Below are 576,716 nucleotides of genomic sequence, written 5' to 3'. Positions count from 1 at the left end.
CCTCCCTGTCCATCACCAACTCCTGGAGTTCACTCAAACTCATGTGCATCAAGTTGGTGATGCCATCCAGCCATCTCATCCTCTGTCGTCCCCTTCTCCTCCTGCCCCCAATCCCTCCCAGCATCAGAGTCTTTTCCAATGAGTCAGCTCTTCGCATGAGTTGACCAAAGTACTGGAGTTTCAGCTTTAGCATCATTCCTTCCAAAGAACACCCAGGGCTGATCTCCTTCAGAATGGACTGGTTGGATCTCCTTGCAGTCCAGGGGACTCTCAAGAGTAGTCTTCTCCAACACCACAGTTCAAAAGCATCAGTTTAACCAGACTCTAAATATTTATTTATTTTTGGCCATTTGTATATTTTCTTTGGAAGAAATATCTATTCAGTTTCTTTGCTTATTTTTTAATTGGGTTATTTATTTTTTTGCTATTGAGTTGTGTTTCTTGCATATTTTGCATATTAAACTCTTACTGGATATGTGATTTCCAACTATTTTCTCCAATTCTAGAAGTTCCCTTGTCATTTTGTTGATGATTGCCTTTGCTGTGCAAAAGTTTTAAAGTCTAATATATTTTCACTTTGTTTATTTTTTATTTTGTTGCCATTGCTTCTGTTATTAAATCAAAAAAATTATTTCTAACATTAATGCCAAGGAGCTTACCCCCCTATGTTTTATTCTAGGAGTTTCATAGTTTCAGGTTTTATGTTCAAATTGATTTTGAGTTGATTTTTGTGTATGGTGAACTATAAGAATCCAGTTTTGCTCTTTTTCATGTGAGTATCCAGTCTTTCCAACATAATTTATTAAAAATGTATTATATATTTTTGACTTCTTTATCATACTTTACATGTGTGGCTTTATTTCTGAGATCTCTATTCGGTTTCATTGATCTACATGTATGTTTTATCCTAATACCATATGATTTTGATTAGTATTACTTTGTAATGTATATAATCTGAAATTAGGAATTGTGTTACCTCTAGTTTTTTTCTTCTTCCTCTAGACTTCTTGGGCCATTCATGGTCTTTTGTCATTCCATCCGGATTTTAGGATTATTTACTTGTTCTGTGAATAGTGCCATTGGGATTTTGATAGAGATTGCTTTGAATCTGCAGATAGCTTTGAGTAGTGTAGGCATTTTGACAACATTTATTCTTCCAATCAATGAACACAGAATATTTTCTCATTTACTTGTGTTCTTTTCAGTTTCTTTCATCAATATCTTACACTTTTCAGTGTACAGATCTTTTGCCTCCTTGGTTAAGGAGGCCTCTTTAGTGGAATCCATCTTGGCTAAAAGATGTGTATACACACATTCAAGGATGCTGGGATGTAGCAAATATGAACTCTGAAGCAGGCAAATCAAAAGGATTGGCCAAAGGAAACCCAGAAGTGCCCCCATAGAAGTAATTCAAACTACCATGAGAGTGCAACTCAGCAACTCTCCATCTCAGCCCGCCCATGTGTCTATCCACACATGCTGTACTCTTTCCTCCTAATAAACACTCATTTCACTACTTTCCACCTTAGTATAAATTATTTTCCTGCAAAGCCAAAGGGCCAGAGCCTTGTCATTGACCACTGGCCTAGTGGCTGAAATTTGGTGCTTTCACTGCCATAACCTGACCTCAATCTCCAGTTGGGAACCAAAGCCCTGCTTCAAGCTGAGGCCACCTGAGATCAATATCATTTACTGAACAGGGACCTTGGGTTTGCAGACCCTCCATGACAGATAAGAAAAAGTAAAAGGTTAAGGTATCAATTAAAGTTAGGTATCAATGAGTTTTAAAAAAGCACACTTGAAGATACTTTTGAGAAGTTTATCTCTTCAAAGAAATAGCTCTTAAATAAAACAGATCAAACACCAACTAGATAATTTCAGTTCTCTTCCAAAAATGCAAGGGTTTCAGCCAGATAGGAGTCACTTATATGACATGTCACTACCCTGGGAGTTGGTTCAGTGCTCTAATGGCTAACAATCACAGCACAATTACCAAATTGACAAATTTGACCTTTAAGGAAGCTGTATTTGTGTTGAATTCAAACCACCTTTAAATACAAAAAAGTATATTTTTAGATGTGGTAGAAATGCATCATAGAGTTGGCAAATAATATAGCCTATTTTCTGACTGAGTGATGTATTCCACTTCACTTGGTTCAGTTCAGTTGCTCACTCATGTCCAACTCTTTGTGACCCCATGGACTGCAGCATGCCAGGCCTCCCTGTCCATTGCTAACTCCGAGTTTATTCAAACGCATGTCCATTGAGTCAGTGATGCCATCCTGTGGTTTCAGCATCTCCTCCCACTAGCAGATGCTGAAACCACACACTCATTTTTTTTTTTTTTAATTTGAGTAAATTTTCATCTTTCTGGACTTTGATTTGGATTTATGGGGGAAAAAAATGAGGCGATTCCATTCCACGTAGCTAAAGCAGTAAAGTTGATATGGCAAAGGAAGCCACGGGAAGCCACATTCTCTACCTAGTTCCCACCACAAAATCACAAATGGACACTTCACACGAAGCCACTCACCACACTGCAACCACATTGGCTGACCTTATTCTAGTCCGTATTTCTTTCACTGGCATTCCTTTTCTTCTCTCATTCTAGTAAAATTGCATATAGAAAGATGGAAACTCGATACATAGACATTATTCCCCTTGTTTTAAACCTGTAATTGACAGATTGCAAGGAAAGCAAACTCAAAAATCAAGGAAAAGACAGGACGTGTTCTGTTTCAAGCCACTCTGTCTTAAACTAACTCTTTGATACAAAGTGTTCAGATATGAGAGGTACTCATTATTTTAACCACATAAAATATTTCCTGTGAAGGCACAAGGCATTTCTATGAAGTCAGATTTGACAAATGAGCATCAATCCTCATAAAACAATGATTATTTCCCCTTTCTCACTACATTTATACTTGTATTAGCTTCCCAAAAGCATTTAAATGGCTACTGTCTTTACATGAACCTACAGCAGATTTCCTGAGTCAGAGATAAGGCCCTTGTCCATCTGCAAAGGATAATCTCCTGGCAAGAATACTGGAATGGGTAGCCATTTCATCTCCAGAAGATCTTTCTGACCCAGGGATTGAACCAGGTCTCCTACATTGTAGGCAGATTCTTTAATGTCTGAACCAGCAAGGGAGCCCTAATTTTACACATGTATTAGCTTAAAGAAGTTCTCAGCTACCCTCCCTTTTCCACAAATAGGGGGTTAAGTGTTAATATTGGATTGTTCAATTTGAAAATATTGTATGAAATCACTTTGCTGGAGGTAAAGTTCAATTAAAACCTGAATGTAACTAGAAAGCTCTCTCTCTTTGGATATTTAATAGTTCAGTTCAGTTCAGCCACTCAGTTGTGTCTGACTCTTTGCAACCCCACGAACTGCAGCATGCCAGGCCTCCCTGTCCATCACCAACTCTTGCAGCCTACCCAAACTCATGTCCATTGAGTTGGTGATGCCATCCAACCATCTCATCCTCTGTCATCCCCTTCTCCTCCTGCCCTCAATCTTTCCCAGCATCAGGGTCTTTTCAAATGAGTCAACTCTTCACATCAGGTGGCCAAAGTATTGGGGTTTCAGCTTCAACTTCAGTCCTTCCAAAGAACACCCACGACTGATCTCCTTTAGGATGGACTGGTTTGATCTCCTTGCAGCCCAAGGGACTCTCCAGAGTCTTCTCCAACACCACAGTTCAAAAGCATCAATTCTTTGGCACTCAGCTTTCCTTATAGTCCAATTCTCATATCCATATATGACTACTAGAAAAACTATAGCCTTGACTGCTACTGCTGCTAAGTCGCTTCAGTCGTGTCTGACTCTGTGTGACTCCATAGATGGCAGCCCACCAGGCTCCCCCATCCCTGGGATTCTCCAGGCAAGAACACTGGAGTGGGTTGCCATTTCCTTCTCCAATGCATGAAAGTGAAAAGTGAAAGGGAAGTTGCTCAGTCGTGTCTGACTCTTCGCGACCCCATGGACTGCAGCCTACCAGGCTCCTCCGTTCATGGGATTTTCTAGGCAAGAGTACTAGAATGGGGTGCCATTGCCTTCTCCAATAGCCTTGACTAGACGGACCTTTGTTGGCAAAATAATGTCTCTGCTTTTGAATATGCTGTCTAGGTTGGTCATAGCTTTCCTTCCAAGGAGTAACCATCTTTTAATTTCCTGGCTGTAATCACCATCTGCAGTGATTTTGGAGCCCCCAGAAATAAAGTTTGTCACTGTTTCCACTGTTTCCCCATCTATTTGCCATGAAGTGATGGGACTGGATGCCATGATCTTAGTTTTCTGAATATTGAGCTTTAAGCCAACTTTTTCACTCTCCTCTTTCACTTTCAAGAGGCTCTTTAGTTCTTCACTTTCTGCCATAAGGGTGGTATCATCTGCATATCTGAGGTTATTTGGTAGAAACCTTCACAAATGATACATACAGGAATGGTGATTTTTTTCTATTAACTGTAAAAATTTTAAAAATTCATAATAAAATGCTATGAAATCATACCATAACATTTTCATTTTAATTTATAAAATATATATTTACTCATCAATATTGTGATGCAGAAATAAATATTTTCTTTGATGATATCTTTCCTTACTAGAATTTGAGGTCTTCCTTACACAACTATGCTTTTGTTATAATATCTATGAATTCAGGAATTAACTTTTCAAAGTAGAGCTGTGATTTAAAGATGCATTCAAAGTAACCTGAATGCAAAATGATTCTAAATTTGTGAAACTTTTTTTAATAATTGACTTTCTCTTACCTAATTCAATTGCAATATTTTAAATGACTTTCCTTTATTAGTTAAAAAATTAACTTTTTATATAATCAATAGTTTCAAAAATGTTTTCTGATTTATCTTTCTCTTCACACACATATTCACTAACGTGTTTTTAAATTGTATTATGTAATTACAACAAATTCAATTGGCAAAACATAGATTTGGGGACAAGTACAACTGATTTTTCTTTTCTTTTTTTTTTATGCTTAAAAAAGAGAGCACTTTGTAGAATTTGTAGTCTATTATTATTTGTCGGTTCACTTATATTATAAACTTTCCAAGTGTTTCTTTACTGTTTAATTGGCATCTAACACATCACATTTTAAAATAATTTTTCCCATTTTTGCCATTATATATAATAAAGCAAGGTCTTCCTCAGTGGCTTAGAAGTAAAGAATCCTCCTGTGATGCAAGAGACATGGGTTCAATTCCTGGATTGGGTAGATCCCCTGGAGGAGGGCATGGCAACCCAATCCAGTTTTCTTGCCTGGGTAATCCCATGGACAGAGGAGTCAAGTGGGTTACAGTCCATGGGGTCGCAAAAGAATCGGACACAACTTAGCGATTATACAACAACAAAAACATAATAAAACAAAAACAGTTTCATATATCTTACCACATTTAGAGGGTATTTTCAAAAAGGGCTGACAGAAATATAAATGCATGTAAATGAATATAAATGCAAAATTCACTTTGGGAGACCAGTGTGAGTATTTAAAAAAGGCACCAAAGTTTCTCCCGAGTAGCTACTGGTTATGATTTGTGTAATAAGGTGGATCTAGTTTGAATGTCTCTGGGTAAGTAGAAGCCAAGGTTTGTGAGTTTATTTATGCTTCTTGATTCTCCTAAGCTCTGCTGCCCAGAGTAGCTAGTTCGAGCTTCTGAAAGGGAGAGACCGCGTCTTCTGAATCTTTGTATCTTCAGCAACCAGCAGTATGCATGTCAGGTAGTAGGGACTCAATAGTGTTTGTGGAATGAATACTTTCCAAATGTACTAGACCCATGTAGCCTAGATCTCTCCAATTCTTTCTTACAGTCCTCACAAGACAGTCAAATTCTGCAGATTTTGTCTTCTTTATTTCTACCAGAATGTAGACAACAGGGCAGAGGCTCTGGGTATCTCCCTGACTTCTGTACCTTCAGCACCATTCAATGACTGACACATCATAGGCACTCCGTAAGTATTTGAGGGATGAAGTCAGTGCACATGATTTAAATCCTTCCTATCTTCTCTTTCTCCACTGCTACTGGCCAAATTCAAGTTGTCGAGAGACAGTGTAGACTGAAGCTGAGAGCATTAAGTACCATCAACTGAGATCTTACTGAAAATAACACTGTTATACTGAGCAAGCTATATAGTCTTAGTAAGTCTCTGCTTGCTAATCTTCAAAATGTGAGCAAACCAAACTATTGCTGGTTTAGAACATGTCAGGGTATCTTCTTTATTTGCTTATGCTGAATTGTATGATTTATTCTTGCCTGCCTGTGGATACATAATCACCTTTAAAGACTCTGCTCAAGCATCACTTGCTCTAGGAAGCTTTTCTTATCTCTAATCTGTTCTTGTCACCGTTGATTTTCACCCCCAAACTCCCTCCTCGTGTGAATCTGAACACACCTTCTTTCCCTGTTTACTATTCAGCCTCTCTATCACTGCAATGCAGCAAGTCATTGCTTTAATTTATTAGCACTTATGTCTTCCTCTATTGGAATGCAAGCTCCTGGTGGATAGGGTTGTGTCTTGTTGACATCAGTATTTATTTAGAATGTGCAATCAATACATTTTGTGACAACTAAAATAGTTTGCACGTTAGGGTTATTTTTCCATCACTGGGTCTCTTTAGATCCAATCATATGAGAAAAATAAATACCAAATTCAAAATACTTAATCAAGTATTTTAATAAGACTTTTCAGCTGGATGCTTCAGAAATAATTGCAATAGGATGTGAAAGGGAAATATTGTTGATACTCAGTAAATAAAGTGATGGACTAAGATGAGCATGATAAATTTAACTCCAGTTTACCAGAGAAGATTTATAAATACTTACAAAAGTATATAAAGAATAATAATTATCTTTCATATTTGCACATACAAACTTGCCTTTATATAAATGATCCATTCAATTGCCTAGCAAAATACATAAGCTGTTTTTCTTTTTTTAATAAAAATCATTGCTTTGGTTTTAAGTAATGAAAATAAGTGATGATTTTGACCTCATTCTGGAGTCAATAAAAAATAGCATGGAGAAGTTTGGACAATCAATTGGTCTGGCCTTTAAAGAAACCAAACCTATCATTGTCCTTCATTACACAGTGAATTAATTTAAAATCCATGCACCTAAGGAGACAAAGACCCCTTGCAACATGGCCTTATCCTTCCTGACATGCGTTGCAGGCATTAGTTACAGTGAAATAATTTCCATCCTGAAAAGCAGTGTATGTATTCATGACACTTTGTCTTGCCCTAGAGTTTTCTCTGCTTTGAAATCTTACCCAGCTGTCAAAACTTGAATATCGCTTTCTCAATGTGACCTTTGTAGATTTCCAAAACTAGAGGTAAACTCTATGTTCTTTGAGGTGCCACGGGACTTCAGTTATCCCTGTTATTACCATCAACATTTTGTAATTCAGAATATGTTTCCCATCATAAGAACTTTCTGGAATACTTGATAACATACAGATGCAGAATGTTCGAAAACTTCAGGGGAGGCCTGTGGGACTCTTACTAGTACCCCCAGGGAAGTTATACTGTAGGGAACATTTGAAAAACACTGTTAATGTGTATTTTAGCCATTTGGGTAAGTCTTATCACTCTTTAAATTCATTTCAATGTCTTATTCAATTTTTTTGACTTTAATCTTCCAACGTTTTATGCAATATTTTCTATGCATTATTAATTAAAATTAATCTACTTAAATTGAAAATTATCATATATGGAGTAGGTATTTTGCATGTGCCTAAAAATCCTTTCGGAAAAAGTAAACATGAACAATAGAAACAAACAGATATTTGGGACAGTCAAGTAGAACAGTTCACTTGAGAAATAGCGTAATGAATTTAGGGCTTCTCTGGTGGCTCAGTGGTAAATAATCTGCCTGCCAAGGCAGAAGAAACGGGTTCAACCCCTGAGTTGGGAAGATCCCCCAGAGGAGGAAATGGCAACCCACTCCAGTATTCTTGCCTGGAGAATCCCATGGACAGAGAAGCCTACAGTCCCTAGGGTCACAAAGAGTTGGACATGACTGGGACTCAGTCACATAGTGAGTTGAGGACATTGGGGGCTTCCAGATCTGTGGCTCATCAGTTTATAACCAACATTTTCATTTAAGGCTGCTCATCTTTAAAATGAGGTTGACAGCATTTACGCTTTCTACTTTGTCAAATGAGACAGGGTGTGAAATTGCTTTGTAATCGTATAAATACTAGTTATTACTGTAGAAGCAACTGTGTTTTGGAAGTTTATGAATCTTAGGAGTTGCATGCTTAAATGGGCTTAGATAGAGGACAAAGTTCTTAAAAAGTGAAATTAGAAAGGTAAAAGGGAGCTTATTACATGGTTTGACTTTATCCATTTTCCTGCAGGGCTCTTTCCAAATTAAAGGCCTCTGTGAGGGTGGTGATATTTACTAGTTGGTGATTGAAAGATGCTTAGACTTTTCTGCCAACTTACTGAGTTGGCCAAAAAGTTTGTTCACGTTTTTCCATACAATGTAACAGAAAAACCCAAATCAACTTTTTGGTCAACCCAATGCTTTGCAAAACATTGGCTCAGCATTTCTGAACCCCAAAGTTTGCATCTTTCCAATGTTATATTTTAGTAAATTTATTCATGAAGTTCAAAACCCATGTCCTGCCTTTATATATGTCCTTTCTTCCATCTTTCTTACAAACCAGACTTTTGAGCACAGACAGAGCTCTAAATTGGAGTGGCTGAATGTTTGGTAGCATTTTTAAGCTTGTTAAAATGAAGAATGGCAAGGATGGAATTTAATATTCTTAGCATAGATTACCGGGGAAGGCAATGGCACCCTACTCCAGTACTCTTGCTTGGAAAATCCCTTGGATGGAGGAGCCTGGTAGGCTGCAGTCCATGGGGTCGCTAAGAGTCAGACACGACTTCACTTTCACTTTTCACTTTCATGCATTGGAGAAGGAAATGGCAACCCACTCCGGTGTTCTCGCCTGGAGAATCCCAGGGATGGCTGAGCCTGGAGGGCTGCCGTCTATGGGGTCACACAGTGTCGGACACGACTGAAGCGACTTAGTAGTAGCAGCAGCAGCAGCATAGATTATGGAGAAGGAAATGGCAACCCACTCCGGTGTTCTCGCCTGGAGAATCCCAGGGATGGTTGAGCCTGGAGGACTGCCGTCTATGGGGTCACACAGAGTCGGACACGACTGAATTGACTTAGCAGCAGCAGCAGCAGCATAGATTAATTAAAGCCCAAGGCCAGAAACTCATAGAAGAGGATAAGTAATAAACTCAAGCCAAACAGGGTTTAAATAATACTAATGAGCATATTTAGTTTCAAAAAAAATTAATGCTTCAGAGCAGAGCAGTAAAGTCATATAATCTAGTTGAGTAAGATTAGTTTTAGGAGTAAAGGGATATTTAAGCTTATCAGGCTAGACTGTTAAGGGAATCCTGGTCAGCTGGGATGTGTAAAGGTGACCCAGAATGCCTATTCTTCTTTCAGACTGTGGACTGTGATTGTAGTCAAGAAATTAAAAGATGCTTGCTCCTTGGAGGGAAAGCTATAAAAAACCTAGACAGCATATTAAAAAGCAGAAACATCACTTTGCTGACAAAGACTCATATAGTCAAAGCTATGATTTTTCCAGTTGTTATATGTGGATGTGAGAGTTGAATTGTAAAGAAGTCTCAGCACCGAAGAATTGATGCTTTCAAATTGTGGTACTGGAGAAGACTCTTGAGAGTGCCTTGGAATGCAAGGAGATCAAATCAGTCAATCCTAAAGGAAATCAACCATGAATATTCATTAGAAGGACTGATGGTGAAGCTCTGATAATTTGGCCACCTGATGCGAAGGGGTGACTTATCCGAAAAGACACTGATGTTGGGAAAGATTGAAGGCAAAAGGAGAAGGGGGTGACAGAGAATGAGATGGTTGGATAGAATCACTGTCTCAATGGATATGAATTTGAGCAAACTCAGGGAGATAGTAAAGGACAGGGAAGCCTGGCGTGCTACAGTCCATGTGGTTGCAAAGAGTCAGATATGACTCAGCAACTGAAAACAACAATTAATCCTGGAGGCTTATATTGAGAATCCAGAACAGAAGTTAGACCAATGAACTCTAGTGGGGAATTATGGTGCCAAGAATTAGGATGACACAAGCAACAGAAAAAACTGGGAATTCTAGACGAGTTTTAGGGTTGCCTTGGAGATCCAACCAGTCCATTCTGAAGGAGATCAGCCCTGGGATTTCTTTGGAAGGAATGATGCTAAAGCTGAAACTCCAGTACTTTGGCCACCTCATGTGAAGAGTTGACTCATTGGAAAAGACTCTGATGCTGGGAGGGATTGGGGGCAGGAGGAGAAGGGGCGACAGAGGATGAGATGGCTGGATGGCATCACTGACTCGATGCACGTGAGTCTGAGTGAACTCTGGGAGTTGGTGATGGACAGGGAGGCCTGGTGTGCTGCGATTCTTGGGGTTGCAAAGAGTCGGACACGACTGAGCGACTGATCTGATCTGATCTCTGCCTGAATCAGAGCCCAGAAGCCTGAGGAATAGTCTAGTCTAGAAGCGATTGCACCCTTAACTAGTTTGTATTTGCATATGCCTTTGGGTATGTGGAGGGTGCCGATTCTTACAGGTTTTTTTTGGTTATAGAATATGTCATCAAGATGTTGTGGTATTCTAGGAGCATGGTTAAATTAATTTTCTTCTTTTCTTTCTGTTTTTTTTTATTTTAAAAATTGAGATGAAATTCACATACTATAAACTTAATTTTAAAGGGTACAAATCAGTGGGTTTTGTTTTTATTTATTCAAGCTTTTAAAATTTGTAATTCTTTAAACAATTTTTAAGGGATGTACTCCATTTACAGCTATTACAAAATATTGGCTATATTCCACGTGTTGTACAGTGCATCCTCAGTGAGTTTTAATACATTCACAATGCTGTACAATCACCACTTCTATCTAATTCCCAAACATTATCACCCCCAAAGAAAATCCCATAGCCATTAAGCAGTCACTCTCAAATTCTCTCCCTGCCCCTGGAAATCACCAGTCTGTTTTCTGTCTCAATGAATTAGCCTATTCTGGATATTTCAATGTGGGACCTTTGGTGTCTGGCTTCTTTCACTCAGCATAATGTTTTCAAGATCCATGTACATTGTAGCTTGTTATCCATACTTCATTCCTTTATGTTGCTGAATAATACTTCATTGTATGTGTACACAACTGTTTGTTTCTTTGTTCATCTATTGATGGACATTTGAGTGGTTTCCACATTTTAGCTATTATAAACGGTGCTGCCACGAACATTTGTGTACAAATTTTTGTTCAAATACTTGTTTTCAACATGCTGGGTATATACACTGGAGAGGACTTGTTTACTCATATGGTAATTCTATGTGTAACTATTTGAGAAACCATCAAACTTTTCTACAGTGTCTGCACCATTTTACATTCTTACTGACAAAGTCTGAGTGTTCTATTTCTTCACACCCTTACCAATGCTTATTTTCCTTTTTTTAAAAAATTATGTCTATCCTAATAGGTGTCAAGTGAAATCTCATTATGGTTTTGATTTGCATTTCCCTAATGACTAAGGATGCTGAGCAAGTGCTTGTTAGTCATTTGCATACCATCTTTGAAGAAATACCTATTCACATCTTTTGCCTATTCTTTCATTGAGTTGGTGGTCTTTTTGTTATTGCATTCTAAGTGTTCATTATGTATTCTGTATACTGGACCCTTATCAGATATATAATTTGTAGACATTTTTCCCCATCATGTAGGTTCTCTTTTTACTTTCTTGGCAATGTCCTTTGTTGCACAAAAATCTTAAATTTTGATAAAATCCAATTTATCTTTTTTTTTTTTGTATTGTTAGCCATGTCTGTTGTGTCATATCTAAGTATCCTTTGCCAAATCTGAATTCTTGAAGACTTATTCTTGTGGGTTCCTCTAAGAGTTTCAGAGTTTTAGCTCTTACATTTAGATTTTGTTCCATTTTGAGCTAATTTTTGTGAATGGCATGAAGTAGAGGTCCAACTTCAGGGTTTTACATGTGAATAGTTATTCCAGCACTATTTATTGAAAAAATTATTTTTTCATCATTGATAGGTCTTGTTGTCTTTATCTAAAATCAACTGGCCATGAAAGTATGAGTTGATTACTATAGCTTGGTAGTACGTTTTAAAATTGGGAAGTGTGAACTCTCCAGCTTTGTTCTCCTTTTTCCAAATGGTATCATTTACTCCTAATTATTTTTTAATAGGACCTATCTCCAAATACAGTCACATTGGGAGTTAGGGCTTCAACATACAAAGTTTGAAGTGACATAGTTCAGTACACGACAAATATGCTGTTACCTGTGGGCTTTTTTTTTTTTTTTTTCATAAATATCCTTCATCGTGTCGACAAAGCTCCCTTCTATTCCTAGTCTGCTGACTGCTTTTATTCACGAAAAGGTCTTGCATCTTGTCAAATGCCTTTCTGCATTTGTGTATATGATCACTTGGTTTTTCTTCTCATTCTATTGATGTATTATTCCAAGCTATATCTCACCGATTGATTTTTGAGTTTTGAATCACCCTGCATTCCTGGAATAAATTTCACTTGGGCATGGTGTATAAACCTTTTAATATGCTGCTGGATTCAGTTTACTAGTATTTTTTATAGCATTTTTACATCTATAATCATAAAGGCTTTTGGCATGCAGTTTTCTTTTCTTGTGGTCTGTTTTTCTGGTTTTGGTATCAGGGTAATACTGGCTTCAAAAAATTAGTTGAGAATTGTTCTCTTCTCTTCTATTTTTAGAACTGCCTGAGAAAGGTTGGTGTTTTTTCTTCTTTTAATGTTTGATAGGATTTACCAGTGAAACCATTTAGTCCTCCACTTTGATAGTCTTTGATTACTGAGTCAATCTCATTATTTGTTATAGATTTATTTAGGTTTTCTACTTATTCTAGGCCAGTTTTGTTAATTCGTGTCTCTAGAAATTTGTTCATTTCACCTAGATTATCTAACTGATTGGTATTCACAGGTTCACAGTGTTTGCTTATGATCCTTTTATTTCCGTGAGCAGGATTAATTTATAACATGACATACACTGAAACCCACACAGTACAGTGTCTACATATTAAATCATGTGTTATACCGACGTCTTCTAGAGTGACAGTGCCCAGAAATCAAGAACTTACATGTTCTTCTTTTAAAGTAATTTTATTTATGTATTTATTTTTGGCTGTGCAGGCTCCCCATTGCTTTTCTCGGACTTTCCGTAGTTGCAGAGAACGGGGTTACTCTTTATTGTGGTACAAGGGCTTCTCCGTGTGGTGGCTTTTTTTGTCGTGGAGCATGGGTTCTAGGTGTGAGGGCTCGTGTTCTAGTAGCTGCAGCTCTCAGGCTCTAGAGCATGGGCTCAAGAACTTACGTGTTCTTTGCTTAGCACCTGGCTTCCCAAAACACTCATGTAAAGTGCTTTCATTTGTAGAGAAAATATTGCTTTCCATCTTACTATGCATCATGAAAAACTGAATACCTTAAAGGCTAAAATGAAATAATAGAGTGGAAACATTAATGACATCTGCTATTATGGGCTCTTAGTATTTTCTGGGCAACACACTAAACACTTTATATCATTTAATCCTCATCACAACTCTCCAATATAGGTACTACTGCAACCCCATATTTACAAATGCAGGGAAGGAAACTAAGCCTAAAAAAAATTTTTTTAAAGAAAAACATGACACATACGATCACAGAATAAGGGGCAGAAGTGAAACTTGAGCCTAGGTCTTTCTGCTTTTCCTTCCAAATGACTACATAGAAGCAGTAGAAATTAGTCTTGGTGTTTTTCCATAGTTTGTGAACATTTGGGCACTTATTTCTCATAGAAGAGTCAGTTTCTCAGTTCTCCCAGTGACTGAGTTGGGTTGAGCATTTTTGAGTTGTGATTATTTCCTGCTTACACAATGAGAAATGTCACAGAATTTTAAGGTTGTTGACTTGCCTGAGACATTCTGGAAAGAAGTAAAACCATTTCATAGCTGAATAGCATAGTTATTTCAAGGCAAGAAAGTTTACGAAGTTCTAAAAATTTCAATGTAGCATGAAGCACATGAGGCAAAACTGTAAAAACAAATATACCATATTTCAGTCTTTAATGACTCAATAAGGTTTTTATTATTCCAAAGTGGATTTACTTAGACCAATAAATCCAATAATCTAGCTAAAAGGTTCCTTTATTTTCTTTTAGCAGCTAAGCAATGAAATGAATTCTACCTAATGACAAATGTATTAAAAGCAGATAATAGCATTTTTAGGGAGAAGCTAAGAGAAGGCTCACTGTGCCCAGAATTATCAATGGTCTTACTGTAGACATTATACAAAAAGATTTCTGATATTTTTGTTATAAAGATGGCAGTTTTATGCATCTTGGAGCTTGTAACTCTACCAGATAAGTATACACTTGATTTTATAATTGATGGAAAAAGGATGCAAAAAAAAAAAAAAAAATCCAGGGCCATTATAATTTGGAACATGTAGTTCCTGATTTTAAACCACTGTCATCTCATTAAAATGTTAGATTTATAATACATAACTCAAGATAAAAATGGAATAACTAAAAAAATACTGTAATGTGTCTTAAACCAAGGGCTAGTAACAACAATATGAAAGTCTATACATGAGAAAACACAAAGGTAAAATGCCTCTGTCATCATTTTAAGTTTCATTATTCAGCAGTTAATGAATTCTCTCTTTTAGAGCAGATGGAAGACAATCCCATTTTTATGATTTATGAAAAACTCTTGCACAAACATTTAAGCCAAAGCCTTTGACTGTGTGGATCACAATAAACTGTGGAAAATTCTGCAAGAGATGGGCATACCAGACCACCTGACCTGCCTCTTGAGAAACCTGTATGCAGGTCAGAAACCAATAGTTAGAACTGGACGTGGAACAACAAACTGGTTCCAAATAGGAAAAGGAGTACGTCAAGGCTGTATATTGTCACCCTGCTTATTTAACTTATATGCAGAGTACATCATGAGAAACTCTGGGCTGGAAGAAGCACAAGCTGGAATCAAGATTGCCGGGAGAAATATCAATAACCTCAGATATGCAGATGACACCACCCTTATGGCAGAAAGTGAAGAAGAACTAAAAAGCCTCTTGATGAAAGTGAAAGAGGAGAGTGAAAAAGTTGGCTTAAAGCTCAACATTCAGAAAACTAAGATCATGGCATCCGGTCTCATCACTTCATGTCAAATAGATGGGGAAACAGTATAAACAGTGGCTGACTTTATTTTTTGGGCTCCAAAATCACTGCAGATGGTGATTACAGCCATGAAATTAAAAGATGCTTACTCCTTGGAAGGAAAGTTATGACCAACCTAGACAGCATATTCAAAAGCAGAGACATTACTTTTCCAACAAAGGTCCGTCTAGTCAAGGCTATGGTTTTTCCAGTGGTCGTGTATGGATGTGAGTGTTGGACTGTAAAGAAAGCTGAGCACCGAAGAATTGATGCTTTTGAACTGTGGTGTTGGAGAAGACTCTCGAGAGTCCCTTGGACTGTAAGGAGATCCAACCAGTCCATCCTAAAGGAGATCAGCCCTGGGTGTTCATTGGAAGGACTGATGTTGAAGCTGAAACTCCAATACTTTGGCCACCTGATGTGAAGAGCTGACTCATTTGAAAAGACCTTGATGCTAGGAAAGATTGAGGGCAGGAGGAGAAGGGGATGACAGAGGATGAGATGGTTGGATGTGATCACCGACTCGAGGAACATGGGTTTGGGTGGACTCGGGGAGTTGGTGATGGACAGGGAGGCCCGGCGTGCTGTGGTTCATGTGGTCATGAAGAGTCGGACATGACTGAGCGACTGAACTGAACTGAACTTGCACTTTTCCTCCAAATATTTTTAAACCTAATTAGGAGAACAAATTATTCTAAGCAGGTATTAATGAAGATGGAAATTTGTCAAGCTGAACGTGGGACAGTAAAATGCTAGTGTCCCAAAGATTACTACTGGAATCCCTTCCCTGTCAATTATTTTTCATACAACACCTTTTCTCAGGAATCTCGGAACATAAATGATGGTAACTAAGTAGAAGGAAATAGAATTCTATCAGGAAAATTCTATTATATTTTGCTTTCTCTGATCTTATAGTTTCGAAGAATGCACAATTTATATCAACAGCATAGTTAATCACAGTGAAACAATGATTCTGAACTCAGACTATCTGGTTGGAGGCCTGTCTTCACCTAGGTATGATCTTTTTTTGTCTGTTTTTTCACCTGTAAAAAAGACAAAAATAATATCTACCACATAGAGTTGTTGTGAAGATTGAAAGTTTTATTAAATTCTTAGAACATCATCCAGCACATGGTAAGATGCCAAAATATTACCTGTCCTTTTTTTTTTTTCTTTTATAAACTACTTCAATGGTCTTCTACCAAATCTCTCTGGTGCCAATCTTATTGCTATTCCATCCATCACCTGTAATTGGCTACAGTGATCTTTCTGTAGGAAGATGACTAGAGATGACATCTCTTTGGTGATATGTCTATCTTCTCAGTACTCTTTTCTTCACAGCATTTAACTTCATCTAATACATATTTTCCTTTCACAAATAGCTTTGAAATATGTATATATTTTACACAAACATATAGAACATTTTGCTTATTCATTTACTTTATTTTTTTATTTTTCTCTTTCCCAATCAAATATACACTCCAAGGACAAGAATTTTTGTCTGTTTTGTTCAATATGGGCAAGATGTGTAATGGCAAATATTGCAGTGTAATGTAGTCTGGATGTAAAAGTCCGACTTTATTGGGGAAATGCAAAAGTCAAAAAATCATTAAAGAGGAACACAATTCCCATTCTCTCACAATCTCCCAGAGAAGCCTTCAAGATATTCTTGGACACACAATAGGGTTGTGCTCCATAGGATTAAGCATGGTCCCTAGTCATATCTTTTACAGTGAGAACGGCCTTGTGTATGTCTATTAGTCAACAGTCAGGTCTCTGGCACCACAAAGTCTGAGTAGAAGCAGTTGTCTGTGAGCACCAGGTGTTAGCATGAGCAGAGTCTACTTGCTGAATGGCAGAAAGGAGGCCTCCTTCTGCCTTCTGCCATTCCCTTGGAAAGTTGGGTTCAGTGGTTGAGTTCAAAGACAAGCTATATTCCACTAATAGAGTAGAAAACCCTCTCTCCTGACCTAATAGACACAGAGCCTCAAATTTCGGGAGATTCATTGCCAGGCATCCTGAGGTTCCAAGATAATTCCTCAACGGTAGTAACTTACACCTTTATCAGCTTACATTTTAGTAGAGGCATGTAGCCAAGGGCAAGTCTTAAGCTATAATCATATAACAAGAACAACCATTTCTTTCAGTCTACAAATTTCCACTTGTGGCTAAGCCCTGAGCAAAATTTTTATATATATTATTTCACTTAATATTTAAAAGGACCATATAAATATCATAAATCACATATTATGTGGAGACATGTGGCTGAGAGGTAGTTAAAAATTGTTATTTAAGATGCTATAGTAGCTTTCAGGTGAACTAGGACTTAAACCCAGATATGAAAGAGAAAGTTAAAGTGTTGGTTGCTCAGTGGACTCTTTGTGACCCCATGGACTGTGGCCCCCCAGACTCCTCTATCCAAGGGATTTTCCAGGCAAGAATACTGGAGTGGGTTGCCATTTCCTTCTCCATGGACTCTTCCTGAACCAAGGATGGAAACTGGGTCTGCCACATTGCAGACAAAGCCTTTACCATCTGAGCCACCAAGGAAACCGGGGTAAATCTCAATATATCTGACTGCAAAGTTTATGATATTTCTAGAATAAAACCACACAGGTCTATTTCAATGAGATAAGCATTTTTGGTGAAAATTATTTGGAGATGAAAAGGCTTAGAGAGAAAGTGAATGAAAGGAGAGACAGGTGGATCAGAAGAGAACACACTTAGTCTAGTCCACCAACCTGTCAATTGAGGCTTACTCCTCTGACATCATGGAATGACATTAAGAAGAAAAATATTGATCTCTGCAATATTACGACATACTTACTGCCCTGATTTCTGTTGATATGTCTCAGTCTAGGGAAAATCATTTGTAGGAGGGTCATTAACATTTGCTGAATGTTTTCATAATTAAAGACCACTACGGCTCTTGAAATTTAAGCGAAATATGATACGGAAACCCAAATAGCTCCCTGAGGTTTAAATACGCAAATGGGACATTTATCTCCACATTCATCTTTGCTCACTCCTAATCTTGAATGTCCTTGATTTCCAAGTACACACACAAATGTGTATATCTACATGCACATACATACACACACACACACCAAAGCCTAATATCATATCATGTATTCCAATTCTTAAAAATCCTTTCTACTTCCAAGCACCGAGGTTTCTCATTTGTCCTTCCCTATGGGTTGTATGGCCTCTAGGTGTTTTACTGGCTACTCCCTTTTTTCCCTTCCCTTCTCCTCTCTCAGACAAACTCCCTTTACTTTTTCCATGCAGAGTAAATCAACAATCACTACTGGCTTCCTGGGCTAAGACACCAATCCATGCCTTCAGGATTTTATCTTTTACTCCAAGTGTTTTTTAATGTATTTTCTTGAACAAAGTCTATATCCTACCTTTATTAGCTATCTATTACCATTCTCTCCTCCAGGAGATCTTCCCAACCCAGGGATCGAACCCACATCTCTGGTGTCTCCTGCATTGCAGGGGATTCTTTACCACTAAGCTACTAGGAAAGCCCAACTATGTAAAAAAAATTATTCCCCTAAACTAGCAGCTTAAAACAAAAAACATTATCTCACCATTTCTGTGGGTCAAGAATTCAGGAGCAGGTTATCTGGTGGGTTTGGCTCATGAGGTTGCTATGGAGACAGCCTCGAAAGCTATAGTCATCTGAAGGCTCAACTGGGGATGAAGGATGTCCTTCCAAGATGGCTCCCTCACAAGGCTGTTGGTAGGAGGCCTCAGTTCTTTGGATTCAGTTGTCAGGAGGCTCCAGTCCTCACAACGTGAGGCTTTTCCATATGGCTGTCAGAGTAGCACCACAGAAGGCATCCAATTTTCACTGGAGAGGGTAATTCTAGAGAGGAAACCTCAATGCCATTTATACCCTCTTCTTGGAAGTTCCACACTGTCACTTCTGCAAAGTTCTATTTGTTAGGAGTAAGTCAATATTTAAAGCCCAATATCTAGGGAAGGCAGATTGAGTTCCACACCTTGAAGGGAGAAGTATCAAAGAATTTGTTGACATGTTTTAATGCAATCATACTTTTGAAAAGAAATTCTCATGCTAGAATGCATTTTTATTCTTATTACACATAAAAGTTGGCTATAACTGAGTATAAATTCTTATAGTAATGTCTATTAGCATAAATGCTGAAGCAAGTGAAATACTTGCTTTGGTCTAGAGATGCCTATATTTTACTAGAGGAAACATTTAATGAATATTGCAAGTAACCTTTGCAAGGACTTTGCCTTATGAGCTCTTTAGTGAGTGTGGTCAGGGCACCAAACATTTCTTTCTAAACACCAACCGTGCTGAATGGAAAACAAGTGACAAGTGCAATAAGCATACGCAGTGTTATGATGTGTCCACAATGTCTGTCTAAGTATGATGACTGGTTTAGTATGATTGTGACTTTTGTAGTCTCCTCATGGATACTGCCAAAACTTTTTTCACTAGGAACAAAAATGTTGAGAATCACTCTCCAATTTTTGGTAGTTTTACCTTAAGATGAAAAAAATAACAGGGGACAGGTAATTAAGTCTAGTTAATATACAGTCATCCTCTGTTTTCTCCCTCCACCACCCCCCCCCGCCCAAATGATGGTTCTATCAATTGAAAAGTTAACAAAAAACAGTCTACTAATCAGCTGTTTTGCTATTATGAAAAACAAAAGATTAATTTGCCATTTCTATTGTAAAGGAACTAAGGTGATATTTTGACATCAAATAAGACTTTCTCTCTTAGGCCTCTTGAGTGAAATTATATCCAGATACACTGGCTTTATTTAATTTAGTATCTTCTATTAAAAGTAAACAAAGCCTGTCTGAGAGGGAAGCCAAATGTCCCCAGGACCACTGCCACTGTATTCTGCTGTTACCACATGACATGATAGATAAACAGCTGTGAGCTACTCTCACTGAGAAATCCAGGGGCCCTCAATGAAGATGTACCTTTCCTATGGCTAGATGAGGAGCACGGTGGGGATTAGACTCCAGAATGGCTGACTCACCATTGTGGATTTGAATTTTCACTTACTGTCTTTGTTCAGGTTGGAAAAGTCCCTTCTGTGTGGCCAGTAAAAGATATGAGGAATGCAGGGCTCCTGGGTGGGTGGATTCCATCGCGGGTTTCTGCCAACCTTATTCTTCTTGGGGCTGTGAGATTCCAAATGAGACACAGGACAGCTGCATAATCCTCTTAAGCACCATATGAGAGATTCACCATCACAACCCCCCCGACCCCACACCCCACACACACACATAATACTAAGCCATAATATTTAACTCATCAGGAATAACCGTTGGGCTTCAGAATACAGTGGCACTGTTTAACCAACATAATTTCAAGGAGTCGCATAAAAGCATAAGTACTGAGTTCTAATCTTTCAAACATATCTCTGCAGGGTGGGATTGTTGATTTCAGCATAGTAGCCTTTTCAAACTCTGGGAATGTGTGTGTATGGGTTTATGAATTTTCATTCACTGATTTATATTTTCAGGCTCAATCATTGATATCTCTTTCTCTGATGACATAAGGACAGAAGTAAACTATTGCAAGAGGAAAGTTTTAAGAGAAATAAGAACTCCATATAACTAAAATAGCATGGACAAGCTGTGCCTCTAGCTTCCAGAAGAAAAAAAGGGTTCTAGATAACCCAGGTGAGGCACCCTTGATCTGCTTGAATTCTGTGTTGTGTGATGGACTCCAAGACAGTGCTCCTGGCCCCCAGGAGAGTCACTGACAGTTTTTGTTCCTCAAGTGGAAATGGGGATAGACAAGCATGGACTCACACAAAATCCTTTGAACTGCGTCTGAAACTGATAAATGGTCAGTAAACGTCATCTATCATTATTGTGCAGGAAACAGGAGGAAAAAACCCAACCATTTACTAGCTATTGAGTGCTGCTGTCTTAAATTTTTTAAACCTTTTTTAGAGTCCAGCCTTTGGCTATGTTGTCAGACTTTTTGGTATATTCCCTAAAGTATGTCATAACTTTATGGCCACAAATACAGGCTACAGAAGAGTGGCTTACCCTATTATCAGTCTTAGAAGACAAATCTTTAGTGGACAGAAGAGTTTTAATTGTAAAGAAGTTTTTTTTTTTTTTTTTTTTAAGCTATCTAGATGAGATTTAGGTAAAGAATTTTCCTGCCAAAACAGGAGATGCAGGTTTGATACCTGGGTCAGGAAGATACCCTGGTGAAGGAAATGGTAACCCACTCCAATATTCTTGCCTGGGAAATCCCAGAGACAGAGGGCCTGGTGGGCTACAGTCCATGTTGTCACATAGTCGAATACAACTGAGCAACTCGCATTTTCACTTTCAGAGAGACCCGTTAGGAGGCAGATGACATTTTAGACCTATTAAATGGGGATGACAGAGGATGAGATGGTTGGATGGCATCACTGACTCAATGGACACAAGTTTGTTTGAGCAAGCTTCAGGAGTTGGTGATGGACAGGGAAGCCTGGCGAGCTGCAGTCCACAGAGTCACAAAGAGTCTGACACGACTGAGCAAATGAACTGAACTGAACTGAAGTATTAGGAGACAAGAGGTCGTGGTGATGGCAGGGTCATAAGAAAAGGCCAAATTCTGAATATGTAGTATTTGAGGTTAGATCCAATAGGATGTCATGATAAATTAGCTGTAATGTGAGAAAAAGACATGTGTTTACATGACCATCATTTTGTTGATTTGAGCAATTAGAAGAATGCAGTTGCCTTTTACGGAGGTGGAGGGGACTACTGCAAGGTGGCTTGGTGTAGGAGGAGTGTCTAGAGCTCAGTTCTGATATTTTATTTTTGAGATGACTCCAGCACATCCAGGTGGAGACACAGAGGTGTTAGGTGGTGGAGTGTCAGATAAAACATGGGACACCCAGTTAAGCTAGAATTTTAGATAAATACAAAACAAATATTTCATGACACACCACTTGTACTAAAAAATTATTCACTGTCAGAAATTCTAATATTACTGGATGTCTTATATTTTATTGAACAAATTTGGCCATGCTATCAAGTGGGCAGTTGGATCATGAGAGGTCAACCTAAAGAAAAGCCATAAGGTTGGATAATATCATTGAAGAAATGAGTTTGACTACAGAGCAGATTGATCCAAGAAGTGAGTCATGGCACTTGGAATAGACATCATGTGATGAGGAGAATGGTAAAAGTTACTAAGAAGGAGAAGACAGAAAGTTAAAAGGGAAACCAGATAACTGTGGTATAATAGAAGCCAAAATAAAGCAGTAGTTTCAAGGAAGAATGATTAATCCTGTTTATCCTGAAAGAGATGGGAATACCAGACCACCTGACCTGCCTCTTGAGAAACCTATATGCAGGTCAGGAAGTAACAGTTAGAACTGGACATGGAACAGCAGACTGGTTCCAAATAGGAAAAGGAGTACATCAAGGCTGTATATTGTCACCCTGCTTACTTCACTTCTATGCAGAGTACATCATGAGAAACACTGGGCTGAAAGAAGCACAAGCTGGAATCAAGATTGCCGGGAGAAATATCAATAACCTCAGATATGCAGATGACACCACCCTAATGGCAGAAAGTGAAGAACTAAAGAGCCTCTTGATGAAAGTGAAAGAGGAGAGTGAAAAAGTTGGCTTAAAGCTCAACATTCAGAAGACGAAGAGCATGGCATCTGGTCCCATCACTTCATGGGAAATAGATAAGGAAACAGTGGAAACAGTGTCAGACTTTTATTTTGGGGGCCCCAAAATCACTGCAGATGGTGACTGCAGCCATGAAATTAAGAGACGTTTACTCCTTGGAAGAAAAGTTATGACCAACCTAGATAGCATATTGAAAAGCAGAGACATTACTTTGCCAACAAAGGTCCGTCTAGTCAAGGCTATGGTTTTTCCAGTGGTCATGTATGGATGTGAGAGTTGGACTGTGAAGAAGGTTGAGCACCGAAGAATTGATGCTTTTGAACTGTGGTGTTGGTGAAGACTCTTGAGAGTCCCTTGGACTGCAAGGAGATCCAACCAGTCCATTCCGAAGGAGATCAGCCCTGGGATTTCTTTGGAAGGAATGATGCTAAAGCTGAAACTCCAGTACTTTGTCCACCTCATGTGAAGAGTTGACTCATTGGAAAAGACTCTGATGCTGGGAGGGATTGTGGGCAGGAGGAGAAGGGGACGACAGAGGATGAGATGGCTGGATGGCATCAATGACTTGACGGACATGAGTCTGAGTGAACTCCGGGAGCTGTTGATAGACAGGGAGGCCTGGCGTGCTGCGATTCATGGGGTCGCAAAGAGTCGGACACAACTGAGGGACTGAACTGAACTGAACTGATTGCTGCTAATAGGTGACAGATGATAAAGAGGACTGGGAAGCCATGTATTAAAGAAGAGATGTTGACTGAGATCCTTAATGACAAAAACTTTTTTTTTTTTTTTTGCTGGGTTGTGAAGGGGAAAATCTGACTAAGACTATGTTCAGAATTCTTTTGGACATGAAAAGGAAGGGAAATTCTCTCAAGGAGTTTTATAAAGTATAGAAAAAAATTATATCACTACCTGGAGATAAGAGGGGAGGTCAAAAAGTTCATTTTTTTACTAAAAGAAGCAAATGTTGGTATGGGGACCAGTATAATCCAAAAGAGTGAAAACATAATGATGCAGGAGATGGAAGGGATAACTGTTCCCAGAATATCGTTGTATTAAAAAAAAATAAGAATGGGATAGAGAGACAAAAGGGGAAACTGTCTTTGGCTAAAGACATAGGTCAGCAAAAGTATGTGTTAATGTACACATGGACATATTTCCAGGGGAAGAACAGAGACGTGGGTACAGGGAATGGACTGTGGACACGGTGGGGAAAGTAGAGGGTGGGGCACACTGGGAGATCGGATTGATGTATATACACTATAATGTGTAGAACAGATAGTGGGAACCTACTGTATAGCCAGGGAGCTCAGCTCGGTGCTCAGTGGTGACCTAGATAGATGGGATGTGGAGTAGAAGGTACAGGAGGGGTGGGATATCTATGTATCTATCTATGTATCTATCTGTCTTTAAATATATATTCAATTCAGTTCTGTTCAGTGGCTAAGTTGTGTCCAACTTTTGGGACCCCATAGACTGCAGTATGCCAGGCCTCCCTGTCCATTACCAACTCCCGGAGTTTACTCAAACTCACGTCCATTGAGTCGGTGATGCCATCCAACCATCTCATCCTCTGTCACCCGCTTCTCCTCCTGCCTTCTATCTTTCCCAGAATCAGGGTCTTTTCAAATGAGTCATCTCTTTGCATCAGGTGGCCAAAGTATTGGAGTTTCAGCTTCAACATCAGTCATTCCAATGAATATTCAGGACTGATTTCCTTTAGGATGGACTGGTTGGATCTCCTTGCAGTCCAAGGGACTCTCAAGAGTCTTCTCCAACACCACAGTTCAAGAGCATCAGTTCTTTGGTGCTCAGCTTTCTTCACAGTCCAACTCTCACATCCACACACGACCACTGGAAAAACCATAGTCTTGACTAGATGGAACTTTGTTGGCCAAGTAATGTTTCTGCTTTTTAACACGTTGTCTAGGATGGTCATAACTTTTCTTCCAAGGAGTAAACGTCTTTTTATTTCATGGTTGCAATCACTATCTGCAGTGATTTTGGAGCCCCCCAAAATAAAGTCTGCCACTGTTTCCACTGTTTCCCCATCTATTTGCCATGAAGTGACGGGACTAAATGCCATGATCTTAGTTGTCTGGATGTTGAGCTTTAAGCCAACTTTTTCACTCTCCTCTTTCATTTTCATCAAGAGGCTCTTTAGTTCTTCTTCACTTTCTGCCATAAGGGTGGTGTCATCTGCATATCTGAAGTTATTGATATTTCTCCCAGCAATCTTGATTCCAGCTTGAGCTTCATCCAGCCCGCATTTCTCATGATATACTCTGCATATAAGTTAAATAAGCAGGGTGACAATATACAGCCTTGATGTACTCCTTTTCCTATTTGGAACAGCCTGTTGTTCCACGTCCAGTTCTAACTGTTGCTTCCTGATTTGCATACAGATTTCTCAAGAGCAGGTCAGGTAGTCTGGTATTCTCATCTCTTTAAGGATTTTCCACAGTTTATCATGATCCACACAGTCAAAGGCTTTGGCATAGACAATGAAGCAGAAGTAGATGTTCTTCTGGAACTCTCTTGCTTTTTTGATGATCCAGCGGATGTTGGCAATTTGATCTCTGGTTTCTCTGCCTTTTCTAAAACCACCTTGAACATCTGGAAGTTCACGGTTCATGTATTGTTGAAGCCTGGCTTGGAAAATTTTGAGCATTACTTTGCTAGTGTGTGAGATGAGTGCAATTGTGTGGTAGTTTGGGCATTCTTTGGCACTGGCTTTTTTGGAACTGGAATGAAAACTGACCTTTTCCAGTCCTGTGGCCACTGCTGAGCTTTCCAAATTTGCTGGCATCTTGAGTGCAGTACTTTCACAGCATCATCTTTTAGAATTTGGAATAGCTCAACTGGAATTCCATCACCTCCACTAGCATTGTTCATAGTGATGCTTCCTAAGGCCCATTAGACTTCACATTCCAGGATGTCTGGCTCTAGGTGAGTGATCACACCATCGTGATTATCTGGGTCATGAAGATCTTTTTGTACAGTTCTTCTGTGTATTCTTACCACCTCTTCTTAATATCTTCTGCTTCTGTTAGGACCATTTCTGTCCTTTATTGAGCCCATCTTTGCATGAAATCTCTAATTTAGTATCTTAGTATCTTAGTATCTAGTATCTTAGTACCTTAGTATCTCTAATTTTCTTAAAGAGATCTCTAATCTTTCCCATTCTATTGTTTTCCTGTATTTCTTTGCCATGATCGCTGAGGAAGGCTTTCCTGTCTCTCCTTGCTATTCTTTGGAACTCTGCATTCGAATATGTATATCTTTCATTTTCTTCTTTGCTTTTGGTTTCTCTTCTTTTCACAGCTATTTGTAAGGCCTCCCCAGACAGCCATTTTGCTTTTTTGCATTTCTTTTTCTTGGGGATCGTCTTGCTCCCTGTCTCCTGTACAATGTCACGAACCTCATTCCATAGTTCATCAGGCACTCTATCAGATCTAGTCTCTCAAATCTATTTCTCCCTTCCACTGTAAATTGTTAGGGATTTGATTTAGGTCATACCTGAATGGTCTAGTGGTTTTCCCTACTTTCTTCAATTTCAGTCTGAATTTGGCAATAAAGAGTTCATGATCTGAGCCACAGTCAGCTCCCGGTCTTGTTTTTGCTGACTGTATAGAGCTTCTCCATCTTCGGCTGCAAAGAATATAATCAATCTGATTTTGGTGTTGACCATCTGGTGATGTCCATGTGTAGAGTCTTCTCTTGTGTTGTTGGAAGAGGGTGTTTGTTATGACCAGTGCATTCTCTTGGCAAAACTCTATTAGCCTTTGCCCTGCTTCATTCTGTACTCCAAGGCCAAATTTGCCTGTTATTCCAGGTGTTTCTTGACTTCCTACTTTTGCATTCCAGTCCCCTGTAATGAAAAGGACATCTTTTTTGGGTGTTAATTCCAGAAGGTCATGTAGGTCTTCATAGAACCATTCAACTTCAGCTTCTTCAGCATTACTGGTCAGGGCATAGACTTGGATTACTGTGATATTGAATGGTTTGCCTTGGAAATGAACAGAGAGCATTCTGTCATTTTTGAGACTGCATCAAAGCCAAGTACTGCATTTCAGACTCTTCTGTTGACTGTGATGGCTACTCCATTTTCTCTAAGGGATTCTTGCCCACGGGAGTAGATATGATGGTCATCTGAGTTAAATTCACCCATTCCAGTCCATTTTAGTTCACTGATTCCTAAAATGTTGACGTTCACTCTTGACATCTCCTGTTTGACCACTTCCAATTTGCCTTGATTCATGGACCTAACATTCAAGGTTCCTATGCAATATTGCTCTTTATAGGGTCGGACCTTGCTTCCATCACCAGTCACATCCACAACTGGGTGTTGTTTTTGCTTTGGCTCCATCTCTTTATTCTTTCTGGAGTATTTCTCCACTGATCTCCAGTAGCATACTGGGCACTTACCGACCTGGGGAGTTCATCTTTCAGTGTCCTATCTTTTTGCCTTTTTATACTGTTCATGGGGTTCTCAAGGCAGGAATACTGAAGTGGTTTGCCATTCCCCTCTCCAGTGGACCACATTTAGTCAGAACTCTCCACCATGACCTGACTGACTTGGGTGGCCCTACACAGCATGGCTCATATTTTTCTTGAGTTAGACAAGGCTGTAGTCCATGTAATTAGATTTGTTAGTTTTCTGTGATGGTGGTTTCAGTCTGTCTACCCTCTGATGGGAAAGGATAAGAGGCCTATGAAAGCTTCCTGAAGGGATAAACTGACTGAGGGGTATACTAGGTCTTGTCCTGATGGGTGGGGCCATGTTCAGTGAATCTTTAATCCAATTTTCTGTTGATGGGTGGAGCTGTGTTCCCTCCCTGCTATTTACCTGAGGCCAAAAGGAGAAGGCAATGGCACCCCACTCCAGTACTCTTGCCTGGAAAACCCCATGGATGGAGGAGCCTGGTGGGGTCTCGAAGAGTCGGACACGACTGAGTGACTTCACTTTCACTTTTCACTTTCATGTGTTGGAGAAGGAAATGGCCACCCACTCCAGTGTTCTTGCCTGGAGAATCCCAGGGATGGGGGAGCCTGGTGGGCTGCCGTCTATGAGGTCGCACAGAGCTGGATACGACTGAAGCGACTTAGCAGCAAACTATAGTGGAAGTAATGAAGATAATGGTGACCTCGGCAAAAGATCCCAGGCAGGTACTGCTACAGTCTGTGCTCTCAACCTGCAGCAGGCCACCATTGGCCCATGCCTTTGCCAGAAACTCCCAGACACCCGCAGGCAGGTCTCCTGTGGGTCACTGTTCCTTTCTCCTGGATCCTGGTGCACAAGGTTCTGTTGTGCCCTCCAAGAGTATTTCCCAGTCCTATGTAAGTTCTGGCAGCTCTATAGTGGGGTTAATGGTGACCTCCTCCAAGAGAACTTATGCCATACCCACATCCAGAGCCCCTGTCCCTGTGTCAGACCACTGCCGACCCGATGCTCAAACACAGTTCTGTCTTGGTCTCTGTGGGGTCTGAGTGTCTCTGGCCTGAACGGGGTTTAATTCTAAAGGTGAATTTGCCCCTCCTACCATCTTGCTGGGGCTTCTCCTTTGCCCTTGGACGTGGGGTATCTCCTCACAGCCACTGCAGTACCTACTGTCTTCCTGGGGTTTTTCTGATTTTGGACCTGGGGTGTCTCTACACAGCCAGTCCAGTGAAGCATAGCCACCGCTCCTGACGTTGGACATGGGGTATCCCTTCTCAGCTGCTCCAGCAAAGCACAGGCCCTGCTCCTGACCTTGGACATGGGATATCTCCAGTGCTGTGCAGCCGCCACTCGCCGCTCTAGCACCACGAAGCTGTAAACATACATATAGCTGTATCAGTTCTGTTCAGTCACTCAGTCGTGTCCAACTCTTTGCGACCCCATGAACCGCAGCACGCCAGGCCTCCCTGTCCATCACCAAATCCCAGAGTCCATCCAAACCCATGTCCATTGAGTCGGTGATGCCATCCAACCATTTCATCCCCTGTAGTCCTTCTCTCCTCCTGCCCTCAATCTTTCCTAGCATCAAGGTCTTTTCCAATGAGTCAGCTCTTTGCATCAGGTGTCCAAAGTATTGGAGTTTCAGTTTCAACATCAGTCCTTCCAATGAACACCTAGGACTGATCTCTGTATACATACATACATTTAGCTAATTCACTTCATTGTACAGCTGAAACTAACACAACATTTTAAAGCAATTATACTCCAGTTAAAAACAAAAGATACAGGGCATCAGTGATAACCTGTGATAAGGTGGCATCTAGGGCAGGGGTGCAGTGAAGCTAGAAGTGGTGGTATTTAATGGAAGCTGACATTTACCTGACTGTGTCAGTTTTCTCAGTGAGGAGGTAAGGCAGACAGTACTTTGGTGAAAGTGAAGGTTGATGAGAAAGCATAAGGCCTAAACCACTTTGTTTCTTGTCTCTCAACTTTTTTGCAGTTTCATCTTTTCTGAATTTGTTCATTCCTCTCTTATAAAACTTTTGACTTTCCGTCTTTTTTTCTATCCTATTTGGTAATACATGTGTTGTATCTCCTCTCAGAGATTATAACCTCTCTGAAGGCAGAGTTCATGCCAGTTTATCTGTGAATTCCTATGGTTGGATTGCAGTAGATGGTCAATAAAGATTTATTAAGAGAATTAAGCTTTTATGATAAATAAATTTATTTATTTATTATAAAATGAAATGCACTGTAATGTCCAGAAACTCTTTTACTTAAGCTAAAATATATTCATCTTTTTTTTTTCCCTGAAGATCTACTCTGTATTGTAGAATATTCAGACAAGTTAAATCAATTATTTGGTCCAGCAGTTATAAAAAAATATGCATTACAGAAAACTCTGTAAGAATGTATTAGCAACATACACTGAACCAAAAAAAAAAAAAAACTTTAGTGTGTATAAAATTATCAAATAGCATAAACATATCAATTGCAGTTCAAAGAAAGAAAAATTCTTGAAGTAAAGCCACATAGATTGCAAATTGTAAGCAATGTATTCTACATAGACCTTTAAATGCAATCTTAAAATAGAGTTTTTAAATGTTGCCAACTCTGTTCTTCTAAAATATTAACCAGATAAAATTATGTAACTATCTTCCAAAGGGTAAAAATATACAAAGATTTATTCTCAAGAAATCACCATATAATAGGGGCTACAAAGTGTTGATATATTAACGTATTTACAAATAAAATAATAATCAGTTGTACTTGGTGAGTAGATTAGGTATTAACTTCAAAAGATTATATAATTATGGCTCTGGTTTATTTTACTGTATAGATCTAACCACACACTATGTAAATTTAAAAGATATTATATTCACTGTTTATGTAATTGTGTGGTATTTCCTCTAAAATTATAGTGAAAATATCTATAATTAAATAAATGCTCTCTCCAATTACTGAAAAGTCTCATAATCTTTTTGCCACTGTAAACAAAGAGCTATTGTACCATCTTTATGAGAGATAGCCATTCTTGACATTTCCACACATTTCCACTTTCTTTTAGAAGAAAGAAGTAACCAATTAATTCAGCAAACATGAGTTATCACATAAATATGTTAAGCTTCATATTAAGCTTCAATAATTAGGGATAATGACACTGTATTTCTCCACTATTACAGATTGGCTAATTGTCTTTTCAATTTATATACTGTGCTTTTAACACTAAAACTGTTCCACATTTTCAGATAGAAAATGAATTTTTAGTGATTTTTAATCAAATTATCTATCTTCCATTGGCTCAAAAAGTCCCCAAAATGTCAAAGAAGCAACTACATCTGGATTCATCTTCAAACTATTTGATGTAACTATTTTCAAAAGGCTGGCTGGCTTAAAGTCTAAGGTTATTGTAAACAGCTGACTTGCAAACATGTGACTGTTGAAAGCTATCAGCCCTGATCATTTTATTCTTTTGAGTTTCATTTTATCTGCAAATTCATTCTTTTCTTTTCTGGGATTAAGCTCTTTTTTTTTTAAATTCAGGAAAAATTAACTTTTGGTATGATAGGAGGCTGAGATTTGACATTTAAATATATATAGCACCTATTATTTCTAAATCTTCAGTGTCTGTAAATACTCCCTGGCTGTGCTTCCTGTGGGGGGCTGTCATTTTCTGCGGCTGCTTCCTTACTTCTGGACTCCTCTGCCTTCTAGTTAGAGAAGGGACTACTTCACTGGAGCTGCCCAGCATTATTGCTTTCTATGACTAAGACAGAACTAGAGAACACTCAAGTGGAATGCTCTGCAGAGTCCATCCTGTCTACCATCTTGCCTTATGGCTGAAGAATGAGGCCTAGGAATGGGATTTAACCTGACTTATAAGAGGCTTCCCTGGTGGCTCTGACAGTAAAAAAATCTGCCTGCAAAGTAGGAGACCTGCAGTTTGATCCCTAGGTCAGGAAGATCCCCTGGAGAAAGGAATGGCAACCCACTCCAGTATGCCTGGAGAATTCCATGGACAGTGAAGCCTTGCGGGCTACAGTCCATGGAGCAGCAGAGTCGGACATGACTGAACGACTGACATACATTGAATAATGAGATAATCAGGACAAGAATCCCAATCATATTACTCTCAACTGAGTGGTCATATTTTCATGTACTTTAGGTTAAAATTTACTTCTCCATCTTCCTTCGACAAGAGTTGCCTGAATTCATTTTTCCTTACTTTTCACCAAAGATTTCAAGCTAGAGTATGGTTCTGTTTTCCTTCCTGTGATCATATTCATGTTTGTGAACCTAGCTTAGAGCTTGCATGAGTACCTGCAATATTGGTATACCAGCAGTGCTTTGGTGATCTTTTTTTTTTTTTTTTTTCCCCTCCAAGCAAATGTTATCTAAGCAGTATAAAACTTCTCTTCTGGGTTGGTTGGTGACTTAACTGATGCTTCTCAGTCTCCTCCTCTGTGAACTAAAGATGATAATATTCACACTTAGCATCACAAGGAAAAGTAGCCTAGTGACCTTTGTCGATGTTCGCTATGTGTCAGATTTCTGGGTCTAGAAACATTATTCTATTTTCATAAATACTTTATGGTTTGGTTCTAATACTTGCTTTGTTTTACAAATGAGCAAACTGAGGTTTAGGAAATTTAATTAACCTATCCAAGATCTTGCAGCAAGAAAGTGGGAGAGGTAGGGTTTGAACCAAGGCCCTTCCAGTGCACTATTCAAGAGTTCTTAGCACACACCCAGAGAGGACCATACATGCAACCCCTCACACTCAGTCACAGCATTCTACAAGTGGGAACGATTATTTGGCATTATTTTGAGATATATCCATTTTGTGGTTCTCTAAAATCATGACAAGGGACATTAAGGAGAAGGGCATATACCTTCATTTTTAATATGCTCTATTCACCTATAGTGTAACTTTAGGCAAGGTTCTTATACTAATGGTTTCCCTTCTTTGTTCATCTTATTAATAAGTCACTTAACACAGTCACACAGTCATGTCCAACTTTTGGCAACCCCATGGACTGTAGCCCACCAGGCTCCTCTGTCCATGGGATTCTCCAGGCTAGAACACTGGAGTGGGTTGCCATTTCTTCCTCCAGTGGATCTTTCCAACCCAGGGATTGAACCTGTGGCTCATGTCTCCTGCTCTGGCAGGTGGGTTTTTTACCACTAGCATCACCTGGGTTATCTCATAGAAAATGTGGGTTTAGGATTTAGGAATCTTCTTCTAGACTCTGCATCTGACCCCTAGCCTCATCTCAAAGTAGAGACACATTCTGCTTCAAAATTTTTACAGGATAATCTGAATAAAAGTGGTATTAAGAGTGTTAATACCAGGTGTTATTTAACAATATTATAAAACTTTAAGCTAGAAATAATCATCCTTCTTAAAAGGGTAAAACATTTCAGTATGTGGAAATATATTTCATCATCAATGTTTCTTGTACCTAATCCTTGGACTGTGTTGGGAATTAAGATATAGTATATATTTCTTTACAGATATTGACTACAGTCCAAGAACTAGGCAGAAATAATAGCAGAAAAAGAGAACTAAAAAGATGCTTACTAGTGTAGCTGCTGCTGCTAAGTCGCTTCAGTCATGTCTGACTCTGTGCAACCCCATAGATGGCAGCCCACCAGGCTCCCCCGTCCCTGGGATTCTCCAGGCAAGAACACTGGAGTGGGTTGCCATTTCCTTCTCCAAGGCAGGAAAGTGAAAAGTGAAAGTGAAGTCGCTCAGTCGTGTCCGACTCCTAGTGACCCCATGGACTGCAGCCCACCAGGCTTCTCGGTCCATGGGATTTTCCAGGCAAGAGTACTGGAGTGGAGTGCCATTGCCTTCTCCGAACTAGTGTAGCAGTTTATTGTAATGACTAATCTTACAGTAAGATTTTTAGAATCTGAAGAAAACATATGCTAGCTAGTAGTGCAAGCTATATAATATTGTGAGTTCTTAATTTAAGCTTTGGAAAGTACTTCTTGAAGATTTGGATCAAGTCTTGGTGACTTGGTGACCAAAATTTCACTTTTCCGAAGTGACTGTAGAAGAAAAGACATTGTTTGAATCTTCATATTGCATCTATTATTTGTTCTTTAGATGACCTTTGTTCCTAAAGTTACTATATTTAAAAACCACCTCCAAAAAATCAAACAAGAGCCACTTCAACAAGACATGGCATGTTAAGGAAATCACTTTAAGGTATTGTTTGCAGAAAAGACACATTTATTTAAAAGTCTCATATGAAGAGGCTGTCTTAAAAACCAATGTTAGAGCCTAAACATGAGCAATCATTTGGTGATAAATATTAGATTGGTTTCTCATGCCAAAGTAAGGCCTTGGAATTTGTTTTCCAATTAGGCACACACACCAATTTATGTTTATTATCTGTCTTCCATATTGATAATAGCTTACTTCTCACAAACTTTCTGTTGTAGAATAAGGGACAGACCTGATCTAACCCCCAAAACAGACTAACAGAAACCCCAGAAAACGCAAATTCTTTCAGTAGCTCTGGAATTAATTAGATACACTGACCATTTTGGAAACTGAAGTCATTAACATGCTTTTAAAAAGATAGTTTTGCTCCCTCTAAACTTTGCCAGCACAAGGAAATAAAAGCAGCCAGAAGTTAAGTAGGCAGATCACTCAAAGTTATGCCTTTCGAAGATGGTCCACAAGGAAGAAACACATTAGAAAAACTGTCCATTCTAGGCGCCCCCCATTCCAAATCCACAATAAAAGCACAAAATGTTACCACATGGGACCATGAACCATTAAGTGTGGGTTGAGGGGGAAGTTTGAGCATGTTAGTAGTTTACTCACGCAACCTATTTGGATGTCTGAGTTTACTTTTAATTAAAAACGGGGATTATGTCTAAATACTTCAGAGCTGTTGAGAGTCTGAGCTAGGTTATCACCTGAATTATAGTGAAACCTCAAACAGGTGAAATGTTTTAACTTCAACGATAATGGAAGGCCTGAGGGACATAAAATCATTAACTTATATTCCAGAGACTAGGGGATGCCAGGAATTTGAAATGATTAGGATATGAAATACAATGCACAATGAAGAGATAGTTCCAGATGGCATCTCAGTGTCTCTTTGCCATGGGATGTTAGAGCATGGGAAATCATGCAGGCACCCACAGAAAGCACGCCTCCCGGCATTACAAACATTTTCTGGGGTGCTCATGTGGAACAATCAAAGAGAAATGGCCTCTTATCTATTAGCCAGATTTAAGAGTATGCCTCACTGTACATTCTTTCTCTACAGAAAACTTCCCTGAAGTTAGAATTTATATAAATTTTTAACATGCTACCCTGAAATAGGAAGACTTTGGTTAGGTGAGATAGTAAATTTCTTTCTTTTAATCTACTCAGAGTTTGGTCTTCTTTTGCTGTGGACTGAAAATATCCCAACTGATATATTGAACTTAAGGAAGTAATCAGCAACACAGATATAATTTTTGTATAAAAGTTGCTGTGTTAATTATCATGTAAAAAAATGGAAACAATAGCAACTTGTTTAGTGTAATCATGGCATGACACAGACTAAAGATACTCGGAATATTCCAAAGAATAGTCAATGACACTGGAAAACAGACTATGCTTATTTCTCAATTCTCAGTTGTATATAGAGGATAAGGCCTGAGTTTTATATATATATAAAGGCTTCCCAGATGGTGCTAGTGGTAAAGAACCTGCCTGTCAATGCAAGAGACAAAAGAGACGCGGGTTCAATCCCTGGGTCAGGAAGATCCCCTTGGAGAAGGACATGACAACCCACTCCAGTATCTTGCCGGAGAATTCCATGGACAGAGAAGCCTGGTGACCTACAGTCCGTGGTGTTGCACAGAGTCAGACATGACTGAAGTGACTTAGCACACATATGTGTGTGTGTGTGTGTGTGTGTGTGTATATATATATATATGAAGAAACAGTTGTTAGCATTTTTATGTTTATCTCCTTGTTAATAAAATAAATATACATATATTAAAAGGATGTAAATATAAAAATGCTAACAATTGCTGTATCTTAATTTTAGATAATTTAAATTTTTGTCTCATTACCTTTCTAAATGTTTGAAATTGATTTACAATGAATAGGAAGTATTTTATAACCAATAAAACACATGTATATATTTAAAGAAGTGCTTCAGGAAATGGAAAACCTTATTTATGAGAAAGTAACTGGGACTCCAGCTAAGAGTAGTTGGGATCCTGGAAGGAGAAATTGAAAAATCAGTGATTAATGGCAACATATTGATCACTTTGCATAAAACTAGAGAAAAGACTTGCCCTTCCATGCCTGGCATGTGATAAGCAGTTTCCACATGTTATGTGCTAGGAAGCAGAGCAGAGGGGAGAAATAGACATCTTTACATGATTTTTTTTTTTTTTTGCAGTGTGATGGGGCGTATCTATTATTGGAACTCTGGAAGAATAAGGAAGTTGGCATGATGACTGAGTGTAGGGTCATGACCTCAGCATTTTTAGCAAGTGTAACTCATGCATGTGGCTCAGCTCCCAAGCTCAGCTTTCCCAATGTGGTGTTTCCTAGACCCACATTCTTGATGCTTGAGAGTTATTCTCCTCTTAAACACTGAGCCATGTGCTAGAATCATATACCTCCGTCTCAGAATATTTGACCAACAAAATGGATTAAAGTTGTGTTTGCAAAGGTGGGTTATAATGATTTTACCTATTGAGAGTTATTCATCCGTGTGTTGTTTTTATCATTTCAGATGTTTGTGGAAGGAGAATGTGATTGCTAGCCAAAATCTACATTATGTCATCTGCTCTGTTCTATAAACACATTACACACGCTGTACGGACATATGCCGTGGGCTGTGGTTAGCTAATTATGTTTAATGCAAATACACACATGTACATTCATTTTAAAGGGATTAATTATAAGTGCAATATTTTAGTCATGAGGGCTTTTGGAAAGACCTCATCCGAGAAGTACATCAAGCCATTTACCAGTTTTTTTTTTTTTTAATGACTGCAAACTATTTGGAATATTGTATACAAAAGTGATTCTTGAGAAAATATTCACTAAATACATTGCATATGAGATAATTTGGCAAAAGTGCTCATCTATATTACAGATGTATTTGCTCCAGGTGCATCTGTTGTTAAAACATAGCACTTCTATTTTTATTTCAAATCTAGCATACAAACTATTTCCAAATACAGTCATTTGACTAGTAAAGATAAACAATGAAGCATAGCATTTGCCCTGATAACAAATAACTGAGCAAATGCATTTGTTCATAGGTAAAGTTAAAAAAAAATATTAAATCCATCATGTCAGACAGGCACAATGTTCATATCGTTCATTCAAACCACTGTGCACCGCTGCAGACACTTCTGCCTGCCCACTCATTGTCTGTCCTCCCCTTCACCTGTGGTGACAGCACCTGATTTTGACTGAGACAGTATGTAGCCAGGTGAACCATTGCATTTCCTAGCCTCCCTGGCAGCTACAAGTGGTCATGCAATCATCTTGGCCAATGAAGTGAAAGTGGAACTTTGGGGAAGGGAGCTCTAAATAAGTTTTTTAAATGGACCTCAATTCCACTTGTATACAAATTTTGTTATTCCACTTCTTTCTGCCTAAACTGCTGGATGCAGAGAATCCAACCTGTGAATACAAGGCAACAACCATATATAGGAAATCTGCACCGTGGGCTCTGGACAGAAAGTTGGAAGGAGCCTACATTACTGCTGGTGTTACAGAGTCTCCTATAGCAGTTTTGAGCAGCCTACCTCCAGGCATCTTGTTTCATGAAAAAAATAAAATCTTGTGTCTCGAGTTCCTGTAATTTGGGTATCCTGTAAATGAGGCTAAAAATGCATTATTTCCCAATAGAAGTACCAATTATGATTGTTAACAGAAATTTATTGTTAATAGATGTTGCAAACTCACTTAAAAATTGCCCATTCCCAATTCATAAAACAATAACAACAAAAATGTTTGAGTGACTCAAAATCAAATCAGTGTTTTGGGTAACTCAAAAAGAGTTCTTTCACATCACCCAACACATTGTTTCTTTGGCTTTAGGCAAGGGCTTTTTACTTCTGAAGACTATTCTTCCATATAGTGGAAGAATTTGAAAGTGAAGTCGCTCAGTCGTGTCTCTTTGCGACCCTATAGACTGTAGCCTACCAGGTTTCTCTGTCCATGGGATCTTCCAGGCAATAGTACTGGAGTGGATTGCCATTTCCTTCTCCAATTAAAGCATTTAGAGTCTCTTTAAAATCCATGGTGTCTTAACATAGATGTTTGCAAATGGGTTTCATGTATCCTAAGGTTGTAGATTTGTTCCAGTATTAAATAAGATATTTTAATATCATGAGTTTATGTTTACATGAAGGTGTAAGTTGATGTTCTCTTTTTTTTTCAAATTATGAATTTTTAGAAATTGAAGTATAGTTGATTTACAAAGTTTCAGGTGTCCAGCAAAGTAATTCAGTTATAATATACATTTTTCATATTCTTTTCCATTGTGTTTTATCTCAGGATATTGAATATAGTTCTCTGAGCTGTACAGTAGGACTTTATTGCCCAGCTGTTCTATATGTAGTAATTTGCATCTACTAACCCCAAATTCCCAGTCCATCTCCAACACCCCCTTGGTAACCACAAGTCCTGCCATCCTGCAGTCCATGGATTTACAAAGAGTCAGACACAACTGAACAACTGAACTGAATGACTGATTCTCTGTCTGTGAGCCTGTTTCTATTTCAGAGAGAGGTTTATTTGGTTCTACTGTCTTTAGAATCCCACTTACAAGTTGAAAGAGCTAACCTAGCTCCAACCCTCACATCTACAATTCAGTCATCAGGAAAGATAAAGGGTTAAAAGAAGGACATGCTACCTCCATTTAAAGATGCTTAGCAGAAGTGGTAGAGGACACTTGCTTTTATTCCATTGGCCAGAACTGAGGCATGTGGTCACAGTGAACTGCAAAGGAAGCTGGGGAGTTTAACCTTTAGTGTGTGTAGCTGTGTGCCTCCTAAACATAAGTGGAGGAGGTTCTGTTATTCTGGAAAAAGAGAGAATGGATAATTAGAAGACAATGAGCAGTGTATGGCAAACCAACCTAAGAATCTTATAATGAATTCTGTTAGGCATAGATTCCCGCCAACTTTCAGGAGGAAGAAACACCATCAGATTTGTTCTTTTAAAATGTCATGGTGCAGAGTAGATTTGAGAGTGGCAAGGGAAAAAATGAACCAATCAATCGGTTGAGAGGCTACGGTGATAAGAAATGACAATCATAGGGGATATGGAGGATGGAGGATAGTTTTCCAAGATAATTGGAGGATATAATTTAAAAATTTTGATGACTGATTGTGAAAGGATAAGGGAAAGATAGGAAGAATGATTCTTAAAAAAATATGGTCACATCCAACAAGATAAGAAAGAATTTAGGAGTGAACTTCTAAAAATGGATATAAAGTATCTCGATTGGGCAGAAGTAATTGCTACATTTAGCGATCATGGTTGCTGTGCATTTGGGTGCTTTTTTCAGAGGCACCTGCAGATTTGCTCAGTTTAAACTACTATAATCTCAGTAAAGCAAATCTATAATTTTGGCTATGTTAGCGAAATGGCATAATCTTCATTCACTAGATCTTACCACATACAGGAAGAGAGACAATACTAACAAAACTATTAGAGCTTATTGTATGCCATTTTAATTCCCACACAGTATGTGCCAAGCACTGTGCCAAATTCTCCTACTCAGTTTTCTCAACTTAATTATAATAAAAATAATAAACCAAGTAACTTTCCTTGACTATTTACTCTGTCTCAGGCATTATACTAATCACTCTAAAAATATATTCTCGTTTAGCTTCACAACAACCTTAAGAGTCAGGTAATACTTTTCCCATTTTACAGCTAAGTAAATGAAGGTTTAAAGAGTTTAAGATACACACATGAGATGATACAGTTATTGACTATCTGGTCCAAACTCTAAACTCTGTTTAAACTCTAAACACTATACCTAACTATTTCCTTAATGTCTAATTAAGCGGATACTAAGTTATGTCCTATGAACCCTAAGGACTGGTATTCAACTTCCATATCATACACAGAATTTATACTAGAAAGTGCTTCTTTAAACTCTGAAATATTTATAAATACTTAAAATGGTGGTGTAGAAGGACACAGAGCTTCATGTGATAAGTCTCTGTGCCTTTGGCAAGAGAATTTAAGTCTCTGAGTAATGAAATGATGGGAAGATCAGTACCAGAAGTTGATCAGAGGAAGAGATATCCTGTTGTGGTTTTGGAGGCTCTCCAAATGTATCCAATGTAAATCATTCTATTTAGAGCGCCTTTAATGTGTTTCTGTTCTTCCTTTCCTAGGTGACTCTTCAATAGGATAATGACTCATGACTAATTCTTCACCATGGTATATATGAGTCAGTTTACTCCTGGATATTTTATCATTTTTAAAGGAGAATGTGCTACCACTCTGGAACACTTTTTGAAAGACATTAAAAGTATAGGTTGATACATGCTGTAAACTGTAAAACATTATAAGGGAAATTGAAGAAGATTCAAAGAAATGGTAAGACATCCTGTGCTCTTGGATTGGAAAAATTACTCTAGCTAAAATGACCATACTATTAATACTCAAAGAAATCTACAGATTTAATGCAATCACTATTAAAATGCTTGTGACATTTTTCACAGAACTAGAACAAATAATCCTAAAATGTATATGGAATCAAAAGACCCAGAATTGCAATTCTGAACAAAAAGAACCACACTGGAGGCATAACTCCTCCAGACTTTAGGCTATAGTACAGAACTACGGTAATCGAAAGAGCATGGTATCGGCACAAAAACAGATGTATGGATCTATGGAACAGAATAGAGAGCCAGAAATAAACCTGTGCACCGATAGTCAGTTAATGGACAACAAAGGAGGCAAGCATATACAATGCAGCAAAGATTGTCTCTTCAGCAAATGATGTTGGGAAAGCTGGAGAACTACGTGTAAATTAATGAAACCAGAATATTCCATCACACCATATACAAAAATAAACCCAAAATTGTTTAATGACCTAAATGTATGACACAACACCATAAAACTCCTACTAGAGTACATAGGCAAAACACTCTTTGACATAAATCATAGCGATATTTTCTAGATCGGTCTCCTAAGGCAAAAGAAATAAAAACAAAAATTAAAAAAGGGACCTAATTAAACTTAAAAGTTTTCACATAGCAAAGGAAACCATAAACAAAGTGAGAAGACAACCTATGAAATGAGAGAAAATATTTTCAAATGATGCAACTTGTTGACAAGGGCTTAATTTCCAAAATATACATATAGCTGATACAGTTCAATATCAAAAACCAAACAACACAATCAAAAAAATGGGTAAAATACTTTAATAGATGTTTTTCCCAAGAAGATATATAGATGATCAACAGGTGCATGAAAAGATGCTCAGTATCACTGATTATTAGAGAAATGTGAGTCAAAACTACAATGTGGTATGACCTCACATAGATCAGAATGGACATCATTAAGAAGTCTACAAATAATAAATGCTGGAGAGGGTGTAGAGAAAAGGGAGTCCTTGGACACTTATTGGTAGGAATGAAAGTTGGAGCAGCCATTATGGAGGTTCCTTAAAAAACTAAAAATAGAGTTATATATAATATACAAACAATAAGGACCTACTGTATAGCACAGGGAACGTTGAGAAGAATATATATATATACATATATATGACTATTTGTATAACTAAATCATTTTGTTGTACACCTGAAACATTATAGATCAAGGATACTTCAATTAAAGCAAAAAAATAAATAATAAATAAGTTTATAAGCAATCTTTTAGGGAAACACTAAACAGACCATTTAGTTAAGAAGCATTTTTGTGTTAGTTCTTCAGTCGTCTCTGACTCTTTGTGACTCCATGGACTATAGCTCACCAAGCCCCTCTGTCCATGGGATTTCCCAGGCAAGAATCTTGGAGTGGATTGTCATTTCCTTCTCCAAGGGATCTTCCCAACCCAGGGATCAAACCTGGGTTTTCTGCATTGCAGGCAGATTCTTTCCCATCTGAGCCACCAGGGAAGCCCTTTGCATAAATTAAGATGAAGCAAATTCCATAATAGATCTGCCTGTAACAGCAAAGACATATTCTAATATTAAACATGAATGAAGGGGAGAAAAATCTATCATGTTGTTTATTAGTAATTTAATATATAGAGAAATATGGGGCAAGTTTCACAGGAGCCTGGATACCTTCATCAGCTGCCTTTCATCATTCTTCTACTTCTTGTTCGTCAGCACATACAGGCTCAGATTCTTAGCTACATTGTTAGCTTACATTTTAAATTTATTGTTCAGTAAATATGTCCTTCAATTGTTTCATGCATCTCAGTGGTGTGCCGGATTGTGTAAACTTAATGCCAAAGATAAGTTAGGTACACACATGGTTGAGAGTTAATAAATTTGGCTGCCCTTAAATAAAGTTTACCTCTCTTGCAAATGTATTTAAAGTGCTGCTGCTGGTGCTGCTAAGTCATTTCAGTCATGTCCGACTCTGTGCGACCCCATAGACGGCAGCCCACCAGGCTCCACCATCCCTGGGATTCTCCAGGCAAGAACACTGGAGTGGGTTGCCATTTCCTTCTCCAATGCATGAAAGTGAAAAGTGAAAGTGAAGTCGCTCAGTCGTGTCCGACTCTTAGTAACCCCATGGACTGCAGCCCACCAGGCTCCTCCATCCATGGGATTTTTCAGGCAAGAGTGCTGGAGAGGGTTGCCATTGCCTTCTCCAAAATTTAAAGCACAGGAATTAAATGACACAAATCCTATTTACTACTGGAATTTAGCCCTATAAATCCCTAGCAGTGTTGAGATTATTTTGAAAGTTTAAAAGAAAAAGCATATGGTGAAAAAAAATTTTTTTGAAAACAGCCTTAAGAAAGAAACACTCATTAAATATTTAAAAGATAAACCTTATATGGAAATTCAAATAGAAAAATGGAAAATAGAGGTGTAAACAGTAAGGGTATAAAGAATAGAAGCACAATTAACTAGAATCATTTTTTTTTGTAAAGTACAATGTAAATCTTTGATGGAATAAATTTTTTCTTGAGCTATGTACACAGGTACACAATACACACAGAACACACACAGGGTGGGTGGGAGAGGGGAGTCTGAGTTCTTAAGTTTTATCCTAGTTGACCAATGTCAGTGATTTAAACAGATACTAGCTCTGTTGGTGAAGAATCTGCCTGCAATGCAGGAGGCCTCCTACAACGCATCCCTGGGTGGTGAAGACCCCCTGGAGAAGGAAATGGCACCCACTCCAGTATTCTTGCCTGGAGAATTCCATGGACAGAGGAGCCCAGAGGGCTACAGTCCATGGGGTTGCAAAAGTTGGACACAACTTAGCGACAAAACCACAAACTTATATCAGGGGACTTTTGTGAGTGGTGTGTGTGTATTTTGGGGGTTATGTGTGAATGTGAATGTGTGAGTATATGTGGTATTTTTACATATTCTTTCTTAAGACATTAAGCTTTCTAATCCAGTTATTTCATGCTTTTATTGTGAATTTTCTAAAATTTTAACTGCTAACATTTTAATATATGTTTTAGGTTATTTTGGACTAAATAGTAATTTACTGGTAGTATAAATCTATTTTGCCCACTGGTTGGATCACTAGAATCTCTTAATGGCATTCTAAATCTGAAGCATCGTGTTACATCGTTATCCTACCGGATTTACAATTTACTATAGCTCGTAAAGTCATTATTATAGAGTGTCATAATTTTCTTCTTTCCCACTTGTCTTACATACAATTAGCCTTACTTTCCAATTACGAATCTATTTTATGAGTATATAGCCATCATATTGAATTGCAGTATTTAGCTCACATAATTCATATAATCACAAGCATTTCGCAATGTCAGTTTAATTACAAAATCAAGATCAGTTCAGTTCAGTCACTCACTAAAGTCCAACTCTGTGAACCCATCATTCCCAACTCCCACAGCTTGCTCAAACTCATGTCCATCGAGTTGGTGATGCCATCCAACCATTTCATCCTCTGTCGTTCCCTTCTCCTGCCTTCAATCTTTCCCAGCATCAGGGTCTTTTCCAGTGAGTCAGTTCTTCTCATCAGGTGGCCAAAGTATTGGAGTTTCAGCTTCAGCATCAGTCCTTCCAGTGAATATTCCAAACTGATTTCCTTTAGATGGACTGGTTGGATCTCCTTGCAGTCCAAGGGACCCTTGAGTCTTCTCCAACACCACAGTTTAAAAGCATCAATTCTTTGGCATTCAGCTTTCTTTATGGTCCAACTTTCACATCCATACATGACTACTGGAAAAACCATAACCTTGACTAGATGGACCTTTGTTGGCAAAGTAATGTCTCTGCTTTTTAAAATGCTGTCTAACTTGGTCATAGCTTTTCTTGCAAGGAGCAAGCGTCTTTTGATTTCATGGCTGCAGTCGCCATCTGCAGTGATTTTGGAGCCCCCCAAAACAAAGTTTGTCACTGTTTCCATTGTTTCTCCATCTATTTGCAGTGAAATGACAGGACCGGATGCCATGATCTTAGTTTTTTGAATGTTGAGTTTTAAGCGAGTTTTTTCACTCTCCTCTTTCACTTTCATCAAGAGGGTATTTTGTTCCTCTTCACTTTCTACCATAAGACTGGTATCATCTGTGGATCTAAGGCTATTGATATTTCACCTGGAAATCATGATTCCAGCTTGTGTTTCATCCAGCCTGGCATTTTGCATGATGTACTCTGCATATAAGTTAAAGAAGCAGGGTGACAATATACAGCCTTGATGTACTCCTTTCCCAATTTGGAGCCAGTCCATTGTTCTATGTCCAGTTCTAACTGTTGTTTTTTGACCTGCATAAACATTTCTCAGGGGGCAGGTAAGGTGGTCTGGTATTCCCATCTCTTTAAGAATTTTCCACAGTTTGTTGTCATCCACACAGTCAAAGGCTTTGGTGTAGTCAGTGAAGCAGAAGTATATGTTTTCCAGGAACTCTCTTGCTTTTTTGATGATCCAACAGATGTTGGAAATTTGATTTCTGGTTTTTCTGCCTTTTCTAAAATCAGCTTGAACATCTGGAAGTTCATGGTTCACATACTGTTGAAGACTGGCTTGAAGAATTTTGAGAATTACTTTGCTAGCTTGTGAGATGAGTGCAATTGTGCAGTAGTTTGAATATCCTTTGGCATTGTCATTCTTTGGGATTGGAATGAAAACTGACCTTTTCCAGTCCTGTGGCCACTGCTGAGTTTTCCAAGTTTGCTGGCATATTGAGTGCAGCACTTTCACAGCATCATCTTCTAGGATTTGAAATAGCTCAACTGGAATTCCATCACCTGCACTAGCTTTGGTTGTAGTGATGCTTCCTAAGGCCCATTTGACTTTGCACTCCAGGATGTCTGGCTCTAGGTGAGTGATCACACCATCGTGGTTACCTGGGTCATAAAAATGTTTTTTATATAGTTCTTCTGTGAACTATAGAACTATAGTTCTAACCACCTCTTCTTAATATCTTCTGCTTCTGTTAGGTCCATACCATTTCTGTCCTTTATCAAGCTCATCTTTGTATGAAATATTCCCTTGGTATCTCTAATTTTCTTGAAGAGATCTTTAGTCTTTCCCATTCTATTGTTTTCCTCTGTTTCTTTGTATTGATCACTGAAGAAGTCTTTCTTATCTCTCCTTGCTCTTTAGAATTCTGCATTCAAAGGGGTGTATCTTTTCTTTTCTCCTTTGCCTTTAGCTTATCTTCTTTTCATAGCTGTTTGTAAGGTCTCCTCAGACAACCATTTTGCCTCTCTTTTTCTTGGGGATGGTTTTGGTCCCTGCCTCCTGTACAATGTCATGAACCTCTGTCCATAGTTCTTCAGGCACTCTGTCTATCAGATCTAATCTCTTGAACCTATTTGTCACTTCCAAGATTACCCAACCTGGGGATCTGGCAAAGGGACTGAGAAGTCCCAGGGAATTTGACTTTGGAGGCAAGTGGGATTTGATTACAGAACTTCCACAGGACTGAGGAAACAGACTCTTGGAGGGCACAAACAAAACCTTGCATGCATCAGAACCCAGGAAAAAGGAGCAGTGACCCCACAAAAGACTGACCCAGACTTGCCTGTGAGTGTCCAGGAGTCTCCTGGACGTGGGTTGGCAGTGGCCTGCTGCAGTGTCTGGGACACTGAGGCAGTGCATGAACAGGACCTTTTGAAGAAGGTCACCATTATCTTCACAACCTCCACCATAGTTTGGTCTTTGGCCAAACAACAGGGAGGGTACAGAGCCCAGCACATCAACAGAAAATTGGATTAAAGATTTACTGAGCATGGCCTGGTCATCATGGTCAACAAAAGAGTCTGAAATGCAATACTTGGATGCAATCTCTAAAATGACAGAATGATCTCTGTTCGTTTCCAAGGCAAACCATTCAATATCACAGTAATCCAAGTCTATGCCCCAACCAGTAACACTGAAGAAGCTGAAGTTGAATGGTTCTATGAAGACCTACAAGACCTTTTAGAACTAACACCCAAAAAAGATGTCCTTTTCATTATAGGGGACTGGAATGCAAAAGTAGGAAGTCAAGAAACACCTGGAGTAACAGGCAGATTTGGTCTTGGAATACAGAATGAAGCAGGGCAAAGACTAATAGAGTTTTGCCAAGAAAATGCACTGGTCATAACAAACACCCTCTTCCAACAACACAAGAGAAGACTCTACACATGGATGTCACCAGATGGTCAACATCTATATCAGATTGATTATATTCTTTGCAGCCCAAGATGGAGAAGCTCAATACAGTCAACAAAAATAAGACCAGGAGCTGACTGTGGCTCAGACCATGAACACTTTATTGGCAAATTCAGACTTAAATTGAAGAAAATAGGGAAAACCAATAGACCATTCAGGTATGCTGCTAAGTCGCTTCAGTCATGTCCGACTGTATACGACCCCATAGACGGAAGCCCACCAGGCTCCCCCGTCCCTGGGATTCTCCAGGCAAGAACACTGGAGTGGGTTGCCATTTCCTTATCAAATGCATGAAAGTGAAAAGTGAAAGGGAAGTTGCTCAGTCGTGTCCGACTCTTAGCGACCCCATGGACTATAGCCTACCAGGCTCCTCCATCCATGGGATTTTCCAGGCAAGAGTACTGGAGTGGGGTGCCATGACCTAAATCAAATTCCTTATGATTATACACTGGAAGTGAGAAATAGATTTAAGGGACTAGATCTGATAGATAGAGTGCCTGATGAACTATGGAATGAGGTTCATGACATTGTACCGGAGACAGGGATCAAGACCATCCCCATGGAAAAGAAATGCAAAAAAGCAAAATGGCTGTCTGGGGAGGCCTTACAAATAGCTGTGAAAAGAAGAGAAGCAAAAAGCAAAGGAGAAAAGGAAAGATATAAGCATCTGAATGTAGAGTTCCAAAGAATAGCAAGAAAAGATAAGAAAGCCTTCCTCAGCGATCAATGCAAAGAAATAGAGGAAAACAACAGAATGGGAAAGACTAGAGATCTCTTCAAGAAAATGAGAGATACCAAGGGAGCATTTCATGCAAAGATGGGCTCGACAAAGGACAGAAATGGTATGGACCTAACAGAAGCAGAAGATATTAAGAAGAGGTGGCAGGAATAGACAGAAGAACTGTACAAAAAAGATCTTCACGATCCAGATAATCATGATGGTGTGATCACTGACCTAGAGCCAGACATCCTGGAATGTGAAGTCAAGTGGGCCTTAGAAAGCATCACTATGAAAAAAACCAGTGGCAGTGATGGCATTCCAGTTGAGCTATTTCACATCCTGAAAGATGATATTGTGAAAGTGCTGCACTCAATATGCCAGCAAATTTGGAAAACTCAGCAGTGGCCACAGGACTGGAAAAGGTCAGTTTTCATACCAATCCCAAAGAAAGGCAATGCCAAAGAATGCTCAAACTACCGCACAATTGCACTCATCTCACATGTAAAGTAATGCTCAAAATTCTCCAAGCCAGGCTTCAGCCATACGTGAACTGTGAACTTCCAGATTTTCAAGCTGGTTTTAGAAAAGGCAGAGGAACCAGAGATCAAATTGCCAACACCCGCTGGATCATCAAAAAAGCAAGAGAGTTCCAGAAAAACATCTAGTCATGGTGGAGAGATCTGACAGAATGTGGTCCACTGGAGAAGGGAATGGCAAATCACTTCAGTATTCTTGCCTTGAGAACACCATGAACAGTATGAAAAGGCAAAATGATAGGATACTGAAGGAGAAACTCCCCAGGTCAGTATATGCCCAATATGCTACTGGAGATCAGTGGAGAAATAACTCCAGAAAGAATGAAGGGATGGAGCCAAAGCAAAAACAATACCCAGCTGTGGATGTGACTGGTGATAGAAGCAAGGTCCGAGGCTGTAAAGAGCAATATTGCATAGGAACCTGGAATGTCAGGTCCATGAATCAAGGCAAATTGGAAGTGGTCAAACAAGAGATGGCAAGAGTGAATGTTGACATTCTAGGAATCAGCAAACTGAAATGGACTGGAATGGGTGAATTTAACTCAGATGACCATTATATCTACTACTGCGGGCAGGAATCCCTCAGAAGAAATGGAGTGGCCATAATGGTCAACAAAAGAGTCTGAACTGCAGTACTTGGATGCAATCTTAAAAACAACAGAATGATCTCTGTTCATTTCCAAGGCAAACCATTCAATATCACAGTAATCCAAGTCTATGCCCCAACCAGTAACGCTGAAGAAACTGAAGTTGAATGGTTCTATGAAGACCTACAAGACCTTTTAGAACTAACACCCAAAAAAGATGTCCTTTTCATTATAGGGGACTGGAATGCAAAAGTAGGAAGTCAAGAAACACCTGGAGTAACAGGCAAATTTGGCCTTGGAATACGGAATGAAGTAGGGCAAAGACTAATAGAGTTTTGCCAAGAAAATGCACTGGTCATAACAAACAGCCTCTTCCAACAACACAAGAGAAGACTCTCTACATGGATATCACCAGATGGTCAACACCGAAATCAGATAGATTATATTCTTTGCAGCCAAAGATGGAGAAGCTCTATACAGTCAGCAAAAACAAGACCAGGAGCTGACTGTGGCTCAGACCATGAATCCTTATTGCCAAATTCAGATTTAAATTGAAGAAAGTAGGGAAAACCACTAGACCATTCAGGTATGACCTAAATCAAATCCCTTATGATTATACAGTGGAAGTGAGAAATAGATTTAAGGGCCTAGATTTGATAGATAGAGTGCTTGATGAACTATGGAATGAGGTTCATGACATTGTACAGGAGACAGCGGATCAAGACCATTCCCATGGAAAAGAAATGCAAAAAAGCAAAATGGCTGTCTGGGGAGGCCATACAAATAGCTGTGAAAAGAAGAGAATTAAAAAGCAAAGTGGAAAAGGAAAGATATAAACATCTGAATGCAGAGTTCCAAAGAATAGCAAGAAGAGATAAGAAAGCCTTCTTCAGCAATCAATGCAAAGAAATAGAGGAAAACAACAGAATGGGAAAGACTAGGGATCTCTTCAAGAAAATCAGAGATACCGAAGGAACATTTCATGCAAAGATGGGCTCGATAAAGAACAGAAATGGTATGGACCTAACAGAAGCAGAAGATATTAAGAAGAGATGGCAAGAATACACAGAAGAACTGTACAAAAAAGATCTTCATGACCCAGATAATCACGATGGTGTGATCACTGACCTAGAGCCAGACATCCTGGACTGTGAAGCCAAGTGGGCCTTAGAAAGCATCACTACGAACAAAGCTTGTGGAGGTGATGGAATTCCAGTTGAGCTATTCCAAATCCTGAAAGATGATGCTGTGAAAGTGCTGCACTCAAGATGCCAGCAAATTTGGAAAACTCAGCAGTGGCCACAGGACTGGAAAAGGTCAGTTTTCACTCCAATCCCAAAGAAAGGCAATGCCAAAGAATGCTCAAACTACTGCACAATTGCACTCATCTCACACGCTCGTAAAGTAATGCTCAAAATTCTCCAAGCCAGGCTTCAGCAATATGTGAACTGTGAACTTCCTGATGTTCAAGCTGGTTTTACAAAAGGCAGAGGAAGCAGAGATCAAATTGCCAACATCCACTGGATCATGGAAAAAGCAAGAGAGTTCAAGAAAAGCATCTATTTCTGCTTTATTGACTATGCCAAAGCCTTTGACTGTGTGGATCACAATAAACTGTGGAAAATTCTGAAAGAGATGGGAATACCAGACCACCTGATCAGCCTCTTGAGAAATTTGTATGCAGGTCAGGAAGCAACAGGTAGAACTGGACATGGAACAACAGACTGGTTCCAAATAGGAAAAGGAGTTCGTCAAGGTATATTGTCACCCTGTTTATTTAACTTATATGCAGAGTACATCATGAGAAATGTTGGACTGGAAGAAACACAAGCTGGAATCAAGATTGCCGGGAGAAATATCAATAACCTCAGCTATGCAGATGACACCACCCTTATGGCAGAAAGTGAAGAGGAACTCAAAAGCCTCTTGATGAAAGTGAAAGTGGAGAGTGAAAAAGTTGGCTTAAAGCTCAACATTCAGAAAATGAAGATCATGGCATCCGGTCCCATCACTTCATGGGAAATAGATGGGAAACAGTGTCAGACTTTATTTTTTTGGGCTCCAAAATCACTGCAGATGGTGACTGCAGCCATGAAATTAAAAGATGTTTACTTCTTGGAAGGAAAGTTATGACCAACCTAGATAGCATATTGAAAAGGAGAGACATTACTTTGCCAACAAAGGTTCGTCTAGTCAAGGCTATGGTTTTTCCAGTAGTCATGTATGGATGTGAGAGTTGGACTGTGAAGAAAGCTGAGCACCGAAGAATTGATGCTTTTGAACTGTGGTGTTGGAGAAGACTCTTGAGAGTCCCTTGGACTGCAAGGAGATCCAACCAGTCCATTCTAAAGGAGATCAGTCCTGGGATTTGTTTGGAAGGAATGATGCTAAAGGTGAAACTCCAGTACTTTGTCCACCTCATGTGGAGTTGACTCATTGGAAAAGACTCTGATGCTGGGAGGGATTGCAGGCAAGAGGAAAAGGGGACGACAGAGGGTGAGATGGCTGGATGGCATCACCAACTCGATGGACGTGAGTCTGAGTGAACTCCGGGAGCTGGTGATGGACAGGGAGGCCTGGCATGCTGCGATTCATGGGGTTGCAAAGAGTCAGACACGACTGAGCGACTGAAGTGAACTGAACTGAGCATGGACTCGTCCATGAGAACAAGATCCAGTTTCCCCCCCAGTCAGTCCCTCTCATCAGAAAACTTCCATAAGCCTCTTATCCTTATCAGTTAGAGGGAAGACAGAATGAAAACTATAAAGTAAAGTGTCTGCCCGCAATGAGGGAGACCTCCGTTCGATCCCTGTGTCAGGAAGGTCCCGTGGAGAAGGAAATGGCAAACCACTCCAGTATTCTTGCCTGGAGAATCCCACGGACGGAGGAGCCTGGTAGGGTACAGTCTGTGGGGTCGCAAAGAGTCAGACACGACTGAGCGAGTTCACTTCACTTCAATTATGGGAGAGTACTATGGCAACCCATTCCAGGATTCTTGCCTGGAGAAGCCCATGGACAAAGGAGCCTGGTGGGCTACAGTCCATGGGGTTGCAAAGAGTCGGACACGACTGAGCAACTAAAACACAATATATAATGTATTCTTTTACTAAGTATTTTATTTTATTTATTTATTTTTGACTGTGCTGGGTCTTTGTTGCTGAGGGGTTTTTTCTCTAGTTGTGGTGAGCCGGGGCTAATCTCCAGCTGTGGATTACAGCCACTAGAGGGTGTGGGCTTCAGTAGCTGTGGCTCCCAGATTCTAGAGCGCAGTGTCAGTAGTTGAGGCACTTGAGCTTAATTACTTGGGCATGTGGGATGTCTCAGACCAGAAATGGAACTCGTGTCTCCTGAATTGGCAGGTGGATTTTTTTTTTTTACCACAGAGTCCCCAGGGAAGCCCTTAATATATTCTTTAGACTTACAGGACAACGCCAAAATTATTTTTTTTTCTTGGATATTTATAGTTACTTTTGATTTTATTCCTTATAACAAAGGAATAAGAAACATTCTAGATTTCTTGTTTTAAATATCCAAGCACAATGAAACTACGAAGTTGAAAAGGGTGAAGAAAAAATATTTTTGTTCTCTCTTGAAATTTAATAAAAACTAAAGACATAGTTGGGTGTGAATGATTTCAGATAATCTGTTAATATTTGAGCATAAATAAAATGGTCCCAAATTCAAAGGCAGTGAGGCGACCTAAAATCAATGTTATCTGTGTAACTTAGAATCTAATTAAAATAAAACATTAACAACTTGAGGGGCAACTATGGGCCTTAAGAAGAGTACCAGCAATTGGATTGTAGAACTTGAATACATGAGTGAATCGGGAAATTTATTAGTTAATCCAGCAACATGAAACTGTAGAAAGCCCTTACGATGTAGAGTGGAGAGAACATAATTCAAACTCTAGTTCTTCCTCTTACAAACGCCTAAGTTGGATATGTTTCTCTCCAGAACTAAGTAACTAATTTTCTTAATAACACTTTCTGTATGAATTGTGTGACATCACATCCTTCTGCCACACTGGCTAATCCTCAGTTCTTAAATGTTTGATCTGAACTGTCCTTTTCCTGGGTCTACAGCTCTGTTTCCCCTTGATGATATTATGTGGTCCCAAGGCTTCAACTATTATCCATCAGTTGATGACTCCCAAGTTTATATTTCTAGTTTTAACCACTCTGTTAATTCCAAATTAACTATTGTCAACTATTGTCTTGGAATATCCACATAAATATATATGCTGTGCTTAGTCATTCAGTCACGTCTGACTCTTTGTGACCCCATGGACTGTAGCCTACCAGGCTCCTCTGTCCATGGGGATTCTCCAGGAAAGAACACTGAAATGGGTTGCCGTGCCCTCCTCCAGGGGATCTTCCCAACTCAGGGATTGAACCCAGGTCTCCCATTGCAGGCAGATTCTTTACCATCTGAATCACCAGGAAAGCCCATATGAATATATAATTGGCATATTTTTATCCTGTCAAAATAGAAGTCTTGACTTTCCATCTCACTTTGGTCCACTGAAACATCAGTAAATCATACCATAATCTACTGAAGTATATAAACCAGAAGTCTATAGCTCACCCTGATTCCTTCCTTTTCCTCATTTCCCAAAGTCCACTCTGTCAGCAGATCCTGTAAGTTTAATGTTCAAACTCTATCTTATATCCCCCTACTCCTTGCTTGCATGGTTGCCTCCCTGTCCAAACCACCGTCCTCTCTGTCCATGACTGCTGCAGTAGCCTTCTCCCAGGACTCCTGTTTCCAGAATCGGACCCTGTGCAAACCATTCACTGAATCACAGTCCCTCTCTTGCTGTTGCTACTGCTGCTGCTAAGTCGCTTCAGTTGTGTCCGCCTCTGTGCGACCCCATAGATGGCAGCCCACCAGGCTCCCTTGTCCCTGGAATTCTCCAGACAAGAGCACTGGAGTGGGTTGCCATTTCCTTATCCAATGTATGAAAGTGAAAAGTGAAAGTCAAGTCTCTCAGCCGTGTCTGACTCCTAGCGACCCCATGGACTGCAGCCTACCAGGCTCCTCCGTCCACAGGATTTTCCAGACAAGCGTACTGGAGTGGGCGTGCCATTGCCTTCTCCCCTCTCCTTCTAAAACCACACTAACGACTTCCCACTGTATTTATAATTGGCAAATCCATTGATGTAGCTTATTGGCCCTACATAACTTTCCCTGCCTGTGTCTCCAATTTCAGCTCTCCCCATTTTCTTTCTGTATCTGATTCTTGTCACACTGACTCCTTGTTGTCAAGCCCATGCCATCCTTTGGGATTTGCCCTGACTCTTCATGGCTGGTTCATTCCTAGTCTTTGGATCTCTGTTCCAATGTCACCATTGTAGAGACCTTTCTTTTTAAAAATTTTTTCAAATTTATTTTATTGAAGTATAGTTGATTTACAATGTTGTGTTAATTTTGGCTGTATAGCAAAGTGATTCAGTTATACATATTATACATTATTTTTCATATTCTTTTCCATTAGGGTTTATCACAAGATTGTGAATGTAATCCCTGTGCTATACAATAGCACCTTTTTGTTTACCAGTCCTGTATGATAGTTCACATCTGCTCACCCCAAATTCCCAATCCATCCCTCCCCCTACTCCCCACCCCCTTGGCAACCACATGTTTATTCTCTTCTCCTGTGAGTCTGCTTCTGTTTCACAGATAAGTCCATTTATTGCAGAGATCTTTCTTGAACATTCTGTACAAAGTATTTATTCAGATGCTTTCATTTTCTCTATTATAGCCACCTCCCTATTTCCTTCAAAAATGTGTCATAATCTGTAAAGATCTTATGATTTTTTTTTTTACTTGTTCATTATGTTTCTCCCCTCCTCAGAATGTAAGTTCTGAGGGCAGAATCCTGTTTATATGACCAAATCTCCCACTCTACTGAGAGCTTCCTGGAATATAGTTAGGAATCAATTTAATCATTGCAACCTTAGTTTATTCATCAGCTGAGAAGAGGTGCCTACATCCTAGTGTTCTTAGGAATGTTAAATAAAACAATGTAGGTATTATCACAGGATATAAACCTTGGAATATTACAAACAAAGAAAAAAATCCAAGAGCAAGCAGCCATTACCAACACCAACCAAACATGGTAGCCATGGATCCCTAGGGTTGTTCCATGATGGTACGGGTCACAACCTGACAAACTTTGGGTAAGAAGCATTTTTACATTTTTAAATGACTGAAAAAAACTAATATTTTACAACCCATGAAATTTATGTGATATTAAATTTTAGTGATCATAAGATTTAGTAGGAAGTCAAGAAACACCTGGAGTAACAGGCAAATCTGGCCTTGGAATACGGAATGAAGCAGGGCAAAGACTAATAGAGTTGTGCAAAGAAAATGCACTGGTCATAACAAACAGCCTCTTCCAACAACACAAGAGAAGACTCTCTACATGGACATCACCAGATGGTCAACACCGAAATCAGATTGATTATATTCTTTGCAGCCAAAGATGGAGAAGCTCTATCAGATCAGATCAGATCAGATCAGTCGCTCAGTCGTGTCCGATTCTTTGCCACCCCATGAATCACAGCACGCCAGGCCTCCCTGTCCATCACCAACTCCCGGAGTTTACTGAGATTCACGTCCATCGAGTCAGTGATGCCATCCAGCCATCTCATCCTCTGTTGTCCCCTTTTCCTCCTGCCCCCAATCCCTCCCAGCATCAGAGTCTTTTCCAATGAGTCAACTCTTCGCGTGAGGTGGCCAAAGTACTGGAGTTTCGGCTTTAGCATCATTCCTTTCAAAGAAATCCTCTATACAGTCAGCAAAAACAAGACCAGGAGCTGACTGTGTCTCAGGCCATGAACTCCTTATTGCCAAATTCAGACTGAAATTGAAGAAAGTAGGGAAAACCACTAGACCATTCAGGTATGACCTAAATCAAACCCCTTATGATTATACAGTGGAAGTGAGAAATAGATTTAAGGGCCTAGATCTGATAGATAGAGTGCCTGATGAACTATGGAATGAGGTTCATGACATTGTACAGGAGACAGGGATCAAGACCATTCCCATGGAAAAGAAATGCAAAAAAGCAAAATGGCTGTCTGGGGAGGCCTTACAAATAGCTGTGAAAAGAGAGAAGCAAAAAGCAAAGGAGAAGAAGGAAAGATATAAATATCTGATGCAGAGTTCCAAAGAATAGCAAGAAGAGATAAGAAAGCTGTCTTCAGCAATCAATGCAAAGAAATAGAGGAAAACAACAGAATGGGAAAGACTAGGGATCTCTTCAAGAAAATCAGAGATACCAAAGAAACATTTCATGCAAAGATGAGCTTGATAAAGGATAGAAATGGTATGGACCTAACAGAAGCAGAAGATATTAAGAAGAGATGGCAAGAATACACAGAAGAACTGTACAAAAAAGATCTTCATGACCCAGATAATCACGATGGTGTGATCACTGACCTAGAGCCAGACATCCTGGAATGTGAAGTCAAGTGGGCCTTAGAAAGCATCACTACGAACAAAGCTTGTGGAGGTGATGGAATTCCAGTTGAGCTATTCCAAATCCTGAAAGATGATGCTGTGAAAGTGCTGCACTCAAGATGCCAGCAAATTTGGAAAACTCAGCAGTGGCCACAGGACTGGAAAAGGTCAGTTTTCACTCCAATCCCAAAGAAAGGCAATGCCAAAGAATGCTCAAACTACCACACAATTGCACTCATCTCACATGCTCGTAAAGTAATGCTCAAAATTCTCCAAGCCAGGCTTCAGCAATATGTGAACCGTGAAGTTCCTGATGTTCAAGCTGGTTTTACAAAAGGCAGAAGAACCAGAGATCAAATTGCCAACATCTGCTGGATCATGGAAAAAGCAAGAGAGTTTCAGAAAAGCATCTATTTCTGCTTTATTGACTATGCCAAAGCCTTTGACTGTGTGGATCACAATAAACTGTGGAAAATTCTGAAAGAGATGGGAATACCAGGCCACCTGATCTACCTCTTGAGAAATTTGTATGCAGGTCAGGAAGCAACAGGTAGAACTGGACATGGAACAACAGACTGGTTCCAAATAGGAAAAGGAGTTCGTCAAGGCTGTATATTGTCACCCTGTTTATTTAACTTATATGCAGAGTACATCATGAGAAATGTTGGACTGGAAGAAACACAAGCTGGAATCAAGATTGCCGGGAGAAATATCAATAACCTCAGCTATGCAGATGACACCACCCTTATGGCAGAAAGTGAAGAGGAACTCAAAAGCCTCTTGATGAAAGTGAAAGTGGAGAGTGAAAAAGTTGGCTTAAAGCTCAACATTCAGAAAATGAAGATCATGGCATCCGGTCCCATCACTTCATGGGAAATAGATGGGAAACAGTGTCAGACTTTATTTTTTTGGGCTCCAAAATCACTGCAGATGGTGACTGCAGCCATGAAATTAAAAGATGTTTACTTCTTGGAAGGAAAGTTATGACCAACCTAGATAGCATATTGAAAAGGAGAGACATTACTTTGCCAACAAAGGTTCGTCTAGTCAAGGCTATGGTTTTTCCAGTAGTCATGTATGGATGTGAGAGTTGGACTGTGAAGAAAGCTGAGCACCGAAGAATTGATGCTTTTGAACTGTGGTGTTGGAGAAGACTCTTGAGAGTCCCTTGGACTGCAAGGAGATCCAACCAGTCCAATCTGAAGAAGATCAGCCCTGGGATTTGTTTGGAAGGAATGATGCTAAAGGTGAAACTCCAGTACTTTGTCCACCTCATGTGGAGTTGACTCATTGGAAAAGACTCTGATGCTGGGAGGGTTTGGGGGCAGGAGGAGAAGGGGACGACAGAGGATGAGATGGCTGGATGGCATCCCTGACTCGATGGACGTGAGTCTGATTGAACTCCGGGAGTTGGTGATGGACAGGAAGGCCTGGCATGCTGCGATTCATGGGGTTACAAAGAGTCGGACACGACTGAGCGACTGATCTGATCTGATCTGAAGGTTTTTGTGGAACAGAGACCCAATTTACATATTGTCTGTACTGCTTTCTTGCTACAAGAGCTGAGTTGGGTACTTGTTATAGACATACTATGTTTAAGACCAGGTTGTCATGTGAGAGTGTATTATATCAACTCATACCTATTTCTCTACAATGTATATTACTTTATCTTCATTTTGTTGATATAGAAACTAAACTTAAAAGTGAATCTGAAGTTTCCTCTTATTCTAGGGCCCAATCTGTCTCTCCACATCATTTAATGTGATTTTTACAACAATCATATGATACAACATTACGAAAATGTCATACAGCTCATAAAACACACAGCTAGAATTCACCCCCTGATCTGACTCCAAAGCCTCTTCTCTTTTCATTATATTATCACTGATTCTTTCATGGTTGCTGATTGTGTGTATTATCTCATTTATTTTTCCCACTCAAAGACATAGATACAGGTTTCCTACAAGCTGGCTGTTAACACTTATGACATTCTTAGCAGTTTAACTCAAGACACTAAGAAAATCATTAAAGATCTTGTGGTGTTATAAAGGAGCCAATAATTATAGGCTTTGCATTGGATAAATACATGGAAAGTCCTAAAAACATCCCTGGAGAACAACTCAGTGAACCCAATGGCTCAGACTAACAGCCTGCATTAAGAAACTTGATCATCTAAGATTTTTACTGGTTTAAAAGGTGAAAACTGCCATCTGTGCCTACTTCTTGGGCAACATGACTGCCAAAAGTTTATATAGTCAAGCAATAGGAAATAATTTTAAGGTAAAAGTGTAAAATGAAATATCAATTTATCTTCTAGAAGCTGAGGAACTTGAATAACCTAAACTTTGTTCTTCCTTCTTCTGGTTCAGGTTAAGTCATCTCAATGAAGCTTTTCTGGTTGCCCCTCCCCACTTACCCCATATCTGCTGTATCTGGTACACTTCTGAGGGCCCATGTCCATGCAAGTGACTGTGGATGTATTCATTCACAAGTCCATTTCCCCTACTTAGCTCCTCAAGGGTTAACACATCATTTATGTATCTCTATAATTTATACATGGGATTCCCAGGTTGCCCAGTGATAAAGAATCTGCTTGCCAGTGCAGGAGCTGCAGGAGACATGGGCTCAGTCTCTGGGTGGTGAAGATCCCCTAGAGTAGGAAATGGCTACCCACTCCATATTCTTGCCTGGGAAATTTCATGGACAGAGGAGCCTGGCGGGCTACAGTCCATGGAGTCGCAAAGAGTTACACAGAACAACCAAGCATTTATAATATAGGACAATGGCTAACATCTAATGCTTTTTAAATGTATTTTGTTTATTCAGTATAAACCACCCCTGTAGTAGGAAAATAAAGGTCTATTGCCAAATAGTGATAATACACTATACTTGGCAGGATCAGGCAAAGTGAAGGAAAATCAGCTTCAGTGCTTCTGGCCAGACTTCAGCTCTGTTCACATTTTCACATTCTATCTTCACAAACTTCCTAGAGATGGCAGCATCTTTCTTCACATAGTCCTGGCACTACTCCACACAAAAGCAGATATTACCTGAGCACAACAGCATCAGAGAAGCATAATTACTTCCTTTGCAATCTCTCATCTGTGGTTTAAGCCATACATTGAACCCTTGAGAGTTTTGGTATTGTGAAGTGATTTAAGCTGGACAGTAAATGCAATCATCATAATTTTCATTATCCAGTCTACCTTAACAAATATACACTTTGAAATGGTGTGGTTAACAAAACTTTGAGAAAAGTCCCAGGATCTCATGCCATCCAAGTGCAATCTTTATGCAACTCCTTTCAACTGTCAGAATTTCTAGGATGACCACTTATCCTTGATATGGCATTGAGCCTGTATCTTAGGGAGTAAAACATTTTGATACAGGATAAAATTTGGTCTTCTACTGGATACTGATTTCTGACTGGTTTAAAACTTATTCCTACAACATCAAATCAACTTGTTCTATCGCAGTGGAGGGTGTTTAAAAAAAAAAAAAAAAAAACAGAAGGAATTTTTTAGAAGGTACCATTTCTAAAAAAATAAAAATAAAAAGAAGGTACCATTTCTTTCCTTTTTCAAGGTAAAAAGTCTAGTGCAGGGATTTAATGTGTATTTGATATGTTTATTAGAATCTGTGAACCATCTCTTACTACATTTTATTTCTAATAACAATAAAGTACTATAAATGCCTTAAGGATCAGTGTATATGTTACTACACATAGTTAACTTTCTGGTTGAGGCAAGATTCATTAGAAAACCTAAAAAGAAACTCTCCATGAATCATCAGAGAATAAATGGATTTAAAGTCTTTAAGTTTTAATGGATGTCCAAATAAACCCTTGGCTTCAAAATGCAAAATTCCAACTTCTTTAGATATAGATTAAGATCTCTGGACCATCAGTGACAATTAGAGGGAGGAAAAGAATTGAAATTGTATGGCTGTCAGAAGGAGAAAGTTAAGCAGAGTTCACAGGTTTGTACAGAAAGATCAAATGACATGGTCCCTAACCACATTAGATAAGGAGGGAAACAGAATAACATGATTTGTCCTTTGTGGGAATCACTGTTTTCTGCAGCAAGCACATGAAGGGGAACCCATGAAAATAATGGGGTTGGTTACACTAGCCGGACCTGAGAGAGCGCCCTGTGCCTGAGTAAAAGGGCACTATGCCTTCACAGAAGTTCTAGAATGCTCACTTCAGGTTTCCTCAGTTCAGTTCAGTCGCTCAGTCGTGTCCAACTCTTTGTGACCCCATGGACTGCAGCACACTAGTCCTCCCTGTTCATCACCAACTCCTGGAGTTTACTCAAACCCGTGTCCATTGAGTTGGTGATGCCATCCAACCATCTCATCCTCTGTGGTCCCCTTCTCCTCCTGCCTTCAATCTTTCCCAGCATCAGGGTCTTTTCAAATGAGTCAGTTCTTCGCATCAGGTGGCCAAAGTACTGGAGTTTCAGCTTCAGCATCAGTCCTTCCAATGAATATTCAGGACTGATTTCCTTTAGGATGGACTGGTTTGATCTCCTTGCAGTCCAAGGGACTCTCCAGAGACTTCTCCAACACCACAGTTCAAAAACATCAATACCTTGGCACTCAGCTTTCTTTAGAGTCCAACCCTCACATCCACACATGACTACTGGAAAGACCATAGCTTTGACTAGACAGACTTTTGTTGGCAAAGTAATGTCTCTGCTTTTTAATATACTATCTAGGTTGGTCATAACTTTTCTTGCAAGGAGCAAGTGTCTTTTAATTTCCTGGGTGCAGTCACCATCTGCAGTGATTTTGGAGCCCCCCCAAAATAAAGTCTGTCACTGTTTCCACTGTTTCTCCATCTATTTTGCCATGAAGCAATAGGACCAGATGCCATGTTCTTAGTTTTCTGAATACTGAGTTTTAAGCCAAAATTTCCCCTCTCCTCTTTCATCAAGAGGCTCTTTAGTTCTTCTTCACTTTCTGTCATAAGGCTGGTGTCATCTACATATCTGAGTTTACTGATATTTCTCCAGGCAATCTGGATTCCAGCTTGTGCTTCATCTAGCCCAGAGTTTCTCATGATATACTCTGCATATAAGTTAAATAAGCTGGGTGACAATATACAGCCTTAACATACTTCTTTCCCTATTTGGAACCACTCTGTTCCATGTCCGTTTCTAACTGCTATTTCCTGACCTGCATACAAATTTCTCAAAAGGCAGGTCAGGTAGTCTGGCATTTCCAGCTGTTGTTCAGTTGCTCAGTCTGGCTCTGCGACCACATGGACTATAGCATGCCAGGCTTCCCTGTCCTTCACAATCTCCTGGAGTTTGCTCAAACTCATGTCCATAATTGTCTTATTTCTTCTAAAATGCCAATAGAGATTTTTTTTTTATTAAGCCAGCAATTGTGTTTTATCTTATTTTATTATCAAAACCAACCCATGTGACATTTCTATTTCCCCCACCTCGAATTCTAAGTATAATCTAAAGCTTGTACCTGTAGAACTCTCTGCATTAGTGATCCCATAATTAATATTTATGCATGGGCATTATTTTTAAGAGTTTTGACTCTGGAATCAACTCACAGCTCTGTTCCTCCATAACATATGACCTTGGACAAGTTATCTCTCTTAGCCCTCATCTCTCCCAGCTATAAAATGTGTAAAGTAAGTATCTATCTCATTGGTTGTATTTTTACTAAAAGAAATGAAGCTATTGAACACCTAAAATATTGTGTCTGGCACTGGGTCACAGTAAGTGCCAATGCATGGCATTATTCTCTATTTAATATCTGTTGTTGTTGTTCAGTCACTAAGTCATGTCCAACTCTTTGCAACCCCATGGACTGCAGCACACCAGGCTTCCTTATCCCTCACTATCTCCCAGAGTTTGCTCATATTCATGACCATTGAGTCAGAGATGCCATCCAACCATCTCCTTTTCTGTTGCTACCTTCTCCTCTTGCCCTCAAACTTTCCCAACATCAGAATCTTTTCCAAGGAGTCAGCTCTTTATATCAGGTAGCCAAAATATTGGAGCTTCAGTTTCAGCTACATTTTATCAATTAAAAAACAATTTCTAATTTCCTTAGTTTTTCTTCTGTCCACTTAGAAGTGGGGAGGGGGGTGATTTCTTATTCATCAATGTTTTATGTGTTCCTAGAAGAACTGAACGCTGCATTTGTGAAAAGCCACTAAAAATTAGGCTCAACAAAACAGCTTGAAAAGGAGAACCAGGAAGACATATTCATCTTGAGCCCTGTACAGAGGAATTCACCCAGTTCTTCCTCATTCTTCAAACTGAGGCTGGACATCTGAGACACTTTAATGCTCCTCATTTTCAGAAGTAAGCAGCTCAGTGTAGGCAGTTAGAGAAATAAAACAGATAGCTGTCAAATAATATCACCATATCAGATGGCAAGATGTAAAACCATCATAAAGGAAGAACAATCAAGCTTTGTCTGAAAGGTACAGGTTTCCATTTGTGGATTAAGCTGGTTCCAAAGTTTATGGTTTCAAAGGGATCAGTCCATTGTTTAAGTCCTTATTGCTCTAAAAGCACCGGGTTAAGTATAGCATTTTTTAAAATGTTATGAAGCATTTAAGGTTTGGCTTCTTTGTGTATTAGTGGGTCGAAAACATCTCTTCTGGCTAAGGAAGTGCATCCTGGGTCAGTCTTGGGATGGCTTTCAGCTTCAAGTCAATCACTCTGAAAAAAAAGCCAACTTTTATTCTTGCAGCGAAGCAGATGTTTATGGGTGAAGATGGCAGTGTTATGAGAAGACAGAAGAGGAAGGAAAGCTTAGGAAGGAGATGAAATATTACTTAGCTGCTTTTAAAGCAGCAAATGGCCAGGGTTCCGTGGCCTGCATTCCTTTGACATCTCCTTGCCCAGACATCCCATGACCTGGAGTCATTCTTTGTATGTTGATGTCATCCTAACCAGAAGCCAGATCTTGATTTGTTTTATAAAATGTATCCGGCCAGAGTTGTCTCCGCCAGGAACCACAGTTTCCATTTTGTTTTTGAACTCGGTGGATCTCTTATTGTACTTTCTTTTTCCAGGATTACCCTAATTTGACAAATCATGAATTCTCATTTGAAGTTTTGACCAAAGAGAGAGCATTTGAACAGTTCAATTCAGCTGCCTACAAAGTTATGATCAATCTACTATAAAGCCTGCTAGCAATTCATATGCTTTTAAAATCATGTTTAGCCTAGGACCATATGGAAAGAGCTTTGTGTGTATACGGGAATATTTTATCTTTTGCCTTTGTTTAAGGTACTTTGAATGCTCAGTGCAAATCGACATTTGGGAAAATAAACAGTATTGATGCTGTCTTTGACATAGTACTTACTCTCACAGTAAAAGTATCTCTTAAAGAACACTCTATTAAATAAAACAATGTTTATGCTCATCTGACATTTCAGCTTGTGAGGTTCTTTTGGCATCCCCAGTCAATTAATCTTAATTACCTTTACCAATTAAGGAGACCATCTATAAGAATATCTGGTTTAAGTGAATCATAGCTATCTGATGTGCATTTTTATTAGGCAAATGACGTAGCTATTGCTTCTTAATAGAACACGGAATGTCTGTGACTTATGATTAAACTGAAGATTTTCCTTTTGCCTGTTTGCTGTATAGAAGCCAAAACTGATGCAGTTTCATCTTTGCTTGAAGTTGTTTAGTTTGGGAGTGCCCTCACAAGGATCAGGTCTCATAATTTTTAAAACTTTATCAACCAGGATTAGAATAATTGAAACTGGAAAAGGAGTTAAAATTTTCCACCAAGTTGCTTTCCCTAAAGTAATCATTCACTTGTTTTGAAGAAGTTACCCAAACCAGTATGTTAAATATTTAATTAATCAATTTTTTAAAAGCACTTCTATTCTGGAAGGTGCTGAAGTGACTTAGCGTACAGCATTCTGGAAGGAGTGTGTGTGCTCAGCCACTAAGTTGTGTCCATCTCTTTTGTGACCCTGTGGATTGTTGCCCACCAGGCCCTTCTCTCCATGAAATTCTTCAGGCAAGAATGCTGGAGTGGGCTCCCATTTCCTTCTCCAAGGGATCTGCCTGACCCAGGGATTGAACCCACACCACTTACATTGGCAAGGGGATTCTTTACTACTGAGCCACCAAGAAAGTCCCTATTCTGGAAGGAGATGGGATAGCTATTAACCTAAATGCAGATGTTTTAACATGAGCAGTTCACTGTTCTCTTTGGTAATAAAAATTATTGTATGTGGTTGAAAGGAAACCATTTCATTGAGTAAGATTTTGCTTTCTGGGTGCAGGGGTCGGGTGTTGAGGGTGTGGATATGTTTCCTGGGTATAAATTCATAGATTGCGAGTATGACTACAGATTAGAAACACATAGGAGCTTATAAGACATTGCAAAGCTCAGACCACCCCCACTCCCCACGTCCCTTGGTGACTGTGAACCCTTGCGTCTGAGTGGGTGTGAGTGTCTAGGAGTCTAGATGCTAACAGACTAGGGAACTGGTCTGAGGAGGCACTTCTGAGATGAGGGGAGTGTAGTCAGAGTTTCCCACATGAATGGCCAATGAATCCAGGAGAGAGGCCCAGGACGGAAGACTCAGCACCCTGAATTTCAACTAACCTCCTACTTACATGTGCCTATCAACTGCAAACCAAGAATAACTGCAGGTCATAGAGAGGACAAAGCCAGGAAGAGAGAGGATGTCCACTGCCGACTATTGACCACACCCTTCCCTCACCTCAGCCTACAGAGACCCCAAGCTGGGGGAAAGAAAGAGGTTTTCTTTAGATAAAAATGGAAATGTTAATAGTACAACAAAACTTCCTACTCCCTGAAATTAGACTGCTCTATGCAGATGACACCACCCTTATGGCAGAAAGTGAAAAAGAACTAAAGAGCCTCTTGATGAAAGTGAAAGAGGAGAGTGAAAAAGGCTTAAAGCTCAACATTCAGAAAACTAAGATCATGGCATCCGGTCCCATCACTTCATGAGAACTAGATGGGGAAACAGTGGAAACAGTGTCAGACTTTATTTTTTGGGGCTTCAAAATCACTGCAGATAGTGACTGCAGCCATGAAATTAAAAGACGCTTACTCCTTGGAAGGAAAGTTATGATCAACCTAGATAGCGTATTATAAAGCAGAGACATTACTTTGCCAACAAAAGTCCATCTAGTCAAGGCTATGGTTTTTCCAGTGGTCATGTATGGATGTGAGAGTTGGACTGTGAAGAAAGCTGAGCGCCGAAGAATTGATGCTTTTGAACTGTGGTGTTGGAGAAGACTCTTGAGAGTCCCTTGGACTGCAAGGAGATCCAACCAGTCCATTCTAAAGGAGATCAGTCCTGGGTGTTCTTTGGAAGGACTGATACTAAAGCTGAAACTCCAATACTTTGGCCACCTCACGTGAAGAGTTGACTCATTGGAAAAGACTCTGATGCTGGGAGGGATTGTGGGCAGGAGAAGAAGGGGACGACAGAGGATGAGATGGCTGGATGGCATCACTGACTCGATGGACATGAGTTTGAGTGAACTCCGGGAGTTGGTGATGGACAGGCATGCTGTGATTCATGGGGTCGCAAAGAGACAGACATGACTGAGTGACTGAACTGAACTGAACTGTGACTGAAAGGAAGCCAGGATCTCTCTGAAATTTCATCTATGGGAGAATGTGACCACTAGGATATTAGACCTTTGACCAGAGTTACTTAGTCATTTTCCATGAAACACCATGAAAGAAAGTCTGTCCTCATCCCAGTGTTCAATAGGACTTTCTAAAGAATGAACTAGACATCTGCAGAAGCTGAGACTTGGTGGTGTTTTCTCACCAAAGCAAGCAAAACCTGACCATACTAGGATTTGTTTGGCTGTGTCAAATCAGTGTGCTAGTGGGTAAAACCATAAAGAAATTCCCTGGTGAGAACAGAGACAATGGAAGCCAAAAGCAGCCTTAGGGCACTGGGGAAAGTATTGAGGGAGATTATGATAAGAAACAGATACCAAGGGTCAGAGATAAATAAGTAACCAACTAAATAAATGTGATGGTTGGTCAAAGACAAGAAGGAGGTCAGGATTATTTCCCCAGACACATGTGTTTAGTTCAGTGATATTATCATTTTGGTTAAAAAAAATCGTTTGACTCATGTTTTATAGTTTTGAAATATACAGAAGTTTATGTCTAGTTTTTTAGTTTTAAGACAAATATTGCATTTGATTTGAAACATGGAAAGCTTAATACAATTTTTTCTCTTTTAGCATTTGCCATTTGGGTAGTTTATTTTGATTTTCATTTCAGTCCTTGATGTGGCTATTCAGAAGTTCTTTGGAATGTCTAGAATAAGGGAAAAGTAACCTTTGTAAAATGGAATGGAATCAATAGTAATTCCATAGACAATTTCAAGTGCTGGGTTAATTTTTTTAAGGTTGATTTATAATGAAAGGCTGAAATCTAGAGAACCCAGGAATTTAGGGTCAGCACATCACTCAAATATTTTCCATTTCCTTGAGGGTGAAGGAAGAGAACAGGGACTGAGAAATGGCACATTTAATAGTTCTAAAGAAGGGATAAGTATTTTTCCTAAGACTTTAAATAAATGTCTTCTTATCCTTTGTAATAACACTTAGTGTTAGTTACACAGTCGTGGCTGACTCTTAGCGATCCCATGAACTGAAGCCCACCAGGCTCCTCTGTCCATGGAATTCTCCAGGTAAGAGTACTGGAGTAGATTGCCATTCCCTTCTCTAGAGAGTCTTCCCAACCCAGGGATCGAACCCGGGTCTCCTGCATTGCAGGCAGATTCTTTACCATCTGAGCCACCAGGGAAGCCCAGTGAATTAAAATTTCAGGGGAGCAATGAGTGGTAGCAGTTAAGCAGCTAAAGGGTGTAGTGATAGGAAATTGGCCCCAAAACAGGATGATCAAACCACACCCCCTCCCTGCCCCTCACCTTAAAGAGAAATACATGTTTCAAAACCATTTTGCTTTGTGGAATTTCAAATGTATCCTCCTCATCCTCAGGGTATCTACATTATTATTACTGTATTAACATGATTTATATTCATGAAATTTTTTTTTCCCTTTTCAAAGCTCAAAGTGATTTAATAACTTTAAATTGAACATAGAAAACAAAGGAATGGACACCTAAGTGGAAACGGGAATGTGGGATGAACTGGGAGATTGGGATTGACATAGAAACACAATTGATTATGTATGACTTCCCATACATAAGGCGCTAGTGGTAACGAACCTGTCTGCCAATGCAGGTGACATAAGAGACTCAGGTTTGATCCCTGGGTTGGGAAGATCCTTTGGAGGAGAGCATGGCAACCCACTCCAATATTTTACCTGGAACACAGAGGAGCCTGGTGGGCTACAGTCCATACAGTCACAGTCAGACGTGACTGAAGCAACTTAGCTCACACTACGTATAAAATAGATTACTAATGAGAACCTACTGTATAGCACAGGGAACTTACTCAGTGCTCTGTGGTGACCTAAATGGGAAGAAAATTGAAAAAAGAGGGGGTATCTGTATATGTATAGTTGATTCACTTTGCTGTATAGTAGAAACTGACTAAAAATTGCTAAGCAACTATATGCCAATAAAAATTAATTTAAAAATATCAACAAAAGCTAATAATCCAAAATGCCAACCTGAAGACTTAGCAACTTAGCTGTTCCTAGTTCTTGTGGGGAAATGTAAGCTTATTAACATTTTCTTCACTCTTGGAGTTGGAGGGGCTATGGAAAATTGCAAGGATGCTTCTTCAGTCCTTTATGGTTCTAATTCTAGCATATCTGTTGGCTCCTTCTTGCAGTTCTTATCAGCATTAAGACCATGTATAGAAATCTGGGCTTCTCAGGTGGCATAATGGTAAAGAATCCACCGGCAATGCAGGAGACGTGGGTTTGATCCCTGGGTTGGGAAGATCCCCCAGGGGAGGAAATGGCAACCCATTCCAGGATTCTTGAAAGAATCCTATGGACAGAGGAGCCTGGTGGGCTACAGTCCTTGGGGTTGCAAAGAGTCAGACACGACTGAGCATATGAGCACATAGAAATCTACCTTCACTTCCAGAGTCTTAGTGAACTGCCGGAATAGTGGACCCACCTTCTCTGTTTTTTGGTGGGACAGGGCATGTTCTTACCCTTTCTATTGGATAGCAGACTGAGATGCTTGAGGTGGTAGGAAGGGTGGCAGACAGGACTCAGAGTTGTAGTCATCCCTAAGGGGGACTGTGATGCTGTGGGCACATAGCTCCAGCTCTCCTACTGTTATTTTTATGATTGGTGAAAATGACTGATTGGATAAATATCCACTTAATTGTCCGGTGATTTTGATGACTGCTCAAGACAATCAAAATATCTGTAGAATGTGCTATCCCTCCTGCTCCCCAAGCCAAGGTTTGTCTCATAAAATTTCTCTAGGTATTACAGAACTCTTATTTTACTTACCTGATATGCCTACTCAGGGTTATAAAATACATTTCACCAACATTTTAATCTTTTTAAGGTAGTGCTAGGGGATAAACCTTTTTTCAAGGGAATTGGTGAAAACATGGAAAATAAACCACGTTTTCCAATTAAAAACAAAATCTTTTGACTGTGCCTTGTGGCATGTGGGATCTTAGTACCCCCACCAGGGATTGAACCAGCATCCCCTGCATTGGAAATGAGAAGTTTTAACCACTGGACTGCCAGGCAAGTTCCATGGTTTTGCAAATTTTTAATCTCAGAAGTAATCCTATGACTATTTCTCAAACTGTTCAGAACTGGTTGGGAATAAGAAAGATGATTAATTAGCATGCTTCCAAACCAAAAATGATAATAGAATGTTTATGTTGGCCTTCTTTGCTTTCGGTCTGCTTCTTTCCCTTCTTAAGGACCAAACCCATATCCCTGGTTAGTCATCTTACAAATATATGACATGAATCCAAAAGTGACTTGGGTGGAATTGTCACAGACCCAACAGAGCAAATGTACCTTTCTAGAACAGGACCCAGGCATGAGTGTCTTTTACAGATGATTCAGTGCTACTGTCTCCATATAGGTAGACAAAGCTTACTATCGATTCAAAGAGGTCTAAGAAATACTCAGAAATTTAGAGGCTCTATTGGAGTCTATTATTATCTAATAAGATCTCAAACCTTTACTTTTTAAAAATTTATTTATTTTTAATTGAGGGATAATTGCTTTACAATATTGTGTTGGTTTCTGCCATACATCAACATGAATCAGTCATAGTCAAACCTCTACTTTTTAAATAAAAGACTCATTTGACTAACAAACTAGGTTAATGTCATTAATATTACTCGCATGCCCTAAGATTTCTCTGGGGACACAGAGTCAAAAATTATCTTGAAAATCTATTTTGTGTTGCTAATTATTAGCTTTTTTTTCTTACTAAATATATAGATACATCCTTTCAAATACTATTAGCAATTGAAATGTTTTATTGATTGAAAAGCGCACTCAAGAAAACTTACTTTCAAAATAAAATCAATCCTATGATTAAAATCTTTTTGTATTAAATTTTTAAAATCTTCCAATACATCTTATTCCCAAATATCTTTGATGATCTCCAATTGGGGGTTACATCTTTGTTTCTTCTGTTTTCTATTAGTGAAAAATGTGGAAAGAAGAGATAAAACCAAGAGGAAGAAATTTCAAATGCAACAGACACACTGTATAGAAGATCTTTGGGGTATAGCTTAGCTTTAAACTGTTAATAAGTACCATGCCACCCAGATCAAACGATATTTAACAGTAACAGCATCTCTGTTATTTGGAAATTTTTGCTCTTGGAAACTTCAAGGGGGAAAAAAAAGCTTTTTATTCGTGGAGTCCAGCATTTCAACAGGAAACGGGAGTTCAGACACTAAAAAAGCTTTTTTTTTTTTTTTACCCTGATACAAATTTTGCCATTGTGCCTTGATTGACAGCTATCCCACTGTCTATAAACAATCTACCGGTTGCCCCAAATCACCATTCCATACCCCATCCAGCATTTCAACATTGAGTGGTTTTGCGCTCAATAAAATTCCTTTTCATTTCGCCCCAGGTTGCCATGTCTCTTCAAACAGAGACAGAAAAGCCATGGTCTGTGTCAGACAGATTTTAATTTTCAGTCCTCATCCATTCGGGGGAACTAGACACAGCAAACAGACTCTGCCCCAAAACCTAGCAACCTGGAGTTTAAGCAGCCAATGCATCTGAGTCCCGGGATGGGGGCCTGGACCTGTTCACACATGAATAAAGAAGATTAAGATTTTCTTTCAAAGACGTGAGGCCTTTTTGACAGCCAGTGTCAACAGCGCTGTCTGCTTTCAATGTGAGCCAGTCTTCCAGCCCCGATTCCCACAGGGAGGTCCCGCTGATTTGCATGCCCCACACTGTCGCTCCGTGTCGGTATTTAATTGAAGAATAAGGGTGTAAAGTTTTGCAAACTCTTACTTACCCACAAAGAAAGGCTAACTTACAGGAATTGTTGAAAGAGAATACCAGTGAACATGAACACCCACGGGGAGCATTTAAAAAGTGAAGAACGGACCGGGAAAAGGAGGAACCGCGTTGCTTTCTATTATCTAATTGCAGAGACGTTAACAAAAGCTTTGTAGTCAAAATACATGTTTTGAAGTCACAGAAATCAGCTTTGCCTCTGCAGAAAGAAAAGGTGGGGGGCATAGCTTTTCTTTCCAAATAGGGTTATAAAATTGTACTAGCGAATAGACATTTATTCTGAAAGCATTCAGCAAATTCTATTTGCTCTAATAAATAGTTGAGGGGAAAATCCTTTTCCTGAGATATTACTGAAATGTTAAATAGGACTTCTTTGAACATAGTATTTGCTAATGCTCAGTAAAGTAACTGAGGGCTTTATTAAATAGTGTTTCATATCACCTTACATATTCTTAATAAAGCTAAAAAGGAAAAAAAGTCACGTCTACAAATGTTAATTTCATTAGTTTGATTAGCCCACTTCAATGACAAGTTCACTTAAACATGTTAAAATATAGACCATTTCTGCTTTGAAATTATATACTCCTATTAATTCAAATGTGTGGAATTATTTGGGGATGAGTTAGAATCACTGTTATACCCATTTACAGGAACATTTCTGTTTTTTATTATACAACAAATGTTTATGCAATCTGATGTCAACTATGTCTTCTTCAAGGCTGGATAAGAATGAGGGAAAAATCCCAGATGTGCTACCCACGTCTATAGATGCCATGCTTCATCAATGGCACATGCACGTTGACTTTCTTGTCCAGTGGTGTGAGGGGTTCACACTGATCTCTCCATTTTCATTCATTTGTTAAATACTTGTTTATTGCACATGTAGGCTTCCTTGATGGCTCAGTGGTAAAGAATCCGCCTGCCAGTGCAGAAGACATGGATTCCATCCATGGGTCCGGGATAGTCCCTGGAGAAGAAAATTTCAACACACTCTAGTATTTTTGTCTGGAAAATCCTATGGACCCAGAAGCCTGATGGGCTACAGTCCATAGAGTCACAGAAGAGTCGGACATGACTTAGCAACAAAACAATGAACAACAACATTGAGCACGTACTGTTTAGCAGGTGCCTGGGAGGGAACAGGAGGTAGGGGCTGCGGTATCCTGGGACCAGGTCCTACAGTCTTGGGAGATGCCTGTGTGCTCATCCCCTCCCAACTCTGGGTTTGGTGTCATCACGTTGGTATTTTGAAATTGACTGTGGTGAGAGTATTTATAGCACAGCTGTCAGCAATCCTACAAATCAGGGCTTCATTTTCCAATCTGTTATTAAACATTCACTAGGGTATCACTGCATAGAAGGACGAGTAAAATTGATAAAGTTCCTGCCTTAGGAGAGCCTCCAGCCAGGTGTTGCTTAGTTACCATTATCTGGAGATAATAGTGCATTTGTGGTAATAGATCAGGGAGAAATTACAAAAGGATTGACTCTAAAGTTTAGCTTCCTGGGTTTTTAGCAGAGTTGGTACAAGGCAAGAATGTCTGCAAGCAAAGAGGCAGACAAAATGGTAGGAACTGGGGGTTAAATCAAGGCTTGGACTCTTCGGGGTCATGGTAAAACCTAAGCTATAATAAATTCTCAATTTATGAGACAACCATAGAGAATGAAGGAATGTCAGGTGTGAGCCGTCAAAGATAAGATGTCTTTCAAGATGTCTTTCTAAACCTGCATTAGGTCAATGCTATCTGATCACCTCCATACCTAACACATACACTGGCTGCCAATTAACAGCCCCTTATCCTTTCTTGATGTAAAGAGGTGCCCTAGGGCAGTCGTTCTCAAACTTTGATCTGTATTAGAATCACATGGAGACCTTTTTGACCACAGAAGGCAGGTTCTTAGCCCTAGAGGCTTTGATTTAGGGTCTGGAAAGGGGCCCAAAGAATCTGTATTATTTTTTTCAATTTTTAAATTAAAACAATTTTTACTTTATGTTGGAATATAGTTGATTAACAATGTGTTAGTTTCAGGTGTAGAGCAAAGTTATACATATACATGTATCTATACTTTTTCAAATTCTTTTCCCATTTAGATTACTACAGAGTATTGAGCAACCTTCCCTATGCTATACAGTAGGTCCTTGTTGGTTGTTTTAAGTATAGCCATGTGTACAAGTCAATCCCAAAATCTCAACTTATCCCTCCCCACTACCCTGCCTCTCTGGTAATCTTAAGTTCATTCTCTACAGTATGGTACTGGCACAAAAACAGAAATGCAGATCAATGGAACAGAATAGAAAGCCCAGAAATAAACCCACGCGCCTATGGTAAATCACTCTACAGCGGAGGCAAGACTATACGCTGCAGAAAATATAGTCTCCTCAACAAATGGTGCTGGGAAACCGGACAGCTACTTGTAAAAAAAATGAAGTTAGAACATTCTTTAACACCATACACAAGAATAAACTCAAAATGGATTAAGCCCTGAATGTAAGACTGGATAGTATAAAATTCATAGAGGAAAACATAGGCAGACATTCTTTGACATAAATCGAAGCAATATCTTTTTTGACCCATCTCCTAGGGTGATGAAAACAAAAATAAACAAATAGAACCTAATTAAACTCAAAAGCTTTTGCACAGCAAAGGGAACCTGTACTTCTCACATGCTACTAGCTGATGCTATTGCTTCTGGTTAAGGGGTGACACTTGGAGAGCCACCATTCCACTGCTCTTGAATGGAATCAAACATCCCAACATCACCTGGTTCAGAAGAGCAATAATCCATGTACCACTTTGGGGGCATGAACTGCCCCCATGCAGTTCATGGGGGAGACTCATTAATGCAGTAAGAGACTCATGCAGGAGACTCATTAATGACTGTAAAAATCCTAACTCCATGGGAAGATAAGATACAGCTAATTACTGCCCATTAATATATTTCTTCTTCAACATCATTTGGGCTTCATGGGAAATGCAATTTTGGAAGATATCTGCAGAATCTTTTGAACTTCAAATTTCAATTCATCATTTAAAACAAACACACATTTGGAGCCTACCAGGCTCCTCTGTCCATGGAATTCTCCAGGCAAGAATACTGGAGTGGGTAGCCATTATCTTCTTCAGGGGATCTTCCTGATCTAGGGCTTGAACCCAGGTCTCTTGCATTGAAGACAGATTCTTTACCACCTGAGTCACTAGGGAAGTCCTAGGTACTATAAAATATAGCAATTCACATACAAAATACTTTATTGTAACAGCAGTGACCACAATGTATATTCTTGTGCATATGCATCACTAATTATCATCTGGAGGAAGGTGTTTGAATTCAACCAATCAGGTCTCAGCAATGCTCTTTTTCCAGGTAGCTTCCCAGAACTGTATTTTAATACCAGCCATGAGTAAAAAACAATCAATTCTAATCATAGCCATTGCAACATAGATCATTTAAAAAGTATATAAATAAGTAATGAAAAATAGTTCAGAAATACTCTACTCATGACCAGGAAGAACAAGTTCACAAGATTATGCAACAAACAAATGGAGCAACCTCTGCTAATATGGTGTTACATCTTTCCCTTGCTTTGTCCCTTACTGTGTTCTAGCTGATTCAGCTCAGTGGTCAAAGAATTGGGTTTCAGTCAAATGTGACCTCATTTGTAGGAAGAGTAGGTGACTCTCAATGTTGTTCATTTGACTGGTTATCATGAGGGCCCATTGTGAAAAGACAGGCTCACTGCCTATCACACCATAGTGATATATGTATGTGATATGAAATAGTTGACTCATTTGGACCTTCAAAATCTATTCATATTCAGAAATCATCTTCACCGTCTGCTGTAAATAGCCTCATCAAAGACCTACCTCATGAAGGTTAAAATGTGATATTAGCTCAAAGGCAAACATCACCTGTTCTCATGAAACTGGCACTTTCAGCCTGGAAACTGAGTCTTTGTATCTCTGTTGATTTGTGCCAAATAATCACTCATTCTTAACCCAATATTTACTTCTTCAAAGTAAACATGTTTTTACTGAAATCAGTTGCAAAACAAAAGGCATAGGATATCTGAAAAGGCTGACTTTGAATTTCTGAATGCATCCTCAATGTTATGGAAAGTACAGCAAGTCAACTGAAAGAAAAGAGGAGTGAGAACTCTGTTAATCGGAAATAAACAAAGACAGGAAAGGATAACTGAGATGACAAGAATCAACACTGAAAGCATCAAAGAACTTCCTCTGAAATTATACTGTACACAAAATTGATGCCCAATCTCTGTAAATATCTGTGTAGCAGATGCTGCCTGACAATATTTAGTCAGAACTGGGTATGCTATTCTATTCATATTTTAATGAATCTACTATCGACTTAAAATACATGATAAAATATTTTATAGCTTCAGTTTCATTGGGATTCATTTTAATTTAGGTTAATTTGAGAAAATTATAACAAGCAGTTATTTATATCATGAACATGTATAGAATTTCATGAATGAAATTTTAATTGATAACATGTTTTTCATCCAGCTCACATCATTTTATGTTTCACAAGTAGAAGTCAATTTATACTTGAATTTACTGAAATAAATATGTCTAGACGCTGAAAGATTATAGGGAAACACGCAAAGATAAGGATAATAGATATAACACAAACACTCTGAAATTGATTCTGTTCTCTCAGATTTCAGCTCTTTATTGGAGTTCACTTTCAGATTGAAGTATAGAATCTGACAGTAGTCAAGGACTTGTCATTTTAAAACATAATTTTTACCACAAATCAGATCAGATGAGATCAGATCAGTTGCTCAGTCGTGTCCGACTCTTTGCGACTCCATGAATCACAGCACACCAGGCCTCCCTGTCCATCACCAACTCCCAGAGTTCACTCAGACTCACGTCCATCGAGTCAGTGATGCCATCCAGCCATCTCATCCTCTGTTGTCCCCTTCTCCTCCTGCCCTCAATCCCTCCCAGCATCAGAGTCTTTTCCAATGAGTCAACTCTTCGCATGAGGTGGCCAAAGTACTGGAGTTTCAGCTTTAGCATCATTCCTTCCAAAGAAATCCCAGGGCTGATCTCCTTCAGATTGGACTGGTTGGATCTCCTTGCAGTCCAAGGGACTCTCCAGAGTCTTCTCCAACACCACAGTTCAAAAGCATCAATTCTTCGGCGCTCAGCCTTCTTCACAGTCCAATGCTCACATCCATACATGACCACAGGAAAAACCATAGCCTTGACTAGACGGACCTTTGTTGGCAAAGTAATGTCTCTGCTTTTGAATATGCTATCTAGGTTGGTCATAACTTTCCTTCCAAGGAGTAAGCGTCTTTTAATTTCATGGCTGCAGTCACCATTTGTAGTGATATTGGAGCCCAGAAAAATAAAGTCTGACACTGTTTCCACTGTTTCCCCATCTATTTCCCATGAAGTGGTGGGACCGGATGCCATGACCGGATGCCATGATCTAATAAAAGCACTTTATTCCAATAATTTGTTCTAGTGACTCCAAATCAACTTAGAGAATCATATGTATTGTTTCCACAATCCCTGTGACTAGTGTGGTTCATGTGAACAGCCTCTTGTTTATGGTTCTAAGAAAACTCAGAACAATCAGAAGCAATGAAGGTATTTTGTTCCCCATTAAAATTGAGGCTCAAGACAGAATCTTGGTTCTTTTTATATAATCTAAGAACTTTATCCTCCATCGCATAACATGTATTTAAAAAATTAAGAAAAATTTTCTTAGCTTTAAATGAGTTGGTTGGTAGAACAGGATAAGGATGGATGAAGAATGCATGCATGCTCAGTCATGTTTGACTCTTTGTGACCCCACAGATTGCAGCCCGCCAGGCCCTTCTGTTCATGGGATTTTCCAGGCAAGAACACTGGAGTGGGTTGCCATTTCCTTCCCCAGGGGATCTTCCCAACTTAGGGATCAAACCACATCTCTTACATCTTCTGCATTGGCAGATGAGTTTTTTACCACTGGCGCCACCTGAGGAGAACAGAAAGAAAGCCAAAGATTCCATTGGAAAGAATAAATTATTTTCCTTCTAGTCCAAGTCCCAGCAATAGAGTCTGCATTTGTGTTCTTTAGAAGATACTGAAAAGGTACAAGTGTAGACACTCAAGACACAGCTCACCTCGTCTTGTAGCTAAGGGGATAATCTTGTTATCATCAGATCAGATCAGATCAGTCGCTCAGTTGTGTATGACTCCTTGGAGGCGGAAAACTCAGAGCTGTCATTTTAGGGATTTCTCAAGACTTTGTCGTTTCAGATCAAATGCATATGAGTTCCACCATCTATCTCTCAGCATATATCCCGGTTTCCTTCAGCACACATGTATGCATGATACTGTAAATTGTTTACCTTCATTATAATTAGCTTAATAAATTTTTTATCTAGCATTATACTAGGTGGTTTCTCTCAAAATTGAAATTAAGTGCAAAAATTTAATTCATTCTAGAAAAGCTTATCATTCTTCAAGCACCTTTACGTGTAATTTGACGACATATTCCATGGGCTAAAGTGATACTAGGTGGTTTCTCTCAAAATTGAAATTAACTGCACAAATTTAATTCATTCTAGAAAAGCTTATCATTCTTCAAGCACCTTTACGTGTAATTCGACAACATATTCCATGGGCTACAGTTTAGATTTCAATGTTAGATTGCATTTCTTCCTCTCCAACCATCTCAGGTTCAAAAATTTAAGCAGATTGCTTTGTGCATTTGTACGGCTGTTATCACCATCATGTCAATGTTAACTTCTACTTCCTGAGCCCAACAGGACCCCTCTGAAAAGTTCTGTATATTTGTCAATATCCTGGAGTTCTGAAAACCCCACGTGTTCCTTCCATTTAACCTAAAACTTCCTTTCTTCTCAGATTTCTGTCTCTAAACACAAAGTAAACAAACCTTTGCTTAAATTAGTCCATGTGCGAATGTTTAGGTCATTTGTTTCAGATCCACAAAGACTTCAAGTCTGCGAAATTTTGATAGATCTTTACCCAAACGCCAGTAGCCTGAACTCCAACTCTAGCAATCCCTGGGCTCAGTATCAGACACCCTGTCAATTCTGCATTTGGATATTTGTACTCCATTCATTTCTCCTTTCAGAACATAACGGAAGTATAGGAATAGCACTTTTGTTGGATGCTGACACGAAAATAGCTGTCAATCTGTGGCACTTACAACAATCTTAAGTTAGACTTCCCTGGTGGCTCAGTGGTAAGGAATCCACTTGCCAGTGCAGGTGACATGGCTTCAATCCCTGCTCTGGGAAGGTCCCACCTGCTGTGGGGCAACAAAACCCATGAGTCACAACTACTGAGCCTATGCTCTAGAGCCTAGGAGCCACAATTACTGAGAGCACGTGCTTTAGCTACTGAAGTCCTCATGCCTTAGAGTCCATACTCATCAACCAGAGAAGCCACCGCAGTGTGAAGCCCGTGCACTTCAACTAGAGAGCAGCCCCAGTTTTACTTTGGAAGACTCTCCAGTCAAAGAAAAAAAAACTGGGCCTTCCCTGACCGCCCTGTGGTTAAAACTCTGTGCTTCCACTACAGGGGGCAAGGGTTCAGTCCCTAGGAAGGCAATAAGATTTTGCATGCCTCACAACCAAAAAAAAGAAAAGCATTCAAACACAAATACCAATCAATTATGGTAATGATAATTATGAAGATGATGTTAATAATAAATCTTCTATAGACAAATACAGAGACATTAGGGAATAAAAAATAAGTATAACAGCAAAAACTAGAGAAAAACAGCCACAACTAGAGAAAAAGTCCACGCAGCAATGAAGACCCAACACAGCCAAAAATAAATAAATAAAAAATTTTAAATAATTTTTTTAATTTTAAAAATAAAAAAAGACTCAAGTTACTCATCGTTCTGTCAGTGTTTATGGACTTGATCATACTATTCACATTATTTGGAATTGCTCTTTTGTGGTCAATTTTCTTTCGACCAAATAAACTCTGCTATTGATTATTAAATACAAAACAGCAAAAAATAATAATTAAAATTATTGTTTGGGAGAATTTTGAATTGTAAAAAGATATGACATGTTAGATGTGATTTCTCAGTATCTCAGTCTTTGTTGCCTTTGAGAAAAAGCAGCACCTAAATCAAAATAGGATATTTAAAATTTTATATCATTTTCCTTACTCTTGAGGCAGGCATTGTCATTCTCACAGCTGATTCAGTGACTTGTCAGAAATGATGAAATCCTAAATAATACTCCTTAAAATTTCAACTTCCAACATATAACATAAATGCATTTTAAAAAATAAAGTTTTGCTTCTTATCACATCTGAATAACTTGTGCACTACGTAATTCGGGCAAGCAGTCAACATTTCATTCATTCAATAAATATAAACAAGGAAAATATGACAGGTATTAGGAAACACATCAAGTAGGATCAGAAGCTACACAGGAAATTTATGTTCATCACACCTATTTAAATATTTCAAATAGATCTCTCCTGTTTAATCTGATGTCATTAGAAAACTAGGTAAAATAATATTCTGAAACTTTGGTGAACTTAAAGTATAAATTAAGTAAAACCTTGACAATGCTAGTAAATAATTTTTCTTCTTTTCCAAGAAAAGGACATTTGATATGGATTTCAAAATGGTCTCAAAGTAGAAGTCTGGAAGGAAGAGGGAGACAGTTGAGATACAAACTGCCTATGGGACGTTTGAAGCCAACCACTGAGACTGAGTTTTCAACCATCCAGCAATCACTATGAGCCCTCAGGACCAACTTTTGAGGGGCTGGAAAGTCCCCATCCCACTGACTTGGTCTTAGGACCTCTGCAGGAACTGAGAGAATCACAGTGACTGTGTAGAGATGGTGAGCTGCATCCTACTAACTGAACTTTAGTTAGAAACTGCTTAAAAAAAAAAAAAAAAACTTTCAGCAACCCAGAATGACTCATTTACAGAGCTGTCCCAGTCACTAGGAGTCCTCTAAGAATTCTCAAACTCAGTTCTTTCTTAGACGAACACAAGAGAAAAATCCAGGGCATTCAGTGTCGATGCCCCAGAGTAAAATTAAAAATCACAGAGTCATCAGTTGATAAAAATAAACAATTTTAAGGTGTTACGTGTCAAGGTATTGTGTTTCTGTAGTAATAAAAATAAATTATATCAATCATCCAGGGCCAGGGTAAACAAAAATTTTACTTTGGAAGAATCTCCAGTCAAAGTAAAAAAAAAAAAAAAACAGGGCCTTCCCTGGCAGCCCTGTGGTTAAAACTCTGTGCTTCCACTACAGGGGGCAAGGGTTCAGTCCCTAGGAAGGGAATAAGATTTTGCATGCCTCACAACCAAAAAAAAAAAAAGGAAGAAAAGCATTCAAACACAAATACCAATCAATAATGGTAATGATAATGATGAAGATGATTATAATAATAAATCTTCTATAGACAAATACAGAGACATTAGGGAATAAAAATGAGTACTACAGCAAACTTAAAAAAGGTTCAATGACATACTTCTGAAGTTATTTAAAATTTTCCAATTAAAACTCGTGTACTTTACAATAGCTAATAAATGGAAAAAACCTGAGTGACCATCAACAGATGCATGAATAAAGAAGATACGCTGTGTATACAATATTATCCTGGCCTTTGTGACAACATGGATGGAGCTAGAGGACATTATGCTCAGTGAAATAAGTGAGAAAAAGACAAATAGTGTATGATCTGTCTTATTTTTGGAGTCTAAAAAAGAAATTTTTCTTATAGTCAAACTTATAGAAACAGAATAGAATGGTATTTACCAGGGGCTGGGGAGTAGGGAAAATGGGGAGAGCTGGTCAGAAGGTACAAACTTTTAGTTATAAGGTGAATAAGTTCTGAGGATCTCCTGTGAAACATGGTGATTATAGTTAATAATGCTGTACTGTGCTCAGTCGCTCAGTCATGTCCAACTCTTTGTGATCCCATGGACTGTGACCCACCAGGATCATATGTCCATGGGATTTTCCAGGCAAGAATATTGGAGTGGGTTGCCATTCCCTTCTCCAGGAGATCTTCCTGACCCAAAGATCGAACCCAGGTCACCTGCATTGCAGGCACATTCTTTACCATCTGAGCCACAATAATACCATATAGTATATTTGAAATTTGCTAACAGAGTAGATCCTAAGTATTCTTATCACACACACACACATACACATACAAGGTACATATGTGAAGAGATAGATAGATCATGGATTATCATTTCCTATTTAATATATTCACTATGCTTATTTGCTCAGCTGTATCCAACTCTTTGCAACCCCATAGACTGTAACCTGCCAGGCTTCTCTGTCCATGGGGATTCTCTAGGCAACAGTACTGGAGCGGGTTGCCATGCCCTCCTCCAGGAGATCTTTCCAATCCAGGGATTGAACCCAGGTCTCCCACATTGCAAGTGAACTCTGTATCATCTGAGTCACCAGGGAAGCCCATGAATACTGGAGTGGGTTCAGTTCAGTTCAGTTCAGTTCAATTCAGCCACTCAGTAATGTCCAACTCTTCGTGATCCCATGGACTGCAGCATGCCAGGTTTCCCTGTCCATCACCAACTCCTGGAGCTTACTCAAACTCATGTCCATCAAGTTGGTGATGCCATTCAACCATCTCATCCTCTGTCATCCTGTTCTCCACCTGCCTTCAATCTTTCCCAGCATTAGGGTCTTTTCAAATGAGTCAGTTCTTTGTATCAGGTAGCCAAAGTATTGGAGTTTCAGCTTCAGCATCAGTCCTTCCAATGAATATTCAGCACTGATTTCCTTTAGGATGGACAGGTTTGATCTTCTTGTGGTCCAAGGGACTTTCAAGAGTCTTCGCCAACACCACAGTTCAAAAGCATCAATTCTTCAGTGCTCAGCTTTCTTTATGGTCCAACTCTCACATCCATACATGACTACTGTAAAAACCATAGCTTTGACTAGATGGACCTTTGTTGGCAAAGTAATGGCTCTGCTTTTTAATATGCTGTCTAAGTTGGTCACAGCTTTTCTTCCAAGGAGCAAGGGTCTTTTAATTTCCTGGGTGCAGTCACCATCTGCAGTGATTTTGGAACCCAAAAAGTTAAAGTCTGTCACTGTTTCCATTGTTTCCCCATCTATTTGCCATAAAGAGATGGGACAAGATGCCATGATCTTAGTTTTCTGAATGCTGAGTTTTAAGCCAGCTTTTTCACTCTCCCTTTTCACTTTCATCAAGAGGCTCTTTGGTTCCTCTTCACTTTCTGCCATAAGGGTGGAATCAGCTGCATATCTGAGGTTATTGGTATTTCTCCTGGCAATCTTGATTCCAGCTTGTGCTTCATCCAGCCTGGCATTTTGCATGATGTACTCTGCATATAAGTTAAATAAGCATGGTCACAATATACAGTCTTGACGTACTGCTTTCCCAATTTGGAACCAGTCTGTTGTTTCATGTCAGTGGTAGCCTATCCCTTCTCCAGGGGATCTTCCCAACCCAGGAATCAAACCAGGGTCTCCTGCATTGCAGGTGGATTCTTTATCAGCTGAGCTACCAGGAAAGCCCTGGTATATGCACAGATACATCAAGTCATAATGTTGTGTATCATATTGCAATAAAGCTGGGGAGAAAAGAAAAAAAGAAAAGTGTTGCCTTATGTGGATTTTATAGAAGATGTTTTGGTACATATATTCAAAAATAGCCTATTTTTCTTGAATAGGATGATTGGGTTGAGATGATTTTAAGTTCCCATCTTCTAAAACACTTAAAATTATAAACATGATATTCAATTGTAAAAATGTTACTATGCCATTAATACTTGATTATTAACACAGATCCATTTTTAACCTTGAAGCTTCTCCTGCAGTTTGTGAAAAGGACATCGTTAATACATAGATTCAGACATTTCAGTGTTTCGCGATTCAGACCATAAGTATTCTAATGTTTCTGGTAAAATAAAATACCCAAAGTCTCTCTCTGTTAGTTGATATATATCTGTGACTACTTCACACCTCATTTGACAGAAATATTACAAGATCTGAGTTGGTATTTGTGGACAACTCTGTATATTTTTCTCAGGCAAAGAGCCAACAATAATTTTACTCGTCTACTGCTTTTTATGTAGAGCTGTCTTTGAAAAATGCTTGCCAGAAATACCTCAATGCAGGTCTAATCTTAGATGACTGCCAACGAACAGATATTATAGACAAACATGGAAGGGGTATGGAGAGACTGAAAAAAAAATAAAACAGAACAAAAGTAATTGAATTTTAACGAAATTCAGACCAAAAATCAGTAAATGGTATATTAACAAAATGTAAAAGTACAAGGCAAAGCCAGCAGAAAAATAGATGGATAAATTTTGATAAGAAGAGATTTCACAATTAAGACATTTATGTGTTCATCAGGGAACTTTCATGGGGTTTCTAAAAGGACAGTACCCAAAACTCAGACTAAATGGGGGTGGATTCCCCCTGGGTCTTAAGAATTGTCTTGGCAGAGCTCTGGATACAGGCAGACCTTGCTAAAGCATTTCAAGATACTCCTTAGATCCTTTGGTCTGTTTCTGAGCTTGACTAACTTTCCCCAAATATTTCTGCTCCCTCATCTCTGCATCTATTTTCATTTGCTTAGTCCTTCTTCACTGAGTGACCTGACCCTCTCAAGATCAATCTATTCTGAATACAAAGCTAAAAGGATAGTTTTTACAGTTTAGTATTTAAAAATATTCACTAGAATAGAATTTTAGAAGCAGATTTAAAGAGAATAATTCAAGTTTTGAATAGATACATGAAGTGGTTGCTTCACTGTTAGTTTGACTCAAAGGAAGTCAAGTTTTCTCGTGTGAATTTGGTTCTCTGGACTCTTGTGTCTCCTTTCATTGCTAACCCAATATGACCAGATCGTGTGTTTTCTCCCAGGATCCAAGACAAAGTCAGTTCTTCTTTTTCACTGCCAAATAAGTCTAAACCACGTCATACACACAAAAAAATATTTCCAGAAAGTTTTCCCTTCCAGAAATTGAAAAGATTGAAGATTATCTATTTAGACATCTTCTGCTTTATATAAGATACCATATATCTATATCAATATAGAGATGTAGAATTTGTGATTTTTTTTTTTTTACTCTATTTGCAAGCTAACAAGATAGCCTGCCATGGTTTCTTGGATGATGGAAGAAGACATGAGACTAGGGACAGATACAAAAGGTAGTTTGTGACTCGCAATAAACCACAATAGTAAATAACTTCTCTTGTTGATTTGGTTGTTACTCATTTAAAAGTTATTACTTAGGATCAGTGGACAAGAATACTGACATATATGAAAGAACATCAGAAGAGAATTCCCGTCAGTGTTTTCGAAATTTGCCTTCTTTCCAAAGTGGAACAGAGTCTGCATTGTTCAAACAAAGAGTATCATCTGAAGCAATACAAATCTTGTAGGAGTGTTTTCTGAAAGACTCAGTTCCCACTCTTGCTAAGTGATTTAAGTTACCAGATATGAGAAAACACTAGTAAAGTGTCTGACTTGATAAGTAATCACTACACATATATTGGCAAATTATTATAACTTTGCAGTTTAACAGTACAGAATGTTAGCACAGACACATTAATAAATATTTTATATTATAAGCTGCCACAATCATATGATTTGATTAAGCATAACACACATTTCTGGAGAAGGCAATGGCACCCCACTCCAGTACTCTTGCCTGGAAAATCCCATGGACAGAGGAGCCTGGTGGGCTGCAGTCCATGGGGTCACTAAGAGTCAGCGACTGAGCGACTTCACTTTCACTTTTCATTTTCATGCACTGGAGAAGGAAATGGCAACCCACTCCAGTGTTCTTGCCTGGAGAATCCCAGGGATGGGAGAGCCTGGTGGGCTGCCGTCTATGGGGTTGCACAGAGTTGGACATGACTGAAGTGACTTAGCAGCAGCAGTAGCAGCAACACACATTTCAGAATTGATTCTGTTAAAATTGTATAACAATTTCTGCATCTCAAATTTATATACCATGCCCTCAGTGGTTTCCATAATGCTCATTTAGATAGAAAGCTTCCAATATCCCTATAGAGATATTATTCACATAAAATTAAAATTGTCACCTAATTATTACTGCATTATTGAATAATTTCAAAACAGCCTTTTTGTATAAGAATACATGGCATTCATACTGTACAAAGATGAATTACATTTAAATAGAGATTTTAAAATTGTGTTTCTATTATAGAAAAGAAATTAATTTTTAAAAATTCATAAGTCAAACACTTATTTTGAGAGTTAGAAGCAGGTTGCATGCAGTTATGGGAATTGGTGATGGACAGGGAAGCCTGGCGTGCTAGAGTCCATGGGGTCGCAAAGAGTCAGACATGACTGAGCGACTGAACTGAATTATGTGCAGTTAATAGTGTCAAAGTGAGATTCAGTCATGGAAAGCTGTTAGAAGTTGTAAAGTTGTTCAAATGAGCAATGCTGAATAGGGAGAAGACAAGGATGGCTGCATTGGATGGCATGGTTTCAACCAACGGATTCACTGAGTCCAGTCCCCTACAAGCTCCACCACTAAGTAGTGAGCCAGCATAGATAAACCACAGCCTGCAGACCAAACCCAGTCCATTGCCTGTTTTTCTTAATGAAGTTTTATCCAAACACAACCACGCTCATTTGTTTATTATTGTAAACTGCTTTCTCACTGCAGTGGTGGAGTTGAGTAGTTATTACAGAGGTCATACAGCCTGCAAAGCCAAAAATATTTATCATCTGGCTCTTTACAGAGTACAGAAAGCAGCAGAGAAAGGTAACTCCACATGTTTTATAAAACTTGAGAGCAGTTAGTCAAGTTTCTAGCTGATTTAAACAAAAAAAAATTTGCTAAAGGCTATTGAGTAGCTCACAGCTTCATCAGGAGAGCTGGAGAGCTGATTAGAGCTCCCACTTCAGGAACAAGGTCAAAAAATCATGTTGTAGAACTAACCACTGCTATTGTCACTGCTGAGCATTAAGTGCTGCGGAACGCCCACCAATACGATGAGCATTGGCCACTGGTTGTTGTTGTTCGGTTGCTAAGTTGTCCAACTCTTTGCAACCTCATGGAATGCAGCATGCCAGCCTTCCTTGTCTTTCAGTATCTCCCAGAGCTTGCTCAGATTCATGTCCATTGAGTTGGTGATGCTATCCAACTATCTCATCCTGTACCATCCCCTTCTCCTTCTGCCTTCAATCTTTCCCAGCATCAGGGTCTTTTCTAATGAGTAGGTTCTTTGTATCAGGTGGCCAAAGTATTGGAGCCTGAGTTTCAGTATCAGTCATTCTAATGAAGCCATTGGGGCCCAAACTTAACACCACTGCTTCTGCCTCAGGACTCAGACCACCATGACTACTTCCCGGTCAGAAAGTCTTGCGGACAGGTGGGTCTGACTGGAAATACTATAGCATTGAGCCAGTTAGTAGACATTTTCCTTTGGATGATAAGAAGTCAAAAGGGATTATTTAAGATGTGAATCAGAGATTCACAAAGGCCACACAGGCAAGAAGGCACATGAGATAGACTAGGTTAAAAAATAAAGAGACAAACAGGAGCACATAAAATCAATCTAAAGATAGACAGTTGCAATTATTTCACACAAGATGGCTATGAAATATTTTCCAGGGAAGTCAGGTCTTTGAAACGTTGATAGAATTTCAAATTTAAGTCTGTAATGCATAATGATACAATCACATGACTTCTGGTAACTTAGAACTTTTAATTTTTAATAACATGTTTGCACCATTAAATTGAAAGTTTGTTAGTACTGGCCAACATTATTTATTGTGACATTTGCATTAGTTTGTTTATGCTCCTAAATTAGGAGAACTTATATCAGATTGGGTCCTGTGGACTTGGATTCTCTCCAGAAGAAACAAAAATATAACTAGAATGTAGAGCTATTGAAAGTCTATAAAGAGGCTCTGGATGTGCTTAATGGCGTTTTCTAACCATGAAATTAAAACTAAAAGTACAAAAATTAAAAGATTAATATAATGCATATATTTCCATGAGCTAAAATGAAATATTCTCAAGTTCACCTTTTGTAGAATTCCTTGTCTATGAAGCTGATGGCAAAGACGCTAATAAATTCTCTAAGACCTTATGATTTCTACATGATCATAATATACAAAGAATTCAACTATGACCTTTAAAGCAAACTAAAAATAAACTAGTCTCTCAATTTCCTAATGTAAAGTTGCTAAGTATTTTGGGAAAAATCACAATTACCCAAAATCTAATCTAAACAATAAAATGAATGGTAGGAGAAAAGTGTAAAACTAAATAATCAGTTTAAAAGTTAGAGACATCATACACATCACTGTCACTAGGAATAAGCTTAGGGGAGCTTGAGGGAGATTTAAAATGTTCCAGAACCAAATTAGAAGGAAATGTGAACTTTGGCAAAGCCTAAATCCACACATGATTTTTTAAAATAACCAATCGTTTTCAGATTTGATCACGAAATTCATCTAAAATTATAAAGAGTTCTCTCCATTCTGCAGTAAAGTTTCATTTTGAGTTTTGTGCCTCTTGTTTTGTTTTGCAAATTACTGGGGAAGAAACCCTCATGGAAAATAATCATGCCATATATACGGACAGAGTCTTTCCAAGATAAACCTTGGTCAATCAATAGTAAAGTGCATATCATATGGGCTTTCATTTTGGACATTAACATTTAAAGTTTACATTTTCCCAAGGAACATTTGGACATGAGATTTTTCTTCATTGGCTTTAGAACCAAACAGAAATCTCACATTGAGATCTAGTAGCCCTGACTGTCCACTGTTAGTATCATCTACCTGACGAGCATCTCTGTTATGTCCATTCCCAAACCATGTGATACTTGAAAGTGCACATTGAAACTTGTTTGAGGACACATAGTTAGGCCCTTAAAGGGTCAAAGGTATATGATGCTAGGATATATTGTCCTATATGCTTCAATAATATCACATCTAAAATATTCTGAAAATTACTCCATAGAGAAGCAATATGCACTGACTTCTCCAGTTGCTTGTTAACCAATAAAGACTTCTTGTTACCCATTTCCTGTCCCTCTCTGACTTCTTATGATTCCATCATTCTTGCAATTAATACATTTTCTTATAGTTATTTTGATTCTTATAATTCAGACATTTAAAAATAGTCCCAAAATATTTAAAAAGATACTTACTTCAGCTAGATTTGTCATCATATAAAATTAGAAACCACAAAAATGTCCGTCAATAAGAGAACAACTAGGTAAGTTAGGGATCATCACATACAATGAAACACTAATTCTAAGTTATAAGGTAACTTTAGATGTATGGACTGAAAAAAGTGTACATGATATATTACATTTAAAAGGAAACTTTAAAATGTGTATAGCATGTCCTTTCTCTTTTTAAAACATATATACTTCATATCTGTGTTTACATATGCACAGAGGAAAAAATACTAGGATTAAAGAAGACAAAGGGACTTTCACTTCAGAGTCTACATAAATTTTAAAAGGCTATGAGTGAGTTGTACTTTCTAATATGTTTATTTTTCTCTATTTTTCAAGTAAAACATCCCACTATTAATTCAGTGGGTGTATGCAAATAACTTTGCCAACCACTGTAAAACCAGAAACCTATTGGGGAGTTTAAAATCTCAGCCTCAGGGCGCCTTTGACCTCAAATCAAAAGAAAATGTTTCCTGTTCAGTTTCTAGTTCAATATATGGTGCTTTGTGATTTTTTAAAAATCTACTATAAAAACATTGAATTACCCTTCCATCCCACATCACTAAATGACATTCTATTCATTCATGACTCGATTTTTTTCCCTAAAATTCTGATTTAAAAAAAAAAAAAACTTATTTCATGTTTTATTCCTTTTCAGTTTCTTTAAATTTTTAAAGAGTACTTTCTACAATAAAGTAACCATGGTCAATTGGGATGTTCTTCAACTTCAATGCTATGGCAGTACTGAGGGAGGGCATGGAAAAATTTGTTTTAGATATTTTTGAATACTGATCTATTAGCAAGAAAAGATGTTCATTACATTTTACTTTGTGAGGAAAGCTTGCAGATTAATGTCACAACACGCATTGGTTGTGTACTTTCATTCATTCATTTCAGTCACTTAGTCATGTCCAACTCTTTGCGACCCCATGGATTGCAGCATGCCAGGCTTCCCTGTCCATCACCAACTCTGGGAGCTTGCTCAAACTCATGTCCATTGGGTCGATGATGCCATCCAACCATCTCATCATCTATTGTCCCCTTCTCCTCCTGCCTTCAGTCTGTCCCAGCATCAGGGTCTTTATCAATGAGTCAGTTTCTTGCATCAGGTGACTAAAGTATTGGAACTTCAGCATCAATCCTTCCAATGAATATTCAGTACTCCCAGAGATCATCATATACTTTCAAATACTGTATTGTCTTGGTAAAGAAAATATTTCAGAAAATCAGCTCTTCTTACATTCACTGCCAAATCTCTGTTGAGGACTTATTGTGTTCTTAGCATCCAAGTTCTTTTTTTGTAGGCTATGTCTTATGCATAGAAGCGGCACAAAGAGAATTTTATTTATAACCAAGTATTCTAACAATTGGAGTCAAAATATGGTTACTTTAGTTAGATGTTAACATATTTGTACTGTTACCACCTTGACCTCTTTTGACCATATTTTGAAGCTTGGGCATATTAAGTATATATAAGATACTCAGCTTGGGTATCTAACTGTAGAGGAATCCTATAGGCAATGTTCATTGGCCCATAATAAGGACATGATGTGATATTTAATGGACAGAGACAACGAGCAGTGTGCAATTGTTACCCTAGTTGAAATTTAGTTTTTAGGACCAAGACCTGATCACAGGTCACCTCTCCTAACATAAATAAGAACAGTTTATAGTCCATAGGATTTATCTGTACAGGGAGAAACATCTAAGAGCATTGTTACACCTACTGAAATATGTGTCTCAGGTCTACTTCAGAGAAATTGATGATATCTTCATAAATGATATGATTTATGATGAGCAAGACCCATCTCCTTGCCAATCACTTTATTGTCTTTAGTTAGAAACCAAAATAACTCTTGACGACCAGACTAAATGGAAAAGGTAACTACCACAGAGTACTTTGGGACTTCCCAGGTGGCACCAGTGGTGAAGAATCCACCTGCCAGTGTAGAAGATGCAAGACATGCAGGTTTGATCCCTGGGTCAGAAAGATGCCCTGCTGTAGAAAATAGCAATCCACTCCAGTATTTTGCCTGGAAAAACCCCTGGACAGAGGAGACTGGCAGGTTGCAGTCCATGGAGTCGCAAAGAGTTGGACACAAATGAAGTGACTGAGCATGCACACAAGCACTTTGCAGTTCATAACAGTGTTTCTTTTTTCCAATTAAGAGACTAACTAAAGAAACTGAAGTAAATCTTTGGGAGTAAAACTGATCATCTCTCTAAGATGTGATGAATTAGGTCTCCAACAAATCATTTCTCGAATATCATGTATATACTGTTTAAGTCATTGGTGCTGTTGATCACATATTTCTGGTTCTCTCTTTCAGAGCACCAGATAGAACTGTGCTTTGCTATGGTCTGTGAAGTTGAACTTGGCCAAGCAACTTGCTTTAGTCAATGAAATCCAAGCCCACTATTCTTTTTTCAATTTTTAGGAATTACTTTAAAAAAATATGTTTATTTTGGAGAAGGCAATGGCACCCCACTCCAATGTTCTTGCTTGGAAAATCCCATGGACGGGGAGCCTGGTGGGCTGCAGTCCATGGGGTCGCTAAGAGTCAGACACGACTGAGCGCCTTTACTTTCACTTTTCACTTTCACACATTGGAGAAGGTAATGGCAACCCATTCCAGTGTTCTTGCCTGGAGAATCCCAGGGACGGGGGAGCCTGGTGGGCCGCCGTCTATGGGGTCACACAGAGTCGGACATGACTGAAGTGACTTAGCAGCAGCAGCATGTTTATTTCAGAGCCTGGTTGAGGTTTGCCACATCCTCAGTAAAACATCCTCTATAGTAAAACATAAGAGGACCCTATGGGGCCTTCCTAGGACAGAACCCCACCCCTCAACCTTCCATGAATTCAATTTGCATTTTGTCTGTAGGAAAACTATAGGAAATCAAGAGATACCTGGAGTAACAGGCAAGTTTGGCCTTGGATTACAAAATGAAGGACAAAGGCTAACAGAGTTTTGCCAAAAGAACACATTGGTCCTAGCAAACACCCTCTTCCAACAACACAAGAGATGACTCTGCACATGGACATCACCAGATGGTCAATACCAAAATCAGACTGATTATATTCTTTGTAGCTGAAGATGGAGAAGCTGTAAACAGTCAGCAAAAATAAGACCTGGAGTTGATGGTGGCTCAGATCATGAACTCCTTGTTGCAAAATTCAGGCTTAAATTGAAAGAAGTAGGGAAAACCACTAGACCATTCAGTTCAGTTCAGTTTAGTCACTCAGTCGTGTCCAACTCTTTGCGACCCCATGGACTGCAGCAAGCCAGGCTTCCCTGTCCATCACCAACTCCTGGATCTTGCTCAAACTCATGTGCATTAAATTGGTGATGCAACCATCTCATCCTCTGTCGTCCCCTTCTCCTCTTGCCTTCAATCTTTCCCAGCATCAGGGTCTTTTCCAATGAGTCAGTTCCTCGAATCAGGTGACCAAAGTATTGGAGCTTCAGTTTCAACAGCAGTCCTTCCAATGAATATTCATGACTGATTTCCTTTAGGCCATTTAGGTATGATCCAAGTCAAATCCCTTATGATTATACAGTGGAGGTGAGGAATAGATTCAAGGGATTAGATCTGATAGATGAAGTGCCTGAAGAACTATGGATGAAGGGAGGTTAGTAACATCGTACAGGAGGTGGTGAGCAAAATCATCCCAAATTAAAAGAAATGCAACAAGGCAAGAAGGTTGTCTGAGGAGGCCTTACAAATAGCTGAGAAAAGAAGAGACGTGAAAGGCAAAGGAGAAAGGGATAGATACACCCTACTGAAAGCAGAGTTCCCAGTTTAATCAGGGGAGTGAGAAAATGCAAAAACAAAGGAAAGCAGTCACCCAGGACAGAATAAAAACAGCTTACTCAATAAACAAAGTCAAGGACATTTAGTTCTTCCTCAAGGGCTATAGATAATATTCTAAGTCATATCTTGTGAACTGTCTTGTAGATAGATACTAAAATCCCCATCAGCTGTAGTTAATAACATGAAGACCAGACTCCAGCCATGGTATCAGTTGTCACAGTTCTGAGAACTGGCCTCAAAGAAATGGGAATAAATTAACTCTTGAACTAAATATTAACTGTACTTAAAACAATCATGCACTGATCAGACCACCAATGATCAGTTTCAAGATGACTGTCAGAGCTCACTGTATGTAGTTCCCTTACTTCACCACTGAAACTCCCGTTTAAAAATTCTTGCCCATGGATTGTTGGGGATCAGGGGGAGTTGATTTTCAAATGGCATGCAGCCAGACTCCTCTTTGAATAACAGCAGTAGAGTTAATTTAGGATGAAGCCTGTGTCATTCTAGGTCTTTGAGTGACCAAGATGAGTGGAACTCTGCTGGCCACAAGATGGATAGTGAGTATGAGAAACAAACTTCTGTTGGGCTAAAATTTAGGAGGTGATTTTTTAACTCCTGAAGCATAATGTAGTCCATCCTGACTAGATACAATACCTATCTCCTTTCAGTTTGAACATCTGCCTCTCCCACCCTTTCATTCTATGTCTAATTTCATTTATAACATCTGCCTGACTCATATCTAAGAAGACAGTATCCTTTGTGAATTTATGAGTTTGAAATGTCACTGAGATATAGCCAACTCTAATGTTATTCTCTAGGAGAATGAGGATGATAGATTACAAAATATATTTAAACCTTTTTCATGAGGTGGAGCATGGAACCCTGAAGAAAACAGACACCATATACCGTCATTTATTCTTTTGAAATACAAACAATATCCTATCATCCTATCTCTTTCTTTTATGTTCACAAAGATATTCCTGGAAAAATTATAAACTACAACTCCAATAATTCTTAAAAAGCATACTTCTGGGAAAAATACATAACAAACCAAAAAAAAAATAAAACCTGGATTTTAAAAATGCCACTTCTGTCTTTGATATCAGCAAAGCAATCACCAACTTCCCTCAGGCCTAAGACCATTAAGGTCTAATATTGAATAAACTGCCAAAGGATTTTGCTGTCAGCTTAGAGAACATAATAAGGAGAACACCCAGCACAGCCTCAGTCAGATCCATAACAGCTAATGTTTTAGAGACTGAAGAGGAAGCCTAGAAAACCTGGATGATCTGTTTGTTTCCCTTGCCCTTCGATCAAATGCCTTCCCAATTGCTGAGGAGTAAAATTCAGTTTTGAAATTTTCAGAATTTTCCTATTGTGTTTCACATGAGAAAATATTTATTGTTCATAGTGGAAGTGAAAGTCACTCAGTGGTGTCTGACTCTACAACCCGATGGACTATACAGTCCAGGGAATCTTCTAGACCAGAATATTGGAGTGGGAATAAACGTTGGGAAGGGCAACCTTTCCCTTCTCCAGGGGATCTTCCCAACCAAGCGATGGAACCCAGGTCTCCTGCATTTCAGGCAGATTCTTTACCAACTGAGCTATCAGGGATGAGGCAATTTTATTTGTTGCAACATTATCTAAAATAGCCAGAATTTGGAAGCAGCCTAAATGGCCATCAACAGAGGAATGGATAAAGAAGATGTGGTATCTATATAAAAGTGAAAGTCAGTTGTGTCCCACTCTTTGCAACCCTGTGGACTGTAGCCCTCTAGGCTCCTCTGTCTATGAGATTGTCCAGGCAGGAATACTAGAGTAGGTAGCTGTTCCCTTCTTCAGGGGATCTTCCCAACCCAGGGATTGAACCCAGGTCTCCCGCATTGCAGCCAGATTCTTTACCAGCAGAACTGTACCTAAATGCATAATGAAATATTTCTCAGCCATAAAGGAATGAAATTAGGTCATTTGTAGAGATTTGGATAGATCTAGAGTTTGTCACTTAGAGTGAAGTAAGTCAGAAAGAGAAAAACAAATATCATATGTTAACATATACATGTGGAATCTAGAAAATGGTTCAGAGGAACATATCCAGGGCAAGAATAGAGATGCACACATAGAAAACAGATGTGTGGACATGTGTGTGTGTGTGTGTGTGTGTCTGTGTGTGTGTGTGTCTGTGTGTGGTGAGGGTGGCAGGGAAGAGGAGGTGGGATGAATTAGGAAATTGGGATAGACATCTATAGGCTACCATGTGTATAGCAGATAGCTAGTGGGAAGCTTCTATACAGCTCAGGGAGCTCAGCCTGGTGCTCTGTGATGATATAGAGGGGTGGGATGAGAGGAGGGAGGGAGGATCAGAAAGGAGAGGGTATCTGTATGCATGTAGCTGATTCACTTCATTGTACAGCAGAAATTAACACAACATTGTAAGGCAACTACACCACAGTTACGAAATATAATTAATTCCAGTACAAAATTTTGAAAGTGTTAGTCAGTCAGTCGTGTCTGACTCTGTGACCTTATGGACTGTAGCCTACCAGACTCCTCTTTCCATGGGATTTCCCAGGCAAGAATACTGGAGTGGGTTGCCATTCCCTTCTCCAGAGGCTCTTCCCAACCCAGGGATTGAACCCAGGTCTCCTGCACTATAGGCAGTTTCTTTACATCTGAGCCACCAGGGATGTGAAATATATACTTTGATTATAATTATTGCATCCTCAACTAACAAGCCACAGCATCCTGATTTTTTTTTTAAATAAAAGCAACAATATTTTCCTAAAAAATAAATTTCCTGAAGTTGTGTTCATATTTCCTTGAGTCTCCCCTTCCCTTCTGCTACCATGAATCCTGATCACTGGCAGATACTGATTTCTAAGCCTGGAAGGTACGTTAGAGTCTGATAATGAATATTTGGCAGCAGTTTTGGCAAGAATGAAAAATTTTCTTAATTAAAATGTTTCTTAAATGTATTTCAAATTGCTTTTGCAAACATGGACAGCCCCAATTGTAACTGTGGATTTTTTAATGTGCAAGTAAATATGTTGTGTGTTCTTTTCTCAGGCTGATTTGGAAGAGCCAAATCAAAGGATGCAATACGAAAACATCCAAAATAGGTTAGTTTAAATTATGATTACCAGGAAAAGTTTCTCTCAAATTTTATACTTAATATAATTCCTTTTTGTTAAGAGCATAAAAATCAATTACTGGTTTAGTAAAAGAAACAAGCAAAAAGCCCAAAACAAACAAAACAGAGAGGAGATGTATCTTTCAAACTCAGGAACTTTAAGTTCACACTGTTTTTTGGCTACATGAGAAATTAGAATGTAGGGAACTCATTAAGGAATCTTAATTTAGAATCAGAAAGTTCTGAAGAAACATGGAAATTAAATGGTCAACTCATCATTAACAGAGACTGGACTTCAGTTCATTTCAATCCCTCAGTTGTGTCCGACTCTTTGCAAACTCATGGACTGCAGCACACCAGGCCTCCCTGTCCATCACCAATTCCCAGAGTTTACTTAAACTCATGTCCATTGAGTGGGTGATGCCATCCAACCATCTCATCCTCTGTTGTCCCCTTCTCCTCCTGCCTTCAATCTTTCCCAGCATCAGGGTCTTTTCAAATGAGTCAGTTCTTCGCATCAGGTGGCCAAACTATTGGAGTTTCAGCTTCAACAACAGTCCTTCCAAAGAAACCCCAGGGGTGATCTCCTTCAGAATATTCAGGACTAAACTTCTTTAGGATGGACTGGTTGGATCTCCTCACAGTCCAGGGGACTTTCAAGACTTTTCTCCAACACCACAGTTCAAAAGCATCAGTTCTTCTGCGCTCAGCTTTCTTTAGAGTTCAACTCTCACATCCATATATGACTACTGAAAAAACCATAACCTTGACTAGACGGACCTTTGTTGGCAAAGTAATGTCTCTGCTTTTTAATATGCTGTCTAGGTTGGTCATAACTTTTCTTCCAAGGAGCAACCATCTTTTAATTTCATGGTTGCAGTCACCATCGGCAGTGATTTTAGAGCCTAAGAAAATAAAGTTTGTCACTTTGTCACTGTTTCCACTGTTTCCCCATCTATTTCCCATGAAGTGATGGGACCAGATGCCATGATCTTCGTTTTCTGAATGTTGAGCTTTAAGCCAACTTTTTCACTCTCCTCTTTCACTTTTATCAAGATGCTCTTTAGTTCTTTGTTTTCTGCCATAAGGATGGTGTCATCTGCATATCTGAGGTTATTGATATTTCTCCCAGCCATCTTGATTCCAGCTTGTGTTTCTTCCAGCCCAGCATTTCTCATGATGTACTCTGCATATAAGTTAAATAAGCAGAGTGACAATATACATCCATGACGTACTCCTTTTCCTATTTGGAACCAGTCTGTTGTTCCATGTCCAGTTCTAACTGTTGTTTCCTGACCTGCATACAGATTTCTCCAGAGGCAGGTCAGGTGGTCTGGTATTCCCATCTCTTTAATTGTTCAATAACTTTATCTAAGATGTACATTTCTAACTACATGATAATAATATGATTGTGACAGTAACTTCAAAAATAAGTTCATATTCCAACAAAAGCTTTCTTTGAAAATGATCATCAAAAGGAAAATGACTTACATAAAGGCACTCGTTACTTTCTTCAATAGTCTCTAGAGGAATAAAAATGTTACAAATGGAGTCTTGCATCCGTTTGAAGCATGATTATGAAAATACTAAAGCTGGTAACATTAAAAACCCCACAGGATCTTAGCCTCCCACCTCTGCTTACATACATTCCCACTGAAGCAATACCTAGCTGCTTCCAAGGATCTGAATTTGTGGCAAAGTTCTGAATTTTGCCCTGAATAGTGCCGCTAATTCAGAACATAGCTCTCAGTGGTGGGCATTCCCTCCTATGAAGCTTTACCCGTAGACTTTGAACTGAAGTTCCCTGGCTTTAATCCATTCCTATTATTTCCATCAGGTTGTATCTCAAAACTGAAACATTTTCATAAGAAAGCTATTTCATTCTCTTTTTATGGATTTTGTGCTGGTAAAAGCTTTCCTGGTGTTAAATACTTTTTTCTCAACCAGAGAAGGCTATATTATACATTAAACATAGAATAACATATGGTGCCTTCTCTCAAAAGCTCTTTTAATCTCTACTGAGTTGAACTGAATTTCAATAGACCATGGCTAGTTAAAACCAAATAAAAGACAGTGAGAGGATCATTTGATTATGGGTTTGACAAATCAATTGCCTGATATTTGAAAATGGATATGATTTGTTTTGCTGAATTAAGACAACTAAGTAAAGCAACATGTCAAGAAATCAATAATAAAAGATCTTAAAATAAGTTGCATTCCTTATTATTCAAAATCTCCCCCCTCCTCCTATAATCCCCCATCTCTCCTTCTCTTTTTCACATCTGCTTTGATAGCTCCTCTATTGGGATGAGTCAAAAAGTGAATGTGAAACTAAGGAGAAAATGCTTATTTCTCTCTGTTCTTAATTTTAAGATTTTTAAAAAAATTATATTCATCTTCTTTCATTTCTAAGATGAATTTATGTTGCTTGGCCCTTTCTAGTCTTTGTTCAAGATTCTTCAGCAATTGATATAGAGGTAATTTGCAAAGAACACTTTCATACAGTTTTTGACAGATACAAATAATTCTTGGTCCAGGATACTAAGAAGAAAAAGAAAACTCATCAGTCTTGTAAGTTGTTGGATTTACTGTGTGAATTTACCAAGAGACCAAGGTAAAGACAGTGTTCCTTAGATTTAGTTTATGTGAAAATAATCCATGGAGGCTCACTTGCCATCTGTTAGGAAACAGTGACAACTGTTGACTTTGAAATAATTTTTATAGGCAGCAGTAAATCACTCACCATTTTCTATAAACACTAAATCCCTAATAGGCTTAATGTTTGTTTATTCTTAACAAATAAGATAACTATTTGTTATGATAACTATGTTATGTTAGTAGAGACTAGCCCTCCAAATAATTTTAATTTAATATTAAAAAAATATAATTTATGCACCATAAAAGTCTATGTATATAGCTGATGATTTTTACTAAATTTATATAAATGTGCAACCACCATCATAACACAGTTTTAGAACATTTCTACCACTCCACAGAGTTCCTCCTGCCCATCTGTAGTCCTACTCCCACTATCAGCCCTAGTCAACTGCTGACCTGCTCCATCTTTACGAATTTCCCTTTTATAGAAATTTCAAGCCACATCAATAGAATATGGTTTCTTTTCTGCCTGGCTTTTTTCACTCAGCAGAAGGCTTTTGAGGTTCACACACATTATTCCAGGTATGAATAGTTCATTCCTCTTTATTAGTGAATAGTATTTCATTATATGCTTATACCACATTTTGTGCATTCGTGAACTAGTGGATAGGCATCAAGCTTGGTTTCAGGTCTTAGCTGTTTTAAATAAATGACGTTAGGAATATGCAGACACATGCCTTTGAATCTACCTGTGTTCTCATTCTTCTCAGGTAAGCAACTATAAGAGTTGCTAGGGTATATGGTAATAACATACTTAACTTTTATGAAACTGTCAGTATTTTCCAAGGTGGTTATACCATTTTGTATTCCTAACCAAGGAAATATGAAGCTTCTGATTTCTCCATATTCTCACCAACACCTGAGATACAGCCATTTCAGTGAAAGTAAAGTGGTATCTGACTGTAGTTTTAATTTGCATTTCAGCACCCCACTCCAGTATTCTTGCCTGGAAAATCCCATGGATGGAGGAGCCTGGTAGGCTGCAGTCCATGTGGTCGCTAAGAGTCGGACACGACTAGGCGACTTCACTTTCACTTTTCACTTTCATGCATTGGAGAAGGAAATGGCAACCCACTCCAGTGTTCTTGCCTGGAGAATCCCAGGGATGGGGGAGCCTGGTAGGCTACCGTCTATGGGGTCACACAGAGTCGGACACGACTGTAGTGACTTAGCATAGCATAGCATAGCATAGTGACAGACTGGTTCCAAATAGGAAAAGGAGTAAGTCAAGGCTGTATATTGTCACCCTGCTTATTTAAGTGCAGAGTACATCATGAGAAATGCCGGGCTGGAAGAACCACAAGCTGGAATCAAGATTGCTGGGAGAAATAGCAATAACCTCAGATATGCAGATGACACCACCTTTATGGCAGAAAGTGAAGAGGAAATAAAAAGCCTCTTGATGAAAGTGAAAGAGGAGACTGAAAAACTTAGCTTAAAGCTCAACATTCAGAAAATGAAGATCATGGCATCCAGTCCCATCACTTCATGGGAAATAGATGGGGAAACAGTGTCAGACTTTATTTTTGGGGGTCTCCAAAATCACTGCAGATGGTGATTGCAGCCATGAAATTAAAAGACGTTTACTCCTTGGAAGGAAAGTTATGACCAACCTAGATAGCATATTGAAAAGCAGAGACATTACTTTGCCAACAAAGGTCCGTCTAGTCATCCGTCTAGTCAAGGCTATGGTTTTTCCAGTAGTCATGTATGGATGTGAGAGTTGGACTGTGAAGAAGGCTGAGCACCGAAGAATTGATGCTTTTGAACTGTGATGTTGCAGAAGACTGGAGAGTCCCTTGGACTGCAAGGAGATCCAACCAGTCCATTCTAAAGGAGATTAGTCCTGGGTGTTCTTTGGAAGGAATGATGCTAAAGCTGAAATTCCAGTACTTTGGCCACCTCATGAGAAGTGCTGACTCATTGGAAAAGACTCTGATGCTGGGAGGGATTGGGGGCAGGAGGAGAAGGGGACGACAGAGGATGAGATGGCTGGATGGCATCACTGACTCGATGGACGTGAGCTTGAGTGAACTCTGAAAGGTGGTGATGGACAGGGAGGCCTGGTGTGCTGCGATTCATGGGGTCGCGAAGAGTCAGACATGACTGAGCAACTGAACTGAACTGAGTAACTAGTGATATTAAGCATTTTCACAGTTGATAATTAGCCTTTCACTTATTTGGTGAAATAGTTATTAAAATATTTTGACCATTTAAAATTGTTTTTCTTCTTATCATTGAGTTGTAAGAGTTCTTTTACATGCTGGATGCACCTTCCTTATCAGTATATAATTTATACATATTTTACCCAAGTGTTTGTCTTGACTTTTCCTTTTCTTAATTATGTCTTTTGAAAAGAAAAGTTTTTAGTTTAGATGTTTCAGCTGTATGACATAATGATTCAAAATTTGTATATATTTTGAGATGATCACCACAGTAAGTCTGTCACCATACATAGCTACCCTAGGTACTTTCAATTAGAATTTTCTCAAATCATTCGGAGTAGAACAGGCAGAGAAACATGGTAAATTGATTATTGGTGCATAATTGGACTTTTCAAATTAATATTTACCACTGTTCATAGCAATTTTATTTTTCTTTCTTGGGATGCCATTTTTTCTTTTTTTCTTTCTCAGCTATCCGCCTTGTTTAATGCCGATTTTCTTTCTTTTTTCCCCTAAGTTTTACTTTTATTTATTTATTTATTTTAATTGGAGGCTAATTACTTTACAACATTGTAGTGGTTTTTGCCATACATTGACATGAATCAGCCATGGGTGTACATGTGTTCCCCATCCTGAACCCCCCTCCCACCACCCTTCCCAGTCCATCCCCCAGGGTCATCCCAGTGCACCAGCCCTAAGCACCCTGTCTCATGCATTGAACCTGGACTGGCAATCTATTTCACATATGATAATATACATGTTTCAATGCTATTCTCCCAAATCATCCCACCCTTGCCTTCTCCCACAGAGTACAAAAGTCTGTTTTTTACATGTGTCTCTTTTGCTGTCTTGCATATAGGATCATCTTTACCATCTTTCTAAATTCCATACATACATTAATATACTGTATTGGTGTTTTTCTTTCTGACTTACTTCACTCTGTATAACACACTCCAGTTTCATCCACCTCATTAGAACTGATTCAAATTCATTCTTTTTAACAGCTGAGTAATATTCCATTGTGTATATGTACCACAGCTTTCTTATCCACTCATCTGCTGATGAACATCTAGGTTGCTTCTATGCCCTAGCTATTGTAAACAGTGCTGTGATGAACATTGGGGTACATGTGTCTCTTTCTATTCTGGTTTCCTCAATGTGTATGCTAAGCAGTGTGTTTAATCCCAGTTTTCCATCACTGGAAAATATAAAAATAGGTCAGGAAAGAATAACCTGGAAAACCACTTTGGGGAGATAAAAAGATACTTGTGACAAGAAAAGACAAGAAGTTTGGAAATTGAGAGTCCTGAGTAGCTTGCCCCCCACCATGCTAGAGACCATCGCCTCAGAGTCCTGGCCCTTATGAGCAATTTCTCATCAACAAGGATTACTTTTATATGACCTATTTGTGTATTCTAATAATGCCAACATAGGACCCATGGCTTTTCTCTCAAAAGGAACAGGAATAAGATTTTCGTTCTGAATATACCATTTCATCCCATCTTCTTCACTATATTCTTACAGCAATCTTCAAATACACATCATTTTCATTTTGTTCCACCTGTAGCAATTTCAAACATAATGTCCCTGGAGGTTATTTATGTTCAAATTTTAAAACGATTTTTCCAAATAATCTTAGTTCCTTTACATTTAAATTATTTAATTCTTTTTTTTATATAATTTTATTTTATTTTTAAACTTTACATAATTGTATTAGTTTTGCCAAATATCAAAATGAATCCGCCACAGGTAAATTATTTAATTCTTAATTTTAAGATATAGTTTAAGGTTTTCCTTCGGGCAATTTAAAATTTTTACATGAAAATATTTACTTCATACTGTTAGTGATTTTAGGTTTTATAATAATGCAATTATTTTGAAGGTTTAAAAATGCCACTGGATTTTATTTACTCTTATGATTTGCATTTTTTTAATGTAGTCTAAGCTAAATGTTTTTCACATAATCTAAGGTAAGCACAGAACTCACTTATATTAAAGTGGTGTCGGGAAATTGACAATGTCTAGCCAAATTGTGTGTTCTCAGAGTGAAGCAGCAGTTAGAGAAAGCAAATGAAAGCTGGAGAGTGGGAATGAGTCTGAAACTGAACAGACATTCTTCTAACTGATCAAATGCCAACAGCCTTTACAGCATCTCCAGTAGGGAAAAACCAACAACAACACCAAATCTTAAATTCCTGTTGACCTTTTTTATTTTTAGCCCAAACCAGATAGAACAATGGAATTGGGGGTCATAAATAATTTTCCAGAGAATGAAGATACATAAAGCCTGAGTTCAGGATATTCTGAAGTCAATAGGTCAGACCCCAATAATAAACACAGAGGAGACATTGGCCAGAGCTGGAGTGTCTGAAAAATTAGCTACATGCACCCTTGTTTGAAAGCATGAGAAAATGGTCAAGCCCTGCCTGTGGTGATGGGGCTAGGATGAGGCAACATCTAAACAGCATCTTTCAGCAGTCTTATTTTGATGCAATAACTTCCAGGCATTCTGTAGTACAGCACTAATGTTACTGGAATCTCTACTAACATGTCTTTTCCCTTCAAAGTTCACAGCTCCAAACCATATCTGGATTATATTTCAGTCAGAGCAATGGGCAGAGGGGAACCCAAGCCACATTGAGAGTAAGAGTGACTGTTCCTGGGTGGCCTTGGAAATCAAAGGGGGACTCAATTTTGAACAAACTCTTCAGGGTCATTTCGGGAAAGCCATTAAGTGTTGGACACTATAAGCAGCACGACGGGCCTGATTACATTTGTTTTATCCACTACTGTATGCTCTGTTCCTGGTACAGAGCCTGTCCTGTAGAAAGTACACAAGAAATGCTTTTAAATGAAAGATTGAACAGAATAACTGGATTCCTCCTCTGTTCAAGATAACCTTCCCCATTTATGCAACACTTAGTTCACCAAGTGCATGAAGATTGAAAACTTTGTGATGTGTTGGTGATAACGAGATGACAATGCCAGCATAGGGTGACCAGTGGAGGTGGAGGTACCCCAATTTCCAAATTAAACTTTCTCAAAACTTTCTGATAGGATGGACAAATGCCCAAGAGGCAGAAATCAACTCCAAATGCAGCCATAGGGACATACAGGACAACTGAGTCTCTTCTTATCAGGACACAGTCTGGCCAGAAGTTGAGGAGTGTCCAGGCAGAAAAATGTGTGATACAGATATAGTCTCACAGACATCCTGAGATTTACCCCAGATAGCTGGGAACCAGACGAACTTTCTCAATTTTCTTATAATTACTACACTTTTTTCTTTGGCAGATCTTAGAATAATGTCACAATTGAGCAAAAGCAGCCCAGTGAGAATGCTGGCTTATGTTTCCAACACTTCAGTCCTAATACTTACAAAGAACAAAGTCTGTACTCCAGGAAAGGGTGACTGTTATTAAGCTACATTGATATATAGTGTAGACTAAGTAGAAACAGAAATATTTAATGGTATTTTTATATTCCAAATCTACTTGGGACTGCAGATAATCTTCTTCAAGTGAGCTGTCAAATTACATTTTATATATATTTTTATAAAAATGACCATTAAGAGATAATTGGGAGCTTGCCTAGACTCCATGGCTGAGAAAAACAGGTTTGCATATTATTTCTAGAAATAATGGAAAATATTTAGCAATGCCAAGACTAAAAAAGGATGACCACATAATCAATTCTTTTAGTATAATATGCAATAGCTTAATTGGAAAAAAGTATTAATAACTATTAACAAAGTTGTTTGTTAAACATCAAAGCTTTTATTTCTAATACATGAGTTCAAACTTGATTGAAGTTAGACTAAATCTCTATAGTGAAATATGTACTGGTTGTATCAGCCTTATAAGCAAAGCGAAAGTTATTCTCTGACCCATCAGTAGACACATACTGCATTTATTTCTTCTGCTCAGTGGTGATATTACTCAGCTGAGACATAGCTGTTTCCTGACATGCTCAGTCCCTCAGTCATGTCTGACTCTTTGTGATCCCACAGACTGTGGCCCACCAGGCTCTTCTGTCCATGGGATTTCCCAAGAATACTGGAGTAATTTGTCATTTCCTCCTCCAGGGGATCTTCCCAACCCAGGGATCAAACCAGTGTGTCCTGCTACTCCTGCATTACAGGCAGATTCTGCTAAAAAACGTGCCTGAGTTATGGGACAATTTGAGACCACAGAGCAGAATGAATCAAATGCAAAGGTTTATGAGTGATCAAACTTAAACATGGAATTTGCTATCCAGTGTTCTAATTGACTGATCTCAAGAAACCTATGAAAGGGGCCCCTGTGAGTGTCTGACAACAGAGTGTTTTACTTCATTCTAGAAAGTATAGACTTTGGATACTTTCATTTTCTCTAAATAAAGTAGAAAAGGCACGGATAACATAGTTCATCAGCATTTACAGAGTTCTCATGAAATGCCTCAACCTGGATTTTAAAGAACTAGAATTTTGAGGTTTCCTTCTTAGTCATAGAGCAGTTGAAGCCTCATACTTTAAAATCCTTAAGAGTTCATATTGAAGAAGATATATGAGTAAAATCATTCAGTAGGTCATCTTAACCTTTAGTGATTTGTATTTCCTGAAAACATGATTCTCTCTTCAATAAATCAGTAGAGAATGCCATTATCTTCCCCCCAAAAATGGCAGCCTGGATTATTCCATTGTATCCCTGATGCACAGAGTCATTATTTAGAACATCATCCAAAAAAAGAAGATTAGGAGAGTTGGATGTCTTTATTAAAAAAAAAAAAAAAACCTGAGATGTAGTTATGTACAAAAGAAAAGAGGAGAAATTTTTATCAAGAACTCTGAATGAGTATATATTTCTATTAAAAAAAAATTACCACATTGTAGCCAAGTTTCATCAGCAGTTGCCATTAGCCAACTTTACTTGGAAATAAACATTCATAGAATGGAAACCCAAGTCCAAGAGCTCATATCTACTCAGATATTGGAAGGTAAAATAAAAATGAGCAGATTGCTGAATATGCCAAGTTTCCACAGGAATAAGGCTTACTCCTTGCAAGCTTACTTTTTGAAAAAGAAGAAACTCACCAAATTATGTCATTAGGAATTTAATTTACACACTGCAACATTCACCACCAGCAGCTATTTTTCTTGTTCCATTTGTTTTTCCACTCTGCAAAACCCAATCCAGATCCTTTTGCATGCACCATGTTTTCAAAGAAAAACAAATACTTTAAGTAAAACAGACAGACATACCTGCCACTAACAGTCAAGATTTATAATGTTTGTCAACCGACTACAAACTGAAATTTTTCATGTTTTCCCTCTTTGCATTCTAAAAAAGAAAACATTTAACACTTTTTACAATCATTACAGTAATTGAAAACACACGACACATAGACTTCCATTTGTACTCGTTAGTGCTCATCGTACATACACGTCTTCCCATTGTATTCATAGGCCATAGATATCTTTTTCTTTATAATACTTCATACAGTTGAAGAAAGAAAAACAATTTGATATTGACAAATCTGTTTTAATGCTTAAAGTTGTGCTGAAGAAATGAGAAAGTTTTACAGACTAGAACTGAGGGGCATTGTACAATGCTGTTCTGAAACCATCTAAAGGATCCCCTACAAATGGCCTCTAACAAGGCAGCAAGAACCAAGGGAGACATTCCTATAATGTGTATAGATCACGTAGCTCTCTGTCTGGAAGGCTTTGTAAAGAAAACACATTAACCTTAGTGACAGTGAAATAAGTAGTTTGGTTTCCTAAATGGTGATTTCCCATTAGGCTGTTAAGCTTACATGATACCTCCCTTCACAGAAGAGTATTATTAAGACCTGGAGCTCTTATTAAATTTTACATCTATTATTTAGACTAAAAAATGACAACTTATCCTACATCTACAAATGTGTTCATTTCTTTTCCTACCGGTGAACCTGTCACTTGACTGGTGACTAATACAGAATAAGTTTTATGACAAAACGCCACTCTACTGCTTTATCTCTTATTCATATCTATTTTTCTCAATGTGGTCTATGCTCATGAAGGAAAATTTTGTCTAATTGTCTTGATTAATAGGGGAAATAGGGAAATGGCTGTAACTATGGGTATTGCTCTATTACAGTTGGTAAGAAAAAATTTCTTTAATAAGTGAATAGATGCAAATATGATATGAATTCTTTTTAAAATCAAAGGCAAGTATTGTACAAGAAAGAGTTTGGATTCAAAGACTTGGGAATGATGTTGGTGTCCTGTTTGTTACCAGAAGGGAAGTGGTTGTTGATGAGTCAGCTATTTATACCCATTAGAGCAGTATCTCTACTGTACAAATTAAATGTGTTTGTAATATCTATCTTTGAAGCAATTACAAATGACTTCAGCATTTCATGAGTATCTACTTTCAGAAGATAAAATATCAGAAGCATTTTTATATAGCAGAATATTTTGGAATTAAGCAATTGTATGTAAACCTCAGATTTCAATAAAAATAAAGATCTCAACTTTGAAATATCCCTCTTTTCCCCTTTGAGACAGAAGCAACTATAGAAGTACTTTACCTGTTTGCCCATCAGCTAAGTAATTTCTTAACATGGGTCTATTTCAAAAATTCTTCTATGAGTTAAAAGATTAGCTCAAAGTTTCTTTGGATAGTGTCCAGTTACTTGAAATATAATAACCAGTTTTTAGTACAACTTTGAAATAGTTCTTTTATGAAAACTTATAGGTGCAAGCATACATGTCTTTTAGCTTGTTTCTTGGGTTTTGGGTCTTATTTCTTGGATCTTAAAAACATAACTGTCATTAAAGAACTACTTTAAAAATCCTTGTGATTAAAATAATAGTGATTTTTTTTTTGTAGTTTAGTGGTCATCTATATTTCAAGTATATATTTTCAAGCTCTTAAATAATGAGATGGCTGGATTGAAGCAAATGAAGTCAGATTTTACCCTTTTTCTCACAAAACTATTTTGTTTACTAATTTTCTTCTTAAGTAATGGATAATATGTTCCATTATCAGTTTTCTGACATTCAACAAGCATCTGTCAGGTTGTTACTCAGTTCCAGATAGTGTGATCATTGTCCAAAACACAGAGCATATTGATTTCAAATGAGCACTTTTTGAGCATAAGATACATAGAGGCTACCAAAACGATGATCTTCCCTGGTGGCTCAGACGGTAAAGTGTTTGCCTACAATGCGGGAGACCTGGGTTCGATCCCTGGGATGGGAAGATCCTCTGGAGAAGGAAATGGCAAACCACTCCAGAACTCTTGCTTGGAAAACCCCATGGACAGAGGAGCCTGGTAGGCTATAGTCCATGAGATCCCAAAGAGTCCCACACGACTTGAGCAACTTCACTTTCACTTTCAACAAAGCTATTAAATCTTCCAAATCTGATTTCTGAGTTCCTTACAGAACATGTCACTTACATATTTTCCATTTGGGGAAAATAAAATGTAGATTAAGTTCATAAAATTGATCCAGTAGGCACAAGCACCATGTGACTATTAACTTTTTTTTGCAGATCTGTGCTTCTTTAATTTCTGAACTTTGCTCATTACAGTCTGACACAGATTTGAAGGGCCAAACTTAGCCCTGATTAGGATAGTGCCCCTTAGTCTGGGTTCAAGGCATTTGTAACTCGGGGAACAGGAAGTCCATAGAGAGGATTAAGAAAGTTCACGAACTTGAATATAAGCAACAATTGTTGTTGTTCAGTCACTCAGTTGTTTCCAACTCTTTGCAACCCCATGGACTGTAGCATGCCAGGATTCCCTGTCCTTCACCATCTCCTAGAGCTTGCTCAAATTTATCTTCATTGAGTCAGTGATGCCATCCAGCCATCTCATTTTCTGTTGTGCCCTTCTTCCCCTGCCTTCAATCTTTCCCAGCATCAGGGTCTTTTCTAATGCATTGGCTCTTTGCATTAGGTGGCTAAAGTATTGGAGCTTCAGTCGGCAACAAACTACCATACTATTTACAAAGGTTTGTTATTATTGTCTTTGTTGTTATTAACACAGTGTTGCAGATCTTTTGAAATATACATAAGAATTATTTGACTTATCTTCTTATTTAACATGTTAATAAAAAGCCCATAGATTACCATATCACAAATTTTCTAATGTTTTGATAGACTTGTGCTCAGTCGTTCAGTCGTATCTGACTCTTTGCAGTCCCATGGACTGTAGCCTGCCAGGCTCCTCTATCATTGGGATTTCCCAGGCAACAATATTCGAGTGGGTTGCCATTCCCTTTTCCAGTGGATCTTCCCCACTCAGGGATTGAAACTGTGTCTCTTGAGTCTCCTGCATTGCCAGGCAGATTCTTTACCACTAGCATCACCTTTGAAGCCCAATGCTTTGATAACTACATTTCAATGCATTTTTTTTTTTCTTTAGTCCTAGGTATTTTATTTTGGGCATTTAGCAACTTATTCTGGCAGACGGTTTTCACCATCCTGCCAAAGGGGTCCATGGCATAAAAGGTAGAAAACCTCCTGAGTTAGAGGATCATTTAAAAGAAAAACATGGGGGACAGACTCATGAGGATTTCCTTTTGCTATTGATGGCCCGTTCCATTTAACAAATATTTAATGAACAAAGCACAACTCATCATTGTGAGAATATTATTCCCAAAGACTGCTATGACCGCTGTCCATGATAAGACATTTAGAGAATATGAACAAATTACTGATTGATTGTGCTAGCCACACTAGGGTACATCCAGGGTGTGTGTCAAGATCCAAGATCACATACCAATTCAGAGGAACTTATACACTGCTAAAAATCTTCATAGAAAACAGAGGCCCCAAGATCCTATTATATTGATAGCAAGTTGGTCCTGCTCTGTGATTGTCTCAGGAGTTCCAGTCCTTTCTATGGTTCCCAAAGCTCTAGCTTGCCATAGTCTGTCTTTTGCCCTGGGTACTTTTGGTGTTCCATTCTCTTTAAAAAACTATTCCCAGGGCTTCCCTGGTGGTCCAGTGTTTAAGACTCTGTACTTCCAATGCAGTCGGTATGAGTTCGATCCCTGCTTGGGGAAGTTCCACATGAAGTACAACCAAAGAAAGAAAGAAAGAAAAAAAAACCTCTCTTCCCCCAAAATAACAACAGGCAAAACAAGAACTGTACTGGAGTGTATGAAATATCACAAGAGGTACTTGGTCACTGTAATTCCATTTCTGAAGGTAGATTCACCATAACCTCAAATTATAAAATTTAAGGTCTTTAAATAAATATTAAGTGACATTCTTTGTTTCAGAGTACTCACTGAATAAGTGTTCTAATGGTAATTCAGGAAGACAAAGATTTTATACTTAGTTATAGAAACATTATATACATACTGAGTATAAATGTACAATATATAATTATAAATATACTTCCTCCATATGAAGAAATGAACTTCATTTGCTTATGAACCATGGACAAATTTGCTGTTTCATATTTAGTGTTTACCATGTCAACTACTATCCCTGGTGGCTCAACAGTAAAGCATCTGCCTGCAAGCAGGAGACCAGGTTTTGATCCCTGGGTTGGAAAGATCCCCTGAAGAAGTGAATGGCTAGCCACTCCAGTATTCTTGCCTGGAGAATTCCATGGACAGAATAGCCTGGTGAGCTACAGTCCATGAGGTCGCAAAGCACTTTCACTTCATGTCAACCACGATGCAAAGCAGAGATAAATGAACTCACTGAGTCTGTATAACAATCCTATGGGAACTGAGGTAGCATCACACCTGTTATACAGAAATAGGAACTATGAATCAGAGACAGAGAGTAACTCACCTAAGGTCACACTTCAATGACATGACAGAGATTCCAACTCAGGATGTGTATTAGTCTTACATTGCCATGTAACCAATCACCACAAGCTTACAGGTTTAAATAAGATCCTTTTACCAGATCCTGTAAGTCAGAGGTCTGGGCATGGTGTAGTCAAGTTCTCTGCTCAGGACCTCACAGAGTGAGATCAGGGTGTTGGCTGGACTGTATTCTATCCTGTAACTCTGGGGAAGGACATGCTTCCAAGATCACTGGCTGTTGGCAGAATCCATTTCATTGTGATTGGAGGACTGAAGTACCTATTGTGTTGCTAGCTGTCAGCCTGGTACCACCATCAGCTTCTAGGGGCCACTCTCAGATCTTTGCCATGTGCTACCTCCGACCTCAGCAACAGAGAAATCCACCTAAAAGGTCAACAAGCGACATCTGAGAGGTCTGCAAGTGCCACTGGGGTTTCTGAAGGAAAAAATGCTTCTCACATTTCAAAATCCAGGTTTTCTGAGATGAAACCAAGACATAACACGATGACAAGAATATTGAAGAAAACGCAAGTGTGAAAGTCCTGAAAATTTCAAATTCCACAAGTATCAGGAGTCAAAATTATTTACAAATGACACAAACACTTCTGTCATATGCAACAACCATTCATTATTTCCTTTTCCAAGAGATCAGACTCATGCTACATCTGTGGGCACAAAGTATTCTATATTTCACTTTCTTTAATAGGATAAACAATCAGTTTTGACAGCACTTTTTATAACTAGCCAGGGGAACATTTATGACTTAGAGGTAAATATACCAAAGGTTTGGGGAGACACGTTTTTGTCATAAAGCGAGAGGGTGAATTAAATACCTTTTAGTTGCCCCCAAACTTCTAGTAGAGTCAGATTAATTGAATTCCTAGCCTAGAAAGATCTAAATAATTACAGCCTTCACTCAGCTCTCAGAACACTTCAACAGACTCATAGCACTCACGAGACACCTATGAAGGTCCTTACATTTACATGTATGGTTTTAAATATATTTTAGATTATACTATGTTCCTTGCATATTATTCCAGAGACATAATGATCTCATTAATAGCAAGAACTATATTTTAGAATTCTTTTGTAATCTGCATCAGCATCTAACTCAATGTTAAAAATACACTCAGAGCTCATTAAACCATTGACTGATTGATTAAAAGTTACAAACTCCCAGGTTAGAAAAGCAACCATCCTGCTTACTTTGTGAGCCAGGACTCCCAGACCCTCTGAGCTTACATTGGAGTTCCTGTTCTCTAGTAAGGGCTGCCTATCAAAGCTTCCAAATTCACATAGGAACCCCATTATTCCCAGCAAGGTTTTCCATTGCCTAATTAATTCAACCCTACTCTTTCAAGATCTCCCAGTGAGTAGCACTATTGAATCAGAATGACTTAAGAGGCTGGTTCTCACAGCAAGGAGTTTTATGAACTGAGTGCAAACTAGAAGCAGTGATAAAATATTACCTGTCCCTATTGCTCTATTTGTACTAAAGCTGTTATTTTGAAATTGGCTATTCCTGTCTAAATACCATTCACATAGAACTAGGTTTTAAATCAGACAGATTTTCCAAGAAGCCAGACATGTTAGAAGGAAGAAGGGCAGTGAAATGATGAAGCAGAAACTGGTACTAAAATATTCACTGTGCTCCCCACACACTAAGGTTTAAAGGCTGAGTTTGTTCAAAATGTTCAGTTCTTATGGAGCTTGGTATAAATTGAATTCCTGGGAGGCCAGTTGATGTTTTCTCATGTAATAAAGATGCAAACAAGACTTCTTTTAGCTCATGGTCTATGTCTGGACCATCTCCAGATTCCCAGAGTCTGATTCTCCTTGGCCAATGGTGAGTGTTGTATACTTATCAATCCAGTTCTCTGGAGAAGTTTCAAAAGACTTCCCCTCTGAGACGATATTAATATCTTGCTTCTCTTAGCCTCCCCTTTATGACATGTTGGCCATATATCTTGTCTCCAACATAAAGATAATAAGTACTTTGAAAATCACCTGTCTTTCCCAGTGGCTTTATTATGTCTCTCATTGTTAACATCAAAAATAGTAAGCCCAGGACTACAATTATTTACAAATCTGGAACAGCCTGAAGTCCTTGAGGAGTAGGCGATCAGGCTCTTATGTAGAAAGTAAATCAGTGAACAAAGGTAGAATAAATAACCTCGACTTGCGTAGGTGTGAGAACAAGATCTGTGAAATATAGTTACACATAAAGACACTTGACAGATAAAGAAAGACCTCCGTCTTACATCTGGAAGTTGAGTCGCATTTTCCAAAGCTCAAAACCAAATCCACTTCAATCTTACTTCCTGTTAAATGCAGTCTTTCATTTGAAACCCCACTCAATCACTGAATTTTCTGCTTATGATTTTTTTCCCCTCTTGCCCCACCTCTAGGTCATTTCTAAAACTAACTCTATTAAAGTATAATTTACACGCAATAAATGACATCCATTTAAAATGAATAATCCAAAGAGCTTTGACAGATCCATACATCACAACCAAAATACAAAGTGTTTAAATCCACCCTCAGAAGCTTTCCCATGTCCCTTTGTGATCCATTCCTTTGGCTGACTCTGGCCCTGGGCAACCACTGATTGGCTTTTTATCATTTCAGATTGCATTTTCAGTATTTCATATTAATGGAATCATTCAATATGTAATTTTTGTTCTTGACTTTCTTCATGTAAAGGTTTTAGATTCGTCTAATGTTTTGCATGGGCTTCCCAAGTGGCACTAGTGGTAAAGAACCCGCCTGCCAATGCAGGAGACATAAGAGGTGCAGGTTCAATCCCTGGGTTGGGAAGACCCCCTGGAGGAGGGCATGACAACCCACTCCAGTACTCTTGCTTGGAGAATCCTATGGACAGAGGAGCCTGGTGGGCGACAGTCCATGGGATTGAACAGAGTCGGACACGACTGAAGCAACTTAGCTGCACGCATGCAATGTTTCGCATATGTCCACACTTTGCTCTTTTTTATGGCTAAGTAGCAGTTTGTTGTATGAATATACCACATTTTGTTTATCCATTTACTTGTTGTTGCTGTTTTAATATTTATTTATTTGGCTGTGCTGAGTATTAGTTGCAGCACTTGGGATCTTCATTTCATTATGTCATACAGGATCTTTTCATTATGGGGCCTATCAAATCTAGGTCCCCTGCCTTGGGAGTGTGGCGTCTTAGCCAATGAACCAGGGAAGTCCCTCCATTCAGTTGCTGGTAGACTTTTGAGTTATTTTTAGTTTTTGGCTATTTGAAATCAAGATTTGTGTAGGCATTTATTTTTTCTGGTTAAATACATGGAAGTAGGATTGCTGGTTCATGGGACGGATGGATAGTTTTCTATTTGAAAATCTGCCAAAGAGATTTCCCAAAATTTTACATTCCCATCATCAATGCCTGAGTTTTCATGTGGTTATAAAGTACCCCCAGTGACAATGTGTAGTTCAGCATCTGTTCATGTTTTCATGTGGTTATTTGCCATTAGCACATCTTTTGAGAAGTATTGAAACCTTTTACTAATGTTTTCATTGGGTTGTTAGTCTTATGACTGAACTGTAAGAGTTCTCCATATATTTCAGCTGTCATTCTTTTATCAGAAATATGTATTGTTATCAATATTTTGTTTTATGATTCATGCTTTTTTATACTGTTTCTTGAGCATTCATGCTACCTATGCATTCTTGGCTCTCTCTAAGGCCACAAGGATTTTCTCGTGTGTGTGTCTATTTTTTCCTAAGTCTTGTTAGAAGTAAACTCCTTTCAAGAGTGGTCTAGTTTTGGTCATCGAATATCTCATTTATTCAACTCATGGATTCTGATATTTGTATCTGATAATTCTGGGAGAGTCTCAGAATTCCTAAGGGTAATAAATGGTCCATAGAGGAATGTTGAAAGAAAATTAGATTTCTGGTGTAAAGCTATTTATTTAATTATTCTTTTGGTGACTCTCAGTTCAGTTCAGTCACTTAGCCGTGTCTGACTCTTTGCGACCCCATGAATAGCAGCACGCCAAGCCTCCTTGTCCATCACCAACTCCAGGAGTTCACCCAAACTCATGTGCATCGAGTCAGTGATGCCATCCAGCCATCTCATCCTCTGTCGTCCCCTTCTCCTCCTGCCCCCAATCCCTCCCAGCATCAGAGTCTTTTCCAATGAGTCAACTCTTCACATGAGGTAGCCAAAGTATTGGAGTTTCAGCCTCAGCATCAGTCCTTCCAATGAACACCCAGGTCTGGTCTCCTTTAGGATGGACACTCTAGAAGCAGCTAAATTTCATCCATAGGATTTAAACCCAGAGGGGCCTTAGAAATCTTCTAGTCTGATCGCCACATTCTGCAATACAAGAAATTTATAAAATGTTAAGTAACTTTTCCATGATCACCCAATTAGTCCTTTGTCTTTTTCCTACACAGTTTATCTTGTTTATTATCAGTGAATTATCAGTTTATTCAGTGTACTATTATTTATCAGTTTATTATCGGTGAATGATAATCTGATCTTTCACATGCAGTTCTAAACTAACAGTCATTTCAACTAGTCTTGATAAAAATCACTGAGAATATGCCTTAGTTTTAAATTTTAGTTTATACTATACCTCATAAAGCCTATCTGAAACTTCCTAATTGAATCAAGAATTTGCCTCCCACCCCCAACCTCAGGTGGCATCTTTCTAAATAATAGAATGTCAGAAAAATCTCCACTTACCTAAATATTTGCTACATACCTGCTGTATTAGTTCTCTGTTAGTGTTAGCATTGGTTGCTGAGTGGTGTCTGACTCTTTGCTACCCATGGGCTACAGCCTGCCAGGCTCCTCTGTCCATGGGATTCTCCAGGCAAAAATACTGGAGTGGGTTGCCATTCCCTAGTTATCTACTGCTGTATAGCAAATTACCCTGAAGCTTAGTGGCAACTTATTTATTATCCCACAGTTTCTTAAGATAGGAATCCAGGCTTAGCTGAGTCTTCCGCTAGAGGAGCCTTCACCAGGCTGCAGTCAAGGTCCTGGATGGGTCTGTACTCAAGGCTTGACTGGGGAAGGATCAGCCTTCAAGTTCACTCTCATGAAATGTTGATTGGATTCAGTTCCTTGTAGGATGTTGGACTGAGGGGTTTAGTTCCTCACTGACCATTGGCCAGTGGCAACCCTCATTCTTTGCCAACTGGTCCCTTCCACCAGGGCAAGCACACAAGCTGAGCCTGAGAGAAAATGCCACAGTCTCTTATAAGCTCACTTGCAAGTGAGAGCCCTTCACTTTTGCTGCATTCTATTTATTAGAAGGAAATCTCTAGGTCCAGTCCACACTCAAGGGGAAAAAATTACATGATGATAAGAATGTCAGCGCCATGTTAGAAGGCTGCTTACCACATCCGCATATGACAATGCCTATACTTCCAACATCAAAGCCTCCTAATGTTTAAGAATTAGAATTTCAAAATTGACATTCTCCAAAATGATTCCATTATGGGAATGATAACATCTTACTGTATTATTACATGTCAGACCTTTAATATGGATTTATTTGTTGGGGAACTAGATCCTATAATACAGGGTAATATAAAAGCGAATAAAAAGTAAAAAGTCCAAATTATGTATTCTTAACCTGTGGAAAAAATTCAAATAGTCAAGCAGCTCCATGGAGGCTTATAAGGTGGGAAAGAACAGAGAAGGGCAAAACAGAGTGGCAACAAAGCTCTTATATGGGAGTCTCTGTCTAGAAGCAACTTTAGCCTCAAGAGATAGAAAATCCTTGTACTGAAAACAAAAAACAAATGCATTGAATTTGTCACATTAGCTCAATCTGTAGGGTGATCACATCTTAGCTTAAATTGGCTGATGCTACTTCTCAGCTGTCCTCCACCCACGCCTCCAAAAAGTGAAGTCGCTCAGTCGTGTCCGACTCTTTGCAACCCCTTGGACTGTAGCCTACCAGGCTCCTCGGTCCATGGGATTTAACAGGCATGAATACTGGAGTGGGGTGCCATTTCCTTCTCCAAAGTTCCCACTCAAATGAGACTTTTCTAGACAGTTCTAACCGGGATTTATTCTAGTCTATGTAGTTCTCTTGATGAGAAAAAATACAAACCCCTTAAGAAAAAGAAGCCTCTGGACACATGACTGGGAGAGCAGAGGGCACATTTTAGAAGAAATAGTCACCCTTTCCTCTGGTAGATGAGTCCTCTGTGCCAGCTGGCACCAGGCTTGGACAGGAGAGCACAGAATCTAATTTCAACCAGACTCCTCTCCTCAACTGGGAGCCTTGGTGCAGCACACATGGTGTACAACTGGATTCAGCAGCCTGAATTACCAGAGTAAAAGCAGCATTTTTCTTTTTCTTCTCCATACAAAGTTGAATTTGGATTTAAAAGACCCGAGATTCACTTCTGTTACATACTTAGTTGATGACCGAGGGCAAATATCTCTTGATGTTTCAGTTTCCTGTTTTTGGAGGAGCTTCGAAAAGGAGGAGGAGATTTTACGTGACATAATGTGTGTTAATTAAATGGCATCATATCTGGACATTTTCTAAGCTGTAAGTCTTATATGGCAGAGACATTCTGATTGCCTTTTGGATAGACCAGTGGGATCTGGGCTTAGGCTCATGCTTTTTGTCTTCTCTCCAAAAGAGTTAGTTGGAGAAGTTGCAGTTTGGTAGGGTCATAGACTAAAGTGGCCAGTTAGGAGGTCTTCAAAGCTGTGTGTCCATGATTCTTGGCTGCAGTCCACAGGGATGCTCATTACCATAAATACACTGCTACAGGTAAGTATTCAGATGTCACGAGACAGTCCATTTCTTCCATAGATCAGAAAAGCTCATTTTTCTGAAAGAATTAATAAAGAAACAAAAGAACTGCAAATGTCTTTTGGAAGCATTGTGAAAATTATGGACATTTGATCTCTGTCTAAAAATCCATAAATTCTCAATGACAACTACAACAATAAAATGGCTTTTAAAATTTTCTTAAATCCCCTTGGAGAATTAGAGAGGGGCTTTGAGAGTCTTAAAGGTCTTAAAGGACAGACTCCCCTGGTCTCAGTTTTCCCACATAAAAAAGTCCACACCCTCAGTTATCTGAGTTATTTCCTCGTAAACATCTCCCCCCAATCTTATTGATAATGCTATGGTTAAGAAAGGGAAGGTGGGGAGGCAGGTTATGGCTTTAATGACAATGACATGAAAAGGAAACCAGACACAGAAGAAAAGACCATAAAGGAAAATGTTAATTTAGATATGAGATTAGATTAAATACCGAAGTATTGACAAACTTGGCCTTGTCTATGGGTCTCAAGAAATTTATATGCTGGATGGCAAAGAGAAAAGCAGGGCTGCCCAAGGGTTGAACTTTCTGTGAGGCAAGAACCTCAGCTGTGAGGAAGCAGCTGAGTTCAGGACGGGAGGGGTTCTGGGCTGCTCTTCCCTCCCTCCTAGTTCCCACACCCCCGGATGTGGAGGCTCCCCCAGGAGACCTTTCTCCTGAGAGTTTTTGTAAACAAGTCAGCCAACCACTATGGGAGCTGATCTCCCTTCCTACCCAAAAAGAGATGTGAGAAAAATCCATTTTCAACCTACTGCAGCACTGACAAGACTGGAACTTAAAAAATGTTCTCAGGGAAAACAAAACAAAAAGCCCACAACAGCTTGTCACACTGACCTCATCATGGAACAAGTATGAGAGGCAGTGGGTGTGTTTCCAAAGCTTGAATGAAGTACAGACTCATTTTCAGGGACAATATTTCCCTCCCATCCCTCAGTGCACTAGGACATTTTGTCCTACTGTTGTAGGAAAGAAAGTAGGGCCAGAGGGGACGGTCATGTCCCAGGTCTCAGGTGAGTCCCTAGGATGGGCCATCAAGTGTGGGTTCTTGGCTTTGAGCTGGAAAGAATTGAAGAGCGAGTCATAATGAAATGAAAGGTTTTCACTCAAGAGATATATACTCCACAGACAGAGTGTGGGCCAATTTGGAAGGTAGAGGTGTCAGGGTGCGGGGCTGTCAGTTTTTATAGGGGTAGATAATTCATAGGCTAATTAATGAGTGGGACTCATTGAGCATCACTGACTCAATGGATATGAGTTTGAATAAGCTCCAGGAGTTGGTGATGGACAGGGAAGCCTGGCATGCTGCAGCCATGGGGTCGCAAAGAGTTGGACACAATGGAACTGAACTGAATGAGTGGGAGGATTATTCCAACTATTTTGGGGAAAGGGTAGGGATTTCCAGGAATTGGGGCACCACTCACTCTTTGGCCTTTTATGGTTGACCTGGGAACTGTCATGGCACCTGTGTCATTTAGCACATGCTGCTTGTTACGAGTGTATACTGAGATTTGAGGTCTATTGGAAGTCAACTCTCTGCCATCTTGGACCTAGTTGGTTCTAATCAATTTATGTTATGTCCTCCATGGCTATCATTCTTTTAAAGGTTGTGCCCTGCCCCCTTTCTGTCTCACTACTATCAAAGCGCCCCACCCAGTTACAGAAAGTTTGACTGAAGAAAAGGTATATTCCACAAAAATGACTTTCTATTGTGAATTATTATTGTAGCTTGTATTTATAACTTAATATGTTTTTGTATTTTCAGAATATGTCTGTGGACTCCCAGGCTTGAGAATAAACATTAAAATAGATAAAGGATAGTTTAGTTATGCCTAGTGTTGAATATCAGCACAGACAATTAAATGCATGATATATATTAAGTTGCTTAGTTATTGACCCTAGTGGGATTAACACAGAGCCTGGCACATAGTAAGTGCTAAATATTTTTCTCAACCTATATTCACAAACGATTTCATATTCTATTTCACACCATAATCTAGGTAAGAAGTTGTTGAGGTGGCCTAAATTTATAAGATGTTTATCCCTTTGTTTCTTCTTCTTCTTTTTTTTCTGGATAAAAAATGAGGTTTCAGGTAAACATACTAAGTTTTCTGTCTTAAGACAGGGTGTTATCACTTTCACGTCTCGAAAGATCCTCATCTCTTTCATTTACTTCTAGGCACTGTGAAAGGTCAGCTTACTGGGTGGTGCTAGTGGTAAAAGCAGGTTAGATGTAAGAGACTCGGGTTCAGTCCCTGGGTGGGGAAGATCCCCTGAAGGAGGGCATGGCAGCCCATTCCAGTGTTCTTGCCTGAAGAATCCCATGGACAGAGGAGCCTGGCAAACTGCAGTCTATAAGGTCGAAAGAGTCGACACGACTGAAGCGACTTAGCATGCACGTGCACATGTGGAAGGTAGAAACCACACAGATGGCACTCCTCCCAAACTCACAGAAATGTTGAATAACACAGAATAAGAAAAAATAATGTTAACCATATAGGCAAGTTCAAAAGAAGGAAAGAAAAAATTCTCTTCAATGCAAAAGTGAGGAGTGAAGGCAAAACTAAGGCTATAGCTACGGATCTGAATAAAGGTTTTGAGGAGTGAGGTTTTGGGACCTAAGCTGAGTCAGGAGAGATGGTCTGGGGGTTGTAGGAGAGGGGACAGGATAAATCACAGAGGGCCATGAATAAACCTGGCAGGCTTGAAGGAATGCACCTTCCATGAAACTGGAACTAGAAAATTCTACCTACTGTCTAAGGAATTTGATATCTTTAGAGATTTCTGAGAGACACAGAGGGATATTAAAAACCCTAGTCAATAACATATGCCAGAGTGAGGTGTGAATTTGTACCATACTGTGGTTTGGGAAACTCACATGGAGGAAGTAACATAATAACTGGTGTGGATCTTAGGACGCAGGCAGAATGCAAAAAATATGTAGAAATACTTCAAGAACTCAGAATTCATGGCAGTTCCATGTAAGTAAATTCCACCAAAGATATGCTTGCATCTAAAATAAATGATTATCCATAGAAGGAAATGTACTAGATCATAAAAAGACAATCAATTCAGTCAGTTCAGTCGCTCAGTCGTGTCCGACTTTATGCGACCCCATGGACTGCAGCACGCCAGGCCTCCCTATCCATCACCACTCCCGGAGTTTACCCAAACTCATGTCCATCGAGTCAGTGATGACATCCAACCATCTCATCCTCTGTCGTCCCCTTCTCCTCCTGCCCTCAATCTTTCCCAGCATCAGGGTCTTTTCCAATGAGTCAGCTCTTCACATCAGGTGGCCAAAGTATTGGAGTTTCAGCTTCAACATCAGTCCTTCCAATGAATATTCAGGATTGATTTCCTTTAGGATGGACAGGTTGGATCTCCTTGCAGTCCAAGGGACTCTCAAGAGTCTTCTCTAGCACCACAGTTCAAAAGCATCAATTCTTTGGTCCTCAGCTTTCTTTATAGTCCAACTCTCACATCAATACATGACCACTGGAAAAACCATACCCTTGACTAGATAGACCTTTGTTGGCAAAGTAATGTCTCTGCTTTTGAATATGCTATCTAGGTCGGTCATAACTTTCCTTTCAAGGAGTAAGCGTCTTTTAATTTCATGGCTACAGTCACCATCTGCAGTGATTTTGGAGCCAAAAAAAAAAAAAAAGACAATATATGCCCCAAAGTTGGGAAAAATAATGGAGCAGTTGACACATTATGGGCTTCCCCAGTGATGCTAGTGGTAAAGAACCCAATGCAGGAGACATAAGAGATACGAGTTCGATCTCTGGTTGGGAAGATACCCTGGAGGAAGGCATGGCACGTTATAACTGCAAAAGGAACTTTTGACAAAATGTCAGCACTTGAGGCTTCTAAGAAGCCAAGACAAAGGAGTACTATTCTTTTACAGGGTGTATGTGTGTGTGCTTGTGAGATTCTGATACAGTCTAGAGTGATTTAGGAAGGAGATACCCATTATGGCCCGGAGTCTGTGATTTATCAAGACTGAGAGACCAGTCTTGGAAAGAGAATGGATGCAGGGAACTTTGCATATGGGTGGGGCTGCAAAAGATATCTTTGCTGTTGTTTCAAAAGGAATTAGAAAAAAATCCATCAGCCCAGTACAGCAGCCAGGGAACATTGCTATTTACCTGGAACTACAGGTGACAAAAGACAAAGGGACCAGCATGAAACTGGGCTTCCCTCACAGCTCAGTTGGTAAAGAATCCACCTGCAATGCAGGAGACCCAGGTTCAATTCCTGGGTTGGGAAGATCCCCTGGAGAATGGAAAGGCTACCCAGTCCAGTATTCTGGCCTGGAGAATTCCATGGACTGTATAGTCCATGGGATTGCAAAGAGTCAGACACAACGGAGTGACTTTTACCTCACTTCACTGAAACTGAAAGCCAGCCTGTTCCATATGGGATAGAGGGGCTCATATATATTTAGCCTGTGTGGGGAGCTAGTACCCTAAGGCCAAACACTCAGACGAGTTAAGCCCAGAGGTACTGGCAGAATTCAAAGCAGAACTATCTTCTGAGAATACAAACACGAACGGAGCACATGAAAAGCCCCTGAAGAAGTTCACAACCTTAAAACCACAACCACGGGAGAAAACAAGACATAAATCAGCATATGGAGCAAAGAAGAATTAGCAACCCAAAATCTGGTGCTGCGAACAATCTGATTTATATTGTAAGTATGTTTATAAGTGCAACAGAGTGCAAGGAAGAAGGGAAAGAGGTGATGATTAGTGTCATGTGTTCTCAAATACTTGCAAGTTGGAGAAGAGTTGGAGACCATTTTGGACTAATGGAGATTTTAAGGAAAGCCACTTAAAGGACAGAAATAGAATGAACAATTTCCAAGCTCATGAAGGGGTGGAGTGGAGAGCAATAAAAGTAAACTAAATTAACTAAATAGAGCAAAGGAAAAGAGGATAAAGAGAAGCAAAGGAAAAGGGTGGAAATAAGATGCGCGCACACACACACACATACACACCAAAACTGGTGAAAAGAAATTCAAATATATTAGTAATTATAATTTCTTAAAATAAAATATTCCATTGTATGTATTTTTGTAACTTGCTTTACCAATCTCATAACCCATAGACTTTTTGAATAACTCCAACATTTTTTGACACAGTTAATATCCTTGTTTATGTACATGTGTATATTATTATGCATATGTGTGTGTTAAGTCACTTTAGTCATGTCCAGCTCTTTGCGACCTGATGGACTGTAGCCCTCCAGGCTCCTCTGTCCATGGAGATTCTTGGGGATTCTCCACCAAGAATGCTGGAGTGGGTTGCCATGTCCTCCTCCAAGGGATCTTCCAGACCCAGGGATCGAACTCAAGTCTCCTGCATCTCCTGCATTGACAGGTGGGTTCTTTACCACTAGCACCACCTGGGAAGCCCGTGTATAACTATATATACACACTATTAGGAAATCTGTTAAATCAATAGGATATGATAGAAATGGAATTGTAGGATCAAAATATTGGCGCATTTTTTTATTTTGTTAGTTACTATCAAGCCAATTTAACTTGCAACAGAAAAATAATAGAGTGTCTGTTTCTTGGCCATAGTCGTTCATCATTTTTGTTTGTTTTGTTCTTTAATCTTTGCCAATATGATGAAAGACAATGGTTTATTACTATTGCTTAAATTTGTATTTCTCTTAATTTGACTTTTAGAGTCATTTGTATTTTTTGTTTCTCCATTTGCTTCCCTATCATCACTTTTAAACCCCACAGCCAGAGCTGGATATCAAAATCTATCATTCCTTCCACTGGGTTAAGCCTCCTCCCCTCAAACAAGTGATTTCCAAAGCCCCTGCAAGGCACTGGCGGGCACCCTTACCCACTCCCAGCCTCAGCTCTGGCTGCTCCTTCTCTCTCTCTCTGCCCTTCTGTCCCACTGGCCCCTTCTCATCTAGTGCTATAAATTATATAATATTCATGATATCATGTCATTTACTACACACAGTAATTTGCTATTTACTATATAGTAAATTTTTTCAACTCATCTCCCATTACCTTCTCTTGTTCTTTACCATTTTTCTTGATTCAGTTGTTAGATTCTAAAATATGGATTTGTATGGGCGTCCTTTGGTGGTCCAGTGCTTAGTACTTGGCACTTTCAGTGCCAAGGGTGGGTGTTCAATCCCTGATCAGGGAACTAAGATCCTATAAGCTGTGTAGCATGGCCAAAAATATAGAGAAATAAATAAGATGTGGATTTATGGAGCATTTTTATAAAATGAAAAGTGATTTTTATTATATGTGTAGCAGATTTTTTTCTGAACTGATTGCACATGTTATTATTTTTTATGTTAAGACCAAATTTATTGATCTTGTGCCTTCGGTTTTTTTAAGTTGTGTGTTTAGAGGTTTTCCCACTCTGTGTGTGTATATGTATGTAAGACAAAGAATATTGCTTGTTGTTGGTTTTACAAGGATTAAATTATTAATATTTGCTGCTGCAGTCGCTAACGAGATATTGAAAAGACACTTTAATTACCTGATTTATCAGCTTTTAAAACAAAGGACTGACGCTTGGCTCTGGAGCGAGGAATTAATTTTATTTATGCTATTTCCCCAACTCTCTACAAACGTATTTAATTTTGCCTATGTTGTATGTGTACTTTTTTTGGTGTTAGGAGCAATCTTTCAGAGACAGCCCAATGTAGAACCATCTCTATATCGCATTGTCAAAACTGGAAATCCAACAAGAATTTATGTCTCAACCAAAACAAATATACTTTAAAAGGGAGATTTTCCCACAGTCAATAAAGAGTTAATCAAGGGTTTTCAGAAGGAATTTAGACAGAATAAAAGCCTGTACAATAGAGAAAAGAATAAGTTGAGTGGTCTAAGTAGTATAAAATGACTCAGTTCTTACAGAGTACTTTCAAGACATCAATTTAAATTGTCTTCTTGAAGAAGTGTTAGTATATAATGTTGCGAGAAAATGTTGTGAGACAAAGATATTTGTGAAGTGAAATAAGAATGGTATGTTTTAGCTTCATCTGCCTAGTGCCTTATATAAACACAGTTTGTTTGCTCACTAGGAAGAATTAGTTGAATACACAGTCACTGGACAGCTTGACATCCTGTCAAGAGGTGGAGTCTGCACTATTTGTCTGACTATGCAAACTTTTCATTTTGAGTTAAGTGAAAGAGGCAGTTTCTAATGGGTTTGTCTTTTGCATGAGAACCTCTTCACATCTCATGTGACCCCAGGAGAAAATGCCATTGGGTTTTCTTGGATTAGAATTAGGACCACCAGAATTGGATGTGAGTTTTATTTGCTGGGTCAGGGAGAGCCTAAATGTCTATGGGGTGACAGTTGCTCTCTCAGAAGGAGTTTAGTTTCAGTTGCTTGCCTACATGCTCACTCGTGTCTGACTCTTTGGGACCCTATGGACTGATGTAGTCTGCCAGGCTCTTCTGTCCATGGGATTCTCGAGGCAAGAATACTGAAGTGGGTTGCCATTTCCTCCTCTGGGGATCTTCCCGACCCAGGGATTGAACCCACGTCTCTGCATCTCTTGCAATGGCAGGCGGATTCTTTACTACTTCACCATCTGGAAAGCCTCAGTTGTTTAGGAAGTCTCATATGGGCAGTCCCTGGGATGGACTTTTATATACACTTAAGCACTCGAGCCTGCCTGATGGCACCCCCTGGAGTGCATAACATTTATAGACAAGGGTTATCTTCTACTGTCTGAGTGTGCCGATCACAAGTGCATCTTAACATTGCTTAACTTAACACTGCTCATTCACTCATGCATGTATAACCATAAATAAAGATTCCCACTGACTTGATTGTGAAGTAGACCTGCCATATCCCATTGGATCTCTAACACTGCTTAAACAGTATTTTCAATGTTCTGGAATACAGACTCAATATGTTAAAACCAGAGAGACAGACATTGCTGCCACAAATGGCCCAGCAATTCACAAGCTTCAGCTACCATGCTTAAAATGTCATCAATATTAATCACATTTACCAAATTGTGCTCAGTTGCTCAGTCATGTCCAAATCCTTGTGACTCCAATAGACTGTAGCTCTCTGGGCTCCTCTGTCCCTGCATTTTACAGGTAAGAATACTGGAGTAGGTTGCCATTTCCAATTCCAGGAAGTTTCCCAATCCAGGGATCAAACTCACATCTCTTGCATCTCCTTCTTTAGCAGGCAGATTATTCACCGTTGTGCCACCTGGGAAGCCTTTACCAAATTACCATCCTAAGAAAGCCAGACTCCTTCCTACATGTTCTAACTGAACGTAGTGCTTCCAGCTCAGAGATGATTTTCAATCAATATCTCCATTGTGTTAACATTCCTGCAGCTTGGCTCTCAGCCAAGGCTATGCCCAAGACATGAGCCCTATGTTCCTGGAGTGAATTCAGGCTTTCTTATAGGGTGCAGGTATTTAATCACTTCATGTCCACACAATATCACTGTGAGCCCTGGGAAGCATAACCACATTTCTGTTTTTATTTTGTCACTCACTCCCCTGACTGGTTTGTTTTCAGTGGTTTAACTCAGTCTTTAGCCTAGAGGTTGTTTCCTTTACATGTGTTGTACAAAAGTATGCAGGAATTTTGCCAAGAGGCAGTATAACGAATGTTGGAAATGGGATGGGTTTTAAGGTCAGATGGACCTGCATTTGAAATCTGGCTCTGTGACTCACTTATTAAGCAACCTAGGGAAGTTTACTTAACTTTTCAAAATCTTATTTTTGCATCTGTATGGGTGCATGCTATCCTCCCAATTTAAAAAAATTGAAAATTAGAAATAAAGCCATATATGTAGTAGATATTAAAAAATAAATAGCTTTTCTGTTTATGGGTATGTATGCATTGAAAGCAAAAGATTCACAGAAAAATTATGACATTAACAATACTATTAAGGGGGAAAAAAAGGAAAGAAAACATAGTTGTTACCATAAGAGAATAAGATACTCCTGCAATTTTTAGTTCTAATATTTAAGTTAATATATTTCATATGAAAAAGTATTTCACAAATTTTGAATTACAGATGACTCAATCCAACAAAGACTTCAATCCACAGGGTTTCACTGGTGGCTCAGCTGGTAAAGAATCTGCCTGCAATGCAGGAGATCCCAGTTCAAGCCCTGGGTCAGGAAGATCCCCTGGAGAAGGGAATGGCATCCCACTCTAGTATTCTTGCCTGGAGAATTCCACAGACAAAGGAGCCTGGCAGGCTAGAGTCCATGGAGCTGCAAAATGTCAGACACAAGACAGTGACCATCAAGTGTGAGGATTATGCAGAGTGCCATGGGAAATTTAAGATGCATTGAAAAACCTTTGTTTTCAATGGTCATATAACCCAACATTGTGAGAGGGCAGAATAAGGACATTATAACATTGACATCATAAGCAAGACATCCTGAAAATTACCTGAGAAGAACTGAGAATGCTATGTCATTTTAAAGAAAGAACTCATATCTGGTTGGGGGGTGGGGGGAAAATTAGGGAGAACTTCAGAAAGGAGGAAATCTTTGAATTGAATCTAGCAAGATGGGTAGGAACTCCCCTGTGGGGATGGAGAAAAGGCATTCTAGAAGAACAAAATAAAAATAAAAGTAGCTGCCAGTGGTTTACATTTTTCTAAGTGCCAGACATTCTAATAAATACACTATGTCATTTAATCTCTGAAGTGGTCCTATGAAGTAAGCATTATATCCTTTAATAAAATAGATCCAAGGCACAGAGAGGTTAAGTCATTGGAGCAAGGTGAAATAGCTAGTAAATAAGTTCAGTCTTTCTGGTTGAATCAAGATCTACCTGATTCTAAAGTCACAATAGTAAACATTCTTCAATGTTTCCTGTAGTATGTCTGTAAAAATTAGGTAGCAATTCATTTTCCAGCTAAGGCTGGAGCTGTGTGGGAAGGTCAAATGGACAAGAGCTTTATTGAAAAAACAAGACTTATTTTTAAAAAGCAGAGGGGTTTTGGAAATGTAGCAAAACAATTAAAATTTTGCCTTGAATATTAATTTGACTGTGGTATTTAGAATAGGGCCAGAGACAAATGAAAGTTAAATAATTATTTTGGAAGTCATTGCAGTAGTCTAAGCAAGGCATAATAAAATCTGAACTAGCTTGGAAATAAGAAACATTGTCTAAGAATTATCAGATTATCTAAGAACTTTTTTCAATATAGAGAGTTTCCCAGGTGGTTCTAGTCATAAAGAACCCACCTGCAAATGCTGGAGAGGCAGGAGACAAGGGTTCAATCCATGGGTCGAAAAGATCCCCTGGAAGAGGGAATGGCAACCCTCTCCCATATTCTTGCCTGGAGAATCCCATGGTCAGAGAAGCCTGGCAGGATATGGTCCATAGTGTTGTGAGGCGACACGACTGAAGCAACTTAGCACAGCCATAGCACATTCGATATAGAAACTGAGTATTATTTCACAAAATAAGGATAAAGTCAAAGATTGCTGTTGTAAAATAAAGAATGCGACTGGCATTTATCCCTGGCTCCTGAAGTGAGACTGAATCTTTGGAATTTCCCAAGTGATAGTATCTTGCTATTCAGGAGTCTATGGGATCACATCTGAATTTATGCTAAGAGATGAGGTGACTCAGGATTTGGGCTGATTACCAGAAAGAACAGTCACATGAATAGGAAATTGAGATAAGAGATTGAGTTCAATCATATGGCCAATGATTTAATCAATCATGCTTGTAGAGTGAAATCCCAATAAAAATCCTGGATGCCGAAGCTCTGGGGCTTTCTGACTAGTGAAGCCATTGTGGGAATATGACAAGTATTAATTCATAGGAAGAGAGGGCACAGAAGGTATGCATTCGGAAACCTTCTAGACCTTGCCCAATGTGCCTCTTCAATAGGCTAGCTCTGGTTTGTATCATGCATAATAAAGCTGTAATCATATACTTCCCTGAGGTCTCTGAGCCATTCTAGCAAATTATTAAAACTGGGTGGGTGACGCTAAGAACCCCTGAATTGTATCCAGTTGGACAGAACTGTGGGTGACCTGGAGACCCTAAAGTGGGGCTGGTGTTTGAAGTGAGGATAGTCCTGTTGGGGACCATGTCTGTGGAGTCTGACACAGGTTAAACCAGGTGGTCAATATCAGAAAGGCACTTCAGGATACCAGGCAGAGGAGGTGTCTGCAGCCATGAAATTAAAAGATGATTGCTTCTTGGAAGAAAAGCTATGACCAACCTAGGCAGCATATTAAAAAGCAGAGACATTACTTTGTCAACGAAGGTCCGTCTAGTCAAAACTATGGCTTTTCCAGTAGTCATGTATGGATGTGAGAATTGGACTATAAAGAAAGCTGAGTGCTGAAGAATTGATGCTTTTGAACTGTGGTGTTGGAGAAGACTCTTGAGAGTCTCTTGGACTGCAAGACGATCCAACCAGTCCATCCTAAAGGAAATAAGTCCTGAATATTCATTGGAAGGACTGATACTGAAGCTGAAACTCCAATATTTTGGCCACCTAATGCAAGAACCAACTCATTGGAAAGACCCTGACGCTGGGAAAGATTGAAGGTGGGAGAAGAAGGGGACGACAGAGGAAGAGATGGTTGAATGTTATCACCAACTTGATGGACATGAGTTTGAGTAATCTCTGGGAGTTGGTGATGGACAGGGAGGCCTGGCGTGCTGCAGTCCATGGGATCGCAAAGAGTAGACACGGCTCAGTGACTGAGCTGAACTGAAGCTATGGTTTATTATTAGTAGTAGTTTTCTAGAGTTGCCATGACAAAATGCCACAGACTGTGTGGCTTAAACAAAGGAAACTTTTTTTTTTTAGAAATTAATTTTTTCACAGTTTTAAAGATGAGAGGTGCTAGATCAAGCTGTCAGCAGGTGTCTTAGTCCATTCAGGCTGCTTTCTTGTAACTACACCATTCTGGAGGCTGGAAATCTAAGATCAGGGTGCAGGCACAGTTGGGTTCTGGTGAGTCCTTTTGATGTCAGACTGTTGACTTCGTCTGTCCTCACATGGTGCAAGGGGCAGCAAGTTCATTGGGGTGTCTTTTTTAAGGGCACCAATCCCATTCATGAAGGTTCTGTTTTCATGACATAATTACCTCCCAAATGCCCCATCTCCTAATATCACCATCATCAGGATTAGGATTTCACATAGGAATTTGGAGGGGGCATATTCAGATATTAACATAGAACTGGATTCTTCTGAGAGCTTTTTCTTCGAATTCCAGGTCACTGCCTTCTTTCTGTGTCCTCACATGGCCTTTTTTCTTTACTGTACACTCTGGTGTTTCTTTCTCTTCCTATCAGGACCAGTCCTGTTGGATTAGACCCCTATGCTCATAACCTTATTTTAACCTAATCACCCTTTTAAAGACCTTGTCTCTCAATGTGGTTATATTCTCAGGTTATGGGAGCTGAGAAATCAACACGTGAGATTGGATGGAGAGTTCAATGGACAGTGGAGCCTGGCGGGCTATAGTCCACGAGGTTGCAAAGAGTCAGACACAACTGAGCATGCAAGCAATTCAGTCTATTAACTTTTTTGAGAACTTGCTAAGTATAACCCATCAGTTGAAAATATGAGGTTGGAAGCAATTGACAAGGGAGTAAGTATAAAAGGGAACAGAGATAAGAGCTAATAATAAAATACTTGGAGCCCTCATGTAGCAAAATTACAGAGCCAACAATCAGAAATCTAAGAATACATGAGGAATAAGAATGACAATAAAATCCTTAACTATCCAAATCCCACAAATAGTTCCTGTTGGTTACTCACTTAATAAAAACATATCACTGTGATTATTGCAACAATTACCTATGTGTTGAGAGAAGAAGCTAATCTGGAAGGGAACTTCCAAAAAAGTGAATGAAGATGAAGAAAAGGAATGATGGGTATGGGCAGAAGAAGAACAAAGAACGAACATCCATGAGAATATCTACTTCATGAGGCCTTTTACTGAAAAGTGACCTCTGGTCCATGCTTAAAGGATCATTTGATTGTCTATCTGAATATCTCTGCTATCCTGCTGCTTGTTGCTGCTGCTAAGTCGCTTCAGTCATGTCTGACTCTGTGCGACCCCATAGACGGTAGCCCACCAGGCTCCCCCATCCCTGGGATTCTCCAGGCAAGAACACTGGAGTGGGTTGCCATTTCCTTCTCCAATGCATGAAAGTGAAAAGTGAAGGTGAAGTCGCTCAGTTGTGTCCGACTCTTAGCGACCCCTTAGACTGCAGCCTACCCGGCTCCACCATCCATGGGGATTTTCCAGGCAAGAGTACTAGAGTGGGTTGCCATTTCCTTCTCCATCTGCTATCCTAGATATCTGAAAAAAAAAAAAAAAGCAACTTCTTCCTCACCCTCTTCCAAGGCTGAGGAAAATCTCTCACTGATTTTGCTTGAACTCATCAGTTTTGGGGAGAGAGGAAGAGATAGAAATAGAACTTTAATAGGCTTATTATTTATGCATATGAATAGAAGGACTACTAACTTTTTTCCATTATTATAAACACTTAGCAATCTATCTAGGAAGGAGGGTCCTTTCACCTCCTTCGAATTCCAGGTCACTGCCTTCTTTCTAATACCTGCTCACCAGGTATTAGAAGGCACAGAGGAATGAATAGTATCTATTGAAAATAGGCTTTACTAATGTACATGATTTAATAAACTCCAAAGCTATAGATTTTCCCAAAGAGAACTGTAATAGCAGTGAGTACACGAACAGTTTCAATGTTCTATATTACTTACAAACGCCTTAACAACCGTGTTGTTTCTTGAGCATGATTTTTTCACAAGCAGAGCTCTTAGAGTCACTCGAACTGTTGCTAGTCAGCTTCACAGATACCATGAAGGTTAATTCAAGAACAGAAAATGACATCACAGTGCTTAGGCTGAAGTTCAGTATATATTTACTCCTTTTGTTTTAGTCAAAGGAAGTAACTAGTAAGAACACCATATAAGTAACACATAAAGTCAACAATATGTAATTCCTTTCCAACAAAAAAGGAATGAAACTTGTCTATGCTACTATATATCAAAAGATCCAAGCATTCTCTTGAAAATAAGGACAATGATTAACTAAGTTTTGAGTTAACTATTCAGTTATATTGGCTGAGTGTTTCCCTAGGATGTTAAGTATTCATTTTTATAAATAAGAATATTTTGTTGAGGTAATAATTGTGAACAGAGTCTGTATTTCTAAGTCAGCTGAAAGACTAGGCTTTTACTTTCTTCTTCAACAGATAATATAAGTGCCCATAACAATGTGCATAGAACCCTGTTCATAAAAAATAAATAATCAATTGTTAAGTCTAAGAAAGAAATTGAAAATTTTATTCAGGGCAATCTGAGGATTTTAAGCAGTTTTTCAGAAAGCTCAGAGGCGTTCCAAAGAGGTAGAGGGAGAGGCAAGTACATATGTGATTTTGGTGAAGGGTACATGCAAGCAGGCACACGTCTGGTAGAAGATTAGTACTACTCTCAAGGTATAGATATTAGCTAATGGTTTTAGGGCTTTTCTATGTATGGGAAAATGGGAGAAACCAGTCCATACAATTTTTTTCCCTGAAAATACCTAACCAGTTCTGCCAGTTTTCCCAGAGCACAGAAAGTCTAACCCTGATCTTCATCCTGAATCCCATCAGTGCTGTAGGTCAGCGACTGCCATGGTTAATGACTTGATTCTGGTAGAAATGGTGATGGGCAACATTATTTTTATAGTCCCCTCCCTTTTGGTCTCAATTTCTTCCAAGATTTGAGAGGCATTTGTGACCAGTTTGTTCTATGGTGCTAGAAATGCTCATTCCTAGGCCAGGGGAGGATTTCATCGACTGGCCACTCAATGTGCTTTTACTGGACTAAGCTTTATCAATAGTAGCCAAAAACTCTGGACTGCCTGCCTTATTAGTTTGTTTGTTGTTTAGTCGCTAAGTCGTGTCCGATCCTTGCAACCCCATGGACTTAAGTCTGCCAGGCTCCTCTGTCCATGAGATTTTCCAGGCAAGAATACTGGAGTGGGTTGTCATTTCCTTCTCGAGGGGCTCTTCCCCACCCACGGATCAAACCTGCATCTCCTGCATCCTGGAAATGGGTCCCTCTTGTTGCTTCTTCCCATATCTAGAGCTAAACTAATATGCAGTCATTGATCTTTACGACTACATACTTGGTCAATCTATCAAGTCACCTAGTCATCATTATTTTTATCAGAGCCCCAGTCACACATTTGGTAATACAAGTGTCAACACAAATGAATCAGGAGATCTAAGAAAGAAATGGAAAATTCTATTCAGGGAAATTTGAGGATTATAACCCAGGAAGAGCATCTCAGAAAACTCCAAGAAATGTTCCATTCTTTACAAGTCAAGGCAGAATTATATAAGCTTTTGGAGATAGAGGGTTGTACATTAAACTATGGATTATACAGTTTACACAATCCAGAGCTAAGCCTCATGTGGCCCCACATAAGATCAAGAAGGAATGTTATCTTTTAAGGAGTTGTCTTGTTGATGTGGAGAACGTTGTGTTTTATGGTTGAATAGATATTTCTGTTCATGGGGGAGGTTTGGCCAATGCTTGATTCAGACACACAGTGCACAGTAGGGGGAAGAGAGAGTGCCAAAGGGCAGATAAATTTTTTTACGTTTAAATTTTTCTTGTCTTGTCATGAAATACGGATTTTATCTCACACAAGAAATAATCTCATCAAACAGGCAGAATACAAGTAATACAGCTATGAACATTAATAAGGTCATATGTAAGTAATGTCATCTGAGCAGTTACATGACTGGGGCTAGAAGAAGAAAACTGGATCTTTATGGTTGAGCCGGTACTTCTGCCATTGGGGAGGGCTGGTTAACACATAAAGCAGATGCAGGAAGCACCACAGCACAGGGGGAGGTGGGCCAAAGAAGCAGAGAATGAATTTTTATTTAAATGCTTCTTATCTTCCCTCAAAATATGAATTTTACTTCATCAACCCCTAACGTGTTACTTACAGAAATGAAACATCTTTAGAAGGAAAATGTCCCCAGTTCCTTTTCTAACTGGGGCATTTGATTTCTTTCCAAAAGCCGTAGTTCTTTGTAGCTTTTTATGACATCCATATTCTGCCTGTATCATGTTTATCCACAGACTTGAATTAGTCATTTGGTCTTAAGCAATTGTGGAGGAACTGGTTCAGGATAGGAGTATTTAAAAGCTTCTCTGCTATAAACTAAAGAATGTTTGTTGCTATGACTGTTATAACACAGTGATTGTAAAGTAAGACAGAATCTGCTGTTTTGTTTTGTTGAACTGTTTTTCTGAGCTGAAGCGATAAAACTGAGAACGTGGAGTTCCAACGTGGTTCACTTTACAAAGCTTACACAATTCACAGCATTTAAGGACATTTTAAACAGGAGAATGGGGGTTGCTGGGGAGGACCTGAATGATTTGGAAATAACATTAAATCACTAAAAGTATATACATTGTGTTGGAAGGGAACATTTTTTTCTTCTCCCCTTCTAATTTCTTAGGCTTGTCTAATAATCAAATTGACATAAGACAGAAGAACAGGAGAAAACCCCAGTTTATTAACATGTTAAATGTTACAGTACATGGGCTTCCTAGGTGGCACAGTGGTAAAGAATCTGCCTGCCAATGCAGGAACTGCAAGAGAAGCAGGTTCAATCCCTGTGTTGGAAAGATCCCCTGGAGTATATTCTTGCCTGGAAATTTCCATGGACAGAGGAGCCTGGTGGACTACAGTCCATGGGGTCACAAAGAGTCGGACAAGACTGAGTGACTAACACTCTCACTTTAATTTGATAACATGTGAAATTATAGTTTATTGAGGAAAATTTACTATGCCTGATGCCCAAGAGGTGGGCCTGTGTTAGTTCTGAATTTTGGCTGAACAGACATTCCAGAAGGGTGTCCCAGGCTTTGAGACACAGTCGAAGGGCCTCTGCTTTGTCTCTAGAGATATACAAGCTTATCAAATTGACATGCATGACAGGCACTGACAACAGATTGCTAAGTGTTTCTTAGAGAGGTAACACCAGTTAGTCTTCGTTTTTTTGTAACCAGGCAGGACCCTATGAGGTCTTCCTGGGATGGATCCTTCCCCCTTATTTTCTGCTGTAGCCCCTCTCTGAAATACCTAGATAATATTGCTGGTGTACCTGTTCTGAGTTGTTTTACAGATGCTAAAACCACCCTCAACAGGGAAGAAAGTAATTCTTTGAACCCTCAGATCTACTGGTACCTAAGGAATGATGTGAGAGTTGGACTATAAAGAAAGCTGAGCACCAAAGAATTGATGCTTTTGAATTGTGGTGTTGGAGAAGACTCTTGAGAGTCCCTTGGACTGCAAGGAGATCCAACCAGTCCATCCTAAAGGAGATCAGTCCTGGGTGTTCATTGGAAGGACTGATGTTGAAGCTGAAACTCCAATACTTTGGCCACCTGATGTGAAGAGTTGACTCATTGGAAAAGACCCTGATGCTGGGAGAGATTGAAGGCAGGAGAAGAAGGAGATGACAGAGGATGAGATGGTTGGATGGCATCACTGACTCAATGGACATGGGTTTGGGTGAACTCCAGCAGTTGGTGATGAACAGGGAGGCCTGGCATTCTGCAGTTCATGGGGTCACAGAGTCGGACACGACTGAGCTACTGAACTGAACTGAAGGAATGATAATGCCCTGTAACCTCAACATCAACCAATCAGAGAATTGTACATAAGCTGATCACACACCCTACAACACCCTCCCACCTGGCCTCTGAAAATGCTTTGCTGAAACCCTTCTGGGAGTCTGGGGTTATTTGGAGTTCTCCTTACTCTGCACTCCAATAAACCTTTCTGTACTCCAAACTCCAGTGTCTCAGTTTATTTGGCCTCACTGTGTGTCTGACATAGGAACTTGCATTTAGTAACATTGTATTTATTATCTGAGCAAAGTTACTGGCTACTCCAGACTTGGATCAGCACTGATAGAAGCAGACCATGGAAACAGCCCAGAAAGGAGAAGGAAAGCAAGGACTAAGTTGGTGGTAGTTTGGATGGAAGGGGAAAGGCTACATTAAAGAGTTAATTAGAATTTTCTGACCAATTGGCTGCAGGGTGCAAGAGAGAAGGGTCAGGTATTTAGATGTATCCCTTGTGGAATCAGGGTTGACTGCTGAGCTACAAGAGTTGGTGAAAGCTCACAGTTGCAGTCATTTGAGAATTTCCAAATTCCAGGGTTCTTGGATTACTGAGAGATCTTTTTTTCTAATCTGTTTGGGTAGATTTGTAACAGACCAAGCCAGCAGTAGAATCTGTCTTTTCTTTTAACTTGGGACTCACATAAGCCACTAAGTGTCTTAGTGTCACATAAGACACTAAGGGAAATGAGATGAACTTCTTTGCGTGATCAGAAGTCTGATTCATGTGCAGAGGTGAATGAATAAGTCTTCCATGATTAAGATCTTGTAAAACAAACGAACAAAAAAACCCTTTTCATTTTCCTACTTGAAATAAAATTAAGTTTCTTATAATATTAATGATGTGGTGAAAGGAGTGACTATGAGGGTGCAAAGCCAAGCAATATATAAAATTTTCTGCCTAAAAAGAAATCTCTAATCTGGCATTGTAGCAAATGGATGTTACATACAAGCTTCTTCTCAATCCCCACATAATTGATTTTTTAGAACTATGACTTAAGACCTTAAAAAACTAGCAAGACTCTACAGGGTGCTCATGCCACCCCTGCCCCCCATTTCCTATTTGTAGAAGAATGCTTTAGTCTCCTAGGTCTTTGAGTTCCAAAGAGCCCTGGTACAAGCAGTTAATAATTAGGGACTTAAAAGAATGCAGAAACAAAGGAAATGTGGTTAAACCAGAAAAATAATGACAATAGTTCAGCAACAAGAGTCCTAATTTCTCCTAAAGGGATACACATAACATTCTGATACATAGATTTGAGTTGTTTTGCAGGAACTGTACACCCACCACCATCCCACAACTACCACCACCACCAATGAGGAGTTTGGTGACTACATGCTGACCGCAAAGAACTAGACCCCAGACTGGTTGGGACCCGAAGGTTGATGATTAAGATTCCTGAAACATCACCCTGTTACCTCACCACCAACCAATCAGAAGAAAGCCACGTCCCCTGCAACCGTTACCCTGCTATGCCCCCCGTGTTGCCTTTAAAAGCCTTCTCTGACAGCCCTTGATGAGTTTGAGTTTTTAAACATGAGCTGCCCATTCTCCTTGCTTGAAAGTGGAAGCATTTAGTCACTCAGTTGTGTCCAACTCTTTGTGACCCCATGGACTGTAGCCTACCTGGCTCCTCTGTCCATGGAATTCTCCAGGCAAGAATACTGGAGTGGGCTGCCATTTCCTTCTCCAGGGGAGCTTCCTGACCCAGGGATTGAACCTGGGTCTCCTTCATTGCAGGCAGATTCTTTGCTATCTGAGCCACCAGGGAAGCTCCTCTCCTTGCTTGATGCTACTCCATAAAAGCTGTCCTTTCCTTCATCACAACCCAGTGTCAGTAAATTGACTTTGGTGTGGAGCAAGTGAGTGGACTCAAGTTCAGTAACATTTTGGGGAATAAGCTATATAATCACAGAAAAACTACAGATATGTCAAGTTTCACTGAAGGACAGCAGGTAGAACCTAAGAGGAGAGGTCTTGTGTTTACTGAGGTACCAGAAACACACACACACACACACACACACACACACACACACACACTCTGTCTTTCTAGAACTAGAGTTACAGGCATGGCTTAACAGGACTAGGACACAAATCCCATTCCTCTCGTATTCCAGGAGGCTGGTTTGTTTAAAGGGCATCTGAGGGGAATTACCATAATTTCTTTAATACCACCTGGTCCTGAACTTTCCCACAAGTCTGGTGATGGAGAGATTTCCCAAGGAGTTCTGTTTTAAGTATTTATATCCATCTGACTTCCAGGAAAAAGCCAAGAAATTGACAGAGAAACAAAGGATCCCCTAAAGACACTTAGAGATGTACCAGACTGCAATGTTGCACATTTCTTATGACAACATAATATATTAGATTGGAGTGGGTTTGCCTGGATGAGAATCAGAAATCTGGGGAAACAAGGGCTCTGTTAGCATATGCAGCCTTCACCCCACCATGGAGCCTTGTTTTGCTTAGCACACTGTGGATTTAAAGTTATGGCCTGAGTGGCGATTCCCAGCTCTCTTGATTTCTCATGAGCACATATATTCACATGCCCCAGACAAGATCATTTCCAGTTTTCAGCACTTGCAGTTCTGGGAAGAGAGAGCTAAACGATGTGAGAGCACTCCCAGTGGGAGAATACATACAGATAGTTGTTCTAGAAACAATAAAGCTAGAGCAGTAAAGGGAATTGAAGGTTAGGCAAGTTTGAAACCTCAGACATTGTGTTCAATTAATTATAACAGAAGGGCCTTAGCATGGATTCCAGCTCAAGTCTTAAGTATATAGTGGCTGGATGAGACTCATAGGAGAAAACCATTATTTCTGGGGCTCCTTATGAAAATGAACTCCATAAGAAGCTCTTATTTTCTTAGAAAATATTAACACCTCAAAAAATTACTGTGGGAAGTGGTTAGAGGTGGGAGTTGGTGCTGCAGGCCCGGTAGGGACCCCGGAGCTGAGATGCAGAAGGGGCCGCGCCGATGACCGGAACTGCCGCGCGACTTGAACTCGCTGGAGCAGGTGGAAGACCTCAAGGCTTTCAGGAGGAGACTTACTGAAATTGTGTGTATATTATTGTGTATATTCTGGACACTGGGAACACAAAAGTGAGAATAGATGCTCCCACCCCAGGCTCCCAGTTTCTGTATAAATTATTCATGGATTTGACAACAGAAACACAATGAGAGAAATGTTATACTTATAACTAATAAGTCAACTCTTTTCTTAGAGAAGAAAGGCAAAAGATTATCTAAAAGCAAGAAGATATTCTCAAAAATAAATTTTATGCTACTCTGATGCAGGTAGCTAATATTCTCTCCTCCAAGTTTGATCCGATTTTTCAAACTGCCACTTGTCCTTAATGTTGTTGTTGCTCAGTCACTAAGTCATGTCTGACTCTTTGCAACCCTTGAACTTAGCATGCCAGGCTCCTCTATCCTTCCCTATCTCCTGAAGTTTGCTCAAATTCATGTGCGTTGAGTTGGTGATGTCATCCAACCATCTCATGCCCTGCTGTCACCCTCTCCTTTGGCCATCAATCTTTCCCAGCATCAGGGTCTTTTCCAATGAGTCGGCTTTTTGCATCAGGTGACCAAAGTACTGGAGCTTTCGCTTCAGCATCAGTCCTTCCAATGAATATTCAGGACTGATTTCCTTTAGGATTGACTGGTTTAATCTCCTTGTTGTCCAAGGGACTCTGAAGAGTCTTCTCCAGTACCACAATTCAAAAGCATCAATTCTTTGGTGATCAGCCTTCTTTACAGTTCAACTCTCACATCCATACATGACTACTGGAAAAATCACAGCTTTGACTATATGGACCTTTGTGGGCAAAGTGATTTCTCTGCTTTTTTAACACACTGTCTAGGTTTGTCATAGCTTTCCTTCCAAGGAGCAAACATCTTTTTTTAACTGAGACTTCTGTTCTTGAAGGTCTGGAGTGCAGATCCACTCACTCTGATTCCCATCCCAGAGGCAGCAGTTTGAAAAGCACCTGCCTCCTCTGAAACTGAGATACATTGACTAACTTCAGTGCACATGCTGGAGGGGCAGAGGTCTGGAAGATCTTTCTCTAGGGAAGGAGGGCACAAGTCCCCCCACCCCCACCCCCCGCTTCTCCAATCTCTCTGGCCTAGAACTGGCAACCATATTTCCATCACTCTCCATCACCCAGCTCACCCTGTGTGCTCCTCTCCAGAGTTCTATTCAGGATTTGCTCTGCCTAATTGACTGGCTCACCTGACCCTTTAAAGCAGTTCCTGCTCTGCCTCACCTGCCCTGCCAGGTGACTTCTGCCAGCACTAGACACCTTTCCAAGAGGCTCCTGCTCTGGGAGGTAGCCCCATATACCAGTGCATCCACAGAGGTCATGGCCGGTCTTGTTTGCTGCTTAACTCTATGTGAACACTGGGCTTCCCTGGTAGATCAGAGGAAAAAGAATCTGCCTGCAATGTGGGAGACCCAGGTTCAATTCTTGGGCCGGGAAGATCCCCTGGCGAAGGGAATGGCAACTCACTCCAGTATTCTTGCCAGGGAATCCCACGGCCAGAGGAAACTGACGGGCTACAATCCATGGGGTCTCAAAGAGTCGGACATTGAGCAATGATACTTTCACTTTCACATGAACATTATCTTTCATTGCCTGATATCTAACAAGTCAAAACCCATGTGTCATATATTTTGGTGGAAGGGTATATCTGGTTCTTGCTACCCACATTAGATGAAGTGGAAGTCCCATGGCTCATAAAAGTGTAGCTCTATTTCTACTATTCATAGAAAAATAATTTTCAGAGTAGCAGAAGTCATTTGGGGCCATCAGCAATTTGAAATGAGATGTGTTATTTTGCACACATCATCAGTGTAGATTGCTCATCTTATGTCTTGGGGGAGCATGTCTCTTCAGGTGAACAGATCATCCAGACAGGTTTGTACGGCTCAAAATTAAGCATCCAGCTCATCTTCTGACAGGTCCTTCAATTATTTAACTCATGTCCCATTGGTTTTAATCAGGAGCTGGTATTTTCTGTGTCTTATTAATTTCACTTCACATTCAGATGATTTCTGCCATTTAGGAGCCCATATTTCAAAGAAACCTACACCGCACAGGGATGTTTATTACTGCAGCCCACCCATACTCCGTTAGGAGCCACATTTACTTTTAAAGAATTCTGTACCTCATTCAAGATGTGAAGATATTCATTTGTTTTGGCTTTCCGCAACCTTCCTCAATTCATCTGCATTTCAGAATGTTTGGCAGATATTCTTCAAAGACTGTGGTTTAGGGAAGTAGCTGTTTTCCATTTTCACTGCAAATAAAATTAGCTTTTTTTTTTTCTTTTCTTTTGGTTTGGTTTCAGCAAGGATCATGGATTTCAAAAGTGCATGACTATCATTCACTGAAAGCCCTGCCTCTGTTAATGAAGCTGTAAGTCTTCTTCCATTTATTAAAGTCTGAATCCTCACCTTTCTAAATATGGAGAGCAAGAGAAGGGTGAGGTAGTCACTTAGCTTTCAATTATTTTTTAACACTTCCTCTTACATTGATCTCTTTCCCCCATCACTAAAACACTGGCCTAAGCCTTTATCATTGCAAGCTTGACTACTGAAATTTACTTTTTATGTATTATTTAAAACCCTCCTTGTTTAACAAGAATGATCATATTGACTTACAATGTGAGATGTGGTTGCAAGACTAGAGGTTAACTTTTCAGTCAGTCTTATCCTGACCATCATATTTAAAATTGCCATCTATTCAATCCTGAAGGAAATCAACCCTGAATGGGTTGGTTTGGCAGGACTGATGCTGAAGCTGAAGCTCTAGTACTTTGGCCACCTGATACAAAAAGCTGACTCATTGGAAAAGACCTTGCTGCTGAGAAAGACTGAAGGCAGGAGGAGAAGGCAGTGACAGAGAATGAGATGGTTGGAAGCCATCACTGATTCAATGGACATGAGTTTGAGCAAACTCCGGGAGAAAGTGAAGGACCGGGAAGCCTGGCATACTGTAGTTCATGGGGTCACAAAGAATTGGACACCACTTGGCGACTGAACAACAACAAATTCACTCATGAAACTATCTAAATTCAACTTATCTTGCTCTAATTGCTCTTTTTTTTAAAATAGAGGTTACAGAAAAGCTCTTTTGTATATATAATAAAAATATATCGAGGTATATAATTAAGTTACATACTAAATACTCTGACTTCTAATAAATGTTTGATTTCCTTTTTTATTATGTTTATTGTGTGTCTCTCTTTCTTAGAGGGTGTGTTTAGAGGAGCAAGGAATCTATTCACCTAGAACAGAGCTTGACATTTGAGAGATGTTAACACATATTTGTTGAATTAATAAACAGAGCTATAGGTACGTTTTGAAGTTTCATTTTAGCCTCTTAACTTTTATGAAAGACCTACATTAGTGCCTGTTTTCGCTAAATAGGAGAATTCTGAAGAGAATTTTGGCTTTGATGATAAAAGGTGAAAAGTGAAAATTGCACCTGGCATTTATTAATACTTTGCAGTGAGTCTTTATGGAGGCGTCACCCCGAACAGTGAGAGGAACGCCGCCAAGCGACTCCCTAGGAACTGCGCTCAGCACCCAGCTACCAGAGATTTAAACTGCTGTCTGTGAGCATCTGCGCTCTATCTTGGTTTATCCTGTGTATTCGTTAGCAAGATGTGTCCTATGGTAACTGCTTATTCACTTTATACCATTTTGGCTTAGGAAAATTTCCGTAGGAAAGCTCTATTTCTGATAGAGAGGAAAACTATTTAAAAACAGATAAACCATGTAATAAAGTAAGAGAAACAAATAAATGAGAAGATGGAACTAATTTCTGTGTTTGCTGAGTTTCTTAGCAGAAATATAGGAATGTGATGAGCCACTAAGCTCACTTTTAATATAGATTAAACATTATCTTTTACTTAACATTAAACTCAAGAGAACGATTACAGCAACCTCTTGCCTTTTCTCTCTGCTCTTGAAAATTCAGCCTTATTCCTACAGGATTGTCCTCACTAACGCGCTGCTGTATAACTGAGCATATTGTCTTCTCCAAAAGTTCACAGTATGCCCATGCTTGCTACAGGATAAAATGTAAACTGAGTGAAATTCAAAATCACTGTCAACCTGAACCTAATTTATCCTATGTTCTTTTTGGTCTTTTAACTTATCAAATGTTAAACTCCAAGGTTATCTACTTACTGGCCAAAATATTAATTAAAAAAAAAAAACTTTTAAGGAGTACTGTGTATCTCTTCTTCCTCTCTTTTATTTACACAGTTCATGCTGTCTTAGCTCGCTCAGGCTGCCATAACAAAACACCCCCACAGACTGAAGGACTTAAACAACAGACATTTGTTTTCTAGCAGTTCTGGATAATGAATAGAAAGTCCAAGGTTAAGTTCCTGGCATGGTTCAGTTTTTGTGAGAGCTCTGTTCCTGACCTGCAGATGGCTGCCTTGTCAGCGTGTCCTCCTAAGAGGGAAAGACACAGTGAGTGATAGAGAAAGCAATCGCTGGTATTTTTTCCCCCTCTATAATGACACCAGTTTTATTGAATCAGGGTCCCACCTTTATGATCTCACTTAACCACAATCACCTTTGTAAAGACCTTAATCTCCAGCTTAGTCACACATGGGGTTAAGGCTTCAACCTACAAATTTGGGTGATCAGCCCTATACACCTGTATATTCATTCTGCATTGTCTTTGATTTGTCAATTTCTCTCTCCCTCTTTCCCCTCTCTGGCAAACTATTCCTCTTCTAAAACACTTTACATATCACTCATCAATTGTTTTCTCCTCCTCTAAGTGCCTATGAAAACAGAGCTGCTGCTGCTGCTAAGTCGCTTCAGTTGTGTCTGACTCTGTGCGACCCCGTAGACGGCAGCCCACCAGGCTCCTCCGTCCTTGGGATTCTCCAGGCAAGAACGCTGGAGTGGGTTGCCATTTCCTTCTCCAGTGCATGAAAGTGAAAAGTGAAAGTGAAGTCACTCAGTTGTGTCTGACTCTTTGCGACCCCATGGACTGCAGCCTACCAGGCTCCTCCATCCATGGGAGTTTCCAGGCAAGAGTACTGGAGTGGGTTGTCATTGCCTTCGCCTATGAAAACAGAGAGAGGCATTCAATTGGAAGTTAATCACAAACTACTGCATGCTCTTTCTATTGCTGAGTTTGTATATTTTTTATCACTTGTGCTGATTAACCTTTTAAGTGTTTGTATCCTTTCTTTGTAACTAAATTGTAAGGTTCTTGGTGTCAGAGACTGTGATGTATCTCTTCATATTCTATAAGCACCTAGCATGTATTCAGGACCTATATGCCAATTTTAATGTTTCATAACTATCAATAATTTTTAAAGCATTTGCATGTATTAATATAATAACGAATTTGAGTCTCATTAGATTACCTTGATAGGTAATACTAATCCCATTTTAAAGATGAAATGAAAACTCAGAGAAGCTATGCAACTTATCCAAAATAACGCAAGTTAGCAACAGCACTAAGTCTAGGCTCTAAAGTTGATCTTTGTTTTGATCTTTCTCCAGCCACACTTACTAATTTATGTTTTGTAGAACAAGAGTTTCTTTAGCTGTCCCTCAAATAGCACAACCAAAATAATATAAATAATATGCCCTTTCGGCCACCCAGGTGGATTATCTCTAATAACTGGCAGTTGAACAAATGGTGTGGCTGGAGTTATCATCACTTGCCTCTAGATCCTGACACTGGGTCATCAGTTGATGCAGTGTTAGTCCTTAAAGGCTCATTGAGATTCAGAGGCACAACAAGAACCTGCGCTTTCCCTGGAGCTGAGGACTCAAGGCCTGCAATGCCCCTCCTCATAAATGACCACTCATCGTCTCTGAGGTCTCTATTACTATACTTTCAAATGCAGGACCTGACCCCAGATTGAATATGCAGTATCCTCCTCGAGTCTTTCACTGTGACGATGGGCCCCAGGAGGGATGACTGTAGCAGGAGCCGCCTTCCAGCCTTAGGGAAGAGGCCCTGGCATTCAAGGCATCTGTGGGCCAGAGCCCCTGATTAACAGCCTCTACTGCCTCTGCCCTCCTTTGAATTCTTCTCCTCTGGATTTGATCATTTGAAGAAAAAAAATTGCCAGACCCACCCCTGGGATGGCATTTTTATCCGTGGCCTAGAATTTGTATTAAAGTAGCAGACAAGAGTCGGACACGACTGAAGCGACTTAGCAGCAGCAGCAGCACGTTATATAAGTCAAGATACATAAGAGATGATACTTCCTTGGAAAGAGACTGAAGGCTGTGCCTTCAGAGAGAATGGGCTTGGAATCTGAGTCTAGCTCTAATGACTGGTGTGCAAGCCTGGGTGCTAAGTCGCTTCAATTACGTCCGACTCTTTGCAACCCCACGGACTGTTCCCACCAAGCTCCTCTGTCCACGGGATTCTGCAGGGAAGAATGCTGGAGTGGGTTGTCATACCCTTTTCCAGGGGATCTTCCCCACCCAAGGATCAAACCTGTGTCTCTCAAGTCTCCTGCGTTGGCAGGCAGGCAAATTCTTTACCGCTAGCATCACTAGTGTAAAATTTGGCCACTTAATTTCTTTGGGTTCATTTATAAAATGCAGATAATCTTTGCCTTAGATGATTGAAAGAGATTGAGAGATAATGTCCATTAATAGTCTAGAATATTGCAAAGCCTAGGAGGCCAGTGATATAGAACTGCTACTGAGAGATAGGTTGGGAAATTCTTTCTCCCACTTGGAGCCACCTTGGATGGTAATGAGAAATGTTGCAGACTCACGGCTACCAGGAATGAAATATTAGGTCAGAACTTAATAAGTTGTCTCATATAATACAGACCCCTTTCAGGGATCACTACCTTGATTGAAGACAAAAGGAGAAGAGAGTGTCAGAGGATGAGATGGTTGGATAGCATCACCAATTCAATGGATGTTAACTTGGACAAACTCTGGGAGATAGTGAGGGACAGGGAGGCCTGGCAGACTGCAGTCCGTGGGGTCACAAAGAGTTGGACACAACTTAGTGACAGAATAACATAATACAGAAAAATGCCTCTCAGGGCGTAGTTTGGTCTGAATCAGGGGCATATAGCACATTTGTGATCCCAGGAGTTACCTGCTCATCTAAGACAGACCATCCCACCAGTTCTCAGGATGAGGGAGCACATATAAAGTCCATCCCAGTTTAACTGTAGATGGTCAACTTTTACAACCCCAGATTGGAAACCTTTTCTTCACTTTTTCAAGAGTTGTGCAAAGAGAGAACAAGCAGCATATGTCTTGATTTTCCTTTAATTTTCCTTCAGCTACAAGTGTTAACCCAGAAAGCACAGAGAGTGTAAGGGATGTCACAGACAATTTGTATGTAGGTGGCACAGAGTCATCAGACTCCCCTCCCAACCCTAGTACTTCCAGTGTTCCTATCTGGAGGGTCAAGGGAACCAGTATCTCCATGCATCCACTCTCCAGTCAAAACCTGAGAGGTGAGCTGAAGGCAGCTCACGGCACCCGGCGAGATCTATTAATGCATCTCTTCCCAACTGTGTGCTCAGTGATGACTCACTGATGCTTGGAATCAGCCATAGTGAGAGAACCCTACATTACAGGCATAAACTATAAATTGAGGCCTATTATTAGAGGAGATTAGGTTGATTAATGGGCTTTGCTGGTGGCTCAGATGGTAAAGAATCTGACTGCAGTGCAGGAGACCTGGGTTTGATCCCTGGGTTGGGAAGATCCCCTGGAGGAAGGAATGACAACCTACTCCAGTATTCTTGCCTGGAGAATCCCATGGTCAGAGGAGCCTTCGGGGCTACAGTCCATGGGGTCACAAAGAGTCAGACAAGATTAAGCAACTAAACACAGCACACACAGCTTGATTAATATTAACTCCTACTCCACTGACTATGACCTTCAGCAGCCTAAGGGTCTTTAACAAATGCAGAATCTCAAATGCAGACGGGATATGATTGAACTTTGATATCTCTTAGAGGAGGAAGAATTAGTATAATATTTCACACCCTGCAAAGTTAGAGCTTTTGGATTATTGGAAGTGTATTTACTTAATGGCTCTGAAAAAAGAAAGGTTAGCCCTTCAAGCCAATGTTGCTGACAGATGACTGAAATAATAAACACAAACCTTGCAAAGGCTCAGCCCGGGGAGGCCCACACGTCACTCCAAACCTCTTTGGTCTGGCTATCAGGCTGGAAATCTCAGACTAGGGCTGGCAGTGAATATTTCCACTGTTTCTGGGGTTTGGCTCAGTCAGGGATACCACAATCTCAGTTCACTTTCTTCTGTGGTGTTGCTTGACTTCCGATTCCATAAGAACCGTGTAGTCAAAGGATCAGGCAAACAAAACAAAGAGCATGAAAAGGAAAACAGGAAGGGAATTTGATGAACAACCCTCAGCGAGGATCTGGTTGGTTTAATTTTCATGGCAAGTGTGGTCATGTATTTCAGACCAACTCAAGCTCCCCTCCCCCTAACCCTGTTCCTTGTTATCCCCTCACGCTCTGCTTGACGAGATTTCAATGGAGAGATGCAGAGCCGATGCCATAAATGTGTTTTGACTTCTGCCAGCTCATATGAGGAACCCTGGTAGGTAACAGTGAACCTGTCTTTGGAACCAATGAACTTGGCAGATGAAGACCTTCAACTTGGAGTGAAAGCAAATTTGGTGTCTTTCCCATGTATCTGTGATCAGAACATCCAAGGCTTTTTTTTTTTTTTTTTTTTCTGCCTAAAGGTGACCTGTTCTGTTGAGATGCAATTTCAGAAAATAATCAAGGGGCAAGCCTACAAGCTCCTTCTGCTTTTGCCAAAGATGCTCACTCCAGAGTAGAGTACAGACAACCCACAGAACGATGGGCATCCACTCAGGAAGTCATGCCCTCTCTCCGCCTTCGTCTTAATGCAGCACTAACATCTACATAGAAGCAACTCTTAAGTATTTTACCACAATTTTCAAGGAAAAAAAAAAAAAAAAGAGGTGTGACTGAATAGAGGCAGGCAGGACTGTCAGGGAATGAGGTACCAAGTTGGGAGGTATGCCAGGATTAGCCATCATCTCTTTCTCTAGGTTGATCAAAGCTCAAAGCTGCCTGGCCCTGGCTCCACATGGGAAATGCTTTGCTTTCACTGTGAGGCAAATAGTTGGTCTGCTGGCCTCCAAGGAGGTCACTGACCATGCCGTCCATCCAGGAACCTGCCTTTAATACCTATACAACCTCGGCCAGCCTGGAATGGTACATGTATTCAAAGTCTGTCCAAAAGTCTAAAACTAAACTGGAGAGGACCAGAAAATTTCTCTCTAAAGATCAGACAACAATTGTAAATATTTACTTTGAATCCCATACTGCCCAGTCTCATCCAACAGAGGAAAAATTAGATAGTAGGCCTTTCCCAGTGGGGACAGGAAAACTGGGGTCTCACGGTGGTCTGCCATACATCTAATCACTTAGTCATTGCAGCCAAGCTGATGCCATTCCATGTGCTCATGAAGAGGGGACAATGTAATAACCACATCCTTGGTTTCACACATCAGACAACAGGGGTTCAAATCCTTGGCTCCACCACTTCTTGGCTTGAGTGACTACTCAGAGTGTTAACTCTCAAATCCTTCATCCACCAAGTGATGAAGATATTAACTGATTGATTTGCTCAGGGGCTTCCCAAGTGGCACTAGTAGTAAAGAACCTGCCTACCAATGCCAATGCAGGAGATGTAAGAGACACAGTTTCAATCCCTGGGTCGGGAAGATCCCCTGGAGAAAGAAATGGCAACTCATGCCAGTATTCTTGCCTGGAGAATCCTATGCACAGAGAAGCCTGGTGGGCTACAGTCTATAGAGTCACAACGTGTCAGACATGACTGAAGCAGCTTAGCACACACATGACACTTGACCCAAACTTTGTCTCACAGTAAATACTAAATATGAATAGCTATTCTTACTACTGAACATATTAAAAAAATTAAGCCTCTCCCAACATACATTATAAAACAAAATGCTTCCAGGCGACAGTGTTTATAGTCAGTGGAAGCCCAGGGTTCAGCGAGCCAGGCTGGACTCATCTGCTTAAGGCCACTGGAGCAGTTTTCTCAGCATCACTGCTGGCTTATCTTCTTGCTATGGCATTCGAGGTCTCTCCCCATCGATAAATAGTGATACCCCTTGTGATAATCTGGCTCTTTAGTTTAATGCTGTTGGTTTTGAACTAATAACCAGGGTATTAATATGATTATTAATATTCTTTCATCTGCTCTTGTCATCAGTCCTTTCAATATAAACAGTCTGGGTATATGTGGAGCCTTGCTGGTAGATTTCAAGTTGGGATGATGCATGAGGTGACCTCCTTTCCAGGGTGATGATACTCTTGTTGTTTGTTTCCCCAAGGAAGAGTCAAGCTTAGGAAAATCCACTAGTCAAGCTAGGATTCTCCAGCTGCCTGCACTTGTCTAACCTTAATGCTTATATAACAGTAATCACCAGCACTGCATGTGAATAATGTCTAATGTGTGACTCTATCATCAAGTAAGCTGTGACATCCAGACTTCCTTGGTGGCTCAGATGGTAAAAATTTGTCTGCAATGCAGGAGACACAGGTCGATCCCTGGGTTGAGAAGATCCCCGGGAGGAGGGCATAGCAACCCACTTCTGTATTCTTGCTTGGAGAATCCCATTGACAGAGGAGCCTGACAGGCTACAGTGCATGGGGTTGCAAAGAGTCAGACACCACTGAAGCAACTTAGCGCGCACACACACACACACACGCACAGGTCAGCAGGAGCTCTGCACACAGTTATGAACCCAAACATCTTTAACCTCTGCTGTCTTAATTTATAGCATCCAGAATCACTGACGCAGAAAAAAGAGAGAGAGAGAGTGGAGAATTCACACCTCTACTAAATGCCTTGGGCTGGAAATGCTACATAACATTTCCAGGGCTGGTCCATTGGTCAGAATTAGTCACACGAACCTTCCTAAATGAAAGGCAAAATCTTTCCATATGCCCAGGAAGAAGAGAGGAGTGGTAGATGAGGTGAGGAATACTCACTTCTATCACAGATCCAAAGAAAGACATTTCACAGCAAGTTTGAACAGTAAATATAAAAGATGCTAAAACCTGGCTCATAATATACTTCAGATATGCATATATTTGTTTTCTACAGTGAAACCTACATTGCCACAGCTCCATTTCAGCCCCTAATATGATCTGACTATGTGCTCTGTGGATTTTTTCCTGTATATGCTCATGATCTTTGCCTAAAAAGTTTTGCAAAATAGGATCATAAAATTTCCACAAACACAGTAGTTCCTCTTTCACTCAGGATCCAGGTGGGAAACTTTAGGCCAGTCATTCAGTCAAATGCCTGTGGTTTGTGAAGAGCCCTCAAGCACAGCTGCAATGCTCGGTGCTGGGAAACTGCAGGTCCACTGGGACAGCTGCGAGCTCTGTCAGAGCTTCCATTTTAAGCCATCAGTTGGCCACTTCCCTGGAGAAGCCATGTATGTTGCAGAGTCATTCACTCCCCTTGCCATGGTGAGGCAGTTTTGGAGAGAAAATTGTTAAGTATTGGCTGAATTTGCCAGACACTGGGCTGTATAACTACTGACATTTTGCGTGGAACTCTTGAGGATCTTCAGACACATTTTTAACAATTAAAATAGTGAGAAGAGTCGTCAAATTATTGCTTCTGCCCAAATCCAAATTCCCTTAGGTTGGCTTTGTGGAGATCAATCCTACAAACATCAAATACTCAAAAGAGACAAAGAGCCATCGTAGACATTTTTTAAAAACAAACAAAAAATAGTGGTCAGAGAGCCAAAAGCAAGAACCGGACAAATATTTGGAGAACAGGCAAGCCAGCATTTACAGCCAGGAAACAGCTCTGTCCCTGGGACCTGGGAAAATGATTGAGGCTCTGCCCTCTCCCCAACTCCCCACCCCCAAGAAGTACCTTCTAAGACTTTGGCTTCAGCAGCTGGTGAAGATGGTTATTTTCCTTATAATCAATTAAAAACTTATGTTTGATTACTTTGAAGAAAAAAAGGAAAATAAGAATGTTGCCTCAGGACAAATTCTTAAGTCTTTTCCTAAGGCTTTAGTTGTCTCTTCATCCCTGTTAATCAAAGAAGAAGGCATTTTCAAGATAGATGCTTCCACACTCTGACTTTTAGTCAGATTGGTAATGCCTTCCTTTTTCTTCCTAAATAGGGGAAACTATGTTTCTTCTCTTCCTCCCACTCCCATATAGTTGCTTTTTCTTCCAGGAAGTTTTCTTCTAGACAGGAAGTTTCTAGAGTCTCATTAAACTAGACCACTAAAGGCTGTTCCACAAATGAGCCCATGCCTGTCTCTTCCCTGAAATCCAGCTGTGCTTAGAGGAACCGCGGACCTTGAAGTGCATTGCTTTTGACCTTCTGCTTCTTAGAAACTGTGTATGGGGTGGGTGGACATACAATCTTTACTCCTGAATTCATTTTGTCAGTCCCCGAGCACGAGAGTGTGTGTTCCTGAGGCGTCTGTCCTGCTCTCACTGCACAAGTTCTCACTGGGTGATGCCGTCTACTGTACTGACCTCTATTATCTCTGGTGGGTTGTTTTTATGTGGGTGATTCTCCAAGTCTTGGTTACGTCCCCAGTCTAAGTTATACACGTTCCCAACTGAACTCAGTATCTTTCCTTCATTCTAAACGTATTTCTAGAAGCCTTTTTTTGTGTAGGGTTTTCAAGCCTACCCCACCAATAACTCTGAAGTCGTGTTAAGAAACACAAAAGAGACAAATTAAGAATGATAGCCAGGATGACTGCCAAGAGATTCAGATTTCATGTGTGACAGTTGAAAGAGGAGATAGGAAAGCAATCTGGGGAAATTTCCCGTTTGGGGTTCTAGTTGTTTACTGGCCTTGGCCTCTGAAAATGATTACTGGAGTTGACAAAGAAGAGAGGGCAGAGGTTTGTGTGTGTGTAGGTGTGTATGTGAGTATGTGACCTGACCAGTTGGCATTAATGCAGATTCTGTCCTTTCAAAAGTGAGCATATACCTAGTCTGGCTCCTTTTTTATTATTTATTTGGCTGCGTTGCATCTCAGTTGCAGCACATAAGCTCTTCCTTGTGGTAAGCAGGATTTCTCACTGTGGCGCACATGGGTTCTTCGTTGCAACTCGTGGGCTTCTCTCTAGTTGTGGCACACAGGCTCAGTTGCCCCGTGGCATGTGGGATCTTAGTTCCTTGATCAGGGATCGAACCCATGACCCCTGCATTGGACAGCAGATTCTTAACCACTGAACCACCAAGGAAGTCCCTGAGCCCTCTTTTTGATCAGCCTCAACCTTGGCCAATAAAAACTAGAGACTCTCAGTAGGTATGATTTTACCCACCTAATCCTACCCCCCATTAAAAGGCTTGAACAAATACAAACAGAGTTTCTAAGTCAAGGCATCATAGGATAATTCCACACCCCCTATATGTTCCTGTCTGGGAAAGCAGAAGCTGACAAAAGAATCTACTCTCTGTTCCAGCTGACCTGAAAATAGAGTTCCTGTCACTCAGCCTCTGAGGGAAGATGGAAGTCAAACTTCCATGAGTACCAGTGAGCAAAATCAGATGGTTTCACATGGATCAACTCCCCTTATTGCTTTTAATAAATTGCCATTTCCCTGACTCTGGCTCAAGTCCTGGACATCCCTCGTCCCTCCTCCTTCACTCCCTTTAAAACATCCAGTCACTTCATACAAATCGAAGCTGAGTTCAGTTCATGCTGAACCCTCTTCTCTATTGAAGTAATTTATCATGGAATAAAATCTGTCCTTGCCACTTTAATTCATGTCTAGTGGTAGCATTTTCAGGAATATACACTCTGATGGCCTCGTGGATCTGGTTTCTGAGTTTGACATGGCACTTAGTAGGGTGACTGTCTCTAGGAAAAGTCAGAAGACAAGAGGTGGACAAAAATTGACCCAGTGATGGCTGGAGGGAAGTCTGGCTCAGATGAACGCACTGGGGTGATGTGTTTTAAAGAAAGTCAGTTCTTAACAGGGAGAACATTTGTATTCTCAGAACTTTTTTGAAGATATTTTTCATGGTAAGGATTTTTAAATAAAGGAGTGGTATGGTCCCATAAACTTACTCCCACGCCTTCTCTCTTTTCTGTTCAAAAATAAACTAATTTCTAAGCCTTTAATTTGTTTCTACCCCTCTGCTGCTGCTGCTGCTGCTGCGTCGCTTCAGTCGTGTCTGACTTTGCGCGACCCCACAGACGGCAGCCCACCAGGCTCCTCCGTCCATGGGATTTTCCAAGCAAGAGTACTGGAGTGGGGTGCCATTCGACCCCTCACTCCCCCCAAAAGAAAAAACTTTTGTGAAAATTCATCTCATGAGTTTCTATGCACACAAAAATGTTAATATAAGAAGGTTTATTATATTATTTCATTTAGGACTCTGACTTCATTCATACAATCAGAATTTCTTTGTTTATTCTTTAGTCATGTTCTGGCCTTTAATGTTTGTTTCTTTGACAGTTGTACACACAGTTTTAGAATTTAACTGTATGCCTTAAAGGTCCAGAAAGTAAACTTAGATTACAACAAGTCAGATAAAACCGACGATAAGCTAAATAAAATATACTTAGTTCCATTCACTTAGTAGCATCAATGCATAACTCATTCCAAAAGCGGGCATATATCAAATTTAAAATGGATAATCTTAATTGGGTTCAATGATTGGATAAATGGTCAAACAATTTTCATTGCATATGCTTTGGGCCATGCATTTCATTCCTTATTGATTTACTTTATGGAATTAAGATATCAATTATTTGTTTTGGTAGGACTAGGGAGGATAATCAGAGGAAGGGGCAGTGGTGGAGAACATGCCTCTTGCTGCTGCACAAAAATATATATGGCAGTTGATGACATGATAGCTAACTCCTATAGAGACCTAAATGGCTTATCTTGGCACGTGCGGATAAGTATGTTTGTTAATCTAAAAAATGAGAAAATATTATAAAAATATAAGAAGTAGAAAACCCTAGACAAGTTAAAATACAGAAAAATTTTAAGCAAAGTTATTTGAATCAGGCAATATTTAATGTATCAAATAGTAATCTTAATAACTAGGTATAAAGTAATCTAAACCCAGGACACTAACCATGTCAAAAGGCAGCAGGCAGCCTGACCACCCCAGAATCCTTTGCCAGGGTTAGTGTTTTGTTGATTACACACTTAGGCACCCCCTGGTTACAAGAGTACTTGTTTATTATTGATATTATAAAAATAACCATTCTTTAAATGATTACACGTAGTAAATAAAATTAGAACTATACATAAGGATTTGATTAATTGCCATTTCTTTAAGGACCACTTGTAACTTCTTCTGCCTGCTTCACAGACCTGTAAGAGATAAAGAAAACAAAAGAAGATGCACTTAATGATATGTCTACAGCACAACATGTGAAAAAGAAAGACTGGGATTTTCATGCTTTCCTCTACTCCATCTGAACTTTTACAGTGTGGCACTGACCTTAGAGGACTACCTCTAGTAACCATATTTAACTGTCATTATGTCCATTTCTGGTACCTCTGTATAACATCTTTGCATATAAAGTATGCAAAAATAACTTGGACTGGTAAAACAGATGGACTTCCCTCCTAATAGCGCCAATGAGAAATACCTGCAAGGTGTGTACACAATTACTCTCCGTGAAGGAATTCTGAGACTGAAGTTAGAAAACTAGAGCAGCATAAAGTGAGTCAGCCTGATCCACTTTGGCACTGAAATTATCCGTCCACACTTCTTGATTGAAAGAACTGCTTTTTTCCCCAGAAAAATATAACTAGAATGTCAAGGGAATATGTCCATGCTTCAAGAATATTTTATATGTTTTTTAATGCTTTTTACCCGAGTTATATTTACTATTCATTGACTAGATCATAAACACATTGAAAGAAGAATATTAATCTCTGAATGACTCCCAGGACTTGAAAGAATCCTTTGTGTGTGGTGTTTGATTAGTAAGTAGTTGTTTGACAGAAGAGAAAGGAGGAAGGGAGGAAGAGAGGTAAGGAAGAAGGAGTTGGGTTATTTGTGTGCATACTTCTCCTTTATCTAGAATATTCCACTTATGCCAACTAATCTTGCCAACTCCTTTATCTCACTCTCTCCTTTAGAGCTTTTTTTTTTTTCTTTTTGATGAGGACCATTTTTGAAGTCCTTATTTAATTTGCTACAATATTGCTTCTGTTTCTATATTTTGGTTTTCTGGCCATGAGGCATGCGGGATCTTAGCTCCCAAATCAGGGATTGAACCAGTACCCCCTCACTGGAAGGCACTGGACCATCAGGGAAGTCCCACCCTTCAGGTCTTAAAGACCATTTTCTCAGGGCTCCTCACCACTAGGCAAGCTAGCATTCTCCAGCTGCATGCAATTATCTAATCCTAATGCTTATACAATCATAATCCTCAGAATTACATGTGAATAATAATACAATGTGTGACTTTATCATCAAGTAAGCTGTGACATTGGGGATTCTCTGGTAGCTCAGATGATAAAGAATCTGCCTGCAGTGCAGGAGACAGGGTTTCAATCCCTGGGTCGGGAAGATCCCCTGGAAAAGGCAATGGCTACCTACTCCAGTATTCTTGCCTGAAGAATTCCATAGACAGAGGAACCTGACAGGCTATAGTTCATGAGGTTGCAAAGAGTCTGACACGACTGAGAGAATCACACACACAGACAAGCTGTGACATCACCTGTGACAGTGATGTGTCCTCTGTCATAGTTCCTGACTCATCGTAGGTCTTTACTTAATACAAATCAGATGAATGAGTTTACACGTTTGAATCTCTTAGACTGAAGGGCAGTATGCCTGGATGTCATGCAAAGAACATTTTAAGGCCCAAGAAAGAAAATCACATATTCTTCACATCCCTGCAATGGTAGAGTTATTATATAGAAGGGAGATAAAGTTTTTGATTGTGAAATGAAAAGACCAAACCAGAAAGAAGACAGCTACAAGGATTCAGATTTTGGGACAAAATAAGAGAGTGGTTTCTTTTAAAGTAGGTTTTAAATATTTTTAACAACATAAGAAATTCATGTTTGTTATTTGTGGTCACCATGCTGTACATGATGTCCCTAAGATTTATTTTATAACTGGAAGTCTGTACTTTTCAACCATCTTCATCCATTTTACCCACTCTCTGCCTCTGGCAACCACCAATTTGTTCTCTGTATCTATGAGCTTGGTGTTTCATTTTGTTTAGATTCCATGTATAGATGAAGTGATGTGGTTTTTGTTTTTATCTGTCTGAATAATTTTACTTAACATGATGGCTTCAAGTTCTGTCCATGTTGTTGCGAATGGCAAGATTTCATTATTTTTTATGGCTGAATAATATTCTGTTGTGTGTATATGTGTGTACACTTCCCTGTAGCTCAGATGGCAAGGAAATCTGCCCACAATGCAGGAGACCTGGGCTTGATTCCTGGGTTGGGAAGATCCTCTGGAGAAGGAAATGGCAACCCTCTCCAATATTCTTGCCTGGAGAATTGCATGGACAGAGGAGCCTAGCGGGTTACAGTCCATGAGGTTGCAAAGAGTCAGAGACGACTGAGCAACTAACACTATATATATATATATATATACACACCACATTTTATTAATCTATTCATGTATTAATAGATATTTAGGTTTTTCTCTATATCTTGGTTATTGTAAATAATGTTGCAATGAACATGGGGTGCAGATAGCTTTTCAAGACCTTTTTAAACTATCCAGGCAATATTTTGTAGATGTAAATACAGCTGACCCTTGAAAAAGATAGCTGTGAACTGTGCAGGTCTACCTATATGAATATTTTTTCTGATAAATATGTACTACAGTATTACACAATCCAAGATACTGAATCCACAGATGTGAAATCACAGATATGGAGGGCTGACTGTGAAGTTATATGTGGACTTTCAACTATGTGAAGAATCAGTGCGCTAACACCCACACTGTTCAAGGACCAACTGTATATGATTGTGTCTATGCATTAGACATAACAAAAAATGAACTGTATCTAGTATAGTGTCCTATGACTCACTTTTTTATAAAACAATATTGTAAAAATGTTTACACATCAGATTATATATAGATATGACTAGATAGAACCAGTTAATATCAGTAAAAATCTATGTATGTGTTGAGTTAACACATCTCATTCTTTATAACAGACCACAGTATCCCATTATACAGATTGCTATAATTTTTAAAATCAATCTTCCTTTTTTGGCCATTAGACTGTTTCCATTTTTTATGTTTTCCATGTTTTATCATAAAACAGTTTCCAGGTTTTATCATAAAGCATGTGTAATAAACATAATATTTTGACAACCACACAATGGTACACTGCAGAAATTGTTTCTTTAGGTGATTTTTTAATACAAAATGACTGGGTCACTGAGCAATGACAGCAGAGCACAGGAGGTGGTGTACCACCATCACACAGAAGCTGGCTAACCGTTTGGTAGGGGTATTTCAAAGAAGGGGTGAGCATGAAACGGGAAGAGAAGCAGATCGTTCTCAGATTCTTATTTTGATATTTTATGATTCTATGAGTGCTAAGGACATACGCAATGCTTTACTCCTCCTCGTAACATCCTTGAGAGAAGATACCGAGAATTTTTCATCTTTATACATCCAGTTCATAGAGTAACCTCATGTCCCAGGATATGAAATTGTTTTGAGATGCTATGTCTCTAAGACATATTTCATAGTATCTTAGGGTTAGCACAAAGAGGGTAGATGTTTGCATTTCACATATATCTAAAGTGATCTTCCTGCCATGGACAAGAGATTTAAAATCCTCACCCCACTTCCTCCACACAGGAGAACACAGACTCAATGAAGAGCCTGAGATCCACAGAATGGCACAAAAAGAAAGAGAAAACATCATGGAGGAGGAAAATCTTTTTCTCATTATAGGTCATGAAGACTATGCATTTTTTAAAAATCTAGATTTGAGCCATTTTAAGTGGTGCCCATCATTACCAGACATTGACATTAAGTGCCCTGAGCAAACATACCGGAGTAGACCAGTGCAGGACAAGAAGAGCACGGAACACAAAGAAGAAGATCGGCAGAACCTGCACAATGAAAAAAAAAGAGGTAATGTACTGGACCAGGAAAAAAAAAATCAAGGAAACACAATTCCCTTGCGGTTTGATCAATTTCTTATGAGGATTAACTGAAATCAACATCAAAACTACACTCAGAGTATATAGTGATGGCAATCATACATAATTTAACTATTTAAGTATGTTGGTTCTCATTTCATAAGCCATTTTCAATTTAAACTTCTTCTGATTTTAAATAAAAACTAGGGCAAAAGGCCCCTCAAGAGAAGTGCTACGAATATATACGTGGATTGCAAGACGATCTCGTCTAATCATAGTCATAATTCTTAGATCCAGCATGGGTCCGGCAGCAAAGGCATGCTTTACAGACTACTACCCTGACACAGTACGTTCAGGTCTGGATATATTCATGTCACATATTATGATGCTATGACATTTGTAATTTAACATAATCATCACAAAATTATTATGAGATTTACATAAAGTGGTATGTATTTGCATGTATATACTGTATTTGTAATGCCTGGCACATAATGTTTGTTGTTGCTGTTCAGTCACTAAGTTGTCTCTTTGCGACTCCATGGACTACAGCATGCCAGGCTTCCCTCTCCTTTACTGTCTTCCTGAGTTTGCTCAAATTCACGTCCTTTGAGTTAGTGATGCTATCTAATCATCTCATCCTCAGCCACCTCCTTCTCCTTTTGCCTTTAATCTTTCCCAGCATCAAGATCTTTTCCAATGAGTTGGCTCTTTGCATCAGGTAATCAAAGTACTGGAACTTCAGTTATAGCATCAGTCTTTCCAATGAATACTCAGGGTTGATTTCCTTTAGGATTGACTGATTTGATCTCCGTGCAATCCAAGGGATTCTCAAGAGTCTTCTCCAGCACCACAATTCAAAAGCAGCAATTCTTTGGTGCTCAGTTGTCTTGAGATATCAGTTTGATCCCTGGGCTGGGAAAATCCCCTGGAGAAGGGCATGGCAACCCACTCTAGTATTCTTGCCTGGAGAATCCCACGGACAGAGAAGCCTGGCAGGCTACAGTCCATGGGGTTGCAAAGAGTTGGACACAACTGAAGCGGCTTAGCATGCACACACAGCTGTCTTTATGGTCTAACTCTCACATCCATACATGACTACTAGAAAAATCATAGCTTTGACTATATGGACCTTTGTCCACAGTGATATAATGTTACACACATAATATTATATGCTAAACGTGATTCCTCTGAATGCATCCTTGAGGCAGAAAGGCAGAACCTAGTAGGACAAGGGGACATGAGTATTCTAATTAAAAGAGCAGGGAAATAAAAACAGAAGATCAAAGAAAATGAAATAAAGGCAGCAAGGGAGATAAGCCTTCACATTTCTTGAAGAGAAAGGAAATAGATTAAACCCAAGTTTTCCAAAGCAGATTTTGGAATGCTAGTCCTGAAAGGTGTTAATATAGATAATCCACAAATGGTTCCTTGATCAAAGACTTTTCAACAATAACATACCATCTGCTTTTTTGGAGGCTCAAAATACACACAAGCATATTAAAGGCTCTTCGAAGTCCCATAATAAAGGGAATTATTTAACCTGATATTTTATCAAAGTTATCTGATAATAGATTTTCATATAACTCACTTTTAAAAATTCTACAGAGATACATTGTAAATACTGCTTCAGCTAGAATAGAGGCATGTCAGTGCAAAACAGAAAATTCAGTAACCAAAGAGAAAGCATAAGTTTTGCACTCAGCTTTGAGTTCAAATTCTGACTTTACCCCTTCTCATACATCTGACTTGAGTCAGTTAGCATCGCTCAGAGTCCAGCACAGAGGAGGGTTATAAAGGCAGCACCTCTGGAAGTATCTTTAAGCACTGGGCATTTGACAGTTTTAGAAAATTCAAATTTAGATGAAGAAGAACTACAAACATTTGGATTGAAAGTCTCAACCTTTATATGTAGATGCTGGAGAACTTGATAATTTTTTTGAAATTTTACACATAGAGAGGCTTTGAATTAGAATAATGATGCATTCACAGTTGAATATTCTTCACCACTCAAAGATATTAGAGATCCTGGCAGGAGAGCAGTTGAATTAATGCTCTGTATTAGTGGTTCTCTTAAATTCTGTGTATCAGAATTATCTGGAAGGCTTTTAAAACACAGATTGCTGGAGTCCACTATTAGTTTCTGACTTAGCTGACATTGGGTGATGCCCAAGGAAATTGCATTTCTTACAATTCCCATGAAAGGTTGAATATCAATGTTCTATGTAGCATGGACTTTAGGTTGAAGTCAACTGTGATCTGGCATACTTGAGGAAAAAGGAGTAATGATGTGTCTGGGTACTAAAGGAAGATGGAAGTGTGGGTTTAACAGAAACTAGAGAATCTGAAAGATAAAAGGTTTGGGACAGACTGTAGACTACAGTAATCTAAAATCTTAGAGTAGGATACTATTTTGGATTTGATAAGAAAAAAAAGTTACACTGCCTTAGAAGAGCATTAGACTGGAGAGGGCCAAGGAATTTTAATGGTAAGACTTTGGATGCCAAACTCAAATGAAAGTTAAAATTTTCTAATGATAAGAGTGTGGTAGAAAGGAAACCAATGAACCAAATGTCAACCCGTCATGAGAGAACAGAAGTGACTGATGAGATGATAGTGACAAGGAAAGACACAGGGCAGCAGGACAGATGGCATGAGCCTAAAAAACATTCAGGCAGAATATTAATGCCACGTCATGGTGCTTAATACATGGCAAGTGAAAGGAATAGCTTTTCCTGGTGAAGGCTAAAAGGGAAGCAGTGTCTTCTAGGAACCATTTGAATAAGACAATAAAGGCATGGAGCGTGTTCTTTGAATAGCACCAAAGTGATCAGTTTGCAAATCAAATTCCTGTTCCATAGGCCACAGTGGAAAGATCTGGGAAATATGTCAACAGTGGTTAACAATACAAACACATGAGAAGATTTTATTTTGATAGGGGCCATGGGGGCAAGGCAGAGTGGCCAAGGACAACAGGACTAAAAGGCAGAAGTAGCTGATCTCAAGTTTCTGAACTGAACTTCGGCATAACATCCTCGTACCGCAACTGACTTAAGCATCCAGCTGTATACTGCTGTGCTCTGTGCATCAGGCCTGCCTGTACGGGGGAGAATATTCCCCAAACTCGTGGGGACGTAAGAAACGAGGCAGCTTTGGTGAGGGGAAGAACAAGCCACGAGTAGCTGTAAAGTTTAGATAAAGAGTATCTTAATAAAGATAGCACATTTGTTTACAGACTAGAACCTGTAATTCTTTTTTCTTGAGTGGTTTATTCAGTGAAAAACAGCCACACAATCAGCTGAGGTGATGCATCACAAATGCACACATAGAGATGGCTGGATATGCTGCGTGAATGCACCATGTTCATCGCAGTTCTAATGGAAAAATCATTACTACAGACGAACAACACACTGAAATAGGAAACATCACTGAATGTATTGTGTTTTGCTATGTATACTAATAAACCACTCGTGATACACATCTGTCTATGTTTCTAGACATTATGACTACTGAATAATCAGAAGAGGAGACTGAGGCTTGGCCTCTGCTCAAGTGATCTTCAAGTCACTTAACCAATTTGAACTAAATTCATTCAGCCATCCATTCATTCATTCAGTAAACATTTATTAAGTAAATACTGAATGTATATTTATTAAATAAATATGTGTTGAATACTTAACAGCATAAAATAAGAATGGTAAGACCAAAATTTCTGTAATAGGTCTATTTTTGGAATTAGAGTTCCAAAGAATAGCAAGAAGAGATAAGAAAGCCTTCCTCAGCAATCAATGTAAAGAAAAGGAAGAAAACAACAGAATGGGAAAGACTAGAGATCTCTTCAAGAAAAGTAGAGATACCAAGGGAACATTTCATGCAAAGATGGGCTTGATAAAGGACAGAAATGGTATGGATCTAACAGAAGCAGAAGATATTAAGAAGAGGTGGCAAGAATACACAGAAGGACTGTACAAAAAAGATCTTCACGACCCAGATAATCACGATGGTGTGATCACTGACCTAGAGCCAGACATCCTGGAATGTGAAGTCAAGTGGGCCTTAGAAAGCATCACTACAAACAAAGCTAGTGGAGGTGATGGAATTCCAGTTGAGCTATTCCAAATCCTGAAAGATGATGCTGTGAAAGTGCTGCACTCAAGATGCCAGCAAATTTGGAAAACTCAGCAGTGGCCACAGGATTGGAAAAGGTCAGTTTTCATTCCAATCCCAAAGAAAGGCAATGCCAAAGAATGCTCAAACTGCTGCACAATTGCACTCATCTCACACGCTAGTAAAGTAATGCTCAAAATTCTCTAAGCCAGGCTTCAGCAATATGTGAACTGTGAAATTCCTGATGTTCAAGCTGGTTTTAGAAAAGGCAGAAGAACCAGAGATCAAATTGCCAACATCTGCTGGATCATAGAAAAAGCAAGAGAGTTCCAGAAAAACATCTATTTCTGCTCTATTGACTATGCCAAAGCCTTTGACTGTGTGGATCACAATAAACTGTGGGAAATTCTGAAAGAGATGGGAATACCAGACCACCTGATCTGCCTCTTGAGAAATCTGTATGCAGGTCAGGAAGCAACAGTTAGAACTGGACATGGAACAACAGACTGGTTCCAAATAGGAAAAGGAGAACTTCAAGACTGTATATTGTCACCCTGCTTATTTAACTTATATGCAGAGTACATCATGAGAAACGCTGGACTGGAAGAAACACAAACTGGAATCAAGATTGCCAGGAGAAATATCACTAACCTCAGATATGCAGATGACACCACCCTTATGGCAGAAAGTGAAGAGGAACTAAAAAGCCTCTTGATGAAAGTGAAAGAGGAGAGTGAAAAAGTTGGCTTAAAGCTCAACATTCAGAAAATGAAGATCATGCCATCCGGTCCCACCACTTCATGGGAAATAAATGGGGAAACAGTGGAAACAGTGTCAGACTTTATTTTTTCTGGGCTCCAAAACCATTGCAGCTGGTGACTGCAGCCATGAAATTAAAAGACGCTTACTCCTTGGAAGGAAAGTTGTGACCAACCTAGATAGCATATTCAAAAGCAGAGACATTACTTTGCCAACAAAGGTCTGTCTAGTCAAGGTTATGGTTTTTCCAGTGGTCATGTATGGATGTGAGAGTTGGACTGTGAAGAAGGCTGAGCACCGAAGAATTGATGCTTTTGAACTGTGGTGTTGGAGAAGACTCTTGAGAGTCCCTTGGACTGCAAGGAGATACAACCAGTCCATTCTGAAGGAGATCAGCCCTGGGATTTCTTTGGAAGGAATGATGCTAAAGCTGAAGCTCCAGTACTTTGGCCACCTCATGCAGAAAGTTGACTCATTGGAAAAGACTCTGATGCTGGGAGGGATTTGGGGCAGTAGGAGAAGGGGATGACAGAGGATGAGACGGCTGGATGGCATCACTGACTTGATGGACATAAGTCTGAGTGAACTCCGGGAGTTGGTGATGGACAGGGAGGCCTGGTGTGCTGCGATTCATGGGGTCGCAAAGAGTCGGACACGACTGAGTGACTGAACTGATGTGGATGCAACTTATAAATTACAAAGCCTCATATAACTAGGGGCTTCCCAGGTGGCGCTAGTGGTAAGGAACTCACCTGCCAATATAGGAGACATAAAAGACTGATTTTGATCTCTGGGTCTGGAGGATCCCCTAGAGGAGGGCATGGCAGTCCACTCAAGTGTTGTTGCCTGGAGAATCCCATGGACAGAGGAGTCTGGTGGGCCCAGGGGGTTGCAGAGTTGGACACAACTGAAGCAACTCGGAAAACTATTTTAAAAGTTAATAAATGGAAAACCTTTATGTCCTAACATGAAGGGGAAAGTCATGTCATTTACCCTTATGAATATAGAGAAAAGTTGTTTTTGGTCTGAAGAATGTTTAAATATACTAAAGCGGATATACAGTTTTGGGATATTTAGTCAACATTTCAAAACAAGTCATTTTGAAGAAATTTGGCAGCATGCTTTGAACAGTTGTTCTATTTTTAATAGCATACTATGGGACTGAAACTGTGCTTAATGTAATTACTAAATGTTATTTATTTTATACTGTCAAAATTCTAATTTTTATGTTTATCATATATGCCTCCCTTAATTTTCTGGATGGCTTTGCCTGTAGATAATAATTTGGAGCACAGTGTAAATATAACTATCTCAAGTTGAAGTTTATATTAAAAGCAGATTTCCTACTCAAATATATTACTGCTTGTTTCTTTATATGTCACTTTCCCTTATTTTCATGTTTTATAGTGTTTTCTTTATGATACAAACTCTTCCTTTCTTTATGATACAAACTCTTTCAGTGCTCAGCTAAATAATTCTTTTCTTGATATTATCTACACACACATTCCTTCTCCCTCCCTCCTTTTATAAGCTTTTGGAAATGAAATGACATTTCAGAGTAGAACATATGGCTTTGGATTAAGTTAGAATGTAAATTGTACTTACTAATTGTACATCCTTGGAAAAAGGTTTTTAACAAATCGGAGTTTATAACATCAGTAATATCATTTACACATCAATTTGTCATAAGAATTAAAGGAGATACTACATAGCACATAACAACAAAAACGTAAAAAATGTCAGTCCTTTTTCATTTTCTCCTTTTGTAGAGAAACTTGTGTTTCTATATGAGCTTTAAAATGTCAGTGACTCATAATAGACTTTAAGGAAAAACTGAATACTATAATTCTAAATATATTCCCCAAATAGATTTTGTAGTTTTGTTAGGCTATATGACAATTTTCCCAGTTTATTATTAAATTATATATCTATTAGAATATATGCTAATTGTTTCAGTGAAAAAGATTTATTATGCCATATTTTTGAAACTCTGCGCTTACTACTCCTATTCTATATTTGTATACCTTCTATATTATGTCTTGGAGAAGGCAATGGCACCCCACTCCAGTACTCTTGCTTGGAAAATCCCATGGACAGAGGAGCCTGATGGGCTGCCGTCTATGGGGTCACACAGAGTCGGACCCGACTGAGCGACTTCACTTTCACTTTTCACTTTCATGCATTGGAGAAGGAAATGGCAGCCTACTCCAGTGTTCTTGCCTGGAGAATCCCAGGGACGGGGGAGCCTGGTGGGCTGCCGTCTATGGGGTTGCACAGAGTCGGACACTACTGAAGTGACTTAGCATAGCATATATTATGTCTATTATTACAAATAATTTCTTAAGCTGCAGTGTCTATTTTCAGGTTACGACTTCTTGCCAGACCCTAATAACAAATATTCCATTACTTCCTAAGAGATTTTGCAAGTAAACTTTTAGTCTAACCAAAACAATGAAAATATAGCATCTTCTGTAGGAAATAATTCATTCTTGAATTTTTTTTTTTTTGAAAACTTAGTTTCAGAAGTAAGCGCTTGAGTCTTAAGTAGCAGGAAAAAGATGAATGAAATAATAATGTTGGTTGAGATCAAACCCTGAATGGTGGCAAGTATTCCAATGAGTAGATATAAGATGAACTCTCAGAGCCTGTGATAATATGTAAGAGCATTGCATAAGACTATCGTGCCACCAATGAGGGGGCTTCCCAGGTGGTGCTGGGAGTAAAGAAACCACTTTCCTGTGCAGGTTAGACATAAGAGACGCGGGTTTGATCCCTGGGTCAGGAAGATCCCCTGGAGGAGGGCATGGCAACCCTTTCTAGTATTCTTGCCTGAAGAATCCCATAGACAGAGGAGCCTGGCAGTCCTTGGGGTCGCAAAGAGTTGGACACGACTGAAGTGACTGAGCAGCAGGCACCACCCATAAGCCCACTCAAGAGAGAGGTCCAAAATCGTTCTCTCCTCTGCAGTGTCAAGGCATATTAAAGGCAAGGTATTGAATGGAAAAGACATATGATAATTAGGAAAAACGGAAGAGTGAGCTATAGCTTCACAAGTGGAAAGATAAATCATTCCTGGTTAGTAAGGAAAAGGCGAAAAGTATTTGGCAGAGAACCTTGAAGGATAGCAGTCTCCTTTATCCCCATGTAATGTGTCTCTGAGAGTTAAAATCTGAGCATTGGACAACTGTAGCTGCACCTGAGTGTGAATCCCTTCTCTGCAACTTATGAGCCTGGGGACCACAAGGGAAGGAAGGACTTTAAATGTAAAGGCACCTCCTGGCTGCCCGGCCCAGGGGGCCCCCGGCTAGTGTCAGCCTACCGGTGAATAGGTAAGCCCTCAGTGCTAATACACTGGAGGGACGACTTCAGAATGGGGCTTGCCAGCACCGGTGTCCTTGCATTAGAGCAAGCTCCCCACATGGCTTCTTCCGGCCAGCGTCTATATCCTTGAGGCAGGTGCTGAGGGGTCCCAGTTGCCTCCTGTCTCCTGCCTCTCCAGGAGACCCTTTGAGGTCAAAATGTGGGCTTCAGCCAGGCTCCTTTCAAATCATTGTTTCTGAGCTGTCTTGTTTAAATACAGCCGTTTCTGATACCTGTTATGAGATTTTTGACAGCTATTGCATGTGACAAGGAAGTTTTAATAAACAAAGCAGGTAGTCTGAAGCATGTAACCTTATATACTGCTGAGTAACTTGACACATTTTTCCTTTATACTTAATAATAGTTTATTTGGTGAGATTAAATTTTATATGTTATTAAATGTTACCCTTTAAAAGTTTTCTAGGAGCTTAGAAATCAATTGAACCATTCATAATATCAGATTTTACCACAGACGTGGGAAGCATTTCCAAGTAAGAATGCCACATGAATAATCCAGAGCCTTGGCTTCTAGAAATTGCAAAAACTTATTTATCACCAAAATAATCATATACAATCAGTTTATAATGAAAATTTCACTTTAACACGAGAATGTTTTGTTTCTAATAGATCATTAACAGTAATTATTAACTTACTTTTATATTTATTGGTTAAATATTAATTCTTAAATATTTATGATAATAACAGATACAAAACATAGATATGTTGATATATTTGCAGATGTGCTAAATATTTATGTAATAATAACAGATACCAAATATACAAATGTTGATATATTTAATTCAGAATAATTAGTGCCTGGGATGAGTTCAGATACCCTAAATGTTTTAGGACAAGCTTTAGAATTTTCTGTACATTCATAGGAGGTTGAATATGAAAAGTGAGACAAAAATTATCAAGATTTTTTTAGTCTTCAAAAATAACCTACTATAGTTTGCCAGAAGTATTTGTCTTTCTTAAATTTAAGATCTCGTCTTTCTAATTACCCTTGTGCTATTACTACTGGATTAATATTAATGCTTCATTCTTGGTTGTTTCTAGTGTGTGCATGCCTTTTCTCTACAAATACATGACTTTTAAAGGAAAACAAAGTATCTAGTATATGCAGAGTACATTATGCAAAAGGTCAGGCTGGATGAAGCTCAAGCTGGAATCAAGATTGCCCACAGAAATATCAATAACCTCAGATATGCAGATAATACCATTTGAATGGTAGAAAGTAAAGAGGAACTAAAGAGCCTTTTGAAAAAGGTAAAAGAGGAGAGTGAAAAAGCTGGCTTAAAATTCAACATTCAAAAAACAAAGATCATAGTATCCAGTCCCATCACTTCTTGGCAAATAGATGGGAAAATGCAGAAACAGTGTCAGATTTAATTTTCTTAGGCTCCAAATTCAATGCAGACGGTGACTACAGCCACAAAATGAAAAGAACTTGCTCCTTGGAAGAATAGCTATGACAAACCGAGACAGTATATTAAAAAGCAGAGACATCACTTTGCTGACAAATGTCTGTATAATCAAAGCTGGGGTTTTCCTTTATGGTTGGAACATAAAGAAGGCTGAGTGCCAAAAAACTGATGCTTTTGAACTGTGGTGTTGGAGAAGACTCTCGAGAGCTCCTTGGACAGAAAGGAGATACAACCAGTCCATCCTAAAGGAGATCAGCCCTGGGTGTTCTTTGGAAGGACTGATGTTGAAGCCGAAGCTCCAATACTTTGGCCACCTGATGTGAAGAGCTGGCTCATTAGAAAAGATCCCGATGCTGAGAAAGATTGAAAGCAAGAGGAGAAGGGGCCACAAAGGATGAGATGGTTGGGTGGCATCACTGACTCAATGGACATGAGTTTGAGCAAACTCAGGGAGATAGTTAAGGACCAGGAAGCCTGGCGTGCTGCAGTTCATGAGGTCACAAAGAGTCAGATGTGACTTAGCGACTGAACAATAAGTCCTGTTAGTCTTGTCTCATTTGTCCCTGAGGTGGGTATAGTTGCATTCTAGTCTGTATTTCTGATGCCATGTCCCTAATACTATCAAAGTCCTGAAAATTTCAAGTATCATGTACCCCTGACACTTTCACATAATTGTCTGTTAACTCATTTGAGTCTTTCAGTTATCTACAGTCCATTGCTCCCCAACCCACCCTTCTACCCTTCACTCGGCAGCGTTAGTCCTTATCTTGAGACTGGTAAGATAATCAGCCGTGGTACCCTAACTCCGCTGCCTCAAGCATTGTGCACATATGAATTTTGGGAGACTATCTGGAAAGAAATGACTAGAAGTTAGGTTAAGCAGAACAAAGGTTTTTCTTTAAGGTGAGAAGTTGGGCCACATCCTGGGTGGATAGTAGAATCCTACTGCCTTTCTTGCCGCCCTAAGTAAACTCTGGCTCTCAAGAGTCACAGCATAAACTGTGTCAACCCCTGGTAAGGGGGAGAGAAGGGAGGTACTAGTGAAAGATGAGGAAAAGGAGGTAAATATCACTGGACCCAAAGAGGAGCTCTTGGTTCTGCTCCTGCTTCTGTTTTAACGGGATGATGTGGCAAGATGACAGTCTCTTAGAGCATCAATTTCTTCTCCACTAAGTTGAGAGAGTTGAAGTGGAAGGGATTAGACTAGGTTTGCACTTCGTAAAATCCCAGAATACATGTTCTTCGAGCAGTTAATAGGCATTTTGCAATTTATAGGCTTTCTAGAAAATAGGAGTTAATGGGCATTCTGTAAAAAGGACTTCAGTAAATATAAAAAAAAAGAAAAACTGGGATAAATACAATCAAGCAGGGGCTACCTGGTGACTTTACTATGTAAATATTTTAGAAGAGACTCTATAGTATTTCAAGTCAACAATGAACAATATTTCCCCCTATTTTAAGCCAGGATGCTGGTTATACTTGATCTGTTTATTTAGAACTGTAGAGCTGCCTTGCTCCTCTTGAAAAGGGATGTCTTACAATTGAGAGCCTCTCAAATATAATGATATCTAGAATTTCTCAATAAAAAGCAGAGACATTACTTTGCTGACAAAGGTCCGTATAATCAAGGCTATGGTTTTTCCAGCAGTCATGTGAGAGTTGGACCATAAACAAAGCTGAGCACTGAAAAATTGATGGTTTTGAACTGTGGTATTGGAGAAAACTCTTGAGAGTCCCTTGGACTGCAAGGAGATCCAACAAGTCCATCCTAAAGGAAATCAGTCCTGAATATTCATTGGAAGGACTGATGCTGAAGCCGAAGCTCCAGTACTTTGGCCACCTGATGTGAAGAGCTGACTCATTTGAAAAGACCCTGATGCTGGGAAAGATTGAAGGCAGGAGAAGGGGACGAGAGAGGATGAGATGGTTGGATGCCATCACTGACTCTATGGACATGAGTTTGAGCAAGCTCCAGGAGTTGGTGATGGACAGGGAAGCCTGGCGGGCTGCATCCCATGGGGTCACAAAAAATTGGACATGACTGAGCGACTGAACTGAACTGAACTGAACTGATAATTTCTCAAAACTTATTTTACCAAAAATGTGTTTTTAATAGTTTTTCATGAGACTGGATTTAAAGAAGCAGATACTGTCTGATTCTATAACCCATTACGAAGATATCATACTCTGGAGGCAAACAAAGAGAAAACCAGGCTGTAAAATCAAGAAAAATAGGAGAGGAGAAATACTTCTAGAATAAGAGTATGTGCTGTGCTGTGCTGTGCTTAGTCGTTCAGTCATGTCTGACTCTTTTTGACCCCATGGACTATTTCCTGCCAGGCTCCTCTGTCCATAGGATTCTCCAGGCAAGAATACTGGAGTGGGTTGCCATGCTTTGCTCCAGGGGATCTTCCCAACCCAGGGATCAAATCCAGGTCTCCCAGATTGCAGGTAGATTCTTTACAGTCTGAGCCACCAGGGAAGCCCCAAATGAGAGTATAGACAGCTCAAAAAATCTGCTTGTCTAAATACACAATGAGAACGTAACACAGGGAAAAATCACTAAAATCAACTTTTTAAAAACTCTGGAAATTAGTGAAAGCCTTACAATAATCCATAGAACATTCATTAAAGAAAATCAGTTGAATCTCAATAGGAATAATAACTATGCAGGGTTTTAACTTATCCGATATTAATATCCTTCTCTCTGGTTCTGTAGGAGCCTTGCAAATCAGAACCCTCACAACAATGGTAACTATGAAACAAGCAGCCTATGGTCTACTAGAAGGGGGCAAAACAGATGTAGAGTTCCCAAATATCTAGAGATTCGTCACTATTTGACGTATATGGAAATGCCTCACTTGTATTTTTTTTTTTTTTTAACATCACTCAGTGAGATACTCTGTCTGTATAGCATTTGTCAAAAACAATCAGGGGTAATAGTTTTATATGGCAGCTGCCTGAGGCAAACAAGAGACTTACCAAAAAATTAAAAAGAAAATACAGTAAATGACATGTCCACAGGAAGTTTTCAAAAACTCAACATAGCTGTGTAGCTCTAGAAGGCCACACAGATGTTCAGTGCTATGCATCTATTCAGGAAAGATCTGATAAGGATCTCACCTCTGGTTGACTTAGAGGCTCTATTTAAGCCATGCTGTAAACTTCTGGAATGTTCATGGCATACATCAATGCTTTGTCCAATCATTGTGCAAATCATATGAGCACCGTGCTCAGTCGTGTCCAGATCTTTGTGACTCCATGGACTGCAGCCTGCAGGTGCTCCTGTCCATGAGATTCTTCAGGCAAGAATACTGGAGTGGGCTGCCATTTCCCCTTCAGGGGAATCTTTCAAGGATTGAGTCTGCATCTCTTGCATCTCCTGCATTGGCAGGGAGATTCTTTACCACTGTGTCACCTGGGAAGTCCAGTCATTAGCTGATATCTAAGTTACTGAGCAAAGACTTCAGTGGCTGTATACAACAAACTATATAGGCTTTACAAAATGAGTTTAGGAAAGTCAGCAAACAGGAAGTCACGATATCACATATGGCAATAAATGTGAAAGCATGGCCCATAAGTGGGAAAAAAACACAGTCAACAGAAACTCCCTGAGGAAGCTAAGATGATGGAATTTCCAGACAAGGACTTTTAATCAACTACTAGAAATATATTCAAGGCGCTAAAGGAAATCATGTCAAATAATTCAAATATGAGAATAAACTCTTATACAGTGGAGATTGGCAACAAAGAGATACAAATTATAAAAGAATAGGTCAACTGAAATCCAGTCTGAGGAACACACACACACATGCACACAAGAAAAATGAACAGTTACTCAGAGACTTTATAGGACACCAGCAAGTATACCAAATACATACAATTGGAGCAAGAATTAGTGACTTGCTTCCAAAGAATTGTATAAAAAGTTGGATTAAAAGTAACTTTACAAGGGAGAAGCCAGCAAACAGTACCATGGCCTGGTGATGTAGGGTATCATCATGTCAGTTGCATATACTCTCTAATATTAAATGATGAGGGTGTTTCACCTTCTTGGTCTTTTCTCCCAAAATACATAACCACAGTCTAATCATGAGAAAACTATTAGACAAATCCTAATTAAGCGGCATTCTACAAAATTCTTGACCTGTATTCCTCAAAAGGTTCAAGGTCATGGAAAATAAGGAAAGACTGAGAAACTGGAAAGACCAGCAGGGATTAGGGAAACATGATGAGTAAATAAAGTCTGCTGCTGCTGCTGCTAAGTCGCTTCAGTCATGTCTGACTCTGTGCGACCCCAGTTAATAGTAGCATTGGTTTATTAGTTTTGTAAATTTACCAACGTATTATGACATGTTGACCTAAGGTTAACTGTAAAGGTAATATATAAATTTTCTGTATTATTTTGGCAATGTTTCTGGAATTCTAAATTATTCTAAACTAAAGAATTAAGAATAAAAATATAATGTAGATTTTGGGTCATGCTTTTGTAAGAAATAAATATGCATGTTTAAATTTTTAAATAGCATTAACACAAAAACATACACAGAAGGAAAGAATATTGAAACATAACACACTAAATTATATAATATTACTATCAAAATTAGTTTTGATATGTTTTCAATGAGATTGCCAACTGCAACCTTTTAACACTAACTTCTGTTAATTCAAAATATACTTAATGAGAATGCCCAATGTTTATTATAATTTGGGGTTCCTAAAAATATAGGTAGTTTAAGTTGGAACCTAACAGTCAAGATACAAATCTGAGAATCTGATCTCTGATGAATATATTTATATTTTTCATCCAAACCCTAGAACAGATAGTAAACTACCTTGCTGTTTTTGACAGCTGGAAAGTCCAGCTTTTTGTTTCCCTTTTCACACCTGAGGCTGCTTTTCCAGGTAACAGACTTTGTACAGCATCATCCTGCCAGCCTCCCGGCCTTAAGCAGACCCAGGGTCAAATCTGCTGTTTTTATGTACAGTGAGATCTCAGACCCCAGGGCCTCAGACCTACATCCAAACCTGAGGTCTCAGTGGGTCACTACCATATTAGTTCCCACTTCATCTGGCTCTTATTTCTTTATTTTGGGCATCTCTGCTGATTTGTTTCTTTGGTTTGGCGTTTCATTTGTTTGCTCATTTTCGATTTGGTTGTTCATGTCAGGAAGATCCCCTGGAGAAGAAATGCAACCCACTTCAGCATTCTTGTCTGGGAAATCCCATGGACAAAGGAGCCTGGCAGGCTACATCCATGGGGTTGCAAAGAGTTGGACACTACTTGCTGACTAAACGACAACAATTCATTTTTAAAAATCCAAAATGTAGTCAGAGGGTGCTGGCTGGCTTGACTGAGGCTGTTTAATGACGTGTGCCTTTGTAGATGTTGAACCTACTGACTAGGGGACCTGACCCTCAATCTTACTCCACACTTATTCCCTTAAATTTAAGCCTTTCTTCTTCTCCATCCTCACATTTGATGTCTAAACTTAACTTACAGATAGAAATGCACCTAGAGAAATAAGGTCCAGAGATTAACAACACCACGGAGAAAATTCTGAAAACACAACCCTCTGATTCATTCATTCCAGGAGTTCTCAGTCTTTAGAATAAGCAAAGATCAACTGAAGAGCTTATTAGAAATGCAGAATTCAGAGTTCCATGCACAGAGATTCTGATTGACTAGGTCTGAAGTGGAGTCCAGTAACATGAATAGCAAACAAGTAACCTGGTAGGTGCAAGTGCCTATCATTTCAGTTACTTAGTGACTTCAGATCATAATCTGAGCAATTAAAAACAAGCATAGTCCTGACATGAGTTTTTAAAATTTCTGATGTAGACTTTTATACCAAAATCAGAGTAGAAAGGAAAAGTCTACTTAAGGAGTCTGCTTCTCTTGTTTATAATAAAAGTTTTTAAAGCTTCCCATTGAATTATTCAAGACATATTTTCCTAAATGGTGCTCTTTTATAAAACTTACTTGTGATAAGTCTTAGTTTTAAATGAGACAATAAGAAATATGCACCACTACGAATATTCTGACATTATTTTGAAACTTTCCGCCAAGATAATTTTGTCTCAGGAGAAATCTGAAAATTCCATAAAATTATCTACAAATAATTTATAGGAAGTTGAGTCAAGAAACAGGTGTTACCACTAGAATGATGACTCTTGTCCTTTTCCTATTCATACATTTCTAATATATGAGCCTCTAGACGCTAAATCAGACACTGGGATGACATAGATTTATGTCCTTTATTTTCTTTCACTGAGAAAATAAAGAGGTAAATGATTTGTATATATCTTGCCAGCTGTTCCACAAACCTCATACATTGAATACAAACTGAAACAGTGAAGAATCTGCCTGCAATACAGGAGACCCGTGTTCGATCCCTGGGTCAGGAAGATCCCCTGGAGAAGGGAATGGCTACCCACTCCAGGATTCTTGCCTGGAGAATTCCACTGACAGAGGAGCCAGGCAGTCTGCAGTCTCAGAGTCAGACACGACCGAACGACTAACACTTTCACTTTCACTTTCATCATAACCTCAGTGGCTCCATCTTACACTTGACCCAGTACTTAAATGTTGGATCCTGCTCTGGAAAAGTACTTGCATCTCTGTGCTATGAGTTTGGCTACATTGCCAACTAGCATTCCATTTCCAGATGGCTCCTATTACCACTTAATTATTTTCAAATCCTGATTTTATTTCAAACAATTTACCATTGTCAAGGGTCACCTCCAAGTACAACATGGCTGAAATCAAATATTTTGGTTCTAGGTCTATGGTTAGGAGAGTTGAAGAATGACCTTCTTCAGAGTAATTGATAGACCATATGGCAAAATCCATAGCTAAACTCTAAACCCAACATTAAAATTTTAATAAAACTATAGATATTTTTATGACAATTATTCAGTTGCAATTATTATTTATTTATTGATAAACAAGTCAGTACCAAATTAATCTATTTATTAATTCATTAAATTTTCAGGTATTTATTGAGGTCTTAATATGTAACGAAATAAGAAGACAAGAACAGAGTCATTTCCTCTATGAAGTTGCATTCTAATAGAAGATAAGATGATTACAACTTATCATGAAAATCTTGTGAAAGTATATGCAGAAAGACAATATGATTAGATGACAAGAGTTGAAGAAAGTTTTGGGAATTTTTAATTTCCTTTGCATTATTAACCTATTTTCTAGACTTAATACTGATTGGAGACATACGGACTTGAGGGAAAGGAATTAAGTCTGAATTTAGACTTGGATTAAATACACTTTTGATCAATATTTTCTTGATTTTAGTTTTAGTTCATTAAAAATTATAGCACACACATAGAATTAATACACTATGCATCTTATAAGGGTGTTGTTTACCTGGTCATGCTCATGTTGGGCACATATGTGTTGAATCTAAGAGAGTTAAACTATCCCAATTACATACACTGCCTTTATACACCACACACATGAACACACACACACGTTCCCTTGAAAGGTTTGTTTAATGCAAAATTTACAAAGACCTAAAAAAATCTGATGAAAACTATTAAATCCAAACTCTAGAATGAGAGTTTCCATATCTTTAAATGTGTGGGGAGTAAGGGGTATAAACGTGCTTGCCTTTGTTTTCGTAAAAGTTGTGGGCCACTTGTTCTTTTAGATTTGGGGGATTCGGTTTTTATCCTACGCTGCCCTTTTCCTAGACTATTTTACTTAGGATCCCTTGTGTTAAAGACCTCCTAAATGACTCTCCTATTAAAAATAGATTAAAAGATAAATTACTCTTTATTTTCATACTTGCTTAAACTACACTCTACTTTCTGAGTCTTCATCAGTTGTTTTCTAAAGAAGGTGCTTCCCTCCACTAGAGTCTGTACAACAACAGTGTCTTACTCACTGCATTTCGGATGTGCCAGCTGAATGCCACTGCAGTTGTCTCCTCCTCTCACCTGAGCTCTCACCATATAGGTCCCCCTCCTGGCTATGTTCTTTCTAGCCACATAAGCCTACAGTTACACAAGCAGGATCAGGATATTTACAAATGCCTTTTCACCTGGAAGAGTGATTCCCTGAATCTCTCTGGTACAGAATCATGTTACCTTGTAACATATCAGGTATCTCCGATGACTATAGCTCAAGGGAACAGTTAATTGATCACACCAATTATCATGAGGGCTAGGTTATTATTTACAATTTTTATTTCTCTCTACAGGCTACAAAAGAAAAAAAAAAGGTAAAATTCTGATATCTTATTGTTTTAAAAATCAACGTTTTTCCTCAATGATCCAGACACTAACCTCTCATCTACAATGCTGAACCCATCTGTCTGAGAATGTCAATAACTCCTAGAGAGCATGCACTGAATTACCCCAAGTTATAGTCATTCATTCTTTATTATGGTTAAAATCCAATGACTTAAATCAGGGGCTAGATATACTAACGATCTTAAGTACTATTACAACATTAATCTTTTTATGAACTTAGAACAGTTTTACATATATCAATTTATTCATTTAACAAATACTGATAATTTCAACTATAATATTGAGCAGTTCCTAATATACTTCAAAACATTTTAATAACCACAAGTTATATGGATATAAATATATAGTATTAATATAAGAGTAACATTTCAAATAGACATTTTATATTGGTCTTCAGAAAGAATAATGCCTGTTTTAAGATACTACACCTCTTTTCAGAAAGTTAAACTTATAGGTCTCTGCACCACAATTAAAACATCACTGAATCAAGATTTATAGGCAGAAAGTATAGCTTCACTTTACATGTGCTCCACAAACAAGTTTGAATTTTTTGCAGATATTGTTTGATGTTAGGAAAAGAATGTACCATCATCATGAATGTCCTTTCGCTAAAAGCAATTTGTCAATAAACATCAGTGTCTACTCACGTTTCTCTTGTTCTGTCTCTACTCCTTCGCTTTCTGTGTCACTTGGCAGGATCCACGGTTGATGAACCACCTGCAGTTGCTTTAAAGAGTCATCCTGCCAAAGAAGAAACTTATTTGGATTAAATTCTAGAATGATACTGTGAATATGGGTGAACACTTCAGTTCCTATGAATTACATGTCAAAAAAACATAACGAGAATTTCCTCACAACAGAAAAGAATTCTAAGCTTAAATTCCTTTCCATTTCATGGACATGCCACAAACTCTGAACTCATTATTTTTAACTTTCTCCTTTTAATAAGATTTAATGTCTTAATAAGAAATATCTAGGACTTCCTTCGGAGAAGGCAATGGCAACCCACTCCAGTACTCTTGCCTGGAGAATCTCAGGAATGGGGGAGCCTGGTGGGCTGCCATCTATGGGGTCGCACAGAGTCGGACACGACTGAAGTGACTTAGCAGCAGCAGCAGCAGGACTTCCTTGGTGACTCAGATGGTAACGAATCTGCCTGCGATTCAGGAGACCTGTGTTCAATCCCTGGGTCAGGAAGATCCCTGGAGAAGGGAATGACAACCCACTCCAATATTCTTGCCTGGAGAATTCCATGAACAGAGGAACCTGGCAGGCTATAATCCATGGGGTTGCAAAGAGTTGGACACGACTGAGCAACTAACATACAACACTAGACTATGTTTCTTCCTGAGTTATTGTTTTTATGAATTCCTGGCACTCATTGTGGGGAATATAATAATGAAATATTCAATATAAAACTGCATAAAATGTGTCTGTTTGCCATCAAGGTTCCAATTCCTTTAAATGTGATTAAGGATTAGTAGGATTCAGAGAACAGTCTCAACTTTACCCTTTAGTACTACTTCACTACCTTCTTCCTCTTATTACTTCCTATTTTCATTAATATAGTTCTTAAGTACTTCCTTGCTGCTCCACACCTCCATCACTGACCTAAGGCAGTCCCTCATCATCTCGCATCCTGACTGTAGTTATAGTCGTCTACAAGTTTTCTAGGATTAAGATTCATACCTTCCCTAATTCTCTCCACCATTTCCTTGCCATGGTGAGATTTTAATAATGGCACATGATGCATTCATTACCTCATTTATAACCCTCGAGTGGTCTTCTCATTATCCCCAGCATAAAATCACAACTCAAGGCCCTTCATGCTTCATGCTGGTCTAGCCTCTGATTTACCACCACTTCCATCTCCATTCCACCTTGACTGACACTTCCACTCCAGCTATCATTAACTGGTAGTTCCCCAACTTTCTCATTCTCTCTAATTTACTAAGATGTTTTCCTATGTTATACTTCCTGCTTAGGATGCACTCTATCTGTCTCAAACATTAACAGTCCTCCCAGGGCTCAGTTGTCATCTCCATCGTGACGTTGTATGAGTTTCGATAAGTGCTCTAATGATCGATGTGCATGCATGCCTGCTAAGTCGCTTCAGTTGTGTCTGACTCTTTTGTGACCCCATGGACTGTAGCCTGCCAGGCTCCTCTGTCCATGGGATTTCCCAGGCAGGAATACTGGAATGGGTGCCAATTCTTTCTCCAGGGGATCTTCCTGAGCCAGGGATCAAACCCAAGTCTCCTGCATTGGCAGGCAGATTCTTTACCACTGAGCCACCAGGAAAGCCCTAATTTATTTTTAGGATTTAATTTTTTTTTCCAATACTGGATTTGGTCCTGCAGGAGTAAAGTACAGAAGCAGTACAAATCTGAAAAATCTTAACTTTAGAATTCCATAACAGTAGAGAGAACTACAGAAGTAAATTTTCAAAAATCTTCACATAACAGAAAGGGATATCACATCCCTGAAGTTTTTCACATGGCGTCTCCGGGTTTAAAGAATATGAAAAATGATCTTTTTGGTCTTATAAGGTAAAATCAAATGGCAAAAGCTCTTTGTTTAAAACAGAAAAAAGTTTAAAGTGATCATGAAAAAAATGTTTTTAATTGAAAAAGCATTTTGGCTATTTAGCTTTTTGGTCCAAATCCTAAAATATGTTTTCATAAGAAAAGATATGACCAGTAAGTCAATAGTGTTACTTTTTCCCACAATAGTTCAGAATATTCAATAATACTACTGATTGGTTTCTGGTCTTAATGGTTTTACTGTTGAACAGATAAGCTATTCTTAGTTTATTACAAATTATTTAAAGTACAAATGAAACATCAGCTTGGTAAAATTTGTAGTTTGGGAAGAACTTTAAAATGTTGAGCTGTTGGAATCAGAATCGTAGAGATAGTATAAATATTTCTGTTAATAGATCATTTAAATGTTTTACTTTGGTTTTCCCTTGAATACAGTTAGTAATATAATGCACCTGTTTGCTTCATCAATGCCAACAGGCAAAACTATGTATGGCCAAAGTTCAGCCCATCAGACTACTTATAATTCTTTTTGATGGGGTCAAGGAGCTAAAATTGTGAACATTTTTAAAAACAAGAGTTGACATGTTCCTTTTTTGCCAACTTATTCAAAAAATTTTCTACAGGAATACTTAACTCTTTCTGAGCATAGTACAAACTATTTCATATTCCCAAGAGCAAGTTCTTTGGATTGCTTTTAGAAGAAATGCCATTCATCCTGTTTCTAAAACACTTTCACCATAAGTATGTAAATGTCCAGGGACCAGAAGTGGTGGGAAATAGTGACATGTATCATATGGAAAACAGTCTCTAGCCCTGTATCAACATATCATTTTATCTGCTAACAGAGTAAGTGCTTTATAAACTTTAGCAGTATTGTTATTCCACATGGCTGGTTTATTTTTGGATTCTCTAAATGCAATCCATCAGTGATTGATGTCATGTGTGGCCATAGGTTATTCTGGTTTTTAGAGAGGAAAAAAAATGGTCCTCTGCTCAAACGCTCACATTGGATAATTTAACTCTGAGGCAACTAAATATTTCTTTCTCTTTGGTTAAGAATGACAATAATACAGAAAACATCAGCATCAACCTTTCAAAAGGGATTATCACTTTTATTTTATTTCTCTAAAGATCTTTACTTCAAGACTCTAAAAAGTAAGTATTCCTGAAGCATGTTGCAAATAAAGCAAAATAATACTATATCCCACTTACATACATTTAATAGACTGCAAAACTGATAGAGAATTAAATCTATACTTCTGTTAAAATAAAATTCTCCCTGTATAATTTATATACTTAATACAGTTTGGAAATAATTTTGTATTTGTTAATGAAATGGCTAGTATCATCAGGCTGAACACTGTAATTATTTTGCGAATTATACTTCTGTAGCTTATTTCTTTTGCATATCATCCGAGGACAATTAAAACATAAGAACAGGGAGACTTCCCCAGTGGTCCAGTGGTTAAGACTCTGCCTTCCAATGCAGAGGATGCTGCTGCTGCTGCTGCTGCTAAGTCGCTTCAGTCATGTCCGACTCTGTGTGACCCCATAGACAGCAGCCCACCAGGCTCCCCTATCCCTGGGATTCTCCAGGAAAGAACACTGGAGTGGGTTGCCATTTCCTTCTCCAATGCATGAAAGTGAAAAGTGAAAGTGAAGTTGCTCAGTCGTGTCCGACTCCTAGTGACCCCATGGACTGCAGCCTACCAGGCTTCCCCATCCATGGGATTTTCCAGGCAAGAGTACTGGAGTGGGCTGCCATCGCCTTCTCCGAATGCAGAGGATGAAGGTTCCATAACTGATCAGGAAACTAGGATACTGCATGCCCCAGGGTGCAGCCAATTTTTTTTTTAACTAAAATAAACACAACATTGTAAATCAACTATATTTCAATTAAAATTAAAAATAATTAAGAACAGGAAAGTGATACATTTGAGAAAATATAAGTTTGAACAAGATCTGGGAAAAGAAAAAAAGGAGCAATAACAAAGTTACAACAATATGGTAGAATATGAAAAACATTACAAAATAAACACAACCTGCTAAAAAAAATTTACCCAACAAATTTGCTACATTACACTACATATTGGTATTGCCCTCTGAAGAACTGTACAAAAAAGATCTTCACGACCCAGATAATCACGATAGTGTGATCACTGACCTAGACCCAGACATCCTGGAATGTGAAGTCAAGTGGGCCTTAGCAAGCATCACTACGAACAAAGCTAGTGGAGGTGACGGAATTCCAGTTGAGCTATTCCAAATCCTGAAAGATGATGCTGTGAAAGTGCTGCACTCAATATGCCAGCAAATTTGGAACACTCAGCAGTGGCCACAGGACTGGAAAAGGTCAGTTTTCATTCCAATTCCAAAGAAAGGCAATGCCAAAGAATGCTCAAACTACCGCACAATTGCAGTCATCTCACATGCTAGTAAAGTAATGCTCAAAATTCTCCAAGCCAGGCTTCAGCAATATGTGAACTGTGAACTTCCTGATGTTCAAGCTGGTTTTAGAAAAGGCAGAGGAACCAGAGATCAAATTGCCAACATCTGCTGGATCATGGAAAAAGCAAGAGAGTTTCAGAAAAGCATCTATTTCTGCTTTATTGACTATGCCAAAGCCTTTGACTGTGTGGATCACAATAAACTGTGGAAAATTCTGAAAGAGATGGGAATACCAGACCACCTGATCTACCTCTTGAGAAATTTGTATGCAGGTCAGGAAGCAACAGTTAGAACTGGACATGGAACAACAGACTGGTTCCAAATAGGAAAAGGAGTACATCAAGGGTGTATATTGTCACCCTGCTTATTTAACTTCTATGCAGAGTACATCATGAGAAACGCTGGACTGGAAGAAACACAAGCTGGAATCAAGATTGCCGGGAGAAATATCAATAACCTCAGATATGCAGATGACACCACCCTTATGGCAGAAAGTGAAGAGGAACTAAAAAGCCTCTTGATGAAAGTGAAAGAGGACAGTGAAAAAGTTGGCTTAAAGCTCAACATTCAGAAAACGAAGATCATGGCATCCGGTCCCATCACTTCATGGGAAATGGATGGGGAAACAGTGGAAACAGTGTCAGACTTTATTTTTCTGGGCTCCAAAATCACTGCAGATGGTGACTGCAGCTATGAAATTAAAAGACGCTTACTCCTTGGAAGGAAAGTTATGACCAACCTAGATAGCATGTTCAAAAACAGAGACATTACTTTGCCAACAAAGGTTCGTCTAGTCAAGGCTATGGTTTTTCCTGTGGTCATGTATGGACGTGAGGAGTTGGACTGTGAAGAAGGCTGAGCGCTGAAGAATTGATGCTTTTGAACTGTGGTGTTGGAGAAGACTCTTGAGAGTGCCTTGGACTGCAAGGAGATCCAACCAGTCCATTCTGAAGGAGATCAGCCCTGGGTTTTCTTTGGAAGGAATGATGCTAAAGCTGAAACTCCAGTACTTTGGCCACCTCATGCGAAGAGTTGACTCATTGGAAAAGACTCTGATGCTGGGAGGGATTTGGGGCAGGAGGAGAAGGGGACAACAAAGGATGAGATGGCTGGATGGCATCCCTGACTCGATGGACGTGAGTCTCAGTGAACTCCGGGAGTTGGTGATGGACAGGGAGGCCTGGCGTGCTGCGATTCATGGGGTTGCAAAGAGTCGGACACGACTGAGCAACTGATCTGATCTGATCTGATAAAAGAAATGTTCACATATTGAGTTATAGGGAAGTCTTCTGGCTTATGCATGAGTTAACTTGAATCTGATCCTAACTAAAATAGCCTGTTTGTGGCCTATCAAACATACATTGCACGTCTGCTTTAATTATTAGAGAAAAGGACACATTGACCAAAGAATGAAGAATGTCCATGTTAAAAATAAAGATTAAATGCCTCTCTTTCTGGGACACCAATGCTGGGCCTCCTTCAGTGATAAGACTCCCTTCCCAGGTGCCAAGGCCACACGGACTTGCTGTGTACTTGCTGGACTCTTCTTTTTTTTGAAACCTTGAAGAAATGTAGCCCTGACTTGTTTGATGTTCTTTGTTCTGACAAGATACAAAACTGTGCTGAAAACCCTGCATCTCCTGAACAGTTTCTCAGAGTCATCTGGGATGTAGGCTTCTGGACCAGTCCTCAGTTTGGCTCAAAAAATACTTTTTTCTATGTTTCTTATTGATTACTGATGATTTTCGTGACACCTCCATCTTATTTCTTAACTCACTCCTTTTTGTGGTTTTTCTATTCAAGGAAATTATAGGATGACATTGTAAAAACTTTGAAAGTAACAAAAGATGATTGGGTAGTCAATGAAAAACAAGTCATTTTTCTGGCAAGCCCTTTCATTTGTCTGATTTTATGAAGGCACTCTTTCATTGACTTTGAGCTATGTTATAACTGTGCAATTTATAGAAATGTATAGTAGTGCAAATAATTCTTGTCTGTATAAAAGCAAATTGCATCTACCTGAATGCACTTGATTAGTATTTTTTACATCTATTTATAACTTCATTTGAACATTCTTTATTAGACTACACATGTGAGGATTTGAATTCTCCTTAGAACTGGCTGTAACATCTTATTGGTTTCCTCATTCATTAGTGAGTTAAATAAATTTTGACATATTCATTTTATATCTCTATGAAAGCCATCATTGTCATAACTTTTTAAAAATTACTATCCTTAACATGTATTGATTCTTACTAAATATCAATGACAAAACAGGGTTTCCCTGAAGAAAAGCTTTGTTTTCTATTTTTCTAGAAATGAGAAATAAAATTATGATGCTGCGTTCTAGTTATTTCCATTTTTAAAAAGTAAATCCTTGTGCATGATAAAAAGCAAAGACCTCTTATTATTATAGGAGAATAATGTCATGCACACTCCTTCAAAAGTATAGTTGGAACTTCAGTAATGATCACAGAATATACCACAGGAAGAAAAGATGCCAAAATCGGCATGAAAAGCAACTCTAAATTATTTGGCTGCAAAGAATCAACCCTCTTTCCAGTTTAGATGGTACAGCTGACAAAATCAACCTCAAGAGATTTGAAAAGACCTGTCTGCTCACGGTGCTTCTTTTCCTGTCTGACACCCTCGGAGACTGTGATGCTGCGTCTCGACACCTTGAGTTAGTCTCCCCTCCTCTGTGTGCTGTCTCCGGCCTTCAGCTAACTTCCTGAAGTTATGAGGAACCACTTGAAACTGCTCTGGTGTGCGTGCATGCTCAGTCACTTCAGTCCTGTTCAACTCTTTGAGACCCCGTGGACTGTAGGCCACTAAATATCTCTGTCCATGGGATTTTCCAGGCAAGAATAGTGAAGTGGGTTGCTATTTCCTCCTTTGGGGGATCTTTCTAACCCAGGGATTGAACCCAAGTCTCCTGTGGCTCCTGCATTGGAAGTGGATGGATTCCCATAGAGCCATCAGGGAAGCTGCTCTTGAACAAGTTTAAAAAATCATTAACTTCAGTCTTGAGCTCGTTACAGATACTCAATCATTTAAACTGACAATATTCATCTGATGAATACATATGCAAATGAATACATTTCTCTAATAATTAGGAGATTTTTAAGCAGTATACTATGCTTGTTGGTGTTGTTTAGTCACTAAGTAATGTCCAACTCTTTGTAACACCATGGACCTATAGCCCACCAGGCTCCTTTGTCCGTGGAGTTCTCCAGGCAACAGTACTGGAGTAGGTTGCCATTTCTTTCTCCAGGGGATCTTTCTGACCCAGGGACTGAATCCGTGTCTCCTGCATTGGCAGGCGGATTCTTTACTGTTGAGCCACCAGGGAAACCCATATTGTATGCCACTTTCCAATTACTCCTCTTGGAAATGCGATATTTTAAATGGTTTAGCTTCTCTACAAAAGGTATGGCAAGCTTTGCAAGTATTTGGTTTTAAGTTGTTTTCAATTATATATACATATATTTTTTTGAGTGAATGTTAACATTATAATTGTAACAGCTAAGACTTTTGCAAAGTGAAAATTTTATTCCTACCCTGAGTTATTAAGTACCTTACATGTAAAGAACACATAATTTCTTTTTAAACTGTTAGAACCATTTTGAGGATCAAGAGAAGTAAACTATTATAAAATATCTTCTTTTCATTTTTCCAAGAATACAAATCCTATCTGAAAAAATAAATAATACATTAAAAATATAGAAAATATAGACATTTCATTTTAGCTTTCCCTTTAGAGGAGACCATATTGTCTCCTTAATTTTGACTTAGGTCTGAACAGAATTGCCTAACATCATGTGGTTATGATTCTATCTAATTATAAGACTAAATTTACAAAATACAAAAAAAAAAGGGGGACTTTGATGTGCAAAGAGCTGTTCAAACTTTAGCAAGAAATGTTAAATATAATAAAAATGTAAACTCTATGGTTTATTTGAGTTTTAGTGTGTACTAAATAAAAGCAAATGCTTGCTAGATCACTTTTAACTTCAATGCTTCTAACATTTATAAATACTGCTCCTCACTGTTTGCTGATTCTACTAACAAGAAGGAAGGCAAAAGCAAAATAAGAGTGTAAGTGAGAAGAAACAAAAACTATCATTTTATGCCTCACATTCTCAACATTTTTGCACTGGCAAGGAAGAAGAATTTAAATATATATTTTCTACAGACCAAATGGAATGATTAACATCTGCAAAAAAAGAAACTATCAATAAATAGTTCATTCATTAAGGTCATACTTAGTTTTTATGTAAAGGATGATTGTTTACTGGTTTTAAAAAGAGCTAAAATCTAAATATCAACCAATATTAGATCAAAAGTACTATGTGACACTGACCCCCTAGAAAGGTAAGGCTTACCTTGGGTAGCTCACACACAGTCCTAAATTCAAACTGAAAGTGAGCAATGAATCTCAGAAGCTAGAGAGATTATATACCCTAATCAACCAAAAAATACTATTCTTGAAAGTAAATGAATAAACAGTAAATAAATAAATAAATTTATTAATAAGAATTTCTCCTTAACCTATGTTATACAAAATTGGGGATTTTCTATGATGTATGCAGTTACTAGGAATAGCATCGGAAAGAACACGTCAGCTTGTCAAACTGTAGGGTATTTATGAATCACACAGAATTCCTGGTAGAAATGTAAATTTTGATTCTTTGGATCTGGTGTGAGTGCTGAGATTTGGCATTTCTTGCAAGCCCCCAGGGGATCCAGTGTCACTGGTCAGAGGAACTCACTGAGGAGCAATGCCCTGCTAGTGCTTCCGATGTGTGTTGGTTGCTTAGTTGTGTCCGACTCTGTGACCCCATGGACTATACCCTGCCAGGCTCCTCTGTTCATGGAATTCTCTAGGCAAGAATACTGGAGTGGGTTGCCATTCCCTTCTCCAGGGGATCTTCCTGACCCAGGGATCGAACCTGAGTTGCCTGTGTTTCCTGCATTGGCAGGTGGATTTTTTTTTTTTTTTTTTAAATCACTGAGCCATGGGGCCTCCCTAGTGGCTCAGACGGTAAAGCGTCTGCCTGCAATGCAGGAGACCTGGGTTCGATTCCTGGTCAGGAAGATCCCCTGGAGAAGGAAATGGCAATCCATTCCAGCACTCTTGCCTGGAAAATCCCATGGACGGAGGAGCCTGATAGGCTATAGTCCATGGGGTCGCAAAGAGTCGGACACGACTGAGAGACTTCACTTTTTCACCTTCAAGCCACTTGGGAAGCCCTTGTCCCATAAAGTATTTACACAATTGCATATAACATGCACATTTAGATTGCACATGTATAATGAGAAAATAAGGATCTTTTCCTTGGATAAGAACCATAAAATTAAACTGTCTCTTTTTAAAAGTTCTATCACATATGCAGCCCTTTTCCTGTACTGGCATCTCAGTGGTCTCCTTTCTCTACAGTACTAGATCCATACAGGACACATTTAAAAGGTATTAGGCACCCTTTTTGTGGAGGTGACCTACTACCCTTAGTCCCTGGTGGGGAATGCTGACCAAGGGCTTGAGCAACCATGGAATCCTAAAGGGAGGTTCTAAGTGTACATACTGAAAATAGTATCTCTATCTTCTTGGGAAACATTAATTGCTTTAACGTATTTATCTAGATTTCAACATCAAGTACATTAAATTGAAATTTAAAGTTGATGCACCAACCCTTCAAATTTTTTTCCCCCATATATTTTGATTTCTAACCTGAGTTCAGAACATCTACCTAGTTATTCCCTTGCTTTCCTTTTGCTACCCTTTCTCCATGTGCCTTTGGTAAAATTTCAACCACCTCCACACGAGCAAGCAAACCAGAGATGTTAAAAACTTAAAGGGGGTGCCATGTACTCGAACTGTCCTCTTTGAGTGATATCTGGAAGCAAGAATGACTTTAAGTATGGGTACACTGTTCTGAATAAACATATGAAGTACCTACTACACTGAGCAGGCCACTCAAAATGGTCTTTGAATGGATTCATGCATGTAAGAATAAAATATTTAGAGAAACAGTTTCTGTCTCACTGAGAAGCAATATTCAAACCAAATATTTGCTACTTCTATGACTTCATTGCCAAACTGTTTCCCAGACTCCTTCACCTGCAAAAGATTCAGAAGGCTAATTTAGTGACCATTATGGTTTGGCTTCAGACCAAGTTTTATGGAGTCTGTCCACTGGCTTATCTGAGAGTTCTCAAATGCAGTTTGCAGACAGAGCAAAAACACATCCCGAGACACAGAGAATCCTTGGCTATCTCCAAAATAAAACCAGGAGTCTCAATGCCTTTGCAACAAAAATCTGCCAGACATTTTTATTGTCAAGATAGCACTTTGCTTAATGACTTGTAGGGATAACATCCTTGATGAACATTTATCACATGAATGAATGCCAGTTTGGTACAGCTTATTCTCTCTGTAAGAGCAATGATCGCGTCTTATTTTGTTGTGCACAGCCAATATAAAACATGTGTTTCTCATTTATTAGGATATCAACAAATGCTTGCTAATGAAAATACACAATAGCCTTAGGTTTATACCATTTTACATTCATTTTCAAGATGAATTAAATATAGGATCTCCTCACCAGAGAGGAACATAACACCATTTTGATAACCTACTATATACTGTCTTTTTTTTTTTGTAGGGATGACCAGTGAATGGGTATAGACTGGAAACCCTATAGGCAGATGGAGAAAGCCCAAGTGGGTGCCTCACTCCATATGATAGACTTAATTCAGACCATGTACAAGACCACCTGAAAACTCACTTCTTCCATGTAGTTTTTCAATGACTGTCCTCCACTGACCGCTTCTCCCTAGAGGCAGAGAGGAAGAGAGTTTGAAAAAGTCAGGAGAAGGAGAAAGAATAAAAGAAGAGTCACGAAAAGTAGTAGAATCTGGGAGCAACACTAGATCTATACTATTCCCCCACCACTTTTTTTGGTTGTTGTTGTTTAGTTGCTAAGTCATGTCTGACTGTTCCGAAACCTCATGGATTGTAGCCCACCAGACTCCTCTGTTGATGGGATTTCCCAGGCAAAAATATAAGAGTAGTTGCAATTTCCTTCTCAAGGCAATCTTCCCAATCCAGGAATCAAACCCACATCTCCTGCTTTGGCAGGCGGATTCTTCACCACTGAGTCACCAGGGAAGCCCCACCTCAGTTGATACTTGTGGGGTCAACTGTTTGACAAATTCTTACTCAGAAGGAAATAATTTTTTCAAGGCAACAATATATCTTTCAGGTAGATTTTAGGTTATATAAAGAAATACCACCTAGCGGAGCTATAATAACTACACCTTAGGCATTAGTCGCTCAGTCATGTCCAACTCTTTGACCCCATGGACTGTAGCCCGCCAGACTCCTCTGTCCATGGGATTCTCCAGGAAAGAATACTGGAGTAGGTAGCCATTCCCTTCTCCAAGAGATCTTCCTGACCCGGGGGTCAAACCCAGGTGTCCCGCATTGCAGGAAAATTCCTTACCATCCGAGCCACGAAGGACAACTTAGAACTGAATGTTAAATGACTAGCATCCAAATTTCTGTTATTAACTTTATAAATATGTACTTAAAACTAGGCTAATAAAAAACTCACTAATTCTGTATTCAATAAATCTGTGTGAAGACCTAACATTATATAAATATATATGTAACAAGTCATATAAAAGTTATACATATATACACACACACATATATACACCTATATACATAACTATATGGAAGTATAGTTGATTTACAATATTGTGTTCATTTCAGATGTACAGCAAAGTGATTCAGTTTCGAAAAAGATATACTTTTATACTTCATGGCCAGAAACATTTGGAAATAAATTCTGAGATACCATGAAATGATAAATTCTAGGACACCATGTGTGTTTAAAAGATAAGTAAATAAATATGAATAAAGCTTACATTTGTTTCTATAACTTTTCAAAGACCCTCCTTTTTAACTTTTCAAGGCTCTCGTATGCATGATCTTATTTGATTGATGTTTTTACTACAACTTGAGGGTAAGGCATTCTCAGGCCAATTGGATCCATAAAGAAATTGAAGACAGGGCTGCAGACAGCAATGCTTAAAGGCCAGGAGCCAAAAAAGGCATTGCTGGGTCTGGAGTCAACCCTGACACTCTTATATCTTGCTGAAATGAAAATTCTAAAAGGAAAAATTAAATTCACTTTAGTTTTTTTTTTTTTTTAATGGTGATATGAGACCCAGCTTCAACCCTGGGTTGGGAAGATCCCCTGGAGAAGGGAATCGCTACCCACTCCAGTATCCTTGCCTGGAGAATCCCCATGGACAGAGGAGCCTAATGAGATACAGGGTATGGGATCGCAGAGAGTCGGACATGACTGAGCAACTAACACTTTCACAACTTCACATACTCCAAAGCATTTTCAGAGGGTTAAAATTTTTTTTTTTTCTCATAACAAAAATTAATCTAGGAATAAAGTCCTGGGATTCTTTAGAAATCACAGATGGGGTCATATTTTTTCACAAATTATGGTTTTCACTAGCAAAAAATTAATATGCTGTAGTTTAAATGTTTTCAAATGCTTCCAAGTTTGTGGGATTTTTTAATGGATAAGATAATGAAAGAGATAGGATACTTATATTTATTTAAACTAAAGCATAAACTGTTAGGAAAAACCAAATCCAAATAAATCTCCCAAACTGTGAGAAATTTAATCAAAGCAGGCAGACAGGGCTGGAAACTTACTTCAGATAAACTGCTTTTTACAGTTGAATTAAGTATACTATCTCCCCTCATTTGGACAACTGGTCTAGAAAGAATGCTGTGGGTTCTTCCAATTTGGCTCTTCCTCCTGACAGAACCAGTGCATTTCTGCCAATACTCCTTTCCTCTTTGCCTGTGCTGTTGGGGTGAGAGGCATGTGTGTGTGCTAAGTCACTTCAGTCATGTCCAACTCTTTGCAACCCTATGGGCTGTAACCCTCCAGGTTCCTCTGCCCAGAGGATTCTCCAGGCAAGAACACTGGAGTGTGTTGCCATGCCCACCTCCAGGGGATCTTCCTGACCCAGGGATCAAACCCAAGTCTTTTCTGTTTCTTGCCTTGGGAGGCAGGTTCTTTATCACTAGAGCCACCTGGGAAGCCCAGGGATGAGAGGATGAGATGGCAAATGGTTTGGAATTAGATAGAGACCTGCCTTTTGGAAGGGCCAACAGCTAAGGCCTAACAGTGAGATGCTGGAAAGCAGTCCCTAGGTGCTCACTGAAAAGAGCGATTTGTTTTCCTTGGATCTGCAACGTGGTTGTTTTCCCCAATTGTCTGGAAACTTGCAGAATCAGGGCTAGACCTGGTGATGACTGAGGGCTTTCTTGATGACCAGATGTAACAAAAGCACTGTGTATCCTCCAGGGCTTCTCGATAGGGTTTCTTTTTCCCAAGGTGCCAGGTCCTTTTGAATATCTACACTAGAGAAAAGGGAGCAACCCACACAACACGATTTGTTTCAAAGGCCACACAGATTGGAGTCTGGCTGTAACCACCTCTCAGATCACTGACATGGGTAGCCCTGATGAATGAGGAGCATGAAGTGAAAAATTTCAGGAGGAAAACAGAGGGAATGGGTCTTTTGAGAGGATGATAAACATAGCACAGAGCCAGGTGAACCAAATAGAGAATAAGACATAAGAATCTCTAAGTCTTGGGGTCAGAGGAGATGGCACTGGTTAAGAGGCTTGATTCGACAACTCTGTCCTCAGTTCCCCATTTCCAACATAGCGCTGCTGCCATGCTGACTTTCTTCCTTACCCTACTGGTGGTGCGAATGAAATAAACCCACTTCCAAAGCATAAGGCTCTCAACTTCGGTCATCTTTTTCTCAGTTTTAAAGAATTGGCATTTTAGATATCAAGTCATTCTACGAACATAATATGATATTAATCACCTGGAAATGAATCAAAAGTACCTAAATGCAATTTCCCTTGAAAAAACAAAGAGAATAAAGGGGACAGAAGGGAGGCAGACCGGGGCGTGTGAAGGAAGGAAAGGGCAGAATACATGGAAACTGTGCCTGAAAAAAAAAAAAAAAAAAAAGGAAGAAAAGGTATTTCCTGAAATGTGGTTTCAGTTATCATGAATCTTAATATAACCAACAGTTGAGATAAAAATGCTTTGAATGTGAATTACAAAATATGTTATAAACTCAGCGAAAGGAAGAAAAAGAGGCTGATATGATTATTGCTTAACTTATGACACGGGATCATGGCTGTTAAGAGATGGAAGGCTCTCGTCACTCTCCTAGTGTTTTTTCCAATTAAGAAAGCATTCTTAGTGAGATGGAATATTCTAGAGACAGAGCTAGGATTAGACTCACACTCTCCCAAATCTATCACCATTTTCCAGCATACAAGGCTGCTCTTGTTTCTATCAGTAAGTATTTCCTGTTCCTCTCTTACTAATCTTTAAACAAAATATGTACAGACTTGCACTTGCATGTAGGGCACATTTATTCTCACACATTTTATGTCTAATACCTCTGGTATTCATTTCCTTCACACAAAGTTCCAAGAGAACCCTACTTCCAACAGAATGTTCTTTCTTCCCACGTTTTTTTCAAATGAAACTAAAAAATAATTTTGATACAGAGGAGACTCTCTTAAGAAGCACCTGGGGGTACTTATAACCCATAGAAGAATGGGAGCTTCATATAAATGGCCAAGACATTTCTAAACCTAAGGGACCCATGACACTTTACTCTTTTGTTTCAAAAGTGTTTATTAAGCACCTATTCTGTGCCACACAATTTACCAGGCTTGGGGACAAAGAGGTGAATAAGAACTAATCCCTACCATAGAAAGTTTACCTTGAGAAAACAGATCTACAAGTTATTAGAAGATAGAGCAAAAGTTACTTGACACAGGTAAGCCCAAGGTGCTATAGGAAAAAAACAGAAGGAAAAGGCATCTCGTCTTTTATTAAACATTTTTTAAACATTTATTAAACATTTATTAAACAAGCATGTTTTGAGAACATCTCTGTGCTGGGAACTCTTATAACCACTTGATACATAGGATGAAGGAGTCAAAGGAGAAAGATTAAAACTGAGCAAGTTATTTTTAAGCTTAGTCCTAAAGACTTAGTTGATTAGTCAGATGAAGGAACTGAATAAGGAAGAGGACTCATACCAGGCAGAAGACAAATTCTGTACAAGGGCCCAGATCCAATGCAGCAAATACCTAAAGCCACAAGTATTACAACGAAAATTACCAATACACCATGCATTTTGAGACAGACAGATATTAATATCATGTCATTTCCTAATTTTATACTATACTTTGCTGTAATATAGCTGCTAATAAAATGGTTATATGGAGAGTCTGTATGTGTGTGTGTGTGTGTGTGTTATTTGTATGTCTTTGGCCATGCCAACAAGGGATGGAACCTGGGCCCCTGCAGTGGAAGCACCATGTGCTAACCACTGGACTGCCAGGGAATTCCCTGTTGGGTTTTCTAAAGTGCATTATACAGGGTTACTAAATTTGTGATAGATGATAAAAAGATTGAAGTTCAACTTTCCAAACATCAGCAAATTTGACAGATGGAAACTACTACTGGTGTCCAAGACAATAGGCAGTGATCCAGGTCCAATTTGTAAAAAATTGGGTGCCACAATTTAGAAAATCAAAAATTCTGGGCAAGTTCTGAAGTCTTTTATATCACTGAGGTAGTCAATAAATTAATAGCTAACTTGCGCTTTCAGACTGAAATATATGAACATATGTTCTTTCTAATTGACCCCAATGTCTTTTCATATTGTTGAAAAATATTTTTTCTGAAACTTTGTTTACAATCTCATGAACAAATATAGCATCAGCACAGACCCTCTTTCTCTGAAAATGACACTGCATACCTGGCAACAGTGAGCCAGACTGATATACTCTAGGAAATTCATTGTATTTTAAAGAAAAATAAAGTCCTTTGGACATCTAAAAAAACATATTGCATGATTTACAAGGGGAAAACTTAGATTATCATTAGACTTTAACAGCAGTGATTTATAACAGTAGAAAAATGAAGTAATATGTTTAAGATACTGAAGGAAAGAAAATGTGAGCCCAGTAATCCAATGGAGAGTGAACTTCAGAAAACCAAAATGCCTAGATCTAAGAACAGATGGTGAGCATTAACTATAGTTACCTGTCCTAAGACCACAAGACAGCTGAAAAGCAGAGAATATATTATGCATTGGCTATATACTCTTGACAGTGTGGATTTTGTACAACTATTAAAAAATTGGGGAGAGAATAGAAAAGGTAAATGCATTTTTTTCAGTATTTTATATTGGTAGATAGGCTGATATTTTTATCTTGAGACTTCTGTATATAACATGGAATAAAACAAATGAGTTATTATGGAATATTTTAAATTCCAATATCACCTTTATCTTAGAATTGTTGGTATGGAAAAAAGGAGCTAAAGCTATAATACAAAAAGAGTTTAAGTCTTAGCACTCTCTACTTTAAATTCAAAGTGTCAGTGAACTAACTGTCCACTCAAAGGCACTGGAAACAGGGCCGCCCTGGTGGCTCAGTGGTAAAGAATCTGCCTGCCAATACAGGAGACATAGGTTTGTTTCCCGGTCTGAGACGATCCCACATGCCATGGAGCAACTAAGCCCGTGCACCCCAACTACTGGGCCCATGCTCTAGAGCCCGGGCTGCAACTATTGAGCCCATGTGCCACAACTACTGAAGCCTGAGTGCCCCAGAGCCTGTGCTCTGCAACGAGAAGTCGCTGCCATGAGAAGCCAGAGTACCGCAACTTGAGAGTAGCCCCTGTGTGCAGCAACTAGAGAAAGCCTGCATGAAGCATGAAGACTCAGCCCAGCCAAAAATAAATAAATAAATTTTTTAAAAAAGACACTGGAAATAGTAACTCAGGAGCAATGAGTATCCCTGGTATCCAGATTGTGGTCTGAAACATCAGTTCTCACTAAAAGAAACTAGGACTTTTCAAAAAAAAAAAAGGTTGATCCCATATTTGGGGCAGGATACATATAATATTAGCTTGGAATACCTTGTGCTACCCAACAGCAAGCCAGCTATCAGAGACTACCAGGGGTAGTATGGAATGACAAACAAATGCAAGGAAGCTTAAAGAAAGAATTATTTATCTTCATCATCTTGAAAACTAGCAAGTAAAGGAGAGAAATCAAGCATGTATCCTTGCCTTTCTTAGGAGAACTGTATTCCTGGCCAATTACACAGTAACTTGAGAGAAAGGGTCTCTTAGCAAAAGCATTCCAACAAATAAATACAAAAGGAAGTGATGAAATTAAAATATCATCACTTTTCAGCTATCAATGAATAAACAGATATTGGTATCAAGCATCTATGGCTGCTAAGATGATAACATTAAAAAAAAAAACAACAACTAGATATCATGTGTCTCCTCTAGCCATGCTAAAGAGGAGCTTTAGTCAGTTTCTGGATAAATACAGGAAAATACAGAGAACTGAAGAGCCCATTGAATTGCACCAAGAATATGAAGTTAGCAAAATTCAGACTGAAGAAAATCTGACAGGTCAAGTGGCCAGGGTTCTTTAACAGATAAATTGTAAGAAAATGTAAAAAATGGAAGGGTAATATAAAGTTTAAAAAAGACTTAAGCAGGGAAAGGGAAGGTGGGATGAACTGGGAGACTGGGATTGACATATATATAATAGCATGTAGAAAACAGGTAACTAATGAGAACCTACTGTAGAGCACAGAGAACTCTACTCAGTGCTTAAATGGGAAGGAAATCCAAAAGAGCGGATATATGTTTATGTATGACTTATTCACTTGGCCACACAGCATGAAATAACACAAAACTGTAAAGCAACTATATTCCAATGAATTAAATAAAAGAGAGAGACAAAAGACATGTCTGACTTTTGAAAGTTGGCGAGGTTAGCAATAGGGGCTTCCCTAGTGTATCAGATGGTAAAGAAGTTGCCTGCAATGAGGGAGACCTGGGTTTCATTCCTGGGTTGGGAAGATCCCCTGGAAGAGGGCATGGCAACCCACTCCAGTATTCTTGCCTGAGAATCCCCATGGACAAAGGAGCCCGGTGGGCTACAGTGCGGTGGGTCACAAAGAGTCAGACACAACTGAGGGACTAAGCACGCAAAAGGTTAACAATAGTGTCAGAGAATGCATGTTTAGGGCTTCCCAAATGGCGCAGTGGTAACGAATCCACCTGTCAATGCAGGAGATGTAAAAGACACGGGTTTGACCCATGGGTCAGGAAGATCCCCTGGAGTAGGAAACGGCAACTCATTCCAATATTCTTGCCTGGGAAATCCCACGGACAGAGGAGCCTGACGGGTTACAGTCCATGGGGTCGAAAAGAGCTGGACACAACTGAGCACAGAGCATGATGCACATTTAGGTGATAAAGCTACTTTTAAAGCACAAGTTGATTATTATAAAAGTTAGAATAGTTTTTATTTGTGGGGAGAGGCGGGAGTTGAGATTGGGAGAGGGTATACTGAAAGGACACCCTAGTTGTCCGGCAAAGTGTCATTTCTTGATTTGAGGAATATTCCCATTATAAAAGTAATTAAGCCATATATTTGAGTGATTTTCTTTATTTGTGTTTTGTAATGAAAAGATATTTTAAAACAAACAGCCATTTCTAATATTAAACTATATTGTTATAGGCATAACTGTAAGGTCCAGCCAAAACTCTTAAAAAATCAGGGTGAAATGTTATAAAGTTCTATTTATTGCTGGCTTTACCTACATGGTGACATACCCAATTCCCCATTTAAGCTAAATCTTTTGTTCTATGTAAAGAGGTAATTATTGGTAATATATCTAGAAAAGCAGTTAAAGGACACTCTTATCATTCTGATTCAATCTTAAGCTAATCTAATTATAACAGTGACCTCATAAAAATCAGTTGGCAATTTTGATTTTTACCATTTGAAATAATTAAGCCTTTAAATTCTGTTCCATTAAGCTTTTAAAAAAATCAATAGATGTCACTCGGGAATCTGTAAAGTACCTGTATAAATTCTCTGAGGTCAGTGAAAAACGAATGTCAGTCTCATAATTTAAACCAAACATACAATGTGTTCTTTTAAAATTAAATTAACCTGTGTCTTTGCAAAATGCCTAAATGGCTAAGGTGACCAACTTCCTGAACTGTGACTCAGATGGGCGCCTGCAAGAAAACTGATATCCAAGGCTCATGAAATACCAAGACTTTAGGTCTCTCTTGTTCTCAGTTCATGTTTCCTTAATTTAAAAAAATGATCAGTGTTTTCGATAAGTAATAATACTCGGCACTGAGGGAAACATACTTCTATAACCAAGAGAAATATGTTTGCATGGACCCAATCTTGAACACAATTACATGGACACAATCTTGTGCCGGTTTCTTTTAACATATGTCTCTGATTTTTTTTCATTCAACAATAAAAAAAAAAAAAAGATCAGTCACACAGTTCAGACACCTTTGAATATTTTAATACACATTAAAGGGCTACAGAATAACTTAAACATTGTAAGGAAAATGAAAAATTCATTGTAGGAAAAATGTCTTGTAAATAAATGCAGGTAGTATAATGCAGAAGTCCATTTGAAAGTTAACACATTTATTAGAAAAGGGCTAAATGTTTTGGGGTTTTTTTTGAACTGATTCCTTACATAGTCCAAAAAGCATATCTGCAGAATTAAGGTCCAAACCAAATAAACCAAATGCATGGATTAACATTATCTAGCCTGTCACAAACTCGACAACTGATGTCATCAGCAGTGTTACTAGGACAGTTGTGACACACTTGGGGGAAATGTGTAGAAACAGAATCAACTGTCCAAGAAACAGCGATGACTTCCAAATAAATCAGAGAAGTGACTTGGAGGGGAAGATAAAAGAGGTCTTTAACTGACTCAAAGTATCATAGTATTACCTCTGAAAGTTTACCTATTGTTTCTAGGATAGTTTGAAAGGCGACTCTCACAAGTGTGTCCAAACTCGCCACTTGTGTTTAATGTACTACAGTATTTCTTTTGCTTAACACTCCAAGTTCAATGCCTGGGTTGAGAAGATTCCCTGGAGAAGGAAATGGCAACCCATTCCAGTATTCTTGCCTGGAAAATTCCATGGACAGAGGAGCCTGGTGAGCTACAGTCCATAGGGTCACAAAGAGTGGGATACGACTGAGCAACTAACGCACACACACACAATATGGGTTTAATGCGGGCTGGTCACTGGACTGAGATTTGGCAGGTGTTTTTTTTTTTTTTGGCTGAGTCACACAGCATGCAGGATCTTAGTTCCCAGACCCTAGGAATGGAACCTATGCCTCCTGCATTGGAAGCACGAAGTCTTAACCACTGGACCACCAGAGAAGTCCCTGAGACTTGGCCTAGAGTCTATGTATTGTCGGAAAGAGGCTAAAGGTGGTAACCTCCTAAACAGGCAAAGGTGTAGTGTTTGGAGTCAAGCAAATACGTGTTTAGACATCAGTTGTGCTGCTTATGCCTATGGGCATTGGACAAGTTACATAAAAATTTCCCTGGGCCTCAGTTTCCTCATCTGTAAATGGTGATAATACCATGGACTGTCACCATTATTAATTAGGATAATAAGTATTAGCACTCAATTAGGTTTTTAGTAAAAGAAAGAGAAAACCAACCATATACTATGTAAGGTAGGAAAACTAGGAATATGTTTAATTCTTCAAGAATATAGCTGGGGGGTATGTGATAGAATGGATTGAGAAACTGGGCTGGACATATATAGACTATTGATACTACGTATAAAATAGATAACTACTGAGAATCTACTGTATAGCACAGGTAAATCTACTCAATGCTCTGTGGCAACCCAAATGGGAAGAGAATACAAAAAAAATTTAAAAAGAGGGAATATATGTATTTGTATAGCTGATGTACTTTGCTGTACAGTAGAAACTAGCATGATATTGTAAAGCAACTACACTACAATAAAAATATTAATAAAAAAGAATATAGCCAGGAAGGGAACCTGACTATGGGGAAATCAGATGCTATTTTTTAACTTCTCTATTCTTATTTTCATTCTCATCAAAAGTCACTTTAAAAGAATCTTGCACTTTCATTGACAGGTAATTTTTGAATGACTTCAAATATAAATAAATTTTCAGCAGTAAGTTCAAGGGTAAATGAAGGTTGACTGATGGTGAAATGAACTGTGAAAGTCTTAGTCGGTCAGTCATGTCCCCATTTTTGCAACCCCATGTACTTTAGCCCACCAGGCTCCTCTGTCCATAGGATTCTCCAGGCAAGAATACTGGAGTGGGTTGCCATTCCCTTCTCCAGGGAATCTTCCTGACCCAGGGACTGAACCCAGGTTTAGCTGTGTTGTGGGCAAGTTCTTTACCTTCTGAGCCACCAGGGAAGCCCAATGGTGAGATAAAAAAGGACTTTAAAAAGCCTGTAACATCAGAAGGAGAAAGAAGCAAGTAACACAAGTCAAGAGAAATGAATTGATGAGAAAAAGGAGTGAGCCAGCATCCTTAACAGGACTTTGCTCCTGACCATCTGTCCTTCTTCAACTCAAGACCCTCCCCAAACTGCCAGCATATTGAAAAACCTCTACACACCCCCACCAGTCAGTTTCTCTGTTCTTCATACTATTTCCTTCCCTCCTTCTTCCTGTCCTGCCTTCCCTCTTCAGCCATCCCTCTGTGCATTCTTTCATGACCTCTTCCTGATGCCACTTCAGTTCAGTTGCCCAGTCATGTCCAACTCTTTGCAACCCCATGGACTGCAGCATACCATGCTTCCCTATCCATCATCAACTCTCGGAGCTTGCTCGAACTCATGTCCATCGAGTCAGTGATGCCATCCAACCATTTCATCCTCTGTCGTCCCCTTCTCCTCCTGTCTTCAATCTTTCCCAGCATCAGGGTCTTTTCCAATGAGTCAGTTCTTCGCATCAGGTGGCCAAAGTATTGGAGTTTCAGCTTCAGCATCAGTCTGTCCAATGAATATTCAGGACTGATTCCCTTTAGGATTGACTGGTTGATCTCCTTGCAGTCCAAGGGACTCTCAAGAGTCTTCTCCAACACCACAGTTCAAAAGCATCAATTATTTGGCTCTCAGCTTTCTTTATAGTCCAGCTCTCACATCCATATATGGGGCCACCTAAGAAGATCCTACTCTCAACAAGTCCAAGTTCTGTGCCACTGTTTCAGCAGGACTTTCCTGACCCATGTGTTTGGGTTGCCCCTGCCCACATGCCATGTCTTCCCATGATACCTACAACTAAGCTATACTGCCCGCCTGGGCCTGGAGTCATCTCTCCTAGTGGTCCAGCGGTTAAGACTCTGTGCTTCCAATGCCAGAAGCACCAGTCTGATTCCCAGTCAGGGAACTAAGATCCAAGATGCCCCCATGCCTTATTCTTGTACTCCTTCCAGTTCTGCACTGTAACTTGGCATAAAAAGGAGAGCAGGAAGGCAGTGCTGGCCCCAACTTCATGTCATTTTCCCCTTTTCCTCTTGCTTGCCCCGCTGAACCACAAAGGGCTTGATGAGTCTTGTGTGGATACCCCTGCTTGCATCCCCAAGCTTGTTTACACCCCGCCAAAACGTCTACCTCTTGTCTACTCTTAAAACTGAACTCTTGGGAAAGATGAACTAGGGGAAAGGGGACCATGAAGGTCCAGGAAGTGAGCTTAGAATAATTTGGGCAGCAGATTCCAGGATTCTGGTACTTAGCATGTGGTCAGGCTCCAGCTGGACATGTCTCCTTAACCCAAAGAACTGCTTTTCCCATGCAGAAGGGCACAGACTTGGCTGGTCAATGAGGGCACTGAGGCTCTCTGACAGTAAACACACTAATTCTTCAGTGTCTAACATTTAACGCAGGGCTTGACATCTAAAAATTATTCCCAAATACTTATAGAATGGAGAAGCATTATTTTAAAAAAGCACAGATTTTTAATTTAAGGTGCTAAATAATCAAAAGGTAGTAGAAGATGTGGTTAGAAGCACAGAAAGGTAAAGACATTGTGGAAAAGTTTCAAACATTTCAGAAATGACAGAATTGGAGATTCTTGTAGCAAGACATAGGGAGAAAGGTCACATTTAGATTTATTTAAGATCCACAGAAAATACAGCCCAAATATGAGCTAGAGAAAGATATTTTAGAAACACAACATTGTAAAGCAATTGTTGTTTTTTATTGTTTAGTCACTAAGTCGCGTCTGACTATTTGCGACCCCATGGGCTGTAGCCTGCCAGGTTCCTCTGTCCGTGGGATTTCCCAGGCAAGGATACTGGAGTGGGTTGCCATTTCCTCCTCCAGGGGATCTTCCTGACCCAGGGATCAGACCCATATCTCCTGAATTGGCAGGCGGATTCTCTACCACTGAACCACCAGGGAAGCCCTAAAGTAATTATATTCCACTAATGAATAAATAAATAAAGATTGATTATTTGTTTTGAGTTGGATAATGGCTTCAAAACAGAGACAGACAAAAATAAACTGAAGATAGAAGAATAACAAGAAAGGAGTGAGATTCAGTGAAATTGCCCATCAAAAAGAGACCTCAGTCCCACCAGCTATAGTGGTCTGAGAAGCCAGCCACGACAAAGGTTTTTCTAGGATGGATAGAATGTTTTGTAGTGTGATTACTACCAAGAAATCTTGATAAAACTTAGAGAAGAAACAAAGTAGGAAAAGATGTGGAGAAATCTGTTTACTGAAGGTATCACAACCATACTCTGCTCACTACAATATGTACCAAATCCCGTCAGCCTAGTTTCACATTTTTTGTAAACTAGAGAATGATGGAGAGTTTATATGGATCACCTAACATCCAACAACCTTCAACAACCTTAAGAACTGCAATATAGATGCTTCATTAAATCTAAGACCAGGCACAGAGTGTGGAGTTCATGATGCTATCCTAAGTCTCTTTGATGCAGTAGAGTTTTCCCTTTATGGTATAAAACCATTGTCCCCTTGGGACCGAGAGCTCCAAAATGTTCTATAGGAAGACACTTCTGTTAATTCCTAGTCCAAAAGAGTGAATTTAATGTGCCTTACAGAACAAAGCTAACTCTGGGGCCTCGAAAACAGCCAAACCACATCATAGAGGGTAAGAAGATACCTTCCATTCTCATGAAGGTATGCCCATCTTTAGAACCAAGTTCAAAGCAAACATCTTTTGAAGTCTTACTGAACACGACTGAACACTGAGGTTTATTACAATGTTTTTGCATGTGTTTGCATTTTGTGAAAACAGCTAGATCAGAAGCAGTGGAGCCAAAAAGATTTCCTGCCAGGTCTGGGAATCTAAAAGCCAGAAATGTCAAGAGAAAAAAATAATTCTTATAACATGTGTAGCCTAATTTTACACACTTTCAATGTTCATTGAGATAAACACTTGAAATCCTGGATACACTTTGACAATGAACTTCAGAGCCAAATATTTAGCCCGTCTCCAAACCATGGCAATATTGCAGGTTAGAAGTTAAATGTAACTCATCTTAGAGTCACTGCCAGTCAGTTAAATGTATCACTTTATTTAATAGTAAAACCAAGTCATGAAAAAGCAGCCTCTATATTTTTAAAGATCACAAGTCTTCTAGGTTACAGTTCTCTTGACTCCTGTAGAATGCTCTTTGAAGCTCAGAGATGACACAAATCAAATTAATCCAGGCACCTGCCATGCAGAGTTTTGCCTTAGAATATTTGAGGACTCTTTGAACACTCATCTGGCAGAACACCTTACTCAGGGCTGACTGCCATGAACAACCAAGCAGACTGTGCCTCAGCCAAGGAGGCCAGTGGAAGCACATGCTGGCCACTTTTGTAAACAAGAAAGAGCTTTGACGGCAAGTGACTTAAAACAAGGGGCTTCCCTGGTACCTCAATGGTAAAGAATCTGCCTGCAATGTAGGAGACCCAGGTTTGATCCCTGGGGTGGGAAGATTCCCTGGAGTAGGAAATGGCAACCTACTCTAGTATTCTGGCCTGGAAAATGCCATGGACAGAAGAGCCTGGAGGGCTACAGTCCATGAGGTCACAAAGAATCAGACACACACACACAGACCAAGCATATATATCTCTGTACTCAGTCCTCACAATATTCTTGTGAAACACTTATCTCTATTTTACAGATAAAGAAACATACTGAGAAAATTCAAAAATAGAGCTGAACCTCAAATCCCATGTTCTTGAAGCCTATGCTCTTTCTAGAACACAGTAAATGAAATCAACCACTGCTTTAGTCAAATTAAATGCTTAAACTGTGACAGATGTTGCTGTAAGCACCTACCTGGACTTCTAACTCAGTTTTCTGTCCATTAAGTTAGGCTGATTATTTTCAACTTCTTGGGTTTGCTAGTCCAGGGCCAGCCCAATAGATTATTTACACTAAATATCGTATATGTATGGGCTTCCCCTGTGGCTTAGCAGGTAAAGAATCTGCCTGCAATGAGGGAGACCTGGGTTTGTAAATTTTATATGTATATTATATTGTATATGTATATGTCTATATAGAATTTTTAAAATCATGCTTTATTCTAAAGCTCTGGCATTCTTCTTGGAAATGAAAATAGTTAAAGCTAAAATAATTGGGTTTTATTTTATCATTACTATACAGAATGACAATAGTGACTGCTCTGCCAGTCTTACTGAGAATAGTCACAGGAAAAGTAAGTAGAGGTTCTATAGGATTTACTGAGTTTAGAACCACTTTCCACATTTGAGCAAAGTCATGGCCATTTGTTAATGAAGCCTACCTACCAAATATAATCTAGTACTTAAATAGATGAGACTATAAGAACAGTACAATAAAATAGCCTAAGCACAATTTGCATCACCGATTCAATGGACATGAACTTGGGCAAATGCCGGGAGATGGTGAGGGACAGGGAGGCCTGCCATGCTGCACTCCATGGGGTCACAGAGTCGGACATGACTTAGTGACTGAACAACAGTTTGCATGTTCTGCATGATCTCTGTTTAGAGTAAAAAGAAGCGCAGTTCTGAAAGGCCTCCAGGTTCCCACACAGACAGCAAGCCGCCACAATCCCTTATCACTCTCCCTGCCTGAATTTGGCATAAAGTTAGCAGACTTGAAAAGCTCAATTAAAGATAAATAGTTCTTAACAATGCTGCTACACTCCCTGAATTCACAGAACTAACGTAAATACGTTCATATATTACTTGTTTCAGGAGAGGATATTCCGACATGACAGTCCCGGAACATCAACTGCTGACTAAGGGTTGTGGTTTAAATTCAACTTCATAAGAGAGTCATTCTTGGTACTGTCCTGACTCTGGGCTAGCCTGGGAATCTGCTACTCTAACACAAAGGTTAGGGTTATCAGAAATCCTCAAGCCAAAAGGAGAAAACCAAACCAATCCACACGGGGGGCGGAAAAAGGAGTCAGTTTTGTCGTTTACATGAAATGCTTGTCTTCGTGACTTTCATTACTGCCATCACAATATGCTAAGCTCATCATTTTGTGATCTCTGCAAAGAGACAAAAAGCCCCTGAAGGATGAGGGCTGAGCCTCATCACAGAGGTGTCCCCAGTGCTATCAGAGGGCTCGGCATCTAGCAGGCACCCTGTAAATATTTGCTGGACAGCAAGGAGATCAAACCAATCAGTCCTAAAGGAAATCAACACTGAATATTCATTGGAAGGACTGATGCTGAAGCTCAAGCTCAAGCTCCAATAGTTTGGCTACCTTACATGAAGAGCCAACTCATTGGAAGAAGACTCGGATACTGGGAAAGATTGAGAGCAGGAAGAGAAGGGGGTGACAGAGGATGAGATGATTGGATGGCATCACCTATTCAGTGGACATGAACTTGGGCAAACTCCAGGAGATGGTGAGGGACAGGGAGGCTTGGCATGCTGCAGTCCATGGGGTCACAAGCAGTCAGACACAACGTGACAGAACAACAACAGATACTTGATGACTGACTGAACAGACTACTTCAACCCAAAAACCCACAACAATCGGGAACAAGTTCAGTAACTACCCACTTTAGCACTTGATATATAAATGACCTCAGTTCATCCTGCCTGCATAAGTGTATACAGTTGGTTCTATGAGTAAAAATATCAAGTTCAGAGAGACTGTATTACTTGCCCAGTATATATCTCAGAGGGGCCTCCCTTATGGATCATTTGTAAAAAATCCATCTGCAATGCAGGAGACAAGCGTTCGATCCCTGGGTTGAGAGGAAGAAATGGCAACCCATTCCAGTATTCTTGCCTGGGAAATCCCATGTTCAGAAACACCTTGGGCTACAGTCCATCGGGTCACAAAGAGTCGGACATGACTGAGTGACTAAGCACACATATCTCAGAGCTAAAACTCCTAACGCAAGTTGTGACCTTGGGTCTCGAGAACTTCAGAGTCCATGTTCTACCCACTGTACATTGTCTTGACTTTCAGAACAGATATGAAATTTGGTGTGGTCTAAATTTAAATTTTGGAAAAGCTCTGCACAGACTCAGCATAATATTCAAGGCGGGCAAAGTTTTTATTTTTAACCTAGCAAATTTGTGAAGGTGAGTTGGTAAGAAGCAGCCTGCCCTACTGCCTCCACAGCTCAACAGTAGACATTGTGGAGAGATACAAAAGTTACAGAACTTTCCTATTGATGACATAGGGCTTAATCTTCATTTTTAAAGGTGTTTTAAAAGACCTTGGTGGATTCATGTTGATATATAGCAAAACCAATACAATATTGTAAAGTTAAAAAATAAAAAAAAAGAATAAAAGACCTTGGTTATAAGAAAACTTCAAAAATAGATAATAAATAATGAAAAATGTTGCTACTTGTTGCACAGCAAGACTAAAAATGTCATCAAGTTCACTTCCCCTTTAAAAATCACATTTTGACTATGAAATGGAAGTGCACTGATAAGAGGCCTATTTTTATGTTATGGTGGAGGAGTTGTTTCAATTTGTGAAGCATACACTTGGTATGCATCTGATCACCCTATGTGTGTAAATCATCTAATAAGCCTCTGTCAACTGTGTTTAACTAAATAAGAGTTCTCTTTCATCAGTATATGGAAGACATAGCCATATGTAAAGACTCCATATTTTCAGAGAAACAAGCAGTTCTGTTCAAAATTATATCCATCAACACCATTTGAGTTACTTAAGATTTTGATGAGGATATTTATTTATAGACAGAATGTTTGGAGTGTTGTGGTATGCAGATTCACTCCTGAACTAGTGCTGTTTAGATGAACAGTTTAGATGAATTCCTTAATATCCTTCCAGTTAACATATCAGTTTAGTTCAGTCCAGTTCAGTCGCTCAGTCATGTTCGACTCTTTGCGACCCCATGAATCACACCACACCAGGCCTCCCTGTCCATCACCATCTCCCGGAGTTCACTCAAACTGACGTCCATCGAGTCAGCGATGCCATCCAGCCATCTCATCCTCTGTCGTCCCCTTCTCCTCCTGCCCCCAATTGCTCCCAGCATCAGAGTCTTTTCCAATGAGTCAACTCTTCACATAAGGTGGCCAAAGTACTGGAGTTTCAGCTTCAGCATCATTCCTGCCAAAGAACACCCAGGGCTGATCTCCTTCAGAATGGACTGGTTGGATCTTCTCGCAGTCCAAGGGACTCTCAAGAGTCTTCTCCAACACCACAGTTCAAAAGCATCAATTCTTCGGCGCTCAGCTTTCTTCACAGTCCAACTCTCATATCCATACATGACCACTGGAAAAACCATAGCCTTGACTAGACGGACCTTTGTTGGCAAAGTAATGTCTCTGCTTTTGAATATGCTATCTAGGTTGGTCATAACTTTCCTTCCAAGGAGTAAGCGTCTTTTAATTTCATGGCTGCAGTCACCATCTGAAGTGATTTTGGAGCCCAGAAAAATAAAGTCTGACACTGTTTCCACTGTTTCCCCATCTATTTCCCATGAAGTGATGGCACCAGATGCCATGATCTTCGTTTTCTGAATGTTGAGCTTTAAGCCAACTTTTTCACTGTCCTCTTTCACTTTCATCAAGAGGCTTTTTAGTTCCTCTTCAATTTCTGCCATAACGGTGGTGTCATCTGCATATCTGAGGTTATTGATATTTCTCCTGGCAATCTTGATTCCAGCTTGTGCTTCTTCCAGCCCAGTGTTTCTCATGATGTACTCTGCATAGAAGTTAAATAAGCAGGGTGACAATATACACCCTTGATGTACTCCTTTTCCTATTTGGAACCAGTCTGTTGTTCCATGTCCAATTCTAATTGTTGCTTCCTGACCTGCATATAGGTTTCTCAAGAGGCAGGTCAGGTGGTCTGGTATTCCCATCTCTTTCAGAATTTCCCACAGTTTATTGTGATCCACACAGTCAAAGGCTTTGGCATAGTCAATAAAGCAGAAATAGATGCTTTTCTGGAACTCTCTTGCTTTTTCTATGATCCAGTGGATGTTGGCAATTTGATCTCTGGTTCCTCTGCCTTTTCTAAAAACAGCTTGAACATCAGGGATTCACGGTTCACATACTGCTGAAGCCTGGCTTGGAGAATTTTGAGCATTACTTTACTAGCATGTGAGATGAGTGCAATTGTGTGGTAGTTTGAGCATTCTTGGGCATTGCCTTTCTTTGGGATTGGAATGAAAACTGACCTTTTCCAGTCCTGTGGCCACTGCTGAGTTTTCCAAATTTGCTGGCATCTTGAGTGCAGCACTTTCACAGCATCATCTTTCAGGATTTGAAATAGCTCAACTGGAATGCCATCACCTCCACTAGCTTTGCTCATAGTGATGCTTTCTAACGCCCACTTGACTTCACATTCCTCGATGTCTGGCTCTAGGTGAGTGATCACACCATCATGATTATCTGAGTCGTGAAGATCTTTTTTGTACAGTTCTTCTGTGTATTCTTGCCACCTCTTCTTAATATCTTCTGCTTCTGTTAGGTCCATACCATTTCTGTCCTTTATCGAGCCCATCTTTGCATGAAATATTCCCTTGGTATCTCAGTGAACTTAAAACAACAGACGCACACACACCCTCCAAATACAAGGTACTTAGCTAAGATGCTATTTACATTTTCCAACATTTAAGAAATTCTTGGGACTTTCCTGGCAATCCAGTAGTTAAGACTCATGGTTCCACTGCATGTGGTGGGGGTTCAATTCCTGGTCAAGGAACGAAGATTCCACATGCCACATGGCACGCCAATATAAAGCAAAAAAATCTTTTCCATTAAACAGAGATAACTTCTCTTTATCCTTCAAGACTCAATTTAGAATCAAAAGTGTCCTCTCACAGCATCCCTCACCTCCGCATTGCACACTTGGCTGAATGCCTAGAAGTGCTTATCAAATATTTGGGGAATATTGCTGTAAATATTTATATGAATATATCCATGATTTATGAATGATCCTGAATGAATTAGTGTCAATTCTAATTTTTTAAAAAGAAAACTAAGAGTATATTTTCTACATTTATCATGAATAGCAGCCAGAAATTTAGAATTGCACTTTTCAAAATAGAAAAGTTGGTCCTAAATGAATTAATTCTGAATAAGTGGTCTATATCATCTGAGTACTTATATCTCTTTCTGGCAACAAATGTGGGAAAAAATAAAGTTTCCCAGCTTGCCTTCCTTCAGTCAAACACACACTCTGGTCAGCGTACTGTACTTGATGCTGAGACTTCAGATGGTGTGATGGAAAATACAGGGCTGCTGGTAGCTCTGTACTGTTTACACTGGGAATGGTCTCTCTTAGTTTTAAGCCACAGATGCACTTGTGTGTGGACTGACTTCTTACAATACCAAGGATATGACTGCCACCTGGGTCCCCAGGTGGCTTGGGCAATGGTGGGAGGTTGGACATGCAGAGAAAGGCAGCCATCTACTAGAATGAAAAAGGTAAGCTATGGAGCCATCTGGACCTGTGTCAAAGCCACCCTACTGCTCTGTAGCTTCATAATCTTAAAAGATAGCTGAGTCTCCTGATAGCAGTTTCTACGGCTGTGAAACGAGTGTGGACAAGGGATGTCACCTGCCATTTCAGTCAGTGAAGGATTTCATAAAGCCATCAGTCACGGCAGCTGTCCCTGACGGTGTGTGCTGCAAGGAATTCAGGATGGAGAACACAGGATACTGGCCTTAGATAGTTAAGATGCATATCAAAGGAATGCTTTCAGTAACCCCAGACTCTTGCATCTTCCAGTACATAGAAAAGCACTAACCTCATTAACTTGAGATGCTGACTTTTTGTGATTAGCAGCAATCTTTTGATGTTTGACTGCATGGGTTTTCTTGTTTTGTATTTTCGGCAAAAACTCCTACATATCCTGCCTCTTAGTCCCTCAGAGCTCTCTGAGAGGCTGCCATCTCAGGCTACAGTCCTCAAAAAGACCACAAAATGAAACCTAATTCTCAACTTTCAGGTTGTGTATTTTTTTCTGTTGACACTGGCATAACAATGCCTATTGCATATGATGATGATTTCACAAAATACTATCTGTGAAGAATAGAGCACTTATTGCTGTTATTGTGGTTTAGTCACTAAGTCGTGTCCAATTCTTGGTGACCCCAGGACTAGAGCCCATCAGGCTCCTCTGTCCATGGGATTTCCCAGGCAAAAATACTGGAGTAGGCTGCCATTTTTTTTTCCATGACATTCTTTAATATGTAAAGGTAATGCTCTTTATGCCACTGGCTTATTATTCTTTTACTCTTATTACTGACACTGCCAATTCTTTTGTCAACAATCCATATGGAGTTACAGAAGATTTAACATTTTCAATGTCAGAAAGGTTCAACAGCAGACCTCACTCATCTGAGATACAACTTTTCCTTGACAGTGAAATCATGACAGTTCTTCCAGTGTTGCACTCAGGCTGTATTTTGAAGCCAGTGACTCTGACTGATCCTGTTATTTTCTAGAAATATCCCTTACACATGCCTGCTGAGAAATATTTACTGGAAGTTGAAAGGAAGACATTCGAAATAATGCGAGTATTTTAAATGACATAGCACACATTGCTTCATCAGAATAAACAAATAAAAAAATACATTCCAGTTGTCCTGCACAATTTCATTTTCATAGTTCAGGAATTTTCTACAAGCTTAAATATTTCCAAGAGATTTTGAACACACAAAAATAGACTAAGTACTATTTGTTAATTAAAGTTTCAGTAACCATTAAAAAGCATCTTAATGTGCCGATCCCATGGTGAGCCAAATGACACATGTAGTACAGTTGCCCTGAGAAATCTGATCTACCTTGGTTTTTGTGTAAAAGCAGACATTTTACACAATATATACTACTTCTGTGACTGGTAGACTATGACATTCATATCTCCTTAATTTGGAAAGTGCTCAGCACACAGTCTGTTGTGTTTATTATCTCTGTGACCTTAGGTAAAGTTATCATATGAAGAAGGTCTTTTGTTTACTTATAATGTGGTTGTTCTCTAAGATACATGCACTTAGATTTTTATGAGGGTTAGAGAATGGTACCTGACACTTAGTAAGCATTCAGGAAAAAAAAAAAAAAAAAAAAAACTCCCTTTTGGATAATGTGGGGAGATTCCTTAGAAATGTGCAAGGGAATTGTGCAGTGGTTCAGTGCTCAGGTTTTGGAGAAACACCTAGATTTGAATTGTATATATTCTTTGCGACTGTGGGTAAGTTATTTAACCTCTTGGAGCTTAGAATACAGAAAAACTCAGCATGATGCCTAACACATACAAGCACTTATTAAGAGGCAGAAGGACATTATCTGTTTTAGAGGTGTGTTTTAAGATCAAAAGTATGCATTGTACATAGTTGATGCTCAATAAATTTCTGTTGAAATTATGTTTTTTAAAGTTTCAAAAGAAGAATTTCAATGGTCAAGCCTATCAGAGTTGCCTTTGCATTTCTGTATCCCAAAAGTTCTCCATACAACTAGTACAGTTTCAGTTAACTAGACATTAATTCACTGTGACCAGGAAAGACTTAGGTATTCTCTCCGAAGCTCTAGGTTTATTCAAGGTAATTTGGGTGGGTGGGTTAAGTTTACTTAACGTCTTTGGCCTCAAGGTTCCGATCTTCACCTGCTGTTTAACATTCCTTTCCAGATTCTTAAAAGCCCCGTTTACATCGAAAAGGAATTTTATGCCTTAATACAAAGTAATCATGAAAGAACAGACATGTCAACTTCACTCCCTCCCAGTAGCAGGTTTTGGTTTCTTTTCCCCACTTTGAACTAAGATAGCAATTTAACATAGCTTTAGAGAAAAAAAATGTAAAAGCAACACTTTCAGGATATACTTTTCCATTTCTAAGGTCAACAGTATGTGTTATTAGTTTACAGTATGATTTTTCCAGTAGTCATGTATGGATGTGAGAGTTGGACCATAAATAAAGTTTAGAGAGCTGAAGAACTGATGCTTTCGAACTGTGGTGTTGGAGAAGACTCTTGAGAGTCCGTTGGACAGCAAGAAAATCAAACCAGTCAATCCTAAAGAAATTCAACCCCAAATACTTACTGGAAGGACTGATGCTGAAGCTGAAACTCTAATACTTGGGCCACTTGATGAGAAGAACTGACTCATTTGAAAAGACCCTGATGCTGGGAAAGATTGCGGGCAGGAGAAGAAAGGGACAACAGAGGATGAGATGGTTGGATGATATTAACAACTCAGTGGACATGAGTTTGAGCAAACCCTGGGAGATAGTGAAGGATGGGGAAGACTGGCGTGCTGCAGTTCATAGGGTCACAGAGTCAGACATGACTTAATGATTTATTAGTTTGTTTTTTTCCATAGCATAATAAGCTCCATGTAGTTCTATATTTTTTAATAATTTTAACCAAGTTACTCCTGGTATTTTTTTGGAAGTAATATTTTTAAGTTACCATATACACAGAATTACTTGAAAGAACTTGGTAACCACATGCTAGACATCAACCACAGACATGAGAACTTGCTAAGAATGTGGGAGGCTCATTCTCAGAGCTCCCTGCTCCTGACTGTAGCACGGCTTGACCCCTCCAGCAGTCACAGAAAAGCTTGGCACCACTGGCAGTGACTCTGTTCCTTGCCAGGAATAGAACACCAAGAAATGTCACGGAGGGGCCACGCATGACAGATCAAATTTACTAATCAAATTTTAAAGGAAGGTCGTATCAAATGTACCTGAAGTTCCTAGCTTCCTAACTTCTTTGTGCTTTTATTTTGCAGAGATAGAAAGATATACTATGTCAACTGGTAAAACAAATCATCAAACATGACTTCTGTAGCACAAACATCAAGTTTGATTCTCTCCTGAAATCTTATCTAACTGTTCAACCTATGGAAGACGCTCCTATTTTTAAACTGACATTATGTATACAGTCTGCATCATAAAATTTACTTAACAGTTTTCAACTTGGTGTACAGATAATCTTCCTAAGAGACCAGAATGTCCTTAGAGCTGAAACCATTTCACTTCACACCTTTCTTCTATGAAGCTTTATGCAATGAGTGTGGTGAAAGAGAACATATTAATAACTTAATAAACAAATCAGTTGATTAACAAAACAGGGTATGTGCTCTAATAGGACACTAAATTATATATTCAGTGTTCACAGGTACATCTATATGATCCAAGGGTGTACATTTTCTGTAAAATAGTGATCATTTGATCTAAAAGAACATGTTTTCCGTATTCTAGTGTTATGACCTAAAACATACTGTCATTTCCTTTTAGGCATTCCTTGAAGAACAAAATAAGGTACAGCAGTACAGAACTTTATAAGATACCATCTATCATTTTCTAACAACAACAAATCAATATTCTTGGTGGACTGGCAAGGAATTGGATCCACACTATTTTAAAAAAAAAAAGAAAACTACCTAAAAACTTATGGAGAGTTTCTTGATATTAAAAACACTCACAATTCAGGAGCTAGCTAAAAAGAAATGCTGGCCTAATCATACCACAGCGTGTTAAAATTAAGAAACATTTCCCCTTTAACCAGTCAGTCTCATATCCATAGGCTATGACAGCTCACTGAAATTTTGTGTAAGAATGGGAGAAAATTCCTCCACTAAATTTGGAATATCCTAATCACACAGTGGGCTTTCCAGGTGGCACAGTGGTAAAGAATCTGCCTGCCAATGCAGGAAACACAGGAGAAGCAGGTTCGATCTCTGAGTCAGGAAGATTCCCTGGAGGAAGAAATGACAACCGACTCCAATATTCTTGCCTGGAAAATTCCATGAACAGAGGAGCCTGGCGAGCTACAATGAATGGAGTTGCAAAGAATCAGACAGGACTGAACACTGATCAATCACACATTATATACGCCTCTGTGGATTCTTTATGAAGATATAAGTTTCTGGGATGCAGGCTCAGGAATACCAGCTGTGCACCCACAATAGGCTTGCCATTGATACCCTTAAGAAGTGACCTATCAGTCTCTACAGCATCATTCTCTGTATTTCTAACTGGAATCTTAATATCAGTGATGTGCTGGTAAAAGCTCAACAACCAGTTCTCCAGGGGAAAAGTTAAGGCTCTAATATTATGCAGCATTTGCTGATTTCTGTAACTTAAATATTCCCAGTGGGCTGATTTCAAGCTATCAATGTGATGTTGGGCTTCCCAGGCAGTGCAGTGATAAAGAATTCACCTATCAATGCAGGAGATGCAGGTTCGACCCCTGGGTCAGGAAGATCCCCTAGAGAAGGAAATAGCAACCCACTCTAGTATTCTTGCTTGGAAAATTTCATGGACAGAAGAGCCTGGCGGGGTTCAGTCCATGGGGTCACACATGCACGCAATGTGATGTCACCATACAGAGTTGGGAAGGATGGCATCACCAGCTCCTAGGAGCCACTGTGCCAACTCTAGCACAGCATGCGAAATGTTACATCTGACAGTCTGGTCAAAAGAAGACAACAGCCTAGACGATAGATGTCTTTCCAGGGAAACTGTTAAAAAAGTTTCAAGGAGCTGTTCATTCACAGAATTCTAAAGGGAGGGAACTGAATTTAATGAGACATCAACACAATCTGTGGGAAGCAAAAGGCACTGAATTTTGATCACTCTAAGGAAGAGCTCCCTAACAAGGAACAGTTTGTTCTTCATCTTGGGGTCTTAGTTTTCTTTAACCTGGAGAAGTTGAGGAAAATCTGGAAGATCTGAAAGTAGATTTTGAGAATGGAATCGCTGCTCAGCTTCTCTATATAATTTGAGCCTGTGATGCTGTAACTGCAGTTAAACTTGAACATAATGAACCTGGTGATTTGATATTGTGGGATATATCTGAATTTATACGAGAAAGTTCCAGAAATTGCAATATGATTACCTTTTTAAAATAACAATAAATATTTTATATTTAAAAATGTTCAACCATTGTAAATTTTGCTAATAATTTCAGGAAGCCATGTCATAATAAAATAACTCATACATTCCTTCTAACCCCTGTAGCTATCTACTCAAGCTTGGAGATGTTGTTTGTTTCCTTTAGTGTAGCCAAATATTTCTCAATTTCACATTTTTTTCCCTAACAACTATTGTTAAATCTTTATATCAAACAAATCCTAACCTACCATTTAGGAGACTACTTGTAATTCAATCTCCTAACCCTTGAACAAATGTGAAGTGCGAGACTTTTAACTTTCTGTTGAGACTCTGTAAACAATCACTTCACAAAACCTACCTTTTTCTATTAAGGCTCACCAAGGACTAAGTCCTTTAGCCTTTGTGATGTTTTCAAGCACAGCAGTAAGCTGGTCCACTTGGTTCTTAAAGTGATCTAAAAATAATAATCCTTTTCTGAACCTTGTTGCTGTCCTGGCAGTCAACTCTAATCCCTCCATCCAATATTAGGACATGGTTCTACTTGAAACGCCATGTAATTGAAATTACAAGCTCTGTGTTCTTCCTGGAACTAAGCCAGAATGCTTGAAATCAGCTAACAGCATGCATATATTGAGCTAGGACCTGTCAGGTTACAATATGGGATAAATTATGGTCATTGTTTCAGTTTACCCTAGGGTCCACTAGCATTAAACACAACACGAATTTCCTAAAACACTGAGGTTTCCAATATGAGAGTTCCTTTCCAAATTCCTCTGTCTTCTCCAATGATAATGCTTTGTTTTCCTAATCTTTTATGCATGGTGCTTTCCAGCTAGTACATGCTCAAACAATTTTAGAAGAACAAAATATAATATAGAATCCGTAGGCTTTAGAATAAAAGAGAATGTCTCTTGAATCCAGTTCTAACACGTACTAACTATGCAACTATGGATAAATGAACCTTTTAGAGTTTCTATTTCTTAATCTTGAAAATGGGGGATAATTAGTCCTGCTTAGCTGAGATACTATGAAAATAGAGGCAGTGTCTGTAAAGCCCCTGTGTTAGTAGCTGAGTCGTGTCTGACTCTTTGCGACCCCATGGACTGTAGCCCATCAGGCTCCTCTGTCCATGAGACTTTCTAGGCAAGAATATTGGAGTGGGTTGCCATTTCCTTCTCCAGGGGATCTTTCCAACTCAGGGAACATCTCTGAGATCTCCAGCTCTGCAGGCATATTCTTGACCATCTGAGCCACAAAGGAAGAGCACAGAGCCCTTAGACCACTGTCAGAATGGAGTGACACTGAATTAGTGAGCCATGATGATGATGAGGATGAGTAACTGATTCTAAAAGATGATTTCCCTGGACATGCTGACTCTCCGGGGCAGTGGACCAAAGCAAATCAGTCTACTGTATTCATAAAGACCAGAATTTTCAGTTTGTGGATCATACAAAGCTTCAGTTTTTTACTGCGGTAAAATAAACATAACACTTATGATCTTGACCATTTTAAAGTGTATAAGTCAAGGAAATTAAGTACATTCACAATGTTGCACAACCATCAGCACTATGTAATTACAGAAAATGTTCATCTCTCCAAAAGAAAACCCCACACTACTAGACAATGACTTCCCTTTCTCCCCTCCCTTCAGCCCTTGGCAATCCCTAATCTACTTTCTGTCTCTATGAATTTGCCTACATGATCTTTTGTGTCTGGCTTCTTCCACTTAGCATAGTATCTTCAGTGTTCTTCCACATAGCATGCATCAGAAATTTACTGTTTATGGCTGAATAATATTCAGTACAAAATTCTATTGTACAACTACATTTTGTTTTTACCTTTTGGCTATTGTGAATAGTGTTACCACAAACAGTCATAATAAGTTTTTCTCTGAGTATCCATTTTTAATTATTTGGGGTATATACCTAGAAGTGGAATTGTTGGGCCATATAGTAATTATACATTTCACAGCTTTAATTTTATGCCCTAAAAAATTGAAAATTAGGAATTTTTAAAGTTAAATATAAATGTATCACATGACCCATCAATTCCACTCTTAGGAATCTCCTATGAGAAATGAAAATATGTATTTACAGAAAGATTTGCACGTGAGTCTTCATAGCAGCATTGTTCATATTAGTTCAATATTGGAAACAACTAAAATGTCTATAAATTCATGAATTAATAAAATGTGGTATATCTGGCAATGAAATATCACTAATTATCAATAAAAGAGTGGATTACTTATCATATTACAACATGGATGAACCTCAAAAACATTATGTGTAAGAGACCAAACATAAAAGACTACATGCTATATAATTGCATTTGTATTAAAAGTTCTGAACAGGCAAATCTATAGAGGCAGAAAATAGATTGGTGGTTGCCTGGGACTAGGAATAGGAATAGAGATTAACTGTAAATAATGCATGAAGAATCTTATCAGGGTGATGGTAATGTCTTAAAACTGGATTATGATGGTGGTTGTACAGCTCATCATATTTGCCAAAAATGATTGAATTATATACTTGAAATAGGTGGATTTTATGATAGATAAATTATATCTTAGTAAACTAAAAACAATCACATAGAGGAAAAGGCAAGTTAAAGAGCTTGCTAGTCCTCTTTGTCATTCATTGCTACTCTAGGGTCATATATTCATCACCCTATTCAAAGATTACAAAGACTCCTAATTGGTGCCCTTGCCATTTCCTTTTATGGGTTGTTTTTTTTTTTCTTGCTTGCCATTTCTATAATTGTTCTCCATTCAAATTTAACCCTATCAAGTAGCCACCAGGTTATTCCTTCAAATATTTCAAAATTAACTGAACATGCCCAGAAATGACTAGTGACCTGTATTGCCCTCAACCTAGCATGCAGGAGCCACAGTCTACCATGACGTCCACAACTCAATACCAAATCATTCACTACAACACAGTAGGTTTCTATGGCCCTTGCAATAATACCACTTATTCTAAACTCCACAACTTTCTTACACATCTCTTTCTTGTCTGGTAATAATGATAGAAATTCTATTTTCTAGTATTTTATTATTGGTAAAAAATATCTTGTTGATAATCATAGAATTCATATTGTGGAAATCTCTGAACTCATATCAAACACAGTTAAAATTATTTGGTTGCTGATTTTGCAAGCCATACTGCCACCTATATGCTAAAATTCTAAAGGACATTCAGAACAAGCCTAAAGAAATTCTAATTCTGTGATTTGGGGCAACTTACCCTCTCTAGGTTTCTTTTCAAATTTTTAAGCTGGGGGTGACAATAGCACTTACTTCCAGGGTTGTTGGAATAATGTAAGAGTGTTTTATAAGCTGAAATGCATACATGAATGTTAGTTATTGCTATTTGAAACCCAACCACAGAGATGTGTAAAGACAAAGTTGGCCTTGTTACAGTCTCCTTTACTGACTGTGTGAAAACACATCAAAAGTTGACTATTTATTTGACATTTGCACATCATAGCTGAGCAAAGACTGAAAAACCACAGATAAAATGAGTATGTTATGCTTGAATTTCCAGTATACAAAAGATGATTTATTAAGTTTCTTTGCTTTCCTTTTATGTCAACAGCTGTATGAAAAAAACCCACTTGCCTAAGAAATAAAAAACATCAGTCTTCACTTGTCTAGCAGAAAACCAGTCAGCAGTAGAATGAGGAGGTTTTCCTACATGTTAAAGAGGTGATGTTGAATGGAAGTTCATGAACTAATTTCATTCTGTAGAATCCGCCTTCCAGGACAAAATTTCAATAATTAAGCAGCTTCACAAAAAGAGAGATTAGTAGAAATTTGATATTTTTCAAACTTGGATTATGAGTAATAAGGCTAAAATTTAATGTTTTTTTTAAAAGTGACAGTGATAAGATTGGCATGCTTCAGTCAAGTATAAAACATTTCCTCATGAAATTTTGAACTATTTTTATTTATTAATGACATATTGCACTTATGGGATTTTATTTCTTCTCTCTCTCAAGTTGAAGAGTAATTCAAAGATGCAGTCAAATATTTAATTAAATCTATATGGACTGAAAGACTAAATCGATATTCTTGTAAGTGATTTAAAGAATGAGAAATTATAACTGTGGCCTCATATCTAATTTTATCAGTCTTGAAAAAAGTTTAATATCTTTTTGCTTAATATAACTGAATGTGTTTGTGTTTGTTACTTGAGCAAATCAAACATGATTTTCTAGACCCTGTGCTCAGTCATGTCCAACTCTTTGTGGCTCCTGGACTACAGCCCATCAGGCTCCTTTGCCTGTGGGATTTTCCACTCAAGAGTAATGGAGCAGGGTCCCGTTTCCTACTCCAGGGGATCTTCCTGACCAGGAGATCGAACCAGCATCTCTAGTGTCTTCTGCATTGGCAGGCAGATTCTTTACCACTACTGCCACCTAGGAAGCCCTTTAGGGCCTTGTGTTAGTTGCTCAGTCATATCCGACTCTTTGTGACCCGATGGACTGTAGCCCGCCAGGTTCATTTGTCCATGGAACTCTCCAGGCAACAATAACGGAGTAAGTTGTCATTCCCTTCTCCAGGGGATCTTTCAGACCTAGAGATCAAACCTGGGTCTCCTTCACTGCATGCAGATTCATAACCATCTGAGCCCCCAGGACCTTAAAGGCATTCAAAACCTCTTATAAATTTCCTTGTAAGAAAAACAGCTTTTATAATTTTTTCAATCCTTGAGCTCTGGAAGTGTTTAAGAAAAAGGACAAAGCATTCACATGATGCAAAAGGGACAGAGAGCTACATGTTAAAGTTAATGCTCTAAGAATATAGAGTAAATACAAATTTCTGAATAATCTGAATAGTAATTTTCAAAGCTCATTTATAGCAGGGCAATTATTTTTGAAACAAATCTTAAACCTAAATCTTAAGTATGAGAGAGATTAACACTGGAGTCACTCTAGTTGAAGGGGACCAGAGCCCAGAATGGGTCTCCCTACAGCACAATACATGCTCTTCAGCTTCCAAAAACAGGTGGAAAAGTGACTAAATGAATTCTAGGAGTGTCACAGAGTGTTCAGTCTTAGGTTGTTCAAATTGCTTTAACAAAATATCACAGGTTGGATGGCTTCTACATAACAGAAATTTATTTCTTACAGTTTTGGAGGCTGGTAAGTCCAAGATCAAGGTGCCTGCAGAGTCTTTTTTAGAAAGGCACTAATCCCATTCAAGAGGACTCCATCCTCATGACCTAATTACCTCCCAAAGGCCCCACCTCAAAATAGCATCACATTGGGGTTTAGAGGAATAGGTTTCAACACATGAATTTTGAGGGGACACAAACATTTGGTCTACAGCAGGTTGCAATCACATTTCCACCATTAGTTATGTTTTTGTTTACCTTTAGTATGGGGCTTCCCTAGTGGCTTAGATGGTAAAGAATCTGCCCACAATGCAGGACACCTGAGTTCAATCCCTGGGTTGGGAAGATACTCTGAAAAAGACAATGGCAATCTACTCTAGTATTCTTGTCTGGAGAATCCCATAGACAGAGAAGCCTGATGGGTTACAGTCCATGGGATCACAAAGAGTCGAACATGACTGAGTGACTAACACTCAAATCAACTCAACTCAACCTTCAGTAAGACTTAAAAAATGAAGATAAACTTACCTCACAGAGTAGCTGAAAGAAAGTGAAAGTGTTGGTTTGCTCAGTTGTGTCCAACTCTTTGGATCTCATGGACTATAGCCCACCAGGGTCCTCTTGTCCATAGAATTCTCCAGGCAAGAATACTGGAGTGGGTGGCCATTCCTTTCTCCGAGGGATATTCTCCACCCAGGGATAGAACTTGGGTCTCCTGAATTGCAGGCAGACTCTTCACCATCTGAACCAAGTTAGTGTTGGTTAAGGTACAGCACTTCACATGGTTGTTAACAAGTCCATGTGCCTGACACACAGTTAGGCCAAACAAACTGAAACATCTGAGTTTGGAGCAGAGAATGGTTTACTGCCAGGCCACACAATGAGACAGGCGGCTCATGCTCTGAAAGGCCCTCATTCCCTGAAGGGTTTCAGCAAAGCATTTTTTAAAAGACAGGTGAGAGAGGGGGAGGGTCAAAGGGTATGCAATCAGCTTGTGCACAATGCTCTGACAGTCAGGTAGATTCATTCCAATCCCAAAGAAAGGCAATGCCAAAGAATGTTCAAACTACCGCTCATTTGCTCTCATCTCACAGGCTAGCCAAGTACTGCTCAAAATTCTTCAAGCAAGCCAGGTTTCAACAATACATCAACCATGAGCTTCCAGATGTTCAAGCTGAATTTAGAAAAGCCAGAAGAATCAGAGATCAAATTGCCAATATCTGCTGGATCACTGAAAAAGCAAGAGAGTTCCAGAAAAACATCTACTTCTGCTTTACAGACTATGCCAAAACTTTGACTGCATGGATCACAACAAACTATGGAAAATTCTTAAAGAAGTGGGAATACCAGACCACCTTACCTGCCTGCTGAGAAATCTGTATGCAGGTCAAGACACAACAGTCTGGTACTGTTGGAACAACAGACTAGTTCCAAATTGTAAAGGAGCACATCAAGGCTGTATATTGTTACCCTGCTTATTTAAATTAAATGCAGAGTACATCATGAGAAATGCTGGGCTGGATGAAGCACAAGCTGGAATCAAGACTTCTGGGAGAAATATCAATAACCTCAGATATGCAGATGACACCACCCTTATGGCAGAAAGTGAAGAGGAACTAAAGAGTCTCTTGATGAAAGTGAAAGATGAGCGTGAAAAAGTTGACTTAAAACTCAACTTAACACTGAGGAAACCAGAAGGGAAAGAGACACGTGTACCCCAATGTTCATCACAGCACTGTTTATAATAGCCAGGACATGGAAGCAACCTAGATGTCCATCAGCAGATGAATGGATAAGAAAGCTGTGGTACATATACACAATGGAGTATTACTCAGCCATTAAAAAGAATTCATTTGAATCAGTTCTAATGGGGTGGATGAAACTGGAGCCTATTATACAGAGTGAAGTAAGCCAGAAGGAAAAACACCAATACAGTATACTAACGCATATATATGGAATTTAGAAAGATGGTAACGATAACCCTGTATACGAGACAGCAAAAGAGACACTGACGTATAGAACAGTCTTATGGACTCTGTGGGAGAGGGAGAGGGTGGGAAGATTTGGGAGAATGGCATTGTTTAATTTTTTCTACTTTAAAACAACAACAACAAAAAACTCAACTTAAGAAAAACTAAGATTGTGGTATCTGGTCCCATCACTTCATGGCAAACAGATGGGGAAACAGTGGAAACAGTGACAGATCTTATATTTGGGGGTTCCCAAATCCCTGCAGATGGTGACTGCAGCCATGAAATTAAAAGACGCTTGCTCCTTGGAAGAAAAGCTATGGCCAATCTAGACAGCATATTAAAAACCAGAGACATTCCTTTGCCAACAAAGGTCAGTCTAGTCAAGGCTATAGTTTTTCCAGTAGTCATGTATGGATGTGAGAGTTGGACCATAAAGAAAGCTGAGTGCCGAAGAATTTATGCTTTTGAACTGTGATGTTGGAGAAGACTCTTAAGAATCTCTTGGACTTCAAAGAGATTCAACCAGTCAGTCCTAAAGGAAGCCAGTCCTGAATATTCATTGGAAGGACTGATGCTGAAGCTGAAGCTCCAATACTTTGGCTACCTGATGCCAAGAACTGATTCATTAGAAAAGCCCCTAATGCCTGGAAAGATTGAAGGCAGGAGAAGGGGACAACAGAGGATGAGATGGTTAGATGGCATCACCGACTCAATGGACATGAGTTTGAGTAAACTCCGAGAGTTGGTGATGGTCAGGGAAGCCTGGTGTGCTGCAGTCGATGGGGTTACAAGGAGTCGGACATGACTCAGTAACTGAACTGAACTGAGGTACCAGGGTGTTGTCATAGGGGTTAGCACTACCAGTCCTTAGGCTCCAGAAGGCCTGGAGCTATGTGTTCATGGTCATCAAGTAGTTAACATCTTCCATTTGGTGGGGTAAGGCAGGCAGTTTAACATCTGGAAAACAATTCAGAAAGTGTGCATCACATACTATTATCTAAATAATTTAGGGGTATCGGGGAGGGCTTGTCCCTGGAATGCCACATATTTTCTTGTTTGGTTACCTGGTTACCTCCAGGGTACCCACTCTTAAGGAGAAACAGTTTCAGAGAAAAAGAGTTGCTATCCAGTCTTGTTTCCCTTTCCATACTTTTATCAAGATCTACCACAGTGAATCTCAAGCAGGAAAGCCTGGCCCCTAGATTTATAGTTTACTATCATCCACATAGTGCTTCCCTGGTGGCTCATAGTAAAGAATCCGCCTGCCAATGCAGGAGACATGGGTTCTATCCCAGGGTCAGAAAGATCCCCTAAAGAAGGAAATGGCAACCCACTCCAGTATTCTTGCTTGGGAAATCCCATGGACAGAGGAGCCTACCATTCATGGGGTCACAAAAGAGTTGGACATGACTTAGCGACTAGACAACAAAAACAAAAATTGTTTTTTACTGTTGTGTTAGTTTCTGCTGCACAACGTGAATCAGCTATATGTATACATATATCCCCTCCCTTTTTGAGCTTCCCTCCCATCTGAACTGAACTGAACTGAACTCCCATCTCCACCCCCCATTCAGGTCATCACAGAGCACTGAGCTGAGCTCTGTGTGCTATGCAGCAGCTTCCCACTAGCTAGCTCTTTTATACATGGTAGCGTATATATGTCAATGCTACTCTCTCAATTCATCCCACCCTCTCCTTCTCCCACCCCGTGTCCACAAGTCTTTCTCTACATCTGCGTCTCTATTCCTGCCCTGGAAAAATCCTTTCTTGAAGAACAGATTCTACATGAATATTTCTTAACTTTTATGGTCTCCAAGAATAATGTCTTGGAGACATAGCAATATGTGAACCATGAACTTCCAGATGTTTAAGCTGGTTTTAGAAAAGGCAGAGGAACCAGAGATCAAATTGCCAACATCCACTGGATCATCGAAAAAGCAAGAGAGCTCCAGAAAAACATCTATTTCTGCTTTACTGACTATGCCAAAGCCTTTGACTGTGTGCATCACGATAAACTGTGGAAAATTCTGAAAGAGATGGGAATACCAGACCACCTGACCTGCCTCTTGAGAAACCTGTATGCAGGTCAGAAAGCAACAGTTAGAACTGGACATGGAACAACAGACTGGTTCCAAATACGAAAAGGAGTAAGTCAAGGCTGTATATTGTCACCCTGCTTATTTAACTTCTATGCAGAGTACATCATGAGAAACGCTGGACGGGAAGAAACACAAACTGGAATCAAGATTGCCAGGGGAAGTATCAATAACCTCAGATATGCAGATGACACCACCTTTATGGCAGAAAGTGAAGAGGAACTAAAGAGCCTCCTGATGAAAGTGAAAGAGGAGAGTGAAAAAGTTGGCTTAAAGCTCAACATTCAGAAAACTAAGATCATGGCATCTGGTGCCATCACTTCATGGCAAATAGATGGGGAAACAGTGGAAACAGTGTCAGACTTTTTTTGGGGGGGCTTCAAAATCACTGCAGATGGTGATTGCAGCCATGAAATTAAAAGACGCTTACTCCTTGGAAGGAAAGTTATGACCAACCTGGATAGCATATTGAAAAGCAGAGACATTACTTTGCCAACAAAGGTCCGTCTAGTCAAGGCTATGGTTTTTCCAGTGGTCATGTATGGATGTGAGAGTTGGACTGTGAAGAAGGCTGAGTGCCGAACAAATGATGCTTTTGAACTGTGGTGTTGGAAAAGACTCTTGAGAGTCCCTTGGATGGCAAGGAGATCCAGCCAGTCCGTTCTGAAGGAGATCAGCCCTGCGATTTCTTTGGAAGGAATGATGCTAAAGCTGAAACTCCAGTACTTTGGCCACCTCATGTGAAGAGTTGACTCATTGGAAAAGACCCTGATGCTGGGAGCAATTGGGGGCAGGAGAAGAAGAGGACGACAGAGGATGAGATGGCTGGATGGCATCACCAACTCAATAGATGTTAGTCTGAGTGAACTCCAGGAGTTGGTGATGGACAGGGAGGCCTGGAGTGCTGTGATTCATGGGGTCGCAAAGAGTCGGGCATGACTGAGTGACTGAACTTAACTGAACTGAATTTTTTTTTTATCATTTTTCAAATTATTTTTTTCTTGACTTCAGTTGAGGTCTGTCTCCTTAGGCAATAAAACCTTTATATTAATATTAATATTCTCCTTAGATTGACTGATCCTTCTAGAAATTCCCTTTTAGGACATATCTGCTTTCTTACTATTGGAATGCAAATACTTTCTTAATAAATGCTAAAAAAAAATCCGTGAAAGTTAAAGGAAATGATGAGTTCCCAAAATTCCTACTTAAAGAAAATAAATAAAGGCATCTGATTCACAATTCTGAAGAAACACGAATAACTTTTTATAGTTGGGACATCATAGAGAGTTACTTATAAATTACTCATCTTCCTTTTTCCCAAGAAGCTCATGTTAATTTGAATCAAATGTCCCAATGTACAGAACAAAATAACTGGAAGCAAAGCTATCAATTATGTCTCTAATTTAGAACATTCATGTGAAAATTATTTAAGCCTTGTTTCAGAAATGCTGCAAATATCACTAGATGAAATGCTTTTTATATAAGCAAACTAAATAATCTTCAGAGACTGGTGAGTAGGTTCCTGTATTCTGGTAAATGATATACCAAGGTTTCTTTGAAAAGCCGAATGCTAAACCTATATTTAAAAAAAAAAAATCACAGAAGTCACATGCTGTGATAAACACTAGCTAGGTACTGTATGATGGTTATATTCCTTGACTTTGCAAAATAAGAGTGAAAGAAAGGGCTTTCTCTATATTATTAATAAAGCATGTAATAACTAAAACAAAAAGAGTGGGCATGGCAACTGAAGCTAACACTCCAAATCCAGATGAAACAGTGGTTAAGGGAGCAGACCCTGGACTTGGGCCGCCTAGGGTGCGTGCACTCTTGGGTCCTTTGCTTACAAATGGAAGTATGGAAAGTTATCACATCTCCCTAGCTCTCAGTTTCCCCATCTATAAGTTGGATAATCATTTCATTTCAGTCGCTCAGTCATGTCCAACTCTTTGCTACCCCATGGACTGCAGCACACCAGGCTTCCCTGTCCATCAACAACTCCAAGAGCTTGCTCAAACTCATGTCCATTGAGCTGGTGATGCCATTTAACCATCTCATCCTGTCAACCCCTTCTCGTCCTGCCTTCAATCTTTCCCAGCACTAGGGGCTTTTTCAATGAGTCAGTTCTTTGCATCAGGTGGCCAAAGTACTGGAGCTTCAGCTTCAGCATCAGTCCTTCCAATGAATATTCAGGACTGGCTTCCTTTAGGACTGACTGGTTGGATCTCTTTGCAGTCCAAGGGACTCTCAAGAGTCTTCCCCAACATCACAGTTCAAAAGCATCAATTCTTTGGCACTTATCTTTCTTTATGGTCCAACTCTCACATCTATACATGACTACTGGAAAAACTATAGCTTTGACTAGACAGACCTTTGTTGGCAAAGGAATGTCTCTGTTTTTTAATATGCTGTCTAGATTGGTCATAGCTTTTCCTCCAAGGAGCAAGCATCTTTTAATTTCATGGCTGCAGTCACCATCTGCAGTGATTTGGGAGCCCAAGAAAATAAAGTCTGTCACTGTTTCCATTGTTTCCACATCTACATGCCATGAAGTGATGGGACCGATGCCATGATCTTAGTTTTGTTTTGTTTTTTTAAACGTTACATAATTGTATTAGTTTTGCCAAATATCAAAATGAATCCGCCACAGGTATACATGTGTTCCCCATCCTGAACTCTCCTCCCTCCCCATACCATCCCTCTGGGTCGTCCCAGTGCACTAGCCCCAGGCATCCAGTATCGTGCATCGAACCTGGATTGGCATCTCGTTTCATACATGATATTTTACATGTTTCAATGCCATTCTCCCAAATCTTCCCACCCTCTCCCTCTCCCATAGAGTCCATGAGACTTTTCTATACATCAGTGTCTCTTTTGCTGTCTTGTACACAGGGTTATTGTTACCATCTTTCTAAATTCCATATATATGTGTTATTATACTGTATTGGTGTTTTTCCTTCTGGCTTACTTCACTCTGTATAATAGGCTCCAGTTTCATCCACCTCATTAGAACTGATTCAAATGTTTTCTTTTTAATGGCTGAGTAATACTCCATTGTGTATATGTACCACAGCTTGCTTATCCATTCATCTGCTGATGGGCATCTAGATTGCTTCCATGTCCTGGCTATTATAAACAGTGCTGCGATGAACATTGGGGTACACGTGTCTCTTTCCCTTCTGGTTTCCTCAGTGTGTATGCCCAGCAGTGGGGTTGCTGGATCATAAGGCAGTTCTATTTCCAGTTTTTTAAGGAATCTCCACACTGTTCGCCATAGTGGCTGTAGTAGTTTGCATTCCCACCAACAGTGTAAGAGGGTTCCCTTTTCTCCACACCCTCTCCAGCATTTATTATTTGTAGACTTTTGGATCGCAGCCATTCTGACTGGCATGACATGGTACCTCATAGTGGTTTTGATTTGCATTTCTCTGATAATGAGTGATGTTGAGCATCTTTTCATGTGTTTGTTAGCCATCTGTATGTCTTCTTTGGAGAAATGTCTATTTAGTTCTTTGGCCCATTTTTTTGATTGGGTCATTTATTTTTCTGGAGTTGAGCTGTAGGAGTTGCTTGTATATTTTTGAGATTAGTTGTTTGTCAGTTGCTTCATTTGCTATTATTTTCTCCCATTCTGAAGGCTGTCTCTTCACCTTGCTAATAGTTTCCTTTGATGTGCAGAAGCTTTTAAGGTTAATCAGGTCCCATTTGTTTATTTTTGCTTTTATTTCCAATATTCTGGGAGGTGGGTCATAGAGGATCCTGCTGTGATGTATGTCAGAGAGTCTTTTGCCTATGTTCTCCTCTAGGAGTTTTATAGTTTCTGGTCTTACGTTGAGATCTTTAATCCATTTTGAGTTTATTTTTGTGTATGGTGTTAGAAAGTGATCTAGTTTCATTCTTTTACAAGTGGTTGACCAGATTTCCCAGCACCACTTGTTAAAGAGATTGTCTTTAAGCCATTGTATATTCTTGCCTCCTTTGTCAAAGATAAGGTGTCCATATGTGTGTGGATTTATCTCTGGGCTTTCTATTTTGTTCCATTGATCTATATTTCTGTCTTTGTGCCAGTACCATACTGTCTTGATAACTGTGGCTTTGTAGTACAGCCTGAAGTCAGGTAGGTTGATTCCTCCAGTTCCATTCTTCTTTCTCAAGATAGCTTTAGCTATTTGAGGTTTTTTGTATTTCCATACAAATTGTGAAATTATTTGTTCTAGCTCTGTGAAGAATATTGTTGGTAGCTTGATAGGGATTGCATTGAATCTATAGATTGCTTTGGGTAGTATACTCATTTTCACTATATTGATTCTTCCAATCCATGAACATGGTATATTTCTCCATCTATTAGTGTCCTCTTTGATTTCTTTCACCAGGGTTTTATAGTTTTCTATATATAGGTCTTTAGTTTCTTTAGGTAGATATATTCCTAAGTATTTTATTCTTTCCATTGCAATTGTGAATGGAATTGTTTCCTTAATTTCTCTTTCTGTTTTCTCATTATTAGTGTATAGGAATGCAAGGGATTTCTATGTGTTGATTTTATATCCTGCAACTTTACTATAGTCATTGATTATTTCTAGTAATTTTCTAGTGGAATCTTTAGGGTTTTCTATGTAGAGGATCATGTCATCTGCAAATAGTGAGAGTTTTACTTCTTTTTTTCCAATCTGGATTCCTTTTATTTCTTTTTCTGCTCTGATTGCTGTGGCCAAAACTTCCAAAACTATGTTGAATAGTAATGGTGAAAGTGGGCACCCTTGTCTTGTTCCTGACTTTAGAGGAAATGCTTTAAATTTTTCACCATTGAGGATAATGTTTGCTGTGGGTTTGTCATATATAGCTTTTATTATGTTGAGGTATGTTCCTTCTATTCCTGCTTTCTGGAGAGTTTTTATCATAAATGGATGTTGAATTTTGTCAAAGGCTCTCTCTGCATCTATTGAGATAATCATATGGTTTTTATTTTTCAATTTGTTAATGTGGTGTATTACATTGATTGATTTGCGGATATTGAAGAATCATTGCATCCCTGGGATAAAGCCCACTTGGTCATGGTGTATGATCTTTTTAATGTGTTGTTGGATTCTGATTGCTAGAATTTTGTTAAGGATTTTTGCATCTATGTTCATCAGTGATATTGGCCTGTAGTTTTCTTTTTTTGTGGGATCTTTGTCAGGTTTTGGTATTAGGGTGATGGTGGCCTCATAGAATGAGTTTGGAAGTTCACCTTCCTCTGCAATTTTCTGGAAGAGTTTGAGCAGGATAGGTGTTAGCTCTTCTCTAAATTTTTGGTAGAATTCAGCTGTGAAGCCGTCTGGACCGGGGCTTTTGTTTGCTGGAAGATTTTTGATTACAGTTTCAATTTCCGTGCTTGTAATGGGTCTGTTAAGATTTTCTATTTCTTCCTGGTCGAGTTTTGGAAAGTTGTACTTTTCTAAGAATTTGTCCATTTCTTCCACGTTGTCCATTTTCTTGGCATATAATTGTTGATAGTAGTCTCTTATGATCCTTTGTATTTCTGTGTTGTCTGTTGTGATCTCTCCATTTTCATTTCTAATTTTATTGATTTGATTTTTCTCCCTTTGTTTCTTGATGAGTCTGGCTAATGGTTTGTCAATTTTATTTATCCTTTCAAAGAACCAGCTTTTGGTTTTGTTGATTTTTGCTATGGTCTCTTTTGTTTCTTTTGCATTTATTTCTGCTCTAATTTTTAAGATTTCTTTCCTTCTACTGATCTCAGTTTTTTGAATGCTGAATTTCTAGTCAGTTTTTTCACTCTCCTCTTTTACTTTCATCGAGTCTATTTCCTCTTCACTTTCTGCCATTATCATATGCATATCTGAGGTTATTGATATTTCTAGCAATCTTGATTCCAGCTTGTGCTTCATCCAGTTCAGCATTTCTCATGATGTACTATGCATGGAAGTTAAATAAGCAAGGCAATAATATACAACCTTGACTTACTCCTTTCCCAATTTAGAACCAGTTCATTGATCCATGTCCAGTTCTAACTGTTGCTTCCTGACCTGCATACAGATTTCTCAGGAGGCAGGTCAGGTGGTCTGGTATTCCCATCTCTTGAAGAATTTTCCACAGTTTGTTGTGATCCACACAGTCAAAGGCTTTAGCGTGGTCAATGAAGCAGAAGTAGTTTATCTGGAATTTTCTTGCTATCTTGATGATCCAACAGATGCTGGTAATTTTATCTCTGGTTCTTCTGCCTTTTCTAAATTCAGCTTGAACATCTGGAAGTTCTTAATTCACATACTGTTGAAGCCTGGCTTGGAGAATTTTGAGCATTACTTTGCTAACATGTGAGATTAGTGCAATTGTGTGGAAGTTTGAACATTCTTTTGCATTGCCTTTCTTTCGGATTGGAATGAAAACTGACTTTTTCTAATCCTATGGCCGCTGCTGGTTTTTCCAAGTTTGCTGGCATATTGAGTGTAGCACTTTCACAGCATCATCTTTCAGGATTTGAAATAGCTCAACTGGAATTCCATCACCTCCACGAGCTTTGTTCATAGTGATGCTTTCTAAGGCCCACTTGACTTCACATTCCAGGATGTCTGGCTCTAGGTCAGTGATCACACCAGCATGATTATCTGGGTCATGAAGATCTTTTTTGTACAGTTCTTCTGTGTATTCTTGCCACCTCTTCTTAATATCTTCTGTTTCTGTTAGGTCCATACCATTTCTGTCCTTTACTGTGCCCGTCTTTGCATGAAATGTTCCCTTGGTATCTCTAATTTTCTTGAAAAAATCTTTAGTCTTTCCCATTCTATTGTTTTCCTCTATTTCTTTGCACTGATCACTGAGGAAGACTTTCTTATCTCTTCTTGCTATTCACTGAAACCCTGCATTCAGATGGATATATCTTTTCTTTTCTCCTTTGTCTTTCCCTTCTCTTCAGTAACCATTTTGCCTTTTTTGCTTTTCTTCTTCTTAGAGATGGTTTTGATCACAGCCTCCTGCACAATATTATGATCCTCCATTCATATTTCTTGAGGCACTCTGTCAGACCTAATCCCTTCAATCTATTTGTCACTTTCACTGTATAATCATAAGGGATTTGATTTAGGTCATTCCTAATGTGCAGGCGGCTGTGACCAGTGCACTTAGCGCAGCCGAGAGGAGCTACCCCACGTCCGAGGTCAGGGTCAGAAGCCGGGAGGACCCCATGCCCGAGGGGAGGCGGCCAAGAGGAGTTACCCGACGTCAGAGGTCATGGGCAGCGGCCGAGAGTGCCAGGCTGGGACGGCACAGGAACGGCCGAGAGTAGCTACCCCATGTCCAAGGTCAGGGGTGGTAGTTGAGAGGAGCTACCCCATGTCCAAGGCAAGGGGCAGCAGCCAGGAGGACCTACCCCACACCGAGGCCAGGGGCTGCGGCTGGGAGGAGCAATCCCACCTCTAAGGAGCTGTGGCTGCACGGGTGCAGGAGGGTCTAGAGGAGCTATTCCATGTTCAAGGTCAGAAGGGGCGGCTGTGAGGAGATACCCCTCATCCAAGGTAAGGACCAGTGGCTTTGCTGGAGCAGCCGTGAAAAGATACCCCACGTCCAAGGTAAGAGAAATCCAAGTTGGACGGTAGGTGTTGCCAGAGGGCATCAGAGGGCAGACACACTGAAACCATACTCAAAGGAAAACTAGTCAATCTAATCATACTAGGACCACAGCCTTGTCTAACTCAATTAAAATAAGCCATGCTCGTGGGGCCACCCAAGACAGGCGGGTCATGGTGGAGAGATCTGACAGAATGTGATCCACTGGAGAAGGGAATGGCAAACCACTTCAGTATGCTTGCCTTGAGAGCCCCATGAACAGTATGAAAAGGTAAAATGATAAGACACTGAAAGAGGAACTCCCCAGGTCAGTAGGTGCCCAATATGCTACTGGAGATTCAGTGGAGAAATAACTCCAGAAAGAATGAAAGGATGGAGCCAAAGCAAAAACAATACCCAGTTGTGGATGTGACTGGTGATAGAAGCAAGGTCCGATGCTGTAAAGAGCAATATTGCATAGGAACCTGGAATGTCAGGTCCATGGATCAAGGCAAATTGGAAGTGGTCAAACAAGAGATGGCAAGAGTGAACATCAACATTCTAGGAATCAGAGAACTATAATGGAATGGAATGGGTGAATTTAACTCAGATGACCATTATATCTACTACTGTGGGCAGGAATCCCTCAAAAGAAATGGAGTAGCCATCATGGTCAACAAAAGAGTTCGAAATGCAGTACTTGGATGCAATCTCAAAAACAACAGAATGATCTCTGTTCGTTTCCAAGACAAACCATTCAATATCACAGTAATCCAAGTCTATGCCCCAACCAGTAACGCTGAAGAAGCTGAAGTTGAACGGTTCTATGAAGACCTACAAGACCTTTTAGAAATAATACCCAAAAAAGATGTCCTTTTCATTATAAGGGACTGGAATGCAAAAGTAGGAAGTCAAGAAACACCTGGAGTAACAGGCAAATTTGGCCTTGGAATACGGAATGAAGCAGGGCAAATATTAATAGAGTTTTGCCAAGAAAATGCACTGGTCATAGCAAACACCCCCTTCCAACAACACAAGAGAAGACTCTACACATGGACATCACCAGATGGTCAACACCGAAATCAGATTGATTATATTCTTTGCAGCCAAAGATGGAGAAGCTCTATACAGTCAACAAAAACAAGACCAGGAGCTGACTGTGGCTCAGATCATGAACTCCTTATTGCCAAATTCAAACTGAAATTGAAGAAAGTAGAGAAAACCACTAGACCATTCAGGTATGACCTAAATCAAATCCCTTATGATTATACAGTGGAAGTGAGAAATAGATTTAAGGAACCAAGTCTGATAGATAGAGTGCCTGATGAGCTATGGACTGAAGTTCGTAACATTGTACAGGAGACAGGGATCAAGACCATCCCCATGGTAAAGAAATGCAAAAAAGCAAAATGGCTGTCTGGGGAGGCCTTACAAATAGCTGTGAAAAGAAGAGAAACAAAAAGCAAAGGAGAAAAGGAAAGATATAAGTATCTGAATGCAGAGTTCCAAAGAATAGCAAGGAGAGATAAGAAAGCCTTCCTTAGTGATCAGTGCAAAGAAATAGAGGAAAACAACAGAATGGGAAAGACTAGAGATTTCTTCAAGAAAAGTAGAGATACCAAGGGAACATTTCATGCAAAGATGGGCTCGATAAAGGACAGAAATGATATGGACCTAACAGAAGCAGAAGATATTAAGAAGAGGTGGCAAGAATACACAGAAGAACTGTACAAAAAAGATCTTCATGACCCAGATAATCATGCTGGTGTGATCACTGAACTAGAGCCAGACATCCTGGAAGGTGAAGTCAAGTGGGCCTTAGAAAGCATCACTACGAACAAAGCTTGTGGAGGTGATGGAATTCCAGTTGAGCTATTTCAAATCCTGAAATATGATGCTGTGAAAGTGCTGCACTCAAGATGCCAGCAAATTTGGAAAACTCAGCAGTGGCCACAGGACTGGAAAAGGTCAGTTTTGATTCCAATCCCAAAGAAAGGCAATGCCAAAGAATGCTCAAAGTACCGCACAATTGCACTCATCTCACACGCTAGTAAAGTAATGCTCAAAATTCTCCAAGACAGGCGTCAGCAATACATGAACTGTGAACTTCCAGATGTTCAAGCTGGTTTTAGAAAAGGCAGAGGAACCAGAGATCAAATTGCCAACATCTGCTAGATCATCGAAAAAGCAAGAGAGCTCCAGAAAAACATCTATTTCTGCATTATTGACTATGCCAAAGCCTTTGACTGTGTGGATCATGATAAACTGTGGAAAACTCTGAAAGAGACGGGAATACCAGACCACCTGATCTGCCTCTTGAGAAATTTGTATGCAGGTCAGGAAGCAACAGTTAGAACTGGACATGGAACAACAGACTGGTTCCAAATACGAAAAGGAGTACGTCAAGGCTGTATATTGTCACTTGCTTATATAACTTCTATGCAGAGTACATCATGAGAAACGCTGGGGTGGAAGAAGCACAAGCTGGAATCAAGATTGCCAGGAGAAATATCAATAACCTCAGATATGCAGATGACACCACCCTTATGGCAGAAATTGAAGAGGAACTAAAAAGCCTCTTGATGAAGGTGAAAGAGGAGAGTGAAAAGTTGGCTTAAAGCTCAACATTCAGAAAGATCATGGTATCTGGTCCCTTCACTTCATGGGAAATAGATGGGAAACAGTGGAAATGGTGTCAGACTTTATTTTGGGGGGAGCTTCAAAATCACTGCTTACACTGTTGGTGGGAATGCAAACTAGTACAGCCACTATGGAGAACAGTGTGGAGAGTCCTTTAAAAACTGGAAATAGAACTGCCTTATGATCCAGCAACCCCACTGCTGGGCATACACACTGAGGAAACCAGAAGGGAAAGAGACACGTGTACCCCAGTGTTCATCGCAGCACTGTTTATAATAGCCAGGACATGGAAGCAACCTAGATGTCCATCAGCAGATGAATGGATAAGCAAGCTGTGGTACATATACACAATGGAGTATTATTCAGCCATTAAAAAGAATACATTTGAATCAGTTCTAATGAGGTGGATGAAACTGGAGCCTATTATACAGAGTGAAGTAAGCCAGAAAGAAAAACACCAATATATATGGAATATATATGGAATTTAGACACATATATATGGAATTTAGAAAGATGGTAACAATAACCCTTTGTACAAGACAGCAAAAGAGACACTGATGTATAGAACAGTCTTATGGACTCTGTTGGAGAGGGAGAGGGTGGGAAGATTTGGGAAAATGGCATTGAAACATGTATAATATCATGTATGAGACGAGTTGCCAGTCCAGGTTCAATGCACGATACTGGATGCTTGGGGCTGGTGCACTGGGACGACCCAGAGGGATGGTATGGGGAGGGAGGAGGGAGGAGGGTTCAGGATGGGGAACACATGTATACCTGTGGCAGATTCATTTTGATATTTGGCAAAACTAATACAATATTGTAAAGTTTAAAAATAAAATTAAAAAAAAAATCACTGCAGATGGTGATTGCAGCCATGAAATTAAAAGATGCTTACTCCTTAGAAGAAAAGTTATGACCAACCTAGATAGCATATTCAAAAGCAGAGACATTACTTTGCCAACAAAGGTCTGTCTAGTCAAGACTATGGTTTTTCCAGTGGTCATGTATGGATGTGAGAGTTGGACTGTGAGGAATGCTGAGCACCAAAAAATTGATGCATTTGAACTGTGGTGTTGGAGAAGACTCTTAAGAGTTCCTTGGATGGCAAGGAGATCCAACCAGTCCATTCTGAAGGAGATCAGCCCTGGGATTTCTTTGGAAGGAATGATGCTAAAGCTGAAACTCCAGTACTTTGGCCACCTCATGTGAAGAGTTGACTCATTGGAAAAGACTGATGCTGGTAGGGATTGGGGGCGGGAGGAGAAGGGGACGACAGAGGATGAGATGGCTGGATGGCATCTCTGACTTGATGGACGTGAGTCTGAGTGAACTCCGGGAGTTGGTGATGGACAGGGAGGCCTGGCATGCTGCGATTCATGGGGTTGCTAAGAGTCCGACACGACTGAGCGACTGAACTGAACTGAACTGAATAATTAAGTATTTTATAATTAAGACGGAGAAGGCGATGGCACCCTACTCCAGTACTCTTCCCTGAAAATCCCATGGATGGAGGAGCCTGGTAGGCTGCAGTCCATGGGGTCGCGAAGAGTCGGACACAACTGAGCGACTTCCCTTCCACCCTTCACCTTCATAGATTGGAGAAGGAAATGGCAACTCACTCCAGTGTTCTTGCCTGGAGAATCCCAAGGAAGGGGAGGCTGTTGGGCTGCCATCTATGGGGTCTCAGAGTCGGACACGACTGAGGCGACTTAGCAGCCGCAGCAATAATTAAGACCGAACGGCAAACAACAAGAAATACTGTGTATAAGTTATCTAGCAAAAGTTAGTATTAAATAAGTATTAATTATGCCATTTTTATACCTTATTCAGATGAAAAGAAAAATTCAGAATAAGAAAAGGATGGGTTCTCAAAAATAAATGACACTACATATTTTATTTCTAAATACATTCTTACATTCCTATCTCACAATAACCACCAAAATAGATTCAAAACTGATTACAGAATTTAAGGGGAATATGTAGACAACTTTTAGGTAAATATTTCATATTGGGGAGGGGAGACTATGTGTAAAAAATGGAAGAAATCAGAAAGAGAAAAGCATAGCTTCAGTGTAATTTAAAAAAACTATCATGGACAACATAAAGTAAAATAAAAATGACTAATTACATCTATAAAACAGAACAAGTCATTATGCATAATGAATACTAATAAGTCAACAGGAAAACAAACAGCCCAAAATAAATATAACTGATGGCAAGAAAAAGCAATTCATAAAAAATAAAAATACATATCTAATAAGTTTATGTAAAATTTATTCATTTGTAATCAAAGAAATTTACTAATAAAGAAACCCAACTTTAAACACTAAAAATATTCCATATTACATTTACCAGTAAGATAGATTTTTTTTTGTACAATTTTTGTGTATTCACTTAAACATTTTAAGGGAACATTTCATTCCAGTAAAGGTTTAGGAGAGTCCTGGTTAAAGGGAAAAATGAACATTCTCTGGTATGTATCAAGGACTTAAGAATAGTTTATACTCTTTGATCTTTTTAGGAATCCAGTCTAAAGAAAACTAATGATGATTTTGTGCAGTTATCTCCAAAACATTTCTTCTAAGCCCCAAATCTAAATGTTTCCCATATTTTTTCACATAAAAACAAACACAGAAAATAACATTTGTACAACACACAGCAGGACATGGAATTGCTTATTTGCACCAGAATATGACTCAGAGGATTTAATGGGAAAGCTGGAATGCCTGGATACCAACACACCTGTTCCCAATTCATGACCATCCAATTCACAACCATTAGCCTGGGATGAACTAACTGAGACTATCCAACCAAAACACCTAACATTGATTCAAATATAACAACTCTGAAATATGGTTTGACACTAAAATTAAAGTCTTAAACTTTAAAAATGTAAGAGGATATTTCGTCTGCTGCTGCTGCTGCTAAGTTGCTTCAGTCGTGTCCAACTCTGTGCGACCCCATAGACGGCAGCCCAACAGGCTCCCCTTCCCTGGGATTCTCCAGGCAAGAACACTGGAGTGGGTTGCCATTTCTTTCTCCAATCTATGAAAGTGAAAAGTGAAAGGGAAGTCGCTCAGTTGTGTCTGACTCTTCGAGACCCCATGGACTGCAGCCTACAAGGCTCCTCCGTCCATGGGATTTTCCAGGCAAGAGTACTGGTGTGGGGTGCCATCGCCTTCTCCAGATATTTGGTCTAATAGATACTAAAACAGATAAGTCTTCAAAAATATATGGGTATTAAAACAAGGCATTAAAAAATTTTATGTCAGATTATTATCATATGTAAAGAAAAAACATAATCAAAGTTGCTAATGGACTATTTTTCAAAGTTTAAGTTATGACATATTTACAGATATATATATATATGCATAAAATATTGGAAAAACAAAACTAAATATGAAAATTCATCTATCTTGTGGTTTTTCTGATTTTAAATTATATTCTTTACTGAATTTTCCAAAAAATTTTATATAAATACTATTATATTTATAATTTGAAAGCAAACAAATTTGAAATAAAGCTTTAATATAGATAATAGGAAGTTATACTGAATTGTAGTTTTGAAATATTTTGCAAATCTAATATTGATATAGATGTTAATCTTTTATTAACTTTTGGAAATCTCTCTAAAAATCTGTGATGCATGGAAAAGAGAAAAAAAGAGTTCAATATCTTAAAGGATGGATATTCAGTATGACCCAACAGTCAACATCCTTTCAAACATAGCTCTTAAAATAATCTCTTTCTCTAATGCTCTTCTAATATACATTATAGTTCAATGTAATAGCAGGAATATATTATATTTTTTTCCATTTGAGTCAGCAAACTCCTGAAACTCTGACTTTATATGTGGCTACATCTTATAATAAATTAAAAAAAAAATCTTGATTAAATTAATGTGGTTGGGAGGGCAAAGAAGCCCACAAATATTTAAGCATCTCTAGGAAAGCACTTTGTATCCAGTCATTTTTATGTAATTGATGTAGATTTTATAGCCAAAGAAGAAGATGAACATGTAAGGAAAATCCTTTTTATGAGGATCTTAATGTTTTTCCATCCTCACTAAGGGACTGAACGTTAACTTCTTGTGCTTCACATACAAAGAGACCATTTCGACACACACCCTGCACAGTTCATAATCAGAATATGAAGTTTTTACCTCACTATACAAACATCCATATTGCTTTTCCTCTGCTTCAGTATATTTATATACTGACCAAATGAAATTTGCAGGGCCTGGAAATCATTTTAATAGAGAATTAGCAATCACTTGAAAATACCGAAAATGTCAAAATATATTTTCTTTTCTGCCCATCCGATTTATAAGAATTAATGTACCATAAGTTCCTTATCCATTCATCTGCAGATGGATATCTAGGTTGCTTCCATGTCCTAGTTCTTGTAAACAGCCGGTGCTCTGGGACAACCCAGAAGGATGGGGTGGGGTGGGAGGTGGGAGAGGGCTTCAGGACGGGGGGCACATGTATGCCTGAGGCTGATCTGTGTCAATGTGTGGCTGGGGTTACCAAAGTGATTGTCCTCCAAATAAATAAAATAATTAAAAAGAAAAGAATTAATGGAGTCATTCTGAGTTGGGATCTCAAGTCTTTAATACCATGTTGTTATACATCTTCCTGAGCATTGTTTTCTTAGAAATTAATTGTACTTATTATACATGAGTACATATTAGGTCATTCTTCCTTCCCCAACTATCTTAAAAATAAAATGCAGAATTTAACTGACCCCAAGAAATAATTTCATAATTTTACTAATGGATAAATAGTGAAATTATGGAGAGAAAGTGATTAATTACAAAACTATAATCAATGTTTTACCACTCATTATATCATACATATCATCTCAGGTCATTTTTTCCAGGGAAAATGTGACATTTAGAAGTTACATTTTAAAAAATCATAGAAGTTTTAAAAAGTAATATTTGTATAGGTTTGGGCAAATATTTCCATCCTCAGTGTGTTAGTAATCAACAGACCTAAAAATGTCAAAAGGAAAAATCTTAGTAGATGCCAAAATTTGGTTAGATAACTTGTCTACTATAGTACTTGGTTTTAAGCAGTTTATTGGTGTCCTAAATCTGTGAGTAATGAAAACTATGGAAAATTCTATAGGGTAGAGGGAAAATGAAACAGTAAAAACCTTTAGGGTGGAACAAAATGCATACTAATTTCTATTCATTAGCAGACAATTCACTACTCCAATTACCTGCCAGCAGTTTGTAAATATTGCTTTTCAAGAAACACAATCCACCATAATTTATTATTTCTATTGGTGAGATGATCATGAATATTAATCTTTCCTTCTTTATTTTGCAAGAGTGCAAGTTAAAATATATTTAATTTTAATTCCATAAATGCTGTGTTCCCATTTTGCACAGGCTAGCCATACAGCGCAAGAAAAAATTAGAGCTTGTTCATTAACTTATACTTTCAACATTTTGTTCACTGTTCAGCTATTTAAATCAATTTACATAAATCACAAACTCTCTAAAATATGTGTAACAATTTACTCATCATAAAATTATATTTGGGTATGAAAAAGAATTTTGAAGATGTCTTATTAAAAACATTTAAAATGTCAAGTTGTGAAGATGATGAAACATAGTTTTTATTAGGGAAGGGTTGTTTGTAGGGAGGAACACCACTAATAAGAAAAAAGGTGGAAAGTAGGAGTATCAAAATTCATAGTTAAAGAAATTGTCTGCTGCTGCTGCTGCTGCTAAGTCGCTTCAGTCATGTCCGATTCTGTGCGACCCCATAGACGGCAGCCCACTACGCTCCCCTGTCCCTGGGATTCTCCAGGCAAGAACACTGGAGTGGGTTGCCATTGCATTCTCTGAAAGAAATTGTCTAGAAGTCCACTAAAAATTTATACCCATATCTTATACTGGAAAGCTATGTGAACAATTGTTTTTATGCTTGTCAAGTCTAAGTGGTAATTTTATATCTTATTTTTACTACAGTTTAGTTGATTTAGAATATTATGTTAGTTTCAGGAGTACAACACAGTGATTTAATATTTCATAAGTTGCATTCCATTTAAAGTTATGATAAAATATTGACTATATATTCCCTATTCCCTGTGCTGTACCATATATCCTATACCTCATTTATTTTATACATAGGTAATTTTATATCTTTTAAGTGTATAGATCTCTTTATGGTATGCTTTATGAGAGAAGAGGCAATGATCTGGGAGAGAAGAAATGGTGTAAAAGGAATGACTCTCCAAGGGGACCTACACTATTTGGTTTCATGCAGGTTTCTAGAGTAGAGAAATACAAAGCATTTGTGCAATCTGCATATTGTAAAAGTCATATGTGGATGTCTCATCTCGCAATGCAACGGACATGAGTTCAATCTCTGGTCAGGGAAGTCAGATCCCATATGCTGTGGGGAAATGAAGCCCGTGTGCCAGACCATGTGCTACAACTAAAGAGTACGTGTGCACAATGAAAGAACCCACATGATGCAACGAAGATTCTACATGCCACAATTAAGACCCAACACAGCCAAATAAACAAATAGATTTTTTTAAAGTAGTATGATTTCAGTGAATGGCAAATTTTTCCTTGTCTCAGCAATAAGTGATCACTGAGTGTAGTGGAATTCTTTTTTTTTTTTTTTAACACAATTCCAAGAGCACCCAAGATTTGTTATAAGAAGATTCCACCGTACTTATTAACAATCCGACAGGGACTAGAAATACAAGTGGAACTCTTTGCTGACCTATCTACTTCACTGGCTGAATAAAACTTTTAAATATTAGCAAAATCTATTCACCTTCTGTACAATAAAAATAAATTCCCTGAGAAACAATGTCTTTCTTATCAAAGCTCTTTTCTGAATTTGCATATCAGCTGTATGCATTACTGGAGACATGCACATAAATGTTTCTTTATCTTCATGTTTTCCAATGACAGTTGTTATCAAAAGAATATTGTATCTAACCCCAATTTACTCTTTTTTTAAGTTCATATTCATGGAATCTTGAGAAAATAATATATGTCTGGGAAATTCCAACTTCAGACAATCAGGTCCACACCTTGCTACTTGAGAATAGAAATAGAGTCATTAAAGATTGGGGGGGGGGGAGTCATTATTTGTCCCTAGAACATCAATTAAAAAAATGGTTTATTTACTAATCCAGAAAGCACACTTAATATTGTCAAGTCAAGCCTAAAAGTAATCAAATTTCACCTCTAATCCAACTAAGTATACATCTACTTTATTAAGATGATTCTGTAATCACTTGAATCTAACTTCTGTATCAAGTTTGCCAAAGAAATATTTTCTGCTACATGTATTATTTTCCTCTTTGTTTTCCTTTGAGTACCCTCTGAATTTTAAGATTCCCTTCTTGTCAGGCTGCTCTGGTTTCTCATACTCCTTCACCTGTCAAGGATCCAAACAAGATTAGTCTTTTATGCTCCAAATTTAATGATCCTTTGCTTTCATAGAAATTTGTCTTAAGATTTAGTTCCTCAAATCACTTTTTCACCTTCAATCTAATGAATAATCCTATCTTTAATATTGGGTATTGATAGTGGGGGCTTCCCTGGTGGCTCAGATGGTAAAGAATCTGCCTGCAATGTGGGAGATCTGGGTTCGATCCTTGGGTTGGGAAGATCCCCTGGAGAAGCGAATGGCTACTCACTTTAGTATCCTTGTCTGGGAAATCCCATGGACAGAGGAGCCTGGTGGGCTACAGTCCACGGGGTTGTGAAGAGTTGGACACCAATGAGCGATTAACACTTTCAGTGTTCTAATTTTATTCTTTCTACATTACATGTGCTATTTAATAGTGGCTCCTGTGCCTTAAAAACTGTATGGACCCTAAAAGTACTGTGAGAGTTTGGGCACTGGGAAATTTGAGCGTATCACAGAAGGGATGTCAAACCTAAGTGATAAGTCACAGGACTTGCAAAATTCAGAGAGGATATTAAGTATGTGAAAATGCTTAACAATAAGAAAGTGCTATACAAATAGGTGATATTATTATTATTACTACCATAATTCTACTTAGTTTTACCTATCTCCTCGAACAGATAAGACTCTTCAGAAGGAAAATATACTAAAAATACAACTTTCAGTAACTCTACAGGAGCCTTTCTATTAATTATTCTTCTACTTTAAGAAATGATGAATGACTAGTTACATAAAGTCTAATAAAGAGTAAGCTTATGAAGGGCTGATCAGTATTGACCAATTAATGCAATAAATAAGATACTTACAAAGGAAAAAGAAAAACAATCAGTAAAATACTGAATGCCAAATGTCTGTCTTAATTATCTTTTCATCTTCCTATTATGCTCACATGCTTGTTTAATACTTTCAAAACAAAATAGAATTTTGAAGACAAACAATAGGAACTATAGAAGGGATATATGTAAACACATAGCTGAATCACTTCGCTGTACAGCAGAAACTATGAAACATGGTAAAGCAACTATACCCCAATAAAAATTAAGTTTAAAAAAAAAAGATTGCAGGAGTGAACTTGCAAAGATAAGGTTGAAAAGATAAGATTTGAATAAAGTAAATGTTTCCAGGGAAACCTCAAAAGGGAGAGGGAGCAACTATATGAACTGTGAAATTTAAAACTCATTGATAATAAGTCTTCATGGATCACTGATTTTAAAATTTTATGTACTCTATTTTATGCACAAAAAAGTCAACCAAAAGGTATCTGCTGCTTTGTATTTTCTTCCTAAGGCTTCGTTTTTTGTTGTTTCAATTTTAATGAACAGATTTATTTGACAAATCCAGCTTTAATCTTCACAAGATGTTGATATGTGGAGACATTCCAGAACACAGAAGGAGGGGGAGAGGGAAATTCCATAAGAATGATCTGCTTATTTGGGGAGGATAAAAATGTAAATCTAAATGTTGCTTTTACCTCACTCAAATATTCACAACATATTTTAAACGCAGGTTAAGCCACTGGGGAAAAAAGTTTCCAAGAGTCTGTTACCCACTTATTAATATCCAATACCCAACATGGAAAGTTAGCAAATAGAGACAGCATGTGTTGAAACAAGTCTAAATGGTTTTCAACATTTGTGGCATGTTTATATTTTTGCAGGAAATGACTCAAAATTTTCTTTGAAGTATTTTGTATTTCTTACAGTAATAAAGGGGGAAAAAGTTCTGTTTTGTGTCAATTCTCCATTAATATTTAGATAAAGCCAAAATTTTCTTCTTGTTTACCAAAAATACAATTGTAAGAAATATTATTTAGGGAATTTCCATTTTTAATGTAACATAATTTTTTAATCCATGTTTTTTTATAATAAAAGCAGCTACCATCTAGAAACTATATTTGAGGTCCTACTGTTAATTTATCCACTATTGTGTATATTCCACACACTTCTCCCCCAAATTAGATGGTTAAGTTTACATTTGACTGTAAATGGAATTACAGAATTTTTAAAAATTCAAAATAAAGTGAATGTGTTAAATTGACTTAGAACAAATTTCTGCATTAGAAAAACACTAGTGAGCACCGTGAAAAGAAGGCAAAACTTTCTGAAGGTCAGTGTGAAATCACTCATAAGTTTGACCAAAAAACTATTATTTTTTCTTCTTTGGGTTATTAGGTACTATTAAATAAGCCAAATACTATGGACAGGATAAATCTTGATACTAGAAAAAGAATCTAACTGTATCCTTTGAGAGATGAGAAAGGCTGTGCTGGAATTCACAGATGATAAAACAAATCTTTGCAAAAAGTGATAAATGACAGACTATCCCAAACTCAATGATGACATGCTTTTATCATCATGAGATTATGAAAACATGCTGAAGTATATAAATGTCAGAAAATCCCTTTTAAAAAGTTAACACAGACCTGGATTAGAATCCAAATATAATATTTGTATGAATATATACTCCATTATAGTCTCTGATGTGGGAACATTATTTGAAACCTTTGATTTAGTTCTGGCATGATCCACACTTTACAGGGGACTTGAAAAACAAGAATGTGTTCAGAGAAAGCATCCAGAAGAACTGAACTACACAATAAGAACTGGTTAAAAGAACAGATTGTTTGGGGCTGGGAAAAAAAGTCTCAGTTGGGACATGACAACAGCTTTTACTATTTAGAGATGAGTTTAGCAGAAGAAGAACTGGACTCAGGCTGTTACTCCATGAGTAGAACGAAGACCAATGGTTACAAGTGATGGTGAGAAATGTAAGAAAAAGTCTAACAAATAGAAATAATCTGTTTCTAAAAGAAATAGGAAGGCACTAGAAATATCAAGAATGTGCAGTAGAAGGGAAACTGACCAGTGCTCAACTCCTGACCTCACTGCTTCTTTCAGCTTTGAGATCTTGATCCAGTTACTAAACTTCTCTTTCTGTTTCCTTACCTATAAAATGGATGTTCTTGAATTGGATAAAAGTGGTGTAGCAGGTCAGAATCCTGAGATAAGGGGGAGGAAATCTTGAACTGGGGGTTTCCCTGGTGACTCAGATGGTAAAGCATCTGCCTGCAATGCAGGAGATCTAGGTTCATTTTCTGGGTCAGGAAGATCCCCTGGAGAAGGGGATGGCAACCCACTTCAGTACTCTTGCCTGGAGAATTTCATGGGCAGAGGAGCCTGGCAAGCTACAGTCCATGGGATTGCGAAGAGTCGGACATGACTGAGCGACTAACACTCTTGAACTAGATGGGCATCATAAATCTTGAACTAGATGGCCACCATGGTGCTTTCTATTTCTAAGGTTCTACTATTTCATAATAAGTGAAAATACGATATTTTTCATCTCATGGTAAGAAATTATTGCCTAATAATTTTATTTAATCAACAAATTTATTTAATCAACACATAGCTACTATGTCATATAATAGTGCCTACTATATATAGGCACTCCTCTAAGAATATAGAAGAGAAAAATGCCCAAAAACTTTGTCAAGATAGACCTTAAATCAGACAATAAATGAAACAAGTAAATCATACAATGTAAGAGAAGGTGATAAGTACTATATACAATAACAGAGAAATGAGAGATTTTAAACAAGGTCTGGGAAGCTTCCATGAAAAGCCAACATATGAAAAAAGATACATTAATTTCATCAAAATTTTTACAATAATTTTATTATGAAATCCATTGAAAAATGGATTCAACCAAGTCTTGTGACCCAAATAATGTTCCAAATAATGCAATCTCATCAGAGAATGTTATGGACTGAACTGTGTCCCTCCCACAATTCAAACGTTGAAGTTCTAAGCTTTAGTTCTTCAGAATGTGACTCTATTTGTGAGGTAATTAAGCCAGATGAGATCACTGAAATGGGTCCTGACCCAAAATGACTGGTGTATTTATGAGAAGAGATTAAGACACAGCCATGTACAGAGGGAAGACCATGTGAAAACATAGGGAGAAGGCACCGTCTGCAAGCTAAGGAGAGAGGCCTCAGAAGAAACCAACCTTGCTCACACCTGGATCTCACTTTCACCTCCAGAATCATGAGACAATACATTTCTGTTGTTTAAGCACCTCTAACAAACCAACACAGAGAATACTGTGGAATTTCCTAGGCAAGAATACTGGAGCAGGCTGTCATTTCCTTCTCCAGGGAATCTTCCCAACCCAGGGATCAAAAATGCATCTTCTATCTCCTGCATTGGCAGGCAGGTTCTAAACCAGCTGAGTCACCAGGGAAGCCATTGTAGTATATTAACCCAGTCTAAATACTAAGTTTAGGATAATTCAAGATTGCAAAGCCATTTTTATAGCAACTCAGACTTCTTTAAAAACTTTATATTTAGACTATATATGTAGATTTCAGTTTTTCTGTGTCTATATTTGTGAAGATCCTCATCCTTGGAAGAAAGGCTATGACAAACCTAGACAGCATTTAAAAAACAGAGCCATCATTTTGCCGACAAAAGTCCAGATAGTCGAAGCTATGGTTTTTTCAGTAGTTATGTACAGATGAGAAAGTTGGACTATAAAGAAGGCTGAGTACCAAATAATTGATGCTTTCAAATTGTGGTGCTGGATAAGACTCTTGAGAGTCCCTTGGACTACAAGGAGATCAAACCAGTCAATCCTAAAGGAAATCAACCCTGAATATTCACTGGAAGGACTGATGCTTAAGCTGAAGCTCCAATAATATTTGGCCACCTGATGTGAAGAGCTGACATTGGAAAAGACCCTGATGCTGGGAAAGATTCAGGGCAGGAAGAGAAGGAGGTGATAGAGGATGAGATGGTTGGATGGACCAACCATCAGCTCACTGGACATGAGTTTGAGCAAACTCTAGGAGATAGTAAAGGACAGAGAGGCCAGGTATGTTGCAGTCCATGGGATCACAAACAGACTCGACTTAGTAACTGAACAACAACAACAAACGTTGTACCATTAAATTGCACTGAAAATCTTGAACCTAATGGTTACCTGGGAGTAACCATGGGAGAAGAGTGGAGAAATAACTCCAGGAAAAAATGAAGAGATGGAGCCACAGCGAAAACAACGCCCAGATGTGGATATGACTGGTGATGGAAGTAAACTCCGAGGCTGTAAAGAGCAATATTGCATAGGAACCTGGAATGTTAGGTCTATGAATCAAGGTAAATTAGAAGTGGTCAAACAGGAGATGGCAAGAGTGAACATTGACATTTTAGGAATCAGTGAACTAAAATGGACTAGAATGGGCAAATTTAATTCAGATGACCATTATATCTACTAATATGGGCAAGAATCCCTTAGAAGAAATGGAGTAGCCCTCATAGTTAACAAAAGAGTCCGAAATGCAGTACTTGAGCGCAGCTCAAACATGACATAATGATTTCTGTTCATTTCCAAGGCAAACCATACAACATAACAGTAATCCAAGTCTATGCCCTGACCAGTAATGCTGAAGAAGCTGGAGTTGAATGGTTCTATGAAGACCTACAGACCTTATAGAATTAACACCCAAAAAAGATGTCCTTTTCTTCATAGGGGACTGTAATGCAAAAGTAGGAAGTCGAGACCTGGAGTAACAGGCAAATTTGGCCTTGGAGTACAAAATGAAGCAGGGTAAATGCTAACAGAGTTTTGTCAAGAGAACACGCTGGTCACAGCAAACACCCTCTTCCAACAACACAAGATATGGACATCACTGGATGGTCAATACTGAAATCAGATTGATTATATTCTTTGCAGCCAAAGATGGAGAAGCTCTATACAGTCGGCAAAACAAGACTGGGAGCTGACTGTGGCTCAGATCATGAACTTCTTTTTGCTAAATTCACACATAAATTGAAGAGAGTAGGAAAAACCACTAGACCATTCAGGTATGACCTAAATCAAATCTCTTATGATTATACAGTAGAAGTGACAAACAGATTCAAGGGATTAGATCTGATAGACAGAGTGCCTGAAGAACTATGGACAGAGGATCATGACATTGTACAGGAGGCAGTGATCAAGACCATCCCCAAGAAAAAGAAATGCATAAAGGCAAAATGGTTGTCTGAGGAGGTCTTACAAATAGCTGAGAAAAGAAAAGAAGCTAAAGGCAAAGGAGAAAAGGAAAGATACACCCATCTATATGCAGAGTTCCAAAGAACAGCAAGGAGAGATAAGAAAGCCTTCCTCAGTGATCAATGCAAATAAATAGAGGAAAAGAATAGAATGGGAAAGATTAGAGATCTCTTCAAGAAAATTAGAGATACCAAGGGAACATTTCATGCAAAGATGAGCACAGTAAAGGACAGAAATGGTACGGGCCTAACAGAAGCAGAATATATTAAGAAGAGGTGGCAAGAATACACAGAAGAACTACAAAAAAGATCTCCATGACCCAGACAACCACGATGGTGTAATCATTCACCTAGAGCCAGATATCCTGGAATACGAGTCAAGTGGGCCTTAGGAGTCATCACGATGAACAAAGCTAGTGGAGGTATTAAAATTCCAGTTGAGCTATTTCAAATCCTAAAAGATGATGCTGTGAAAGTGCTGCACTCAATATGCCAGCAAATTTGGGAAAACTCAGCAGTGGCCACAGGACTGGAAAAGGTCAGTTTTCATTCCAATTCCAAAGAAAGGAAATGCCAAAGAATGTTAAAACTACCGCACAGTTGCCCTCATTTCACATGCTAGCAAAATAATGCTCAAAATTCTCCAAGCCAGGCTTGAACAGTACATGAATCGTGAACTTCCAGATGTTCAAGCTGGATTTATAAAAGGCAGAGGAACTAGAGATCAAACTGCCAACATCTGTTGAATCACAGAAAAAGCAAGAAAATTCTCCAAAAAAATCTTCTGCTTTATAGATTATGCCAAAGCCCAGACCACCTTACCTGCCTCCTGAGAAATCTGTATGCAGGTCAAGAAGCAACAGTTAGAATCAGACATAGAACAACAGACTGGTTCCAAGTTGGGAAAGGAGTACATCAAGTCTGTATATTGTTACCCTGTTTATTTAACTTATATGCAGGGTACCTCATGCAAAATGGTGGGCTGGATGAAGCACAAGCTGGAATCAAGATTGCCAGGAGAAACATCAATAACCTCAGATATGCAGATGACACCACCATTATGGCAGAAAGTAAAGAGGAACTAAAGAGCCTCTTGATGAGGGTGAAAGAGGAGAGTGAAAAAGCTGGCTTAAACTCAACATTCAAAACACAAAGTTCACGGCATCTGGTCCCATCACTCCATGGCAAATAGATGGAGAAACAATGGAAACAGTGATAGACTTTATTTTCTTGGGCTCCAAAATCATTGCAGATGGTGACTACAACCATGAAATTAAAAGATGCTTGCTCCTTGGAAGAAAAGCTATGACTAACCTACACAGCATATTAAAAAGCAGAGATATCACTTTGCTGACAAAGGTCCATCTAGTCAAAGTTATGTTTTTTCCAGTAGTCATAAGGATGTGAGACTTGGACCATAAGAAAGCTGAGTGCCGAAGAATTGATGCTTTTGAACTGTGTTTTGGTGGAGACTCTTGAGAGTCCCTTGGACTGCAAGGAGATCCAACCAGTCAATCCTAAAGAAAATCAATACTGAATATTCATTGGAAGGACTGATGCTGTATCTGAAATTCCAATAGTTTGGCTACCTGATGCGAAGAACTGACTCATTAGAAAAGACCCTGATGCTGGGAAAGATTGCAGGCGGGAGGATAAGAGGACAACAGAGGATGAGATGGTTAGATGGCATTACTGACTCAGTGGACATGAGTTTGGGCAAGCTCCAGGAGATGGTGATGGACAGGGAAGCCTGATGTGCTGCAGTCAATGGGTTGCAAAGAGTTGGACATGACTGAGCGACTGAACTGAACTGAATGGTTACCTCCCAATGTACTTTGTGGAAGAGATATAGTTTAATCAAAATATCAGAAGGACTTCACAACTAATAATATCATGCTTAAATTATACCTGGGCTTCCCTGATAGCTCAATTGAAAAAGAATCCCCCTGCATTCAGAAAGATCCCTTGGAGAAGTGATAGGCTACCCACTCCGGTTCTTGGGCTTCCTTTGTGGCTCAACTGTTAAAGAATTTGCCTGCAATTTGGGAAACCTGGGTTCAATCCCTGGGTTGGGAAGACCCCCTAGAGAAGGGAAAGGCTACCCACTCCAGTATTCTGACCTGGAGAATTCCATGGACTGTAGAGTCCATGGGGTTGCAGAGAGTTGGACACGACTGAGCGACTTTCACTTTAAGGTATATGTAAACTTCCAGGATATGCAAAACATTTATTTTTCTATCATGATATGCTGTTGCTGCTGCTAAGTCGCTTCAGTCGTGCCCGACTCTGTGCAACCCCATAGACGGCAGCCCACCAGGCTCCCCCGTCCCTGGGATTCTCCAGGCAAGAACGCTGGAATGGGTTGCCATTTCCTTCTCCAATGCATGAAAATGAAAAGTGAAAGTGAAGTCGCTCAGTCGTGTCGGACTCTTAGCGACCCCATGGACTGCAGCCTACCAGGCTCCTCCGTCCATGGGATTTTCCAGGCAAGAGTACTGGAGTGGGTTGATTTATTGAAGTTTGAGATGGCAGCTCATAGTCTTTTAGAATGTTCATGTGCACAACCAAGCAGTTAATAATACCAGGACTTAGGTTCCCCCCTCCGCCTTATTCAACTCTTCTCCAATTGCTGAAAGAGCTCAGTGGAACTTTGTAGCTTTGCTGTGTACCTGTATTCAAGCTGACCACCTACTTAAAGGAGCATCTCCATGACTATGTGGGCTATGTAGATGCACATTTTAACATATTCTTTAAATGACATTGCTTCCTATTCCTTTCTATCCCTTTTAGATGTTCCTGTTAGGGATATACATTAGTTTTAGAGATAAAATTAAGTCAATGAATATACTTACAGGTCCTGTTAATTTAAATGCTTTCTCAAATTCTTCACCCTCTTCCATTAGTGCTTCTTCAGTCCCAGGTAAAGAATCTATTTTCACAAAAAGAATGAATACGTTAGAAAAAAAAGAGTAAGCTGGAGTCACATATTGCTTAATATATGAACTTATCTGATATATGTTAATATATGATACAATTTTTATATATAAATCATAAACTCTCAGATATATAAACTTATCATGAGAAGGATATGAAAGTAACTGAACAGGATGTTGAAAAATCATAGTATTTGAGATTTAAAATAGTGTGTAGAGTGTTTTTTATTTAGCGTACAATGTATGCAAACCTTTAGCATTTCTAATTTGCATGCTTGCATGCTCAGTCACTTCAGTCATGTCCAACTTTTTGCAACCCTATGGACTGTAGTCTGCCAGGTTCCTCTGTCCACGGGATTCTCCAGGCAAGAATACTGTGGGTCACCATTTTCTTCTCCAGGGATCTTCCTGACCCAGGGATCGAACCCGAGTCTCTTACATCTCTGCATTGGCAGGCGGGTTCTTTACCACTAGTGCCACCTGGGAAGTCCATTTAAAAGGGTGCAATGAAGTCAGGACTGTGCAAGAGCTGCAGTCATCTTAGTCAGATCAACTCTTCTTTTGGCATATTATTTAGTTAATTGTTGGAATTTAATGTTCTTTTTCTGTCTTGTAATTTTTATTTGCTTTTTCCATCAACTGTTTTTTTTTTTTCTTTTTTTGAGGGGCCACAGTATTTAAATTCCAATTTGTATTCTCTTTTTTAAACAGGATGAACAGTTCTGAAAAGTTGGGAGAAAGGTTGTTGTTGTTGTTGTTTCATCGCTAAGTCCCGTCCAATTCTTTGTGACTCCATGGACTGCAGCCCACCAGACTCTGTCTGTGGGATTCTCCATGCAAGAACACTGGAGCGGATTGCCATGTGCACCTCCAGGGCATCTTCTCAACTCAGAGTCTGAACCCATGTCTCTTTCATCACCTGAACTGTCAGGTGGGTTCTTTACCACTACCACTACCTGGGAGAAGAGTAATTATTATTAAATGACGGTTAGTATTCCATTTTAATGTATCAAGGAACAAGTTGATATTATTTGCTTGACTAGATTGATGATAGGGTATGTAATGACTTTCAAATATGTGAATAAAAAGATGGTAAACTTTTCCATATGTCTGCCAAACTAAATTAATTATAACAACGAAGATTTCTACAGGTTCTAGAGAATTCTTCAATAGAGATAGATACATAAAGCATCTAGAAATAGCTTGTGTTTTAATACCTTCCATTCAAATAAAAAAATCAGTTATAAGGAGGGTATTTTAAATCACCAGCAGCTTTAAACATTGATTGATTATATTTATTAATATTTTAAAGAACCATATGCATCCTTAAAGAAGGCCTTCCTTCACATTCCCACACACAAGTGGAGACAGATTTTTTTTTTTGTTTCATAAAATGTGTGCTCTGAGAAGAAAATCAGAGCCTTAAATCCTCTGAGTCCTTAATGGCCAGTCAAGACCATAGAGACAATGGAAAGCTTAGTACAAATCTATAATCACAATTGTTAAGTCATGGAGCTCTAGCTCCAATAATTCAGAATTTTATATTCAAGCAAAAAAAATCAGGATAAATGATGAGAATTGTACCACATTAAAAATATTAATCCATGAATAAAGGAAACTTGAATCCATATCTATTAAAACCCCATCATAAATGTGACAATAGATAGATTCTTTACTTTAGAATGCATAAATTAGTATAATTTAAGTCCCCCAAGACTGAATTATATTCTGCTGAACTGTGATCAAATATTACTATAATTTTAGTATTCATTCGGTATTTTTTCCATTTTATTATATGTTGAAATTGCTATTTGTGTGGAATATTGACAATAATATTAAAATGTCCGACCCTACATCATAAAGCAAATTATTACATTTACAGAAGAAAACTCACTCTCGTGGATTTGCTAGGATTTTTATAGTTGGAAATACTATATGCCAGGCTTTTAACTAGGAGCTGTTAAAACAAGTTGAGCAACAATTCCAGAAAAATAAACGACCTAATCAAAAAATGGGCCAAAGAACTAAACAGACATTTCTCCAAAGAAGACATAGAGATGGCTAACAAAACACATGAAAAGATGCTCAACATCACTCTTTATCAGAGAAATGCAAATCAAAACCACAATGAGATACCATCTCATGCCAAGTCAGAATGGCTGCTATCAAAAAGTCTACAAACAGTAAATGCTGGAGAGGGTGCGGAGAAAAGGGAATCCTCTTACACTGTTGGTGGGAATGCAAACTACTACAGCCACTATGGAGAACAGTGTGGAAATTCTTTAAAAAACTGGAAACAGAACTGCCTTATGACCCAACAATCCCACTGCTGGGCATACACACCGAGGAAACCAGAATTGAAAGAGACACATGTACCCCAGTGTTCATCACAGCAGTTTACAATAGCCAGGACATGGAAGCAACCTAGATGTCCATCGGCAGACGGATGGATAAGAAAGCTGTGGTACATATACACAATGGAATATTACTCAGCTATTAAAAAGAATGCATTTGAATCAGTTCTAATGAGGTAGATGAAACTGGAGCCTATTATACAGAGTGAAGTAAGTCAAAAAGAAAAACACCAATACAGTATACTAACACATATATATGGAATTTAGAAAGATGGTAACGATGACCCTATATGTGAGACAGCAAAAGAGACACAGATGTAATGGACTCTGTGGGAGAAGGCAAGGGTAGGATGATTTGAGAGAATAGAATTGAAACATGTATATTATCATATGTGAAACAGATCGCCAGTCCAGGTTTGATGCATGAGATAGGGTGCTCAGGGCTGATGCACTGGGATGACCCTGAGGGATGGGATAGGGAGGGAGGTGGGAGGGGGGTTCAGGATGGGGAACAACACATGTACACCCATGGCTGATTCATGTCAGTGTATGGCAAAAACCACTACAATATTGTAAAGTAACTAGCCTCCAATTAAAATAAATTAATTATTTAAAAAAAAAAAAGAATATGAAGATTTGCTAAAACAACAACAACAAAAAAACCATGGTACAACTCAATAATGGACAAATAGTTCAATGGGCAGAATAGAATTTTTAGGTCCAAACCCATAAGAGCTTGGTTTTTGATAACACAGTACCTCAAATTTATGTTGAAAGAACAGACAATATAGAGATGGTGTTGACTCACTCTACAAATAAAAATAAAATATGATCTCTATTTAACCTCAAATACAATGACAGACTCAAAATGAATCAGAGAAATAAATGTGGAAGATAAGATTATCAAGTTAATAGAAGACAATGTAAAGGAAAATTTTTTGTTATTTAGAGGTAAAACCTAGATTAGGAACAACAGAGGGTGTATGCCACCACCATTCTTATTCACCATTGCTTTTAAGGTTTCACTGTATACAAAAAGAAATAAAATGATCAGTATAAAATTTTGAAAAAAAAAAAAAAACACAACAATTTGAGCAAGATAATCTTCTATGGCTCTCTCTCTTGGAGTTTACTTGAACACATTCACACAGTATGGATTTTTTTTTTAATAAAAATTAACATTTGTAAAAGGCTTGGCAATGGTTTTACATTTTGTTCTGTTCTTGTTTTAGTTCCATTCTTCCTGGTTATTGTTGCCACATCTAGTGAGATCTACAGTGTGGTGAGGTGTGAAGTACGCCAGAATATTCGAAAATTTACATATCCATCATATTTACATATCTGACCATATTTACATATCCAACCATATTTATCCTTGCTAAGTAGAAAGGATCCTTCTAAATAACCCAAATCTAGTGATAGAATAGCAGTATAATAAGCTACTTGGAACAATAAATATTGTGAAAACAGGATGAACCTAGAGACTGTCATACAGAGGGAAGTAAGTCAGAAAGAGAAAAACAAACTTTGTATATTAACACATATACATAGGATCTAGAAAAACGGTATAGCTGATCTTATTTGTGAGGCAGAAATAGAGACACAGACGTAGAGAACAAATGTATGGGCACCTGTGCAGGTTAAGGTGGCACGGGATGAATTGGGAGACTGGATTGACATATACACACTATTGATACTATGTATAAAATAGATAACTAATGGGAACCTACTGTATAGAACAGGGAACTCTACTCAATGTTCTGTGGTGATCTAAACAAGAAGGAAATCCAAAAAGAGGGGAAATATGTGTACATACATATAACTGATTCATTCTGCTGTACAGCAGAAACTAACACAACATTAAAAACCAACTATACTCTAATTCAAAAAAAAAATAAAAAACACCTTAGTGTTGAATGCTTGGAGAGGTGCACTTCATTTTTAAAGTGCTCTGAGTACACTGCTTATTACCAACTATTGGCGGGCACATATGTGTAAACTGTTGCTCTGTCAACTCCAGAGCAATTTTTTTCTAAGTATTAATTTAAACGATTTTCAAAATACAAGCTATGAATTTTTTTAGCTTTTCTGAATCACATGGAAAGGAAAATGATGTCTATTCCAGAGCATTTTTCCCTAAATATTAATATAAATGATTTTCAAAATACAAGCTATGAATTTTTTGAGCTTTTTTGAATCACATAGAAAGGAAAACGAGTCTCTAAATTTGTTAAATGTTAGTTTATCTCCTCATTTGAGAGAAGAAACTGAAGAACAGAAAGATAAAGTAATTTTGTCAAAATCTAATAGTCTCTGGCACCACTTGCAGTTGAAACTTAGCCTCTGTGGTCGATGGGGCCTGCCAGTAAGAACCTAGAGATCTGTAGGGTTTGTCAATGATGTTTAACTTCATTTAATGACTTCCTGTCATTATTTATACTTTTGCTGTTTGTGTCACAACAGGTTTGTTTAAAGCACAAAGTTACACCTGCTCATAGAAATATTTGTTTATTGAGCCAAGTTCAATGTGGATGCATAGTTGACATAAAAATCACATTAGCACTTTGGATCTAGCGATCTGAATAACTTAAGTAGAAAAGAATGTACTGAACCAGACAGCATATTTTGGAATTTGTTGATTAGGTCTCTAACATCTGAATGTGAAGAATGCAGGATATAAGAAGTTCAAGAAGGGAGCTTAAGCTTAATGAATACCTTTTTTCCCCAGTGAATGCAAGTAACTATAATCAACATATTACTGATTTCCTTGTTTAATTTTCTAAAAAATTTAAATCCCAACAATCCTCAGTTATAATGTAAATGTGATTGTTGAAGGATATATTATCTGTAGATCAGTGGATTGGAGTAGTTTTGACAGAATTCAAAAGTATGTGTGTGTGTGTGCGTGTGTGTGTGTGTGCTCAGCCGCTCAGTCGGCCAGCTCTTTGCAACCCCTGGACTGTGGCCCACCAGGCTCCTCTGTTCACGGAATTTTCCAGGCAAGAATACTGAAGTGGGTTGCCATTTCCTTCTCCATATCTATATATACATGTGTGCATATACATATATAATGGGCCAGTAGTTAACACCTGTTTTGTATCTAGTTTTATATTGAGCATGATAGAGAACACAAGAAACTCTCAAGAAGCATATAATCCAATTGATGAGAGAACAAACACACAAGAAGTAATTCAAGAACAATAAGGGGCTGGAAACAGGAAAACATTTAAGTTTTGCTGTTGTCGTGTCCTGGCTATTATAAATAGTGTTGCAATAAACATTGGGGTACATGTGTCTTTTTGAACTATGATTTTCTCTGGGTCTTTGCCCAGTAGTGGGATTGCTAGGTCACATGGTAGTTCTATTTTTAGTTTTGTAAGGAACGTCCATTCTGTTCTCCATAGTGATTGTATCAATTTGCATTCCCATCAACAGTACAAGAGTAGTCCTTTTTCTTCACATCCTCTCCAGAATTTATTATTTTTTTTAGATTTTTTGTACAATTTTTTTTAGATTTTTTGACGATGGCCATTCTGACTGCGAGATGATACCTCACTGTAATTTTGATTTGCATTTCTCTAATAATTAGTGATGCTGAACATCTTTTCATGTGTCTGTTTGTCAACTGTATGTCTTCTATAATTACAACATGGAAGCAACCTAAATGTCCATCGACAGAGGAATGGATAAAGTTGTGAAATATATCATATATACAATAGACTATTAGTTATAAAAGGAACAAAATTGGGTCATTGGTTAAGACATGGATGGACATAGAGACTGTCATACAGAATGAAGTAAGTTAGAAAAACATATATTAATGCATATATGTGGAATCTGAAAAAATTGGTATAGACAATCTTATTTACAAAGCAGAAACAGAGACATAGATGTAAAGAACCAAAGTATGGATAATCAGGGGGAAAGGGGGATAGGATGAATTGTGAGATTGGGATTGACATATGTACACTATTAAAAAAAGAAAAAAGAAGAAAACATTGCTTGTGAACTGGACTTCAGAGAGACTTGACATCATCTTAGCACACAGGATCTGAATAGGCAGATGAGAAGAGAAAGAAATTTCTATGAGTCAAAGAAGAATGGCTTAAGTAAATGGACACTTGTAAGAAGAGCAGAGAAGAGAAACCAGGTTGATTCTAAAAACGAATGGAGTGTCCACTAATGGCCAGCGTGGGGCCCCTAAGTTGCTAGTGACACAGTGTATACCTTTCACTGTCAAGAATTAATGTCTGGCATGAGAGTGTTTCATCTTATCAGCACTAGGAAAGAGCTGAATGTGTAGAAGCTATTACCTTCTTTTTAGTATTGTGCTATACTGGCCCTGGTTTATGTTCTTATGATACCTTATTTTTTAACATTGATTTACATGTTTTTAATCTTTGACATATAAAAAGTATATTTAAAATATACATGCAAAATACTATATATAAGTTACAAAGCACAATGATAAAGCAAACACCCCAAATCCATCACCTGACTTAAGAATTAGAACATTTCTAATAACCTTCATATACCTATGAATTCCTTCCTAATCCCATCTCTTTTATCCCCCTACCCCCGAGAATAGCCACCATTTCAAGTTTTTCATTCCCTTCTTTCAATATAATTCTACCACTTGACGTATGTTTTCCTAAAGAATATACTACTTAGACTTACTAGTTTTGAGCCTTAGAAAAATGACATTCTATGACTGCTTTTGTTCAATCAATATTATGCTTTTTTACAGACAAATTTTATTTTATTGAGATATGTATTTTTACAAGTCCTTGTTTTATTTTTTATTTTTAACAAATATGATGCTTTTAAGATTCATTCAGTTGTGAGTTGCAACCTACTCACATAAGACTAGAAGGCCCAAATGCCACTTCAGATGGGTGGCTTGAAGTCAGCATTTATATTATATTTATATCATGGAAACCAGCAATCTGTACAAACCAGGGCTTTTCATTTTCAGACAGTTGTTAACATTTACCAGCATACCACTTATATCATCCGTCCTGAGTGTAGCTGACATGCATTCAGTTTCCCACAGTATAACAATTCCACAGTTTATCCATTTTCCTGTCCACCATCATACTAACAAATTTGCTTACATTTCATGGTACATGAGACATGCTTTCTAACATATTTATCCAGAAGTGAAGTCTCTGGGCTTCACTCAGATTTTAGGATAATGGAAAACTATTTCCAAAATTGTTTATGCCCCAGCTGTTGTATGAATCTCTTTTTGTCTCGGTCTTCACCAGCACTTGATTTTGTCAGATTTCTCAGTGTCACATAAAAAGTCATAAAACAGCATCTCTCAAGGGCCTTACTTTTCCTTGGTTACTAGAGTAAAATATTTTTCATATGCTCATTGGCCATTTGTGTTTCCTCTTCTGTGAAATATCTATTGCTTATTTTTCTATTGGTTTGCTGATCCTTTGTTTATTGAATTATAGATACACTTTACATTTTTTGAATATTAATCTTTGATCAGTGACAAATATAGTTTCCTATTTTGTAGCTTATCAACCTCTTTTTTTCCTGCCATTTTTTGATGAATAAGAATTCTTAACACTCTATAATTGAGCTTTTTTAATGTTTAGGAATTTTTGCATCTTGTTTAAGATGTCCTTCTCTAGCCAGGTGTAAGGAAAATGTTTTCCCATAGTTTCTCTTCTAATTATTACAATTGAATGTATGGACTGCTTCCTGATAGAACAATGAACGATGAAGCAGTGATATACCTTACATGCCACTGTAGTGGCATTACATGTACTTATTTATATATTCAGCAAACATCTTGAAGTGCCCTGGCATGAACTTAATATGCTAAGCCAAGGAGTTTGAATTTTGTTCTATAGAAAATAGAATCAAAAATAAATAAATATTTTTTATTTAAATAAATAAAATTTATTTTTAGAAATATAATGAACCAAATGGGGTGAGATTGTACAAGGAAAATCTATTTATAGAGCTCTTACACTAAATGGAGAAGGACAAAGGCGTAGACTAGGCAGTCTTGGGGGAAACGAGACTGGCTTGGTGACAGTGACGTAATTTGAGTTCAATTTAATATAGGGCTGAGAGAGGTGAAAGTAAATCAAGTCTGATATTGACATTTCTGCCCAGAAGACTGAAAGGATCCACAAAATGAGAATGGGAGTAGGTGATGTAAGTTCCAAAACCAAGCTGGAATTAGTGACAAACTCTGAGAGTAGAAATGTGGTCACCCTGTATCTTAAACAAGCACAGGAGTTAAGAGGCTGCTTCTCACACTTCTTTTTCTCCTTTGCCCTTAGCTTCCTGACACACAAAACCTGCAGGAGTGGTGGGCGGATGACTGACAGCTATGGTGATTTGGTGCAAGAAAAGATGCTTGGTTTCATTTTCTTTTTAAAGACATCTTTAAGTGACACTAAAATCACAATATATCTTGTTGGATTTAAAACTCACCCAAAGACTCTGAGACTATTTCATCTGGAGATTGAAGTATTTGTGAAGTCTCTTCTGTCCTTTCTGCCAGGTTGTCTCCTTGAAGCCTAAATGATTAAAAACGGTTATTGAAACCTCCAGTAATGTTGACTCGTGAAATGTGAGCTATATGTTATTGGCAACATGACTATGAACTTCTAAATTCTAAAACCAGGCATGCTTCTTCCAAGTAGAAATAAAGCTTTACTGAAATCTTTGTCATATAGTGTTTTTTTTGCTTTTCTAGCCTTTTGCTTACAGGAGCCTTTTGCTCCTGTATCCATGGGAAGATTAGTCTAGGTAGAATCTGCTTTTCTTCTTAGCCTGAGGAAGATTTATAAGTAAATGTTTTCACGGACACTGCAATGGGGAAGTGAGTGGAAGAAAAGCAAGCATCCAACATAGTGTGCTCGCCTGACTTCTGGGTCCAGGGGCCTGAGAAGGTTTCCATGGTTACACAGAGGTTCATCAAATACAGTTTTCCAAACCAATCAAACCTGAGCTTAAAGGCCTGCAGGTCAAAATCTGTTTCATCAGGGGGCATGAAGATTCAATACGTGGATGGCCCAGGGTTCTCAAAGACACTGGGTCTTCTTCAGGAGAGGAAGATTGCACAGGGACTTTCATGACAATAGATTTCTGAGCTTCTATATCCTCACCTCTGTAGTGAGGTTAGTCTGGGCTTAGTTATACTGTGAAAGCACTCTATCAAAAGAGGTACAGCTCATCAATAAACATGGGAACTCTGACCTAAGGAAACAGAATAAGCTCTGCTAACATTGGAGGACAGTTATCAAATAATCCAAAGGTTGGAGGTTTCTGCCAGTGCCTTACTTTTTTTCTTGCATTTCCTGATGGTGAGTACCCTCATGGGAGAGTATTAATGAAAACATGACATATACTATTAATATTTTTAAAAATGCAAACTCAAATACAATCCATAACTGTACTAGAATTTTTCATAGTTAAAATCTTCAACTCTTTTATACCTTTATCTGTATATACCACAGTGGAATCCAATAATGTATATGCATGACTCTCTTTACTTTTTGTATAAGTATAAATATTGTGCATTATACTTTTATTCCTACAATAATAAATTTTACACATTTATGTATGTATTATACATTTATTGTTGGTGGTGGTGGTTAGTGACTCAGTCATGTCTGACTCTTCCCTTGAGGCTCCTCTGTCCATGGAATTCTTCAGGCAAGAATACTGGAGTGGGTTGCCATTCCCTTCTCCAAGGCATCTCCCCAACCCAGGGATGGGGACCAAACCCATGTCTCCTGAATTGGCAGCACTGAGCCACCTGAAAAGCCCCATGACACATTTATACTTACATATTATCTTCTATACACAAAGTTACTGTATTATATAAGCTAATTAAATAATTCTCAAGAGTAATTTGCTGATAGTCATATAAAACTTTTCAGTCAAAAATCTTACACTTCTAATTAAGTTTTAATATTTACTCTAAAAAAAAGGCATCATTTTTAAGTGACTGATTTAGCTACATACTTCTCAAATCTGCCCAGTTCCTTCTTTTTATTTTGTTTACTTCTAATCATTGGGGTAAGTATTTTACTCATCAGCAACATCAAATATTCTTTTTTCATCAAAATGATCAAAGAGAGAATATATGTCGGTATACAAGACATTGAAGTGTGTAAATAAAGATTACTATTAAAAATTGACAATCAGTTACAACACATTTGGGTATCTACCATTAGGTTAAAAACCTAAATGATGACTCCCCTCTCAGCCCAGTGGTTATGACAGTATACTTCCAACACAGAGGACATGGGTTTGATCCCTGCTTGGGGAACTAAGATGGTACATGATGCATGGAGCAGCCAAAAAATTTTAAAATACCTAAACAGAAAATAAACCTCCAATAAAGGTAGAATAAAACAAGAAATCAAATCTAAGTTGCAATTTTTTTTATTCATGGCAAGCTTCAATAAAAACAAATACTTGTTTAGTATTTATCAATATGCTCAATAATAACCCAAATGTTGTGGCAATGTAAAGAAATAGGAACTGTCCTTGATTTCATGGAGTTCTCAATTGAGCTGAGTTGAAAAGAAAAATGGCCAGGATAACCACCAACAAATTGGGTGGCCTTGAAGCTGCCTCATCGTTGTCCGAACTGTACCCTCCAGACACCTTTGGAGTTGAATTCGCTGTGACTTGGCATCAACCCCATTGAGGAATGCCTCTGAGCCTCACTATCCTTGAGTGGTCTGCCAATGTTTCCCAAGCTGAAATCCACACAGCACTACTTCTGTAAGAGCTTAATAGGTGCTATGCAAACAAGGGTTGTGTGGGCAAGTCCGGGAAATACAGTTGCAATAAAAGTTAAATCACTTTTTTTTTTTCTTTTACATTACAAGAGTTGTACTCATACCCTCAAACATTTTCTCTTTGCTTTCTGAAACTCTCCTTCCATATTAAGCACTCTTCTATATTCTCAGCCTCTAAATAAAATGTTTCTTGCTCCTCCTGTCATAAGGAAAGCCTTTTCTCATCTAAGAATAGGACATCCCTTTTTCCTCTAAGAATATTATCGTACCTCCTCTTCAAAGGAGGCTGTGTAGCCCCTCAACCTCAGCTAACAGAAGGGTATAAAGATTAACTTGTATTCTCTCTGCCTGGGGAGACTTTGATCAGGCTCAAAATTTTCTTCTTCAACTCAAGTGTCACTATTATCTTGAATGAAATTTGTGTTTACGTATATGTACTGACTAATTTCAAAGTCCCTCAATCTCAAATCTGGAGTCTTTCCTTCCATTTCACCTTCCCCAACCCAAAGGACAGATAATTCAATTGCTTTGTCAGAAATCTTAAAATCCAGTGTTCTGTTCTCTGATAACAAACTCACTTCCTTTAGGTGATTTCACAAATTAGCTTTTTTATTTATTTAGTTTTGGCTGCACTGGGTCTTTGCTGCAGGGGGTGGGCTTTCTCTAATTGCTGCTCGCAGGCTTAGTTGCTCCACAGCATGTGGGACCTTAGTTTCCTGACCAGGGATTGAACCTGCGTCCCCCACATTGAAAGACAGATTCTTAACCACTGGGCCACCAGGGAAGTTCCTCAACTTCCTCTTCAATCAAATACATATCTGCATCTTCTCTCAGTTCTCTCCCGGGTTTTGCTCCTCTCCTGATTTCCTTCCTGCCCTACTCAGATGGGACCTATTGTCCCCTCAATCCCCATGCACCCACATCTTTTAGTCATTACTGCCAACCAGACCCTAATCCTGTATTAACCTGTCATTTTTGTTTACATGGCAGCTTAAAACTACTGGGAAGGATTATGACACTCTAGGACTGATGAGTGCAAACAAATCAATAGTTCCCAACTTTAAACTTCAGCTTGTCGGTAGATTTTCTTCCATTCCTTTCAAAGTCTTCAAAAATATCACCTCTCTTTTGTGTCCATCCAAAAAATTACGTAATCAAAAATAAAGACCTTCTACTCCCACTCACACAGCACCTGTAGAAGTATCTTTACCCTGACCTGTATTCACCACCTTCCGAATTCACAAGAGAGTGAGAGACCCTCTCCCCTGTCCAAGGTTTAGATCATCCATCAGGCTGGTGATTTGGGTCCCATCATCTCATCTGCCTCTTCATTTATTTTACTCACCACCACTCATTCTATTCATCTCTGTGGCTCATTTCCCACAGCATAGAAATAAGCTCATTTCTCTTTCAACCTTAAACAAACAAACAAAACAACATCCCTCCCATAATTATCTAAAACATCTACCTATTGCTTTTTCTAGCTCATTATTCTTTGAGTCAAACTCCTTAAAAATGCTTCCATCAATGCCTTTTAAAAAAATCAAAGTATAACATAAGACATCCTGTTAGTTTCAAGTGTACATCATAGTGATTTTATATATATACACATAAATATATATAGCAGTCAGTCAGTCAGTCAGTTCAGTAGCGTCTGACTCTTTGCGACCCCATGAACTGTAGCACGCCAGGCCTCCCTGTCCATCACCAACTCCCGGGGTTTACTCAAACTCATGTCCATTGAGTCGGTGATGACATCCAACCATCTCATCCTCTGTTGTCCCCTTCTCCTCCCACCTTCATTCTTTCCCAGCACCAGAGTCTTTGCCAATGAGTCACTGCTTCGCATCAGGTGGCCAAAGTATTGGAGTTTCAGCTTCAACATCAGTCCTTCCAATGAACAGTCAGGACTAATTTCCTTTAAGATGGACTGGTTGGATCTCTTTGCAGTCCAAGGGACTTCCAAGAATCTTTTCCAACACCACAGTTCAAAAGCATCAATTCTTCAGTGCTCAGTTTCTTATAGAAAGCTGAAATATGTATATAAATGTGTATATATATTATATATATATATATATATATATATACACACATATACATTTTGAAAGGGTCACTAAGAAAAGTATAGTTACCATCTGCCACCAAGCAAAGTTATTACAATATTATTGACCATATTCCTTATGCTCTACTTTGCATCCCCATGACTCACTTCTTTTATAACTGGATGTTGATATCTCTTAATCTCTTTTACTTATTTTGGCTGCCCCTCAACCTCCCTCCCGTCTAGTAACCAACAGTTTGATCTCTGCATCCATGAGTCTGTTTCTGTTTTATCTGTTCCTGTTTTGTTTTCTAGATTCTACATATGAACATGTGAGTTGTCCCATATCTTGGCTATTATAAATTGCAAATAATGCTGCAATGAATATATGGGTGCAAATATCTTCCTGAGTTAGTGTTTTTGTTGCGTTTCCAGAGAAATACTCAGAAGTGGAATTGCTGGATCACATGGTAGTTCTATTTTTAATTTTTTGAGGAACCTCTGTGCTGTTTTGTAAAGCAGTCACACCAACTTACATTCCTACCAACAGGGCATGAGGCTTCCCTTTTCTCTGTATCCTTTCCAGAACCTGTTATTTTTCGTTTTTGATAATAGCTGTTCTGACAACTGTGAGGTAGTGACTCATTGTGGTTTTGATTTCCATTTCCTTGATAATTAGTGATGTTGAGCATCTTTCAGGTGCCTGTTGGCCATCTACATATTTTCTTTAAAAAAAGAAAAAAGGTCTATTCAGGTTCTCTGCCTATTTTGTAAATCCAGTTTTTTAAGTTTTTAAATTTTGAGTTGCATAAGCTCTTCATATATTTTAGATATTAACTCTCCACCAATGCCTCTACTTCCACAGTTTCAATTCACCTCTCAATCTATTTTAATTTGGTTTGTCCTGCTGCCATTCTGAGACGATTGGCTACACACTAAGACTGCCTGATCTTCTACTTGCCACACACAGAGGAAAACTTCCTGATCTTGTTTTTATTTTACTTTCATTTCTACTTTGTGTGAACACTCTTTTCCCAGTCTGTACCATCTCCCTGAATCAGTTCACCCACTCTTTTGGTTTAACTACATGTAGGGTGGTTTTTCAAATCTTTATCTTGAGTTTTCAACCTGAGACTGGTATAACCAAATACTAACTGGACATTTTAATTGAACTAACCAGAAACATCTCAAAGCAAATTGTCCAGAGCAAACTCTTCTGCATCATACCCTGCCTTGTATGACACATGGCTAATCAATCTGATTCTTATTAATTATACTTCCTAAAGGAATTTCCTGAATCCAGTACTTCTTTATTCTACTACTACAATCACACTGCTCATCTTGACTTGCTCGGATTATTACATAGTTTCCTTGATGATATTTATACACAGAAACTGTTCTTCAAAAATTCATTTTCCATATGGCTACCAGAAAATTCCAAACAAATCCTCATGCTTTATTATTCTCATGCTTTAAATATTTCGATGCAAGGGATTTTAACACGAGTATTCTTAAGGGATCCATAAACAGGTTTCAGGGGAATCACTGTAATTCACAATAAATGGAATAAAAAGTTTTTGGTGGATGTGCCCTTTTTTGGACAGGGAGACAGTAACCTCAACCAGATGCTCAAAACTAATCTTTGACTCAAAAGACTTTAAGAACTACCATTTTTACTGGAGTCTCTTGTGCAAAATGAGTTATGGTTTCCTTACCAAATCATTCAAAAGTCTCTATTGCACGACCCCTACCTGTGTCTGCAACTTCACCTTCTTGGATATTTCACCGTGGATTTTATACTCCATAAACTCCAAACTGCTTTTACTTTTGTGCAGATATTTTATTAAGCCTCTCTGGCTTATAATTATCTCTGGCAGAATTTACGTTCCCCTCATTTACTTTTTGGCTTAATCCTAGGTTTTAATTACAGATTCTCCTTTTTTCAGTTTTTCTTCCAGAAGTCTTAGTACCTATGCAAATCTTTACCATAGTTCTTACTTTACTATGTTTTGTTTGCTTTGATGTCTATCAACACACACCAAGTATCTTAAAGATGAGTTTTATTTTTCATATTTTTATGTCTCTAAAGCCTAGTTCAGATTGAGCTTGATACATTGCAAACTCTGAGAGAGATTTCTTAAGGTATTTTTTAGTGATGAGCTCACCTTTGAGAAAAGGAGGAAAAGAGGACCCAATCTATGTATAAGGAATTTTCTACAGGATATCTGAGTATATTTACATTCTCTTGAAAAGAGGTAAAAATCATCCTGCATCTCTTAACCTGGTTCACCCTAATACAGATGTAAACCAGAGGCTTACGTGCAATCCAGTTTATGGTCTGGGGTGGGGGCAGGAGTGAGGAACACAGAGTGACACATAAAAGAAGAGAAAGGTGTGTTATTGAGTCATACCCTTTACTGGTGGTTGCTGCTCAATCCCACAAGAATTCTAAGGATCCTTGCAAAACATGTCCACTTGAAGAATGAAAGCATAGAGCATGTATCCATAGGCTCCTGGTCAAGGGTGGTCCCTGATCATTGATCTCCCTGATCTTTTCAGTTGTGCATACATCAGTTTAGAATGATTCTCATTAGTCATCCCAGGGCAGGAAATGAGATGTAAAAGATACCAGTGTAACTGAGATGCTAAAGTTTGCACATGCACAAAGCTGGCTCCCACAGTTGGAAGAAGCATATGCCAAAACAGTTGCTAATAAAAGTTGGGGCATTTTAAGTGAGGTACAAGCAGAGGAGATAAAGATATTAAATGTGTTTAGGTATCAAACAAATGAATCAGATTTCATTTTAATTGAACTGACTTGGCTAGGAAAAATCTCCAAGTTTATGAGTCAACAGTCACTTTCCATTGATTCAGTCTTAATGGTGAATAAGCCAATGAAAGATAGCATCCTCAGAGACTACTATAGTGCATATCACAGCCTATCATAGTACCAGGCACATGTACGTGATCAATAGACATTTGTTAAGTAAATGTTGCTGAAAAGTCCCTATGTCTTACCAAATAGCTTAAGGAAGATGGACCAGTCAAGAGGAAACATATGGAAGCTCATTCAGGAGACTGGTGGCTGTAGCAGTGATTCAAATTTTGCTTGCTTGGTAATGTTTTGAGATCCAGCTGATTCCAATGTCTTGCTTTGTAAGAAGAAACAAGGAAACAAAAACTAGGGCCAAGTGTCCAGTCCTAGTCCAAAATGTTGGTTACAACACACCACCAGCAGCCATATGCATTCTGGGGGCAAGGTTTGAATAGTGTAAGCAGTGGGAGGATAGTGATGAGTGTTACTTTTTTATACTTAAAAAAAAAAAAATCCAAAACACTCAATATTTTTCTTTTTTAAAAGCCTCTGGTACTATCAGTTCAGTTGAACCATGTGATGTGACAAGACTCAAATAAGTGTATTCTAAATTTTTCATTTGGCCTAGAAGACATTCAGTCATCTTTCTGTTTTCATGCTATCATGCCATGTATTCTATACTTCAATCTTCCCTTAATACTTTCTGGAAGAAAGCAGTATCTAACTAAAGAGTAAAGAAAGAAAGAAAGTGAAGTCGCTCAGTCATGTCCAACTCTTTGCCACACTGTGAACTGTAGCCTACCAGGTTCCTCCATCCATGGGATTCTCCAGGCAAGAACACTGAAGTGAGTTGCCATTTCCTTCTCCAGGGAATTTTCCCGACCCAGGGATCGAACCCAGGTCTCCCGCATTGCAGGCAGACGCTTTACCCACTGAGTCACCAGGAAGCCCTAACTAAAGGGTAAACACTCATCAATTTTTTTTTTTTTAAACTAAATTGAATACACTATGGCATGCATGAAATTAAATGCCAGGTTAACATTTCTAACTTATCTAGTTCAGAGGAGATGATGAATAGAATCTGGATTAATTCAAGAAATGTTAATGGAGTAGGTGGTACTTGCACTGGGCTTTGAAAATGCTGAAATTCGATTAGGTGAAGAAAAAGAGGAAGGGTGTTTCAAGGAAAGAGTAGTGAAATAATACAGTACACTTACTTTGGAAAAAGAAGTCTTCCTTGGGGGGGGGGGAAGATGAGAAAAGAAAAGAGAGAGAGAGAGAGGGAAAACCAAGTATAACAAAAAACTAACAGCTTCAGTGAAAGTAGTGTATTGACAGCAACAAACACATCTAGATTATAAAATGTATTCAGATGGGATCTTGCAAATTAAACAAAAAGATGTAGACTTAATGAAACAGGAAACTGTGAAAGTTTTAAATTATTGCCTAATATAATAAAAGCTGCACTAAGAAAATAATATTCATTGGGGCCTCTTGGAAGGCCATTTGGGAAGCTTTTACAACTTTCAGTTTTCACTTTCATGCATTGGAGAAAGAAATGGCAACCCACTCCAGTGTTCTTGCCTGGAGAATCCCAGGGACGGGGGAGCCTGGTGGGCTGCTGTCTATGGGGTCACACAGAGTCGGACACGACTGAAGCGACTTAGCAAGCAAGAAATAGAAGATCAAAGCATGGAATAAGGAGGAGGGTCTAGGCAGGTGCCTACAGTGGTGCAAGCACTGTTCCAGTTTGGGGGGCTGGGGGACAGGAGCTGTGGACACAGTGAACCAAATTTCCATCCTCACGGAGCTTTCATTTTAGATGTGGTGGTGGAGGTGCAGAGAGGCAGCTGGATAGAAGGGAGATGCTGAGCAGACTGAGTTGTGCACCAGGCTTACCCTCCCTGGGCTCCAAAATCTCTACAAAGAACTTCAGACACGATTTAGCAACTGAACAAAAATGACGACTTAATTTAGCTATTTTGAAGGACATGAGATTCTGTTTCACTGGAAAACAACACTATATCATAAATGCCAATTGGATCCAGGGAACCATCATAAACAGTTCAGGTTTTAAGAAATTTTGAACCATTTTCTACAACGGGGTAGAAGATTACCTTATCTTTGTCCTCCAATGTCTTCCTTTAATTCTCAAAGTGTCTTTCATAACATTGGTCATAGAGTTATTTCTAAGTCTCTTTCTAAATGTTCATTTTCCATTTCAGGATTCCAGTATGTTTCTCTAGAATTATTTTTTGAAAGAAATTCTAACAATTTAGGGGTGGGCTTCTCTTGTGGCTCAGCTGGTAAAGAATCAGCCTGCAATGTGGGAAACCTGGGTTTGATCCCTGGGTTGGGAAGATCTCCTGGAGAAGGGAAAGGCTACCCACTCCAGTATTCTGGCCTACACTTCCATGGAGTGTATAGTCAATGGGGTCACGAACAGTCAGACACGACTGAGCAACTTTCACTCACTCATTAACAATTTATTGTCACTTAATTTCAAAGTCTTAAAAAAGGCAAATTGTCATCAACATCAAAAATTTATCAGGGATCTTCGGAGGCAAAGCCCTTCACTGAGTAATGAGACTGCAATCTGCTGTAAGAGCTGGGTGTATTTTCAGGATCTCTCCAGTTACTTGTCAAGCTTCCTGAGGTTTCAAAGATCAGGTCTGTTATCCTCCACACCGTCAGGGCTTAGCATACTAATTTAATTTGTCTGCCCCTCCTACCCCGCCGAGTAACTATCTGATGTAAATAGCATCTTATCTGAAGTCACTAAAGACTTCTAAGAGTGCCTTCTCTACTCTAGAAGAATGGCACTGCTGCCTGTGGAACTTTGCTGCCCTCCACCCAAGTCCCAACTAAGTCTCAGTTCCTCAGGGAGTTCCCTGGATGTTCTTCCTTTCATTCTGCTTTCCAAACCCACTGACTCCATCTCTGGGTCTCCCTTACCCTTGGCCATTCCAGTTGACATTTGGTGGGTGGTCTGGCCCTCTGACACCATTTCTCACGCCCCCCTAGCTGCAGTATCTGTGTGCCAGATAGAGTTCTACCTTCCAGAACCTCTGATAAACACTTCTACTCCAGGAACTCCTCTGCCAACAGGAAGTTTCCAACAGTACCTAGATTTCACTCTTTATCTTAGTTGCTGTTCATTGTTGTTCAGGTACTAAGTCATGTCCCACTCTTAGCAACCTCATGAACTGCAGGATGCCACGTCTTCCTGTCCTTCACTGTCTGCCGGAGACTGCTCAAACTCATGTCCACTGGTTTGATGATGCCATCCAACCATCTCATTCTCATCATCCCCTTCTCCTCTTGCCCTCAATCTTTCCCAGTATCAGAGTCTTTTCCAATGAGTCAGCTCTTTGCATCAGGTGACCAAAGTATTGGAGCTTCAGCTTCAGCATCAGTTCTTCCAATGAATATTCATGGTTGATTCCCTTGAGGATTCCTTGAGGACTGGTTTGATTTCCTTGAGGACTGGTTTGATCTCCTTGCTATCCAAGGGACTCTCAAGAGTCTCCTCCAGCACCACAGTCTCAGCCTTCTTTATGGTTCAACTCTCAAATCCATACATGACTACTGGAAAAACCATAGCTTTGAGTATATGGACCTTTGTCAGCAAAGTGATGTCTCTGCTTTTTAATATGCTGTCTAGGTTTGTCATAGTTTTTCTTCCTAAAAGCAAGTATCTTTTAATTTCATGGCTGCAGTCATCATCCACAGTGATTTTGGAGCCCAAGAAAATAAAGTCTCTCACTGTTTCCACTTTTTCCCCATCTATTTGCCATGAAGTAACGGGACCGGATGCCATGATCTTCGTTTTTCAAATGTTGAGTTTTAAGCCAGCTTTTTCACTATCCTCCTTTATTTGAAGTCATGATCTTAGTTTTTCAAATGCTGAGTTTTCAGCCAGCTTTTTTTCACTCTCCTTATCTTAGTATATTCTCTTAAAAACCTTCCTTCTAGCATTCATCTGCGGGCACTCTATTTCTTGTCTCTTGCTGTTTATGTCATGTGAGGTAACAATGCATCAAGACAAAGCACCTTTCTCCTGACCCTGGAATGGAATAGAGTAACACTCCCCTTCACCAGAGGGCTTTCTTTATGTTCTGCTTTTTAAATTCTCTCCCTTGTTCACACGAATCTCTGAACATAAACCTCTAAAACAAAATGATGGATGGTGACATGCTCTTTCCTCTCACATTTTCCTTTTAACTTCCTATCTCCTGAAAGTGAGACATGAGCCTGCAAACTATCGGTAACTCTCTAATCAAATTTATAGTTCTCTCACACAAGTCTGATTGCAGACGGGACGCTGCTGTTGGTGGCCTCTTATCTAGGCTGCTAATTACACTCCTGGCAGAAGTTTAAGCATTTTAAAACCAAATCTAAGGAGGGCACACATGGAGAATAGATTTTTTGGTTTTTTTTTCAGTCTCTTCTGCTTTACCTCAATTCAGATATAAAAATGTCAACACAAAATTAGGTAGAGAAGATGACGCATGGAGCAGGACTGATCCTTACCACCCCTTGGGACTAGCTAAACAGGATTTTCCAGGCAGATTGACCAGAATGTGGACCACTGACACACACCCTGGCCAGGTTATTACTCACACCATGGATGACCCAGGGGACATTCCAACCTTCCTGAAATTCGAGGCAGTCATGAAAAAGGATTACATTCAAACTGCCAGACTGCCCTGGGGCTAAGGAAACGCCAAGAGAAAACAGCCAAGCACAGAATGTCTGAGCTAAAAGCAGCTCTGGGCATTGGAATCCACAAGCTTCCTTCAACATGACCATTCGTCCGCATTTTAAACTGGATTTCTTGTCTCTAAAATGATCTGGCGAAGTGTGGGTATGCTTTCAGCCTGCCACCATCCATAGAGAGCACCCTTTTAAAAATCTATCCACATAGAAATAGGCAGTTGAGGTCCTTACTGGACAGACAGTGTAGAGCAATGTTCTCAGTTTCTAGGGTGCTAGACTCGCCTGGACTGCAGGAGTCCCCAGCCTCCAGGCCACAGACCTCCTCCGAGCTGACAGGTACCTCCTGTCAGATCAGTGGCAGACTTAGATTAGAAATAAAGTGCACAATAAATGTAATACACTTGAAATATCCTGAAACCATCTCCTATCCCCCAACCCCTATCTACGGAAAAATCGTCTTCCACAAAACTGGTCCCTGGTGCCAAAAAGTTTGAGGACTGATGACCTGGAGGACTTCTTAAAACATAGATTGCTGAGTTTTATCCACAGAGTTCCTGAGTCCGGTCTGGAGGGTGGTCCAGGAATTGTCTTTATGCCAAGTTCTCAGGTGATACTGATACTGTCAGGTAGGACACAGTCCCCCATAAGGGCCTCCTCTTTATATTAACAGCTCTGGTAGCGGATGGACCTCCCATTCATCCTCAATGTGTAGTAGTAGTAGACTATGTATGGAATGCCAAAAATAGGTAAGACTCTACCAGAGAATGTTGGTGTTTTTCTTTCTCCAACTAGCGACTTTTAGCTGAACACTCAGTTTTACTCCCAAGTATGTACGGTTTTTCCAGTAGTCATGTACAGACCTGAGAGTTGTATCATAAAGAAGGCTGAGCACTGAAGAATTGATGCTTTCAAACTGTGGTTCTAGAGAAGACTCTTGAGCGTCCCTTGGACTGCCCGGAGGTCAAACCAGTCCATCCTAAAGGAAATCAACCCTGAATATCCATTGGAAGGACTGATGCTGAAGCTGAAGCTTCAATACTTTGGCCACCTGATGTACCTTTGGCACCTGAAGAGCCAACTCATTATAAAGTCTCTTATGCTGGGAAAGATTGAGGGCAGAAGGAGAAGGGGGCGACAGAGGATGAGATGATTCAATGGATATTAGTTAGAGAAATGTCCCATAGATAGTGGAAGTCTGGCATGCTGCAGTTCATGAGGTTGCAAAGAGTCAGACTGAAAGTGTGAATGCATTAGCCGCTCAGTTATGCTCAACTCTTTGCAGTCCCATGGACTACAGCCCACCAGGCTCCTCTGTCCATGGCATTTTTCAGGCAAGGATACAGGAGTGGTTTGCTTTTTCCTTCTCCAGGGGATCTTCCCAACCAAGGGATCGAACCCAGGTGTCCTGTAACACAGGCACAATTCCATCTTATCGAAGTTAGAAATCTCAGAGTAGACTGCACTTGAGTTTGGGGTGCTGCATCTGTAGCTTCCATCAGAGCATTGCTTAGCAAGTCTTCCTGGTAAGCAGCATCCAGCATAGAGCAGCTGTGGGAAGTCTCCTTAAAGTGCTGATTTCTAACAGGTTGAAAAATGGGATTGTGTGGGGAGCCAAACCACCCTTTTGAAAAACTGCCAAAGCTTTTGTTCCCTCCTCAGCCATTCCTTCCTTTAATCAGAGACCGCTCCCTCATGGTCCTGAAATGGAAAGCTGCCTCACATGCCTATCTGATGGGAGACCACCCCCTCTTTTGTATGTGGCCCTGGAACATCTGTTAGATGGCTGAGTTCTGTATATAGTCGATCCCTCTCCCTCTCTGACATGATCAGATTTTTCCATGCCACAGCCCTGGAAGTGACAGTATGTTGTGCTGCCTTAGTCAGATGGTTCAAGTGCCTTTCTTTGTGATTTCCATTCCATAAGATTGGAAGTAATTGAAAGTAATTTGTGATGAGCAGCAGAATTATGAGGCAGACTGAAATTCCCAAATTACCAGTAATATTACATTGTACCAAAGAGCACTAAGAGTTTAGCAGGGTTCTATACACCCACAGATGGCAACTGAGGGAATATTACCAGTGATGCGCACATCACAATATCTGAGACATTGTTACTGGATGTGGAATTAGCATGAGGGAAGGAACCATGGGCAGCCTCCGAGCAATTCTTCTTGAGAAAGTTGTACATTTTTCTAAGGAGGAAATGAAGTTCCAGCAAAACCCAGCAAGTTCCATCTACTTAGGAGAGATCAGAGGTAGAGCAAGGGGGTAAAGTTTAGGAAATGATCCCTTAGAAGGGATCCCTGAGAAGATCCCTTAGAAATCTGAAACCACTGTGTCTGGAGGTTGAAGTCTCAGCCAGGTGAGCCAGCTTGATTTATATCAAACAGAAAGGCTCCCAAAGTGGGTATTTTATGACCCTACTTCTTCTCCATGAGAGTAACATTCTCCATATTTCAATAGAACACAGAAGAATATAAGATGTGTGAGTACAGCAACAAAATTTGGTCTCCTCTATGCCATGCTTTATTTATGTACCCATAATAGGGCTTCTCTGGTGGCTCAGCAGTAAGGAAATTGCCTGCCAATACAGGAGACTCAAGAGACGTGGGTTCGATCCCTGGGTCAGGAAGATCCCCTGGAGTAGGAAATGGCAACCCATTCCAGTGTTCTTGCCTGGAAAATTTCACGGACAGAGGAGTCCAGGGGGGTACAGTCCACAGAGTCACAAAGAGTCAGACACGACTGAACACACACCTTTACCTTTAACTAACAGGTGACAGTTACTAATTGAATAAAGTTTCTGTTAGCACTATGCATAAGCTTGATATACTTCTAGGTTTTAAGTTCATTCTGAGGCAGGAAGCGTAATTTAAGTTTGTTTTTCTCATAACCTTCTGTAATAAATACAACTTGTGTAATAAATGGTTTTCAAATGAGTCAATGTTAAAGTGCTTTGTTTATTAGGATTTGGAGAGCCTACACTGAAATTTGCTGATAAGTAATTTCATGCCCTGGAAAACAAGATTGGCTGAGAAAATGTCAAGTATATGGAGCCCTTGAAGAGATTTTAATAGACAAGATAAAGACCTTCTTTCATTCTTATAACAATGCTCTTAAAATTCTTAAGAAAGACAACACCAAATACAAATGTCTGCACCAGTAGAAAAGGCAATAAGGCATAAAGATTTTAGGATGATTCATCTTTTGGCTTAACAGTCTAAAAGAAGAAATACGTTTGGTGACTTATCACAGAATATAAACACTGCTTTGTTAAATTTTAACTACCTTAGTCTAGAATTTATTTTTTCTGATGTGCACCTCAATTGATCTCCTAAAAGGATCATAGAATTTTTTTTATAGTGAAACTACTTTCTCTCTGATTTCTGCAAACTAAAATAGTTTGCACTGGTAACCAGAGTTAGCTTGTAAGTAAGATTTTCTCAAGGGGTCTTAATTATTTCTTTATCTAACATTGTTATTGTCATATAATTACCATATTTCAAGTCATAAGTTACTCTTTCCAAAATTTCATTTCTTTTTCTGACTTTTATATGGCATGATTTAGATGTTATGGGCTTCCCTGAGGGGGCTTAGATGGTAAAAAATCTGCCTGCAACGTGGGAGACCTGGGTTTGATCCCTGGGCTGGGAAGATCCCCTGGAGGAGGGCATGGCAACCCCCTCCAGTATTCTTGCCTGGAGCATTCCATGGACAGAGGAGTCTGGCAGGCTGCAGTCCATGGGGTCACTAAAGAGTCAGACATGACAGAGTGACTAAGAACAAAAAGCATTTAGATATTATAGAATTTCTGGTTTTAAGTAAGAAAATAGACTATTATATTAACATTCTGAAAAAAAATGTTAATTTTAAAACTTAAATGCTCTTTCCTGAAAACACAGATTTACTGAAACATAATACATGATGGCACTGATAACACAGTTATTTGCTTTTCTTTCTAGGTAGTTCATACTCAGTTTTAAGCACTAATGTTTGCAACTGAAATAACTACATACTCTGTGAATTTTGATTCTTATTCTGAAATGTTAGTATTCTTTGTTTTATAGCAATAATATATACAGTCTGATTTGATCTAAAATATTTATTTTATACCAGTGAGACAAATGAACTGTTCAGTGATTAGGAAGATAACAGAAGACATACAGAGAGATAAACTAAATATATGTTTGACTTGGTTTATGTAGGCCATTTAGAAACTGTGATCCAATTATAAGGGTAATTACCATAACAAGTAATTGGATATAATTATGATTTTAATTTTACTACAAAGGGTACCTGGGAGGTCCAGCATGCCAAGCAAGTGAATGAACAAGAAGCTTCCACATGTGGATATAAATGAGAAATATAATTTTTTCAGTATTTCTTCCCATTTCTCACATTAGATACCTCATCTTATGCCAGTATGGAAGTTAAATTTTTAAAAAAGAAGATTCATTTAAGTGAAACTTCTCATATTATAAAAACAAAATAGAGTTCTACAAATCCTATTGCTATTACATTATCAGACAGGGTATTTAAGCAAGAATAAATACTAGAATGTTTTCAAAAATTATTATTGTCACATCATGATTGCTATTCTTGATACTACTTATATAGTGATATACAGTGAAAATCGCTGTTGTGTCCAGCTCTTTGAAGCCTATGGACTGTAGCCTGCCAGGCTCCTCTGTCCATGGGATTCTCCAGGCAAGAATACTGGAGCTATTCCCTTCTCCAGGGGATCTTCCTGACCCAGGGATGAAAACTAGTTCTCCTCCCATTGCAGGTAGATTCTTTACCATCTGAGCCAGCAAGGAAGCCAAATAGGAACTCATGATTTTCTGTCATGGCAATTTCTATAACTATTTTATCTACAGAAGTAGCACATAAAGGAAAAATCCTTTCTAAACCAAATCACTTAAAAACATGTTTTTACTGTTGTCATTCTGTCAAACACATTATTTTAATATCCCCAAAGGAAAAAAAATGTGCCAAATGCGTATAAGGTCTATGATTTTTATTTTCCTAAGATTTTTGAAGGCAGTCCGTTTTTGTATATAATTAATTTGCTTATATGACAATTATCCTTCAATCTCTGAAAGCCCTTAGAAAATATTCAATAAAAATCTTTTATTAGAGGCTTAAAAAAAAAAAGGCTTACAAAAATACAGCAGCAAATACACTGGACATTCCTCTACTTGTGGGGCTCCTTCCCGGTTTGTATGGGAGCTGCAAAATGTTCAGTGCTTTTATTCGCCAGTCACTGAGGAATTAAACAACTTGCCCAAGGATGCTCAGTGAAACTGGGATACTGTTAGATGCTAAAATTTAAGGATTTAAACATCACACTTCATTTGTTGCCATGGGCTCAGCTGGTGGGACAGAAACATCATCTTGTTGGATCAACTATCAAATCAGAACAATTCAGTCTGAAAATAAGCTTCATCCTCACAATTTAATCACTTCCTAAATGCCCCTGACCTCCTAATATCATCACCTGGAGGTTTAGGATTCAACATATGAATTTGGGGGAGACACAAACTTTCAATGGTAGCAACTAAATATTTTTGACAAGTTCATGTTTATGAGGAGAAACCTAAGTAGAACTTGAATTTTAAATAAAACCCATAAGAATTAGAAACAAGTTTTTCTCCCTTATATGAAACACAGTCATAGCTAGAATCAAGATAACTATAAAATTCATAATGCTTGTCATAGTGTTTTCATTTCACAATAGCAACTAAATTTTTATTTAAAATGCAGCTAGAAAAAGGATATATAAATAATCAATGTCTCACTTTGAAGTTATTCATTACTTTATTGGTTTCAGATTTCTAGCATAGTATCTAAAATACAACACTCATAACCTAAAAATAGGGTCATTATTTCATCTCAATAATATAGGTAACAATTTAGCTGCTTGCTTTATTTGAACTTTTGTTGCCTAACAGTTTTTTTTTTTTTTTTTTAATTTCGTACAAACATCTTGCCTTACTCCATCCCATTGGCCTTTTATCCTAAAACAGATTAGGCAGTACAATGAATTTGAAAAATGCGCCTAATTCCACAATGGAACCAGCAATTTGTTTTAAAACTGGGAGGCAGCATTGTATAGTAGCAAGATTGGGGCTTTCAAGTCAGATTGGGCAAGGTTCAAATTCTACCTGTGCAACATTAGGAGTCTTTGGTGCTTAAGCAGCTTACTCGGTCTCCTTGAACTTCATTTGTCGCTTGCAAAATGAATCTTAAAAGCATCCACTTGGAAGAGTTGTTTGTGAGGATTAAAGAAAATGTTTCTAAATACCTAATCTGATGTTTGGTACCCAGCTGGTGCTTCTTAACAAGCATAACCAAAATGCTGTGGAGAAAGGAATGCTGTTCATGTGCTTCTTAAAGCAATACCCAAATCCATGCCTCAATGTACATATGTGTTTCAATAGTACATATATGGCTATTGAATTGATCAGTTTGGCTGAACTCATTCACTGGGAATTTTAACTGAATTGATCATTGGTTTTAACACTTTACAGACTAGATTTCTGAGCCCTCATTGTTCAGTATACATCAATTCTGGCTCTGAATCAACATAGCCTTTATTCTGCTCTCCCCAACATTTTTCTGACCATTTATCTGTGAGAATTTAAGAAACTACAGAATTGAATCTGAACTCATTATATTTCTGAACTCGGTGTGTTAACTAATAGCAGAGATATGAAGAGGAGCTCTGGTTGACAAAAAAAAAAAAAGAAAAAAAAAGGCATAAAGAGGAAAGTTTGGGATAATAAGAATTTCATGCCTTAAATGAACACTGTATTCTTTCATGGATTCTCTCACCACTTTCATTATCACAACTGCTTACTATGTTGCTTACAGAGTTTCTTAGTTTCAAAGTACCATAATGATAAAACAACTGGTACAAATTTCTGATTTTTTGAGATTTACTAAAATAGGATCATTGAAATTTGCATAATTATTTACGTAAATGATCATGTTCTCATTTTATCTATTATATATTAACATAATATAATTAGTATAATTATAAATAATATTACATACTAAAACTATTCTAAATTCTTATTTATTTTACTAAATTCAACACTAACACTACTTTTATCCTACAAAATTTTTAATTTTTTTTACAAACAGGCTATAACATTTTTTTCTAAAATTCTTCTAGAAAGCTACATAGTGTTAGATGAGCATTTTAAAAAAACCTTAAATTTCACATTTATTAGCATAATTCTTATTACTCTTGGTTTTGAATATTAAAGCCTAAATATTTTGCTAATTTTTAAATCATTCTCAGAAATTACACCTAAGTTAGACAATCACTTAGAATCAGTTATACCTGTTCAAATCTAAAATCAGACAGTTTAAAGAGAGGTAATGACAATTCATGACTTTGGAGAAAGGAGTGGGCCTTGCTATATTATCTAAACGACTTAACAATCCTCTTTTCCAGAGCAATACACTCCTCTACAGAATTTATGAATATTTCTTATGACTCAAACTTGTTTGCAATCTCAATATCTACCCAAATCAGCTCCTAAATCCTAATACTTTATTTTTGTTAAAGACTTTCTTTCTGTGATGTGGAGCTATTTTATGCAAAGTATTTAGGTCCTCTTTAATTCTCTCTCTCTTCTGGAATGGTGATATTGTATTTCATTTTTGCCATGAAGATGACATATCCTGGGCCAACAGTGACACACACTGATTCTCAGAAGAAAGCTCGATCACATTCTGTGTTTCTTATGAGCTCAGTGAACACTTTTAAATAAACAAGGTTCAGTTGGTCCCATGGGACTTAAGTGAAGGAAAAGAAACAGAAAGAGAAATAAGCAAGCTTATCCTCCTTCAGATGTTATATATAATGCTCACTGTTCTTATAGGTTTTTTATTTTACAAGTCCATTTAAAAACTTTAGCCAGTCTTTAAAACAGTTCCGAAGGTAAATACAGTACAACTCCTGTCTACCCTTACCGTCTGGGGTTTACAGTCAATGCAGATTCTGCCAGCTAGATGCTGACTTATACAACTGGGTCTGCCCACTTCTAACTCTTATGATTATTTTCAACTCTTATGATTATGATTAACTTGAATGTGAAAAATTTCCCCAAAGTCAGGTATTAAAAGTAATGAATATAACATCTTTTTTACCGTTTCCTAACTGCCATCTATCTTTTTTTTTCTTATGATTATTGGAAAGCCTATGTATAATTAGATTCTGATTTTTCACTGCAATAAATATTTAAAAGCTGTTGGGATATACGTTTTCTTTCTGAAACTGAGACTTCTTTCCAGACTGATCAAATTTGTCCTTTTGATTTCTACTCATGTTTTAAATTTGTATATAGCACAGTTCTTGGCTTGTTTATTTATTTCTCTTTCTTACTGGAATCAAGAGGAGCAAAGTAAAATAGATCTACAGTCCTTCATATTGTCCTTTCTCCAAGCACTTGAGGAAAAGGTAGTTAGTAGAGAAACAGATCAATACTCCCAGTTAGGTCATGATGGAGTCTTTGTTCCTCTTCACAAGCATCAATTTGAAGATCCAGACTCCATTTCTAAAGCTTCAACAGTGATCAGGATTGATACTCACAAATTAATTCCAAGCCATAATTTTGTTTAAATCGTATCAATAGCCTGTTAAGTAAAATCTGAATTCCCAAAACAACATTCCATATGATGTATACAACAGATTTGAAAACCATCAACTAAGGGAATCTACAGCAATATCTGAGGCTCCAGAGTTCTCACTGTTCTCACTATTGTCAAATTCAACTGTAAATCACCTCATTTCTTTCTGTTCAATATGACTGTAGTGAAAAGCTTCCTTCAGTCCAAAATCAGTGTTAAATCTCAGTATCTGTGTTTGGCAGTCAGTCTGTAATGCTGGCACTTGGCTACAATGAGTCTATAAGATGTGGGATTGCTAGGAGTGCTTTCCAAGTACAGCTGCACAAAATTTTTTTTTTTTTTTCCTCTTGAAAGCTCAATGGTTTGCTTCTTAATTTGGAAAAAAATAAAGAACATTTTTAAAAGAATTTCATGGAGCTATTATAAAAGTTCTTTAGCTAATAAAATACTGTGAATATGTCCATGCTCTGAGCTTAATTTTTAACTTCCAAATTAATTTCATTGTGTGTTAGTCACTCAGTCATATCCGATTCTTTGTGACCCCATGGACTTCAGCCCGCCAGGCTCCTCTGTCCATGGGATTCTCCAGCCAAGAATACTGGAGTGGGTTGCTATTCCCTTCTCCATGGGACCTTCCCAATCCAGGGATCGAAACTTAGTCTCTTGCAGATTCTTTACTGTCTGAGTCACTAGGGAGCACTTTGGTGCAAATTGATTTAATTCAACAATTGCTTGTTGATGACTTAATCTGTTACATTATTCCCTTAAAAAACCAAGGGGAAACTAAAATTAAAATTAATAAAGCCAAATTCTAATAATAGACTAATAATATCAAATTCTAGTAAAATCAGAGCTACATGCTGCACTTTAAACCCCACTCAGGAGCTTCCCTAGCGGTCCAATGGTTAAGATGCTGTGCTTCCAATGCAGGGGGCACAGATTCAATTCCTGGTCAGGGAACTAAGATCACAAGTGCCATGTGGCACAGTCTAAAAAAACAAAAACAAAAAATAAACCCTACTCAGAACCTGTAGATGGGATCCTGAAGTAATGGGCAGTGCCAACATAAGGTGAAAATTCTGACCAGAATCAGGTCTCCCAAATTTCTCCAAAGCACCCAATTGAGAAAGGAAAATAAAATTTCACCATGTCCCTTCCTTTGCCAGTCTGACTTATTGGTTTTTGATTCTTCCTCTCCTATCGATGGCTTCTCCAATGGCAGAAGTGGTAAAGAATCTGCCTGGAGTGCAGGAGACTTGGGTTCAATCCTCAGGTCAGGAAGATCCCCTGCAGAAGGAAATGGCAATCCACTCTAGTATTCTTGCTGGAAGAATTGTATGGACAGAGGAGCCTGGAGGGTTACAGTCCATGAGGTTTTGAAGAGTCAGACACAAATAAGCGCACACCCACCTAGGGATAGGTATTATCTTCTAATTTGTTTCATTTTGTGTCTTAAGAGTTTGGCTCAGATTTCTGCCTGCCTGCAACATGTATTTCCTGCTTTTGGCTATCTTTGGGAGTGACTCTGGATTTTGGGAGAGGCTTCCCAGGTGGCTCAGTGGTAAAGAATCCATCTGTCAATGCAGGAGACCTCAGAGACACAGATTGATCCCTGAGTCTGGAGGAGGACATGGCAACTCACTGCAGGATTCTTACCTGAAAAATCCCATAGACAGAGGAGTCAGGTGGGCTATAGTCCATGGGGTTGTAAAATGACTGAGCAATTGAGAATACACGCACACATTGGATTTGGGGAAGGTAGTAACTTTTGCACCTCTTTGAGGATGCCTTTTAGTCCATGGACTTAATACTATAAGAAATATTTACTCTTTGTCCAGGCGGAAAGGTGACAAGATATTTGAAAGGAAAAGACCCTGATGCTGGGAAAGATTGAGGGCAGGAGGAGAAGGGGATGATAGAGGATGAGATGGTTGGATGGCATCACTGACTCAATGGACATGAGTTTGAACAAACTACAGGAGACGGCGAAGGACAGGGAAGCCTGGTGTGCTACAGTCCATGGGGTTGCAAAGAGTCAGACACAACTGAGTGACTGAATGATGATGAATAACTCTATAATCAGAAATTTGGCCAAATTAGAAGCTAATATTTAGGGTCTGATAGAATTTTCTTTTAGGCCTTTTCCTTTATCCCAAATGTACCCAGAGGGAAAGGTTGTGTCAGTCCTTAACCATCTAGGCTACGACTCAGTTCTTAGAGGAATTAAAAGCAAATGTCTCTATCTTACAAATATTTGCAGAACCAGAAATGCGGTTCTAGAGGCAAGTCAAAGTTCACCTAATCCTACCAATCCTAAACCTCCCCTATTTATCTTAAAAAGCCTATTACTTACATTCCTTCTTTATGCCTTTGAGATGTGGATATTCTACAAACTTCATGGAGATAATTCTTATCAAAAGGGGAATAAAAGGTGAAAGGGTCATTTGGAATTGAGGCAAATAAAAAATCATGTGTCTTCACAAATATTTATATATATAAAAAAGCTTTAGCCAACAAAGCAGATAACTTAGTCCAACTGTCCTTTTGTAACTAGTGAGCTCTGTATCGTTGTACCTGATTCAAGATAGAAATTGTTAAATGAAATTATAAAGTCTCTGTGTCTGTGTCCATATGTGTATCTATTTATGTGTTAAATATTTGCTATTTTTTTTAACCTCTGGATGATATCACTTAATTTGTAAAAGAGCTCCATTTAATTGGCTTAAAGAAAATCAAGCACTTATAAGACTTAAGCAGTCATAAAATTCTCAGAAATATAATAGAGATTTAACCCAAATACTTTTCAGGTTCATATGCTCTAGGAAAATATTCAGAAATAAAGCTAGTTTGTGTTGATTTTATTAGAATAGGCATATCTTTAGAGTTCTCAACAATGAATATAATGCAGACATGTAACTCTTATTTCATCTGGGTTTATTAATTTTATTAATCAAATGAGTTCATGTTATCTCTACTAAATTCATCAGCAAGAAAAAGTAGCTTGGGATGATGGCTGACTTTGCTTAATGTCTCATGAAGTTTTTGTGGATAATCTAATCATTAAGTAAACGGAAGAGATGTAAGTAGAACAAAAAGTTTTAGGTGAACTTTTCTAATAGCTTTCCCAAATCTTTTGGTAACCTGGAACATCAAAGTTTTACTAAGTTCAGTTAAGTGATGAGTTACGATAAATTATTAAATATCCAAATCCTTTCCAAATAAGATAAAACATTGAAACACTAATTGCTAAACACAAGTTTATCCACTTTTGGTTTTCTTTTATGGAACTAAAAGTACTTGTGCCAATTAGTAAACATCTTTTATGCCATGTTGAGAAATTTTCTATCAGAAAGCACATGTCTGGAAATTATAAAAAGTATTTACAGACTTTCCCAGTAACAGAATGCTAGTACTGAAGATAGTTTATAATTGTTTAATCTTTTAAAAAGTATTCCCTCTGCTTCTGTTCTCTGAAAGAGACTGTAAAGAATTAGTATGGTTTCTTCCTTAAATGTTTAATTAAATTTATTAGTCATCCTATCTGGGGCTGGTGCTATTAATTATTAAATCAATCTTTAATAAATACAGGCCTATTCATATTGTTAATTTATTCTTATGAGTTTAAAAATTGGGTTAGGAAGATCCCAAAGAAAAGGGAATGGTAACCCACTCCAACATTCTTGCCTGGAGAATCCCATAGACAGAGGAGTCTGGCAGGCTATAATCCATGGGGTCTCAGAGTCAGACACAACTGAGCTACTAACACACACACATGTATCTCTCAAGGAATTGGTCCATTTCATCTAGATTAGCCAATTTGTGGGCATAGAGTTATTCATAGAAATCCTTTATTATTCTTTTAATAGCCATGAGATCTGTAATGATGTCCCTTCTTTCATTTCTAATATTAGTAATTTGTGTCTACTCCCCATTTTCTTTTCGGAGAAGGCAATGGCACCCCACTCCAGTACTTTTGCCTGGAGGGTCCCATGGACGGAGGAGCCTGGTAGGCTGCAGTACATGGGGTCGCTAGAGTTGGACACGACTGAGTGACTTCACATTCACTTTTCACTTTCATGCATTGGAGAAGGAAATGGCAACCCACTCCAGTGTTCTTGCCTGGAGAATCCCAGGGACAGGAAGCCTGGTGGGCTGCAGTCTATGGGGTCACACAGAGTCGGACATGACTGAAGTGACTTAGCAGCAGCAGCAGCAGCCCCATTTTCTTTTAGCCTGGCTACAGTCTTATTTTATTTTTATCATAGTGAGATGATAAAAACAATATTGAGGATGAAAATGGAATTTTTCTTGACTATGATTTAAGTCACTTTGAAAAGGCAATAATCATATTAAAGCTAAAACAAACACTAATCAGTTTATTTTTATTCTAAATTTTCTTATATTTTGTGTGTAAATCAAAATATAATTTGGGGTACACCTACACAAGAAGAATATGTCCAAGCAAATCTTATTGCAAATCAACATGAGTTGAATGTAGTTCAAGTCTATTTGCTACGATTTTGGTTAACTCATGAGTGGCAGATTTAATATCTTATAAATCTCTACTACCAGCACAATGCCTAGCATAGTGAATCTGAAGACCCAAACTTTTTTTTTTTATAGATACACATCCTTTTCTAGAGAATTACAGTGAAATTACTTTGTTGGAAGCATTTCAAACTTTTTGATAATACTGTGTACCCTTTTGGAGAAGGCAATGGCACCCCACTCCAGCACTCTTGCATGGAAAATCCCATGGACGGAGGAGCCTGGTGGGCTGCAGTCCATGGGGTCGCACAGAGTCGGACACGACTGAAGCGACTCAGCAGCAGCAGCAGCAGTGTACCCTTTCATTCTACTTTAAACAGCAATATGGTTTAGATGGTATACCACACAGGGACTAGGACCAGGGCAGATGTAATAGCATCAGCAATTCTTATTGATTGTTCATCATGCTAATAAGGTAGTGATGAGATAACTCATCATGAAAACTCCAACTAATTTACATAACCACTTGCCACACCGCAACATCATTCCCTCCTTTTCCTGACCTCCTTCCACATCTACATCCTCCCATTATTATTGTTGGTAGTGGAGGATAAAACAGTGCCTTCTCTGGAGCAAGACCTGCTAGTTAAACTCCTCGCTCTGTTATTTATCGGCTGTACGACATTTGGTAAACTGCCCAACCTCTCTGATGTTGTCAGCATTAAATGAATTAATATACATAAAGTGCTTAGAAAAATACCTGATATGGAATACACTCAGTAAAAATTAGCTATTATTCCTAATTTTAATAACTAATGTGCCTCATGTACTTTCCATTAATTTATTCAACTATTCAATAATTATGCATTCCAAGCACTGTTCTTGGTGTTGGAATTATGGCAGTGAACAAAAGAGACCAGATTCCTAACCTCACGCAGGAGGAGACAAAGGGAACAAGTCCTGAAATAAATAAATAGTAAGTAATGAAACCTCGGGGCTTCCTGGTGGCTCAGCTGTAAAGAAACCACTTGCAATGAAGGAGACACAGGAGACAGGTTTAATCCCTGGGTTGGGAAGGTTCCCTGCAGGAAGGTATGGCAACCCACTACAGTATTCTTGCCAGGAAAATCCCATAGACAGAGGAGCCTGGCAGGCGATAGTCCATAGGGTGCAAAGAGCTGGACATGACAGCAGGGACTGAGCACAATGAAACTTTTGAGAAAGAAGTCAGGTAAGGAGAGAGAGATGAAGTTAGAATAAGAAAAGGCTTCAGTGATGAGGTGACATTTGAAATGAAGGAAGCCAGGCAAAGGTCAATGATCAGGGGAAATAGGAAGTGTCAAAGAAGAGCAAGATGGGAAAGCACTTACTTGACCTGTTAGAGAAAGAACCAGTGGAGAGGGACTTCCCTGGTGGTCCAGTGGTTAAGAATTCGCCTTCCAATGCAGGGGGTGTGGTTCAATCCCTGGTCAGGGAACTAAGATCCCACATGCTGTGGGGCAACTAAGCCAGCGTGCTGCAACTTGAGAAGCCTGCACACCACAACTCCTTAGTCCATGCACTGCAACTAGAGAAGCTCGTGCGCCAAAATGAAGACCCAGCAGAAATTAAAAAAAAAAAAAAAGCAAGTGGAGCGAGAAGCCAGAAAGCACTGGCACCCTGTGGACAGTTAAGAAGGAATCAGTGCTTCTGGTAAATGTAGGAAGGAGGACTCGGATGAAATATGTTATCACCCAGCTGCCTTTACGCAACAATGAAGGGAAGAGGCAGATGGAGCAAAGGTGTGTGTGTGCTCAGTCAGGGTAGCTGTGGAGAAAGGAATGTTTTACTCTTTCCTGCCTGTTTCTGTGAAAGCAGAAGAACTCTGAGTAGAGAGTCAAACAATTATCTCATAAATTCCTTTTAGGAAAAGCAATAACATGAGGTGATTGGATCTAAAAGACAATCTTCCCTCTCCCCCCAAATAGATACTTTCCTAAAATTTCAAAGGAAGTGGGCACACTCACTCTGCATATTGCCTATGCACACAATTAACAGTTGCCACTCTTATTTCCACCTGTATTTTACACCAAAATTGATCTAAGACATACCATAAATATCTCTATATTAACTCACTTGAACGAGTGGACTATTCATTACACAAATGCGAATTTCATCTTGACAATGACTTTTCTCCCAACCTTGTGACATCGCTAAATTGAGCCCACGTTTTCTTGGCTGAATCTCTGGCAGCAGAGAATTAACTTTTACAACACAGGCTGTTCCCTGAGTGTCACTTTATTGGATGATGTTTTTATAGGTATTCTCTCTATTGCAAAAACATGTGGGATAGTCCAAGATCTATATCAGAAATTCTCTAATTCTAAAATGGCATGATTTAAAATGTGAATTGGACCCCATCATATCATGCTTTTATGACCAGTGGGCATTGAGAATCATCTTGAAATATGACTTCCCCAGGCTGCAGCCACTCTGCCACCAGCATGTCCTCTCGTGGATGCAGCAGGACATGCCATCCTGTGGATTCTCTGGTGCTTTCTCAGAAATGGAACAGGGCACTTTAACTCATTCAAGCCACAAGAAGGAAGGGGCCTCTGATTAATTGTGTTACAAATGAATGGCAGATTATTAACAAATGATAATGTGATACCTTATTTCAGTTGAGTAAAAAAGCCTAAACAGTCTGGGTACTCATTTAAAACTATAACTACCTGCTCTGGGCAAGGTACTTATAAGGCTACTGAAACCAAAGTACATTCATTTTATACAAAGTAGTCCTAATTCTCTGATTTCAGAAGCTTACACCAGGGATCCCTTAACATTGAGGCACTGATATCAAGATGATATAGAATAAGAACTCTGCTCCTCACGTTCAGACACAATACTGAATGGCAACCGGAGGAGAGATTCAGAGTACCCTTGTCACATCAAGAAGATAAGTAAATTTTAAGGAAATCTTTAGTGGTTTTTTTTGTTTTTGTTTTTTATAATGGTAAAACCTCCTAACTTACTGAAATCCAATGAAAAGCGTTTTGATTCTGTTGTTTTGGAAAAAAATGAATGTGGGTGGGAGGGGAGACATGGGGTGGGAGGGGAAAGATGGGGTCAGTCAACATGCCATGCCTGCTCATGAGGACAAAACTGCAGGTAACAGGTGAATAAAATCAACAAACTGTATAAAGACAATTGAAATATGTAATCCCCAGGCCATCCAGCAAGAAGTAGCCAACTTTCAGACTTCATGACCAATTCAAACAAACAAAAAAAATTCTGCCTTTAATCTTGGTGCCAACCATCTCTCCTTTATTAAACAAACAGACAATTTGGTGGGAATGATGCCTCAGATTTGGAACATATTCCCTGTAGACTGTTGGAGCTCTGAACTGGATTCGAAATGAATCCATCCATACAATATCAATCAATAGAATCAATATTTTGCTGCCTTTTCCTCTAGAAGGGGCTTCCCTGGTGGCTCAGGTGGTAAAGAATCTACCTGCAATGTGGGAAACCCAGGTTCCATCTCTGGATCAGGACGATCCCCTGGAGAAGGGAATAGCTATCCACTCCAGTATTCCTTCCTGGGAAATTCCATGGACAGAGGAGCCTGGCAAGCTACAGCCCATGTGTTCAACAAAGAGTTAGACACAATTGAGAGATGAACACTTTCCCTCTAAAAGAGGAGAGAAAGTCAATATGTAACAATTAGTGAGAAATTGAACAGGGGAAGATGTAAAAAATGAAACAGAAGGCCAAAAGATGTACAACATTCTCAGATACCAATATCTAGGGATGTCTATGTGTTTTATATAAAACGGCCTAGACAGTTGGCCCTCCAGCAATATTGATGGGTTTCACATCCCAGGATCCCGAGGGACAATTTTGGTTTGTTTTTTAGTCACTAAGTCATGTCCAACTCTTTGTGACCCCATGGACTGTAACCTGCCAGGTTCCTCTGACCATGGGATTTCCCAGGCAAGAATACTGGAGTGGGTTGCTGTTTCCTAACTGCTTTCAGTTTAGAAGCAACGAGAGAACTTTAGAGGGAAGGAAGGAAATATGAGCTGTGTGTGGAGAAGAAAGTATGTCTGAATGTGTCTGTAGGTTGTAGGGAAGGAACGAGTTCTTTCATGCACCTGAGGTCGGCTCACTTTGGAAGAGAGAACGTGGGTAAGATGGGAGATAATCACAGAATCTTAATGGGGAAAAGAGACAAGCCTGGTTTGGTTGGGGCTTAGGAAATAAGAGAAATAAAATACGTGAAAACAAACATATATGCATGTCCTCAGGGTGTTTCTCTCCTACCCACCTTCTACCCTTATCAGCAAAAGTCAGAAGAAGATACCACTTTTCAGGACTCCTAACTCCTAAGCTTTTTGCCATGCTGATTTATTACCAGAAGAATCTAGAGTCACACTATATGAATTCTTACATTGTAAAAGAAGAAAACTACTTAAGATGGAAATTGGATCTAGGAAAGCAAAGGGACCAGGCTGAAAGACAGACTGGGCGTTCAAAGCAAAAGGAAATTGTCCCCAAGGGAGCTGTTGATGGCAACTCAAGTGTTTGTTGGATCCAAGACTGGAATCTGTCATTAGGCTTACCAGTGACACAACATTAGTGGAAAGGAAATCATACAGGCTTTTAACCTCAAGTTAGAAAATGGAAGGTGGGAAATGGCACTGAGTATCAGAATGACTTACAGAGCCGTGTACTATAGCTGGAAGAATATTGAATTTTGATTCAGAAGTCTTGGGTTTATGTCCACCAAAGACATTTCTTGGCTGTGTGTAGAAGTTATTTAAACTTTCTTGGTCAAGTTTCAACCATCTGTGCAGTTGGTGTAAAAATTAGGAGGACTGGTTTTAAAATGAAGTAATATTTGCTAGAGTACTTAATATAATTTTAAGCTCTCTATGAATCAAATATGAACTTGAATGAATCAAATATCTTATTAATTTTATTTTGTTGGGATGGTCATGCTATCATTCTGTCTGCACTGAATCTCTTTCTCTTGATAAATGCTTCTCCTCAACTTTTCATGATTCTGGTGGAATTTCCAATCAAGGGGTGTCTCTTGACCTAACATAGGAGTGAGCTTATGACCAAAGGTAAAGCAGGTATCTCATCAACCCTACTCTGTGCCTGATCTCTTGTAGCAAATACTTGGGGATATGCTAGCAGAGTCTTTCTAAACATTATCAAATGAACTCTGGGTGATAAAAAGGCCCAAGCTTTAAGGATATTTATAATCCTGGAGCACCCAGGTGCCAGGGCCATTCTTACCCACATGGAGTGGTCCAACAGAAAGTTGAATCTGGAGGTAAAAATAGAGATGTTGATGGAGAGAAAGAAAGTTGAGTCTAGAGATAGTGATGGAGAGACACAAGTGGACAAAAAGGGAGGCAGAAAGAGAGGAAGAAAGAGATTCTGGTTGATACTTCTTCTCCAATCTTTCATTCACTCAAGTATTCAGTGGCTATTTCACGTGGGTCACAAGTTATTTAACGTACTGAGGATATATCCGTGATCCAAGACAGCCTTGGTTCCAGCTCCCATACAGTTAATATTTTAATGAGAATGAAGGAATGATAAACAATTTACGTAAGAAATTCAAGTTAAGCAGATTATGATAGATGGTAAGCCAAGCATGCCTGGAGAGGTAAAGAGCTATGAGGTGTGAGGTCATTTCTGATACATGTACAATGTAGCCTACTGACCCCAATGCTGATGACAGTCGCAAAGCCTTTTCTGGAAAGACATGACAAATCTTTCACTTCTCTCATACTGCTGCTAAAAGAGAATGCAAGTGAAGTGAAAGTCGCTCATTCATGTCTGACTCTGCGACCCCATGGACTATACAGTCCATGGAATTCTGCAGGCCAGAATACTGGAGTGAGTAGACTTCCCCTTCTGCAGAGGATCTTCCTAACCCAGGGACTGAACTCAGGTCTCCCACATTGCAGGTGGATTCTTTACCAGCTAAGCCACAAGGGAAGCCCGAAAGAGAATGCAAAGTTTTATTCTATTAACTATTAGTTCTGTTGCTGAGAGAGAGATTTTGACTACATATGTCTAATAGGCAACCTAAATTTAACATGCAAATATCTCTGATTCCTCATCAAGCTTCTCCCTATCTTTTTTATTTCACCAAACAGTACATTTTAGAACTTCCCTGGCGGTCCAGTGCTTTAGAATCTGCCTTGTAATGTGGGGGACACAGGTTTGACCACTGGTTGGGGAACTAAGATCCCACATGCCATGGGGCAACTAAGCCTGAGAGGGGCAACTACTGAGCTCAGGTCCCACAACTAGAGAGAAACCCACACGTCGCAACAAAAGATCCCAAGTGATGCAATTAAGATCCCAGGGGCTGCAACTAATACCCAATGTAGCCAAAGATAAAATAAATAAAACTTTTAAAAAATCACAATGGAATAATACTTTATTCTCAATAGGATGACTAATATTTGAAAGCAAAACAATGAAAAGAAAGAGTAACAAAGGTTGATGAGGATGTTGAAAATTTGGAACTCTCATACATTAATGGTGGGATTGTGAAATGGTACAACCACTTCAGAAATCAGTTTGGTAGTTCCTTAAAAGTAAATACAAAATTAACATATGACCCAATAATTGTACTCCTAGATATATACTCAAGAGAAATGACAAAACATGTTCACACTAAAACTTGCACTGAAATATTCCTAGCAGCATAGTTCTTAAGTCTAAAAAGCAGAAACAACCCAAATGCCCATCAAATGATAAAAGAACAAGAATGAAGTGCTGGTCCGTCTCCTTCAGCTGGTTCAGGCATCCTTTTCAGGGATATATTGGGTAAAGGAGGCATAGGAGATCAACAGCAACAAAAAATACTTTATTTGTTCCTGGATTTTCTAATTTGTCCTGCTGCTGCTGCTGCTAAGTCGCTTCAGTCATGTCGGACTCTGTGTGGCCCCACCAGACTCTCCCATCCCTGGGATTCTCCAGGCAAGAACAGTGGAGTGGGTTGCCATTTCCTTCTGCAATGCATGAAAGTGAAAAGTGAAAGTGAAGTCGCTCAGTCGTGTCCGACTCTTAGCGACCCCATGGACTGCAGCCTGCCACGCTCCCCCGTCCGTGGGATTTAGTTACATCTTCTTGTACATGCTGTCCTATTGTGCCTATTAGTGTGGGAAAGCCAGTCCATGGGTACCACTGAGCACCCCACTGCAAACTTAGGACTCTTCTCCCACCTTGAAATTGACAATATTGACTTTCTCAGACAATATGCTATTTCCATTCCCTAATGCTAAGATGCTTATTCTCTGGGTATGTATGTGTGCGCTCAGTCATGTCTGACTCATTGCAACCCTATAGACTGTAGCCTGTCAGGTACCTCTGGGTCCATGGGATTTCCCAGGCAAGAATACTGGAGTTTCCATTTCCTACTCCAGAGGACCTTCCCAACCCAGGGATCGAACCTGTGTCTCTTGCATCTCCTGAACTGGCAGGCGGATTCTTTACTACTTGCCACCTGGAAAGCCCATTCTGTGGGTGGATTTCCCCAAAAGGACTCTTCTATAAATCACAGATAATATGTTTAAGACCCAGAAAGTCTATAAAGGAAAAAGAGGTTACTCTGATTGAAGATCACAGGAGTCCTGACAAACTCTTTGGAGATGCCAATAAAATAATCTCAGGCATTCTGGTACGAACTGGAAAATCAGCCTACTAGTACTGACTGTGGGATTTGCAAACAATTTTTTGGCTCTCATTCAAGGCTGCTGTTACTTAGCAAAGATGACTAAAAGACCATCTTTCCCTGCCTCTCTCAGGCTATCCATTTCCTTCTAGTGTCTCTTACATCACAGTCTTAGAAAGGGTTTATAGAAGGGATGGATAGATAGAGAGAGAATATAAGTATGTAGACTGGTACTTTCACAGAGAGAGGAAATATGAGGAAAACGATGAGAAAAAGTCTCTGTAATTCAAATACTTTTATGCATTTTGTTCAAAATCAACCAAAAATTACCCATAATATTCTATTCCCTAAACCCTCATAATGTTTCCCTAGATCTTGACCTTGATGCTTGTTTTTTCTCAGTATATAACATGACTTCCCCGCATTTCAAAAGCATATTTAACTTCTTCTGAAATGTATAAAAATATTTTTATCTTGTAACACTTTTTTTCCCCAGAGTAGACTCAATGCTTGAAACCGAGCTAGCCACTCCAGTCTGCTATAACTGGAAATGGGAAATGACCACTTCCAAGTTATAGGTGGGAAACTGAGGTTTAGAGAGGGTAAGTGATTTCTCAGAGTTGTCCAGTGGAGTGGGCAAGCTGAGATTCCAACCTTCGTCTCTACCGCTCTAAAGCCCAGCTCTTTTTCACATAAGAAGAAGTAGTCTTTTAGAGTAAGTGTGGACTTCCTCGGTGGTCCAGTGGTTAAGAGTCCACCTGCCAATGCAGAAGACATGGTTCAACCCCTGGTCTGGGAAGATTCCGCATGTCACGAAGCACATAAACCTGTGCTCCAAAACTGCTAAAGCCTGTTTACCTAGAGCCTGTGCTCTACAGCAAGAGAAGCCACCACAAGGAGAAGCCCTCACACCATAACTAAAGAGTAGCCCCCCTACCCCTTGCTTGCTGCAACAAGAGAAAGTCCACACAGAGCAACAAAGACCCAATGCAACCAAAAGTTGATTAATTAATTAAACAGAGTAGGTGTGTACTTACGCAGCCCAAGGCCCTCCCTCTCTTATGAATCACAAAACCACTACTAAAAAGAGTAGAGATGGAGAGGATATTGTATCAATTTATAAACAAAAGAACTATGAAGTTAAAGTGTTTAAAACTGAGATAAAGTGGTCTCCAGTTTCTGGCTGATATGTGTTGGCCTCATTTCTTCCTTCATGCAGAATGAACCATGGAAGTCATATTTCAATCTCTCCAAGGGTATGGACTTTCCCCACACTAAAGGCCCCCAAATCAATCATGTCTGGCATAACAGAGCCATTTTACGATGCTTTATTTTTTCTAGAGAACTATCACTGTCTGACATTTTGGGTTGCACTTATTTTTTCCAAGTCTGTTTCCAGCCAGAATATAAGTTCCTAGTGATCAGCAGTGTTAATTTTTCTTTCCAGAGTTTATCCCAGTACTTGACACAGAGAGAGTCTTCCATAAATTCATTTTGGTTCAAATGAACCATTTCTGTTACTTAAAACATGCACTATATTCATCACTCAAACCAAACCTTTTAATCTAGGTGTAGGAAGTCAATTTTATGGAAATTTTTGTAACTGTAAACAATGATAGTAGTCCCTTTTGTCCTTATCCATTTTCCTTTAGGTCAGTTTGGCTCACTTTTTCCCAGTGGGAACTTACTGAAAATAAACCTTATAAAAGAGGTTGGGAGGAAAAAGGGAAAAAAAATGCATAGCAAAGTGAAACAGAATATAACATATCACTAATGATGTCAGCTTTCTTAACTAGTAAATCCTAAAATAGTTAGTTTGAAATAGCTCATATTTATAAGCAATCATTTATCTTTTCTTCAGCATCCTATCACCAGCAATCATTGGCTTTTGCTTTATCAAGTCAATATAGGAATAAACTCGTTATTGTAATGTCACGATGTACAGAAGAAATGGTGAACAATTTTTGGCACAATGATGTGAAGCAAATCAGTGAAAAATCAGCAGGCTATCTGGAAACAAATTTCTCCTAAGGTTCTCAGGCTGCGGTTTCTGCGCCAGCGTCACTGTATGTTCTCTATAATCCAATTTCTTTTTAAATGGCTTTCCGTTCCTTTTTTGTGCTCTATTGATGTTAGGCATGAATGAATGCAAACACTTGCACCATCAAAAACAAACAGCACCCTACCACCCGGAATGCCCTGGCAGGAGTCCACAAAAACAAGATTTAACTCCTCAGAATGGCAGTTGGTAGACAGAATTAATGGGTGGTCTTTCCAGAAAAATGGCTTATAAACTTCAGTGAAATAGTAATTTGCTGCCTTGGTATCAGCATTTGTTTGCTTGTTATTGATATCTTAACTGTTACCCTAAAAAGAAAATTCAGGGTATTTAATAAAGAAATTTAATTTGAAACTCACAATTCTCCAAACCACTGTTTTTTAAAACCACACGAGTTTTGCTGATAATTACAGACAATGTGCATTATTGACCTACTGACATTTTACTTTTTGGTTGATATGACTCAGTGTGACTCCAAGGCAACAAATTAAACTTATTTTGCCCATGCCATTCAAGGCTTTGCTGTACGAGTAGAATTTTCTAAAAGTCAAACCAAGACACTCAATGAATATATCAAAAAATCTAACTTGTAATGCAAAAAAAAAAAAAAAAATTAGCAGTTATAAGGACACTGCTATATTATATTATACATAGAAAATTCTTTATTTACTTAAAATTGTTTTGTAATGGTTTCTTTTCCTTATGATCTGAGGGGAAAACAGACATTTTGGGTTAGAATCTCAATATATCTTGGTGATCAGACATCTTTTAACTGTGCATTTTTCTACTTGCCAGCTGATGTCATCTGTTTGTTTAAACCATACAAATTGCAGCAATGTCCACATCAGATTAAGGTCACCAAGAGCTAAGGGAATAACATTACCCTGGAATAATTTTCCAGCTTGAAAACATAAGCTTTCTTCCATCTGCACTTTTCTAACAATGTATGAAATATTTATGAAAAAAGTTATAATTTTATTTCTTGTGACCATGCTAATCAATACATTTTTTTTACATTCTTGATAGTTTAGCCACTTCATTGCACATAAAACTTTACAGAGCAACTTAACGTGGGCTGAACTCCTCTTTTTCTTTTTTTTTTAATTTTATTTTATTTTATTTTATTTTTTTAATTTTTTATTCCTTTATTTCTCATGTGTTCCCCATCCTGAACCCTCCTCCCTCCTCCCTCCCCATACCATCCCTCTGGGTCGTCCCCGTGCACCAGCCCCAAGCATCCAGCATCGTGCATTGAACCTGGACTGGCATCTCGTTTCATACATGACATTTCACATGTTTCAATGCCATTCTCCCAAATCTTCCCACCCTCTCCCTCTCCCACAGAGTCCATAAGCCTGTTCTATACATCAGTGTCTCTTTTGCTGCCTCGTATACAGGGTTATCGTTACCATCTTTCTAAATTCCATATATATGCGTTAGTATACTGTATTGGTGTTTTTCCTTCTGGCTTACTTCACTCTGTATAATAGGCTCCAGTTTCATCCACCTCATTAGAACTGATTCAAATGTATTCTTTTTAATGGCTGAGTATCTGATCTCTTGAAAATCAGAAGTCCTACCAGTGATCGCATATACATTATATCCATCAACTGTTCCCAGAGCAATGTATTAGTTTCAGGACAGATCATGTCTTCTAATCAGGTTCTGAATAAGAAGGGCTCTGTGGCCTTTGGCTGTATGCCCTCAATTTGATAAGAGTAATAATGTTCTGGACATATCTTATGCAAACTTCCTTCTAGATACTGTGACCCCATATGTAGCTCAAAAGCAGTGCAGTATTTGAAACAGAGATTGAGGAAAATGACGATTTTAAGAGTACACTCCACCTCTTTACACTAACTTGCTCACTGATGGGTTCTTTGCAGAAGCTCTGACCATCCCTTGAATCTCAATGACTCTTGGGTGTCTTGGGGCTACAGCACTATTTCAAGAAAACAACACATCCTTTAAGCTTTTAACCTTCCAGTTCTACCTGAAAAAAAATATTCCTTGACCATGAAACTCTGAGAAACAAACAAACACAAAAACACAACCACCCTACACTGTCTTATTGTCCCCAATGATGAGCTATAGTTTTCTCCCTAGTCTGTAAGAAGCCTAAGGCAGAAAATTCCTTCATGTCAGGAAAATGAGGCTCTTTTTTCTTCAGTGCCTGAGTACTTTAATGTGGGCCTTTCTAAAAGAGGGGGGGCGGAACTCAAAACATTTTCAACTGCTTCAGCATTTACATGGGAATTATCTCAGCGCACCGGAGAAAAAGAAGAGAAACTTCTTATTCCTTGAGAATCCTTCACTGTGATCACTTGGTTGGCTGTCTATGCATACAGGACCCTATCCAGCTCTCTCAATCAGGTCTCCTGTATTGCAGGCAGATTCTTTACCATGTGAGCCACCAGGGAAGCCCTTAGAGATTAGGAGTTCATCTTAACGCAGGTAGTTTATAATTTATAATCTAGCTTATCATTGGAAAGCTGAATGTGAATAATTTAGGGCTATGTAATGGGTTTGGTCCTTTCCCAATTCAAACCTTCAGTACTTTAGTAAAACATGTATTTTTCATGGGATTTCCTTTCCAAAAAAAACTCCTTATATCCCAATCTTCTACAAATAATATGAAGGACCAAAGACCAAGAACCAAGCACCAACCCCTCCCAGTCAACCTGTAAATGGACAAACATACTATAAAGTTCTTTTTAATTGCCAAATGACTCTTCCACACACAGGATGCCTAAATATCATCACATAAATATTTGTAGTTTTCTTCATACCCCTAATCAAAAAAATCAATCCACCCAAATATTACTTGTCTGAAGCAATGTTTCCCATGGTGTTTTCATTTTATTGTGGCATGTCTCTTAATGATGTCAAATAATATCCTCTGATTTTTCTATTTATTTTTATTCTATCTCTTTTTATTTTTCTAAGCCCATGACAACTACAATTAAACTTCCCGAGGGGTAAAGGCAAGGAAAAGCTACAAAAATCTGATTTGATTTTCCTACACTTCCCCCTGCTCCCTATTTCCAAGCCACTAATCCCCTCTCAAACTGTACAATAGAACAGCTAGACTTAAAGCAAAGGAGATAAAACTGGCCAGCCAGGGCATTGTTCTTGCTAATCTGCACCATTTACATAAGGGTTAGAAGACTTGTTTTATCATTTAAACAGGCTTAAAAGCCTCTTTGCAAATGAGATTTAGTTCCTACAAAAGAGTGAATTCTAGCTATTTGGTGAGCTTCTGCTAGACCAGCACTGGGAGCTGACTCGGCAGTTAACTTAAGCTACTTCTTTGGCCACATACACTATATGCAAAGATTGCTTCCAGCTGCCAAAACTGAAAAGCATCAAGCTGATTAAATTCTTTCCAGGAGGTGAACAAGATGAGGAACAGGTTAAGAGGCCAGTAAGGTCCGATCTTAAACTGTACCTGGGCAAACGGTCCTTTATGCAGGTGCCTTAGAAGTGGCTTTGAACTTCTAGAGTCCCTTGAATCTTCTTTTGAAAAGGAACAGAAAGGCAGACAGCAAATGAAATTCAGAGGCAGAAAGTCTTAGAATAGTCTCCAACTGTGAAGTAAAGACAATCTAAACTCTTTGATTCATTGTTGGTCTGCGTGGCATTGGGCATGAGGATAAACTGTACAACTAACTCTCTTGTTAACTCAGCACAAAAGATAACCAGGAGGAAAAGATTCTCTTAACACAGAGGAATACACCCTTTGCATCAAAATCTTAGATTTAAAAAATCAAGATCATGTTTATACATAGATACACCTATAATCTGTTTTACCTGGCACACCTTGAACAGATGTTCAATGTGACTTTGGCCTGAGGTTCAGCAGAGTAAGTAGCTCGACCTTGGTTAAATTTGCTCCCAGAAGGTGTCAGGGTAGTTACTCCCTCCATTCTTAAATCATCAAGATCCTCTGTAACAACATAAACAATTGCAGATACAAAATTAACTCTAATGGAATTAAGATGAAAAGTCCATGTTTTCAGATACCTGCCAGTAGATTAAGAAAAATGTTATATTTCCACTTTGCAAAATCTTACTTCATTACCTTTCAAATCATTTCTAGATGTAGCTGGAGAAAATTATAAGGGAAAAGGGTGAGAGATCAATCTGTTTGGATAATGAATGGGTAGACCACATATAGAACATGGATCCACAACTTCTCCTGTAAACATCCACAGAAGTCAACAATAATCATCTCTACAGCAATTGGCCCTAAATGGTCAAGACTTGGTCAGTGACTGCCAGCTTCCAACTAGGAACAATCCACAAGCATATGCATGCTCAGTTGATCAGTTGTGTTCAGCTCTTTGCGACCCCATGTACTGTAGCCCACCAGGTTTCTCTGTTCATGGGATTTTACAAGCAAGAATCTTCCTGCATCTCCTGCATTGGCAGTTGGATTCTTTTAGCACTGAGCCACCTGGGAAGCACAAGAACAATCCAGAGAAAGACAAATATGCTCCCAAACCAATTACATCAGATCATTCACTTCTAATTTGCCTGTCTTGAGCTTCCTCATCCAACAAACTCCAATCAGAATATACCTGATGCCTTCTCTTTTTTACCCTAAATCTTTCCTTTTTATCTTCACCTGGGCAGGACAAGAATACACCTGGATAGTCACACCCGAGGTGTTCACTGAAACCTTCTATTTCATCCAGGCCCTCAATCAACATTTAAAAGGTCTACATTTCTCTTGTAATTTAGATCTAACCAAATTTGTACATGATCGACTTTATACACAGTATAAGGAACCTTGTAGAAAGGAATCGATTTACTTGCTCTGAGCCTTAGCAAAAGAGGGACATAAAGTTTCAAAAGATAGGTCATAATTTTGCGAAAACATAATCCATGACTGAAGTTATATAAGAAGGGAAATCACTCTTTTCTGATAAGGCTGTAGACAATCCAAACATCTGAACTTTCACAAAACAACTGAGAGAATTTCTAGGTTAATTGTGTTGAAAACATGACAGCATACCCATAATGAAGTTACTCACACTAGGTCTGGTGTTATCAAACTGAGATTTAATTTAATTACAGTTTAAGCTCTCCCAAAAATGGAATCCTAAACAGTCAGAGTTTCTTCATTTCCAAGGCAAACCATTCAATATCACGGTAATCCAAGTCTATGCCCCAACCAGTAACACTGAAGAAGCTGAACGGTGCTATGAAGACCTACAAGACCTTCTAGAATTAACACCCAAAAAAGATGTCCTTTTCATTATAAGGGACTGGAATGCAAAAGTAGGAAGTCAAGAAACACCTGGAGTAACAGGCAAATTTGGCCTTGCAGTACAGAATGAAGCAGGGCAAAGGCTAATGGAGTTCTGCCAAGAGAATGCACTGGACATAGCAAACACCCTCTTCCAACAACACAAGACTCTACACATGGACCTCACCAGATGGCCAACACCGAAGTCAGATTGATTCTATTCTTTGCAGCCAAAGATGGAGAAGCTCTATATAGTCAGCAAAAACAAGACCAGGAGCTGACTGTGCTCAGATCATGAACTCCTTATTGCCAAATTCAGACTTAAATTGAAGAAAGTAGGGAAAACCACTAGACCATTCAGGTATGACCTAGATCAAATCCTTAACAATTATACAGTGGAAGTGAGAAACAGATTTAAGGGACTAGATCTAATAGACAGAGTGCCTCATGAACTATGGATGGAGGTTCGTGACATTGTACAGGAGACAGGGATCAAGACCATCCCCAAGAAAAAGAAATGCAAAAGGGAAAAATGGCTGTTTGAGGAGGCCTTACAAATAGCTGTGAAAATAAGAGAAGCGAAAAGCAAAAGAGAGAAGGAAAGATATACCCATTTGAATGCAGAGTTTCAAAGAATAGCAAGGAGAAAGCAGAAAGCCGTCCTCAGTGACGAGTGCAAAGAAATAGACAAAAACAATAGAATGGGAAAGACTAGAGATCTCTTCAAGAAAATTAGAGATACCAAGGAACATTTCATGCAAAGATGGGCTCAATAAAGGACAGAAATGGTATGGACCTAACAGAAGCAGAAGATATTAAAAAAAGGCGGTAAGAATACACAGAAGAACTGTACAAAAAAGATCTTCACAACCCAGATAATCATGATGGTATGATCACTCACCTACAGCCAGAATCCTGGAATGTGAAGTCAAGTGGCCTTAGGAAGCATCACTACGAACAAAGCTAGTGGAGGTGATGGAATTCCAGTTGAGCTGTTTCAAATCCTAAAAGATGATGCTGTGAAAGTGCTGCACTCAATATGCCAGCAAATTTGGAAAACTCAGTAGTGCCTACAGGACTGGAAAAGGTCAGTTTTCATTCCAATCCCTAAGAAAGGCAATGCCAAAGAATGCTCAAACTACCACACAATTGCACTCATCTCACATGCTAGCAAAGTAATGCTCAAAATTCTTCAAGCCAGCTTCAACAATACGTGAACCGTGAACTCCCAGATGTTCAAGCTGGTTTTGGAAAAGGCAGAGGAACAAGATATCAAATTGCCAACATTCTCTGTATCATCAAAATAGTAAGAGTCCCAGAAAAACATCTATTTCTGCTTTATTGACTATGCCAAAGCCTTTGACTGTGTGGATCACAATAAACTGTGGACAATCCTGAAAGAGATGGGAATACCAGACCACCTGATCTGCCTCTTGAGAAATCTGTATGGAGGTCAGGAAGCAACAGTTAGAACTGGATACGGAACAACAGACTGGTTCCAAATAGGAAAAGGAGTACTTCAAGGCTGTATATTGTCACCTTGCTTATTTAACTTATATGCAGAGTCATCATGAGAAATGCTGGGCTGGATGAAGCACAAGCAGGAATCAAGAATGCTGGGAGAAATATCAATAACCTCAGATATGCAGATGACACTACCCTTATGGCAGAAAGTGAAGAAGAATTAAAGAGCCTCTTGATGAAAGTGAAAGAGGAGAGTGAAAAGGTTGGCTTAAAGCTCAACATTCAGAAAACAAAGATCATGGCTCCGGTCCCGTCACTTCATGGCAAATAGATGGAGAAACAGTGGAAACAGTGGCTGACTTTATTTTGGGGGGGCTCCAAAATCACTGCAGATGGTGACTGCAGCCATGAAATTAAAAGACGCTTCCTCCTTGGAAGGTAAGTTATGAACAACCTAGATAGCATATTCAACCAGTCCAACCAGTCCATCCTAAAGGAAATCAGTCCTGAATGTTCATTGGAAGGACTGATGTTGAAGCTGAAACTCCAATACTCTGGCCATGTCATGCAAAGAGCTGACTCATTAGAAAAGACCCTGATGCTGGGAAAGATTGAAGGCAAGAGGAGAAGGGGACGACAGAGGATGAGATGGCTGGATGGCATCACCAACTCAATGGACATGATCTGAGTAAACTCCAGGATTTGGTGATGGACAGGGCAGCTTGGCGTGCTGCAGTTCATGGGGTCACGAAGAGTTGGATATGACTGAATGACTGAAGTGAACTGAACTGAAACAGTCAGGAATCACCTGGTCAGCACCAGTGAGTTAATGTCTGAGAGACCTCTGCTGTCCCCTAAAGGAAACTGCCTTCACCACAACATATCTGCTTTTTGCTAGTATAGCTTCCTCTATCCACTTCCTTCTGTCCATAAAAGTCTTTCATTAACAACCGAATATTGCAAACAAGTGTCAAATGGCTCAGTCAGTAAAGAGTCTGCCTGCAGTGTAGGAGACCCCAGTTCATTCCCTGGGTCAGGAAGATTCTCTGGAGAAGGAAATGGCAAACCACTCCAACATTCTTGCCTGGGAAATCCTAGGGGCAGAGGAGTCTGGTGGGCCATGGTCCATGTGGTTGCAAGAGTTGGACACAACTTAGTGACTAAACCTACCCACCTACCTAAGTCATAAACAGACTTTCTGTCATTTGAAGAGGGTTAGTTAACAGACTCCCTCTATAGGCACTTCCAACTAAAATCCTTTCGTTCAGAAGTCTTGGGTTTATGTCCTCCAAACCTAAGTGGACATTTTGTCTACTTGAATGTGAGCAATCTAGCCATGTCTTTAGAGTTTCAACATAACTTCATGGGAGTCAAAAAACTCATCACCTTGACCTGGTCATAAAGGCATAGTCCCCTCGTTGTAGGGCAATAAGCACTGCTTCAAAACTCAGTGCTTCTGCTAAACTAGTCATAAGTGCCACTCTTCTTCTCATGTTTCCTCATGTGGCACAGATTTTACTACTGCCTGAGAACACACAACATTTTTTAGTTAGGCGATCAGCCCCTGATGAGATTCTGTTAGTTTTTTCCCCTTCAAGCTACTATTCATCATTGAGACACTGTGCCTGTCCACCTTCTTGTCCCTACCAAGGGAAGGGAAACTTCACATTTTCTTAGCTCACTTAGGAACTTGTTATACCTCATTCAGTGTTTTTAAAACTCTGACCTAATATTATTTGTTGACAAATCATATCTCAAAACTTGAACCTGGAGTAGAACATGCTAACACCCACTGAAGCTTGCCTTTATAATACAGTCCTCCACCTGAGGGAAAAATCAGCCCCAAGGGCAAAACCATAGCACTTCCTTGACCTTGTCAACTGGTCAAAGACCACAGTGGTGGCTCAGATGGTAAAGAATCCGCCTGCAATGCAAGAGATCCAGGTTCAATCCCTAGGTCAGGAAGATCCCTTGGAGAAGGGAATGGCTACCCACTCCAGTTTTCTTGCCTGGAGAATTCCACAGACAAATGAGCCTGGCAGATTGCAAAGAGCTGGACATGACTGAGGGACTAACACAGATACATATTGGGCATGATTTAAAAACAAACAAACCAAAAAACTATTACTTTGGGTTGCTTTGGAAGCCAAGAGTCAGTTCTGCTGGAACCTCCATCAAAAATGGACAACATATTTAACATACTTTTAGGTGGACTCCTAGTTCATACTGAGGTAGCTGCTGTAAAAGTTGAGGCTTATGAAAAAAGAAATGACATGGAAGCTAAAAGAAATACTCCAGCAGATCATTTTGCTATATAAACAGTCTTTTCTCCTTTTTCTCATCTTAAAACTAATTATTAATTAATTTATTTGGCTGCACTGGGTCTCAGTTGTGGCATGAGGGATCCTTTTTTTTTTTTTTTTTGTGGCTTCTGAACTCTTAGTTGCGGTATGTGCACTCTAGGTACCTGAATCAGAGATTGAACCTGAGTCCCCCGCATTGGGACTGCAGAGTCTTAGCCATTGGACCACCGAGGAAGTCTCAAACAAGTAGCCTTAACGAAGGTTTGGATCCTATTAAAACTCTTAAAGGGCGAATTCTTAAAGAAATTCAAAGTAACCATTATAAAATATCAATATTTAGCCTCTGAACTTCACTCAGATCATCTCTGGTCCTCCCAACGCAGATAGCTGGAGGCACTAGGTGGTTTCAAGTGGACATTTGCTAAATTTCTCCATGAAACAACTCATCATGGTACAGACAAGCTGGTTACTATCATAAATCAACATGGCTGGGGAAACTTTTAAAAGATGGCTAAGGTAATTTTTTAAGTCATGTGGATTTGTCAACAGCATAATTCTAGAAAAAACTGTCAATGTGGGAAATGGTCAAGGACCAAAGCTTCAAAGCCCTTGAATACATGTATACCTGTGGCGGATTCATTTTGATATTTGGCAAAACTAATACAATTATGTAAAGTTTAAAAATAAAATAAAATTATAAAAAAAAAAACACTCAACATTCAGAAAACTAAAAAAAAAAACACCTCATAATGTTTGTACCTTCTACTTTCCATGAGATCTGAATACACTTTAGTTATTAAATGTCTATATAATTTCAGGATGAGTTTAAACATCTCTTTGCCAAAAAGCTATAATCTTTACAGTTGCTAAAGAGCTGGTCTATTTTGTATTTCTAATATTGTGAATATAAACTTTTATATCAAGTGATGATTGTGAGAGCTGGACTGTAAAGAAGGCAGAGAGCCAAATAATTGATGCGTTAGAACTATGGTGCTGGATAAGACTCCAGAAATTCCCTTGGACAGCAAGGAGATCAAACCAGTCAACCTTAAGGGAAATCAACCCTGAATACTTGTTGGAAGGACTGATGCTGAAGTTGAAGCTCTGTATTTTGGTCATCTGATGTGAACAGCTGACTCACTGAAAAATTCCCTAATGTGCTGGGTAAGACTGATGGCAGAAGGAGAAGAGGGCATCAGTGGATGAGAGGGCTGGATGGCATCACCGATGCAATGAACATGAACTTGGGCAAACTCTGGGAGATGGTGAGGGACAGACAGGCAGGCATGCTACAGTTCATGAGGTTGCAAAGAGTCGGGCATGACTGGGTGACTGAACAACAGCAACAATCAAGTGACCAAGGTATACACTTCACAAGAAATATTACTTAAACAGAAAAACCTCTATAAGGTATTAACCTTGACTCAGAAACCATACTACGCTTATCATCTACAAACTTCTGAATGGTGAAAAGAACCAATAACATCTGGAAATAAAATTAACAAATTTTCAGAAACCCTTGAGCTCCCTTGGTCAAAGAAACTCCCACCCACCCTTAGGCCAATATGGTTCACTCCCTAGAGTGTTCAGTCATGTCATGCCCTACTCTTTGTGACCCCATGGACTGTAGCCTGCTAGGCTCCTCTGTCCATGGGATTTTCCAGGCAAGAATACTGGAGTGGCGTGCCACTTCCTACTCCAGGAGATCTTCCTGATTCAGGGATTGAGTCTGAGTCTCTTGCATCTCCTACATTGGCAGGCAGATTCTTTACCACTAGGGCCAGCTGGGAAGCTCCCACCCACTCTGGACACATGGTTTATTTCCCTGTGAACTGGTAACTGGAAGGCCCAAGGGTTTCAGTATCTTACCTATGATACTTTGCCCTGATGCATGTAGACATTGCAAAGTGTTGCAAGAGACTAATGTACTAAGCCCAGTTCTATCACAAACAGGTTAAAGTTGCATTTAAACAACCTCTTCATGACATTCAACTATAAGATTTCATCTGTCAGAGAGACATCAGAGAAAAGTTGCTCTTGAACCTCACTGGAAGGGATTCTATCAAATACTGTTAACAACAAATACGGAAGTTAAGCTCCCCTGAAGCAAATTCCTGGGCTCACATTTTATGACTAAAGAAACAATTTAGAATCAAAAATTTGAAGCCTTCTCTAACAGGGAACCTCAAAATGAAGATTCTCAGAGATTCTCCTGAAACAGCTGATTTTCAAAGTATATAGACCAATGACCCAAAGCTCTCAGAACGACCTGATGACCTCAGATCATGGACAGCTTCTGCACAAGATATTGCATCAAAACCTTTGTTTAATTACTATTTTGTTTTCCATCTGCTTACCTAAAATCAATCTTCTTGTAATTTCTATAAATTCCTGGTCATCACTCACCCCTAATGGCCCTTCTTCTTTTATTCCCTTCATACTAAAATTGTTAGAGCATAATTCTTATACCAATCTCAGATTTCCTGAACAGCAGCCTTCAAACTTACTGATTGCTGGATATGCTATTCCTCACCAGATGCCTGTGATACAAACCAGGGATAATTCCAGTCTCAACAAATGAGATAAAAGAGAATTACAGTCAATGGCATTTCACTTGAACCTATGTGGACAAATGGCCCAAAACAAATCAGCTCATGACTGTTTATGTTGCTCTCTTATAGAAAGAGAACAAATTATCACAGTCTAGTGGGTAGAGCTCAGGTAATCCTAAATTTGAATTTAGAATTTCCTAAAAGCACAAGCCTTGGAAGAAAAGTTACGACCAACCTAGACAGCATATTAAAAAGCAGAGACATTACTTTGCCAACAAAGGTCCATCTAGTCAAGGCTATAGTTTTTCCAGCAGTCATGTATGGATGTGAGAGTCAGACTATAAAGAAAGCTGAGCACCGAAGAATTAATGCTTTTGAACTGTGGTGTTGGAGAAGACTCTTGAGAGTCTCTTGGACTGCAAGGAGATCCAACTAGTCCATCCTAAAGATCAGTCCTGAATATTCATTGGAAGGACTGATGCTGAAGCTGAAACTGCAATACTTTGGCCACCTGATACAAAGAACTGACTCATTAGAAAAGACCCTGATGCTGGGAAAGATTGAAGGCGGGAGGAGAAGAGGACAACAGAGGATGAGATGGTTGGATGGCATCACCGACTCAATGGACACGAGTTTGAGTAAACTCCAGGAGTTGGTGATGGACAGAGAGGCCTGGCGTGCTGCAGTTTATGGGGTTGCAAAGAGTCGGACACAACTGAGCGACTGAACTGAACTGAAAAGGCCGAGGCAATTACTTACTGTGTGGAATAGACTAATGGAGATACAAATGTGTAAAGGAGCTAATGCAAGGTCTTGGTTTCAATTTTATGCCAGGAATAACTTCTTTTTTCCTGGATAGCCATGTTTTCCTATCAGATACTGCTTCCTCTGTAACCAGGAAGGCTAGTTTTACTTGTCTCAAACCAGTAGATCGTGCACTTTAGCAACAGTATTCCAAAACTTTTCTGTGCACAGATATTTAATTCTATAAATCATCTAACCAGGAAATTATAATTCAGATGGGAGCTCCAAAACAAAGTTCCCCTTGATTATTCAGGCACTTTACCTGGGGGAATTACTGATTCATTGTTTACACAAACAATCAAAGCAGTGCTTCCAAAAACAGGGATCACATAAACAAAAGGTTATACGACACAGATCATTTTAATTCCGGCGGACGTTATAAATAGCTCAGTCAGTAAAGAATATGCCTGCAATTTGGGAGACCCAGGTTTGCTTCCTGGGTCAGGAAGATTCTCTGGAGAAGAGAATGGCAATCCACTCCACTATTCTTGCCTGGAGAATCCCATGGACAGAGAAGCCTGGTGGGCTACAGACCATGGAATTGCAAAGAGTCAGACTCAACTGAGCAGTTAACACACACACACACACACTCTACACGGATTATAGATCAGTCTCAATTCCTTGGCAAGAGGCAAGAATAGAGATGGACAATCTCTGTCACTGAATTCTATCCAGAGTCCAAGATGCTTTTATGCAGCCACTCTCTCATGAGATGCTCACCGTGATAATACAACATTGAAAAGATTGACTATGGAAACAAGGGAACATCATGAAGCAGTAAAGACCTGGATCTTGAGTCTTGGCTTTTGGCCAACTTCTTGCAAGGGAGAGAATGACTAAAAGAGGGGACTGAGAGAATGAACACATAAAAAGACAATGAAAGATCATATACGACCTCAGAACACTGACCCACCACCCCTGGTGGAAACAATCAGTGAAGCCAAATCACAAGCTCTGAAGCAGTTGGCCTCAAACATTCAGGACTTGGTTGATAGAGGCCAGATTACAGCTTTTTGCCCAACTGAGAACCAAGCAGAGAAAACCGAATATGCTCCCCAAGCTAAATGCATGTTTCCATAAATGGCAACCTTTAAATATCTAAAGGTTTGTCCTTCAGAAGAGATATTAGAGTTCCCAAAGTCAGTATATGGAGGAGAGACTTTAGCCAACTAGAAATTTCTTTGAAGCAACGAGTAATACTTTTTTCATCAAGGAATCTTACAATTCTTAAGGTAACAGTAATAAAGAAAGATTATGTGAAAATAACCTGATGAGAATTTTTAAAAAATACTTGTTTTATTTTGATACTCTGAAATCAAACTATGTAGTGACTGTTAATGTCTAGTTAAGAAATTAGATAACTAATAATGTAATGTGATCAGCTCTATCTCAGAAAAAAAAATAAATGTTTTATATTTATATTTATGGAAAACACATGAAAAATCAACTAACTGAAGATAAAAACAAATCCACAAAACTGCCAGTAATTATCCATCAGCACTTGGCATTATTTCATTTTAATCATGTAGATTAGCTTCAGCTTTCTAACTGAAAGCTGAAAGATAAAGGAATTATTAGGAAGTTGAATAATCAGGTGAGTAAAAGTATACAAGCCAGACCAGGTGGTAAAGGAGTCTTCAGAGGGGTATAAGAACATGAAAAAGCAGAAATTTGAAGGGACATCGTCCTTTAGGGAAAGTTATGCAGCCATATGACCATAACCTGAGATGCACAGGGACAGGAGAAGGTAATACTGAAAAAGAGGTCAGTCTCAGACGATGAAACGAGACAGATTCATCAAATCTATGTTTTATAGAGATAATTGTGGCTGTATTTCCTGAAACAATTTCCTAAATTTATAAAATTGCTTTCCTGATAACTCAAGATAGGAATTAAGTCTTTCTTCTTTACTATAAGCTCACTTTCTTAAAAGTGTGTCTAGTACAGGGTGAGCATTCACTGATATTTACTGACTACTAGACTTTTTTTCTTTTTTCTGCAAATGACAGTCCTGAGCACCCCTGAGACATCACTCAAAGCACCAGTCTCAAGAGAAGATTTTTGTATAATTCGACAAACTTGGTTAATTGACTATTTGACAAATTGATCCTTATGTGGAATTGGCTTTTGGAAAATTGGATTTTGAAGGAATACATCTGTTGCACTTGCCCACAGCCATGTGGCAAAGTGAAAACTGGAAATAAGGAGACGAGGCAGGAAGAAGCCTACATCCTTCATGGTGTGTGTATTAGCTGCTGAGGGCCCGGGGCAAAGAAGTAGCAAGAGAGAGAAATGTATCACAAGGTAATTTCAGAGAAAGATTTGACAGATTGTAGTGAATGATTACACATCCTTGCAGGTTTCTCCATATTACCACTTTTAGGGAATATAGGAAGAGATCGTATCTTTGGTTTCACACTTGCTGAGATGGAGTTATCGTCAAGACATCTGTATGGATGTTTGGTAGGCAGTTAGAAGGGCAAGTCTGGAGCTATGGAGTGTGGAAAGAAGCTACAGACCATATGGCTGAGAAACTTGATAGAATTATCAACACAGCAAGTTGAAATCAAGCAGTGATACTTCTTATGTCTAACTTTCCTTACAAGTGAAATGTGTGCATGATATCAACGTTAGATTTTAAAAGAAGGTAAAAGGAGAAGGCGGTGGCAGAGGATGAGATGGTTAGATAACATCACCAACTCAATGGACATGAATTTGAGCAAATTCTGGGAGACAGTGGAGGACAGGGGAGCCTGACGTGCTGCAGTCCATGGGATCACAGAGTCTGATACGACTTAGCGGCAGAACAACAACCATACTTATTGTTTTTCACGTTAGAAAGCTCAAAAGCAGTCATTTGTTTTTAAAGATAGCCAGGTGGTGCTAGTGGTAAAGAACCCGCCTGCCAATGCAGGTTCGATTCCAAGTGATAGCTCCCTAGGTCGGGAAGATTACCTGCAAGAGGGCATGGCAACCCAGTCCCGTATTCTTGCTTTGAGAATCTCATGGACAGAGGAGCCTGGAGCGCCACAGTTTACAGAGTTGAAAAGAGTCGGACACGACTGAAGAGACTTAGCACTCACACATAACTTTCCATGCATCTTTTGAATCACAGGGTGACTATCGAGAAAAATGAACTAATTTATGACTAAAGACACGCACACTTTATCTTCTTGCAATCCAAATAACCAAGAATTAATCAAGCAAAGAATTGTTTTCATTTAATTTAAGGAAGTAACAGCTGCCTAGATGAAATAATCCTAGGACTTTCATTTCATTCACATGTAATCCATGAAATAATTTACAGCTGCTTGAACTAGACAATGTGGGATATGAGTGAATTTTCACATCTGTTTCTAGGAACTTTAGAACAAAAATTAAAAACTTTCCAAACATAAGTCTCTTCACAGTGATTCAGTGATGGGATACACAAGAATTATATGGCAGTTTCCCCTGGTATGTTGATTTACATCGATAGAGTTGATTTGGTCAAATATTTCAAACAGATGTTATATATTCTGAGTGAATTATTAAAAATAAAACAAATGTTAAGAAAACATATAAGAAATTAGACATGTTTTAATGAAATATTTACGAATACTTTTTTTGTTATAGTATAGACGGCTACACTATTTCCTTAAAAGGAAAGAAAGAATTAAGAGCAAAACATAATTCACTTTTCTGGGACAAATTCTGGTTGAAAAGTGGAAGAAGGATGTTGAGGCCATGCTTCTACTGGTTCCGTGTTTCTACATGCATGTTCCAGTATGAGTTCAGTATTCTTTCTCAGGATATCGGAGCAGTACAGCTTACCCAAATTCATAATTAATAAGAACAAAATGGCAGATATAAGAAATTATATGCTGGAACTTTTATTAGAATAATCTAAGTTTAAAAGGGGGCTTCCCAGGTGGCTCAGTAGTAAAGAACCTGCCTGCTAAATGTAGGAGATGTGGGTTTGATCCCTGGGTGGGAAGGATCCCTGGGTGGGGAAGATTCCCCTGGAGGAGGAAATGGCAACCCACTCCAGTATTCTTGCCTGGGAAATTCCATGGACAGAGGAGCCTGGCAGGCTACATGCCATGCGATCGCAAAGAGTTGGACATAACTGAGCGACTGAGAATGCACACAACTTTAAAAATAATTATGTTAGTATCTCATTAAAAAAATGTCATAGAATTTAAAAGGTGTAATGAATTTTCCCATTTTAATAAAAGAGTAAGTTACAGAATGTTTATTTTACTTGATTACATGAGATCAATAAACAAAGTGACTTGGCCAGGGTTAAGTTAGTGAAAATGTTGGTGTAAATTCAAAATTACATATCTTTTTTATCTTCTATTGTTAACTGAAAAGTGCAAGAAACTTCCTGAGATATTTTTTGTTAACTATCAGTTCCTGTTTAATTTCTTTGACCATCAACAGCCAAATACACAATAACCACAAACATTTGTAAAAATTTCTGGGCTGAAACTTGTTCACTTAGATTGCAAATGAATCACAAGACTTGTGTTAATTGAACCTATCATTACATAAATTGTGAAAGCTTCTCTGTTAGTCAGAAAAATTAAGACATCTGGGAGTGGTTTTCTCCTTTTAGTCTGGAAGAAAATACTAGTGTTTCTAACAGATTTAAACCCAAATGCTATTCAAAGTCTGATTTGTGCATCAGAGTACATCTATATTTTCCTCGGTTTTCACCTGTCACAAATTCAAGATATTATATTGTATTCACAAAAAAAAAAAAAAAAAACAACCCTGACTTTTTCCTGAAATTTCTGTCACCCTCTAAAGGGCAATGGCACCCCACTCCAGTACTCTTGCCTGGAAAATCCCATGGATGGAGGAGCCTGGTAGGCTGCAGTCCATGGGGACGCTAAGAGTTGGACACGACTGAGCAACTTCACTTTCACTTTTCACTTTCATGGATTGGAGACGGAAATGGCAACCCACTCCAGTGTTCTTGCCTGGAGAATCCCAGGGACGGGGGAGCCTGGTGGGCTGCCGTCTATGGGGTTGCACAGAGTTGGACACGACTGAAGCGACTTAGCAGCAGCAGCAGGAGCAGCAGCAAAGGGTTGGCAGATAGAGGTTGCAAACAAGTCTCTTTATTTTAAAAATGACTGAAATTCCAGGCATGTGGACTAATGTCAGGCAGGGTTAGATAAGTGGACTGGTCTGGTATGCCTGAAAGCTTGGTCACGGCTCTAAGAGAAGTAAGGACACCTTGTGATCAACACAGAAATATAGACACAGTGTCTGAGGAGGACCATCAACAATCAGATTTGAAGGGTAGGGGGTGGTGCTAGTGGTAAAGAATCTGCCTGCCAATGCAGGAGATGCAAGAGAAGTAGGTTCAATCCCTGTGTCGGGAAGATCCTCTGGAGGAGGAAATGGCAACCTACTCCAGTATTTTTGCCGGGAGAATCCCATGCCAGAGGAGCCTAGCAGGTTATAGTCCGTGAAGCCGCAAAGAGTCAGACATGACTGAGCACACACACATTCACGCATGCCGGGGGAGGCCTTTAACAGATCAGCAGAGCTAACTAGAGATGTTCAGGAATAGAACTGGAAATAGAAATGAGTCAGGGACTTCCCTGGTGGTCCAGTGGTTAGGACTCTGTTTCCACTACAGGGGGGTGTGGGTTATATCCCTGGGGAACTAACATCCCGCATGCTGCTCAGTGCAGCCAAAAACTTAAAAATAAATTTTTAATAAAATAAAAATTAGGCCTGGAAATTAAAAATGACAGTAACAGCAATATTGACTAAAAAATAAATGAGGCAACTCAAGCACACTGTTAACAGTATAGACATGGGCAAAGCAAGGAAGGCTGGTTAATCTAAAAGGCTGGGATTAGATAAATTATTAATTTTTGTAGGATGATGGGTAAAATATGTAATTTTTTTTCAAATATGAAAATCATACAAAATCTTGCAGAGCTCATAATTTTAACCACCATTTAAAAGTGTATTTAATTTTAATTCCCCTGGGGTGTGTCTCTGCCTAAAGCATTCATACAGTTTATCCCTCTCAATAATGAGAAAGCATTTCTCATCAAAATAGTTTAGTTACGGAATGACTACTTACCCTATTAGGTACCATTATGTTACAGTAGCATGATTTCAGCCACTGCAGGTGATACATCATGCTTAGACTTATTATTTTGTTTCTAAACTAATTATGAACACTATTTAATATAATTTTTATGTTCCAACATAAAAAGGACCTTATGTTAAATAAATAAGGTCCTATATGTTGAGAAGTTCCTATGAGCACTGTATCATTTGTTGCTTGCTAATGAACTTTGACCATAAACCTAATAATTACATGCTATACCATACCAGATGATATTTTTATTCTTGATCTAGACTACAAATATTAATTCATTCTGATAAGTGTCCCTGCATTAATTACATAATTTGCTAACTCAAAATAAGCCCTTGAGAGAGAGTGTGGTAAATTCACATATTAACTGCTTATAGTCCTAATGCTAGCAGTTTTTTAAGTTTTAAAAAAATTAAAAAAAATATTTTTGCTATACTAGGTCTTCGCTGTGGCACACAGTCCTCTCTAGTTGTAGCCTCAGGATCTCTCATTGTGCTTTGTGGGCCCAGTTGCCCCAAAACATATAGGACCGTAGTTCCTGGACCAGGAATGGAACCCATGTCCCCTACATTGGAAGGCAATTTCTTTGCCACTGGACTACAAAGGAAGTCCTCCTAGCAGCTTCTTCATCCAGTCTCTAAGCTTATCTTTGGCTTCCCTGGTGGCTCACTGGTAAAGAATCTGCCTGCCAGTGCAGGAGATGTAGGTTTGATCTTGGGGTCTGGAAGATCCCTGGGAGAAGGAAATAGAAACCCATACCCATAATCCTGCCTGGGAAATCCCATGGACAGAGGAGCCTGGAGGGCTACAGTCCATGGGGCCGCAAGAGAGTCGGTCACAAGTTAGCAACTAAACAACAACAACAACACACTTGTCTTTAGTAAAGATAATTCTGCCTGCAGCCAGGTGACTTCATACACACAACACAAATATAAAAAACTAAACTGATATGAGGTTAGTGAATCAACTCAGAATTAGTTTACCTTTTTCTTGGATTTCAAATATAACAAGTCTCCCATCACCACCCCTCCTTTCCTCTTTCTTGTTTCTGTCTTTATTTTTGCTTAAGTCTCAAGTTTTGATAGTACCCTTCCTTCACTTCCTTTACTCTTGCCTGGAGAATTCCATGGACAGAGCAGCCTGAAAGGCTACATACAGTCCAAGGGGTTGCAAAGAGTCAACACAACTGTGCAACTAACACATTTCCTTCACTAGATCCTCCATACAGTAGACTTCTTTTGCTTCAAGGGTCTTCCATTTTATTTCCTTTGTACTTAGCTACACTCTGCTGAACTTTGTGTTGTTGATAATGAGATTTTCAACTCATCATGCAATATTCTCAATGAAGCAAATTTTAACCAACTAAATGCATGTTAGAAAGTAAAAATAAAACATAAAAAAGTATTTTATTATGCTTTTATATTTGTTGGGATCCTAAATCCAATATGCGCTCAGTCACTCAATTGCGTCCGACACTTTTGTTACCCCATGGACTGGAGCCTGCCAGGCTCCTCTGCCAACTGATTCTCCAGGCAAGGATATTAGAGTGGGTTGCCATTTCCTCCTGCAGGGGATCTTCCCAACCCAGGAATCTAACCTAAGTCTCCTGCATCTCTCGCATTGCAGGCGGTTTCTTTACCAGGGAAGCCCAAAATCCAATATGGTTAGTCTAAAAAAGATGCTAAGTCTCATAACTGCCTCCTGTCTTCTCCCCTTCAACCTTCCTTTATTTCTGTTTTACGTATAGCCCTTTGGGATAAGGAAAAAAAGAATCACATTTTTGGAAAAATAAGTAAAGAAGATCGTGGTGGCTGGTCATACACTGAAACTGCTGCTGATGGGCTGTGGCTGTGGCTGCCAACTGTCCTCCTTGTGGTGTGCCGCAGGCTAGAGGCAGGCACAGGACATACCTTTCCCATCACTGAGATGCGAGCCACATGCCACGTGATGTTGCCACCCTGTCTGGCACATCGTAAATCCTCTTTCCGTTCTGCACTGCTTTCTTGGAATTCACATGCTGTTTTCATCCCTTACACTTCAAGTCACAAGACATTGCCACCTCGCGTTAAATTCTACAAGATTATTTTCAACTTGTTCCATTTCCTTGGATAGTTGCCTCCTTGGACAGTTGCCCCTATCCATTTCCTTGGATAGCTGGAGCTGTTCTTTAATAACGTCATGCCGCATGACACTGCCTAAGAACCTCATCTCACTTCCTACATTGTATACATTTCTGAGTGTCTTAAAAGAAGAGTTGTTGTTTAGTCACTAAGTCGTGTCTGAGTCTTTGTGGCCCCGTGGGCTGTAGCCTGCCAGGCTCCTCTCTCCATGGGGTTTCCCAGGCAAGAATGGAAGGGGTTGCTTTTTCTTTCTCCAGGGGATCTTCCAGACCCAAGGATTGGACCCATGTCTCCTGCATTTGCAAGTGAATGCTTTACCACTGAGCCAGCAGGGAAGTCCTTAAAAAAATAGTATTTGGTGATTATATATATATACATATATATATGTGTGTGTGTGTGTGTGTGTGTGTTACATAAATATCTAAAAGTGTAATGAACTGATTATGTAATATACTTACTTATATAGCAACCCAAGCCTCTTCCTGTGCCATGAACTATCTAAGACTATAAATATTTTCAGGACTCTGTACCTGCTATGTCTTCTCCCTGGGGTGCCCTTGCACCCAATATGACCATACTGTGCTTCTCTCCCTTCGTTCAAGTCTTTGCTCAAAGATTGCCTTCTAAGAGGGGATTTCCTTGACTACTCTATCTAAGACAGCGTCTTCTATTACTCTTTATCCATGTTCTCCTTCTTTATCTTCAGAATGATGATTACATCCTGGAATTATTACACTTTACATTTATTTGTTCATCACTTGATTCTACACTAATGAATTCTCAATGTGGCAGAGAATTTCTCACATTTCCTACACCTGAAACATAATATTAATGGATGCTCAATAGGTATACATTGAATGAATGAATGACTGAATCATTCAACACCATGATATACATGTCATTGATACTCCATTTTATTTATAAGGTGTGCTACAAATAAAGCCCCTTTGGAAGTATGAAGGACTTCCCCAGAGCACATAGTATTAATTGGAAGAGGACTGCAACTGAAGCTCCACTGGTCTGACTTTACAGGTGAGGGTCAGCTTTTATGCACACTCACAGATATCTGTAACAAATGACTTTTTCAAATTAGTGACTATATAAATTATTACATACAGGGTTATTTGCCTTCTGGACTTGCCTGGTGGCTCAGATGGTAAAGAATCTACCTGCAATGCAGGAGATCTGGGTTCCATCCCTGGGTCAGGCAGATCCCCTGGAAAAGGGCATGGCAACCCACTCCAGTATTCTTGCCTGGAATATCCTATGGACAGAAGTGCCTGGTGGGTTAAAGTCCATGGGGTCACGAGGAGTCTAACACAACTGAGTGAGTAACACACACATACACACACCCTTGCCTTCTGTGTCTCGGAAAACTTATGTCAAGTTACTCCATGTATAAGATACTACTCTCCAATGCTAAATGTTAGAGGAAAACCATAATTTATTGAGTCCCTATTACATTTTAATTACTATTTTAGGTGCTTTGAGATGTAACACATCATTCTGCTCCACACAACAAACCTCTAAGGTAGTAGCTCTCAACCCTGGGTAATTTATCCATTCCTCTACTACAGGAAGACATAGGATAATATCTGAAGATATTTTTCATTGTCATAACTGAAAGGAGGGTGTGTGTTAGATACCATTGAAATTTAGTTGGCACAGCCTAGCTCCTCACCACAGAGAATTGTCCAGCCCAAGATGTCAATGGTGCTGAGGCTGAGAATCCCTGCTCAAAGGTTTGTTTTATTCCCTATTTACCTGCATTATAGGCAGGTACCATATAGGAATAAGAGAGAAAGGTACAAAAAGTAGGGTACTGGCTGGAGATAGGGCAGTTTTTGAAAGCATGTAAAGTATAGGCCAAACAGTGTAAGCCATGTTCAGCTGATGAGACCTGACATTTGAGTCTGAGTTTAGCTGGATCAAGTCACACAGCCAGGACTGGAACAAAGGCCATGTTTTCCCAATCAGAACACAATACCCCGTTCACACTATGCTTCCAGTTAAGTCTATGTTACACAACACTGTCAGCAAGGGCTGCTCAGCCTTTATCTTGACACTAATCTCAGAATCTTACACACACCCTCTCTTCAAATGATATCTAACTAATAGACATTTTTTACTGGAAATTTTGTGAGACTATGGAAGAGATGGGGCTTCCCAAATGGCTCCAGTGGTAAAGAACCCACTTGCTAATGCAGGAGACATAAGAGAAACAGATTTGATCCCTGGGTTGGAAAGATCCCCTGGAGGTGGTCATGGCAATCCACTCCAATATTCCTGCCTGGAGAATCCGATGGACAGAGGAGCTTAAGAGGCTACATTCCATGGGACTGCAAAGAGTCAGACATGACTGAAGCAACTTAACACACACAAGAAAGATAGTTAAATTGAACTTTGTGCATCAAAACTTTCCCCCAAACACCTCTGAACTTCTTAGACATACATTTCATTAAGTTTTGTCTCGATGACTGCTCCATATTTTATAACCCGTCTTCTTTTTTGATCCACCCTCCTTTCTAACCAGAGTCTCATCTTCAGTCCTTCTGAAATAACAGCAGAACTGACACTTCTGTTTGCATCTCACTCAACACTGTGACTAGTAAAGCAAAGATACTGCCTTGAAGTTCATCTCCCTTATGGTCATCGGTAACAATGTCACTCAATAACGTGAAGACATCAAGCTTATAATTATACTATCATCAACCTATGACTCAGCTCTATAAGCAATGCAAAAAGCAGTGTTCTAGTCCCTTTTCCACTCAGCATACTGTGAGCTCTTTCCCTCCAAGAGCACTGTAAATGAGAAAGAGAGCAAGAGAAACAGATATGTAAAGATCAGCATGTGGAACACGTCTGTGTCCAGATGACTCTAAGATATCCATGATCCCTACTGTCTCTTGCTTATGCCCTTGTAGCATCCTCTCCCATTGAAGATGAGTGAAATGTGGAATCTCGGCTTCTAACCAGCAGATGCAGCTAAGTTGACTGGACATCACTTCCACGGTTAGGTTATGAAAACTGTGGCTTCCATCTTGCTAGCACACTCTCTCTGTTGCTTTTTTGACTTGCACATTTTGATGAAACAAGCTGCTGTCTTTTGAAGTCCCATATAACAAGAACTCGGGATGGCTTCTGGTCAATGGCTAGTTAGGAACTGAGGCCCTCAGTCCAACAACCCTTGAGGAACTGATTTCTGTCAACAATTGGGTGAGCTTGGATGGAGATCCTTCCTGAGTTGAGTTTCAGAAGAGACCTCAGAACCCTGACTGATACCTTGATTACAGCCTCATGAGAAACTTTGAGGTATAAGACACAGTTGAGCTGTGTGTAGGTTCCTGACCCAAAGAAATTAAGGTGACAGATCTGTGCTGTTTTAATATGTTAAGTGTATAGCAAACTGTTAGAAAGTTATAGACAACAAATGCAATATGCAAACCATTTTTTTATTTTCTCTAAATTACTTAGAATATAGTTCTTAATGAAGTCTTAAAGAATTACTTTAGTAGGTGGCTTCAGATGAAATAAAACTGATCTTCAAATTGAAGATCAGTTGAGATTTATCAAAAAATATAAAAGTTAAAATTTCAGACTACTTTATTTTAAAATACCTGGTCATTCAAATTATTCTTTAAAGCCTTTTCCTAGTTTCAAAATGTCAAGTAAAAGTATGAATTAAAATTAAGTTATCATAATTTTACAGTTGATCAAATATATGATAAAGCAAAGCTGTCAGTAGAGTTATTATATACAGTTTACTGTATATTGGAGTCCCACTTACAATCATTTTATATAGTAATTTTATCCACAGTTTATAACATTATGATATAATTTTAAAGAATTGTAGTAACTGAATTTTTCCCTTTGCAGTTGTGGTGTTGATTACAGCTATGATTTATTTGAGGCCATGTCTTAAATTCAAACCAAAATTACAACATCATTTGGGTAGGAAAAATATGATCCACTTTGTGAGTCTCAGATCCAGTATGTGGTTTTTATGAATTCATTCTGACCAAAAAATGGAAGAAAGTCTGTAGCAGCTTTTCATAGAAGATGCACAATATGTACTTATGCACACACACACACACACACACACACACGCACGCACAGGCACAGGCAAAGTTACACACATACACTGCTGGAGTAACTAAAGCAACACATGACCCATGATAATCCACACAGTCCTAGCTCAGAATTTCAGATGGACTACAGCCATGACTTAGATAAAGTCAGAGCCAAAGAAAAATTCATCCAACATTTCTTCTGGGGTTCATCTGGAACTTTTGAAATTAGAGCACTTTTTCATATAAAATATACTGAATATATTTTCAGATCCAACTTCAATATATTGGTGTTCCCACATCCAGACAAATATTTATATTTTTCTAACTCTATGGATCACTATTTCCTAACACAAACACTCCACTTTAAGAGGCTTGGTTTATTCATAGCCTCCAAAACACATGCAGACTGGCTCCAAAACTAACTACAATTAAGATGAGTAAAAATGGAGAATCTTTGTTTTCTATAAGTGATCTGAACCTCCATCCTTTTGAGTCATAGGGAAAACAAAATAAAACTGAAAATAAGAATAATAACCATAAATTTGCCTTTTAAAGGTATCAATCTCTTTTAGATTAAACTTTTGCTTTCAATAATCTTAGTCTCTTTTTAACACAGAAACAGTCAAATTTATGTTCAAAATTCCCAAAAAAGACTCTTTCTCTTTGAAGTTTACTTCTCTCCCTGGCCACCTAAGGCAGCATGGCATATAAGAGGAAGTACTGGATTGGCCACCAAGTTCATTCAGGTGTTACTCTGTAACATCGTACAGAAAAACCTACATCCTACAGATTGGGTTGGCCAAAAATTTCGTTTTGGCCAACCCAATCCATGTATCCTCTGGACAATGGCGGGGAGGTAGCTACTCTTTGTGTAAATCCTTATGGTCTCCTTCACTGGACTCTGAGAAGACTGCTCTCACCCACTTGGTGTCTGGGCACCGCCTGTTCTCAGTATGGTCTGGAGTTTGGCGATCATCTCTCCACCTCGATCTAGCTCCATCTTTACTCTGGGATCCTCTGGGTCCCGCCCTCAGCCTCCTCCTTGGCTCAGCCTAGACTGGGACATCACATCCTCTGCTGTGGAGTCCCACTGCTCCTCACTATGGCAACCCCATTATTCTCTATTGTCAACTACTCACCCTCCCTCCCTTGTATCCTTCACAAAACAAGTTTGGGTTGCCAGGTCTCCTCCACCTAACCTAGGCTCAGGGAGAATCAGAAGTCCTCACCTAGGCCTGTCTTGCTGGTCTCTCATCTCCATGTTTTATTTCATGGAGCTCTGTACCGTATGAATGTAAAAGAAAAATCTAGTCCAACAGCACCCAGATTTTTACATTAACTAATCTAAGGATCTGTGTAAAGATTCTGTCACATTCTTCTCCAGTCCTAATCCTTCTGGATGTTTCTACAACCTACACATCCTGAGGGGTGAGCCAGGGCATTCATCTCTAACCTCTTGGTCTTTCTTTGTATTTTTCCCTTTATCCAGGACTCTGTGGGTTTTTTTTTTTTCTCTTTCATTCGATCAGCCGGGGACTTTCTCTACATCTCATTTTCCACAATGAATACAATCCATGATTAAACCTCTGAAGAGCTTTGCTCTGAAGATGCAAAGGGGGAGTTTTCGGAATTGAGAAAATAACTTTCTTTCTTCACAGATCTTGCTTTAAACTGTATTCCTTTACCTCAAAGAAGTTAGCTTTGAAACATAAAGGTGATCAGTAAATTACTCCTCTCTTTTAGGTGGAACCTCTTTTTCCCTGGTAAAGAATCTGCCTGTAATACAGGAGGAGACCTAGGCTCAATCCCTGGGTGGGAAGATCCCCTGGAGAAGGGAATGGCCACCATTCCAATATTCTTGCCTGGAGAATTCCATGGACAAAGTAGCCTGGCAGGGTACAGTCCATGGGGTCACAAAGAGTTGGACACAACTGAGCAACTAACACTTTCACTTTCACCCTCTATTCCCCTGAAGTAATAGCTTTACTGAAGTCAAGGCAGAAAGGAAACATCATTTAAAATTAAAACATAATTTTAATTTTTTAAGAAATTGGTTCAGTGGCAAAAATATTATTCCCATTGTCCATGATAATCTTTTTTTCCTACATGCCTTGTTTACTGTGTCTCCTCTCATGACTTCTCTGCCGATAAAAATCTAACCTCATAGACAGAAGACAGACATGTGGACGCAGAGGGGGAAGGAGAAGTTGAGACGAATTGAGAGAGTAGCATTAACGTACATACTACGCTGTGTGTAAAATAGATAACTAGGGGAAACTGCTATATTTCTTAAAAAATTAAAATTATGTTTTAATTTTAAATGATGTTTCCTTTCTGCCTTGACTTCAGTAAAGCTATTACTTCAGGGGAAAAGAGGGTGAAAGTGAAAGTGTTAGTTGCTCAGTTGTGTCCAACTCTTTGTGACCCCATGGACTGTAGCCTGCCAGGCTCCTTTGTCCATGGAATTCTCCAGGCAAGAATATACTGAATGTATCACTCAGTACTCTGTGATGACCTTGTGGGGTGGGATGGAGTGGTGAGTAGGAAGTAGGTCCAAAAGGAAGGGGATATGTGTATACATATGGCTGACTCACTTTGCTGTACAGCAGAAAATAACAGAACATTATAAAGCAACTATGCTCCAATAATAAAATTAAAAAATGAATAAATTAAATCCAACCTCTCCTTATAAATTCAGTTCAAATGCTACTTCCTCCATGAAAACTTTCTCAACACCCTGGCTCTCAGTAATTACTTATTTCCACTTAGCTACAATGACACATTAACCATGATATCTGAAACTTAACAATACTATATTGTTTTGAATCATTATCTAATTTTCAATATTTGTCTGCTCATTCATTGACTCATACATCTCTTATTGAAACCAGACACAAGGTGTGGATCATTTTTTGACTGTTCCCCACCATGTCCATTAAACTCTTACCAGCTTGATAGAAACCTGCCAAGCTTCTGGTTGATAATATAGTTCTTAATATTGTTCACATAATTGTGACCTTTTCAATGAAATAATAGATATTCAACCTTTGGTGGAGGTAAAAAAAAAAACTATACATAAGGAAATGGAAAAGAGATAATGAAAAAAACCTAAGGAATACACAAACTACATCTTTATAGGGGAATTAAAGGCTTTAAATATTTATTTCAGGGTCATAACTTTGATCTGTCCAATCACTAGCTGATCACTCAGCTAACGACAGAACTTCATTCATGACAACACAAAATGACAAATCATTTAGGACACTCACTAAGCAAACGATCAACAACTAAATAAACAGCAAAAGCAACCTCTTGAGAGAGTAAAATCTGATTTCTAGAGCTGCTACATTATACAATTACAAATGTCCAGGGACTTTCCTGGTGGTCCAGTGGCTGAGACTCTGTGCTCCCAATGCAGGGACCTGGGTTTGATCCCTGGTCAGGGAACTAGATCCCGCATGCTGCAACTGTGACCAGCACAGTCAAAATAAATAAATACTAAATGTAAGACTAAAATTAGGGACACTGAGAAAGACTTTTTAAAAAAGTAAAGATACTTTCTTATAAAAGGCATTCATTTCTTGCAATCTCAGCTAACAATCCTAGAAGAGACCCAGCTGAGATCTCAGGGTTCTTTTGCTAGACTGAGGAATTATTTGATTTTCTTTTTACCAAAAGAAATACAGATGAACTGAATTGACAACTAAGAACAAGAACAAATACCGTAGCTAGTTCTATCTTTCTTATTAAAAGAAAGTTCTAGTTCTATCTTTCTTATAAAAAGAAAGTTCTAGTTCCATCTTTCTTATAAAAGCTCATCTGTTTCCTTACCTTTTCCTAACCATTGCTGGTCTGTTCCCATCTCCACACCTCAGCACAGGCTATTTTCCTGGTGTCTCTCTGTATTAGTCATTCTTGTAAAGACATGTGAGTATCTTTACTCCCTACAGCCATAAAACTTCAACTGATTCAAATTCCTCCAAATCAATTCTTATTTATTCATGATTGGAATACATAAATAAAATACACATTGCATTACTATGCCCTCATCCATTAAAACTTAAACTTTTTTCTTATAGTTTTCAGGTAGGCTTGAACTAATTTAAAAATTGAGGAAGAAATAATACTGTCTTCTGCATCCTCCTGTAGCCCTGGCTTAGTAGCTACTTGCCTCCTCAAACTTAGTGGATACTTAATAGGACTGCCTGAGCATGTGAACGAAGGCAAGAATATACGAAAGTATGTCTGGTTATTTGTAATAATCTAAGTCCAAATATGATTACTTTAGACCATAATATCATACATCTTTCTGAGACCTTGATATAGATTTACCATACCAACATGCATTTGCTTATTCCCTAGGAGTGAATCAGAGAACTTCTAGGCAGCACTTCATTAGAGAGAATCACTACATAAATAATAGGACCACTGTTTATACACGAGTGTCAACACCAACTCTTGGTACATGTAGTGCCACAAATAGTACATTCAATGCTTCTGACTGTGACTGAGCTTCACTGAATCACTGCTTCCTATTTCACTTCATATGTCACATTGTTTCTCAGCCCGTACCTTTGTTCATATTGCAATCCTCTCTCCTGGTCCTGTTCCTCCTCTTCACCAGAGGGATTCCATCCATAATTCATTTGCTGCAACCCCGCCCTCAGAGCTCTACTGCGGTTTGGCTTTCTTTTCTCTATGTTCCTATTCTGTTCCTCCCATTACCACATGGTATTATAATTTCTGCTGGATATGTCTTTCTCTCCCACATAAAGAGTAAAAAGGAGAGAGGCCACGTTTCATTGTCCTTGCTGTGTTCAGGGTCTACTTCACTGTCCAGCATATACAAGAAAGGCTTGTTGAATGAATGAGAGAATGAATAAAGTAATTTAAAAAATAACGGCATTGCTTTCTACCATCTATTTTTTTTTGACTAGAAAAATCCATTAACTTTCTCATTAGGAACTTCATTGGCTTCTCTGACCACACAGACTTTCAAAGTTGCTCCATAATTCACACTCATTAGATCTTGCCAAACATCTCAACCATATACTTTTGAACACCTCTTATCCATAAACTTTGCCAAATCACAATGAAGACTAACCACATGTGCTTCCCTCATAAGGACATTACTCACTGGCTCTTTTTAATATCAAAAACTTTAAGTGAAAAGTAACTAGAACAGAGACTCTCCAGATTTTGGTAATCAACACACCTTGTGGTTCATTTATATGAATACACCATCATATGACCACATCATGAATTTCTAACTTTCCAACAAGCCTGGACTGTTAGACTTCAAGGTGAATAAGAAGGTGTTATTCTAAACTGTGAGCCCACCCCAAAATTCTTGTGTCCTAACTCCCAGTAGCTCAAAACATGACTTTTTGGAGATAGGGTCGTTAAAGAGGTAATTAAGTGAAAATGAGATCATTAGGATTGTCCTTGTAAAAAAAAAAAAAAATATCTGGACATGGACATGTGCAGAGGGAAGATGATGTGAAAACACAGAAAGAAGATGGCCATCTGTAAACCCAAGATAAGAGGCCTCAGAAGAAATCAACCCTGCAGGCTTCTTAACCTTAGACTTTTAGCCTCCAAAATTGCTGTTTAAGTCACTCAGTCTATGCTTTGTTACAGCAGTCTGAAAAACTAATACAGTAGGTAAAAATGTTAGTCTCGAATATCTGACTGTAATAAGGAATCACTTATTACACTTCATGGCAAATAGATGGGGGAACAGTGGAAACAGTGGCTGACTTTATTTTTCTGGGCTCCAAAATCACTGCAGATGGTGACTGCAGCCATGAAATTAAAAGACGCTTACTCCTTAAAAGGAAAGTTATAACCAACCTAGGTAGCATATTAAAAAGCAGAGACATCACTTTGTCAACAAAGGTCCATCTAGTCAAGGCTGTGGTTTTTCCAATGGTCATGTATGGATATGAGAGTTGGGCTATAAAGAAAGCTGAGCACCAAAGAATTGATGCTTTTGAACTGTGATGTTGGAGAAGACTCTTGAGAGTCCCTTCGACTGCAAAGAGGTGCAACCAGTCCATCCTAAAGGAGATCAGTCCTGGGTGTTCATTGGAAGGACTGATGTTGAAGCTGAAACTTCAATACTTTGGCCACCTGATGCGAAGAGCTGACTCATCTGAAAAGACCCTGATGCTGGGAAAGATTGAGGGCAGGAGGAAAAGGGGATGACAGAGGATGAGATCGTTGGATGGCATCACTGACTCAATGGACATGGGTTTGGGTGGACTGAGGGAGTTGGTAATGGGCAGGGAGGCCTGGTGTGCTGCGGTTCATGGGGTCGCAAAGAGTTGGACACTACTGAGCAACTGAACTGAATAAGGAATCATCATTTCAGGAAAACAGAATTTTTTCTACCAATGAAGCAGGGAGAAAAAAATTAATTTTCTTTGTACTTTTTGATCAAGAAAGTCTTAGGAATACCTTCAGTTGTTGGTAATATACTCTAATTGTAAGTAAGACACACAGATGGTACAATAGTTTTTTTATTTTTTCCAATACTCATAAATGATAAACATCTGGAGATGTGTAGTGGGTGGGTGAATGTTTCCTGAGAAATGGCTACTATTACTTTCAATTACTATTACTACAATATTACTTTCTTACCAGAAGTGCTTTGAGGGTAGACACATGGAAATCTTAGTTCCAGTAGTTTATTTTCATTTTGAAATATCTATAAAACAAGTAAGCCAATGAAACTCAATCTTTCTAGCAGGAATTAATTTAAATTGTTGTCATTTTTATTTCTTCACAATAGTAATTAAGTTTAATAGATATTATGCATGATCTTCATCACATATACCCTTTTACACCCACGTGTTGCACCACCACCCACAGCTATCCTACAAAAAATCCAATGCCCATTGCCTTATCATTACAACTTTTTTCCAATAATAAAGATTGTGTGTTAGTCACTCAGTCGTCTCTGACTCTTGGCAACCCCATGGACTGTAGCCCACCAGGCTCCTCTGTCTGTGGGATTTCCCAGGCAAGAATACTGGAATGGGTTGCCATTTCCTTCTCCAGGGGATCTTCCCAATCCAGGGATTGAACCCGGGTCTACTGCATTGGCAAGCAGATTCTTTACTATCTTAGCCACCAGGGAAGACCACTGGAGGCAGGATATCAGGTTGCCTATGGTGATTTAGTTACAGATTTTTTGTATGACATTAATCTCGCTAGATCCAAACTAAACATCAACAAATACAATTTAGAATTCTTCAAAAAATGGCATTGGAGGTCTTAAAGTATAGTCAATTTCTTATTATTAAAGTGATAACAGACAATAAAATCCTTTATTCTGTTACTGCTCCCAATAAAGAATGCATACATGTCAACAAAGCAAATCAAAAAGCCCACCTTTAATCTATAAATATTGTATTTATTTATGATTTTGTTAGCAGCTGGTCAGGATATGTCAGATGATCTTCTCCATCAACAATATTTGTTTTTCCTTAGATATTCTTTTGACATATGTGTATGGGTAAGTATAAATATTTCCCTTGGTCTTTTTCATTTTCTTAAAGATGACTTTGATAATTTGAACTTTTAAATTTTGATGATGTTTATCATTTTTTTTTAAGTGACTGGTATGTTCCATGTCCTCACTAAGAAATCTTTGTTTCCCACCAGCCATGAATACATTATCCTATATTTTCACCTAGAGTTTTTATAGTTTTAGCTTTTACTTTTAGGGCTATAAAATACTTGAATTCATTTTTGTATATTATGTGAAAGAGGAGTCCACCTTCATTTTCACTGAGTACTTCATTTAAAAAAGAATTTCCTTTCAGACTATATTCCCAAAGTCCATTCCTGGACTATATATTCTTTTCCATTGACCTATTTTTCTGTTCTTATTCTAGTACTGCTGCTAAGTCACTTCAGTCATGTCCGACTCTGTGTGACCATAGACGGCAGCCCACCAGGCTCCCCCGTCCCTGGGATTCTCCAGGCAAGAAGACTGGAGTGGGTTGTCATTTCCTTCTCCAATGCATCAAAGTGAAAAGTGAAAGTGAAGTCGTTCAGTCGTGTCCGACTCTAGTGACCCCATGGACTGCAGCCTTCCAGGCTCCTCTGTTCATGGGATTTTCCAGGCAAAAGTACTGGAGTGGGGTGCCATTGCCTTCTTAAATTATTAAATTCAGGTAGTTTGTTATTTCCACTTTGTTATTCTTTAACGAGTTTTTTTTATTTTTTACTATCTAGGACTTTCATGTTTTCAATCAAATTTTACAAACTGCTTGTCAATTTCTACAAAAAAAAAGGCCTGTTGGGATTTTCATTGGGAGTTCATTAAAACTATAATGACATCTTAACAAGACTGCTTCGTCCAATCCATGAACATAATGTAACTTCTGTTTGTTTGGGCCCTCTTTAATATTTCCCAGAAAAGTATGTTTAGCATTTAGTGTATACTCTTACAATGTTTTCTAAAAACTTACTTTGAAGTATATTATGTCTTTAATGACATTTTTATGTGGGGTATTTTGTGTTATTTTTATTTTATCTTTTGCTGCTAGTATATAGATATAAGATTGATCTTTGTGTATTGATCAAATATCATTTCATTTTAGTTTCCCTTTCTCTCCTCCAGCTCCACTTATATTTCACTATGTTGCCTTTTAATAGTCTCTTTTCATAAACTTCATATTTTTTCAATGTTTGAGAGTAAAAAGCAAATGTCTGAATTTTACCTATCTCTTATATAGCAAATACTGTCGGCCTATCAACAGAAAATCCTTTTCCCCTGTCTACTAGATTCTGCTATTTATCTTATGATCCAGAACATTTTCACTTTTATTTTAGTTAATTTCATGAAGGCTTTTTATTCATCTCTGATATTTTCCCTGAAAGAATCATTCTCCACTTAATTACAATTAGAATCTTCTTTTCACATCTGAAAAGGAAGACCTTACAGATAAAAAATTCTATAATGTAGTCAATGAATCAGAAAATTTAAAATTTGGAGATCATAATAATAGAGTAATGTCTTCATCTAGTTTCTGGTTTCTGTTTTGTTTGTGGACACCCTAAGGCCACGCTCCAGATTTCTATACCCACGTCAGCATGGTTAGCTGAGCCATAGATACATCCCTCTGGTGTTCTTGGCTATTTAAGGAGTTAATTTCACCACACCAGGGATAACTTCAATAAACCTTGGACCCCCCAAAACGACTGGTACCCACCGCTTTCAACCACCTTGTAAGCAAAAGTAATCGCAACTGGTATTTGGGAGATTTAATGGGACATGTATTACTGTCCAGTAAGAGACAATGAAGCTGTTCTAAACTCTGCTACACTATTTCTAGCAGAAATGCTTCAAGGATTAGGAAATATTTCCCTGGTCACCAGTACTAATGCATTATTTATTTTGGATGATACGGGAGTGAGTGAGAAAAGAGGGAGTAGCTTAAATTTGTTCAAGTGGTCACCTTAGCTTAACATTACTTTTGAATTTGTAGAAACAATGATTAACATTATTTTGAATCTGTAAATTACCTTATCACAATTGTGTCAAACTGTTAATTTTCTTGAATGGAGGTAAGGAAAAGAGGGTAGGTCATAATTTAAAAGGGCTTTAATCAACCTAGTTGTGGGAAGAAAAAAAACTTTCTGGTTTTAAAATAAGGTATTCACCACCTTCATTTTTTTGATCAGTATAAACAAAGTCAGAACTAAGACATATGCACTACTGGCTGTCATAGTGTGACAAGAAACAGGAATAAAGTTACTCTTTCCTAGTAGTTATATTACTTTAAGGCTTAAAGTGGGTTTAAAGGTATTATCTGAAACATGAGAAAAATTGCTCTTACCGTATCAATTTTCTAGCAAAGAGAGTCCCTTTGGGGCTCTTCCTTGGATGCCAAAATAATGAGGAAAGAATCCATTTAAATTTCCTTCATCAGTACACACACACACACACACACATAGACACACACACACACACACTAACTTGACATACGTATTATCTGAACTTCTGAACTGCAAGTTGAATGAATCTATTTAAGTTCCCCTGATTTCCCAAGATTTGTACTTAGATGAATGAAATAGATGAATGAGTTTTCAATGCAAAGTTCATGCCCTTATAATTCAGCCATTCTTCCAAAACACATGGATCCTTTGTTTAAAAGATAAAGTCATTCCCTATAAAATCATTTAAAAATAAACACCCTCGTATTTCATACATATAAAAAATGTAGCCATTAGAATAGAGTCAGAAAGCCAATCTGAAGGCCACAGGAGAATGCATGTGACTCCCGTCTCATTTGAGACACCGGGCACCTGGCTCTGGGCTGACAATGCTTCTCTTTGTGTCACCTTCGCCCCTTGGTCCATGGGGCTATCTATCCCAGGAGCACGCTTAGGAGAGTAGGTTCACTGAAAATTCTATCTGGGATCTCTTCTAACATCTCTGATACTCTGAGATCAGAATTCTCATTTGAGAGCTTCCCTCTGAATTTCATTTGCATTTTTACACTTTTTGAAAAGCAAAATCCTCTTTGAAATGATTCAGATCTCACTCATCTTTGGCATTTAAAACAATGACTTACTTTGTCAGATTTTTAGTCTATAAGTACACAGTTTGTTTTGGAGGAGGATGGTGGTCTAGTTAAGAATTCTTAGCAAAACCATAACTTTCCATCTCCATGTGAAATGTGGCTTTGAAAGTGTGCATGTTTTCAAGGAGAAACATGATTCTCAAACACTATTTTAATTAAAAATAAATAAGCCAGATTTCAGCACTCAGCTATAAAGTATTTTAAAGGCTTCAATGATTCATAGCAACTATATGTATATTGAGGACCCATTACTACACATAATTTGAGAAATTCTTTGAATTGGTTATTAAAATAGTTTACCCACCTATGTTCAGAAACAATAATGTTTATGCATGCTTTCACTGACTTCTGTTACAGACTATCCTTTCAAGAATGTGCACAGTCTTGGAACACAGAGAGTATATCACTAAGATGCAGGATAAAGGATTGTTTAGAGATGACATCTTCCTCCAGGATAAAAGTTAGGCAGGTTTGCCCTCAGCCCATTATTAATAACAAGAGTTGCCTCAGTTATTATATATGACCTTGGGGTTATTTTCCTGTACAGAACTCATAGGTGTCACCTGGCCTTATTATGTCGCCCGTAGGTACTGAATGAGCAGTGGGAGTAAAACCGATCTATCTTATTGAAGTTATGAAAAGAAGAATAAAATAATGATGAACAATAAATATGAAACAAGTTGGCAGAACTATTCCCTGACAGGAGAATAATTTCCAAGAAGGTACATGTGTTAAGTTCATTGATCAAAAGTCTAAGATGCTCACGTGGAATTTTTAAAAAATCCAAAATTATAATGGCCCAGAACTATAAATTTAAAACAAAAAAAAAACGTAGAAAGGTAGAACATATGGATATAAAAACAATGAGCCATGAACATTAACCATGAAGGTTATATAAACAATGGATTCTAGAGTACCCATTTTGATATCTTTAGATAAAAGATAAGTTAATATAATAAAAAATCTTAACAGGAGAAGGGAAATCAGATTTAAGGGAACAATAGATGAAGAAGACACAATCGATATCTCCATATGTGGGTCTGACATTATCTTTAAAGATGTAAAGTAACATCTGATAGAATGAAGGAATAGACAGACAAATGCATACACAAAAGCATCAGGAGGACAAAAAGAGCAGAATATTTGATAGCATATTTACTATCATCAACACACAGATACAGAGGACATCACACTCTTAAGCAGAGAATAAGCACATTTTAAACATTCTAAAAAATCATGGCACAAGACATTCAAAAAATGCCAATGAATGAATAGTGAAATTATGCCACCCAAAGTATACCTACAGAAACAAAAAAATCTCTAGTGTTTATAATTTAAATGAATCACTATTAAATATTAATAACCCTTAGCCTAGAATGTTTTGAGGAAAGTAAACAATAGTTAAATCTAAATTAAAACGAAGACATTATATATCAAAATCTGTGGGATACAACTAAGTTTGCACTTAAGAAATGTTACAGAGTTGAGTATGTTTATTAGAAAATAGGAAAGAATTGAAACTCCTAACAGTGCAAGATAATAAAACTCGAGGACACTAAACGGATACAACGACAAAGGTAAGGTCAGAAATCAACAAAATAGAAAACAAACATCAAAAGGAGATGATCAATAAAACTAAAGATACTTCTTTGAAACAACTATTAAGATAGAGAAATCTCTGGAAAGTTGGAAGAAGAAAAAAAGGAGAGAAGAGAGTTGCAAATGAACAAAATACAAACGGTAAACAGGACAGTGGGCTTCCCAGCTGGCTCAGTGGTAAAGGATCTGCCTGCCAAGCGGGTTTGATCCTTGGGTTTGATCCTCAGGAGAAGGAAATGGCGGCCCACTCCAGTATTCTTGCCTGGGAAATCTCATGGACAGAGGAGTCTGGGGGGCTGCAGTCCATAGGTTGCAAAGAGTTGGACACAACTTAGCAACTAAACAGCGGCAGCAGCAGGAGACAGAATAGTATAAAAATAACAGAGATTTTATACACAACATACACCACAGTGAAACCCTTCTAAAAATAAAAACAATTAAAACAAAAATATTTTACTAGACTACTAAGCATTAAAGAGATTTTTAAAATAATATTAAAAAAAATATATCTACCTAAGGGAAAACAAAGACAGTTTCACAGGTGATTCCACCAAACTTCAATGTAACCAATAGTGAGTTTCTATATTATACAATCAACTCATTAAATTGGGCAGGGTGGGGGAAGTCTAGGTTTCATCTGCTCTTGGTGAGTTGAGAGGTGTTACCATTTATATCTGGCCTCATGAAATTGGTTAATATATTTTAATACCCAGTTTTAACTAATCAGCCTTCAAAAATAGATAGCTTTAAAGGCTTATGAAGAGAAACTACAAATTAATGATAACACTAATTAATGAGAATGTGAAAAATTTACATGAAAATGGTCACATTGCACCTTCTACTTCATATAGTTCAAGACCTCTGTCAGACACACTGGTGGTAAAAAAATCACATCCGACAACACGTGCAGATTTTTTTAAGTGCATATTTTTCACTGAAATATTATTGATGATAGAAGACTTGTTGCTATATTTCAGAAGCTAAGTCATATTCAACTGTTTTGGGACCCCTTAGACTGCAGCCTGCTAGGCTCCTCTGTTCATGAGAAATCCCAGACAAGAATAGTGGAGTGGGTTGCCATTTTCTTCTCCAGTGCATCTTCCCAATCCAGGGATCGAACCCATGTCTTTTATATCTCTTGCACTGGCAGGCAGGTACTTTACCACTAGTGCCAACTGGGAAGCCCAGGTCTGCATTAGATTCAGGAATTCTATTTCTCCAACTAGTCCTAATTCCACAGTACCACCTTAAAAAACAAACAACAAAAAATGTTAGTATGACAGTTAATAAACTGCAGAAATAGAGGAAAAGTGGTTTTACCTACTTCTCTACCCTATGAAACCCTTTCAGTCCATCATAACTCAATTCATGTTTATTATTTTTATGATGCCAAATATTCCATTTTTAAGCAATAAGAACCAGTTTTTTAAAAAAGAAAGCAAATCATGACAGAAGGAAGTTTCAGCTGTGATTTATTTTAAGATCTTTGTTTTAAACAAAGTTTCTCAAGATGACTGTTTTGTCCGAGGGAAGACTCTCCACCCACAGGGATTTTTTTACCTTGATCCTGGCCATGTATATGCCTAATGATTCCCAGCTGTTCTCTTTGTGTTACATGTGCTCTTTCTGTCCATTTGGTGCCTAAGAGATTGGACTCTGAAGATATGGACATGTATATGTATATGCATTTAAGTAGATTTCCACAGAAAGATATATACATCTCAGTTGGTGGGGCAGAACAGTTTCCCTACTGAGGAAAATGGATACCCATATAAATGCTATGTTTTATTAATCTTATTTGCATTCATTATTTGATCAAGTTCACTTCTTTTTCTCCTGGAGAATTCTGCTGGAGATGGAGGGCTTTCTGTTACAATCTCAAGTGAGTTTGGGGCTTCCCTCATAGCTCAAATAGATGGTGAAGAATCTGTCTGCAATGCAGGAGACCTGGGTTCTATCCCTGGGTCAGGAAGATCCCCTGGAGAAGGAAAGGGCAACCCACTCTAGTATTCTTACCTAGAGAATTCCATGGACAGAAGAGCCTGACAGGCTATAGTTCATGGGATCACAAAGAGTCAGACATGATTGAGCAACTAACACTCACTCAAGTGAGTTTAGGGGCTAAAAGGAGAGATCTGATCTGCCTGAGTATACCATTTAAGAATTAGAGGCAGATTTTCTTTCTTCCTATGCAATGCATTAAAAACACTAGGCACATAATAAATATTTGTTGAATAATAAAAACAATTAATGCACCAAGTGATTGCCTATGAATCCATGGCAAGAGAAAAGTTTATCTCAATATTATACATCATTAATTCTCAACTGTATTTCCTTCCATGATAAAAATGTCACTTTTACATGACATATCATATTCACATAGATGACATACTCTTATAAGCAAATACAGAATTTTAAAACAATTTTTGTGATTAAGTAAGATACTTTAAGATTCATTACCATCAATAGAGCCTACTCACAATGAATGTTGAATTTATTTAAAAATAGTGTGTTGCACAGTAGGATGTCTATTTCATCTTTACCTCCCAATTAGTGTAAACTGAAATGGAAGTGAGATAATGATGGTGTTTTAGAAAAACATTGAATTTGTTCTTATAGGAAAAAAGGCATCATTTATAACCTTAGGTTCTTTAACTAGTATTAATATTAGTTACAATCACAAAGTTCTTCACAGATGTTGATGGCAATAGTATATATTTATACCTTTGTTGAGAATCATATATATATATGACCTATTGACTTCTAAATAAATAGAACTGGATTAATACACTGAAAAATATCCCTGTGAGGAATTTGAAGTAGGTATTAGCTTAAATAGATATCTTAATCATTATTTATTTGAAGAATTCATTGAGGTTATCACTACATAGCAAAGAGGGAATAAATTTTTGATTCAGAGAAAACTGGTTCCAAATACTAAATATTTGCTCTGTCATTTACTGCTTATATGAATTTGGACTGGTCATTAAAGTTCTCTAAGCTTCAGTATAACTGGGGATAATTAAAACTTGTTGGAAATAGTAAGCTAAATAATTTAAGTGAAGCTCTTACAGTTCCTATGCATGGCAGGCATCTAGTGAAAAGTGAAGTGTTAAGTCGCTCTGAGTCATATCTGCTGCTGCTGCTGCTGAGTCGCATCAGTTGTGTCTGACTCTGGGCGACCCCTTAGACGGCAGCACACCAGGCTCCCCCGTCCCTGGGATTCTCCAGGCAAGAACACTGGAGTGGGTTGACATTTCCTTCTCCACTGTCATATCTGACTCTTTGCGAATCCATGTTCTGTCCATAGAGTTCTCCAGGCGAGAATATTGGAGTGTGTTGGCATCCCCTCCTCTAGGGAATCTTCTCTTATTTTCCCTCCTCCAAATATTCCTTTTTTCCTAAATGTCTTTGGTTATTGCCTACTTCTGCTCAGCACCCATTCATATCCTTTTATATGCTTTCCACATTTCATAGGAGTTGGGAGACTGGAAACTACTTTCTGAGATTCTCTTACATCTAAGATTCTGTATACAATTTGATTCTACCAATGAGATACACTAGCAAGAAATCAGGAAGGCGGGAGAATGTAGAACATTTTCCCTCTGGCAGTAGAAATGTCTGGCCAACGGGCTTTAGGAATGTGAATTTTTACAATGGGAGGCCTCCACTGCTAGTTATTCACCTGGGGACTGCAGGACAGTTCTGACACAGCAGAATTTCATGAAGCTTCCTGATCTCCAGGTGGTAGCAGCTGCTTCAGGAACTTTGGATTATAGAGATCATAGACGTGAAAATCTAAAAACATAAAACCCTGACTTTTTTACTTCTCTATCCTTCCCAGTAATTTTGTTCGCACCTAGTCCCCATATTAAATCACTCATAACTTGAAATAGCAAGAGGGTTTTCTGCACTGAACCTGTTTTAGGTTCTAAGCATGTTCTAGACATGGAAATGTAAAGGAAATGTAAAGTGGAAGATTTTCTTTCAAACCTCAACAATGTCAAAATCTATGGAGGAGTCAAGTCCATCATCAGAAAAATCAATATCTTTTCATTATTCAGAAGGTAAGTTATGCCTGGAAAACATACTTTTATTTTATACTAAATTTTATACTTTTATACTTATATATGTATATATTCTATACATATTTATATTTTATACTAAATTAATGACTTTGGTGCGTGTGTGCGTGCTGTTGTTCAGTCATGTCCTCCTTTTTGAGACCCTGTGGACTGTAGCCCGCCAGGCTCCTCTGTCCACGGGATTTTCCAGGCAAGGATACTGGCGTGGGTTACCATTTTCTCCCCCAGGGGATCTTCCTGACCCAAGGATCCAACCCACATCTCCTGTGTCTCCTGCATTGCTGGCTGATTCTTTACCACTGAGCCACCTAAGGCTGGGGTGAAATGAAAGAAAGAAAGTGAAGTCACTCAGTCATGTCTGATTCTTTGTGACCCCATGGACTGTAACCTACCAGGCTCCTCCGTCCATGGGATTTTCCAGGCAAGAGTACTGGAGTGGGTTGCCATTTCCTCCTCCAGGGGATCTTCCCAACCCAGGAATCGAATCCAAGTCTCCCGCCTTGCAGGCGGATGCTTTACCATCTGAGCCACCAGGACAGGTTGGGGTACATATTCTTTAATTCCTCATTTTCTGAGATGTAATTAAGCCTATTTTCTCATGATTTATTAGTATTAGGCACTGATTATGCTGGTAGATATAAATTAGTACCTCAAATTTTCTACTCATAATCTCTGTTTTCTTCTGCAATCTAATTGTTAAAGGCAGAACATATGTTGAACTGGAATCAACCTGATTGGAGGCGTAAGTACAATGTTATAATTGTATTGATAGCATTTACTATAGAATTGCCTGAGTATTTAAACTTCTAACTAAGTAAGTAAGAAAGAATCCCAAGTCAAATACTAAACATTAAGAATCCCAAGTCAAATATTAAACATTATATTTAATAATATAAATGAATAGATGAGCAAGTAAAGCACTTTAGATCTCCTTTCTCAGCTCCTCTTCCTCTTCTTTCTTTATTTTTTATAAATCTAAAAGGCAGGACTTGGGTAATTTCTCATATACTTTAGTACTCTAGTATTCTTTTTCTGTATTTAGGAAAATAATAAGCTATTGGTTTGCAGAGATTTTTGTCAAAGATATTCTTTACAATCTGAAATTAATAATCCTCTCTCACTGTTTATGTCAACCCTTGTTACTCACTCATAATTTTTCTAGATTCTCTACTTACTATGAATTTATAATACTCTAATGAGAAGCCATTTATAAAGTAATTTCTATGTCTTAGGTTTTTCTAAGAGTGAATAAAGTTGATAATCTAAAAACTGAAGCTTTAGATAAGATATAACTAATAGATTTAGTATAAATCTATCTTAGAGGCCACTTGGAGTTCTGGGTTGAGAATTTGTCTTAGGCTAAGTCTGGGTTCAAGGGAAATGAAACTAAGCCATGCCCGTGGGGCAACCCAAGATGGGCGGGTCATGGTGGAGAGATCTGGCAGAATGTGGTCCACTAGAGAAGGGAATGGCAAACGACTTCAGTATTCTTGCCTTGAGAACCCCATGAACAGTATGAAAAGGCAAAATGATAGGATTCTGAAAGAGGAACTCCCCAGGTCAGTAGGTGCCCAATATGCTACTGGAGATCAGTGGAGAAATAACTCCAGAAAGAATGAAGGGATGAAACAATACCCAGCTATGGATGTGACTGGTGATAGAAGCAAGGTCCGATGCTGTAAAGAGCAGTATTGCATAGGAACCTGGAATGTTAGGTCCATGGATCAAGGCAAATTGGAAGTGGTCAAACAAGAGATGGCAAGAGTGAACGTCGACCTTCTAGCAATCAGCAAACTGAAATGGACTGGAATGGGTGAATTTAACTCACATGACCATTATATCTACTACTGCGGGCAGGAATCCCTCAGAAGAAATGGAGTAGCCATAATGGTCAACAAAAGAGTTCGAAATGCAGTACTTGGATGCAATCTCAAAAACAACAGAATGATCTCTGTTCATTTCCAAGACAAACCATTCAATATCACAGTAATCCAAGTCTATGCCCCAACCAGTAACGCTGAAGAAGCTGAAGTTGAACGGTTCTATGAAGACCTACAAGACCTTTTAGAACTAACACCCAAAAAAGATGTCCTTTTCATTATAGGGGGCTGGAATGCAAAACTAGTAAGTCAAGAAACACCTGGAGTAACAGGCAAATTTGGCCTTGGAATACGGAATGAAGCAGGGCAAAGACTAATAGAGTTCTGCCAAGAAAATGCACTGGTCATAGCAAACACCCTCTTCCAACAACACAAGAGAAGACTCTACACATGGACATCACCAGATGGTCAACACCAAAATCAGATTGATTATATTCTTTGCAGCCAAGATGGAGACGCTCTATACAGTCAGCAAAAAATAAGACCAGGAGCTGACAGTGACTCAGACCATGAACTCCTTATTGCCAAATTCAGACTTAAATTGAAGAAAGTAAGGAAAACCACTAGACCATTCAGGTATGACCTAAATCAAATCCCTTATAATTATACAGTGGAAGTGAGAAATAGATTTAAGAGCCTAGATCTCATAGATAGAGTGCCTGATGAACTATGGAATGAGGTTCGTGACATTGTACAGGAGACAGGGATCAAGACCATTCCCATGGAAAAGAAATGCAAAAAAGCAAAATGGCTGTCTGGGGAGGCCTTACAAATAGCTGTGAAAAGAAGAGAAGTGAAAAGCAAAGGAGAAAAGGAAAGATATAAGCATCTGAATGCAGAGTGCCAAAGAACAGCAAGAAGAGATAAGAAAGCCTTCTTCAGCGATCAATGCAAAGAAATAGAGGAAAACAACAGAATGGGAAAACTAGGGATCTCTTCAAGAAAATCAGAGATACCAAAGGAACATTTCATGCAAAGATGGGCTCGATAAAGGACAGAAATGGTATGGACCTAACAGAAGCAGAAGATATTAAGAAGAGATGGCAAGAATACACAGAACTGTACAAAAAAGATCTTCATGACCCAGATAATCACGGTGGTGTGATCACTGACCTAGAGCCAGACATCCTGGAATGTGAAGTCAAGTGGGCCTTAGAAAGCATCACTATGAACAAAGCTAGTGGAGGTGATGGAATTCCAGTTGAGCTATTTCAAATCCTGAAAGATGATGCTGTGAAAGTGCTGCACTCAAGATGCCAGCAAATTTGGAAAACTCAGCAGTGGCCACAGGACTGGAAAAGGTGTTTTCATTCCAATCCCAAAGAAAGGCAATGCCAAAGAATGCTCAAACTACTGCACAATTGCACTCATCTCACACACTAGTAAAATAATGCTCAAAATTCTCCAAGTGAGGCTTCAGCAATATGTGAACCGTGAATCCCTGATGTTCAAGCTGGTTTTAGAAAAGGCAGAGGAACCAGAGATCAAATTGCCAATATCTGCTGGATCATGGAAAAAGCAAGAGAGTTCTAGAAAAACATCTATTTCTGCATTATTGACTATGCCAAAGCCTTTAACTGTGTGGATCACAATAAACTGTGGAAAATTCTGAAAGAGATGGGAATACCAGACCACCTGACCTGCCTCTTGAGAAATTTGTATGCAGGTCAGGAAGCAGCAGTTAGAACTGGACATGGAACAACAGACTGGTTCCAAATAGGAAAAGGAGTACGTCAAGGCTATATATTGTCACCCTGTTTATTTAACTTACATGCAGAGTACATCATGAGAAACGCTGGGCTGGAAGAAGCACAAGCTGGAATCAAGATTGCTGGGAGAAATATCAATAACCTCAGATATGCAGATGACACCACCCTTATGGCAGAAAGTGAAGAGGAACTCAAAAGCCTCTTGATGAAAGTGAAAGTAGAGAGTGAAAAAGTTGGCTTAAAGCTCAACATTCAGAAAACGAAGATCATGGCATCTGGTCCCACCACTTCATGGGAAATAGATGGAGAAAAGTGGAAACAGTGTCAGACTTTATTTTTCTGGGCTCCAAAATCACTGCAGATGGTGACTGCAGCCATGAAATTAAAAGACACTTACTCCTTGGAAGGAAAGTTATGACCAACCTAGATAGCATATTCAAAAGCAGAGACATTTCTTTGCCAACAAATGTTCATCTAGTCAAGGCTATGGTTTTTCCTGTGGTCATGTATGGATGTGAGAGTTGGACTGTGAAGAAGGCTGAGTGCCGAAGAATTGATGCTTTTGAACTGTGGTGTTGGAGAAGACTCTCCTTGGACTGCAAGGAGATCCAACCAGTCCATTCTGAAGGAGATCAGCCCAGGAATTTCTTTGGAAGGAATGATGCTAAAGCTGAAACTCCAGTACTTTGGCCACCTCATGCGAAGAGTTGACTCATTGGAAAAGACTCTGATGCTGGGAGGGATTGGGGGCAGGAGGAGAAGGGGTCGACAGAGGATGAGATGGCTGGATGGCATCTCTGACTCGATGGACGTGAGTCTTGGCGAACTCCGGGTGTTGGTGATGGACAGGGAGGCCTGGCGTGCTGGGATTCATGGGGTCGCAAAGAGTCGGACACGACTGAGCGACTGATCTGATCTGATCTGGGTTCAAGGGAAAACACTGGCAGGCTCTTCTACTGATGGCTGTCATTACCAGTTGTTGGTACAGAGGAAAGTTATATCATATGTGCCATCTGTTTGCCATCCTTCATCTAAAATTCATTCATTGAGTCATCTTTGCTCTTAGGATAAGCTCTCAGCTAGGCACAACCTTCTGATTACAAATGGTTAGGGGATATAGGTGTGCATTTCTAACAATCTGCCAGTTGATACTAATGCTGCTGATCTATAGACACAGTTGGAAGAGCAAGGTAGATGAAGTTTCATTTAATAAAAAAAAGAAGTTAACTTGACACTGTTTACAAGAGTGACATACACCATCAGACTAGTTATTGAAGGCAATAAACAACAAGACAGAAAGAAGTCAGTTTACCTGGCTGAGAAGTAGGTAATGTCTGAGAAGGAACTAAGCCAGGGAGAATGAATTTAAAGAAGTGGTAGGTCCTTTGGAGGGCTGGTGACTTAGATGGTTAAGAATCTGCCTACAACACAGGATACCTGGGTTCAATCCCTGGATTGGAAAGATCCCCTGGAGAAGGGAATGGTACCCACCCCAGTATTCTTGCCTGGAGAATTCCATGGACAGAGGAACCTGGCAGGTGGGCTACAGTTCATGGGGCTGCAAAGAGTCAGACATGATCGAGCAACTAACACACACACACACACACACACACACACACACAGGTCTTTTGGAAGTAATGTGTCTTGATATTATGATAAGAAAAATTAATTAATATCTGTTCAGTGTTTCTATTTATATATTTCAAAATTTAAAAATAGAGACGCTTTGGAAAAGTAAACATTTTAAATTCGACTTTCATCAATTATTTATGTCTTGTGTTCACACAGAATTTGATAAAACTTGTTCAAGAATTCTCTCACTCACGTCAAGATGAACCAAGGCAAAGTAGCCCCTATACCCAGGGAGCAGGGAGAGAATGCCACAGACTTCACATATAAAAAGTGAAGTCTCAGAGCCTTAAGGAGACAAGAGCTCAGAGGGGCAGAGTCTGGAACATAACCCGTCTAAATGGGTGCCACTCCTTAATTCTCATTTGGACATTAAAACAAACAAACAAACGTTTTCTGCACTTGTGTTCTAGAAGACTTGTGCTGTGTTCTTTTAATGAGGGAGTATTATGCTTTATGAGCATCTAAAGAGCTCTACCCCTTAACAAGGAAATACGTTTCATTATTTTACACCTTAAATAACTGGCAAATACTCCAAACAAGAAAGTAAAAATAGCAAGTTTAGTCACTTTAATCAGTTGTTTGCTTTGAACTTTTAAACAATATAGGTTTTTCTTCTAAGCAAGAACTTCTGCCAAAATTTGAAAAGCTATAGATCAAATTTTGATTAGAAGTACAACAGCATGAAATGTATTAGTGACAATCCAGTGTGCTTTCTATACTAATGACAAAATGACAGCAAACCAAGGCAAAACCTGCCAATTAGTTAAATTCTTCAGACTGTAGATAAGTATTGGAGAATAGATATAAATATTTGCATATTTACAAGTATCTTTCACTAAATATTTTTTTTTCCTCCTGGGACTAAATTACTTATTCTATCAGCATATTAATGAAGCCTCTTAAAAAATGTGCATCTTTTGGCCACCATGTTTATTCTAGATTTAGTAGGAAGCACATCGAGGGTACTCTCCTGACTTAAAAGAATTAGTACATCCTGCCAGGAATGCAGATGCAGACATAGAGCACAGACATGTGGAGGGACAGCAGGGGAAAAGGAGGGTGAGATGAACTGGGAGACTAGGTTTGACACATACACACCATCACAAGTGAAATGATATATAGTGGAAGCCTGCTGTGTGACACGGAGCTCAGCTTGGTGCTCCCTGATGACCTAGGGGGTAAGAGGGACGTTCCAGAGAGAGCGGATATATGCATGTGTGTGTGTGTTAGTCGCTCAGTCGTGTCCAACTCTCTGTGACCCCATGGACTGTAGCTCACCAGGCTCCTCTGTCCATGGAATTCTCTAGGCAAGAACACTAGGAAAGGAAAGGAAAGTGAAGTCACTCAGTCATGTCCAGCTCTCTGCGACCCCATGGATTATAGCTCACCAGGCTCCTCTGTCCATGGAATTCTCTAGGTAAGAACACTAGGAAAGGAAAGTGAAGTCACTCAGTTGTGTCCGACTCTGTGACCCCGTGGACTGTAGCCTACCAGGCAATAGTACTGGAGTGGATTGCCATTTCCTTCTCCAGGGGATCTTTCCGACCCAGGGATCAAACCCAGGTCTCCCACATTGCAGGCAGATTCTTTACCATCTAAGTCACCAGGGAAGCCTGGATATATGTATATATATAGCTGATTCATGTTGTTTTCCAGCAGAAACCAACATTGTAAAGCAATTATCCTCCAATTAAAAATATATAAAAATAAATAAAATAATTAGTATATCTGGCCAGAGGAATACGTTTAGTACTAGTTTAAGCATAGTCTAATTCAATAACAAGTTTCCACTGAAAGAATGTACAGTGTTGCACTAACTGACGCAGGAACTAAAAATGAAATCCTGTTACTTTCCTTGTAGCCTCCACATGGACCACAGGAAAAAAGAAAAGTTCAGGCCCTATCCTGGCATAGTACATATTATGTAAATACGTAACCATATTGGTAAGACTTCAGTTGCTTTGTTTCTTGTGTCCTAAATATGTTTAAATAATTTGCAGGTCTCAAGCAAAATTTGAGTCTTAACTGCCAAATATCTTGGCAAAGGAGTGCTAAATTAATCTTTCTCTTTCTTTCTTTCTTTCCTCTTGACCTCCTAACTTCCTTCCTTCCTTCCTTTTTTTTTTTGGTTGTTGTAAGTGTAATATCCCATGACCATAGTAGAAAATGAAATGGAAAATGCAGAAAAACACAAAGAGGATAACAATCTCCCATAATGCCCGTCTCATGAGGTAGTCATATTCACCTTTTAGCATATTTTAGTCAATGATTTTATGTTAAATAGTTTTCTTTAAACTTTGCAGAAAATTCAAAAAAGTAGAAATATGAAGGAAGTTTTAAAAATTATTTTACATAAAAGAATCTTGTATAGCACATGTAATTCACAACCCAGGCTTCCATTTTAATAATAATAATAACAATACTCTACACCCTTTCATCCTGTGTGAGGTTTACTTATAGATTACATATATTCATTCTTTTTTTTTATTTTTTGGATTTTTTTTTTAAATTTTATTTTATTTTTAAACTTTACAATATTGTATTAGTTTTGCCAAATATCGAAATGAATCCGCCACAGGTATACCTGAGGGTGGAGAGATTTGGGAGAATGACATTGAAACATATTCATTCTTTTCTTTATGAAAATCATTTCATGTACATGTGAATTTTTGAAATTGCAAATCAAAAGCATCAGCACCCTCTTGTGGTATAACAAATTTTAAGTGCAAAGGAGTGCGGGTGTCTTCAAACTTGCTTCAATTTTTCTCTCATTCATCTTGCTTTTAACAATGCATAAAATAATTTAAAATCTCTTACTTGTAACTTATAATTTTAAATATATTCTGATCATTTCAAAGAGAAAATTTCCAGCATAAATCAATCAAAAATATTAAAGAGTTATATTACTGACTCAAAGAGAAGTGTAATACTTTGTTACATATTTACATGAACACATTCTATATGATATTTTCTTTCTTCACCTTATGATAATGACAGCACATTTTAAAGTACTTATATTCATTTTTAGAAAGTAGATATAACTTGTCAAATGTGTGTCTGAATCAGCTGAGGTTTTGATGAAACGCACATTTTGTTCAATAGGTTTGTGCAGAACCTAAGAGTCTGTATTTCTAATAAGCTTCCTGAAGATATTGATGTTGCTGGTCCAAGCAGCACTTTGAGTACTAATCGGGTAGAAAAAATATTTAATTTTTTTTGTATAAAGCATTAAAAATATTTATAAATATTTTACATGGCTGGCTAAACAATAAAAATACAATTCTTTGGGAGATAACTGCACTTTAAAAAGAGGAATACTTACTTCTATGAACTAATTGATTCCTGTGGATTTTAATATACTACCTTATATTAACAAGTTCACAGAAAATTTGCAAGTGGTATTCATGGTTTTCTTTCATGTCTTTTGATATGCAAACGTACAAAACAAAAGTCTGTTTAGATCTATATTTTACTTTTAAATGTTCTTATTTATCAGGTATTTGCAGAAATCTTTGCTCGAGCTAAAAAAAAAATCACTGAGAAGAATGAATTTGACCCTCGAACTTTTATCAGCACCAAATTATAAACTAACAATGCAGTTTTGGGCACATAATAAGAACTCTTTATGTTTTAGCTATTATTAAATCATTCCATCAGATACAATAATCAAACAAAGCTTCTACCTATAACATTAATGACCTTATAGACAATTATATTGAAAAGATGTGGCTTGGAAAAAGTAACCAATTAGTTATGCCTCCTTCTGCTAAAGGACACTGCCTGTCACCTATGTCAACATCTATTTTAAAGACTCTTGGTTTCAATAAATTTACATCTCTAATTCAGTGTTGAGTGCCATACTTAGAAGATGGAAAATACTACTTGAATGTGGGCTGAACACTTTACTGTTCATGCTTTGTCCTTTACCACAGAGCATTTAGGGGTTCCCAGGTGGTAATAGTGGTAAAGAATCCGCCTGCCAAAACAGGAGACAAGAGATGCAGGTTGGATCCCTGTGTTGGGAAGATCTCTTGGAGGAGGGCATGGCAACCCACACCAGTATTCTTGTTGGGAGAATTTGATGGACAGAGTAACTTGGAAGGCTATAGTCCATGAGGTCGCAAAAGAGTCGGACATGATTAAAAGTCTGAGCACAGGACAGGACAGACTATTTAAAGCTTTAAATCCTCAGTGAAAGGTTATTATTTATTTTTAAATATTTCCATATACTTATAATATTATTCTAATCATCTTTATTTCCAGAAAGGCAGATAGATAACATACAGAATGATGTGTATGTGTGTGCATGTGTAATAAAAGAACATTAACTGGTGATAAGTTAATAAATTGATGATGACCTAATACCTTGAATCTTGGGGTAGGAATAAAAACAAAGTTATTGTACAGGTTTCTAGGCAACTCCGGGAATGACAGGTACTTTGATGTCCAAATAATATAATTTTATTAAAAAATAAATAGAAAAGGAGAAAAAAACCTCAAAGCATATATAAGTATACAAAGTAAGCATGAATTACTTTTCAGTTTGTCCAAACTAGGAAATAGAACTTTAAATAGGTAAATAACTTACCTTGTCTCTAGCAGCCAATGGTAACACTTGATTGCATGCGTGTGTGCTAAGTCACCTCAGTACTGTCCAACTCTGTGCACCCTATGGACTGTAGCCTGCCAGGCTCCTCTGTCCATGGGATTCTCGAGGCAAGAATACCAGAGTGGGTTACCATGCCCTCCTTCAGGGGATTTTCCCAACCTGGGGATTGAACCCTTGTCTCTAATGTCTTCTTCACTGGCAGGCAGGTTCTTTACCACTAGTGCTACCCAGGAAGTGTGGGAAGCCCAGCACTTGATTAAGTCACCATAAAAATTTTATGCTCCTGAATACTAGGAACTCTTTAATATGCTCTTTAATATGTGTAGGCCCTTTAGGACATGGGAGACTCATGATATTGCCTCTGATCACTCTTAACATAGGGTTCCATTAAAAGAGCACCCATTGTTGGATGGTCATTGCTCATAGTAGGGGCTGGGCACTTCAGCCTCAAGATAGATTTAGAATGTCCTCACTGTGTGTGAGCTCTGGGGATGATGCACCTCTATGCTGATAAAATATGTTTTTCTTACTTTAATTATTTCTTAAGCTGAAAAAGGAGTATCTATGTCTAATGCCAGTTCATATTTTTGTCCAGTGTACCAGTGGCCCCCAAAATAAAGTCTCTCACTGTTTCCACTGTTTCCCCATCTATTTGCCATGAAGTTATGGGACCAGATGCCACAATCTTAGTTTTCTGAATCCTAAGTTTTAAGCCAACTTTTTCATTCTCCTCTTTCACTTTCATCAAGAGGCTCTTTAGTTCTTCTTTGCCTTCTGCCATTCAGTTCAGTTCAGTTGCTCAGTCGTGTCCGACTCTTCGCAACCCCATGAATTGCAGCACGCCAGGCCCCCCTGTCCATCACCAACTCCCGGAGTTCACTCAGACTCACGTCCATCAAGTCAGTGATGCCATCCAGCCATCTCATCCTCTCTCGTCCCCTTTTCCTCCTGCCCCCAATCCCTCCAAGCATCAGAGTCTTTTCCAATGAGTCAACTCTTCGTATGAGGTGGCCAAAGTATTGGAGTTTCAGCTTCAGCATCAGTCCTTCCAAAGAACACTCAGGGCTGATCTCCTTTAGAATAGACTGTTTGGATCTCCTTGCAGTCCAAGGGACTCTCAAGAGTCTTCTCCAACACCACAGTTCAAAAGCATTAATTCTTCGGCACTCAGCCTTCTTCACAGTCCAACTCTCACATCCATACATGACCACTGAAAAAACCATAGCCTTGACTAGACGGCTTCTGCCATTAGGGTGGTGATATTTGTGTATTTGAGATTATTGATATTTCTCCTGGCAATCTTGATTCCAGCTTGTGCTTCATCCAGCCCAGCATTTCACATGCTGTACTCTGCATATAAGTTAAATAAGTAGGGTAACAATATACAGCCTTGACGTACTCCTTTTTCTATTTGGAACCAGTCTGTTGTTCCATGTCCAGTTCTAACTGTTGCTTCTTGACTTGCAGATAGATTTCTCAGGAGGCAGGTCAGGTGGTCTGGTATTCCCGTGAAATTAAAAGACGCTTGAAATTTCCATAAAATTAAAAGACAGTTGCTCCTTGGAAGAAAAGCTATGACCAACCTAGAGAGTATATTAAAAAGCAGAGATATCATTTTGTCAACAAAGGTCCATTTAGTCAAGGCTATGGTTCTTCCAGTAGTCAGGTATGGATGTGAGAGTTGGACTACAAAGAAAGCTGAGCACCGAAAAATTGATGCTTTTGAACTGTGGTGTTGGAGAAGACTCGTGAGAGTTCCTTGGGCTGCAAAGACATCAAACTAGTCCATCCTAAAGGAAATCAGTCCTGAATATTCACTGGAAGGACTGATGATGAAGCTGAAACTCCAATACTTTGGCCACCTGATGCGAAGAACTGACTCACTGGAAAAGACCCTGATGCTGGGATAGATTGAAGAAGGGAGGAGAAGGGGAAGATAGAGGATGAGATGGTTGGATGGCATCACTAACTTGATGGACATAAGCTCTGGGAGTTGGTGATGGACAGGGAAGCCTTGAATGCTGCAGTTGACATGACTGAGCCACTGAACTGAACTACCAGTGCAGTCCATAACATGGGATTGAAAGTATCAGTAAGCAGTAATAGAATATAAGCACTCCAGGAAGTGACAGGATGAAGGATTGGAAAACAACACTGTTTCTAGTGGTAAAAGTAGCAATATAAACCAAAAAGAAACAGCTTGACAAGAAGAGTGATTACGAAGTAGCTGTTACAAATTACTTTTAGCTTTATACGTTTAATTTACACTGACTTAGATGTATAGCCATTTTATTGGCATTTTAATATAACTCACTAAGAATCTGACTGCATCACAGCTAAGGACAAGGCATGTTTACAAGTGAAAAATTATAAACATGATACACTTGTGGCATTTTGCCGAATGACATTTCCAACTTTCAGTGGCTTGTATTCACATTCCATTCTTTGCAGACACAGTATAATTGATATAGAAATGTCATTTAGTGTTTAAATTTTATATAAATATTCTTTTACTTAGAAGAGCTTCAAACTATGGGGTTAATATTTATTTAAGTTTCTATACATATGGAAGAAGGCAATGGCACCCCACTCCAATACTCTTGCCTGGAAAATCCCATGGATGGAGGAGCCTGGTGGGCTGCAGTCCATGGGGTCACCAAGAATCGGACACAACTGAGCGACTTCACTTTCACTTTTCCCTTTCATTCACTGGAGAAGGAAATGGCAACCCACTCCGGTGTTCTTGCCTGGAGAGTCCCAGGGACGGGGGAGCCTGGTGGGCCGCCATCTATGGGGTCACACAGAGTCGGACATGACTGAAGTGACTTAGCAATAGCATACATATGAAAATAAGGAATTCAGATCTCCCTATTTCTTTTTTGTTCTTAAGAAGAAGAAATATTTCACTGCTGCTGCTGCTGCTGCTGCTAAGTCGCTTCAGTCGTGTCCGACTCTGTGTGACCCCATAGACGGCGGCCCACCAGGCTCCCCCGTCCCTGGGACTCTCCAGGCAAGAACACCGGAGTGGGTTGCCATTTCCTTCTCCAATGCATGCAAGTGAAAAGTGGAAGTGAAGTCACTCAGTATTTCACTAAGGAAGCCCTAATAAGCACAGAAAATCTATCAGACAGATCTGGACTATCTTCCAGTTCTAAAGAAATCACCACCGCTGTCAGATTTTTAACAATAAATCTAGTAGCATTTCAAATAAGATCATGTAGAATAGTAGCTCCTTATGCGTGTGTTTTGAGTTTATATGAAATGGAAGACAAATGCATGCAGTATGTTACAACACGAAAACAAAAATATAACCAGTTCTTTGTTACTCTGATCTCTGCTTTAGGTTAGATCCTGCCTGTTGATCCTAATATGATCTACAAAAAGTATTATCTCTTCTGCAGTTCCAAAAAGTTTAAAGCATAATGAAGTACAGCAGAGATAATCTTTGCTATACATTAGAATTTTTTTGAAACTGGAGAAATAACAGGATTTTAAGACACTGGATTGTATTTTTACTATCCAGCATAGGTTATCTCTCAAGTAGATGATTAATTTCTTCTTGAACAATGATGTTTAAAGAATGTCACATAATCAGGGGACAGATGACAAGCTTAGACAAAATCTTTAGTAGCTCATCATAACACTAACTTTTTACCATTTTCTCAGTATCTTGGATGAAGATAAATATCACAGCTATCAAAAGCTTACCTTTTTATACAGATGTGAAAATAGCAGCTCATATTATTGGAAAAACAAATCAAAATTAAACAGATCAAATAGACAAAGTTAATAATTCATGAACTATATTAAGCAGAACACTGGCTTTATAGTATAAAATGAGCATTACTTGAAAAATAATACAGTGGTCAAATAAATTTTAAAATGTTAGGTAAATAAAGTTTATTGGTTATGTAACTGTAGAACTTCTCAGAACTTTTGATTATCTAATGGTCACTGAAAATCTGCAAGACAGGAATATAGTATAAATAATTTTTACAAGTTTATTTGACCACAGATTCTTTTTTCTTAAGGAATACCACATAGCACTAATATTTCATGAGATGCACTTTTGATGGTCTAATACAAATGGCCAAATGACAAAACTGAAATTTAATAGGGATCAATATAAAATTACATGTTTAGATTGTACTCAAAGAGGTCAATTAAGTGAATAAAAGACAAAGGGATCTACTGTAACCAACAATGCCCCAAGAATAGGTTTGCAATATAAGAACAGAAAAAAGTCAATGCAATACTCAACAGCCTCTAACTGGAGTAGATCATGAAGAGCAGCATGGGATAGAAAAAGCCCCCAAAGCCATGATATTATGGGATAGCTGAAGAAAATGAGATGTTTAGCAGAAGAAAAGATGACTTGGCATACCTATGACTCAACTCTATTGAGTAGACTCAACTCAACTCTATTGAGTAGACTCAACTCAACTCAGCCAAGAGTTGAGTATGAACAAATTATTTAGGATTGCATCAGGAGACAGAAATAACAGAAAGGCAAATTCCAGCCCTATGTAAGAAAACAGGCCATTCATTATCATTATCCATGTTGTTTTGAACCACATAAAATCTGTCACATTCAAAGCAATGATCATCACAGTGCAATCCTGCAAAGCTTATCACTTTCAGGAACAGACAGCAGCCATAAAACCCAAACATAATGTTTATGGTGCACTGAAGTGTAATAACCAAATCTGGGAAAATAGGAGTAAAATACATAGAGTTCCCGTAAGTATAGCTTCAAGCAGAGCAATATTTCTATAACCAGATAAGAAACAAAACCCCCATACATACCAATTAAAGATGTAGCTAAATGAAATGGAGTTCTTTTCTTCTGGATCATCAGTGTTTTATACATATATATATATATATATATATATATATATATATATACACACATATATATATTCAGTACATATATGTGTATACATATATAGTCACACACACATATATGCATATATACTAAAATTACATATATCTTAGATGTTATATTATATATAAATTATATTAACATATATTCTGGAAATACATACATATATTCTTGGAACTGTGATTCCAATAATACAGCAACACCATTCCCAAAATCTTTATGTATTTAAGGTGGGAAAGTGTAGATGGAGAGTGCAAGATACACAGTGAGCATACAGTCTTAATGATAGCTTTAAATGGAAAACATTAAAGGAGACAATCTTATATGCAAAGACCAATGATCAAACTCATTGAAAACTATTGTTTAACAGATATATGCATCTTACAAAAAATCCAAACAAACTTTTTGGCCAACCCAATACACATATATAATTTTATATTTACCATATTGTTAGTATTAAAAAATCTACATGTTTACTTTTCCTAGCAGATAGAAGACTAACTCATGTGTTCATATACTGAAATCCATGAGAATGGTGTAAGTGAACACTGAGCTCTTCTTGGCATTAAAATACAAAAAGAAGGCTAGTTTGCAATTTTCCTATGCTTTTCCCTACTGTGATATAAATGCTTTTTATCAGCCATAACAGATAAGCTTGCACACAGAGAGTGTATTTTCTTATCTCTTTTTTATACTATTCCGGGCACACAGGCACCTGCCTACATTAACTTCAACCACTAGCACGTTAAGAGCAGTAGGATTAAGAGTAATTTTTATTTACAAGACAGAAAGAGACTCACACAGAGAATGAACTTATAATTGCCTGTACGCGATGCTATGTTTAAAACGGATAACCAACAAGGACCTACTGTACAGCACATGGAACTCTGCTCAATGTTTTTTGGCAGCCTGGATGGGAGGGGAGTTTGGGGGAGAGTGGATACATGTATACATGCAGTTGTGTCCCTTTGCCATTCACTGAAGCCATCACGACATTGTTAATCAGCTGTGCCCCAATACAAAATAAAAAGTTAAAATGATAAATAAAATGAAGCATCTATGGGCTGTTGGAGCTCCACACCTATTTTTAGATGATAGTTTCTGATGGACTGACAGTGTATCCACTGCCACAGCTGTCTTCAAGTTTAGAGCTAGAAGACTGACTACTGTCTATCCTAACTACAAACATCCCTTTATTCCCTTCTGGGGATTTACTTATGGAAAAAGTATGCAGAATTTTCAATAAATGCCTCATTATATTGGAAGGACATACCAACAAATTAATGTGGTCCTGTGACTAAATGAATCTGGGTTTAGCTAGAGGCTCAGAGCACTCCCTGTGCAGGGAGGAGGGGTCTCGCTGGAATGGCTCTCTTGCTGAGGTTGACCACTTACATACTCTCAGTGTTTAATTCCCAAAGGTGGGCAAGTTCCTTCCTGCAGGATCTCACTCTTCTATGAGGACAGTGCCATTTCCCAAGAATTCCCTTACACCAGAGCCTCTTCCATCAGTTTTTAAGATCAGAGACCAACAGAAGTGCCCATTCCATTCTCATCAGTAGAGGAAACTCCTTTTATCCCAGGCTTCTGAATGCACTCAGCATCAACCATCTCATAGAATCCTTTTAACCACTTGTATATTATATTATGAGTTTCCTGGGTGGCGCTAGTGGTAAAGAACCCACTTGCCAATACAGGAGACAAAAAAGACGTGAGTTTGATCCCAGGGTCGGGAAGATCCCCTGAAGGAGGACATGGCAACCTACTCCAGTATTATATTATGATTTCTAATTGAATGAGAAGACTTCAAGTGTTCAGTCAGCTCATTTCATACCGTTAAGTTGCACATATATGACAAGGGATCTTGTTAAAATGCAGATGATGACCCAGCAGCTCCAGGTTTGGGACTGATATTCCACAGGTTTGCAAGCTTTCAGGTGATGCCTATGCTGCTGGTTCAGAAGCAACCACTGTGTAGCAAGAGGTGAATGACTGATTTCACAGGGCTTATACTTAGTCGGGGGGCGGGGGGGCGGAAATCTGTGCCCATAACAGTAGTCAAAAGGATATTTCAAGCTGTATTGTTAGGTAGAAAGTGAAAGTCACTCAGTCGTGTCCAAACTCTTTGCGACCCCATAGACCATACAGTCCATGGAATTCTACAGGCCAAAATACTGGAGTGGGTAGCCTTTGCCTTCTCCAGGGGTTCTTCCCAACTGAGGGATCAAACCCGGGTCTCCCACATTGTGGGCAGATTCTTTACCAGCTGAGCCACCAGGGAAGCCCAAGAATACTGGAGTGGTAGCCTATCCCTTCTCCAGCAGATCTTCCTGACCCAGGAATCAAACCCAGGTCTCCTGCACTGCAGGAGGATTCTTTACCAACTGAGCTATCAGAGAAGCCCCAAGTTAGCTAGAGGACTGCAATCAATACTGGATGCTTCACAAACATTCACAATGAGGCTGGTTTGCATGTTTTCATCGGCACAAGGATCGCCCTCCTCAGCACAGGAACACCTTAAGGCTACGTTGCTGAATAACGACTTCTCTACACCGCTCTGTGTAGGTGGGAGATGAGTCTCCTATTGTTGTTCCCATGATTAAGTGTGTTTGGACATTGACTAGATTCATGACATCATAGTTAGCAAACATGCATTTGATGGGAAGCTTTCTAAAGATGAGCAGGAAACAGTAAATGCAATCTATACATACATATATATATGTATACACACACACACACACACACACACACACACACACACACAGATATGCTTCTCATGTGGTGCTAGTGGCAAAGAATCCACCCACCAGTGCAGGGGATGCAAGGGATGAGGTTTCAATCCCTGGGCCGAGAAGATCCCTGGGAGTAGGAAATGGCAACCTACTCCAGTATTCTTGTCTGGAAAACTCCAAGGAAAGAGGAGCCTCACCAGCTACAGTGCACGGGGTCACAAAGAGTTGGACATGACTAAGTACAGCACAGCACACACACACACACACACGCACATACACACACACACACAATAAAATTAAACTAAGGAAAACTGTGAAGACTATCCACAAATTTGTTTAAATGTTCTTAAGTCAAATTTAGCTTGGTAGTGACTCTACGCTGATGACATGCTCAGGTTTGCCTTTTGGTAATGATTCTAACACTCTGAAGAGAGAGAATGGTCTTCAATATAGAAAAATGTGGGCTTCCAGCCAATTATTTTGAGGATAATAGAAAATATAAGAGAACAGAACGGGAACAGGTGATTAATGAGAAGAGACTTAGTCTAGGGAAGACTGAAATTAAGGGGCATCCACAACAGAAGCTTCGGTGCTGGCAACTTAACTGATGACCCAAAGTTTATTAAATTATTCAGATAGATAGCCTCTAAGCATGGAGCCAATGTAGGTACTCTACAGAGGCAGTTTCTAAAATGCTAAAGTCAGCAGTATTTGCCCACAAGGCAATTTTAAAAGCAGAGGCAAGGGTAGCATGTTTAAATTTTAATGACATTGACCTCCTCCGAGTTCCTTGGCAGATGATGCTCAATCTGGCTGCAGGGTTCATTGTATCCTGTCCTGTAGAGCTCAGGGATAAGGACTCTGCAGGAATGCGCAAAAAGGAAGTGAAGCAGCCGCCATGTAGAGACTAGGAAGGTGGGGTAGACTTGGGCAAGGTGGTCTTGGGTGCAGCAGTGGGGAGCTGCAGCCACTCCCGCTTCTGCTGGATGGCTGCCTTGGGGGTCTGTGACCTCCAGGCCTGAAGCACATGCTGTTTCTGCGGGGAGTCACCTCCATGAGTGAAGTTGGAGGCCAAGGGTGGGTGGGACCGATGTGGGCTCCAGCTGGTCCTTGTGGTTTCTGCTTAGCTTTTACCTTCTGCTACATCACGTCTGTCTTCTATCCTTCACTTCCCACTCAGCTGACTTCAGCCCAATGCCAGACACAGAAGAAACATTTTCACATAGATATGTAACCCACTCTTACCACGTGAGTGGTCAGGCCCTACAGTAAATCCCTTATTCTGTATCTTAGAATTATTGTTTCTCTGAGCACATTCTAAGCGAATCAGGGTTAGTTCCAAATAATCTTTTCTTAGTAAAGGACAGCATGTGAAGACTGAAATTCTTGGCATGGAAACCTCTACCTTACTTCTGGGCATGCGTGCTCAGTCGCTTCAGTTGGGTCCCATTCTTTGCAACCCTATAGACTGTAGCCTGCCAGGCTCTTCTGTCCATGAGATTCTCCAGGCAAGAATACTGGAGTGGGTTGGCATGCCCTTCTCCAGGGGATTCTTGCGGCCCAGGGATCAAACCTAGGTCTCCTGCATTGCAGGCGGATTATTGACTGCTGAGCCGGCAGGGAAGAGCCACTACCTTATTTCTAAGAGCCAATAAACCAAGTGGTTATTTTAGGGGGAAAGATAAATAGGTGAGGGGAGGGAAAGAAAACAGGCTATAACAGGGGTTGACAAAGGAAAGTTCAGAGGCCAAATCTGACCCACTGCATTTCTGTAAATAAAGTTTTGTTGGGTCACAGCCATGCCCATTTGTTGACTTATGACTGATCTTGCTATAAGATGGCAGAGTTATATAGTGTAAGAGCCTAAAGACTACAGAGCCTAAAATATTTGTTATGTGGCCCTTCACAGAAAGTTTTTCAATACTTATTCTCAACCTTAAAGACAAAATCCTTTTTATCAGGTTCAATATTAAAATATAAGTTTTAATTCAATGCAGGTTTATATTGTTAGAATTCTTCATATAAAGATCTTTCAACAAAGGATTATGAAACATTTGGGCCTTTATGAAATCTACTGATCTAGTTATTGTGTAAATTACCATACATTAGTCACCTACTTTGTAAACACTTTGAAATCAACCGCTCCATACAGTAATCAGAAACGTTTAGTTGCTCAGTTGTGTCTGACTCTTTTACAGCTCCATGGACTGTAGCCTGGCAGACTCCTCTGTCCATGGGATTTCCCCAGGCAAGAATACTAGAGTGGGTTGCCATTTCCTTCTTCAGGGGATCTTCCCCACCCAGGGATTGAACCTGCGTCTCCTGCATTGCAGGATGATTCTTTACCACTGACCAACAGGGGAAGCCCCATCAAAACTTTAAAGAACCTATCAAATTTCTTAGTGTCACATAACTAGAGTGGCAGAACCAATATTAGAACCCAAATCTATTCAAACCCTTGATCTTAAAGTCTCCCTAGTAATCTTTATATTAAATATTCAGTAGATTCTTCCTGCTAAAGTTTAGTAAACTAGTACTTCACTAAAACAGAAATAAGTAGTATTTTGATATAATTACATGCAAAATTTAAAAATACACTATAAGTAAGTAGCCACATATATGAAGTTATAAATTTCTTTGAAATGATTAACAGGTAAAATAAAAATATAATCAAATACAGATTTTTAATTAAATATACTTAAAAAACAATGCTATAATGTTTAATAACAATATCTTGTTATTAAAAACTAAAACTCTTGTTAGCTACTTCTTATCTGTTCTTGTATAATATGGAACTTCTTCCTCTTTCTTACATGATTGTCCTATTTGGATACACTAACAATTTTATAGAAAAATTCCTTCATAGCTATACAGCTATATTTCATTTAAAAAATCATCTCATAATAAACACTCTAAATCCTTTTCAACCTTCTGTTTAAAGGTAATATAAAACCTGAGTAAATCTTAGTCCATGTTGCCAGATAACGTAAGAGTTTAAGCAGCGTTATGAGAAATTTTGTATTTTCCATCTCTGTTCTTCAGTGGTTAGAGAACCCCCCTTGAGTTTTTTATACTAAAGGTAGACCCAATATGTTATAAGTATTATTTTAGCTTTTCAAATGTACCCTGTGTTTCTATATATTCCTTTAAATGCTCATCCCCTCTCCTTTCTTCCTTCATCACTCTTTGCTTTCTCCTCTCCTCTCTCCCTTGGAAACGGAGTTGAAGAAAGTCCTGCTGTGCAGGAGATGCTCAGAGGCTATTTGGGGAATCACATTTCTATTTTGTTTTGGCTTCACCTGACCTCTAATCATTAGGCTAGCAGGTTTATCTTCTGGGGAATTAATTTGCTTCCTAAAATGTAGGGAGAGTAAGTTAACCAAGTTATATCTAGGAAAGATCTATATGTACAAAAGCCATTCTTCAAGAAAGCAAAGATCCAATTCTGTAAACACTGTTAAAGGTACTCCCGAAGGACGGAAGCAACAAGACCAACCTGGGAAAAACAAGAACAAGATAAAAAGGCTTAGACTTTATATGAAGCAGCCATGGAATTGACTTCCACCAACACACCTGTCTTCTTTCTGATATTGGCTTTCTCTCACCCTCTCTGCTTTCTGTCCTGGTGTCCACAGATCACAGGCCAGCAGTGTAGACCAATGACTGATACAGACTTCAGGGGGTAGGGCAAATGAGAGGGTTGGAAGGAGCTGCCACTCCGGACCTGTGCCGGTTCTTAAAAATATTCTGAAAAGCAGAAGCCTGGTCCAGATAAGGCTCCTGCATCCAGCTATACAAAGACCAGGATCAAAGAAGGTCATGGGAGAGGGATGCACTAACTCTTCATTACATCAATCTTCATTCCATCATTTCAGGGCTGAAGAGAGAAACAGATAGTACGTTACTAAAATTATAATCCTAAAGGAAACCAACCCTGACTATTCTTTGGAAGGACTGATGCTGAAGCTATAACTCCAAGGCCACCCGAGGCAAAAAACTCATTGGGAAAAACTCTGATGCTGGGAAAGACTGAAGGTAAAAGGAGAAAGGGGCAGCAGAGGATGAAATGGTCAGAAAGCATCACCGACTCAATTGACACGAATCTGAGTAAACTCCAGAGATAATGGAGGACAGAGGAGCCTGGTCACAAAGGGGGTCGGACATGGAGGTCACAAAGAGTCCGACATGACTTAGCAACTGAACAACACCAACAACAAAATACTTGTCAAAGAAGTAACTATGCATACAAATCAACCCTCACTCACAAATCCCTCTTAGCCTTATTCTGCATTCTAACCATAATCGCTCTTGCTGGAACCTGGCAATAAAGTGAAAAAAATGCAAACTGAAAATCCTGAAACAGACAGAAAGATAACATGAAGTGCTGAAATTGGCCAGAGAACACTTGGAGTCCTAAGTTTAGAGATTGAGAAATGGGGAACTGGGTTGAGCTTGAACCAGAGAATAACTGAAAAAGAACAGACGTAGCAATGATGAGATGACAAGGGCTACATAAGAGCAGTCTTTGCACATCAAGGGCTTGAGAGACAGCCTTGGAAGCATTATTGAAGCCTTCGGATAATTTTGCAAAACTGGCCATTTCTATGAAACCGCCAAAAAATCAAATGTGGGTGAAGGCTATGATACTATCCTGCAGTGACTACTATCATTCTACACTGACCATCCCAACAAAGTCCACACAACCCATTCATTATTTTTAAGAGTGAGTACACAGTAGAATAGCCACCTAAATTTCATAAGTAAAATAAAATTTAAAATTGTTTATTTTTAGGGAACATTCTAGTCATACTTTTCTCCAGTATTAACATGCTTTTCTCCAGTATTAACTCTAAAAGTATCCACACCATTTTAAATGAATCTATGTTAAGTGATCTTTTCTTGATACCAGTTTTTCTAAGATAACAATGCCTTCATCTATGAGGTAAGAACTTTAGGAACCCTTACTCTCATTCTCTCACTTTAAGAGGAAGAAACCAGAGACCGCAGAATGCAATGGCTTGTCCAAAGTCAAGAGGACCCAAGACAAGTGCAGAGTTGTCAACCAGCCCAGTAGCTCCAGCTTAGGTCTCCTTTGTCCAAATACTCTATCTTCAGTCTAGACTCATTTATACACTTGAGACTAATCTGCAAAATATGTAAAAGCAGAAATTTTTTTACTTTGTAAGCATGTTACACTTCCCAGGGTGAATCCTGAGTCAGCAGGTTTTACATATCCTTTTGAGTATCTTCTAATTTCAAAGGTAGCATTCCAAAGAGAGATGATAAAATATGTAGTCAAAAATATCATCTTTTTGAGAGACTAACATTATGATGGTCAGTTACACTTAATTTCATGTTTGTTCTTTTGTATACCTGTGGTGGATTCATGCTGATATATGGCAAAACCAATACAATATTGTAAAGTTAAAAAATAAAATTAAAAAAATATATATATAATAGAATAGTCATTTTTTAGACAGAATATACTGTCTGCAAGTGTAATTTTGCAAAGTACATGAAAACTGGAGTTTTTGTTCATTTGTAAAATAAAAACTTCAGAAAGACAAATTTATACATGGTATTTTTATCACACTAACAAAATGCAAGGAGATCCAACCAGTCCATTCTAAAGGAGATCAGCCCTGGGATTTCTTTGGAAGGAATGATGCTAAAGCTGAAACTCCAGTACTTTGGCCACCTCATGCGAAGAGTTGACTCATTGGAAAAGACTCTGACACTGGGAGGGATTGAGGGCAGGAGGAGAAGGGGACGACAGAGGATGAGATGGCTGGATGGCATCACTGACTCGATGGACATGAGTCTGAGTGAACTCCAGGAGTTGAAGATGGACAGGGAGGCCTGGCGTGCTGTGATTCATGGGGTCGCAAAGAGTCGGACACGACTGAGCGCCTGATCTGATTTGAACAAAATGTAGGGCATAAAGGTGTTTCCTATTAAGAAGTAAACAGCAAACTTGCCTAATTAAGGATAATGCAGACTCTGAAGTTACATATCATAGCAATTTTTATTTTGAAATTTAAATAAAGTACAGGCATTTATTTTTCAGATATCCTTTAATCTAGTCTTCACTAAGTATTATATGATAGCTCCTAGCAGTTTTCTGAAGATAAATCACTTTCAGTAATTTGTTTTCCTCTATATACCTGTTAGATTTTTTTTTAGACAATGTAATTTGTAATTTCCCCTAGAAATTTGCACATGCTTCTGTTACATCACTCACCAGGCAATGTAAAGTATTCAATTACATGTCCATTTCCTCACTCGTCTGAAAAAGTTTTAAGGATAGAAACTTCATTTATTTAAGTATCAATGCAATATAACATGACACACACAGTGAATATTGAAGGGAGTCAAAATACCTACCCTACTTTCTAAAAAAAATTTAGCTCTCACAAGCAGATAATACCAAACCTGAATAATACCTGATAATAACCTGATTATACCAAACACTAGCTCTCCAAAATCTCCTAGCTGGCTTTCCTTTGAGCTCTCCTTCCCGCTTTGTGGCACTGGGATCTTCAGGTCACCCAATTTGACAAAAAAAAGAAAAAAGAAAACATTTTATTAGATCCCTTGAAAAGTTGTGTTTTTATTTTAAACTTCCACCGACTTTTGTTAAAGTCACTGATATGACTGTTTCTTTTAGTGGCTCCAAAACACATAGCATTTTCAAAATACTTTTATTTTCCTGATTCATTTTCAACCACTCCTCCCTTAACAGAGCTGGGGATATTAAGAGATGCTGGCTGCACGTGTAAAATCTGAGAGAAGAGCTTTCCAAAATATAGTAAGCTATGGCCCTAGGACTTTATTTATATGTGTTTACATATCTCTTCACCTTGAATAGAAAATCAGTATTGTAATTAAGTTTCTTGTCTTATAACCATTTCCCTGGCTACCTAACTAGCTTAGTTCATTTCTCAGAAGCCTTGTTAATTAGTGGCAGTATTGAGGATGAGGCAATATTAGCAGTATTGCAGATTAATGGTATTACAATAGGTCAAACAATCCTGGTTGACTGAGACGAATACTGGACATGTTGTATAAACTAACAGCTCCCCCAAGAATAGTTTCACACATCTTTGAAAGGCATACTTCATTAGTCTAGCAACATAAAACCAACATGAACTGTGCCATTTAGGAAATTTTTTTTTTTTAATTTCCAGTGATATGCTACAATACATAGTTTTGGAATACAAATCCAGCAATTATGGACTCTTACCTATCAAGGTTAAGATATAAATAGAAATTTTAATTTCTTAAGGAAATATTAATGTGTTAACTTTTGACAGGTATTGAGAATACCAACAATTGTTTCAGATGGTATGGTAAATTACTGGGTATAAAAATAACAAAGATCAAGTCTTCAGACAATTAAATTCTCCATATTATTACATTCTTTGAGGAGGAAAAAATAAACTCATGATCAGGAACTTTCTTTTCTGTTTGTTGAAAACAGTTTAATTTATTGTAAGAGGTATATTTTATTAAAGAAAAAACATAATAGCAACAAACATTTGTTTTCTAAATTTTTTAATGGCAAAGTAAAAAAAAAAATCTTGTATTTCAGGTTAGCTATCAAAGTTAGGCTCAAAGCCCAAAACGAAGTGCCAGATATGTAGCTTTTCACTTTCCTCCTAAGTTAGATGTCGGCACAAACTATATTTGTTGAACAATGGACAGCTTGTTTAGTCTGTGCTGATTCAGAATGGAAGTGCTTAGTGGTATCATGTATAATTTTCATCTACTCTAACTTCCATCAATAAAAATTTCAGAACTTAGAAATGAATACCAGAAGATGAAAACCAGATTCATAAAGAATGACCTTCTGAACCACAGGTTTTTTAGCATCTGTTCATAGTTTAAGTGGAAAATGTCCACTTTTTCTTTCTCCAGTTACAAGGGCATATCATTCAAGTGACCAAAAATCAAGGCAGAGAACATTCTAAAACATTTCTTCACTAACTCACATCTGTCACTAATTCTTAGCCTCTCATCTTTGAGTGCCAGCATCCATGCTACCCATTATTCTGATGGTTATGTTACGAGCACCTTGTCTGTAAAGGTTCCATCACTCACATTTATTATAATAAAACTGCACACAGGAAAATATCTCTGTTACTACAAATTGAATATTAAGTAGAAACAATAATGAAAGCCACAATATTCCCTGAATAACAATGCCTCTCCATCACTGTTTGGAAGTATATTATTCCTTATTGATGTAGAAAGCTGATTTAATAAAGACATATTTTTTGTTACATGATATTCTATGGCAAGGCAGTTTATAAGGAAACCTAATCACACTCTGATAGCCCACAAGCAAGCTGTGGGGTTTTCTATTTACTTGCAAGATCTAGGTAGATATATCACAAATAAATACAAGCTAAATATAATCACAGTTTTGTTTGGATGAGTTACTTAACTCCTAGGATAAGTGGCTTCATTGTTGGTCTAAGAGTTATATAAAATTGATATTCTTATGGAACTGTCTATGGGGTCGCACAGAGTCGGACACGACTGAAGCGACTTAGCAGCAGCAGCAGCAGCAGCAGAAGCTCATTTTAAAAGGGGAAACACTTTGGTTAAGCTTTTGAGGACCAAGTTCAAAATTGGTTTCCAAAGGATGAGCTAATTAGGCAATTTAATTTATGAGAAAATGATTCTCCCACAGAGAAGGTTAATGGGTTTTTCAGTGTAAAATTATTTGCCTAGAACCAATTGTAGAGTAAGATGCCAAATGTAAATGTGTAATGAGTTAATTACAAAACACAGAAGTTAACAAACTTTATTTTACCCTGCAGGGGCATAATATACTCTGAAATACTATTCAATCAGTATGTAGAGACAGCAATGATTTTTTTTCCCTAGTTCTATTAGTGTACTGAAATTCAATAAAACACATATTTTGTCTTTGTCTATATGAATAACAGGTTGTATGTATGGTAGAAAGGATCTATAAGATGGATCAAAAACAAGTTAAGAAAACTTGGGTTTTAATCTCTTACGAAAATTTATTATAAGCATTCTTATTTCTTATAATGAATCAAATGTGGCTTGTGGAAGACTGAAGAAGAATGAAAAATGTTGAAAGGTGGTATATGAAGAATTGAAGTCAGCGGGAGCTATGACAGGGAAATTCAATTGACCTTTAAATGCCATTTGTGGATAGTATCTATCATGCCTACAACCTACATTACTATAACTGCTTTAAAATCCACAAGAACTTTGTGACCTTCTATAACAAACTCAAAATGCCACAAGGCTGACACAACAGGAAGGACACAGGCTCTGATGACTGACGTCTCCTGTGCATGGTGCGGTCGTGGTCTGATTCGCACGATCCTCCACTTCAGGAGGTGTCCAAGACTGGATCCGCTCTTGCTCTCTTGGTCATTTCCCACCACCTGCACCAGTACACAGATCCTGGGGTCTGCTGTGCTACTTCAGACTTACCCATTACACCTCAGTCTGTGAAACAAGTTCCCATTCTGCCTTTTAGGCGTATAGGGTTTCCACTGTTAGTAACTATCCAAATACTAATTGGGGAAATTACAGAACACGTCACTTTAAAATAATTAATGGTTTTAGCATCTATTTTTTTGTTTCTTTAAAATGCCTTTGTACAAAATCAAACAATAAGGAAATATATAAAGAAAAAAATGAAAGATTCCTCCCACCTTAATTCTGCTCCCCTAAGCTAATCATGGACAGTAGTTTGGTTTGACACATAGAGATAAAAATAGATATGTAAATATTTACAGTTCATAAAATTCATAGTTTTGACCACATTTTTTTCAATAACTAGAAGACATACATAATATATGTTACTTGTTTTTAAAAGCTAATATTTTAATATATTTCCCTATATATTTCTGCTGAACCACCAATATGACCAACTGAATGTCACAAAAGGCTCTCTGCCATTCCAAATAGAGAAATACTAGATAAAGTATGACAAAATAAGATAAAGACTCAGGTATGGCTAGAATGTTAGAACTATCACACTAGAAAATTAACACAACCACAATTAATGTGCTAAGGGCTCTAATGGATTAAAAAAAAAGCAAGCAAGAATAGAGGGGCAATTTAGGAAGAGATGAAATTCTAAGAAAGAATCAAAAAGAAATGCTAGAGATCAAAACCTTAACAAAACAAAGAGCTGATGGGCTCATTAGTAGATTAGACATGGCTGAGGAAACATCTCTGAGCTTGAGAATGCTGCTGCTGCTGCTGCTGCTGCTAAGTCGCTTCAGTCGTGTCCGACTCTGTGTGACCCCATAGACAGCAGCCCACCAGGCTCCTCTGTCCCTGGGATTCTCCAGGCAAGAACACTGGAGTGGGTTGCCATTTCCTTTCCAATGCATGAAAGGGAAAAGGGAAAGAGAAGTCACTCAGTCATGTCCGACTCTTAGCGACCCCATGGACTGCAGCCCACCAGGCTCCTCCGACCACGGGATTTTCCAGGCAAGAGTACTGGAGTGGGCTGCCAGTACCTTCTCCGGAGCTTGAGAATATGTCAGTAGAAACTTCCAAAACAGAGAAGCAAAGAGAAAAAAAAAAATCTAGAACAGAATATCCAATAACTGTGAAACAACCACGAAAGCATAACATATACATACTGGAAAGAGAAAAAAGAAAGAAACAAAAGAAACATTTGAAGAAATAGTAACAGAGAATTTCTCCCAAATGAATGTCAGCCACCAAACCACAGACACAGAAAGCTCAGAGAACAACAAGTAGGATAAATGACAAAGAAAACCTACACTTAAGCACATTATATGGAAACTACACAAAATCAAAACATTTTTTAAAGTCTTGAATGAAGTCAGAGGGAAAACGTCCTTACCCCCATAGAAGAGCAAAGATATAAATTACTTCCAAGTTCTCAGAAACCACACAAGTAAGAACAATGCAAAGTAAAATATTTAGTGTTGAGAGAAAAAAATCTCACCAACTTAGAAGGCTGAAATCTGTGAAGTTATCCTTCAAAGATGAAGTAGAAATAAAGGCTTTCTTGAACAAACAAAAATTGGAATTGATGATCAGTAGGTCTGTTTTGTAAGAAAGATTAAAATAAGTTTTTCAGAGAGAAAGAAAATCATGGAGGCAAAACATTCAGATCTGCATAAATAAAGGAAGAGCATAGAGAAGGAATAAGTGAAAGTAAATAAAACTTTCAATTTTCTTTTTTCTTACTTTATGTAATAGATAACAGTTTGTTCAAAGAAATAATAGCAAGAGTACACTTGACTACGCAGATACATAAACACAGTATTCTACATATGCTTATGTAGGCCTCTAATAAATGTGAAATGAACGACAGCCATGATGCAAGGGATGAGACAGAGGAAATATGATTTTTCATTACTATAATGTACTTGTATTACCTATGAAAAGCTACACCGTTATTTGAAAGTGGACCTGGATGAGTCATAAATGTATTCTGCAAATTCTATGGCAACCACCAAGAAATTTTTTTAAAAATATAATTGCCATGCTAAAAAAGGAGAGAGTATAGAATAACATGAAATGCTCAATTAAAACCAAAAAGGCCAGAAAAAGAGTGGAAGACAAATACAGGAACAAAGAACAAGACAATGAATAGAAAATAACAACAAATAGGGTAGATATTAATTTGATTATATCAACTACACTTCAAATATCAATGGTCTAAAGGCACTAATTAGAAGACAGATACTGTCACAGTGAATTATTTAGCTGTATTTATTTATAAAAAACACACTTTAAATATAAATATACATGTAGATCAACAGTAAATGGATGGAGAACTATACCAGGATAACAATAATCAAAAAAAGTGGGAGTAGTTATATTAATTTCTGACATAGTAGACTTCAGAGTGAGGAAAGTTATCAGGGATAAAAAAGGAGCATTATAGCATGACAAAAGGGTCAATTCTCTTAAAATATTTCCTAATATGTAAATGTTCAATGAACATATACATGTTGAGGCATATACATGTATGCCTCAAAAACACATGAGGCCAAATAAGAACTGAAAGAAGAAAGAGAGGATTCATTGTTAGAGTTGGAGACTTTACTAGCACTCTTTCAGAAATGGAGAGATACAGCAAGCAAAAAATCAGTAAGGATATAGTTGAACTCAACAGCATCATCCATCAACACAAATAATTGATATCTATTGACTACACCATCCAACAACAGCAGAATACACATTCTTATCAAACTCATGGAACATTTTTCAAGATACATAATATTTAAAAAAGATATATAATATTCAGAGTCATAAAATACAACTTAATAAATTTAAACAAGTAAAAATGATAAAACATCTATTTTCAGACCATAAGACTGAACTGAACTAGAAATCAGTAACAGAAAGAAAATGGAAAATCACAAATTGGACATTAAACAACACATTTCTAAGTAATATGAGTCAAATAAAAAATTTCAAGAAAAAATTTAAAAATATATTGAACTGAAAATTAAAACAAATCAAATCTTACCAAATTTGTAGATACAACAAAGCAGTGCTTATAGGAAAATGTTATAGTATTGAATACATATATTATAATAGAAAGGAAGAAAGCTCTAAAATAAATCATCTAAGCATCCACATTAAGAAATTAGAAAAATAATTGCAAATTAAACTCAAAGTAAGAAAAAAAGAAATAGTAGTTGGAGTAGAAAACAATGAAACTGATATAGGAAATTAGTAGCAAAAATAAGCAAAAATAAAAGCCAGGTATTTCAAAAGCTGAATAAAACTGATCAGACTTGGGCCAATCTAAATAAATGAAAAACAAAGAGGACATAAACTGCTAAAATCATAAATGAAGAGCAGATATCTACACACATTAAATGCATAATAAAGCAACAGTATGAACAACTCTATGCACATAAATTGATAATCTAGATAAAATGAGCCAATTCTTTGAAAGAGACATATTGCCAAAAGTTACATAAGAAAAAATAAGAAATAGACAATGATCTGAATAAGCCTGTATCTATTAGATAAATTGAACCAATAATTAGTGATCTTTCTCCAAAAAGCAGCATACCCAAATGAGTTAACCCATGAATTCTACCAACATTTAAGGTAGAAATTACACCAATTCTCTACAATATTTGACAGAAGTCAGAAGCAGAGGGAGTATTTCCTAACTCATGTTTAGAGACCAGTATTACCCTAATACCCAAACAGACAAAGACTATACAAGAAAAGAACACTATAGGAATTCCCTGGGGGCCCAGTGTTAGGACCCCATACTTGCACTGCTGAGGGCATGGGTTCAATCCCTGATCAGGGAACTAAGATTATGCAAGCCACGCAGTGCTATGGGAAAAAAAGAGAAAGAAACCTACAGACGAATAGCTTTTATGACCACAGATGCAAAAATCCTCAACATAACATTAGTATAGCAAATCCAACAATGTATAAAAAGTTATAAACCATGACTAGGTGAGATTTACTCCAAGTATGCAAGGCTAATTCAACATTAAAAACATTAATAAATGTAATTCATCACACCAGCAGACTAAAAAAGGAAAATCACATGATCATGCAAATGGATGAAGAAAATATATGACATAAAACTCTCATGATAAACTAGGAATAGAGGGAAACACACTCAAATTGAGAAAGAATATCTACAAAAATATACACCTGAAATCATATTTAAAAGTGAGAAACTCAAAGCTTTCCCACTAAGATCAAGAGCAAGACAAGGGGTTTTCTGTTATTAGTCCCTTTCAATATTGCACGTCAACATCTTATTTTCTTGTAATAAGACAAGAAAAAGAATTAAAAGGGACATAGATTAAGAAAGAAGAAATTGTGCTCACAGATGAATGACTGTTCATGTTCAATATTCAAAACAACTGGGAAAAAAAAAAAAAAGCAAAAACTCCTGGTGCTAATATGCAATTATAGCAGGATTGCAGGATAGAGGTCAGTATACAAACGTCAGTTGCTTTCCTAAACATCAAAAATGAACAAGTGGAATTTGAAATTTAAAACACAGTACCACTGGCACCTCCCAAAATGAAATGTGCTGTGCTTAGTCACTCAGTCGTGTCTGACTCTTTGTGACCACATGGACTGTAGCCCGCCAGGCTCCTCTGTCCATGCGGATTCTCCAGGCAAGAATACTGGAGTGGGTTGTCATGCCCTCCTCCAGGGGATGATCTTCCCAACCCAGGGATCGAACCCAGGTCTCCCAATTTGGAGGCAGATTCTTTACCATCTGAGGCACCAGAGAAGCCAGAATGAAATACTTAGGTATAAAATTTAACAAAATATGTACAAGATCCATGAGACAAAAACTACAAAATACTGATAAATGAAATTAAAAAAAAAAAAGAACTAGGACTTCCCACTGCAATGAGAAGGCCATGCACCATAACTAGAGAGTGGCCCCTACTCACTGCAACTAGAGAAAGCTTATGTACAGCAACAAAGACCCAGCAAAGCCATAAATAAAATGAATAAATATTTTTTAAAGAACTAAATAAATAGATATTCCATTTCATGAATAGACTCGGAATTATTAAGATGTAGTCTTCCCATCTTGAGCTATAGATTGAGTACAGTCCCAATCAAAATCCCAGTAAGTTTTTTGGTGGCTATCAACAAACTGATTTTAAAGTGTTTTGAAGAGGTAAAAATCTCAGAGTAGCCCACACAATGTTGAAGCAGAAGAATCAAGGTGGAGACTAACAAACCTGACTTCAAGATGTACCATAAATCTAAAGTAATCAAGACAGTATCACTGGTAAAATAGACAACAGACAAATGAACAGAATAGAAAGCCTAGAAATAGACCCATATAAATATAGTTAATAGAATCTGCCTGCAATGTTGGAGACCTGGGTTTGATCCCTGGGTTGGGAAGATCCCCTGGAGAAGGAAAGACTACCCACTCCAGTATTCTGGCCTGGAGAATCCCATGGACTGTATCATCCATGGGGTTGCAAAGAGTTGGACATGACTGAGCGACTTTCACTTTCAAATACAGTTAACTGATCTTTGACAAGTGATCAAAGGCAATAAAATGAAGATAAGATAGTTCAGAACTGGAACAATTAGATATCCATATGCAGAAGAAAATGAATCTAGACACACCTTATACATTTCACAAAAATTAATTCAAAATGGGTAACAGACTTAAAGTATAAATTGCAAAAGTATAAAAGTCCGAGAAGATAACAAGGAGAAAATCTAGATGACCTTAGGTAAGGTGGTACCCTTTTGAATAAGATACAAAGTAACTATCCATGAAGAAATAACTGACAAGCTAGACTTCATTAAAATTAAAAACTTGCTCTGGGGACTTCCCTAGTACTAAGACATGTGCTAAGACTCTGCTCCCAATGCAGGGAGCTCAGTTTTGATCCCTGGTTAGGGAACTAGATCCAACATGTTGCAACTAAGACATGGCACAGTTAAATAAATAAAAATAAATATTAAAAACCCCCAAAGACTTTCTGTGAAACAATGTCAAGAGAATGAGAAGACAACCACAGATGAGAAGAAAATATTTGCAAGACATATATGTGATAAAAGTCTCTTCTCCAAAATACACAGAGCATATACAAAATAGGTGAAATGCTCAAAAGAAAAAAAAAATAGCTCTTAAATTTAACAAAGAGAAAACAAATAAGCCAATTTTAAAAATGGGCCAAAGATATGAGCAGACCCAACCTCACCAAAGAAGATATATAGATGGTAAATAAGCACATGAAAATGTGCTCAACATCACATGTTATACAGTCAGTTCAGATCAGTCGCTCAGTCGTGTCTGACTCTTTGCGACCCCATGAATCCCAGCATGCCAGGCCTCCCTGTCCATCACCAACTCCCGGAGTTCACTCAGACTCTCGTCCATCGAGTCAGTGATGCCATCCAGCCATCTCATCCTCTGTCGTCCCCTTCTCCTCCTGCCCCCAATCCCTCCCAGCATCACAGTCTTTTCCAATGAGTCAACTCTTCACATGAGGTGGCCAAAGTACTGGAGTTTCAGCTTTAGCATCATTCCTTCCAAAGAAATCCCAGGGCTGATCTCCTTCAGAATGGACTGGTTGGATCTCCTTGCAGTCCAAGGGACTCTCAAGAGTCTTCTCCAACACCACAGTTCAAGAGCATCAATTCTTTGGCGCTCAGCTTTCTTCACAGTCCAATTCTCACATCCATACATGACCACAGGAAAAACCATAGCCTTGACTAGATGGACCTTTGTGGGCAAAGTAATGTCTCTGCTTTTCAATATGCTATCTAGGTTGGTCATAACTTTCCTTCCAAGGAGTAAATGTCTTTTAATTTCATGGCTGCAGTCACCATCTGCAGTGATTTTGGAGCCTAAAAAAGTAAAGTCTGACACTGTTTCCACTGTTTCCCCATCTATTTCCCATGAAGTGATGGCACCAGATGCCATGATCTTCGTTTTCTGAATGTAGAGCTTTAAGCCAACTTTTTCACTCTCTACTTTCACTTTCATCAAGAGGCTTTTTAGTTCCTCTTCACTTTCTGCCATAAGGGTGGTATCATCTGCATATCTGAAGTTATTGATATTTCTCCTGGCAATCTTGATTCCAGCTTGTGCTTCTTCCAGCCCAGCGTTTCTCATGATGTACTCTGCATAGAAGTTAAATAAGCAGGGTGACAATATACAGCCTTGACATACTCCTTTTCCTATTTGGAACCAGTCTGTTGTCCCATGTCCAGTTCTGACTGTTGCTTCCTGACCTGCATATAGGTTTCTCAAGAGGCAAATCAGGTGCTCTGGTATTCCCATCTCTTTCAGAATTTTCCACAGTTTATTATGATCCACACGGTCAAAGGCTTTGGCATAGTCAATAAAGCAGAAATAGATGTTTTTCTGGAACTCTCTTGCTTTTTCAATGATCCAGTGGATTTTGGCAATTAGATCTCTGGTTCCTCTGCCTTTTCTAAAACCAGCTTGAACATCTGGAAGTTCATGGTTCACATATTGCTGAAGTCTAGCTTGGAGAATTTTGAGCATTTCTTTACTAGCGTATGAGATGAGTGCAACTGTGTGGTAGTTTGAGCATTCTTTGGCATTACCTTTCTTTGGGATTGGAATGAAAACTGACCTTTTCCAGCCCTGTGTCCACTGCTGAGTTTTCCAAATTTGCTGGCATATTGAGTGCAGCACTTTCACAGCATCATCTTTCAGGATTTGAAATAGCTCAACCGGAATTCCATCACCTCCACTAGCTTTATTTGTAGTGATGCTTTCTAAGGCCGACTTGACTTCACATTCCAGGATGTCTGGGTCTAGGTGAGTGATCACACCATTGTGATTATTTTGGTCATGAAGATCTTTTTTGTACAGGCCAGGGGTGGTGGCGAGAGGAGCAACCCCACCTCCAAGGAGCAGTGGCTGCACAGGCGCAGGAGGGCCTAGAGGAGCTATTCCACATTCAAGGTCAGGAGGGGTTGTGGTGAGGAGATACCTCTCATCCAAGGTAAGGAGCAGTGGCTGTGCTTTGCTGGAGCAGCTGTGAAGAGATACCCCACTTCCAAGGTAAGAGAAACCCAAGTAAGACGGTAGGTGTTGCAAGAGGGCATCAGAGGGCAGACACACTGAAACCATTATCACAGAAAACTAGTCAATCTAATCACACTAGGACTACAGCCTTTTCTAACTCAATGAAACTAAGCCATGCCCATAGGGCCACCCAAGATGGCCGGGTCATGGTGGAGAGGTCTGACAGAATGTGGTCCACTGGAGAAGGGAATGGCAAACCACTTCAGTATTCTTGCCTTGAGAACCCCAAGAACAGTATGAAAAGGCAAAATGATAGGATACTGAAAGAGAAACTCCCAGGTCAGTAGGTGCCCAATATGCTACTGGAGATCAGTGGAGAAATAACTCCAGAAAGAATGAAGGGATGGAGCCAAAGCAAAGTAATACCCAGCTGTGGATGTGACTGGTGATAGAAGCAAGGTCCGATGCTGTAAAGAGCAATATTGCATGGGAACCTGGAATGTCAGGTCCATGATTCAAGGCAAACTGGAAGTGGTCAAACAAGAGATGCTAAGTGTGAATGTCGACATTCTAGGAATCAGCAAACTAAAATGGACTGGAATGGGTGAATTTAACTCAGATGACCATTATATCTACTACTGTAGGCAGGAATCCCTTAGAAGAAATGGAGTAGCCATCATGGTCAACAAAAGAGTTCGAAACGCAGTACTTGGATGCAATCTCAAAAATGACAGAATGATCTCTGTTCGTTTCCAAGGCAAACCATTCAGTATCACAGTAATCCAAGTCTATGCCCCAACCAGTAACGCTGAAGAAGCTGAAGTTGAACGGTTCTATGAAGACCTACAAGACCTTTTAGAACTAACACCCAAAAAAGATATCCTTTTCATTATAGGGGCTGCTGCTGCTGCTGCTGCTAAGTCGCTTCAGTCGTGTCTGACTCTGTGCGACCCCATAGACAGCAGCCCACCAGGCTCTGCTGTGCCTGGGATTCTCTAGGCAAGAACACTGGAGTGGGTTGCCATTTCCTTCTCCAATGCATGAAACTGAAAAGTGAAAGTAAAGTCGCTCAGTTGTGTCCGACTCTTAGTGACCCCATGGACTGCAGCCCACCAGGCTCCTCCGTCCATGGGGTTTTCCAAGCAAGAGTACTGGAGTGGGGTGCCATCACCTTCTCCGTCATTATAGGGGACTGGAATGCAAAAGTAGGAAGCCAATAAACACCTGGAGTAACAAGCAAATTTGGCGTTGGAATACAGAATGAAGCAGAGCAAAGACTAATAGAGTCTGCCAAGAAAACACACTGGTCATAGCCAACACCCTCTTCTAACAATACAAGAGAAGACTCTACACATGGGCATCACCAGATGGTGAAAACCAAAATCAGATTGATTATATTCTTTGCAGCCAGATGGAGAAGCTCTATACAGTCAACAAAAACCAGACCAGGAGCTGACTGTGGCTCAGATCATGAACTACTTATTGCCAAATTCAGACTTAAATTGAAGAAAGTATGGAAAACCACTGACCATTCAGGTATGACCTAAATCAAATCGCTTATGATTATACAGTAGAAGTGAGAAATAGATTTAAGGGACTAGATCTGATAGATAGAGTGCCTGATGAACTATGGATGGAGGTTTGTGACACTGTACAGGAGACAGGGATCAAGACCATCCCCATGGAAAAGAAATACAAAAAAGCAAAATGGCTGTTTGAGGAGGCCTTACAAACAGCTGTGAAAAGAAGAGAAGTGAAAGGCAAAGGAGAAAAGGAAAGATATAAGCATCTGAATGCAGAGTGCCAAAGAATAGCAAGAAGAGATAAGAAAGCCTTCTTCAGCGATCAATGCAAAGAAATAGAGGAAAACAACAGAATGGGAAAGACTAGAGATCTCTTCAAGAAAATTAGAGATACCAAGGGAATATTTCATGCAAAGTTGGGCTCAATAAAGGACAGAAATGGTATGGACCTAACAGAAGCAGAAGATATTAAGAAGAGGTGGCAAGAATACATAGAAGAACTGTACAAAAAAGATCTTCATGACCAAGATAATCACATGTTAATAGGGAATTGCAAATAACAATGAGACACCACTGGATACCTATTGCAACTGCTAAAATCCAAAAACCTTGTTATACCAAATGCTGGAAAGGATGTGGAGCAAGAGAAACTCTCATTCTTTGGTGGGAATGCAAAATAGCACAGTCACTTTGAAAGAGGGTTTGTTAGTTTCTTCCAAAACTAAACACATTCTCACAAAACAACCCAGCCATCATTTTCTGTGGTATTCACCCCAATGAACTGAAAATGTTTAAGACCACAGAAAAACCTGCACAGATGTTTTTTAGCAGCATTATTCATGACTGCCAAAATTTAGAAGCAACCAACATGTAGAAGAATGGAAAAAAACTGTGGTACATTGAGAAATGACATACTATTTGGTGTTAAAAAGAAATGAGTTATCAACCCATAAAAAGACCTGGAGGAAGCTTCAATGCATATTACTAAGTGAAAGACGCCAAACTCAAAAGGCTGCACACAGTATGACCCCAACTTTGCAATACCCTAGAAAAGAAAGAACTATGGAGACAGTTCAGAGGATCAGGGACAGTTAGGGGTTGCTAGATGCATGCATAGACAGAGCACTGAGGATTTATAGGAAGTAAAACTACTCTGTATGATATAATGGGGCAACCATATTATTCAACACTTTTCATATCTAAAAGAATGAACTACACCAAAAATGAGCACTGATATCAAATATGAACTTTGGGTGATAATAATGTGTCAATGTATGTTCATTTGTTATAACACTTCACTCTGCTATGGGATGCTGATAGCCGGAAAGGTTGTGCAAACCAAACAAAATGGTATGTGGGAAATCTCTGTGCTTCAGCTTGTCTTGTGAATCTAAAAATGTTGTAAAACCTAAAATTTTTAAAAGAAAAAGGAATAAAGAACAAATGCATGCTAGAACATTGAAAAGTCTTGTAAACATTATGCTACACAAAAGAAGTCCCTCATAAGAGACCACATATATTAAAAAGCTCAAAACAGGCAAACCCATAAGACAGAATAATAAATTACTGATTACCTAGAGGTGTGGGAGTGGGACAGGGACAAGAAGTGACTGCTAATTTAGTTTCCTTAGGGTATTGAAAATGTTCTGAATTAGATTGTGGGATGGTTGCACAAGTCTGTGAATATAGTAAAAGCCACTGAATTATATATTTTAAAGGGGTGTATTTCATGTTATGTGTATGTATCAAGAAAGATGTTTAAAAAAAGAATATGAGCAGATTTGTGTTTTAATACTACACATTTGCAGTTGATAATAAGGACATTTGCAGGTCAAATTTCCACATCTTAAATTCCTTATAGCATAAACAAATTGATAAGAAAGGAAATTTCAGTATATCAAATAAAAGATAATATGACCATATCAGAAGGGTATCCAAACTAGCATATTAATCATCAAAGATCAAATTCTGCTTTTCCAAGTGCTATTATGAAATTAAAATAACAAGTCCTGTTTCTGCTCAGAATTACTCAAACATCACGCTACAATGGGCACAGACTTCTGGAAAATTTATCAGAGGTCACGGTTATGAGACATTTTTCCACAGCAAGTGCCCATATGATTGTCTTGAATTACTTTCATACCTCAGTCTTTTACATAAAATTTAATCATTTCATTTCAGAAACATTTACAAATGTCAACTTTCATTTTGACTCCTCAAATATTTTATGATGCAATATTACATATTACATAGCCATGATTTTTATATATTTGAAGGGGCAGTCATGATTTATATATATTAAAATTGCTAGTTTATTTTTAATTCAAATTTAACAGTGAAATGCAAATACGAGTTTTGACAAATAAAATGAGTTCCGATCAATGTATACACCTATGTAATGAACATCCCAGTAAAGATATAAAATATTTCAATTACCCTAGAAAGTTTTCTCATGCAAATCCCTGCTATGTTCTGATTTCTATCACCATAAATTAGTTTTGCCTGTTCTTGAATTTCTTATGATTAAATTAGTATGGCATGTAATCATTTCTGTCTGGTTTCTTTCATTCAACATGTTTATGAGTATCTTATTCAGCTAAGGCTGCCATAACAAAATATCTTAGACTGGGTAACTTAAACAACAGAAATTTATTTTCTCACAGTTATGGAGGCTGGAAAGTCCAAGATCAAGATGCCAGCAGATCTTACAAGTGAGAGCTCTTGCCTTGGGTTGCAGACGGCCACCTTCTCCCTCTGTCCTCACACCACCTTTCCTCAGTTCATGCAGGAAATGGAGAGAGGAGGGGAGAGAAAGAACTCTTCCTATTCTTACAAGGCCACCAATTCTACTGAATTAGGAACACAGCCTTATGATATGTAGCCTTAAGTACTTCATAAAAGCCTTATCTCAAATATAACCTATCATATCAGGAATTACGGTATTAACATATGAGTTTGGTGGGGGAGGGGGAAATGATTCAGTCCATAGCAATGAGATTCATATTATTAAATGTATCAGTATTTACTTCATTTTTATCGAATAGTGTTCCCTTATGTGAATATACAGATTGTTTGCAGTGACAGTAATTTTGATAGTTTTCTGTTTGAGCTATTTTGAATAAAACTACTTCAACATACAAATACTTGTGAATATGTTTCATTTCCCTTGGGAAAATATCCAAGAACTACTAGACCAAGGATAGGTACATATTAAACTTCACAAGAAACTGCCATATTCTCCAGAGTGACTATAAAATTTTATTCCCATGAGCAATGTTTGAGAATTCCAGCTACTCTCCAATCTTGACAACATTCCTTTCAGCCATTCTAACTGGTGGGAAGAGGTATTTCAATGTTGTTTTCATTTGCATTTCTTTGATAGCTGCTGCTGCTGCGGCTGCTGCTGCTGCTAAGTCGCTTCAGTCGTGTCCAACTCTGTGCGACCCCAGACGGCAGCCCACCAGGCTCACCTGTCCCTGGGATTCTCCAGGCAAGAACACTGATGGCTAATGATGTTAAACAGCTTTTCACATGCTTATTTACTGTTTACCTCCTTTTGTGAGTTGTATATTGAAATCTTCTATCTTACCTAGGCTATTTGAAAAATTGATTTGTTGGAGCTCTGTATATATTCTATGAGCTTCCCAGGTAGCTCAGTGATAAAGAACCAGTCCAAGGAGTCGCAAAAGAGTAGGACAGGACTTAAGGACTAAACAACAACTGTATACATTCTAGTTCCAAGTCCATTGTCAGATATACTGCATATACCCAGCCACTGGGGTGCCTTTATATTTTGTTTATTTTCCTCTTATTTTATTTTCATTAGCTATGGAGAAATTTCTAATTTTAATGAGGTCTAATTTATCAAATTTTTCTTTTATCCTTAGTGATTTTTTTTTTATCTTTAGGAAATCTCTGCCTGCCCCAAGGTTGTGAATATATTCTACATGTCCTTCTACAAGTTTCAGAATCTTTGCTTTTATGTCTGTGCTTGTAATTCATTTCAAAATAAGTTTTTGTTATGGTATGAAGTAGATGGCCGAAGTTTATTCTTTTTCTATATATTTATCCAATTGTTTCAGCACTAATCCTTGAAAATACTTTCCTTCCTATATCAAAGTGCCTTGAAGCTTTTGTTGCAAACTAATTGACCAGATATATTTCTTTAATCCATTCCATTGACTTGTTGGTCTAGTTTTATGTCAATACAACAGTCTTATTATAGCCTTATGGCAAGTTTTGAAATGAGGGACTGTAATTCCACAGACACTGTCCTTTTCTCAGATGATTTTGGTCATTCAAGGTCACGATTTCCATATAAATTTTAGAATCAGCTCATCAATTATTTTTCTAAAGCCCATTAGGAATTTGATTCAATTGTACTGAATCATACAGATCTAATTTAATAATATTTTGTTAAGAACACATATATCTATGTTCATGAGGGATATTTATCTGTGATTCTTTTTCTTTTAATGTCTTTGTCGGGTTTCGATATCAGAACCATGCTGGTCTCAAAGCAATCTGAGACAATTTCCCTTTTCTCTATTTTCTGAAATGGTGTGTTATATCGTTGACAGAGTTCACCACTGAAACCTTGAACGTGAAATTTTCTCCTGGGGAAGAATTTTGTTTATGAATTCAGTTTCTTTATATATAATTATTCAGATGCACTATTTTTTCTTATCTCTGGTACGATGTGTTTCACCAGGATTTTTCCCCACTATATCTGAGTTAAATTTACTTGCAATATTATTTTGTTATCCTTTGTGTCTGTAAGATCTGTAGTGAAGTTTGGTCCTGTCTTTCCTTTGTATTAATAATATTGGAAAACTGCATTTATCTACCTTTTTTTGGTCAGTATTACTAAGAATTTATCAGTTTCAGCACTGCTAATATTCTGCTAGCCTTTTTTTCTATTTCATCAATGGTATTTTATTACCATCCTTATCTGTATTATTTTCTTCTTTCAACCTGTTCTGCTGTGCTAAGTCACTTCAGTCATGTCCAACTCTGTGGACCCTATGGACTGTAGCCCACCAGACTCCTCTGTCCATGGGATTTCCCTGGCAAAAATATTTGAGTGGGTTGCCATGCCCTCCTCTAGGGGATTTTCATGACCCAGCAATCAAAGCTGGGTCTCCTGCATTGGCAGGTGGATTTTTTACCACTGAGCCACCAGGGAAGCCCTCTTTCAATCTATTTGAATTCAATTTGTATTTATTTTCTAGCTTTCTGAGGTAGAAACTTACATCCAAAAATTTTTTAATTCTTTTGTTTAAAACTCAAGTTTCCTTTAAGCAGTGTTTTGGTTACATTACCCTAAATTTTGTATGTTGTATCTTCGTTCTTTTAGTTTGAATTATTTCCTAGGTTCCATTTTGATTTTTCTTTGATCTGTGTGTTAAGAACTAATTTCCACATTTTGGAATTTTCCTATTTGTCTTATTGTTGATATATAACTTAATCCTGTTGTGACCCAAGTACAGAAAGTTGGCTCAGCATACAGGTTATTTTGATGAACATTCCATCAGCCCATGAAAATAATGTCTCTGCCTTGTTGAGTACACTGAAAATTGCAACCTACAATAAATGTTGATAGTATTGTTCAAGCCTTCCATATCCCTCTTGATTTCATCTACTTTTTCTATCAATTATTGAGAGAAATGTATTAAATATCCAACTATGATTAGCCAGCTGTCTAATTTTTTTTTTAATTTTGTCAGTTTTTACTTCAAATATTTTAAAATGCCTACATATTTACAATTGTTATGTCTTCCTAATGAATGTGCTTTTCATCATTGTGCTATAACAACATTCTTGTGCCTACTTTTGGCATGTAATGTATTTCCCATCCTCTTAATTTCACCTGAAAAATGAAAGAAAGTGTTAGTCGCTCAGTCGTGTCTGACTCTTTGTGACTTCATGGTGGCCCACCGGACTCCTCTATCCATGGAATTCTCTAGGCAAGAATACTGGAGTGAGGTGCCATTTCCTTCTCTAGGGAATCTTCTCAACCCAGGTATTGAACCCAGGGCTTCTACAATGCAGGTAGATTCTTTACCATCTGAGTTGCCAGGAAAACCCATTTGTAGGTAGACTGTAATAAGCTAGGGAGATACTGCTTTACTCCTAAAGGCAATCATTAAAAACAAATAAATAAGAGCTTTAGCTTAAAAATCAATAGAAAACATTACAAAATACTAAAATATATTCAACTAAGGAGGAAAAATGGAATACGAGGCAGTTGGGACAAATATTAATAGAATACAAGCAGTGTGACATTCAATTTAAAACTAAGCATATTAATAATGACATTAAGTATAAATGTAATTTATATTTACCAATTAAAAGGAAGACATCATCAGCCTGGATAAATAAGCAAGATTCATAGGCTGACTGTAAAATTTATAGCTTAAAGATCAGGTAGGTGAAATTCCTTTTAATTTCACCTACCTGATCTTTAAACCTTAAACTCTGTTATGAGTAGAAACAGAACTTTCTGATGTTAAATTTTAAAACTTTGTTGACTATGTGAAAACTGCATGTATAAGCAAGTAAGCCTATATAATATTAACATAAGTAGATATTTTAATTTGTATGTACTCCACAGTTAGTGTTTAATTCTTAAGGCTTAGGAATCTGACTCTTGGGTACCAATCATGTAATCTAAGTAAATTTTGCTTTGCAAGGATCTGTGTTCTTTTGTATTGAGCAAGAATAGCTACATTGTCTACTCCATGGTATTTTTGTGATTAAGTAATGCACACAAAGCACCCAGTGCAGTGCACTGCATATTGTAATGCACTTAAATGTTAATATTATCTTTCATATATATATAATATAAATACCTAGAAAGTACATCACTGAACATCAAAAGTAATTATTTCTGGGTAACATTTATTTGCTTATTTTGACCTCTGTAATGCCATGTCCTTTAAGTGAATATCTTTTAATAATCAAAGAATAGTTTTTTAAAGAAAATTTGACATTAAAAGTCCCTAAAATTTTCCTCATTGACTTATAAGTGCCAATAATTTTCCCCCAAAGAATCATTCTTTGCTCAAATGTTTAAAATTCTCCACTTATCAGGAAGATAATAAATAACATAATCATCTTGATAGTAGGCATATTTGAACATTCAGTAACACAGAAATGCTAAGATCCTGAAGCTATTATAAGGCCAGTAATGAGCACATATGACTTTACTTGCTTTTTTTTTAAACTGAGAATTATTTAAACTCCTGATTATTAGGAAAGCAATGATATAATTTAATAAATAAATGTATAAATGTGTATGTTATGATAGCATTGCACTCTATGGTTGTAAAGTGTGTTTTAAACAAATACAGGATTTCTAAGGAAAAAACCATGATTGTCCCTTGGTGGAAAAGGGAACAGCTTTATGACTGAATAAACTAAAATTTATTGTAAAAAGAATGTTGCTTCTGTGATTTTTTTTTCATGTATCATCTTAGGATTTTCTTTCTATTGGTTAAAAGCTTTTATATTGGAGAATAACTTCTCTCACATTTGTAATTTTCTTTAATAAACAGAGCTATGTGGAGCTTGTTTGTTCTTTTTGTGTTTATATATGAACAGAGATACATTTCCATCTTAAACTACTTTCTACAAAAGATGTTCTTAACTCAGAAACCAAGATGTTAGAAATCAAATGAGATTAGATATTAACAATGCTATTTGAGAGTCTGGGCTTCCCTGGTGCTCAGTGGTAAAGAATCTGCCTGCTTGTGTGCGAGACACAGGTTCATTTCCTGGGTCAGGAAGATCCCTTGGAGAAGGAAATGGTGACCCACTCCAGTAGTCTTATCTGGGAAATCACATGGACAGAAGAGCTTGCCCCTGCTGCTGCTGCTAAGTTGCTTCAGTCGTGTCCAACTCTGTGCGACCCCATAGATGGAAACCCACCAGGCTCCCCTGTCCCTGGGATTCTCCAGGCAAGAACACTAGAGTGGGTTGCCATTTCCTTCTCCAATGCATGAAAGTGAAAAGTGAAAGTGAAGTCGCTCAGTCGTGTAGGCTACAGTTCATGGGATCGCAAAAGAGTCAGACATAACTTAGTGATGAAACAACAACAACAATTTGAAAGTTTTAGATCATAAATGTCCAAAGTCCATATAAAGAAAATAAGAACATCAGATTGTAGCCTGGGAAAAAATAGGAAAGAACCCTGCCCCCCTTCTCACTTGATATTTTTGCTTTTATTATTGGATATGAATTCTCTAAGTTGTCCGAAGATAAAGTAACATACTATAATATGAAAGTGCATATAGCCTGCATAAGTTTTAAAAAATGTTTACTTCTTTGACCTAGTCTTGGAATCATATTCCCATTATATCATATCATATTCCCATTATAAACTGGGATTCATGGGGGCTGATAAAGTCTTTGTTGTTACAAGCCAGATATCATCTTCTCTATGCTACAGAAGGGCCTAAGAATGTCCATGATTTTAATCAGGGAGGCAGTAATCTGGTAACAAAAATAAATACAGGAGAAAATCAGATATAAGTTTTCAGCTTTTCATACTTCTTCTTTTAAAAGTTTTCATATTTCAAATTGCTTAAGATAATTTCTTTAGGCAAGTTATTAGAAGAATTTGAACATTATAATGTTTTCTTATACTGAGGGTACTGTCTTAAAAAGGAAAAAAGGGCCAAGATTCTTTCTAATACATTATATAAAAACTTAGGTTCATGAAACATAATCTTTTGAAAAAGCTGCTTGTGATTTTTAAAAATTTTATTTTATTTGTAATTGAAGGATAATTACTTTACAATGCTATGATAGTTTCTGCCATACATCAACATGAATCAACCACAGGTACATATATGTCCCCTCCTTAAACCTCCCTCCCACCCCCCTCCCTTTCCCACCTCTCTAGGTTGTCACAGAGCACCGGCTTTGGGTTCCCTAGTTGCTTGTGAATTTTAAAAGAAAGCAAAAATTAGGACTTGAATATTAAGTAGAGACTATTTGTTGAAATTATATCTAAATATATGGAATGTATCTAGATTAAATATTTATGACAAAAGGTAATAAATCCTTAAGGCCAAGATCCTATGGTCTCATTATCCTTTTTAAATGTACTCAACCTCATGTGTTCCTTGAAGACAGGAAAGGAACTGATATAAAAATGATATGAATTATATCAACAAACCTTTTTTTTCCTAGGTCTAATCTTTTATCAGATACACTGAACAATTTACATAAATTATTTTACTTAATCTTATAAAATCCTATGATATAAGTATTGTTTTAATTCCTGTTTTTATGATGATGAATCTGATATTTGGAAGAAGGAAGTTACTGTTCTCAAATCATTAATAAAAGGCAACAGTGAAACCTACAAATAGGACTACCTGAAAACAAAGCCAGTACATGCTATTGTTATTTCTAACACTATGTTCAATTATCTTCCATAAAATTAATTTCATAAGGTTAATTTCAATCTTGTTTTATGATATTAATAATACTCTATGTTACAGCCTTGAAATACAGAGTATCCAAACAAATGTCAGTGATTAATGAGTAAATATGACAGCACTTGAGATGAAAAATAGTTGGCCTAACGAACCCCCTTCTGATAATTATTGAAAAACTAAGTTTTAAAGAAATTATAATTTTATATGGAATTTTAAGTTTCTATTTCAATATAAGCAAATTCATTCTATACCAACATAAGGCATTCAATCATCTTTTGCAAAAAGCAACTAACTGAAAAATTGAAAAGTAAAATATAAGTCACCAGATCTAATTTACCTCTATTACAACACTGTCATATTTTTTCCCATTGTGGACTTTAGCACTTTTTTATTTAAATGCTTTAGAACAATTTTCAAACAAAATACCTTCATTACTATTAAGAATATTTCCTTTCTGAAATTACTGAAGATAAGACTACTGAAAAAGAAAATTATATTTCCACTCCAAAAGAAAGTCATATACAGGACCAGTTTAAACATTTTGAATTTTGAAAAATATGCTTATAAAAGTTTAAAACATTTGGATAAAATTTCATTAAAAAAATGACTGTTTTCAGATATTGAAAACTGGCAAATTTTAAGAGCGCTCTTCTGTTAATGCATATTCACTGTTCAACTTCAATAATTTTAAGGTTTCTATTTAAAGATAATTAAAAAAAGATATTAGTGGTATTATAACATGAAAATCTAAATAGATCACTATAGTTATACAAGAACTTTCAAGCAATTCAGAGAAAAGTTTTAATGCCTCTATAATATCTATTTTTTTTACATTAAAATGCAAATAATTTCTGAACTAATCACACTTATTTGCACATTTTCAACCAAGAAAAAAAATACAATAAAGTTATGAATTTTGTACCAGTTTCAAATGGCTCTTACACAGAGTACAAATTTTATTCAAATTCAGTCAAATTATATAAAAACCATTACCACGGCTAAACAAATCATCTTGAAGTATAACATCACCATTTTATTAAGTATATGAAATAGGCAAATTTATTTCAAAAGCAACAAAACCCTAAAATTATTTAATACTGATTTGCAATTTGGTTGTGATTTGTTTATATAATGAATTAACGTAAAACCATTGGAATTGTGGTATTTCAAATATGTTCATACTTCTCAATATAATTAAAAGACTTTTTGAAGGTCATAGATTTTCAACACATTTATGACTTTACTTACACATAAGTATGTAAACACAGAACATAAATTTCTAGTTCTTCTATGTCTCCTCCTTATTTCTCCCTCTTCCTATTCCTTCTTTCAGCCCAACATTTATTGGTGTACATTTATGTGTAAGTACAAAGCATTTTTCTCTTCCTCCTAAAATACATTTACATGGAAGAAAATTAAAGAGTGGAATAATTTCCTCTATGCTGTTGCTGCTAAGTCGCTTCAGTCGTGTCCGATTCTGTGAGACCCCAGAGACGGCAGCCCACCAGGCTCCCCAATCCCTGGGATTCTCCAGGCAAGAACACTGGAGTGGGTTGCCATTTCCTTCTCCAATGCATGAAAGTGAAAAGTGAAAGTGAAGTCGCTCAGTCTGACTCTTCTTGACCCCATGGACTGCAGCCTACCAGGTTCCTCCGTCCATGGATTTTCCAGGCCAGAGTACTGGAGTGGGGTGTCATTGCCTTCTCCGCCTCTATAACCTTAACCAAATCAGATAATGTTTGTCCTTGCTTAAATATCCATGTTAAAAATTGATGCAATATTTTGTAGTGACCCAGCTGAAGAACTGATGCTTTTGAAATGTGGTGTTGGAGAAGACTCTTGAAAGTCCCTTGGACTGCAAGGAGATCCAACCAGTCCATTCTGAAGGAGATCAGCCCTGGGATTTCTTTGGAAAGAATGATGCTGAAGCTGAAACTCCAGTACTTTGGCCACCTCATGCCAAAGAGTGGACTCATTGGAAAAGACTCTGATGCTGGGAGGGATTGGGGGCAGGAGGAGAAGGGGACGACAGAGGATGAGATGGCTGGATGGCATCACTGACTCGATGGACGTGAGTCTGAGTGAACTCTGGGAGTTGGTGATGGACAGGGAGGCTTGGTGTGCTGCGATTCATGGGGTTGCAAAGAGTCGGACACAACTGAGCAACTGAACTGAACTGAACTGAACTGAGCAAATACTTTGACTTGCAAATACATTTGTGGTTTTACATTCTTTCTCTTCAAGCCTTTGATGTTACTGTTTTGTGTAAAATTTTTACTGGCAATAGGCAGTTTCCCAATGGTAAAGAAAGTTATTTTCTTTTTCCTTTGCTTATAACTAGACAACATGTATGTCAAAAGATATGAATTGATTTGGAAGGAAAGTTTTACATATAAATTCCAGTGTCTTCTTCCAAATATTTTTGTTAAGCATGACAAAAAGAAATAAAGTAACAGCACCTTTCAGAGAATACTTCATTTTTATTCCCAAAGCAGGCCTATGTGACAGAAATACTGCTATCCACATTTTACAAGGAATTACTTGTAGTTCAGGTGACAAAACTAACAAGAGGCACCATGAGAGCTGGAGCCAGTCTTAAGAGTTCCAGTCCAGTGCTCTGACCATAGACTCTATGCACCACCTAACAATATGGCTCATGCTTTTGCAAAATAATCAGTGAAAAGCTATGACCTAAACATGAAAAAGCACATTAACTTATAATGTTTATGTCAAAAATGTATAACATTTCGAAGCAAGAAAGATGTATTGAAAGAACTTCTTGATGAAGGTGAAAGAGGAGAGTGAAAAAGCTGGCTTAAAGCTCAACATTAAAAAACTAAGATCACAGCATCCAGTCCCATCTCTTCATGACAAATAGATGGGAAAAAGATGGAAAAAGTGACAACAGTTTATTTACTTGGACTCCAAAATCATGGCAGATGGTTACTGTAGCCATAATATTGACACATTTGCTCCTGGGAAGAAAAGCTATTACAAATCTATAAAGGGTATTAAATAGCAGAGATATCACTTTGCTGACAAAGGTCCGTATAGTAAAAATTATGGTTTTACCAGTAGTCATGTATGAATGTGAGAGTTGGACCACAAAGAAGGCTGAGCACTAAGGAATTGATGCTTTCAAACTGTGGTGCTAGAGAAGACTCCTGAGAGTCCCTTGGATAACAAGGAGCTCAAACCAATCAATCCTAAAGGAAATCAATCCTAAATGTTCATTGGAAGGACTGAGGTTGAAGCTGAAGCTCCAATACTTTGGCCACCAGATGCGAAGAGCCAACTCACTGGAAAAGACCCTGATGCTGGGGAAAGATTGAGGGGGCAAGAAGAGACGTGGATGACAGAGGATGAGATGGTTGGATGGCATCATCCACTCAGTGCACATGAATCTGAGCAAACTCCAGCAGGCAGTGAAGAACAGGGAAGCCTGGTATGCTGCAGTCCATGGGGTTGCAAAGAGATGGACACAACTGATCAACTGAACAACAACAACAAATCCATACATATACTAACAGCTATCTCTCAAATAAAGGAATTTTCACATAGATGTATAAGTAAGATGAAAGACAATTACCAATACTTTGCTTATAGGTTTAAATTTTCAAACTATTGACTTCATTCTGTTATGCTGATCTACTTTCCCCATTGGAAAATTTTTTTAAAGGAAAAAAGCAATATTCTTCATTAAATACTATAAAAGTAAATCATGTAGTATAGCATATACTTTTGGTGATAGACAAGTTTATATTTATTTAGAAGGCAATCTCTATATAAAACCCTAGTTATCATCTGCAAATGTTCTGATATATTTGAAAAGAGACACAAATGAAGAGCAAAGAGTATGAAATACAAATACAGTTCCAAATATTAAAGAAGTACTTCTAGAAGGCAGTGAAGGAGGCTTATGAGTCACATCTAATGAAAGCAAGGTAAGAATCCTAAATAAAGATTTAATATAAGATAGAAACTCATCAGAACCATGTTCTCAGGTCTATGCTAGAATTCCTAACATGTAACTTTTGGGAGCTTCAAAATCACTGCAGATGATGACTGAAGCCATGAAATTAAAAGACTCTTGCTCCTTGGAAGAAAAACTATGACCAACCTAGACAGCATATTAAAAAACAGAGACATTACTTTGCCGACAAAGGTCCATCTATTCAAAGCTATGGTTTTTTCAGTAGTAATGTATGGATGTGAGAGTTGGACTACAAAGAAAGCTGAGCACCGAAGAATTGACGCTTTTGAACTGTGGTGTTGGAGAAGACTCGTGAGAGTCCCTTGGACTGCAAGGAGATCAAACTAATCAATCCTAAAGGAAATCAGTCCTGAATATTCACTGGCAGGATTGATGCTGAAGCTGAAACTCCAATACTTTGGCTACCTGATGTAAAGAGCTGACCCATTAGAAAAGACCCTGATGCTGGGAAAGATTGAAGGCAGGAGGAGAAGGGGACGACAGAGGATGAGATGGTTGGATGGCATCACCGACTCAATGAACATGAGTTTGAGCAAGCTCCAGGAGTTGGTGATAGACAGGAAAGCCTGGCGTGCTGCAGTCCATGGGGTTGCAAAGAGTTGGACAGGACTGAGCAACTGAACCTAACTGAACAAAGTGCTCCTCTAAATAAGATATCAGGAAGAAAGAGATAATAAGGTAATACAAACTGCATCACCCAGAGCTTTTTAGCAAGAGTTTTCCTTATCTCCAGGAAACAGTTCAAAAAGAATTTGGTTAACTCAGAGACCTCTATTCCATGTACTTTCTGTTGTAAAAGTTAGACTTTCTAATATTTTATTCCTCTTGCTTCAGGATATATCACATCAAACAAAAGAGTGTGTTGACCATATGGGCTTCCCTGGGTGTTCAGACAGTAAAGAATCCACCTACAATGCAGAAGACTGGGGTTCAATCCCTCGGTCTGGAAGATCCCCTGGACAAGGAAATGGCAACCCACTCCAGTATTTTTTCCGGGGAAATCTCATGGACAGAGAAGCTCGGTGGGCTACAGTCCATGGTGTCGCAAAATGTCAGACATGACTGAGTGACTAACACTTTGACTTCACACACTAAGATTAGAGTTCCTCACTATATGTTCTAAACAACACCTGTAATAGAATCTCTTGCAAGATGGGAGGAAGGGCAATTATGTTGAAAAACGTTGCTTCATGGGCTGTATCCAAATCTAATGAAACAAAAATTGGGGATAAAGGCCACATGAGTTGGCATTTAATAAGCTTCTCAAATGATTTTTAAGCAAAACAAGTCTTAAGAATCATCCCTGAAGAGTTGACAGTTTATGAAACATATCTGCATTTGTGCAAATTTGAACTCCCAGGAATGTGCAGAGTCACTGTCAGTGGAAACGTTAACAAACCTATGAATGAATTAATGGACTAATTGAGAGCTAAAGCAAAGAGCTACAGAATATTTGATTTCTATGTAGATGCCAATATTCACTAGATTCACTCTTCTTTCACAGCCTAAAGAGGTCAGTGTTAGTTGCTCAGTCGTGTCCGACTCCCTGCAACCCCACAGACCGCACCCTGTCAGGTTCCTCTGTCCATGGAATTTTCCAGGCAAGAATACTGGAATGGGTTGCCATTTCCACAGAGGACACAATATTCTTAGTGCTGTTTATTAATATGTACTAGCACTGTTCACATACCAGATGTGTGATAGTTGCTGAATGGAAGAATGTGTTTCAGTGGATTTTCTCAAATGTTTTCACTATAATCCAGAAAGACAAGGACTGTGCTATTAACCCCACTCAGGTTACACTTTAAACCAAGCTCACTTGGCATTTGTGCAGGCAATGATGGTACAAAGCAAGATGAAGTCAGAATTCAGAAATGCAGGACAAACTCTACAGCAGAAGTAGTTCATGGAAATTCTTTTATAATATATTCCATGGCTTAACAGGAGGAAATCTTTATTATTCAGCACGTGAAAAAGATTTTCACACATCTGTGTACATGCATCTTAGCTCTTCAATTGTGCTAATTAATTTAGTGAACACTTAAAAATATATGTGCCAATTTTCTATAATGTTTGGTTAATATTGCCAGTGTAATTACTGGAATTTTTGAGACTATCTAATATTTTTAAATGAGAGCTACTTAAATTGAGAGGTATGGAAGGTATTTTATTCAGTATGTTCTAAATTTAGAGTACTAACTTCAGAGGTGCTCAAAATTGCTATGTCTTAACATCCACTAATTTGGATATTTTAATCTCAAATATGTACTAATTCTGTTTTAAGTTACTTTTGTATATGCTGAATGAATTTCTAAACCATATTTAAAGCAATCTTGTAGACAGTATTAAAGGATCCATAAATATAATTTTGTAAGGTCCTGAGACTTTTTAAAAGAAAAATTTCTACAAAGAATATCATTTTAAAATTATAAGTTTTCTGACATCCTGATGTTCCCAATAATCAATACACAAAAGAAATGAAGTTTTAAAGAATGTCGCTTTGTGATTTAGACCATATTATATGCTTTAGATTATTAAAATACAGGTATAGAGATAGGTAGACATATTTTTTTTAAACATTTAAAGGCCCTCTCCATTTTTTTCTTTAACATCAATGAGTGACAGTATCCATTCCTCATTAGTTGAAATGTATGTTTTTATTCTGCAAATATGAATGGTCTGTTTTAAGAAGCATCCAATTAAAAAAAAATAATTTGTAAAACTTTTGACAAATAAGTCCTTTCAGAAAATTAAGTTTATATTTTACATAATTTGGCAAGATACTGCCAACTGAGTTTTACAAATTCAATTACTATATTCTGCAAAGAATACCAGAATAATTATATTTGGTTTTAATTATTCAATTTAAAATAAATAAAATATATTTGCAATCACCTTGTTTTCAGTAAAACAGTTTTAATTTTGATATGATTATATATAAGCTAAGACTAGGAACTATAAAGCATGACTAAAGCTGTTTCTCTTTTTTAGCCTCTCTGGAAAGTGATTTTTAGATATTTGTCTCAGCATCAATTCAGAGAAAAATCTAAGAGAAAGCTTTTTAAAGTAATACCATACTAAAATGTGCAAAAAAGTAGCTTTCAAAAAGTTCTGATGGCATTTAAAATGAGGATAAATTATATACAGAATAATCAAACACATAACTGCAATGAAAGTCCCATCAAAAATAAAATGAAAATTCCATGTAATATAATGAAAATAGACTTATACAAGCTGAAATATCTTTTAAACTAATGAGGTTCCTCAAATCTTCTATGCAAGTGAATGGAGTAAAATATACAGGTATTTGTTTTACCACTTTTGAAAAGTTATTCAATTTAATAACTCTAAAAATAATGTGAATATTCTTCCTCATTCTATTCATTGTGATCAATTCTAGCATAATTATTGAAATATTTGACAACATCTTATATTTGAAGTTGAAAACTACTTAATTTGAGATGAATTGGCAGATATCTTATTCAACCTTTTCTGTAATTACAGCACCAACTTCAGAGGTGCTTAAAATTGTTGTATCTTAAAATTTCACAAGTTTGGATATTTTATTCTCTGCTATATATTGATTCCAGGCTTTCCAGGTGGCATAGTGGTAAAGAATCCATCTGCCAATGCAGGAAACACAAGAGACATGGGTTTGGTCTCTGGGTAAGAAAGATCTCTTGAAGGAAGTAATGGCAACCCACTCCAGTATTCTTGCTGAGAAAACCCCAAGGACAGAGGAGTCTAGTGGGCTACAGAGCATAGGGTGGCAAAGAGTCAGACACAGCTGAGCACACACACATGTATATCTTAATTCCATACTAAAAGCTACTTTTATATTATGAGTTTTTAAATAGCATTTTAAGTAATTATAGAAAATAATCTGCTTAAAGTTATAGATATTGTATTATAATATTTTCACTTGTCTAGTACACTTAGAAAAGAAATTCACAAATACACAACTGTGAAGAATTAAATATTAGCATATATTAATAATACTAGATTCCTGAACAAACAAAACAAGGGCCAATAATTTTACTCTTAAGAAGTTCTACTAATTCAATTAAAAGTTTTTTTCCCTTCAAATCAATAAGTTTTTACTTAGGAATAATCTTCTCTTATATTAACATTAACTAATAATTATGTTTTTTACTTATTTATCACTGCACAAAGTATATAGACTGCTTCCCATGCATAATAAATAAAACTTTCAGCCAATTACAGTATAGTTAACAATCACAAGTTAAACCCTTAAAATACATAAGCTATAGTAAATTCATTCTAAACAATGTCGTAGATTCAAAAAGATATTTTAAATACCAGATGTCTCTGTTGCAGTTTACAATGATTTCACATGCTAAAATTCGATTTCAAATAAGTTCAAGAACTTGGTATTTATATTTCCCTCAAATATGTACAATCACTTCACTTATGTTTTTCTAGAATCAGAGTTTCAAAATGATTATCTCAAAATTCTTTAATAATAAACAAGATGCAAATCTAATATTAAAAGGACTAAGAAGATAGATACTATAGAGTTTCTAAATTGATTAAGGAATGTTGCATCAATTGATTGGTGTAGGATTTAAAATCCAATGGAATGCACAAACCTACTGAAGATGCAGTTCTTAAAATTGAGTAACTTAATAACCATTTTATTTCATACCTGTACTTCACATATTCATCTACTACTATATCATGGCTGAAAAATTCTTAGCTCCTTCACTAACTGAAATTATTCATGGACATCTGTTTGACTTCATGTAAGAGATGAGCCATTCACTACATTAGTTAAAGGCATAACTAACATTATAAGTCATGAACTTACATATACTAATTTGGAAAAAAACTTTGAGTCTACATTTTAAATAAATATTTCTAAATAATAGAATAATATTAATGAGTAGAAATATTAGGGCCTTAGAGACAAATATATTTCATATTCAAAGAACATTTTACTTAGAGTTTTCTGTATTATGACCTTTGTTCACTGAGACAGCTAGGCAACAGGGTTGTATATGGCATTATTTTAGGGGACATCCAAGTGTGCCTGGAATATTCTATATTATCGCAGAGAAATCTCATAACCTAGAGACAAGCGTTAGTAAAGCACCATCTGCCTGTGCTGACATATGCAGACTTCAGAAGGAGAAAAGTCCAAACCTCCAACTACCTCATTCTTAAATTTGTTCAGACCACAGGCTGAAGTGTCTATTTAAAACAAAACAAAACTGAGACCCAGCTATTAATTGCTCACATTAGGAAGTCTCCAAAACCCAGTCCTTTGGTCTTCATCTTGGGAGACTAGAAACTTCAGAACAGCAGAGCTGAGATATAGGGATGCCAATACTGAGTGGACGCCTGAGTCTCCTTAAAGAATCCCTTGGTGTTACTGAAACAAGATGAGTTCCTAAGCCACTGCAGTATTCTTAGCCTGGGAAATCCCCTGTACAGAGGAGCCTGGTGGGCCTCAGGGCATGGGGTTGCAAAGAGTCAGACACTACTGAGCAACTGAACAACAGCAACCATTCTGATAAGACATTCCTGAGGCTCTCAGGAATCTCAAGGCGATTCAGAGAATGCCTGGATTTCTTCAAAAGATATTCTCTGCAAGATAAGGTAAAACTACCTTCATATGGGTATCAACTGACCATGAGCTGTCATTTAAAGGAAAGGGATGAGACAGAAGGATATCTGTACAACCGATTATCCACGTACCGATACATCAACACTGATGTCACACAGGCCACATCCATGAACAGTCACTATTGCAGACTCACCCCCTTCACTGCTACTGATGAGGGCAGAGGAACAACATATAGGCAGTGTCATGGAGCACAACAAGAATCCATTCCTGCATCAGCAAAGCTGCAAGGGTCAGGACCACACTCTGCCTGCCAAACTCCATCCACCTATCCTCCAGGACTTAGCAGAGGAACAAGTCTCTCTAGAAAGCATTCCTTGATCACTGGCCCCTACTTCCGCAATGGATGCTATTCCTGTGTACGACTCTGTGCTTAACCAAATTAGCACCTGTAATGAAAACTGAGTGATGTATTTGTACTTTCATTTTGAACACTGGAACATACACAGAAACCACAATTATTTTTACATCCCCAGGACTAAGTCCAGTGCCTAGCATTCAGTAAACGTTTGCTGAATGGAAGTTGGATGAAGGCACAGGCACCGCATCTGGCACGTCTGGTGGGAGATGAGATCCCTTAAAAAATACAACAAAACTTAACAGTTCTTTAAAAAAAAAAAAAAAAAGAACAGCATGAAGCGAAAATGCCATGACACAGTCTTCTCAATTTTGGAATTAATGCAGTTATTATAACATCAGAGATCAGTGAACCTGCCATCACTAACTAAATAACACTTTGTAAGCCTATCCTTGGAGACCTATATCATTTATTATAATAATATATTTTACTGCTATAAACACTTAAAACCCAGGAAGCTAGTTTAGAAAAAAATCTTTAAAAAAATCTGTGTATTTTTGGGGGTCCTTTATCTATATGTAAAACTTATTTGAAAAATTCAAATGATTTTTATCATTTTTTCATTTCCTAGTATAATGTTACAAAATATTTGAAAGTTGTCCTAATTATTTAGAATATAATAGATAACATCACTGAAATAAAAACTCTGTTTTATATGTGGATCATTCACTCTGAAATAAAATTTCATTTCTTTCTTTGAAAATATGGTTTTACAAAAGGAATTTCAATTAAAAAACAAGCTACTATGCAGAGATTTCTGATGAAACAAAAATAGACATCTACTTCATTAAAAGATACAAAAGGACTTCCTATATATACAACATCAATAAGGCTTCCATAAAAGTAATAAGACTATAAAAACACTGAAATCTCTGCTAACTTTCCTGTCATTTATGGAAGACATACAAACATTAATTTACTATCTGCCCCTTTAAGTTTAACTTGCTTTTTCTAAAATATCTTTGAAACAATAGTGAGACAGCTTGGAATGAACTCTGAAATAGGTACTCTGGATATATTGTATAGACAAAAGATGTGACCAAGGCAGTAATAATCAGAGAATAAAACAGACAGACCTGAATTTGTATCACAATTGCACAGAGAATAAAGACTGATTAAGCAGGGAGAAGGTAAGTACTGCCTATACAAAGCACAAAATATAGTCTGATAAATATTTTACATGCTGAGTTGATTTCAACTTAATTCTCACATGCAACTCCATGAAAGTCTAATGAAAAGTGAGTGTTAAATGGTTTCTTTCCCCTATGACAAAACCACTCAAAACCTTTAAAATCTCTAAACCACTACACACTTTTACAATACCAGAGAAGAAAAAGAGAAATTATTAATTTTTAAAATTACCCAGCAATTCCATTGCATCATCTTCATTATCAATATCTTCTTCTGTTACAGATTGGGTGGGACTATGGACAGACTCAAAAGAATCTTGAGAAAGCATGGCTGCCAGAAGTTTCTTGTGCTGCTGTTGCTGCTGTTTTAGTCCTTTAGTCTTGAGCTCCACCTTTAAGCTGAAGAAATAGTTCAATGTGAATTTTCAATGATGATGACATTATCAGTTAGCTGTGGTAACTAATTAAAAACTACAAACAAATTTTCACTAGATTATTTTGCTTTGCAAATCTATGCATCAGTTCAGTTCAGTTGCTCAGTCGTGTCCGACTCTTTGCGACCCCATGAATCGCAGCACACCAGGCCTCCCTGTCCATCACCAACTCCCGGAGTTCACTGAGACTCAGGTCCATCGAATCGGTGATGCCATCCACCCATCTCATCCTCTGTCATACCCTTTTCCTCCTGACCCCAATCCCTCCCAGCATCAGAGTCTTTTCCAATGAGTCAACTCTTCGCATGAGGTGGCCAAAGTACTGGAGTTTCAGCTTTAGCATATATTAGCAAAATAATCTAGTGAAAATTTGTTTGTAGATTTTCTAATAAAAACTCTAAATGTATAATGACTATATATATTGTTGTTGTTTAGTCAGTAAGTCATGTCCATTTTTTTGTGACCTCATGGACCACCAGGCTACCCTCTCCATGGAATTTTCCAGGCAAGAATACTGAAGTGGGTTGCCATTTCCTCCTCCAGGGCATCTTCCCAACCCAGGGATCAAACCTGTATTTCTTGTGTCTCCTGCACTGGCAGGCAGATTCTTTACCACTACTGCTGCTGCTACTAAGTCGCTTCAGTCGTGTCGGACTCTGTGCAACCCCAGAGACGGCAGCCCACCAGGCTTCCCTGTCCCTGGGATTCTCCAGGCAAGAACACTGGAGTGGGCTGCCATTTCCTTCTCCAATGCATGAAACTCAAAAGTGAAAGTCAAGTTGCTCAGTCGTGTCCGACTCTTAGCAACCCCATGGACTGCAGCCCACCAGGCTCCTCCGTCCATGGGATTTTCCAAGCAAGAGTGCTTGAATGGGGTGCCATTGCCTTCTCCGCTTTACCACTGAGCCATGTGGGAAAGCCCATTAATATACTTCAGGACTCCACTTTGCTTTGGTCTAACACAAGTTCTAAACAAGGATCACCTGGAAAAGGACAATTGAAAGTGGCCGACCCCTCTACCTCCTCCCACTGGATGGTCTGCCTTTTGATATCTGCTCTCCTCATCCTGGCCCCACTCTTTCAGGGGGTCTGACCTTGCTCCCTTTTATTTCACATTCTGATTATGAACACAGGTTGGTAAGTGTTAGACTTTTCTCGCCCTGCGTGGTCTCTTTTGTAGGAAAACTGGATGATTCCTCTCTTGAGCTATCTGCTAAGCTTGTTTAGTTCACTACTGAAGCTTAGTTGGAAAATCTGTGCCTTTTGTCTTGACTCTTAATCAGAAATTAACAGGTTCTCTTTGCATTAAGGCCCAAGTTGTTGAAGAGACCACAAAAAGTTTCATCCTTAATTGCTGCATTTTGATTTATGCAAAAGAGCTCTTTTTTTTCTTTATATGTCTAAATGTGATATTTTTATAATTTATTTAGCAAGACATTAACTTCTTGCTATGTACCAGGTATTGTGGGCACTGAGCTTCAGAAATAAGACATATGTCCTTGCCATTCTCCTCACTTTAAAGTAAGTACTGCTTTTCCATAACATCTTATGGGAAAATCTGTACAAACTTTCTGGTCAACCCAATACTTGGAGTCTACAGTTTTTGTTTCCATATTGGTCTCGACCAGTACCTAGCACATTACCTTGTGCTAATTAATGCTCAATAAATATTTAACAAATTCACACTTTCTTTTTGAATCTCATATTTTCTAATAAAATATGAATTAATTAAAGTAGATGTAATATGAGTCCTCCAACTTCAGAGATGTGAGAATCCAGGGAAATGGAAAGATAGGTAGTGAAACAAAAGAAAAACGAACGAATAGACTGGAATGTGAATATTGAGGAACAAGCAGCAGATGACAAACTCTCATTCATCAGCTGACAATGACCAAGACCATTTCATGAATGGTGACGCAAGTGTTTTCTTTAGTCTCATTAAAATACATCATTTGGTCATGAAGATGGTGGTGTGCTACCAGAACGAGACACAGATTGACTCCAAAAAGCTGTCTAATAATGAGTCCATCTGAGTCAAAGACAGTCCAAAGACAACTAGCAATGTGTTTCATGAAATGACTATTTGAATCAGGGTAAGTATTTCCTGACTAAATAAATGAATATATTCTTAAATAAATGACAGCAAAATTTTAATATATTAAAATTACCTCATCAACATTCTGAAATATATGATAGTTATATACTTTTTTGGTTTTAAAGAGAAATTTGTGAGTTATAAAGTATAATTTTTGTATGTTTTAGATATTTTTAAGATTTGTTTTTAAATTATTTTGGCAAAATCACTTTTGATTAATCAATATTCTTTATGCTAAAAATCTGCAAGGGAGAATATTAGAGAATAGCAAAGAAATTACTAAGTTTGATATGGTTTCTGCCACATGTATTATGTATTTTCTAACATGCACACAACAGCCAAAATTAGACAATTTTATGATTATTTCTTTATTCTTGACTTCTTTTTTTTTTAAAGTGCCCTCCATCCATTTTCTTCTTTCTTGTTCTGGTTTATTTTCCATCATACCTCTTATCACTACTTGAATTTATGGCATAAATTAATATATTTGCTTGTTTGTTGTTTCTTTCTAGCTGCCAGCAGAGGAGCTCTAAGAGGAGGGGAACATTTCTAGGGTTTGTTAACAGATATATCAGAAGCAATTATGAGCTTTAATGAAAAGGAGCACTGCCTGTGGGAAGTGAATTTAGCTTTCAATATTTAATATATATTTCCAGGTCATAACATTTTCTATTCATTTTATGGCATACTTACATCTGATAACAATGCTCTCAATGAATAAAGTCAATTTACAAGATCTATAATATTTATTGATGTTATTCTTACTTTAATAATGTGGTTCATCTTAGAGGAGCTTCATTAGGCTTTCAAGGCTTGATAAGCCTATTTAAAAATTCAATTATAATTTAGCAAGTAATTTTAGGAAGTCTATTATCAGCTATTGAAAATTCTAATTAAGATGGTTCAAAATATAAGTATATAGGCTTATTAACTCAATTTTTATTTATATTTATATTATCAATGTGTGATTATTTTTAATAACTCTAAATGTGCAATGAATATATATGCTTCCCACTAAACACCTAGACAAGCCACAGCAACCAGTGTCAGATGGTAGCACATGACAATCATAGAAAGCATGCAATGGTTCCCTAACACAGTCGCCTCTCTCTTATGACTCTTTCTTCTGTCTTCTTGTTCAGATGCTTTACTTTCTTAAACTCTCTGGACAATTAACAATTACATTGTCTTGTCTTATTTTATTAGTTTCTCTATATTGCCCTCATAATTGCCTTCATTTTCACCAGCACTTAACCTTTCAGATGACAGCTATGTATACTAAAGTTGTTTACCCTCTTCACACAATGCTGTATTTATAGAACCTAAGGAAAAAGTTCAGGCCAAGTGTATCATTTTTTAAAAGTTCCAGGAAAATATGGTGGGTAAGAGTCTATTCATAAGACTCTCAATGGTTTACTGCACAATTTATTTAATCCTGTCTAATCTAATGATGAAAAGTCCAGCCTATTTTGTCTGTATTTGTTCTGAATGAGAGGGAAAATTAGCGATGTACTAAAGATTGGGTATTGTAATAACAACCATTCAAATAAGACCTGAGCAATTAACAGGAGGGTAATCCATAATAGGAAAAGAGATAAAATGTTAAGATAGACTATGAACAACCCTTCGTATAAATAACTTTTATTTATTAGATGTCTGCTCACAGTCTTCTGTGCCTCCTTTACTCACATAGCAGATGTCTACTGACAATGGCAATGTAGGAGGTCCAGTGGGGGAGAGAAAAACAGAAGTCATCCTTAAAAATTAAGTCTTCTCTTTCAGGAGTCTAGAATGTAATTAGTCTGCTGATTTTTAAGACTGGTTACGTTATAAAACAAGGTTATTACTATTCAAGGGCAAAAGCTAATACTCTAGTAACAGACTTGAGTCACTACGAAATTGCTCCCCAATCTGTTTTTATTCATTCAAGTCAAATTTAGTGCTGTGTGAGCTCCTGGCATAAATTCAGAAATCTTCGTTTTGTATTAGATGACGGAATATAGTTTCTAACCCATAACTTTATTGCTACTCTTTAAATTTAGTTCAGAAAGTACGCCTTCTTTTTTCTCTAATGGGGCATCTGAGCAGGATTTTCACCACTTCCTTCATTTCAAAGGTAATATATGAACTCATTATTTAAAGATAGAGGTAATATAGCAACTCATTATTTAAAGATAGAGCAAAATAAAAGTGAAAACAAGCTTTCAAAACAAATATTTGAGCGAGAGCTCCATGGACTGAGTTTTCTGGGTAGTGGATATTAGTAGGATTGGAAGAGAAAGTCTCCTTTATTGGATATTCAAGAGGAAATAAAAGCTCACTGAAGCTAGGAAGAAAATAGAAGGGCTAACATTTGCAGTAAATAGCTCCTATTTATTATTATGACTAAATGAAAGCACAATGAAAATTGACATTTCTCTATTTTATATTTAAGAACTAAAGATCTAGCAATGAATAAAGATAAAGGTCTAGTGTGTTTCATATGTCTAGTGTTAAAAATAAAATTACCCTCATTGACAGGTGAAATTGATCTGACATTTCACGAAAGAAGGTAAATGGATTTTTAGAAATGGTTTTCTTCTCCTTATACAGTACACTTCAACTATTTAAATAATTTAAAAGTTATTTCTCATGGAAACAGAATCAATTTTCTATATGCCTGAAGCACATTAAATGAGTATTCTGAATTTCCTTCCCTCTAACCAAGTGATAAGTTAAAGGAAAAAAACCCTGAAAGCTATTACATTGTAGAAAATACAATTTTCTCCTTGAGAAAGAATGGTTATTGGTTGCTGCTAAATTTAATGTAGGAAACACAAAGTTACTGTGGCTATGCCATGCACAGGAAAAACTCTTCTGTGGCGCTCAGCTAGCAACACTCACAGAAAGTTTAAGTTACCGTCACATTTCAGTCCATGAGCATTTTTCCTCAATCTTGTGTAAGCCATGCCTTGATAATGCCTTTTCACTCCAACTTCCTCATAGAAGTTTTCATCTACATTTCAAATTTTACTCACTGCAGTTAGTACTACAAGAAATAGTTATACTGAATATACTTTTTCTAAAAAATATTATCTAGACTTTTCAAAATCATCTGACTTCTACTAGTATATAGAGGGGGCTTCTCAGTAGTAAAGAACTGTTTTCCAATGCAGGAGACATAAAGAGATGCAACTTTGATGGCTGGGCCAGAAAGATCCCCCGGAGAAAGAAATGGCAACCCACTCCAGTATTCTTGCCTGGAGAATCCCATGGACAGAGGGCTATAGTCCAGAGCATCTCAGAGTCAGACACATTGAAGCAACTTAGCACACATGAGCGCCTGTACATGGAAATTTAGGGCAAATCTTCTGAAACCATTTTGAGCATCATAGGATTGAGTGAAATAAATCAGGGACTTCCAAATTCACAAATTATAATAGTTTCAAAATCATTTCAAAAGTTAAACTGTAGAGAATGTAAATAATTATATTCAATCATAGTTATCAACTCTAAACTCAAATGGTTCTAAACCAAGGTTTCTCTATACATATTCCATCTAATTCTACCTTGTATAGTCTTTCATACTTGGGTTCAATCCCAGGGTCAGGAAGATCCCCTGGAGAAGGAAATGGCCACCCACTCCAGTATTCTTACCTGGAAAATACCATGGACAGAAGAGCCTGGTGGGCTACAGTCCATGGGGTAGCAAGAGTTGGACACGACTTAGCAACTAAACCACCATAGACTAACATATATTTAATAGTTTTCTTCTTGCTGAATAACTAGATCTCTCTGGTAAATCAGAAGTCTTCCCTCTCCAATCTTAAGCCTCACCCTAATTAATAATAAGCCAGTCTTGTCCAATATTACAGTAGGTCTTGACTGACAGTTTATGTCCTTGTAATTATTTTTCTATTTGGTTTTGGTAGCAAAGAAATGATAAGCTTGCTAGATGTAAAGCAAAAAATCAAAACCAAATCTAAAAGCAAATCTGAGAAAACTCTAATTTTAAAAGATATAAATTAATTTTTATCTTATATGTGATATAATATTCTATATAAAATTGCTAAGAGTTATCTCATCAAAATCATGCATGTGATTTCCCTTTTGTCTGAAATGATGAAAGTGTTTAGGATCTTAGAAGACATCTCATCTCACCTTCCTGCAGGGCTAGAGCTACTGTCTTCATTTTCCCATTGTTCATTTTTACTTCTGGGAATTGGGGGCTGTAGCATTTCAGCGGCCAGTGGGTCAGCATCATTCTCTTCTCGACCAATCCATTCTCCAATCACACGAGGTCTCAGAAGAGAAGAACTAAATGCCATAGTTTCCTGAAGAGAAGAAAAGAATTTCTGTGCCTTAGATAACATATTGCCATGAAAAGGGCGATAGGGAAACATTCTTGTCTAGATTTTAAACTGCTTCCTCAAATCAAAATGTTCCTTTTGTTTCCTTTCTTTCTGAATTGACATAGTTCTTTCCATCTCTACAGATGACTTCCTCTATAGGATTGGTGCCCACTCATGAAGGCTGTTTTGGTAAAGGATCCAGGAATGAAATCTTAAATTTGGATTTCTTAGGCTGTGTTTTGTTCTCAAGATGGAAGAGGGGAGGATTAGCATTTGCAACACAAGGAGGAGTGTATAGGAAGGCCCACATAGTGAAAGAGCTTGGTGTGGATAGAAAATGATACATAATTTCTCAAATGTGGAAGAAATTGAGGTGGAGTCAGAGAACAAAGTCCAGGAGAGATAGGGTTAGGAGGATACATTGCCTCCAACTGCAAAGCATTTTGGACTTCTAGAAATCCAGGGGCTTCCTTGGTGGCTCAGATGGTAAAGAATCTGCCTACAATGCAGGTGGCCCAGGTTCAATCCCTGGGTTGGGAAGATCCCTTGGAAAAGGAAATGGCAACCCACTCCAGTATTCTTGCCTGGAGAATCTCATGAACAGAGGAGCCTGGTGGGCTACAGTTCATAGGGTCGCAGAGTCAGCCACGACTGAGCGACTAACACTTAGAGAAATCCAGTAGAGGTTGAAGCAGAGCAGTATCAATGACAGGCATGCTATGCTAATTTTAAAAAATGCTAACGTGATCTTTTTTCATAAACTAGGATATGATGTGACTCTTAAAATGTTATTTTAAATATTTACATCGTTTAATACTTTAAAATGAATACCAAAGACATGCAACTGCTAGGGATACCTCAGTATGGAAACAAAGTAGATTAAAAAGCAATACCTATTGTAAGATCTAATTTTTGTTTAAAAAATTCATATGGGTATATCTTCATGTGCCAGTTTCAGCCTACCAATAACTAACACTGTTATTGAACCAGCCCTTGTGGTTCTAAGTGCAAGACACTCTTCAGCAATAATCACCAGGCAACTTGAAAAAATAAAGGTTTATAATTTACAGAAGCATCTTTGTGTGGCTTTAGGAAGCATCACTAATAACAAAGCTAGTGGAGGTGATGGAATTCCAGTTGAGCTATTTCAAATCCTAAAAAAATGATGCTGTGAAAGTGCTGCACTCAATATGCCAGCAAATCTGGAAAACCCAGCAGTGGCCACAGGACTGGAAAAGGTCAGTTTTCATTCCAATCCCAAAGAAGGCCAATGCCAAAGAACATTCAAACTACCACACGACTGATTGCATTCATCTCACACGCTAGCAAAGGAATGCTCAAAATTCTCCAAGCCAGGCTTCTACAGTATGTGAACCATGAACTTCCAGATGTTCAAGCTGGATTTAGAAAAGGCAGAAGAACCAGAGATCAAATTGCCAACATCCATTGCATCATAGAAAAAGAAAGAGAGTTCCGGAATAACATCTACTTGTGTTTTATTGACTACGCCAAAGCCTTTGACTGTGTAGAACACAACAAACTGTAGGAAATTCTTCAAGAGATGGAATACCAGATCATCTTACCTGCCTCCTGAGAAATCTGTATGCAGGTCAAGAAACAATAGTTAGAACCAGACATGGAACAATAGATGGTTCCAACTGTGAAAGGAGTACGAACAGGCTGTACATTGTCACACTGCTTATTAAACTTTTATATGCAGAGTACATTATGTGAAATGCTGGGCTGGATGAAGCACAAGCTGGAATCAAGATTGCTGGGAGAAATGTCAACAACCTCAGATATGCAGAGGACACCACCCTTATGGCAGAAAGTGAAGAAGAACTAGAGAGCTTCTTGATGAAAGTGAAAGAGGAGCGTGAAAAAAAAAGTGGCTTAAACTCAACATTCCATGTCACCTGGTCCCATTACTTCATGGCAAATAGATGAGGAAACAATGGAAACAGTGACAGACTTTATTTTTGGCGGCTCCAAAATCCCTGCAGATGGTGACTGCAGCCATGAAATTAAAAGACACTTGCTCCTTGGGAGAAAAGCTATGACGAACCTAGACAGCATATTAAAAAGCAGAGACATTACTTTGCCGACAAATGTCTGTCTAGTCAAAGCTATGGTTTTTCCAGTGGTCATGTATGGATGTGAGAGTTGGACTATAAAGAAAGCTGAGCACCAAAGAATTGATGCTTTTGAACTGCGGTGTTGGAGAAGACTCTTTGAGAATCCCCTAGATTGCAAGGAGATCCAACCAGTCCATCCTAAAGGAAGTCAGTCCTGAATATTCATTGGCAGGATTGATGCTGAAGCAGAAGCTACAATACTTTGGCCAGCTGATGCAAAGAACTGACTCACTGGAAAAGACTCCAGTGCTGGGAAAGACTGAAGGCAGGAGGAGAAGGGGACGACAGAGGATGAGATGGTTGGGTGGCATCACAGACTCGACAGACATGAGTTTGAGCAAGTTCCAAGAGTTTGTGATGGACACGGAAGCCTGGCATGCTGCAGTCCATGGGATCACAAAGAGTAGGACACGACTGAGCGACTGAACTGAACTGATGACTTACAGCATCTTGAATTACACAGTACATCTGGGACCACACAGAGGAAGAGTGAAAGAGACCAAGCATGGGCCTGAGTTTCTGCTTTTACTGGGGTTAAAGGTGGGGGCTATGGGTTTTTATGGGCTCATTCTTCCCTGGCAAATTTAAAAGAGAGAGTAGAAATGTAAAGTGGGAAGAGAAAAACTAAGTGGCCAATTGAAAAAAAAATGAATCATCAGATTATTAAAATCAACTAACACCTCTAAAACAAAGGAGCTACAAGTTGGGGGTGGGACCTGGATCTCTGAAATATGTTTATTAGTGATAGCTACCAATGAAGTAAGCATCCTTGGCAGCTCAGTCAGTAAAGAATCTGCCTGCAATTCAGGAGACCTGGGTTTAATCCCTCGGTTGAGAGGATCCCCTGGAGAAAGAAATGACAACCAACCACAGTATTCTTGCCTGGGAAACTCCATGGACACCACCTTTGAGGTAGATGCCTCAGCAATCAAAGCTTAAAGTCAGGCACTTTCAATAAAAAACGACAATCAAAACCTCTCAGGGTTTCTACTATAAACCATCAATGCATCATTCATAGACTAACTCCTTCATTTATCCATTCTTTTATATTTATTATGATTCACTATGGGCCAGACACTGCTTGATTTACTGGAAAACACAATGGTAACACCAGAATTTAATGGTTTTATCTGAATGGAGGGACTACAGGTAATTCTTAATTCTTCTTTTGGCATTTGCATGTCTTTTCAATATTCTATGATAAATATGTACTTATAATTATATTTTATAAAATACCTTAATCTGAGAAATAGGCTTATAATTTGCAATACTACAAGAGTCTTGAACAATTCCTTAAAATTTAGATTTGATCAACTGAATCTTTACAATTCCCCCAAATATTATACAAATACAATATTAAAATATATACAATGTAGTATGTATTAATATACCAATACACACCAAAAATAACATGTGAAATATGATTTAGACATATTTAGTGAACATTTATCCAAGTGATAATAAGTGACAAAATAGTTAGATATCCTGATATTGAGTCCCCAACCTTCATGAAAATGTAGCAAATAATTTTTAGTGTTTGCATAACATAGCAACTGATCTGATATCCTTCTGTATTTATATTCCCAAAGCTAGGAAATCAAAGCTGTCAGCTGTGAAATCATGCAATCAAATTAATGACTTGCAATTACTGAAAAGGCATATTTATCTGCCACAATTTAATATTATTTGAAGTATAAGAATGAAAATTAACAGTAATACTATTATATGTTAAGCCTATATTTGCAGATTAAGGAAAGACGTTTTAGGAAGAAAAAAAATCCATAAACATATTTACAGCTTCAGAATCAGTTTTGGCCTGTGCAATTTTGAAATGTTAACTTACTCTCTGAATCAAATACCCAGGAAACACAAAAATTATTTGAGGTAGTTAGCAAAGGCATTAGCCTGAAGAAAAAGGACTGAGACTATTCAAGAAATAATAAATAGCCCTTTAGCAACTCCATTTTTTCTACATAAAGTCAGAAAGTTGAAGAAGTTACTCAAAGGAATCCTTTCCAATGCTTTCTTCAGAAGTAGCCAAAAGGTTAAAATAGAAAGAAAGAAAGAAACGTTCAGACGATGAAGCCACAAGATATGGAAAACAATGGATGGGGACTCCCAGGGAATAGAACCAGGGCCCAATTAAGGAACACCTCCCAACACCTTGCACAGAAAGACCTGATAACATCTGTCCAGCAGGATTTGCGAGCTGCTAGAAACAGAGGAAACAGTGTCAGACTTTATTTTTCTGGGCTCCAAAATCACTGCAGATGGTGACTGCAGCCATGAAATTAAAAGATGCTTACTTCTTGGAAGGAAAGTTATGACCAATCTAGATAGCATATTAAAAAGCAGAGACATTACTTTGTCAACAAAGGTCCGTCTAGTCAAGGCTATGGTTTTTCCAGTGGTCATGTATGGATGTGAGAGGTGGTCTGTTGAAGAAAGCTGAGCGCTGAAGAATTGATGCTTTTGAACTGCGGTGTTTGAGAAGACTCTTGAGAGTCCCTTGGACGGCAAGGAGGTCCAACCAGTTCATCCTAAAGGAGATCAGTCCTGGGTGTTCATTGGAAGGACTGATGCTAAAGCTAAAACTCCAATACTTTGGCCACGTCATGCGAAGAGTTGACTCATTGGAAAAGACCCTGATGCTGGGAGGGATTGGGGGCAGGAGGAAAAGGGGACGACAGAGGATGAGATGGCTGGATGGCATCACTGACTCGATGGACATGAGTTTGAGTGAACTCCAGGAGTTGCCGATGGACAGGGAGGCCTGGAATGCTGTGATTCATGGGGTAGCAAAGAGTCGGACACGCTGAGCGACTGAACTGAACTGACGAACCACTCACTTCTATAAACCTCTCATTATTTCTATTTTCTAACAGAAAGTATTCAGTGTGGTTATCCCAAATTAATCTCATCACTTAATCGAAAAGAAGAAACAAAACTATTATCATTCACATATATTTTTTATATAGAAAAATCAAGAGAATTCAGAAACAAGTTACAAATTAATGAGTTTAGCAAGTTTACTGAATTTAAGATAAAACTAGAAAAATAATTTTCATTCCTATATGCCAACAAGTTTTAAAATGTAACTTGTAAAACAGATACCATTTACAATCATAATCAAGAACACAAGGTACTTAGGAATCAATTTAACAAAAATCTGCCTGCTCTTTTTGAATATATTATATGACTTTTTCATAAAACACTACAATATTTAATTAAATGGAAACATGCCTTGTTCATAAGTAGAAAGACTCAAAAATGTAAAGATGTCAATTCTCTCATACTAATCTAAAATACAAAGCAACTCCAAACCCAATAGAGTAACAGATATAAGCAAATGGACCAAAGAGGAAAACTGAATGTCCAGAAACAAGGTACCAGAAGCATGCACATTTATGGACAAATGAACTTTTCAATAAATGGTTACAAGAAATTTATTATGCATATAGGGGAAAATATGTTCCAACTTCTTATAATATTAAAAAAAATTTCAAGTAGATTAAAGATAAAAAACAGAATCCTCAATAGAAAATAAAAAGTAATACTTTTATGATGTTAAGTAGAAAAGATTTCTTAAACAAAACATAAGTTAATGTTAAAAATGTCTGTTAACAGAAGCCACTATTTAAAAAGTGATGACAAGCCTAAAAATTTAAGAAGGTATTTGAGACACACAAGACCAACAAGAGTTGATGTCCAAAAATATATAATAAATTCACACAAATCTAAAGAAAAAATAAGTGGGCAATAAAAATGAGCAAAAGAGAAAAGCAGGCATTCAATCTTACTGGAAATTAAGTATTAGAAGCAATAACTGAATCCATGAGAAAAAACTTTCATTAAAATACTTGACGATAGCCAGTGTTGGCAAGGATCAGGAGCAAAATGTATTATAACAAACTGTTGTTTCTCTCAAAATCTCTTGAGAGAAATTCTGTATTACTAATAAAGTTAAAAATGCATGTGTCACTGTTAGTGGGAATGTAGATTGATACAGCCACTACAGAAAACAGTGTGGAGACTCCTTAAAAAACTAGGAATAAAACCACCATACGACCCAGAAACCCCACTACTAGGCATATACCCTGAGGAAACCAAAAGTGAAAAAGACACAGGTACCTCAAGGTTCACTGCAGCACTATTTACAATAGCTAGGACATAGAAGCAATCTAGATGTCCATAGACAGAGGAATGGATAAAGAAGCTGTGGTACATATATACAAAGGAATATTACTCAGCCATAAAAAGGAATGCATTTGAGTCATTTCTACTGAGGTGGATGAACCTGAAGCCTATTTTACAGAGTGAAGTAAGTCAGAAAGAGAAAGATAAAAATCATATACTAATGCATATATATGCATTAGGACTCTAGAAAGATGGTACTGATGAAATTACTTGCAGGGCAGCAAGGGAGAGAGACATAGAGAACAGACTTATAGACACGGAGCAGGGGCAGGAAGGAGAGGGTGAGATGTATGGAGAGAGTAACAGGGAAACTTACATTACCATATGTAAAATAGATAGCCAATGGGAATTTGCTATATGACTCAGGGAACTCAAACGTGGGCTCTGTGACAATCTAGAGGTATGCAATGGGCAGGGAGATGGAAGGGAGAGTCAAGAGGGAGGGGACATATGTATACCTATGGCTGATTCACGTTGATGTTTGGCAGAAACCAACAAAATTCTGTAAAGCAATTATCCTTTAACAACACATTTTAAAAATGCATGTGTCATACTGCAAGATTAATTGAAGTTCAATTAGTTGTGTTTTTCCCTTTCAGTTCAGATATATTTTTATTCCTTAATTACATCATCTCCTGTCTCTCTCCTGATTCTCAACTGATCATGTTGCTTATCTCAGTGAGAAAATGAGAGCAATCATCAGAGGATTTGTTCATTTTCTTATCACCAAACCCATCAGCTACTAACATTCTTGCCTTCACCTACAAAAGGTGAATTGTCATTTCTTCTCCCAGGTCTGGCATATGTTAATAGAAAGTATTTGATATACATTTGTAGAGTGAATAAAAGAATGAGAAAATTAAGGTAATGTATGATTCAATGTTTCAATAATGCATTACCAACATTGTTAGTCATTCAGATCAGATCTGATCAGATCAGTCACTCAGTCGTGTCCAACTCTTTGCGACCCCATGAATCACAGCACACCAGGCCACCCTGTCCATCACCAACTCCCGGAGTTCACTCAGACTCACGTCCATCGAGTCAGTGATGCCATCCAGCCATCTCATCCTCTGTTGTCCCCTTCTCTTGCCCCCAATCCCTCTCAGCATCAGAGTCTTTTCCAATGAGTCAACTCTTCGCACAAGGTGGCCAAAGTACTGGAGTTTCCACTTTAGCATCATTCCTTCCAAAGAAATCCCAGGGCTGATCTCCTTCAGAATGGACTGGTTGGATCTCCTTGCAGTCCAAGGGACTCGCAAGAGTCTTCTCCAACACCACAGTTCAAAAGCATCAGTTCTTCGACACTCAGCCTTCTTCACAGTCCAACTCTCACATCCATACATGACCATAGGAAAAACCATAGCCTCGACTAGACGAACCTTTGTTGGCAAAGTAATGTCTCTGCTTTTGAATATGCTATCTAGGTTGGTCATAACTTTCCTTCCAAGGAGTAAGCGTCTTTAGGACAATGTAAATCAAAACCACAGTAAAATAATATTGATACTTTACATCAGAAGGATGGCTATAATTTAAGATAAACAACAAGTGTCAGCAAGAATATGGAGAAATTTGAACCTTAATACTTGCTGGCTGGAATGTAACGTGGTGCTGCCACTATGCGAAACAGTTTGATAATTCCTCAACAAGTTAAACACAGAGTGAGTTATGTTTTAGCATTTTCATTCCCTACATATACAAGAGAAATTTTAAAAACATATCCACACAAAACTTGTGCATGAATGTTCCTACAAACATCCTTCTTAATGGCTGACAAGCAGAACAACTCAAAGGTCCATAAATTGATGAATGAATAAACAAAACATGGTGTATCTATTGGGCTTCTCCCATGGCTCAGAAGTAAAGAATCCATCTGTAACAGAGGAAACCCAAGAGATTCAGGTTCAGTCCCTGGGTCAGGAAGATCCCCTTGGGGAGGACATGGCAACCCACTCCAGTGTTCCTGCCTGAAAAATCCCATGGACAGAGGAGCCTGGCAGGCTACAATCCAAAGGGTCTCAAAGACTTGGACAGGACTAGTGACTGAGCACTCATAGTATATTTATACCACAAAATATTTTTCAGCAATAAAAAGAAGTACTGATATATGCCACACAATTAATGAAGCTTGAAAACATTATGCTAAATGACAGAAGACAGTGAAAAAAGATCACATATTTTATGACTGCATTTGTATGAAATTTCTAGTATGGCAAATTTAAAGAGACAGAAGGCAAATTAGTGGTTGTTTTAGGCTAAGGGATTAGGAGGAATGGGGAGTAGAGATGGGATTTCTTGGGATGATGAAAATGTTCTAAATTTAAGTTGTAGTAGTGGTCTGTCTGCCAATGCAGGAGATACAAGAGGCACAGGTTGGATCCCTGGGTCAGCAAGATCCCCTGGAGTATGAAACGGCAACCCACTCCAGTATTCTTTCCTGGAAAATCGCATGGACAGAGGAGCCTGGCGAGCTACAGTCCCTGGGGTTGCAAAAGAGTTGGACATGACTTACCAACTAAACGCCAACAACAAAATGGTTACACAACTCTTTGAATATACCAAAACCCACTAAACTATACATATTAAAGGGGAAGATTTTATGTGAATTTTCTCTTAATAAAGTTGTTCAAATAATGAATTAAACTCACTTTCAGATTTTTCTCTTAAAGTGGAGTACATGGTACATAGTGCAAGGGACAAGCATGGGTTTGGAATCAAACAGATGAAGAACCAGTACTAACTGAGACTTTCAGCAAATCACTTAATCATACTAGCTTCAGTCTCCTTATCGGTAAGCCAAGAAAAGCATAACCACTTGGTCAGACTGATACAAGAACTAGATTTAATAACATATCAAAAACACCGAGCATGCCTGCTAATGCTAACAGGCGCTGAATATTCTCTCCTCCTTTCCTTCACTATCTTCTGCGCCCTCCTACCCATGATCTAAAAGTTTTACTCTATATTATGGAATTTTTCACACTAATACAAAAGGAGAAGGAAGAGTAAAACAAACTCCTTTGTATTCACACACATTTTCCTCAATTATCAACTCACGAGGAAACTCACTTAACCCTTATCTCTACCCACATGCCTTCCACATCAGCCCTTTTTTTGCTCAAATCACTTTGAAGAAAATTCCATTCACCAGACATCACATCATTTGTAAATAGTTCAGTATGTAATCTCTAAAAAGAGTGCTTTTTTGTAAACAAATACCATCATCATACCTAAATACAAAGTGCGAATGTTTTAATATCAAATATCTATTTAGCTATCAAATTTTCCTGATTATCTGTTTGTTTGCACAAATCCAACTCTAAGCAAGACTGACTGATCAACAATCTTTTATGTCTCTTTTAATCTTTCTATTCTCTTCCTCTGTCTCATTTTCTCTCTTGTAATTTCGTCATTTCTGTTACTGTTCAAAAACCCGAGTTCTTTGTCCTTTGAGTTTTCCACAGTCTAGATTTTCCCCTTTGCCTCCCTGTGATGTGGTTTAAAATGTTCCTGTGCCCTTTGTAATTTCTGTAAATTAGTAGTTAGTTCGGGATAAAGTTGTTTTGCTGTGGTTTTTGTTTTTGCCAATACTTCTTCAGAGAGAATGGTTAGTTTTATCTGGAGGCACATAAGACTGTCTTCTTTAATGATTTGGGCAGCATTGATAATTACTGCTTAGATCCATTAATTCAATAGGCATTGCCAAATGGTGACTGTCTAATTTTACAAATCCATAATCACTTATTGGCTGGAATACTTCTGTAGACAGAAACTTCCTGTCATCAAATATTAGGTTACTCTGAAGTACGATTTATTTAAAAAGGAGGATGAAAAATCTAATTATTTTCCTTGACTTCTACCAGTTTTAAAAACAGTAACTTTCGTTCCCGACGCATATGCCTGAGTGCTCAGTTATATCCAACTCTTTGCGACCCTTTGAACTGTAGCCCACCAGGCTCCTCTGTCCATGGGATTCTCCAGGCAAGAACACTGGAATGGGTTGCCATGCCCCCCTCCAGGGGATCTTCCCAACCCAGGGATCAAACCATGTCTCCTGCAGATTTAACCTATTAAAGCCTGCTGGTTTACTTTATTAAACATTAATAATTTTTTTGGATAAACGTATGCATCTTAAAGTATTAGGTATAATTCATTACACTGCAGTTATTATTCTTATTCATGTTCAAATTTTCTCAACTCTTTCCAGTAGAAGACTTCTGAAGCTGGCTCCTGAGTTCTTCTGACACAACCCTAGTGATCTTTCATAGTTCTTGCCTTCTGGCATAAGGCATTTTAGGCTCATTTTGTAAATACCATCTGCTCTTGACCTAGACTCCACCATTATTCCAAGAGATTCTGATTCTTTTTAGTTGAAAATATATTTTAAGACTGGAATCTGCATACTTGGGGTACTTGCTGTTTTGGTGTTGGTAACAGTGGACAGATCTAAGAAATGTCTATGTTTTAAACTTAAATAATTCAGCCTTACAGAAAAGTTGAGAAAAAAGAAAGAATCCCTAGACTCTAGCTATGTTCACTACCTGTAGAGATTGTACTTTTGTGTTTAAAATTAAAAAAAAATATTATGAGTTCACAATGATAGTTTTCATTCAAAGCAGGATATAGGATTTTCACTTAAACGTATTGATCTTATATGTGTATTTTTCCCCTATGCCAAATATTCTGGTTCTTAAGAATATCACCATAATTAATTCTTTGCTATATCACACAAAGCACACACAACAGCCTCTTTATAATAACACCGAAACTGCCGCTAACAACACAGTCGTTAACAACAGGTCAAGGCTGACGTTCCCTCTGTCCCTTGGGTGTATCCCACCAGAGAAAAATCAAATCACTGGTTCACAAAGACTTGGACTAATTCACCTGAGTGTGTTTTGCCATACTGTTTGGGCTCATCTGTTAGAAATCACTGTTTTAAGAGTTAACCGTGTTTCCCAAAAATTATATATAAAATATTTAAATGGTTCCAAAGTCTCATACACACAAAATTCAAAGAAGACAAGATTCTATCCCTAACCTCTACTCTCTATCTGCGCCACTTTCATTTTCTCTTCCTTCCCTTCTCCCATTGGTAACGTTTAAAAAGTAATTGTGTGTGTGTGTGTGTGTGTGTGTGTGTGTGTGTGTGTGTGTTACAATATGGCAGGTTCTGCCATTGTTATTTTGGCTTTAATGTAAGTAAATACATATCCACAGTTCCATTACACTTACTTAGATAAATGGTAGCACACTATAAACACATTTATCCTTGCCTTTTTTTATTCAACAGTATATCCTGGGGATTGTTCTATGTATCTACAGAGATATTCTTTCATTTTTATAGCTGTACGGTACTCTATAGTAGACGTACTATAATTTATCCCTTACTCTTCTTTTAATGAACATTTAGGTATTTTAACTCTTTTTCTATTACAATAGCACAACAATGAATAGCCACGCACACTGGTCTTTCTATAGCTTTGCCAGTGTGTCCTTGGAATAGACTTCTAGAAGTAGGATCATTTGCTCAAACAACAACTGTGCATATACAGTTTTTTAGACACTGAAAACCTGAGCTTGAAGGATAGAAAACAGCTGGAAAAAGGGGAGGGATGACAATCAGCAGAAATGTAGAAATATATAAAATATATGATTTCAAAATACTAGAGCCTAGCTGCCGCACAGTATTACTTTTTCAGCACAGCTCAGATTCTGAGTAGAGGGGAAAAAAAGGAAAATAAAGCAGAAGATACAGATTTGAATGACAAAATAGTCTGTTCATTCTAGTCTTAGGAAGTTGGACTTAACCTGTTAAATAGCAGGGAGTCACTGAAATTTTTTTTAGCAGGATTCCCTAGGTAGGGTTCCCTAAAAGCAGATAATAAGCAAGTGACTTACTGATGGGGGTCTCTTAAGTGAAGCTTGTAACACAGTGAAAGAAGCAGAAGTTGGGAAGAAGCTAAGCAAAGATAAGCATTCAGCTCATCCAGCTAAAGTCTATTCTCAGGCTGATCCCACAGGAAGCTCTGTCATGTAAATGAAAACTCAGAGCCTCATTTTGGTTAGTCATTGGTGACGCCAATCCAAGCATCTCTGGGCAGGATGGCCCCCTATGAGTTGAAACAATTCTCTGGAGGAGGGTGAGTCCACAAACATTCAACTTTCACAGGAGTTGAAGAATGGTCATACTGCCCTACTAAAGGGTAACTGAGAAGGCATCAGCCAAGTGTACTCTATGGCATTTTGAAGGGCGAATTAGAATGGTAGGAGCCTAAAGAATAAGATAAAGATATGAAAGGTATCTTTCATATAGATAAAGAAGGCTGAGCACCGAAGAATTGATTTCAAACTGTGGTGCTAGAGAAGACTCTTGAGAATCCCTTGGACAGCAAGGAGATCAAATCAGTCAACCCTAAAGGAAATCAATCCTGAGTATTCACTGGAAGGACTGATGCTGAAGCTGAAGCTCCAACACTTTGGCCACCTGATGCGAAGAGCTGACTCACTGGAAAAGACCCTGATGCTGGGAAAGACTGAAGGCAGGAGGAGAAGGGGGCGACAGAGGATGAGATGGTTGGATGGCATCACTGACTTGATGGACACGGGTTTGAGCAAACTCCAGGAGACAGTGAAGGACAGGGAAGCCTGGCGTGCTGCAGTCCATGGAGGCACAAAGAGTCAGACACGATTGAGTGACTGAACAACAACATGAAATCTGAACTTGGAGTGGTGGCCAGGTAAGCAAAATAATGGCTTCCCAAAGACGCCCCATGCTATTCCTCAAAACTGGGAGCATCGTGCATTACATGGCAAAAGGGGCTTTGCATGATTAAGGTTAAAACTGAGATAAAGCTGAAATTATTAAGATTAGCTGGATGGCCCCAGACTAATCACAGGATTCCAGAAAAGTGAACAGCTTTTCCTGGATGCAGTTAGAGAGAGATGAGACATTGCTGGTTTTAAAGATGTAGAAAAGGGATCATGCACCAGGACTGTAGCAGCCTTTAGAAGCTGGAAAAGGCAAGGTAACAGATTTTCCCTAGAACTTCAGGAAACAATAAAGCCCTGTTACACCTGATTTTAGCCCAGAAGACTCATGTTTACCCTTAAACTACAGAATTGTAGGATAATAAATTTGTGTTATTTCAATTTGTTACAACAGCAATAGAAAACCAATACAGTGACTAAAAAAAGAGAAGGGAAAGACTTACAAATAAGACCTTTATTTTTTTAAAGGTCTTACAAATAATATTAGCTTCTGTTTTACTTTCCATTTTAAGTAAAATTAATAACTCTTATTACCTTCATCAGAATTCATAAACTAAATTTAAAAGTCATAGAAAAAATAATTTCATGAAATTATAATTGAGTTAGAATATGATAGTAAAAGATCAGTATTTTATAAAAGTTAAGAAAATATACCTTACGTGAACCCCCCAAAATTTTAATGGTAGACTGCAAGGAAGAATATGTATTGATTTCTACTACTATATTGAAGAAATAGGTGCTAGCTCAACACATGGTAAGCCTTTTTTTGACTGCTGTTTTATATCGCCTGAGGTGCACTTTTTCTTATTGAGAAAAATGCAGGACTGTGAGCTTCATGGCCAGCAGAGGGCGCCATGAGGCAGGCGCGCGCTCTCTCTCTCTCTCTCTCTCTCTCTCTCTCTCTCTCTCTCTCTCTGTCTCTCTCTCTCTTTCTCATTCAGGGTTTTTTTTTCTAGGCAAACAGAGGATCCTGGCTTTGGTCCTGTAAGCCTGTGCGCCTTCTGTGTGACCTCGTACTCCTAAATATCAGGTGTGAAAGTAAAAGCAATATTTTTGCATTGACATATTTTTTCTAAAAGCGTATTTATGATAATTGTTGGCATCTTCCAGAATAAAAATGAAAAATAATAAAATTTCCATGAAGTCTTCAATAACAGGAACATTAGGTAAGTAGTAAAAATGTGCAGTGTTATGCAACTTATTTAAATGGAAACTCTCCCGAGCTAGTGCTTTGAAGAGAGGTGAGAGGAGGGGAGGATGCATCCTGAGGAGGATATTAAATAAGTGTCAAGGCTTCCACAATTTTATCCAGTGAGGCTGAAATCCATTTTCAGTTCAAAGAATAATTAGTATGTTCTTTAGCTCACCAAAGATAGGTTAATGTAGAAAGCAACCAGGCTGCAAGTCAGAGAGTCCAGGGAAAAAAGGGAAGGACAAAGTCCAAGCAAGTATTCAAGCTAATTTAGGGTTCAGGCAGCTACGGCTTTGTAGAACATACTGGAGGGAGCAAATGAACACAGAAATAGTGATAATTATGTCTGTGTACTTAGAATAAAGACAAAAATAAATACAAGATAGAGGTTATTAAATTTCTGCAAATTATAAGCTAAGTCACTGTATAAGATGGAGACCCGCTGGGGCAAATAACAGTGATGGACAGAGGAAGCCTAGAAAAGCAGGACAAAGCCAGGAGACCTCATCTATTACTTATTCTACCTGCTATGGTGATCAAACCAGTCAATCCTCAAGGAAATCAGCCCTGAATATTCATTGGAAGGACTGACTGTGAAGCTGAAGCTTCAATACTTTGGCCACCTGATGCAAAGAGCCAACTCACTGAAAAAGTCCCTGATGCTACAAAAGATTGAGGGCAGGAGGAGAAGGGGTCGAGAGATGATAATATGGTTAGATGACATCATCAACTCAATGGACATGAGTATGAGCAAACTCTGGGAGATAGCGAAAGGCAGGGAAGCCTGGTGTGCTGCAGTCCACGGGGTCGCAAGGAGTCGGACATGACTTGGCAACTTGAACGACAACAATGGCATACAGTCAAGACCAAGTTTTGCACAGAATTAGTATAGATTGAAATTTTAATGATTTTAAAATATTATGATGGTTTATCATATGTGAAATAGGTCGCCAGTCCGGGTTCGATGCATAAGACAGGGCGCTCAGGAACAGGGCACTGGGCCAACCCTGAGTGATGGGATGGGGAGGGAGGTGGGAGGGGGGTTCAGGATGGGGGACACATGTACACCCATGGCTGATTCATGTCAATGTATGGCAAAAACCACTATAACATTGTAAAGTAATTAGGCTCCAATTAAAATAAATTCATTAATTAAAAAAAAAATTATTGATTTATCAAAGTAAATCCATATTTAAAAGTACATTCACAAATTCATTTATTTAGAGAATCAGAAATATGTTTTTGGTACCAAACTCAAAAGGTATAATCTTACTTGTAACAGGATACTAACTTTATTGCTTTTGTAAATTATAATTATTAACATATAGTCTATTATTGAACTAACACCCCCCAAAAATGTCCTTTTCATTATAGGGGACTGGAATGCAAAAGTAGCAAGTCAAGAAACACCTGGAGTAACAGGCAAATTTGGCTTTGGAATACGGAATGAAGCAGGGCAAAGGCTAATAGAGTTTTGACAAGAGAACACACTGGTCATAGCACCCTCTTCCAACAACACAAGAGAAGACTCTACACATGGACATCACCAGATGGTCAACACCAAAATCAGACTGATTATATTCTTTGCAGCCAAAGATAGAGAAGCTCTATACAGTCAGCAAAAACAAGACCGGGAGCTGACTATGACTCAGATCACGAACTCCTTATTGCCAAATTCAGACTTAAATTGAAGAAAGTAGGGAAAACCACTAGACCATTCAGGTATGCCATAAATCAAATCCCTTATGATTATACAGTGGAAGTGAGAAATAGATTTAAGGGACTAGATCTGATAGATAGAGTGCCGGATGAACTATGGACAGAGGTTCGTGACATTGTACAGGAGGCAGGGATCAAGACCATCGCCATGGAAAAGAAACGCAAAAAAGCAAACTGGTTGTCTGAGGAGGCCTTACAAATAGCTGTGAAAAGAAGAGAAGTGAAAAGCAAAGGAGAAAAGGAAAGATAAAAGCATCTGAATGCAGAGTTCCAAAGAATAGCAAGGAGAGATAAGAAAGCCTTCCTCAGCGATCAACACAAAGAAATAGAGGAAACCAACACAATGGGAAAGACTAGAGATCGCTTCAAGAAAATTAGAGATACCAAGGGAACATTTCATGCAAAGATGGGCTCGATAAAGGACAGAAATGGTATGGACCTAACAGAAGCAGAAGGATATTAACAAGAGGTGGTAAGAATACACAGAATAACTGTACAAAAAAGAGCTTCACAACCCAGATAAACACAATGGTGTGATCATTTACCTAGAGCTAGACATTCTGGAATGTGAAGTCAAGTGGGCCTTAGAAAGCATCACTACAAACAAAGCTAGTGGAGGTGATGGAATTCCAGTGGAGCTATTTCAGATCCTGAAAGATAATGCTGTGAAAGTGCTGCACTCGATATGTCAACAAATTTGGAAAACTCAGCAGTGGCCACAGGACTGGAAAAGGTCAGTTTTCATTCCAATCCCAAAGAAAGGCAATGCCAAAGGATGCTCAAACTACCACACAATTGCCCTTATCTCACACACTATTAAAGTAATGCTTAAAATTCTCCAAGCCAGGCTTCAGCAATATGTGAACCGTGAACTTCCTGATGTTCAAACTGGTTTTAGAAAAGGCAGAGGAACCAGAGATCAAATTGCAAACATCTACTGGATCATCAAAAAAGCAAGAAAGTTCCAGAAAAACATCTATTTCTGCTTTATTGACTATGCCAAAGCCTTTGACTGTGTGGATCACAATAAACTGTGGAAAATTCTGAAAGAGATGGGAATACCAGACCACCTGACCTGCCTCTTGAGAAACCTATATGCAGGTCTGGAAGCAACAGTTAGAACTGGACATGGAACAACAGATTGGTTCCAAATAGGAAAAGGAGTACGTCAAGGTTGTATATCGTCACCCTGCTTATTTAACTTATATGCAGAATACATCATGAGAAACGCTGGGCTGGAGGAAGCACAAGCTGGAATCAGGATTGCCGGGAGAAATATCAATAACTTCAGATATGCAGATGACACCACCCTTATGGAAGAAAGTGAAGAGGAACTAAAAGGCCTCCTGATAAAAGTGAAAGACGAGAGTGAAAAAGTTGGCTTAAAGCTCAACATTCAGAAAACTAAGATCATGGCATCTGGTCCCATCACTTCATGGCAAATAGATGGGGAAACAGTGGAAACAGTGGCAGACTTTATTTTTCTGGGCTCCAAAATCACTGCAGATGGTGATTGCAGCCATGAAATTCAAAGACGCTTACTCCTTGGAAGGAAAGTTATGACCAACCTAGACAGCATATTAAAAAGCAGAGATATTACTTTGGCAACAAAGGTCCGTCTAGTCAAGGCTATGGGTTTTCCAGTGGTCATGTATGGATGTGAGAGTTGGACTGTGAAGAAAGCTGAGCACCGAAGAATTGATGCTTTGAACTGTGGTACTGGAGAAGACTCTTGAGAGTCCCTTGGACTGCAAGGAGATCCAACCAGTCCATCCTAAAGGAGACCAGTCCTGGGTGTTCACTGGAAGGACTGATGCTGAGGCTGAAACTCCAATACTTTGGCCACCTCATGCGAAGAGTTGACTCATTGGAAAAGACTCTGATGCTGGGAGGGATTGGGGGCAGGAGGAGAAGGGGACGACAGAGGATGAGATGGCTGGATGGCATCACCAACTCGATGGACATGAGTTTTGGTAAACTCCGGTAGTTGGTGATGGACAGAGAGGCCTGGCGTGCTACGATTCATGGGGTCGCCAAGAGTCGGACACAACTGAGCGACTGAACTGAAATGAACTGAACTGAAAGGGGTTCTGAGATTTAAAAAAATGAGAACTTCTATTTCAATGATGCCTAAATGCATAACTTCAAATTAAACCTCCCTCATGAGCAACAACTCATATAAATATGTTCCATAGACAAACTAAACAATCCAAAAGAGAAATCTTGATGCTATATCAACCTGCAAAATTTGCTGTTTCCCCAGGTGTTCCAATTTTGCTAAATGGCACCAAAATTTATCTACTTGCTCATCTCCCACACCTAGGACTCAGCATTGACTGATTTCTTCTACAACTGAACTACTAACAAGTTCCACTGACACTACTGTTAAAATATATTCCTAGTCACATCACTTTTCACCACCTTCACAACTATCACCCCAGTGCAAGGGGTATATTCCCTTGGCATCTTGGAATTATAAAAAAAAAAATCTTAGTAAGGTTTCCAAAAGGTAGTTCTACAAAAGTATGTGTCTTGTCATCATCATATGGATACAGGCAGAATCCCAACAGTTTAAATAATATTAGTTTTCATTATTAGTATAGTAATTCAGTGACTACAGTGATTCAGTTTTCTCTAACTAAATTCTAAAACTCTCAACTCAGAAGAATAGGTGATATCATATATTTCATGCAATAACTTTCATAAAAGCATATAACTTTGAAAGTTTGCAAATAACTTTGCAAATAACTTTGAAAGTTAGCATCCAAATAAATTAAATTTAAACACTTTATGTTTCAGAAACTCTTTCATTTAGACATTGGATTAAAATGTAGGTTCTATATTTTAGTCTCACTAGATGGATAGTTCAACGTACCTTATCGAGCTCATCTGAAATTGCAATACCTGGGAATCAAGAGAGACAAAAAAGTTTTAGAAGTAATCCTTAATAACCCATTCTTAAAAACAAAAGTTCTATTTGTAGAATGAATACATTTTCCATTCTATTTTTTTCTTGTTAATGGTACTTCAAAATAATGTGTACTTTCTTTCTACTAATGAAAACAAATTAGGAATTTAAGACAACTATAACAGCTGCTGAAACAATGGAAATGATGCAACAAGAAACAAGCACCATACTGCTTGTTAAATGCAGAACAAACCTGCAAAGACAACTGTAGAGAAATGGTCTTTATGTGCTAATGACAATCAAGTGCAGCTTAGCTTGTTACAACAGTGTTCTTTGTTAAGAACTGATTCAGATTCCTAGAGTAGTAAAAAAACTAAGGCAGAAAGATGTTTGAAGTTCATGTATTTTAATTCCCTTATTTTCCAGATAAGGACACAGACAGGGGAACTTAAAGAATTGTGTTCCATGTTCCCTGAGATCAACAGCTTCTTGGGGCCAATGGATCAAGATTCCTCCTCACAAGCTCCCCTTCTATTCACACACTCTTTAGTCCAATTTTTATCTCTATTATTCTTCCAAAATTGTTCTAAGTTAGTAACATAAAAGTTTTAGCCCTTATTTCTCTGTGATGACAGACTCTGTTAACTCCAGTCTCTTGAAATGCAGCCCTGCATTTTCTATTCTCCTTTGTCTCCTTCACAAAGATCTTCTTCTTTGAGGGGGGGTGGGTAGTAAGTCCTTTCCTGAAATGCCAAGGATACTCTTCCCCTTGCCTTGGCCCTGCAAAAAGAGTTTATTCACTCATTTTTTTAGAAAGTTACCAGTTGATCTTAAAAATGTTTTTTCACACCTCAGACTTATGAATCCATTATTCATATAGACAGCAGTAATACTTCACCTACCTAGAGTGTAGCCAAGAACTGGCAAGTAAGTCAAAAGGCCTCACCGGCCTTGTATTATCAAAATGCATGTCACACAGAACCTAAGCCTCACTCAAGAGCTAGTTCCTGCGTCCTCTGACCACTCTCCATTTTAGCAGTTATCGGGAGCTTTTGCAGGGCCAAGGAATTTTACCAGTGGAAAACGAAGATGAAGAAAAAGGTTGCTATGAAGACATGTTAAAGACAAAGAATGATAAAAGAATGATAAAAGCTTCTTGTGAATTCTTTCAAATAATTTTATCAGCATATATAAGTATACATACTAAGGCTTTATGCTGCTCTATGCACATATAAAACCAAATCGGAAGCACACACACTATTTTGTTATCTGTTTTGTGTATAAAACATTTTTATATTAGTAAATATTTTCTACAGTATAATTTTTAAGGAGTATAAAGTAGACCATTAAAATAAACAAATTCTTTTAAAGAGTTTAAAAAAATAAAGTATACCATTGTATGAATGTGTCATGATTTCTTTATCCATTTTTCTTTCTCTAATAAAAGATACTTAATTTCCAACTTTTCCTATTAAAATTCCCATGGCAGTAAACAATGAAACATAGCTTGGACATGGCTACACACAATGAATAAGTTTCCTATCCCTTTTTTTTACCAACTTATCTGCCACTTCAGACAGTTAGATTTTCTGAAGTACTTTCCATCCTTGATTTTTCTAAAACATTCTATCTCGATTTTCATCTCAACTCTCTGAAAATGCCTTTCCAGTGTTCTCAAGTAGATCACTTTTCTACCTGTATCTTAAAGGTTGATGATGTATGTGCCGGCTGGATGGGTGGGCTCTTTTTCTCTATACACTAATGATTCCCATATCTGTACCATGCAAAGGCTGTTCACCTCACACTCCCACAGAAATGTCTGAAGACTAGATAAATAAATGAACAAAACAACTGCCACGTTATCTGCTTCCGTTTTTACTCAGAGGCTGTTACCCTCTAACTCCTCAGGCTGTTTGTCAGAAAAGACTTTTGCAGGATGTTCATGATTGATGCACTAAAAAAGTTCTGTTGTTGTTGTTCTTTTTTTTTCTCAATTGATTCCGGACAGCTATTATCAGTCACAGAGCATAAAATATCAGCCCTCTGTTCTCCCAACAGCTGGACTTTTTTCCCTGGAAAAGCTCCAGCCAGTGTTTCACCTCAACTGCAAACTGCAGATGAGTGTCTAAATGGACTAAAGATGCCCATCCTATCGCTGCCTCCCTTCAGACAGATTAGACTCAGAAAAGCTTTGGGCTCACTCACTGCTGGCGTAATCCTTTAATAGATTTCTGTCTCGTTCAGTCGGTAAGTCATGTCTGATTCTTTGCGACCCCATGAACTGCAGCATGCCCAGCTTCCCTGCCCTTCACTATCTCCCAGAGTTTGCTCAAACTCATGTCCACTGAGTCAGTGATGCCATCCAACCATCTCATCCTCTGTCACCCCGCCTTCTCCTCCTGCCATCAGCATCAGGGTCTTTTCCAATGAGTCAGCTCTTCCCATCAGGTGGCCAAAGTATTGGAGTTTCAGCTTCAGCATCAGTCCTTCCAGTGAATATTCAGGGTTGATTTATTTTAGGATTGACTGATTTCATCTCCTTGCAATTCAAGGGATGCTCAAACATCTTTTCCAGCACCACAATTTGAAAGCATAAATTCTTACGACTGAGTTATGTGCTAATCACTGTACTACATGCTGCGGAGTCCAAGTCCTGGTTCCCCTGCCTCCACACAGTGCAGAGTCCAGCGATCTCTGAAAGTAGATCACAGCACGTAAGTGTGCACGGGGAAAACAATGGAAGCACAGAAAGAGGGGGACAAAACCCAGTCTCGAGAAAGACAGCAGCAATAAATCATCAAGGGCATTTGAGCTGAGACTGAAGAGAGGAGCAGAAATTAGCCTGGGGCAAGTAGGAGTGAGATGTCAGGGCACAGGCACAGCATAAGCAAATATGAGAAAGGTAAGAATATCATGAGTGCGAAAAATTCCCCTGTTACTGGTGCATAAGTGCGGCCTGATCATGAGTCATGAGAGATGATACCAGACAGGTGACTAAGGGTCAGAGCATGGAGAACCTTCTATGAGTTTTGTTGTTTTTTTTTTTTTCCATAAAGAATTTTTTTTGATGTGGACCATATTTAAAGGTTTTATTGAATTTGTTACAACATTGCTTCTGTTTCATGTTTTGGTTTTATGGCCAAGAGACATGTAAGATCTTAGCTCCCCGATCAGGGATTGAATTCTCATCCTCTGCATTAGAAGGTGAAGTCTTAACCACTGGAGCACCAGGGAAGTTCCTATGAGGTTTTAAGGAGCCACTGAATGTCTGCAACAAGTGGTATCAGGTTTTCACGTAGATAGAGCCCACTGACTGCAGTAAGGGCTGTTTGGAGGAACTGAGAAACAAGAGTGTGGACAGGACTGGTTATTCATGCCTCAGACTATTTCCAATTCTCCTGGGCTCACAAACTGGACTACATTCCCCAGCCTCCTTTGCAGTCAGTTGTAGAATGTAGGTGATGTCATTCATGCACCTCCACTTGGAAACATTAGAAACCACCCCTGTAATCCTCTATTGTCTCTGTCTGCTTGCAGGACCCTTGGATCATGTGCTAAAGATGGGAGAATAACAGGGTAGAATAGTCTGTATTCCCATCACACTCTGTTGTTGTTCAGTAGCAAGTTGTGTCCAACTCTTTGCAACCCCATGGACTGCACCATGCCAGGCTTCCCTATCCCTTGCCCTCTCACTGAGTTTGCTCAAGTTCATGTCCATTGAATCTGTGATGCCATCCAACCATCTCATCCTCTGTCGACCCCTTTACCTCCTGCCTTCAATCCTTCCCAGCATCAGGGTCTTTTCCAATAAGTCAGCTGTTTGCATCAGGTGGCCAAAGTATTAACGTTTCAGCTTCTGCTTCAGCATCAGTCCTTCCAAAGAGTATTTAGGGTTGATTTCCTTTAGGATTGACTGGTTTGATCTCCTTGCTTTCCAAGGGACTCTCAAGAGTCTTCTCCAGCACCAGGCACACTCTGTGCAATGACTGAAGACTTACATGGTATTAAGTATAAAAGAGATGTTGGCCATGAGACTCCCCTAACACAAAGTTATGGCAAGCCCTTCAGCCACAGGCTCAATTCAGGTAAGGACTACACTTGGTTTTTTCCTGTCATGGAACAGGAATGAAATGAAATAAAAATGCAATATGTAAATGGATAAACCAATGGTCTGATCAGTGATGTTGAGTGTGAATTACAGGGTACTAGTAGGAGCAGAGAAGAGAGTCACACCCAAGAGAGAGTGCGGGTGTGCTAAGTCGATTCAGTTGTATCCAACTATGTGCGACCCTGTAGACTGTAGCCTGCCAAGCTCCTCTGTCCACAGGATTTTTCAGGCAAGAATACTGGAATGGGTTGCTATTTCCTTCTCCAGGGCATCTTCCCGACCCAGGGATTGAACACACGTCTCTTATGTCTCCTGCACTTATGAACCTGCATGGCAGGCAGGTTCTTTACCACTAGCGCCATCTGGGATGCCCCCCAAGAGAGCGGGGAAATCTCAAGACTTGGGAATTAATTATTAAACAATCAGGGAGAGGGACTTCCCTGGTGGTCCAGTGGTTAAGAATCTGCCCAAAAATGCAGGGGACATGAATTCAATCCCTGGTCCAGGAAGATCCCACATGTCGCAGAGCAATAAGCCCCTGAGCAGCAAATACTGAGCCCACGTGCCTACAGGCTGTGCTCTGCAACACTGAGAAGTCCACTCGCAGCAAAGAAGAGCAGGCCCCGCTCGCTGAAACTCAAGAAAGCCCGTGCATAGCAACAAAGACCCAGTGCAGCCAAAAATAAACAAATAATAAACATTTTAAAAACACTCTGCCTTCTAACGCATGGGGTGTGGGTTAGATCCCTGGTCAAAGAGTTAAGATCCTTACATGCCTCATGGCCAAAAAAACAAAACATCAAAGACTTTAAAAATTGTTCACATCAAAAAAATCTTAAAAAAAAAAAAAAAAAAAAGATTAGGGAGAAAGATGAGTCCAGTTTGGCTGAACCAGTAGGTAGGTGTCACTGGCTAAGATAAAGCAAACAAAGAAAAGTAATGGTAAAGGAAGTATGATCTACTTAGATAAACTGAGTTTGACATGGCAGTGGGATACCACCACCTTGTATAAAATCATAAACAGTCTGGATGGGAAATACACTCATTTGAGTTAGCTGTATAGGGGTGATAATGAAATCTCTGAGGGAGGAGAAGGCTAGACACAGAACATTTGAAAGAACAGAAGCAGAGGATGAAAAACATCTATAGCAGCAGGAAAGAAAGAGGCATATGAGAATGAAACCTATAAGAAATGATGGGTAGGGCATCCAAAGACCATCAAATGAGGGCCAGGTCCCAGAAACTAAAACATCAAGGGTTTGAAAACAGACAGAGTCATCAGTGGTGTTAAAACGACCAAAGCAATTTTTGAAAATGAGAAAGAGTGTCCACTGAGTTTGACAATTTGGATTCAATTGGTGGTGACCATAGTGAGAAAAGTCTGAGTGGAATGACAGGTCCGATAATATATCTATACTGAGGAGTGAGAGGAACCTGAGCAGGCGGAGAAGATGCGCATTAACCGTTCTTTTTGAAAACTTGGATGAAAGAAGAAGAAGGAATTCTGACGCTGTCTGAGGGAACTCAACCTCAAGAGGAGGTTGTCTGTGTTTGTTTTAACGTCAGTTAGAGCTGTGGTGTTCATCATGGGAGCTACTCATTAGATGGCTAACGAACATTTGAAATGTGGCTCATCCATGCTGAGGGGTGCTGTAGAATAAAATTCATAACAGACTTTTGAAGACTCAGTATGAAAGAAAAACAATATAAAACACTGCAATAATAATTTTTAGATGGAATATACATTAAATAATAATTTAGATATGATAATAATATACAATATTATACAATATACAATAATATACAATAATATAACAATTGTATATTGTATATAATTGTTATATATTGTATACAACAATATACAATTGTATATTGTATAACAATTGTATATTGTATATAATATACAATAATATTTGTATTATACAATTGTATATTGTATAACAATTGTATATTGTATAACAATTGTATATTGTATAACAATTGTATGTTGTATATAACAATATACAATAATATACAATAAATGATAATAATAATAGTAAGTTAATATTGCAGAGAAGGTGATGGCACCCAACTCCAGTACTCTTGCCTGGAAAATCCCATGGACGGTGGGCTGCAGTCCATGGGATTGCTAAGAGTCGGACATGACTGAGTGACTTCACTTTCACTGTTCACTTTCATGCACTGGAGAAGGAAATGGCAACCCAGTCCAGTGTTCTTGCCTGGAGAATCCCAGGGACAGCAGAGCCTGGTGGGCTGCCGTCTATAGGGTTGCACAGAGTCAGACACGACTGAAGTGATTTAGCAGCAGCAGCAGGTTAATATTGCATTAAAATTAATTTTACAGGTTTCTCTTTTGCTTTTTTGTAATGTGTCTATTTTGAACATATAAAATCCCATGTGTGGCTCATGTTACGTTTCTGTTTGGCAGGGCTCAGCTGAAGTATGTTATTGACTGTCAGGGATAAATAGTAATAACACTAATAATATCTGTGGCAGGCAGAAGTCTAGGACGGCTCCCAAGATATACTCCTGGGCAGTCTTTTCCCTTTGAGTCTGCATGGTGGAACCACTGAAGATGAAAGGGTATCTCTCTCTTGGCTTGGTTACTCAACAGCAGACTGAGCAAATCAGAAGTAAATCCTGGTGGCCCTGACCTAATCAGATGAGCCCTTTAAAAGAAGGCAAAGCTTCAGAGAGATGCTCCCCCGTGGCCTCAAGGAAGAAACAGTTCATTGTTGTTGTGAGAGGAGGAGACCACAAGACAAGGACCCGGGAATGAGCTAAGAACACTCCTGGCCAATAGCCAATGAGAAAACAAGGGGTCTCAGTGTTGCAAGAGCAAGCACTGAATTTGACCAACAATGTGTATGAGCTTAGAAGACCCAAGCCCAGGAGTAACCCCAGCCCCAACCAGCACCTTAATTTCAGCTTCCCAGGCCCTGAGCAGAGGACCCAACTAACCTGGATTCAAACTCCCGAAACACAAAAATAGTAAGATAATAAATTTGTACTTTTTAAAGCTACTAAGTTTCTGGTAATTTGTTATACAATAATAGAAATGGAATATTATATCTAATGTTTGTGCTGTGTGTGCTGTGCTTAATCAGTCAGTCATGTTCAACTCTTTACGATCCCATGGACCATAGCCCACCAGGCTCCTCTGTCCATGGAATTCTCCAGGCAAGAACACTGCAGTGGGTTGCCATGCTCTCCTCCATGGGATCTTCCCAACCCAGGAATCAAACCCAGGTCTCCCACATTGCAGGCAGATTCTTTACTGGCTGAGCCACCAGGGAAGCCCAAGAATACTGGAGTAAGTAGCCTATCCCTTCTCCAAGGGAATCTTCCTGACCCAGGAATCAAACCAGGGTCTCCTGCATTGTAGGCTAATTCTTTACCAGCTTAGCTACCAGGAAAGCCCCCTATATAATGTTTAATTGGCAGTTATATCTAATGTTTACTTGGTAGTTACTTCATAGCAGGCATGCTATTAAATACTTTAGACACAACATCTCATGTGATTTTCATAAAACCTTCAGAAATAGTACCATGATTATTCCAACTTTACAGTAAAGGTGAGAGAAACACAGAAAGGTTTATTCCCAAGGTCATGAAGCTAATAATTGGTAGCATTCCAGGCCACTGAAACTATTCTAACATATCTACCTTGAGGTAAGGAACACAGCATGAAGAGGGTCACAGGTCATGTCTGACTGTAAGATAAAGCATTACGCTGAGAGGTTTGCAAAAAGCCAGAAAAAGAGCATGGTACAGTTGCTACTGATACACAATTCCTATTTGCAAACTGGAGAGAATTTCAAATCTTTCCTGTTATTATTTGAAAGAGAGAGAGAGAAGGGAGGAGGGGGTTGCATCTAAGTCTGTATACACTGACAGCTGTAGAGATGAGATAATTCTACCATTCTGAGGGATATAAATGATTTTTTGCTGTCAATCTCTACTAGTAACAAATACTTTAAATAATGTATTATCTTTTAGGAAGTAAAACTAGAATAAAGCAAAGACCAGCCTTGCCAGAGAGAATTCTATCAGAGACTGTATGAAAATCAGGCATTCACTAAAAACTTCCAATCTTTCCTGTGGTACAGGAAAACAGTTCACAATAATAAGACAATGAACATTCCTCCTGACCATAACTGGAGGAAAGATTCCATTCCCTAAGTCTTCCTATTAAATAAAACAATGGTTAATAAAGTCACCACTATTTTAGAGAAAGAGTTATCAAGTCAAAGTCTATTATAAAAGTCAAACAAGATCAAACACGAATGAACTGACATCTAGCTTCAGGAAGATGGATGAACAGTTTGAGATTAAATAGTTCAATTCTGGGCAACGAGATCACTAAATAAACATTGTGCTCATGCGTGCTCCCTCATGTCCAACTCTCTGCAGCTCCTCAGTCTGTAACCCACTAGGCTCCTCAGTCCATGGACTTTCCCAGGCAACAATACTGGAGTGAGTTGCCATTTCCTTCCCCAAGGGATCTTCCTGACCCAGGGATCAAACCCACAACTTCTTCATCATCTGCACTGCAGGCATACTCTTTACCACTGAGCCACCGGGGATGTTTCTACTAATTTACAATGATCATCTCAGGTGAACTGATAACCGAGTAGTTAGACACATGTTGGACCTAAGACAAGAAGTTAATATTAAATCTCAGATAGCAAAAATCACAGAAACTCAGAAACTTACCCAGAGAAATAAGCAACCTTGCCCTGTGTGAACAACTGCTCCCTTACCCCACATAAACATCACCATTACTGCTACAAAAAACAGAGCCCCTTTATAACGATCAAGTGACACCAAAAGCATATATATACACACACACACACACACACACACACACATACAGACACACACTAAAGCCTCTGACATTCGTGAACATAATAATTAGCTGAAAACTCATTTTATCATTATTTGGTCCAAAAGTAAACCTAGCCAAAAACAGGATTTTCTTGAATCTCAACCAAAGAGTTCCTACTAATGGCAAAATTATGAGAATCTATCAGAAGGCAAGTTAACATTGAGACAGGCTTATTACACAAAGTTCACAAAGGTTAAATAAAAAATCTAGTGGCACTAGTGAATTATAAATTAAGAAGTATGAAAAAGCTAAATCTCTCTGAAAAACAATAAAATATAGTATATAAATACATAATTATAGTATAGCACAATATATAAACACACAGATATTTATATAAACAATTCTCCCAATATATACTAAGGGAAATTTTTAACTTAGAAAAATATCAAGAAACTAGTAACACTGCTATTTTAAAAAACAGACTGATTTTAAAACATAATCTACTAGAATTTACTAGTATTCTAATATAAATCTTTAATATGCTATCACACCAAAAGACAATTTTAGTGCAACTATAGCATTAATATGTTTACAGAGATGCCTAATTTTTAAAATTGAAAGATATTTAAGAACCAGAGAAAGACAGAAATACTTTGAACTCACTACAAAAACTGCAAGTGTATACATATATATATTTACATATAAATACATACTTTATGTATATACTATACTTTATATATAGAATGCATTGATCAAATCAAATATTTGTCTATCTGAAATATATCATTTTAAACATTCCCACCCATCAGAAGAAGGAGACGGAACCATGTCTTCCTGATCTGGAGATGAGAGGACCAAGGCTCATACAGGTTTAATGACAGGTTAATGACTTATCTAAGGTTATTAACCTCATAGAAGGCAAAACTTCTAACTCAGGCCCTTGGATTACAGATCACTGCTTTTATAAAAAGGTATATTGCTAGGTTCTGAGAGGATTCTGAGAAGAATCTGGCCCAGTCACTATTAAGAAGTTTAGAGACATCAAAAACTCAAGGAAGCAACAGGTTTGTGCATTAACTGGGATGACACATAACAACAGGGTTCAAAAGAGAAGAATGACTAAGATGCCATTAGGTGTACAGTTGACCTGGGTAATGAACAGAGGCCTTGGAGGGAGACTGGAATCAAACAGCCATTGTGGGGAGGGGTCTATAGCTCTTTCTGCTCTATATAACCTGTCTTCCCATGAATCCATGTAACACACATGATCGGTCCTCATATCCAATCTCATGCTCTAGAACTCTGCAGCCTCTCATGGAATTATAATGAGGATGTTGGAAGTAGGTTATTGGTAATGGTAATGAATGTTTCTACTTTAATATTGGTTAGGAATTCCAATTACAATCAAGTAAATGAACTTACTTCGAGAGAGATTCTCAAGGGCTTTTCCCAGTTTCTTGCTCTCTTGAAGGATGTGGTTCAATTCATCAAAATCACGGCTTTCTGGTTTAGTCCGCCAGTTCCACTTAGGATGATCTACTGACCTTGGCACTATGTTTAAAAAAAATGATTACTTCATAAGCACGCTACAGAATGATAAAAACTTACTATTCATCATTATGTGAAAGACTGTCTCAAGATCAGTGCACAGAATAAAAATGGTTTTTGGAAATAGTTCTCTTGTGAGCAAACAGAAGGGAAGTTATGAGGCTGGATTTTAAGAAATGTTTTAACTAAACAAGTAAAGGAAGTGTGACAGTGTTTATAGAAAAAAGAAAATTCAGGTACTGATTTAACACTAGTAATTCATATAAATTAGGGAAAAACACAAGCAAAGTATATGTTATGTTTCAGCAGCTTAAAAAATAACTGCTACCTTCTTCATGAGCAATTTGTTAAATGATTTTAAGACATTCTTGCTGTCTTCTAATAAAACAAGACTGAATACTTTTACCTTCACTTTCCCTCAAATTCTCACTAAAATTATATTATGGTATTTTTCTTTGGTCAAAGAATTGATTAAACAGAGAAGACAATACATTTTTTAAGGAAGATGCAAAATGAACTGATAAGTGATAAGTGGATTTAACAAGATAGAGAAAAGTGAAACCTAGGCCTTGAAGATACAGATGTCAAAAAAGTGGACATTTCGTACCATTTAAACGTTAAACTATCAATCAAGGAGGACCAATACCAAAATAATAATAGAAAACCATAATTGCCTTCCAGATTAGAAGGATCCATTAAAGGTCCAGTATAATGCAAGGCTGTGCTGTGCTTAGTCACTCAGTCATGTCTGACTCTTTGTGACTCCATGGACTGTAGCCCACCAGGCCATGAAATTCTCTAGGCAAGAATACTGAAGTGGGTAACCTATCCCTTCTCCAAGGGATCTTCCCAACCCAGGAATTGAAGCATTGTCTCCTGAATTGCAGGTGGATTCTTTACCAGCTGAGCTACCAGGGAAGCCCATAATTCAAGGCACATTATCACAAAATTTTACAACAGTGGTAATAAAGGAAACATCTTTAAAAGCTTTCAGAGACAAAAATAGCAAATGAAATTGTCATCTGATTTCTCAGCAGCAATGCTTGGCCCCAGAAGACACAGGAGAAGTTCCTTCAAAATTTTAACTGAAGATTACTTCTAACTTAGAATTTTATTTATTTTTTTAACTTAGAATTTTATACCCAACTAAAATGCGATTCCCTGGTGGCTCAGAGGGTAAAGTGTCTGCCCACAATGTGGGAAACCTGGATTCGATCCCTGAGTTGGAAAGATCCCCTGGAGAAGGAAATAGCAACTCACTCCAGTATTCTTGCCTGGAGAATCTCATGGATGGAGGAGCCTGGTAGGCTACAGTCCATGAGGTCACAAAGAGTCGGACACAACTGAACGACTTCACTTTACACTTTAAGGGTCAATCGGGTTTCCCAGGTGGTGCTAGTGGTAAAGAACCCACCTGGCAATGCAGGAGACATAGAAGACGAGAGTTCGATCCCTGGGTCAGGAAATTCCCTGGAGGAGGGCATGCCAACCCACTCTGGTATTCTTGCCTGGAGAATCCCATGGACAGAGGAGCCCAGCAGGCTACAGTCCATAAGACCGCAAAGAATCAGACACCACTGAAGCGACTTGGCACACAGCACAAGGAGTCAGTCAAGACACTTGTAAGGACTCAGAAAACGTACCTGGCAAGCACTCTCAGAAAGTTCCTAGTTGGAGGTTCTCCACCAAAATAAGCAAGTAAAGCCCAAACTAGAAAGAGTTGAGATCAGGAACCAGATAATCCCCCATAAGAAGAAGGAAAACATAAGCCTCAGGATGACAGTAAAGCATGGTCTCAGAAGACAGCTGAGAAAAAGAATGGTAACTAAGGAGTTAAGACTGGGGCAAGAGAACAAAGGACTACAGGAGAGAAGTCTCTAAGACTTTTTAAATGAAATAAAGTATAAAATATAAATTAAAGTAAGATAGAAGAACACGTGTTTTAGTTATTGAGAGTGTTAATATTTTAAGGCACATTTTGGTGAAGCATTAGTGATGGGTACAGAGAAAACAAAGGAAGCAGAAAACAAGCCAATTATTGACTCTAGAAACAAAATAAAAGTTGGCTTTCTTATGATTCTACTATGAAAAAGGATAATGAACACAATCATAAAAATATCAGTGCAGAGTATACATCAACCAACATTTGAAATATCTGCCTGCCTGTACTGTGAGAATGTGATGGGCCTTGGGAATAAAGCACAGTGTCTTGAAAGAGGTCAAGAGATGATGCTTCAAATTTAAAAGATAAAAGAGAACTATGCAAGTATCTTCTATGTTTAGATATATAGATCTGCGTACCAAAAGAAACATCTAAGAGTTAAAAGTGGGTCCACATTAGAGGCAGAACAGGAAGAAAAGAAGGACACTTGCCTTATGGTATTAATTTGCTCTTTATACCATATATGTCTATGTTCGATAAAAATAAAATAATTTAAAAATATTTACATGGTACGGCTATAGGAAAAATACTCTCAACCTACTGAAAAAAAATTTTTGGCCATGTTTTTAGAAGTAATTCAGAAATATTTATTATAATAGAACATATACTGACCCTCTGATTCAGCAATCTTATTATTTCTGATAAATTATAATACATAAATGAAAACACTCTTAGTTACGTATATATGTACAAAGAGGTTTATTTTATCAGAAAGTGCATGATAATTATTTATTTCACCAAAGAGTTTGTGGTTGTAAAACTCTGTAAATAATCTATAAAACTAAATGTACTTCACAGGGAAATAAATAAATTATGGTATCTTCATACTATGGTACAGGTAGGTATGTACTTATGAAAATGTATAACATAGACCTAAGTTCATTTGCATGGAGATATGTCCATAATACATTTTAAAACAATATAAACAAGTTGCTTAGGAATGTGTACAGTTTAAAGCCAGTTTCATAAAGCAAATCAACTCCCACATATTTTACGTTAGTTTATACAAAGAAAAGAATGTAAAAGAATGTAAATCACTTCAAAGGCTGTGAAAAGATACAACTACTTCCAAGGGAGTAGAATAGGAGATGGCTGATGAGAGAGAATCTATCTTTCTACATGTTTGTTTGTTTTTTTTCATTATCATTATAAGCAATATTTAAAGACTGATTTAAATTAAAGAAGTAATTACTTCTATAATTTAAATACATTTAAACTAAAAACATGCATCTGCCTCTTCTGTGTTTCTTTGTTTAAGGGACTTTGGGATGGAGATGTCAGCCAACATCAGCACCCCAGTTTTCAAGCAGTGGAGAGGGGATGCAGCAATTGTGATCAATGGTTCTATAACACACCTTCAAGCATACACCTATTACCCCACAGGTAATACCCCATAGGACAAGCTCAGGCACAGGGAAGAGAAACTCAGAAGAGGAGGCAGAGAAAACTGTACTTGTACCAGATCCTTCAAAACACTTACTGGTACTTCTGTTAGCCTTTTTAAAAGTAATTTCTCTAATCTGCATCATTATCTTATCTAACTTTTCTGAAAATTACCATATCCTATCAAGATATCTTCAAATAAAAAAATAAGAACATAGTCTTTTTTTAAAAAAAATCAGTCCCAATCAACCTTCCCAGATAATGAGACATGCCCCCCTGCCCACCCCAGCAGACTTTGTAGAACACCACCTGAATGCCCTGGTGGGCAAACTCAGATGAGACCAGCAGAACTGCGCAGCCAATTTGCTGAACCCTGAGAAATTATAATTTGTTGTTTAAGGCCATGGAGTTTGGGGGAGCAGCCCTGTAGAGAAAAGATATGACATCCAAGCTCTCTCCCTCAGGAACTTTCAAGAGAAACTAAGACAAATTTCTTTCTATATTTCTGTAGCTTGTGACAATGTGCTACATATGTGATATTCATCATGGGATCCAAATCTAGGACAAGGAAGGCCACAGGATAATCATGGTCTAATCAACTACACTGGATGATTTCGGATGTTTTGATAACTAATGGAAGGTGATTTGGAAGTCATCAGCCCAGTTTACAGACTCCAGGTGAGAATCTCTAAAGCTTTCTGATGAATTAAAAACCTTGCTTAGGTAATACTTAGTACTAAAACTCAGGGCTATAGTTTAAATATATTGTCTAAAAAATGTCCTCAGGAGAAATGGATAACAATAGAATGGTATAAACAACAGAATATTAATATGATCCATATGAGGTGAAACAATCTGAGATTAGGGACAGCCGGTAATTATCACTGAGATAAAACACATCCCCAGAGCACAGCAGGAACCCATCCACAGCACCTTATTAATGGTCATGCTCCATTCATTCATAAAGAGGTCACTACTTCACAAATAGCCTACTGTATAATAACCAGGGCCTAGTAAGCATTGCCCTCGGAGAAGGCAATGGCACCCCACTCCAGTACTCTTGCCTGGAAAATCCCATGGACAGAGGAGCCTGGTAGGCTGCAGTCCATGGGGTCGCTAAGAGTCGGACATGACTGAGCGACTTCACTTTCACTTTTCACTTTCATGCATTGGAGAAGGAAACGGCAACCCACTCCAGTGTTCTTGCCTGGAGAATCCTGGGGACGGGGGAGCCTGGTGGGCTGCCGTCTATGGGGTCGCACAGAGTCGGACACAACTAAAGCAATTTAGCAGCAGCATTTTGAACAACATTAATCAAATCAGAATTAATTAAATCCTGATATCTCCACCAATAGTTTCCATCTGTGGGTCAAATAATAAATTTACTATTTCCTGCAAATGACTTTTGATGTATTATTTATCCACTTCTTTTGAACCAAAATAATTTTAATTATTTAGATCTTTTAACTCTGTTTTCTAAAAATTTAATAAATGCTAGTATTCTTTCCTAAAAGTTCCTCCCAAGTACTTTACCTTCATTTATAATATGTCAGGAAATTTCCCAGTACTATAGTTATGATATATCTAAAGTTGATTATAGTGAATTTATTATTTCATGTCTCTTGCCTTCTGCATTTCCATACTATGATTTTTCAGACATTGCATTGCCACATTAATTCTCTTGTATCTATGCAATTTGTGTTTTCTACACAGATGTACAGTCTTTTCATTATTTTCCTAAAATTTTAACAAATATACACCTATTCCTCTTTGCATATGCTGTGCTAAGTGAAACATTAAAAAAATGAAAAATCTCTGCCAAATACAAAAGCATAAATAAAAATACTGAGAACTGGTTCTAGTTTCTGGTTTTAACTGAAGTTAATGTCAGTCAGTCAGTTCAGTCACTCAGTCATGTCCGACTCTTTGCAACCCCATGAATTGCAGCACGTCAGGCCTCCCTGTCCATCACCACCTTTCAGAGTTCACTCAAGCTCACGTCCATCGAGTCAGTGATGCCATCCAGCCATCTCATCCTCTGTCGTCCCCTTTTCCTCCTGCCCCCAATCCCTCCCAGCATCAGAGTCTTTTCCAATGAGTCAACTCTTCGCATGAGGTGGCCAAAGTACTGGAGTTTCAGCTTTAGCATCATTCCTTCCAAAGAACACCCAGGGTTGATCTTTAGAATGGACTGGTTGGATTTCCTTGCAGTCCAAGGGACTCTCAAGAGTCTTCTCCAACACCACAGTTCAAAAGCATCAATTCTTCCATGCTCAGCTTTCTTCACAGTCCAACTCTCACATACATACCTGACTGCTGGAAAAACCATAGCCTTGACTAGACAAACCTTTGTTGGCAAGGTAATGTCTTTGCTTTTGAATATGCTATCTAGGTTGTTCATAACTTTCCTTCCAAGGAGTAAGCATCTTTTAATTTCATGGCTGCAATTAACATCTGCAGTGATTTTGGAGCCCCCAAAAATAAAGTCTGACACTGTTTCCACTGTTTCCCACCTACCTCAATTTTCTCTTCTGGATCACAAATTTGAAATGGCTATAAGAGAATCAGTATACACTCTCATGCATAGGGAATTGATAGACAAATGTTTTTCTGGCCCCTTCTGCCAAGACTCCACTGACCATCCTCAACCATTCTATCAGAAACCACCACTTCACCAGGTAAACAGTAGAAATGCTTCAAGGACATAGAAAAACTTCAGTGAACTCTATTTGTCTTATTTTCCTTTAGTTGTGATAATTCACAATTGAAAATTAAAATCGTAATATTATCTTGCAGATCTTTGTACCTATACTAGCTTGCATTGTGTAACGTGCTCTTTTTTTGTTATCTGAAAATGCACAGCTTCTAAACTGTTATCTCATGAGACCAGGACATATTTTGCACTAAGCTACCCTTGAATTCTCTTCATTTACTCATTTACACTCTCATTTGTATAGCACACAACACTGTCCTAGCTTCTAGGAGTAAAGCAGTGTGAATAAATGTAACAAAATTCCCTGTACTCATGGAGATGACATTCTATTCGAGCTTACAGTCTATTGCATAGGGTAACAGGTTATTGTGTTCCTTACAAAACTGGCCTTAAATAATATACAATATTATATAATTGTATATATTTTATTTTATTTTTTTAAATAAGTTTTAGCAATAAAGATCTTCTGAAATGAATGTTAATGATATTTATGTCATACAAAAGTTAATAACTGTTAATACGGTCTTTTTTCCTTTTATTATTGTCTTTGTTCTTTTAAGAATAGTAACTTAGAAAACTTTTTATACTTATTACACAAATATTTCTGTCCCATAATACTTCAGCTAAGAAAATATCCTTTTATTTTGAAAGTCTCTTTATCAATTTTGTTTTAAAGTAAGAATTGTAAAATTTTTTCAAATACAATTTAAGTATTATTTGAGATGTCATATGACTTTTCTTTATCAATTTGTATATTGTACCGAAATACACATAATGGTAGTCCCAAAAGGAGAAGAAAGAACATTTGAAGAAATAATGCTTGAAAGATATTCCATGAAAACATTAATGAAGAGGGAAGAGGGAGGAGGGTTCAGGATGGGGAACACATGTATACCTGTGGCGGATTCATTTTGATATTTGGCAAAACTAATACAATTATGTAAAGTTTAAAAATAAAATAAAATTAAAAAAAAAGAAAAAAAAACATTAATGAAAAAGAGTAGGGGTGGCTATGCTAATATCAGACAAAATAGACTTTAAGACAAAACTTGTTAAAGAAGAGGATAAAGAATATTACATATTGGTAAAATGGTCAACCAGTCAAGAAGATTGAACAATTATTTAACATAAACACATTTAGCAGCAGAGCCCCCAAATACATGAATCAAACACTGAAATAACTGAGGGTATAGAATTCTACAATAATAGCTGGAAACTCTAATACTTCTGTGTCAATAATGGATGGAAAAAATCTAGACAGATCAATAAGAAAACAGAGCACTTAAACAACACTATAAATCAATTAGGCCTAATAGACATATAGAGAAAAATACAAAGACTAACAGTCATATGTATTTTTCTTCCAAGTGCATGTGGAACAATCTCTAGTATAGACCATATGTATGTCAGGTCACAAAATAAGTCAAAATGTATAGACTACAGTAAAGGTGGTTTCTCAGATGGGAATTTGCAATCGTAAAGCCCACAATAAAAAGCAAGAAACATCTTATATCAATAACTGACCTTTATACCTTAAAGAAGTAGAAAAGAATAGAAGACTAAACTAAACCTAGCAGAATGATATAAATAATAAGTATTAAAACAGAGACAGGTGAAATAGAGGATTCAAATGTAACAGAAATAAATTAACAAAACCAAAAGTTGAATATTAAGAAAGAGCTTAAAAATTAATAAACCTTTAGCTAGATTCACTAAGAAAAAAGGGAGAAGACTCAAATTACTAAAATCAGAAATGTAACCAAGACATTACTACAGACTTTACAGAACTGTTTTTAAAAAGAATTAGAATGTTATGAATATTTAATTCAATAAACTACACAACCTAGATGAAATGGAAAAATTCCTAGAAACAAACTGCCAAAAGCTACTCAAGAATAAACAAAACATTTATAATAAGACATGGAATCAATAATCAAAAACCTCACAACAAAGTCAAGCACAAGACAAGGTGGCTTCATTGGTGAATTCTACCAAACATTTAAAGAACTGACAATTCTTCTCAAACACTTCCAAAAAAATGTAAGAGGAGGGAATGTATATAAACTCATTCTATAAAGCCAGCATTTCCCTGACACAGAAGACAAGGACATAATAATAAAACAATACAGCAGCATCTCTTCTGAAAATAGATGCAAAAATGCTCAACAAAATTGCAACATATCAAATTCAGCAGCATAATAAAAGGATTATGGAAACACAAAATAGTCAAAGCAATCTTGAGAAAGAAAAATGGAGCTGGAGGAATCAGGCCCCTGGACTCCAGATTATACACTGAAGCTGTAGTAATCAATAGTAAGGTACTGGCACAAAAACAGAAATATACATCAATGGAACAAGATAGAAAGCCCAGAAGTAAACCTATGGTCAATTAATTTACAACAAGGTAGGTAAGAGTGTATATACAATGGAGAAAAGACAGTCTCTTCAATTAGTGGTGCTGGAAAAATTGGAGAGCTCCATGTAAAAGAATGAAATTAGAACATTCTCAAACACAAAAACAAATTCAAAATGGATTAAATACCTAAATATAAGGCCAGATACTATAAAACTCTTAGAGGAAAACAGGCAGAACACTTTCACATAAACTGCAGCAGTATGTTTTTGGATGCATCTCCTATTCTAATGAAAATAAAAACAAAAACTTTAAAATGGGATCTAATTCAACTTAAAAGGTTTTGCACAGCAAAGGAAACCATAAAGAAATGAAACAAGAACCCACAGAATGGGAGAAAATATTTGCTAATGAAGCAACTGACAAGGGAGTAATCTCCAAACTATACAAACAGCTCATGACAATATCAAAAAAACAAACAACTCAATCAACAAATGGGCAGAAGATCTAAGGAAGACCAAAAAAGCTTTTTTGGATGGCCAAAAAAGCATATGAAAAGATGCTTAACATTGCTAATTATTACAGAAATGCAAATTAAAACTATAATGGCCATCATCAAAAAGTCTACAAACAATAAATGTGGGAGATGGTTTTAAGAACAGGGAAACCTTTTACACTGTTGGTGGGAATGTAAATTGGTAAAACCACTATGGAGAAGAGTATGGATATTCCTTAAAAAACTCAAAATAGACTTGCCACACAATATAGCATTCCCACTCCTGGGCATATATCCAGAGAAAATCATAATGTGAAAAGATACATGCACTCCAATGTTCACTGCAGCACTACAGTAGCCAAGACATGGAGTTAACCTAAATATCTATCCACAGAGGAATGGATAAAGAAGGTATAGTATGTATATACAATGGAATATTTCTCAGTCATAAAAAAGAATGAAATAATGCCATTTGCAGCCAACATGGATGGATCTAGACATGATCGTAAGAAATGCTGTAAGTCAGAGAGAGAAAGACATGTGTAGTATGATATCACGTATGTGGAATCTAAAAAGATGATATGAATGAACTTATTTATAAAATAGAAACAGCCTCACAGACTTGGAAAACAAACTTATGGTTACCAAAGGGGAAAGGTGGTGGGGGATAATTAGGAGTTTGGGATTAACATATACACACTATTACATAGAAAATAGATAATCAACAGGGACCTAATGTATAGTACAGGAAACTCTACTCAATATTCTGTAATAACCTATATGGGAAAAGAATCTGAAAAAGAATGGATATATGTAGATGTATAACTGAATCACTTTGCCATACACCTAAAACTAATACAACACTGTAAATAAACTATACCCCAATGTCAAATAAAAATTATATTTAAAAAGTATTTATAAGCTGTTCCCATACAATAAAAACTAAGACTAATACATGAACTCATTAAAAAAGATTAAACATCATGACAAAGTGGGATTTATCTCATGAATATAAAAGTTATTTAACATAAGAAAATTAATCAATACAATAATTGTGTTAACAGAATGAATTTTAAAATACACCATCATTTTGACTGATGGAGAAAAGGCTTTTGAAAAAATTCAATATTCTGTCATAATAAAAACTCCCAGTAAACGAGTAGAAAGGAACTTCTTCAATATGATAAAAGAAACTCACAGCTAACGTCATGTAGATTAGTAAAATAATGAAAGTTTTCCCCTTAATATGAGAAACAAGAAAGGATGCTGGCTTTCATCGCTGACCTTCTATTAAATTTCTAGCCCGAGCAAGCAGGCAAGAAGACAAAATAAACAGCATCAAAATTGGAAAGTAGAAAATAAAACTAACTCTACTTGCAGATAAAAAGAATAGCACTTACTTTAAAAAATGAACAAAGGACTTCAATAGACATTTCTCCAAGGAAGATACACATACAACCAAGAACGTGGAAGGACATTCAGTATCATTAGTTGTTATAGAAACCTAAGTCAAAACGAGGTAACACTTCACACCCACTTGTATGGTATAATATTTTTGTTATAAATAGAAAGTAACAAATGTTGGTGAGACTGTGGAGAAACCAGAAACCTTTACATTGCTGATGGGAATGTAAAATAGTACAGCCTCTATAAAATACAACTGCAGTTCTCTCCAGTTAAAACATACAATGTGACCCAGCATTTCCACCTCAAGGTATATCCTCAGAATCATGGATCATGATTTCAAACAACTACTTGTATGTCAATGTTTATACCAGGACTATTCATGATAGCAAAATGTAGAAACAACCAAAATATCCTAAAATAAATGGATGAATAAACAGAAAGTAGGCTATCTATACAATGGAATATGATTCAACCACAAAAAGGAATGAAGTTCTATTACCTGCTGCAATGGGAATGAACCTGAAAATATTACACTAGGTAAAATAAGTCCATCACAGGAAGATCACACATCATATGATTCTATTAAGACCAAAGTGTTAGTCACTCAGTTCAGTTCAGTTCAGTTCAGTTGCTCAGTCGTGTCTGACTCTGCAACCCCATGGACTGCAGCACGCCAGGCTTCCCTGTCCACCACCAATTCCCAGAGTTTACTCAAACTCAAGTCCATTGAGTTTGCCAGTGATGCCATCCAACCATCTCATCCTCTGTCATCCCCTTCTTGCTCAGTCGTGTCCAATTCTTTGTGCCAGGCTCCTCTGTCCATGAGATTTCCCAAGCAAAAATACTGGAGTGGCTTGCCATTTCCTTCTCCAGGGGATGTTCCTGACCCAGGGGTCAAACTCAGGTGTCCCCACATTGCAGGCAGATTCTTTACAGCCTGAACCAATAGAAACAGGCAAATTCATAGAGAGAGAAAGCAAGTTTCCAGGGACTGGGGGGAGGTAGAAATATTGAGTGACTTACAGTTTCCTTTTCTGAGGTAAAATGTTTTGGTAAGAAAGAGGTTATGGTAGCACTATTTTGAATGTACTAAATGCCATGTGAATGGCACAATTTAAAATGCTTAATTTTTGTTATTTTAACCTAAAAAAAATGTATTTTTGAGTGATTTGTTATGAAGCCATGGAAACTAGAATGTCTCTAAGACTTTTTTGGCTCTCCAAGGTCACAATGTTACACTTGCATGTTTTATTTTTGACATTTCACTGTTCTTGTTTCCATCTGTAGGTCTATGACCCATCTCAGACTGATTTTCAGCATGAATTAAGGTACGGATCAACGTGTGTATTTTTCCATATGAATCAATGTGTGTATTTTTCCATATGAATATCCAGTGTTGAAGGGACTGTTTCTTTTCTTACTATACCGCTTAGATGTCCTTGTGAAAAACCATTTGACTGCATATGTAGGTTCTTTTTTAAAACTTTTTATTAAGGTCAATTGATCTATTTTTCCATCCTTTCTCCAAAATCACACTGTCTTGATAACTACAGTTTTATAAAATGACTTGAAGCCAGTCAGGGTAAATTCTCCAAGCTAGTTCATATTTTTCAAGATTGCTTTAGAAAATCATGGTCCTTTGCTTTCCAAATCAATTTAAAATAATACAGTCAATTTCAAAGGCCTGTAGAGCTTGGCTAGAGATTGCACTTATTTCAATAAGAGGTTGCCATTTGTTTCTCTGTTTCATCTTTTCTTGTTTTTGTTTTGGGAGAATAAATCAAAAAAATTGGGGCATCCTATTTTAATAAACTTATTAACATTGTATTTATTCTTTTTTCGTGCTTCTTTCTAGTGCTGCTTCATATATTACAACATACAACTGTGACTTACCAGTCTATGTTCAAAAGAAATTCTATTATTTCAGGAACAATTTATGTTTAAACAATATATTTCTAATTAATAACTCTGAATCCTATAATCTTAATACCATGTTTATTATTAAAAATGCATGAGACTGTGTTAATAATTTTCCTTTAAAAAGCTAATAGTCCAGTGGAGCCAGAGGTCAAGAGTAGGGTACCTGAACAGAAAAGATATTAAATGCCAGTTCACCAGTAACATTCTGTGCCTACAGAACATTCCATAAATAGCAAAGTCTGTGTAAAATGAAGGACCTTACAGCATTCTGTCCTCTAAGAGCTGAGATCCAGGACTTAGCTCTTTAAAATTAGCAAGCTCTGCTGCTGCTGCTGCTGCTGCTGCTAAGTTGCTTCAGTCGTGTCCAACTCTGCACGACCCCATAGACGGCAGCCCACCAGGCTCCCCCGTCCCTGGGATTCTCCAGGCAAGAACACTGGAGTGGGTTGCCATTTCCTTCTCCAGTGCATGAAAGGGAAAAGGGAAAGTGACACGACTCTTAGTGACCCCATGGACTGCAGCCCACCAGGCTCCTCCATCCATGGGATTTTCCAGGCAAGAGTACTGGAGTGGGGTGCCAGTGCCTTCTCCAAGCAAGCTCTAGGGTTATGTATTAATATTTATCATTGAGAAAGAATGAAGACAGACAGACAGACATTTCCAAGGATAGAAAGAGAAATGTGAGACTGAGAACTGATTGATTTCATTTATTCCTTTATTCTTTTTTTTCATTTAACACTATTCATTGAGTCAGGAACTGTACTATTACTGGGAATATAGTTGTGAACAACACATTTAAATTTTAAACTTATATGCTTTTTTTAAATGTTGGGACCAAATATTATGAACCAACCTGGTGAAGCAGTATAATTTAGCTACAATAATAATTTTTAAAGAACATTTGTAGTTTATAATACTTCACATAATTATTGCTAGAATTTTGTGGCTGATACAATTCTTTGTATAAGTGTCATTGTATAAACAAACAAACAAAAAAACCTCAAGGAGTTAATTTCAGTTATTTTCACAAATGTTCCAAATTCAGAATCCAGTTAGCACATAATGATTTTTCAAAATTTTCAAACAAAAGTAAGTATTTTCTACCTATTCCTTTCTCTGTTTAAATTAAAATCCCGTATCTCAGTCTGCAACAAGCACAAGAAACTGATGTTTAAGAACAGCTTTCAGGATCTTTTGTCTTCTAAGAATAACTGACTTGCAACAAGATCCTAAGCTATATGACATGTTTGTGCATAGCACTGGAAAAACTTAGTAGCTAGAAAGGCAGAGAGAAAGGAGGAGGGGCATTGAGAGAACAGGTACTTATTACTGTGGGATAGAACAAATACACAGCCTTCAGTAATAAATGAGTAGGACTTCAGAGAGACCCTGGATGAAGGATTTTTTTTTTAATTTTGTTAAATGTTTTGAACAGAAATCTTCTTTGCCTTCCCTCTAAAAGATTTATTTTTATATCCTTTATTAAACGTAGGGTTGGTATTGCTCTGAATATGATAAAATACTGCAACTGTTCATGAGAGGCAAGGGACCTGCTCCATGAAGTTTACATTCTTAAAAGAACAGTATACTCAAAAGTCTAAATCAATCACATATGCTTGAGAATATACGTTAATGCTAAAACAAATGTGAAATTCATTAGAATTAATAGGCAGAAATATCAGAAAAAAATTTGGCTTCAATTCTTACCTTTTCTTCACTTTACTAACACACACTTAACATACATTAAGTTAATATTTAAATGACAAATTTCCTTACATGATTTTGATTCTGGAGATGGTGGATAAATATTAGACACAGCAAGGTCACTTTTTGACTTTTTAGGCTTCTTTGCATTTAACTGCCAGGGTTTATCATAGTTTCTGAAATCTCTTCTTGTTCCTTTATGTTCTGTCAAACAACAACAAAAAAAAACACAATAAAAACAATAAGTGATTTCACAATTGATCAAAAATTAAATCCATGAAGTAATTAGATATACCTAGCGAAAGCTATGCTGCCTTGTATCAAAATAATGCAAATATCCTAGAGTATTACTTGCTTTATTTTTCCTGTAAATGTGAGTTTTGCATTTGATTTGAATTAGTTTGTATATTAATATGATTAAAATGATGTTAAACTGTAAAATTATTTGAAAGTCTTTAAGGCACAAATTACTTAAAATCACATTCTATAAATGGGTATCGTAGAATAAAGCACTGTATTTTGCTGTAAATAAAAACAACTAAATGTTTAAGTAAACTTTACTCATCTGATGTTACCTTATCTGTTATTCACTATGACACATAAAACTATGGGTGCACACACACATTTCCACCATAGTATTTGTTAGGGAAATTAAATAAACAGACTTGTTTACTCTTCAGAGACAAAACAGAGCAGGCCTCTGACCAGGCTTCTAACCTTCCTGGACACAGCCCTGACTGGGAGTGACTGCATAAGACTGCCTGCTGTAAATGCAGGACTTGCAGCACCATAGATAAGATGTGTGTGTGGTGGGGGGCAGGGGGGAATTTTGAGATTGTTTAGCCCCTGAAAAGGGCATGAACAGCCAAATCCCAGGCTTAAACAACATTCCAAGTTTTACAAGACAAAACATTGTACAAGAGGCAGTGATCAAGACCATCCCCAAGAAAAAGAAATGGAAAAAGGCAAAATGGTTGTCTGAGTAGGCCTTACAAATAGCTGAGAAAAGAAGAGAAGCTAAAGACAAAGGAGAAAAGGAAAGATACACCCATTTGAATGCAGAGTTCCAAAGAAAAGCAAGGAGAGATAAGAAAGCCTTCCTCAGTGATCCATGCAAAGAAATAGAGGAAAACAATAGAATGGGAAAGACTAGACATCTCTTCAAGAAAATAAAGATACCAAGGGAACATTTCATGCAAAAATGGGCTCAATAAAGGACAGAAATGGTATGGACCTAACAGAAGCAGAAGATATTAAGAAGAGGTGGCAAGAGTACACAGAAGAACTATACAAAAAAAATCTTCATGACCCAGATAATCACGATAGTGTGATCACTCACCTAGAGCCAGACATCCTGGAATGCAAAGTCAAGGGGGCCTTAGGAAGTATCACTATGAACAAAGCTAGTGGAGGTGATGGAATCCCAGTTGAGCTGTTTCAAAACCTAAAAGATGATGCTGTGAAAGTGCTTCACTCAATATGCCAGCAAATTTGGAAAACTCAGAAGTGGACACAGAACTGGAAAAGCTCAGATTTCATTCCAATCCCAAAGAGAGGCAATGCCAAAGAATGCTCAAACTACTGACCAATTGTTCTCATCTCAAATGCTAGCAAAGTAATACTCAAAATTCTCCAAACCAGGGTTCAACAGTACATGAATTGTGGACTTCCAGATGTTCAAGCTGAATTTAGAAAAGGCAGAGGAACCAGAGATCAAATTGCCAACACCTGCTGGATCACAGAAAAAGCAAGAGAGTTCCAGAAAAATATCCAATTCTCTTTTACTGACTATGCCAAAGTCTTTAATATGTGGATCACAACAAACTGTGGAAAACTCTTCAAGAGATGGGAATACCAGACGACCTTACTTGCTTCCTAAGAAATCTGTATACAGGTCAAGAAGCAACAGTTAGAACTGGACATGGGATAATGGACTAGATCCAAGCCGGGAAAGGAGTACATCAAGGCTGTATATTGTCACCCTGCTTATTTAACTTATATGCAGAAAAATGGTGCGAAATGCCAGACTGGATGAAGTACAAGCTGGAATCAGGATTGTGGGTAAAAATATCAATAACCTCAGATATGCAGATAACACCATGCTTAACGCAGAAAGTGAAGAGGAACTAAAGAGCCTCTTGATGAAGTTGAAAGAGGAGTGTAAAAAACTGGCTTAAAACTCAACATTCAAAAAACAAAGATCATGGCATCTGGTCCCATCAATTCATGGCAAACAGAAGGGGAAACAACGGAAACAGTGAGGGACTTTACTTTCTTGGGCTCCAAAGTCACTGCAGATGGTGACTGCAGCCATGAAATTAAAAGATCCTTGCTCCGTGGAAGAGTTACGACCAACTGAGATAGCATATTAAAAAGCAGAGACATTACTTTGCTAACAAAGGTCCATTGAGTCAAGGCTATGGTTTTTCCCGTAAAGTATGAATGTGAGAGCTGGACTATAAAGAAAGCTGAGTGCTGAAGAATTGATGCTTTTGAACTGTGGTGTTGGAGAAGATTCTTAAGAGTTCCTTGGACTGCAAGGAGATCAGACCAATCAATTCTGAAGGAAATCAGTCCTGAATATTCATTGAAAGGACTGATGCTGAAGCTGAAAGTCCAATACTTTGGCCACCTGATGTGAAGAGCTGACTCATTGGAAAAGACCCTGATGCTGGGAAAGATTGAAAACAGGAGGAGTAGGGGACCACAGAGGATGAGATGGTTGGATGGCATCACCGACTTGATGGACATGAGTTTGAGTAAGCTCCGGGAGTTGGTGTTGGACAGGGAAGCCTGGCGTGCTGCAGTTTATGGGGTCACAAAGGGTTTGGGCGGACTCCGGAAGTTGGTGACGGACAGTGAGGCCTGGCATGCTGCGGTTCATGAGGTTGCAAAGAGTTGGACAAGACTGAGCAACTGAACTGAACTGAAAGAGTTGGACACAACTGAGTGACTGTACTGAACTAAACTGAGGCTTGCAATTTGGTTACACATTGATGATGATATCAGTTTGCATCCATCCTGGGTTTATAAGGGGGAACTCTGAACTGTAATCTTGGAAGTCTCACACACAGAGCTGATGCACTGCCCGGGACCTTTTCCCAATTGGAACTCCAGACTGCTGTCACATGGGACTTCTCCGCATTGTTTAAGTTTGAATGTCAGCAAGTCCAATTTGGTGATGTATCTTCTGCTCTATTTCTCTTCTTTTAATGTTAGTATATGAAAGTAAGCTAGATAATTCTCTAATAAATATTTTTATTATTGATTTGTATATAACGAGTGGCTTATTTTGTTAACAAATCTTTTGACCCTAAGACGAAAGTGAAAACTTTCGGCAAAACAGTATTACTCATTTTTTCCACTGTTCTGTTCAAGAAAGAGTAGTTCCATCACCTTTACTGAAAGCTACAGTTCCCCTTCAAAGGTGGCCAGTATCATACCAACTTTCAAATGAAATGATCTTTTCAGGAGTTCATCCCTCTTGACATCTTTTCATCCCATATTTTTAGACAGACTCTATTGTGGAGCTTTTTCTTCTTTTATTCTCAGGGCATTATATTCTCCTTATCCCCATATCATCTACCTAACTGCACCTTCTTTGTCTTATTCATTGCTTCCTTATCTTTTATCTACATGACATTCGTTAGCTTCCTTCTACCTTCTTGTTTAAATTTCAATATTTTCAAATCATCCTAGCTCTATGCATGATTCATAAATCTTTCTCTGGCTATCCACTTATAAACACCAAGTAGACATCATGAAATATTATAGAGATTCCTCAAATTTGCAAGTTAAATTTGTACTTAATGAGTTGTTATCCAGTTTTTCTGCTGCAAACATCCCATTAAATACCAAAAGAGGTATGCTGCTGCTGCTGCTGCTAAGTCGCTTCAGTCATGTCCGACTCTGTGCGACCCCATAGACAGCAGCCCACCAGGCTCCCCCATCCCTGGGATTCTCCAGACAAGAACACTAGAGTGGGTTGCCATTTCCTTCTCCAATGCATGAAAGTGAAAAGTGAATGTGAAGTCACTCAGTCGTGTCCGACTCTTAGCGACCCCATGGACTGCAGCCTACCAGGCTCCTCCGTCCATGGGATTTTCCAGGCAAGAGTACTGGAGTGGGGTGCCATTATACTAGTAACAGAAATATTGGTCTATGAACAGAAATACTGGTCTGCATTATGCCATAGACAGAATTAAGACAAAGATAGACATTATCAGAAATAGATTGAAAAATATCTAGACATTCACAATGCTTGCCCCTACCTCAGATTCAGCTCCTGACATGGTTTCACAGTCTGTCAGAATTTGTCTTTCTATATCCAGCCTAGGACCATAGTTTCTTCTAATGCAACACAGCTAAGGAATTAAGAATCATGGACACAAAACACAGTATCTCATGATACAAAGAAAAACTAAAAGCAGCCATAGAATAATAATACACCGGATTTTGCAGCTTTTTAAATTCTCCACTATTGGAAAGAAAAAAAACAATCCATATTAATTTAAATATCTTAGCAATGATACTGTTCTTATTTAATGTGTTGAAAAGAGATGTGAGACAGAAAGTCACTTGTCAGTTTCTCAAAGACCTATAGGATTTGACTGACACTGGAGACAGTAGCAGCCATGATTTCATCTGTCTCCCCCAAATGTTTTAAAACTATCTAAATAGTTCTAAGCTATTTTTTTTGTTGTTGTTCTCGTAAGAGAACAAAAAAGAATAGAACACCTACACTATTTATTGACAAACCTAAAACTAGATGGACTTCTCCCATTGCTCAGCAGTAAAGATCCTCCTGCCTGCCAATGCAGGAGACACAAGTTCGATCCCTGGTTTGGGAAGATTCCCTGGAGGAGGAAATGGCAATTCACTCCAGTATTCTTGCCTGGGAAATCCAATGGACAGAGGAGCCTGGAGGGCTGTAGTCCATGGGGTCACAAAAGAACAGGATGTGACTTAGCAACTAAACAAACAAAACTAATTCGAACATCCTTCATTTAAATTCAAATAAACAAAATAAATATTTTAACAAGGAAGATTCAATATAAAAAGCAAGAATACATCACTCAAGATATAGAAGAAATTCATAGTTTGCGGGAAGATTTACTATGAAAAAACCTTTAAATTTTTGCATATGGCTATTTTATCTTCTTAATACAAATAAAATAGACTCTGTGAAGCAAAAAGAAATGAGAAAAGAGATAAAACTCTAAAACGATAATTGCTAAGATAAATGAAAGAAGATAAAGAATACTGACAGGAAATTAAAATGCAATATGTACCAACATTTGAATTTGTATACAAAGCCAGAAAGAGAAAAGTAATACTGTGGAAAATTGAATCAGTGACAGGGAGAACACACTTGACAAACCTCCCTAGAAGTTATCGATAAAATAAAGAAGACAATTTACACATAGCTGATTTTTCTGAAGAAATCAAAACAAATACAATAGAAGCACTAAGTACACAAGGAGACAAGTATTCTAGGATAGAGATGCAGGTTTGCTAATTGAAAGGATTCACTGGATAAAATGAAAAATAAGAAAAGAGACAAACATCCAGATGTGTTCCCAGTAAAACTTTTGAATATCAGAAATAAAGAAAAAAAACAAATCCCATAAGTGTTTAATAATAGAGCATCTAAAAATAAGTAAAAACAAGGTTGCTTTCAACTTTCTCCTAGACATTAAAAGACAAACTTCTGAGAACATGTTAAGTCCCCAAGATGCTAGAATAATTTAAAAGCAAAAAGTGGGCACCTTCAGATATTTTCAAAAAGTATTAACCTAAATAGTTTGAATATTGAGACCTTTTCTAACTAATTATAACAAGCACCAAAAGAAATAATTCAAAATAACAGTTAAAGTTTAAACTGGCACTATTTACTGTCACCTGAATTATAACCTCTTCTACTAATACTCGTATCCAAGAATTAGTCTCTGCTTTCCTTCTCCCTCCTGCTATATCCTCCCCTCTAAAATCTTCCTCTTCACCTTCTGGGGCATATATTCCATGGTAAACAACAGTCCTCCGTTTTCAAATCCTCTCCTTCAAGAGAAGAGCCACATCATTCTTTCCACAAGAGTGCTCCCTCCTCTGCAGTTCCTTGGAATGAAGGTGTTCATCCCCTCCTCACGTGTCACCTGCCATAGGCTGGGGTTTTCTGTTCATCCACGGTGTTTTTCTGTTTTGTTTGTTTGTTTTGGACTGTAATTGCTTTACAGTGCTGTGTTACTTTCTGCTGTTCAGTGAAGTGAATCAGCTGTGTATACATGTATCCCCTCCCTCTTGGACCTACCTCCCACCTACATCCCCCATCCCACTCTCAAGTCATCACAGACCACCAAGCTGAGCTCCCTGTGCTATACGGCAGCTTTCCACTAGCTCTCTATTTTATACATGGTAGTGTATATATGTCAATCTTAATCTCCCAATTCATCCCACCCTCCCCTTCCTTACTGTGTCCACAAGCCCATTATCTATACCTGCATGTCTATTCCTGCCCTGGACATAGGTTCATCTGTACCATTTTTCTAGATTCCACATATACAGCAGCTAGGACAAGGAAGCAACCTAAATGTCCAATGACAGATGAGTGGGTAAAGAAGATGTGGTGCATATACATGATGGAATATTACTCAGCCATAAAAAGGAGTGAAACTGGGCCATCTGTAGAGATGTGGGTAGACCTACAATCTGTCATACAGAGTGAAGTAAGTCAGAAAGAGAAAAGCAAATATGGTCCATCCATGTTCGGCTGAACATTTCTCCTCTCCTGTGGTAAGTGCTGCGTGTCTATACTGCTCACCACTCTTCATCACTGCATCTTTCTGCTCCCGATTACTCTTGCAGCCCTACTCAAGACACTAGCACAGTTACCCTTGACCTTTCAACAACCAGAATGAAACCCTGGTGACCTCTTAATTTCTTAAACAAACCATGTATTGAGTCTCACACTTCACTGTCCTCTCAAACCCTACAGAACTTCACTTTCCTGAACTTCAGAGACCACAAACTCAGGCCACCCACAGGACTTTCTCATCATTTGGAATCATTTCCCCTCAAAAGTCTTGGTCCCAAAAATCACAATTTCCCTGGCCTTCTCAATCTTTCATATTTTCACCATACTTTCCCTAACATTTGCCTCTTAAAGATTCTTAGTTCTCTGATCTGCTTTTTATGTCTAGACTGTTTCCTTGTTCCCTCCCTCTTATACCGGGCCACATGCTTTGATTGCTTGTGCAATTCACCCACAGACATCCTTATAAAACTGTCTGTCCACCCTTCATCCTCACTGCTGTACATCCACAGTTCTCATCAGTCTCTCAAACTGCTTTTCTCCCCTTCCTCCTAGCACTTCTGGGCACTGTGGGGAAAAAACCACAATCCTGCCCATAATTTCCATTATTACTTCATTTATTTCCATTTCCATTATTACTTCATGTCTTGAATTTTAGATAAGCCCCTGGACTGCTTCAGTCTTTTTTATTTTCCTTTGCCAAGTTTCTTTTTATTCCCCAGGGTGACTTCACAATCATTATCATTCACTTCAATTTCCCCGATTTATTCCCCAAAATTCTTATCCTCAGCAAACAACTTCACTTCTTAAAAAACTGGAAAAATATTGATGAAAGATATCATCTCACACTTGCCTTATCCCAGTCCAGCTCCTACTCTAAATTTAAGCACAACTTCTTCCATTCTTCCATTCTCGTAATTTTAATGTGCACAATCCTGAATGCTATTCCTGAAACTTCTGCCTTAACCCATCCACAGTTTTAGACTCATATCCAACAGCCTGCTGGAATTATCTACTAAGACGCCCCAAGAAATTCAAGTTCATCCAAAGAAGCTGGATGAATTTTAGTCCTGTGTTCCCCTCTTGCTTTATTTTGTTGTTGTTCAGTCACTCAGTCGTGTCCAACTCTTTGTGACCCCATGAACAGCAGCACCCCAGGCTTCCCTGTCCTTCACTATATACATTGTATTATAAGATTCCATCTTAGTAAACCTACTGAAAGAAATTCTCTTCCTTGTTACAGAAATAAGCCTGCTATATTTAAAATGGATAACCAACAAGGACCTACTGTATAGCATACAGAACTCCGCTGAACGTTATGTGGCAGCCTAATGAGGGAGGGGATGGGGTTTGGGGGAGAATGGATCCATGTATATGTATGGCTAAGTCCCTTCATGTTCACCTGAAATTATCACAACATTGCTAATTGGCTATACTCCAATACAAAATTAAAAGTTCAAAAATAAAGAAATAAATGTAAGAAGGCTGAGTGCTGAAGAACGGATGCTTTTGAATCGTGGTGCTGGAGAAGACTCTTGAGAGTCCCTTGGACAGCAAAGAGATCAAACCAGTCAATCCTAAAAGAAAGTCAACCCTGAAGTCATTGGAAGGACCGATGCCAAAGCTGAAGTGCCAATACTTTGGCCACCTGATGTGAAAAGCCACCTCACTGGGAAAGATTCAGTTGCTGGGAAAGATCAAAGGCAAAAGGAAGAACGGACGACAGAGAATGAGATGGTTAGACAGCATCACCGACTCCATGAACATGAATCTGAGCAAACTCTGGAAGATAGTGAAGGACAGGGAAGCCTGGCACACTGCAGTCCATGGGGTCCCAAAGACTTGGATACAACTTAGCAACTTAGCAAACTGAGTTTGCTTAGCAACTGAACAACAACAGCAACACAGTCTCTCTCAGGAAACAAAAAGAAATAAGCTCCCGGGATGCGAGAGCTGTGTGGCAAAGAACTGTGGGTTGTACCTATTTGTTTAGAGCAGCTGCTGGCTGAGATCCAGCAAGAAAACAGGGACTTCAGTCATATAGCTGCAAGGAAACTAATTCTGCCAACAACCTGAATGAATTTGGAAGCAGATTCTTTCTTATTCCAGCCTCTGGATGAAGATACAACCTGGCCAACATCTTTATCTGTAGCTTTGTGTGATGAAACAGAAGATATGCTTAAACCCTCCACAGACTTTTGACTTGTGGTAAATGGGAGCTGTTAAATGTGTGTTGATTAATGCTATAGAATTTAATACACTATTGTCTCTCCAGACATGATAACTTACAAATATGGGTTCCTATGAGTTTTAATGGGCTCACAGACGTTTATCTGGTCCACCTTCACAAGAATGGATTCCTCTTTGTACCTACAAACCAGAGCCTATACCTAATACTCACCTTGCTAAGAATCTAACCCTAAAAAAGTGACCAAGAAAAACCAAGAGTTCCCTCTTATTATACCAAAAGCTCATATTCTGGTTTCCTGTATGCAGCAGAGAACTTCTATATTGATAACAACACCAGAGTTGTCTATATTCTGCAGAGAATACCCTATCCCCTACCCGCTTTAAGCACCAGTGTGAGAATACAGCCAGAGAGAACCAAAATCCTTTCATGGGATCCCAGAGGGCATGAAAAGAAGAGAAGCAATCGTACTATCCCTAGAAAGCATTTGGAATCCAGTCAGTCAGATATCATGGGAGTCAAGTGAGGAGTTAGCTACTCAAGCCACAGGTTTGGGGTGGGATTTGGGTTCAGAAGTAAATACCAAACTAACAGACCAGTGTGTAGAAGAAATAAGCTATTAGATACACATTTTATAAACAAAAATCAAAGACAAGTCTACCCAATTATCTCACTAGTGCTTACTGAAGAGGTAAGGCTGGTTCCCCAATGTTTACAGTAAATAAATCAGGTTGAACTTACAACATAAGGTAAAATTAGAACTGAGGAAAACAGAGAATAATTATCCATTTGGGCTACAGAAAAGGTAACTCTAGAAATGTATTGTTTACCTTTTTGCCCAGAGGAGCTATAAGCGCTTAATTCAAATTCTTCATAAAGAGAATAACTAAAGTTTAAAATAATTAGTTTGAATTCATATGAAATGAAAGCTTTCCTGAATCTTACTTCCATTCAAATTGAATACAAAGATTCTCATGTTTGGAAGCCTAATAAATAACAATATATTCAAATTCGAGAATACTTTTTGACAAGTACTAGCATATGGGTGAACACCAATGAATACATGAAACCATAGGTAACTATCTAGATTTACTTGTTATAAAAAGAAAGACTTTCATAAATTTTAATTAAATGTATTAACATTAACTGTAAAATGTATCTTTTCATTTACCTAATGCTTCACTTTCTGCCCAGAGAGCTGCAGATCCAGATAAGGTTCTTTGAAGCTGCCCACGGTTTCCTTGTTTTGACTGAAGATGGTCAATGAGAAATGGGATTGGCTGGTCAGGTGTCTCAGTTATTAACTTGGTCATTAATTCCTGAAGGCAGAGTAGAGCATACGTTTACATCTAATAATAACAGCAAACACACACACATCACTTACTATTACTAGGCACTGCTTTACCTGCTCTATACACAACAACTAATTTAATCCTCATAACAATCTTTTCAGGCAGGTACAAGTTATTGGTCTCATTTTGAGGAAAGTAAATTGTCTGCATTACACGGCTACCCAGGGATCAAACCCAGGACTCCCTCATTCCAGGCAGACGCTTTAACCTCTAAGCCACCAGGGAGGGTGTTACACAGCTAATACATAGCAAAGCAAGACATATTTGGAGTTTTAATATTTTATTTGTCCAAAACATATTGGAAGTTTAAATTCTTTTGAAAAGTTACAGTCAAAGAAGTTTCAGATTACTATTTTGAGAGATGCCATTATATATCACATTTTCAATAGTCCTCATCATACGACTTATATGCCAATGTCATTTTTCTTTCTTAACTATACATGAATATCCCCAAATGAAGAAAATGTTGGGATGAAAGAAACCAGTAACAAGTCACAGCTTCACAGAAACCAAAAAGTATTTTAAACTAGTTCTTTAACAGAAGTTTCTTTTTTCAAAAGGCCTGAAAGTTATTCATTCTTTCTTGCTTTTTTTTTTTTTTTTTACTGAGTGAAGCAATGGAGAGTTCCATTTTTGGACTGCTCTAATGATGCTTTAAACCGGGGAGAAGTCTGCCTAAGGGTAATATCTACACATTGCTTTTACCGGTCAGAAATGGCAAGAGCAAGCTCCAATTTGTGGTCAATTAGAATCCCCAGACTGTTCTTTTATCAACAGCTGCCAAGCCAACTGAACATCATTTCAGCTGTGTAACTGGGTTTATGAACCTGCATGCACCACTTTAGATTCCTATTAGTCACATTTTATCTTGTTGGGTTTAGCTCAGAATTCTAGTCTGTCAATTGTCATTTTTCAAGTTCAGATTCTGTGAGAAGCAGTGGCTCTACTGAGACAGTGTGTATCAAGTATTAGCAATGCTGATGGAAGGGATATTGGAAATTTCCCATCCCATTGTCTTTTTCTGTTGGTGTCCTATTTCCTCTGACTTGAATGTTCTTTTCTGGGATGTTCAGATGGCTGGCTTGTCATTGGTTCAGTTCAGTCACTCAGTTGTGTCCGACTCTTTGTGACCCCATGAACCACTGTACACCAGGCCTCCCAGTCCATCACCAAATCCCGGAGTCCACCCAAACCCATGTCCGTTGAGTCGGTGATGCCATCCAACCATCTCATCTTCTGTCGTCCCTTCTCCTCCTGCCCCCAATCCCTCCCAGCATCAGAGTCTTTTCCAATGAGTCAATTCTTTGCGTGAGGTGGCCAAAGTACTGGAGTTTCAGCTTTAGCATCATTCCTTCCAAAGAACACCCAGGACTGATCTCCTTTAGAATGGACTGGTTGGATCTCCTTGCAGTCCAAGGGACTCTCAAGAGTCTTCTCCAACACCACAGTTCAAAAGCATCAATTCTTCGGCACTCAGCTTTCTTTATAGACCAACTCTCACATCCATACATGACTACTGGAAAACCCATAGCCTTGACTAGATGGATCTTTGTTGGCAAAGTAATGTCTCTGCTTATTAATATGCTGCCTAGGTTGGTCATAACTTTCCTTTCAAGGAGTAAGTGTCTTAATCTCATGGCTGCAATCACCTTCTGCAGTGAGTTTGGAGTCCAAAAAAATAAAGTTAGCCACTGTTTTCAGCATACATCATGAGAAACACTGGGCTGGAGGAAGCACAAGTTGGAATCAAGATTGCTGGGAGAAATATCAATAACCCCATATATACAGATAACAACACCCTTATGGCAGAAAGTGAAGAAGAACTAAAGAGCCTCTTGATGAAAGTAAAAGAGGAAAGTGAAAAAGTTGGCTTAATGCTCAACATTAAGAAAACTAAGATCATGGCATCCAGTCCCATCACTTCATGGCAAATAGATGGGGAATCAGTGGAAACAGTGGCTGACTTTATTTTTCTGGGCTCCAAAATCACTGCAGATGGTGACTGCAGCCATGAAATTCCAAGACGCTTGCCCCTTGAAAGGAAAGTTATGACCAACCTAGACAGCATACTAAAAAGCAGAGACATTACTTTGTCAACAAAGGTCCGTCTAGTCAAGGTCATGGTTTTTCCAGTGTTCATGTAGGGATGTGAGAGTTGGACTATAAAGAAAGCTGAGCACTGAAGAATTGATGCTTTTGAACTGTGGTGTTGGAGAAGACTCTTGAGAGTCCTTGGACTGCAAGGATATCCAACCAGTCCATCCTAAAGGAGATCAGACCTGGCTGTTCATTGGAAGGACTGATGTTGAAGCTGAAACTCCAAAACTTTGGCCACCTGATGTGAAGAGCTGACTCATTAGAAAAGACCCTGATGCTGGGAAAGATTGAGGGCAGGAGGAGAAGGAGACAACAGAGGATGAGATGGTTGGATGGCATTACCGACTCAATGGACATGGGTTTGGGTGAACTCTGGGAGTTGGTGATGGACAGGGAGGCCTGGCATGCTGAGATTCATGGGTTTGCAAAGAGTCGGACACGACTGAATGACTGAACTGAACTGATCTGTTTCCATTGTTTCCCCATATATTTGCCATGAAGTGATGGGACCAGATGCCATGATCTTAGTTTTCTGAATGTTGAGTTTTAAGCCAATTTTTTCACTTTCCTCTTTCACTTTCATCAAGAGGCTCTTTAGTTCTTCTTCATTTTCTGCCATAAGGGTGGTGTCATCTGCATATCTGAGGTTATTGAGATTTCTCCCGGCAATCTTGAATCCAGCTTGTGCTTCCTCCAGCCCAGCGTTTCTCATGATGTACTGTGCATAGAAGTTAAATAAGCAGGGTGACAATATACAGCCTTGATGGACTCCTTTTCCTATTTGGAACCAGTCTGTTGTTCCATGTCCAGTTCTAACTCTTGCTTCCTGACCTGCATACAGGTTTCTCAAGAGGCAGGTCAGGTGGTCTTACATTCCTATCTCTTTTAGAATTTTCCAGTTTATTGTGATCCACACAGTCAAAGGCTTTGGCATAGTCAATACAGCAGAAATAGATGTTTTTCTGGAACTCTCTTGCTTTTTTGGTGATCCAGAGGATGTTGGCAATTTGATCTCTGGTTCCTCTGCCTTTTCTAAAGCCAGGTTGAACATGTCGAAGTTCACGGTTCACATATTGCTGAAGCCTGGCTTGGAGAATTTTGAGCATTGTCATCATTCAGTCTCTAATGATATCTTAAAAAGTTTACCCTAACAAATTTTCATAATCCTTTATCACAGAATTGAGCACTCTCCAGAATCATCTCATTGTATATTTCCTATTCAGTTTGTGCCTGTCTCTCTTCCTCCCCTATTATAGCACCAAGACCCAAGGACCAACTGATTTGATTGCTATTCTCTCCTTAGGGCCTAGATTCTATGGAGCTCATAGCTGGTGTTAAATGAATGAATGAATATTTGGTGTATCAAACCCAGGGGATGACAGAGGATGAGATGGTTGGATGGCATCACTGACTCAATGGACATGAGTTTGAGTAAGCTCTGGGAATTGGTGATGGACAGGGAAGCCTTGCCTGCTGCAGTCCATGGGGTCACAAAGAGTTGGACAAGACTGAGTGACTAGACTACTAGCACTAAAGTCCCTTATTGTCCTAATAAACAATGATTAAAGCATCCATAGATTTCCTAGCCCAGTAAAATACATTCTTCTGAACTGCTACACCAGAAACTGCTGTCATATCTCAGAGATATTTGTTGACATTTATAACAGTGTAGGAACACATGGATTTGTCTGATTAGAGGCTAAATGGATTTTGTAGATGACAAGATTACAAGTTGATCTCAGAGACATGGATAAAATAGTTCAAGGTATCTCAAAACTGTGCAGACTGAACATAAAGTTGGAACTAAAAAGAGCAAAGGATTTCTACTACAAACACATTGTGAAGCAGCATATTTGTCAGACAAATGAATATAACAAGTTTTTATATTGTAAAAAGTAGGTAAGCAAACAATCAGTTGGCAGAGTCTTCTTTACTTCTGTTATTTAAAATTGCAATGATTACAGTTATAACTTAGGTCATTCCTCTATGTGGTAAAGCAATGCAGGGTTCAATTAAAACCCAATTACACATGAGTGGAACATAATTTAAATCATTTTAAGTTTTGCTTCTGTAGAAAAAGTGTATTATATTCCATTTAAATCAGTTATATATTATAAAAGGACTTCCCTGGTGGCTCAAACGGTAAAGCGTCTGTCTACAACACGGGAGACCTGGGTTTGATCCCTGGGTTGGGAAGATTCCCTGGAGAAGGAAATGGCAACCCACTCCAGTACTCTTGCCTAGAAAATCCCATGAACAGAGGAACCTAGTGCAGGCTACTGTCCATGGGGTCGCAAAGAGTGGGACACGACTGAGTGACTTCACTTTCACTTTCTTTCATACATTATAAAAGCAATGAGAAAATAAAGAGAAAAATAAATAGAAAGACCAACTAGACTATTCTTGTCACAGGAGGCCTTTGCTTTACTCTGATAAAGCAAAATTAGGTCAGATAACAGGACTTTAACTTAAATTCAGAAACTTTCCATATAACTTTTAAGTTAAAAAAAGAAAAAAGCACAAGATCTTATGAGCTTTTTTTTTTTCTCCTTTTTTTAACTTTCCAAGTTAGATGGAAAGTTTCTGGGGTTTTTTTCCTTTTAAAGTAAATTAAAGTGTCCCTATAGTGTCTTTATTTTTTTACATATTTTTTATTGGAATATAGGGCTTCCCTGGTGGTTCAGCAGTAAAGAACCCACCTGCCAATGCAGTAAACACAAGTTCAATCCCTTGCTGGGAAGATCTCCTGGAGAAAGAAATGGCAACCCACTCCAGTAATATTCTTGCCAGGGAAATCCCATGGACAAAAGACCCTGGCAGGCTACAGTCCAGATCAGATCAGATCAGATCAGTTGCTCAGTCGTGTCTGACTCTTTGTGACCCCATGAATCACAGCATGCCAGGCCTCCCTGTCCATCACCAACTCCCGGAGTTCACTGAGACCCACGTCCATCGAGTCAGTGATGCCATCCAGCCATCTCATCCTCTGTCGTCCCCTTCTCCTCCTGCCCCCAATCCCTCCCAGTATCAGAGTCTTTTCCAATGAGTCAACTCTTCGTATGAGGTGGCCAAAGTCCTGGAGTTTCAGCTTTAGCATCATTTCTTCCAAAGAAATGCCAGGGCTGATCTCCCTCAGAATGGACTGGTTGGATCTCCTTGCAGTCCAAAGGACTCTCAAGAGTCTTCTCCAACACCACAGTTCAAAAGCATCAATTCTTCGGCGCTCAGCCTTCTTCACAGTCCAACTCTCACACCCATCCATGACTACTGGGAAAACCATAGCCTTGACTAGATGAACCTTTGTTGGCAAAGTAATGTCTCTGCTTTTTAATATGCTATCTAGGTTGTTCATAACTTTCCTTCCAAGGAGGAAGCGTCTTTTAATTTCATGGCTGCAATCACCATCTGTAGTGATTTTGGAGCCCAGAAAAATAAAGTCTGACACTGTTTCCACTGTTTCCCCATCTATTTCCCATGAAGTGGTGGGACTGGATGCCATGATCTTCATTTTCTGAATGTTGAGCTTTAAGCCAACTTTTTCACTCTCCTCTTTCACTTTCATCAAGAGGCTTTTTAGTTCCTCTTCACTTTCTGCCATAAGGGTGGTGTCATCTGCATATCTGAGGTTATTGATATTTCTCCCAGCAATCTTGATTCCAGTTTGTGTTTCTTCCAGTCCAGCATTTCTCATGATGTACTCTGCATAGAAGTTAAATAAACAGGGTGACAATGCTACAGTCCATGGGGTCACAAAGAGTTGAACATGACTCAGTGACTGAGTCACCATATGCTTATGATGTTGTGTTAGTTTCTGCTGTAGAACAATGTAATTAGCCACATGTATCCATATATCCCCTCTCTCGAGCCTCCTCTTATCCTCTTCCATTCCACCACTCTAGGTCATCACAGAGCACCGAGCTGAGCTCCCTGTGCTATTCAGCAGCTTCCCACGAGCTATCTGTAGTGTATATATATATATATATATATATATACACTTTGTAGTGTATATATGTTAACACTACTCTCAATTCGTCCCCCACTCTTCTCTGCACTTCCATGTCCACAAGTTCATTTTCCACGTTTGAGCCTCTACCCCTGCCGTCCAAATAGGTTCATTAGTACCATTCTTCTAGATTCCATATATACACGTTAATATATGATATTTGTTTTTCTCTTTCTGATTTACTTCGCTTTGTATGTCAGGCTCTAGGTTCATTCACAAAATGACAACTGACTGAATTTTGTTCCTTCTGATGACTGAGTAATATTCCATTGTATATATGTGCCACATCTTCTTTACCCATTCATCTGTATTAAAACCTATATGACCCAGATACAGACTGGCTTCTATTTTCCTAACCAAACCCCCTTAATGATATGTCCAAAAGTGGTGTTAGCTAATATTTTCAAGTTTACTATTATCTTTATGTATGCATAGATTATTTTATATATGTATACATTTATTATTACTACTGCTATTGCCATTTTATAAGTTTTTATAGCATATGCTTTGATACAGTATGCACACTGCATCATTTTATTGGACTTATTTTTTCTGATTATTAAAACTGATAAATGTTCTCTTAATACAGTTTATTATAAACTGCAGTCTTTAATCTTGAATATACTATATTGAGACAGCCTCTGAATTGATATGCTTCCTTTTTTGCTAATTATAATTCTGTTACCTATTAAAATATATTATTTTAAAAATATAAATATATAGGAAGATAATATTTTTTAAATGTTGAAAAACAATCTAGAGAACATAAATCATTAAGTAATTACTGAGCATAAATTTGTATTATATATCATGTAAAAAATACATGGAAGTTAGGGCTTATAGTATATAGAACCTTGTACTATATAGAACATGGTCATAATTAATAAACTGGAGAATGAATGCTAACTATCAATTAATAGCAGTAATGACTATCTCAAAATGCATTTTAGTTTGAATGTCCACCAGATAAAAGCAAAACCATGAGTAAGTTGGTAGTTCATCACAGTCATTTATTATTAAATAAGTGAACAGTTAAGGCAACAAGTAATCATGACCCAGTATAAATAATTTTAATAATAGATTCATTTCATTTGATGAAAACTATGGAATCTCTTGGTTAAAACACCAAAAGCACGTGTATACACACAAACATCAAATTTTACATAATGTTCCTGGATGTTTACCCACCTACGGGCTGACACTCTAAGGTTTCAATGATTCTAGGTTAAGAATCTTTGCTCCAGGTCCCACAGCAAACACAGAGCATGGCATTATGCCTAAAACATTACTTATTTACTTAATTACTTACTTGGGAATTAGTTACTTCTTACTTCATTTCCTGAGAAAGAAGTCCTAGCCTCAGTAGAAAGTTATCAGGAAACGAAATTAAAACCATTTCCAAAACCTCAGGACTTTCTCATTATACAGTCTTTTTGTTAAATCAATAAACATACAGGATATTACACTCTAGTAATAATGGACATGTGCATGCAAGCATGCTTAGTCATGTCCGACTCTTTGCAACTCCATGGACTATAACCTGACAGGTTCCCCTGTCCATGGAATTTTCCAGGCAAGAATACTGGAGCGGGTTGCCATTTCCCCCTTCAGGGGATCTCCCAACCCAGGGATCAAACGTGCATTTCTTTTGTCTCCTGTATTGGCAGGTGGATTCTTTACCACTAGTGCCACACGCGAAGCCTAATAATGGAGATGATGTCAATCAAATGTATTTTTTACTCAACACCCATAATTATCTTAAATATTAATTGGCATGTGGCACATTACCATCTGCAGGATATTTTAGTTCAAAATTGGCACTAAGATCTGATGACTGAATTAATTCATTCTAAATCTGCATATGTTTCAATTTTCTCTTTTTAATTAGGTCTTACTAAAAATTAGCATGAGATCACAACCTTCCAGATACTTACCCTCTCCACCACCACCCATTTTTCATTAACAGGCAGTTAATGGGCACTGAATTGTCAACAAATGAATGAGAGAATACTTGAAAATCAGCTGTCTCCAAAATACCTATGAAACACCCTTATTTTAAATTGATGTCAGGATTCCCAATTGATAGAATCCCAACTGGTTTCTACCCGCCCCCCCCCCCCCCCCCCGCCCCCAGAATCCTTGCCTTGTTTCTCATTCCATTTTTCTAAACAGAAGTAGAATGGAGGAATTTTTTTTCTGCTTCATTACACCTCTAAACTCTGTATGGTTTTGCCTTTGGAAAGAAATAAGTTCCAATGCAGCACTAGGTCTCCATGTACAAGTGAGACAGACAAGATATCTATTTGATGTTTCCAGGGCTCTTCTGCTCACAGAACTCGACTGTCCTCTGGTTAGTCAACCTTCCTCCACCTCAGGACCATGCCCAGGCCTGCCCTAAACCTTCTCATTCACAATGAGAACTGAGATTTCCCTGGAAGGCTGAGCTCAACAGGAAAGGAAGAATGTGAAAATAAATGCTTAAAAGTGTCAGTTCTTTACTGTCTGATATGCACAGATGTCAAATATTTTACACAGATTTAATTATTCACTATACATTAACAGGGGTTTCTCTGGTGGCTCAGCAGTAAAGAATCCACCTGCCAATGCAGGAGACTCATGTTCGATCCTTAGGTGGGGAAGATCCCCTGGAGGAGGAAATGGCAACCATTCCAGTATTCTTGCCTGGGAAATCCCATGGACAGAGGAGCCTGTAGCCCGCTAGGCTCCTCTGTCCATGGGGTTGCAAGAGAGTCAGTCACGACTTAGTAACTAAACAACAAGACATTAAAGGACTTCGTACTAGATGCACAGCCCAACTAGGATATATGCACTTTTACTAAGGTGTGCGTTAACTCTCTACTCATCTCAGGTCACCTGCCCCTCACCAACGACCCACCAGTGCAAGCAATCTTAGCCACACGTCCAAACACAACCACACAGACCTAAGAAACTTTCATTCCTATTTCAAAATGTTCTTTGGTCCTTCTTAAATATAATTTAATATAAAATTAGATTCATAATACTCATTTGTAATACAAAATAAAAGGCAACTAAGTCACCTTGTATATTACAGAACATAATCCAGGTATGGAGAGTTTAAAAATAAAACAGAGAGAGTGGTTTTATAATGAAGATTAAGAATAATGAAAATACCACAATTAAAAAATAATTATTCTAAACTCTAGAGCTGAATTTTAGACACTAAATTCTTGCTGCTGTCAACAATATAGGCAAATAATAAACCTAACCAGCAGATGAAAAGTGATGGAGTATTTTATCTAATATCTATTAATCCCTCCTAGAAGACATCTCTGTATTAAAGATACTAAAGTAGATTTCATATTTAATTTTTGAATATTTAGTATTTACTTTGAAAAGTTTTCACATAAATGTACAAGCTTGTAGTTAAATTTCCATGCCAACATCAAGGTCTCCAGTAAGAAATATTAGCATATATGGATCTACTTTTAGCTAAGGAATTTATATTATTCAATATAGTAGTCTATCAATGAAACTATTTTGATGTTAGGTAGGCTCCAAAATCACTGCAGATGGTGATTGCAGCCATGAAATTAAAAGACGCTTGCTCCTTGGAAGGAAAACTATGACCAACCTAGACAGCATATTCAAAAGCAGAGACATTACTTTGCCAACAAAGGTCTGTCTAGTCAAGGCTATGGTTTTTCCAGTGGTCATGTATGGATGTGAGAGTTGGGCTATAAAGAAAGATGAGTGCAGAAGAATTAATGCTTTTGAACTGTGGTGTTGGAGAAGACTCTTGAGAGTCCCTTGGACTGCAAGGAGATCCAACCAGTCCATCCCAAAGGAGATCAGTCCAGGGGGTTCACTGGAAGGACTGATGTTGAAGCTGAAACTCCAATACTCTGGCCACCTGATGCATAGAGTTGACTCACTTGAAAAGACCCTGATGCTGGGAAAGATTGAGGGCAGGAAGAGAAGGGGACGACAGAGAATGAGATGGCTGGATGGCATCACTGACTCAATGGCATCACGACTCAATGGACATGGGTTTGGGTGGACTCCGGGAGTTGGTAATGGACAGGGAGGCCTGGCGTGCTGCAGTTCATGGGGTCACAAAGAGTCGGACACGACTGAGCGACTGAACTGAACTGAAGGACTCTCCACAGTCTTGAAAATATCTCCGTCGGAGTACAATACAGGTGATACTCAGCAGAAATAATTAAGCACTTCCTGACTCAAAGGAAATAATTAAATCAATCCATGGTGGAAATAGCAGATGTATGTAGAAGTCACCATAAGAAGGAGGACGTCCCTCGGTTGAGTAAGAATTACTTTATTTTAGCCTTTTATCATTTATAAAGAATGTGTAACTAAGACAGGATGCTCAGCATAATAGAGTCATGAGGAAATTTCATAGCGTACACCTGGCACTTCCTTTAGGAGCTGATGATCTAAGGAAAGGATGTTTGTCTCCATGGCAAGGATATTTTAAAATCGGGTACGGATTCACTGGACATTCCTTACTTAGTAAGGCCATACTCTGATTCGATCCTAAAAGAGTCATAATCAAAGGAGCCATATAAATATGGGCCTATTTATAGAAGTACATTTTATTAATCGATTTGTCAATCTTATACCATCACTATAATGTCTTAATGACTACAGCTATACAATATTGTGAAAAAAATCATCCTATCTTATTTTTATCACCTTTCTAGTTATTCTGTCAAGATTATGTTCATTTTTTCTCTTTTTTTCTTTGGGTTGATTGAAAATTTTCCTACTTTTCTGTTAGTCTGAAAGTTATACACATGTTTAAGATTCTTTTAGTTGTCACCTAGAGATTATAAAATTAATACTTGACTTAGCTACATTAAGTATTAATTGGCATTTTTCCCTCATCTCGGCTTTTGCAAGGAAGTTAGAATACTTTGACACTACTTATCACCCCTGGTTTATATGTTTATTGTTATGTATTATAACTATATATAATATGCAAGATATATGAAATATACACATATATATGACCCCACAGGTATTTTTAATTTTTACTTTATACCATTAGCATACATTTATATGTATGTATATATTTACCATTTTTATTGCTCTTATCTCTTCATTCATATCCAACCACCCATCTGGGATTATTCTCAGTAACAATAAGAAATACCTTTATTTTAGTGCTGACAAATTATGTTTTGTTTTGCATAGAAATGTCTTTTTGTTTGTTTTTTAAATGTGAAGATAATTTCACTATATCTATATATTGGGGTTACTTTCCATTTTTCCCCATGGTTCCTTTTAAGAATTCAACCATATTTCTTCTTTTAAAATCTAACTTTTTCCAGGGATTTTTAAAAGATTTTCTATTTTTTTGCAACTATATGAGATTATGGATGCTAACTAAACTTATTGTGGTAGTCATTTTGCAATACATGTATGTCAAGGCATTATGCCATACACCTTAAACTAATTACATTACAATTAAAGTGAAAAAAATAATATTCCAAAAAAAGTATGGTTTGGTCAAATCTAGTTTGGACAAAAACATGGATTTATTGGCTCATGCATTCAGAGTGGCATGGATAATCAATCTACAAGAAGTATAAAGATGATGCTAGTTTTCAGGAACAAGTAAAGGCAGGCATTTGAAGCCTACCACATGTTTCTGTCCATCTCTTATCTCCACCATATGCTTTATTGTTTGCATATGGTTTTCTCTACATCTTGGAAAAGCTGATTCTTGATCATGCAGGACTTTGGTGTTACACAACCATACATACACAGCCAACCTACTTATCTCCTATATTTTAGACCAACAGACAGTAGCAAAATTTGAGTCTGAGAGTCCTAAGTATAAATATTTCCAGAAGACACAGAGCAGACATAGTGATCAGGTGTCCAACTGGAGCTATCTGACTGTAGCTAGAGTGGTAAGAACATGAAGAAAAAGCCTTGTTAATAGTCATATGAATGTCTGAATTAGTATTTATTAAAAAAGAAGAAACTGTGGTCAAATATCACTGATGCCAACTAAATACAGCTTCAAAGAAGTGACCATCATAATAGGAACCACATGGAACTTTTTCTTAATGGCTCTGAAAAAAAAAAAAAAAAGACTCTGATCAGGCCCAGAGTTAGGCATAGTCAACGTTTGAATAATACTACGAATATAATTCTGCACAACACTCATGCCACTGTATTAAATTATGTGTTTACCAGTTCAGCTCTCTGCGGGGTTCTTGAGGTCAGGAAACATGTCTTAGACATCTTTGTTTCCCAAGATCAAAGAACAGTTCCTTGCACATGTGCTAAGAGAAAGAATGAATAAATGAATAAATTAAGTCAATAAGTTTATAAAAAACCTTCTTTAGCTGCATTATTACCTGCAAAAATATCTGCCCCCAAAACAAACAAACTCCACATGCTTCCCTTCATAGCATTCAAAGCTACCTAAAACTGTCCCCAGTTGGCAGTTTCATCTCTTATGATAATATGCTCTAGATTCTACAGACAGCAAAAGTTCCCTTGATATATCCTTCACTCCCATATTACATATTTATAGTAGATTTTTTTTTCATAATAAACAAGACTGGCGTGGTCCAGGAATTAGGGAGCTTATTCTTTAGAAGAGTCAGTCAATAAACAAATAACAAAACCAATAAGTAAAATATGGGCTTCCCTGATGGCTCAGATGGCAAAAAAACCTACCTGCAATGCAGGAGAGCCAGCTTCAATCCCTGAGTCGGGAAGATCCCCTGGAGAAGGATATGGCAACCCACTCTAGTACTCTTGCCTGGAAAATTCCATGGACGGAGGAGCCTGGTAGGCTACAGTCCATGGGGTGACGAAGAGTTGGACATGATTGAGCAACTTCACTTTCAATTTTCATACTCAAATATGAGTTAATTTAAAAAAGAACTGTCAAATGTCAGCAAGGATGGAATAGTATGCTAGTTGAGGAGGCAGGCAGATGACAGAACTTGCAGATTTTTGTCAGGTAAGATATATAGACTGAATGTTACTTTAAATGGAGTGCAAAGCCAACGATAACTTTCATTAAGGAAATGAAATTGATTTGCCCTGCTTAAAGATGTGCTTAAACTGTTCCGAGACTACTGAACTATAGTGGTATTTTAAGTGAGGGTACAGAGCAATGGCCTGACTTTACACATCAGTTCCTACAGCAGATCTGACCTCGGGAGGAGAGGGTCAAATCAGCCTGAAGAACAAGTCACTCAGGTATTGAGTTTGAATGAATGGTGATGAGCTGATGTCACTGCCATTTACTATAAAACAGAGCAATGAACAAGGGATGGTTCAGTGGTGGAAGATCAAGAGTTCCAACTGGGTGTGGGAAAGGAGCTGTCAACTAGCCAAACAGAAGAGACAGTGCTCACAGCAATTCTTCAATTAATATTTTTCAATGCTTCCTTTAGAATGACAATAACTCTCTTTATTTGCACAACAGATATTTATTGAGCACTCACTGGGCTTCCCTGATGGCTCAGTGTAAAGAACCCGCCTGCCAATGCAGGAGACATAAGAGACGTGGGTTCAATCCTTGGGTCGGGAAGACCCCCTGGAGGAGGGCATGGCAACCCATTCCAGGATTCTTGCCTGGAGAATCCCATGGACAGAGGAGCCTGGTGGGCTACAGTCCATGGGGTCACAAAGAGCCGGACACGACTGAAGTGACTTAGCACGCACACACGCACTAGAAACTAGGCACTGTGTGCTGCAGATGGTTAGTGGACAAATCAGAAACGTGTCCTTGCCCTGCACTTGCTGGTTTTGCTCTGTGGGCTTCCTCTAATAATTGTCTGGATTATCCCAGTAAAGCAGGAAACAAGGTTAACAGCAGAAATAGAGGAAGGGAGATGAACACTGGGGGTTTTGAGAAAAGGGAACCAAATGAAAAACAGTGACTCAGGACTGTAGGAATTTTTGGCCACTTGAGATTTGTTGTTGCAAATTTAAAATAAGACAATTTTGTGTGGCAGCATGTTTTTCTCAGTCATGTTCAGCTGCACATGTGGAGGCACAGAAGAGGCAAAAGTTTGTATTCAGGCAGGTTTATGGTTTAGTGTGGAGAAGGAAATGGCAACCCACTCCAGTATTCTTGCCTGGAGAATCCCAGGGACGGGGGAGCCTGGTGGGCGGCCGTCTATGGGGTTGTACAGAGTCGGACACGACTGAAGTGACTTAGCAGCAGCAGCAGCAGCATGGTTTAGTGAATTGAGTAGGAGGAGCTGAGAGAGAGGCAAGGTATCAACATTTGAGACTACATGGAAGGAGCAATTATAATGACTGGCCACTGGCCCCAGAATTTCAGCTGAGTGAGGACATCAAAGAGGTAAGGACACATGAAAATGTGGTAGGATCAATGAGTTGGACATCCAGGGGAGGTCAAACAAAAGCTGGAGTTGGGATACTAGAGGCAGTGAGCTAGGAGAGGAGAAGATGGTCGGAGAGAAGGATACTTGAAAGTGAGGCTCCAGAGAACCACAGTCATTAGTACCACCACCAGGAATGGCTAAGATAAGAAGTAAGAAATAAATCCCTGGGTGAAAGGAGTTCAACAAAGAGGCTAATGGAAAGGTGTGATGGAAAGGTCATCCACATGTACATGAAAATTACAAGAATGAATCTTTCTAATGTACCATTAGAAAGAATGGCAATATTTAGGAATTAAAGCTATTGAGAAATACAGGGAAATCACCCACAGGTCTAGAGAGTTAATATAGGGGAGCCACCCAGGGGTCTGTAAAAGTAACAACCGGGGTGGTAGACAATGTAATCTGATGAAACAGAGTGGAAGGAATGGGTCTATTTTAAATTTTTCTTAAATCTACAACTTTAAAGTAATTTTTCCTCTTTATTAGAAATATTTCATCAGCAAAAAAAATGTTTCAGTTAGGAAAAAACCACCATACTATTATTAAAATCCAAAACTATAAAACATTAAATAAACATACAAATTTAACATGCTCGCAGAACACCAAGTCAATGTACGAAAAATGAAGTCGACTGATGAGGCATTTAATTCTAAACCAACATCAAACTCATGGCATTAGCATAGACAGAAATTCTCTTTTACTTTTTTTTGGCCATGCTGAGTGGCATGTGAGATCTTAGTTCCCTGAACAGGGATCAAACCCACACCCCCTGCACTGGAAGAAGAATTCTGAAGAATTCCCTGGACCACCAGGAAAGTCCCTGGACCACCAGGAAAGTCCCTAGACAGGAATTTGTATATAAATTAATTTAGCAGCATGCTGACATCAATATTATCTATGGTTTATGAAAAGTAAAGGAGTATATTGACATCATTAGTAATTGCTGGTAATAAATTTCTATCTTACAGATACCTAACACCCCCATTCACAGAAGGTATGTGCTGAAATAAATACACTCTATGTAGGTTCTGTAGAGTTATATATGTTTTGATAAAAACAGACATCATGTGCTTAAGACTAAATTCCTTAATGAATAATAAATAGCAATCATTTCAACAAACCCTCACTGAGTTTGATGAGGCTCACTGCAGCTGATAAGCAACATGGTGATTTAGAGAGATTTACAATCACTCAATAAAATCTATTTTCTGCTATGGCAATGAATAATCTTTCCAGCTGTTGTCAAGATTGTTTTACACAAGAAACATGCTATGTATGCTTATATATTTTTATCTGACCAAAACCATTTCCCCTCTACATTGAATCCAGACCACAAACACTATCGAAAGCCGTGTGGTCCTATAACGTTTAACAGGTTAAATACAAGTTGGTTTCTTGTATAAAAATGACGTTATGTGCACAATAGCACAGGAAAATAAGAAAGAGTGCTATTGATGGACTGGAAATTTTGAGAAACTCTAAAGCATGAAGAACTAAGCAGATGGGTTAAGACGAGTGGTTATATTAGAACAGGTGAGACAATACAGCCCAAGAAACCAGAAGGAAGTTCTCTTCTTCCCAAGAGAGCCAGGGAGAACATTCAAGCTAAACAAAGCTTGTGTTTAGCACCAAACACAAGCCAAAGAGAAGCCATCAGTGGACTGGGCCAGTCAAGATGGTTGTTTACATACATAAGATGTTATGGAAAAACCTGAGTGAACACTTTGGCCAAACCAATAATTCAGTAAAGAAGTACATTCTGATCAGCTAGGCTTGTGGGGACTCATCTCCCTCTTCTAAGTGATGCTGTTCGCAGCAGGGGCTTTAACACAGAGTGAGATCAGAGAACTCTTTTCCAGAGCCATCTAGGAAAGTCCCCAGAAACAGCAGTAGACTACAAGAAGCAGCAGAATAGGACCTGAAGTAGCCCTGGGCTTCACTTCTCAGGGAAGGTGAGGACAGAGGCTGGTGAGCTAACTTCGGGAAAGCATTTTACCCCGAGGCGAGGGCCCTCCTTTCTTGGGGATATTGGATCTCCACCTGCACATTGAACAAAGACATATGACTAATAAGCTCTCTAAGTCCATTCACCTGGCCCACTCACTCAAGGCAGAGGCTGAGTGGAGGAATCTACTCAAGTACAGAGAAACCCATACAAGCTACCTATAGCAACCAATCTTATCTTTCATTCATATACATCAACTGACAATCAGAAATCAGCAGAAATTTTAGGAAGAATTGTGCAAGCATATAAGTAAAACAACTGGGACAAGAATAGAGCTATTTCAGGAAACCACTAGAATGAGTGCTGCATTTATAAAACAGGACCTTGTGGCTGTGAAAAATAAGAAATCTAAGGAAAGTAGCATCAATGAGGATTAAAATAGTATTCCTAAATCAAAATATAAATGGAAGGACTAAATAAATTCAAGGTAATGTTGCTGCTGCTGCTGCTGCTGTTGCTTCAGTCGTGTCTGACTCTGTGCGACCCCATAGACGGCAACCCGCCAGGATCCCCCCTCCCTGGGATTCTCCAGGCAAGAACACTGGAGTGGGTTGCCATTTCCCTCTCCAATGCATGAAAGTGAAAAGTGAAAGTGAAGTCGCTCAGTCGTGTCCGACTCCTAGCGACCCCATGGACTGCAGCCTACCAGGCTCCTCCGTCCATGGGATTTTCCAGGCAGGAGTGCTGGAGTGGGGTGCCATTGCCTTCTCCAAAGGTAATGTTAGTGACATATAAATTTAAAAAATAAAATTGAATAAATCTAATGATAAGTGAAATAAAAATATAAAAATGGGAAAATATAAATTAAGAGAATCAAACTGAGATATGGAAGGCCCACCATCCTTTGAAGAAACATTTCAGAAGAATATGCTGACAATGCTGATAAGCAAATGAAGAAAAGTATAATAAAAATTCTCTAAGCTGAAGAAATATACACAAAGCAACAGACTGAAAGAGCTCAGAATTAATGAAAAGACCCATAACTCAAAACACCCGGATGAAATGTTACGCATTCACAGACAAAAGTAAAACAATAAAAGACGTCAGTGGGGTAAAATGCTGCCTATAAAATAAAAACCTCAGTGAATCAACTTCTTATCAGTAAAACTCAAATGCTGAAAAACAAAAGGGCAGTACCTTTAAGATGCTCAATTAAGGTGAGTAGGGGATACAAACTTAGAATTCTATGAACGAGAGAGGATATAAATCAAATGTGTGGGGAAAAAAATAAGGCTACTTTTGACATGAAATTCAGAGAGTTTATTTCCCCTACTTCATGGGGGGAAAAAAGTGTTATAGAGATGCTCTATAATGATAAAAAAAGGGATCTAAGAAAAACTGTAATAGGAATATAAAAGTTAAAGACAGCCAGGTGTTCAGAAGTATGGTGAAATGCCAAAAAAAAATTTTTTATTATATAATTTGACATTTAGGGAGCTCTTCAGGTAATACTATTTTAGTCAAAGGTGATTACTTTCCAATTTTTGTGGGGACGGTCACCCCACGTGGCTTGGCAGCCACATGGCAGAGGCAGCAGGCCCCACCTCGTGCTCACTGTCCACAGTGTTGTATGTCGGGGGCAGACTGGCCTTCTTCTCTCAGAGGCGCCCACACAGCAGCTCCACCTGGAAGAAGATGCTCCCACAGCCCCCTGCACTCAGTCCACCCAAGGAAGCAATCTTCCAAGACATCTTCACTGGGATCGCAGGGAGAACAGTCCTTTCCAGGAAGCTCCTGACTCCAGTGAAGTGGGTGACCTGCCTTCACGCTCAGGGCTCTCAGGAGGACCCATCACATCTCAGCTCTCCCAGCTGAGTCACCAACAGAAACACAAGCCTCCTAGTTGGTCACCCAGACTGTCATACCCATGTGTGTGTGTGCGGTGTGCTCAGTCACCCAGTCATGTCTGCCTCTTTGCAACCCCCTGGACTGTAGCCTGTCAGGCTCCTCTGTCCAAGGGATTTTCCAGGCAAGAATACTAGAACGGGTTGCCATTTCTTATTTCAAAGGATCATCCCAACTCAGGGTCATACCCACGGTCTTCTGTATGTTGTTGTCTGTTGTTCAGTGGCTAAGTCATGTCCGATTCTTTGTGACACCATGGGCTGAAGCATGCCAGGCCTCCCTGTCCCTCACTATCTCCCACAGTTTGTCCAAGTTCAGTCCATTCAGCTGGTGATGCTACCCAACCATCTCACCCTCTGCCACCCTACTCTCCTTTTGCCTTCAATCTTTCTTCTGTATATTCACAAATAAAACCTATATTTACCCCTCTCCATGATTCCACACCCTTCCTCCAAGTTCTATGATAATACACAGCAAAAAGGGTGGAAACCATGTTTAAATTTACTGAAACCAAAGCAACCAGCAGACCAGCAGATGGAATCGATCATGTTACTCCTTCCATTCATTTCCTCACTGTGTCTACCTACGCAGGTGTTTAGCCCATGGTTCGGTCCTCAGCACCAACCCTTGCTTTATGTTTCAGGACCACACTCCCTCCCTCTTACATTCAATTCTCCACTGCATAAATTAAAATACTTTTGGTCCGTCTTATTCTGTACCTTTTACTTGGTAAAATGGGTTTTATGTCCCAATACCTCTGATTCCTTCCTCTAATAGCAAACATTTTTTGCAACCTTTTTGGTATTTTTCATGGCCAAAGAAGTCAAAAAAATTCAGGAAATCTGAAAGTTGAGACCCAACAGTACACCAATTCTATAACAGTTTTATTATAGCAGGAAGATGAGAGAGTTGATCTGCTTTGTGAATTTTAAAAGTAGTTGATTTGCCTTTATTTTAGTTTCTCATGGAATTATGGGAAGAAGTGAAATCCGAAACAAAAATCAAATGCTTATTTTCTTCTGAGTTAGTGTTCAGTAGTGGTAAGTAGATTTTGTCTTATAGGCTTATTTTGCCAATCCTCTACGTATCTGACACAGGTGGTTATAGACTGAAATACTGTAAGAGGTAAATGACCCTCTTTGGAAAAACCCTTACAAGATGTATGAACTGCAGTCTATCACACAACCTATCAGCCCCCTATATGTTCTCTGCCAGCCGAGTTGAATCCACCATCAAGTTCCCATGGCAAATCTACGATAGCCATGCTAATAGTAAGTCGTAACTCAGACTGACTCACACTTTTGAATTTACACTATCTTAGGGAGATCATGTTAGGTAACAGATTTACAATATTTTATTTTTGGACCTGGGTGAACTCAGTGATCCCAGAATAAACCATATTCTTAGCTGAAAGAAGTCCCAAGCTCTCCAGATTCAACTATCCTAAGAGGTCCAGTATTTCTTTGCTCTTTGTGAATATCCCATATACGATCCCTATGCAAAGATAAGCCCAATCTACGTGGCTCAGGCTTCCCTGATAGCTCAATTGGTAAAGAATCTGCCTGCAATACAGGAGACCCCAGTTCGATTCCTGGGTTGTGAAGATCTACTGAAGAAGGGATACACTACACACTCCAGTATTCTTGGGCTTCCCTGGTGGTTCAGCTAGTAAAGAAGTCAGAAGTGAAGTCGCTCAGTCGTGTCCGACTCTTTGCGACCCCATGGACTGTAGCATACAAGTCTCCTCTGTCCATGGAATTTTCCAGGCAAGAGTACTGGAGTGGGTTGCTATTTCCTTCTCCAGTGGATCTTCCCCACCCAGGGATCGAACCAGGGTCTCCCACATTGCAGGCAGACACTTTACCGTCTGAGCCACCAGCGAAGCCCAGCTGGTAAAGAAACCGCCTACAATGTGGGAGACCTGGGTTCGATCCCTGGGTTGGGAAGATCTCCTGGAGAATGGAACGGCTACCCAGTATTCTAGCCTAGATAATTCCATGGACTGTATAGTCCATGGGGTTGCAAAGAGTCGGACATTACTGAGCAACTTTCACTTTCACTTTTGTGTGGGTCAGACAGTAAAGAATCTGCCTGTGATACAGGAGACCCCGGTTCGATCCCTGGGTTGGGACAGTCCCCTGGAGGAGGGAATGGGAATTCACTCTAGTATTTTTGCCTGGAGAATTCCATGTACAGAGGAGCCTGGTGGGCTATAGTCTACGGGGTAGCAAAGAGTTGGACACAACTGAGCGGCTAAGACACTAACTTTTGGAGAAGGAAATGGAAACCCACTCTAGTTTTCTTGCCTGAAAAATCCCATGGACAGAGGAGCCAGGGGGGTTACAGTCCCTGGGATTGCAAAAGAGTCAGACATGATTTAGTGATTAAACAACAACAAGCTAACTTTGATGTCAGACTCTAACTGACAAATGATCCTTGAATCACCTTAAGAAGACAGAGTCAAAAGACAAACTGATTCACTCAGTATGTAGGATCTGAGGCTTCCAAAAGATAGGGAAGTGAACGTGAAAGTCGCCCAGTCATTTCCAACTCTCTGCGACCCCATGGACTATACAGTCTATAGAATTCTCCAGGCCAGAATACTGGAGAGGGTAGCTGTTCCCTTCTCCAGGGGATCTTCCCAACCCAGGGATCAAACCCAGGTCTCCCACATTGCAGGCAGATTCTTTACCAGCTTAATCACCAGGGAAGCCCAAGAATACTGGAGTGGGTAAAGATAGGGGAAAGAAAAGCAAATTAAGAGAAAGAGCAGACATTGGTGAGAATGAACAAGTCAGCAAGGGATGGAACAAGAACTGATGGGCATGGGAATCCTTCCCTGTGATTTTCCTGCCTTCCAGGGGCATAAAAGTACCTCATGGAGGAGGTGTCATCACTGCTACAAAGATAACATCACATAGCTCCCTACTGATGTCTGTTCCTGGTTGAGTGAGGGTCTTCAAAAAGTAATCTGAAATGAATGCAACACTGTTAATCACCTATACTCCAATATAAACTAAAACTTTAAGGAAAAAAAAAAAAGTAATCTGGCACTTGGAAACAGTGAACTACATAGATTTGAAACTCCTGGAATAGCAGGAAATGGCATCAAGAAGTTTCCTGATGCTGATGCCTGATGCTTCTCAGTGACCAGGAAAGGGTGACAGATAGGATTAGGGCAGCAGGGGTTAGTTCCATAGCCCCTGAAGGGATAAGGATTCCAACTGCAATCAGCATTCATTGGCCCCTGGTTTCCAATAACACAGACTCAAGGATACATGCTAATAAACACAGTTTCATCCTGAAAAATATACTAAGGGTAGGATTGGCTGTAACATTTGTAGGGTCTAGTGCAAAATAAAAATGTGGACCCCTCTGTTCAAAAATCATTTAAAATTTTAAGATATTGAAAGCAGATCATTAAACCAAGAGTGAGGACCTCCAAACGTAGGGCCCTGTGTGACTTCACACATCACATGCCCATGAAGCTAGCCCTGGCTTCAGGAGTAAAGAGTTGCTGAGTCAGGCACTGCTGTGCTATAAACTACTTTTTCAGGAAATTTCTCCAATGCTAAAACTGCATATTTAGCAAAACAATTCAAATATAGCATGAACATCTCAAAAGTACTTGAAACTTTTTCAAACTGCTATAAAGTCCTTTCTTTCATAGGGATGTTAGATTATGTAAGTAAATTCTTCTGTGTCAAAACAAGAATTCTGTTTTGTGATAACACCACTGGATTTTCAAAATATTATCTCAGAATACTATGCTTTGCTCCTGTTAACTGTTTGATTACATATTCCTTTCAGGCTTATATGAACCAGCCTATGAGTATATATTTAACATAAATAGGATACTGTTCACAGATACTAATCACTGGTTCATTTGCAAGTGAATTTTAACTAGCTGAGTTTAAACATACCTATTAGGCTTTTAAATTAATTAAGAGACCCTGCAGCCTTCTAATAGTTAAAGTGACTACAGAAAAATAACAGGCTATATTTTAGTACCTTCATTTCTATAATCTATGTTTCAGGATTGTAAATTGCTTTACTTTGCTTTTTTCTTTAGAAGAAAAGCCATGAATAAAAGAAACAATAGACTAAATTCAACTAAAACTATACAGGACAATTCACAGGACAAAATGAATGGCTCTTATAATGCAGTATGATTTAGCAACACATTTCAGAAGTAAAAATGTGCATCCTGATTTAGCAATTCAAAACTAACAAATACGCATGAATATTTATTGAGCACTATTTAAAACAACAAAGACAATAAACAACCTAAGAGTTTTGGACAAGACTTTGACTAAAGAGATTACTATACATCATATTTTGGAATATATTACAATTATGAAACAGAAATAAAGCAGTTTATATGTACTCATATGTATCTTTCTACAAGTTAAATTACTAAATAGAAAAACCCACTTAAAGAGTTAGTTTATGGCTTTTAAAATAATCCAATAAACTGGAAGTTGGGAGTCTAATATAGGATAACATTTAGGAAAATAGGGGAACTGACAGGAGAATGGAGAAATATTTGGGGGGGGGGCTGGAGAAAAGAGACTGCCTCACTGTGAAAGCGAGGGGCCACAGGTGAGAGGAACAGTCTATGAAGGAACTGGATCTTCAGAACGATGGCAGAGCTTCCTCACTTTACAAGAGACAGAACAGAAGACCACAGGGATGAGCCTGATACTGACTAGGGTTCTTGGCCTCCTTAATCAATAGAAATTGATCAAAGGCTTTGGTCTCTTTGTATCTTCTGTCCAGAATTGGCCCCAAGTGCCCCATGTATGCAGTTAGTCCCATAGTCCCATAGAGTTTAGGCCCATAGAGTTTCCTTGTTTTTGTTGCTTGAAGAGCGGGTGTCCAGGTGCAAGCTCTGCAGCAGAGTCCAGGTCCCGGTCTGTCTCCAGACGACCTGAGTTTACAAAGCCACTCAGAGTTGCACCGGATACTGTACAAGAGGGAATTTATCATTAATTTATTGCAATGATTATTAATGATAATTAATTCATCATTACAATTGTAGGAAATATATTTTTAGAAACATGCCGATATATTCAGTAAACAGACATCGAGACTCCCTTTTTATAAAGCACATTCAAATTCCATGTTAGAGCCTGAGAGATACTAAGATGAACAGGACATGTTTCCTACTGTTTGATGGGGGGTTGGAAGGGCAGAGGTTGAGACAAAAATATGCCCCCAAAGTTGCCATTTTGTATAAAAGCTGCTACACTTTGGTATGTACTGCCTTGTTAGGAACAGATATAGAAAAAAAGTGTGTGATTTTATACTGGGCACCATGAAAAGTACCCAGCATACTATTTCTCTGCTTTCAGAATCTATAGGTTTCCATAGCACTGAACATTTTGAACAAAATGTGGATGCTAGTTTTCTATCCCACAGCATCAAACTCCAGCATAGATACTTCAAGCTGACTGGTTTCCTACTTGGCTCTACTAACACCCCTCTATTATATAATTGTTTGAATAACATAATTCTAATATAATAGTTGCTCAGTCTCTCACTTAATAGACCATCAATTCATAAACCCTAAGGATCTGGGCTCTGCTATCAGTTTCTAAATTTCTCATAGTACACAGCAGAGATTTGTACCAATTGAGTAGGATGGTTAATGTGTGTGTGTGTATATATATATATATTTGTTTTGTTTTGCTTGCTGTACTGCGTGGCATGCAGGATCTTAGTTCCCCAACAAGGGATTGGACCCATGCCCACTGCAGTGGAATCTTGAAGTCTTAACCACTGGACCACCAGGAAAGTCCCAGGATTGTTCATTTTTATTTTAATGTTTTGCTCGTTTGTTTGACATGGTGAGGCATAAAGTATAAAGAGAACACATTGTTTGACATCAAGGAGTTCACAATTAGTAGTTGACCAACAAATTTTAGTAGGAGCAGGAAGTACCTTCCAGATGTTCAGAACCTTGAATTATTGGTTGGAGAGAGAGAGAAAGCAGTAGTAGTAGTTGGATTCAGAGAGGAGTGAAACAAACACAGTGTATTTTACTATACCTTCACGCCAGTAAAGTTATAAGTCCAGGGAAAACCCCCACGTTCTATTCTTTACTTGTGTCCCCAGAGTATGATGGTGTTAACCCTGGGCACACTAAAGCTGTTCATTAGGTATCTGCATGTTGATTGTTATAAAAATTCCTTTGTACCTTTTCCACATATTTGCCATTGAGGTGCATCCTCTTACTTGACATGATACGGAAGAATTCGAATTCTTGCTTTATATGTTGCTAAATTCTCCCTAAAGCTGCTAAAATAAGTTGTTTCAAGTCCTACTCTAGAAAAACTGTAGAACTGAAACTAAAAATTTAACAGTATCTTCCTATGGGCTTCCCTGGTGGTACAGTTGGTAAAGAATCCAACTGCCAATTCAGGAGACCCAGGTTCAATCCCTGGGTCAGGAAGATGCCCTGGAGAAGGGAATGGCTGCCCACTATTCTTGCCTGGAGAACTCCATGGACAGAGGAGCCCGGTGGGCTACAGTCCATGGGGTTGCAAAGAGTCAGACACGACTAAGCTACTAACAGTTTCACTTTCACTCATGTCATTAACACTCTACAGGGTATAATTCATTCAAATATAAGGATCTCTACTGCATTTGCAAAGACACTGGTTCTCTAATATTTACTTCTTGCTCAGAGCAGTAACATTCAAGAACTGAAACCTTGAGCACAAAATAAAGGGACCATAACTAATAGTGGCCACTAGATGGCAACAGCAGAAATGTCATTATTTTCAGAATTAAATAATTAAGATAACCGCCTTTACTTAAAATGAGAAATTATGAGTTTACTGTAAAGTACACGAATCCAAAACAAGATTAATTCATCATTACAGTTGTAGAAAATGTTATACATTGAGAAACAAAATTACATTGTACAATGTTGCTGTGCTTAGTCGCTCAGTCATGTCTGACTCTTTGGGACCCCATGGACTTAATACTTGGCACTTAAAATTCATGCACAGTTGCCATGGATGTATGTTTCTTCTCTCAGAAACAGTATGCCTACCCATTTGATTTCATCACTACGGCATCATTCCTGAATCCTCCTTCACCTGCACCCCCAGAGGTAAGTCAAACACTAAGTCTGACTGACAGCATCTCCTAAACAGATCTCGAATGCCATCAGTCCTCTCCAGTCCAGATGCCCTCCCCTAGCCGTGGCCACCATCTTCTCTCCCCAAGGTCACTGTAATGGTCTCCTAACAGGTATCACCACCTTCAGCCTTGTTCTTCTCCAATCCGTTTTTTCAAACTAAAGCAAGAGCATATTTGCAATGCTTTCATCTGATAATTTCACTCAGCCATTCAAAGCCCTTTGATGACTTGCTATCACCTTCAGAATCAAGTTCAAACTCCCAGAGATGGTTATAGGAACATGCATGAAGTGATTCTGCCTGAATTCTCTAATTTCCTCTCTTGCCACTTCTTTTTTCTCAAACTCTACAGTGAAATTCTTTCCTTTGGTAAATCTTCTAAAGGTGTCTTTTCTCTATTTTTTTTGCCACGGCGTTCATTTTCTTAAATGAAAATGCCATTTTTAGGAAGCCAAAGGAGGGGAAAATCATGCTGATACATAACTTTTATTTAAAAAATTTTTTTAACTACACTGAGTCTTTGTTGTGGCATATGGGCTCAAGGGCTCACAGGCTCAGTACTTGAGGCACTTGGGTTTACTTGCCCCATAGCATACAGGATCTCAGTTCCCCCATCAGGGATAAACTTGTATCCTCTGCATTGGGTGGTGGATTCTTAACCACTGGACCTCCAGGGAAGTCTGTGAAACCTGACTTTCAGACTGTGATATAACTTCTGATTTGCCACTGCAGGCAAGTACTGTTGAATCATGGTTGGAAAGAAGGTTATTGCAAAATTCACTGGTCTGCTCACATTTTCATGCCTTGTTCTATCAAAAATGTGAGATTATTACTATATTTTATTTTGCTTCAGGATATCCTCCACTTAGTTCATGCAACAATGAACAAGTCTGCCTAGACGAATGTGTCCATTCTCCACATTTTTATAATCAAATCACATTAATATAGCCAACATTCCTTGTCATGTATGGAATGAGTCTAAACTATCCTGGGTTTCAGATGGACTAGACCTGACCAGTCATCACTAATACCTGAATTCAACTCATGTTACTCCCAAAAAGGCTATTCAGTTGTAGGAAATTCACTAAATACATAAATATACACTTTTGTCTTCAGCATTCCTTCTTTCACCAGCCCCAAATACTTTAAAGCGTGAGAGAGAACTACAGCATTGTTTTACAAATGAAATTAAATTTGGCTAATGGATTAAACAAAATTAAAAAGTAGTATGTTTCTCTAATATATTCACTTAGGAAACATTTCCAAGGTCAAGACTCAATTCTTGGGCTTCTTCCAAAGCTTAGTCTTTATTTCCTAAAGCCAGGAAGATGATGTTATCACTTTTCAAAATCATAATAGCCTATGAAAGAAAATAGGACTTCAGACCTTAACACAGGCATATTCTTCAAACAAAGAGTAGATGGAGGATGAGCTAGGGTCATCCTCAATGGATTTAAAAATGGATTCTCAGAAACCTCTGAGAAGAAACCCATATTTTAATTGCAATACATGTATTACTTTTTTAAGTAATACATAATTTGGTATGCAAATTATTTGTAACAGAATTTTACCTGTAATATTTTCAACTTTAACAAGCAAAATAATAGTTTTGGCAGAATATGACTTTTTATATTTGGGAAAAATATACAAAAGCTTACAAAGATTAATCCAGCATATCTGTCTCAAACAGATTTATTTAAAATTTAAATGGGGAGAAGCAAAATTGTAGAAGAAAATATAAGAAAAAAATCTTTATAACCTCAGAGAAGAAAAGTATTTTATTTAACAGCTAGTGCATGATCTTCCATATTCCTGGCCCTGTCATGGCAGCCAGTTATGGCAAGTGGAGGTTCTCAAGCAAAGATGGTAGAGACCAGAACTTAGCACTGACTAAAGATAGACACTGAGTGTGAGTGAGAATTCAACACTTGTGATTTCAGCTCCTGAGATCTCGTGGCTCTTTGTTACCTATCACTTGGACAGCAATGTGACAGGATCATTGTCCAGGCTCCTCTGCCCATGGGATTTCCCAGGCAAGAATACTGGAGTGGGTTGCCATTTCCTTCTCCAGGGGCTCTTCCCAACCCAAGGATGGAACTCGCATCTCCTGCATTGGCAAGCAGATTCTTTACCGCTGAACCACCAGGGAAGCCTGGTGGCTGGACTCTTAACAACAAGTAACAGAAACCCAACTCAAAGTTGCTTAAAGAAAGAAAAGCTGCAATTAGTTAACAAGGTCAAGTTGGAGAAGAGGAATGAAACATTCATGGTTACTTTTCTCTGATCCTCATCATCTTCTCTAAGCATGCTGACCTCATGCTTTTAGACTAAATGCCTCTTTCATGGCCATAAGCACATCAGTTCAGCCTTTAGCTTTGAGAGAGAAAAGAAAAACATTCTCTTTTCCAATTTAAATTTGGGGGACAGGACTTTGGTGGACTGGCACATGGTCTGGCTCCCATGTTTATACAAGTTGCTGTGGGACACTGGCACATTTTATCCTAAGATTATAATAATAGGTCCTCCTGTGGGTTTTATCAGAACTAAATGAAATAATCCATGTGAACAGTTAGCTCGAACAGTAACCACATACTAACTATCATTAACATGACAATTGTGTGATGGTTAGTTTTATGTCACAAAACTCATCTAATCAGTTGAAAGCCTTAAGAACAAAACCTGAGCTTTCTTAAAGAAGAAATTTGTCTCCAGACTGCAACGTTAACTCCTGCCTGAGTTTCCAGATTGCCAGCCTGCCCTTACAGATTTCAGACTTGCCAGCCTCTACAATTGTATGACTCAATTTCTTAAAATAAATCTCTGTTGGATCTGTTTTCTCTGGAACACCCCGACTGATAGGAACTATAACCACACTCCTGAGTAACCTTCATCTCTATCTTAAAGATAAAAAACTGAGCTGATAAGTGGTGGAGTTTAATTCAGATTCAGATGCACTGATTTCAAAGCCCATGGCCCGAGAGAGATACTCAAGCTGGATTTTTAAAACTTGGTAAAATTCCCATAGCCAAAGAGGGAAAAAAAAAGACAGAGATGAAAAGAGTTTGTCCTACTTTTAAAGAATTCTATATGATACAGCCTCCATTCATAATCTTTTCTTATTTGTACTAACTTACATCGAGCATTTGCTTTGTACACATTATCTTATTGCTAGCTATTCTTTCTTGACTCATTGTGGTTTATGTAGAAAGTAACAAACAGCCTTCACCTTTTAGTTCAAAAAACTTCATAGATGTAATCAGTGAAATCGAGCTACTCCTCAGACTTAATCTTTTCCAAAGAGAAGAAACTCAGTTCACGATCCTCAACACACAGACACAGAACCCAAAATGTTAATACTTTAGGACAGTGGTCCAGGAGTCAGAACCTACCACCCTCATCTCCAGTCAAGTGTATTCTCCTGGAATCCTTACTCCTTCTCTTTCCTTCCGTGGCAAATGACGTCACACCAAAAGGAAAGATACAACAGTAAGGGAAAAGGGAAAACACACTCAAATTTAAAATGATGCTCAAATCTGGGGTAATGGAGAAGTCACCTTTTCACTAACAGTGATGGGGAAAAGTTCAAGAGTAACTAGCTCACCAAAATGCTTACTCAGATGCTCAAATACATAAATACCTTACAACAGAGATTCAAAGAAAAGTGATCATCATTAGGATTATGTAAGCCAAAAATAATTTCCATCTAAAGAAACTGTCCTTGAACCAGATATTCTTATGTGAAAAGTAAATATATCTCTAGCCACATTAAGTTCTCTAAGACTTTAAATAAAAAAAGGAAAGAAATTGTTAAATCATCTCTTCTGTGTATCAAAGACAACTGTATTTCCTTAATTCAGTCTCATTTTCAGATTTTTAATATATAACCCCTTGGATAAATAAGTTTCCAAGTACCTGATAAATTCTGATTCCTAAGTTCACCTTGTACTCTTAACTAAATTGGTTTATGTACCTTCTACTAATATTTGCATTTTAAAACACTTTTAATGCCTTTCCCTCCATCAGTGGTTATCAATCAGTGGTGATTTTGCCCCTTGGGGCATATTTGGTAATGTCGAGAGATATTTTTGGTTGTCACGACTGGGGTAAGTATTACTAGCATTTAGTGGGTAGAGTTGCTAAACTTCCTACAACACGTTCCCCCACAACAAAGAATTATGTGATCCAAAATGTCAACATTGCTGAGGCTGAGAAACCTTGCACTAATGTATAAATAAGATGGAAGCTTAGAGGTCTATGGACGTTCTAGTAGTAAAAGGTGTTTGGGAAGGTGAAGGGAATCCCTTGTGCGTGCATGCTTGCTCAGTCGCTCAGCCATGTCTGACTCTTTGCAACCCCATGGACTGTCGCCCGCCAGTCTCCTCTGTCCATGGAAGTCTCCAGGCAAGAAGACGGGAGTGAGTAGCCACTCCCTTCTGCATGGGCTCTTCCTGACCCAGGAATTGAACCCAGGTCTCCAGCATTGCAGGCAGATTCTTTACTATTTGAGCCATCAGGGAAGTCCAGGGAATCCCTTACCACTTCAAATCATAACAGAAATCCAAGTAGAGTTGACAGTTACTTAAGACCAATCTCTTGTGTCATAAACATCAAGGAGCTTATACAAGGAAAAATAAACCAAACAGTTAGTGTCATCAGGAAGTTGTCATGTTGTTCTTATCTATTGATTTCAGTTTTGTCTCCTGAACACATACAGAAAAATATTATGTTCCATATAACAATCTTTCCTGTATTTGAAGACATATGTGATGTTCCCAAGTTTTCTCTCTTAAACTTAATATTTTTAAATATTTCAAACATATCTCATTACCCAAGCCATTGTTGTAGTGACCACTGCATTTAGAATGCATATGCATGCATGCTGAGTCATGTTTGACCCTTTGCACACATAGAATGCAGCCTGCCAGGCTCCTCTTTCCATGGGATTTCCTAGGCAAGGATACTGGAGTGGATTGTGATTTCCTCCTCCAGGGGATCTTCCCAATCCAGAGATTGAACCTACATCTGCTGTGTCTCCTGCATTGGCAGGAGGATTCTTTACCACTGAGCCATTTGGGAAGCCCTGTGTTTAGAAAATTTTCAACTAAATGTTGAACTTCATCTTTATTCCTACCAATGGTTATATTGTTCTTTTTTTTTTTTTCAATTTTAATTTAAAAAAATTATACATGTGTTCCCCATCCTGAACCCTCCTCCCTCCTCCCTCCCCATACCATCCCTCTGGGTCATCCCAGTGCACCAGCCCCAAGCATCCAGCATCGTGCATTGAACCTGGACTGGCATCTCGTTTCATACATGACATTTCACATGTTTCAATGCCATTCTCCCAAATCTTCCCACCCTCTCCCTCTCCCACAGAGTCCATAAGCCTGTTCTATACATCAGTGTCTCTTTTGCTGTCTCGTATACAGGGTTATCGTTACCATCTTTCTAAATTCCATATATATGCGTTAGTATACTGTATTGGTGTTTGTTCTTCTGGCTTACTTCACTCTGTATAATAGGCTCCAGTTTCATCCACCTCATTAGAACTGATTCAAATGTATTCTTTTTAATGGCTGAGTAATACTCCATTGTGTATATGTACCACAGCTTTCTTATCCATTCATCTGCTGATGGACATCTAGGTTGTTTCCATGTCCTGGCTATTATAAACAGTGCTGCGATGAACATTGGGGTACACGTGTCTCTTTCCCTTCCTTTTTTAAGGTACAGGCTGTTTTTCAAAATTCTGATTGTATCGTCCCTGAATTTTTAAAATATAGCTTGCCCTTCATGATCTAAGTCATCGGTAAAAAATATCACCAGCAAGTCACCGAGTACCACCCTCCAGGCTCACATCAGTCATCAGTACATCCTCCTGGATAGGGTAGTCCAGCAAGCTCTCAGTGACTGTACCATCACTCAGTCCATATTTCTCCACCTTATATTTAACCATCTTATGCATATGGAAGACTTTTCTAATTCCCTGGGGAAAAAAAACTCACATGAACTACGTCTCCTAAATGTAAATGGATCTTATCAATGAGTCTAGTTATATCAGAAAGGAAAACTGAGCTAGTGTGAAATGACGTGTTTTCAATAAACTCATAATGGCTTCAGTGGTACATATTTGCCACTCTAAGTACACCCATTTTCATTATTCAACATTTAATCATAAATTCTATAATTTTACTGTATAGATCAATTAATTTTGTCTTCCTCTGAATATATCTAATTTACTATCTTGAAAAATAAAAGTCTTTTTCCTCCCTCCCATATTTTAGCACTTTTGTGTTCCAGCTTGATAGGTCTGGGATGGGGATTTAGAGCATGGATGGACATTGATATAAAAATACCTGGGTATGCATCCTAGCTCCTCTACTTGATGGATTATGATGTTAAGCAAGTTAACTTCTCTCTGTTTCAATATCCTTATCATTAAAATGGAGCTGAAAAAAATCACCACATAGAATTGTAAGAATCAAATAAGATATGCAGGCATGCTCAGTCGCTAAGTCATGTCCGATCCTTTGCAACCCCATGGACTGTAGCCCACTAGGCTCCTCTGTCCATTAAATTTCTCAGGCAAGAATACTGGAGTGGGTTGCCATTTCCTTCTCCAGGGGATCTTCCTGATTCAGAAATCAAGCCCACATCTCCTGTGTCTCCTGCATTTGCAGGAGGATTCTTTACCACAGAGCAACATCCTGGTGTTTAGAATAGTGACTGGCACATAGTAATTGTGGTTATATGTCAGCTTATTAATTAAAGAAGGTACACCATGATTCTATGACCTCAATCCAAGTTGTTTAAATTCACAAGGATGTAAGTACTCTGGACCAAGAGACCTTTAACTGATGAATAGTATGTTTTCTCATTTCTAGGTCTTCACCTTCCTCTCAATCAAGAATATCCTATTTTGTAGTGTTTAATGGCAACCATTTTTGATAGAAAATTTAGCAACAAAATAAAGGTTGAATTATTCCACTTTTTCCATGTCATCTGCTAAAATCTCACCATCTGCTCCCACCATGAGCTTTGTTCCATCATGATATTATTAGAACCTACATTTCCAATCTTCCAAAATGTATGCAGAGAGAGAAAACAATACTTTTGGCTGAGTGGAAATAAGTTATATCTACACATAATAACTGAGTCAATTTCCTTGTCAATGTATTTTTCTGTATTTCAACAACCAATTTTAGCCTATTAATCTTACAGTGACCAACAACAGTAGAGGGTAAATTGTACACAGTAAGCTCATACTGGCTTCTATTGAGCATCATTTTTCTTCCTAAGTACTTGATGTTTTTATTATGCAACACTTAATCATAAATCTTGGAAGTTTAATATTAACCAATTAATATTGTCTTCCTCCATTTAACAAATAAAGTGGTATACTGACAACAAAAGCCTGGAGCTAGAAGAAGAGATCAGTTCCATATACTACATAATCTTTCTAAACATGATTTGGGGACCACTCAGCAAATCTCCTAGAATTAATGCAAACAAAAATGCATTTGTATGTAGAATATTAAACTGGCAAAAGTCATTGAATACATGTTCTTCTGATCCACTGCTTTTGCTGATGATATCTGCTCCCTCTGTAATTAAGAAACCTATTAAAACTTTAAAGAAAAGGGTTAAGAAGTCTAAATTGATAATGACTTGAAATGCAAACAAAATTTTAAATCAATAGTTTCAGAAAACAATTTGAACAGGCTGAATTTCTATCTATAAAGATTAAGTTTTACTTCAAATTATAAAAAAGGGCAACATTTCCTATTTTATCTGCTGAGAAAGGGCAGTGTGGTTAAGTATCTCCTTATAAACAGTGTTTCCCTGGTGGCTCAGATGGTAAAGAATGTGCCTGCAATGCAGGAGACCCAGGTTCAATCCCTGGGTTTGGAAGATCCCCTGAAAAAGTAAATGGCAACCCACTCCACCCACTGGGAGAATCCCATGGACACAACAGCCTGGAGGGCTACAGTCTATATGGGGTCACAAAGAGTTGGACAGGACTGAATGGGAGGGATTGGGGGCAGGAGGAAAAGAGGATGACAGAGGATGAGATGGCTGGATGGCATCAACGACTCGATGGATGTGAGTTTGAGTGAACTCCGGGAGATGGTGATGGACAGGGAGGCCTGGCGTGCTGCGATTCATGGGGTCACAAAGAGTTGGACGCGACTGAGCGACTGAACTGAACTGAACTGAACGACTAATACTTTCACTTTCACTATAAATAGACACATCTGAATGGCAGGCTACTTGAAATATACCCATATGTATCCCAAAGTGTTGTATGTTACTTTTAGTTAAACAGAAATTGTCCTCCCACCCTACTGAAAAAGTTACTCAGCTTCACTGAGACCGCCTAATGATACAAACCTGGATATTTTCACTCAATATCCTTTCAGCACCTAGTAATTGCCAGAATAGGCTTTCCAGGTGGCGCTAGTGGTAAGTAACTCACCTGCCAATGCAGGAGACCCAGGTTCTATCCCTGGGTCAGGAAAATCCCCTGGAGGAGGGCATGGTAACCCACTCCAGTATTCTTGTCTGGAGAATCCCCACAGACAGAGGAGCCTCGTGGGGTACAGTCAATAAGGTCACAAATGATCAGACATGACTGAAGTGACTGAGCATGCATGCACACAACTGCCAGAATATTCTCCTGGGCACACTGTTGCCAAATATTTATGGAGATATTGGTGGCCATAGAAAGGATATGACCCTAGAAAGAATCAGGATAGGTTCAGGGAATGGGGGAGAGGGAAGGAGAGGTGAGGGAGCTCTTTCCTAATTTTTTTTTTTCCCAGAAAAGTCCTCCGTTGCCCACTCTACACCCTGAAGCACAAAATTAAATGTGATGACACAGAAGCCTCTTTATCAACCTCACACTGCAGGTGTAGATATATATATTAGATCTAAAATAATAAAGAAATCTACCAGACTCAAACATGCTGCTGCTACTGCTAAGTCACTTCAGTCGTGTCCGACTCTGTGTGACCCCATAGACGGCAGCCCACCAGGCTCCCCCGTCCCTGGGATTCTCCAGGCAAGAACACTGGAGTGGGTTGCCATTTCCTTCTCCAGTGCATGAAAGTGAAAAGTGAAAGTGAAGTTGCTCAGTCGTGTCCGACTTTTAGCGACCCCATGGACTGCAGCCCACCAGGCTCCTCCGTCCATGGGATTTTCCAGGCAAGAGTACTAGAGTGGGGTGCCATTGCCTTCTCCAAGACCCAAACATATTTCCTCTCAATAGGCAGCTTGAATGTGCATTTTTAGTAACATAAAACTATAAACTTTAATCTTAACCCTGGAAGGAAAGTTTCATGATGGGGAAAGGTCTGAACCACAAAAGCAGGACACAGACCTTTGGAGTAGCTCATGAATCATCATGATCACTATCACATAGGTAAGAAGTGAGCGATGAAAGGATGGGGGGATGGAGGACATAATTTTATGGTTAACTTTTATCCAAATTTAGTCAAAAGGTTCTCTTCTTAACGGGCTCCATACAGTACTGTTGATACCGGGTAAGCATCTTCAATAACATTTTTACTAAAGACCATGAAGTAAGAACATAAATTCATGGTAATGATCTCAGATCATTTTACTTTCAAATGTGCACTAGACCAAGGATGACAGTTACATCTTGCCTGTCTTTTGCATTTTTTTCCTGATTCTTGGCCCGATGCCATCTTTAACCTCGGCTGCACTGAACAGTCTCATAGATATCCAGACCCAATGTCTAGTCCAAAGGGGAAGATAATACTCTTCTAGTTACTAAAGTCATCCTCTCAGTTTTTAATTCTTGTCTAATGAGTCCCCTCTTTCCCAGGAAGATGGAAATGGAATAAATACAAGTGGCAAGGATGCAGACATATCAGAAGACATGATATGAAGTGAAAATAGAAAATTCAAAAATCGTCAACAAACAGAAATTTGAATTCATAGAAGTGGATGATCTCTAGGACTGAGCCCTGAGAATACTAACATTTAAACAGGAGGTGGAAGTGGAGGAGTTCCCAAAGGAGACAGAGAAGAAATGGCCTAAAGGGGCAGAAGGAAAACTAGGAGAGGATGGTGTTATAGGAGCCCAGAGAAAACAGCATCTCACTGTGTGGAACAGATGGAAGGCCAGGGAGAATGGGAAGAGGAGAATCTCTAAAGTTGAGGTAAAGCTGTCCAATTACACGTTCTGCAATGATGGCAATAACCACGTCTGTGTGTTCAGTTCAGCAGCCATGTGTTACTACTGAGCTCTTAAAATGTGGCCAGTGAGAATGGGGACTGGATTTTTAATTTAATTTAGTTTAAACAGCCACAAGATGGATTGGACAGTGTGGAAAATCGAAGCAGACAGAAAGCAAACTAGACTAGCAGATAAAAGTATGAGCTTTGATTGTCAAAGAGACAAGAGATAACAAGTGATGGTGAAGATGTGAAGAAAAGAGAACCCCTGTACACTGTTGGTGGGAATGTAAATTGGTAGAGCCAGTTCAGAAAATAGTACGGACATTCCTCAAAAAATTAAATCTAGAACTACCAAATGATCTAGTAATCCCGCTTCTTGGTATGTAGTTTTAAAAAGAAAACGGGATCTTGAAGAACTATCTGTACTCCCATGTTCACTGCAACTTCATTAACAATAGCCAAAATATGGAAACAACTGAACTATCTGTCAATGAATGAATGGATAAAGAAGATGCACTAAGCGTGCGCGTGACGCACACACACAACAGAACATTGCTCAGCCATGAGGAAAGAAACCCTGCCATTTGCAGCCACGTGGAAGCACTGTGGAAGCATGATGCTAAGTGAAATCAGTCAGAGAAAGACAAATACTGTACGATATCACTTATATGTGGAATCTGAAAAAGCCAAGCTCAAGAAACAGAGAGTAGAATGGTGGTTACCAGAAGAAGAGGGGTGGGGGATTGGGGAGATGCTGTTCAGAGTTATAAACTTCCAGTTATAAGATGAAGCAAGATCTGGGTCTGATGTATGGTGAACAAAATCTGGATCTAATGTACAGCATGATGATCATAGTCAATAACATTGTATCATATACTTCAAAGTTGTTCTCATCCAACTTATGTGTGTGTGTGTGTGTGTATACACACACATATACAACTTTCATTAAACCAACACTTTTATACCTTAAGCTGACTCAATGTTATAATGATATACGTCAATTATACCTCAATAAAGTTGAAAATAATTTTAAATTAGAAAACTTTAAAAGTATAAGTTTTGTGGGTGGTGCAGGAGGTGGAAGGGAGGTTCAGAGGGAGGGGACATGTGTACACCTATGGCAGATTCATGTTGATGTGTGGCAGAAACCAATACAATATTGTGAAGCAACTACCATTCAATTAAAAATAAATAATTTTTTTAAAGTATAAGCTTTGGACTCTGACATACACCAGGTCCCGGTCATCTCCCCAGTTTATGTTTTGCATATTTTGGGAAAGTTAATGTCAATTCTATAGCACTAAGATTCTTCACATGCAAAACAGGCATGATAAAACAAGAGCCTTTTAAAAGCATAAAGCAACATAATACATACTGACTGCATATGACTGGTTTGGTAGATTAATCAGAGCCTGGTCAGTTAAACTACAAAGGCTCTCTGAAAGATTTAAACTTAGAGCAGGGCTTTTGAATACAGATTCACAAAGTTTATCATTTTCCGTTCAGAAGAATCAACAGCCTAATCTTCCTGCTTCGGATAATGAGACACAGTAGTCAAGCTTTTTTGTTGCATTTCTTATTATTCAGAAAAAATGCCTAAGTATTCTTTCATTGGTCTTCCCAGGATGCTCAGTGGTAAAGAATCTGGTTGACAAGGAGACACAGGTTCGATCCCTGGGTCGGGAAGATCCCCTGGAGTAGGAAATGGCAACCAGCTCCAGTATTCTTGCCTGGAGAATCCCCATAGACAGAGGAGCCTGGCGGGCTACAGACCGTGGGATCAAAAGAGTTAGACATGACTTAGCAACTAAACAACAATAGACACAACTCTTTCATTAACCTATTCTTGTACTAAGTAACTGAAATCCTTCAAGCTTTAGTTTATGATAACTTCTTTTAGAATTCTTCATTGTAATTCCCTCACCTCAAAGCCTTCTTTTCCCTGGAACAACTAATCTCACTAGATTTCATCTTTCTGCTTACACTTTATTACCTAATTTATTAACAGGGACTCTCAGTTGGAATTTAGCCTCAAGGCACCACTTGACACTTAAAAAGGATTCAAATTTTTCCCCTAAAATCTTCAGAAGCAAGTACATGTGTTGTAAACCTTGACTGCTTTGAATTGATCTCTTTCAATCCTAAATTTCTTTCCAAATTGTCTGCACACACACAATATTTGCTGAGCTCATCGATGTCTTAAATATATCTCTCCATCAAATTATACAACTGAATTCAGTTTGTGTAGCAGAAAGTGGGTTTTTTTTTTTTTTTTTTATGTCAGTGAAATAGCAATGGATACAACCAGCCGGGTTAGAAGCAAGACATCCGGGATCTCATTCATCCGATCTAAAAAATCTATCAACAGTTTTGCTGGCTTGACAGCCACAGAGCCAAACAAAGATAAAAACACACTAGCTTGGAACCAGAAAATTATCCTAATCAAAATGTCACTTCTGGAAATATCTTTTTCTAAATGACAATACTGTAAACAGAAATTTCCACAGTGACAATTAAACATAATTAAACACTAGATTTCTCTTCAAGCTTCTTTCATTCTCTAAAACTTGTTTTTCTGGGCTGAACTCAATTTCTCTTTCAAGTACATCTTGTTCCCACTAGAGGAAAACGCAGTTCCCACTTTTAAAAAATTTGTCAAGTGAATTTAAAGACATATTGGACCACATTATAAATCTCAGACTCTGAAGGTATTTTATGTAATCATAAAGCCTCCAATTAATATACCACATACAAAGGGTGGAGGTGTAGACATATGCACCCATGAGGGTCAGAAGGTGCCTGGCACATTGTATCTAAGACAGTAATTTGACTTTTCTTTGTTTCTAGAAAGTAGCCTATGCTGGAAAGGCTTCATCCCATCTGGATTTTTAGTATGTGTTTGTTTAAACAGGAATCAGTGATGTGTAGAAGGAAACAGATAATGCTTCAGAAAGAAATGAAGGGAAGGTGCAAGCCATGGAAGTGATGGTAGGAAAGAGAAGAGGTGAATTTGTAGCAATAGAAAGAGAGGAGCAAAGCCAGAATATAAAAGGTAGAGTTGCCACAATGGTTTAAATGATACATCAATAAATGTTAAATCAGTGCTGCCGTGAATGAGGGCACGCAGAGATAAATGGAGATAAACTTCATGATTGGTTAATTTGCCTAGGATTGTGAAAACGACATTAGACGTTCTTCCTTTGTAGGGAAGGAAATAGTTCCTTCCTGGGTTTTGTTCAGAAGCTAGTTGAATTCTTGCCCCTAGGAATGGGCTGGCTTTGGGACTGACCGTTAAAGTAACACTGAAGTTTTTGAGAGATGCAAAATCTCTGATTCTCTAATATCCACGAACAGCTGGATTAGGCCATTGGCTTCTTCCTCTGTGGATGATTAGTTGTAGGCTGTTTCCAAATTAGTACAATATTCCATTTAATTAACTGATTCATACAAAAGTTTTTGTTTATTAATATAAATAACATAAATGTATCTGAGATTATTTTGTTCACACAGCAAGTCTTTCTTGGAAAATCCTAAGGAACAACATTTCATAACATACAGGGAATTCATAGAAATGTCTGTGGTCTCATTTTCTCTCTTCATTTCAAAGATAATTCTTTACTTTTTCAAATGTATAGCATTAGGTTTCTATTTTAACTGGATGTTCTTAATGCCAGCCTTGATATATTAATCGAGACTTTAAACTTCCAATGTTCCTCAAAACACAGACATCCCAACCTATTATGTATCCTCCAACTAATTGATCATATATGCATATTGTTTAAGATGTCTGGAGTTTTAAGTGACAGAAAACCCAATTCTAACTGGTTTAAAGAATAAAGGGGAGTCATTAGCTTGCTCAACCTGAAAGTCCTCAGCTTGACAGACTTCAGACTGGTTGACTGAAGGCTCAACAACATCACCAAGGACCATGCAAGGACCTGGTCATTTCTGCATTTCTGCTCTGCTGTGCAAACCATGGACTCCATCTTCAAAGGATCTCTCTCCATGGTCACAGAGGAAAATTCAATATCATCTTGGCCAACAAATCAAGGCATGGGGGAGTTAGAGAGCAAGGATTTTATTCTGAAGACTACTGCCACTCCAGTACAGAAAACAGGGTTTTCAACAAATATTGGTTAAACAAATAACTTAATTAACCAGGAAATAAATTAGTATGATCCCAGTCTATCAGGTCTCTGATCACACCACCACAAAAGATCCTGTATCGCAACCAAAACCTGGTGCAGCCAAATAAACAAACTTAAAAAAACTTGATTCAAACAAGATACGTCTGACTGTTAAAGCCCACTCTCTTCACTACTTGGCAATCTAGCCAAATGCATCCATGTATTATCTAAAATATGAAGTGTCTTCAAGTACAATCACACTTGTACCAGTTAAAATCTAGCCCAGTGGTGGGCACTTCAGTTCAGTCGCTCATTCGTGTCCGACTCTTTGCGACCCCGTGAATCGCAGCACGCCAGGCCTCCCTGTCCAACACCAACCCCCAGAGTTCACCCAGACTCACGTCCATTGAGTCAGTGATGCCATCCAGCCATCTCATCCTCTGTCATCCCCTTCTCCTCCTAACCCCAATTCTTCCCGGCATCAGAGTCTTTTCCAATGAGTCAACTCTTCGCATGAGGTGGCCAAAGTACTGGAGTTTCAGCTTCAGCATCATTCCCTCCAAAGAAATCCCAGGGCCGATCTTCAGAATGGACTGGCTGGATCCCCTTGCAGTCCAAGGGACTCTCAAGAGTCTTCTCCAAAACCACAGTTCAAAAGCATAAGAAAAGGAAAGATATAAGCATCTGAATGCAGAGCTCCAAAGAGTAGCAAGAAGAGATAAGAAAGCCTTCCTCAGCAATCAATGCAAAGAAATAGAGGAAAACAATAGAATGGGAAAGACTAGAGATCTCTTCAAGAAAATTAGAGATACCAAGGGAACATTTCATGCAAAGAAGGGCTCAATAAAGGACAGAAATGGTATGGACCTAACAGAAGCAGAAGATATTAAGAAGAGGTGGCAAGAATACACAGAAGAACTGTACAAAAAAGAGCTTCATGACCAAGATAATCATGCTGGTGTGATCACTGACCTAGAGCCAGACATCCTAGAATGTGAAGTCAAGTGGGCCTTAGAAAGCATCACTATGAACAAAGATAGTGGAGGTGATGGAATTCCAGCTGAGCTATATCAAATCCTGAAAGATGATGCTGTGAAAGTGCTGCACTCAATATGCCAGCAAATTTGGAAAACTCAGCAGTGGCCACAGGACTGGAAAAGGTCAGTTTTCATTACAACCCCAAAGAAAGGCAATGCCAAAGAATGCTCAAACTACCGCACCATTGCACTCATCTCACACGCTAGTAAAGTAATGCTCAAAATTCTCCAAGCCAGGCTTCAGCAATATGTGAACCGTGAACTTCCTGATGTTCAAGCTGGTTTTAGAAAAGGCAGAGGAACCAGAGATCAAATTGCAAACATTCGCTGGATCATGGAAAAAGCAAGAGAGTTTCAGAAAAAACATCTATTTCTGCTTTATTGACTATGCCAAAGCCTTTGACTGTGTGGATCACAATAAACTGGAGAAAATTCTGAAAGAGATGGGAATACCAGACCACCTGACCTGCCTCTTGAGAAACCTGTATGCAGGTCAGGAAGCAACAGTTAGAACTGGACATGGAACAACAGACTGGTTCCAAATAGGAAAAGGAGTACGTCAAGGTTGTATATTGTCACCCTGCTTATTTAACTTATATGCAGAGTACATCATGAGAAACGCTGGACTGGAAGAAGCACAAGCTGGAATCAAGATTGCTGGGAGAAATATCAATAACCTTAGACATGCAGATGACACCACCCTTATGGCAGAAACTGAAGAGGAACTAAAAAGCCTCTTGATGAAAGTGAAAGTGGAGAGTGAAAAAGTTGGCTTAAAGCTCAACATTCAGAAAACCAAGATCATGGCATCTGGTCCCATCACTTCATGGGAAATAGATGGGGAAACAGTGGAAACAGTGTCAGACTTAATTTTTTTGGGCTCCAAAATCACTGCAGATGGTGACTGCAGCCATGAAATTAAAAGATGCTTACTCCTTGGAAGAAAAGTTATGACCAACCTAGATAGCATATTGAAAAGCAGAGACATTACTTTGCCAACAAAGGTCCGTCTAGTCAAGGCTATGGTTTTTCCAATAGTCATGTATGGAGGTGAGAGTTGGACTGTGGTGGACACTAATAGATGCTAATTCCTAGACTGTTGTTATTGTTTAGTCAGTAAGTTGTGTCCAACCCTTTCGAGATATCATGGACTGTAGAACCCCACCAGGCTCCTCTGTCCGTGGAACTCTCCAGGCAAGAATACCGGACCAGGCTGCCATCTCCTCCCTTAGGGGATCTGCCCGACCCACGGATTGAATCCACATCTCCTGCTTGGCAGGCAGGTTCTTTACCACTGAGCCACCAGGGAAGCCTAATTCCTAGATTACAATACAGCAAAACATGTATTTTAAGTAGTGTGTGCTTTTTTTTTTTTCAAAGAAAATAATATTCCCAGGGATCCACTCTATAGCAAATGCTTCATAAATCATTTTTCATGATTGAAAGATCACCTTGACTTGGGTCATCCCACTTCTTTTCTGGGGTTTGACCAAATTGTGAAAGGCACCAGAAAACTAACAGAAGCAGAAATAAACACATGAACATACTATATAATGAGTTTGTATCACAATAATGCTGTACATGTCCACTTATCGGTCAGAGCAGTTGTTTTCTAAAAGGGTGGACATGACCATCTGTTAGGAAGTGGAAAGAGAGTATGAGAATTTCTACTTTGCCTTACTACTTTAGAAAATGTCCTAGTTTATATGTGTTTTATTATGTATAAAATGTACTGATATAATTGTACATGCCTGCACTTCATGCGTGAACATAAATATCAAGGATGCATAAAGAAACCATTTTATGAATAGGGTTGCACAATCAAAACTTTCTGAAACCACTGAGTTAGAACGTGATTGAGACAAGGTCTAGGCCAAAAATTCAATTTCCTGCATCACCTTACTTCACATAAATAAAATCTCACTCCTAGAGGACATGAAATTAAGTCCAATTAAGAGGACACAAATGAGTCATCACAGAACAATTTCTGCTAAAGAGTCAGAAAAACATCTCAAAGAATCTCACTGATGTTGATTCTATAACATGCTTTTCTAAATGAAGAGAGAAAACTACTGTTTATTGATGTCTTGTTTTGCACTAGTCACTGGGTCAAAATATATATCCTTTTTTAATCCCTATAACAACCCACTAAGATGGGGAATATTTACCCTGACTGAACCGAAAGGCCCTTAGTCCTATCCAGCTCTTTGCAACCCCATGGATTATATAGTCCAAGGAATTCTACAGACCGGAATACTGGAGTGGGTAGCTGTTCCTTTCTCCAAGGGATCTTCCCAACCCAGGGATCGAACCCAGGTCTCCCACATTACAGCCCGGTTCCTTGCCAGGTTAATTCAATAGATGTTAAGAGAGTTAAGTAACTTCCCAATGTCACACTCCTAGTGAAAGGAGAATTGGTATTTGAACAATTTTTAATGAAAGTCCAAGTATTTTTCCCCTAAGGAAGAATTCCAATTTTAGCGCTTAGATGTGATCTTCAGAAAATTATTTAAATTCTTTAAGCCTAGATCATTTATTTTTTTTAAGTGAATGATAAAGATAACTACCTTTACTTAATTAGTGTGTTTCACATATGGGATCTTTGAAGAACTGAGAGAGATATGCTAATATTTTAGGAGTTACGTGGTGTCCTTGAGGCTTCACTCTCAATCTCAAAGCTCATGTCAAATAATTACGAGGAAGTTCAAAGATTTCTATCTGTGTTTGGTGGATAGCTGGATGCTCAAAGAATGTATCTGGTCAGTTTTGAACTACACTAAATCCTGTCTAATATGAATAATAAAATAGATTCACAGCTGCTGTGCCAGAGTCAGAAATGGGGAAAAACTTTTATTTTTAATTAGATTTTATGAGAAGAGAAGCTGAGTATTAAGGAATAAGAGTTCCCATTCAGTATTTGCTATAAATTTATATACAACATACCAGAAGAGACATATATTTCTAATATAAGCATCACATTGAAAAGTATAATTATATCTAAAGTATAATCATTATTTAAGAAAGAATTAACATAATTTTGGTTTTGCTAATAATAACAACATCTCTGCTAATAATAACAATGCCATATTTATTTAACTATATGATATACCAAGATTACTGATTGGATAATAAACTCCAAAATATATATTTACTCTAAAATAAATATATAGAGAAAATATACTGTAAATGTTGCCCATGTGCTGCTATAAATAAAATATTCTGTGACTTAAGAAAAGGAAATAAAGTCCATTATTAAATTAACCAGAGTAATAGGATGTAGAACAGACAGTCCCATCTGTCTGAGAAATTTTGGCTAAAACATTAAAGCTGAGAACAGTGGATGAGAAGGAAACCTTGTAATATTGTGCTCTGCTGTGCTGTCCTAAGGAGCTTCAGTTGTGTCTGACTTTTGTGGCCCCATGGACTACAGCCTGCCACGATCCTTTGTCCATGGGATTCTCCAGGCAAGAATACTTGAATGAGTTGCCATGCCCTCCTCCAGGGGATCTTCTCAACCCAGGAATCAAACCCAAGTCTTTTATATCCACTGCACTGGCAGGCTGGTTCTTTACCACTAACACAGCCTGGGAAGCCCTACTAAAAACTCTGATGGCTACTTTTATGTGTCAGCGTGACTGGGCTGAGGGATGCCCAGGTAGCTGGTATATGACATTGTTTCAGAGTGTGTCTGTGAGGGTGTCTCCATAGGAGATTAGTATTTGAATTAGTAGACTGAGTAAAAAAGACTGTCCTCCCCAAGGTGGATGGACATCATCCAATCCCTTGAAGGTCTGAACAGAAAAAAAAAGGCAGAATGAGAGGAAAGTTTCTCTGCTAGAGCTGGGACATCCAACTTCACCAAACTTTGAATACTGACATTCCTCTGGTTCTCAAGTCTTTGGACTCAGAATGAATCACACCCTTGATTGCCCTGCATCTCCAGCTTCCACACAGCACAGTAGACCATGGGACTTTCTTGGCCTCCATAGTCACGTGAGTCCATTCCTATAATAAGTATCCTATTTATGTGTGCATGTATGTACACAGGCTGCCCAGGTGGCATTAGTGGTAAAGAACTCACCTACCTATGCAGGAGCCATAAGAGATGTGAGTTCCATCACTGAGTCAGGAAAATCCTCTGGAGGAGGAAATGGCAACCCACTCTGGTATTCTTAGTGGGCTACAGTCCATGGGGTCACAGAGTCAGACACCACTGAAGCGACTTAGCACTCACATATGTACGTGTGTATTCTGTTTATTTGGAGAATACTAATACAAAATGAAGCGATACCTACATCTGTGTAGGACTTGTTAAGGGTCAAACTGATTCAACCTCCATTAGTACAACAGCCAATGTAAGATCAAGCTAGGGAGAAAAACTCTTTGAAGAGAATTCCTATGAATCGAGAGTGCTGGGTTGTTTCAACTCCTCTCTTTTCCTCCTTCCATAGTATCAACCCCACCCCCCCACCAAGCCAAGAGGCAATATCTTTATGCCAATTATGAAGTTATTATTTCTTAACAAATCCATATGTCTACATTCTGTTCAATAACATAGAAGCTGGGACTCTGAAAATTTCACTTCTTTTGTCAGCTGGCTTCCTGTTAAAGTTACACCAAAAGCAGGAAGTCTCTTGAGGAATCCTTCATCCCTCAGGATATTCTCTCCAAAGATGCTGCACCCACCCCAGCTAACAGGACAGACGGGCATGCCCTCTTTGGACTTTGGTATGTGCGTGTGAGCCCTGTAGTGTCCAATTTTGTTCGACCCCATGCACTAGAGCCCGCCAAACTCCTCTGTTCATAGGATTTCCCAGGCAAGTATGCCACAGTGGGTTGCCATTTCCCTCTCCAGGGAATCTTCTCAGCCCTGGGATCAAACCTGCATCTCCTGTGTTGGCAGGCGAATTCTTTACCACTGAGCCACCTGGGAAGGAGGCATTATATACCACAGCATACTGAACAATCCATTAGATGCCTCTCCATTTTTTAAAGATATGTTTGATGTGGACCCTTTTTAAAATCTTTATTGAATTTGTTACAGGATTGCTTCTGTTTTATATTTTTGTTTTTGGCCACCAGGCATGTGTGATTTTAGCTCCCTGAGTAGGGACTAAACCTGCATCCCTTGCACTGGAAAGCAAAGTTTTTTTAACCACTGGACCACCAAGGAACTCCCAAGATGCCCTTTGTGACTGGAGTCCAGAGCAGGATCAGACCCACAGCAGGTCCAGCTTCAGTGCAAGCGGCTCCAGCACTCAATCCTCAGACTCTGGTAGACCCGAAAATGCTTGCCTGTGCCTGGTGAGATGCTGCTTTGAGTTGCTGACAAGCCTGCATAGGAGAATCACAGCACAGATTCCTAGGCATTCTTAGTAAAGCCCTGTCTGCTTCTCCAGGTAACCAGTTTCCTTTTGAGATACACCTCCTGGTTTTTTACTGGATCCTGGAAGAACACCTGACTCTGGGACATGAATTGGCCATAAGACTTAAGCTGCCTATCATGAACTGGGTATTCTCTGACTCGTCACAAACCATAGCATTTTCTTTTAAGTCTTTATTGAATTTGTTACAGCATTGCCTCTGTTGTTTCTGTTCTGATTTTTTGTACACAAGGTATATGGGATTCTTAGGTTCCTAACCAGGGATTCGAACCTGCATTCCCTGCATTGAAAAGTGGAGTCTTAACCACTTCACCTCCCTCAAGGGAAGTCCCCAGACAAGAAGACTGAATGTGCACAACAGCAATCCAGAAGGCACAAGCAAGTTACATGTGCAGGTAGCCCAGATTCTTCCAGCACACACTCAGGCTACATTCCTGCTTTCCCTCAATTTATATATACGTCTTCATGGACAGCCCTTCACTAAACAAAACAAAAACCCCTGAGACTGATTTAGACCTAGTCCTGCATGATATAGTGGCATAAAATCAGTAGGCATTATATGTCCACTCAGAAGTATCCTAGAAAGGCAGGCAGAAGGACTACCAAACTTTCATAATATTTACTTTTCCACTTAACTGATCCATTGCCAGAAGTCAGGCACCACTGAGTTATGGACAGTGGATAACAGCATAGCTCAGAACAGAATTGAAATATTGGTTTCAAAGATGTCGAGGGAGAGGTATGTCAAAGAACATCTTTAAATGTGTACAAAAACTTAAGGTATTTGGTACCTATATCTTTTGAGTCTGAAGCAAATTAAAAAAAAAAGAAGAAGAATAGAAAGAAAAAGAAAAGAATTTGAAATAATGAACAACAAATAGTATACAAGATGAGGAAAGTGGTGGCTAGAGGCAAAGCATTATTCAGGAAGTTCTTGCATTATTCAGGAAGAAGGTAATGATACTGCTCAATTTCCAATTTTAAGATAAACATGCATCCTATTATCTCTGAGATAACAGCAAAGAACAGAAATTAAGCTCAAAACTTCTAAAAGTGAAAGGAAAAAATGTTAAGCAAGATATTAGCAACTGAAATTCAGCAATAGAAAAAACAGATTATGTCTTTTGGTCAGAATCATTTTCTCCCAGAAATGCAAAGTTGGTTTAACATTATAAAATCTAGTAATACAATTCTCCCCATTAATAGACTAAAGGAGAAAAATCATATGCTAATTTCAATATAAACAAAGAAAGACTTTTAAATATAACTGAACTGAACTGACTTTTAAATATAACTTTTAATTTAAAAATCTTAGCAATCTATTAAGAAAACAAAACACCTCTAACTTCATTAAGTGAGTGAGTGAGTGAAGTCGCTCAGTCGTTAAAGGTTTAAAAAAAAAAATCTACTAATATTGCAATGATCATTCTTCTTAAATCCGTTCAGTTCAGTCTCTCAGTTGTGTCCAACTCTTTGTGACCCCATGGAATACACCATGCCAGGCTTCCTTGTCCATCATCAACTCCTGTAGCTTGCTCAAACTTACATCCATCAAGTCGGTGATGCCATCCAACCATCTCATCCTTCGTCATCCCCTTCTCCTCCCACCTTCAATCTTTCCCAGCATCAGGGTCTTTTCCAATGAGGCAGTTCTTCACATCAGGAAGCCAAAATATTGGAGTTTCAGCTTCAGCATCAGTCCTTCCAACGAATATTCAGGACTGATTTCTTTTAGGACTGACTGGCTTGATCTCCTTCCTGTCCAAGGGATCCTCAAGAGTCTCCTCCAACACTACAGTTCAAAATCATCAGTTCTTCAGCACTCAACTTTCTTTATAGTCCAACTCTCACATCCATACAGGACTACTAGAAAAACCATAGCTTTGACTAGACAGACCTTTGTTGGGAAAATGAAGTTTCTGCTTCTTAATATGCTGTCTAGGTTGGTCATAGCGTTTCTTCCAAGGAGCAAGTGTCTTTTAATTTCATGGCTGCAGTCACCATCTGCAGTGATTTTGGAGCCTAAGAAAATAAAGTCTGTCACTGTTTCCACTTTTTTCCCCATCTATTTGCCATGAAGTGATGGGACCAGATGCCATGATCTTTGTTTTTTGAATGTTGACTTTTAAACCAACTTTTTCACTCTCCTCTTTCACTTTCATCAAGAGTCTCTTCAGTTCTTCGCTTTCTGCCATAGGGTGGTGTCATCTGTGTATCTAAGATTATTGGTATTTCTCCTGGCAATCTTGATTTCACCTTGTGCTTCGTCCAGCCCAGCATTTTGCATGATATACTCTGCATATAAGTTAAATAAGCAGGGTGACAATATACAGCCTTGACGTATTCCTTTCCCAATTTGGAACCAGTCCTTTGTTCCATGTCTGGTTCTAACCTGCTTCTTGATCTGCATACAGATTTCTCAGGAGGAGGGTAAGGTGGTCTGGTATTCCCATCTCTTTAAGAATTTTCCACAGTTTGTTGTGATCCACACAGTCAAAGGCTTTGGCATAATCAATAAAGCAGAAGTAGGTGTTTTTCTGGAACTTTCTTGGCTTTTTCAAAGATCCAGTGTTTGCTGGCAATTTGATCTCTGGTCTCTCTGCCTTTTCTAAATCCAGCTTGAACATCTGGAAATTCATGGTTCATGTACTGTTAAAGCATGGCTTGGAGGATTTTGAGCATTCCTTTGCTAGCATGTGAGATGAGTACAATTGTGTGGTAGTCTCAATATTCTTTGGCATTGCTTTCCTTTGGGATTGGAATGAAAACGGACCTTTTCCAGTCCTGTGGCCACTGCTGAGTTTTCCAAATTTGCTGGCATTTTGAGTGTAGCTCTTTCACAGTATCATCTTTTAGGATTTGAAATAGTTTAACTGGAATTCCATCACTTCCACTAGCTTTGTTTGTAGTGATGCTTCCTAAGGCCCACTTGACTTCACATTCCAGGATGTCTGGCTCTAGGTGAGTGATCACACCATCACATGGTTATCTGGATCATGAAGATCTTTTTTGTATAGTTCTTCTGCGTATTCTTGCAGCCTCTTCTTAGTATCTTCTGCTTCTGTTAGGTCCATACCATTTCTGTCCTTTATTGTACCCATCTTTGCATGAAATGTTCCCTTAGTATCTCTAATTTCTTGAAGAGATCTCTAGTCTTTCCCAGAGCCTTTTTTTTCTTAAATCAGGACACAGTCAAAAAACATAAAGTATTACAACTTCTATTCAACACTGTATTAGAGATCTTAGTCAAGAGAATAAGACACAGTAGAAAAAAAAAAAAGACAAAAACCAAAAACTATTGAGACTGAAAAGAAAAAAATGGCCATTTTTCTTTGTTTCACTAATAACAGCCATCATATGAAGACTGAGAAAAAGAGAAAACTTAAAATGACTAGAGAGAAACAAATGACACTATCATTTTCACAAACAATACACTGTCTACAAAGGAAAATTCAAAATAATTTCAGGCTACTGCTAAGTCGCTTCAGTCGTGTCCGACTCTGTGCGACCCCATAGACAGCAGCCCACCAGGCTCCCCCAACCCTGGGATTCTCCAGGCAAGAACACTGGAGTGGGCTGCCATTTCCTTCTCCACTGCATGAAAGTGAAACGAGAAAGTGAAGTCACTCAGTCGTGTCCGACTCTTAGAGACCCCATGGACTGCAGCCTACCAGGCTCCTCCGTCCATGGGAATTTGGCATGTTTCTAGATGCGCATTTAAAATAAAAATTAAAACCTTCCTTCATCATAATGAAATCCACTTTCTAGTCCAATCTCAGAAAATGAGCAGTGGTAACACCTCCTCGTGCTTCTTTCTCAGAACAGATCAGACCTGAAACCCTCTGTGTCAGGACTTCACCAAGCTCAACAATTTTCCCAAATTGCACTTTCAAATATATACTGAAATACAGAAGAAAGCAAACTAATCAATATAGATTTGCTAGCATCTTCACTGGACCAGCATCGAGTAAGAATGATTAATTTATCTATCTGTAGCTCACTGATGCATTTGTTCTACATTAATGAAAAGCAAGTGTGGACTCCACTGGATATTCAATGATAAAATCTCAGGGTTAACGAAGAAAATTTCAAGTTGAGAATTAAACCATAGTACATATGCTATGGTTTTAATGAATAATCTTCATTATTTAGTCAACATGAGACATTGTGAGAAAAAAGAAAAAAACATCCTCCATTTAAGAAACTCAGATGTAAACCCTTTGGGAGCGTACTTAGTCACTTAGTCGTGTCTGACTCTTTGCAACCCCATGGACTGTAGCCTGCCAGGATTCTCTGTCCGTGGGATTCTCCAGGAAGAATGCTGGGGTGGGTAGCCATCCCCTTCGCTAGGGCATCGTCCCAACCCAGTGATAGAACTCCAGTCTCCTGCACTGGCAGGCAGATTCTCTACCATCTGAGCCACCAGGGAAGCCCCCATGAGAGACAGAAGGCAATCAATTCAACAAACAACAATGCCCTTTATTTCTGCCTCATCTTCCTCAAGCTCGCATAGATTGAATGGAGTCATATAAACAGACATGTTTTAACTTTACACCAATTACAATATTTGTACCTACAAGGATAACCTAGGACTCTTCTATTACAAACAACAGAAAATCCAAATCAGTCTGTCACACACACAAATAAGGGGATCAGTTGACTCACACAGCTGATTACACTGATTTTAATTCCTTTTATCTCTGTAGATCTTCTTTTAAACCTTCTTTGAGGTCTTCTCATATTTTTCATTGTGAAGCTTTGAAAGAGTCAAATGTTTTGCCTGCTTTGTATATAAAGTAAAGACTACTTTCTGTTTCTGAAGACCATGCAGTTTTTACACATTTATTCATTCAACAAGCATTCAATTAACTTCTACGATGCCTATACTACAAGTTAGATACTCTGGGGAAAAAAATTAGAGGAAAAAGCCAACAATATGTTTAGAAAGACAAATCATAACCCAAAAAGTAGCGAAGTAACAACGTGGTTAACCACAAAAATGAGTGGCTTGGCCCCTAAATGCAAAAGGAGTTCACAGAAATGGAAAATCTAGAGAAGTTAGGAGAGTACAAACATATTTAATGAAAGAGGCTTAGCTTAACTATATCCTGGTGAGCAGCACATGTTGAAAAGGGAAGGTACACTAAATTCCCTACACTCAGACCTTCAAGTCGCAAACTTTCAAAGGTGCAAACGTGTGTTCCATCAAAGTCAGGTGTGAATGAAATTGCAGCCTGCCCTCCGTCTCCTACTTCTGGATCGCTCAGGTCTACCATGTCCCAGCTCCTCTCTCTTCTCCAGTCAGCAACTCTTCTTGCCTGGTCACAAGATGCCAGCGCTTGTCTGCCAGCTGTTATATTATACTACTGTACTTTTCAAGGTACTGTACTATAAGACTGGAGCTTCCCAGGTGGTGCTAGTGAAAGAACCCACCTGCCAATGGAGGAGACTGGAGTCTGGCATGGCAATGCACTCCAGTATTCTTGTCTGGAGAATCCCCATGGACAGAGGAGCCTGGTGAGCTACAGTCCACAGGGTCTCAAAGAGTCAGACACGAATGAAGCACTTGGCACGTACTGTAAGATTAAAAATGCTTTATTTTTGTGTTTATTTTATGTATCATTTGTGTTAAAAGTATTATAAACCTATTACAGTAAAGTACTATATAGTCAATTGCACTAGTTGGGTACTTAGGCCAACTTTGCTGGACTTAAAGCAAAACAGAACTCATTCGTATGTAGCAGACTTGCTGCAGTAGACATTGGGATATGTGTCCAGATCCTTCCTGCAAAAACAAAAGCTCATTCTGCCAGCTGCCAGGAGTGTTGACTCTGAAAGGCTCTCACCTGAGGCCTTGCTCAGAACTGTCCTTGCACAGGAGGCAGCTGCCTCATCCAAGGTCACATTCTCTCTCTGTTGGAAGCCTGCTTCTAATGACTGGAATACAAAGGGCTGACCCTTCGGCTTTTATTGGAGCAACCTTGAAGGGTCTTCTAGTTCCAGGACTCCTGAGGTAATCTTCCCTACGTGCTCAGCTGAGGACTCTGTTGTCACTGCCTTGGAGTATATTCTTTCTCTGTGTGTCTTAGTCACTCAGTTGTGTCCGACCCTTTGCAACCCCATGGACTGTAGCCCACCAGGATCCTCTGTCCATGGAATTTTCCAGGCAAGAATACTGGAGTGGGTTGCCATGCCCCTCTCCAGGGGATCTTCCCTACCCAGGGATTGAACCCAGATCTCCTGCATTGCAGACAGATTCTTTACCATTTGAGCTGCCCGGAAAGCCCGACTTTTCTCTTACTTCCTCCTCTACTCAAATTCACTTCCCTCACTCCCTTCAAGCTGCTGCTCCCATAAGCATCCCACAGTTAAACCTCTGCTTGCAAATCTCCACTTCAGAGAATGCTTCCCAAGGAACCTAGTCTATGACATTATAGAAGAAAGGGAAAATATTCCATGTAGAAAGAATGTCAAACAAAGACTTGGTATTACATGTATTGGGGCAACCGGACAAACTAGCCTGGCTACCACTGAAGGGACAATGAAAACCATGATTAAGTAGACGCTGAAGGACTCTGAATGCCACCCTGGTTTGGAATTTATCCCATAATTCAGTGTTTCAAAGTCTTTGCATCTTCAGAGGCCCAGCCCTGTGATTTTATCATCTGGATGCAGTGCCAAACATGACACAATGCAAGCTTGAAAGTTCTCTAAAGTTTGAATACTCTGAAAATTTACATGAACCTTACATTTTGCTCATGGTTATAGGCATCTGTCATAATGAACGCCTGCTCTTGTTTAAGAGGCAGGACCATAGTGAGTGCAGAACAGTGTATTTTGTTGTTGCTGTTTAGTAACTAAGTTGCGTCTGACTCTTTGCAACCCCCATGGACTGTGGCCCACCAGGCTTCTCTCTCCATGGGACTCTCCAGGCAAGAATACTGGAGTGGGTTGCAATTTCCTTTTCCAGGATACCTTCCTGACTCATGGATCAAACCTTCATCTCTTCCATTGTAGATTCTTTACTGCTGACCATCAGAGAGCCCATATATTTATTTTTTAGTAGAGAAATACATGGTAAATATCACTGTTTGGATGGTCAGTGTTAGCCACATGTAGAATGGATCAGGACAGGGCAATATGATGGACTTGTGCAGGTGCCAGGATTATGTTGGCGATGATTCAAAGAGAAAGGGAAGTGTTTTACACAAGAGTCTTTTCACAAGACCTAACTGAAAGGATTTGATAATTCACTGGATATATTTGTTGAAGGAAAGGGAGGAGAGAAAGATATCTGGGTCTTGGGAATAATTCTTAAACCACCACTGAAACACAGACGCAAGGAGAGTAGGACTTCTTGTGATGTTCTGGCTCCTTTTTTGTCACTTCGAGTTTAAGGCACCTAAAAGATGTTCTACATAGAAAAGCCTTTCAAATAGTACCCACTCAAAAATATCTGTAGGGTGGGCCATGTATCAACCCATTGATGTTACAGATTTCAGTCTGGCCTTATAAGTAACTAAGTTAATTTCAGACGCTCAGTCATGTCCAACTGTTTGCAACACTGCAGACTGTAGCACACCAGGCTCTTCTCTCCATGGGATTTCTCAGGCAAGAATACTGGTGTGGGTTGACATCCCCTTCTCCAGGGGGTCTTCCTGATCCAGACCCGGGTCTCCTGCATTGAGGGCAGATTTTTTACCATCTGAGCCACCAGGGAAGACCAGTCTGGCCTTTCATGTCCAAATGAAATGCAGTGTATTTCCTCTACAAAGCTTTTGGTCACCTTCTTGAGGCCATCTCAGTTTTAAAGCCTCTTCATGCTTAGGGCAATTGATTCCTGAGTATTCTGACAAGGATCTGGTGCACAGCTTGAAATAAAGAGTTTTGTGAAGCCAGTTAGCAAGTAAAATCCACAGTTCTGTGTTAATAAAGTGCTTAAAAGAGAAATTGAGGGAGTGGGTACAGCATGATTCAAGGGTTGTTTCTGAAAATGTTTGGCTCACTCCTTTCCACCTCCTCACCTGGCACTATTTCTACTCACCTGGTCCTCATTTTCACCCTACCTGCTCCCATCCTCTCAATATCATCATTTCTGATTTCATCAACTCTATTAGTGTTTTCCTCCCAACCTCTGCCAAAACTCTCCATGAAGGATCTAATTGGCAAGAAAAGTACCATTAACATGCAAATACAGTACTCACATGGGCCTCAGTAAGGGCCTCTAGAAGACGAAATGATATTAAAGAACTTCATACTAAAAGAAATAAGGAACAGTGCAGTAATACAGAGAGCTTGAAAAATTGGATGGTTTGTGGGAGCAAAAAGTGCCTATCAACTTGGTACCTTATATAAAAACTATAAACCATTATTATTTCCATTCTTTTTGTAGGTCAAATACAGTTATAAAAACATTGCAAATGTAATCTCAAATTCATTTCTTCTACATTTTTAATGGCTCTAAAATATCCTACCTGGGGAGAGGTTTATTTAACTTTTTAAAAAATGTTTGGTAAGAGGAATAAGAATGAAAGCCAGCTGCAAGAAATGGGCTACCGTGCATCACTGGGATAACTCAGAACAAGGGAGACCAAGTCCCTTTCCTCGTGGAGAATATATTTATAAGGGAGAGTCAAGTATTGAACAAATGAATAAGAAAAAAATGCCAGAGATTGATGAGTATGGAAATAAAATAGTGTTGCATGATGGAGACTAACTGGGAAGCTGTTAGATTGAGTGGTCCATGGGAAATCCCTAGTAGTCCAGTGGCTAGGACTCTGCACTTTTAGTGCCAAGGGACTAAGAACCCACCAGCCAAGCAGTATGGCCAAAAAAGAAAAAAAAGGTCATCTGTGAGAGCCTCTTTGATGAGATATTTAAACTTCTGAACGGAAGAGAAGCCAGCACAGGAGATAAGGGGAAAACTTTCAAGCACAGAAAACAGATCAAACAAAGACCCTGAGTCTCAGATCATGCCTTCTAGGAAGCTTCATCTCTGCTCCTCAATAGACTCATCCCAGGAGACATCATCCTGCAAATAAATTCTCCCTAAACAATCCAGAAGCCAAAGAAATATTTCCAAAAAGAAAGTCAGTAAGAGTGTGTATCAGTAGGAAGCATCATTCAAATGTATCCTGTAGTGCACCTAATTTATTCAGATTATGGGTGGGTCACTTTATCATTTATATCAAACTTGTATTCAGCCTTATTTCAGAAAGAATTGAAGGCACTCTCCAAAGAAGCAGAACTTATGATAAAATGGCATTAACAAAAAGTGGGAGGGAAAAGATAAAGTAAAACAAATGATGACAATATGGGAAAAAGAATGAGTGTATGAGTTGTCATGATAATAGCCTACATTCTGACTATCATTAGGCTATGAGTTTTCCAGAAATCTATGCAAAAAAAATTTAAAAAAAAGGAGGGAGGATACTTATAGGTACACAATTCAGAATATTTATATACTATTTTTGACATTATTAAAATGTGCAGTAGCTCTTACAAAAGATGCTGCCTAATGTTATGAGCATGCCACTCCACACATCCCATAGTAGACAAAATATGCATTTTCATGGTCTAATTTGAAAAATGACTCTCAGTAGCAGTTTCTGAAATCACTCCATAGTTCAGCTCAGCAAAAGTAATTCTTCCATGGGGCAACTTTATACAGACTGGGTATCCAAATCACTGCTCAACTAACTGTATACTAAAATACACTTTTAATAACTTGAGAACTTAATGCACTTCAGGAATTCTTCTCTAAATATTATTTCTCAAAACTGAACTATTTACAAACCAAGCAACTCTGATCTCTGTCTTGGATTCCTGACAATCTCTAGATCATAGCAATGAGATGTAGCTAAGTGTACACAGACCTCAATATCTTAACTTAATGTTAAGCAAGAGTTAGACTGAAAATAATTCTGCAAAAGCTAAGACTTTTTGTGAGCTTCCAAAAAGCAGAGTATTTGTCACCTGTGCAGCAGACGAGATGGTTAGACAGCATCACCGACTCAATGGAGATGAATTTGAGCAATCTCTGGGAGACAGTGAAGGACAGGTAAGCCTGGCATGCTGCAGTCCACGGGATCACAAAGAAGCGAACGTGACTTCACAACTGAACAACAACAACATACAGATATATATATGCATATATATTTTAGTATTTATTTATTCACTTCGCTGTCCAGGGTCTTAGTTGTGGCATATGGACTTTTTAGTTGCAGCATGTAAACTCCCAGGTTTACATGGGACTCAATTCCCTGCCCAGGGATAGAACCCAGGCCTTTTGCATTGCAAGTGCGGAGTCTTAGCCACTGGACTACCAAAGAAATCTCCATCTGCATATTTTAACAGTGTTGTTTTTCATATCATTGTTATATCACTAAGAGGAAAGATACTAGGGAATGTTTCCAGAAATATTTCCGGTCAGAATAGAATAATGCTCTGTTTTCCATGGGGTCGCTAAGAGTCGGACACGACTGAGCGACTTCACTTTCATTTTTCACTCTCATGCATTGGAGAAGGAAATGGCAACCCACTCCGGTGTTCTTGCCTGGAGAATCCCAGGGACGGGGGAGCCTGGTGGGCTGCTGTCTATGGGGTCGCGCAGAGTCGGACACGACTGAAGTGACTTAGCAGCAGCAGCAGCAGCTATTTAAATTATATAATTTTATACAATGTTAAGATGGTTATTATATTTGGGAAATAAAAAACGTATTGGGAAAAGGTGAAATAACCAAAACAACACTAGATCCTATGGAGAGAATTCTTGGGGGTACAAGAGTAGTGAATTAATGTCTCAGAAACATGCACCTTCAATGTCTTATACAATGGAGTTCACTCCATACAAATAGAAACGTTATTTCAATGTATAGGCAAATCAAATGCATTCTCAATTCAATACATCTTGATCACTATGAATTTAGATCAATATGTTCAAACAATGAAGGAATACACTCCTGTATGCTGCAGGTTACACTTCAAAAAGAAACTGATCTTTTTATGTTAAAGGAACAACTTATAATCTAAAACTATCAATGTATTTCACATAGAGCACTATCCAACTATCAGATGATTTAGACACTGATACTAATTCATGTTTAGATGTCTTTCTGTTGCTAAGAACTTTCAGGAACAAAAATAATAACAACAGAAGCTATTCTATTAACAATCTGCCCTTTACCTTATTCAATTTACATACTTGATTTCAAGGCTAAATGTCTTGAAAACTAATCTCTAAATGTGAATTTTAAATATGAATTTTTTACTTCTTATAGTATAATGATGGAATATATTGACGAGCATGAAGTGGACCAAGCACCAAGACAATCAAGGTGTGCTTCTGCAAAATTATCAGAACAGAATGGTTCAGAGTGTCCCGAGTGTATCAGTCTTTTCTATTAATAAATATACAGGAGTTTTTGAGGACAGGAAACCTTTTATATAAATTTATACTTCTCAGTATGTGATACAGCATCCAATAAGTACCAAATGAGTGGAAATGAAGTTCCAAACATGATGCACTGAAGAATTTAATAGCTTTTGAAAAGACAAACTTGTGATGAATTTTCAAGACAGTGAAATCTCCCGTAAACTGCTGAGAACATTTCCAGATTCCTACTACAAAATATAACTCATACACAAACCATAATTTTGAGATGTGACAGGTTGGTCCTGATTGTCTTCATTCATAAATGTACTGACAACTATTTAGTAGAATACCTACTACGCACCCCCTTCATGGATCACAGCCTTGTCATGGTGAAGGGGCTTGCATAACTCAATGAAGCTATGAGACATGTCTTGCAGGGCCACTCAAGACAGACGGGTGATAGTGGAGAGTTCTGACAAAACATGATCCACTGGAGTATGGGATGGCAAACCACTCCAGTATTCTTGCTGTATATTGTCACCCTGCTTATTTAACTTATATGCAGAGTACATCATGAAAAATGCCAGGCTAGATGAATCACAAGCTAGAAACAAAATTGCCATGAGAATTATCAACAACCTCAGAAATGCAGTTGGTACCACTCTAATGGCAGAAAGCAAAGAGGAACTAAAGAGCCTCTTGATGAAGGTGGGAGTGGAGAGTGAAAAAGCTGGCTTAAAACTCAGCATTCAAAAAACCAAGACCATGGATCCAGTCCCATAACTTCATGGCAAATATAGGAAGAAAAAGTGGAAACAGTGTCAGACTTTATTTTCTTGGACTCTAAAATCACTGTAGACAGTGACTGCAGTCACAAAATTAAAGGACGCTCGCTCCCTTGAAGAAAAGCTATGACAAACCCATACAGCATATTAAAGACAGAGAAATCACTTTGCCAACAAAGGTCCATATCGTCAAAGCTGTGGTTTTTCCAGTAGTCATGTACTGGTGTGAGTGCTGGACCATAAAGAAGGCTGAGTGCCGAAGAATTGATACTTTTGAATGGTGGTACTGGACAAGACGACTCTTGAGAGTCCCTTGGACAGGAAGGAGATCAAACTAGTCAATCCTAAAGGAAATCAACCCTGAAAATTCATTCAAAGGACTGATGCTGAAGCAGAAGCTCCGATACTTTGGCCACCTGATGGCCAAAGTCAGCATCACTGACTCAGTGGACATGAGTTTGAGCAAACTCCAGGAGATGGCGAAGGACAGGGAAAGCATGGCATGCTACAATTCATGGGGTCGCAAAGAGTCAGATACAATTGAGAGACTGAACAACAACATAACATTGTCATGTATCTTCCTCCATGTTAAACGCAAATGCACTTGAGAGAGGGAGGAGTTATGCACTAAGCCTTGTAGAGCGGTGTGAATTAATTTACAGGCCCTCTCTAGGAAGCAGATATTAAGAAGTGGAAAATATGGCTGAAAGTGAATTAGGTAATTAAGTACATAATTATAAGTTATTCACTGTACATAAAGGTTAATTAATGGGATGTGGGATATTTTGCTCTAGGTCTTAAAGGAATATACATCAAGATGGTATTTGCTAGCTGGTTCTACCTTCAATGTTTTTTCTCCATAGAAAGGAAAAATATACATAACTCAATGTTTTAATTCAATTAAACAAACTGAATAAAATTTTGTTTAACATCGGCTGAGCACCTGATTTATAGTCTGGGCTCCACTAGACACTAAAGTAGATACATAATAAAGCAGGAGGCCCTTGTTTCCCACCTTCAGGAACTTAAGATCTACTTCTAGATACAAGACATGATATATGAGCAAATACTTATTGTTATCACCTTACTGATGTTCACATATCCTTCACTGCAGAAGAAGGGCCCTCTCTCTCATTGGATAGACTGTCCTCTATTATTAGGAGTGGACAGAGGAATGGCATAGAAAGGGCAGTCCTATTTAGGTCTGCCATCATCCACTTTTTTATCATATGCATTTTAGTGTTATAAAATTCCCTCTCCACCCTGCTTGAGCTGCATCTCACAAATTTTAACATATCTTCCATTTCACGGTTTGATGTATTTTTATTTCCTTGTGATTTCTTCTTTGACCAGTAGATTAGGTAGAAGTGTGATGTACAGCTTCCCAGTGTTGGGGGAATTTTCCTCTTTTCTTTCTGTTACTGACTTCTAGTTTTATCCCACTGTGATGGAGAAAACATTTGTATGATTTCAATTGAGGGTTGTTTTCTGGTTCAGGGAATGGTCTGTCTCTATATGCATTCCAAGCAACTTGAAAAGAATGCATTTTCTGCTGCTGTTGCATAGAGCAGTCTACAAATGTCAACTAGATCCTGTTGTGTGATGTGCTGTTGCTTTCTCCTGTAGCATTTCTGATTTCCTGTCAAGTTGCTCTTTCAATTGTCAAGAGAGGGGTTTTGAAATCTTGAACTATAATTACAGATTTGTTTTTCTTTTTTGTTCTATCAGTTTCTGCTTCATACATTTTGTAACTCTGCTGCTCAGTACATACACACTCAGGATTGCTCTTTCTCTTGGTGGGTTAACCCTTCTATTATTATGCAATGACAATTCCTGTCTCTGGTAATTTTCTATTCTCCAAAGTCTACTTTATCTGACATTAACATAGCCACGCCTGCTTTCTCTGGATGTCTGCATATTTTTTCCATCCTTTTACTTGTATCCTGCTTATATCTTTATATTTGAAATGAGTTTCTTAGAGATAGCATTTAGTTGGATCGTGTTTTTAATCCATTCTGACAATCTATCTTTTAACTGGTATATTTAGACCATTTGCATTCAATTATTGACATATTAGGACTAAAGCCTGCCCTGTTTTTTTGTTTTTCTGTCTGTTCTCTCTTTTTTCCCTCCATTTTCCTGTTCCTATGGGTTATTTTCACATTTTTAAAAATTTCTTTTTTATTTACCTATATTTTTTGAGGGCATCTTATTGTATAGATTTTTTACTTGCCCTAGTATTTCAACTCCTAAAAGATGATGCTGTGAAAGTGCTGCACTCAATATGCCAGCAAATTTGGAAAACTCAGCAGTGGCCACAGGACTGGAAAAGGTCGGTTTTTCCCAAAGAAAGGCAATGCCAAAGAATGCTCAAACTACCGCACAACTGCACTCATCTCACACGCTAGCAAAGTAATGCTCAAAATTCTCCAAGCCAGGCTTCAGCAATACAAAACCATGAACTTCCACATGTTCAACCTGGCTTTAGAAAAGGCAGAGGAACCAGAGATCAAATTGGCAACATCTGCTGGATCATCGAAAAAGCAAGAGAGTTCCAGAAAAATATCTATTTCTGCTTTATTGACTATGCCAAAGCCCTTGACTGTGTGGATCACAATAAACTGCAAAATTCTGAAAGAGATGGGAATACCAGACTACCTGACCTGCCTCTTGAGAAATCTGTATGCAGGTCAGGAAGCAAGAGTTAGAACTGGACATGAAACAACAGACTGGTTCCAAATAGGAAAAGGAGTTCGTCAAGGCTGTATATCGTCACCCTGCTTATTTAACTTATATGCAGAGTACATCATGAGAAACGCTGGGCTGGAGGAAGCACAAGCTGGAATCAAGATTGCCGGGAGAAATATCAGTAACCTCAGATATGCAGGTGACACCACCCTTATGGCAGAAAGTGAAGAAGATCTTAAGAGCCTCTTGATGAAAGTGAAAGAGGAGAGTGAAAAAGTTGGCTTAAAGTTCAACATTCAGAAAACTAAGATCATAGCATCTGGTCCCATCATTTCATGGCAATTAGATGGGGAAACAGTGGTAACAGTGGCTGACTTTATTTTCTGGCTCCAAAATCACTGCAGATGGTGATTGCAGCCATGGAATTAAAAGACGCTTACTCCTTGGAAGAAAAGTTATGACCAACCTAGATAGCATATTCAAAAGCAGAGACATTACTTTGCCAACAAAGGCCCGTCTAGTTAAGGTTATGGTTTTTCCAGTGGTCATGTATGGATGTGAGAGTTGGACTATAAAGAAAGCTGAGCACCGAAGAATTGATGCTTTGAACTGTGGTGTTGGAGAAGACTCTTGAGAGTCCCTTGGACTGCAAGGAGATCCAATCAGTCCATCCTAAAGGAGATCAGTCCTGGGTTTTCATTGGAGGGACTGATTTTGAAGCTGAAACTCCAATACTCTGGCCACCTGATGTGAAGAGCTGACTCATTTGAAAAGACCCTGATGCTGGGAAAGATTGAGGGCAGGAGGAGAAGGGGTGACAGAGGATGAGATGGTTGGGTGGCATCACTGACTCAATGGAGTTTGGGTAGGCTCCAGGAGTTGGTGATGGACAGGGAGGCCTGGCGTGCTGCAGTTATTGGGGTTGCAAAGAGTTGGACATGACTGAGTGACTGAACTGAACTGAACTAAACTGAGACTTCCCAGGTGGCACAGTGTTACATAAAGAATCTGCCTGTCAATATGGGAGACGCAAGGGGCTCGGGTTCAATCCCTGGGTTGGGAAGATCCCCTGGAGGAGGAATTGGCAACCCACTCCCGTAATCTTGCATGGATAATCTCCATGGACAGAGGAGCCTGGTGGGCTACAGTCCATGGGGTCACAAAGAGTCAGACACAACTAAGAAACTGAGCACGCATGTACATACTACATATTATACCATACATGCAGAATTAATCAACAGGTGTTGTCATTTTACCAGCTCAAGAGAGGAACGGAAACCTTACCTCCTTTGTACCCCTTTTCTCTTCCCCGATTATATTAATAATACAATTTTCTTAAGTATTTCTTCTATATACATTTACAACCACATTTGGCAATGTCATAATTAGAACTTCAATCATACATAATTTAGTAAATTCAAGAGGAGAAGGAAAATGTATTACCTGTACTCATTTTTGTGTTATCTGTACTCATTTGTGTTTTTGCTCTCTCCATGTTCTTTCTCTTGCCTGATGTTCTAAACTTCCTTCTTCTTTTATCGTTGCCTTTCTGTTTAGAGAAATTCCTTTAGCCGTACTTTTCAGGAAGGACTGCTGATGACAGATTCTCTTGGTTTCCCTTTTATTTCTGAAGGATATTTTCTCTATAGAATTCTAGATTCTTTTTATATTTTTTCAGCACTTGAAAAATACTGTTCCATTGCCTCCTGACCTCCGTGGGTATGATGACAAATCTGGCGTCATTCTAATTGTTTTTTCCTCTATAGGGATAGTGTTGCATTTCTCTGGCTGCTTTCAGGATTTTAGTCTCTTCTTTTTTCTCTAGAAATTTCATTATGATGTCTCTTGGCATGGATTTTATTACAGGGGTGGCCTTGTTACCACTGCTTTCTTAAACTGAAGTACAGTTGATTACAATGTACACAGCAAAGTGATTCATATATATATGACTATGTGTGTACATATATATATATATATGAATATATAATCTTTTTCAAATTCTTTTCCATTATGGGTTGTTACAAGATATTGAGTAGAGTTCTCTGTGCTATATTGCTTGTTATTTCTTTTATATACAGTGGTGTGTATCTGTTGATTGCAAACTCCTAATTAATCCCTCCCTCCCCCTTTCCCCCTTTGGTAACCATGCATTTGTTTTCTACATCTGTGGATCTGTTTCTGTTTTGTAAATAAGTTTATTTGTATCATTTTTTTTGTTTTTAGATTCCACATACAAGTGATTTTATATGGTGTAGGATTTCCCACACTTGTGTGTGTCAGTGTGAGGATGACCCCCACACACAAGAGTGAGTGTGACCATGCTTGAATCAAGATATATGACTGCCCTGAGCACCATCCCAACCAATAATTTTCAGTGACAAAATGTTAGAAATAAGTAAACTAAGTAAGAAATTAACTAAGTAAATAACCTGTACAGGTTAAAAAAAAGATACAAGTGTTCTCACAACCAGTATATGTTACCCTTGCTATTGTTTTAAGTAAGATTCATGTGCTGTTTTTAAAGTGTCTCACTCCAATGTGTTTTCTTAAAACAGTCCCAACAAGATCTGTAAAGGGAAGGTACTGTCTGGTTCTGTATATTTTCAAAACTAAAGTAAGCTTATGTCACCAACTCCAGTGTCTCAACACACACACACACACACACACACACATCACAACAAAGCACAGATAATAAAAACTGGCATCACCTAATGATTTCAATTTGTGATTGGTAAATGGAGATTTTAGCTTATATCATTGTTTCTTACAATGTGACCCAAGAATTAAATATGTTACAGTCCTTTGTGCTACTTTCTACTAAATTCAGATGCCTCAGCTCCTGTTCTGATCTCTTGAAGCAGTTTTTATGAGCACCATTAACTGAAGTCCTGAGAGCTTTGAGGAGAATGATAGATCAGTATGTCCATTTTACACTAGTTTCACTAATTTTCTAGTATGAGGAGATTTTCCAATTTTGTAAAGTATATGTAATTCTACTCTCAAAAACTAAGCTCTCTCATGATTAAAAAAAAAAAAAAAACTGTTGCATAAGGAACTCTTCTTCAAATAGAAGAGAACTTACCCATTTTCTCCCTTTAATCACTTACAGTGCACATCAACCTTAAAAAATTAACTACTCAAACTGTAATCCAAGCTAATAGAGGAGTATATGTAATATGTTACTCTCCCAAATCAATAAAATACAAAGTGTATAACTCTGTCCTTGTTTGTTTTTTAGTAAGGAGGTCTAACACTTTATGACACAGTTTTACCATCACTTAAAATTTATCAGTGGAACTAGCTAGTCAGTGCCTGAACATGTGAACATTTAATAAAAACCAAGTTGGATCTATTTCCTAATTATGTAGAACGTTTACATATATTCCAAACTCTATTGTTATCACTTGGAGAGAATCTGGGGAATTTTAAAAGTTAACAAACACCAACAGCATCTATTAAAAACTATACTTTATATTCTAGAGAACACTCCAAATGCATTTATGTTTCTTTTGATGTAATCAACTGTGCCACAGAGGGTTATTATGTTTCTCCTTTAAATATATGTAGGTATATTTAGTATATGTATATAGATAATTTAATATATATATACACAAAATTGTATATAGTCTCTAATCTTTAAAGGCAAAGAAAGGAATTCAAGTAGCTCCAGCAATTCTGTTAATACGCTATTAATACTCTGCTTTTGTGGACCTTTGTTCACACTTTTGGCAAAAACAAGAATCAATACATATACTGTAGGACTTTATGAATACTCTACAACAATGAGTTTGGGTTGAAATAATGGTTGCATATCTCAAGACAGTACATCGTTAACTTAAAAGTTGGTCAGAAAAATAAGAGATCCTGAAAATCTTGGGAATGTGAAACCCGTTCTGATCACACCCTTGTCTGCTCCCTTTTTGTGATGGGACATTAATTTGCATCCTTGTTTTTCCTGCAGTTGTCATTCTCCTTTCATCTGTCCTGGCGAAGGTGCTCCATCCTCCGCTTAGCTCTTCCTCTTGCCGCGTTTCAGTCTTAAAACACCGCGGTCATGTAAAATTCAAAAATGACCACAATGTTTTGGGGTTTATTGTGGGGAGTGGGGAATTTCGACCCCCTCCTCACATCCTCTCACAGCAGGTCGGTGCCCAACTGGCCGGCTGAACCAGAGAGGACGGGGGCCGTGGGGACCCCCTCCCCGCCGGTCTCTGCAGCTGCCCAGAGCCCTGGCCACCGGCGGGACGCTCTGCCCCTTTCGGCTTTCAGTCATTCTCTCCTGTTCTCCCGCTCTTCTTTTCTCCTACAGTATTTTGTCATCAGTTCTCTGATGGCGAGAAAAAAACAGCTCAGAGTCCCACGTCTCCTTCCCATAAATATGCGTGTGCTTTTCCCGAACCTTTCTCCGCCTCCTTTTCTCCCCCAGCCCCCACTCCAGCACAGGTAGGGGCTGCAATGCAAAGGGCTTTTTTTTTTTTTTTTTCCATCCAGAGACCAATGTCAGCGCCTCAGCTGGACAATTTCATTCAACACGCCCGCACCTGCTGAAACCTACTCCCTATCAATTCAGTTTTCTCCCGGTTAACCCTATTCCATCCCACTGCTAAGCACCTCCTCCACCTTTTTCGGGTTCTACTACTGCCCACATTTGGAAGAGGAAAAAAAAGAAAGCAACGCGCAAGACAGTGTGAATTCCAGGAAAAAAGTGAGCGTGTGTAAGACTGAGTGTGTGCATCCATCCGTCTCAGCCTGTCAGGGCCCCTGTGCATGTGGTGAGCGGTACAGGACAGTCGGACACCTCAAACTATCCCTGCCTGGGTCAGGCCGGCCCTCCCAGAGTTCACCTGTCCGCGCCCAGGTAACCGAAGAGGTGACCGCGCGGCCGCGTTCCAGGACACCTGGCCGGGGAAAGCGAATGCCAGAGAACCGGGGCCACGGGGGCGCCCCTCCGGTGTCTCCCTTCTCTCCCCGTACTTCCCTCCGGGGTGTTTTGCACCCCTTCTTCCTAAGACAAACGGGACCGCCCGCACCCCAGCGCCTCACCTCAAACAGCGGACCGATCCTGTTCTTCTCCAGGTAAGCCTGGATCCGGGATTGCTGATGCGAGGCCATGGAGAGACCGAAGGGCCACGGAGATAGCGGGAGAGAGTGCGGCCGTGCGCCTCTGCCGGGGGACACCCCTGCTTTCCGCTGGACCGGGGCCGGGCCGGGAGCTCGGGAGCCTCGGCTCCCCCGGAGCGGTGAGCTGGGGCTCCGGGCGCGGGCGTGGGCTGCAGCCGCGGGAGCAGCGAGCGCGTGGGGCGCCGAGAGCCGGAAGCTGGGGCGCGGCGCCGCCAACTCACACAACTCGGAAGCGAGGCGGGCACTCATTCACCGCGTTCTCCTCCTCCTCCCCAAGCCCGCAGCTCTCCGCAGCGCCCGCGCCGGGGAACCTGGAGCGGAGGCTCCCGCTTCCTTTCTCCTCCGGGCGGCGGCGGCGGGAATCAGGGGGCGGGCGGCAAGCTGGGAGGCGCGGCTCTGCTTAAAGCACGCGCCCGGGGGCACCCTCGGGCGGACCTGGGCTGCGGGGCTCGAACCCGCGGGGAGCGCGCGTGTGCTTGCGTGTCCGCGCCCGCCCGCGGCGGCGCTCTGGCCCAAGTGACGGGAACACCCGCCCGGGCTGCTCCCGGGTCTCGGCTCGCCCTGCCCGCCGCTCCCTAGCGACAGCGCCGCTCGGAAAGCCAATGGTGGAGATGCTTCTTTCAAAGTGCACGTAAATCTGGCGCTTGTTGGCTACTCTTTGGCAGCTGCAAAGGCATTTGGAGAGGGGTCGTCCCCACCGCTCCTTCCGAGCCTGTCCTCGCACCTCCACCAGCTCAGGGTCCAAGGTGGATAGAGTTGTGAGAAGGAGCGTGGGTGTGAGAGTGTACCACGAACATGAAGTAGCCGTCCATCAGGCCGTCTGGCTTAGCTTAGAGCAGGTCGATGGGCTGAGAATCCCGCTGAAAACTCCCAAAGTACAGACACCCAAAGGTTGGGAGCAAACCTTCAGGTTTTGACAGGAGGAAAGCGATGAAAGCAAGCTAGCCCTCCTTCCAGTTTGCCTTCCTAATCCTCTCTGGATTACCACCCACATATAATTATGGCTATATATCTATAGCTGCATCTCCAATACTATAGGATTGCACTCAACGATGTTTCCTCTAGATGCTTCCTGTGTGTGTGACTATGTGCTCAGTCGCTCAGTGGTGTCTGACTCTTTGCGACCTTTTGGACTGTAGTCGGCCAGGTTCCTCTGTCCATGGGACTTTTCAAGCAAGAATACTGAGCTCCTTTGCTGAGCTCCTCAAATTTAGCCAATAACTTTATTATGCAGGGGTTTCTAAGGGAAGATCTCCAGGCAGCATAGGTTCCTTCATAAGTTCTCTTTCTTGTGGAAAAAAGAAAACTCAACGAAGCCTCCAAAGCCGACTTCTCTGTCTCCTAACCATGATGTGCTGCCAAAATAATAAGATTTATTTCAGAAAACGTGGTTTAAAATGAAGGGAATAGTTATCCTAAAGTAGACTGCAAGAGTATAGATTTCCTTGTCTTTTGCCAGCCACGATGTTCTGGGTTTCTGTTATTCATAATATCTTTATTGGTGTCAGTGGTTTTTCATCTGTACATTTTAAAATTTTTGTATTAATTAATTTTTTAAGATTGTTTCTATATGGACCATTTTTAAAGTCTTTATTGAACCTGTTACAATATTGCTTCTGTTTTATGTTTTTGCTTTTTGGATTCCAGGCATGTGTGGTCTTAGTTCCCCAACCAGGGATCAAACCCACACCCTCTCCATTGGAAGGAGAAGTCTTAACCCCTGGAGCACCAGGAAAGTCCCTTATCTGTATTTTAAAGGAACTCCTTAAGTAGAAACATGCACTAGTAAGGAATGGAATATCTCAGAAAGTATTGTTAATTCTATTTCAAAATTCAGATAAGAAACCTGCCAGAATAACTAAGAGCATAACCATCATTGATAACCTGAAATAGACATGATTTGCATTGGAAAGATGCCCAAGTTAATACTTTTACAGCCAGACTCAGGTGATCTGCCCAGGAGAGCTAAACTGAATAGCAGTGAGGTGCCAGGGTTATCACATATTCTCCACTGACGATCAAAGGCCTACTTACTTACATATTTTTTAGCATGTTCAGGAGAAATTAAATATATAGAGTGAATATCAGCATTTTATTCGGGATTAGGTATAGTATACAGACATCTATGACTCAGCTAAAAAGTCAGGCATTTTCAACACCACATAGTACCGGAGAATCAGAATGGTACCTTTTTTAAAGAGACATGAGGAAAATGCTTCTTTAAATCAGACTATTAACCTACTTAATAAGTCTTCACCATGCTCAGAGTACTGCATCCAGGGCCTTGAATGGAAAAGACAGTTTTTCTGGCAAAATACTTAAGCAGTAAAGGGAAGATGATGAAGATATATATAGTATTTATGTGTATATGTATATTTAAACACTAGACATCCCCAAATTATATTTTTTTAATTCATGAAATATTTCAGAAGTTTTTCAAGGCCTTAAATACCATCTCTTCCACAAGGCACTTGGTTCTTTCCACTTATCCCCAAACTTCATTACTAAAATAAATATTCATTGCACAACCTCTCCTTGGCAGACATTACATTAGAAGTGAGAATTCAAAGGTGATGGGTTTTGTCTTTTTCTCAGTTGTTCAGTCTTTTTGAGACAATTGGTATATACAAGGATAATGACATTATAATGTATTGTGCCAACATATGCATTATACATAAAAATGTATTTATATATATAAAATGCATAAAACATAGATACATACAATATGCTGTATGAGTACTAAAGAATGAAAAAATTACCTGTGCCCACATCATCAAGGAATGCTCTGTAAAGAAGATTGCATTTGAGTAAAGTGTCAAAGGAACAATAAAATTTTAAAGTTTTCTAGATAGGATTGGTGAAGTGAGAATGAGGATGAAATTTCAAACTTTGGCATTAAAAAAAAAATTGCTGTGGTTGCGACTCCACACTCCCAATGCAGGGGACAGGGTACCAGTTCAATCCCTGGGGAACTAAGATCCCATGTGTGGTAGAGCCAAGAAAACAAAAACAAAAAAAAATTGCGTGAGCAAAGGCACACAGGCATAAAGCACGCTGGTAGGTAGAGAAACATAGGGTGGATATGGAGGAAGATTGGCATGTGTGGTTAAAAATGTAAGCAGAGTTCAGCTCACTAAACTTACTTCCTAAGAAATACAGGCTTGCATTTCCTGGGTGATGAGACAAGACTGAAGAGTTTTGAAGACAGGACTATTATACTCGGGGAAAAGTTTTAAAAAGACTGCTTTGGTTACAACATGCATGATAGATTGAAGAAGAATGATATGGGAAGAGCAAAACTAATTTAGAATCTGTAAACAAAATTAATCCAAACCTAATTTAAGGTATGGAATCCATAAACAAATCATGAGGGCAAGCCTTTGGACCGGGGATAAAAGCATGGGGAAGATGGAAAACATTCAAGGAACATTGAAAGACTGATTTGTTGATTACCTTTATTTAGGATGAAATTAGAAGAGGGAGTCAAAGATGACCCTCTAATTTCTGCAGTAAAGCTAAAAGGATTATAATTTGCTTAAGTCACCCAATGAATAATTGATAGGGCCAGGTTTTGATTCGCTATTTTCAAACTCCAAAGCTAAAGCTACTTCCATTTTTTACCCTGTATCTTGAAAATTAGTCAAGAATTTCATTTCCAAAGATCAGCATCCCTTGGTAGCAAGGGCTATATCTCCAGACCTGGCACATAGTAGGCACTCAATAAATAGCAGTTAAATGAATGAATTAAATTTTAGTAGATAAATTCAGTCCAGCTATGTTCTTTTAGGCTAAACTGTGCTTCTGACAAAGGGCATTTATATTCTGTCTTCTTCTATTTAATTAATTGCATGTGTATCTTTAGTCTCTCTTTTAAATTACAAACTCTTTAAAATCATGAACTGTATCTTAATATTTCTCTGTGCTTTATAGCATGTAACATTGTATATTTTCATACAATATGTTTTTCATAAATATATCTTTAATTAAATTCTGTATATTTTGAGAATTTATTTCATTTAGTCACTTTAAGATTGGCTGAAAGTAACCACTGTCAAAAGTAACCACTGTCCTGCATTGAATTTCTTTTGCAAACATAACATAGTACCTTTATGATCTTTTCCCTTTTTTTGGCTTGAGTACAGCAGGGAAAGGCCATTTTCGATGAGACTGTCTTGACCTCATTGTGCTACAAAAGTGCTTATCAGCATAATTTACAAATATACAGAATCCAGTGTATAGAATGTTCTAAAAGCCCTCGTCTAACTCCACTCTGCATAGCTCCCGAAACAAATGATTTCTGATTAGAGACAAGAGAACAATGGTGAAGGCTAGTAGGCCTAATTAGGAAGTATAAACAATGTAATCCCCTGAAATTAATTAAATATTGAAATAAGAAGACAGAGAAGTTCTATACCAATACCAGTACATTGAATTTAGGCTGCTAGCCTGAAGCATACTTGCCCCCTTTCTGTATCTTGCTCACCTTGCCACTTTAAAACAAACTCAGACAACTGTTTTTCCAAAGAACTCAGTGTATCATGCAGGATTTTAATTTTTGAGTAATTAAGTGGAGAGGCAGCATCAGAGACTGAAATGAAAGAGATTCTGGAAGAGATAAAGCAGAGACCTGGAGACATGAATATAGTCCTGAATGAGGAACTTTCCAAATGTCCTTTGATTTCAAAGTCAGAATTGTTAGAAAATGACTGATAATTACGGCTTAAACCACATGAAACTATTACATAATGGGATATTCCATAGATGGAAACTTTCAAAAAACACATTTCGGGAAACAATTCCAAAGATGCCTGGGTATATTTTGATGCTAATGCATCAAAATACTATCAATTCACATAGTCCCGTATACTTTCAGTTATAAAGACTGATTTCAACATACTGTTAGGTTTTTAATTAGCCTAAGGACCCATATCTGTGTTAGTATGTGTGAAGGATCATTTAGGTCTCCCTTGAATTTGATCCTGTCTTTAATATCACCTCAGAAAAATGTAGAGAGTGTTTTCTTGTTTGCTCTTAGTTGGTGGTTCAAAGGCAGCTGAAAGCAGGGGGTGAGGGGCAGCATTATTTGAGAATCTATCAGCAACATCACTGAGAACGCTGACCTTGGAGTTCTAGCTCAGAATAGAATCTAGGTTTTGCGATTTATTACCTGTGTGATGTCGAGCAAGTTACTTAACCTCTCTATTCACAGCATCCTCATGTATAAACCAAAGATAAACAGTACCAAGTTCATCAGTTTATTATTAGTATTTCATGAACTAATATAGGAAGCATTAATATGAAGCCAGGTACACAGCAAAGATTCAATAAAAGATAGTGCTAATATTGTTATTGTCATCATGTCATCATCATTATCACCACTAGCATTATCAAATCCCTAAGACATGGACTTGCAAAATTCACATAAACTGTATTAAACCAGTTATCTGAAGAATTCCTAAGTAGAAAGAATGTCTTGCAAATCAAAGCCGTAAGGCAGGATATGAAAGTCTCTTAACTAAAGAAAGAAGAAAAGTACTTCTAAATTCAAAAAGAGAGCTGTAAAAAAATAATAAAGAGAGTTATAAGGTGAAATGGCAACCCACTCCAGTATTCATGCCTGGGAAATCCCATGGACAGAGAAGCCTGGCGAGCTACCATCCAAAGAGTCAGACACAACTTAGCAACTAAACAACAACAAAGGTGAGTATAGAGTGTAGTATAAAGTTATCTACTCAATCGGATTCCTCTACATAAGAAATCACTTATAAGGAATGAAAGGTTTCCACATGAAGCCTGGTAAAAGGAGAACCAAGAGAAACATTTTGGTAATTATCCACACCTGTCGAGCAGGACAAAAAGCCACAGGACCAGCACAAATGAAACATTGAGAGAGGGTCATTAAGAGAGGGTGGTCACAAAGAGCTAGTTTTCTTCATTTCTGCCTGAAGTGCTTCTCAGAATGAATTCAAATGATGAGCACACATACAGAATGGCTTATGCACCAGGTAATGTTATAAGCACTTTCTACACCGCACTAGTCATCTCATCCTCAAAACAACATCCTGAAGGAGTTACCACTATTATCCCCTTTTATTCAGATGCGACATACAGAGGATAAGCAACTTGCCCAGGGTCCCAGCTAGTCAGTAGCAAAGTCCATATTTGACCTGAGGTAGTATCTTAAACATCACTATATTGTCTCCCAAAGCTCTGACCACTTGTGTCATTTCCTTTGTATTGAATTTGTTTGGACCAGGAGGTATCTTGATGGCTGCTTTGACCTCACTGCTACGTTTATATGAGGAAGGAGGTAACCAGGGTGGCAGATCCCCATGTAATTTCTGGTCCCATACTAAATGAAAACTTTGGCAAACTGGCTTATATGTGTCTCTTGAGAGTTCGCATAATGCTAATCAGTCACACTGACACTGACGGAACTGATAATATTGACTCACTGGACCTCCTAAACTGAGAACCCAAATGATACTGGCAGCTTGTGAAATCCTGCCATCCAGCCTTCTCAGGGAACATCTCTATCCATAACTTCCATATTTAAATATTCTTAGGTAATATTTCTATCTCTTTAATTTCCCCATTTAGCTTTTAATATGTGGCATGTTTACAAGCAATCACCATCTTAAATGCTTTGTTTCAATAACTTTTTATATATTTGCATTACATCATAAATCATGGAAAGGAAATCTACAGATATCAAACTGCAGATATCTTTGATATATTCAATAAACTTTAACCCTGACATGCTTTCCGCTTATAATTTCCAAAATGATAATTTCCAAAATGATTTCCAAATGTTTTTTCATTATAGTAAGTGAGAGCCTTTGTTAAGAAATATAGCTTAAACAATGAAAACTGCTACAGAATACTGTAACATGATACTGAATTTATTGAAAAGGAGGAGGAATAAGAGCAGACTGAGCAAGTAAAAGATGACTTAGAAAGGAAAACAGTTCTGCTTGGTGTACACCCTGGGGAGCCAGGCACTCTGCCTAGGACTGGATGTGCTATTGCTCCAATCTAGCTATCAAGGAATAAGTAACACGGGACATATTTCTCAAGCACACATCCCTGTAAATGCCAACTAATGCTCAGCCATAATGCGGTACATCACAACTACCCCAGCACTAAAGGCTAAAGGTACATTTTAGCAGGATTAGTGGACCCACCATTGCCTAGGGGGAATTTAAATTTAAAAGAAAAGAGTATGGCAGCTCTCTGCAAAAACACTGTGCAAGCCATGGTAGCCAAAGCATCAGCAACTTTTCTCCTTCCCAAGCAAATATTGGTCCATTTCCTATGGAAAATACCCACCCCACCTCCAGCCCTCTGGTGGTTTTAGTCCTGAGAGTCAGAGATGTCTCTTTTGTGAGGTCTAAGTTTTTTTGCTAAGTACCATATATGTGAGAGACTCACACTGAGTTATCATATATCTACCATGAAATATTTCTGATGAGGTCATGAAGAATAGCAGCTAAACTTACTTTGGGAGGATTAGAAAGCCAAAAGTTAAATGAACAAATGAATGAATTCATGGATGGGTGGACAGATGGAAGAACGGAGGAAGGAAAGAATGAATTAATTAAATGCTGATAATTTATTAGGTAATCATGTGTATGCGTCTGTGTTAGTCACTCCTTAATGCCCAACTCTCTGCAGCCCCATGGACTGTAGCCTGCCAGGCTCCTCTGTCCATGGGATTCTCTAGGCAAGAATACTGGAGTGGGTAGCCATTTCCTTCTCCAGGGAATATTCTCGATCCAGGTATGGAACCCAGGTCTCCTGAATTGCAGGCAGATTCTTTACCATCTAAGTCACAAAGGAAGCCCAGGTAACCGTGTTGCATATCTAATAATCAGGTCCTCAGTCATTTATGTCTGAATCCTCCTTTTCATGAATAATAAAGTTCATTGATTTTGTTCAATACACAATTCTTCTAAATATTTATGAAGTATTTAAACATAGCATTCCGATAAGATGACAGGATTGAGTTGCCTTTGTGTGTTTTACTTGAGTCTCTGCTCTTCAATTTGCCATTTCTTAACTTTTCTTCTTTTCATTTTTAAAGGAGAATTTCTCATCTTGAAGCGTGAGCCTGAAACAGAAGTACAGAATTGTTGATCAGTAAAAACCAATTGACTAGAATTGATGACAAATGTTTTCTGCAACATCTGTCTTCCAACATGTATTTTAAGATCCTTTTGTCTGTAAAAGTTTGCCCCTGACAGTCATATACCTAGGCATATTTTAGTATCAAATTTCTGACACTGAACCCAAGATTTCATTTATTTTAGGATGGCCATTCTTACTCTCAGCATATACTGACTCATATGATCTGTTTTGCCAAATATATTATCCAAAAAACTCATTTATTTATTCCTTTTCACTTCATTATCTTTAATAAAGTGGCATTATGTAAAAACTTGCCTTAAAAAAGCAATGACACTAAGCTATTTTGGAATTTAAGCTAGGAACAAAGAAATATGGTTAACCTTTTACATTTCCTAATATTTAATTTCAAAAGAGTCTCCCTCCAGTGAAAAATTAAAATTAGGCACTCACAGACTAGCACCTTAGGAAATAAAAAAATGCAAGACTGAATTTTTCAAGTATGTATCTTGTCTGCTTCTCTGTATTTGTTCAGTATTTTAGCTGCTTGCCACAGTTTAAGTGTCCACTGACATTTCTATCTCCCTCAGAGTGTAACTTTCTCAAAGGTAGTTAACCTGGCTTTTGTGTCAAATTCGAGATTGAATTATTGGTCAGCTGTACACACAGCTACAATTTTGTGGCCACGATTACTCTTTTCCTTTTGCCCTGCCATGCGAGTCATGCTGGATCTTAGTTCCTGACCAGGAATCCAGCCCGTGCCCCTGGAAGTGGAAGAGCGGCATCCTAACTGCTGGACTGCCAGAAAAGCCCTCACCCACTATTATCACTGCATTTTACAGAGGATAGAACCATAGCCCAGAGCAGTTTAATAACATACCCGACTAGTTGGTGGGAAAAACAAAATCAGAATTCAAGCCTGTCTTATGAAAGCATGTGTTTTTTCATTTCATTACACAAGAACAATTTCTGTTTTAATTGTTTTGATTACCCATCAACATTTCAATTGCTTCTCTCTCTCTCTTTTTTTTGGTAATGTTCTGACTTTCATAGCTACTTCTATTTGGAACAATATTCAATTATGCCATTGAATACACTTGTATTGGAACTGATCAATCTCATATTTTTCAAGAGTAGAAAGAGGTATGTGCTTGTAATACCTCTTGCAATATTTTAATATAATTTTTTGGTAATTTCTCACTAATTGTAGAATAAAAGAGGTAATATTGGAGAATGTTTAGAAGTATGGGCTCTAAAGTCAGACTTTGTATTGTTTACATTTTATAATTTTCTGTATATTATGATGTTTGACATCTTTTCATTATTTTTTATTGGAAGTATAGGTGATTTACAATATTATATTTGTTTTAGGTGTACAACATAGTGATTCAGTATTTTTGCAGATTATATGGGATTATAAATTATTACAGGATAAGAGTAAAATTCTCTGTGCTATATAGTACATTGTTATTTATTTATATATAGTAGTTTATATCTATTAATCCCATAGCCCTAATTTGTTCTCTCCACTTCCCTCTCCCCTTTGGTAACTACAAGTTTGTTCTCTAGACATGTGACTTTGTTTCTGTTTTGCATGTACATTCATTTGTATTATTTTTTACCTTCCACATATAACTGACATCAAACTGGTTTTGTCTTTGATGTTTAATATCTTGAGAACTTTTCTGACTGGGGAGAGACGGTACCTCCTCAGGCTAGCCAGTACTTAGAAGTACATTGTTAAAACAAGTAAAAGAAAATCTAAATACACTGAACAATACCCTGTATTCATAGATTGTTAAGATGGCAATATCCACCATCTGATCTACAGATTCAACACAATTCCCATCAGAACGCCAACTGACTTATTTACAAAAACTGGCAAGCTCATCCTAAAATCATATGGAAATGTGAGAGATCCAGAATAACCAAAATGGTCTTGAAAAAGAGTGAAGTTGGAAGACTCACACTTCCTTATTTCAAAACTTACTAAAAAGCTATAACCACAACAGTTTGGTACTGACATAAGAACAGACATACGTATGAATGAACCGAATCTAGAGTCCAGAAATAAAGCCTCACATTTATGTTGACTTGATTTGAGACAGAAGTGTCAAAGTAATTCAAAATCTTCATCAAATTGTGTTGATCAATATTTTCATCAATATTTCTATCAAATGGTGTTGAGGTAACTGAATATCCACATTCAAAGGAATGAAGTTGGACTTCTACCACACTCCATTCAAAAACTAACTCAAAATGGATCTCGAAGTTAAGATCTAACACTATAAATTTTTATGAAAAAACAAAGGTATATGTCTTGAGGATACTGGATTAATGCTTCCTTAGATATGTTGTCAAAAGCACCCACACACACAAATAAATTGTATGTCATCAAAAACAAACACTTTTTTGATGCAAAGTTTACCATCAAGAAAGTTAAGACAACCCGAAAAATGGGAGAAAATATTTTAAAATCATACATCTGATGATACATACCTAGAATGTATGATTAACTCTTACAATTCAGTAATAAAAATACCAAATATTCCAATTAAAAATGGACAAAGGAGCTGCACAGATATTTCTCCCAAGATTATATACAGATGGCCAATAAGTACATGAAGACATGCCTAATGCTGTTATTCATTAGGAAAATACAGATCAAAACCACAATGAGATACCACTTGATAAGGACGGCCATGTTATTCATTAGGAAAATACAGATCAAAACCACAATGAGATACCACATGATAAGGACAGTTACAAAGATAAACAATAAGAAGTGTTGGCGAAGCTGTGTAAAACTTGGAACCCTCACACATGACTGCTGTGTATGTAAAATGGTGCAGCCAATTTGAAAATAGTCTGGCAGGCCCTTAAAGGGTTAAATATCAAGTTATATTACCCAGAAATTCCACTCCTAGGTATAAACTTAGTTATGAAAACACATGACACCAAAGGAACTTATACATGAATGTTATAGCAGCAATATTCATGAAAGCAAAAAAAGTGAAAATAATCCAAATACTCAATGTTCATTACCAGATGAAAGATTAAATGAAATGTGATATGTGCATACAATGGGCTTCCCTGGTGGTTCAGTGGTAAAGAATCCGCCTGCCACTGCAGGAGACACAGGAGATTTGGGCTCAATCCCTGGGTCAGGAAGATCCTCTGAAGGAGAAAATGGCAACCCACTCCAGTATTCCTTGCTTGGGAGATCCCATGGACTGAGGAGCCTGGCAGGCTACAGACCATGGGGTTGCAAGAGTCAGACACAATTGAGTAGCTGAGCACACACAGGCTCATATCTTATATGTCCATATATTATCTTATGATTTGGTAATACAAAGGAATGCAATACTAATCCATGCTACAGCATGGATGAACCTTGTGAAAGAAATCAGTCACAAAGCACCACATACTGTGTGCTTCCACTGATATGAAATATTCAGATTAGGCAACTCTACAGGGACAGAAAGTAGATTAGTGGTCTCCTAGGGCTGGTGGGAAAGCAGGTGGCAGGTAATGGGGGAAAGAGCTTGGAGAAAGGAAGGCGCAGGCAGAAACAGGGTGGATGAATGATGAGTGACTGCTCATGGGATTTCTCTTAGGGGTGATAAAAATGTTCTAAAATTCATTGTGCTGATGGTTGCCCACTCTGTTGAATGTTCTAAAAAACATTGAGTCATACACTTTAAATTGGTAAATTGTTTTATGTGAATGTTGAATGTCTTTCGATAAAGATGTTTTTAAAGAATTAACAGTAATTGTTATATTATGTCCTGGGGTCTTCTTGGATTCTTGTTTTTGTTAGTTTAATTGCGTGTGATGGAAAAAAAGGTGATTATAAAGCACACACTCACAGTTATAAACAGATCCTTAAAACCATGCTTTATTTGGTGAGCAGCATGATGGGCTAAAACTGCAGGTTTAAAAACCAAAGGGAATTAAATGACTTTGTATTAAGTTTGAGAGTACAAGCGTCTGTGTGGATTCAGGAAAGAGGAGACACTTGGCCAGGCCAGAGTGAGACAAAGATGCAGCGTGGGGAGAAAGAAGAATTACAGCTATATTGAGCTGCTTTGCTTTTTGATGCAATAGATGAGAATATGCATATATTCATTTAAGTAGAAAACATCCAGCAAAACCATGTCTTTCTCACTGGGCTCTGGGACCTGCTTTGAGAGTCTGTCTGGAGGGTAGCTGCCACCTCATCTGAAGTGCTGATGGAGCTTTCCTATTGGAGAAGGATAAGTAGAAGTCCTTTTTGGTTTCTTTCCTTCTGGAGGTTAAGAATTACAATTTTTAGGGAGTTTCTTGGTGGTTTAGTGGCTAAGACTCCATGCTCCCAGTTCAGGCGGCCTGGGTTCTATCTCTGGTCAGGGAACTAGATCCCACAAGCCACGGCTAAGAGTTTGCATGCCATAACTAAAGATCTCACATGCTGCAACAAAGACCAACACAGCCAAATAAATAACATATTAAAAAAAAGAATTACTATTTTTAAAATTCTGATTTTCTACCTTTCAGCATTTAGTCTTAATGCTGCAAATACTCTGCAACTTGCCTCTTTTTCACCAAAGTGAAGCTATTGAGAATTATCCCTGATGATATGTGTTTACAGGACATTGATTTTCACTGCTCTGTGTATTCCATGGTATGAATATAACATAATTCATTTATCCACTCTCCCATTCTAAGTTTTTACTGATACAAACAATGTTACAATAAAATTCTTGTCCATGTCTGATTTTTTCCATAGCCTAGAATTTCTCCAGGGCATAAACCTAGGAAAGAAATTGCTTGGTCATAAGGATACACATATTTGAATTCATGGGACATGGTTACATTACTCTCCAAAGCAGCTGTATAAATTTATAGTCCTTCCCATAACTTTTGAGAGTCCCTTTCCCTGAATTCTCACTCATACCGCAGGGGTAATCCTATAAAAGGTGTGGGTCTCCGTTCCAACTCTCCCTACACTGGTATTAAATTCAAGCCCCTGTATTAAGAGTGATAAATACCTCCAGGCAGTCAGTGTCAGCTTGCCAGTTCACTGTCCTGATTTTCAGTTCCTTCTTCATTTCTGGCCCAAGGCAATTTCCCTTTCTTAGCAGTTCAGCCATGCATTTATAAGGATGTTAGTTATAATTTATTGAGCAATCCTTGGTGTTTGTAGCTGGAGGGTTTTCAAGTTATCTGTACTGCCAGACCTTTAAATGCCTGACAGCATTTTCAGCACCTGAGCAATCTTTAAACACACCCCAGATGTTGGATACCATAAAGGAAGTAAGTGAAATCAAATTAGCCACTACAATGAGCTATTAAACTCTCTCTACATGTATTCATTAGTCACCATGCTGCCACATATGGGAATCTGCAGCTTATCTGAGGTTGAATCTCAACTAGTTTCTTACTAGCTGTGTGACCTTGGGCAATGTACTTCACCTTTCTGAACTGCAATTTCTTCATCTATAGGACAAGGATGTAATCATAGAATCTGACTTGTATGACTGGTATAAAAAAGTCAATCAGTTACTATTTATAAAAATACTTAGAACTGTATCTGATGTACAGTATGTGCTATGTAATTGTGTGATAAATGAAGGAATAAATATTAGACATTTATTTTTGTACTACCTCTGAATATTTAAAAAAAAATGATCTCCCCTAAAATTGCCAGCATGGACAATCTAATGTTGGCAGCATGATAGCACTACTTCTCAACTTTAATGATACTAATGATAAATGGATTTTACCTAGAAGCCTCTCTGTGCTCCAGAACACAAGAAAAATAATTGTTGCCCATTGTGGGCCAGCCAAGTGGTTGTACAGGTTGGGACCAAGGATGTTAAATAGGCCCCTCAGCTTTTTTTAGGATTAAAGAGGCATTCTGAGCAAAAAAACAAAAAAACAAAAAACTTCCAAAAGTTTTTTCTTTGTCTAGAGTAGTCACTTTTAGTGTATGAAGATGTTCAGGGTATGAGAAACGATGTCTCAGGATTTGACTCTGCACAGAAATGGAAAATTAGGACCAAGTCTGTATGACACACCTTTCATTCTGCTCTTATGTCATGTGTGGTCTTTACCCTCTGACCACCCTTTTCAGGCCATACACAAGTCACAGCATGTTTATTACACTTGGTAGTCACACCATACTCTGCTGTGCTCAGTCGTGCCCAACTCTTTGTGATCCCATGAACTGTAGCCAACTAAGTTCCTCTGTCCATGAGAGTTCTCAGGCAAGAATACTGAGTGGGTTGCCATTTCCTTCTCCAGAGGCTCTTCCTAACCCAGGGACTGGACCTGCATCTCCTGCATTGGCAGGAAGATTCTTTACCACTGAGGCACCAGTGAAGCCTACTATCATAATTTACATTAGATCCTCAGACTTTATCTCTCACCAACTTCTATTTGCCCCATACCCCTGACTCTGGCAACCACCTTTATATTTCTGTTTCTATGAGTTTGACTTTTTTTTTACATTCCATATATAGGTGACATCAAGCAGTATTTATCTTTAAGCAGTATTTATCTTTCTGTGTCTGACTTACTTCACTTAGCATAATGCCCGTAAGGTCCATTCATGTTGTTGCAAACAGCAGAATTTCCTTCTTATTCATAATATATTAGGGAGTACATATAAATTCAAAAAAATGTTTGCTAACAACTAGCCTACAAAGATCTCCATTTGCTTTCTCTGATTTCTTACCTCCATGAGATATATCTATAGTGATCTTTATAACTTTCCAGAACTACACTGACATTGCTTTGGTGGGCTTCCCCGTTTGCTCAGCGGTGAAAGAATCTGCCTGCAGTGCAGGAGACATTCAGGAGACCCAGGTTTGATCCCTGAGTCAGAAAGATCCCTTGGAGAAGGAAATGGCAACCCACTGTAGTATCCTTGCCTAGGAAATCCCATGGACAGAGGAGCCTGGCGGGCTACAGTCCAGAGGGTCGCAGAAGATTCAGACATGACTGAGCGACTAAAGAACAACAGCAACCAAGTAGTCAAAGACCTAATTAAACCTACAATACATCTTTAAGTGCCTTCAAGAAACATAACTGTAAAAGATAGAATGTAGATCAGATAATAGCTAGAATAAAAGGATGTAAGTTTAACGAAGACTTCATTTTTCAGGTAGAAGAATTAATTTTTAATTCTTAAGAAAAGAATGTTTAAGATAAATAATTGCAAACATATATTTACACTAAATTAAACCATGCAAATTTAAATATATAAATAATTTTAAGGTAAATCAAATTTTAGAAATGAGGACGAGGTTGCTAAGCAGTCAACAGCAAACAAAAAACAAACAAAAAAAGTCATGGAGACAATAAATAAATATGAAGAACTATTGGAATCTCATTTTGACTCTACTGAAGGGTACACAAAGGAGAACAGCAGTAAATTACCTAGAAAATATGTTTTATGGGTAGAGCACAGAAAACATTAAATGTCAAGGTAAGAAATTCAGGCTTTATTTTGTAGGTGATAAGGCAGAAGTGATGTTTTTGAGCTTGGGGTGACCTGCTCAAAGCTGTGTTTGATGGAAATCAATCCAGTAATGGCTTATGTCCATGACATATTTTGTTAACTCTATACAGAACACAATAAAGGAAGTTTTACAATCATTTCTTCTAGGTAAATTCAATATTCCCCCAAAATTTCTCTTATTTTTGTATTATTCATATTTCCAGTACTCTTGGTAAATTTCTTGGGTGTGGAGAGCTCTAGAAAACATCACTGAGTTTTCTTATACACCAAAAAATAAATACATAAATTCATTGGAAAATGTTCATTGCCTCACTAAAGTTTATACTCATAAATTTCTGGTTAATAAGTTTAACACTTCCATAGCCAGTTCCCGGGGAGAGAAATATTAAGATTCTTATATTTTATAATAAGAATTTGAGCTACAGGGATGAATTTTCTCAGCAGAGTCATTGGAGTGATAGCATCCTATAACATCACTACAAATTAAATTTTATTTTCTCATCTGTTTATCAGAAAGTCAAATAACTTTACATGACTTACAATAAATTGTTTAAAAAGCTGTCTTCTGATCTCTTTTTCACCTCTGACTTGTGTTTCCAAGAGAAAAGATGTTCAAGTCACTTTCTTCTGATATTTACTATTGTATTCCTAAATTATAATGCATATTATTGCTTTCTGATTTGAGGACTTCATTTTCTTCTGTACCCATTCCTCCATTCACCTAGTCATTTTTGGTTAATAATAATTCAATTTGATATTAATACGGTCATGTAATAATCACAGCTGAACCATGTAGTCATTGATGAAGGAAAAATTTCCTTGTATAACTTTTTGCTTCCCTGGCTTCAATCAATGCCTTATATATATATTTATATCTGATGTACCTTCCACTCATTTGTGTAGTGTAGGCAAGCTGAATTAAGGTTCTGAATGGAGCCCATCCTATTTCAAAACGACATATTTTTACAATGTATTAACAGAGCCAGTTATCAGTGGAAGATTGCAAATATCCCATTGAACAGCATCTTTGGGCAAGCCCCAGGGTAGTTTGCATTCTTCTTTTTTTGTTTTTTTTAGTCTGCATTATTTAATTTGGCTCTTGATCCCCAAAATGAGATTATGGAGACTTGGGTTCCATTCCTGGCTTGGGAAGATCCCCTGGAGAAGGGAAAGGCTACCCACTCCAGTATTCGGGCCTGGAGAATTCCATGGACTAGTCCATGGGGTCGCGAAGAGTCAGACACAACTGAGCGACTTTCACTCACTTGCTCACACGCTGCTCTCATCACAGCCATTGAACTACTGTTTATTATTATGAACAGTATAATAACAGTGAGATCATTCAGTAGCCCTCTCTCTTGTTTCTGCCCCTCTTCCACATATTGGATCAACTATTGTATCAGGAGGGTATAGGGAACACAGCCTGAGCATCTACTGGCAAGAGAAGAGCTGAGAGCTGTAGATTCAAAATGTGTGATATTTCTTTGGTGGAGACTCCTCTCAATGCAAAACCCATGGAGATTTCATTACCATGAATATTCAAAAGAACTTTCACAGCAAAATTGATTATGTCAGGCTTCCACTTAAAATAATCTTTTTTTCTTTTTTTAAAAAATTTTATTTTTAAACACCAAAAACATTTTGTATTGGGTATATCCAATTAACAATGTTGTGATAGTTTCACGTGAACAGTAAAGGGAACCAGCCATACATATAGATGTATCCATTCTCCCCTAGTCAATCCTAAAGGAAATCAACCCTGAATATTCACTGGAAGGACTGATGCTGAAGCTCCAATTATTTTTGCCACCTGATGTGAAGAGCCTACTCACTGGAAAAGACCCTGATGCTGGTAAAGATTGAGGGCGGGAGGAGAACGGGATGACAGAGGACTAGATGCTTGAATGGTGTCACTGGCTCAATGGACATGAGTTTCAGCAAATTCTGGGAAATGGTGAAGTAGAGGGAAGCCTGACATGCTGCAGTCCATGGGGTCACAAAGAGTCGGACACAACTGAGTGACGGAACAACAACAACATTCTCCCCCCAAACCTCCCTCCCATCCAGGCTGGCACATGTCACTGAGCAGAGTTCCATGTGCTATACAATAGGATTTTGTTGGTTATCCACTTTAAATATAGCAGTGTGTCCATGACCTTCCCAAACCTAAAATAATCTTGAACAAAATCTTTTGTTCAAGATTGAGGTAAAGCTATGTTTCCCTCCTCCCGTGTTGGATGGGAATCCAAACTTCAGCTGCTGAGAATCAATTTCTTCTTTTGAACTTCCATCAACCTCATATTTGCAAGGTGCCAAATCATCACCTTCTATTGTTGGCATCTCCTCTTTGATGGCTGGGTTTTCATACTAGTCTAAGATATGAATCTAAGGCATTGTTAGTGAATTGTTTTTTAACATCTTTCTCAACTAACTATCTTGTCTCCTCGTCAATTATTGATCTTCCTTTTACTGGAATTCTGATTTATCTTTTTGCACTTTTTTCCCCTTGAAATAGGTGGCAACTTTCCCTACTTTCAAAAGGTCTGAGTGCAGGCATTTCCCAGTCAATATTTCAAAATGCTTTAGAATTTCCTTTTTTTAAAAAACCTTTGAACTGGGTCTTTAAACTCCTGAACAACCACAAGTAAGTTATCAACTGATCTCAGACAATGAACCTGAGCAAGACTTTCCACTGAAATTTCAAAATGCATCTTGTCTGGTCTTTGCTGATTTTGCATGATGATCTGAATTTCTCTCTCACTTTATCTGCCCCCGTTTGTTCAAAACCAGTCAGTACACTTCAGTTCAGTTCAGTTCAGACCCTCAGTCATGTCAGACTCTTTGCAACCCTATGAACTGCAGCACACCAGGCCTCCCTGTCCATCACCAACTCCCAGAGTTTACCCAAACTCATGTTCGTTGACTCAGTGATGCCATCCAGCCATCTCATCCTCTGTCATCCTCTTCATCTCCTGCCCCCAATCCCTCCCAGCATCAGGGTCTTTTCAAATGACTCAGCTCTTCACATGAGGTGGCCAAAGTATTGGAATTTCAGCTTCAACATCAGTCCTTTCAGTGAACGCCCAGGACTGATCTCCTTTAGGATGGATTGGTTGGATTCCTTGCAGTCCAAGGGACTCTTCAAGAGTCTTCTCCAACACCACAGTTCAAAAGCATCAATTCTTCTGCACTCAGCTTTCTTTATAGTCCAACTCTCACATCCATACATGACTACTGGAAAAACCATAGCCTTGACTAGACGGACCTTTGTTGGCAAAGTAATGTCTCTGCTTTTGAATATGGTATCTAGCTTGGTCATAACTTACCTTCCAAGGAGTAAGCCTCTTTTAATTCCATGGCTGAAATCACCATCTGCAGTGATTTTGGAGCCCCAAAATTAAAGTCAGCCACTGTTTTCACTGTTTCCCCATCTTTTTGCCATGAAGTGATGGGACCAGATGCCATGATCTTCATTTTCTGAATGTTGAGCTTAAAGCCAACTTTTTCACTTTCCTCTTTCACTTTCATCAAGAGGCTCTTTAGTTCTTCTTCAATTTCTGCCATAATGGTGGTGTCATCTGCATGTCTGAAGTTATTGATATTTCTCCCAGCAATCTTGACTCCAACTTGTGCTTCTTCCAGCCCAGCATTTCTCATGATGTACTCTGCATATAAGTTAAATAAGCAGGGTAACAATATACAGCCTTGACATACTCTTTTTCCTATTTGGAACCAGTCTGTTGTTCCATGTCCAGTTCTAACTCTTGCTTCCTGACCTGCATACAGATTTCTCAAGATGCAGGTCAGGTGGTCTGGTATTCCCATCTCTTTTAGAATTTTCCACAGTTTATTGTGATCCACACAGTCAAAGGCTTTGGCATAGTCAATAAAGCAGAAATAGATGTTTTTTCTGGAACTCTCTTGCTTTTTCAATGATCCAGCAGATGTTGGCAATTTGATCTCTGGTTCCTCTGCCTTTTCTAAAGCCAGGTTGAACATGTGGAAGTTCATGGTTCATGTATTGAAGCCTGGCTTGGAGAATTTTGAGCATTACTTTACCAGAGTATGCTGCTGCTGCTGCTGCTAAGTTGCTTCAGTCGTGTCCGACTCTGAGCGACCCCAGAGATGGCAGCCCACCAGGCTTCCCCGTCCCTGGGATTCTCAAGGCAAGAACACTGGAGTTGGGTTGCCATTTCCTTCTCCAATGCATGAAAGTGAAAAGTGAAAGTGAAGTCGCTCAGTCGTGTCCGACTCTAGCGACCCCATGGACTGCAGCCCACCAGGCTCCTCTGTCCATGGGATTTTCCAGGCAAACGTACTGGAGTGGGGTGCCATTGCCTTCTCCGACCAGAGTATGAGATGAATGCAATTATGCGGTAGTTTGAGCATTCTTTGGCATTTCCTTTCTTTGGGATTGGAATGAAAACTGACCTTTTCCTGTCCTGCGGCCACTGCTGAGTTTTCCAAATTTGCTGACATATTGTGTGCAGCATTTTCACAACATTATCTTTTAGGATTTGAAATAGCTCAACTGGAATTCCATTACCTCCACTAGCTTTTTTCATAGTGATGTTTCCTAAGGCCCACTTGATTTCACATTTCAGGATGTCTGGCTCCAGGTGAGTGATCACATCATTGTGATTATCTTGCTTATGAAGATCTTTTTCGTACAGTTCTTCTGTGTATTTTTGCTACCTCTTCTTAATATCTTCTGCTTCTGTTAGGTCCATATTTTCCTTTATTGAGCCCATTGTTGCATGAAATGTTGCCTTTGTATCTCTAAGTTTCTTGAAGAGATCTCTAGTCTTCCCCATTCTATTGTTTTCCTCTATTTCTTTGCACTGATCACTGAGGAAGGCTTTCTTATCTCTCCTTGCTATTGGCTCTGTGACTTGGAGAGACTCACACTCATTTCTGAAACCACTTTCTGTTGCTTGAATGCTGCTGCTAGTGCTGCTAAGTCACTTCAGTCATGTCTGACTCTGTGCAACCCCATAGATGGCAGCCCACCAGGCTCCCCATCCCTCAGATTCTCCAGGCAAGAACGCTGGAGTGGGTTGCCATTTGAATAGATCTCTGGTTTTCATGAAAGTTCATATCCAGGAGTTGGTTAGTGGCTTTTTGAATGTTATACATGTTGGCAATGCTTCTAAGATCCCTAGTATAGTCTTAGCCACCAGCACAGACCCCTCAGGCCCTGGCATTCCTGCAGGCCCAGGGTACCCAAATGCTATGCTTTCTCTTTTGTCTAAAGATGTTGACTATAGCACTTGAGATTTTGAAAAAAATTTTAATCAAACTTTTGAAATATATAGCAAAACTGAGTTTTAGAGTAAAATGCCAATATATCCACCACAGAGATTTTTGGATTAACATTAACCCTTGCTTTTTCACGTATTTATTCTTACTTTGATAAATCATGTTTTTATGCATTTTACAGTCAGTTGCAAACAAGTGTATACATTTCAAGTACCCCGGATACTTCAGCATTCTTGCCCTGTTGTTATTGTTCAGTCACTCAGTCATGTCTGACTCTGAGACCCCATGGACTACAGCACGCCAGGCTTCCCTGTCCTTCACCATCCCCCAGAGCTTCCTCAAACTCATGTCCATCAAGTTGGTGATGCCATCCAACCATCTCATCCTCTGTTGTCCCCTTCTCCTCCTGCCCTCAATCTTTCCCAGCATCAGAGTCTTTTCAAATGAGTCAGCTCTTCACATCAGGTGGCCAGAGTATTGGAGTTTCAGCTTCAGCATCAGTCCTTCCAATGAATATTCAGGACTGATTTCCTTTAAGATGGACTGGTTTGATCTCCTTGCAGTCCAAGGGACTCTCAAGAGTCTTCTCCAGCACCACAGTTTAAAAGCGTCAATTCTTTGATGCTCAGCTTTATAGCTCAACTCTCACATCCATACATGACTACTGGAAAAACCATAGCTTTAACTATATGGACTTTTGTTGGCAAAGTAATATCTCTGCTTTTTAATACCCTAAGTTTGTCATGGCTTTCCTTCCAAGGAGCAAGCATCTTTTAATTTCATGGCTGCATTTACCATCTGCAGTGATTCTGGAGCACAAGAAAATTAAGTCTGTCATTGTTTCCTTTGTTTCCCCATCTATTTGCCATGAAGTGATGGGACTGGATACAATGATCTTAGTTTTTTGAATGTTGAGTTTTAAGTCAGCTTTTTCACTCTCCTCTTTCTCTTTCATCAGGAGGCTCTTTAGTTCCTCTTTGCTTTCTGCCATATGGGTTGTGTCCTCGACATATCTGAAGTTATTGATATTTCTCCCATCAACCTTTATTTCAGCTTGTGCTTCATCCAGCCTGGCATTTCACATGATGTACTAAGCAGGGTGACAATATACAGCTTTGACGTTCTCCTTTCCCGATTTGGAACCAGTCTGTTGTTTCATGTCCAGTTCTAACTTTTGCTTCTTGACCCACATACAGATTTCTCAGGAGGCATGTAAGGTGGACTGGTATTCCCATCGCTTGAAGAATATTCCACAGTTTATTGTGATCCACACAGTCAAAGGCTTTAGTGTACTCAATGAAGCAGAAGTAGGTCTTTTTCTGTAATTCTCTTCCTTTTTCTATGATCCAGCAGATGTTGGCAACTTGATCTCTGGTTCCTCTGCCTTTTCTACATCCAGCTTGAACATCTAGAAGTTCTTGGTTCACGTACTGCTCTTGCCCTAGAGTATTCTTGACCTAGAGTTCAATATTTGTTTTTTTTTTCTTTTGATGTAAAATTTACATACAGTCAAATGCACAAGTGTTGCTGAGTTCTAAAATATGCAAATATTTGTATAATCCAAAGCCCTTTATGACAACATCACTATCATCCCAGAAAGATGCTATATGTCCCTTCCTCATCACACATCCTAAAACCATTTCAGGAAGACCATTGTTCAATTTTTTCCCTCATTGATTGATTTATTATTTTAGAACCTCATAAAAATAAAATAGCATAGTATACACATTTTTTGGTCTGGATCATAGGTTAGTATATGTGTAGTTTTACCAAAAAATGCTGGATCTTTTGCCAAAATAGTTGCTATATTTTACATTCCCACCAACAATACATGTTTTCCAGTTGTGCACATACTTACCTAATTTGCTGACAATATAATTTTATTCCTTCTGGTGTATGTTGTGGTATGTCCATGTAGTTGTAATTTGACAACTAACGATGTTGAACATTTTTATGTGCATATTTCACATGTGTGTTAATGCATCTGTTCAATTCTTTGCTCAATTTTGTTGAGCTGCTTTTTTATCATTGGATAGTAGGAGTTTTTAATATACCCAGCATCCCGATCCTTTGTCAGGTATGTGTTTTGCAATATATATTTTTGTCAGATCTGTGGCAGTCCTGTTCAGTTTATTAATGCTGCCTTTTGTTAATTAGTTTTTGATTCTGACAAGTCTAACTTATCACTTTTTTCTATTATGGTTATTGCTTCCAATTTTAGAACTTTGCTTCCACACAAATCACAATGATACTACCCTGTATTTCGCTTCAAAAGCTTTATGATTTTTGCTGCAGTATTGTTCAGTTTCAAAATATTTTCTATTTTCTCTGGTGATTTCTTTGCTAAAGACAGTAGAGGAGTTTTCTGTTTTTTCAGTGATTTTTCCCAGATGTTGTATTGTTCTTGATTTCTAGTTTAATTGTTATACTCAGAAAACATATCTCGTATGCTTTTATTTTTTTAATTTATTAAGACATGTTGCAGATTCTGGTGTATGATCTATCACAGTGAACATATCACGTGCTCTTGAAAGGAATGTGTATTCTGTAGATGTTGAGAATAATGTTTTAAAAATAACATTTATGTCAAGGTGGTGGTAGCTTGTTCATATCTATCTATGTCTTCACTGATTTTCTTTATATAGTTCTATCAACTGCTGAAAAATAGTGTTAAAATTCTTCAATTATGATTGTAGAATAATTTTATTGCTCCTTTTGATTCCATTACTATTATTTTATGAATTTTGAAGCTGTTCTGAGAGAAAAACATTTATAAATATTGTCCTTCCAAGGAACTGATCCTTCTAGTCTTATGAAAAGGCTCTCTTTCTTTTCAGCGCACTTAATTCCTTCCTTAAGTTTGAATTTTGATGCGGTATCATTTTTCAGCCTGAAGAATTCCCATTAACGTTTCTCCAAGGGCATATCTGTTGACAATGAATTCTCTTTTCCTTATCTAAAGTTGTCTTTATTTAGCCTTTGTCATTTTTGCTGAATATAGAAATTTGAGTTGTCAATTTTTTTTTTCTATTCTATCAGAACTCTAACTACATTGTTCCATGGCCTTGTTCACCTATTAGAATGTGTTACTTTTGTCTAGATGTTTTCAAGATTTTCCTCTTCATTTTCAGGACTCAGTAATTTTACTGTGATGAACCAAAGTTTGGTTTTATTTTACTTTTTCACATTTGGAGTTCCCTTATTATTTTCAAGCAGCCTAGTGAAGTATAATTGGCATACCCTTATCAGCATGTATTTATTATAATAAGTGTACACTTTACATATACACCTTAATATATATATACTCAAGAAAACACCACATAATCAAAATAATGAGCATATTTCTTACCCTAGAAAGTTTTCTTCTCTTTGTAATTTTCCATTTTTCATCCCATTCACAAATTCTTTGATCTCCTTTCCAACACTATATGTTACCTTGCATTTCCTAGAATTTCATGCAAATGAATTTCTGCAGTGTATCCACCTTTTTGTCTAGCTGCTTTCAGTCAAGGTAATTATTTTGAAATTTGTGTTACTGTATATGTTAATAGCCTAATCTTTTACAGTGCTGATGGTATTCTATTTTATGGATGTACTGTATTATGTTTACATATTCACCTACTGATGAACATTTAGATTGTTTCCTCTTTGGGACCCTTACAAACGAAGGTGAAACATTCATGTTCAGGATTGGTGGGGGGCGAACATATGTATACCTGTGACTGATTCATGTTGATGTATGGCAAAAAAATCACAATATTGTAATTATTCTTCTCATTGTTCTTGGGTAAATACCTAGGCGTGGAAAGGCTGGGTCATTTGTATGAGCCAGAAGCAGATGTCACAGCCATTTTTCACATTTTCTTCTCTCAGTCTGTTCTCCTAGGACTCAGTTACACATGCCTATTAGACATTTCATTCATGTCTCATAGATCCCTAAGGTGCCCATCCTTTTTCTCCTCTCTTTTCCTCCCACTTCTTCATATTAGACAAATTCTACTGCTGTATCTTCAAGATTACTTATCTTTTCTTCTGCTATATTATTTGGCTAAATCTATTCAGTAAGTTTAAACTTCAAACATTTCATTTTAAATTCTAAAATTTTCATTGAATTTTATCTTTTCATTCATTATGAGTACACTTTTCTTTACTTATTCAGCACAGTTATAAAATTCATTTAAAAATCCTGTATACTATTACTAACATCTGGGTCATTTATGGGTTGAATCTCTATTTGCTTTTGAGACTGGGTCATATTTTCCTGTTCTTCTTTGCTGATGAGTTTTATATTGTATCATATTATGAACTCTATGATTTTGAAAATCTAGGTTCTGTCTTATTCCTTCAAATAGTGTCAAATTTTGATTTGTAGGTAGTTACTTGGTTGATCTCATATTGGACTCTGTGCTTCATGGATTGAGTTTCACATGTATGCATAAAAATCAACCAGGTATCTTCTGCAAAGCGTGAACATAACATTTGGAGATCGCACTCTCTTGCTCTCACCATTTTAGGATTTTCCCCTCACTCTCCAATGTCTCTGATAGTTCTGGACCCTGTCCTTTCTTTCTTCTGGCCAGAAAGACTACATGTTTCCTTGCTTGATAATAGTCACTCAGGGTGGCATCAGCCTCAGGCTGCTGTTAACCTTTCAGTTCAGTTCAGTCGCTCAGTCGTGTCCGACTCTTTGCAACCCCATGAATCACAGCACGCCAGACCTCCCTGTCCATCACCAACTCCCGGAGTTTACTCACACTCACGTCCATTGAGTCGGTGATACCATCCAGCCATCTCATCCACTGTCATCCCCTTCTTTTCCTGCCCCCAATCCCTCCCAGCATCAGGATCTTTTCCAATGAGTCAACTCCTCACATAAGGTGGTCAAAGTATTGGAGTTTCAGCTTTAGCATCAGTCCTTCCAATGAACACCCAGGACTGATCTCCTTTAAATGGGCTGGGATCTCCTTGCAGTCCAAGGGACTCTCAAGAGTCTTCTCCAACACCACAGTTCAAAAGCATCAATTCTTCGGTGCTCAGCTTTCTTCACAGTCCAACTCTCACATCCATACATGACCACTGGAAAAACCATAGCCTTGACTAGAAGGACTTTTGTTGCCAAAGTAGTGTCTCTGCTTTTGAATATACTATCTAGGTTGGTCATAACTTTCCTTCCAAGGAGTAAGCATCTTTTAATTCCATGGCTGCAATCACCATCTGCAATGATTTTGGAGCCCAGAAAAATAAAGTCTGACACTGTTTCCACTGTTTCTCCATCTATTTCCCATGAAGTGATGGGACCAGATGCCATGATCTTCGTTTTCTGAATGTTGAGCTTTAAGCCAACTTTTTCACTCTCCTCTTTCACTTTCATCAAGAGGCTTTTGAGTTCCTCTTCACTTTCTGCCATAAGGGTGGTGTCATCTGCATATCTGAGGTTATTGATATTTCTCCCGGCAATCTTGATTCCAGCTTGTGCATCCTCCAGCCCAGCATTGCTCATGATGTACTCTGCATATAAGTTAAATAAACAGGGTGACAATATACAGCCTTGACGCACTCCTTTTCCTATTTGGAACCAGTCTGTTGTCCCATGTCCAGTTCTGACTGTTGCTTCCTGACTTGCATATAGGTTTCTCAAGAGGCAGGTCAGGTGGTCTGGTATTCCCATCTATTTCAGAATTTTCCACAGTTTATTGTGATCCACACAGTCAAAGGCTTTGGCAGAGTCAATAAAGCAGAAATAGATGTTTTTCTGGAACTCTCTTGCTTTTTCCATGATCCAGCAAATGTTGGCAATTTGATCTCTGGTTCCTCTGCCTTTTCTAAAACCAGCTTGAACGTGTGGAAGTTCATGGTTCATGTATTGCTGAAGCCTGGCTTGGAGAATTTTGAGCATTACTTTACTAGCGTGTGAGATGAGTGCAATTGTGTGGTAGTTTGAGCATTCTTTGGCATTGCCTTTCTTTGGGATTGGAATGCAAACTGACCTTTTCCAGTCCTGTGGCCACTGCTGAATTTGCCAAATTTGCTGGCATATTGAGTGCAGCACTTTCACAACATCATCTTTTAGGATTTGAAATAGCTCAACTGGGATTCCATCACCTCCACTAGCTTTGTTCATAGTGACGCTTCCTAACGCCCACTTGATTTCACATTCCAGGATGTCTGGCTTTAGGTGAGTGATCACACCATCGTGATTATCTGGGTCATGAAGATCTTTTTTGTACAGTTCTTCTATGTATTCTTGCCACCCCGTCTTAATATCTTCTGCTTCTGTTAGGTCCATATCATTGCTGTCCTTTATTGAGCCCTTCTTTGCATGAAATGTTCCCTTGATATCTCTAATTTCTTGAAGAGATCTCTAGTGTTTCCCATTCTGTTGTTTTCCTCTATCTCTTAGCATTGATTGCTGAAGAAGGCTTTCTTATCTCTTCTTGCTATTCTTTGGAACTCTGCATTCAGATGCTTATATCTTTCCTTTTCTCCTTTGCTTTTTGCTTCTCTTCTTTTCACCGCTATTTGGTAAGCCTCCTCAGACAGACATTTTGCTTTTTTTGCATTTCTTTTTTTTGGGGATGGTCTTGATCCCTGTCTCCTGTACAATGTCATGAACCTCCATCCATAGTTCATCAGGCACTCTATCAGATCTAGTCCCTTAAATCTATTTCTCACTTCCACTGTATAATCATAAGCAATTTGATTTAGGTCATACCTGAATGGTCTACTGGTTTTCCCCACTTTCTTCAATTTAAGTCTGAATTTGGCAATAAGGAGTTCATGATCTGAGCCACCGTCAGCTCCTTGTCTTGTTTTTGCTGAGTGTATAGAGCTTCTCCATCTTTGGCCGCAAAGAATATAATCAATCTGATTTTGGTGTTGACCATCTGGTGACGTCCATGTGTAGTCTTTTCTTGTGTTGTTGGAAGAGGGTGTTTGCTATGACCAGTGCATTCTCTTGGCAAAACTCTATTAGTCTTTGCCCTGCTTCATTCTGTACTCCAAGGCCAAATTTGCCTGTTACTCCAGGTGTTTCTTGACTTCCTACTTTTGCATTCCAGTCCCCTATAATGAAAAGGACATCTTTTTGGGGTGTTAGTTCTAATTGGTCTTATAGGTCTTCATAGAACCATTCAACTTCAGCTTCTTCAGTGTTACTGTTTGGGGCATAGGTTTGGATTACTGTGATATTGAATGGTTTGCCTTGGAAATGAACAGAGATCATTCTGTCGTTTTTGAGATTGCATCCAAGTACTGCATTTCAGACTCTTTTGTTGACCATAAGGGTTACTCCATATCTCCTAAGGGATTCCTGCCCACAGTAGTAGATATAATGGTCATCTGAGTTAAGTTCACCCATTCCAGTCCGTTTTAGTTCACTGATTCCTAGAATGTCGACGTTCACTCTTGCCATCTCCTGTTTGACCACTTCCAATTTGCCTTGATTCATGGACCCAACATTCCAGGTTCCTATGCAATATTGCTCTTTACAGCATCGGACCTTGCTTCTATCACCAGTCACATCCACAGCTGGGTATTGTTTTTGCTTTGGCTCCATCCATCCCTTCATTCTTTCTGGAGTTAGTTCTCCAGTAGCATATTGGGCACTTACTGACCTGGGGAGTTCCCCTTTCAGTATCCTATCATTTTGCCTTTTCATACTGTTCATGGGTTAAATGCCGTTTTAAAAGAGGGAACAGGGGAGTCTTCTTCCAAATGTCACTCTCCTCTAGAATCTACTTTTCTTCTTGAGGTGTCTTGAGGTAGTTGTTTGTCGTATCTCATCCAGGGTTTATGGTTCTAATTTACCGGAAGTTCAGTCAATTAGGAAATTACTTGGACACCACACAGGAAGTGGTACCCTCAGTAATTGACTTTTGAAGTGTTCTGCTACTCTCTGAATTCTGTTTCCTCTGAAGATTTTCTCCTACCTATTTGTTTGGGCCCCTTTCATGGTAAAACATTTCCTGAATGTCTGGTGATCCTTGGTTGTGCATCCTTGGTTGATGCAATATCAGGCAGATTAAAAGATCCACCCTGCTGGCTGGAGCTTACTCAGTGGCAGATTTTTCTTTCTTTTTTTAGCTTTTCTAAATGTTTTTTTTTTTTTTTAATAATTATTGAAAATTTTACAAAAATGTTAAATGATTGAGGTTCTTTTCATTTTTTCCCCCTCAAAGGTTCTGAACATAAATGGATCTTTTCTTAAGGGCAACCTTGTTGATATTTCCTCATTATTTTGGTGCAGCTCCCTCAGATGTGCAGGTCTTCTCTTTGGAGTTGCTCTGTTATAGATAGATAACCTCTGAAATCAATTTCATTCTGAAAATATATTAGTTAAGATGGTTGTCAATCATACAGATAAAAATAATTAATGAAATTCCTTTTTCAGGTATGTTGCATACACTTTACTTATACTCTCTTTGGTTTTTCTCAATGAACACTTCCCTATTGACTAAATTAGATATTTCTGTTCAAATAGTAAAACCCAAAACAAGCAGAAACTCCTCAAAATCTTAAATTTTTTAAATTGCTGGATGGTGTGATATCCCTATTACCTTTATTTTCATTGGAATTTTATTTTATCCTCTGTAAGAGAGGCTTCTTTCTCACATGAATTCTATGTTATGAGTATACCGAACTCCTTGCATGCATGCATGCTAGGTTGCTTCTGTTGTGTTGGACTCTTTGCAACCCCATGGACTGTAGCTCACCAGGCTCCTCTGTCCAGGGGATTCTCCAGGCAAGAATAGTGGAGAGGGTTGCCACGCCTTCCTCCAGGGGATCTTCCTGACCCAGGGATAGAACACATGTCTCTTATGTCTCCCACATTGGCAGATGGGTTCTTTACCACTAACGCCACCTGGGAAGCCCCTACCAAACTCCTTACCTTCTGTCAAACAGAGCTTAAAGACTTTTTCAGTTTTGTGACTTTCCACAGAATATACTTTCTTCCTAAAACTCCCTCTTTCTTTCTACATTTAGCTACAGAGCTTCTACTTTCCTTCATTATTCAGCATAGTGATTTCTTCTGTGAGTGCCTCTGACTTTTCCAGACAGACTTGTTCTGACTCATTCATTCTATATTTAACTGAAACAGTGCACTTAACTCTATTGATAGACTTACTTTTTCTCTTGTAATAACTTTGTTCATATGTCTTTCTTACTGGTCTGTGAATTCCATAAAGGCAAGGACTCACATTACTTTTTGAAACCAATCTTACCAACTGACAGCATCTCCATTAATGACCAGAGATCCACACCAATCACATTCCATACTCTCTTTGTAGTAAGAGTCACATTACCCCAGTTCAGTTCAGTTCACTTCAGTTCAGCCACTCAGTCATGTCAGACTCTTTGCAACCCTATGGACTGCAACACGCCAAGCTTCCCTGTTATCACCAGCTCCTGGAGTTTGCTCAAACTCGTGTCCACCAAGTCAGTGATGCCATCCAACCATCTCATCCTCTATTATCCCCTTTTCCTCCTGCCTTCAATCTTTCCTAGCATCAGGGTCTTTACCAATGAGTCAGTACTTCACATCAGGTGGCCAAAGTACTGGAGTTTCAGCTTCAGTATCAGTCCTTCCAATGAATATTCAAGACTGATTTCCTTTAGGATAGACTGGTTGGATCTCCTTGTACTCTAAGGGACTCTCAAGAGTCTTCTCCAACACCACAGTTCAAAAGCATCAGTTCTTTAGCGCTCAGCTTTCCTGATAGCTCAGGTTGTAAAGAATTTGCCGGTAATGCAGGAGACCCCAGTTCAATTCCTGGGTCAGGAAGATCTGCTGTAGAAGGGACAGGTTACCCACACCAGTATTCTTGGGCTTCACTTGTGGCTCAGCTGGTAAAGAACTCACCTGCAATGCAGGAGACCTGGGTTCGATCCTAGGGTTGGGAAGATTCCCTAGAGAGGGGAACGGCTAACCACTCCAGTATTCTGGCCTAGAGAATTCAGTCCATGGTGTCCCAAAGAATTTGATGCAGCTGGACAACTTTCACTTTCAGGTTACCCAAGGGAGACCTTATACTTTCATTATGGAATTATTATTTAGCTAAAAAATGAACATATATACATATGTGTACATTGTATATGTATATATGTGTCATAAACATTTTATTAGCTGAAGCTATTTTATATTCAAGTATTTAAAATTCCAAGTTATGATAATTTAGAGTCTCATTCAATAAGCTTGAATGCTTGCGTTATAGGTAGTACAGAGTCTGTTACCCTTTTATCCACTATGATTTCTGTTGTGGAATTTAATATGAGAAAGAAGATTGTTTTTGTAATGAATTCACAAATGTGTTTCCATTTTGAAATACTGGGTATTCATGTGTGCAGGTGTCAGCTGGATAAACATATATAATAGCCTTTAAAGTAGTAGATTTTACACAATGATTGACATGGAATTAGTACTTATAAAATAATCTGTGGAGGCTTGTTTCAATTATAAGGGACAAACTACAGACCTGGTATATAGAAGGAGCCCTGAGTAATACTTTTTCCAGATCTTCATGGTACTAAACTGTTTGAAGGAGAATCAACAGCTGTTGTGTGAATCTATTGAAGCATTAGGAAAAATTTATTCTCCAAGTAAATTTAGCTTAAAACTCTGTAGACTCTTTTGAGGATTTCAAACAGATGCAATCCTTCATATCTACAAGGAACTAGACATGAAATCCTAAAAATAAATAAAAGTGAAATTATAATGGAGTCTATCTATACTTTAAGCAAATCTAGTGTGATTTTTATTACACTCAAATGAAATGTGTCTCTGAAAATAAGTGTGCCACCAATTTCCTGAGAATTCTTTTAAATTTCCTCACCCCAAGGTGAAGAAAACGAAAATTTAAAATCATGAGAATGTTTCCTTTACCAGATGGAATCTAGAGACTTGAAGAAATAAGAAGAAAGGATGAAATGTGACCAAAGCAACTATAACATGTTAACATTTTGCTTTGCTGGACAAATGCACCTATGGTGAGTACATGGGCCACCAGAAGGCAGGACAGGGGGTTGTGGTGTTGAATGGAGGTGGGTCCTTAACTGAAACTCCCTTTGATGTGCACCACCTTCCCTCGTGGCTCAGATGGTAAAGAGTGTGCCTGCAATGCAGGAGACCTGGGTTCAATTCCTGGATTGGGAATATCTCCTGGAGGAGGAAATGGCAACCCACTCCAGAATTCTTGCCTGAAGAATTCCATGGACAGAGGAGCCTTGTAGGCCCATGGGGGTCACAAAGAGTTGGACACGACTAAGCAACTAACATTTTACTTGGTGTGCACTGGCTTTGCACCCAGTCTGGTGTAGGGAAGACAGCTTTCCTCCCTGGGGTCTCTCAGCTAGGTAAATGCTTATGGTTAGACCTGAAAACACATGCAAAATTTTGGCCTGGAGCCAGGCTCCCCAAATGCCAATATAAATGACTGTTATTTTCCTTAAACTGAAGCATTGTCTTCAAGGAATAAATTAGTCTGACCTTAAGAACTGACTCATTTGAAAAGACCCTGATGCTGGGAAAGATGGAGGGCAGGAGGAGAAGGGGACGACAGAAGATGAGATGGTTAGATGGCATCACCGATTCAATGGACATGGGTTTAAGTAGACTCCAGGAGTTGGTGATGGACACGGGGCCTGGTGTGGTGCGGTTCATGGGATAGCAAAGAGTCAGACATGACTGAGTGACTGAACTAAACTGAACTGAACATCTATGAAAAAAAGTTAAGATGGAGATAAATAATTCAATAAGCTATACAGATCAGTTCATAGTCTTAGAGTTAATATTGTGCTAGGTGGATCATTACCATGTTTGCAGATAACATTTAGGTTTAAATTTTAATTCAAATTTGCTTATTTAAATATTAAAATAATAGTGCATGTGTGCATGCTAAGTAGCTTCTATTGTGTCCAACTCTTTGCAATCCGATGGACCATAGCCTGCCAAGCTCCTCTGTCAATTGGATTCTCTAGGCAAGAATATTGGAGTGGGCTGTCAAGTCCTCCTCCAAGGTATCTTACCCACCCAGGGATCCAACCCACTTTACCACTAGTGCCACCTGGGAAGCTCAAAATAGCCATACAAAAAATAGTCAATCGATCTTTGACAATGGTGCAAGGGTAATTCAATAGAAAAAAATGATAGTTTTTCAACAATTGGTGTGGGTACAATTGTACATTCATATTTGTTTGTTTGTTTGTTTGTTTTCCTTGCTTGTGCAGGCACACAGTCATGTGCATCTATTTGCAAATTCATGAACTGCAGTCTGCCAGGCTCCCCTGTCCATGGGATTCTACAGGCAAGAATTCTGGAGTGGGTTGCCATTCCCTTCTTCAGGGGATCTTCCCAACCCAGGGCTCAAACTCTTATCTCTTGCATCTCCTTCATTGAGAGGCGGTTCTTTACTAGCTGAGCCACCAGCCCCCCCCCCCCTTTTTTTTTCTTATCTAGGATTAATTTAGCTTAAAAACAAAAAAAAGTTATCAATTCACTCTTCTCAACTTAACTGGACAGTCTATCTGTGGTATAACTGCCAGTAAAATGTAAATGTTTGTAAAACAAACATTTTTACAATTTGATGGCCCCTAGCTTTTTTTTTTCTTTCTTCACAGAAAGGAAAGAAATAATATGAAAACAGCTCAAGGTATACACTGACAAATAAAAATATATGAGGAAAGAGGATCACAAGGTTTGATTTAACTGGAGAAACAGAGGAGATTGGTCTATGTTAAAAAAAATGCCAATCCTGAAAAGTTGAGTGTGAAGATTCTAGAGCAATATTATTATTATTTTATAGCAATAAAATATATTATTCATTTGTATGTGAATTACATTTTGAAATGACAATATTTTAGATTTATTTTATTAAATAAAAATGTTTTTAAAATTTAAAAATAATGACATGAAGATCTGTATCAGTCATCATGTAACAGACATAAGGATACATGAAAGAATGAAATGATAGTAAGAAAATCATAGAATGCTGAAAGGCTTTGAAAAATATAGGAGATAAAAGAAATTAAAATGGAAAATGATTAAAACTAGTCAAATACCACAATGATGTTGGTGCTTAACTGATTAAATTCCACTTCCCAGGTATTAAAAATATTTTCCTTTTAACAAATTGGCCTATGAAGGTTACCACTGAGATGAGCATCTTTTAAAACTAAACAAAGTAGGGATGTCAAATGCTTCCATGTGCTGCTCCCCCAGTAACTGCAAAGGCCATTCAGAGGGAAAAGTTGGGATAGTTCGGAGACGATCAATTAACATTTGAAAAGTATAAAACCAATTCCTAAGATGAATGCTTTATATGACATTGGTGGGTCAAATCTTACCAATTTAAAAGAACTTCAGTTCAGTTCAGTTCAGTCACTCAGTCATGCCTGACTCTTAGCGACCCCATGAATTGCAGCACGCCAGGCCTCTCTGTCCATCACCAACTCCCAGAGTTCACCCACACTCATGTGCATTGAGTCAGTGATGCCATCCAGCTGTCTCATCCTCTGTCACCCCCTTCTCCTCCTGCCCCCGATCCCTCCCAGCATCAGAGTCTTTTCCAATGAGTCAACTCTTCGCATGAGGTGGCCAAAGTATTGGAGTTTCAGCCTCAGCATTGGTCCTTCCAATGAACACCCAGGACTGATCTCCTTTAGGATGGACTGGTTGGATCTCCTTGCAGTCCAAGGAACTCTCAAGAGTCTTCTCCAACACCACAGTTCAAAAGCATCAATTCTTCAGTGCTCAGCTTTCTTCACAGTCCAACTCTCACATCCATACATGACCACTGGAAAAACCATAGCCTTGACTAGAAGGACCTTTGTTGGCAAAGTGATGTCTCTGCTTTTTAATATGTTATCTAGGTTGGTCATAACTTTCCTTCCAAGGAGTAAGCGTCTTTTAATTTCATGGCTGCAGTCATCATCTGCAGTGATTTTGGAGCCCCCCAAAAATAAAGTCTGACACTGTTTCCACATCTATTTCCCATGAAATGATGGGACTGGATGCCATAATCTTCGTTTTCTGAATGTTGAGCTTCAAGCCAACTTTTTCACTCTCCTCTTTCACTTTCATCAAGAGGCTTTTGAGTTCCTCTTCACTTTCTGCCATAAGCGTGATGTCATCTGCATATCTGAGGTTATTGATACTTCTCCCGGCAATCTTGATTCCAGCTTGTGCTTCTTCCAGCCCAGTGTTTCTCATGATGTACTCTGCATATAAGTTAAATAAGCAGGGTGACAATATACAGCCTTGACGCACTCCTTTTCCTATTTGGAACCAGTATGTTGTTCCATGTAGGCTGCAATAATATAACACTGAATGCCATATTTGCATTTTCAAGATTTAGATATAACCCTTAATCTTGTTTTCCTAGAAAGAGACATTTCTGCTACTGGGTAAAAGAAAACACAATAGTGCAGTCTTGAGATCTCCTTCTGCATATTACTTAAGCCAGAGTAACATTCTAGTATCTCAATTATCACAGCCATTCTTTGTCAGTATATATAAAGTATACAATGAGATTCCAGGTTCAAATCGAATAAGAAAATATATGTTTGTTTCTGTTTATATAATAATTTCTCCTTCAGCTTCTTAAACTTTCATTCACTGTATTAATTCAGCTTTTTAAAATTTGGATATAGTTGCTTTTCAATGCTGAGTTCGTTTCTGCTGTACAACGAAATGAATCAGTCACATGTATACATATATCCCCTTTCTCATGGACCTCCCCTCCAGGTCATCACAGAGCATGGAGCTGAGTTCCCTGCTGCTACACAGAAGGTTACAATTAGCAATTAATATTTTACACATGCTTCCTGATGGCTCAGATGGTAAAGAATCTTCCTGCAATGCGGGAGACTTGGGTTCAATCCCTGAGTTGGGAAGATCCCCTGGAGAAGGGAACGGCAACCCACTCCAGTACTCTTGCCTGCAGAATCCCATGGACAGAGGAGCCTGATGGGCTACAGACCAAGGAGTAGCAGAATTGGATACAATTAGGTGACTAACACTTTCTTTCTTTGTTTCTTACACATGGTAGTGTATATATATAGATCTTAATCTCCCAATTCATCTCACCCTCCACTGTCACACGTCTATTCTCTATGTCTGTGTCTCTATTGCTATTGCAAATATGTTCGTCTGTATCCTTTTTGTAGATTCCACATATATGTATTAATATACAACATTTGTTTTTCTCCTTCTGATTAAAAGCAGTGATTAACTCTCTCACTTTCTCAGCTTCTAATATAAGACAGTCTGTGTCCCAGTTAATAGTAGAGGGAAAATATAAAAAGAGAAGAGAGGCCAAACAGTAGATTTAATACTTAGTAGCCCTTTCTTCTACATAACAAAATTAATGGCTCCCACTTGCATTTCTCTTCAGTGAGTTCTAGATCAAAGCAGGGTCGAGGACTGTAACACGTGTGAAGGAATCTTAACGTGATTTATTTATAAACATAAAGTGACCCTCCCACTCTCTTTATTACTCATACTAGATAAAAAATCTACTAGTTGTTTTCATTTCCTCCTATAGAAAGGAGTTAACCAAAGATACAGGCTCTAAGAATAACATCAAGATATGCCAATGTTTTGTTTAGTTTTTAGTTTTTTAAGATTGGTAATGGGCTTCATTTGATTATATAAGAACATTTAAGTATTATTATAATACACAATTTCTATGTTTTGAACCACTGTTGTTGTTTAGCCACTACGTCATACCCAACTCCTCTGTGACTCCATAGAATGTAGCCCTGCCAGGCTCCTCTGTCCATGGGATTTCCCAGGGAAGAATACTGAAGTGGGTAGCATTTTCTCCTCCAGGGTATCTTTGCAGCCAGGGATGAAACCCTCATCTCCTGCATTGTCAGGTGGGTTCTTTACCACTAAGCCACCTGGGAAGCCCTCTTTGAACCATTATTCCACTTTAAATTTTTTTATGAAATGTTAATGATTTATTTGGTTTTAGAAACTGAGCTTCTAAAAAATAGGTTAAATTAATTAGCATAATAACGATGAAAAGTAAGGTGATTAAAAAATACATTCAGAAGTTTTTGTTTTATTGTTATTATCATTACTGTTTTGAAGTAGGAAAGTACACTGTATATATAGATAAAAGAGAAAAAAAAAAATTAAGCATCAGACCCTCCAATTCCTAGACTCCAAGCTACTTTCAAAAAGTTTTCTTCCTATTTCTCCAATAAAACCATATTGTTCTACTTTCTTCACAATTTCTCACCTTGGCATTTTTACTCAGTTTCCCCTAGTTAAATACCCTCCCCCTTCTCTCTCACCGGAAATCTACAAATCTCTGAAGTCCAGCTCCAGTGGAGCTCTTTTTAGCCACCCAACAATTTCTCCCTCTCCTGGATCTGCATCCAAGGATCATATCAACTGTACATTGGTACAGCATACCATCCAACATCCATCTTGATTAGTTAGCTATACTTTTTTGTTCACTGGAAATTGCACCATATCAATTGTAACTTGTATAATTCTACTTCTGCTGAAAGTGAAAGTCACTCAGTTGTGTCCAACTCTTTACGACCCCATGGACTATACAGTCCATGGAATTCTCCAGGTTAGAATACTGGAGTGGGTAGTCTTTCCCTTCTCCAGGGGAGTTTCCCAACCCAGGGATCGAAACCAGGTCTCCCACGTTGCAGGTAGATTCTTTACCAGCTGAGCCCAAGAATACTGGAGTGGGTAGCCTATCCCTTCTCCAGCGGATATTCCCAACCCAGGAATCAAACTGGGGTCTCCTGCATTGCAGGTGGATTCTTTACCAACTGAGCTATCAGGGAAGCCCCCAATATTAATTCAGCAAATATTCACTGAACCTCTGCTCTAGAGACTAGGGATAAATGGTGCATTAAAATCAACTCAATTTTTACTCTCAAGGAGCTAACAAGCTTTCATTCATATATTTGACTATAATTTAATTTCAATGTTATATCTTAGTTATATTTCTACATGTTTAGATCTTATGCCTGTAACTACATTTCAAACATGTATAGAACAGTCTCAATTTTTGTATCTGACACAATGGTCAGCATACAGCTCACAAAACACAGAATTAAAGAAAACTGGAAGAATCTTTGGAGATCCATTAAAAAAAGATTGAATTATAGAATAAGAAATTGACAGGGAGAAGACTGAACTGTCTAAAGCCTAAAGTCACATTGTAAGATCTTCTAAGTAGGTATTTACTGATTTGGTGAGCTTGAAGAAATCTCTTGTTCAAAATCTCATGAGAGTCTTTGCCAAACTAACTCCCTCATTTGCTAGTTTACATTTCTCACATCATCAGTAGTTTATTTGGTAACAGATTTCAGAGACATATTTTCTATGATTCTCCTTATTTTTACAGATGGGAAAATGAGTCAGGAGACAATTTGATAATTTGATTTCTTCAAGAACATGTCAGCTGAATATACCCATTTGATTTACTGGTGAAGATGGATTGATTTCTCCCTAAGATCAAGAGCAAGACAAGGATGTTTCCTCCCTCCACTGCTATTCAACATGGTGCTAAAAGTTCTAATCAGTGCAGTAAGGGAAGAAAAAGAAACAAAAAGCATAACCAATTAGAAGGGAAAAAATGAAAATATCTCTATTTAAAAATAACATGACTGTCTACATAGAAAATCACAAGGAATTTACACAGAAACTCTTAAACTAATAAGTACATTCAGTAATGTCACAGAATAAAAGATCAACACACAACACTAAAAACAAACACGCAGAAACTGAAATCAAAGGATAATGTCATTTATAATCATTCTAATGGAAACCAAATACTTAGGGATTATAGTTAAGAAGACATGTGCAGGATGTGTATAATGAAAATTAAAAATCCTGATAAAATAAATAAAAGATGATGTAAATAAATAGAATTGTCATGTTCAAGTTATATTCATGAATTAGAAGGCTAAATGAGTAAAGATGGCCATTCTCCTCAGTATCGCCTGTAGATTTAATGTAATACCCATCAATATCCCAGCAGGATAATTGCAGACATGGTCAAGTTATTCTAAAATTTATACGGCAATTCACAGACTCTACCAGAGATAAGATAATCTTGAAAAAGAAGAATGAAGTGATTAAAATTACTCTCACCAATATAAAGTCTTACTTATAGCTGTAGTCTAGTGGTTTTCCCTACTTTCTTCAATTTAAGTCTGAATTTGGCAATAAGGAGTTCATGGTCTGAGCCACAGTCAGCTCCTGGTCTTGTTTTTGCTGACTGTATAGAGCTTCCCCATCTTTGGCTGCAAAGAATATAATCAGTCTGATTTCAGTGTTGACCATCTGGTGATGTCCATGTATAAAGTCTTCTCTTGTGTTGTTGGAAGAGGGTGTTTGTTATGACCAGTGCATTTTCTTGGCAAAACTCTTATTAGTCTTTGCCCTGCTTCATTCCATTTTCCAAGGCCAAATTTGCCTGTTACTCCAGGTGTTTCTTGACTTCCTACTTTTGCATTCCAGTCCCCTATAATGAAAAGGACATCTTTTTTGGGTGTTAGTTCTAAAAGGTCTTGTAGGTCTTCATAGAACCGTTCAACTTCAGCTTCTTCAGCGTTACTGGTTGGGGCATAGACTTGGATTACTGTGATATTGAATGGTTTGCCTTGGAAATGAACAGAGATCATTCTGTCATTTTTGAGATTGCATCCAAGTACTGCATTTCGGACTCTTTTGTTGACCATTATGGCCACTCCATTTCTTCTGAGGGATTCCTGCCCGCAGTAGTAGATATAATGGTCATCTGAGTTAAATTCACCCATTCCAGTCCATTTCAGTTCACTGATTCCTAGAATGTCGACATTCACTCTTGCCATCTCCTGTTTGACCACTTCCAATTTGCCTTGATTCATGGACCTGACATTCCAGGTTCCTATTGCTCTTTACAGCATTGGACCTTGCTTCTATCACCAGTCACATCCACAGCTGGGTATTCTTTTTGCTTTGGCTCCATCCCTTCATTCTTTCTGGAGTTATTTCTCCACCGATCTCCAGTAGCATATTGGGCTACTCTTTCAGTATCCTATCATTTTGCCTTTTCATACTGTTCATGGGGTTCTCAAGGCAAGAATACTGAAGTGGTTTGCCATTCCCCTCTCCAGTGGTGTTCATGGGGTTCTCAAGGCAAGAAAACTGAAGTGGTTTGCCATTCCCTTCTCCAGTGGACCACATTCTGTCAGATCTCTCCACCATGACCCGCCCATCTTGGGTTGCCCCACGGGCATGGCTTAGTTTCATTGAGTTAGACAAAGCTGTAGTCCTAGTGTGATTAGATTGACTAGTTTTCTGTAAGTATGGTTTCAGTGTGTTTGCCCTCTGATGCCCTCTTGCAACATCTACTGTCTTACTTGGGTTTCTCTTACCTTGGGCGTGAGGTATCTCTTCATGGCTGCTCCAGCAAAGCGCAGCCATTGCTCCTTACCTTGGAGGAGGGGTATCTCCTACGGTGGAAGTGAGAAACAGATTTAAGGGCCTAGATCTGATCAATAGAGTGCCTGATGAACTATGGATGGAGGTTCATGACATTGTACATGAGACAGGGATCAAGACCATCCCCATGGAAAAGAAATGCAAAAAAGCAAAATGGCTGTCTGGGGAGGCCTTACAAATAGCTGTGAAAAGAAGACAAGTGAAAAGCAAAGGAGAAAAGGAAAGATATAAACATCTGAATGCAGAGTTCCAAAGAATAACAAGAAGAGATAAGAAAGCCTTCTTCAGCGATCAATGCAAAGAAATAGAGGAAAACAACAGAATGGGAAACACTAGAGATCTCTTCAAGAAAATCAGAGATACCAAAGAAACATTTCATGCAAAAATGGGCTCGATAAAGGACAGAAATGGTATGGACCTAACAAAAGCAGAAGATATTGAGAAGAGGTGGCAAGAATACACAGAAGGACTGTACAAAAAAGATCTGCACGACCCAGATAATCACAATGGTGTGATCACTGACCTAGAGCCAGACATCCTGGAATGTGAAGTCAAGTGGGCCTTAGAAAGCATCACTACGAACAAAGCTAGTGGAGGTGATGGAATTCCAGTGGAGCTATTTCAAATCCTGAAAGATGATGCTGTGAAAGTGCTGCACTCAATATGCCAGCAAATTTGGAAAACTCAGCAGTGGCCACAGGACTGGAAAAGGTCAGTTTTCATTCCAACCCCAAAGAAAGGCAATGCCAAAGAATGCTCAAACTACCGCACAATTGCATTCATCTCACACACTATTAAAGTAATGCTCAAAATTCTCCAAGCCAGGCTTCAGCGATATGTGAACTGGTGAACTGTGAACTTCCTGATGTTCAAGCTGGTTTTAGAAAAGGCAGAGGAACCAGAGATCAAATTGCCAACATCCGCTGGATCATGGAAAAAGCAAGAGAGTTCCAGAAAAACATCTATTTCTGCTTTATTGACTATGCCAAAGCCTTTGACTGTGTGGATCACAATAAACTGGGGAAAATTCTGAAAGAGATGGGAATACCAGACCACCTGATCTGCCTCTTTAGAAATTTGTATGCAGGTCAGGAAGCAACAGCTAGAACTGGACATGGAACAACAGACTGGTTCCAAATAGGAAAAGGAGTGCGTCAAGGCTGTATATTGTCACCCTGCTTATTTAACTTATATGCAGAGTACATCATGAGAAACGTTGGACTGGAAGAAACACAAGCTGGAATCAAGATTGCCGGGAGAAATATCAATAACCTCAGATATGCAGATGACACCACCCTTATGGCAGAAAGTGAAGAGGAACTCAAAAGCCTCTTGATGAAAGTGAAAGAGGAGAGTGAAAAAGTTGGCTTAAAGCTCAACATTCAGAAAATGAAGATCATGGCATCCGGTCCCATCACTTCTTGGGAAATAGATGGAGAAACAGTGGAAACAGTGTCAGACTTTATTTTTCTGGGTTCCAAAATCACTGCAGATGGTGACTGCAGCCATGAAATTAAAAGACGCTTCCTCCTTGGAAGGAAAGTTATGACCAACCTAGATAGTATATTCAAAAGCAGAGACATTACTTTGCCAACAAAGGTTCGTCTAGTCAAGGCTATGGTTTTTCCAGTGGTCATGTATGGATGTGAGAATTGGACTGTGAAGAAGACTGAGCGCTGAGGAATTGATGCTTTTGAACTGTGGTGTTGGAGAAGACTCTTGAGAGTCCCTTGGACTGCAAGGAGATCCAACCAGTCCATTCTGAAGGAGATCAGCCTTGGGATATCTTTGGAAGGAATGATGCTAAAGCTGAAACTCCAGTACTTTGGCCACCTCATGCGAAGAGTTGACTCATTGGAAAAGACTCTGATGCTGGGAGGGATTGGGGGCAGGAGGAGAAGGGGACGACAGAGGATGAGATGGCTGGATGGCATCACTGACTCACTGGATGTGAGTCTCAGTGAACTCCGGGTGTTGGTGATGGACAGGGAGGCCTGGCGTGCTGTGATTCATGTGGTCTCAAAGAGTTGGACACAACTGAGCAACTGATCTGATCTGATCTGATAGCTGCAGTATTCATGACAGTGCAGAGTTGGAGAAATTGATATATAAATCAGTGACATAAAAATATACAAAAATGTGTAACTTAATTTTGATAGAAGTGCAGAAGCATTTCAGTGGAGTAAGAACTGTTTTCTTAACAAACGGTGCTGCAGCAATTGAACACCCACAAGGAAAAAAAAAAAAAAAATGAAGCATGATTTACTCCTTACACTTGATACAAAAATTAACTCAAATTTGATTTAACTGGGTGCATTTAAATGTAAGATATAAAGTTATAAAATTATTAGAAAAAATACAGGATAAAATCTTAAGAATCTAGATCAAGACAAAGAGGTATTAGGCATGATGGCAATAGCACAATCAATAAAAGGGAAACCATAAGTTAGACTTTTGTCTAAATTTAAAACATCTCAGCAAAAGACTCTTTTAAGTAGATGAAATGATAAACTACAGACTGGCAGAAATTATTTGTAAGCCAGACATACAACACAGAACTAATGTGAAGAGTTTAGAAAGTATTCCCAAAACTCAACAATAACCAACACACAGTTCAAATAGGGAAAGAGGCCAAAGAGACAGAGACAAATTCCCCCAGAAAGATATGCATATGGTACATAACCACATTAAAAGATGTTGAACATGTTTAGCCCTCAAGGAAACGCAAACTAAAACTACAATAAGATATCATTACATAGATGTCAGAATGGATAAAATTTAAAAATAGTGATAATATGAAATGCTGGTAATAATGTGGAAGAACTGGATCACTCACACACTGCAAGTTAGAATGTAAAGTAGTACAGTCACTCTGGAAAAAGTTTAGCAATTACCATGTGGTGTGGCAACTGCACTCCTGAGTCTTTATCCCAGAGGAATGAAAACATGTTTGCATAAAAATCGGGACACGTTCATAGCGGCTTTATTCATAACAATGCAAAACTGAAATGAATCCAGATGTTCTTCAACAGATGAATGGTTTAGCAAATGCTATTCTGTCCCTTCCATGGAATACTACTCAGAAATAAAAGAAAATGAACTATTGATGCAAGATGTCCCTGGAGTGAATCTCTAGGGAATTATGCCAAGTGTAAAAGCTAAGCTAAGCTAAGTCACTTCAGTCATGTCCAACTCTGTGCGATCCCATAGTCGGAAGGCCAACAGGCTCCCCCGTCCCTGGGACTCTCCAGGCAAGAACACTGGAGTGGGTTGCCATTTCCTTCTCCAGTGCATGAAAGTGAAAAGTGAAAGTGAAGTTGCTCAGTCATGTCCGACTCTTAGCGACCCCATGGACTGCAGCCTACCAGGCTCCTCTGCCCATGGGATTTTCCAGGCAAGAGTACTGGAGTGGGGTGCCATTGCCTTCTCTGGCCAAGTGCAAAAAGCCATACCTAAAATGTTGCAAGCTGTATGACTCCATGTTGTACAACATTTAAGAAACGACAAAACATGAGCTTGAAGAACAGCTTAGTGATGGGGGAGGGGCCAAGGAAGGTAGGTTTGTTAATAAAAGGGCAACGAAGAGTTCCTCATGGCAGTGGAATTGTTCTTTATCTTGACTGCGGTAATCAACATATGAACCTACACATGTGGTATGTATACAACTAAATGAAGTGAAGTGAAGTGAAAGTTGCTCAGTCGTGTCCGACCATTTGTGACCCCATGGACTATACTGTCCATGGAATTCTCCAGGCCAGAATACTGAGGTGGGTAGCCTTTCCCTTCTCCAGGGGATCTTCCCAACCCAGGGTTCAAACCCAGGTCTCCCGCATTGCAGGCGGATTCTGTACCAGCTGAGCCACCGGGGAAGCACACCATAAATGAGAACAAGTAAAACTGGGTAGGTGAATAAATTCTAGGTCAATATTCTGGTGATGAAAATGTGCCATTTTGGGGGATAAAATTTAATACAAGTGGAGACTAGGGAAAGTGCACACAGGATTTGTGGTTCAGTCAGTAGTCTTAAACAGCTCTTCTGATTTCATGTGATATCCTCTGTGTCTCAATAATTTAATCATTTCTTGATGGTTCAAAAGACTTTCAGATCTTATACTGTGCCTGGCTCATCAATAATCACATTAGTCATCACGAATAACATTATAGATATGAGACTTGATTTGGATTTGTGGTGACCCTTTTTTGATGTCAATGTTCCTTTAAAAAAATTTTTTTTTCAATGCTCCTTTTCTCAATAAAGCAAAGACATTTTTAAAAAAAGATTTGTTTGAGGTTCCTGCCAGTTTGAATAAATAGAATTTTATTAACCAGAAACCCTTAAATATTAATGTATGTGAACAATCTTCAAAAGTTTTTTTTTTTAAGTTTCGTAATGAAAAGGAAACAATGTTATACTTGACCAAGTATGCATGAAGGGATGTAGATTGATCCAGTATGTATGTCATGGACTTTTTGGTTTGATGCAAAAATGTTTTTATTCTTGTTAATTCTTGTACTGGAACCTTTGGGTCAAAGGTTCTAATTTAATGAAAATGCATGATAGTTAGTGACTTTGGGTGTTATGCATTCTAATAGATGGCAGTGAACTTTTCACAGTATTAGTAGCTATATGAATGTAATTTTGTATGAATTTCAGGTAAAATAGTTACTAAGAAATATCTAAATTTCATCCTGAGCCAGATGACTGGATTTGATTTTACCCCTCGTTGCTTTAGCCAGTTGAGATCTCATATTTGGGGAGAAATAAAACTTGAATTATCTCACTAAAAAGAATATGATTACTAGCAGTAACAATCTGAGTTATTTCATATTTGAATTGACTTCATGTGTTTTTACATCTGACATTCTAAAGATCAGTAACAATTTTTAAAACCTTGAAATAGTTTCAGTTCAGTTGCTCAGTCGTGTCCGACTCTTTGCAACCCCATGGACTATAGCATGCCAGGCTTCCCTATCTATCACAAACTCCCAGAGATTGCTCAAACTCATGTCCATCCAGTTGGATGGTGATGCCATCCAACCATCTCATCCTCTGTCATCCCCTTTTCCTCCTGCCTTCAATCTTTCCCAGCATCAGGGTCTTTTTCAGTGAGTCAGTTCTTCACATCAGGTGGCCAAAGTATTGGAGTTTCAGCTTCAGCATCAGTCCTTCCAATGAATATTCAGGACTGATTTCCTTTAGGATGGACTGGTTTGATCTCCTTGAAGTCCAAGGGACTCTCAAGAGTATTCTCCAACACTACAGTTAAAAAGCATCAATTCTTTGTCCCTCAGCTTTCTTTATAGTCCAACTCTCACATCCATATATGACTACTGGAAAAACCATAGCTTTGACTAGATGGACCTTTGTTGGCAAAGTAATGTCTCTGCTTTTTAATGTGCTGTCTAGGTTTGTCATAGCTTTTCTTCCAAGGGGCAAATGTCTTTTAATTTCATGGCTGCAGCTGCCATCTGCAATGATTTTAGAGCCCAAGAAAAGAAAGTCTGTCACTGTTTCCATTGTTTCTCCAACTATTTTCCATGAAGTGATGAATCTGCATGCTATGATCTTAGTTTTTTGAATGTTGAAATACTTTAGTAAAGTTTATATATTAGTCCAAAGATAAAATTAACATGCTTTGCCCTTAATGGAAAATTTCTGTAGAATTACAGCTGAGGAGTGAGGTAATGAGCTGGAAAATGCAGGTTGAAGTATCAGAACCAAATTTCTATCAAATTGAAGTCAGTGTAACTATACTTTTATTTATTGACACCCAGCTCCTTCCAAAAGCATTTGAAGTTGGTCCAAGTAAATAACATCTTCACCTTCTAAAATGCATCCACTTTACAACCTCTTGAACTCAATAAATCTGAGAAGAGTAATAAATTTAGAAGCAAAATACATTCCAGGCCTGAGTTCACCAAATTAAAGTAGTTTTGCCTGGCAAGAATGCATGTACTCATGAAAGCAAACTATTTAAAATTTGATTAAAAAAAAAAGATTCAGTAGTAGCATCACCATGAAATGGAAACACAGATTTTGGATCTCAGATGATCTTTCTTCCATAAATGCCAAAGTTTCTCTTCATTTCAGTCACATCATCTTTAGCAGATTGCATTTCTTGTGGAAAGAAGCCCAAGTTTACACTCAGTAGCCATGAACATGGCCACATTCATTTTGCAAAAATGAGCTGGCTGTGCCAGGAAAGAAGCTCCATAAAAATAAGACAATGAGCTGGCCTTCCACCACAGTGCTCTCCCATGAAGAAGAGAGGAAAATGCTCTCCCAGCATTTCCTCTATATTTAAGTAGCATATTCCTTTGAGAAGCCAATGAAAGCTATGGACATATCCCCAGGAGAGGAATAAAGGCAGACATATCCATCCAAATACAATTCTTAATGATTTGAAGGCAGTCATGAAACCCTTACATCTCCTTCCCCCAGAACCTAGTGGCTCTTGTGGTCACCTGCTGTGCTCACCAGCTCTTCCCCTTTCTTCTTTTTCTCTTTTGAGCCCTTAGCACTCCCCTGCCACATTTAGCTTTGTCCTAACAGTTGTCTTTGATGTTTTTCTTAGCTCTATCAGTGCAATAGCAGGCCAACTTTAGTATACAAACTGCATTTGGTGTGTGTGTGGGGGGAGGGGGCAACATTTATCACATGCCAAGCACTGTACTGTGGGCTTCCCAGGCAGCTCAGTGGTAAAGAATCCGCCTGTCAGTGCAGAAGATGCAGGAGACTTGGGTTCAATCCTTGGGTCAGAAAATCCCCTGAAGGAGGAAATGGCAACCCACTCCATTAATCTTGCCTGGGAAGTCCCAGGGACAGAGGAGCCTGTTGGGCTAAAGCCAAAGGGGCCACAAAGAGTCAGACATGACTGAGCAACAGAGCACACAGCATGCAAAGCCCCGTATTAAATTCTCAAAAGTATCACACAAAATATGAATTGTAGTTTTCTATATTTGACTGCCTAGATAACTATAGAGAGGTATAGTAACATCTCCAAATCACATGTCTGGATTGGAACACATGTCTATTTGATTCTCAACTTTCCCTCTTAAATTTCTGTTTTCTGAGCACATGAATCTATATTGTGGTGCTCAGGAGGTACTCTAGTCTTCTGGGAAATAAGGTCTTTCTACTTTTTCTACTACTACTACTACGTCGCCTCAGTCACGTCCAACTCTGTGCGACCCCATAAACGGCAGCCCACCAGGCTCCGCCGTCCCTGGGATTCTCCAACAAGAACACTGGAGTGGGTTGCCATTTCCTTCTCCAATGCATGAAAGTGAAAAGTGAAAGTGAAGTCGCTCAGTCGTGTCCGACTCTTCATGACCCCATGGACTGCGGCCTACCAGGCTCCTCTGTCCATGGGATTTTCCAGGCAAGAGTACTGGAGTGGGGTGCCATTGCCTTCTCCACTACTTTTTCTACTTAGATCTTTCCAGAAATTAACCCTGCTGTCTGCTGCCAGGTACCCCAGAAGAAGACTGACTCCCCTTCCCCCCATCACCCACCCCCGTCAAGACGACCACTTCATGCACATCTGTAGAAACCCAGGGTCTTATGGACCTCCCTGACAGGCCAGTTCTGTACTAGCTCCTTGTAAATGAATCAAAACTTATCTTTAGAGGTTAACATAAAGATCAAATATCCCCACTTTTCTTAGATTTACAAATTCAATCCTATGAGTTTTTTTAGTAAATATTCAGTTCAGTTGCTCAGTCATGTCCGACTCTTTGTGACCCCATGAATTGCAGCATGCCAGGCCTCCCTGTCCATCACCTACTCCTGGAGTTCACTCAAACTCACGTCCATTGAGTCAGTGATGCCATCCAGCCATCTCATCCTTTGTCGTCCCCTTCTCCTCCTGCCCCCAATCCCTCCCAGCATATTAGCTAAGCAAATATTTTCAGATGCCATTGCTTTTCAAGCAACTTTCTTGACACTACTATTTGTTATATTATTTTTAAAAAAGCTATCTTATAAATTGTTACTGAAGCATTAGCAAGCCCTCTTCTGAAGACCCAGGTTGAAGACTGGGTTCTTGATTATTTCTTGTTTCATGTAGTTTCCTCATAGTATCCCAGTTCATTTGTATTTTAAAATTTGCATACTTATTCTGTTCATTCTTATTCCTTAAGCAAGAATATCTGATCTATCATTTATTAATATCCCAAGTTTGATTTTTAAAAATTAACATCTAGTCCCATAGTGCATGCTTTTGGTCACTAGCAACTAACATAACTGTTCATGCTCTGATCACATAGTAAACATACACCATCTACAACGGAATTCTTCTGTATTCCCTGTAGCACCTAGTATAGGGCTGAGCATGTAGCAAGGTTCTGGAACTGAGTTGAAATTAATGCATGCTTTATCACATATCATGTACTATTCTGGAAATTTTAAAAGAAGGTATTATTTTAGGTGATGTCTCATTTTCCAAGTGAAATGCATTATAAAGTCACATATATAGTAACACATGAAAATATTTTTAAAGTAACTGAATGCAATGGAATCTCAAAGAACCAAAAAGGTTAAATTACATTTGTCAAAGAAGCAATCATCATAAATTGTTCCATTTAATCTGTTACCTCTTATTAAAGAATAGATCATACACACATGGTTGCTTAAGAATAAAAACAAACAAGCAATAAAAGACTATTGAAAAAGAAACATCTAACTAGATTAGGTGGTTTAACCACAAATGTCCCAGATATGAGAAAATCACCAAAAGCCTTAACAATATGGTGGGGTTTTTCAAAGTCACATGGCCATGATTCTTCTCACTGCATATAACAAATGTTTTATTGAATGTTACAGAGGTGACTCTTCTACCTTTCTCCTTGTTTTGAGGCCCTTTTCACCTCTACTTTACCGGGGGATACCTCTGCAATATGTTGCAGTATTTGAAAATCAATAACTGAAAAGACCAATGATTACTCAGTTGTGAAGTTTCCCCCCCACCCCCTCTCTGTGCTCCTCTCTGGAAAGTAGCCAACTCTGCTTGCAAATTACTGAATTGTGCTTGTGCTGACTATTGTGTTTCCAACATAATCATTTGTTTTGGAATTGATTTGAATCAGCACCATGAAATGTTAGCATTAAACTCTATAAACTTTTTGTGGAGCCTACATTCTACTTTAATGCACATAATAGAGGGAAGTTGGCACTGGAACTGAGGACAGTAGCAGAAACCAAAATTAGTGCGTTTAACAGGTGTTCTTTCAGTGAATACATGGAACTACAAGTTCCAAAGTCACGCTCCTGGTAGGTAAATTTTTGTTAATTTTAGCAAGGCTTCATCCTGCTTATTATACTATTCTCTAAAGTATAAGTAATCCTATCATTGGAAATTTATGGAGTTTATTTGTTCCTGTGGTTTATTTTTAAGACCTCAGAACCAAAAGGAGAAAATAAGTGAAGAAAACAAAGGGCTAGAATCTGGAGGAAAGCACTTATAAGTAATGTTAGCTACATGATTTACCTTTGCAAGAATCATTTGACTCTTCCATTCATTAATTTTTCTCTGAAAGTCATCCTTGATGTTTTTCAATTTAGGATAATATAAAGTCATAACATGATATTGTACTTCATTATCCATATGGTTAACCCTTTCAGTCAAAACTATCAAGATGATATAGACAAAATTTCTTCCATTAAAGCATTCTCATGTGAAAGTGAAAGTGAAGTCGCTCAGTTGTGTCTGACTCTTTGCGACCCCATGGACTGTAGCCCACCAGGCTCCTCTGTCCATGAGATTCTCCAGGCAAGACTACTGGAGTGGGTTGCCATTTCCTTCTCCAGGGGATCTTCCCAAAGCAGGTATCGAACCCAGGTCTCCCACATTGCAGGCAGATGCTTTAACCTCTGAGCCACCAGGGAAGCCCTCTTCTCATGTGAAGGGAAGCCATTTTTTCCCAAAGATGGGAACTGAGAGAGTCTGGTAGAGGTAAAACAGTCTGGAATTATTCTTAAATATCTGCCATGCTAAATTCAAGATTTAAATATTAGAGTCTTACTTTCTGCATTATACATACACCAAAGTTAAGGGAATCAAACGACTTTCATGACAGGCACAAGCAATTCAACTTATTAATTCTAATTCAGCTTATTACATGGGAATAAAAAGATTAAAAACAATAATCAAAACAGAAATGATAATAGTAATGGAAATTAAATTTACCAAGGGCTTAGGGAACCATGTCTTTCATTAAATACTTAATATGTATAAATAACTATGGACCTTCTAATGTAAGTACTATGTTTATTCTCAGTTTACTAATACAGATTAGTATTTAATCCTTAATTAATTAAATTGAAAGTGGGAGAAGAAGGGGATGACAGAGGATGAGATGGTTGGATGGCATCACCAGCTCAATGGACATGAGTTTGAATAAACTCTGGGAGTTGGTGACGGACAGGGAGGCCTGGAGTGCTACAGTCCATAGGGTCACAAAGAGTCGGACATGACTGAGTGACTGAACTGAACTGAACTGAACTAAGGATTAAAGAACATCATCAAGAACATATAGCCTACAAGCAGCAAAGCAGGGATCTTGATCTCAGAACCAACTAAGCTTGGAGTTCAAGTTTATTCTGCTTCCCAAACTATGAAAAAAATTAATGATTGATAACCTTATAGCTTTATATAATTTTCTCATTCAGCACCTTCCTTGTGCTTGTCGCTCTGTCAACATTATGTTTATCTAAGTCTAAAGAAAGTAAAATTCCATTTCAAGAATCTGCCACAGAACAGAGCAGACTATAGCTATGCAAATATAATGGGAATTCAAAACATTATCAATAACAGTAAGAGAAGGGCAGTCCTAACAGGATTGGCAAGACTGCAGATTTCAAAACACTAGAATACAGAAAATAAAAGCAGTTACTATAACATGATACTCTTAATCTATTAAAGGAATTTCATTTACAAAATGTATTTTTAACATATTATCAATTTCATTTATAATATGTATTTTCATAGAATGACTACACTAGAAGGTATAATGAAGTAATTAGTTCTTTGCAGAAGTAGGTGGAATCACTATAAAAATAACACTTACAGGAACAGACAGATGATAGTGGGGATTTTTGTTTATCATATTTGTGCATATGTTCTTTTTTGGCAACTAAACAATCCTAACTGGCACTGCCACCAAGAGACCACCTTCCCCAGATGATAAAAAAATTTTGGGGAAAAAAATTCCCTCTTAATTTATGTGGTAATGCCATTTCTTGAAAATTCAGTACATATTTAATAATAAGCTACTCAAAAACCTTTTGGAGAAGGAAATGACAACCCACTCCAGTATTCTTACCTGGAGAATCCCATGGATGGAGGAGACTTGTGGGCTACAGTCCATGGGGTCACAAAGAGTCAGACACAACTAAAGCCATTTAGCACAAAAACCTTTTCAATCTATCTGTGAAATTGAACTGGGATCTCAACTCCAATAATTATATATAGTTTTTTAAGTGTGTGCTTATGCTGCTAGGGACATAGGAACTAATGTCCAACACAAGGAAATTTGGGGGTTTTCCCACGCGGGGCATCATCTACCCTTCCTAGCATCCGCACACCAGGTATCAATGGTATAGTCAGTTCTGCTATAACATGATATACACACTCCTTTAAAAATACGAATTAAGAGCCACAGAGCTTATGATGGGGAAAATGGGCTAAATTTTGTCATCAACATGTTTAAAACAAGATAGAAACATAATAAAAAAGGGTAGTACAATTTTCTACATGTGAGTGAAAGTCGCTCAGTCTTGTCCAACTCTTTGCAACCCCATGGACTATACAGTCCATCGAATTCTCCAGGCCAGAATACTGGAGTAGGTAGCCTTTCCCTTCTCCAGGGGATCTTCCCAACCCAGGGATCAAACCCAGGTCTCCCACATTGCAGGCAGATTATTTACCAGCTGAGCCACAAGGGAAGCCAAATTTTCTATATATCCAGTGATAATAAATGTATAAAATCTAGGATAAATATGGTATTTTATCTTGCAAAAGACCTGGAGTTTATTTGGGGAAGTGGGCATGGGAAGGGATGCAACTTGAAAGTGATTCTGAGGTACTAGGAGGCAGGTTTTCTGATCTGTAGCATCAGATGCAGAGAGATATGGCTCATTAACCTTCTGGAGATCTCGCTCAGCTTTTAATCCCACGGCATGTTTTTACATTTGAGATTCAGGCCCTTCAGGGTACATGTTTATAACAGATGTCTATTTCATCAAAATTGAAATTTTGATCCAATGTATAACCTTCTTATTCAATTAAGTTAGGAATTATTGCTTAAAATTCTTTTCCAACTTTCTCATCTGCATCCATAGCTTTGCCTGGCAACTGAAGATGCTGGAAATCATAGTGTTAATGGAAACCTCTAAGCCTGACACTGCTAGCACCAAGAGGACAGTTGACAAGTTCCATGAGGACCTTCAGGTGTTTCCTTTTTTTGTAAGTACTACTTGGAGTTTTGAAAAGAAAGTGAAAGTGTTAGTTGCTCAGTCGTGTCCAACTCTGTGCGCCACTATGGACTGTAGCCCGCCAGGGTCCTCTGTTCATGGGTTTCTCCAGGTGAGCATACTGGAGTGGGTTGTCATTCCTTTCTTGGAGAATCAAGCCCAGGTCTCCTGTCTTTCAGGCAGATTCTTTACCATCTGAGCCACCTTGGAGTTTTGAGCCAGGATGCTTAAAAAGATTTATGATGTTGAAAAAGTGTTTGGTTTGTGTTGTATCAGTTCAGTTCGGTTGCTCAGTCATGTCCAGCTCTTTTCGACCCCATCGACTGCAGCACACCAGGTCTCCCTGTCCATCACCAATTCCCAGAGTTTACTCAAATCCATGTTCATCAAGTCAGTGATGCCATCCAACCATCTCATCCTCTGTCGTCCCCTTCTCCCCCCTCCTTCAATCTTGCCCAGCATCAGGGTCTTTTCCAGCGAGTCAGTTCTTTGCATCAGGTGGCCAAAGTATTGGCATTTCAGCATCAACATCAGTCCTTCTGTTGTCCTTTTGCATTTGTGAATATATATTTATAAATGCTAAAGGACAACAAAACATAACTTATGTAGCATAACATACATGGTAAACTGAGGTACTAGTAGATGTTTGAGTGTGTGTGTGTGCTGTGTATTTCCATGCATCTGGTTCATCTTGGTGCAGTTATTTGCATTATCATAATTTTCCCTCATGAAATTTTGCAAAAAAGCAAATGTTAAATTCACCTTATGCTAAAATTATTTCCTAATATACTGATTTTCTTGGAATAAATTTATGGTTTCAAAAGAAGCATTATAGCAGGAGTGACTGTACAGTTCAATCACTTTTATGACAAAAAAAAAAAAAAAATCCAACAAATTCTTTTATATGCTCCTCTGGGGATGAGAACCACTGCTGTGGTTCTTCATGATTCTGGTTGGCGAAATGTTACCTCTAAAGTGTCTTTGGCATGTTGACCTCAGTTATTAGGTTAACTCTCAAACACTCATTTTTCTCGTTTTCAGAGCTGCCTGCATATACGAGGTTATACCGGAGTAGAGAAATGGGAAACTTAGTTGTGAAAGGCAGGGGAACCTTATACAATAAAGATGAGCTGGGTCATGAAGAATAAGTGCTCTCCAAGCAGCCTGAGCAAAGGCCCAAAAAAGTGATTTACTGAACAGAGAGAAGCAAGAGTTGAGTTTGGTAGCATGTAGGCTGTATAGAGGGAATGGCAGGGAAGGACTCAGGGAAATTCTTTGCCATGCTAAGTTTGGACTTCAGTCTCAGGTAGTGGCCAAGCTATAAAGCTTTGTCAGCATAAGGGTAATAGGTCGGAAGTGCAAAGATCAGTAGCAGCAACAGACTGAAGGCCAGTCCTCCAGGCTGATGGGATTGTCTTCCATCTTGAACATCAGAAGATTATCAGAAATACAAAGCATGAATGTCAGCTAAGGCAAGGATGTGTTTATGAAAAAAAATTATGGGGAAAAATAGTGCTACCTTTTGTTAAGTAAGTACTATATGCCAGGCAGTGTCTTGTGTCCTAAACATTAAAAAAAAAAACCCTCATAACATCTATATGAGTCTGACTGCATGGAATCACATTTTAATCTCTGTTTTACAGATGATGAGAATAAGGCAGCACAGTGTATTTAATCTGCCATTTAGAAATAATCAGCAGGGGCCGCAAAGAATTGACTGAGAGTCTAACACTTCAACTTTTACTGTTTCAGGACAAAATCACTTTCTTAACAAAGTGTGCCTTCCACTCCTTAAACCATTTAATAAAATCTCCTTGTATATGAAATGTTTCCTTATTAATTTTAGTAGGTTTAAGTATATACAGTCAACTACAAATTGGCACTTGCCATCTACAAGGATCAAATAATGTGCTGTTGCAGAGGCTGATCTTCAACACACCTTGAAAGGGGTTCAGGGTGGAAAGCAGAAATGAGGTACTCTGTGCTGGTGGGGGCAGGAACTGGCAAGATAGGTCTTCAGATAGATATTTTCAGGAGCTGATTTTTATGAGCCCAATTCTTGAATCTCCTCATATATAGAAAAGCACTAAAATCCTTCATGGTGACATTTGTTTCTCATGGCTAGCAAAAGCTTCACAAGACTAGCAGAAACCTGGAAAAATATTTGCTCGACTGCATGTATCCCCTCTTCACCAAAATCTCATGTATACTGACCATCCCCCTGCTTCTTTGGAGCAGTTTCTCAAGAGCTATCTGAGGTGCTGTCTCCCAGTCTGCACTCTTGATTTTGCCCCAAGTAAAACTTAACTCACAGCTTTGGCACATGCCCTAACTGCATGGTCAAGACTGGCCCTTGACATCTGTAACGTGGTCTGAGCACAGGGTGGAGGTCACTGAATGCAACATCCTATGAGCAAGTGAAACTAGAGGAAGTGCAAAGGAAAAGGAAAAAAAAAAAAGAAAAGATCCAAAGAAACTAGAGGCTGGAGATGTTGAGTACTGGTCCAACCTCTCAAAAGTGATAGAGTGAGAATCACAACAGAAGCCTTGGTAATCCCCACTTCATGCTCTTCTAGTCAATGTCAGAGCCTAAGAGCTAGAGTTACAAGAGACAGCAGTTCAAATCCTGGTAACACCACATCCAAGCTGGGAAACTAGTGAAGAGAGACTTCTGGGATGCTGAGAGGAGCAATAGGTGCTTAATTTTGGACTGTGGTCTTCCCACAGACTGTTGCCCGGTCCTCAGCTCTATGAGGCCTTTGTTCCTCCCAGGGCCTCACACATAGCACTGCCCTTAGAACCTGAATAAAAACTCACTGCTCAGCCGCAGCCTCCCAGCTCCATCCCTCCCAGGTCCCCTCTTCCCAGGAGATCAAGCCCTGAGCCTTTGGAGTGGGAGCACTGACTCCAAGACCCTAGACCACCAGAGAAGTAACCTTAGGGAGTATCAAATAGTGAGAACTCACCCAAAGGAAACCACTTGAATACAAGCCCCGGCATCACCCAACCACCAGTAGCACCCTGTGCAGGACACCTCATCTAAACAACAAACAAAGCAAAAATACAAACCAGATCCTCAGCAGACAAGATTACTACCTCACTCAGCCTTGCCCATCAGAGAAAAATCAAACAAACAAAAACTCAGCACAAATCTCATGCTATATGAAACTTATACAAACCACTGGATCAACCTTAGGAGGGCAGAAACCAAAAGGAAGAAAGAATTCAACCTCCCAAGAAGTCTGGGAAAAGGAGACCTCAAACACAATAAGTTAAAAAATAATAATGAAAAGGCAGAGAAATACTACACAAATGAAGGAAAAACTAGAAACACAGAAGTCCAAATAAATGAAGAGGAAATAGGCAAACTACATGAAAAAGCATTCAGAATAATTCTTGAAAACAAAATGGAGAAAATGTAAGAATCAATTAACAAAGACCTAGAAGAATTAAAGAATAAACATACAGAGACAAACAACACAATTACTGAAATTAAAAATACTCTAGAAGGAATCAATAGCAGAATACCTGAAGCAAAAGAACAACCAGTGAGCTGGAAGATAAAATGGTGAAAATAACTTCTGAAGAGCAGAATAAAGTAAAAAGAATGAAAAGAGCTGAGGACAATCTCAGAGACCTCTGGGACAGTATCAAATTCACCAACACCCAAATTATAGGGGTCCCAGAAGAAGAAGAGAAAAGGAAAGGGTATGAGAAAATTTTTGAAGTGATTATAGTTGAAAATTTCCCCAACATGGAAAAGGAAATAGTCAATCAAGTCTAAGAGGCACAAAGAGTCCTATACAGGATAAAGACAAGGAGAAACACGCCAAGACACATACTAATCAAACTAACAAAGACTAAACACAAATAAAGAATATTAAAAGCAGCAAGGGAGAAGCAATAAGTAGCATACAAGGGAAACTCCATATGCTTAACAGCTGAACTTTCAGCAGAAACTCTGCAGGCCAGAAGGGAATGGCAGGATATATTTAAAGTACTGAAAGGGAAAATTCTACAACCAAGATTACTGTACCTGGCAAGGATCTCATTCAAAATTGATGGAGAAATAAAAAGCTTTTCAGACAAGCAAAAGTTAAGAGAATTCAATACCACCAAACCAGCTTTACAATAAATGTTAAACAGACTTATATAGTCAAGAAATACAACAGAAGGAAAAAAGATTCACAAAATCAATCCCATACAATTAAGAAAATGGCAACAGGAACATATATATATCAATAATTACTTTAAATGTAAATGGATTAAATGCTCCAACCAAAAAACATAGACTGACTGAAGGGATACAAAAATAAGATCCATACATATGCTGTCTACAAGAAACCCACTTCAGACCTCATGACACATATAGACTGAAAGTGAGAGGATGGAAAAATATATTCCATGCAAATGGGAAGCAAAAGAAAGCTGGAGTAGCAATCCTCATATCAGACAAAATAGACCTTAAAATAAAGATTACAAGAAATAATGAAAGACAATACATAATGATCAAGGGATCAATCTAAGAGGAAGACATAACAATTGTAAATATCTATGCACTCAACATTACTTTGCCAACAAAGGTTTGTCTAGTCAAGGCTATGGTTTTTCCTGTGGTCATGTATGGATGTGAGAGTTGGACTGTGAAGAAGACTGAGGGCCGGAGAATTGGTGCTTTTGAACTGTGGTGTTGGAGAAGACTCTTGAGAGTCCTTTGGACTGCAAGGAGATCCAACGAGTCCATTCTGAAGGAGATCAGCCCTTGGATTTCTTTGGAAGGAATGATGCTAAAGCTGAAACTCCAGTACTTTGGCCACCTCATGCGAAGAGTTGACTCATTGGAAAAGACTCTGATGCTGGGAGGGGTTGGGGACAGGAAGAGAAGGGGACGACAGAGGATGAGATGGCTGGATGGCATCACTGACTCGATGGATGTGAGTCTCAGTGAACTCCAGGAGTTGGTGACGGACAGGGAGGCCTGGCGTGCTGCGATTCATGGGGTCGCAAAGAGTTGGACACTACTTAGCGACTGATCTGATCTGATCCGATGCACCCAACATAGGAGCACCTCAATACATAAGACAAACACTAACAGCCATAAAAGGAGAAATTGACAATAACACAATAATAGTAGGAGACTTTAACATCCCACTCACACCAATGGACAGATCATCAAAACAGAAAATTAATAAGGAAACACAGGTCTTAAATGATACATTAGATGAGATGGATCTCACTGATATCTTCAGGACATTCCATCCAAATGCAGAACAATACACCTTCTTCTCAAGTGCACATGGAACATTCTCCAGGATAGTCCACATCTTGGGTCACAAATGAAACCTCAGTAAATTTAAGAAAATTGAAATTGTATCCAGCATCTTCTCCAATAACAATAAAATGCTATGAGACTAGCTATCAAATTACAAGATAAAAACTGTAAGAAACAAAAACACATGGAGATTAAACAACACATTTTTAAATAACCAACAGGTTACTGAAGAAATCAAAAGGGAAATCAAAAAATTTCTAGAAACAAATGACAATGAAAACATGACAACTCAAAACCTACGGGATGCAGCAAAAGCAGTTCTAAGAGGGAAGTTTATAGCAATACCATCCTACCTCAAGAAACAAGAAAAAAACCGAATAGACAACCTAACTTTACACCTAAAACAACTGGAAAAAGAAGAAGAAGAAGAACAACAACAACAACAACAAAAAACAACCAAAATTAGTTGGAAGGAAAGAAATCATAAAGATATAAGCAGAAATAAATGAAAAAGGAATGAAAGAAAGAATGGTAAGATTAATAAAACTAAAAGCTGGTTCTTTGAGAAGATAAACAAAATTGACAAATTTTAGTCAGATTCATCAAGAAAAAAAAGAGAGAAGAATCAAATCAACAAAATTAGAAATGAAAAAGGAGAGGTTACAGCAGACAATGCAGAAATATAAAGGATGATAAGAGACTATTATGAACAACTATATGGCAGTAAAATGGATAACCTGGAAGAAATGGACAGATTCCTAGAAAAGCTCAATCTTCTAAGACTGAACCAGGAAGAAATAGAAATTATGAACAACCCATTTATAAGCACTGAAATTGAAGCATGATCAAAAATCTCCCCCCAAAACAAAAACCCAGGACCAGATGGCTTCACAGGAGAATTCTATCAAACATTTAGCAAAGAGCTAATGCCTATCCTTCTAAAACTCTTTCAAAAAATTGCAGAGGAAGGAACCCTTCCAAACTCATTCTATGAGGCCACCATCACCCTGACACCAAAACCAAACAACACAAAAAAGAAAACTACAAGCCATACCACTGATGAACATAGATGCAAACATTTTCAACAAAATTTTAGCAAACAGAATTCAGCAACACATCAAAAAGCTCATACACCATGACCAAGTTGGGTTTATTCCTGGAATGCAAGGATTCTTCAATAGATATAAATCAATCAATGTGATACACCATTTTAACAAATTGAAAGATAAAAACCATATCATAATCTCAATAGATGCAGAAAAAGCCTTTGACAAAATTCAGCACCCATTTATGATTAAAACTCTTCAAAAAATGGGCATAGAAGGGACCTACCTCAACATAGTAAAAGGCCATCTATGATAAGCCAACAGTAAACATTATCCTCAATGGTGAAAAACTGAAAGCATTTCCCCTAAGATCAGGAACAAGACAATGGTATCCATGTTCACCACTATTATTCACCATAGTTCTGGGAGTCCTAGCTATAACAATCAGAGAAGAAAAAGAAAGAAAAGGAATCCAGATTGGAAAAGAAGTAGTAAAGCTCTCACTGTTTGCAGATGACAGGATACTGTACACAGAAAACCCTAAAGATAGTATAAGAAAATTACTAGAGCTAATCAGTGAATTTAGCAAAGTTGCAAGATACAAAATCAATACACAGAAATCACTTGCATTTCTATATACTAACAATGAAAAATTAGAAAGAGAAATTACGGAATCAATCCCATTCACCATTGCAACAAAAAGAATTAAATATCTAGGAATAAACCTACCTAAGGAGACAAAAGAATCATACACAGAAAATTATAAGACACTAATGAAAGAAATCAAAGATGACATAAACAGATGGAGAGAAATTCCATGTTCCTGGGTAGGAAGAATCAATGTTGTGAAAATGACTATACTACCAAAAGCAGTCTACAGATTCAATGCAATCCCTATCAAATTACCAATGGCATTTTTCATAGAACTAGAACAAAAAATTTCACAATTCATATGGAAACACAAAAGATCCCGAATAGCCAAAGCAGTCTTGAGAAAGAATGGAACTGGAGGAATTAACCTTCCTGACTTCAGTTACACTACAAAGCTATAGTCATAAAGACAGTATGGTAGTGGCACAAAAACAGAAATATAGACCAATGAAACAAGATAGAAAGCCCATAAGTAAATCCATGCACCTATGGGTACCTTATTTTTGACAAAGGAGGCAAGAATATACAATGGGCCAAAGACAGCCTCTTCAACAAATGGTGCTGGGAAAACTGAAGAGATACATGTAAAAGAATGAAATTAGAACACTTCCTAACATCATACACAAAGATAAACTCAAAATGGGTTAAAGACCTAAATTTAAGACCAGAAACTATAAAATTCTTACAGGAAGACAGGGAGAACACTCAATGACATAAATTAAAGCAAGATCCTCTATGACCCACCTCCTAGAGTAACAGAAGTAAAAACAAAAGTAAACAATTGGGACCTGATTAAACTTAAAAGCTTTTGCACAGCAAAGAAAATTATAATCAAGGTGAAAAAACAGCCCTCAGAATGGGAGAAAATAATAGCAAATGAAACAATTGACAAAGGATTAATTTCCAAAATATACAAGCTCATGCAACTCAATGCCAGAAAAACAAACAACCCAATAAAAAAAGTGGGAAACAGACCTAAACAGACATTTCTCCAAACACATACAGATGGCTAATAAACACAAGAAAAGATGCTCAACATGGCTCATTATTAGAGAAATTCAAACTAAAGCTACAATGAGATATCACCTCACACCGTTCAGAATGGCCATCATCAAAATGTCTACAAACAATAAATGCTGGAAAGGGTGTGGAGAAAAAGGAATGCTTCTGCATTATTGTTGGGAATGTAAATTGATACAGCCACTATGGACGACGGTATGGAGATTCCTTAAAAAACTAGGAATAAAACCACTGTATAACCCAGCAATCCCACTCCTAGGCATATAACCTGAGGAAACCAAAATTGAAAAAGATACATGTATCCCATTGTTCATTGCAGCACAATTTACAATAGCTAGAACTTGGAAGCAACCTAGATATCCATCAACTGATGAATGGGTAAAGAAGCTGTGGTACATATACACAATGGAATATCACTCAGCCATAAAAAGGAATACGTTTGAGTCAGTTCTGATGAGGTGGATGAACCTAGAACCTATTATACAGAGTAAAATGAGTCAGAAAGAGAAATAAATATCGTATTCTAACATGTATATATAGAATCTAGAAGAATGGTACTGAAGACCTTATTTACAGGGCAGCAATGGAGAGAAACAGACATAGAGAATAGACTTATGGACATGGGGAGAAGGGAGGAGAGGGTGAGACCTATGGAAAGAGTAACATGGAAACTTACATTACCATATGTAAAATAGATAGCCAACAGGAATCTGCTGTATGGCTCAGGAAACCCAAACAGGGGCTCTGTATCAAACTAGAGGAGGGGAAGGGGGAGGGAGATGGGAGGGAAGTTCAAAAGGTAGGGAATATATGTATACCTATGGCTGATTCATGTTGAGGTTTGACAGAAAACAACAAAATTCTGTAAAGCGATTATCCCTCAATAAAAAAAAATTAAAAAGAAAAAAAAAGACTCACAACTTTCATGCTGTGCATTTTTTTAGTCAACAATTTATTAAGTAGAATAATTCCAAACCCTTAGAAATGTTAGTTCTTACTGAAAACTAAGAAGTAAGCAACTATGAATTGTTTGTTATATCAGTATTGTTTTCTCAAAGTTTCTAAGAGACCCAAACATCTTTAGTTTTTCTGTAATAAGACAAAAGTAGGTGAATTTAGACTTGTTTAACAATGAATAGTTCAGTATTCTATCTTATTTGGAAATAATCTAGTCATTCTTTG

At 38.6% G+C, this 576,716-nt stretch overlaps 1 protein-coding gene and 1 pseudogene across 4 annotated transcripts; both read right to left on the bottom strand.

The window, feature by feature from the left end:
• Positions 1–150,689: 150,689 nt before the first annotated feature.
• Positions 150,690–515,266, bottom strand: C14H8orf34 (chromosome 14 C8orf34 homolog). 4 transcript variants are annotated; one of them, XM_070802637.1, is made up of 14 exons: positions 514,656–515,266; positions 448,355–448,502; positions 438,260–438,391; positions 424,144–424,272; positions 413,753–413,781; positions 394,673–394,845; positions 388,236–388,402; positions 293,805–293,940; positions 255,228–255,313; positions 246,334–246,410; positions 185,098–185,145; positions 173,966–174,059; positions 155,305–155,364; positions 150,692–151,623 (listed from the first exon to the last, which is right to left on the bottom strand). In XM_070802637.1, exons 1-14 carry the CDS (start codon positions 514,980–514,982, stop codon positions 151,616–151,618), a joined length of 1,614 nt encoding a protein of 537 aa, XP_070658738.1. In that variant the 5' UTR covers positions 514,983–515,266; the 3' UTR covers positions 150,692–151,615. The 4 variants fall into 4 exon arrangements, with proteins under 4 accessions (XP_070658739.1, XP_070658740.1, XP_019829702.2 ...); XM_070802638.1 differs by lacking the exon at positions 424,144–424,272 and having other exon boundaries at positions 150,690–151,623; XM_019974143.2 differs by lacking the exon at positions 185,098–185,145 and having other exon boundaries at positions 150,691–151,623.
• Positions 514,983–535,497, bottom strand: LOC109568229 (tRNA (guanine(6)-N(2))-methyltransferase THUMP3-like; annotated as a pseudogene).
• Between the last annotated feature and the right edge of the window lie 41,219 nt (positions 535,498–576,716).

This window comes from Bos indicus, chromosome 14, assembly GCF_029378745.1.
Source record: "Bos indicus isolate NIAB-ARS_2022 breed Sahiwal x Tharparkar chromosome 14, NIAB-ARS_B.indTharparkar_mat_pri_1.0, whole genome shotgun sequence".
Lineage (NCBI taxonomy): Eukaryota > Metazoa > Chordata > Mammalia > Artiodactyla > Bovidae > Bos > Bos indicus.
This window is presented reverse-complemented; position numbering and strand designations above follow the sequence as displayed.

What these genes read in the sequence shown, in the direction of transcription:
- C14H8orf34 (XM_070802637.1), bottom strand. Translation starts at nt 514,982, where the DNA reads ATGAGTGCCCGCCTCGCTTCCGAGTTGTGTGAGTTGGCGGCGCCGCGC. An exon ending in TTTCAGATGAGCTCGATAAG is followed by an intron (nt 394,846 to 413,752) that starts GTACGTTGAACT and finishes TCTTCTCTTCAG; the next exon opens with GAAACTATGGCATTTAGTTC. An exon ending in AATAGTCTCAGAGTCTTTGG is followed by an intron (nt 246,411 to 255,227) that starts GTGAGTTTTAAA and finishes TTGTGAAAATAG; the next exon opens with ATTCTTTACCTGGGACTGAA.